Genomic DNA, 475,178 nt, shown 5'->3' on the forward strand with positions numbered 1-475,178 from the left:
CTTTCCCTTCCCATTCCAAGTTCCTCTCCAGGCAAGATGAAACATCCTGAACCCAGGCAACACCGCCTTTGGGTCTATTGATTCAGGCAACAAGAACAGTCTATTTCCCTGACTATACTATACCCAATTACAACAACATGTCTCTTTTCTCCTTTCTCTTTCATGCCTCGCATGAAGTAACACTCTCCTGTCCGTGACCACTGATTGAATCTAAGGCCACCTCCTGAATCAGTGTCCAGGTAATTCCCCCCATGCCTCATGTGTTGCAGTGTTTGTAGCTCAGACTCCAGCTCATCCCCTCTGAGCCAGAGTTCTACAAGTAACTAGCACTTCTACCAGATTTGGTCACTACAAACCACACATCCCACATCATGCAAGTACAATACATCATCTGCCCCATCATTTCTATTCCATTTACTTAGTTCTGAATTTGATTTTCTTAAAAATCCTCCTGGTCTTTTAGTTTGTAACCTGCATATATTTTCTCTATTTACCTTCAATGTCTGAGTGACCTTTAATAGATAGTCAAATTAGTAGCTATCACCAATCAATAAACTTACTGCTTGCCTGTGATGTCACTCTTTTGTGCTGGGCCCCTGATCCTGAGCTTCAGTCAATCCTGTTAAAAAGCACATTATGAGCAGGGAGCCAAAAATGAAACAAGCAAACGCACCTCTTTCCCCATTGTACTGAAATCCCACTCTGCCTCCAAATTCACTAAACCACTCACTCGAGCTGAGTCTCACTGCGGATATCATCTCTCCTTCCTGACCATGCGAAGCGTAGGTTTCTGAGGCTAAATAGCCAGCTCATATGTTTATGTTCCTATATTCTGCTCTATGCTAAGAGGTAGAGACTAGTTTGAAGAGTTATGACCATTGGTATGTGAGACTGGATAATTTGAGGAATAATGTAGTTCAAATCTGAGAAAACAAGTTTCATGGGACAAAAACAGGCTGTAAAGGTTTGTCTTTTCTCATTTGTAAATCCTGGAGCAGAAACAAAGTGAACTGCATTGCGTTGGGAACTATGAGATTGAAGGCCCTTGGGGGGAGATCTTCAGGGGAGATGAGGTCAAATCAGCCTGGTAGATGGTGTCTTAGTGTTTAGCCATGTGTTGTTGTGGGGGTGGGGAATTTGTTGGTAGTGGCAAGGTCCTGAGGGAGATTGACAAATCCCTCTAAGTGTTATGCTCAGCTTTGGCCAGGGAGGGAGGATCTTTCTCACTACAACAAAGTGAGTCAGTGAGTTTGATAATGATGTCAAGATTGGGCTGTGAAAACAAGGGACCTGCAATTTCAGATTAAGTTAGTCTGAGTGAGTGACTGGGGGGGAGTTCAGAAACTGACAGCATGCATGTCATGCTGAACATTTTGAAGAAAAAGATTGAGAGTGTCGGGGGTCAGAGTGCAGGGTCAAAGTGGATGGGAAAGGCTCAAGACAGATCAAAGGCTTTGCTGCATAGAGTAAGCCTTCTGGTCAAAATATGAGGCATGGATACAAATGCAGTAGGAGAAGAGCCCAACATAAGTTCAAACATAAATGAATTGAGATAAACAGACTGAAATTGGCACCTGAGCTTAAGATGGATTAAGTTCAGTGAGAGGAAGGTCATAAGGGATGTTAAAAATATGGCAAATGGTGAGAAGAGAAGACTAATGTATTTGGATTGCAAAGAAGATGAAAGTGCATCTAGAAAGAGATTGTCAATTAAATATTCCCAATTTCGGTCCTTGCAATGGAAAAAGAGGGATGAGATGAGAGGTAAAGTGAAACTGAGGATGAGGAACTGGAGTAGGGTACAGCTAAATAGAGAAATTGGAAGAGTATATGCTGGAGAATAAACAGGAGGTAATGTAACTCATGTCGTGTTGTGATAGAAATGGCAATGTTCAGGATGGATAGTATTTTGCTTTAGGGAATGGGAATCAGAAAGGCAATCAGAGCCCATTTTGTTTAGTACAAATAGAAGCAGGAGCCCTCATACAGGAAAAGGAGTCTGTTCTGCCATTCAGTTAGATCATGACTAACCCATTCCTCAAATCAGTTTGCTGCTTTGCTCCATATCTCTTGATACCAGGATAAGGCGAAGTTAAGGCCCACATCAAGTATTAATAACCTGTGAGACATTTGTCACCAAAAATTGAAAACCTTCTTACCAAAAATATGCGAGATGAAAGAGAACATATTTGACAAGGCTCAGTTAGGTGTTAGAGAAAGAGAAAAATCTACCTACAATATCCCAGTAAATGAGGTGAGCAAGCTAACAAAAACACTGTCAGAGTATCCCAAACCATCTGCTACAACTAAACCAAAGAACATTTTATCATAGAGGGAATGGGGGAAGGGTAGTGGGGGGTGGGGTTGTGGGAGGAGAAATGGGAGAATCTTGGATTGATAGGGACAAGGCTATCCAAGCATGAATTCCTTCCTTGGTCAATGGATAAACAATGGGTGAGGATAAAGTTTAATCCTTAAGTTCAAACAACTAAAGAAAAAGTGAATGCATTCAAAGTCCGAATGAAAGGAGTCCTGGCGCTGTCAAAAGGAGGATGGATCTCTTCCACCTCAAAATGGAAACCCAAATAAAGGACCCAAATAAAGGTTTTGCAGAAGTGTTCCTTATCAGCTTAGAGAGGGTTAAAAGGTAAACTGTTCAGGACAAGACTCCAGCAGAGCAGCTCCGGCAGTAGGACAAGAAACAAAGCTAAGATGCAAACTAAGCTCATTTTATCCTTGAGAGCACACTATCATTATTTGCCAGGATCACAAAACTGTGAAACTCTTTACCTCCCACTGTTTTTCCTTGTTGCAATCATCAAGATTTAAAAACCTAAACTTGGTGCCACTTAATCACTACCATTCTGCCTTACCTGATCATGTTTCTCTTCTACTTTTTCCAGCTTCCTTGGCATCCTGTACAATAAGCTTTGTTTTTTAAAAATCTTATTTGGCAACAATAATAGAAAACAAGTCATTCAAAGGAAAGAAAGGGGAAAAGGTTGTGTGTTGCCTTATTCCATCTGTGGAGCTGCATCTCTTAAGGTATACCACTTTACTATTTCTTTCTAGTGAGAGAGAAAGTCTAAGTGTGAGAAAGAGATTGCAAAAGATTGGAATGTAAGGACCCCAAAGTTATCAGTTTAAATTGCTGTGTTCAGTATTGTCTTATATTTATTCATTGAAGGGAGTGTAATGACAAATTTCGCTACAGGTAAAGACAAATTGCTGAGAAATTCAAGTTTGCATGAAAGCAGGCAGGCAGGAGCAGACCCTACATTTGAATGAATAGTCGCAAGAAGAAGTAATATTCAACATGCGATCTCTTTATTGAACCTAAAGTGGGCCTCCACACATCCTCCTACTGGGCCCCTGCCTGCAGCAGTCCTCAAATTCATCATTACAGGGTAAACGGCAAGTAAGGGACTGGGAAAGAGACATCGGTGGGTACTGGGATGGAGTTAGGATCAGGAGGAAGATCCATAGTTTTGACTGGATTTGGAGGTGGCAATAATCAAGTGTCGAGATCACCAGAAAAGGAGACTGACAAAAGACTATGTGCTTTACTGTTGGGGTGGAAGGATTTTCTTTCTCCACTTTGCTCCACACTGAAGTTGGTAAGTTTTAAAGTTTTATCTTTTGGTGGTTAACCTACATTGGTTCCCTTTCCTGGGTTCACCATCATTCCAAGTAATAAAGTGGAGATTGCAAATGGACATCTGGCCTCTTATCTATATATAGACTTCAATTGCATTGCCCATTCCAATATGGAGGGCAGAAGAGTCTGGCTTCTTTTGTTTTATTCTAAATATGTTTATTTATTTACTCAGGAGGCATGGGGCTGGGTCAGCATTATTGCACATCGCTGAATAGTCTTAGGAAGATAGTGAGGGACAGCCTTCTTGACCTACTACAGTGCTTTTAGTGGAATACACCTACAATGCTGTTAGAGAGGGATTTTGACATGCTATTGTGAAGCACAGTATATGTGTCTGAGTCAGATGGTGAGTGCTGTGCAGGTGAACTTGCAGGTGGTGCCTTTCCCATGTATTTATATGGTATTGGTGGTGAGTTTGGAAAATGAAGCCTTGGTGAATTTCTGCAGTGCATATTGTAGGTGCTGCTACTGAGCATCAGTGGTGGAGTGAGTGAATGTGGCACCTAGAAAATGGGCGGTTTTGTACTGGATGTTGTCAAGCTGCGTCAATGTTGTTAGAGCTGCACTCAACCAGACAATATTCCATCTCACTCCTGACTTGTGCCTTGTAGATGGTGGAAAGGCTTTGGGAGATTCAGGAGGTGGGTTATGCACTGGAGGATATGAAGCCTCTGACATGCTCTTGAATCCATAATTGTTGGGTTGGAACCAACTGCGCTTAACCCAAATAATGATAGTAATAATGGAGTGAGCAGATTTGGTTGGGGTGGACTGGAAAAAGAGATCCCACATAGCCATTGACTTTGCATCTTATAGATGATGTACAAGCTTTGATTAGATTGGCGCCACATACACAAACATTCAGTCACTGCACCACCAGTTCACATTAGCAACATTGTACACCATCTGTAAGACGCACTGCAGAAATTCACCAAGGCTCCTGAGTTAGCACCATCCAAACCCACAACCACTTCCATCTAGAAGGACAGGGACGCTAAGTACATGTGGGAACACCACCACCTACAAGTTCCTCTTCAAGACACTCACCATCCTGACTTGGAAATATATCACTGACTCTTCAGCATCACCAGATCAAAATCCTGGAAGTCCTTCCCTAGTTGTATTGTGGGTCTGTCTACAGCAAATGGACTGTATCAACGCAGCTCACGGTCGCCTTCTCAAGGGATGGTCAATAAATGTTGGCCAGCCAGTGATGCCTGCGTCCTGTGAAAGAATGAAAAGAATTATTGATACTAGTCTGTGCAATTCCTGTGCACCATATTGGAAGCCCTTTTGCTCTTCAATAACTTAGGACTGCACAATCAAACTTCCAGATCTTACAGCTTATTGACTGTTTACAACCAAGAAAAAGCTACAGATCTGTAGTCAGTAACACAATGCTAGCATTGCACAATTTTTCATATGTCTATTCCCGGAAATGTATCCGTCCAAAAATTCCTTCATCTTTCTCCACTTTCTTTTAGAAAGGAATGGTGCCTTAATTCTACACTGATCAAGAAATAGGTGAAAAGGCAGAGCTGAAGAGAAATACATCCACAAGCACAAAATCCAGGGAGGCAGAGCTTTCTAGTCAGAAAGATTACAGCAAGAAGAGTTTCTGAAGTCACAAATACAATAGTAGGCCAATGTTAAGAGGATACCTAATGCCAACTATAGTGGTCTCTCAGTTGACTCAATACTGCTATAAATTTGGAATTAAATATTTTAATTACATAATGTAATTAATTTAAATATCGATTATATTCAATAGTGGTGATGTGCATTTGCTGCCTTCCATCAAGACTAACATTGTAAAATCCTGGATCAGAGTCAAATCTGACTCGAGAAGCAACAGCAATTAATTAATTATGTCAATATCAGGAATTTTCAATCATGATATTTTCACATTAGTTTGCCTTCACATGGTGTAACAAAATCTATTTAGAGACCAGACATCTTCCCTTTCTGCTGTATATATCTTTTAATTCTTGGAAGAAGGTACTCAAATTTTCTTGAGAACACAATAAATAAGGCTGGATTTTTAATTTTTAATTTTATTTGATTCATTCATCTGATGTAAGGCCAGTTAAGCTAGCATTTATTGCTCACCATTCGTTGCCCAGGAGAAGGTGATGGTGAGCTGCCTTCTTGAACCATCACAGTCCTTGGGATGTATGAATACTCAGAACTCAGTAAGGAAGTGTGTTCCAGGATTTTGACACAGAAATAGTGAAGAAACAGAGACAAAGTCTCAAGTCAGGATGGTGTGTAACTTGGAGGCGATCTTATAGGAGGTGTATGAGCATGCATCTGGTGCTGTTGATATTCTAGATGGTCAAGGTGAGGGATTTGGAAAGTGCTGTTGAAGAAGTCTTGTTGAGAAATTGCAATGCATCTTGTTGGTGATACAAACTGCTGCCACTGCATCCATAGTGAAGCAAGTGAATATTGAACGTAATGAATAGTGTGTCAATAAGATGGACTGCTTTGTCCTGGATTTGTTTTTTAACCTTTTCAGTAATTTGCACTTTTGCTGAAGGATAGTGTATTTCAGATCTAACACTGTCTTTTTTGTGCTGGTTATACTGCACATGCCTTCGACAATCTAATCACATACTTCTGAACGATTCCTAGGTGGAAGAAATTAGAATGATGATCGATCCTTGAATTCAAGCGAGGACTTGGTGGGATTAGGTAATGTGCTTGTAAAGGCCACCAAATGGTCCCAGAATGACCTCGAGGTTGCTTGTAGTTCCTGCTGATGATAAGATCACTAAATGTTAGTTTGCCTTATCTTTGACAGGGCTTAGGACCACTGTCACTGCATCATTGGCTAAACTTACCTTTGGAGTTGCAATACATGCCATGGTGGCAGACACTGTTGCTGAAAAGTGCTGCTGCACTGTAGTGTAATACAGCTAGGAAACAGCACCGTCTGTCTAGACAAACTACGCAGGATGTCTTGGATAGGCTCAGACAGCGTGAGTAGATAATCTTTTATAAACAGACTGTGAAGTCAGAATCCAAAGTTTCTTCTGAGGAATATGATGAGGTGGCTTTTCCAACAGTAGGTTACATCTCCTCCCTCACTACCTTCACATAACCCTGTGCTCATTCTCACTGTTGAACCTAATGCACTCTTTTGAACAAATGATCCAAGTCACCTATTGTAAACCTATCTGTGCTGGTGTTTGCCACAAATGGAATGAGTGACACAGTTTGCTACGTGACACCGGCTTCTTGGGTGGTCTTGAAAACTGCAGATGTTTCTTGTAGGAGACATAGAGAAACAGGTGAGGAAGCAATGCTTCAATAATATCCAAAAGATACCTTTCAAATAGTATTTAAATAGTAATTTAGTGTGTCTCATTGTGTTGGGCTGCAGACTAAGTGAGAGGAAATGAATGAACAGAGGCACAAACAACAAAAGCAACATGATACTTCATTTTTTCAATGTTATAGATTCAACGTAAAAATCTCTGATTTAATTTTGCACGTACATGCTATATGTTTTCTTATAGATCATAGACATTTATAACATAGAAAGAGATGATTTGGCCCATGATGTATGTGGGAGAAAGTGAGGTCTGCAGATGCTGGAGATCAGAGCTGAAAATGTGTTGCTGGAAAAGCGCAGCAGGTCAGACAGCATCCAAGGAGCAGGAGAGTCGGCGTTTCGGGCATGAGCCCTTCTTCATTCCTCTCCTGCTCCTTGGATGGTGCCTGACCTGCTGCGCTTTTCCAGCAACATATTTTCACCCATGATGGATGTGCCAGTCAACAAAAACCTGACAAATCCCATTTTCTAGCTCTTGGTCCATTGCTCTAGAGGCTATGACAACTGAAGTGAATATCTCAATACTGCTTAAATGTTTATGAGTATTTCTGACCCAAACACTCTCTAGACAGTCAGCTCCAGGCCGTGACCATTCTCTGGATGAAAAGATTTCTCCTGAACTCTCCTTTTGGCCCTCCTCAGCATTCCTTTCTTAAATTAATGCCTTCTGGTTATTGAACTCTACTAATGGAAAATGTTCTTTCTTATTCATCCTATCTATGTCCCTTACAATCTTACTCAGGTCCCCTCTCAACCTTCTAAGGAATACATTCCAGCCTGTCAAATTCTTCTTCATATTTCAGACCCTTTAGCCGAGGCAGTATCCTGGTAAATCTCGTCTGCACCCTCCCTAATGCATCACCTCCTTCTTACAAGGTATTGACACAGTTGTGGTCTACCCGGTGTTTTAAATAGTTCCAGCAGAACCTCATTGCCCTTGTATTCCATGCTTCAAATCATAAAGGCAAGTTTTCCATTTGTTTTCTTCAACACCTTCATCTAGAAACCCTGTTGCCATTGGGGATCAATGGATAATCACAGCATTGTCTCTCTAATCTTCAGTGCTTGCCATGGTCCTACCATTCATAATAAAATCCCTTGCCTCGTTAGCCCTCTCCAAGTGCATTACCTCTAACTTTTTCAGATTGATTCCATTTGCCTCTGCTTTATCCATCTGACCAGTCTGTTACACCCTCCTGCAGTTTATGGCTATATTCCTCACTATTTAATACCCCATCAAATTTTATGTAATCTACAAACTTCCTGATCGTACTCTCTATATTGAAGTCTAACTTAATTAACGTTATGATTTGGAGATGCCGGTGTTGGACTGGGGTGTACAAAGTTAAAAATCACACACCACCATGTTATAGTCCAACAGGTTTAATTGGACAACTACCTGATGAAGGAGCAGTGCTCTGAAAGCTAGTGCTTCCAATTAAACCTGTTGGACTATAACCTGGTGTTGTGTGATTTTTATTTTAATTAATGTTCATCACAAACAGCAAGGGCTCCAGCACAAACCCACTGGAAACAGACTTCCAGTCGCAGAAACTTGCTTCTACCACACTCTTTATTTTTCAGTCTTAGCCACTTTTGTATCCAACATGCCATATTGCCTCGGATCCCAAGGGCTCTTACTTTCTTGACCAATCTGCATGTGAGACCTTATTAACAGCATTATTTAACATCTATGTAGAAGATATCAAGTGCATTACTTTAAACTACAATCCTGGTTATCTCCTCAGTGTTCAAAGTAATCAAACATAAACTTAACTTAACAAATCCATGTGACTATCCCTGATTAATCAGTACTCTCCAAATGGCAGATAAATTCTCTCCCTCAGAATTCTTTTTAGTAACTTCCCCACTGGCCTGTAATTTTCTGGACTGTCCCTTCCATTGTTTTTAATTATCAGACTATGTTAGCATTCCTCCAGTTCTCTGGAATTAGAGAGGATTTGAAAATTATTGCCATGGCCCCTGATATCTCCTCCCTTGTCTGGGTTACATCTCATCTAAGCCTGTGGATTTATCCACCCTTTAAAGCTATTACATTCTAGCACCTCCTCTTTCTCTTAATTTCTTCTCATATTTCAGTCCTACATACTGATGTCGATTCAGATCCCATTCTTTTTCATGGGAAGATAATGCACAGTGTTCACTGAGACTCGTATCTTCCAGGACTGCAGGCAGGTTAACTCTGTGGGCCCTAATGGTCCCTATTCACTCCCTTCTTATTCATTTGCTCTTTAAATATTTTTGAAAAACCCGTTCTAGCTAACCTTTATTCTACCCATCAATGCTTTCTCATGTATCTTTTTAGCTTTCCTATTTTCCTTTTTAAGATCCCTCCTTCACTTTTTATACTCCCTGAGGGCCTTCTCTTTTCTTTCGAGCTCTTCTCTTCCTTTCTTTAATCCTTAATTCTTTATGTCTCTTGATCCAGGGTTCTCTAGTCTTGGTCCCACCTTTTGTCTTTATGGAGCATATTTATCATGCACATTTACTTTTTCCTCTTTGAATGCCTCTCCAGCTTAAACCTTTATTCTTGGCCCATTCTTGTCCGCAATTATCCTCAATCTAACTCAGCTCTGATTATTATCTCCAAAGTGTTGCTCTCCTGATATGCCCAAGCTCATTCTTGAATATTAGGTCCAGAACTATCCCCTTCCCTGTTGGGCATACTGTATATTGGCTAAAAATATTCTCCTGAATGTATTTTTAAGAACATTGATCACTTTTCATCTTTAAAACTAAACTATCGCAGTTAAGATCCCTTACTATTACTGTCTTATTCTTATACTTCCCTGAAATTTGATTACATATTTCATTCTCTACCTTGCCCTGATTGTTTGTAGGACCATTGTACATCAAACAGCATGTTTGCCTATTTTGTGTTTTTAACTTGTGTTTTGTACTTCCCAGATATCAGCCCTTCTCATTGTCACATTGATTTCTTAATCAATACTGCAAACCGCTTTCTCTTCTACCCCCTGAATGCCTTAGAACCCGGAATATTGAGTTGTCAAGCAGCCTGGTCTCTGTAATAACTCTGATATCACACTCTCACACGCCTGTCTATGCTCTCAACTCATCTATCTTATTCCTCAAGAATTTTGCATTCAAATATATTCCATTTGCTAAACTTACTCTTATTTAACCTATGGTGTAAGTGAGGACTACAGATGCTGGAGATCAGAGTCAAAAGTGTGGTGCTGGAAAAACACAGCTGGTCAAGCAGCATTCGAGGAGCAGGAGAGTCAACGTTTTGAGCATAAACTCTTCATTGGAAATGGCCGGGTGGGACCAAGAGGCGGAGAGATAAATGGGAAGGGGCTGGCTGCCCCCGTGGGCACCCCCCACATTCCTGATGAAGAGCTTATTCTCGAAACGTTGACTCTCCTGCTCCTCAGATGCTGCCTGACCTGCTGTGCTTTTCCAACACCACACTTTTGACATGTATTTAACCTATGTTTTCTCTGCCTTCTAGACTCACGTAGAATCATAGTCATAGAGTCATTGAGCCATGCAACATGGAAACAGACCCTTCAGTCCAACTAATCCATGCCAATCATGTCCCCAAAATGAACTAGCCCCACTTGTCTGCACTGGCCCATATCCCTCCAAATCTCTCATATTCATGAACTTATCCAAATGTCTGTTAAATGTTATGACTGTATTTTCAGCCATCACTTTCTCTGGCAGTCCATTCTACACATGAACCACTCTCTCTGTAAAAAGGTTGTCCCTCATGTCCTTTCTAAATTCTTTTCCTCTCACATTTAAAATATACTGCCTCATTTTGAACTCCCCAACACGAGGGAATGACCCTTGTCATTCACCTCTCATGATTTTATAAACTTCAATAAGGTTACCCCTCAACCTTCTACTCCCTAGTGAAAAAAGTCCCAGCCTTACCAGTCTATTTTCATATCTCAAACCCTCCATTCCCAGCAACATCCTGATAATTTTTTTCTGAACCTTCTCCAATTTAATAATATCCTTCCTATACAGGACAAGCATAAGAGCACACAATACCACAGAGGAGGTCTCACCAAAATCCTGTACAACCTCAACATAACATCCCAACTCCTATACTCAAAAGTCTTAGCAACGAAGGCAAGTGTGCTAAATGCCTTCTTAATATCCTGTCTACCTGTGAGGCAGATTTCAAAGAATTATGTACCTGAACCCCTAAGTCTCTTGTTCTAAAACAATACCCAGGGCCCTAAGTACTCTTGTTTTAACTTCTAATCACACTTCGACTTCTCTCTGTACTGAGCTACTTGTCAATGCCCCCTCCCTCTGTCAATCTAATTTAAACCTGCAACATTAATTAAACAAAATTAGCAAACCTTCCCATGAGGGTACTCATGTGAAGAGGTCACTACACTTGAAACGTTAACTCTGCTTTCTTCCCATAGATGCTGAGAGACCTGTTGAGTTTAGCCAGCAATTTCTGTTTTTGTTTCAGATCTCCAGCATGCACAGTTTTTTGTTTTATTTCCCACGAGGATGTTGGTCCTGTTATTGTTCACAAGTAACCCATCCAAATTGTAAAGGTCCCACCTTTGCCAGGAACAGTCCTAATGCCTCAGGAAGCTAAAGCCTCCCTTCTGTGCCATATCCTGAGCATTAATCTGCTCAATCCTATGTGATACTGTGTGACACTGGGAGTAGTCTGGAGATTAATACCTCGAAGCCCCATTTTTCAATTTCTGATCTAACTCCAAAAAACTTGTTGGAATCACAGAATCCCTATGGTGCAGAGAGACTATTTGGCCCATCGAGTCTACACTGACTCTCCAAAGAACATCACAGCCAAAGTCTCTCCCCCATCCCTGTAACCCTACATTTACCATGGTTAATTCAACTCACATCTATGGGGCAATTTAGCATGTCCAATCTACTTAACCTGTGCATTTTTGGACTATGGGAAGAAATCAGAGCACTTGGCAGAAACCCACGCAGACAGACACCCAAGGCTGTAATTGAACCCAGTTCCCTGGTGCTGTGAGGCAGCAATGCTAACTCTCGAGCGATTGTGCTGCCCTGTTTGAAGGATGTAATTTCTCTTTCTTCCTATGTCATTGGTCCTGACATGGACCATGACCCCTGGCTGGTCATCCTCCCTTTCACAATACTCTGGAGTCATTCTGTATATCCTTGACCCTGATTCTCATGAAACGACGTACAATCCTGGAGACGCATCTACACCCACAGAAGTGCCTGTCTAGTCCCCTCACTAATGAATCCCCTACTACTATTGCCCTTTCACAATTCTTCTCGTCACGCTGAGCAGCTGGATCTCCCACTGTGTCATGGCCTTGACACCACAGAGAAGCTGTCACTTTCACTGTTATTTCACAAGGTGAAAAAGGGTTTGCAAGTGAAATGCATTCAGAGGATACCCTCACTAAATAGCTCGTCCCCTTCTGCTGTCTGGCACTGTCTCATCCGACAGTCACCTGAGGCTGCAATTGAACCTGGTGCCGTGAGGCTGCAGTTATTACGAGAATCATTTGTGAGGGGACTATATCCCTAGCATATAGGCTGTAAAGTCATTAACCTGGGCAAACTGCAGACAAATTTAAATGGATGGTCAGATCTATTCCATTCTTTATTAGATCTATGTATACCCTTAACTTCTGAAGTCTTTTCACTGCTGCCATGCTGCTAATGCAGTTTGTGGGAGTTTACTTTCGTGATTTCATCCTTCTTTTCTCATTTGTCTATCTTCTCTTTGAGGAGGGACATGAAGACACCTGAAACTTTCCATGGAAGATGCTGAATTCATTTTGTATTCTCTTCTACTTTGAGGTTACACCCACCTGGAAGAAATCTAAAACATGCGAAACTATCTTTGGTTGCTGGGCATTAAGTCATTGACTGTTAAATAGACCCTGAAAAGTTACATGTCAGACTGTACTGACATATGTAGGGTTAGGAGCCCAAACTTTGGACTTGTTTCAGCTGCAATGAGTGGAATTTGGTCAATGTTTACTGTATGGCACTGCAGATCTTTAATTCATTCCATTGCACTGGGAACTCAGCTTCTGCCATGAGTATCTCAGAGCCTCAATTTTAGCTTTGATAACTTCACTGTGGGATCACCAGCTTCAGCCACTTTGCACAGCCCTGTGAAACTCATAATTCATGCAAAGCATTGGTATCTATCTGGCATTTCACATTCCCTTGAAGTTCTCTTTCTGGACTCATCATTTTATCGATCATTTATCACCTTGAGATCAATTAGTATTAACCTCTTCTGTGGTTTAGCAAGTTTAGTCAGAATTAGCATATAACTGTTTAAATAGCTTTATAAAGTTGTTTTTCTTCTTTCCAACAAGACACTTACTGTGAAGAATCTAACTTTCAAGAACTTGCTGCTCCCTTAGCCAGGCTCTTCAAATATTGCTACAACATTGGCATCTACCTGACAATGTAGAAAATTTCCCAGGTATGGCCTGCACACAAAAAGCAGGACAAATCCAGTCCAGATAATTGCTGTGTCATCAGATGATTCTCTGACATCAATAAAGTGATGGAAGATGTCATCAACAATGCTATTCAGCAGCACCTGCTCAGCAATTACTTGCTCAGTGATGTCCACTTTGCACTCCACCATGGCCACTCAGCTCCAGACTCAATTACAGCCTTGGTTCAAACATGGACCAAGGAGGTGAGGTGAGGTGAGAGTGACAACCCTTGACATTTGACTGAATGTGGCATCAGCAATCCCTAGCAAAACAGGAATCAATTGGATTTGGGGTTAACTATTTGGAGTCATGTTTGGCACATAGAAAGATGGTTGAAGTTGTTGGAGGCCAGTCATCTCAGCTCCAGGTCATCTTTGAAGAAGTTCCTCAGGGTAGTGTCCTAGGCCCAACCACCTTCAGCTGCTTCATCAATGACCTTTCCTCCATCACAAGGTCAGAAGTGGGAAATATGCACTGATGGTTGTACAATGACAAGCACCATTTGTGATTCCTCAGGTAGTGAAGTTGTCCATCAAAATGTAACAAGATCTGGGCAATATCCAAGCTTTGGTTGAAAAGTGGCAAGTAATGTTTGTGTCACGCAAATGTCAGGCAAAGAGCATCTCCAATAAGAGACAGTCTAATCACTGCCCCTTAACATTCAATGGCATTACCATCACTGAATCCCCCATGATCAATGTCCTAGGTTACCAGAAACTAAACTGGACTTACCATATAAATGCAGTGGCTATGAGAGCAGGTGAGAGGCTAGGAATACTGCGATGAGTAACTCACCTCCTGATTCCACAAACACTTCCCACCATCTACAAGGCACAAGTCCGGAGTATGATGGAATGTTCCCCACTTGCCTGGATGGGTTCAGCTCCAACAACACTCAAGGAGGTTGAGACCATCCAGGAAAAAGCTGCCCAACCACAAGCATCCACTCCCTCCACCACCAACACTTAGTAACAGCAATGTGTACCATCTACAAGAAGCACTGCAGCAATTCAGCATATCTCCTTAGATAGTACCTTCCAAACACATGACCACTTCCATTTAGTTGGGCAGCAATTGCATGGGAACACTATCACGCACTAGTTCCTTTCTAAGCCACTCACCATCCTGACAGAAAATACATTGCCATTGCTTTACTGTCACTGGGTGAAAACCCTGGAAATCCCCTCGAAGGGCATTGTGGGTCAATTTACAACACATTGATTGCAGTCGTTCAAGAAGGTACCTTCTCAAGGGCGACTAGGGATGGGCAATAATTGCTGGCCCAGCCAGTAGCACCCAGCTCCCACAAGTGAATTAAAACTAAATCTTTAATACAGCAATTCAAAATGATGCAACATTTCAAGGTGAGTTGTGAAAGATTCTTCTGCATTGATATGGAATTAGTAGCTAGGTGGGGCAACATTTTTCCAAAAGAAAAAAGGGAGAAGTTGGAAGCTTTCTGCTCACATAGAATGTGATGATTTACTTTTTGCAATGCAGCCACTGAGATAGAGACTATAATATTATTTAACAAGGTTAGGATTCGTTAAGGAAGAACACCGAAAAAAATGAGAAAAGAGAATGAAGTGGCCAGAAAACTTTATGTTATGTTGTGGTGTAGGTTTATTCGTCTGGGCAGTTAACCAGCAGAGACAATTGGCTGGCTTTGTAAGAACTTGTCCTAAATTCATTTTGTTGGTTTCACTGGAATGTCATTCAGATAGGTTTTTATAAGGAGTAGGTGATGGTCCTAACCTAAAGGTCTCAGGCTGGTGATGTCAAAAATGTAACGAAGGGAAATATTTAGATGATTCAATTTCTTTGCTCTCAAGACAGTTCTGAGGAGTGCAAAAGTGAAATTGATTCCTAGTGGGAGTATATTTTGAAGAATCCCATTTGCCTTCTGGGAGGCTCAATTGGTGTAAGGAGAAAGGCAACACAAATAATAGCTTAAAAACCAGCATCACAACCAGAATATCAGTGCTTCTCTGTATTTCGGCAAATAAGGTGATTAGTTACAGATTCAACAATGCTTCTTCTTGGCATAATTTCAATGTTGCGAAAATCTCTAATGCATATCTTGATCACATCTTCCATACAGGTCTGGAAAATTGCATCATTTTCAGCTTTGGAAGTCAATTAATGTTTTGAACACGTTCCAAGCTTAGCAGGAGGCTCAGCTGTTGTTTAGCAGTCTTTTCTTTTTCTTGTGTCTCTGACCCATTTTCCTATCTTCATCCATCTCTGAATTTCTGGACCCTATACTCTGATCTCTTGCTTTCTCCCACTCCTTTCAATGGACACAGTATTCATCTGGGTGACGTTCCTGCTACAGTCAGCCATAAAGCCAGAAGCATTTATTTACTGTTCAACTTCAGCTTAATTTGGTGAGTTCTGTCTTGCAGTTGCTCCAAAGTAAAGGGAAAACCTTTTAGAATGGAGATAAGGAGAAACTTCTTCAGCCAGAATCACCTAAGATTCACTTAGGACGAGCTCTTACAAAGCCGGGCAATTGTCTCTGCTGGTTTACTGCTCAGATGAATAAACATACACCACAACATTTCAAAATAGCATCATTAAACTTACGCAGTATAAAGTTTTTTGGCCACTTGACTTGGGCCACCAATGATTCTATGGAATTCATTGCCACAGAGGGCTGTGTAGACCAGGTCATTGAGTATATTTAAGGCTGAGATTGACAGATTTTTGAGTATCAAGGGGATCAAGCATTACAGGGAGAAAGTGGGAGAATGGGGTTGAGAAACTTGTCAACCATGATTGAATGATTGGAGCAGACTCGATGGGCTGAATGGCCTTATTTCTGCTCCAATGTCTTATGGTCTTCTAGAAGTTGATCATGGTCCACATTTGCTTCTCTCATTGTGTGTTCACATTCATAAACTAGTAGATCATCCACTATTGCTTCCATCCAGGAAGGTCAGTGACTATCTCCTCCTGTCTGCTTAAATATACTTATACAGTTACGGCAATTTCAAATACCATGCACTACCATCTGTATCTCCAGAATGTGATCCAGAATGTTGCTTTGATCTGAATTCATTTGTTAGTAACTATTGTTTGCATCAAGGGCAGTTATCAAGAGCAGTAAACAGTTTTGCCTCTGGCAAATTGTGGTAACATTGGCATGAAGTATTAAGATGTCTTCAGATTTTTCAGATCTATGTATTCATCCTGCCATCATGGTTGCTTCATTGGTACCATGCTACTAATCCATTCAATTGAAATTGTCATTTTCTCTTCCACCATGTCTTTCAGATTACAGGGCATAGGTTTAGGGTGAGAGGAGAAAGGTTTAAAAGGGACCTAAGGGGCAGTATTTTCATGGAGAGGGTGGTGCATGTATGGAATGAGCTGCCAGAGGAAGTGGTGGAGGCTGGTGCAATTACAGCATTTAAAAGGCATCTGGATGAGTATATGAGTAGGAAGGGTTTAGAAGGACATGGAACTAGATTTACCTAGGATATCGGGTCAGCATGGACAAGTTGGACTGAAGGGTCTGTTTCTGTGCTGTACATCTCTATGACTCTGTAACTGTCCTTGAGGGAAGCTGCATATCTCCTCAGCAGATTCTGAATTGATCTTCCACTCTCATCTGCTTTGAAATGATATTCTTCAGGAAGTCATCCCAAATCCATAAACACGTAATTTTACTCTTCCTGGATCTATTTTGTGGTCAATGATTTAGTGTGCTATGACATGTTGCAGATCTTATTTTGCATGCTAAGAGCTACCATTCCAAGCTCCATCTAAAATGAGTGACTTTTTTTTGCTGTCTATGATCTTCACTCCTGGGTTCTCAGAGTAATCTAACCCCTCAGCAAGAGTATGGTGCTTCATATGGCCCCAACCTTACTTTCACAGGCTTCATTATTGAATCCATTGTTGAGTCACTTTGCACAGGTCTGCATGCCAAACTAATATCTATCTACCACTTTACTTTCTCTTGATGCTCTCTTTCTGCAGTTGTCATCCCAATAATCACAAACCATTTATCAGTGTAGACCTTACTGAGTGCATCTGTTGTATGGTGTACTGTGACTTGTCAGAATCTTCAGCTGATATTTCCCCAGTGGAAATCTTATTGTGTTTCCTTCTAATCAAAACTCTATGTGCAAAATGATTTGCTTTTTGCAGTGTGAAAAGCTTTTACTTTGTTTGATTTCCCCCACAGTGTTTGCAGCTTGTCCCCTCTCCTTATTCTATCTACCCTATTAGCCTTGAATGTCTATCGACACAATACAAAGCCTGTCACCCAGACTGAAGCAGTCTCAGCCATCTGGAGCAATGCACAGTAACTGTTAGAAGAACAGTTATGTTCTTTTCCACTCCACCTGCACATGTGCCACCATCTTATCTTCGATTCTTCACACTTGCTCTGTCTCTGATACAGCACCCATCTTCCACCAAGGCTCATGGTCTGCCACTCTCACTAATATCTGCAACATCACTTTTCACTTGTTGTCACCCACCCCCACTTGCAACATCATAAACCCCGCATGCCCGCTGTATGGCCTGCACACACACTCGGGCTCCTTACTTGCACCAACAGTAATATCTGTGCCACTGGATTTTACCTTCTGTAATTCCATCCTCTCATTCCAGGAACAAATATCTGGCCGAAAGAGTCAAGATGGTTGGTGAGCATCACTCCTTATCAGCAGAGGACTGTGGCTCTAACCACCTGAAACAGGCCCTAGCCCGATACTTCAAGGCTATACATGACTTACTGTTTCAGATCCCTTCAGCGAAAGGTATTCCTCCTTGACAGGACTAAGGCCTGGTGACAAATGTGATGGGCCTCCTGGTTTTGTGTCTGTGCTCAATGACCTGGTTAGACAAGGGTAACATGAAGATGGTTTCTCTGGCTGAGGGGGCAATGCGCAAACAGACAAAGCTAGGAAATGCGAGACAGGGATGCTGAGTATCCAGGTAGACTCAGTGAGTGAATGCTATGACAGTATAGAGTCATAGACTCATAGAACTATACAGCATGGAAACAGACCTTTCAGTCCAATTCATACATGCTAACAAGGTATCCTAAATTAATCCTAGTTCCATTTGCCAGCATTTGGCCCATTTCCCTCTAAACCCTTCCAACTCAGCTGGATGCATTTTAAATGTTATAATTATACCAGCCTCCATCACTTTCTTTGGCAGCTCATTTCATATGAGTGAAAAAGTTGGCCCTTAGGTCCATTTTAAATCTTTTCCCTCTCATCTTAAATCTAGTTTTGAACTCTGCTATCCTGGGGAAAAGACCTTGGCTATTCACCCTCTACATACTCTTCATGATTTTATAAAATTCCAAATGTCAGCACTCAGCCTCCAACGCTCCAGGGAAAAGAGCCCCAGCCTATTCAGTCTCTCCCATAGCTAAACCTTCCAACCTTGGCGGTATCATTGTAAATCTTTTCTGAACCTTTTCAAGTTTCACAAAATCCTTCCTATAGCAGGAAGACCACAAGTGAATGCAGTTTTCCACAAGTGGCCTAACCAACGTCCTGTACAGCTGCAACATGACCTTCCAACTCCTATACTCAATGCATGACCAATAAAGGCAAACATACCAAATGCCTTCTTCACTATCCTATCTACCTGCAACTACTTTGAAGGAATTATGAACCAGCACTCCAAGGTCTCTTTGTTCAGTGAAACATCCCAGGGCCTTAGCATTGAGTGTATAAGTCTTGCTCTGATTTGCCTTTCCAAAATACAGCACCTCGCATTTATCTAAACGAAACTCCATCTGCCACTCTTCGGCGCAACGGCCCATCTGATGAAGATCCTGTTGTACTCTAAGTTAACCTTCTTTGCTGTCCACTGTACACCCAATTTTGGGTAATCTGCAAGCTTTCTAATTATACCTCTTATGTTCACATCCAAATCATTTTATATAAATGATGAAAAGTAGCTGATCCAGTACCAATCCTCATGACACATCGCTGGTCATGAGATTCCAGTTGAAAAGCAACTCTCCACCAACACCCTCTGTCTTCTACGTTTGAGTCAGTACAGGATTCAAATAGCAAGTTCTCCCTGTATTCATAACCTTGCAGGTGAAGAACCAGGAGGTGTAGCCTGGTCCAGTCTATGAATGCAAGGAAGAATGTCCCTGACTACATAGTGTCCTTGCAGCAGTGCTACAATGATAGTTGCTTGTGTAGTCTGAGATGCAACATTGAGGTGGCAAAGCATCCTATAATGGGATTGGACATGTGCCATGTAGGTTCAGAAAAACTGGCATGTCAGATGCCAATGTCTGGGGATGTGGGCTGCAGTGGCCAGTGCCCATGGAGCATGTTCAATATGTTGGTGCCCGGTAATCAATATGCAGGTCTTTTGAAGCAAATCGGGAGTTGAACCCATTCTGGTTTCCATGTTGAGCTTTCCTGAGAGTGTTGGTGATTTTGGTAAAATCACAACTTGTCGTGGGTTACTCTATTCACAACATGTTCAATAAACAATAAGAAGCACCAAATGGGAACTCACTGCTGCCTGGCAAGAATCTCACTCAAACTGTTTGAGAAAAGCAAATAAGATGTGGCAAGATGATCATGACATTGAGGTGGCTTTGCTGAATCATATTACAGCTGTCTTTCTGTGCCATTTAGTTCAGACACAAAGTCAGTGATTCTATCACTTAGTTGTTCATAACCCACGTGGATCAGAGCCTGGTAAGATTCCTTCCTAAGTATTGGAAAGTTACCCACTATGGAAGCAACTGACCTCGGGCATTAGCAGTTTATTATTCGAGGTGGAATTCCGATGCCTTGCAAGCAAAGGGTAGAACCTGATAGGGGTCTGAGAAATTGTGGTTTGTTGGTGAGATTTGTGTCAGAATCAGACCATTAGTCCTGTAAGGAGAAAGTGAAGAAGGGCTCATGCCCAAAACGTCGATTCTCCTGTTCCTTGGATGCTGCCTGACCTGCTGTGCTTTTCCAGCACCACATTTTCAGCATTAGTCCTGTAAGGCCCAAATCAATGTTGAAAGCATTTTTCTGAATTTTTAAAATGCTATTTTTAAGCACAACAGTGACTGTCTCACCAGGCAATGGCGAGTTGCCAACTAAGGGGATTATTGCTTGTTAAATGCCTTGTTAATGCACCAACTCAATTCATTACTATTCAGTTTCCTATCTTACCAAATGGGTCAAACAAGCTAGATGTTGGAAATCTCGACATGGAAATCAGAGTAGCCAGGAGAAAGTGAGGACTGCAGATGCTGGAGACAGAATTGAAAAATGTGGTGCTGGAAAAACACAGCAGGCCAGGCAGAATCCGCGGAGCAGGAGAATCCACGTTTTGGGCACAAGCCCTTCTTCAGGAATGAAGGGCTTATGAAGAAGGGCTTATGCCCGAAATGTCGATTCTCCTGCCCTTCGGATGCTGCCTGGCCTGCTGTGTTTTTCCAGCACTACATTTTTCAAATCAGAGTGGCTACCTGGTGACATCAGTTTGCCACTTGCTGCAAAGGAGCTTCATGTTGCTTTGGATCAAACAACGTTCCGAGGCGTGATCACCTCATTCGCCCCTCACAGACTGGGCCAAGCTGCACCTCAGAGCTGCTCGCTTGTTCTCATGACTCTCACTCATGTGGTGCCTATGTCATTTCCTGCCTTATCTTGCCTTGCCACACCAATTAATGCAGTCACATGACTGGGCAGCATGCCTTGATGACCTACAGCGTTCAATCAAGAGGGCAGACAACTTGCTGTATGGCAGTGTGCGACATCTATCTCACACGCGCACCAAGTGCCAGCCCTTTAAGTGGCATGGGCAGCAAAGACATGGCATGGTCAGCAAGCAGGCAGCCATGTCTCAAAATCTTAGGGGCTCAGTCCTGTTACTCCATAATGTTAGTAGGGCTAATGCAGTTAAGGAGATGCACAGGCATCAGCCAGGGGTTTGGATAAATTGTTGAGGTCGGTCCGGTTAAGTTACTTTAGGTGGGCCACAATTAGTTCATGGATTCGGTCCATAAAAACTAAAGGGAAAGAGAGAGAGGGATATAAGAGAGTCATTGCTGTGGGATGGAGATGTAGTAAACTATTCCTCAGAAGTGCAGGTTGCAGACTGGGGCAAGAAGAGGGGATGATAATTACATTTCTGCTCTTGCATTCTAGCTCTATCGAAATAAATACTAATGTTGCATTTTCCTTCCTAACTGCCAATGGAGCTTGCATGCTAACTGAACCTCTAAGTCCTGCCTTAATATTACATGGCGGGATGACTCCATCATCGTGTCATAGTATTTAAGAACTGGAGTTGCTATTGTGAGATGCTCAATGTTAATAAGAGTTGTTTCTTATTCTATGCACCAACACCACTGCATGTTCTTGGCAGTGACTTGGCATAATGATTGCTAAATAGTTGATAAATCCTACAAATTGTCACATTGTTTTTACACTAACAGCACAGAGGTGGAACGAGTGGAGAGTGTCAAGGTCCTGGGGGTGGTCATCCACAACAAGCTTTTTTTGGACTCTTCATGTGGACCCATCGGTTACAAAGGCCCAACAACGTCTCTTCTTCCTCAGGCAGCTGAGGAAATTTGACATGACGGCGAATACCCTTCCAACTTTTATAGGTACACCATCGAGAGAATTCTGTTGGGATGTATCACTACCTGGTATGGCAACTGTACCATTAAAGATCAGAGGCGGTTACAGAAAGTGGTGAACTCAAACTGGACAATCACAAAGGCCAACCTCCCATCTATAGAATCCATCTACCAGGCCAGCTGTCAAGGAAAGGCTGCCAGCATTCTCAAAGATTCATCCCACCCTGGCAATCCCACAACCTCTACCATCAGGGAGAAGGTACAGAAGCCTGAATGCATGCACCAACCGGTTTTGCAACAGTTTCTACCCTACTGTGGTTAGAATACTGTTGAAAAGTGTGCTGCTGGAAAAACACAGCAGGCCAGGAAGAAAGGCTTATGCCTGAAACGTCGATTCTCCTGCTCCTTGGATGCTGCCTGGCCTGCTGTGTTTTTCCAGCACCAGACTTTTCAACTCCTGTCTCCAGCATCTGCAGTCCTCATCTTTTCCCTGTGGTTAGAATACTGAATGGACTCACAAACTCTTAACATTCGCCTGTACCTGTGTTTTTGTTTTTGCCTGTTACCTATTATTTACTTATCTATGCTACTTAACTATGTAATCTGCCTGTACTGTTTGCAAGTCAAAGCTTTTCACTGTGCTTCAATACACGTGACAATAAATTCAATTCAATTCAATTCAATTCAATTCAATTCAATTCAATCTGCAGGTTACTGTGTTCCCTGGGTCAGCTCTCACCTTTTCGGGATTTGGGCAAAGACCTGTTATTTGTCAGTGTGTATCTACTTTGTACTTGAACGCAAATATTTTCAATTGCAATTAGTACAGTTTTGCATTTCTGTCCAAACAACCAACTTCTCATCACATTTCTCAAAAACACCAACAGACTTAATCAAGATTTTTATTCATATTATTTCACCCTCATTGGATGGAGTTTTGGCCAATCAGAGCACATATCAGAATGTATGGCATCAGCGTTTTGATTGTTGATCCTTTGCTCTTTCCTCAGCTGTGATCACCCTTGACTGTATTCACTTCCTTTGTTTTACCCTGCTCTTCATCACATTCTTGTAATTTCAAAAACTAACAGGGTTTTTTCAGTTCCTGTGTTCCATCCCAACGCCTTTCACATTCATCAGACAATTCTGCTATTTGTCCCACCTAACAATATGATCCTGTCATATAGCACAACTTGTTTTGTATGTTTTCTGGAGGTACAGTCTCATGGGGCACCAATTTTTAAAATTATTTCTCCCATTTTGTATATTTTACCAGATTTTCAATAATTCACTAGAATGGCATGGTGGCTCAGTGGTTAGCACTGCTGCCTCACAGCACCAGGGTCCCGGGTTTGATTCCCACCTCAGGCAACTGTCTGTGTGGAGTTTGCACATTCTCCCTGTGTCTGTGTGGGTTTTCTCCCGGAGTCCAAAGATGCGCAGATCAGGCAAATTGGCAGGATGCTCCTGGCATTGTGTCCTAGATAAGTATGTACCTGGCAGGCAGGGAGGAAGCTGTAGAGCACGGGAGCCATGGTTTACGAAGGAAGTGGAATCTCTGGTCAAGAGGAAGAAGAAGGCTTACGTTAGGATGACATGTGAAGGCTCAGTTAGGGTGCTTGAGGGTTACAAGGTAGCCAGAAAAGACCTAAAGAGAGAGCTCAGAAGACCCAAGAGGAGACATGAGAACTTGTTGGCAGATAGGATCAGGGTAAACCCTAATACCTTTCTATAGGTATTTAAGGAATAAAAGAATGACGAGAGTAAGATTAGGGCCAATCAAGGATAGTAGTGGGAAGTTGTGTACGGAGTCAGAAGAGATAGGAGAAGCACTAAATGAATACTTTTCAACAGTATTCACACTAGAAAACGACAATGTTGTCGAGGAGATTACTGAGATACAGGCTACTAGACTTGGTGTGACTAAGGTTCACAAGGAAGAGGTATTAGAAATCCTGCAGAGTGTGAAAACAGATAAGTCCTCTGGGCCGGTGGGATTCATCCTAGGATCCTCCGAGAAGCCAGGGAGGAGATTGCCGAGCTTTTGCCATTGATCTTTAAATCATCATTGTCTACAAGAATAGTGCCAGAAGACTGGAGGATAGCAAATGTGGTTCCCCTGTTCAAGAAGGGGAGTAGAGACAGTCCTGGTAATTATAGACCAGTGAGCCTCACTTCAGTTGTTGGTAAAGTGTTAGAAAAGGTGATAAGAGATAGGATTTATAATCATCTAGAAAAGAATAATTTGATTAGGGATAGTCAGCACGGTTTTGTGAAGGGTAGGTCATGCCTCACAAACTTTATTGAGTTCTTTGAGAAGGTGACTGAACAGGTAGATAAGACCATAAGACATAGGAGTGGAAGTAAGGCCATTCGGTCCATTGAGTCCATTCCGCCATTCAATCAAGATGAGAGTAAACCGATTGATGTGGTGTATATCGATTTCAGCAAGGCGTTCGATAAGGTTCCCCACAGTAGGCTATTGTACAAAATGCAGAGGAATGGGATTGTGGGAGATATAGTAGTTTGCATCAGTAATTGGCTTGCTGAAAGAAGTCAGATGGTGGTGGTTGATGGGAAATGTTCATTCTGGAGTCCAGTTACCAGTGGTGTACCGAAAGGGTCGGTGTTGGGTCCACTGCTGTTCATCACTTTTATAAACAACCTGGATGAGGGCGTAGAAGGGTGGGTTAGTAAAATTGCAGATGACACGAAGGTCGGTGGAGCTGTGGATAGTGACGAACGATGTAGTAGGTTACAGAGAGACATAGAGAGCTACAGAGCTGAGCTGAGAGGTGAAAAATGGAGTTTAATGCGGACAAGTGTGAGGTGATTCACTTTGGTCGGAGTAACCGGAATGCAAAGTACTGGGCTAATGGTAAGATTCTTGGTAGTGTAGATGAGCAGAGAGATCGCGGTGTCCAGGTACACCCAGGTTGCCACCCAGGTTGATAGGGTTGTTAAGAAGGCATATAGTGTTTTAGCATTTATTAATAGAGGGATCGAGTTCCGGAACCATGAGGTTATGTTACAAAACTCTAGTGCAGCCGCACTTGGAGTATTGTGTACAGGTCTGGTCACAGCATTATAAGAAGGATGTGGAAACTTTGGAAAAGGTTCAGAGGAGATTTACTAGGATGTTGCCTAGTATGGAGGGGAGGTATTATGAGGAAAGGCTGAGGGACTTGAGGCTGTTTTCGTTAGAGAGTAGAAGGTTGAGAGGTGACTTAATAGAGACATATAAGATAATCAGAGTGTTAGATAGGGCGGACAGGGAGAGCCTTTTTCCAGGAATGGTGATGGCGAGCACGAGGGGCATAGCTTTAAATTGAGGGGTGATAGATATAGGACAGATGTTGGAGGTAGTTTCCTTACTCAGAGAGTAGTAAGGGTATGGAATGCTTTGCCTGCAACGCTTGTAGATGTGCCAACTTTAAGTACATTTAAGTCGTCATTGGACAAGCATATGGATGTACAAGGAATAGTGTAGGTTAGATGGGCTTTAGATTGGAATGACAGGTCGGTGCAACATCGAGGGCTGAAGGGCCTATACTGTGCTGTAATGTTCTGTGTTCTATGTTCTAAATTACCCACAGTGTTAGGTCCATTAGTCAGAAGGATATGGGCCTTGGTGGGTTACTCTTTGGAGGGATAGTGTGGAGTTGTTGGGCTGAAGGGCCTGTTTCCACACTGTAGCTAATCTAGTCTAATTTCCTCAGCTACTTTTCCACTCCTTTGTTCACTTAATGCATTTACTTTGTTCACTTCAATAAGTTTGAAATATCGATTGTTAAGGAAACCAATTGTAGGATTTGGCTGTCTAGTTCCCTTCCATTTTAAGAAACTTTAACTATCAGTTTTAATGATATATCTACACCCAAAACATTAAGCCAACATGGATAACTTGGTGTACAGAGATACAGCCCACATCTATCAGCCTGACATTGACAAAAAGGTTTGTTTATAATTTTCTGCCATGTCAACTTTCACTGTCTTTATTGGTCAGCAATATGTTAAGGATGACTGTTCCTCAATCTGTGAAGAAGCCCTTTACATGTCCCTCCATCCATGGTTTGCATCTGTTCTAACTGACACTGCAGTGTCGTGCATTCCTCAAAATGAAGATGTCTCCTTCTCTTGTTCTGTCATGCAATGGAAACGTGAACATGTCTTCAATGAACTACTGACCATTGAAAACATCTACGACCACACAAAGCTGAGCTGTGTGAGGAACGTAGTAGATTCATCACTTGGGAGGCCAGCGTATTCACACTATCATGTGTGTGACAGCAGTTTGACACAATTTCTGCAGTTCTAGTTAATGAGCAGTGGTTTTTGTGATAGAGCTGCTGAAACCGTCGACTGATAAAATCCCACATTTTCAATGTTAATTCAATTGCACCAACAATACAACTTTCATATCAATGTTTATTTTATGTTTAAACAGTATCTCATTATTTTTCATGATTTGAGGTATTTTAGCATGCCAAATGTTCCTAATTCGAACAAAACTGGGACTGTATGAATCCATGCTACTTGTCAGGAGCAGTACAGCTGGGGATGGTCCAGTCTGCCCAGTTTTGGATCTTCCTGGTAACTTAGATAATCTCCCAGTGCAGATGAAATATGTGGAGAGTTGGATCTGCAAACAGAGTGATGAGTAATTAGAAAATCAGGTCAATCCCCGCTCTTGGAGAAATCTGTTTGAAAAAGAGTTGAGAGCTGAGCAGTATACTGGCTGTCATAATTTTAGTGGAAAATCACCATCATTTAGGATTAAGGTTTTCAGGTCCACTGTACTTGAAGCAAATTTGGAAAACATTTGGTAACATTAAATGAAGTGTCGAGGTATGTCTATCTAAATCATTGTCACAGAATTAAAAATTTGTTACTGTGCAGAAAGAGACCATTTAGCCCATCATGTCTACACAGGCTCTCTATTTTGAGTAAATATTTCTCCATTAAGCATGTGGCGTTATTGTAAATGATTTTGTTTTTCAAACATAAAGGTAATGCAGTTCAAGATGTTGACCGTTCTAACTGGTCTTGCAGTTCAGGGAAAATATCAATATGATGGATCATAACAAAGGACAGGTATTTGAGAATGCAGAGTGACTCCACACACCCTCATTGATACCTTGTTTTTAAAAAGGAGAGGCAAAAACTGAAAAGAGGAAGGGTAGCAGTGTTAATAAATGATCAGATCAGAATATTAGATCTTAGATGGTAAGATAAAGTTATAGAATTACTTTGGCTGAAGCTTAGGGCAACAAACCACAACTATTGGTGAGATTTTTTTATATCGGCCACCCAATGATACTGTCAAGCAGGATATAAATCAGGAAATTCTATCCGTATGTAACAAGAATAATATAGTAATCAAGGGGATTTCAAACTACAAGATCTCTCTGAAAGTAGATAAATCCCTGAATCTGATGATCTGTATCCCACAGAGTTGAAAGATAGTGGATGCATTGATGGCTGTGTTGCCTAATTTTATAGCTTCGAGAACAGTTACTGTAAATTGAAGTGTAGAAAATGGGGATTACAAGCGCTGAAGTCAGGAAAATGCTCGAATCTGGAATGGTGAGAACTGGACACTTAGCAAGTAATGGTTTGATTAGGCAGAGCCAATATAGCTTAATGAAAGGCAAATGATGTTTGGCAAACCTGCTGGAAACTTTTGAGGTTCAAACGAGCGGAATTGATAAGGGGGAACCAATGGGAATGGTGTATTTAGATTTTCAGAAGGCTTCTGAAGAGTTCCCACACAAGATCTTATAAGAAGAAATTTGAGCACATGAAGTTGAGAATTAGTTAATGGATAGAAAACAGACAGAATGGATAATGGATTCTTTTCAGGTTGGCAGGCTGTAAGTAATGGGATACCACAAGAATCTACATTAACAATTGAATGTGGGGACCAAATGAAATATTAGCAAGTTTGCACTTGACACAAACATGGATGGGAATTTGAGTCTTGAGAAAGTCTTGACAAAGAGATTTAGACAAAATGAGTTGGCAAGAAAATGGCTCATGGAGTATAATGTAGAAAAATATAAGGTTATCCACTTAACTAATTATAACAGAAATACAGAGCTCTTCTAAATGGTGAGAGATTGGGAAGTGTCCACAGTGAGCTAGGCATTCTTGTTCATAATTCACTGGTACTGCAGGTACTGCAAGCAATTAAGAAGGCAAGTGGTAAATATTTTCTAATTCTCCTGTTCAGATGTGTTCTGACACACGGCAGGAGCAGCTGGTACTTGAGTCCAGGCTTTCTAGCTCAGAGGTGGGTCACTATCACATGCTGCTAGAGCCCATGAAAAACTCTTCTTTATACACAGGGAAACAGACAGATGTTAGCCAGAAGGCAAGTGGTATAGAATCCCTACAGTGCGGAAACAGTCCATTCAGCCCAACAAGTCAACACTGACCCTCCAAAGAGTAACCCACCCAGACCTATTCCCCTTCCCTATTACTCTACATTTATTCCTGATTAATGCACCTAACCTACACATTCCTGAACATTATGGGCAATTGAGCATGGCCAATTCATCTAACCTGTACACCTTTGGACCGTGGGAGGAAACTGGAGCACCCAGAGGAAATCCACACAGACACGGGGAGAATGTGAAAACTCCACACAGCCAGTCGCCGGAGGCTGGAATTGAACCTGGGACCCTGATGCTGTGAGGCAGCAGTGCTAACCAATTGAATGTGGGGACAAAATGAAATATTTGGAAGTTTGCACTTGACACAAACTTATATGTTGGCCTTAATTGCAAGAGGATTTGAGTACAGGAGGAAAGATGCATCCCTGCAAATATATAGATACTTGGTGAGATTTGGAGTATTGTGTACTGTTTAGGGCTCCTTTAGGTGAGTCTCGTGGGAGTGAAATCATATTTCATCAGACTGACTTCCAGAATAGTGGAAATGTCCTTTGAAGGCATATTGAGTTGATTGGGCCTGTATTCTCTAGAGTTTGGAAAAATCAGAGATGGTCTCATTGAAACAAACAAAATTCTTATGGGACTCAAGACTGTTGATACTAGAAGGATATTTCCCTTGGCTCAGGATCTAGAACCAGATTACCAGCATTTTAAAATAAGTGACAAGCTATTTACGACTGAGACAAAGAGGAATATCTTCAATCACAGTATGGTGAGCCGTTGGAATTTTCCATCCCAGAGAGGTTTGGCAGTTCAGCCACAGAGTATTTTCAAGTCAGAAATTGATGGACTTCTGTGTTTTAAAGACATGGAGGAATATGGAGCTGGTACAGGAAATTAACATTATCGTAGAATGTCACCCAACATCTACATGAATGCCAAAGCTACGTGAATGGCCTACTCCTGCTTCAATTTCCTTGTTCTTGTGGTTTCTATTGATTTACCTCCTCATAGAAAATCTGTTTTCTCCTCAAATGAATTTGGCTGCATCAATGATGTTGGTCTATTTTGTATTCTGTTTCTCCATTGGCAGCTGTGGTCAGACTTAAGCTATAAAAAATTCACATTTATGAAAACACTTAGACAGTGGCTATGCCCTGACCACTTCAATCTCTGACCCTGAGTACTGCTGTTAGATCAAATAATGGTTTCCCACCCATGATTTTGTAGCTGTCCTTTCAAAAGCCCAATGGATGAAGCTAAAGGCCTTCTTCTCTCTCACTCCACCTGACCCTGACAATACTGTTTCTATGGAATAAAGCTGAGTAGATAATAAACAAACATGATGTGTGCCAGCTTGACAGGTAATTATCCTGAGGGTGAGGCTAATAAGCAATGAGTTATGGCTTGTTTTCTGGTATGGAATGTAAATTAGCCTTCGCAGTTTTGATGCCACAGAACCTCTTCCTTTTCGGTTGCCAACTTGAGAAAATAAACTGAATTATTGATGTCTTATCCTCAGGCAGCTTAGGGAAACAGTGGCTTTCATTCATGATGTGCATCCATTCTCAATACAAGCCATTTGTTATAAAAGCAGTTATTCCGAAAGTAATCTTCAGTATGTCTGTCGCACCTCAATCGTCACCTATCAGCACCACTTCATGACTTCATTTTAAGGGTTGGTGCTAAATTGTTCTGATTTTCTAAAGTGGAATTGATCAAGGTATTTGGTCATGATTGTTCTATTGCTGAACATTGCTGATGTCATTGATAGACTTCCCATTGTATGAATTCTAAGTTAATTTTCTTGCATAAATGTGAGTGAGGATTTGGTGCTAGTTCTGATCAGTTCCCCAAGCCAGAACTGTTTTATTTAATATCACGTCATTCATGCTGGTGGGTATTAATCAAACTTTCTTATATTTTCCTCAGGGAACATAAATTTCCCAAATCAAAAACTAAGAGGCTAATTTCTAGAGAAAACAGTCACAGAGGTTGCAACAGAAAATCAAGTCATTCAACCAAACCAATTCACATCAATGTTAAGTCCCTGCACAGTCAAGTAATCTTGATCACATTATTAACTCTGCCTCATACCATATTTCTTTGTCTAACTATCCAAACAAATCTCTGCTGTTGCTAAGTTATCAGTGTACTTATCTAACATTCAGTACGAGATGAGCAGAAGGTTTTCTCCAATAAAATATTGGGAAGACTCAGTCCAAATCCTCTCTTCTAACTATTGATTCCATTCCTTTTCTCAGTTTAAGCTAGTATACTTGCTGTCTTCTTGTTATATTTGATCCCAAGATGAACTTCTAACCTCAAATTTCCACAGGACTATAAGATCACCTGGTTCCATCTCTGTAACTTTACTCTCACCCAGCTTACCTATTGATAAAAGCCTCAACCATGCCACCTTCATCTCTAACCCTGTCTGTTTTCCTTCATGATAGCCTCTTTAAACTTGAAGTTATCTAAAATTCTGCTGCCTTTTTATAAGTTCATGGCAATTCCCATTGTCGCAACTGCTGTATTCTATTGACCCAATTTTTAACTGCTCCACCATTGGTAACTGTGTCTTTAGTGTCCCAGGTTGCAAGTTCAGGAATTCCTTTCCTACACCTCTCTGCCTCATTTTCCTCCTTTAGGACAATTCTTAAAACTCACCTCTGACCAAGCTTTTGGTCATCCAAGTGAAATTCCCTTCACGTGGTTCAGTGTCATTTTGTTTTATAACACCCTGTGATGTTTTACTACATTAGGGACATATGAACATGGGAGCAGGTGGAGGCCATTCAGTCCTTTGAGCCTCCTCTTTATTTGGGACCATGGCTGATCATCTATTCTCAAAGCCATACTCCAGTGCTATCACCATATCCTTTAATGTCATTAGTAACTGGATATACACCAATCTCGGAACTTATTAAATGAACATCCAAACCTTTGAGGGGAGAGAGTTTCAAAGATTCACCGCTGTCTATGTGAAGGTCGTCCTCCTATTCTCAGTCCTCAAGATTTGAATTTTATTCTGAGACTGTGACCCTTGGTTCCGGATCCTACAGTCAGAGGAAAAACCTTTTCTGCATCTACTCTGTCTTTCTCTGAAATAATTGTTGTAAGTTTCCATGAGATTATGTCTCACTCCTCTAAACTCCAGAGAATATAGGCCCAACCTCCACAATCTCTTCTTATATACATTCTTATCATCGCAGTTGAACTTACACTGTGCTCCCTCGGTAGCAAATAATCCTTCCTTAAGCAAGGGGATCAGAACTGCATGTAGTACCCCAGATGTAGTCTCACTAATGTTCTACAAAATTGATGCAAGATCTCTATGCTCCTGGATTCAAATTCTTTTGTGATACATGTTAATTCTTTTGATTTCCATATTCTCACTAAACCCCACTTATTTCTTTCTCTGTGAAGACAGACATAAAGTATTTAATTAGGTTTGGGGCCATTTCTCTACTTCTTATTAAACATTCACTTATTCTATCTATAATGTACTCACAATTGTCCTTCCTAATCTTTTCCTTTTTACGTCATCATTGGAGCTTTTTCAATTTGAGTTCATGTTTCTTATTTTTTTACATTCATATTCTATTTTCTCTTTCTTTATTTATATTTTTGACCCTCCTTTGCAGAATTCTGAAGTTCTCCCATTCCTCAGGCTTACAACTTATTTTGCAACTTTATAAACCTCCTCCTTTTATCCAACATTATCTGCAATGTGCCTTGTTAGCCATGGTTCCCTCGCTTTTCTTGTTAAAAGCATTATGAAAATGTTGTTGCGCTGTTGTTCTCAACTAGTAACCCTGGAAGTCAATGCTACCTCCTCTCAACGTTCTGTATAAAGAACTGATTATGGCCCACCATCCTAAATTGCTATCTATGGACATTATACTGGAAAAAAAACCTACTTGTATCCACCACATTTTGTTCCTCTATTATTTTAGACATTCCTTACTGTTATTATTCTGTGATTTGCAAAAAACAAATGACAAAGCATAAGTTTTCAAATACTTGTTTAATATCTGTATTTTCTCTTACCAGGCAATATCTTCATGAACCTGCCTTGGACATACCCAAAATCATTAATATCCTTCTAAAAATCAGGGGACTATTAATATCGACTGTTCTAAAGTGCAAGAAAAATATTTACATATATGTATGTGGGATTATCCCTATCTTAATATTCTACACCTCTGGTTTTAGAACCTGGAATCCTATTTTAGTCTTAATAAATCTGAAATGCTCTCTCTAATATCAGTACTTATCGAGGAGTTAAAATAAAGACCTGCAATAGGTATAGTTTTTTTCACATTGAGGGAAGTTAAACCATGGGCTACATTCCTGACTTTCTGCTGTACCTTTCCTTAACATTGGCTTGTTCAGAGCCTGATCAACCTAGTTGCAACAATCAGACGTGTTAATGCTGATGACTAAGATTGAAGATACAACCTTCTCAGACCAACAGCTGCACTCCTGTTTACTGTCTTGTTTTCCAGTACAACTAGAATAAAAGAGACAGTAGCAATATGGATAGAACATTGACTGAGTGATAGGAAACAGAGTGTAATGGTCAATGGATATTTTTCAAGTTGGAAGAAAGTTTGTAAGATTGTTTCCTTGTGGTTCGTATTGAGATCCTTGTTTTTCCCGATATATATGTGATATGCAGGGCACATTTTCAAAATTTGTAGATGGTACAACATTTGGAAGAAGTATAAACTGTGAAAAGGACAGTTTAGGCAAAAACAGAGGCAAATTGGTGGATGGGCAGATAGGCAGCGGATCAAGTTCAAAGCAGAAGTGATTCAGTTTGCTGGGAAGAAAATGGATAGACAATATATTGTAAGTGGTGCAATTCTTAAAGTGGTGCAGCAACACAGGAATCTGATTGTATTTACACATAGATCATGGATGGTGGGAGGACAGTTAATAAAGTGGACAGTGTTCTCAGCTTTATTGATAAAGGCAGAGAGTACAAGAGCAGGGTGATTCTCCTGAACCTATACAAGTCACTTAATAGACCTCAGCTAGAGTATTGTGTACAATTCTGGGTGCCACACTATAAAAAGGATATGAACACGTTGAAGAGAATGCAGAGATGATTTACAAAGGTAGTTACAGATATGGGAAACTTCAGTTCTGAGGATAGATTAAATTGTTCTCCTTGGAGAGAAGAAGGCTGAGAGGAGATAGAAATTTCAAAATCCTGAGAATCTGGATAGAGTAAACAGGGAGAAGCTGTTACTGTTCGTAAATTGACCAAGAACAACAGGGCAGATTTAAAGTGGTTTACCAAGGTAACAAATGTGGTGTGAGAAAAATTCTTTTTACATAGTGAGTGGTTCCAGACTAGAATGCCTTGCTAGTAAATTTGACAGAGGCACGCTCAGTTGAGGTGTACAAGAAGCTATTAGATGTTTACTATAATAGAAACAATATGGGAAAACGGCCAAAGAATAGCATTGATTCATCGTGCTCATTTGAAGTGCCAATGCAGACCCAATGGGCCAAATGGCTTTCTTCTGTGCCAGACCTTTCTCTGTGATCCTATGATATATAGAAAATTCAACTGGCTACAAACTGGTTGAAAGATAATCTGAGCCAGTTGATAAAGGACTCCAGTGGCCAGCTAACAACTGCGGCTTGAAACAAGATCAAGGCAAGAGTCAGGTATGAGATTTCATGGATGAAATAAAACTATAAATTGCCACAAATGCAAAGCAACACTGAAATACTAACTAAACAGCCTCTTTTCTGTGTCAAAGTGATAGTTTTGCTGCTAAGGTTGTAACAGACACTTCTACGTCTTTCCCCTCACCTTTTTATAATAACTCTGACAGCAATAAAAATAATTTTCTTCTCTTTCACCATTTGCCACTGCATTTTTCTGCCTTTGGTTTTTAACTGTTTATAAGGATCCACCTTTTATTTTGCTGTGTTTATGTTATACATCATAAATTTTATTCCTTTTTGGTTGCAATTCTGCATCTTTTGCATTCCTTTCACTATTACTCGTAAGTATATTTGCCTACTTTCTACCTTAATTTTCAGGTTTACTTTCCCAAGTTTTTTTTTCCCTACCTTTCTTACATCACCACCTCCTCCAGCCAAACAAAAACAGAATATTAACAGGGAATGTTCCTCTTCATTCAGTCTCCAAGCTCCCTCTTTATTCTGTCTCAAAATTTTGTCTTTATTCTATTTACAAGTACCCCTAAGATATTGTTATGGTGGATATAATGCCCTTTTATATGACACTGGTCTCTGCTTCCCATAGACTCAAAACAACTTAGCTTGCATGGGAGAAGAAAGGCAGACTGAGAACAAAGAGAGTTAATCTGAGACATGGAGACAAGGAGGAGGGCACGAATCAAACAATGAGAGCAGAGGCCTGAGATTTCCAATCTGAAGAAAGCAAGAATGTCAGCCAGATATGGTTCATGGCCTGGCCTTTGGATGTAGCACCAGTATAGTAAACCAGAGCAGCAGGGGACACAGCTAATACCAGTGTGAGCAACACTAGATATAATACCAATCAACATTCAGGACTCATTTGGTCTGACTGTGCACCGGGCAAGCACCATTAATGTAACGCTGGAATCTTGCATCTTGTAGGAGGAGGTGAGGAAAACAACTTTGATTTATAAAGAGCCATCCATGATCTCAATGTGCCCCAAAGTGATTTATAGTCAAATGAAGTAATTTTATTTTTAAATACAGTTGCTGTGCATACTGAGATGCTGTGCAGACTACCTATTTTACAGATGGTGGGTCATTAGGTAAATATTGCACAGGACACAGGATTGCATCTTTAAGATAATTTTTTTTGTAGGACAAAACTCGAATATTGCTGAAAAAATGTGCAGCACACTCGCATATACTTTAAGTTGAACATATTAATACAAAGGGCCCTGCTCTCTGCAGACAGAAAGAACTTGTACATGTGCTCAGCCTGTTACAACTCAACAAAACAGGTAACATTTGCTGAGTAATTTCTTAGGGCAGCATCTTGACCAATCAGAATCAACTTCTCCAGTTTAAATTTTAAAATGTAATCAAAGCCCCTGTCTGTTAACTGTCAATCAGCATTAATAGGTGCATTCTACATGGTGATGTCTTTACTAAACAGAATCCACTTGCCAACCAGTCAGCACACATCTCTCATGCAATATAAATGTTGGTTTACCCTTTGAGTTTGCATTCTTGTGAAATGTCCTGACGAGTGAAGATGAAAAGGTTTTTTCAGCAATTGTCCTTTTAAATGTTATGATGTACTGTGTTCTTTTCAGAACTCACCCATTACCCTTCTAATGTTACAACTGAATTAAGTTAGTTAAATCTTTTTAGCCAGCATGGACATGCTTGTCTTTCTCCAGTATTGTAATATATTTTAATGTTTACATTTCTGCCACAACTTGGCTTATCTGCTGCTGAAACTCTTTGTTATCTCTTCAGTTGACTATCCAATATGCTCCTGGACATTGTCTTGTATTCTTTTCACCATAAAACAGTGTTCATCCAAAACTCTCGTATCAATATCCTAACCTTCAACCCTCCCATTCACCTTTCATACCTGTGTTTGCTTGTTCCTCTACTGATTTAAAAAGAATTCCACAAATTCTCATGCTTGCTTTCAACTTACTCCACTGCCTCAGCCTTGCTGATTTCTTTAATGTTATCCAGGCCTATGATCTTCAGAGATCTCTGCACCCTTCCAGTTCCAGTGGTAGACTTCCTTCAGTCTACCATTGATGATGTTCAATGACTAAGCCTGAATATTCTAAATTTGTTTCTCTGAACTTCTTTGTCACTCAGTGATTCTAGATTATTTTTATTTTTACTTCGGAAAATTGAACACATCTCCTATATTGTTAATTATCCAAGTAGATATGTAGAAGTGAAGGGGTCAGAAGCAGATCAGTGTTGAAGAGCTGATCATCAGCTATTTAAGTGCTGCTTGCTGCATTTGAGACACTCCTTAAAATTACCTCTTTGACCAAGCTTTAGGTAATCTTAATACCATAATATTTCTTTAAGTGGCTGAATGTCAAGTTTGGTTTGATAATGACTCCTGGGGTAAATCTTGAGACATTTTGGGGTAAATCTTGAGACATTTCACTATGTTAAAAGCGTGAGATAGACGTAGGTCATTGTGGCTATTGCACAATGGACATCTATCAGTCCGTAATTATTAGAAAATCCCTTTTAAGTTTACAGACATTTAAAGACATCACTAGTCAGAGATGGACAAGATGTCCTGAAATTTTTACTATGTCTGTGTACAAAGTTCCTTTTCAGAGTGAAAAATGAGAAAAATACTGCAATATACTCTTGGAGATTTAACTTTCCTTGTTACTGACTGTCTGCAATATTGGAGGAAGCTGTTTTTTAAGGACGGCTTTATCCAAAAAGATTATAAATCTACTTTAGATAAATAGAAAAAAAATGACATATCTTATTCTTAAATATTCTCTGGTTTTAGATAGGAGTTGCGAATGGGGCCCTAACGAATGACCATGGTAGCAGACTCTGAAGGAGCTGGTCTGGGAAATTACTTTACACCTGGAAACTTCTGAAAGTCTTTTAAACTGCATACTTTGGACGCAAGTTAAGTTAATTAATTACTCAGGAAATGTTGGTCTATGAAATACATCAGTTGAAATTGGTACTTGGGATTTTGATATTTAACAGTCTAAATTGTCATGTTTACCTACATAACTGACCCTTAATACTTTCAGAGGGCTCCAGGCCTGGAGAATTACCTATCAACATCCTAAACTTCCTGGACCATTTTTTTAGAGTTTGTGATGATGGAGGTTCGTAGGGTTGCCATTGCACAACTCCACCCTACGTTTCAGAAATCATTATTCACGCACAGGAAATTCTATGGCAATGCTTTGAATGAGTGCATAGATTTTATTAGATGTTTTATTAGCTTATTCTCTTCAGATGTGATGATTAAACAAAATCCCTCTAAACCAGTGACCTAAGATTGTAGCAAATTTAAAAATGTTGAATGCTAGTGATTCTGGACCTTCTTTTATTTTTAAAACTTTGAACCCTTCCCCCCATCCCTTTAAATTATCTGAGCAGGTGTGTAGCGACGAAGGGAGGAGAAGCTTTTTTGATCAGGGGTGAAGGGGCTGATCATCAACTAATTACGGCAGACAGGGCTAATTAAGATGAGAGGTCAGCTCCAGGTCAAGCAGGGAGGCGAACTGTCTGGACGGTGGTAAAATGTAGAATAGAGTGCAGCTAATGAGCCCGCAAGAAGAACAGGAACACTTGAGCGGGGACCAGAAATAGACCCTTTTCTTCAAAAAAAAGAGCATAGAGTGGGGAAAGAAAAGTGAAAAGAAGTATTGAAACATCAGTGAACAGAATGAAAAGCTGACAAATTCAGCACGATCAGAGGGCCAGAGTGCTGCTGGCTCAGAACTTAGGACAGACATTGAATGAGTGAAAAGCCACAAGAAAGGGAAGGGGCACAAGGTGAAGAGACGGGATCAGCACAAGAGGAAGCAACAGCCAATCAATGGCATCCACAGCATTTGAAGTGAATCAGGCTGAAATTCATCAGCAACATCCTGGCAGAGTAACACAAGGATATAATTAAGGCCGTTTCAACAACAGAATTGAATGTTAATGACTATTTCCATGGAAGGGTACTTGTGACCTAAATATTTATGTCTTTTGCGTGTTATAAAATTCATTCCTGACATACTTCAAGAATTTTTAAAAATGTATTTGCGAAAAAAATGACTTACCGCAAATTTGGAATTAGTTTTTTTTTGGGGGGCTACTGAGTGTGTTTAGCTGGAAGCTCATCTTTAAACAGCCAGTTACTTCTCACATAACATAGTGCAACTTTTCCAAGGATTTTTACAGGGAGAAAGTGAGGATTGCAGATGCTGGAGGTCAGAGTCAAGAGTGTGGTGCTGGAAAAGCATTCCTGATGGAAAAGCAATCCTTCATCATTCCTGATGAAGATTTATGTCCAAAACATCAATTCTCCTACTCCTTGGATGCTGCCTGACCTGCTGTGCTTTTCCAGCGCCACACTCTCGACAAGGATTTTTATAGCAAGGTGATAAAAGTTCACCATTTGCTTGGGAATTGTACTCTTGGAAGGAATTTAACGATGCACCCTTTGGACAAGGATAGAATCACTGTCAGCAATTTCTGGATTTCTGCCTTTTTCTGCAGGTGTGTGGACACCTGCTGTCAAGTTTCAGCTGGATGATGGTGGTAAATGCTAACATTCTAACCAGAAACTCTGACAATAATAGATGGAGTGAATGACAAATGATTTCCCCTCATTCAGAAAATGCTAGGCACTAATTAAGGAGACACCGTGTGATATAAACTGCTCCAGTTTAATGTTGTGAGAAACAAAGCTCACTCACTTCAATAATTTCAGTCTGAGACAAGATCTGAAGCAATCCGTATGTTTATTATATGCTTACAAGCGTGGTGCCTGGAATTGGCACACAGTGCTTAGCAAGTACATATCTTATATAGGATTCACAACTCCAAACCCAGTGCCCATTACTATTGTTTATCTCTTGCCTTATCTGGCCTTGTGCATAACAAAGTACAAGTTTTACTCAGCCATTTCACCACATCCTGCTGTGGCCCATTGTTAGGTATATCCTTCTTCACTATTATCTACTTCCCCCACCTGTGCCGTCTCCTCCCTTTCCCCAACCATATTGATCCTTATGACCATTTAATTGGGGTTTGTTTTTGTGTTTTTGCAAAAGTGGGAAACAGATGCTTATAACTACTGCTTGTACAAACATATCTGGCTTAACCTACATCCTCACAGCACCTTATCTATTTGTCTGTAACATCTACCATTGTTTCATTCTTGTATGCACATTTTAGCTAATACAAAAACAATTATATGTTTCCTCCACATAGTTTTCATTCTTGTTAACTTATTTCTTGGTTGAAACAATTATACACTGGTGTGAGTGCATTTACCTTGCATAAGTAATTATAATTGCAGAAGTAACACTACTTTACCTTTATCCCACAATTTCCCCTCTTTTCTTTAATTACCATTTGTTATCTTCTGCATTTTTCTTTTAAGCATTGCCCCCAAAATTCGCAAGCATCATTCTGGAGATTTCATCCATCTTGGTCTCACTCATCCCCCCATTATTTAATCGATAAAGTTCCTCTGCCTGATTCCCTTTTAGGGGCATCTGTTTCATTAAGGCTGTCTCAATCAGTGTTTGGGTGAGCCCTTGTATACAACAGCCAATGGCTACCAATACCCCGACTACTACTATCAGGGAAGTAAGGATGGAAACCACCACCCCCTTCCATTTTCCAAACCAGGATTCAAACCATCCCGTGAGAGATGTGTCTACTCCTGAATTTTCAGCCAGTTCCTCTGCTAAGGTAGTCAATCCCCTTAAGGCCCGAGTAATTGAACCATCAGGTGCAGTGTTATTAGGAATAAAGGTACAACAGCTTCCTCCTAACATCACACACACACCCCCTTTTTCTGCTAAAATCATATCAAGGGCCATTCTGTTTTCCTATGCCATCCTACTTGTCGCATCAAGCTGTTCCTATATTCCTTTAACCGCATCTCTTGTATAATTTATAAATCGCTGTTACAAGTAGATTATAGAAAATGTAATTTATCCAATCTACATTTTTATTAATTGTCACCCACCAAAAGAGAGCCGATGCAAAGCCTGCTGCAATCTGATTACGAGCCTTGAATTCATCAGGTACCCCCCTAGGGGCTCCTACAGAATCGAGATAAATCCTGTCATCGAAAGAAGTGTCTAACATTGATCTCTTAGTCCTTCCCTTTTTCCCTACTATCTTTTCCTTCTCAAATGCCAGGGTAAATTGAATTACCAATTGTACAATTGCACATATCCCTCTCCAATCCGGAGGGAGGGTGGGTCTCAGTATTTTGCCTCCAGAGTACCACCACAGATCCGCTCGGGGAACCTTTAGTGCTGAGTAGTTCCTTCCCTCGTCCGTTTCGGTGACATTCTTAATCTCTGTACATAATTTCAGCTCCCCCAAATCTCTAGACCGATTTGAAACTCGTCTATGTGCACACGATGTGTGATTGCCAACCGCAGCTGAAAACATAGGGGGGGCTTTTGGATCTTTCTTCTCCAAGGAAGGGAACATCAGAATAGAGAGATACAGTTCCGATCTTTCCATGCAGTCTCATCCTGGTACAGGGCTATCATACATTTCATGCCCTTCCTGTCTCGCTTCCACCCAAGTGGAAAGGGAACCACCTGGGGCACTGGCCTACCGGAGGCACATGCATAGCAATTGCTCTTATTCAGACTTTTTACAGTATACTTTACCCATTCAACCAGGCATTTGCATCCACATATCCAGTTTCTATTTCAATGGTCTGTTTTAAGTCCTTTACCTCTATAATTTTTACTACTTTAAGGTCATCAGGAGGGGTGAAAGGTTGTACCTTATTATCCAGTAGTTCTACCCGTTTTCCCTGAGAAATCATTCCCATTTGCTTTCATTTCTATCCCAACTGTTTCATTTAATTGTATCTCATAGGTGCCCCCCCCCCCACCCAAGAATTGCTTCGTGCCATGTGGTTTTCTTTATCGTTAAGTATATTGGGTTACACTTTTTATCGGGACAATCAAGAGCTGATCAGAAGGGGGCCCGGTGTACTGTGATGACACCATTATACCAAGTACCATCCCCAAGGCCATCCTCATAGTACGTAAGATGTATCTCTGAGCTGCGGTACTGTCTCTGATTATCTACATCCCCACAACTTACTAAGCTGCATGCATCAGCGTCTATTACTTGTGGATTATCAGACTCAGGAACCGTTAATAACACGTATGAAAATGATATTTGACAAAATCCCGATACTAAGAGGGCTAGCATCATAACTCTAAACATCCCCAGCATTCTAAAAAAACATGCTGAAGCACAAAAATATTTAATATACAATCCTACAGAAATAATCCCGTGCTTGCGTTGTCACTGTATAATCAGTTACTCAAAGTCTCTTTAGCCTGAGTTTCAGTGGGTCTTGCATTGATTCGGCTGTCCAGACTTCTTCCTCAACTGGAGATTCCACTGTCCCTTTGATCCGAGTGTAGTGAGTCCAGCCTTTCTCCGCCATCCTTATTGCCGTTTCGGTCAAAAGAGCCCGATACGGCCCTTCCCAGTCCGGCTGCAACTTAGTCTCTGTCCATGATTTTACTAAGACCCAATCTCCCGGCTGGATGGGCTGAACGGTGAATCCAAGGGGCGGAGTCTGTGCCAATAAACCCTGTTTCCTGAGGAAAGACAAAGAGGAGGACAAGCCCAGTATATACTTCTTTAAGAACAAGTCTTTAGTTTCAGGAATTGGCAATTCCCCATTTGTTCCCAGATAAGGTAATCTAAATAAGATTTCATAGGGGAATGGTCCCAAATCTTTCCTTGGGGCTGTTAGTACTCGTAAGAGAGCTATAGGTAAACATTTGGTCCAAGGGAGTCTGGTTTCTATTATCAATTTAGAGAGCTGGTGTTTGAGTGTTTGGTTCATTCTCTCAATCCTTCCTCATGATGGCCGGTGCCATGGGGTATGGAACTCCCAGGAAATTCCCAACCCTTTCATTACTCCCTGTAACACTTTAGAGGTAAAATGAGTTCCTTGTCTGAATCTATATGGTTCACTAGCCCATATCGGGGAATTATGTGCTCTAATATTGTTTTAGACACCCCACTCGCAGTGACGGTAGCTAGGGGGTATGCCTCAACCCAATCAGATAGATGATCTACTATGACCAGCATATATTTTAGTCTTCCTACTCTGGGTAGTTCAGTATATTCTACTTGTATACTCTGGAAGAGTCTCAATCCCGGGTCTCTTCCTCCCGGGATCAGTTTTCTTAAGACTTTCTTATTTACCTTTCTGCAGATTATACATCCCTCACATATTTGTTTAGCAATTGTGTATATTCCTTTACATCCATATTCCCTAAAAACTAAATCACACATTGCTTGTACTCCCCAATGGCTGCCTTGATGTAGGACAGCCATAATTTCTCACATCATCATTTTGTTTAACATTTCCCTTCCATCAGGTAACATCCAATGCTCGTCTGCTGTTTTTACAGCCCCTAAATCTTGCAATTCTTTTTCCTCTCTTTCAGTAAATGTAGGAGCTTCCTGAGGCCCTGGGACAGTAGGTATTAGGGAATGAATCACCACTTCTTGTGGGTTCAGGGCTGCTTCCTTAGCCACCTCATCGGCTAATCTATTCCCCCTAACTTCTGGTTCATTTCCTTTCTGATGACCATTCACATGCACTACCGCTATTTCTCAAGGGAGTAATAGGGACTCCAAGACCCGTTTAAACAACTCCCCATGTGCTAATTCCTTCCCCGGCTATTGATCAGTCCTCTTTTCTGCTATATCTTTCCGAAAGTGTGCACAACACCAAATGCATATTTAGAGTCAGTGTATACTGTTCCCACTTTATTTTCTAACACCCTAAGGGCTCTTTCCAATGCATAGAGTTCACAGGTCTGAGCTGACCACTCATTTGGCAACCTTTCTGCCTCTACCACACTACCTTTCGTCCCATCTACGACTGCATACCCATTATGTCTTTTCCCTTCAGTCACCCGGGATGATCCGTCTATAAAAAATCAGGCTCCTGCCTGAAGCGGAATATCTCTCAGGTCCATGCAAACTTTAGTTTGGTATTCTATAATGTCAAGGCAGTCGTGCTCTGGATTCTGAGGAGATTCTCCTTCCCCTTTCCAAAGAAAGGCAGCTGGATTTAAACAATTTTCCATGACCAACACTAGATCATCTTTTTCTATTAATATTTCAGAATCCGCGAGTCTGTCAACCATCGCCCAGCTTTTTGGTTTAGGATCGTTCTCACTTGGTGTGAGGTGCTTACTATTAGGGCTCCCCTCAATGTAAGCTTTCTGCTTTCCTCCAGCAACAGTGCAGTAGCAGCCACAGCCTGCACACACTCAGGCCACCACCGTGATACTGGATCCTATAGCTTCAAAAGATATGCTACTGGCTGTTTCATTCCTCCCCACCTCTGGGTTAATACTCCCAAAGCCGGTCCCTTATCTACGGTAGCAAAGAGGTGGAACAGTTTATCTAGAGAAGGTAAGGCTAACACGGGGGCATGGATCAGATCTCTTTTGAGTTCCTCAACTAGTTCTTTTTCCTCATCATCCCAACTTAGACACTTTGGGTCCTCCTCTAATAGTTTGAGATGTAATTTCTTAGTCTTTTGAGCATAAGAATCAATCCACAATCTGTAATATCCCATTAGACCCAAAGATTTACGTAACTCCCGCTTAGTCGTGGGCAGCGGCATCCCCACTATTCCCTCTAACCGTTAGGGGCTTATCTTTCGCTTTCCCTCACTAATGAAATGTCCCAAGTATTTCACTTCGCGATCCACATATTGTAGTTTGTTTTTAGATACTCACAGTCCCTGCTGACCCAGGAAATTCAATAATTTGTTAGTGGTTTCTACTACTCTTTCTCTTCTTTTTCCTGGTACTAAGAGGTTGTCTACATACTGCAACAGGGTAGTTCCCTTAGGGCTGCTGGAGTTTGCACATTCTCCCTGTGTCTGTATGGGTTTCCTCCAAGTGCTCTGGTTTCCTCCCACAGTCCGAAGATGTGCAGGTTAGGTGAATTGGCCATGCTAAATTGCTCCTAGCGTTTAGGGATGTGTAGGTTAAATGCATTAGTCAGGGGTAAATGTAGGGGAATAGGTTACTCTTTGGAAGGTCAGTGTGGACCAGTATAGGGATTCTAAGAAAAAGGATTCCATGGAATCACAGAACTAATGACTGCGTACCATTCATGAATCCTTAAATATTGAAACAGTCCACACCTAAAAGCAGCAAGATCTGGACAAAGTTCAGGCTTGTGCTGAAAAGAAGTAAGGAATACTTGTGCCACACAAGTGCTAGAATCCCAAATCTGCAAAACTAAGGATTGTGCAACCAATTACCGATATTAATGTTACTGGTCACCGCCACTCAGCAATGTTCAATTGTCTGCTCTTTGTGAACAATTCAGACACTGATATATCTTTTTAAAAAACTTTTATCTTTTTGAACTCCCCTTCTTTCTAATCTGTATGTGTATTGTGTCCATGTTTGCTTTTTGTGTAGTAATTAATAAGCTTTAGTTAATTCACGAAAGCTGGCTAAATTGGCTCCTTTTAAAATATGAGTTCATTCGGGTCTGGTCCTTTCTAAATTAACTTTGTTCAAACCAACCAAGGGAGTAGGTGAGAAGTGAAGGGGAGCAATTTCATCCCTCCTCACCCAAGAGCTTAACAACTTTGGTGTATCCTGTCTGGAATCCTGTCTCTAATAATGAATTGGAAAACCTCACCCAGAATCTGGTCGTAATAAAATGGGGGCTCATGTTGCAATTTGTACCCACAGATAAAAACAAAAGAATTATGGATAAGTTGGTATTTGAAAGGCTTAAACATCTTGATTTTTACCAGTTTAAAAACTCCAACCCCCTTCCAATAAGAATATATCTTAAGAAACAATGAGTAATGGTAGCCACCCTGGCTGATGGTGATGAGCTGATCCACAAAACCCTGTTCCAGAACAAACCCTTCCCAAGATACCACAACCAACAGGAAAGGATGATAGAAAACTGGGCATCCATGGGACAGAGAGAGACAGCCTGAGTGTCGTCCTTGGCATAGAAAGAATGATGTTGAGAAAAGTGAGGTCACAAAACCGGCCTGCTTTAGTTGTCAAAGGTTGGGGAACAGCTGGGCCAACTGCTGGAGGCTGTGAGAAAAACCACTGGGATTTCTTGAGGCCCATTATACCCCATGCAGACAGTGGGAGTCAGCCAGCAAGGACAGGCATGGCTCTGAGCGTAGCTATGATTCCCTGAAGATACACTCCTGACAGTGTGGGTGAGATTAAACAAATTCTCAAGATTATAGGATTTATTTTCATCTGAAGGAAGGGTGACTATACTTCCCCTGGATGAGGTAAGCAAGCCTGTCAGTGACACTGAGGGATCTCTAAACTCCGCTGCTGGGAAAAGCATGGACTTCCAATCAGGCAGTGAAGTAAGTACCAAGATTGTAGGAAAAAAGGGTTTGAAGGAGAGTACTTTTCTATGCCCATTTATTGGGTGCAAATGGAGTGTGACCCTGTGTTGTAACCAGTGATCATGGGAGACTCACCTAGTTTTTTTCTGGGGTTGAGGTTTACCTGGTCCTCAACAATGACTTGGTGGGGTGAAAGATAAGAGCATCCTCAGTGGTCAATCTTGGTGTGGTCGCTGAGAAACCCATTGTGGTCTGAGAGACTGTAAACATGCTGTCAAAACTGGTCAGAAATTTTCCCTGACAGCACAGAGAAGACTATGGTTATAGGGAGAGACTGAACAGGCTGGGACTGTTTTCCTTGGAGTGTCGGAGGCTGAGGGGTGACCTTATGGAGGTTTACAAAATTTTGAGGGGCATGGATAGGGTAAATAGGCAAAGTCTTTTCCCTGGGGTCGGGGAGTCCAGAACTAGAAGGCATAAGTTTAGAGTGAGAGGGGAAAAATATAAAAGAGACCTACGGGGCAACTTTTTTACACTGAGGGTGGGACGTGTTTGGAATGAGCTGCCAGATGAAGTGGTGGAGGCTGGTACAATTGCAACATTTAAGAGGCATTTGGATGGCTATATGAATAGGAAGGGTTTGGAGGGATATGGGCTGGGTGCTGGCAGGTGGGACTAGATTGGGTTGGGATATCTGGTCAGCATGGACGGGTTGGACCGAAGGGTCTAATTCCATGCTATACATCTCTATGACTCTATGCTGAGTCAGAAGACCCAAGGACCCCAAAGAAGGGAAAGATTAAAATGGACCTAAGAGGCAACTTTTTCACGCAAAGGGTGGTATGTATTTGGAATAAGCTGCCAGAGGAATTGGTAGAGGCTGGTACAATTACAACATTTAAAAGGTATCTGGATGGGTATAGGAATAAGAAGGGTTTAGAGGGATATTAGAGGGATATGGGCCAAGTGCTGGCAAATGGGACTAGACCAGATTGCGATATCTGGTTGGTGCGGCTGAGTTTGTTTCCATGCTGTATGACTCTGTAACTCTATCCTTACTCTCATAATATACAATAGCATTCCATATGCCATCTTAAATACCAATTTCTTTGATTATAAACTAGAATGACTAGATTCCTCCACACTTTGGTATTCTGCAGTCACTCACGTCTTAAATAATTCTGTTTTGTATTCTCCCTGCCAAAGTGAACAAATTCACATTTTTCAACATTATAATCCATCTGCCAGTAATCGTCTACTCATTCATACTTTTTGTGTCCTATCATTTTCACAATGTACATTCCTATGTATCTTTTTCTCACCTGAAGTTTAACGATGAAGCCTTCATGCTCCGATCTAAGTCATTGATCTAAATCTTAAAATGTTGCGATCCCGACACAAACCCCTTTGGCACTCCAGGAATCATATGTTGCCAATCAGAATAAGGTTAATTTAAACATACTGGAGTAAAAAGTGAGGTCTGCAGATGCTGGAGATCAGAGCTGAAAATGTGCTGCTGGTTAAAGCACAGCAGGTCAGGCAGCATCCAAGGAACAGGAAATTCGATCTTTCGGGCCAGAGCCCTTCATCAGGAAAGTATGACACTTTGATCTTTTACTATAAATTCTGTGTCTTATGATCCTGCCCCACTAGCTACCTAATGAAGGAGCAGGACTCTGAACGCTAGTGCTTCCAAGTAAGTCTGTTGGGCTATAACCTGGTTTTGTGTGACTTTAAACAATAGTTTGACGTGGCAAGGTTTGATTTGATGGTCTCCATGACTGGTCCCAGTGGAATAACAAAGCTCAAATCGACACTACCAAATCGTATCTCTACCAGGGACACCTTCACACAAACTGGCTAAAGAACTACAACAGAAACTGAAACACCTGATCAGCGGATCCAGACACTCTATACAGTCAACACAGGAATTCTTGGACAACGTCAGAAATATACACATAGACAAGGAAGAAACTATGGTCTCATTCGATGTAACAGCACTGTTCACTTCTATCGACAAAACTCTAGCCAGAGAAACAATAGCCAACCTGCTGGACATACAGAACAGTCAACAAAACGGGGAACCTATCAACAAAATCTGCATACTCAAACTATTGGACCTGTGCCTCACAACACACTTCACATTCAACAACCAAATATATGAACAAATCAATGGCACATCCATGGGCTCACCCATCTCTGGACTCATTAAAGGTCTAACCGCAAATTCAACCCAAATTCTGGGTCAGATATGTGGATGACATCTTTGTAATCATTAAAAACACAGAAATAGAGAACACACACCAGATCATCAACGTCACACTCACAGGAATCCGATTCACTAGAGAGGGAGAAAAGGACAACCAACTCCCATTCCTAGACGAGATGGTACAGAGAACATCGAATGGAGAATTCACCACAAAGGTATGCAGGAAAGCCACACACACAGCCCAAGTCCTGAATTACGAAAGCACCCACCCCAACACACACAAAAGAAGTTGCATCAAGACACTGTTCAAAAGGGCTACAACACACTGCAGTACACCAGAACTGCAAAAAGAGGATGAAGAACACCTCTAACAAGGTATTCGCCAAAAACGGATACCTGCGCAATTTCATCAACAGATGCCTCAGGGAAAGACAACGGAATGAGGACATGCCACAACCCGAAGGACTAGCCATGTTACCATACATCAAGAACATTTCTGAACTGACAACCAGACTACTGCGACCACTAGGACTCATAACAGCACACAAACCAACAGCCACTCTCAGACAACAATCACCAGAACGAAGACCCGCGACCCAGCATGAACAAAACCAATGTAGTGTACAAAATCCCATGCAAGGACTGCACAAAACACCACATTGGACAAACAGGAAGACAGGCAACGATCCGTATCCATGAACACCAACTAGCCACGAAACAACATGACCAGCTATCCTTAGTAGCCACACATGCAGATGACAGGCAACATGAGTTCGACTGGGACAGCGCTACTATTATAGGACAAGCCAAACAGAGAACAGCCAGGGAATTCCTAGAGGCATGGCACTCATCCACAGATTCAATCAATAAGCACATCGACCTGGACCCAATATACCGGCCACTGCAGCGGACAGCTGGAACTGACAACTGGAAATAGCAGTGACAAACCACAACAAATGCCAGAGGAAACAACACAGAAGCGCTTCAGGGGACGCTCCCAAGCACTGAGGATGTCACCTAGACAGGGGACGAAACGTCTGCAACACAAATTCACAGCTCGGCGAACAGAACCACAACCCTGTCTAGGTTCCTGTTAGAACAGTGAGGCAACTATTGCCCCTTATCTGCTATGTCTGTGGCAAAGGTCAGGAACCATGCTGAGCAGATCCAGACTGACTGTCCACACAACAGTCTTTTAAAGATGGTATGCACAGGGGATAAAGGTCTTTCAGAGGATATCCGCTGAGTGGTGAGCTGTTCCGGGAATGGCAGGTGGTAAATTGGGGATAAAATAGATATCAGCTGACTGCCATCTGAGGCAGTTTCTTGATGAGGTATGTTCGATAAGATATCATGAGAAATCTCATTGAGCTTTGCAGCAAGAATCCTTCAAAAATGTCAATGCTTCTCACACTTAGTTTAAAGAAATGTAAAATCATTAGCTTCTCTTCTCCCTTTCAAACTGGATGTAAAGTTTAATCATAGTATGATCATTGGCACCAAAGTATCTTTACTCTGAGCTTATTAATTAATCCACATTACACAACACCAAGTCTAATATGATCTGCTGTATATTTGGTTCCACAACATAGTGCTTTAAGAAATGATCCTGAAAGCATTCTGTGAATTCCTCATCTAGGCAACCATTGTCAGTTTGTTTTTTCCAGTTTCTATATCAATGAAAATTACCCATGATTATTACCATCTCATTGACACTGGCAGTCAATATTTCTTCTTATATATTTTGTCTTACATTGTGGTCACTGTTACAGGTGCTGTAAACCATGCCTAGCAGTGACTTGTTTTTCCTACTATTCTTCACCTCCACCTGAACCAGTTTGATATCCTGAACTCCCAAACCAAAGTCAGCATTCCCAATTTCACCAAAGCCACCTGGATTAACAGTGTTTACCTTTCCACTTTTATCTAGCTTCCCACTCTTCTTTAATGTTAAATATTTGGGACACAATATCTGAACTTGTGCAGCCATATTTTTGTAATAACTGTCGGATCATATTTATTTATTTCAATGCTCACTACGAATCTGATTATTTTATGATGAAAGCTACTCAAATTCAGATACAGAGCCTTTAGTTTTACAGTTTTGCTGTCTGTAACATTTAGGTTATGATTGTTAGTTTTATTTAGCTTTATTCCTTCTGTTCCCTCTTGCCATTTTCTGACCTTCATTTCATAAATTAGCACTTTTGTGTCAGGTTTTGACTCTGCTCCCTAATTTGTTACATCACCCAGATTGATCAATCATCCCCATCATTTAGTTTTAACATCCTGTCTTTCTCCTTGGTTATATGGTTTGCTAGAATACTGATCCCATCACATTCAGATCTAAACTATCCCAACAATACAGATCCCGCTTTCCCCAGTATTGATGCCAGTGCTTCATGAACCAGATCCCAGAGTTACTGCACCAGACTTTGAGCCACATATTAATCTCACTAATCTTACATGTTCTCTATAAATCGGCACATGGCTCAGGTAATAAGACAGAGATTATTCTGCTCTTCAACTTGGTGTCTAGTTCTTCATACCGTCTAAGCAGAATTTCCTGCCAATGTCTTTGGTACCCATATAAGTCACAGACATTGAATCTGCCCTTCCCACTCAAAGTTCTTGTCCAGTCCTGAGTAGATGCCCCAAATCCTGGCACCCAGTGGCAACATAACCTTCTGAAATCATGTTCCTCACTCTACAGAACAGGTTTTATCCCCCGTACTATACTATCCCCTACTAGTAATGCTCCCCGGGTTGAAGACTTTCAGTAAATGATACCTTGGTTGGTTAGCTCATTTACCCTGCAGTCCTTAGTCTCATCCAACAAACAGAGAAGAAACATTAAACCTGTTGAACGATTGCAAAGGCTGACCATCCTGTATTCCTGCTGCCTGGGTCCACTTGCTCACTTCCCTCACACTCACACACTCCCTGATCATTGACTAAATCATAACATCCCATCCTAAGGGGTGTGATCTCCTCCTTTGTACAAATTATATGACTGACTTTGCTTCTCATGGATGTATTGCTGTTTCTGTGGTTCAGTCTCCAGTACAAGAACTGACACAAAGCTGCTCAGACTGTAAACACCTCCTGGGAAAGTGTTTGTCTTGGATCATACAGGCATTGAGGAGCTCCCACATGCTGCAGCCCTGACCTGTCCTCCATCTTACCATCTGTAATGTGCTTCTTAAATTTTTAAACATTTTAGTTAATTATTAACTTCCTTTTTTATATATCTTATTAACCCTGTCACCACTTTTTATACTATTTTAAACTTAGGAATGAAACAGACTTTAACCACTGATCCTGGTCCAACAGCTCATTCCTTAAGCTGCAGGAGCATTAGAACCAATTCCAAATTGCCAGCATTCTGCTTCCAGGTCCTCCTTTGCCTTGTCTTAACCTGCTCAGTTCTCCATGTTCTGATTAACACCTTCTGCTTCTAATCACTCTACTGGAGCCTGGAACGTGATCTGTGGGAAAGATGCCACTGCAAACGTTGCTGGTCTCCTCAGTGGGGAAACACTTCACAGAGTTAAGACTATCACATGCTAACTCTACATCCTCTGCCAACATGTTCACCAGGCTTGGTCAGGTCACAATCTCGAACCAGGAGCACCAGGTGAGCATCCTTTATCAGCAAACAGGCAGAGCAGGGTGGGTCAGAATTAACTGTAGCCTGCTCTTTGAGCACTGACAGAACCATCCTCTCCTGGGTTAAAATGTTAAACCCTGGGTGTGAAAGGCAAGGAGGGTGCTTCAGGAGTGCCAGAGGCTGATGAGCTCCTGGTTTTCAGAGATACCCAAGATACTACAGTGCCATGGGGCAGACAGTGAAGGAGTGTGTGGAGTGCTTCTTATGACTGAGGAATGTGACCCTTCCTTTCAGAGAATAGCCATTCTCTTGGACAGCCCTGTTAGTGACTGTAGAAGCAGGAACAAAAGTGACACTTGCTGACACATGGAATGCTCACTGTCATTTATTGCACAGAAATGCACGCAGTGGATCCCAGCTGTGTCCCAGCCAATGGTCTCATATCAATAACACTGTCAAAAGGCTATGCTGTCAAAGAGGCTGATGATGAGACCACCCCTCAGGAATTATCCCTTAACTCCTCAGTCCTTCTAAGTCAGGACCCATCGCTGCCTACTTTAAATTTGAGGCTCATCTATGAGTATAAAGTTATTAAGAAAAAATGCACTATAAGTACTGAAGCACTAAAATAAATTAATGCAGACACTCCGTTGTCATGTCTTGACTTTGCATTGATTGTGCATCTGCTTTCCTCACTCATGGACCAGAGAATTAACCTTACAGTCTCTGAAATCTGATCGTAAATTCAACTCAGACTTCTGGTGCATGAGCCTTTAATGCCATGACTCAATTCGTACTGGGCATAAGTCCACAACATAATACCACCCATAATTCAGTACTAATTGACAGCAAACTTAATGGTCACAAGCCATAAATATGTCCACCAGCTTTCTTGCCTAAGGACTGTGATCTCATCTCCTGTTTTTGAAAGTTTCAACAATGCAAATAAAGCCCTGATTATAATCTTGGTGAGCTCTGAGTAGGGGAAAAAAATTTTTTACAAGTGAAGAATCTCTTTTCAGTCACACAATCTCTAATAGCTAAACAGTGAAACACACACCCCTAAACAACAAGCAATGATTTTGCAACATTTCTCTTTCTACTGTCCTGTGGATCAAGAATGTTCAAAATCATCAAAGATACTTAAAACCTTTTTGCAACACAAACACTTGCTCAAAATATGTACTCCACTGTTTCTCTACATTGGATTATTCGCATTTTTGGGACTATTAACTGTTGTTATGAAATGTGGTTTCACTTGATATAAATCAATAATCAATCACAAGTCCATTAACACAGACACAATAAATTATTTCCCTAAAGAAGTGCATCAATTGTGCTCATGTGCTTACTGCTCTGTTCTTAACTGATGACTGTTCTTTGGGACATAGTGATGTCCATGACATTATTCACTTTTTGAAAAGTATTGAATGAACTGCGATCAATTATTTTTCACTGATTTATCTGCAATGTCCAAAATGGAAGACTGACTCACATAGTCAAAATATGACTTTTATTTTATGGAAGATTGGTGTCAATTTATGAACATACAAACAAGGAACAGAAGTAGACTGTACAATCTCGTGGGCCTGGTCCAGCTTTTAATCAGAGTATGGTTGGTTTGATTGTCAGTTGAAATCCACATTCTGGCCCATCCCAGATAACCATTCACTTGTTTACTTAACAAGAGTGTATCCACCTTTTCCTTAAAAATATTCTCATATTATTGCCTCCACCACCTTTTGAGAAAGAGAGTTCCAAAGACTCAAGTCTCTCTGACAGAACAAAAAAAAATCACTTCATCTCGGTTTTAAACAGATGGTCGCTTATTTTTAAACAGTGACTCCTAGTTCTAGATTCCCCAACAAGAGGAAACATCCCATCCACAGCCAAACTGTGAATACATCTCAGGATCTTACATGTTTCAATTAAATTACCTTTTACTCTCCCAAAATGAAGTGAATGCAAACTTAACCTGTCCAGCTTTTCCTCATGAGACAAATTGCCCATTCCAGATATTAGTCCAGTAAACCTTCACCTAACTGTGTCCAATATATTATCACCCTTTCTTAATTAAGGGGACTAATGCTGTGTGCAATATACCCTATGTGATCACCAGTACAACTTCCCTACTTTTGTGTTCGATTCCCCTCACAGTTAGTGATAACAATCTATTAGCTTTCCTAATTGCTTTCTGTACCTGATTCCTAATTTTTTGTGACACACATGAGGAAATTCAAATCCCTCAGAACCTCAGAATTCTGCAATTTGTAACAATGTTGCTAGTATACTTTTTTTTGTATTCTTCCTGCCAAAAAAGGTAATTTCATATTTTCTATCACATTTATTTAATTTGTCTGATTTACCCACTCTCTTAAACTATCTATATATTTTGTAACCCCCTTGTATCTTCCTCAAAGTTTGCTTTCCTATCTATTCTTTTGTCATCGGAAAACTTGACCATCAAGCCTTCCATCCTTTCAACCAAGTTATTTATAAAGGTCCTTGTTAACACACGTATCTTGACAGAAGAATAAACAAATCCATAAGACAATTATTTTGTTTTTAAGCGACACTTCATAGAAAAGAATTATAACTGAAATTTGATTTTAGTTAAATTGCTTTATGCCTTTCCTTACATCAATGAATGTGTTATTTTGCCCTATCTCAGCTAACCCTGCTTTATTTTGTTTAATAACTAAAAATGGTCATAATTTTCTATTGTGCACGATATCATGATTAAAACATTTGTTTTCCACAAATTGGAAAAATACAACTTTCAGCATGAATGGATTCCTGTACAGGAGACAAATTCTGTAATTACAGTGAGTTTCAGCATACAAAACTAATTTGAAAAGAACTGGCACTGTAATGGTTGTTGCTTCGGGATGCTGATAATTATGTATTGGCAAGAAAAATAAATTGGGTCAAAGTTCCATGCAGACTTTGAGATATGTTGCTGTGAGCAATTCATATTATACAGAGCAAATTAACATTAACTATCTTAGGGGCTCTTGTGGTACAGTGGCAGTGCTCCTACCTCTGAGATGAAAGGGCTAGGTTTAAGTGTCATCATCTCCATTAGGTATGTCATGACAGATCTGACCAGGTTGATTAAACAAAGCGAGTGTATTGCATGGTCTGAGTGAGTAGGACTTTGTCAGAGTGAGACTAAAACAGAGTGAATAATTGGAAATTTGAATCAATGTGGAAATTCAGGGCAGAGGGAAAAAGAAGCTTTTAATTAAAGTTTAATACAAGAAATAAAATATCCAGAGTAAGAGGTGAGCGGGAGAGGGAATACGATGTAGATTGAGAGATCTATCAGCTCTAAGACCAATGGTATCATGAGTACAGTGAAAGCAACTGATTGATGAGTGGAAGTGGAAGTTAGATATTTAGTCTATGTTTAACTGTCTAGTTTTTTTTTCTCTCTTTTACTAAGAAATAGCTTATTGAGTTTCCATATTAAGTTGATACTTATTCAAAGGGTTTCAATAGTTTTTAGAGTTATGGCAAGGCAGTTGGAATGTACATCTTACAACATGCATGAAGTTATAGACATATCAGGTACCTCAGACAAGCCCATGTGCAAGAAATGCCACTGCTTACACAAGCTTGAGCTCTTGGAACCTGGCTAGAGTCACTGTAGAGGCAAAGGATGTAATGGATTGCATTTATAGCGAGATAGTCATCTCATAGATTCCAAGCATACAGGCAGTGAGAGATGGGTGACTACCAGGTAATCTAAGGCAAATAGGCAGGTATCTTTGGAGTTCCCTGAGTCTATCCTGCTTACTAAGTGGTACGCCTTTTGGATAATGGCGAAGGTGGTGGTGCCTCAGGGGAATGCAGCCAGAGATAAGCCCATTGCAACATGGGCAGCTCAGCTGTACAGAGGAGGATGAAGAAAAATGGAAAAGCAAACATTATAGGGGATTATAGAATCAGGGATAAGACAGGTTTCTCTGAGGCAGGATAGTGTGTTGCCTTCCTGATGCCAGGTTAAGAAACGTTAGGACATCCTTCGGGGAATCAGCTAGAGATGGTCCACATTGGTGCCAATGATGGAGGCAGGAAGAGAGATGAGGTCTTGATCCTGATTGTGTTAGGGATGGTTTCCAAGACTAATATGTTGAGGAACCAATGAAAGGTGTGCTATTTTGGATCTATATTATGTAATGAAAAAGAACTAATTAATGTCTTGTTGTGAAAAAGCCTTTAGGAATGGTGACTGAAATATGGTACAATGTTAGATTATATTTAAAAGTAAGGTACTTCACTCGGAGGCAAAATTGTTAAATTTGACAAGCATATTTATGAAGACTGAGGGAACAAATTGGCTGACTTGGATTGGGAAAATGCATTAAAAGACATGACTGTACATAGGCAATAGATAGTCTTTAAATAGCAATTGCATGACTTACAGCAATAATGTATTCCTTCAAGGTGGGCGGCACGGTGGCACAGTGGTTAGCACTGCTGCCTCACAGCGCCTGTAGACCCGGGTTCAATTCCCGACTCAGGCGACTGACTGTGTGGAGTTTGCACGTTCTCCCCGTGTCTGCGTGGGTTTCCTCCGGGTGCTCCGGTTTCCTCCCACAGTCCAAAGAGGTGCGGGTCAGGTGAATTGGCCAAGCTAAATTGCCCATAGTGTTAGGTAAGGGGTAAATGTAGGGGTATGGGTGGGTTGCGCTTCGGCGGGTCGGTGTGGACTTGTTGGGCCGAAGGGCCTGTTTCCACACTGTAAGTCTAATCTAATCTAAAAAAAAAACCAAGAAAAGGACAGTGGGCTATGGCGAACAAAGAAAATTCAGGCTTCCATAAGATTAAAAGAATCGCCTATAAAGTTTTCAGAAATAGCAGTAACTCTGAGAATTGAGACAGTTATAGATTACAAACCAAGAGCTGATAAGGAAAGGAACAATAGAATATAAATGTAATCTAGCAAAAAAACATAAAACTGGACTGCTAAAGCTTCCAAAGGTATAAAACTGAAACATTTTTGTTAACATGAAAGTGGCTCCATTAAAGACAGAGTCATGAGATCTTATAATGGGAAATCATCCTTCGTGCTCCTCAATGGTCTATGGTCCGAGTTGTGAGGTAAGCATCTCCTGTAACATGTGTAGGCTCTGGGAATCTAAACGATGCCTGGTACTTTAGTAAGTAGGCTTAATCTTTCCAGGCTGCAATCCATCACTTGTGTATCACAGACAGTAATGTGATTGATTCTCACTGCCGCTTGACGTAGTCAATACTGCTTGGGGTAATGATTTGGGCTCCACACATTAGGTTAAGGTTCACATAGAGCATTAGTGCTTATAGGTGGCCTTCACCCATAGAGTATAGGTGCAAGTTTAATGTTATTGCCCTTTGAAAATAAAGCGCCTGTTCCTAACAGAATAAAATACTGAGACCATCCACTCCAGATATGGGGACAACCATTTTCAGCTCCATTGCGCTTGTAATTTACTGTACGATGGAGGGAAACAGCAGTCACAGTGAGTCTCAGGCTCTGCCTCTTATTATTGGTGAATTCCCATATCTACACATTCCCTTTGTGATAGCCCTCACAGTCAACCTGACAGGCTTTGAACTTCCAAAATCCTACCTAACCTCGCTATCTAAATCATCATCTGCTCACTTAGTCCCAAACCCCACGCATATCAAAAATACATGTTAGATATAACCTTGGTTTGTCCTTATCTCCATTGAAACCAGAGTGCTGATGAGCCATTCCCCACACCCACTCCTGCCCACCCTATCATTACATCATTGTAATCCCTTTTGCAGCTCAGCATTCTGCCTCCAATTCCAGCATCACATGTACCAACACCTCTCCTACAGCAGTACTCCCTGATGACTGCTGCCTGCACCCTATCACCCCACTTCACCCCTTCTGAAGAAGGATCACTTAACTCAAAATGCTAACTCTGATTTACCTCCTCAAATGCTTCCAGACCTGCTGAGATTTTCCTGCAATTTCTGTTTTTTTCCCGATTTCCAGCAGCTGCAATTCTTCTGGTTGTTTTTAAAATACTCTCACCAATGTGATTTAATGTCATTCAAATGACTACTTGTGCTATTACTCACTATCCATTCGTGTTTTTTTTAAGAGCACCATTTCTTTATTTTTCAATGTTCTAATATATGAAAAATAAAAGTTTTAATGTCATTAACTAATATGTTGAATCTGGTACAATCACATCTATGTTTCAGAGTAGACTTGGGACACTTGAGTACTGGATGTGTATTAGGAAAACAACCAAAATGATTTAAAGTTATTTTTACTTAAACATTAATTTAACATGCCAATTACAGACTTTAAAATTACTTAAAATAGTGCTTTGATATAATCCGAAGGGAACCACATCAAAAGCAATTTGAACTCCTCTTATTCCAATCTTTCACCTTTAATTCCCATCTTTTCAGCAGCTGATTTGTTGCCTTACATGTGTCTCCAGCTATTTCCTCAGACAACCAATCACTTTTATCTCTGCCGTATTCTTGTTTGAGGACATGGCTTGTCTGTTCTTCAGCTTATACAACACCTTTATTCTCAAACTACAATTACTGTCTGTATTAACCATTGCCAATTAAGATACAATGAGCACACATAGCCAGTACATACTGCCATTGTTCATTAAACTAGTATCAGTACTAATCAGGAAGGTGAGGTTGGATTACTGGCATTCATAGTCAGGTTTTTATTTGCAGTTAATTTGTCTAAATAGTTTTAATGGTAGTTGCGGCACATAAAAGTTGATGAATAGGCCATTGACAGTAACTGAGGGAACATTTCCCCCCCTTCCCCCAATAGTTTGCTGGTGCAATGAAAGTGCCAAATCACACAGAAAACTGAAGTTTAAATTCTGTGCAAAAAACGTTTAGCTTGTTAATTTATAGTTTTTAAGCAAGTGTTATCCAGAGATCATGATGCATTTTTTGTACAGGAAAAGGAAGGAAATAAATCATTTGTTCTAGGAACTCCAGTCAACTCTTCATGAACAAATCAGAATTATTAACAGCCAACGATTTATTTGAATCTGAGCCACTTATGTCAGGAAATACAGCAACCAATTTGGGAACAGCAAGATCTTTTAAGCAACATGAGATGCATGGTTAGAAGTTGTTTTAATGACATTATTTAAAGGATAAATAGTAGCCAACACAGAGAAGAGAAAAAAAAATCAAGTCTTGGAAGTATGTGAAATGATACTTAACCATTGACCCTGAAAGCTGCAAGTGACAATGTATCCAATGGGTGTGTAGAAACAACATAATTAATCTTTCAGCTGATCAAGCTGCTCTTGCAGTCTTCTACGAATTTAGTTGTGAGCTTGAGGGGCCTAGGAACATAAAAACAGCATGCAACAGAAAATCTGGTTTAAAATTTCAAGAGAACATCTGCAATATCATGGACTTGCTTCAATTTATTCAGTTTTTAGGGAGGTGAATGATACCAGGTAAAGCATTAAGGAGGAGAAAGTGTACAAAAACGAGGAGATTATGTTAAACTTTTATAAAACTTTCTCTCAGCTATGGCATTGATCTCAATTTGGAGCACCACACAATAAGAGGGATGTCAAGTCCTTAGAGTGAGAAAAGGAAGAGATTTAAGGTAACAGGGATAAGGAACTTCAGTTACATGGAAAGACTGATATTGTTCTCTCTGGAACAGGGAATTTTAGGAGGTTTCATAGAGGTATTAAAATCATAAATTCATTTGATACGCTAAATAAGGAGAAAGTGTTTTCAATGACCGAAAGGTCAGCAACAGGATGACATGAATGCAAGAATAACATAATAGCATAAATGTAAGACACCGAGACAACAGAAGGAAACAATTTTTTGCACAGCAACTGTTGTGATTTGAATGCATTGTTTGAAAGGGTCGCTGAACAGAATCAATAGCATTAGAACACTGGATAAACATGTGAAGGGAAAAGATTTACAAGGTTATGGTGAAAGAATAAGGGACCAGACAGCTGTAGTTAAATAGGTCTATCAAAACATAGACATGTTGAGATGAATAGATCCCTTGTATGCTGTGTCATTTTATGGTCCTATGATAATAAAATCATATGATCCTATGATAATATTCAGACATTTCTCCATGACGACTGAAATGTAGTTAAAGAAAATTTTAGACCATTAAAGAACCAACAGTCATGATAATGTACCTAGTTCAATTCTCACCAAATGCATTTTTAAATGGTATTCCCATAATGAAGCATACAATGTCTTGCTTGACAATTCCCACACTGAGCATAGATTAATGAGCCAAAATCCATCACTACATTTGGGCTAATCAGCCCTGAGAGCTACTTTTTTCTAAGAGATGATGAGCCAAATGGCAGAGCACTTCATAAAGAGTAACACACATCTGTCCACTTGAACATTGTTTTTTTCTTGAGTTGTGAGGAAGTTAAATAAGGTCTCTACCCTTCAGCTCAACCTTCTCAGAATAAAAGTTACGAGTAAATTAAGCATGGAAGCAGGCCACTTGGCTCAACCTCCGGAAAGCAGTAATCCTAATTCCACATGTTTTTGAGACTTGAAGTAATCTTGCCATTTTGTTTAATGATAGAGGATAAAGATTATGTAAGAATAAAAATGAGTCACAGCATATACAAAAATAATGATTGTGCATTTCAATACTGAAACTAGCCGAGCTGTTATCCCACTTCATCATGGAACTACTTTCAGCCACCAGCATTGTGTTGCATCATGAAATCAGGCTATGTTCCAAAATAAAAATGACGTTTTATTTTTAAAATGTGTAAAGTTAAAACGCAACTGTCCTGTAACATAAGCAATTGACCTACAATGAATTTGTGAAAGTACAATACAGAACCACACTAACACATGGGCTGCAACAGTTCAGCAGAGCAACTGACCTCCCAAGGACAGTTAGGAATGGACAACAAAAGGTGGACTTGCCAGCATTATTCACATCCTATGAATGAAAAATTTTTAAAAAAGCAAAACTCACCACCCAATGTTGTACAACAGTTGTTAGCAAATGGAGCAATGCATCTGGCAGCTCATCACAAATTTCCAGAAGGAACTCATTATAAAGAAACTGACTCACCGCACACGATGACACATCTTACTGACTCACAACACATACTTTTCAAATAATACACCACAATTAACTTTCTTCATTTATTTCACGAAATTGAATGCCAATGGTGTGATATTTCCACAACTTTCAGTCCATCACACGAGGACATATGGCTTTTAAAAATAAAAGTTTGGAACTGAATCAGAAATGGGCTATGCACTCTCTTTGTTGTGTGCTATCGATGTTCAGAAGTCAATCCCTTGTGACGAATCTAAAACCAGGGGCCCAATTTAAAAATTATTTCAGATGGAGGCAAGGGGTAATTACTTCTTTCAAAAGGTTATTAGTCTTTTGGAATTCTCTTATCCACTAAGGTGAAAGATGTATTCAAATATATTCAATGCTGAACTTGATAGATTTTAGATAGACAAAAGAGTCAGAGTTTTGAGCCTGAACTGCTGTGCTTTTCTAGCACCACTAATCCAGAACTTATGTATTGCTGAAAACAGACATTTTTGTCAAAGTTTTTCACCATACACTCATTTGGAAAATTCCCAAGAATCCCAATATAGACAGAAACCCAACATTTATAAAAATGTGAAAAGAATGGTGATTGATTTACAAGTGGTCTCTGATTGGTACGTGGAGAATGTGGCAAAGGGACAAAGGGACTAGAATAGTTATCCTTAGCAAGAGTTGTGATATCAATAAAATGCATGACATTCTTCATTACAGCTCCAAATTTGTATCCACTGGACCTGTCACTCAGAACTGATATCGTTACTAGACTGCCAGCTACAAAAAGTGTTTGCTGGACTTTTGTAAAAGCAATGGTTTGCTGGCAGCTTCCATAACGTGATTGATATTCAAGGAAAGTAGTTGTAAAATGCTTTTAACACATCATAAAAGTGTCAGTGTCTTCTTTAACTTTATGTCTGTTAGATGCATGGTCTGCTAATGGTGCGATATAATAAAGCAATGTGTTAACTTGGTCTGTTTGTGATTTGGTGTGTAGACCTGAAGCAATTCTGACTGCCATGGATTGGTTCTTCTATGCTGACCAATGTAATACTCTGACTGAAGTGTCTGTAATCTTGCATCTGTCTTTAGCTGTAAGAACTTTCTTTATTTCTTTATTTAGATTACATTGCTCACTTCAAATTTGTTTTTAAATTGTTTAAATTCTGCTGTATCTTTTGTGTTTTTTTCTGTGAATTTGAATTGTGATTTTAATTCAATTGGGTGAAAGCAGATTGGAGAATTTCCAACGTCATTAACTTTTTAAAAATTATCATGAAATTTTAATGACTGTAAAAGCAAGATGAATCTTCTTATAAGCTGATAAACTGTAATATGTTATTGCAATGATAAAGATTTAAAGCTTATTTACTCAAATGTTTTATTTTACTTCTACTGTTTACATTGTAAAAGCATTTTTAACATCTATCCTATTCAGAGCTTTTACTGTATGACAATTTCCGAAGTACAAGAAAGCTTTAAAGTGATTTTGAAACATGTGAAGTGTTATAAATAAAATTTTATCTTCCTAACATAAAAAATGAATAGAGATTTTTGCACTGTTTGACCTCTTTCTTTCACAATTTTTCAGTAAAATGGAGAATTTGCACCATTTCTCTTTCTTGCCCAACTCATTTCCTGAACTAAAGGAATGGGACCCCCACACTTTTTTGCACCTTTCAGTAATTTCAGTTGCACAACAAAAAATTGTTTCAGCTTCTGTTTTAACAAAGTCTTCTGTTACCTTTGAGTTTTAGATTCTAAATTGAAACATGGTCTGAAGAACATAGAACATAGAATCTAGATCATAGAACAATATAGCACAGGAATGGGCCCTTCAGCCCACAATGTTGTGCTGAACATGGCATCAAATTAAACTAATCCCATCTGCCTGTCCTTAGTTCATATCCCTCCATTCCTTGCACATTCATGTGCTTATCAAAAAGTTTCTTAAATGGCCCTATCATATTTGCCTCCACCAATACCCCCCTGGTGGTGCATTTCAGACTCCTACCACTCTCTGGGTAAAAAAACCTGCCCCTCACATGTCCTTTTAACTTTTCCCCATCACCTTAAAAGCATGCCCCTACTAGTTTTAGACATTTTAACACTGGGAAAAAAGATTCTGGCCATCAACCTTATCTTCTGTAATGTGGCAACCAGAATTGATTGCAATATTCTAAGTGTGGCCTAACCAAAGTTTTATAAAGCAGTAACATGACATCCAACCTCTTGCTATCAACTCCCTGGACAACAAAGACAAGCATTTTTCACCACCCAATCTACTTGCATGGCTACTTTCAGGGAGCTACAGAACCCCAAGATCCCTCTGTACCTCAATCCTGTTCAGAGTCCAACCATTAATTGAACATTTTTCCTTAACATTTGATCTCCTAAAGTGCAGCACCTCACACTTACCTGGATTAAACTTCATCAGCCATTCTCTGCCTATATGTGCAACTGATCATTGTATTGTTTGACAACTTCTTACACTGTGCACAACTCCACCAATCTTTGTATCATCTACAAATTTACAAACCCAACCATCTATGTTTTCATCCAAGTCATGTACATATACACAAGCAGCAGAAGTCCTAGTACAGACCCCTGTGGAACATACTAGTCGCAGACCTCCAGCCAGAAAGAAAACACCCTTCCATCACTACCCTCTGCCTTCTGTTAGCTAGCCAATTCTGAATCCATGCAGCCAAGTTATCATGGATCCCATACATTTTAATCTTCTGGATGAACTTACGATGAGGGACCTAGTCAAAAGCCATGTAGACACATCCGCTGCTGTACCCTCATCAACCGCTTTTGCCAACTCCTCCAAAACTTTAATCAGATTAGTAAGACTTGCCCTGCCCTGCACAAAGCATGCTGACTCTTACTAATTAGGTTGTGCTTTTCCATAAATTCTGTCCCTAGCAGTTTTCTGCAATAACTTCCTAACTACAGATGTGACTCTCACTGCTCTATAGTTTTCTGGATTGTCCTTATTCCCTTTTTGAAGAGAGGAATAATATTGGCTACTCGCCAGTCATCTGGGACCTCTCCAGTGGCTAATGGGGATACAAAGATCTTAGTCAAGTCCCCAGCAATTTCTTCTCTTCCTTATCTGAATAACCTGTGGTAGATACCATTGGGCTCTGGGGACTTATCCACCTTAATGCTTTCAAGAGACTCAACACCACTTCTTTCTTGATCTCAAAATGCTCAAAATTAGTGTGCTTCACACTTTCCTCCATATCCGTCTCCTGGATGAATACCAATGCGATGTACTCATTTAGGATCTCAACCACATCCCCTACCTCCTTTATCTTTGAGTGGTCCTACCTTCTTCCTAGGTATCCTCTTGTTTTTAGTGAATGTATAAAATGCCTTGGGTCTCTCTTTAACCCTACTTGCCAAGGTCATTTCATGGCCCCTTCTTGATCTTCTAATTCCTAAAGAATAACCTCAAAGGTAGCCAGGAAGGATCTAAAGAGAGAGCTAAGAGCAGCAAGGAGGGGACCTGAAAAACCCTTGGTTGGTAGGATTAGGGAAAACCCAAAGGCTTTCTATATGTATGTCAGGAATAAAAGAATGACTAGGGTAGGAATAGGTCCAGTCAAGGATAGTAGTGGGAAGTTGTGCTGAAGAGATTGGAGAGACACTGAATGAATACTTTTCATCAGTATTCACTCAGGAACAGGACATTGTTGCCGATGTGAATATTGAGTCACAATTAATTAGAATGGATGGCTTTGAGGTATGTAGGGAAGAAGAAGAAATTCTGGAAAGGGTGAAAATAGATAAGTCCCCTGGGCCTGATGGCATTTATCCTAGGATTCTCTGGGAAGCAAGGGAGGAGATTGCAGAGCCATTGGCCTTGATTTTTACGTCCTCGTTGTCTACAGGAATAGTGCCAGAAGACTGGAGGATAGCAAATGTGGTTCCCTTGTTCAAGAAGGGGAGTAGGGATAACCCTAGTAACTATAGGCCAGTGAGTCTCACTTCTGTTGTGGGCAAAGTCTTAGAGAGAATTGTAAGGGATAGGACTTATGAACATCTAGATAGGAATAATGTGATCAAGGATAGTCAGCATGGTTTTGTGAAGGGCAGGTCATGCCTCACAAACCTTATTGAATTCTTTGAGAAGGTGACTAAGGAGGTGGACGAGGGTAAAGCGGTAGATGTGGTGCATATGGATTTTAGTAAGACATTTGATAAGGTTCCCCATGGTAGGCTACTGCAGAAAATGCGGAGGTGTGGCATTGAGAGTGCGTTAGAAGTTTGGATTAGGAATTGCCCGACTGGAAGAAGACAGAGGGTAGTAGTTGATGGTAAAGGTTCATCTTGGAGTGCAGTTACTAGCGGTGTTCCACAAGGATCTGTTTTGGGACCATTACTGTTTGTCATTTTTATAAATGACCTGGAGGAGGGGCTAGAAGGTTGGGTGAGCAAGTTTGTAGATGATACGAAAGTCGGTGGAGTTGTTGACAGTGAGGAAGGATGTGGCAGGTTACAGCGGGATATAGATAAGCTGCAGAGCTGGGCAGAAAGGTGGCAAATGGAGTTTAATATAGGTAAGTGTGAAGTGATTCACTTTGGTAAGAGTAACAAGAAGATGGACTAATGGTCGGATACTTGGTAGTGTGGATGAGCAGAGGGATCTTGGTGTCCATGTACATAGATCTCTGAAAGTTGCCACCTAGGTAAATAGTGCTGTGAAGAGGGCATATGGCGTACTGGCTTTTATTGGTAGAGTAATTGAGTTCCGAAGTCCTGAGGTCATGTTGCAGTTGTATAAGACTCTGGTGCAGCTGCACTTGGAGTATTGTGTGCAGTTTTGGTCACCATACTATAGGAAGGATGTGGAGGCACTGGAACCGGTGCAGAGGAGGTTTACCAGGATGTTGCCTGGTATGGGAGGAAGATCGTATGAGGAAAGGCTGAGGCACTTGGGGCTGTTTTCATTGGAGAAAAGAAGATTTAGGGGTGACTTGATAGAGGTGCACAAGATGATTAGGCGTTTAGATAGGGTTGACCATGAGAACCTTTTTCCACGTATGGAGTCAGCTATTATGAGGGGGCATAGCTTTAAATTAAGGGGAGGTAGGTATAGGACAGATGTTAGGGGTAGATTCTTTACTCAGCGAGTCGTGAGTTCATGGAATGCCCTGCCAGCAGCAGTGGTGGACTCTCCCTCTTTATGGGCATTTAAACGGGCATTGGATAGGCATATAGAGGATAGTGGGCTAGTGTAGGTTAGGTGGGCTTGGATCGGCGCAACATCGAGGGCCAAAGGGCCTGTACTGCGCTGTATTTTTCTATGTTCTATGTTATATGTTCTAGAAACCTAATTTTAGAAGATTTACAAGGATGTTGCCAGGGTTGGAGGATTTGAGCTACAGGGAGAGGCTGAACAGGCTGGGGCTGTTTTCTCTGGAGTGTCGGAGGCTGAGGGATGACTTTGTAGAGGTCTATAAAATCGTGAGAAGAAAGGATAGGATAAATAGACAAAGTCTCTTCCCTGGGGTGGGGGAGTCCAGAACAAGAGGGCATAGGTTTAGGGTGAGAGGGGAAATATAAAAGAGACCTAAGGGGCAACTTTTTCACACAGGGGGTGGCACATGTATGGAATGAGCTGCCAGAGGAAGTGGTGAAGGCTAGTACGATTGCAGCTTTTAAAAGGAATTTGGATGGGTATATGAATAGGAAGGGTTTGGAGGGATATGGGCCAGGTGCTGGCAAGCAGGACTAGATTGAGTTGGTATGGATGGGTTGGACCGAAGGGTCTGTTTCAATCTGTATGATTCTCTAAGAAGAATTCTTCTGTGGCTTATAATGATAATTTTTAATGTACATGATGCTAGTTTATTGAAAATAACAAGTGAATGTTTCTTTCAATATTCCAGCCCAGAGTTTTATTGGAGTCTGATGTTGATCGTTTCTTTCTCTGAATGCAACTTAAAAATTCTCCCTTACAACTTCAAGTAATACTCTTTCTAGTCCTAACCAGATTTTCTGAATTGTTTTTTGGTTCTGGCTACTCTTAAGCTTTGAAAGAAAGGGCTGCTTGCTCCAATAGCTCTGCCATGCTGCTGCTGCTGCAGGAGCTGACTGGATTTATGCTCCTTTATAAAGCTGGTGTATTCCGAAGAGACCCTTCCTCTTTAGTGGCAGAATGTTTCTTCTCTTTTCTCTTCAGACCTTTATTGAATTTTTCACTTCTGATGATTTCTTCAAACTAGGCAGCAGTCCATCCCATTATATTTGAAAGCGATGCCTACATTGGCACATATTGTAAGGGAGATCTTTGCTAGCCGTTCACCTTAAAGATATATGAAGATCTTGGATAGAAAGCTGCCATTGATTACTCTACTAGTCCTAGTCTAATACAAATTGTACAAATACAAAATGGGTGGCACTGCGTCTCAATGGTTAGCACTACTGCCTCACAATGCCAGGGACCCGGGTTCAATTCCCACCTCGGGCGACTGTATGTGTGGAATTTGTACAATTTCCCAGTGTCTGCATGGGTTTCCTCCTGTGGTCTGGTTTCCTCCCACAATCCAAAGCTAACTGGCCATGCTAAATTGCCCATTAGTCAGGGGTAAATATAGGATAGGGGAATGGGTCTGAGTGGGTTAATCTTCGAGAGGTCGGTGTAGACTTGTTGGGTCGAGGGGCCTGTTTCCATACTGTAGGGAACCTAATCTAATGTAGTGTAGAATGATTATGTGAAAGTCCTGGCAGAGAGGGTGGCAGGAAAGGTTCCTTCATGAATGGGGGTTGGTTAATTCAGTTGGCTGCGTGACCAGTTTGTCATGCAAAATGACAGCAGTAACATGGGTTCAAGCGCCACACCGGCTGAAGTTATTGTGAAGGACCCTCATTCTCAACCCCTCCCCTCACCTGAGGCAGAATGACCCTTAGGATAAGCCACCACTACTCATCTCTCTCTCTATAATGAGAGAGAAGCCCTATGTTTCAGTAGGACTACGGCAACTTTATCGTTATTAATGGGAGGTGGGAATTAATAGTGGGCAACAAAGAAATGGCAGAGACACAAAATGTAAATTTTGCCTTTTTTTCCCACAATGGTTTCACATTGAAATCATCCCATTAGTATTGCAAAGGTTACAGAAAATGAGGATCTTAAAATACTGTAATCATGAGGGAAAAATAAGAAAGGAATATGGATAGGTTAGGTGAATGGGCCAAAATTGGCAGGTAGAATTTAATGTGGCTAACTGTGAGGTCAGTCAGAACAGTAAAAAAGCAACTTTTTTTATATGGAGAGAAATGTCAAAATACTTCTGTGCAGAGGAGTCTGAGTGTTTGCATACATGAATTGCAAAAGGCTGGTCTGCAGGTGCAAGAGATAATAAAGACAAATGTAATTTTGGCATTTATTGCTAAAGGACTAGAATATAAAAGTAAGGAAGTGTTGCTGCAATTGTACAAGACATTGGTGAGTTAGCATCTGGAGTAATATACAGTTTTCCTCCCCTTATTTGAGAAAGGAATTAAGGTCGTTGGAGGCAGAGTAGGGAAATTTCACTAGATTTATTCCAGAGATAAAAGGTTTGTCTTATGAAGTGAGATTGAGCAAGTTAGTTGTTAGTGTTTAGAAGATTGGGAGAAGATATACAATGAGCCAGACTTGATTACGGAGCTTAAGGTGAAGGAACGCCTGAGGGGCAGTGACCTTAAAATGATAGAATTCAGCCTGCAGTTTGAGAGGTATCAGCAGTATACCAGAAAATAAAGAGAGTCAGGATTGGAAGTGAGTGTCGTGGCCATCACTAAGGAGGAGGTGCTGGGGAAGCTAAAAGGTCTGAAGGTGAATAAATAGCCAGGAGACGATGTACTACTCCCCAGTGTAGGAGAAAGTTGAGGAGATTGTGGAGGCATTGGTGGTGATGTTTCGGAAGAACTGGAGTCAGAAAGGGTTCCAGAGGACTGAAAAATGGCTAATGTGACACTCTTGTTTCAGAATAGAGGGAGGCAGAAGACAGGAATCTAGAAACATGTTAGCCTGACTTCAGTCGTTAATAACGTTTGAGATTCTAATATTAAGGATGAGATTGCGAATTATTTGCGAGAGCATGCTAAAATAGGGATGAGTCAGCATCTTTTATCAAGGAGAGTTCATGTCTGAAACATTTGTTTGAAATTTTTTTAGGGGGTAATGCGCATGTAAAATAAAAGAGAGCCAGTGGATATAAGTTATTTGCAGAGGAGGAGTACTGGTGTTGCAAAATGCATAAAGGTGGAGCCCTAGGACTGGATTAGGTGTACCTTTAAACTTTGTGGGAAGTTGGGAAGTGACTGTTGGGCTCCTTGTATCATCGATAGTCACAGGTGAGGTGCCAGAAGACTGGAGGTTGGCTGATGTGATGCCACTATTTTAAGAAAGGTGGTAAGGACAAGCCAGGGAACTGTAGACCAGTGAGCCTGACATCGGGGATGGGCAAGTTGTTGGAGGGAATCCTGAGGGACAGGATTTGCATGTACTTGGAAAGGCAAGGACTGATTAGGTATAGTCAACATGGCTTTGCAATTGGGAAATCATGTCTCACAAACTTGATTGCGTTTTTTGAAGAAGTAATGAAAAAGATTGATGAGGATAGAACAGTGAATGTAATCCAGTTCAGTCAGGCATTCGACAAGTTTAGAAGATTGGGAGAAGATATACAATCCCAAGGCTAGATCACGTGGAATACTGGGAGAACTAACGATTTGGATACAGAACTGGCTCGAAGGTAGAAGACAGAGGATGGTGGTGGAGGCTTGCTTTTCAGACTGGAGGCCTGTGACCAGTGGAGTGTCACAAGGATTGGTGCTGGGTCCACTGTTCTATGTCATTTATATGAATTATTTGGATGTGAACATAGGAGGTATGGTTAATAAGTTTGCAGATGACACCAAAATTGTAAGTGAAGAAAGTTACCTCAGATTACAATGGGATCTTGATCAGAATCTGTTCTCAGTAAATTGCAAAATAGAGGAGTGCTGCCCTTTGAGCCTGCTCTATTTGTAAACTCGTGGCTAATTTGGATATGGTGTCAAAGCCCAGCTTCCTGTCAGCTTTTGATGACAGTCAACCACCTTGTCTAGCAATCCAACTGAGACCTGGATAAATTCAGTGATTCAGACTCCATTGTTTTCTGCGGAAGAGAATTCTGCAGACTCATGATTCCCAAAAGAATTCCATTTCCATCTTAAAAGGAAGATATTTTATCCTTAAACAGTTCTGGTTATATCCAACTCACACCTTCCTATATCCATCTTATTCATGCCCCTCAGGATTCATTGAATCTCTAGTGTGGAAGTAGGTCATTCAGTCCACACCAACCCTCCAAACAACGTCCCTCCGAGATCCATCCCTACCCTTGTATTCCCCACAGCTATCCTACCTACTATGGTCAGTCAACCTAACCTGCATAACGTTAGATTGTGGGAGCAAACCAGAGCATCCACAGAGAATCCACACAGACACGAGGAGAATGTGCAAACTCCATGGACAGTCACCTGAGTCTGGAATTGAAGCTGGGTCTCTTGAGCTGTGATACAGCAGTGGTAACCTCTGAAGCATCATGCCAACCAGCATAGCACAAGGTTCAATAAGACTACTTTTCCTTGACATCAAAACGTCAGAGTCCAATAATAAAAACATTTGATCAAGGTGTCAGTTTGACAGGAGTCTAATGTGGCAAATTTTGTACATCTTAGTTAAGAATAAGGTGACTGAATACCTCAAATATATTTAGCTGATAAGTAAATGCATAGAACCCCTACAGTGTGGAAAGAGACCATTCAGCCCAACAAGTCCACCCTGACCCTCCAAACAGTAACCCACCCAGACCCATTTCCCCTCAGCTTACCCTGACCAATGCACCGACACATCCCTGAACACCGTGGGCAATTTATCATGGCCAATTCACCTGGCCTGTACATCCTTGGACTGAGGGAGGAAACCCACACAGATGCAACAAGGATGTATAAACCCCACACGGACAGAGTCTGGAATTGAACCCAGGTCCTTGGTGCTATGAGGCTGCAGTGCTAACCACTGAGGCACCGTGCCACGTTAAACAAGGAAGATTTATTGAAAAAGACACAATCAGAAACATTAACTGTGTTTCTCTTTCTACAACGTACTGAGTGTTGCCTGTGTAGTTGTGCCATGAATTAATAAAGAAGAGGTCATGTTTGAGGAAGCTAACTGAGCGTTTTTAAACAGGTAAGCAGTGGATAATATAATGTATATGAATGAAATTTATGAAGACTTCCAGGATGTTGTGATAAAATCCCTTATAAAATACTTTAAGCTAAAGTTGAAGCTAAATCACAGAATTGTTACAGTGCACAAGAAAATCATATAGCTCAACGTGTCTAAATGAGCACCTCAGTTGGTGCCTTTCGGAAGGCTGGGTTTTAGGCTCTCCCATTCTGGAGGTGTGCCATAACACACCTCAACACATTGATTAAAAAATATCTGTGTGTGAAGATTAAAAAAGAAACAACCTAATTTTCTTTTGAATGCCTCATTTGAAGCCACATCCATCAATCTCTCGGGCACTGCATTCCAGACTTTAACCACTCATTGCATGAAAGTTTCTCCTTATAATACTTTTGCTTCATTTACTAATTATTTTAAATCTGTGTTCTCTTACATAGAACGGCACAGCGCAGGAACAGGCCTTTCAGGTCACTATATCTACACTGACCATGATGCCATTCTAAACTAATCCCATTTACTTGCACACAGTTTGTATCCCTCTATTCCCAGCCTGCTCCTGTGTCTGTCTAAATGTTGCTATCGTATTTGCTTCTACCAACTCCTCTTGGTTAGAGACAAAAAAAGCCTGCAGATGCTGGAATCCAAGGTAGACAAGCAGGAGGCTGGAAGAACACAGCAAGCCAGGCAGTGTCAGGAGGTGGAGAAGTTAGAGACAAAACAAAACAGAATCAATTTCTAATAACCTCCCTTCCTTTTCCTCGACTCCCTTCCCAGCCCCACACCCTCCCTTTTATTCCTCCCAGCCAGCTACAAGATTCATTCTCCCATTATCCAACCAGGTCATACCCTCTCCCTGATTTCACATTCCTCCCCCACCCCCTTTATCTGCAGCTCCCCACACACCCACGCCCAGTCCTGAGGAAGAGTTTCACCTGAAATGTTGACTTCTCCACCTCCTGATGGTGCCTGGCTTGCTGTGTTCTTCCAGCCTCCTGTTTGTCTACCTCCTCTCCGGCAGCGCATTCTAGGCCCCTTCCATCCACCACATTAAAAAACGTACCTCGCACATCTTTAAACTTTCCCCCTCACTTTAAACCTATGCCCCCTCGTTTTTGATGTTTCCACCTGAGAAACAGATAACAACTATCTGACCATCCATGCCTCAATCTTATATAACTTTGTCAGGTCAACCCTCAGTCTATGATGCTCTTGAGAAAACACTCCGAGTTTGTCCAACATCTCCTCACTGCTAATACGCTCCAAACCAGGCAACATCCTGATAACCCTTTTTTGCACCCTCTTCAAAGCCTCCACATCCTCCCCATAGTGTGGCAAACAGACTACAACATACCCCAAATGTGGCCTGACTGAAGTATTATATAGCTGTTCTCCAGTCTTTAAGAAATGGAAATTTTTTTTACTCCACCCAAATGTTTCACAATTTTGAACATTTCACCTTTTCTTCTCCAAGGAAGATGGTGCAATTTTTCCAATTTAGCCTAAACTGGAATTCTTCATCCTTGTAACAATTCTCTCCTGCATGCTCCTCAGTAGTTTCACAATCTTTTTAATGTGTGACACCAAGAACCAAATGCTATATTTCAGCTGAAGGCATACTACTGCCTTATCAAAGTACAACTTAACCTCTTTGCTCTTCTACTTGTGCCTCAATTAATAATGCATAAGATGCTGTATGCCTGTCTTCATGTGGAAAATATCATATGGAGATTCAAAGAAGAGTGCAGGAATGTATGCACAGAACAGTACTAGAAATACCCAAAATGAAAGTATCAACCTGGTGAAGCTACAATACAGGACATGTGAATGACAGAGCTAAGAAATCTCAAGTTAATGGATCAGATCTAAGCTTTGCAGTGCTGCCATAACCAATTGTGAATGGTGGTGGACAACTAAACAACTCCTGGAATGTTGCCGGGGCTGCAGAACTGTTGCTACAAGGAGATATTGGAATAATTTCCCTTGAAACAAAGATGACTGAGAGGCAACATGATTGAGGATTACAAAATAGTGAGGGGTAGAGATAGAGCAGACAGGAGGAATCTGTTTTACTTGGCATAGAGTTTAAAATCCAGAGAGGCAGAAAGATTAGAGGGAATGGGAGGAAAACATTTTTTTAAAATCCAGAGGGTGGTGGGTGTCTTGAATTCACTGCCTGAGTTGGTATGGAAGCTGAGATCCCAAACTCTTTTTAGAAAAAGTACCTGGACCTGTACTTTTAGTGCTGTAAGCTGCAGGGCTATGTGCTCTGTGCAGCAAGATGGAAAATGGGTTTTGTTGGGTCAACATGGACAAGAAGAGCTGAATGGCCCCTTCCATGTTGTACCATTTTAATGGTTCTACAGCCTCACCACTGACACCGAACTGGCAATGTGGGGGAAAATTGCCCAAGTATGCTCTGTTTTCAGAAAAAAAGCAGAATAAATTAAAATCAGTTCAAAGGTGTGCAGATCAGGTGAATTGGCTATGCTAAATTGCCCATAGCATTAGGTGCATTAGTCAGAGGGAAATGGGTCTGGGTGGGTTACTCTTCGGAGGGTCAATGTGGACTTGTTGGGCCAAAGAGCCTGTTTCCACACTGTAGGGAATCTAATCCAAACTGCCACCCCAGTCTACTCAGTCATCAATAGTGCTATAAAAGACGTATTTACTCAACAATATCTCACTTGCTCACTGATGATCAATTTAGTTTTCATCAGGGCCACTGAGTTACTGATCTCATTATGATCTTAGTCCAAAAATGGACAAAAACACAATTGGATTCCGGAGAAGTGAGAATGACATCAAGGAGGCCCTGGCAAAATTCTCCTCTGATTGGAACCACACTTGGCATTTAGGAAGATGCTTGTGATTGTTGGGATCAGTCATCCCAGCTCCAGCACATTTCTGTGGGAGTTCATCAGGGTAGTGTCATAGATCCAAAAGTCTTTAACAATTACTTCCCCCCCCCACACATAAAGTCAGAAGTAGGGATGTTCACTTGTGATTGCACAATATTCAAAACCATCTGCCACTCTTCAGTACTGAAAGAGCGTATGCACAAGTGCAACAAGACCTGGACAACGTCCACTGACAATCTCCTTGCATTTGGAACTTTCTGAAATGTCCATGTAAGTCATAGAATCAGGACTCAAGCCTTCTCACCACTCCCCTCCCTCTACTCCCAAAAACATTGCAATGCTCTAGTTTTCTAGAGTCATCCAAGGGATAAAAACTAAAAAATTACTGCCAGTGCCTCGGCAAATTCTAGTCATCTCTCAGTATATTTGGATGCATCTCATTCATTCCCAGTGTCTTAGAAGTGTAGACAATTTATTTGATTTAAATTACCAATGTTAAAATTGGCCAGTGACGATTCCCAACTCTTTCACTATGGCTTGGGTAGCATCTGTGCCCTTGGTGAAGGCAGGTGTAAAGTAGGCATTCAGGATTTTTGCCATGGCTTATGCTGCCACATACATATCACTTTTTTAGTTGCTAATCACTCCTCTTTCTCCATTTACTACTCTTTCACTGTTTATATGACTCTGGCATTCTTTGGCAGTCCATTTTACATTAGCCTCCAGTGTTTGCTTCACGCTCCTTCATCATTTCTCTTATTTACATATTGCTTTTCTAACCAGCCTTCTGAACCATTCTTTGAAGATAGGAACCTCATAGCATTGAGGGGAATTAATGATGTGCTTAGGACATGGGCTGAGCAGTGCATGTAAAACATTTTGGGAGATTGTGAAAACCAAAATGACAGGTGTGCCCAGGAGGGTTTCCTTACTCAGTATGTAGACAGGCCGACAAGGGGAGAAGCCATTTTGGATTTGGTGCTCAGCAATGAGCCAGGACAGGTGGCAGAGCGCGTGGTGGGAGAACACTTTGATGAGAGTGACCACAACTGCCCCGCATTTACCATAGCCTTGGAGAGGGAAAGGATCAGATACCAAGGGAAAATATTTAATTGAGGAAAAGAATTATGACACCATCAGACAGGAGTTGGGAAGTACAAATTGGGAGCAATTGTTCCACAGAAAAGGCACAACAGACATGTGGAAACTGTTTCAGGAGCACTTGTTGTAAGTGATGCACAAATTTGTTCCTCTGAGACAGGCAAGAAGGGATAAGATTAAGGAGCCTTGGATGACGAGAATAGAGGAGCTTCTTGTCAAAAGGAAAAAGGCAGCTTATGTAAGGTGGAGGAAGCAAGGATCTAGCACAGCTTTAGAGGATTTCAGGATTACTAGAAAGGAGCTCAGAAATAGACTGAGGAAAGTCAGGAGGGGGGCACATAAAGGCTTGGCAGGAAGGATTAGGGAGAACTCAAAGGCATCTTACTCATACATGAGGAATAAGAGAATGATCAGGAAGAAGGTAGAGCCAGTCAGGGATAGTGCAGGGAATTTGTGCATGGAGCCTGAGCAGATAGGGGAAACTCTAAATGAGTTTTTTGCTTCAGCTTTCAGTAAAGGAAGGGACCTTGTTGTGAATGAGACCTTTGAGGAACTGGGAAACAGGCTTGAACAGATCAAGATTCAAGAAGTTGATTTGCTGGAAATTTAGGCAAACATTAAAATTTATAAGTCCCCAGGGCAAGATGAGATTTATCTTTGGTTGCTCCGGGAAGCAAGAAAGGAGGTTGCTATTCAGCTGGCGAGGATATTTGCCTCCTCACTTTCCACAGGAGTCGTACTGGAGGATAGAAGGGAGGCAAATGTTGTTCCACTTTTCAAAAAGGGTAATAGGGAAATCCCTGGCAATTACAGACCAGTCAGTCTTACATCTGTGGTCAGCAAAGTTTTGGAAAGAATTCTGAGGGATAGGATTGATGACTATTTGGCAAAGCATTGTGTGATTAAAGGCAGCCAGCATGGCTTTCTGAGGGGCAGGTCACGCCTCACAAATCTTATTGAGTTCTTTAAGGAGGTGACGAGACAGGTCGATGAAGGTCACCCAGTGGATGTGGTGTATATGGACTTCAGCAAGGCATTGATAAGGTTCCCCATGGTAGGCTCATCCATAAATTCAGGAAGTATGGATACAGGGAGATTTGGCTATCTGGATTCAGAATTGGTTGGCTGACAGAAGGCAGAGAGTGGTTGTAGCTGGAAAGTATTCTGCCTGGAGGTCAGTGTTGAGTGGGGTCCTGTAGGGCTCTGTTCTTGGGCCTCTGCTTTTTGTAGTTTTTATAAATGACTTGGATGAGGAGGTTGAGGGGTGGGTTAGCAAATTTGTGTCATCAGCAAAGGTTGGAGATGCTACTGATAGTATTGAGGATTATTGCAGGCTGTAGTGCGACATAGACTGGATGCAGAACTGGGCTGAGAAATGGCAGATGGAGTTCAACCTAGATAAATGTGAAATGATGCACTTTGGAAGGTCAAACTTGAATGCTGACTATAGAATTAAAGACAGGATTCTTGGCAGTGTGAAGGAACAGAGGGATCTTGGTGTTCAAGTACATAAATCCCTCAAAGTTGCCACCCAGGTGGATCGGGTTGTTAAGAAAGTATATGGAGTTTTGGCTTTCATGAACAGGGGGATCGAGTTTAAGAGCCACGAGTTTTTGCTACAGCTCTACAAGGCCCTGGCGAGACTACACTTGGAATATTGTGTCCAGTTCTGGTCACCCTACCATAGGAAAGATACGAAGGCTTTCGAGAGGGTGAAAAAAAGGTTTACCAGGATCTGCCTAGACTGGAAGGCTAGTCTTACAAAGAGAGGTTGACTCAGCTTGGGCTTTTCTCTCTGGAGAGGAGGAGGAAGAGAAGTGACCTGACCGAGATATACAAAGTAATGAGAGGCATGGATAGAGTAATTAGCCAGAGACTTTTCCCCAGGGCAGAATTGACTGGCATGAGTAGTCACAATTTTAAGATATTAGGAGAAAGGTATAGAGGGGATGTCAGAGGAAGGATCTTTATGCAGAGTTGTGAATGCATGGAATGTGGTGCCAGTGGTGATGGTGGAAACAAAGTCATTAGAGACATTTAAGTGACTGCTGGACATGCACATGGAGGGATGCGTAGGTTAGGTTATTTTATTTTAGATTAGGAATAATCCTCGGCACAACATCTTAGGGCGAAGGGCCTGTTCTGTGCTGTACTTTTCTATGTCCTAGTGTGCTTTCTTATCAGTCAGCTCGATTGGACACATTTTACATTTAAATGTGGAAATTCAACAATTTACTCACATTGAAACTGCATGTCACAGTAAACTTAATAAGCACTCTTTTCGCTTGTGGTATACACTGTTGTGATTTGAATTTTGATATTTTTGCATTTGTTCCGATGAATGCAAGATGAAAAGCCTCAACAACACCACTCTCTCTGCAAAATAGGAATTTAAAATAAAAATGAACAACCTTTTTTTCAAAAAGATTTTAATGAAGAGTTCCAAATGAGGATTTAGAACAATATTTCTATTGCATGATTTACTCTCAAGTTAATCTTGAAGGTTTCCAACAGACTCCTAATGTAGCATTTTCAATTTATAAAGGCTTTGGACATCAGCACAGTACCTGATGAAGCAGTGAAAAAAAAAACAGAATGGCCTATATTTGATAAAGGTATATCACAAACTGTCACAGTGATGTTATTCTGAGGATAATTAAGAATCTACTAAGTTCACATGATTCTAATTTCATCAAATTAATATTGTAATACATCAGAGTTATTTAGCATACAGACTATATTTACTTCGTCCAGAAGGTTTATTTTAAACAATCACACAATAAAGGAGTACACGAAAACCAGGTTATTTAGCAGCGAAGATAAAATTGGTCACACATCATAGGCAGTTGTGATTCTGTTTGGCAGGTCATACCTACACTGATCTACAGTACAGCTTTAATTTGCAATTGGAGTGGCTTACAATAAATGTGCATTTTAATCATTTAACAGCTGAAACAGTTAAATATGATTGCAGGCAAACTGTCACATTTTCATTATTTTTACGTTAAAATATTTGAGGGCATAACCATTGTGGGAAAAAATTATAAAAACCACATATTCAACAAACCTGAATGAAAACAGCAGCTTGACACTTCATATTATTGGTGTTTGATTAAGGATTAAAACAAAAACATCAACTTAACCTCCCTTTTGCATATTGACTAAACTGCTGCAGGGATTCTATTTTCATATACGGCTGAATTTTCTATTCATCTATATATTTTAAACATTCAGACAGCATAAAATGGATGAATTAACACAAAATTTACAGTATACAAATATATTGCTGTGGCACTTGAAAGATATCACTTTTTCTTTCTTAAAATATTCCCCAAGATTAAATACCTATTCAAAGAATACAACTCAGGATCTAGTACACTCTGAAGTACTAGAACTTAGTCAATTAAGACAAGAGTATATTAGTCCTTTCCCTATTTCCTCTACTAATTCTGGAAAATCTCTTTGTATCTCTCCATAATGATACAATTGAAATCAGGAACTCCTTAAGGGGTCAGATTAATCGTGCATTCTACTGCACTATGGTTTCCCACATGGCGTCTTCAACAACCAAAAATGGTAGGGGGCAAATAACACTCCATGCCATGGTCAATAATTCAGCACGAGCAACTTCTTTGAAGTATAAAAGAACTTGAGGTTAGAGAGGACTTAAAAAGAATTTTCTTTAGCTGTAATAATAGATAAATTATAAAGCAGGAATCCATACCTGACTGCTTTTAAACAAATTCCAAATGCCACCATCAACACAATGCGACATTAAGCCAATTTTCATTATGCTGTGTTGTGCCCCACTGCATAATGTAATGTCACTTATCACAAATATGTTTCAAGCAAATGAATCAGTCAAAACTTATTCTCTTCCCAATTTTAAATTTTGTTCTGATGAATGGTCACAGACCTGAAACAATAAATCAATTTCTCTTTTCTCTGAATCTACCAGACCTGTTGAGTATTTCCGGCATTTTCTTTTTTTACTTCTGATTTCAAGTACCAGTCATATTTTACCTTAGTTATATATGACTTCAGTCACCAAATGGTTAAATAAAACCCTAAAAGCTCACGTACAAGAAGTCAAAATTAGTTCAGTAGTGGGCATCTGTTTCTTCAAATGTGCATGCGCTTGTCCATGATCTTCACCTCTTGTCAAAGGAAAAGTTATAATTGAAGTAGTAACAATTCACCTTACATATTTACTATTGAATTGGCAACTAAAGCTGAGTTTGTAACTGTCCCTTGGGAATATTAACAAGCCACTTCTATTCAGCAGTAACCTTTATTGTTATTAATGAACAGCAAAAATCTGAGAATAATCTCTGATTTATTTGACTTTACTGGTTAGTTACCTGCTAAATACAGTAGCTGTATTTTCAGTACAAAGATAGGCTATGTGCCAGTTAAACAAGTAACATTATCAGTAATAAAGATACAAAATTTAAAAATATGAATGATTTCACAGACTTAAAAAAGCAGCTATGTCCTACTCATATATAAAAATTTCTAAAATTTCTATAAATACAATGAATGCAGCAAGCCTACTATAAAATAGAGGTATACATATGGATAAATGCAGCTTTACAGTATGCACAGCAAAACATGCAACAAATACACACTGAAGAGATACAAAAATACAAATTCCAACAGAAGAATCTAAGAACACCATCTGAAATTCTTAAACTGCAAGCGAAGAGACAATGTGAAAACGAATAGTCGGAGAGAGATGGTGACAGTAGACGGGGAGGGAACTATGCCGACAGTTGGAAGGCATTAGGCGTCAGACAGAGGCTTGTCAGGAACAGCTGCTGGTGAGTATTGATTGATAGTGTTTTCATTCTGTTTACTGAAGAGTTGCAGACAGTCCCAGGTTTGAGAAGGAGTGCAAGGCTGATGCATACATTCACAAAACACACACACAGAAAGTAATTTGACAGATGGCTTGAGCAACATCTACCACAGTGTCTTCAATACTTAATGTTTTAGAACACTCAAATTCTTAGAATAATACATTTCATTTAAAATGTTAAAATTTAAGACAAAATTAGCACTGTTCTTTTTTATCCAAATTGCATTCATTTGATTGCACAGTAATACGAGAAATAAGACTTCATTATCAAACAAATCATCTAATTTTCAGCATTGATTAAACGAATGAAAGATTAAAGACAAATGCTTTCTTTCAAAAATATCCTTAAATAAATTCAAGCAAAAGCATGCTATTTTGTCTATGGACTGTAGAACAGACATGCTATCAAAACGTGTGCTCTTTCAAGAGCAGTGTTAGATGAAGACAGTAATATACATATATAAAAACAGTGCCGATGACTTGTTTTTTCTTTTATAGGGAGCGTTTAAATTTGTCTGGCATAATTTCAAAGATTTAACAGTCATTAACACCAAGTTTCAAATCATGTACAAGTCATGATTGGGAATCACAATAGCAAAACTTTCTTTTCTGTTCAGATGATTTACAAATGCGCTCTCACAATGGTTACTGGTCAGTTTCTTTGCATTGTGCACACTAATAACTTACAGAAATCAGAAGCAAAGTGCAAAACTCCATATCTGCCCATCATTGTAGACTACTTCTGACAGCATACAGGTTAGTTCAGCAACACAGATTACAGTCATCATTGATCATCATTTTCAAAATTTCCACCATTATGGTAGCATAAATGATTACATACTGAAATACCATGCAAATACAGTAAAATGGCAAAAGCAGTAGAAAACTGAACAGTACTTTCCACAGATTTAAATTTAAATTGATTTCATATTTCATTTGATTCTGGATATTTTAGTTCTGTTTCAAAATTATTTGTTTCAATATGTAAGAATTGGATCGTATAAAATAATTATTTAAAATGAAGTTTCAACAATGTTATTTGAATACTACAAAGTTTTGATAGTGTGTAAGGATTTCAGAAATGTTTTCATTTCAGTGATCTAAACAACAGTCAGTGCAGATTTCATATTCTTCCTGGAATGTGCTCTTGATCAATTTCTTCAAGCAAGCTGATAAACTGACTGAAGCCTTCTCTTACAGCATCCATGTTCTCTACAGAACAAGGCTGAAGGATCCATTGCTGACCCCTTGCGAGTGGTTCCAGTTCAAAATATTTCTTAATCTGAAAAAAGAAGAAACATTTTAGGTAACTCTTTTATTATGGTCTACATACCAAATTGCTACTGGACAATTTTACAATGACAGATGAGATTAAATGTGATAACAGAACACAAGCATGAGATCATTGTCAATTTCAAGATTAGCCATTGCTGGTTTATTACATTGTAAATAATGTAGATGCAACAACAGTGTGAAAGTGTTATACTTAACAATTATTCATGGCAAATCAAATTTTAAAATTTTGAACATTTTTACTGAACGTTATTTATGTTGCTAGCAGTTAAATTACATCATATGCACATTTCAGGTATCCTGCAAAGTATCATGGCTTATTGTTCACCGCTGTTATGTTGTGCTGTGCTGATTACTTTGAAAAATTAATATCCAGATTAGCACACTTCTCTTTTAGGATTTTATTGACCAACAAATTTACAACTGAAGTAAAAGCTCATCAAATTTGACAGCATTTTCTTATTAAAACATCCAACGGTGCTCATTAACTAGAGTGCACGTTAAATTAAGAATGGCATTGACATTCTTAGAATAGAATTCTCAAACAAATTTAATTCAGAAAAACTGATGTGTACCTGGAAACAAAGAAGAATGTTTAGAAATACCAGAAACGTCTAGTCAGACTTTTAATGAGTAGCTTATTTAACCCTTTAACTGCTGAAGTCTCTTTAAGGTGTATTTGAATATTTCATTAACTTACTGAGTTCCATAACCCTTCTTCAGAACTGGACTTATTTTACTCGAAACGTTAACTCTGCTGTTTCTCCACAGATACTGCCAAACCTGCTGACTTTTTCCAGCTTCCAGCATCTACTGTTTTATTTCATTATCATAAACAGCAATGTCTCAATGAAAATCCATTAACTGGGTGTTTTAAAAGATATTGCTTTTAAGTAATTTATTTTGTTTATATTTCACCAGGCCACGTGCTTCTTTTAGGCAATCTTATCCTCTACCATTGCTAGAATTTCTCTTCAGCAAACTACTCAGGAATGACAACATGCATCAATGACTATTCCTCCTGTTCCCATATGGGATGGCTTCGGTTAGTGCTTCACTTAGTGGCAACAGTGTACTTCTCCCATAGCAACAATATTTCACACTTATTTTAACAGAAACCGAATTAGACATATGGTGCTGCCCTGTTTTAATCTCTCCCAGATTTTCAAATTTAATATCTTAAATATTGAATAATTCAAAATATTCTGTTTAGAGTCAACAAAATTGTAAGTCTCAAAAAATGTCCTGTATATTTGAACATTTATTATCCGATGTCTTATTTTCCAATGCATGTTGATTACAGGAAGGCTTTCAGCTGCACAGGACTTCTAAAAAAGTTGCGTTATTTTAGAATGCATTATTTTATGAATCTAGTCATAGATTGAAAACAACATGGACTATGTAGCCCAAAGGCCTGCTTCTTGAATCAGAAGATCATGATTGGTTCATAAATGGTTGCCCCATTTATTAAAAAAAGGATTTGTATCACTTTTAATCTACCAGACTAAGAAAACAAGTAAACTGTTTCTCTACAGATATCACTAGCAGTCAAATTCCATGGTTCAATTCTAATTCATCATCAAAGAATCAAAGTGAGAGTGGAGATAGATGGAAATGTGATTCTGGATCAGTGGTGCTGGAAGAGCACAGCAGTTCAGGCAGCATCCAACGAGCAGCGAAATCCCAGAGATGGAAATGTGGCATTCAAAACAGAGGCATCAGCCATGATTTTATTGAATGGTTGAGCTGACTGGAGGAGCCAAATGGTCTACTTCTGCTCCTACTTTGTATGTTCAAATGTAAAAGCAGCATCATTTGGCCTATTATGCATTTGTCAACCTGGTAGAGTTATTAAATTTGTCACATTTTATTGTTCTGCCCCATTGCCCTGTAAAGCTTTTTCATTTTGGTATTGAATCAATTATCCAAAGGACGTTTGTAGCAACCTTTAGCTACAAACACTGTTTCCAATAAAAATGGATCATTTTCTCAAGGCAAACCTTTCAAACTTTTGAATACCTCTATCAAATCTCCTTTCAACCTTCTCTGCTCCAAGGAAAACAATCCCCATTTCACTCCACATTATGAAAGTCCCTGGTTCCGTAATAATCTACGAAATTAGACTTCGGAAATTCAGTAGCACTAAATATTCAATATATGAAACATAATAAAGCATCTTGTTTACAGACAAACAACTAATTGTGGTTGCTCTAACAAACTAATGCAACACGTGTTTTGCGTTATCTGCATATTTTGTTTCTCATTGAAAAATCAGAAAGGTCAGTTCACCATCTGGGAAGTGTACATGGAAAATAAACAGCTGGCAGTGGGTTACAAATCTGTACCATACTTGAGGGATTTGGATGACGTCAAACAGTTTATATAGTAATTCGAACCCAAGAGTGTAGTACAGTCTTGATATACTTCCAATCATCACTCAAAATATAGTCAACTTAACGTGTTTTTGTTCAGACCATTCCAGTTAGGAGGTTTTTCTTTAGCAATGTGACTTTCTGTTTGTACTGCTAATAGGCACATTTATAGTTAGTAATCCTTTCTGTGCATCTCTCATGTGATGAGAAAGGAGACATTTTACAGTGTTGTCTACACCAACATTATTATAAAGTTACTCAGTAGCAGAAGACATTTTCTGAAAGAACATAACCACCAGATTAAAAAAAAATGCCAATCAGTTCACTGATTTATTTTGTACTGACTGAATTGGAACATTTCTCATATTTTCTGGGCAAAAAAAGGCACGAGCAAAGAGAACATTTTTCCCACAAATTGCTTACGCTGATGTCAGACCTTTTTGTTGGTTAGAAACAATCTATTGTGAACTTTTATACTATCTTCTTGAGAAGATTATCCTTCAAAAATGTTCCTTTCACTTGTCCCTGTCTACCTCAAAATGAGATTGAACTATGTGGAAAAACCCCTGCAGCTCACCCATAGCTTTTATGCTATCAGCACACAAAATAGGATGTGACATAAATGGTATTAGAACACATTATATCACTTCATCAATGCAGTGACTATTATCTCCAAATTTTGAGAAAGTATGCTATAAATTGCAGACAATAGTGTAATTTCCTTTAAATGATCCCATCAGATAGCCAAAATAACCTAAGATCACATGCTTACAGAATATTTGAAGCATATAATTCCACTGTAGGCATTCCAACTCTTCAGCTGGTAGATAGTAAATTCAACAAGTATCTATATGTACAGACACTATGCACAGCCAAGGTACTGATTTGATACATTGGCCCAACCAAATTCTGCCTTGAGGGTTTTGAGAATTCCAGTATAGTAGCAAGATAATGCCCTAAATCCAAAACAAACTTTGACACAATGTCATTGTGTGCACTCAAATTGCATTTACATACTTATCAGTTAAAAGTAAGAGTGCATGCTCATTTTAATCAAAGCATTTAACATACAATTCAGATGAGCCCACATCATCTTAAACATGAAAAACAATTGTATCCTCATTACACACTTCCCAATCATTGTGGCTTTGTGGTTTATCAATAAAGTATGTTGCAGAACTATTAACTGGTTTGCAGTAAAAATTGTGTTTTGCTGCTTACTCACTCATACTTGTCAGCAGTAGGGAAGACTGTTGCTTTGAGACTGAATCACTATGAGATCTGGGAATTAGATTGGATGATTGAGGTAACTAACTAGTGCACTCGTTGTTTGATGCACACTACAGCTGAAACAATTACAATCTGCATGCACTTTTTAATGATTGCTTACATAAATATTCAAATTGGTTTCAAACCTTTTACAGGCAGCATAACCTCAAGCTCCTGCAATGTTATGAAATATGATTATGTTAAAATTGCTGATCATCAAGCAAATAATTTCGCTACACATCTCATGCCTATCCTTAATTTTTGTCTCTTCTGCCTAGTGTACAGTAGGTATCTATAAAGCTCTCAAATCTGTCAAAAGTTGGTATTTTGTGGAAGGCCATTCAATTCAAGGAAATACAGAGGATACTTATCCTATCTTCAATTGACAAAGAGACTTTGGAATACCAGAGCTTCTACTGAGGAGTGCGAACATTGGCTAATTATCCATTTCTTGAACTAGGGAGATCAATCAATTTTCCTAGCAATTTGGATACGATCAACTAATTCAACACTGACTAATCTGGAACTCTTCTGCTATTTGATGCCTTAACAAGATATTGAAAGTTTTAACTTGTGACATCTTCCCAATGTGAGTAGATAATCAAACAGTCAACTCTACAAACACAGGTTAAACAGCAGTCCTCAAATTTATGTTATATCATTACATTTATTCTACTTGCGGTGATCTCATTTTCTTCAATGGATTCATTCTTAATTTGATGCTACTCATTTTCCTTGCCCTCAAGACTGAATTAATAAAAATATTTGATACAGACAGCATTATGCTCTTGGTTAAAAAAATTGGAGGACTGCAACAACATCCTGCTGGATGCTTCTGGGATGCCCAAAGTTTCAAAGAGCCTAGGGATTTCCACTTGTGGCATGAAGCCTTCTGCACTTTACTTCAATCTCTAGTATACTACACTTGTTTGTATCCTGACCAAGGCTACAGTTAATGTTTCATATTACTTCAACTTCATAAAATTCCAAATAAAAATACATTGATTTACAAGATTAATGAACTTCACCAGAAGTCCAGGCTGACTTTCATTCCCTGTTTTAATGACTAAAAAAAAATGGTCATAAATATCCAAATTCATCAAGCTTTCCATTATAAGAACTTTCACTTTTAAATTCTTTCCAGTTCTCACCTAATTCTGATTGATAGCTGTCATACACTTCTATTTCCAGCATACTCACATATCAAACAATTGTTGGCTCACCACCAATAAATGAATGGGAACTTGTTTCTAAATTGCTAAATGATCCAATCTTGTCAATATTTCTCAGCATAGTATTCCAAAACTATTCACAAAAATATCACATTTAATTTAAATTACAATAGATGTAACAACTTAGAGAACCTTGTGGACTACTTGACTGAAGGGAGCGAGTTTGTCTAATTTGCTGATACATACAAACATTTGAATTAGGAGTTGAAATAGACCATTCAACTCCTTGAGGTGGCTCTGCCATTCAATACGATCATGATTGATCTGCTCGTGACTTCTAATCACATTCACACCCACCTGTAATAATATTTCACCCCCTTGACAATACGAATCTAACTACCACTGCCTTCAAAATATTGGAAGATTCTGCTTCCACCACCTTTCAGGATGCGAGCTGCAAAAAGTTTACCTCATCTAGATTTTAAATGGGTGACCGCTCTACTTAAGCTGCTACCTTAGTACTGGATTCCCCCGTAAAATGAAACATCCCTTCACATCCAGCTTGTGAAGTCTCCTTGGATGTTTCAACCAAGCCACCTCTTACTTTTCTAAACTTCAGATGATAAGTGCAACCTGTCCAACTGTTCCTCAGAAGACAACCAACTACTTCAAGTATTAGCAAAGTAAATCTTCACTGAACTAGCTCAAACAGATTTATCTTTCCTTACACAATGAGATAAATTTGTGCAGTGTACTCCAGATGAAGTCTCACTAGTATTCTGTATAACTGAAACATGATATCATTTCCCTTAGTATCTAATTTCCCCTTGCAAGGGCATACTAACTCTTGATTCATGCACAAGGATACCTGGACCCCCATTGCATGTCAAAGCACTGCAATCTCTCACCATGAGATAATACGTTTTTAAATGTTACTGCAAAAATTGATGATTTCACATTCTCCCATACTACACTCCATTTACCAGATCTTTGTCCAATAACTTGACCTCTTTATAACTTTTTGTAACTTTATGCTGTCTTCACAATTTCTCTTACCTATTTAAGTAATTTAAATTTACTACAACAGTTGGAAGTCTCAGCACTGACCTAGTGACACACCATTCACTACTAAACTGAAAAAGATATAGTTTTGCCTAATCAGCTTCCTGTTAGCCAGCTAATATTCCATTCATGCAAATATGCTACCCTCTACATCATAAGCTTTTCTCCTCTCACAGTAACCTTTGTGGCGGTGTCTTATCAATGCCTTCTGTAAATTTAAGTACAATGTAGCCACTGGTTTCTCTTCATCCACAGCATATATTACCTCTTCAGAAGATCTTCAAAAGATGATTTCCATCTCATCAAACCATGTTAATTCTATCCAATTACATTGAATATATTCAAGTGTCCTGCTGTAACTTCTTTAACAATAGCCAACATTTTCCCTAAGGCAAATGATAAGAAAACAGATTTATACCTTGCTGCTTACTGTCTCACTCCATTTTTGAATTAAAGCGTCATATTCATTATCTGTAAAGAATGGAGCTACCAATAATGTAATGGAACTGCCCCTGAATCAAGGGAGTTTTGGAAAATTAAAATCAAGGTAATTATAGAACATTACAGCGCAGTACAGGCCCTTTGGCCCTTGATGTTGCACCGCCCTGTCATACTAATCTGAAGTCCATCCCACCTACACTATTCCATGTACGTCCATTTGCCTGTCCAATGATGACTTAAATGCACTTAAACTTGGTGAATCTACTACCATTGCAGGCAAAGCATTCTGAGTAAAGAAACTACTTCTGACATCTGTCCTATATCTATCACCCCTCACTTTAAAGTTGTGTCCCCTCTTGTTTGCCGGCCCCATACTTGGAAAAAGGCTCACCCTGTCCACCCTATCTAACCCTCTGATTATCTTGTATGTCTCTATTAAGTCACCTTTCGATCTTCTTCTCTCTAACGAGAACAGCCTCAAGGCCCTCAGCCTTTCCTTGTAAGGCATTCCTTCCATACCAGGCAACATCCTAGTAAATCTCCTCTGCACCCTTTCCAAAGCTTCCACATTCTGCTTATAGTGCGGTGATCAGAACTGTACACAATACTCCAAGTGTAGCCGTACCAGAGCTTTGTACAGCTGCAGCATAACCTCCTGGTTCTGGAACTCAATCCCTCTATTAATAAAGGCCAAAACACTGTATGCCTTCTTAACAACCCTGTCAATTTGGGTGGCAACTTTCAGGGATCTGTGTACATGGACACCGAGATCTCTCTGCTCATCTGTACTCCCAAGAATGCTACCATTAGCCCAGTACTTTGCATTCTGATCACTCCGGCCAAAGTGTATCACTTCACACTTGTCCACATTAAACTCCATTTGCCACCTTTCAGCCCAGCTCTCCATCCTATCTATGTCTCTCGGCAACCTACTACATCCTTCGTCACTATCCACAGCTTCACCGACCTTAGTGTCATCCGCAAATTTACTAATCCACCCTTCTAAGCCCTCATCCAGGTCATTTATAAAAATGACAAACAGCAGTGGACCTAACACCGGCCCTTGCAGTACGCCGGTAGTAACTGGACACCAAGATGAACATGTTCCATCAACTTCAACCCTCTGTTTTCTTTCATCAAGCCAATTACTGATCCAAACTGCTCTGTCTCCCACAATCCCATTCCTCCGCATTTTATATAATAGCCTACTGTGGGCAACCTTATCTCCCTGGCCACTTCTTTTACGATCAGAGAATGAATTCTGTCAAGACTGGGGCACTTACCAACCCACAGTTCCAATAGTTTACTCACTATCACTTTGCTGTTGGTCGCGATTTTCCTGAAATTTTTTTCGCTTTTCCATTTTCTGATATTTCACTGCTTTTTGGATGCGATTTGGATCCTTTACAAAGGTAGATTTTCCTTTGCTAGGATCTACTTTTGCTGAGAGTTATGAATTACTTCTTTAAATACTTGCTATTATTTGCTTACTATCATTGCGACTAATCTATCTGCCCAAGTCAATTTAGCTATCTCTGTTCTGATTTCAATGCAATTCCCCTTATTCATGACTCATGTTTCTCATTCTCAAATTAAATATTAAATTTTATCATGTTATGATCACTGCTTCCTATGGATCTTTACTCTGCTTCATTAACAATGATCAGTTCCAAGATAGCCTGCTCCCTGGTTGGCTACAGGACACTAAATTTCAGAAGTTAGTCAAACAGTGCCACACATCAGACCTCTGAGAAATGTTTAACACATGGGATCAAAGGGACAGTAGCAATATTGATACAAACTTGCTGAGTAATAGGAAATGGAGTAATGGTCAATGGATATTTTTCAAACTGGAGGAAAATTTGTAGTGGAGCTCCCCAGGGTCAGTAGTGGGACCGTTGCTTGTTAATGATCAAGGTCTTAGTGTGCAGGAGACAAATTCGAAGTCTTGCAATGGTACTAAACTTGGATGCATTGTAAACTATGAGGAGGACAGTGCAGAATTCAAAGACCAGAGTAAAGTTGGAGCAGTAGAAAAACAGGTGGCAGATGAAGGTCAGTGTTGAGAATTTGGTTTCTTTCCTATCGGAAGGATGTTGTGAACCTTGAAAGGGTTCAGAAAAGATTTACAAGGATGTTGCCAGGATTGGAGGATTTGAGCTACAGGTGAGGTTGAATAGGCTGGGGCTGTTTTGCTTGGAGCGTCGAAAGTTGAGGGCTGACATCACAGAGGTTTGTAAAATCATGAGGAGCATGGATAGGATAAATAAACAATATCTTTTCCCTCGGGTGGGGGAGTCTAGAATGAGATGGCATAAGTTTAGAGTGAGAGGAGAAAGATATAAAAGGGACCTAAGGGGCATGGAATGAGGGCCAGAGGAAGTGGTGGAGGCTGGTACAATTACAACATTTAAAAGGCATCTGGATGGGTACATGAATAGGAAGAGTTTAGACAGATATTGACCAAGTGCTGGCAAATGGGACTAGATTAGATTGGGATATCTTGTCAACGTGGACAAGTTGGACTGAAGGGTTTGTTTCCATGCTGTACAACTCTATGGCTCTAAGTGAGTGTTATGTAGACAGGCCTACAAAGGGCGAAGCCAATTTAGATTTAGTACTGGGTAACGAGCCTGGCCAAGTGTTAGATTTGGAAGTAGGTGAGCACTTTGGAGACAGCAATTCTGTCAGATTTACTTTAGTGATGGAAAGGGATAGGTGTACTCCACCGAGCAAGAGTTACAGGTGAGGGAAGGGAAATTACGATGCAATTAGGAAAGATTTAGGATGCGTAGAACGGGGAAGGAAACTGCAGGGGATGAGCACATTAAAAATGTGGAGCTTATTCAAGGAAAAGCTCCTGTGTTTCCTCGATAAGTATGCACCTGTCAGGCAAGGAGGAAGATATAGAATGTGTGAGCCACAGTTTACTAAGGAAGTGGAATCCCTGGTCAAGAAGGCGGCGGCTTATGTTAGGACAAAATGTGAAAACTCAGTTAGGGCGCTTGAGGGTTACAAGGAAGTCAGGACAGACCTAATAAGAGAGCTCAGAAGAGCCAGGAGGAGACATGAGAAGTTGTTGGCGGATAGGATCAGGGTTAACCCTAAGGCTTTCCATAAGTACGTCAGGAATAAAATGATGAGAGTTAAATTAGGGCCAATCAAGGATAATGGTGGGAAGTTGTGTGTGGAGTCAGAGGAGATAGGGGAAGCACTAAATACATATTTTTCGACAGTGTTCACTATAGAAAATGGAAATATTGGCGAGGAAGATACAGAGATACTTGCATCTAGACTAGAAGAGATTGAGGTTCACAAGGAAGAGGTATTAGAAATACTGCAGTGTGAAAATAGACATGTCCCCTGGGCCGGATGGGATCTATCCTAGGATTCTCTGGGAAGCAAGGGAAGAGATTACCAAGCCTTTGGCATTGATCTTCAAATCATCATTGTCTACAGGAATAGTGCCTGAGGACTGGAGGATAGCAAATGTAGTTCCCTTGTTCAAAAAGGCTAGTAGAGACAACCCTGGTAATTACAGACCAGTGAGTCTCACTTCAGTTGTTGGCAAAGTGTTGGAAAAGGTTATAAGAAATAGGATTTATAACCATCTAGAAAAGAATAATCTGATCAGAGACAGTCAGCACAGTTTTGTGAAGGGTAGGTCGTGCTTAACGAATCTTATTACGTTTTTTGACAAAGTGACCAAATAGGTAGATGAGAGTAAACTGGTTGATGTGGTGTATATGGATTTCAGCAAGGCATTCGATATGGTTTCCCACAGTAGGCTATTGCACAAAATGCAGAGGAATGGGATTGTGGGAGAAATAGCAGTTTGGATCGGTAATTGGCTTGATGAAAGAAAACAGAGGGTTGTAGTTGATGGAACATGTTCACCTTGGTGTCCAGTTACCAGTGGTGTACCGCAAGGGTCGGTGTTGGATCCACTGCTATTCGTCATTTTTATAAATGACCTGGATGAGGGTTGAGAAGGGTGGATTAGTAAATTTGTGGACGACAGTAAGGTCGGTGGAGTTGCGGATAGTAACAAAGGATGTAGTAGGTTGCAGAGAGACATAGAAAGGATGCAGAGCTGGGCTGAAAGGTGGCAAATGGAGTTTAATGTGGACAAGTGTGAGCTGATACACTTTGGACGGAGCAAAGTACTGGGCTAATGGTAAGATTCTTGGGAGTGCGGATGAGCAGAGAGATCTCGGTGTCCATGTACACAGATTCCTGAAAGTTGCCACCCAAATTGACAGGGTTGTTCAGAAGGCATACACTGTTTTGGCCATTATTAATAGAGGGATTGAGTTCCAGAACCAGGAGGTTAGGCTGCAGCTGTACAAAGCTCTGGTACGGCCACACTTGAAGTATTGTGTACAGTTCTGGTCACCCCATTATAAGGAAGATGTGGAAGCTTTGGAAAGGGCGCAGAGGAGATTTACTAGGATGTTGCCTGGTATGGAAGGAATGTCTTACGAGCAAAGGCTGATGGCCTTGAGGCTATTTTCGTTAGAGAGAAGAAGGTTGAGAGGTGACTTAATAGAGACATACAACATAATCAGAGGGTTAGATAGGGTGGACAGGGAGAGCCTAATTCCAAGTATGGGGACGGCAAACACCAGGGGACACAACTTTAAAGTGAGGGGAAATAGGTATAAAACAGATGTCAGAGCTAGTTTCTTTATTCAGAGTAGTAAGGGTATGGAATACTTTGCCTGCAACAGCAGTAGATTCGCCAACTTTAAGTACATTTAAGTCATCATTGGACAGGCAAATGGACGTACATGGAATAGTGTAGGTGGGATGGGCTTCAGATTAGTACGACAGGGCGACGCAACATCAAGGGCCGAAGGGCCTGTACTGCGCTGTAATGTTCTATGTTCTATGATACATAAAAGAGGTGCAGGAACAGATGGACCTGGGTGTATATGTGCATATATCATAGAGATGTACAGCATGGAAACAGACCCTGCGTCCAACCTGTCCATGTCGACCAGATATCCCAACCCAATCTAGTCCCACCTGCCAGCACCCAGCCCATATCCCTCCAAAGCTGAAAATGTGTTGCTGGTTAAAGCACAGCAGGTTAGGCAGCATCCAAGGAATAGGAAATTCGACGTTTCGGGCCAGAGCCCTTCATCAGGAATGAGGAGAGTGTGCCAGGCAGGCTAAGATAAAAGGTAGGGAGGAGGGACTTGGGGAAGGGGCGATGGAGATGTGATAGGTGGAAGGAGGTCAAGGTGAGGGTGATAGGCCGGAGTGGGGTGGGGGCGGAGAGGTCAGGAAGAAGATTGCAGGTCCTTGAAGAAGGAGGCCATCTGGGCTGTACGGTATTGGAACTGGTCCTCCTGGGAGCAGATGCAGCGGAGGCGAAGGAATTGGGAATATGGGATGGCGTTTTTACAGGGGGCAGGGTGGGAGGATTCCCCCCAGACGTGATCGACAATGTCCTCCACCGCATCTCCTCCACTTCCCGCTCCTCCAACTGCCACCAAGACAGAACCACACTGGTTCTCACCTACCACCCCACCAACCTCCGTATACAGCGTATCATCCGTCATTTCCGCCACCTCCAAACGGACCCCACCACCAGGGATATATTTCCCTCCCCTATCAGCGTTCTGCAAAGACCACTCCCTTCGTGACTCCCTCGTCAGGGCCACACCCCCCACCAACCCAACCTCCACTCCCGGCACCTTCCCCTGCAACCGCAGGAAATGTAAAACTTGCACCCACACCTCCTCCCTTACTTCTCTCCAAGGCCCCAAGGGATCCTTCCATATCTGCCACAAAGTCACCTGCACCTCCACACACATCATCTATTGCATCCGCTGCACCCGATGTAGCCTCCTCTATATTGGGGAGACGGGCCGCTTACTTGCGGAACGCTTCAGGGAACACCTCTGGGACGCCCGGACCAACCAACCCAACCACCCCGTGGCTCAACACTTTAACTCTCCATCCCACTCCACCGAAGACATGCAGGTCCTGGGACTCCTCCATCGGCAGAACATAACAACACGACAGTTGGAGGAAGAGCGCCTCATCTTCCACCTGGGAACCCTCCAACCACAAGGAATGAACTCAGATTTCTCCAGTTTCCTCATTTCCCCTCCCCCCACCTTGTCTCAGTCGGTTCCCTCAACTCAGCACCGCCCTCCTAACCTGCAATCTTCTTCCTGACCTCTCCGCCCCCACCCCACTCCGGCGTATCACCCTCACCTTGACCTCCTTCCACTTATCACATCTCCATCGCCCCTCCCCCAAGTCCATCCTCCCTACCTTTTATCTTAGCCTGCCTGGCACACTCTCCTCATTCCTGATGAAGGGCTCTGGCCCGAAACGTCGAATTTCCTGTTCCTTGGATGCTGCCTAACCTGCTGTGCTTTAACCAGCAACACATTTTCAGCTCTGATCTCCAGCATCTGCAGACCTCACTTTTTACTCAGATCCCTCCAAACCCTTCCTATACATATACCCATCCAAAATCCTTTTAAATGTTGCAATTGTACCAGCCTCCACCACTTCCTCTGGCAGCTCATTCCATACACGTACCACCTTCTTAAGGTTGGAAGAGCAGGTAGAGAAAGCAGTTAATATCCGGGGCTTTATCAATAGGGACATAATGTACAAGAGCAAAGTCATGACATACAACTTGTGCAAGACACTTGTTTGACTTTAGCTGGAATATGAAGTACATACTTGGCAGCATGCTATATGAAGGTTATGACTACATTAGAGTGTGTCTAGAAGAAGTCACAAGAATGGTTCCAGGGATGATAACAAGTGATAATCAATAAAATTAATTGTAAGTCAACTGGATGGCCCAAACCCACCAGTTTTCCAGGAGGCTAGTTGATGTTAACGATATATTTCAGTAATAAGCCTTTTAACTGCTGACTTTATATTAATTATGAACACTAGAAATAAAGTGCATTGTTTGTGTTAGACTAACTAGAAACCATTCTATAGTTTTATCATATATTTCTACACTAATTTCCACCTTTTTCAAGGTGGTAAAGTGGTGTAGCTTCTGATGTACTCAAGATATTACTTTTTTATTTACATGAAGCTAATGTTACATTTACGTTGCTAACTATACACAGGAAACAATTCTTGATATGCGACATATCAAAATGAATTTTTATTATACTCAGAGTAGCAAACCCTGTTAGAAACTTGTATTTAATCTCATGTGTGCAGAAACATGCAAATAGGATTTAATATGCGGAAGTGTGTCTAATTTCATTTGGGGAGGACAATCAAAACAACTGATTTTTAAAAAAAAAAATCATTTCTGGGACATGGACATTGTTGGCATTTTATGCCTGTCCCTAGTTGATTTTGAGAAGGTGGAGGTGAGCTGCCTTCTTGAACCATTGTAGTGATACATTTCCAAGTCAGGATAATGAGAGGCTTGGGAGGCGGTGGTGGTAGGGATGGTGTGGTGGTTGTAGAAATCTTGCAGGTGATGCATCTGATGCCCTTGTCCTTCTAGATGGAAGTGGTCATCGATTTGGAAGGGGCTGTCTAAGGATCTTTGGTGAATTTTTGTAGTGCATCTTGTGGTTAATAGACAATAAGTGGCAGGACATGAGAAAAGTGAGAAAAAAAACAGAAGAAACCTGGAGTGCATCTCCATGATTTCCTTAAAGGAGTTGGGCAGAATGGGTACATAAAGTGAGCAAGATGATAAACGACATACTATCCTTTCTTAACCAAGACAGAAGAAAACAACAAAGATTTTATGTTGGTGAGAGGGAGAAAGCTAAGGCGACGGGGGAAAGTTCAAAGGAGTTGTGAAGGGCATGTTTTTTTTAAAACCTACAGTGTAGTAGGAGTGTGGAACGTGCTGTCAGAGATGATGGTGGAGGCAGATACGATAGGGGCATTTAAGAGACTTTTAGACAAGCACATAAATGTGTAAGGAATGGAGGGATATGGACAAAGGCCAGGTAAGAGGGATTAGTTTAACTTGGTGTCATGATCAGCAGAATAACAAGGAAATTGCATACAGTTATACACTGCCTTGTAAGAAAGATATAATCACACTAGATAGAAGACAGAGAGGAGGAGAATTAGAAAGATACTGTTATCAATTGACAAGTTAAACATGAATTGAAATTTTGGATATGCTGGGATTCCTTTCTTTGGAACACTGATGGCTGAGGGCCAATAAAAATGAATGGTCTAGATAGAACCAATAGGAACGGCCTTTTTCCATTAATAAAGGGGCAATAACAAGAGGGATTTAAAATAATTGGCAAAAGGATTGGAAGAAAGCCAGGGAAAGGGTTTTCAACCAGAGGAGGGTTGGAATTCACTGTCTGAAAAATGATACAAGCAAAACCATGATATTTAGAAGGTATTTGGGAATGCATTTGAACAATAGTACAGGTGTTACCTTCAAATGCTTTAGGCTTCATATCTCTCTCTCTCTCACCAGAAAAAGTTGTTTGTGAGTTGTCTGTATACCTGGAAATAAAGTGGCAATGCATCGAGGCAACATGGAATGGTACATTACTTGTTACTTGCAGAAGTTATTAAAAAATATTTATTGTTAATTATTTGTTGTTGAGAGACTTTTAAATAGGAATAGTGTACCTGAAATGAATTTCTGAATGGGCAATAAATATGTAGTGAATTGAATTGAGACCAAAAGCTGGAAAGTGCATTTAGGTTGGATAGCTTTTTATCCACAAAGAAATAAGCTAAATGGCATCCCTCCGTGCCATAAATTACAAAATAACTTGAAGAATCACAGTACAGTCGAATAGGTTTGCCACTGGAACAGCCTAGTCCGATTTTTACAGTTTAAAGTGAAAGCATAATTATGACAATTGGTACTATAGACTTAGTATGCTTATAATGAAGGTAAATATGCTACCTCATGTGATTCAAAAATGCAGTTCTCGGATAAAGCTCTATAAATACCTTACCTGTGAGTATTAGTCCTATTCTTATTTAATATAATCAAACTCTTTACATTACTTTCCTGTGACACCACAGATCATACACTGATTGGAACTGATAGCCTAGCTTGGCAAAATTATTCTAAGGCCTACAGCAATATTTGGGGTTGGCTGACATTCAATTCAAGCCACCATCTTGCTACATTTCCAAGCCTTGTTGTGGAAATGCTACATACTTTTGCCTGTCCACAGTTCCAAGCACTACCTTCTTTTGCCAGCTGTTCAATGTTTTCCATCAACAGTGGAGTGGACAGGGAACAAACAGGAGCTGAAAACATATCATGTTTCTCCACCTCAGCCTCAGAAGCATAGCAAAGATGGGAGCCCTAATCTGGAGGTTAGTTATTCTGAAATGTGGTTTCCAAATTTACTTCTTAGAAGGAGGAATTACTCAAAAACAAACCACTGCAGCATATTAACCTGAAATGTTCCTTTAATTCTAGTGGACATTATGACGACGACTAGTGGAACTAATTAATTCATCAAAAAAATAGGACAACAAAATAAGAATGGATTCCAGTATAATTCTTTGATTTGTATATAAACCCTCATTTCAAATAGGTTAAGTGTACCTGCACTTAAGGAGCTATTGGTTGTTCTTTTAAACGTCAGGATTGAATTCACTATTTTGTATTTACACAGAAAGAACAAAACAAAAGAAAATGGGAACTGTCAGCTTACGTAAAGAAGACAGACCAGACTTTTGTCTATTTTTTTCGCCACAAGGAACAGTCCATTTTAATGTGTCTGTCTGTTAAAAAATACATTTGACCAAAATAACCATTGTAAATACTGAATTCTTCCTCAAGGCAAGTACACATAACAGACCAGACTGTAAGGCCATTATTCAATAAATCCATTAAAAATCAGATTTTCCTTTTAGTTAATCAAATTGAATTGTAAAGGGAGAGTAAGTTGGAAAATTTGTACTCCCTGTATATCAAGAACTTTAGAGCCAGACTTTCATGTCTACAACAATTGAACCATATCAAATCAAGCTGACTGCAGCCATTAAGCTCGGTATTGCTCAATGCTAAAGGGTAGGTTCTTCTGTTGTGAACTATCTAAACTTTTAAGTAGCAGCTTTTATTATTACTATTATTTAGAATCTTATTAAGTAGCACCATATATATTGTCTGCTTTGATTTCTTTAACAGAGTAATTTAATTTTTTACATTTGCCATTTTGCTCCTTAATAACATTCTGTTTATAATACCTTGGATAAATTTAAAATCACTCAAATATGGTATAGCATTGGAGCATATAAAATAATTAAGAGTGGATTAGCAGGGATAAAATCAATAATATTTTAAAATAAAAATCTATATTTCCAAAAATGTCCTTTTATTGTGAAGAAAATTAGAAATAATGCTAAATTTATGCTGAAATCTAAGTCAACTCTTATTTACAATTCTACAGACATACTGTGCTATCACAGCAATAGCAAGACACATCTAACACGAATAAACTACTGTTGATATATTGATTACTCAATATTGAGCAGAGCTTCGCGTTTTATGGCCTTTGGTTATGTCTATAGTAAGACATTACCTCACCCAGTTGCTGTTAACCGCTTTCACACAAACAGCTCATAAAAAATTAATTTTGTTAATGTAGATTTTGCAAACAGAATGAAAAATATGAGTTTTAAATGTGGCACATTAATCCATCTGTCAATGTACACTCAAAATCCATTAAAACAATTGAAGAAAGCATCCCTTTAGCTAATTTGAGTCAATATCTGATGAATCAAAGGAGTCTCAGCCAGTATATTATTCCAAAAAGCAATGTTAAACAAATGGCAGTCTAGAAGTATAGACTAATATACAATATATCAAGGGGACATAACAAGTAGAAGTTCTAAAATTAAAACATCCAAGAATAGCAATTATGATGTCTGAAAATGCCTTGTAAAGACAACAGTCACTTATTAAATGGTCTAGCAGACACAATGTTAAAGTCATAAATAAAACGCTTTCAGAAAAGGATGTTTCTTGTAAAGTGACTCCATTAATGCTTGAGACGTCTATCTAATTACAAACAATGTTACTACACAGCAGGAGCCAGGCAATGCACTCATTTGGTCACATATGAACAAAAAAAAGACTAGTTGAAAAACATATCACCTATGATCTTTCTTTTTAAAAAAACTGAAAGATTGGAAACATATATTATGAACATATGATCCCCCCATCCACCCACAAATCTTAATATCCTGTTTCTCTAACGTCATTACATTAATAAAGTAACATTCTGTCAATGGTTATTTTGTATCAGCATATTGTATTGTGTTTTTGTTTACATTTAAAAATCACAGTGATGAACTAAAGGCAGATAGCACAAATAATCATGTTATGTTTGGGCGGCACTGAAGTTTTTGTTTGAAAAGGGCTTCAAACATTGAACTGCATAGGAAATTTATATTCTTGAATTGGTGAAATAAATAACTGATGTTGCCATAAAAGTTACAGAGATTGAAGATCATAGAAGATTCTGGATTTGCAGTTTAGGGGGATACAGAGTCCAGGAGACCATTATATCCTAGTACTGTGGGAACAAGAACTATGAGGCCACACACAAAAAAAGAGGAATCTAGAAGTAGAAGAAAAACATCACAATAATCTTCCAAACCTGGACTTCTTTGATGGACATTCACTTTACTGACAGCTTTATATAAAAGGGCAATCAAACTACTTCAAGGAAGCTTGAACAATTCAGGGGATAAAGGAGATCTACTTGGGGTCAGGAGGTAGAATCTAAGAATGTCAACATTTAAAAAAGGGCGAAGGGTGGAGCATCAAAGACAAAGACAAAGTTGTAGCTGCGGGCTAAACTGCGACAAATGTGAAGAAACTCTAACTTTTTATAATTAAAAGAAACATTGTTAGATAAAATCACATACAATATAAAGACTTAGTAGATCAGTTAGTGAACTGCAGGACAACTGAAACCTTAAATACATTGAGGACAAATGATGTAGAAAGGTGCTAACAAATTTAGTCAAAACAATCAATCAACCAGATAGCAAACAGCAGATAGGGCTGAATGATGAACAGTAAATGTTAGATTTTCATCTTTCAGACCAAACAGGAAAATATATTCTTCCACAAAAGATGTATATAACCCAAGGAACGCCATTTAAAAAAAAATTCACATGATAAGGGCATCATTAGCTATGTCAGCATTTATTGCCCATCCCTAATTGCCCAGAGGACATTTGAGAGTCAACCACATTGCTGTGGGTCTTTAGTCACATGTATGCCAGACCAGGGTAAGGTTCCTTCCCTAAAGATAATTAGTGAACCAGATGGGCTTTTCCAACAATTGACAATGAACTCATGATCAATAGACTTGAATTCAAATTCCCGAGATGGAATCATCAACTGGCTCTCTGGATTAACAGTCCAGGGACAATACCACTAGATTGTCACCTTCACAGAAATGAAAAAGTTTCAGAGCCACCAGTCACAATATCTCCACAGCAGTTTTAAATAAGCCAGATTGCTAATAATTAGAGATTTGATGAGAAAATGGATTTTCATACCAGGAAATTAAAAAATAGGAAGATGCCTGGCTCTAGAGAACTTCAAGTCAATGATAATGGTTTTGTTGAAGTATTCAAATACAGAGTTCCAGAACTTTCCAACACAGGCAACAAGCATTCGATTTCAACAGTGTCAAAATGCAACTGATGCTTGTGCTCAGAATCAGAAGTTTCAAGGTAGTGAATAAATTAAGGAGCAAGCTCCGTAATTTTGGATTTTTCTAGTTACAGATAGGTTAAACACTAATAAAGCTACTAAGAAAGCTACAAATGGACTTAAAGAAAGATATTTAAGGCAATATTTCAGAATGTGGGAAATGAATGAGCCCAAATAGGCTCTTCATCATTCAGCCATGAACAGCATAAACAAGAATGGCAAGGGCAACATGGTTGGATCTTTATGATTAATGATAACAGCAGAACAGCTTACGATCAGTTTTGCTTAGTTATTGGCTCATTCATCTCTGAATCAAATGGTTGTGAGTTTAAGTTCCTTATCAGACAGGCATTGCATGAGAAGTATCATTGATTCTATGAATGGCAGGTCTAATGGAAGGTCCGGTGCATATCAAAGATGGCATTAATAAAGAAAACAGCAAGCAGTGTTTTGGGCATCTGGTAAAGATTCGTCCTTTTTTAATTTCATTCATTTGTTTGCTGTTAGGAAGTTGCTGCTGCAACATGATAGCTGTATTTACTTAAGTCACTGCAGTTTAAAAAGTAATTCATTCTATGCAGTGACTAAAATATTTTTACATTTCATGCTATACAATTTCCAGAATTACTTAGAATGGAACAAAATGTGGAAATATAGAAATTATTCCTTATTAAGGTTAAAATTACTTAAATGCAGGTGAAGAGTGAAACTTATCTTTAAGGTGAGCTGGAACGTGTCACAGGCCAATGAAAGAGGCTGGATTCACGAGAATTTTTTTTAAAAAAGCTTTGGCAGGGTAACAGAAGCAATGTTTCTAGGATGGGAGATTGCAACAATTATTATTTCATTTCAATAAGGGTTCATTCAGCAGTTTGAAATGTAAAATAGAGATTAGAAACAAAGCTGAAGCTGTCTCAGGATACTACAGGCTGACCAGTGGAGCAATTACACAATAACAGGTGTGTGGCTTTGAGGGGTCAGTTATCACCAGCAAAGCACATTCTGAGTTCAACCGAGATCATCCAATGAGTGGAGCACTGGGATTCTGCATACAGATTATGTGAAATGTTCATTCAGGCCTCACATCAGATTTATATAGAAGCTTTCAAGTCATGAGCATGGCAGCTCAGTGGTGAGCACTGCTGCCTCACAGCGACAGGGACCTGGATTCAATTTCAGCCTCAGTTCCTTCTCTGTGTGGAGTTTGTACATGCTCCCAGTGTTTATGTGGGTTTCCTCCGGGTACTCCTGTTTCTTCCCACAATCCAAAGATGTGCGGGTTAGGTGAATTGGCCATACTAAATTGCCCATAGTGATTAGGGATATATAAATTAGGTGCATACGTTAGGGGTAAATATAGGGTAGGGGAATGGGCCTGGGTGGGTTACTCTTCGGAGGGTTGCTGTGGATTTGTTGGGCTGAAGGGCCTGTTTTCACAATGTGGGAATTCTAATAAATATATAACCAGAATACAATCGAACCCAGCGAACATTTGAGGAAAGGAATGAGGGAAGGAATTTTGCAACAGGCTGCCTCCTGAACAGAAACATCTTTTATATTTGTCCATTTTTCAAACCTTCAGTGGCCAGATGCAGTCAGTGTCTAAATAAAAGGAAAATAATATGGACATGGAGACTGTAAATAATATGAGAAAATGCTGGAGAAATTCAGCAGATCTGGCAACAGCTGTAGAGACAGAAACATTGCATTCCATTCTGAAGAAAGTCATTGGACTCGAAACTTTAACTATGTTTCTTTCTGCACAGATGGTTCCAGACCTGCTAGGTTTTTCCAGCATTTTCTGTTATTGCAGCAAGTTCCCAGTTTTTGTGGGGAGATAATGTAGAAAATGGCAACAATAGCTGAACAAAAGACCTTTACTATATGCTGTTACTTGACATTCCAGCACTTGGTCTCTTGGCAATGCACTACAGATCAATCATGCCATAAAGATTTGAAATAACAATTACAGTAAATTAATTTGTGCTCAGGCAATCAGTACACTTGAACTATGTTACAGCCCAGAATCATGTATGGATTTCACACTGAGGCCTGTACAGTCATAGAATCTTACAGCATGGAAACCGATCCTTTGGTTTAACTTATCCATGCTGCCCAAGTTTCCTAAACAAAACTAGTCCCACATGCCTGGGTTTGGCCCACATCCTTCTCAGCCTTTCCTATTCACGTTATCACTTTTAAATGTTATAACTATATCTCAACTACCATTCCCTTTGGCAGTCTCAAACCACACTCAAACCACCCTCTGTTTGAAAAATAGACTTTGCATCACTTGCTGCAAATCTATTAGCTTCCAATTCTTGCTGTGACCTTTCAACAACATTATTGAGACAGTCATTGATAAGACAGCATCTGTAGTTTTTTTATTATCAATTCATAAAGCCAAAGATACCATTGTACACAATAGGAAGCTTGCTTTTTTTTTCTTTTAAATACTGAATTGCTGATTCCTTGTGCTATTCTATTGTGCAGTTTGAAGAATAAGAATGCAGCTTCCTGGGATGTGTCACTTGTTTTGACTGGAGTCAAAACAAGAGTCACTTGATTCTTGAATGCTTTGCCCTTTGTTGTGGATGGTTATGGATCCTGAGGTAATGGTACAGATTGTACTAAATGGAAAAATATGGTAGACTGAAGATGGTTTACTGTCAATGTGCATTCACACCTCTATGTTGCAGAGATACTCGAGGAGAGAATCAAATGCGCTTTCAGATGTCAATACTAGCCACCCAGTTACAAGAAATGTTTTACACCCTTACTGAAGCACATAAAGAAAGAAAAAAAGATAAATCTAGACATGAAATTAAAATATCACAGGTCCAAACTAGTAAAAGGAGAATATCAAAGCAATATCAGGAAGCTATTTTTGATACACAATATGACCAAAATTTGACATTGGTAATAGGTGGCAGAGTCGAAAGTCCTGAAATCACATCAGATATAACAGCACGGTGGCTCAGTAGTTAGCACTGCCGCCTCACAGTACCACGGTCCCAGATTCAATTCCAGCCTCGGGTGACTGTGTGAAGTTTGCACATTCTCTCAGCGTCTGAGTGGGTTTTCTCCATGTGCTCCAGGTTTCCTCCCAGCACACAAAGATGTGCAGGTCAGATGAGTTGGTGGTGGTAAATTGCCCGTTTGTTAAGTGCATTAGTCAGAGGGAAATGGATCTTGGGTGGGTTATCCCCTGGAGGGTCGGTGTGGACTGTTTGAGCCAAAGAGCCTGTTTCCACATTGTAAGTAATCTAATCTACACAACATTATAATGAACACCAAGGAGGTGCCATAAGATATTCAAGCATCACAGTCTTTATTTGAAAAAGGATACAAGTGAAAAGTTTTACACTAAATATTATTCATGCTATACAAATGCATTGCAAGCATAAACCCCCATAGTGCAGTGTGAGGCTTGACACACAGCTGGCAATCTCTGTATCTCAAACAGACATTGGGAAATAAAAATTTCGGCTCCTATCTAATTCAGTCACAATGCAAACTATATTTCCTGTTCCTGTGGACTCAACAAAATATTTTACAACTTCAAGTCTCTATCAACAGAATACAATTGCTAATCAAAAGGAGATTGCTACAATGGGAGCTCTAATGCATGCCTCGTATTTTCTTTTGAGGTCAGAAATTTGTCGACGAGAAATTTGAGAATTCAAAACATGTTCCACCACAGCCTGCAACACCATATTAAACAACACTGCACCGCAGTAAGAGCATTCTTTATTTAGTTTAATTCACCTTTTATAAAAGAACTGGATCTCTTTTAAACTTCACTTTCAAGAAATGCATTGAAAAACATTTATTCATGAACAGCAAAAATATGGACCAGTAGTTGAGATAAGAATGGCTGATCATGTCGACATCTATATTCAGCTTTATACAAACAAAACTCCTTACCAGAATCAGTGTTCCCTACCCTTAAGCCAGTTGTCTAGACACCTCCGCCTTCCCAGCAACAAGAGAATTTGGGCATGAATCCACAACTTCGAACTAAATATTAAAAAAGGCAACTTCACTGTAACATTACCATAGTCACAAAAGCCTGTGGCATCTAATGAAGTGGTTTCTCACATAATTGTTAAGAAAACATAACAAACTGAGAAGTTTTTTTTGCAAAACCATAATCTTTAAAACAACCTAAACTTCTTGTTATTAATGGCAAGAAAATTAATTTTACTTGAAGTGATAAATATTAACAATCATTTGGATGGGCCAAACCTTGCAATGAGCTTCAATTGTGATTGGGTCAAACCGGGTAGTCATCAGTCAGTGGCTAGTTGGTGACTACACGAAAGTCATCAGCAACAAAAGCAAACACCAACATGCAAATAGAATTTTAAAAAATGTAAAATTATAATTAAAATCATTTGTCTCCTAGGTTCCAAGACTATACAAAATTTGAGCAGTCAATCTACTGAAAGAAAATCAATCAAAGGGAGAGGAAAACAAAACTTTGCGATGTGCAAATCAAAAAAGACTACGTTGCAAAGTGGAAAAAGAAAATGAAGAGTAAGGCATTAGATAATACTATACTTGCACCACGTAGAAGATGACAGGAATATCTTGAAAAATCATGATTATCCAATTACAGTGCTTGTGGGCTGTCCAGTCAGAGTCAACTTTGACATGAATGTCCTCACCTGTTGTTCTGACTCTCCCCAACCTGCTGCAAGCAGGCACATATTTGAATTTGGCTCAAGGATTCAATGAGAAAATAGTTAGTAATAGTTGGCACTTAATTACTGAAGGTAATTAATGAACTCTAGATTTGGTATGAATTATCTTGGAATGAAAGCATTCATACTAGTTAAAAGCAGCAGCAACAATGCTAGAGGAAACAAAACAGCATGGTTGGTAAAGAGAAATTATAAGATTTACTGGAGGAATGTTGGACATAGGAGCCTCACTGAGAAGAACCAGATTGGCATTAAGTATAGAGGCAGTAAAAGTACACCAGAAACAGTTAATCAAAAAAAGTGAAAGAGGCTCCACAACTGATTGAAGAAATAAAGTCAGAATGCTCTGAAATTTCACATCAGAAATTGTGCAGGTCTGCATTTATTTGACTTGCCAGAGAAAGCCAGGAACTTTGTGGACATGCTGACTTAAGCCGGACGATTCAATAGGCACAGACAACAGAGTTGTTTGGGTTTGTCTTTTTTTTAAGAAAACACTTGGTGGAGTCTCCTTTTGTTGTTGATAAGTTGTGTTAAATTATGCTCAGGATGGACAAAGTATTTACCTTTAATTTCTAAGTTATACCAAGGGATGGGTTACATATGTACTTTTAAGTTGGTTGCGTATATTACTAATCTGTGTGTGTGTGTGTGTGTGTGTGTGTGTGTGTGTGTGTGTGTGTGTGTGTGTGTGTGTGTGTGTGTGTGTGAGACAGAGAGAGAGAGAGGGAGAGAGAGAGAAACCTAGCTGGTGGGCATTAAGAGGGTGGCTGGGATGGTTTGTAGGGTTTTTGGATGTGTAGGTGCCCTCTCTGAATTCGCTCAGCAAATGTGTGGGTTTCCTCTGGGTGCTCTGGTTTCCTCCACAGTCCAAAGATGTGCGAATTAGGTGAAATGGCCATGCTAAATTGCCTGTAGTATTAGGTGAAGGGGTAAATGTAAATGTAGGGGGTCTGGGTGAGTCGCTCTTCAGAGGGTTGGTGTGGATTTGTTGGGCCGAAGGGCCTGCTTCCACACTGTAAGAAATCTAATCTAATCTAAATGGGGTGGGGGGAAGTAAATTCCTCCAATCAGTCCCTTTGGTGCTTTTTTGTTTTTTCATTTTTGATGTACATACTTTTTGCAAGTTTTATAGGTTTGTTGGTTGTAGCTGTTTTTGTTAACGTAGTTTTTGTGTTTTGTGGATTTTCTTGTACTGAAGCTCAGCGATTCGTAGTTGGAATGTCTGGAATCTAAATGGTGCTGAAGTTGCTAATGGTTAAGGATGTGTTCAGGTGGTGTACTTGGAACAGTAAGATGAGTCACTCACCGGTCAAGAGGAAGAGGTACTTTCCAGTCTTGCCCTATTGCAAGAAACACACCTAGATGATGCAGAGCATCTGAAATTGCAAAAGAATGGGTATAACTGGGTTTATTTCTCATCTTTCAATACTAGGATTAGATGGGCGTGGCCATTCTGGTTCGGAAGGATCTCCCATTTGAGTTGTTAGAGTGTATTAAAGGCACAAACAGAAGATTTGTAATCCTTAAAACTTAGATATATGGGGAGGAATATGGGACCTTAAATGTTTAAATTCCCCCGGCCCACCCCCTCAAGTCCTTGACCTAGCATTTCAGCATACGATCATAAGGTGTGGGGAATTTTAATTACCTAATAGATCCCAGGATGGACAGATTGCCCAAAGGACCCTGATATCTTCTTCACAATCTAAACAATTAGGGAATTTGTGTGTTGAACTAGGATTGGCCGATGTTTGGAGGCACCTTCATTTTGTTGGCAGGGATTTTATGTTTTTCTCAAATTAGCACAAATGCCAAACTAGGATTGATCTCTTTTTGACTCCTGCAGTGCATTTGGGCTCAGTGGTGTCATGTACAATTGGCAATATCACTATTTCTGATCACATTCCACTGTATCTAACGGTCAAGAGTATAGATACCATGGTAGGTTTGATGCATTGGCAACTGGATCCCTTCATCCTTAAGGATAAAAAGATAACTAAATTCTTTTTGATTAGATTCCCTGCAGCGTGGAAACAGGCCCTTCAACCCAACAAGTCCTCACTGACCCTCCAAAGAGTGACCCACCCAGACACTTTCCCTCCCCTATATTCACCCCTGACACTATGGGCAATTTAGCATGGCTAATTCACCTGACCTGCACATCTTTGGATCGTGGAAGGAAACTGGAGCACCCGGAGGAAATCCACGCAGACACAGGGAGAATGTGCAAACTCCACACAGAATCTCCTGAGGCTGGAATCAAACTTGGGTCTCTGGTGCTGTGAGGCAGCAGTGCTAACCACTGCACCATCGTGCTACCCTACTGGATTTTCTACTGAATTCAGGGCTTTATTAAACATTAATTCAGGATTGGCCAGTAACCCATCCATTCTCTGGGAAACTGCTAAAGCTTGTGTTAGGGTGTTAGTTATTTCCTATTTTGCCAGCAAGGAACAGAAGGGTGAACAGCAACTCTTGTTTGAGAACATCTGAAGGCAGCTATAAAGGCATACTTTGATAGGCCCTCACCAACTAAACTGCAGAGGATCAAACCCCTTGGGTCCACACTGAACTCCATGCTCACACAGCCAGCTGAGAGGGAGTCGACATTTGCAAACCAAAGGCTGTTTGAGCATGGCGATAAGCCAGGCAAGTACTTGGCGTATATTGCCAGGAAAAGGAGTGTCCATGCTGTACATGTCTATGACTCTATGATATTGTCAGGACCGATGCTCAGTATGTTTAACAATTCACATACCGTGGCCTCTTCCCGCCATCTTTAAGAGAGGCACACATCTCTCTTATGCTTAAAAAAGGGAAGAGTCCAGAGGAACATGCTTCCTGTAGGCCCATCTCACACTTGAATGTCAATTTCAAAATCCTATCTTAGGCTTTTGCACTAAGACTAGAAACTGTGCTGCCCTCCATCGTTAAGGAGGATCAGATGGGCTTTCAGAAGAGGTCACAGGTTTTTGAATGATTTCAGAAGATTACTTAATATGATCCAAGTATGTCAACAACAATCAGTGCAGGATTAGTGACCACTTTAGACATGGAGAAGGCAAATGACGAGTGGCCATAAAATTTTTATGCTTTAAAGTGGTTTGGCTTGGTGAGGCCTTAATGAGATGAGTAAGGGATTTTTATCGTGACCCTCTTGCCAAGATCCTTATCAATGGTGTGCGGTCAAGCAATTTCAATATTCTTAAGGGCAGTTGACAGGGCTGTTCCTTATCACCATTGCTTTTTACATTGGTGATTGCACCACTGGAGGTGGTAATATGTATGGATCACAATATTTCTGCTCCAGAAATGGGGCAACGTTGCATAAGATTGTACTGAATGCAGATGACATTCTTGTCTTTTTATCGAACCCAAAGTTTTGATGCCTCATCTGATACAATGCATTAATTCGTTTGGAGGTTTTTCAGGTTATAAGATCAACTTTGTGAAATCAGAGGCCATGCCCATGAGACGGAGTCTTTCGAACATGTCTGGTCCCGAGGACGAATCTCAATTTCCCTTTAGATGGTCACAGGAGGGTTTTTTCTACTTAGGTATATTCATTACACCTGTCTTTGATCAGCTATTTAAAACCAATTTTGCCCATTTATTTGACAGAATCAAACAAGACCTTTGAAGATGGGAGGCGCTTCCACTCTCTTGGTTAGGTTGGAAAGCCCTCATTAAAATGAAAATTCTCCCCTATCTATTGTATCCCACGTGAATGCTTCTTCTGATTTTTAATCATTTGGTTAGGGCAATTCCTTTATCTGGTATCACAAGTGACCCGTTATTAAACTGACTAGACTACCGCTACCATACAGATTGGGAGGAGTAGACCTCCAAGATGTCAAAAACTAATTGACTAATCTTGTTGCTATCTTATGTGAATGACTGGGCCCAGGGCACCCTCACTCACTATGGTTGGACATTGAAGTGTCTCAGGCAAGATACCCCCTTACAAGCTTGCTGTCCTTGGACAAAATGGGGACAGTTAATGAACAGTGCCATAGCCCAATAATTATTAATACTGTTAAGGCATGGAGGGGAATATGTCACAGTGAAGGCAATATTGCCAAAACATCATTTTTGATGCCCATAGTTGGTATGCTGGGTTTTTACCAAGAGATGATGGACTCAGGGTTTAAACTATGGGCAGCTAGGGGTGTATCTTGCCTGGGTGACTTATTTGAGGGGGATATAGTCATGTTTTTTGATCAGTTGGCTCAGAAAGGAGTTGCCCAGTTGGGACCGGTTCAGTTTTTTTCAAATTGGAAAATTGATACAAAAAAAAATCAGAGACCACACTTCTAACTGATCTTTATAGATCTGACACTGAGAACAAATTTTCTGTCAGCAATGTCTATCGTCTATTGGGAAAGGGTCCCTCGGACGAGTCCGAACGGCTCTTTAAGGTGTGGGAAAGGGATATGGATGTTGAGATCCCTTCTGAAATATGGGAAGATATCTGGGAAAATGCAAGAAGGATCCCGATTTGCAACAGGCCCACGCCTTGCAATTGAAAATTCTCTACCGAGTCCACTTTGCTCCAGACCACCTTTCAAAATTTAGAGTGGGAGTATCTCTGACATGTTCTAAATGCAAAATGAGTATAGGTACGCTCACTTATTGTCGCTGATCCTGCCACAGACTGCAGGCATACTGGAGCACTGCGGTAAGTGAAATAGAGGGAGTCTTGGGGATGGAGGTAGAGATGGACCTGGTGTCGGCTCCTCTTGGTCTTGTTAACACACTTTCATTAGATGCGCACCAAAAAAAAGCATTTCAGTATCCTCACCTTTTGTGCAAGAAAAAGCATTCTGTTAGGGTGGGTATCTGAACCTCCTCCCCACAACGGCTGTCGGGCAGGTGTACGTTAGTCATGAAGCACATCTCCTTGGACTTTGTTATAAATATGGCGCGCCATAAAACCGAGAATTTTTATGAGGTGTGGCAGCTCCTTTTTGGACTACATATTTGTTTGCCATACTATTAAGGGCCTTTATATAGCCATGACGATTCTGTTTAATGAGACTGGTATCCAGGGAGAAGGAATTACAGACACATTAATATTTATAAATTTATGCTCTCAGTGGTCGAGGGCTATTACTTTGTTTCACTGAGCTGTATTATTATTATGTCTTTTTAAGTTAGTTACTAGTTATTATTTATGTAATTTGTATTGTTTTGAATTGTTTTGCATTTGTTGCAATATTAAAAAAACTATTTTTTTCATAAAAATATATTTAAAAATAAAGAAATTGTGCAGGTAGTCCAGCAGAGGGGGGGGTTGTCATTTCAGTACAGAGGACATCTTCAACAATGTAGCATTTCCCATCAGATGAGACAGGTTATTTCTACATTGCATCCAGACTGGCCATTTGTAGTCATGATTTGGAGATGCCGGTGTTGGACTGGGGTGTACAAAGTTAAAAATCACACAACACCAAGTTATAGTCCAACAGGTTTAATTGGAAGCACACTAGCTTTCGGAGTGTCGCTCTGAAAGCTAGTGTGCTTCCAATTAAACCTGTTGGACTATAACCTGGTGTTGTGTGATTTTTAACTTTGGCCATTTGTAGTCATTTATACTCATTCAAGGTTCTAACATTTACACATATCTTTATGACAATCAAAAATCTTAAGATTTTACTCGATGCTTCCATTCAGAACATAGATGAAAGAGTTTAAAGCACAACAGTTCTAATTCTGATCCTGTGTGATTATGCACATAGGATCATAGAATCCCTATGTAGAAGCAGGCCATTCCGCCCATTGAATCTACACCGACCCACTGAAGTGTAACCCACCCAGAGCCATTCACTACCCTACCCCTGCAATACATATAATCTCCATCGAGAACTACAGTTAATCTGCTTAAAAGAACTCAACAACTACTGCATTCAATCTATTATTGCCCCACATTCTATGCTATTAAACCAACTATTGTGATACTTTGTTGAAACATTTTGCTGCTGAAGATGTGATTAATCTAATGTTATCTAAGTTCAGTATCAAGTATTTATTATACACCACAAAAACAGCTTCACAGAGTAAATGGAGGCTTCGATTAATGAATTGTGACCACTGTTATGACAGCAGCAAGAAACTTGAACAAGTAGTTACATTAGTTTCAGTGAAACCAGAGACTTTCTGATGTTGTACAATGGAAATTCATTATAACATGTATGCTGAAGTCTAACAAACAAGGGAACCATTTAGCTGGACTGTGTTAATAAGTAAACATTTATTTGCCCCTATTTTCTCACCTGGACAAATGAATATTTAAATAAAGATTTACTCCTTTTGGAGATGCAAGAGACCAATCTGGAATTAGTACATTTTGGTATATTAAACCAAATTATAAAATACTTTCATTTTTTAAAAAACTGAAATTACCCCAACGTAATTTATTTGTTCCCATTTGGCTTCAGGCCTCCCACATTATGCACTATTGACAGCTGAAAACAGGGAGAAATACATTTTATGAATGTGACACCTCAAATATATTCTATATGTACAAGACTAAAAGAGGTTTAACTGTTCAATAATATTTTCTTACACAGTGAACAAGCACTTTCTTTCACCAATTAAAAATAGATGGGAATGTACAAGACATTAATCATTGGGAAAATTACTTGCACTTAAGCATTAACTTTTCATTCTGATGAAAGGTTACTCCTGAAACAGTGACCTGTACATTTGCAGTATATTCTGTTTTAATTTATTTGCAGCATCTGTAATTTTCCTTTAATGTCAAGTTCACTCCAATCTCTTTCCCTATAAGAATAATAAAGCATTTATTGTAGGAATCATATGCACGTGTCTGTGTCCCATCATTCTGAAACAGTGCATTTGTGAGCCAACCTATTGTACCACTTGGCCACAGCTTAATTATGCTTCTTTCTGATCTGCTGTATAGTGCAGAGTCAAACCATATGAAAACAATTATGTCTTCGAGCAGCTGCATTTGAAGTCAAGTGACTCGGCATCGCACTGAAATGAATCACAAAGCAAGTTTTGGAAATTGCAATGTCCTGATACTGTGGTGCCACATGCACATATGGCAGATATCCAGCCAGTGGGAAACTGCCTCCATTACTGAAGTTTAACCATCTAAACCAAGAAAACAATTATTGACATTTACTGATTCTATAGGTTGATTAAAACCATAGTTTTACTGGAATTTTGCAATTTTCTTTAGCTTCAAAACTTACAAATGAATTTGGCACAAAATATCTGGATTTATTAGTTTCAACAAGAACCTGGCAAAGTGCCATGCTTTCATACATTTTTCTCCAAGGGCTGTGTATAATTATTTCAACAGAGGTGTTTCAGCATGTTGTGACACAATTAAAGCACAAGAAGGTTCACAGTTTCCTCATGGAAACTGGTTCCTTAGCTATTGAATACTGACACAGGTGTACTTAATGCACCACCCAGAATCAGTTCACAGTACAGAGATAATCACAATAAAACAACATATGTCAAGGAAATAAATCATTGAACTATTTCATAGTTATGGCATCTGGTTCATTCTTACCATTGTACCAGTTAATCAGAGCTGTGAATTAGCAATTCTTACCAATTTAGGTTCTATAAGCTGTGATCTAGGAAACTTTCAAGATATTATAATTAATTTATGGCTACTACAATGTGAGTCATGCAAAATTTTGAAGTAGCAATTTAAAATATGTATCTGACTTATGGCAGCTTGCACGCTTGGCCGACTAAAGACATTTCAGTAGAATTCTTTTGACATGAATCCAGCTTATAGGCAAGCATTATCTGTAGTTTATGGATATATCCACTTGATCAACATAACTAATTATTTGGTTTCTTCTGAAAAAAATTACATATTGTGCTCAGTTAGCAAGTTATTGTCTCGAGGAAAATTTCAGAAAGGAATACTCAGGTCTGGACTTGATTACTTAGGTCTTGAAAGCAGTAAGGACTGCAGATTTTCTTTTAAGATTTCCTACAGTATGGAAACAGCCCTCCGGCCCAACAAGTCCACACTGACCCCCTGAAGAGTAACCCATTTCCCTCTGACTAATGCACCTAACACTATGGGCAATTTAGCATGGCCAATCCACCTAACTTGCACATCTTGGGATTGTAGGAGGAAACCCATGCAGACACTGGGAGAATGTGCAAATTCCACACATACAGTTACCCAAAGTAGGAATTGAACCCGGATCCCTGGTGTTGTGAGGCTGCAGTGCTAACCGCACAGCAGGTCAAATCAGCATCCGAGGAGCACAAAGGTCAACATTTTAGGCTGAAGCCTTTCAGGGAGGGGAGGGGAGGGGAGGGGTGCCTAGTGTAAATAAAGGGATGAGGGAGGGGAAGGGTAGGTGAGATGGTGATAGGTGATGTAGATAGGGGATTATTGTGATTGGTCAGTGGGAAGGTGGAGCGGATAGATGACTAGGAATATGGAAAAGCTGAGGGGAAGAGAGGTGGAGAGGTGGGGCTAGATATAAAGTTGGGGAGGAGGTACTTTGAAGCTGGTGAAGTCGATGTTGATGCCATTGGGCTGTCAGCTTCCGAGGTGAAATACAGAAAAACTTCAATTATCTGGCATTCGATTATCTGAATATCGGATTATCCGGCAAGATTGTACGGTTCTGCTGCTTGGCTAAACCATGTTATTCAGCATTCGACTATCCGGAATTTGATTAACTGAATGAAATACTCCCTGCCCATGTCCTTCAGATAATCAAGGTTCCTCTGTATGAAGGGTTGCTCCTTCAGTTTCCGTTTGGCCTCACTATGACAGTGGAGGAGGCCAAGAATGACATGTCATCGGGGAGTGGGAGGGGGAATTAAAGTGGATGGCAACTGGAAAGTTGGGTTCGTTAGTGCGTGCAGAGCACAGACCCTCCGTGAACCGTCCCCGGGTCTGTGTCCGGTCTCCCCGATATAGAGGGTCCACATCGGGATCAATGGATGCAATAGATGAGGTTAGATGACTATTAGGTGCAGGTGACTATTAAGATGCTTGATCATACCAATCTCAACATACTAGCAAAAACATTTCTAAGAAGGTAATAGCAAATGAATGTATAATCAAGCAGGGTAACTCATTTATTGAAAGAGCTCTGTGAGGATGTAACAAACTGAAGGAAACAGAATCTGTAACTGTAATGTACTTTGATTTCCAAAAGGCAATCAATCAATGAGGTGCCATGTCATAAGGCTACTCTGAACAGTAAGACCACCTGGCATGGAACACTGACAGAAGTTTAGTTCACTAGCAGGAAATAGCAAGGATACATTTGTCATTTTCAGACTGACAAGATGTTACTAGTGAAGTCCTTTGGGATTTGTGCTGGAGCATCAACTATCTACAATTAACATCAATGATTTGTATGAAGCAATCAAATGTTTGCTTTTCTTTGTTAACTCTGCTCATAACATAGAGGTAGGTAGGAAGGAACTTTAGTTGGGAGCAAGTGAGGACTGCAGATGCTGGAGATCAGAGTCGAGAGTGTGGTGATGGAAAAGCACAGCCGGTCAGGCAGCTTCCAAGGAGGAGAACTGACATTTCGAGAATAAGCTCTTAATCAGGAAATTTTGTTGTCAAGAGAACAGAAGACTGAATTTTATTGGCCATCTGCTGGGAATGCTTTGGTGAGGGAGGGATTATGTAAAATAAGTTAGGTGGCTAGCCCACCTCCTTCCCAGATACCTCCAACCTGGTAGTCATAATACAACAGATGAAGAACTTGTCAAGGATGAGAGAGATGAGACAAGAATGGTGGTTTATTGATTTTAATTGAGTCAATAAGAGTGGCATTCTGAGAGTGTTACTGTTAGAGAGAACAGAAACAGAGGCTGGTTTCTTCGAAACCATTCCTTTTCTATAATGTTACTAAGATGGCAAATTAATATAGTGAGAATACAACCGTATATTTTAGTCACCAAAATTATATATAGAAGTTCCAATTAAAGGTCAGAGGAGAAGACTGTTATGTTGACAGATGAAGAAAGGTTCAGGGTGCAGTCGTCAAGAAGTTGTAAATGAAGATTACGCACTTGAGAAAGAGATATTAATTAAATGACCTTGAAAACCTGAGCAGGATTTAATTGCTCCAAATGACAATGTGGAAGAGTGAAAATCACCAATATTTTCAGTACATTAGGTCATTTGTATTACCTATCCTTACAGGTTCTGAAGAAATTTGAAGAAAATCGTAGTATAGATTTATAAAAGCTATGTCGAGTGGAGTCATTAATATAGAGAACAATATTAACAAACTATTAATAGGGCCAAGATGGTACAGTGTTATTATCACTGGATTAGTAATCCAGAACCCCAGGTTAATGTTCTAGGACACAGGTTCAAATCCGACCATTGGAGGTGGCACTGTCGATTGTCATAAAACCCAGCTGGTTCACCAATGTTCTTTATTAAAGGAAATTTGCTTTCCTTACTCAGTCTGACCTACATGCAACTCCAGACCCACAGCAATGTAGCTGACTCTTAAGAATAGGCAATAAACTCTGGCCTTGAGATGTCCACATCCCATGAACGAATTTAAAAAAACTCAAAACCACTTTGGATGCTTATGATTTTTTGTGACCCTTGAGCCATTCAAGAGCAAGTATGAGCAAAGAAAGAGAGAGAATGCTACTGAAAGCTTTAGGATAAATGACAGCAGAGAGACTTGAATACAAAATGTGAAAGAAAACCAGCGACAGATTCAGCCAACGATTTCGGAGTAGAACAAAGCAATGAAAGATAATTTGTTAGTAGCAGACGTAGAAACGTGTGCAACATGGGCAGTTGAATACCCTGTGGACTGACATGTTGTATTGTTGATCCTAGATTACATCAGAATTTTACAAGGTGTTGACTTAAGAGCAGAGGTAGACATGCACATTGATTGCCTCTCAATATCTTAAATAACACGAAGTTAATGGCCTACCCTGCTACTCAGTGATTTAAAACAAATTTTAGGAATGTTCCTCATAAACTGAAAATGAATTTGAGAACCATACTGTTACTCATGCTAATATATGAGTAGGTTGGCCTATGACTAGAACTGAAAGTGCACAACTTTTAATTTACTGACGTTACCATGCTTTTAAGATTAGCAGAGTCGCAGAAAATACAATTACAAAGAAAGTAGAATAGAAATAAATGTTCTTTCCAATTACGTTTAGAACTATAGCTCAGTGTGACATTCTGTCTTCAAGAAATAAACTTTATAGTGCTTTATTTATTTTTCTAAACTGTATTCTATCCTTTGGAAAACTAACATAATTTATAATGAGCAGCTGCAAACCTATCTGATGCAAACACAATTTCTAGATACCGTAACAGTGTCAGTAATCTGTATCAAGGAATCACTATTTATGAATAAATCTGATAAATTATTAAGGATTATTCTGAACATGCTAAAACTACTGTCAAATCAGTGGCTACAGGAAAACTATCACAGACAGACATACTGTTTCTGGGGCACAATGCAAATATTATTTTGTTGCAAAAACAGGCAAAGAAACATTAATAAACAACTTGTAAAATGTTTTAACTCTAGGATTACTTTTATTGTCTTTGACAAGCTAACTAATTATTGACAAGTTGACTAGTAGGCTTCCTATCATAAATGTTAACATTACTATCAATTGTCTCTAAACCTAATGAATACAAAATGGTGCATAACCTTAACATGCATACATTCTTGCTCACATATTTGACATATCTTAAGGAGGGAAGAAACTCCGAATTCTGACAATGTTTAGCTAAAAACAAAAATTGACTGCCTTCAGATTGTTCAACTCAAGAGGTTAACTTGAATGACTTAACTGCATTTTTTAAATGCTAACAATCAGTGAATGATAAGGCATGCATAGTTAGATCACTTATTCTACACCTAATCACAAAATGCCAGAAAACAAGACAACCAGATTAATAAGTTTTTTAAAAATGATGAAAACTATTAAAAATTTTTTTACAATTCATTCACAGGGTGAGGGTGTCAGTGACTGGGTCAGCATTTATTGCTCATTCTTACATGGCCAGAGGACAGCTCAGAGTCACCCACATTACTGGGGGTCTGGAGTCACATGTAGGCCAGACAAGACAAGGATAACAGTTTCCTTCCCTAAAGATCAGGAGTGAACCCATATGGGCTTTTCCAACAATCGATAATAGATCCATGATCATCATTAAACTGTGGACGGCACGGTGGCACCGTGGTTAGCACTGCTGCCTCTCAGCGCTAGAGACCTGGGTTCATTTCCCGCCTCAGGCAACTCTGTGTGGAGTTTGCACATTCTCCCAGCGTCTGGGTGGGTTTCCTCCGGGTGCTCCGGTTTCTTCCCACAGTCCAAAAATGTGCAGGTTAGGAGAATTGACCATGCTAAATTGCCCGTGGTGTTAGGTGAAGGGGTAAATATAGGGGGAATGGGACTGGGTGGGTTGTGTTTCGGAGGGTCGGTGTGGGCTTGTTGTGCCGAAAGGCCTGATTCCACACTATAAGCAACCTAATCTAATTAAACTGCAATCTAATCTAATTAAACTCTTAATTTCAGATTTTTTATTGAATTCAAACTCCATCTTCAGCTGTGGCAGGATTTGAACCAGTGTCCCCAGAACGTTACCTGGGTCTCTCGATTAACATTTCAGCGACAATACCACTCGGCCATCACCTCCCTTGTAGTAAGTCACTTCACTCATTTACTAACAACCATAGCAATATTGTTTTGGGGAAAAATGTGGAACATTCAGAAGAGGCTGCTCTTAAAGGTTATACACAAGGATTTTGGCAAAGGAAAGGAAATCAAAACGAGCAATGTGTCTAAAACAAGAACATGATGGCTCAATGGTTGGCACTGTTGCCTCACAATTCCAGAGACTCTGGTTCGATGCCAGTATTGGGCGACTGTTCTGTGTGGAGTTTGCACGTTCTCCCAGTGTCTGCGTGGGTTTCCGCCAAGTGCTCTGGTTTCCTCTCACATTACAAAGATGCACAGGTTAGGTGAATGCTAAATTACCCATAGTGTGCAGGCTAGGTGGGTTAGCCATGGGGATTCCAGGTGTTACGGAGGTGGGAAGTCTGGGTGGGATGCTCTTCAGAGGGTTGGTGTGGACTCAATGGGCCAAATGGCCTGTTTCCTTACTGTAGGGATTCTATGAAGTTGCTGGAAAAACTTAGTAGGTCTGGTAGCATCTGTGAAGAGAAATCAGAGTTCACGTTTCGGGTTTTGTGGCCCTTCCTCAGAATAAAATGTGCTTAAAAATCTGTCACACTCAAAAAAGACTGACGAGCTTCAACAGAACTTCAATCAGTAAACAAAAGAACTTTTTTGAAGAACATGGGACTGCTTTAAGGTAGAAATAAAAACATAACTTATGCTTCACATGGACAGGAAGTCCTCAAATGTTCACAAAGAACAATACTGATTTTCTTAATAAAAAATATTTATAACATTCATTCACTACAGGCTCTTGTACCTATGATGAACAAAAATTAATTTATCAACTCTGTGTTCCATTAACTTTCATTGCTTAAGGTATTTGGAATACAGCAGCTTGCTGAAACTAAAAATCAATATATGACCTACATGTGAATTATGGTTATTGGCTCCCCAATAAAGTGAGTTAAAAAGTGACAACATCTCAGACAAGTCAATATTATCTAAGCTCCTGACCTCCAATGCCTGAATAGCTGCAGACAGCAGGTAACCAATACAGTTACAAACAGTTTCATGCTGAGTAATAACCCAAAATAGTATATTTATTACTACTATATCTACTACTGTTTAAGAATCCTATACCTCCCAAAGACCAAAAGGATTTTTTTTCATGTATTCATGGAATATGATCAGTGCTGGCTAAGGCCAACATTAACTGGTAATTCCTAATTGCTTCAGGCGGGAGTGAGCCACCTTCTTGTCGTGTAGGTGCTCACACTCTTTGATAAGGAGGGACTTTCAGGATTTTGATCAAGTGATAGCGAAGGAATAGCAATATAATTCCAGGTCAGGAAGGTATGAGATGTGGAGGGAAGCTTGCAGTTAGTGCTTTCCCAAATACATGCTTCCTTTGTTCTTATAGATATTGAGAGGTTCGTGGTTAGTTGCTGCATCTTGTAAACGGTACCCACATCTGAGTTTAAGTGTGGATGGGATGCCATCAAATGGATTGCTTTATCTTGGATGTTGCGGAGAATCATTGTTCAAGTTGCACTCACCCAAATAAGTGAAGAATGGTTTATAACACCCTTGACTGGCAGACAGTGGAAGTGAGGACTGTAGATGCTGGAGATCCGAGTTGAAGAGCGTGTACTGGAAAAGCACAGCAGGTCAGGAAGCATCCGAGGAGCAGGACAGTGGACGTTTCGAGCATAAGCTATTCGTCAGGAATGAGGGGGTGCCCCAGGGGACTGAGAGATAATTGGCAGGGGGTTGGGGCTGGGGGCAAGGTAGCTAGGAATGCGATAGGTAGATGAAGGCAAGGGTGATGGTGGTAGGTCGGAGAGGAAGATAGAGCGGATAGGTGGGAAGGAAGATGGACAGGTAAGACAGTTCGAGAGGGTGGTGCCAAGTTTATAGATTGGATCTGGGTAAGATGGGGGGGGGGGGGGGGGGGGGGGGGGAGGGGTTTCTGTTAGTTAGCTAATCCTCTTACCTGCAGCACCATAGACTTTTATCCCTCATTTCCCCTACTCCCACCTTATTTCAGATCCAATCTTAACTGTCCTACCTGTCCATCTTCCTTCCTACCGCTCCACCCTCCTCTCCAACCTATCACCTTCACCTCTACCTTCATCGACCTATCGCATTCCCTGCTACCTTCCCTCAGCCTGCTTGGGCCACCCTCTCATTCCTGACGAAGAGCTTAGGCTCAAAACATAGACTCTTCTGCTCCTTGGATGCTGCCTGACCAGCTGTGCTTTCCCAGCATCACACTCTTCGATCTTGCAGACGGTGAACAAGTTTTGGGAACACAGGAGGATGAGAATTACAGGTCACGTAAATCCGAACCTCTAACTTTTTCATGTAGCCACTGTACACCTGGTTTTACGTCTTTTTGGCTAATGGTGACTTCCTCAATGTTGAGAGGTATTAACGTGATGGCAATATTGTTGAATGTCAATGGGAACCAGCTCTTGTTGAACATAGTCATTACCTGATACTTTGTTCTGTTGATATTAAAAGACAAAGTACAGAGATAGTCGATGAATTAGTACTAATTTCCCAAGAATACTTAAATTCTGGAGAAGTCCTGGAGGATTGTGAAACTGCTGTTGTAACACTTATTTAAAAAGAGAAAGATTTTTTTAAAAAAGGTAATTGTTGGCCATCTAGTTTAATGTCTATAGGGAAAATGTTAGAGGTTTTTATAAAGGATATAATAGCAGAGCATTTAAAAATAAATAATATGATCAAAAAGAGACAGCAAGGCTTCATGAAGAGGAAATAATGTCTGACAAATTAATTAGAATTTGTTGAGTAAGTAACAAGCAGGACAGACAAAGGGGAAGTAGTAGATGTAATATATTTGAATGTTCAGGAGTTCAAAAAAAGTACCACACATTAGGTTGCTCAATAAGATCAGGGGTCATGGTGCTGGGGGTAAAATATTAGCACGGATGGAGAATTAGCTAACTAATATAAAACAAAGACTTGGAATGGCTGGGGGGGGGGGGGGGGGGGGGCACTTTCACAATGTCAACTTGTAACTATTGGAGTGTCAGATGGACCAGTGCTGGTGCCACAATTATTTAAAATACATATGAATGGATGAGCAAAGTGTATGTACTATAGTCAATTTTGTAAATGACAGAAAAATTGGCAAGAAGGCAAATGGTGCAGAGAGGGATATAAATGGGTAAGAGTGTGGGCACAAATTTGGCAGGTGGAATTTCATGTGGGAAAATGCACTTCGGTAGGGAGAGGAAAGAAGAATATCATAACTCAAAATGGAGAAAGACTGTAGAAAGCTACAAATGAGAAAGATTTGCGGGTCCTTATCCTTGAATCACAAAGTTAAAAATCACACAACATCAGGCTATAGTCCAACAGATTTATTTTTAAATACAAGCTTTCAGAGTGCTGCTCCTTCACCAGCTAGCTAGTGGGGTAGAATCAGAGGACACAAAATTTATAGTAAAAGATCAAAGGGTTATACAACTGATGCGAAGTATTGACCAAACCCAGATTGCTGTTAAGTCTTTAATCACTTAGAATGGGTTGGAGGTTTCGATTGATTAATATGTAAATCCCAGAACTTCTTTCAAGTCACATTCCCGAGATAACTTAAGGTTTTACTTAAAAAAGGTGACATATCAGCTCATAGAGTGCATTAAAGGTGAGAGGTTAGAATCTGTCTGTATTCCAATCTTGGGTCACCCAGTTCTATATCCAATGTAGAAATGTATAAAATGTCACATGGCTGACTGCCAAGAGATTACGCTTTTTGGACAAAATAGAATGTATCCACAAGTACAAATAGGATTGTTCAATACACTACATCAATTGCATGATACTTTGATCTTTTACTATAAATTCTTTGCCCAAGGATTCCACCCCACTAGCTATCTGACGAAGGAGCAGTGCTCCGAAAGCTTGTGCTTTCAAATAAACCTGTTGGACTATAACCTGGTGTTGTGTGATTTTTAAACTTTGTCCACCCCAGTCCAATACCGGTACCTCCACATCATTGAAGCACAAAGTATTAGCAAATTCAGCGGGTAAGAGGGAAAGCAATTTCAAAGAGAATGGTGTATAATGATAGGGAGGTTTCTCTAAAATTATACAAGACACTATTCAGACCACAGGTGTAATGCTGTGAACTGTTTTGGTGCCCTAATCTGAGGAAAGATACACTGGCATTGGAGGTAGTGCAGAGAAGGTTCACTTGGCTGATCCTGGGTATGAAGAGACTGTTGTGTGAGAAGAGGTTGAGTACGTTGCGTGTGTACTCATTGAAACATAGAAGAATGAGAGGCAACTTTATTGAAACATACAAGATTCATAGCAAGGCCTCTGTTTTCCGCATCCAACTCTACTCCAACCCCACAAACCTCATCTCAACTCTCCATTTTGGTCTTTGATCTCTGGTGTATTTCTCTTTTCACCTCCCTTTGTCGCACTATTAGTTATTATGGTCCGGAAAACAAGTCCGAGAGAATTGATATTGCTTAGATTGAATCTATTCAAACCTATATCACCTCACTCAATTGCTTCCAGTTTCAGTAAATATGTCTTTAGACGTGCTCAAGTGAAATATCAATTTAGCTTCAATTTACAATTAAGCACAAAACGAAACACAAATGAGTTACAATTATAATCAAATATGCTTTTGATATCTGGAATTCCATTCGTAAGATCCAGGCTGTAAATCTCACTTTCCTCATTTTAAAGCATGCCCATTGGACCTCGGATGGGTGAAGTCCAAAACTAAAGGACATAGGCTTAAGGTGAGAGAGATAAAATTTAAAAAGTAACTCTAACTTTTGCTCACAGAGGGTGGTGCGTGTATGGAATGAGCTGCAGAGGAAGTTGTGGATGCTAGTACAATTACAACATTTAAAAGGCATCTGGATGAGTATATGAATAGGAAGGGTTTAGAAGGATATGGGCCAAACACTGGCAAATGGGACTACATCAGTTTGGGCAGTGTGGTCAGCGTGGATGAGGTTGGACTGAAGGGTTTGTTTCTGTGTTGTTTGACTTTATAACCAAGGTTTATGTTATGTTTCCAATACCACACTGTTTAGCCTTTTATGCATTTTTTTTCCAAAAGGATGCCCAAGAAATGCGTTTTTCCCCCCTACATTAAAGATGTCATAAACATTAAGAGGTAGGTTTTAAAGTATTTCTTTGGACTGAAATCACAAGAGTGTAATCTGATGCATCCTTTAAGAAAACAAATCTGGACAGACATTTGGTACAGATAATGTTATGGGACCAAAACAGGCTAGTGGAATTAGTTTGGATTATTCCAGCAGAAACAAATCCCAAAATGTGATAAACAGAAATGTTTCCAGTCATACTGCTCAGCTACACACTTACCAACTAGCTGTGCACTGGCAGGCCAACTTAAGAGTCATAACAGAAATCCTAACAGTGTTGTAACTCTATATATCTTTAATCTGTCTACCAATCAGCCTCTTTGAAATTTTCATGATATTAATTTGTTGTTATCCTGAATTGATGTGTGCTGATTGAAAACCTTCTATTTCCTCATTTATGACTGAGCAGTTCTTTATTTTTGCAATATGCTCCCTAACATCCACTTTAAAATTTGCCTAAACAATTCACTGGTTATTCATGCTGAATTACCAATCAACTGCAGCAATGAATTATTACTCTGCTGACCTTCATTGCTATCCATATTATTTGCAGCATTACCCATAAATAGCATTTGTGTCATCTCTTGACTTCCTTCTATATCTTATAAAGTTATCCACATCCAAACTTATTTTTCAAAAGAATTCATTATGGGATGTGGGTATCACAGGCTTGGGCAGTATTTATTTCCCATCCCTGGTTGCCCATGAGAAGATGATGAGCTGTCTTCTTGAAACACTGCAGTCCATGTGATTGGGGAGGGAGTTTCAGGATTTTAACCCAGTCAGGGAAGAATGGTATTATATTTCCAAGTCAGGATGTGGAGTGCCTTGGAGGGAAACTTGTTAATGGTGGTGGATTTAAAAGGTCCTGCCTAAGAAGCCTTGGTTAATTTCTGGAGTGTATCTTATAGATTGTACAAAATGCTGAGCATCGATAATGGAATAAGTGAATGTTTGTGGATGTGGTTCCAATCAGTCTGCTTTGTCTGGATCATGTCAAGCTTCATGAGTGTTGTTGGAGCTGCATTCATCCAGATAAGTATTCCATCACACCCCTGACTTGTGCCTTGTAGATGGTGGATGGGTTTTGGAGAGTCAGGAGGTGAGTTACTCACTGCAGGCATCTTAGCCTCTTACCTGCTCAAAGCCACAGTATTTTTTTGACTCATCCAGTTCAGTTTCCAGTCAACGGCAACCCCTAGGATGTTGACAATGGGGGAACTCAAGAGTGATGGTGCCACAGATTGCCAAAAGATGGTGGTTACATTCCCTCTTGTTGGAGATGGCACTGCCTGACACTTATGTTACTTTCCATTTGACTGACCAGACCTGGATATGGCCTAGGACTAGTTGCATTTGGGATGTTTCAGTATCTATGGACTCATGAATGGTGATGAACATTGCAAAATTGTCAGCAAGCACTCCAGCTTATGACCTTACAATGGATAGAAAGTTTTTGATGAAACAGCTGAAGATGGTTGGATCTAGAACAGTACCCTGAGGAACTCCTGCAGAGTTGCCCTGGAGCTGAACTGACTGACTTCCAAAAACCACAATCAATATTTTTTATAAGGTACGATAAATTAGCAGAGAGCTTGCTCCCAAGTCATATTGCCTCCAGATTTGCTAGGGCTCCTTGATGCCAAACTAGGTCAAATGTAATCTTGACATCACAGGAAGTCACTCAACTTCACCTCTGGAATTCAGCTCTTTTGGTAATGTTTGAACCAAGGGTGTTCTGAGATCAGGAGCTGAGTGGCCCTGATGGGTAACAAACTGGATATCAGGGAACAGGTTATTGCTGAACACATATTGCTTGATAGTACTGAAAACGACCCCCTTCTAACAATTTACTGATGATTGAGATTAGACTAAGGGACCAGGTTGAAAGGGTTGGATTTGTCCTGTTTTTTGTGTACATATTATACTTGGGCATTTTCCACTTTGCGGATACATAGTACTGTTGTAGCTGTACTGGAACAGCTTGGGCAAAAGTTTCAGCCAACTCCGGAGTAGAATCTTCATTACTACTGCCAGAATCCTGTCAGACCCCAAAGCCTTTGCAGTAAATAGTGCCTCCATCTTAATGTCTCATGAAATGAATCAAATTGGCTGCAGCTTAGCATCTGTGTCACGGGGTGACCTTTGGAGGAGGCCAACATGGATGGTCCACTTAGCACTTCTGGCTAAGATTGTATCAAATACTTGAGCCTTATCGTTTCCAACAATGTACTCCTCTCCCTCAGCACCAATGAAGATGATCCTTGTGGAGTATCTGTCTCCAGTATGCTGTTAATTTGTCCACCACTAGTCACAACTGGATATGCCAGGAGTCCAGAGCGTAGGCCTGATTCAGTGGGTGTAGGGTCACTTCACCCATCAATTCCCGACTATGCAGTTTGGCATGCAAGTAGTCCGGCTTGGTGGGTTCATTTTTGGGAATCTCTGGTGATGCATTCAATATGCTCTCTTGCATTCTATTTCGTTGAACTAGGATTCATCCGTTGGCTGGAAGTTAATGGTAATGTAGGGTACATACCAGGGTGCAAACTGTATTGGGCATATAATTCTGTTGCTGCTGATGTCCCACAGAGCCTCATGGATGTTCAGTTTTGGAGTTGCTAGATCTGATTGAATTCTATCATACCTAGCACAGTGGTATTGTCACAGCATGCAATGGAGGGTATCGTCAATATGAAGATGATTTTTTTTCACGACAAAGACTATGTGGTGGCCACTCTTACCATATTTCTCATAGAACCATAGAGATGTACAGCATAGAAACATACCCTTCAGTCCAACTTATCAATGCTGACCAGATATCCGAGCCCAACCCAGTCTCACCTGCCAGCTCCTGGCCTATTTCCTTCCAAACCCTTCCTTTTCATATACCCTCCAGATGCTTCTTAAATGTTGCAATTGTACCTGTCTTCACCACTTCCTCTGGCAGCTCATTCCATACATGTACTAACCTCTGCGTGAAAAAGTTGCCCCTTAGGTCTCCTTTATATCTTTCCCCTCTCACTCTAAACCTATGCCCTCTAGTTCTGGACTCCCCAACCCTAGGGAAAAGACCTTGTCTATTTATCCCATCCATGCCCCTCATGATTTTATAAACCTATATAAAGGTCATCCCTCAGCCTTCAACGCTCCAGGAAAAATAGCCCAAGCCTATTCAACCCCTCCCTCTAACTCAAATCCTCCAACCCTGGCAACATCCTTGTAAATCTTTTCTGAACCATTTCAAGTTTCACAAATTCTTTCTGATAGGAAGGAGACCAGACTTGCATGCAATATTCCAGTGGCCTACTCAATGTCCTGTACAGCCGCAATAAGACCTCCCAATACATGTACTCAATACTCTGACCAACAAACGAAAACATAGCAAATGCCTTCTTCACTATCCTGTCTACCTGCGACTCCACTTTCAAGGAACTATGAACCTGCATTCCAAGGTCTCTTTGTTCAGCAATACTCCTAGGGCCTTACCATAAAGCATCCTCGGATGTTGCCTGTCCTGCTGTGTTTTTCCAGCACCACATTTTTCATCTCTGGTCTCCAGCATCTGCAGTCCTCACTTTCTCCTTACCATTAAGAGTATAGGTCCTGCTAAGATTTGCTTTCCCAAAATGCAGCACCTCACATTTATCTAAATTAAACTCCATCTGCCACTTCTCAGTCCATTGGCTCATCTGGTCAAGACCTTGCTGTAATCTGAGGTCACCTTCTTTGCTGTCCAGTACACCTCCAAATTTGGTATTATCGGCAAGTTTCATTTTAACAAAATATTCCCGATCCTTCACGGTCAGTTACTTTTCCTTATTTCTTAAACATCCAGACTCTAAATTTTGAATTGAAATAGTTTACTTCTCAGGTATCATGCCTTCATTTAGATTTTATATCAAGCAACACGTGTTTCTCCATTGAGCATTATATTTACGTTTCTCTTAGTTCAAAATGTTTACTCGATAGCTAGATGGGCAATAATTGTTGAAGAAGGGTCACTGGACCGGAAACATTATTTCTGCTTTTTTCATGCATGCTGCCAGACCTGCCGAGTTTCTCTAGCAATATCTGTTTGTGTTTTAGGTTTCTTTAGGTCTTATCTTGATCTCTGATGAAATATACTGTGACAAATCCAAGTTCTTACTTTGCTTTCTCAAACAATATAATTTCCCATATGATTATTTATATATGGTTACATGTTCTTTCAATATTAGTTTTTCAATGCCAATATTTGGTTTATCTGTCAAAGCTCACTGACCATCTACAATATCAACCTCCTTTTGTACACCCCATTTTGGTAATTTTGCTGTACACTCAACCTGCTGATTCTCTCCATGCCACAGAACTGGAGGGAAAGTAAGTCAAAATGTCCAATCTTGCTGTTCTAATTACCCACATGGCTTTCACTTCTCTTTTCTTAGGTTCTCTATCCAAAACATAATTCATTCATAATATCGCAGAAACCAAATTCATAATTTCTTTAATTCAAGTTAATCTGTCTAGTTCACGTGTATATTATTGGTGCATCTTAGAAATTTCTATAAGCAAATTGCATGAAGTGGGGGACAATAATCATTTTAAAAGGGTTACCTGCTGACCTGATGACCAAACATGCGATCACTTTGACAAGATTTGTTCTGAAAAGTGCAATCTCCAAATCCTTCAAAATGGTAATTTAATATCACATTTACTTTATTAAATTGCTTTTGCTAAAGTCAGCTTAATAAATTGTGCAAGTCTAGGAATAGCTGTTATTGCATTGACTCATAACATTAAAATTGAGTTTGCCACCAAACACTGTTGGGTGAGGTTTGATAGAAGGCAACAATGCTAAAAGAGCATTTCATGTACATTAAGATGACAAAGTAGCATGCAACATACATACTGACCTTTCCCTCTATTTCACAATGACAATTAAGCTTATGGTGGAACAAATATAATATACTGCCACCAGTATTTAAAATATTAAAAATAATCCAATTTTATACAATGAACTGGTACAAGATGTTTAGTCTTAGTTAATAAGAACCAATTCAATTTGAAAACTTTGGCACAGAATGCCTTCATGTGAAATATGATTAAAATTAATTAGACGACATGCACAAATTAGAAAATTTGAGGAAAACAAATATGTGATTAACTTTTGTAGATGATCACCAAGAGATAAAAACAATTCTTTGGGCATCCCATGGAGATGTACAGCCGGAAACAGACCAATTCGTCCATGCCGACCAGATATCCTAAAATCAATCTAGTCCCACATGCCAGGACCTGGCCCATTCTCCTCAGAACCTTTCCTATTCATATACTTATCCAGACGCCTTTTAAATGCTGTAATCGTACCAGCCTCCACCACTTCCTCTGGCAACTAATTCCATACACGCACCACCCTCTGCATGAAAAAGTTGCCCTTTAGCTCTCTTCTACATTTTTCCCATCTCCTCTAGTTCTAGACTCCCACCAACTCAGAGATAGGACCTTGTCTATTTACCCTACTCATGCCCCTAACGATTTGATAAACTTCTCGAAGTTCTATAAACCTTTATAAACCTCAGCTTATGATGCTCCAGGTAAAAGAGCCCCAACCTCTACCTATAGCCTCTACCTATAGCTCAAACCCTCCAATGTCTTTAGGCAATAGACTGACAGGCAGGCAGAGAGACCAGCAGACAGTCAGAGAGACAGACTACACTACTAGCTGGGAATAAGCAAATAGCTTAATAAACAGAACAGGTATAAGATGCAAGGATGATACCAAGATATTGACTACCATCAAGCACCATGAAAGTTGGATCACCAATTTTGCAAAATATTGCACCTTTACAATTTTCAATTTTCAACTTTGTACAAGATCATTCTAATTACAATGTCATGAAATGCTGACATGGTAATATGGGACTATAAACATTTTCTGCCAAGAAATTACATATTTTCATTCAATCTAAAAGAACAATCATTCAGTGATTTATAAAACTTAAAAAATACACAAAACCTTTGATGCATTCAAACCTATGCTGGGAAGTCTAAAAACAAATAACAAACTTTTATGTAAAAAAGCAAATTACTGCAAATGCTGGAATCTGAAACCAAAAGAGAAAATGCTGGAAAATCTCAGCAGGTCTGGCAGCATCTGTAAGGAGAGAAAAGAGCTGACGTTTCGAGTCTAACTGACCCTTTGTCAAAGCTTTCCAATGGGCTGAGTGGCAGCAGATAGAGTTTAATTCAGATAAATGCGAGGTGCTGCATTTGGGAAAGCAAATCAGAGCAAGACTTATACACTTAACGGTAAGGTCCTAAGGAGTGTTGCTGAACAAAGAGACCTTGGAGTGGAGGTTCATAGCTCCTTGAAAGTGGAGTCGCAGGCAGACAGACTAGTGAAGGAGGCGTTTGGTATGCTTTCCTTTATTGGTCAGAGTATTGAGTACAGGAGTTGGAAGGTCATGTTGCGGCTGTACAGGGCATTGGTTAGGCTACTTTTGGAATATTGCATGAAAATCTGGTCTCCTTCCTATCAGGAGGAGACTTGAAAGGGTTCAGAAATGATTTACAAGGATGTTGCCAGGGTTGGAGGATTTGAGCTATAGGGAATGGTTGAATAGGCTGGGGCTGTTTTCCCTGCAGCGTCGGAGGCTGAGGGATGACCTTCATAGAGGTTAACTAAATTGTGAGGGGCATGGATAGGGTAAATAGACAAAGTCTTTTTCCTGGGGTTGGGGAGTCTAGAACTAGAGGGTATAGATTTGCGTGAATGGGCAAAGATATAAAAGGGACCTAAAGGGCAATTTTTTCATACAGAGTAGTGCATGTGTGGAATGAGCTTCCAGAGGAAGTGGTGGAGGCTGGTACAATTGCAACATTTAAGAGGCATTTGGAAGGGTATATGAATAGGAAGGGTTTGGAGGCATATGGGCTGGGTGCTGGCAGGTGAGACTGGATAGGGTTGGGATATCTGGTTAGCATGGATGGTTTGGACTGAAGGGTCTGTTTCTATGCTGTACATCTTTATGATTCTATGACTCTAATAAGCATGCACACCCATTTCAAAGTACTTTTTTAAAAAAAAAATGGCCAGTCTGGGTAGCATAGAGCTACACAAGAAATCAATGAGTCCAGTAAGGGTAAGTCTTACTAAAAAATTTCAGTCAAAATCCGATTGTCTTTATTCTCTATGCACACAGCTGAGGTGGCATGCACCTTCCAAAAAAAAATTTAACAAGCTGCAACACAAGTGCCTCAACCAGAGTTAACTTGCCTTTTTGAATTGAATCAAAATTTTTCAAGTTAACTCTCCCTGGTGCAATTTCCATGGCAAGGCCTCAATCAATCAGAATTAATTTACTAACCAATCAGCAGTAATCTTCATGCAGTATAAATGGTCATTTCCTTTGAAATTTGGTATACTTGCATTTTCCCAATAAGTTATGAGAAAAAGTTTCAACAGCATGTTTCGTTCCTCAGCAATACTTAAAATTTTGCACTACCAAATGACTTTATTTACTTTTCTGACACTTACCGAAAAAGGTTATCATTTAACAAGGGCACTAGTTAAGATTCCTGATGAAGGGCTTATGCCCGAAACGTCGAATTTCCTATTCCTTGGATGCTGCCTAACCTGCTGTGCTTTAACCAGCAACGCATTTTCACTAGTTAAGTTACTTTAGTCTAAAAGAATAAATCTGGCCCTTTTTTGAAGAGTGAGAAAGAAACCACTTCAAACCAGAATGGATAAAAAGTAATGCTATGTCATGTTAAAAGAGACTGGATGATTTCAGGTCAAAATTGAAAGACATTTTACTTCATATAGTTATATAAATGTTACTGATTATAAAATGTGTGAAGGTTTTTTAAAAAAATCTAACCAAGATATTTGTTAACATGTAAGAGTTATTCTGAGTGACATCAAAATGTTTATTTATATTCCAACTCTCTTGCATAGTTACTAATAACCCAAGCAAATGAGATTGATATATAGATTTCTGTTGCCAGCTATTTCTAACTGACAAGTGGTTATATGTTCCACATGGCAACATTTATTACAGAACCTACAATAACAGGATGTTTTATTTCCCAAAAAAAAACCCCGAGATCATCAGTGCCATTACATTCATGAGATAAAATCAACTTCAAATATATACACAAAGCCCTGGAGAAACTCAGCAAGTCTGGCAGCAACTGTGCTGACAGAAACAGAGTTAATATTGAATGCAATGATTCTTGGGACCAAATAGCAGTTTCTGGATTTATTTCCGATCTCCAGTGTACACGGTATTTTGTTTTTATGTTAAAATAAATGCAACCTATCTCAATATAAGGCGTCAACTTCAAAATTTGCTAAGTTTCCTTTTTTCTTGAAAGGATCAATTGTGTTTTGAACACAGTGTGCAGTTAGCAACATTCTTACCTGTAAAAGCAATGTCTCTTAAATCTTAATATCTGTCATAAATCATTTCCAATCAATGGACTGATCTGATAGAATAATCAGGGATTGTTTTGAATTTTAAAATACTCGAGATATCCATCTATATATTTAGCAGAGAACATACAGATTAAGAAGCAAAGTTAAATAATTTCCAATGACTTTTTTTCATGTTTGTGTATTATGGAATTTAAGGTCGCTATTCATAAAGTGTAAGAATAAAGTTAGCACTTAACATTCAGTAACCTATCCTAATCTGACAAGTGTAGCACTGGAAAAGATCAGGCAGCATCTGAAGAGCAGGAGAGTCAATGTTTCAGGCATAAGCCCTTCAACACTAATGTAGGGGGTGGTAGGAGATAAAAAGGAGGGTGGTGGTGAAGCTGTGGAAGGTAGTTGGGAAGGTGATAGGTGGATGCAGCTGGTGGGGTGGGGGCAGGTGCGGGGGAGGTGATTGTGATAGGTCAGTGAGAAGGAAGGGGTGGATAAGTGGGAAGGAAGATAGACAGGTGGGACAGGTCAAGAGGGCTGTATCGAGTGGAAGGTTGGATTTGGTATGAGTTGGGGAGAGAGGAGATTTGGAAACTAATGAAGTCAACATTGATGCCATGTGGTTGAAGGGTCCCAAGGCAGAAGATAAGGTGTTCTTCCTCCAGTCGTCAGGTGGCTTAGATTTGGCGGGGGAGGTGGCCCAGGACTTGCATGTCCTCGCTGGAGTGGGATGGGGAATTGAAGTGGTTAGCCAAAGGGCGGTGAGTTTGTTGGGGTGCTTGTGTCTCAGAGATGTTCCCTGAAATGCTCAGAGTTCTCATAGTTGTCCAGTATTTGACAGGCTAGGCAAGGAAAGAAAGAACTTACATTCTTTACTGCTTTTTGTGACATTGTAAAACACAAAGCACTTCACAGCCAATTAGGCACTTTTTGATGTGGTGCCACCACTATAATGTAGAAAAAATGGCAAGTAAAATACTTCACAACAGTAGCATATAAAATGCTAGAATTGATTATTAGGTGCACGGTAACAAGCCATTTGGGAAATTGTAATATGATTAAGTAGGGTCAATACGGATTTGTTAAAGGGAAATTGCTCTTGAATACAAATTACAATGCTTAAGAATGTAACTAGCAAAATGGTTAAAGGAACCCAATCATTGCAATGTTTTTGATAATGTATCATATTTGATGTTATTACACAAAACTTCTGGGATTTTGGTGATACAAGATCATGGATGGCGATTGTTTAATGGGCAGAAAACGGAGAAGCAGGCAGTTGGGATGAGATTAGTTTGGGATTATGTTTGGCATGGAATAAATGGTCTGTTTCCATGCTTTACACTCCATGACTCTATAACTGGAATAAACAGGACTTCTTTAGGTTGATAGGCCATAACAAATTAATACTTAGGACTCAGTTATTTACGATTTTTATTAATGACTTGGAAGAGGGAAGTCCAGGTTTAGATTAGATTACTTACAGTATGGAAACCGGCCCTTCGGCCCAACAAGTCCACACTGACCCTCTGAAGAACAACCCATCCAGACCATTCCCCTACGTTTACCCTTCACCTAACACTTCGGGCAATTTTAGCATGGCCAATTCACCTAACCTGCGCATTTTTGGACTGTGGGCGGAAATCGGAGCACTCGGAGGAAACCCACGCAGATACGGGGAGAATGTGTAAACTCCACACAGACAGTTGCCTGAGGCGGGAATTGAACCCGGGTCTCTGGCACTGTGAGGCAGCAGTGTTAACCACTGCGCCACCATGATATAAAATTGGGTTGGGAATTACATGACTTAAAGGACCTGAAGTGGCTGCACAGGAATAGAGACAGGTTGTAGGAGAGGTCAAGAACATGGCAGATGGTAAAAATCCTGAGGAAATTTTAATTTATATTTGGAAAACAAAATTGAGCGTTATGGGATTGGGAAATGCTTGTATTCAGTGATGTTGAGTGCCTTCGTAGATGAACTACAGGAGGTTACCATGCAGGCACTTCAAGCAATTAGGAAGACCAATGGTATATTAGCTTTTGTTACAAATGAATTGGAATACAAAAGTAAATAAGTCTTTCTATAATTACGCAGGAATTAATGAGACCACACATGGAGTAGTGCAGGTAGTTTTGATTTCCTTACCAAGGGAGTGTAATAAATTAGCTGCACTCGTCCTTGGATAAGAATACTGCCGAGGAGAAATTCATCTTGTGATCACCATAACCCAGCAGGGGATGTGTACTGCAGTTCTTGGAGGAGGTGCCATGAAAGGCCACTTAGATCACAAAACTTTACACATGCTGGACTAAAATCATATACCATCATAGAGTGGTACTGTATTCTCTGGGGCTGTTTGTCCATCTACATTGGGTGTCTTTTAAGCCTGGTATTACTTCTCCATTCTCACCCTATCAGACTTGGCAAAGACCAACAAGTATTTTACACTTTGAACTTTAGAAAACCTGAAATGATATTTGCCTCCATATGCTGCCTTTTAAGTGTGAAATGCCCTTTAAATTTAACTTTCCAGCCAGGTTTTGTGCACTTATTAGCTAAGCTCTTGGTATAGAGCCAATTTATGCTGGAAGCCGATTTAAATGAGTTGCCCTTCCAAAATTTGCAAGTCTTGTTGGCATTGAGCCTTTGCAGCTGAGTTACAATTGCAAACATATTATCATTCCCGAGAGAATAGCCTGAAAATTGCACATGTTTTGCTGAAAATCCGAAACTTTTACCTTTGAGGTCTAAGGTGCAAGTAACGGGTAGTTATTTCCAAGTAAATTATGGACATGGAAGTTGTGACAATGAACTTCATAGGTGAATTTGACAAGGTGAATTAAGCAACAATCTAGTCATTCCCACGCTTAAAATATGCCTGCTGACTGGGTGTGTATACAAGTTTTAACTGTAATGCTGTAGTTTAAAAATGAGTACATAATTGGACATTTCTTCTCATGCTCATTAAAACAAACCCTGGTACTTCCTCAAAATATTCCCATAAGTAAGCTTACCTATTTACAGCCAGAGATGCCCTCTCAAATAATTTAGTAACAATACTGAGAATTTATGATGAAAGACTTTAGCGGGACAAGATAAATGCCTTTAATAACTATTAGTACAGTTAAAATTACTTCTGGAAATTTTGCCACAAACACCATTAAAATACATAAAATAAATATATGTATAGATTTTGCATCTTGAGGTGCACTTGGATATTGTTTATCGTGAGATTCAGCTTGAAAGATCTTTTGCCCTGCATGTTGCTGCAAGTGCCACAAGAGGGCAATGGGGCATCTGGGACTTTTGTGAATGACAAGACTAACCATTTTTTAAAAAAACAACTAAATTAAAGAATGAAACAGAAGAAAGATATACAATTATGAAATAACATAGGCTCAAATCAGACACAAGAAGAACTGAATTGAGGAAAATAAATCAGAAAGATTTAAACAATTAAATGAGAACTGCCTAACAATTTACTACCTTAGAAATAAGGCTCTGCTGCTTAACTTGTCCTTTTTCAAGGCTGGAGTAGTTGGTTGATCTTGATCGCAGCATATAGGCATCACATTTATTGTGCATGGCTAATTTCTCTTTCAGAAGATCAAAATGAGCCACCTTAACCTGCTGGATGCCATGTGATGTAGGTTCATCACTGTGCTGTTAAGAAGGATTTAACACACCAACACCGAAAAAATTGCAATATGTTTTTCTGTCAGACCTGGTAGAGTATTCCAAATAATCTACTACCCTTCTTCCAGAGGTTGCATGATTGAAAGATGCTGTTGAAGAAATACTGCGAGTTGTTGCTTTTCTGTGTTAATGGTGGATGTTTAAGTGGGACTCTGATCAAACGGACTGCTTTGTTGTGGATGGCATTGAGCTTCCTGAGTGTTACTGGAGCTGCATTCACCCACGCAAGTTTGAGTATTTCATTTTACTCCTGGCCTTTGCAACAAAGACAGTGAGTTAAGCGGTGTGTTACTAGCCACAGAATTCATAGCCTCTAACATGCTGCCACAGCCACTGTACTTTGGGTACAAACATGTAAAAAAAAACTGAAAAAGAATGACAGCTCTTGATATCGCAGCAATATCTGACTATGGTATCAATCGACCTGAGCAAAACGGGAGTCAACAGAAATTAGCAGAAAACTCTTCCATTGGTTGGATCTATTCCTGGACAAAGGCAGATGGTTGGGGCTGTTGGAGGTCAATCATTTTGGGTATTACTTCATAGGTTTCTCAGAGTAGTGTCCCAGGCACAGCCATGGTTCGGCTCCTTCATAAATGACTTTCCATCCATCATAACGTCAGAAGTGGGGATGTTTGCTACTGATTGCATCATGTTCATCACAATTCTTCAGAGGCTGAAGCAGTCCAAGTTAGTGTGCAGCAAAACATCTTGATAACATCTAGGCATGGGCTTATAAGTGCAGAAAACACAGAATACAACCATTTCTCCTTGCCATTGCTGAATCCTACTATCAACATCCAGGGAAAGGTTACCATTGATCAGAAAATGAACTAAACCAGCCATACAAACAATGTAACTATACAACAACAGGTTAGAAGCTAGGAATCCTGCAACGTCTAACCCATGCCATGTCTCCCCCACTGTCCACCTATCACTGCAGGGCACAAGTGAGAAGTGTGATTGAACTGGATAGGTCTAGGTTATAGTGGTGCTGGAAAAGCACAGTAGGTCAGGCAGCATCCGGGCAGGAAAATCGATGTTTCGTGCAAAAGCCCTTCAGAAGGGCTTTTGCCCGAAACATCGATTTTCCTGCTCCTTGGATGCTGCCTGACCTGCTGTGCTTCTCCAGCACCACTATAATCTAGACTCTGGTTTCCAGCATCTGCAGCCCTTGTTTTTACCACCCTGAACTGGATAGATACAACTCCAGACAACCTAGGGCAAATTAACACTCTTATCTGGTCCCATGTTCACCACTAACACACAGTGATAGCAGTATGTAGCATTTACAAGTTGCACTAAAGCAATGAACCCATGCTCCTTAAATAGCAGCTTTCAAACCTGCCATGCCTCCTACAAAGACAATGGTAGCACGTGCACAGGAACACTACCTGCATTTTCACCTCCAAGTCATAAACATCCTGACTTGGAACTATATTCCTGTTCCTTCAACTAATGCTGGGTCAATATTCTTCCTAAGAGAATTGCAGGTGCCCCTGTTCAGAACTGTTCTGAAGAGTAGTCAAACTGGAGTTGAAATGTTAACTGTTTTTCTGTACAAGTGTTGCCAGATCTGCTGAGTTTCTCCAGCAATGTTTGTTTTTAATCGCCTACTTTGCATGTTCAACATAAACCAAATTGCAGATTTCCAGCACCCTTTCTGCAATTCTTATATAATTCAGTATACTCCTAATTTTTCAATTATAAATTCACACATGGCTGCACCTAACCCACTTCTAGCTGTTGAGCAATGCCAGTCTAAACTAGAGAAATACACAACAACATCATAAATTGATCTTTCCCTAAAGCGAGTTTGAAAGAATAGACAAATCTAGAAATTTAGTCTTGTCTGTGCTAGCCTGAAATACTTTAAAAACTAATTTCTTTTGTATTTTGTTTGAGTTTCTCTAATGACAGTCAGGTGCAAGCCTCAAGGCATGACGACATTTGACTTGCATTTAACTATCTGCCGAAGGTGGATTAATTGAGCCCGCTTATAATAATTTTGCTCAGTATATCACTGGCTAACTCCAGCAAACACATGTCTAATGGATTAACTTCCTTTTGGGGAGTACCTAGGATACTGGTATCAAATAAAATCAACCTATTTTCAAACATCTTCGTAATCACGGTTATTTTAAGCGTGCTGCTCTCCAGTCTTGCCTTTGGATAGCTACCGGGAGACATGAAAAGTTAACCTTGTGGAGATCTCTCTTTATATCCTGCTGCAAGATATTATCACAATATGGTAATTCAGATTGTATAAGAATCATCCTTGCAATACTAGTGCTAATAAACATTATTTGCAAGAGAAAATTTTAAGTGCCAAAAAAGCTATGATTTACATTTATTGAAGCTGACTTGGTTGTTTCATACTAAACTTATCATTGTTTTACTTAACTAAAAATCAATTTATTTTGCAAAGGCTGGAGTGCAACAAACCAGTATTAAAGGATTTGATCAGAGAATTATAGAGAACAGACAGCCAGAATAACCAACTGTGTGTTGCCTGATTAATAATCCAACTAGATCCGCACCCCTGCTCTTCCTTCATATCCTTGATAACTCAGTGCAGCAAAAGTCAATACCCTTGACCTGTACCACCTAGAAGGACAACAGCAGCAGATATATGAACACCACCATATGCAAGCTTCCTCCTAACTTGGAACCATATCACAGCTCTTTTCTGTCACTGGGTCAAAATGCTGGAACTCCCTCTGAACAGTAAGTATACCTATATGACACAGATTGCGACAATTCAAAGTGGTAGCTCACTGTCACTTTCTCAATGGCAAATAGTGATCAGCAGTAAGTGCTGACCTGGTCAGTGACACCCACAATCTGTGAAAGATTTCTTAAACTACAAAGAAATCACACTCAAACATAACTTTTTATGTGTAAGCAATGCTGCATAATTTCTCAGCTTGATTTTAAGCTACAGCTGTAATTCAACCCATAGCTTCAGGTTAAGCTCTAATTTCTAACATTGTTGAGAGATCAAGGCATACAAATTGAAGTATGAAAGGAGTTTGCATTAAGAAAAATACTGCACTTAAGTTGCTTTCACTTGGTTTAAAAATAGGTGGAGATGACATACAAAGGAAGGCGTCAAGATTCAGAAATGCTAAAGGCTACTGTTTGCTCTCTCGGCAATAAATCAGAAGTAAAAGCAAGTGGGAAGATAATCAGAAACGGACTTTAATGCTGTGACACTGAAGAATTGACAATTTTATCAAAGATATGGATTGGATAAGGACATATCGATTGATAACTGCCAGAAGCTATCATCTATTCACAGTCAACCTCTAATAACTATATCCTTAGCATCAACTGGAAAAATAACCACATTCTAACTGTCAATTCCACTGGTTCTTGAAATATTAATTGGTGACACAGGGACAGTCATCATGCTGTTTTGCCAAATTGCATTATGCTGCTTTGGGTTCATTAATCAAGGGATCCAGTGCTCTAGAAACCACGAGCAGCGTAAGGTCACAAATTTTGAACAGAATATCCAAAGGAGCAATGTTTCCTAAGATGCAGAGTATCATTTGTGTTATTTTGTTTTTCTACAAAACTAAATTAACTTCTTCAAATAGAAAATATTATATAAAATGTAGGAATTGTGGGTCAATGGCTAATTTTCTTGAATTCTTGCATGATTTATTAAGTTTACCTTATTCTTCTTGAAAGATATGTTAATATTTTTGTGAAAAACTGAATAAATAACTTAAGCACAGAAATTGCTGGAGAAACTCAGTAGGTCTGGAAGCATTTGTGGACAGCATATAACATTAACGTTTTGAGTTTCAGAACTGACAGTAGCTGGGAAAGGTGGTACAAGTGTTGAAGAAAGGAGGCGTGTGAGCATGTATAAAGGTATGGGTGTGTTGGGGGGGACTGGGGGCGAGGGGCTTGTTGAGTGCATGGATAAGTGGAGAGAGACTCCAGAGAACAACAATTTAGCAGAGAAAGGGATGGATGATTGCATGCCAGGGAGAAAAAATAGCTGATACTACGAACCATAAGTGGGTTAGCTCTGCTGAAAGCAGCTTATGACTGCACCGGCTTGCAACAGAGCGCAGGTGTTCTGCAAAACGGTCTGCATTTTGTCTCCCAAGTGCACAGGGGGCCACACGGTGAGCAGCGAATGCAGTAGACTAGATCGAGTGAAGTCGTACTTCACCTGGAAAGTGTGGATGGAGCCTAAATAACTTAACATAGATGTTCCACCTGTAACACTGATCACAATCAATTTGAAATGAACTGATTACTAGGTTTTAAGTACTTTTACTTTCTGATTAACTTCGTCTTTTCAAGTTTGGGGAAAACAAGACATATAAGGAAGAGAAGAATAGAACATCATGCTAAAAAGTACGCTTGAAGTTGGGCCACATGAAATATAAACACTAGCTGAGGCCAGTTGGGCTGTATGTTCCGTCATCACATTATATTGGTATAGTAACAGTGGTCATGTGGTCTAGAAATAAGGTGCAGTCTAATAATTTGGTGTGGAGTTTAAATTCCACCACAGCAGCTAAGGAATTTAAAGACAATTACAACTTGGAATAAAAAAAGCTAGCATCAATAATTGTGATCATGAAACTATCACATTGTCTTAAATGTCCATGTGGTTCATTAATGTTTGTAGGTAGGTATACCTGCTATTTTTAACCTAGTCTATCTGCGATTTCAAATTCAAAATGCAATCAGTTCTTGAGTATCCTCTCAAGTGCCTGGCAAGCCACTCAACCAAGATGAGGAATTCTAATAAGACAAAACTGAGCATACCACCATGCATTGACTAAGATAATGGACATGAAAGAGACGCATGCAGCCCAGACAACCATGGTCAGACCTCCACAATAATCACCAGATTGAGAGGACCGGTAGGCATAGTCATACTCAGGGTAGTTTCCTGGGTCCAACTATTTTCAGCTGTTTTATCAATAAGCTTCCAGGCTTAGGGGTGGCGCTATTTGCTGACAATTGCCCAATGTTCACATGGATGGACAAACTAGCATTGACCCAGGCACAGAAATGACAATGACAGTGACAAACGCAGAACTGTTGACATTTCAAAGTCCTCCCCTTATCAACCCATGGGGCTTGTGCCAAAATTGAGAGCACTATCTCACAGACTAGTTAATCAGCAGCTTGAAACAGTCACACTCACAGAATCATATCTTACAGACAATGTTGCAGATACCACCTTGCCCTGGGCTTGCTCTAATGTTCCAAAAAACACAAGTAAGTTTGAGAAACAACATCCCATTTTTTGCTTAGGCTCTATACAACTTCAAGGCCTCAACATTAAATCCACAACTTCAGAAACTGACCACTTTATGTCTGTTTTCTTGAATTCTCTTCTTCACTACACCCCTCCCCCAGCTTTGTCTGGTTTTCTTTGCTCTTAATTGAGAGGGCCTATTACCAGCCCTCGACCTCTTCATTTCCAACTGTCGCCATGACATCAACCGCCTCAACCTGTCTACCCCCACCTCCCCTACTCCAACCTCTCTCACTCACAACATGCAGCCCTCCAATCCCAACCTCACCATCAAACCAGCAGATAAAGGGGCTGCAGTGGTAGTTTGCCGCACTGACCTCTACACCACTGAAGCCAGACGCCAACTTGAAGACACCTCCTCCTACCGCCCCCTCGACTATGATCCCATCCCCCCCAATCACCAAACCATCATCTCCCAGACCCTACACAACCTCATCACCTCAAGGGATCTCCCACCCACAGCTTTAAACCTTGTAGTCCGAGAAACCCGCACCGCCTGATTCTACCTCCTTCCCAAGATCTATAAGCCTGACCACCCTGGCCGACCCATTGTCTCACCTGCTCCTGCCCCACTGAACTCATCTCTACCTTCCTCGACACTGACCTATCTTCCCTAGTCCAGGAACTCCCCACATACGTTCGAGACACCACCCACACCCTCCACCTCCTCCAATACTTCCGTTTCCCCAGCCCCCAACGACTTATCTTCACCATGGACATCCAATCCCTCTACACCTCCATTCACCAGCCATGGCCTCCAAGCCCTCAGTTTCTTCCTCTCGACGTCCCCAACAGTACCCATCCATTGACACACTCATTCATTTGGCTGAACTGGTCCTCACCCTTCACAATGTCTCCTTCGAATCCTCCCACTTCCTCCAGACCAAAGGGGTAGCCATGAGCATCCGTAAGGAACCCAGCTATGCCTGTCTCTTTGTCGGCTACGCAGAACAGTCAATCTTCTGTAATTACACCGGACCACTCCCCACCTCTCCCTCCTCTACATTGCTGACTGCATTGGCTCCACCTCGTGCTCCTGCGAGGAGGTTGAGCAATTCATCAATTTCACCAACACATTCCACCCCGACCTTAAATTCACCTGGACCATCTCTGACACCTCCCTCCCCTTCCTGGACCTCTCCATCTCCATTAATGACGACCGACTTGACAATGACATTTTTTTTTAACAAACCCACCGACTCCCACAGCTACCTGGATTACACCTCTTCCCACCCCACCTCCTGCAAAAATGCCATTTCGTATTCCCAATTCCTCCGCCTCTGCCGTATCTGCCCCCAGGAGGACCAGTTCCACCACAGAACACACCAGATGGCCTCCTTCTTTAAAGACTGCAATTTCCCTTCCCACATGGTTGAAGATGTCCTCCAACGCATCTCATGCACATCCCGCACCTCCGCCCTCAAACCCCACCCCTCCAACTGCAGCAAGAACAGAACCCCCCTTGTCTTCACTTTCCACCCTACAAACCTTCGCATTAACCATATCATCCGCTGACATTTCCGCCACCTCCAAACAGACCCCACCACTAGGGATATATTTCCCTCCCCACCTCTTTCCGCAAAGACCGTGCCCTCCGTAACTACCTGGTCAGGTCCACGCCCTCCAACAACCCACCCTCCTGTCCTGGCACCCTCCCCTGCCACCGCAGGAATTGCAAACCCTGCGCCCACACCTCCTCCCTCACCTCCATCCAAGGCCTCAAAGGAGCCTTCCACATCCAAAGTTTCACCTGCACATCCACCAATATCATTTATTGTATCCATTGCTCCCGATGCGGTCTCCTGTACACGGCTCCTCACAAAGCTCTTCAGGGAACATCTCAGGGACACCCGCATCAATCAACCCCACTGCCATGTGGCCCAACATTTTAACTCCCCTTCCCACTCTGTTGAGGACACGGGAGGTCCTAGGCCCTGCCCCAACCCCCATTTTTCTCTCCACTCTGGAAGCTTCCTGCTTCTATTCCTGATGAAGGGCTTTTGCCCGAAACGTCGATTTTCCTTCCCCATAGATGCTGCCTGACCTGCTGTGCTTTTCCAGCACCGCTCTGATCTAAACTATTAATTAAGAGGACCCATTCTCCACCTTTCACACCCATTTTATATTTTATTCTCTTTCAGCACCATTACCAAATACTGCAGTGAGGCACCGAGCCTCTTCACCATCTGCCTCTTCGCTCTTCTTCTGTCTCTGACTATAGTATGAAGAAAAAATTGTGAAGAAGTCATGCTGAATTCAAAACATTAACTCAAGCTCTCTCCACAGATGCTGTCTCAGTTTCTCCAGTTTTCTGTGTTTCTTTCAGATTTCTAGTAATCACAGTATTTTGCTGAATAGTGTCTCTCTGGAAATCTTCAATATTGGCTTTGAATTCTCTGAAATCTCAAATCATTAAGCTGATAGTGACACAATTGCCCATGGCAGCATTTGTAGAAGTGAACCAAGTAGAGTCTTCTTGGAAACATGCAACATAGCTTGACATCATCTTAGACAAAGCATCTCACTTGATTGTTTATGGTAGTGAACCACTCATTTATTCCATGACTATGACAGCAGTGTATACCATGAAAAGATTCACTGCATCAGTTTGCCAAGGTTACTTTCACAGAACCTCCTAAATCCACAACCTCTATTGCTTGAAGAATAAGGGGAGTATGCACATGAGCAGCCACAACTCCTGAAAATTTACCTTCAAGTCACATTCCATCCTGACTTGAAAGTATATCGTGGTTCCTTCATCATTCCTGGTCAGAATCTTGAAACCCCTTCGTAAACAACACTATGGCTATACCTAAAGCAGTAGTTCAAGGTGGCAGCACAGTGACATCTTGTCTACAACAGTTAAGGAGGGATAAGCAATGCTGGCCTTATTAAGAACTGTGACTTTCAAAGAAAAAGAAGAAATGTGATTTGTATCCTTGTTGTGTTGTCTTAGTTACTCAATCATTAAATAAAAGGTCGCATCACATGTTTTTCCAATCCCGATTATGTTTCTTTTTCAGACCGGTCTAAAAGTGAAGCTAATTATGTCTTCTAAAGAAAAGCACTGTAACAAGACACATTTCCTAACACAGCCTAAAACTGAAACCACCAGCAGTCTGGAAATAACTTTCAGATGCCAGAGTCAATCAGGTAGTGTTCTGCAAGTCTTTTTAGAAGACTCACTTCAGTATTCACTATATGCAGCATAGTCTTTAAGATTATTATGCATTGTAACTGGTCTGGCATCATATTCAGAAAGAGAAATTAGCAGTTCACATTGGTGTCCTTTCATCATAACTGGGAGAAGTAATAGGTTTTAACCAAGTGGAAGAGGTAAAAGAATAAGAATAGGATGTAACAGGATGGAGAGCAGTGATTAAATGGCAATATGTTTCATGGTCCATCGCAAAGCAAGTTGAGGCTGTTAAGTAAAAAGATGTGTCTAAAGGTACTGTGACTGGTTAGATCCTGAATATCTGCTGCCTGTAAACAAAATAAAGGGAATGAAATAAATAAATAGACAAAAATAGCCAAGAAAAACACACTAAAATAGGAGAATATGTTATCATTTAAAACTTCTGAACAAAAAGTTAAGTCCAGAGGCTGCAAAGTACCCATGTGAAAGATGAGATGTAGTACCTCAGGCTTGCAAACCTTTTTGGAACACTGCAATGTGAAAGTGGGAGCAAAAGCGAGAATTAAATTGAGTGACTGGAAGCTAGACTAAAGGCTTCTGGTTTAAATGGAGATATTTGTAAAAAGTGGTTACAAATGTTTGGTCTCTCCAATGTTGAGTAGGTGATCACTAGCAGCAAATACATGAAATTGAAAGCAGTAAAAAAAAACTTTCACCAGAAAGGAGAATTTGAGATCTTGGATGGTGAGAAGGGAAGGAGGTTAAAGATCAGTCGACACATATGTTAGAAATTTGCTATACATTTGGGATAGGTGCAACAGAAAGTAGACAAGGACATAGGAAAAGAGATCTTCCAAATGCTGGAAGGGGATAGAAAGAGAAATTTCTTTTCCACATCCTGGTTTCTGAGAACCATGCTATCTATTGATCGATCTATGGCTGACAGAGAGTCTGTTGCCTGCGAATGCTAATGGTGCATTTGGAATTACGGTTAAATGAGGCACACACTAAAGCAATGTTGTTCTACACAGAACTGAATGACTACATAAAACTGAAATTTGTCCTGAAAGGTAAATGCTTGTCAATTCTTTTCTTGTGAGATCTCGCAAAGCTAGCCATTTATGTAAATTACTCAATGGCCAATGGTGTCCCTCTACTCTCCTGCCATAATCACACCTAAGGACCTGGGGCAAACTGTATAGGACTGAGATGAGGAGAAGTTTTTTTCACCCAGAGAGTGGTGAATTTGTGAAACTCGCTAGCACAAAAAGCAGCCAAGGGCAAAACACTGCGTGATTTTAAACAGTTGGATGTAGCATTCAGGGCTAGCAGGATCAAAGTCTATGGAGAAAAAGAGTGATTGGGTACTGAATAGAGTCATCTACCACGATTATCAAGAGTGGCAGAGCAGCCTTGAAGGGCCAAATGGACCACTCCTGCTCCTATTTTCTATGTTTGCATCATCACTAATATCATTTTGATTCTAGAATTGTTTATTATCATGATCATCCACAAATGCAGATGTTACCAACTACAGGTCAAGGTACTGGAATTTTAGTCTTCTCTTGGTTTGAGAGGGGGAAACTAAGTCAATTATTGCAGTCAAGTCTAGTTAATGCTGCCGTTTTACATTTATCCACAGTATCTGGAGCGGCTGGGGTGGGGGTGAGTGAATACCAGATGAGCTCTGCTGTATTTACCTCTATCTCATTTCTATTTTTATTGGCCAATTTGCAAAATTATTTTGTCTGAGATAGAAATATTTCCTCCAAGACTATGCTAGTAATTCCTTCTGATTCTTCCTTATTCTCTCAAACCCTGATTTTCTATTTTTGATTCAACAATTATTATTGTTACTTTGTACAGTACCATCTTTATGAAGCAGAACTAATATAATTTACACTTTGTTTAAAGTTTGTGAGAAGATTTGTAGCTCGGGTGCTTGTTGTTGTGGTTCTGTTGGCCAAGCTGGGAATTTGTTTTGCAGACGTTTCGTTCCCCTTTCTAGGTGACATCCTCAGTGCTTGGGAGCCTCCTGTGAAGCGCTTCTGTGATGTTTCCTCCGGCATTTATTGTGGTTTGTCTCTGCCACTTCCGGTTGTCAGTTCCAGCTGTCCATTGCAGTGGCCGGTATATTGGGTCCAGGTTGATGCGCTTATTGATTGAATCTGTGGATGAGTGCCATGCCTCTAGGAATTCCCTGGTTGTTCTCTGTTTGGCTTGTCCTATAATGGTAGTGCTGTCCCAGTCGAACCCATGTTGCTTGTCATCTGCGTGTGTGGCTACTAAGGATAGCTGGTCGTGTCGTTTCATGGCTAGTTGGTGCTCACGGATGTGGATCGTTGCCTGTCTTCCTGTTTGTCCTATGTAGTGTTTTGTGCAGTCCTTGCATGGGATTTTGTACACTACATTGGTTTTGCTCATGCTGGGTCGCGGGTCTTCGTTCTGCTGAGTTGTTGTCTGAGAGTGGCTGTTGGTTTGTGTGCTGTTATGATTCCTAGTGATCGCAGTAGTCTGGCTGTCAGTTCGGAAATGCTCCTGATGTATGGTAGTGTGGCTAGTCCTTTGGGTTGCGGCATGTCCTCGTTCCGTTGTCTTTCCCTTAGGCATCTGTTGATGAAATTGCGGGAGCATCCGTTTTTGGCGAATGCCTTGTTAGAGGTGTTCTTCTTCCTCTTTTTGCAGTTCTGGTGTACTGCAGTGTGTTGTGGCCCTTTCGAACAGTGTCTTGATGCAACTTCTTTTGTGTGTGTTGGGATGGTTGCTTTCGTAGTTCAGGACATGGTCTGTGTGTGTGGCTTTCCTGCATACCTTTGTGGTGAATTCTCCGTTCGGTGTTCTCTGTACCATCATGTCGAGGAATGGGAGTTGGTTGTCCTTTTCTTCCTCTCTAGTGAATCGGATTCCTGTGACTGTGGCGTTGATAATCCGGTGTGTGTTCTCTATTTCTGTGTTTTTAATGATTACAAAGGTGTCATCCACATATCTGACCCAGAGTTTGGGTTGAATTTGCGGTTAGACTGTTTGTTCTAATCTTTTCATTACCGCTTCCGCTGTGAGTCCAGAGATGGGTGAGCCCATGGGTGTGCCATTGATTTGTTCATATATTTGGTTGTTGAATGTGAAGTGTGTTGTGAGGCACAGGTCGAGTAGTTTGAGTAGGCCGTCTTTGTTGATAGGTTCACCGTCCTGTATGTCTAGGAGGTTGGCTATTGTTTCTCTGGCTAGGGTTTTGTCGATAGACGTGAACAGTGCCGTTACATCGAATGAGACCATAGTTTCTTCCTTAGAACTGACAACCGGAAGTGGCAGAGACAAACCACTATAAATGCTGGAGGAAACATCACAGAAGGGCTTCACAGGAGGCTCCCAAGCACTGAGGATGTCGCCTAGACAGGGGACGAAACGTCTGCAACACAAATTCCCAGCTTGGCGAACAGAACCACAACAACGAGCACCTGAGCTACAAATCTTCTCTCAAACTTTGAATACCTATGGGTGAGAGACACTAAGACAAGCCAGGAAATGGGAATCCTGTGCCAACCGCCTAAGCGCAACATACGAACAACTCTAGTTCCTGCACGAATGCCGAAAGAATCGAATCCTTCCACCATGTGTCAGAGCTAATGGAGTCAGGTGTTACTAGGGGACATAGCTTTAAATTAAGGGGTGGTAGGTATAGGACAGATGTTAGGGGTAGATTCTTCACACAGCGGGTTGTGAGTTCATGGAATGCCCTGCCCGTATCAGTGGTGAACTCTCCTTCTTTATGGTCATTTAAGCGGGCATTGGATAGGCATTTGGAAGTTATTGGGCTAGTATAGGTTAGGTAGGATTCGGTCGGCGCAACATCGAGGGCCGAAGGGCCTGTACTGCGCTGTATCCTTCTATGTTCTATGTTCTATACAGACCACAAGTCAACAACCCACAAGCCAGGGGGATAGTCAGACAGAACGGATTCAGGATGATCTAGGTAATGTTTAAAGATGCTTACAACAGACTTCACAAATACAGACAAGAAATTGCGCACCAAAAATCGTTAATTTCAAAAACCACCAATCAGGAATGGACCCGGACCATAGAACAGGCCATTACCATAGGACAGAACAGGACCACACACCGCCAAAAAACGGCGCTAAAAGAAAAAATGGCCAAACTAACACACAGAGAGGACACCACAACACACACTTGGGTTAGAAACCTCTTCCACAGACACAGAAAGAACAATACTGGGACTCAACTACAACCACAGGGACGCCAAGACAGCAGACTTCCTAGCAGCACTAGAATGCACACTCAGGAACAATGGACTGACAGAAGAGACACAACAAACAGTGAGACAAAGTATCATACCTCTGATAACAAGGAAAAGACAAACACATAACCTCAACACCAAGGAGAGAGAAGCACTAAAATCACTAAGAAACGATAAGAGCATAATCATACTACCAGCAGACAAAGGCAGAATGACGGTCATCCTGGACAAAGCAGAGTACATCCAAAAAGCGCAACTACTTGCAGATACCAACACCTACCAAAAGAGGGAGTCTGACCCCACCCCACAGCTCACCAATAGGATAAACAACACACTGAGGAACCTACAAAAAAACGGACAGATAACCAAGTTTGACCTACAAAGAATTAAACCTGAAAGCAACAATGCCCCCGGATTCTATGGACTACCTAAAGTGCACAAACCAGACATCCCACTCAGTCCAATAGTATCACTACCAGGGACACCATCTAACAAACTGGCTAAAGATCTACAGCAGAAACTGAAACACCTGATCAGCGGATCCAGACACTCTATACAGTCAACACAAGAATTCTTGGACAACGTCAGAAATATACACATAGACAAGGAAGAAACTATGGTCTCATTCGATGTAACGGCACTGTTCACCTCTATCGACAAAACCCTAGCCAGAGAAACAATAGCCAACCTGCTGGACATACAGAACAGACAACAGACGTGACGGTACAGAGAACTCCGAATGGAGAATTCACCACAAAGGTATACAGGAAAGTCACACACACAGACCAAGTCCTGAACTATGAAAGCAACCACCCCAACACACACAAAAGGAGTTGCACCAAGGCATTGTTCAAAAGGGCCACAACACACTGCAGTACACCAGAACTGCAAAAAGAAGAAGAAGAACACCTCTACAATGTATTTGCCAAAAACTGATACCCCCGCAATTTCATCAACAGATGCCTAAGGGAAAGACAATGGAACGAGGACATGCCGCAACCCAAAGGACTAGCCACACTACCATACATCAAGAACATTTCCGAACTGACAGCCAGACTACTGCGACCACTAGGACTCAACAGCCACTCTCAGACAACAACTCACCAGAACGAAGGACCCGCTACCCAGTATGAGCAAAACCAACGTAGTGTATAAAATCCCATGCAAGGACTGCACAAATCACTACATAGGACAAACAGGAAGACAGGCAACGATCCGCATCCGTGAACACCAACTATTATAGGACAAGCTAAACAGAGAACAGGCAGGGAATTCATAGAGGCATGGCACTCATCCACAGATTCAATCAATAAGCACATTGACCTGGACCCAATATACCAACCACTGCAGCAGACAGCTGGAACTGACAACCGGAAGCGGCAGAGACAAATCACTATAAATACCGGAGCAAACATCACAGAAGCGCTTCACAGGAGGCTCCCAAACACTGAGGATGTCACCTAGACAGGGAATGAAACATCGGCAACACAAATTCCCACAGAATTACACTTTGCTTTTCTGCCTATTGTCCTGCCTTGCAAAGGAGATTCCACAGGTTACACTGGGTTTCCTCCGGGTGCTCCGGTTCCCTCCCACAGTCCAAAGATGTGCGGGTCAGGTGAATTGGCCATGCTAAATTGCCCATAGTGTTAGGTAAGGGGTGAATGTAGGGGTAGGGGTATGGGTGGGTTGCACTTCGGCTGGTCGGTATGGACTTGTTGGGCCGAAGGGCCTGTTTCCACACTGTAAGTAATCTAATCTAATCTTATTTTGCAAATCATTACCATTGTTACTTGTTAATTTACATTCAGAAATTAATTGGTTGGTATAATACAGTGGCCTTGCATCGCGTCACATTTATAAGTATGCGCTCAAATGAAAGCAAGGTAAAGCTTGTTCTATCAAGAAATTGCAAGAATTATTCAGATAATCTAATTTAACTGATTTGAAACCTCGTTGGTTCAGGTGCGTGCACTACTGCAGTATTGTAAGTAGTAACTTCGGATATTAGTTTTTGATATTTAATTATTCCACTATCTTTCCAACTCCAAGGTCTTTCCTATTTGACACTGAAAAGTTAATTCCATTCAACATGTCTTTTTTCTGCAGTTGGTAATTTATTGCTAAATTAGCTTACTCAAATATCTCGTTTCAAGGTGTCAAATGCTTAAACTATTCTCTATAATGCACATGAGGGGGAATCTACTTACTTTATTTTTATCTTTTTGGATCATTATCTAACATTTGCTGTCTACACTGTTGGCACAAATAGAAAATGGTGCAAGCTAAAAATATTTATGTAGAGACTATTACTAAAAGGAACCAGGAATAGGCAGAGCAGACAAAATAAAAACATATTGACTTGGGCTTGCACAATTATAAATCAAAAAGAAATATAATAAGACATTAGAGAGCATGGATCTGTAACAACTGAATTATATGCTGCCTCAGTAGAAGTAGATGCATTTTCAAGTAGAATGATCAAGAGTTTTAACAAAAAAATGTTACTGTTTCCTCAGTTGGTGAGTCTGTGCTTTTCTGAAGCAGTTAAAGAACATAGGAACAAGAGTAGGCCATGAAGATCCTCGGGCCTGTTCTGCCATTCAATGAGATCATAGCTGACGTTTGGCCTAACTCCACATACCTGCGTTTGCTTAACAAAAAAAATCTATCACAAATTTAAAATTAATGACTGACGTAATATCAACTGCTATTTGTGGAAGACAGCTCCAAAATTTGACCACCCTTTGTGTGCGTAAGTATTTTTTAACTGCTCTTCTGAACAATCTGGCCTAATTTTGAGACTATGTCCTATAGTTCAAGAATCTTCAACCAACGGACCTTTACTTATCCTGTCTTTACCTATTATCATCTTGAAGATTTCAATCAGATCATCCCTTAATCTTCTAAATTCTAGAGAAAACAGAATTTGTATTGTCTAATTTTTATAATCTCTCCCTGTAACATAACCCCTGAAGTCCAGGTATCATTCTAATAAACATATGGTGACTCTTTCCAAGCCAATGTATGTTAATGCAGACCTTGCTTCATAAACCTCTGGTGCAGTGTAACCTGTATGCCTCACTCTGACTAAGCACCCTATGATTTGTATGTCCTTGGTTACTATGATCTGCCTGTACTGCTAGCAAACAAAAAAAATTCACTGTACTTCGGTACGCATGACTACAATAAATCAAATCAAACATCCTTAAGGTATGGTGCCCAGATCTGCTAAGTGAGGCCTAACAAGGGTCTTAAATAGCTCCAGGAGAAAGTGAGGACTGCAGATGCTGGAGACCAGAGATAGCTCCAGCATAACTTCTACATCCTTATATTCCAGTATTGTACATATAAAGATCAACATTCCATTAGCCACCTTGACCATTTCCTTTACTTGTCTGCACCATTTTAAAGATCTACACATGTGAACGCTCAAGTCTTTTTGGATATCTACTACATTTGACTTCATACTGTCTAGAAAGTGCCCTGATCTTTCCTTATTCAGTCCAAAATGAATAACTTCACACTTTCATACATTGAAATTCATTATTTATTCATGATTTGGATAATAGCAGAGAAAGTCATACATCCAAATTTGTAAATGACAAAGTTAGGTGGCACTGTAGACAGTTTAGATAGCATAAAATTACAAATGGATGCTGATAGCCTAGGCGAATGGGCAAAACTGTGGCACAGGTCATATTGTGGCCTGAACATAGATATTTGTGTGATACCACACACATCTTGCCAATTTAAGTACCTGCCCATTATCCCTACTTTCTGTAACCTACCACTCAACCAGCCATGTCAATAATTTGCCCTCAATTCCATGGCTTCTACCTTTGTTAACAGTCTGGGATCATGTGGGACTTTATCAAATGCCTTCTGGGAGTCCAAATAAAAACCATCCATGGACATCCCTGTCCAAAACCAAGTCATCTCTTCAAAAAATTCAATGAGCTTTGTCAGACATGACCTACCCGTCATGATTTGACACTGGCTCTCCCTGATTAACTGAAAATTTTCAAGGTGTTCAGTTACGCCACCCTTTATTATAGACTCCAACAATTTTCACAGCACAGATATTAGCCTAACTTGTAATTCCTTGTTTTCTTCTTTCATCCTTCTTAAAATGTTGATTTTAAGGCTGGTTAAATGAACACCATGACGTTCAACTACAAGACTATCCTCATGTATAAATCTATTTAAATCAGTTTTAAATACACTGCAGATTGATAGGTGATCCAGAACTTGTCTTAAATATTTGGTGTGTTACACTTGAATGATGCTAGCAATTAACAATAAGATGCTATTGATGCACCTTCTTGTACAGAAACTAACTCGCAATAAAAATTTGCTACCACCTTTACAGCACATCAATACTGGTAACTACTTTTCTTGTGGTAGTGGTGCTGTATGTCTTAAAAATGGATAAAAGTGGATAAGTCCCAGGAACTGATCAGGTGTACCCAGGAACTCTGTGGGAAGTTAGGGAAGTGATTGCAGGGCCCCTTGCTGAGATATTTGAATCATCGATAGTCACAGGTGAGGCGCCGGAAGAGTGTAGATTGACTAATGTTGTGCCACTGTTTAGGAAAGGTGGTAAGGCAGGAACTACAAACCAGTGAGTCTGACATTGGTGGTGGGAATGTTGTTGGAGGGAATCCTGAGGGATGGGACATGCATATATTTGGAAAGGTAGGACCGATTATGGAGTCAGCATGGTTTTGTGCATGGGAAATCATGTCTCATGAACTTGATTGAGTTTTTGGAGGAAGTACCAAAGAAGATTGATGAGGGCAAAGCGGCAGGTGTGACCTATATGGACTTCAGTAAGGCATTCGCAAGGTTCCCCATGGGAGATTGATTAGTAAGGTTAGATCTCACAGAATACAGGGAGAACTAGCCATTTGGATACAGAACCGGCTCAAAGGTAAAAGACAGGGGGTGGTGGAGGAAGGTCATTTTTCAGACTGAAGGCTTGCGACCAGTGGACTGCACAAGGATTGGTGCTGGGTCCACTGCTTTTTGTCATTTATATAAATAAGAGAGATGTGAACATAGCAGGTATAGTTAGTAAGTTTGCAGATGACACCAAAATTGGAGATGTAATGGACAGCAAAGAAGGTTACATCAGAGAACAACGGGATCATGATCAGATGGGCCAATGGGCTGAGGAGTGGCTGATGGAGTTTAATTTAGATAAATGCAAGGTTCTGCATTTTGGAAAAGCAAATTTTAGCAGGACTTATTCACTTAATGGTAAGGTCTGAGGGAGTGTTACTGAACAAAGAGACCTTGGAGTACAGGTTCATAGTTCCTTGAAAGTAGAGTTGCAGGTAGATAGGATAGAGGAGAAGGCATTTAGTATGCTTTTCTTTATTGTTCAGAACACAGAGTATAGGCGTTGGGAGGTCATGTTGCGGTTGTACAGGACGTTAGTTAGGCCACCTGTTGGAATAATGCGTTCAATTCTGTTCTCCTTCCTAAAAGCAAGATGTTGTGAAACTTGAAAGGGTTCTGGAAAGATTTACAAGCATTTGCCAAAGTTGGAGGACTTCAGCTATAGAGGGAGGATGAATAGGCTGGGGCTGTTTTCCTGCAGTATTGGAGGCTGAGGGGTGACCTTATAGAGGTTTACAAAATTATGACGGGCATGGATAGGATAAATAGACAAGACTTTTCACTGGGTTGGGGGAGTCTAGAACTAGAGGGTTTAGGGGGAGAGGGGAAAGATATAAAAGGGACCTAAGGGGCAACATTTTGACATAGAGGATGGTGTGTGTATGGAATGAGCTGCCAGAGGAAGTGATGGAGGCTGGTACAATTACAGCTTTTAAAATGGATAGGGGTGCGTAGGTTAAGTTACTATATTTTACATTAGGATTAAATCTCGGCACAAAATCGTGGGCCAAAGGGTCCGTTCTGTGCTGTATATTTCTATGTTCTAAAAAGGCATCTGGATGGGTATATGAATAGGAAGGGTTTAGAGGGGTATGGACCAAGTGCATGCAAAATGGAACTAGATTAGGTTAGGATATCCGGTTGGCATGGAGGAGTTGGACCAAAGGGTCTGCTTCCATGCTGTACATCTCTATGACTAGGTTGGAAGACTGGTGTATCTCATCATCACTGTGAACAACCATGACATTGCTTGAAAAGTGTGCATCACTACCAATCTTGCTCCATTGTTTTGCAATCCCAGGGTTAGGTCTCTATCCTTGTGGTGGAAAGAGAGATTTAAGAAATTTAAAACGTTATAAATACAAAGTTGGTCAAACAAACATTAGTGGGAAGAGAAACGGAGGTAACATAATAAGGTTAGCACTGGATCTTACCAACAAACATTGTTACAACATTATCAGAATCGTGATCTACGCAAGTTCTAATCCTAAATCTTTCCTTCTATGTCAGTGGCTATCAGAAATTTGGATGAGCTTAAAATGAGCTTCTTCCTGAAGAAGGGCTCATGCCCGAATCTTCGATTCTCCTGCTCCTTGGATGCTGCGCTTTTCCAGCAACACGTTTTCGGCTCTGAGTTTAAAGGATTTTAACATCGAGGTCACTTCAATCAACAAGATTCCAAAGGTTCATCCTTGCAGTACTCCACTTCATATACTCTCATTTCTTCAATATAACATGACAATTTTACAAGAATTTTGTTTATGTTTTTGAACTGATCTCTTCAACAAATCAGTGCTCTGCCCTCAATATTCACGTCTTCTGGATTACTAGCACAAATTACTCAAAACATTGTTTCAATTCTTTCTGTAGACTAGGAGAAACTAGATCATTGGGAATTTCACTTCATTCATAATGCGCTCAAAGACACTCTGGAAGTTTGGACAGGCAAGTCTGCCCTTTCTAAATCCATATAAGGATTGTCTCTTTTGGATGTAGGTTTGCCCGCTGAGCTGGAAGGTTCGTTTTCAGACATTTCGTCACCATACTAAGTAACATCTTCAGTGAGCCTTTGAATGAAGCACTGATGGTGTAGCCCGCTTTCTATTTATATGTTTGCATTTCCTTGGGTTGGTGAGATCATTTCTTGTGGTGACATAATTTCCTATGGTGATGTTGATTCATATTCTTTTTCACAGGGGGGTGGTAAATGGGATCCAAGTCAGTGTTTGTTGATAGAGTTCCGGTTGGAATGCCATTGAATTCTCATGCAGTCTCTGTTTGGCTTGTCCTAGGATGGATATGTTGTCCCAGTTGAACTGGGAGGCTCACTGAGGATGTTTCCTAGTATGGTGACGAAACGTCTGAAAACGAACCTTCCAGCTCAGCATGCAAACCTACATCCATAACCTCAACCTGAGCCACAAATCTTCTCAAAATTGTCCCTTTTTAAGCGAATTCACAGCTCCTCTTCTAGTCTATTTCCTAGATTGGCTTTTACTTCAGAGAGATGGTAGTTAACTTGAGCAATAATCTTAAACAGGAGAGACACAAATTAAAATTACTTTGATATAGTTTCTTGTAATTCATTCTGAACAGATGGGAACATTGTCCAGGTCAGCCCTTAATTCCCAATCTGGAGTCCTTTTGAGGAATGGAAATTTGCACAATCAATGCATTCATAAAATACATGCTCTAGCACAGAAAGTATTTGAATTTATTGTACACTAAGTATATATTTCACTGTAGTTATTAGATTTACAAAATTCTCTAGAATTCCAGTTTACAGCCATCAATGTGATTTTCTCAGATAACAACTACTGATAAAAATCAGTTGTTAGGAGAATAGTCAATTTCAGTGCGTTGTGTAGTAATCTTGATTCAAAAATTAACTAGCAAGATTAAAAAACTGACCGTCTTTCAGAGAGGAGATGGCTTAGGTATACAATTGAGATGTACACAGGGAAAAGATTCACAACCAAAGTTAGTGTCCTTCAGTACCAATGATGAAGCAGGTGCCAGGTTGCTATACAAGTGAAAAAAGGTTGAGTAGTTGGCTGTGGGTGGGAGAGAAAAAGTGCACTTCAATCAAAAGGCAAATAATTTCACAAGAGTTCCACTGTTTGTACCAACCTCCTCTCACCACTCATCATTAAGTACATTTACTATCACATGGAATAAATATCTGGGGCACTCTAAGAGTCCCTAGTTATATTTTCTAATCATCAGATTAACTGATACAGGAACAGCATTCACTTTAACACTGAGCTAAAATGAAACCGTTTACTCAGTGAATCAACTGTAAATAATTTTCTGCTTTGGTTTACTTGAAGATTACTTCACTTAATAACATAGGAAATAGCAGCAGTATACCATATGACCCTTGAGCCTGTTCTGCTACTCGATACAATCATAGCTTATCTTCTGCTTCAATTCCACATTCCCAAGTGTTCTCTATGTCTCTGGATTCGGAGGTCAAAATTCTACCTATCTCAGCCTTGAAAATACTAAATAAGATTACATATACAGCTCTCGGAATTAGAAAATTTCAAAGACCCACAAAACTCCTGAGAGAAAAAAATTCTTATCTTATTCCTAAATAATCAGCCATTTTATTTTGAGACCTGGCACTCTTTGTTTTACATTCCTCAGCCAGGAAAACAAACAGCAGTATTTCAGTGTCCACCCTGTAAAACCCAGTCAAAGCTTTACATTTGTCAATGAAATGACCTCTCATTCTTCTAAGCTCTGGAGAACACAGATCCAGACTTCTCATTCTCTCATTATAGAACAATCCAGCCATTCGTCTGGTGAATCTGTGTCAAACTCTATCAAAGACAAGTACACCCTTCTTTGAGTAGGGAAACCAAACAGTACACAACATAACAGGTGTGGTCTCACCAAGGGTATCCACAATTGGGGAGACTTTGTATTCAAATCCTCTTAAAACAAAAGCCAATAAACTACTTGGCTTCCTAATTACTTACTGCACCTGCATGTTAGTGTTCAGGAATTTATGAAGAAAGCCAACACTTTTCACCTTCTCATCAAATAGAGAAAAAAAAACAGAATTTCAAAATACTGACCATCAAATGGGTATTATATTTTACCATACTTTTCCATCTGTCATGTTCTCGTCCACTCATTCAGTTGTTTAAATCCCATTAAATCACTCACATTTCCACTCACTTTTGTGTCATCATATTACATTGGGACTCCAAATCTAAATCAATGGTGTAGCTTATGAATAGTAGGGTCCAAGCACTGAACCTTGTGGCAACCAACTATTCACAATCTGCCAACCTGAGAATGGTTCATTTATTCCCACTCTTGTTTTATATCCATAAAGTTCTAAATCAATATCAGATTACACTCAATCCCCCTTGTGCTCTGGTTTTGCTTGTATAGAACCTTCAAACAAAAATTCCACAAAGGTTTATCAAACTGATTTTCCCCCTCTCAAATCTATGCCAACCCTACTCATTCCTGCCATAATTTTCTAAATATCCTATTATCACATCCTTAGTTATAGGTTCCAGCATTTCCAGACTACTATCATTGCATGAACAGGTTTATGGTTCCCCATTTTCTCTCTCCCTTTAAGTATCAGCATAACATTCACCAAATTAAAATCTGTAGGAAACACTGCATAATCTGTAGAAAGTTAAAAATCACACAACACCAGGTTATAGTCCAACAGGTTTAATTGGAAGCACAGTAGCTTTCGGAGCGACGCTCCTTCATCAGGTGATTGTGTTGTTCCGAAAGCTGGTGTGCTTCCAATTAAACCTGTTGGACTATAACCTGGTGTTGTGTGATTTTTAACTTTGTACACCCCAGTCCAACACCGGCATCTCCATATCATAATCTGTAGAATATTGTGAGATGAACACTAAAACCTTCAAAAACTCTACACTCACCTCTTTTAATATGTGTTGATATAGATCATTAGGTAAAGGAGATTTATCAACTTTCAATGCCATTTTTATTTTACTGATACTAATTTCTTTCAGTTCCTTCATTTCACTAATCTCTTCTTTCTCTAGCATTCCTGGGAGTTTACTTGTATGTTAACCAATGAAAACAATCACAAAATAGCTTACTTTTGTATTCTATTCTTTACCAGTTCCTTTGCAGAATGCAATTATACTCCAGTCCTCAGGTTTATTACTTTTTTGGTAACTTTATAAGTCTCTTCCCATGATCTCATATAATCTTTGATTTCATTTCTTTAGCCCTACCGTGGGCTGAGTGAGAATTGCAAAAATCATAATGCTGGTATTTTTAAAGAATATTTTTAAATATTTGGCCATGATATCATTAGGCCTCGCAAAGAATAAGATGGATGACAGCGTTCTACGATAATTCAACAATCTGCTGCACTTTACAATCAGTTAAAAGCAACAGTGCTCACCATTAATCTTCAAGAAAGCTGACCAAAGCTTTCTTGAAATCTCTGTGGCAAAGATTTTACATTGCCCAATGTTAGTTTGAACTTAGTGTTAAGTTAAAGAAAATTCAGATGTCCAGTATCGTTGTTTTCATAAAATAGATAACCAAACTGAAGTATTCTCACAGTCAGCAAACCATCAAGTTTGAACAGAAGTCAAAGAATTCCTTCACATTTAATATTAAATTTTTCACCTAGAGAAATAAATGTCTGAAAATACATTTGGGATTAAGATTAAAATCAAAAATATGAAATAAACATCTTGAACAATGCATAAAATGTGGTATGTTATTATGGATCAACATAGCATTCAATGAACAAGATTACTCTCTCGATCAGTGACACTTTTGATGTTAACTATCAGCTTAATAAGGTGGTTAGATTAGATTAGATTACTTACAGTGTGGAAACAGGCCCTTCGGCCCAACAAGTCCACACCGACCCGCCGAAGCGCAACCCACCCATACCCCTACATATACCCCTTACCTAACACTACGGGCAATTTAGCATGGCCAATTCACCTGACCCGCACATCTTTGGACTGTGGGAGGAAACCGGAGTACCCGGAGGAAACCCACGCAGACACGGGGAGAACGTGCAAACTCCACACAGTCAGTCGCCTGAGGCGGGAATTGAATCCAGGTCCCTGGCGTTGTGAGGCAGCAGTGCTAACCACTGTGCCACCGTGCCGCCCTTAACATCTAGTTAGTAACTCATTCAAATATTTTCATGAAGGGATTTTATAGCTGTTAACTTACTTGTTGCTTAAATGTGTTGCTGGTCAAAGCACAGCAGGTTAGGCAGCATCTCAGGAATAGAGAATTCGACGTTTCGAGCATAAGCCCTTCATCAGGAATAAGAGAGAGAGAGCCAAGCCGGCTGAGATAAAAGGTAGGGAGGAGGGACTAGGGGGAGGGGCGATGGAGGTGGGATAGGTGGAAGGAGGTCAAGGTGAGGGTGATAGGCCGGAGTGGGGTGGGGGCGGAGAGGTCAGGAAGAGGATTGCAGGTTAGGAGGGCGGTGCTGAGTTGAGGGAACCGACTGAGACAAGGTGGGGGGAGGGGAAATGAGGAAGCTGGAGAAATCTGAATTCATACCTTGTGGTTGGAGGGTTCCCAGGCAGAAGATGAGGCGCTCCTCCTCCAGCCGTCGTGTAGTTGTGTTCTGCCGGTGGAGGAGTCCGAGGACCTGCATGTCCTCGGTGGAGTGGGAGGGGGAGTTAAAGTGTTGAGCCACGGGGTGATTGGGTTGGTTGGTTCGGGCGGCCCAGAGGTGTTCTCTGAAGCGTTCCGCAAGTAAGCGGCCTGTCTCACCAATATAGAGGAGGCCACATCGGGTGCAGCGGATGCAATAGATGATGTGTGTGGAGGTACAGGTGAACTTGTGGCGGATATGGAAGGATCCCTTGGGGCCTTGGAGGGAAGTGAGTGTGGAGGTGTGGGCGCAAGTTTTACATTTCCTGCGGTTGCAGGGGAAGGTGCCGGGGGTGGAGGTTGGGTTGGTGGGGGGTGTGGATCTGACAAGGGAGTCACGAAGGGAGTGGTCCTTGCGGAACGCTGATAGGGGAGGGGAGGGAAATATATCCTTGGTGGTGGGGTCCGTTTGGAGGTGGCGGAAATGGCGGCGGATAATACGTTGTATGCGCAGGTTGGTGGGGTGGTAGGTGAGAACCAGTGGGGTTCTGTCTTGGTGGCGGTTGGAGGAGCGGGGCTCAAGGGCGGAGGAGCGGGAAGTGGAGGAGATGCGGTGGAGGGCATCGTCGATCACGTCTGGGGGGAATCTGCGGTCCTTGAAGAAGGAGGCCATCTGGGTTGTGCGGTGTTGGAATTGGTCCTCCTGGGAGCAGATGCGGCGGAGACGAAGGAATTGGGAATATGGGATGGCGTTTTTACAGGGGGCAGGGTGGGAGGAGGTGTAGTCCAGGTAGCTGTGGGAGTCAGTCGGTTTATGATAGATGTCTGTGTTGAGTCGGTCGCCCGAGATAGAAATGGAAAGGTCTAGGAAGGGGAGGGAGGAGTCTGAGACAGTCCAGGTGAATTTCAGGTCGGGATGGAAGGTGTTAGTAAAGTTGATGAACTGTTCAACCTCCTCGTGGGAGCACGAGGCAGCGCCGATACAGTCATCGATGTAGCGGAGGAAAAGGTGGGGGGTGGTGCCAGTGTAGTTGCGGAAGATGGACTGTTCCACATATCCTACAAAGAGGCAGGCATAGCTGGGGCCCATGCGGGTGCCCATGGCAACTCCTTTAGTTTGGAGGAAGTGGGAGGATTGAAAAGAGAAGTTATTCAGGGTGAGGACCAGTTCAGTCAGTCGAAGGAGGTCCTCACCCTGAATAACTTCTCTTTTCAATCCTCCCACTTCCTCCAAACTAAAGGAGTTGCCATGGGCACCCGCATGGGCCCCAGCTATGCCTGCCTCTTTGTAGGATATGTGGAACAGTCCATCTTCCGCAACTACACTGGCACCACCCCCCACCTTTTCCTCCGCTACATCGATGACTGTATCGGCGCTGCCTCGTGCTCCCACGAGGAGGTTGAACAGTTCATCAACTTTACTAACACCTTCCATCCCGACCTGAAATTCACCTGGACTGTCTCAGACTCCTCCCTCCCCTTCCTAGACCTTTCCATTTCTATCTCGGGCGACCGACTCAACACAGACATCTATTATAAACCGACTGACTCCCACAGCTACCTGGACTACACCTCCTCCCACCCTGCCCCCTGTAAAAACGCCATCCCATATTCCCAATTCCTTCGTCTCCGCCGCATCTGCTCCCAGGAGGACCAATTCCAACACCGCACAACCCAGATGGCCTCCTTCTTCAAGGACCGCAGATTCCCCCCAGACGTGATCGACGATGCCCTCCACCGCATCTCCTCCACTTCCCGCTCCTCCGCCCTTGAGCCCCGCTCCTCCAACCGCCACCAAGACAGAACCCCACTGGTTCTCACCTACCACCCCACCAACCTGCGCATACAACGTATTATCCGCCGCCATTTCCGCCACCTCCAAACGGACCCCACCACCAAGGATATATTTCCCTCCCCTCCCCTATCAGCGTTCCGCAAGGACCACTCCCTTCGTGACTCCCTTGTCAGATCCACACCCCCCACCAACCCAACCTCCACCCCCGGCACCTTCCCCTGCAACCGCAGGAAATGTAAAACTTGCGCCCACACCTCCACACTCACTTCCCTCCAAGGCCCCAAGGGATCCTTCCATATCCGCCACAAGTTCACCTGTACCTCCACACACATCATCTATTGCATCCGCTGCACCCGATGTGGCCTCCTCTATATTGGTGAGACAGGCCGCTTACTTGCGGAACGCTTCAGAGAACACCTCTGGGCCGCCCGAACCAACCAACCCAATCACCCCGTGGCTCAACACTTTAACTCCCCCTCCCACTCCACCGAGGACATGCAGGTCCTTGGACTCCTCCACCGGCAGAACACAACTACACGACGGCTGGAGGAGGAGCGCCTCATCTTCTGCCTGGGAACCCTCCAACCACAAGGTATGAATTCAGATTTCTCCAGCTTCCTCATTTCCCCTCCCCCCACCTTGTCTCAGTCGGTTCCCTCAACTCAGCACCGCCCTCCTAACCTGCAATCCTCTTCCTGACCTCTCCGCCCCCACCCCACTCCGGCCTATCACCCTCACCTTGACCTCCTTCCACCTATCCCACCTCCATCGCCCCTCCCCCTAGTCCCTCCTCCCTACCTTTTATCTCAGCCGGCTTGGCTCTCTCTCTCTTATTCCTGATGAAGGGCTTATGCTCGAAACGTCGAATTCTCTATTCCTGAGATGCTGCCTAACCTGCTGTGCTTTGACCAGCAACACATTTGCAGCTGTGATCTCCAGCATCTGCAGACCTCATTTTTTACTTGTTGCTTAAATGGTTTGTAATAAACTGCATTCATGAAGTTTGGGGAGAGTTCAGCGGATTTTTTGAAAATCGGTAGAATCACTGGCAGCATCTCTAGGTACTGCACTTAATTGTAGAAGCTTGGGCTCCAGAGCTCCTCTTTGTTCGAGAAGGTGACAAATTTCTGATTATTATGACTGCCAAGTCCAGGCCAATGTGCTTTCACCTCAACACTCAACTGTTATATGACTTCAAATCTCTGGTAAGACCTAATGGATTGGCTCTTGTCAAGTGCCAGAGTAGAGAAGTAGGCAGATAGAGCAGATGAATGCATGGTTGAGAAGTTATGTTGGAGAGAGGGCTTTATATTCCTGGATCATGGTGTCTGTTTCTGAGAAAGTAGTACAAGTCTGACAGTTGGTGCCTGTTTAGTATGTTGCTATTGCTGATGGTGTAGGTGTAAACTTCCTCAGCAGGGGAACAGAACACAGAGTGAAGATTCAGTAGTGGGTGCTGCATAGACAAATGCAGAAGATAACCAAGTGAATCTGGCAGGCACAGTCAACAAACGACACAAAAGAGTTTGGTATGTTTGACTGGCTGTTATTTTCATACAAGAGTCTTGTAAGTAAGACAGATACGTTTAGGGTATGGATTAACACATAGTGATATGACAACATTGCTATCACAGAGACATGGTTGCGGGAGAGGGCGGATTGGTAGCTCAATATTCTGTTATAAAGGATCTTCAGGAGAGATAGGGAAAGATTTTATTTATTCATTCATGAGGTTTGGGCTTTGCTGGCTAGGCCAATTATTGCCCAGTCCTAGTTGGCTTTGAGGTGGTGGTGTTGAGCATCCTTCTTGAATTCCAGCAGTCCATGTACTGTAGGTAGATCCAAAATGCCATTAAGGAGGTAATTCCAGGATTTTGACCTAGTAACAGTGAAGGAATGGTGATATATTTCCAAGTCAGGATGGTAAGTGGCTTGGAGGGGAACTTGCAGTGGTATTGCTCCCAAGTTTCTGCTGCCTTTGTCCTTCTAGACAGTGGTCATCACTTTGGAAAGTTTGGTCCAAAGAGATTTAGTGAATTTCTGCAATGCATCTTGTGGATTGTGCACAGTGCTGCTACTGAGCATTGGTGGTGGAATGACTATATATTTGTGGATGTGGTGCTAATCAAGCACACTACTTTTTCCTGGATGACGCCAAGATTAGTGTTGCTTGAGGTGCATTAGCTAGGCAAATGGTACTTATTGCAGTCATAGTCATAGAGATGTACAGCATTGAAATAGATGATCACCTTAACAACACTATGGGTCTACGTGTACCTCAGACTGCAGTTCACTACCACTTTCTTGAGGGCAATTACTAATGGAGGAGAAAGTGAGGTCTGCAGATGTTGGAGATCAGAGCTGAAAATGTGTTGCTGCAAAAGCGCAGCAGGTCAGGCAGCATCCAAGGAACAGGAATCGACGTTTCGGGCATAAGCCCTTCATCAGGAACACATTTTCAGCGGCAATTACTAATGGGCAAAGACAAGCCTTACCAGTGACACTGGGATCCCACTAACGAAAAAAACTTCACTCAGGATCACAAGTGCACAACGAGGAAGGCCATTTCAGTTTACCTCCTTAAAAATGCTTAACCAATTTCAGAAGTTTTAATTTTCTTTACTTGGCTGTCCATTCTATGGACCAGTCATTCAGCTTCCTAACATCAGTGCTAAGTTCGCCTTTTAACAATTTATGCATGCTTTTGCATTTTAGTTTGAAATACATCTTCTACTTTATTTGCACTTTCAATTACCTTTTTTGACACCGGAAACCCAGCTCTAATACTAGCCATCACCTGAGGCTTTTCTGAATTCCCAACCAATGTTCAAGTGAGGAGCTGCTCAAATCACACTAAGATTAAACCTGGGTGGAAATGTTTACTGCCCAATAGTTTATTCCAAAAGCTAAATTCCTTTATTATGGTTTCACATGCAAGTAGAAGTTGCTCAAATGTGCACTTTTGACCAAGATAAATATAAACACACAATGACATTTATACATTGTTGGTTTAAGCCAAAAGTATTGGATTTAATGGTATACACAGATGTAAATTGAGATCCCACTATGACAGGATTTGTTTACTATTTGTATAGTCAATGCTTACCTACATTAGATTTTACTCCTAGTTACTCAAAATGTGCTAGAATACTGTCTGAAATATTTTGAGGTTTGTTGAGGTTCATGCCACAGAAAAACATGTTTTTTTATTGCACCTTTCAAGTTGGGCAAATTTCCACATTTGTCAAAGATCATCGATATACAGAGTTGGGCTGAGAAGTGGCAGATGGAATTCAGCCTGGAAAAGTGTGAAGTGCTTCATTTTGGAAGATTGAATTTGAATGCAGATTACAGGGTTAAAGGCAGGATTCTTGGCAGATTGGATGAACAGCAGGATGTTGGCATCTACATCCAGAGATCCCTCAAAGTTGCCACCCAAGTTGAAAGCGTTGTTAAGAAGGCATACGGTGTGTTGGTTTTTATTAGCAAGGGGAGAAAGTTTAAAAGCCACAAGGATATGCTGCAGCTCTATAAAGCCTTGGTTGGACCACACTTGGAAGATTGAGTTCAGTTCTAGTTGCCTCATTATAGGAAGGATGTGGAAGCTTTAGAGAGGGTGCAGACAAGATTTACCAGGATGCTGCCTAGACTGGAGGACATGTCTTATGAAGAAAAGCTGAGGGAACTAGGGCTTTTCTTACTGGAGTGAAGAAGGATGAAAGGTAGCTCGATAGAGGTGTACAAAATGGTAAGAGACATAGATAAAGTGGATAGCTAGAGATGTTTTCCCAGGGTGGAAATGACTATAAGGGGACATAATTTTAAAGGTGATTGGAGGAAGGTTTAGGGGAGATGTCAGAGGTAGGTTCTTTACTCAGAGCGATGGGTGCATGGAATGCACTGCCAGCAGTGGTAATGGAATAAGATACATGAGGGACATTTAAGTGACTCTTGGATAAGCACATGGATGATAATAAAATGAAGAGTAGGTAAGTTAGTTTAATCTTGGAATAGGATAAGAGGTCGGTACAACATCAAGGGCTGAAAGGCCTGTCCTATGCTGTACTATTCTATGTATATTGCCAATGTTTCGGCATGGCCATTCTTCAGATAAAAATAACAATAAGTTCAAGAGAGCCCACACCATATTTAAACATTCTGACACCAGATTTGCTGATTCAGTTAAAATACATACTTGCTCAAATTAATTCTTAGCATGCTAACAATTTCAGAACCATCCACTGTTTTTTCTATATTTCTCAAACAGCATCTGAATGACTGCATGCTCCCTTTGACATTCTTCAATTTTATGTCACTTACGTCAACAATCCAGTGCCTATACACACCACCTGTCAAATACATAGACAGATTTATAATTACACACAAATTAAATCATAATCACCTGTTCACATATACACACTGTCTCAGACACTTCCTATCTATTAATATTAGGACTTGGATTATGAAATCTGCCAGCTGTCTAAATTCCAAACATCATCACAATTAAAAATGGGCAAACAACTGCTTTTTAACATTTGATAAGGAGATTTGCTTATCGAAATGACAATGTAGATGTTTTAATGGTTTTTGTTTTAAAAGGACAAAATCAGTTGCAGGATTGTTTTTGACTAGTCAGAAGTATCATGCCAGTGTTACATCTGGTAATCTCCATGATTAAATCAATGCATCTTCTGTGGTATTAAAGTTCAAAAAACTTGACAATATTGTTTAAGTACAATGCTTCGAGCAATTTTAAATATGAAATAATTATGTCAAAAAAGGCTGGAACTTTTGCTTTGCTCTATTTAAGTACTTTTACAAATACCACGAAGGAATGTTGATTTGTAATGAGAAGCTCTTGTGTTAATTTACCAATATCAGCACATCTCCTTTTGTACAGAGAACATTCATGGTATTAATATCAAAAATGCACTTTCAGTGTACTCTAGGGATAGTTTCCTTTCAAGGCCACACTAACATTAGACTTGATCTCATGGATACATTTGTGCCATTAATAAGGCTGGAAAGTCAACATTAGTGGGATGTTACAAAATCATCTTTATGAATGTCAAATACTGTAAAATAGCTCCAAGGAGAGGAAAAAAAGAATTAACTGAGACTGCAGTTAGAACTTACTTTGCATTTGGATTAAAACAAAAGAAGCGGTGTTACTGGATCTGAAATATTAACTCTACTTTCTCTCCACAAATGCTGCCAAAGCCCCCCTCAGTTTTACCAGCAATTTTTGTTTCTTACTCCCTGCATCTGCAGTTCTTCGCTCTTTTTTTGCTTAGGCTATTCTTTGTGATTCAGTATATAGGATTCACATCCCTCCCCATCAGCTTAATCAGGAGCGGTGCAATGGGCAGGGTAAGTGAGGGAATATTGATTTATTATGAATTTTTACTGCGAGATAATAATTAATTTAGAGTCACTAAAACTTATTTTGTCTAAAATCAATGTTGTTCAGCAAATTTTAATGTGAGGTGCTACATTTGTTATTGCTTTAAGAGCTGAGTATACTAATGACCAAAAGACCAAGAAGAAACTACAAGCAGTTCTTCTACAACACGATGATTGCATTCTTGTGAACCCCACATTATAGAAAAACTACACTTTAGAAACAGCGACCAGTATTGGCGATGTCATTGCATTAAAGCCGATACATGTTTAAAAGTTTGCGCTTCAGAAACAGTGTCCCGAATTTGTCAATAGCATTAGACAATCTCCATATGCAGATGACAATCTCCATATGCAGCCCAGCAGAAGCATGCAAAAGGAGGATGCACACATAGTTATCTGTTACTGCATTCTGTAGTCAGAGCTGTTAAATAAACCTGAGAAATTTTCAAGAAAACTGAATCCACGTGACTTAATTTGTATTGCCTACCAATAGCATAAGTAGTATGACACTACTTACTGTGTATTGTACGTGATAGAAGTTTCAAAGAACCAGATTTTAAATTGAATCCAGAACATGCATTGCTCGGATGAAAGCGAAAATACATTTGGAAATTAGCAAAATTTTAATTGAATATAAATAATTTAACTTAAACTCATTCGTTTGAAATGTTCAACAATCAAAGCAATAATTGTTTTGTTCAAAATAGAACTGATACATTACGGTCTCATCAGCAAGATGAGAGAGAGATAAAAATGATCAATAGGAAATCGACCTAAACATCCGATATTATGGTAGACAGATGCAAAGAAAGTTTTGGAGTTGGTTTAAAAAAAATGTATAACTGACAAAGCCCAAACGAAAGGCAAACCATGCCCATCCTGGAAAAAAGCAAAGCACTGCAAATGCAAAAGCAAAGTGCTAGAGAAACACAGCACACCTGACAACATCTGTGAAGACAGAAATAGCTTTAATATTTTCAATCCAGTATCACTTTCCTTCAGAGCTGATGGAGGCTGGTTACTTGATGGGTTTTACGTTATATAAAAAAAAGTGAGGGGGTGATAGAAAGAGGACATGCAAGCGGAACAAATGATGGATGTGCCCACAGGAAAAGGCAAATGGAGTTCAAATGGTAGTAGAAGAAACAGATGAGTGGATGCTAACAGCAGAAACAGGTCAGCTCTGCTGAGAGTAAACCTATGCTATCCCATTATTACACTTCCTCACATCCTGTAACCTGCAAGGACTCCATTTAATTCTCCCAGTTTGTGTTTTCATTGCATCTGTTTGGAAGAAGCCACCTTCCACAGCAGTGCTTCTGAGAAGTCTTCATTTTTTCTCAACCCAGGATGCCCTCCCACCATAGGCAACAGGGCCCTCAGCATGTCTGATCCATTTCCCACATCTGTCCTCATCTTCCAAGAGCAACAATAATAATTAGTGTCCTCACGTTTTATCGCAAGAGTGTTTGTATTCAAGGATCATCTTCTACCATACCCTCCTCTCCAACAGGATGCCACCACCGAACATCTTCCTTTTGGCCTCCCTTTCAGCATTTTGCAGGCATTGTTCCCTTCACAATGCACTTGTTCACTCCCCTATCACCAAAACTTCTTTGCAACCCCAGTGAAACCTTCCCTTGCAATTGCAGATGACATTATACTTGCCCCTTTCCTTTCTCTTTCCTCATTTTCTAAGTTTCCAAAACAGCAACTGACTTAGACTTCTTTCAATCTAATGTATTCACTCCTCACAATGCCTGCTCTACATTTGCAACAAGAAAAACAGGGAGCCAAAAATTATACTCCGATACAAGGTGGCCATGAATAAATATATTAAGGAATTAAAGAGAAACTCCTTTTTCTAGAATTGAATTTGCTACCACAAGGCAAGTAGTTAAAACAAATAGCATAACTATGCTTAATGGAATTCCAGATAAACATGTGAAGGAGGAAAAGAAAACAAGGACACACTAAGAGCATACATGAAGTCAGATGAACTCAAAAACAGAGGAAATAGGAGCAGGTGGTGGTTATTCAGCCCCAAGGTCATCCCACAATTCAATTGATCAGCTGCAGGCTATAACTCCTCTTCTGTGCCAGCACAGTTTAGCCATCAACTCCCCGATATTTCAAAAACCTATCTACCTTCTCTTTAAATGCTTTTAGTGATTTAAGGAATGTGGAAACATCTTGACATTTATCCCATCAAGCCCCCTCAGAATTTTGTATGTTTCAATCAGATTATAACCACACATATTTCCAACCTCTAATGAAAGAATGTCTTACCTTTTTAGCCATTTTTGACAAGTCCACCCTTTCAACCCATGAATTAGCCCAGTTAATCTCTTTTGAACTGCCTTCAATGCCAGTATATCTTTCATTAAATACAGCGAAAAAAACTGAACAATATTTCAGGAGCAGTCTCACCAACACCCTGCACACCACAATGGTAACAAGTCTTTTGGCTGTAAAGCCTCAACACCTAGTAATAAAGGCCAACACTTTATTTCCCTTCTTAATTACTTGTTACATCCACATGCTAACATTTTGTTTTTCATGCAAACAACACCCAGATCCCTCTGCATTGGATTTTTGTGGAGTGTCTCTCCATTCAAATGATCACCTTTTAATTCTTTCTACTAAAGTGCATGACCCCATCACTTCCTGACATTAAGGTCCATAAACCAAGTTTTTACACATTCATTTAACCTACCTAGATCCCTTGCAGATTCTTTACATCTACATCACAAAATGTCTTCTCGACTACTTTGTATCAAATTTGGTACATTACATCCTATCCCACTGCCAATATCAAAATATTAAACAATTGAGACCCTAAGACTGATCCTTGTGACACTCTATTAGTTACGTCTTTCAAACCTGAAGACCCATTAATTTTAACACTCTGTTTTCTGGATGGTAACTGATCCTATTAGTCTATGCTAATAGATTACCTCAATTCTGTGAGTGACTATCTTGTGCAATAATCTTTTATGTGGCACCTTATCGAATGCTTTCTGGAATCCAAATACAGAGAATCTACCAGCTCCCTTCTATTGACGCTGCAAGTTATATCTTCAAGGAATTTTTAATTGCAGTGAGGGCTGAGAGAACGAGGACCAGGGGGCTGCTGGGATGTTAAGCAAACAGTTTTAAAGCCTTCCTTTGGGAATCTGCGGCCTCCATTTTTAATTTCAGTGAGGACAGAAAGAACGAGGACAAGGAAGCCGCCGGGAAGGTAAACAAACAGTTTAAAAAGCTGATATATCTGACCAGCAGCTGAACCTGAGACACTACCCATGTAGAGTCTCCCACTCCCCCTCCTCCTCTAACCAAAAAAAAGGACTCTGTGGCACATTGATAAGGTAAGGATTTTGTTAACTTAAAGTAAGTTGATAAAAAAAATTCTTTTTCCTTTCTCGTAACTTTAGTCTCAACTTAGGTAAAGCTTAAGATTAAAAATGACAGGTGATCTCAGACCCGTGTTAGACTCCTCAATATGGGAGCTCAGGGACACAGCTGATGTCCTTGGTTCCTTCATGTGCAAGAAGTGTGCCCAGCTGCAGTTCTTGTTAGACCACATAATGGCTGCAGATGGACTCACTCTGCTGTGGGGGTCTTGGATAGCATGTTTAGCGAATTGGTCACACCACAGATTAGGATTGCCAAGGGAGAAAGGGAATGGGTGACCAAAAGACAGAGAAAGAGCAGGAAGGAAGCGCAGGTATCCCCTGCAGTTATCTCCCTCCAAAACAGGTATACCATTTTGGATACTGTTAAGGGAGATGGCTCATCAGGAGAAGGCAGCAGCAGCCAGGTTCATGGCATTGTGGTTGGCTCTGCTGTTCAGAAGTGCAGAAAAAAAAGAGTGGAAGGGCTATAGATATAGGGGATTCAATTGTAAAGGGAGTAGATAGGCATTTTTGTGGTCATAAATGAGACTCCCAATGGGATGTTGCCTCCCAGGTGCATGGGTCAGGGATGTCTCGGAGCAACTGCAGAAAATTTTCAAGGTAGACTGTGAACAGGTTGTTGTTATGGGTGCATACAGGCACCAATGATATAGGTAAAAACAAATGGGATGAGGTCCTACAAGAAGAATTTAGGGAGTCAGGAAACAAATTAAAACGCAGGACCTCAGAGGTAGTAACTTCAGGATTGCTCCAGTGCCACGTGCTAGTCAGAGGAGGAATGATAGAATAATCAGGATGAATATGTGGCTTGAGAGATGGTGCGGGGGGTTGGGGTGGGGTTCAGATTTTTGGGACATTTGGATCGGTTGGGGGGGGGGGGGGGGGGGGGTGCTATTATAAATTGGATAGTCTATACCTGGCCCGGACTGGAATCAATGTCCTTAGGGGTGCTTTTGCTAACGCTGTTGGGGAGGGTTTAAACTGATGTGGCAGGCGATGGGAACCAAATGAGGAGGTAAGTGGACAAGAAGGAGGTAGCCGCTAAAGCCTGTAAGGAATTAGATAATTAAGTCAGCGTGACTAAGGGTAATAGTAGGCAGGGAGCAGATGGTGAACTGGTGGTCTGAAATGCATTTGTATTAATGCAAAAAGTGTAGTAGGTAATGCAGATCAACTTAAGGCTTGGATTAGTATCTGGGAGTATGATGTTATTGCTAGGCATGAAAATGTGTTACTGGAAAAGCGCAGCAGGTCAGGCAGCATCCAAGGAACAGGAGAATCGACATTTCGGGCATAAGCCCTTCTTCAGGGAAGGGCATGATTGGCAACTAAATATCCCGGGATATATGCTTCAGGCAGGTAGAGGGGGAGTTAAAAGGAATGGAGGAGTGGCATTACTGGTCAGAGAGGATATCACAGCTGTGCTGAAGGAGGGCACTATGGAAGACTCGAGCAATGAGGCAATATGGGCAGAGCTCAGAAATAGGAAGGGTGCAGTAACAATGTTGGGGCTGTACTACAGGCCTCCCAACAGCAAATGTGAGCTAGGGGTAGATATATGTAGAGAGATCATAGAAAGATGTAGGGGCAACAGGGTGGTGGAGATAGCCGATTTTAATTTTCCCAATATTGACTGGGATTCACCTCGTGTTAGAAATCTGGATGGAGCAGAATTTGTAAGGAGCACCCACAAGGGTTTTCTGGAACAGTATGTAAATAGTCCAACTCAGGAAGGGGCATACTGGACCTGGTGTTGGGAAATGAGCCTGGCCAGGTGGTTGAAATTTTAGTAGGGGATTACTTTGGGAATACCGATCACAATTCCATAAGTTTTAGAATATTCATGAACAAAGATGAGTGTGGTCCTCAAGGGAGGATGCTAAATTGGGGGAAGGCCAACTAAACCAAAATTTGGCAGGAGCTGGGGAATATAGATTGGGAGCAGCTATTTGAAGGGAAATCCACATTCGATATATGGGAGGCTTTTAAAGAGAGGTTGATTTGAGTGCAGGAGAGACATGTTCCTGTGAAAATGAGAGATAGGAGTAGGGAACCATGGATGACAGGTGAAATTATGAGACGAGCTAAGAGGAAAAAGCAAGTATACATAAGGTCTAGGTGATTGACGACAGACGAAGCCTTGGAAGAATTTTGGGAATGTAGGACCAATCTGAAATGAGGAATTAAGAGGGCTAAAAGGGGTCAGGAGATATCCTCAGTGAGCAGGGTTACAGAAAACCCCAAAGCCTTTTTTATTCATAGATAAGGAGCAAGGGTAATGACGGAATGGGTTGGCCCACTCAAAGCCAAAGAAGGAAAGATACGCATGGAGTCAGAGAAAATGGGTGAGATTCTTAATGAGTATTTTGCACTGAGGGATTCACTCAGTGTTCACTGAGGAGAGGGACTTGGCGGATGTTGAGGTTACAGACAGATCTTTAATTATTCTACATCAACTCGGCATAAGGATGGAAGAAATGATTTGTATTCTAAAATGCATTCAGGTGGACAAGTCCCCAGGTCTGGATGATATTTATCCTAGGTTACAGAGGGAAGCGAGAGAGGAAATAGCTGGGGCTTTAACAGATATCTTTGCAGCAACCTTGAACATGGGGGTGGTCCCAGAGGACTAGAGAATTGTTAATGTTGTCCCCTTTTTTAAGAATGATAGCAAGGATAATCCAGGTAATTACAGACCTGTGAGCCTGACGTCAGTGGTAGGGAAGCTACTGGAGAAAATATTAAGGAATAGGATATATAACCATTTGGAAGAAAATGGGCTTATCAGTGATAGGCAGCATGGTTTTGCGCAGGGAAAATCATGTCTTACAAACCTAATAGAATTCTTTGTAGAGATGATAAAGTTGATTGATGAGGGAAGGGATGTAGATGTCATATACATGGACTTTAAGTAACGTGTTTAATAAAGATCCCCATGGTAGGCTGATGAAGGTGAAGTCGCATAAGGTCCAGGGTGTTCTAGTTAGATGGATAGAGAACTGGTTGGACAACAGGATAAAGAGTAGTAGTGGAAAGGAGCTTCTGAAAATGAAGACCTGTGACCAGTGGTGTCCCACAGGGATCCGTGTTGGGACCACTGTTGTCTGTGTTACACATAAATGATTTCAAGGAAGGTGTACATTGCCTCATTAGCTAGTTTGCAGATGACACTAAGATTGGTGGAGTAGCAGATAGTGAAGGGTCTGTCAAAGAATATAGCAGAATATAGATACAATTGAGAGTTGGGCAGAGAAATAAGAGATGAAGTTCAATCTGGACAAATGAGAGGTGATGCATTTTGGAAGATCCAATTCAAGAGCGAACTATACAATAAATGGAAGAGTCCTTGGGAAAATTGATGTACAGAGAGATCTGGGTGTTCAGTTCCATTGTTCCCTGAAGGTGACAACACAGGTCAGTAGAGTGATCAAGTAGGCCTACGGCATGCTTTCCCTCACAGGACAGCCTATTGAGTACAAGAGTTGGCAGGTCCTGTTACAGTTGTATAAGACTTTGGTTCGGCCGCATTTGGAATACTGCATACAGTTCTGTTTGCCACATTACCAAAAGGATGTGGATGCTTTGAAGAGAGAGCAGAAGAGGTTCACCAGGACGTTGCCTGGTATGGACAGTACTAGCTTTGAGAAGGGGTTGAGTAGATTTGGATTAATTTTATTGGAAAGGAGGTTGAGGAGGAAACCTGATTGAGGCCTACAAAATCATGAGAGGTGTGGACAGGATGGCTAGCAAGAAACTTTTTCCCCCAGATTAGAGGACTCAATTACTCGGGGTCATGAGTTCAAAGTGAGAGAGGAAAAATTTAGGGGAGATATATGGGGTAAGCTCTTCACACAGAGGGTGGTGCGTGCCTGGAATGCGTTGCCAGTGGAAGTGGTAGGGGTGGGAATGATAGCGTCATTTGAAATGCGTCTAGACAGATACATCAATGGGCAGAGAGCAAAAGGATGCAGATCCTTAGAAAATAGGCGTCACGTTTAGATAGAAGAATCTGGATTGGGCAGGCTTGGAGGGCCAAAGGGCCTGTTCCTGTGCTGTAAGGTTCTTTGAATTCTAGCAAATTTTTCAAACAGGATTTTCCTTTAACCAAACTATATTGCCTCCACTATCTCTGCAGCCACTTCCTTTAAAACCCTGGAATAAAGGCCATCAGGTCCTAGCAACCTTTAGTCCCATTAGCTTGTCAAATACTTTGTCTTTGGAGATAGAGACTACTATAACATCTTTCCTCCCAATATTTATCTGATCTCTTTGGGATGCTTCTCGTGTCATCCATTGTGAAAACTGATGAAAAATATTGAATTATCTTCTATTTCTGGTTAGTAATTGCTTAGTTGCATCCTCACACTTACTTTAGTCACTCTTTTCATATACCTGTAGATGGTCTTGATGTCGGTTTTGATATTTTTTGCTAATTGTCTTCATAATCGATTTTTATTAACTTTTTAATTATTTGCTGCTGGTTCCTAAAATAATTCACAAACCTCTGGCTACAACTAAACTTTGTCACTTTGAATACTTCAGTGTTTGATTGGAGGGAAGCATAGTAGTAGCACAGTGCTCACAGCGCTAGGAACCTGCGTTCAATTCTATCTTGGGTGACTGTCTTTGGGAAATTTGTACGTTTACCGCATGTCTGTGTAGGTGCTCTGGTTTCCTCCCACAGCCCAAAAATGTGCAGTTGAGATGAACTGGCCTTTGTAAATTACCCATAGTGTTCAGGGGTGTGTGGGTTGGGTGCATTAGTCAGGGGTAAATGCAGAGTAATAGGATAGGGGAATGGGAATGGGTGGGTTACTCTTCGGAGGGTCAGTGCGGACTTGTTGGGCCACATGGCCTGTTTCCACACTTAGGGATTCTATAATTCTATGAAAATCTCCGTAACTTTTGTTAACTATGGGTGGTTCATCATTCTCGGAGTCTGTTATTTTAACTAGATTAAACATTTGCTGAGTGTTATGAAATATCTGGCTCCGATAGATCAACACTAACTTTCCCTATTTTCCCAGCCTGCTTTCAACAACCCTTATTTCATACCTCTGTAATTTCCTTATTTGAGTTGATGACACTGGTTTGAAATCCATGTTACTCTTTCTCAAACTGAATTTGAAATTCTATTACCTTGTAACCATGGACACTAAAATGATCGTTAACTATAAGACCTTACTAATCCTATCTCTTTCAACATTGCCAGATCCACAATACCTGGTTCCCAGCTAGGTTCTGCAATATGCTGCTATAAGAAGCAATCCCTGGTGCACTGAGAAATCAGTCTTCCATGTCACCCTTGCCCATTGATTCATCCAATCAACATGCAGATTAAGATCACCGATGACAAGTGCAATGCCTTTCTTCTACATCTCCATTACTTTCCAATTTATACCCAGTCCTACAGTGAGACAACTCTTTAGGGCCTTTCGACCATTCCCATCCACGATTTTACTTTGCTGTTTCAAAACTGATTGCAGGTCATGATCTGTTGCACCTATATCATTCCAGATATCTTCTCTTCTTAACAAAGCTAACCAGTCTTGGTTATCTTGTATACATTTTTAAATCTATTTTTCTAATTAATCTGTTCAGAGATGTTATGACACACCTCTGGAGCAGATAGGACTTGAACCCAGGTCTCTTGGTCTAGCGGTAGAGACGCTACCACTGAGCCATAAGAGGATTCTTTGGTCACTCTGTAATCACAGCTCCTTAATAACTGTCAAGTGATACTCATTTACTTTTATTTGCGCCATTGAATCATTTATCTTGTTACAAATGTTTGTATTCAGATAAATCACTTGAAGCTTTGACTTTTTAAATCATTATTACTCTCACTGGCTCTAATTTCTGCACCTTCCTGCCATACTTGATTATTATTCACTACCCTGCACCTCAACTCTTTCATTTCTGAGATTTTTTTAAGCTTTCCTTTAATTGAACCTTTACTCCTACTGATCAACTAAAGGTCTTATCTACCACCTGAACTATACTGTTCACCAGGGTACTGGCCCCAATATGGTTGAAATGCAATCTGTCCCAACAGAACAGCTCTCTCTTTACCCAGCACCAGTGTCACAGTCCCACCAATTTTTGACACTTGCATTTACTTCTGTAATCCTCTCCTGGTTAATTCACAGTAAACCAAGACAACTATGCTTCTTGGGTTCATATGATATTCCTTTTATTGTTCTTAACATACTGCCAGGTTTAGAATGCAGTGCTCAAGAGGCTTCTGAGTTGCTAGTCGAAGAGATACAATATTTTCTTTAAATGAAGTTCTAACTTTACCATTATCTTCACTTTATTAAAAATAGCATAGATTATGCTAAGAAACAACTGAAATTCAATTAGAAATGTTTAAAAAGTGAAAAACAGGAAGTAACTGTGCTGCCATATTGGAAATCTAAGCAAAGGAATCTGCAAATTACTGGGACCTGTCAGTTAGAAATTGAGTCAACGTATGACTGAATGAGCACATTCATCTCCACACAACGAGGAGAATGCATTTAGCCTCTTGATCTTTCCGGAAATAAGTACTGTTTTTTCCAATCTACTCCTATCCAGGATCCCTACGATTTTGAAAACATCTAATACATCTCCACTTTACTCTCTTTTATCATAATAAAACAGCCCCATGTTCTGAAATCAATTTTTAAGTCTTGATTCTATGGAATCATTTCCATGTATCTTTTCTCTTAAACATCATCACACCTCTCCTTAAATGCGGTGCACTGAATTAGATGCAATTCTCCAGTCATTACTGAAACAAGGTTTTATATAATTTGCTTATTTTTATAATCTGTGTTTCTGTTTATAAAATCTGGGATTCCATATATTCTATTGAGTGCTTTCTCAATCTACCTTGGCATCTTTAACACAAATCCTTAGACTGTTCTGTTGCTGCACCCATTTCAAATAGTACAATGTATCATATTTCCACTTCTCATTCTTCTTTGTGATAAATTTCATTTGCCACTTGTCTATTTATTCCATTAGCTTGTCTAAAGTCCTGTTGAAACTTATCACCATCCATTCTTCAATAAGTCTAGGTTTTATGCCATTCAAATGATGCAGTGGGATCCTTTATGTTCCTTTGAGAAAGCATACCAGATCTCATTTTACCATTGTTTCCCAACAATGGGTCCTCTAACAGTGTAGCATCTCTCTGTCATGCAGGGTGTCAGACAAGATTTTTGCATTCAAGTTGGAGTGGAGAGCCAACCTACAACCATCAAACTCTAGATAATTCAGTTTTATCAGCTGAATCATGGATGTGCTAACTTTGGGTCAAAACATCAAGTCACTTGCTAATTAGGAGCAGGTGAAACTGTCTTCCAAATTGGCGATTGCATGACCCAGATCTTCCTCTTGGAAGATGCTCATTAACTTATCCTGAACGATATGCCGCAGAATAGGTTAAAGTCCCGAAGCATGTGAATGACTGGAACAATTAAAATTCCAATGACCATAAGACAGGAGTAGGCCATTGAGTCTGCTGTGCCATTCAATTATAGCATGATTGATCTGTTTATCCTCAATGGGCAATTACTTTGCATAAAGAACTCTGAGAAAGTTGTCAACTCTGAATCAGAATTACATAATTCAGAGGGTTTTGATTCACTAACTGGAAACATTAGAGGAACTTCATGCAGTGATGCCCTGTAGCTGTGATGATTAACCTCTACCAATTATAACCCTCGCCTCCTTTGTACTATATATGACTTCAACAAGTGGAGAGACGTCCAAACACAACTTCCATTAGCTTCAGTTTTACTCAGACTCTGATGCCACACTTGGGTCCAATGCTGCCTTAATTGGGCAGTCATTTTCACCACTCCTCTGGAACTCAGGTCTTCTGTCCATTTTTGGACTAAGGCTAAAATTGAGGTTAAAGAGCCAAGTGATCCTGCAAGAAGACAAACTGAGCATTAGTAAGTAGGCCACCCCTTTCCAAGTGTCGATCAATAAACATTTTTGACAACCCTTTAACTTTGCTGATAATGTGAGTAGACTAATAAGGCGGTAATTGGTTAGGTTGAACTTGTCCTGTTTTCTGTAAACTGGACATACCTAGGCAATTTTCCACATTACTGGGTAGCTAACAGTTTTGAAGCTCTCCTGGAAACGCTTGGCTTGGTGTCATATTTACATTTATAAATGCACTGCGAAGAATAGAGATGTCCAGCTTGGAAACAGACCCTTGGTTCCAACTTGCCCATGCTGACCAGACATCCTAAATTAATCCCATTTGCCAACATTTGGCCCATAGCCCTCTACACCCTTCCTATTCATATAGCCATTTAGATATCATTTAAATGTTGTAATTGTCACAGCCCTCACTCTGGCAGTTCATTTGACACATGCACCACCATCTGTGTGAAAAGACTTCCTCAAAGTCCCTTTTAAATTTTTTCCTTCTCACCTTAAGCCTATGCCCTCTAGTTTTGGACTCCCCTGCCCTGGGGCAAAGACCTTGATTATTCACCCTACTAATGCCCCTCATAAGTTTATAAACTTCCGTAAGATCACCCCATTGCCTCCGACATTGAATTATGTTAGAAGTGCAATATAAGTAGTGACCATTGCTGGCTACAGTCATGAGGTGGTACTGGCATTAAAAAAAAATGTAGGAGCAGGAAATCAGACAGCAATTTCCCAGCCTCACATTGCACATTTATGGATACTAAATGTTGCTTATTAACAATGTGTTCTAATAGCCTCAATGTTACTCCTACCTTAAGATTCAAGCCAATCAGAAAGCAGTTAACATAGTGGTAATGATAAGATTCAAGCTTTTGTGGCACACATGTATCCTAAAATGCCAAACAGATAGTAGTATTGGCACCAGAGCCAAGTGTGCCAATTGTTTGACCTCCACATTGAAGGAAGGTGCAAGGCACTCTTAAGGTAGAAACGGGATAAAGTTGTAAATGAAATAAAATAACTCCAAATTACCTAGAAAATATACCCATCTCTTCAGAGTAATTAAGAAGCACCCAAGGCCAGATTGGACATCACAACTTCAATCATCTTCTCATCATTCTGCATCATCATACTCTTAAATCTGCTCAATTCTTCTAAAGGTGTTTGATCACAAACACAATTATCCCTTTGTATTTCACTGTTTTGATTTTAAGTAAAGATTTAAGAAAAATCCTGACAATCAAAATATACAAGCTACTATTTTTTGTACAAGAATATATTAGAGTAAGTCATGTTCAAAGTTAAATGCAAAAATGTTGGATAACTGTCATACAAAATGGTAGGGATATTTACGCTATTCCCAGAATCATTCTGTTTCAGTATAAGCAGCACACGTGGGTCACATGCTGAGACTTTTCTTGTCAGGATGATGCTGAACAATACATTTCAAGCTTGTGAAAATGTTAACCACAAGACATCCCACTGTTCCATTAAGTTCATACGGAATAACTTCAAGTAGGCAAGTAACAGGAAAAATTACAGATACAAACTTATTTTGAAAGCCACTTGTTGATTTCTACTACCTTTTTGTTATAAGTTTTCTCCTGTTACAGGAAACCGAAAACAAACTACTGCACTTGAAAAAGAATGTTATTAATCACCTGGATTGATAAATACAGCTCCGGTTCTTTGACCTACAGTTCTGATAAATTTCATGGAAATAGCAAAATGAAGGCACTGAGCAAGATCAGAAGCACATATACTAAAATGGGAACAGCTTGTACTACTGTGCAAGGAAGACATTCAAATTATAATTTAGGTTATGGTTAGAAGAATGATATCCAAAGTTGCAGAAAATAATAAAAAGCATAATGAATAATTTTGAAGACTATAGTTCAAAAGGACAAATATGATAGGGGTAGAAAAAACGTGTTTGATTCTACCCAGTATGGGTTGATAGCTTTCGTCACCTAGCTCAATTAAGCCAATTGCCATTTCCTCCCAAGTTCGAGGGTACAGCAAAAACTTTAAAGCCAATGAGGGGGAAGAACTTAAGTTCACAAACATCTTCTCAAATCAAAGTGAAGATTAAGACACTACGGCTATTAAAAAAAATTGCTGCAATTCCAAAAACATATCACCACTATTTACACATCAGATATGTAATGAGGGTGGTCTTAGTTTTGGGACCATAATATAATAAAAACTGATTTAAAAAATAATTCAGCAGTTAATTTTACACCCCACCTGATTTTTCTGGGCTCGCCAGAGACAAATTTCACACCTGAGGCTTTTCATTAGCAATATGTAGACTACGTCCAGGCACATTTTTCTACTAAGTACTAAATGAGGAAAGAAAAATTGTGACACACTTAACTGATAACTGGACTCTGACTCTTTTCACCCAACATCCTAACTCACCAATTGAATAACACCATGGTTTGCAATTTAAATAGGAGCTGGATTTGTCAGACTGTGTCTGCAAACGTGATGTTCCTGTTCCTACAGGTTCAGTAAATCATCTTGTGGGCACTTTTCCAAACTGCCAAGTATGAGAAATAAATGTTCATTGTTTTTCCCCAATTACTCCCACGTTTTTACAGTCAGATTGCTCCCAAGCATTAGTTTACTCAGTCTGCTTTGGTTGTTGCATGTCAAGCAAGTGAAAAGAACAAAACGTATTCTGTGCATCTACAAGTCATCATCTATAAAACTTACTTATAGTCTTTTTTTTAAAAAAAACCTTCTCTCTTGGGCAAGATTTTGTCAGCTAAATCCACATAGTTGCCAAGATAGGCAAACATAACAAATGGTGCATACGATGTGAGCTGGTTATAACAGCAGAACATTACAGTGGCATAGAATACAACAGAGCTTGCAGGACACAAAATTGATCCAACTTGCAGACCAAAATGCAAAATTTACTCAAGACAATTCAGAGCTCTGGCAACACTTGGAATATTTAGTGCTTCAGAAACGTAAATTTGGCAGAATGCAAATGCAAACCCCACAGCTCCTGTCAAGACAACATTAAGTGCTAGATGTGACTTGATTATGTGGTCACATAAGGTCTTTCTCTACGTTACTTCACTATTCCAAAGTTATTTATTCAAGGAATTACATTTTCATCCTAAAATGTTTGTTCTTTTCTACATTGCAACCAATTTAGTCATTTCCCTTTTTCTCATTAAATAAATGTCAATTCTTAAAGTAAAAGGCATTTTCTTCCCAACTGGTTCCGTACTATTATCATTCAAATATATATTAAACTTTCATTTTCAATTTCAATCCGCCAAGAAAAAAAGTTTCTATTTCAACAAAAATATATTCAAATCACACACTTGGCAAATGTCAAACTTAGGTTGAGAGATGGATGCCTAAGTTATGTAAGAATATATCTAACTTTATAGGAACGCTCAATTCATGACAAATTCGTATGAAAAGAAAACACTACTGTTCAGCCAAGAATTCAGTCATCAAGATTATTTTCTGTATGTCTAGCACAATACAGAAAAGGTCAATATTACAGATACTGTACAGGTTTTAACACGAACTCCAAAGATGCCTGTGGCTAGTATTACTTTTATAAACTAACTTATACCTTTTAATCTATTCTGACTCAATTGGAACAGTCAACCTAAACTGCCCTTTAGCATAAAAGGGGTGTAGATCCAGACAGTTCCATAGATCTTCCTATGTCTTCTTGATAGATTATTTTCCTTTTGGTTCTGGATTAACTTCAATTATGCAGCAAAAGGAAATCAAATGCTTAATTGGTTAGCATATCCTCTGATGACAGTGTAATTTCTTGCAGCCTAAGGTAACGTCTAGCACTCTGTACACACAGGTAATGTGTTATAAATTGCTAAATTTTAGAAAAGGTTATCTTTTCCAATAACATTTCAGGACTTTTTTTGTCATATTTTATGAACAGGTTCTGAAACTAAGGTAGACTAACTAATAATTGATACTGAGTTTATTGGGAACTTTAAAAGACTGTACTCAAATAAGGAGGGTGCAACTTGCATGACCCACATCCACTTTGATTAAACCTTCCCAGCTATATTGTACTTACCATCAGGAATTGTTTTAGTGTGTTAATGTGAAATATATACAAGAGCTTTGTCTATGTAATTGAATCAAAACTATTACCTCAAAACTGAAGTGTCCAAAGATTTTCTCTTAATGCAGTCTGACGAAACATAACCACAGAATCCGTGGAAACAGGCCATTTGGCCCAACAGGTCCACATTGACCCTCCGAAGAGTATCCTAGCCAAACCCATTCCCCTACCCTAATACTCTGCATTTATCTCTGACAAATGCACTCAATCCACACATCTCTGCACATTATGGGCAATTTACAACAGTCAATTCACCTGACCTGCACATCTTGGGATTGTGGGAGGAAACCCATGTAGACATGGGGAGAATATGCAAACTCCACACAGGCAGTCATCCAAGGCTAGAATCAAACCTGAGTTCCTAGCGCTGTGAGGCAGCATTGCTAACCACTGAGCCACTTTGGCACCCAGTTAAACAGAAGTAAAAATACTTAAAGCCAGCAACAAAATTCTACAAAGTTATAAACACAGCTTTCATTGTAAGCGCTGTATTTACATGGTAAATATGATGACTTTTAAAAAAATTAAATCATGAACATTTGCTTACTGTTGCTGTGGAACAAGCTGGAAAGAGTCTACATTTGTAGAAACTAAACCGAACTCAGGTTAAAGGATGAAATTTTAAAAATTAGATTAGATTACTTAGTGTGGAAACAGGCCCTTCGGCCCAACAAGTGCACACCGACCCTCCAAAGAGCAACCCATCCAGACCCATTCCCCTTTAACCTAACACTTTGGGCAATTTAGAATGGCTAATTCACCTAACCTGCACATTTTTGGACTGTGGGAGGAAACCAGAGCACCCGGAGAAAACCCACGCAGACACAGGGAGAATGTGCAAACTCCACACAGACTGTTGCCCGAGGTGGGAATTGAACCCGGGTCTCTGGCACTGAGGGGTCTTGGAATTGCAAACTTTAACTTCAACTCTCTAAGAAGAATTTTTAAGAGTTCATTTTCTGCCAATTAAGCTTCTCAGCATTAAACAATAGATCACGCATTTACAAAATACTCATCACATGGTGTCCCAACTGCATCCATTCAGAACAATTCTGGTCCAAGTTAAAAATTCAGACTGCTTTAAAGTATACTACCTCTCCACTCTAATCTGCCTCAGGTATAATATGTTCGAACAGTATTTCTAAAAGTGATATTGTATTTTGAGAATGTATTTCACAAATACTAAGATCATTAGGTAGCCTTCAATGCAGAAATTTTTGTTCGATCATTTGGTTTAAAACAATGTTTGCTATCCTTAGTTTTGCACAAGTGAGCTGTATGTTTCATACATGTCACACTAATATGGAAAAATGAACAGAATATATATCTGAAATATAAGGACATGACATTACATAGGCTTATATTATATGGTAACTGGAATCGAGCTAACTTATGTCCTTATCACAAAGTATTAACTTGAATAGGCTGCAACACAGAGTGAACAAAGCCCCTATTAGTGGGCCACTGTACTGGTAGACCTTACTGCTCTTGGGTCACTAAACTCGATAATTACCAGGAAGGCCTTGACACAGAGTAAAACCCCAGCTTTCATCTATTACAGATGATCTCTTGAAAGCCTCATTATAACATTTACTTGTACTAATTAACAGAGATCAGAGTCAATTAGCTTTTAACAAGCTGCCCATCACACCACATGGCATCGTTTTTTTTAAATGATGTTCCATGACAGCACACTAGATAAATTGACATGAATGACACAAATAAAGTTATTCAAATTATAGTTTCAAAGATCTGAGCAGAGCAAGGGAAAATTCCAAGCCACTAATTAGGTGTAACAGAAACAATTTCTGTAGTATTAATCAATGTAGACAATAATCTTTAACCTACTTTCCATATTTACGAAGACATTATAGTGATACATTATTGCCAAATAAATATTGGACTATAAACTGCTGAATAAGCTATCAATTAACATGGGTATAAATGAATGGGAAAAATTTACAGAATGTCTACATAAATAACATTTATTTAAAAATTATATGTAAGAAATGAATTCCATTTCAAACGCAGAGGAAACTAATTTCATTTAATTTTGGTAGTTGGATTCTGGTGAAAAGGGGATTGAGTGCGAGAAAGTTCAGAAATTTGCAAGCTTCTGCCTGCACATCATTCAAAAAGGTTTATTCAGTATGATTAGTTTCCAAATTCCACAAGTTTTATGCACTAAAACGAGTAATGGACTGAAAGAAAGAAAACAGCAACCAGATTTCTTTTTACATTAATGAACATAAGTTACACCTAATTAACACTCATGATTTGGAGATGCCGGTGTTGGACTGGGGTGAACAAAGTTAAAGATCAAGCAACACCAGGTTATAGTCCAACAGGTTTCGTTGGAAGCACACTAGCTTTCGGAGCGACGCTCCTTCATCAGGTGATAGTGGAGGGCTCGATCGTAACACAGAATTTATAGCAAAAGTTTGCAATGTGATGTAACTGAAATTATACATTGAAAAAATGATCGTCTGTTAAACCTTTCATCTGTTAAAATGCAGTGATAGTTTCACTTCTTTCATGTGTAAATCACAAAACCTTTTTTTCCAAAGTTGCATTCTCGGGTTAACAGCTAACCCGAGAATGCAACTTTTTAAAAAAAGGCAACGAAACTTGTTGGACTATAACCTGGTGTTGCGTGATTTTTAACTAATTAATACTGGTATGCTTTAACTTTCAATGCCCATTATAAACAAGAATTAAAGTTGTTAATTTCATAACACATAGCTGCAAAGGGAACATTCTGTTCACTGAATATTTTGCCCTCCAAAATACTTAATTTTCCAATTTTGATTTAAGAATAATGGGGACATCATTGTACCAATATTTCACTGGGAGGTTCTAGACAGAGCATAAGCATTAAGTTTTTTTTAATATTCATGATCAATTAGAGCATGAAATACTTAATGTAATTATTTCTAAGTGAATTGACCAGAGCTAATCCAAACAAATATATGTTGAAAGGAAACTGTCATCTATTGGTTAAATTTTCTCTCTCTCATGCACCAAAATTCTCTGGGCATTTTTCATACAACGCAAAAAGGAATACAGACCACCAATACTAGTTAATTGGCTGCTCATTATTTGTCATGCTTTCCAGGAAGAAATCTTTGCCTCTCAAGGAAGAAAGGTTGAATACGTATTTGAAATTAAAGACAGCACAGAGTTATGTTGATAGAGTGGAGTCACTAGCTCATGGTGGTTTTTTAAATCAATGTTGGTTGCATGGCCATCTGTTTCACTAATGTCTTTTTAGCGAAGAAATCAGCCATCTTTACCTGGTGTAGCCTATGAGTGACTCCAGAACTACAGCAACATGATTGACACTTAATTGCACTCTGGAAAATTCAGAATGAACAATAAAGGAGAGGCTGAACAGGCTGGAACTGTTTTCCCTGGAGCAGAGGTGGTTGAGGGGTGACCTTATAGAGATTTACAAAATCATGAGGGGCATGGATAGGATAAATAGACAAAGTCTTTTCCCTGGGGTTGGGGAGTCTAGAGCTCGAGGGCATAGGTTTAGGGTGAGAGGGGAAAGATAGAAAAGAGACCTACGGGGCAACCTTTTCACGCAGAGGGTGGTACATGTATGGAATGAGTTGCCAGAGGAAGTGGTGGAGGCTAGTACAATTGCAATATTTAAAAGGCATTAGGATGGTTATACGAATAGGAAGGGTTTGGAGGGATATGGGCTGAGTGCTGGCAGGTGGGGACTAGATTGGGTTTGGACACCTGTTCGACATGGATGGGTTGGATCTAATGAACTGACAGAAAAAGTTTTAGATACAATTTCAACATTTAAAATGCATTTGGATAAGTACATGAATAGGTAAACTTTCGTGGTATTTGGTCAAATGCAGGCAAACAGGACTAGTTTAGTTTGGGAAACCTGGTTGGCACTGACGAGTTGGAGTGAGGTGTCTATTTCCGTGCTCTATGACTCCATGATGTAAAAATCAAAGTTAGGACACGAACAATTGGCTGCATGCACATCTTTATTGCAGAAATTCCTTGCCGGAGAACTGCAGGTGTACACAGACATAATTGATTTGTCACTGTTCCTTAACTGACACAGCAGCTGCATGTTTCTATTAAAAGAAAGCACTCAACTTTTCTACTCTACCAAATTTTCAATCAAATCTACAGAACGGCACCAATTAAAATGCACACTTGCAAAATCATAGTATCTTTTCTTTGCACATGACTACAATATGACCTTAGAGAGAATAAAGGAAAGCATTTCCCAGTTTACTGCACACTACCACTGGCCCCACAAACCATAAATACTCTACTGAAGGAGCAAGGAATTAGGCTGGGATCTGGTTATGCCAGGCCAGGTCTCTGCCCGTTAGTACTCTGAGAACTTTTCTTTGCTAAATACATAATGATACTACCATGACCCACATGACAGTGCATCCACTTGAAAAAGGATACAATCCTCAAGTAGGACTGACCACCTTAGGTAAACAAAAATTTAAAAGCAACATTACAGTAAGGGAACCAGTCTTTCAGAAAAAGATATGTGCTCCATTCTCTCTTAGTTTATGTTTTTTTAGATCTTTGCAAGTTCCTTCCTTCACGAAAGCATGCCCCAATTTAAAAAACAATTGTATTCTAGAGGGCTGTTTCAGAACTTTGGAACTTAGCTTTATACTTGCTTGGAGATTTACTGCACCCACCATCAGACCCATAGGCACAAAAATATTTCTTAAGAGTATGGCTTAGTTGTGCTTGGAGAGTGAGACGGAATAGAATAGAATCAGAGAATGGCTGCATTACAGGAGACTGCTGTTCAGCCCATCATGTCTATCTCAATTCTCTGCTAAAATAACTCAGCTAGTCCCACTCCTCCACCCTTTGCCCTTCACTTGTAGTCCCGCACTTGATTTTCACTTCAGGCATTTAATTCCCTTTTGAAAGCTATAACTGAATTTGCCTCCACCACCTACTCAGGCAATAGTATCCAAATCCTAACCATTCGTGAAAGAAATATGTTTGCCATTCATCTCAAATTGCCGTAGTCTGATTCTTGATCTTTCCACTAATGGGAGTAGCTTCTCTCTGTCTTTTCTGAGCAAACTGCTCAGATTCTGATGATAGATCATCAACCTAACACATTCACTCTATATCTCTCTTTATATATAGTATCAGTCCTGTTGATACTTTCAGCATTTCACAGTTTTATTCCTAACTGACACTATTGATTGAACCTATGTGCAAACAAAATAGCTTTGCTTCAAATGCACAGTCTGCAACAAGTCACAATAACTAGTTAAATAGCATTCATAAAAATAGTTCCACTGATATATATTCCAAAACAAGTTCAGTTAGAAGATGGTTTATAGTCCACATGGGATTCTCAGAATAACATTATTCAATTGATTTACTGAAAATGACTTATTGCACAGGCACATCTGCAATTCAATTGACTAGCTTGAACTTTCCAAAAGGGAAGACTGACCTCCTTCCATGATTCGAAAAATACTGTTGGCATACAGCAAAGCTTGCTTGGAGAACTTGACCGATATCCATTTAGCTAAAAAAAAAACTGATCATCTAGTAAGGCAGTTTTCCTTGAAGTGGAATCTTTGATAATGCTAGAAAAATACTACACTTGTCAAGAATTTTATCAGGAAAGGCCTTCTTATGCATCATTAAAAGCTATTCTCCAGTAAAAGCATTGGTGTAAACTGATTGAAGAAATTTCTTAAATGAATCGTTCAAGTCAAGGTTCCTTCCAGACTACGAATGAGTAGCAGCTTTCCATCGTCTAGGAGGTGCAAATACAACTATCCTGTTCAATCCTGTTTCATTCCCTTTTCAGAGTCTCTTAATCTGATCTTCTGGGAGATACCATTTGACATATCCCACATAACTGTTACACTTAACAGTTTCATTATACCCTTATTGAATTTGAAAGTTTTCAGACAAGCAACAACTTGTCTGCTCGAAGTATTGTGGGCTGAAATGTTCCTCTGCTTTTATCGTTCAGTGATCAATGCAGAGAACACGCATGCTCTTTGTACAGCCATTCACGCCCTGTTGTTGCCTCCTTCAAATAATGCATTGGGTTATGGTGCACAGTAAGGCATCGTGGGAAATTCATAAAACAAAGAGGATCAGTGGTCAAATATCACTTAAACAGCATCAGACTACAAAGCCTTCATGTTCATGTCTACCACATATTGAGTCTGAACAGGCAAATGAGCACTTCCACATGATGACTGGTACAAACTCAAACAAAGGACATGCAATTCATCACAGTTGATGAAAAATTGGTAAGGCTTTTAAACTGCTACCATTTCACTGCCTGGAGACTGTGTCTATTTAATACAGCCATTATTCTATGCATATACCATGAGGAAAGACACTAAAGGAATTGTCATTTTTTAAAAAAAAAAATCAGCTCTCTGAGCAACTGTGATTTTAATACTGCACATGGAGGCAAAAATCAAAATGTTAAACCCTACTAAAATCAATTATCAAACTCATCCTTTATTCGTTTACAAAGAAAATTTAAGTGTTACATGGACTATGCAGCAACTTGCATTAAACCTTTGGTGGTTTTATTGTTAAGACTTCTAGCAAGTTCAGGATACCTAGGCTGCATTTCTATTCCTTATCTATACTCCTGTAAATAATACAAACAAATTTTTTAAAAAATCAAAATATCTTCATTACTCAAACCACTACAAGCCACATGTATTAAATATTTACCTGCACTTACCTCTCGACCCCTCCTCTTTTAGTCTATTGCTATTGTAATCCAACATACAGAATTGTGGTTAAGTTAGCAGCACCCCAGCCTCTTTTACCAGGTTCTAGGTTCAAGGTCCACTCCAGGTCTTGAGTACAAAAGTCAAATCTGTTACTCAAATGTTTTAGATTAGATTACTTACAGTGTGGAAACAGGCCCTTCGGTCCAACAAGTTCACACCAACCCGCCGAAGCGCAACCCACTCAGACCCATTCCCCTACATTTACCTCTTCACCTAACACTACGGGTAATTTAGTATGGCCAATTCACCTAACTTGCACATTTTTGGACTTGTGGGAGGAAACCCATGCAGACACGGGGAGAATGTGCAAACTCCATACAGTTGCCCGAGACGGGAATTGAACCCGGGTCTCTGGTGCTATAAGGCAGCAGTGCTAACCACTGTGCCACCATGCCATGGTGGATGGGTATAAAAGACCCAAAGACATTAATTTGAAAACAAGTAACAAACCTGGACCCTGTGACCTGGCTGACGTTTATCCCTCAATCAACATCATAAAAACAGAATGGTCCAATTTTAACACTTGTACCATCCAGTTTGTTAGAGCTTTATATTATGAATATTGGCTGCTATACTTACAACATAACAACAGTGACTATGCTTCAAGAAATACTTCATTTCTTGGAAGCTGCTTTATGACCTCCAATAGTTATAAAAGTGCTGTCAATGCACGTCTATCTTCTTGGCTCTCCTCGAGTGTCAGATGTTGTAGCTGACATTCATGACTGTGTAATATGGCTCTTTATAGAATCCCTATGGTGAAGAAGTAGGCCATTCAGCCCACTGAGTCTACACTGACCATTCAAAGAGCATCCAAACCAAACCCACCCACATATCCTACCACTGTAATTCTGTATTTCCCAAGGCTAATCAACCTCGCTTGTACATCTTTGGACTTTGGGAGGAAACCGGAGCAGCCAGAGGAAACCAATGCAGACACAGGGAGAATGTGCAAATGCTACAGTGTCACCAGAGGGTAGAATCAAACCTAGGTGCTTGGCACTGTGAGGCAGCAGTGCTAACCACTGAGCCTCCCGTTATTTCCGTAGCTTTATTCTCCAAGAGGATTCTCTTTCTTTGATTATATTTAAATAAGCTTTTGTTGTACAGCTTGATATTACTTAAAAGTTTACCCTCAAAGATAATCTTCTTTTTGGTCATACTTTGTTCATTTTTAAAACTTTGCAAGTTCCCTGTCTTACCACTAATCTTTGTCAAGTATTTGTATATTTTTGTGTTTCAATGTGATACTGTATGAACCACCCTGGCTAACAAATCTCTGTCCAAAGAGACTGAACTTTAAAGTTACCCTAAATTATATCAGAAATCATTATCATCTCATTCACACATTTTAACATAGTAGTAAACATAGATCAGGTCATAAATTTATTTCATTCTAATGTTGTTTTGTTCCTCAGATCACCAAATATTATAGCTTCACTAAAGTATGTATGTACACAAAACTGTCATCACACTTAGAAACAAAACAATGGTTGATGGGCTAACATTGACAAATGATGCAGTCAACAGTGTCCTTGGTGTTACATTAGTCAAAAACCAATGGAACAATCTTACTAACAGATTGATATCAGTAACAATGAGAAAACAGATCATTATTGGGTTCATTCACAATATGCTGTGCCATTTGCTACTTGTGGTAATTATCTTTTGGCAGTGCACACCAATTTCAAAATGTGCACATCTAATTTAAAAGGTTAATGTCAATAAATATTTGACATACTCTTTCAAAATTGGTGTCCACAATAACTCAGGAAGCCCGACTAGAAAGGAACATCATTTATTGTTGAAGACTAAAATAGAGCCACTATTCATGGCATTCATAGGCCAGTCCCAGTCCTAGAAAGAGAGTTGTGCAGACCCATCCCAGAATCGACTTATACCTATTTTTGTCATTGATCTGCTAAACGATGCAGGCACAAAAGGGCCCTTTTTAAAAAAAAATCTATTTTTTGACTCAACTGGTTCAGAGATGTTATTACACACCTCTGCAGTAGGTGGGACTTGAAGCCAGGCCTCCTTGGTTCAAGGTAGGGACATGAACACTGTATCAAGTGAGGGCCCTCTAAGTCTACTTGTATTTTTAAGAAATTAACTTATTTTCCTAATCAACCTATTCGGAGAAATGTTATTACACAGCCCTGGAGCAGGTGGGACTTGAACCCAGGCAGGGACTCGGTCTACATTAAAAGGATTCAGGTAATGATTTTCAGTTGGTCGAGCCACGAGTGCATCTGATAACAGGGAATAAGCTCCGCAGGAAGATTAATTAATGATTTTAAAAATCACACAACACCAGGTTATAGTCCAACAGGTTTAATTGGAAGCACACTAGCTTTCGGAGCGACACTCCTTCATCAGGTGATAGTGGAGGGCTCAATCCTAACAGAATTTATAGCAAAAATTTGCAGTGTGATGTAACTGAAATTATACATTGAAAAATTGATTGTTAAGCCTTTCATCTGTTAGAATACAGTGATAGTTTCACTTCTTTCATGTGTAAATCACAAAATCTTTTTATATAAAAAGTTGCATTCTTGGGTTAGCTGTTAACAATGGTGATAGCTAGAGAATATGTTGAAGGTGTTGGCCCCCTGTGTTCTCTGTCTATGCCATGATGTTTAGGTTGATTCTAATCTAAAAAGTGAGATTATCTCACTAATCTAAACATCATGGCACAGACAGAGAACACAGGGGGCCAACACCTTCAACATATTGTCTAGCTATCACCATTGTTAACAGCTAACCCAAGAATGCAACCTTTTTTAAAAAAAGGTTTTGTGATTTACACATGAAATAAGTGAAACTATCACTGTATTCTAACAGATGAAAAGGCTTAACAGACAATCAATTTTTCAATGTATAATTTCAGTTACATCACATTGCAAACTTTTGCTATAAATTCTGTGTTACGATCGAGCCCTCCACTGTCACCTGATGAAGGAGCGTCGCTCCGAAAGCTAGTGTGCTCCCAATTAAACCTGTTGGACTACAACCTGGTGTTGTGTGATTTTTAACTTTGTACACCCCAGTCCAACACCGGCATCTCCAAATCATAATTAATGATTGTAAGGGTTATCACTGTGTCAAACCTGTTTAAATTAATGGTAGTTTTCTCAATTTAACTAATATTGGCACAAAAATTCGCATTCATACTCCAGTCAATACTTTTTGGTAAAAATGAGCAACATATCCCAGCTTTCATTCTTCTAAACTCAAAAAAGTCCAGGCCATACTTGCCCAACTGTTCATCACAAGACAACCTTTCTATTGCAGGACACAGTGTAGTGAACCTTCAGTGAACTGCCTGGGTTGTGTCTCAGTCAGTAGGGAGACAAAAATGGTACTCCGTACTAAGTATGGTCTCACCAGTGTCTTGTATAATTATGGAGTCATACAGCATGGAAACAGACCCTTCTGTCCAACCAGTCCATGCTGAATGCAATCTCAAGCATTGGGATTTCACCTATTTGCTGCTGGCCCATGTGCCTCAAAACCTTTTTTATTCATTTCCTTATCCAAATGTCTTTTAAACATTGTAATTATAGAGTCAGAGATGTACAGCATGGAATGAGATCCTTCGGTCCAACCTGTCCACGTCGACCAGATATCCCAACCCAATCTAGTCCCACCTGCCAGCACCCGGCCCATATTCCTCCAAACCCTTCCTATTCATATACCTATCAAAATGCCTCTTAAATGTTGCAATTGTACCAGCCTCCACCACATCCTCTGGCAGCTCATTTCATACACATACCACCCACTACATGGAAAAGTTGCCCCTTGGGTCTCTTTTATGTCTTTTCCCTCTCACCTTAGACCTATGCCCTCTAGTTCTGGATTCCCCAATCCCAGGGAAAAGACTGTCTATTTATCCTATCCAGGCCCTTCATAATTTTGTAAACCTCTATAAGGTCACCCATCAGCCTCCTATGCTCCAGAGAAAACAGCTGCAGCCTGTTGAGCCTCTCCTTATAGTTCAAATCCTCCAACCTTGGCAACATCCTTGCAAATCTTTTCTGATCCCTTTCAAGTTTCACAACATCTTTCCGATAGGAAGGAGACCAGAATTGCATGCAATATTCCAACAGTGGCCTAACCAATGTCCTGTACTGCCACAACATGACCTCCCAACTCCTGCACTCAATACTCTGACCAATAAAGGAAAGCATACCAAATGCCTTCTTCACCATCCTATCTACTTGCAGTTCCACTTTCAAGGAGCTATGAACCTGCACTGCAAGGTCTCTTTGTTTAGCAACGCTCCCTAGGACCTTACCATTTAGTGTATAAGTTCTGCTAAGATTTGTTTTCCCAAAATGCAGCACCTCGCATTTATCTGAATTAAACTCCATCTGCCACTTCTCAGCCCATTGGCCCATTTGGTCAAGAGCCTGTTGTAATCTGAGGTAACCCACTTCGCTGTCCACTACACCTCCAATTTTGGTGTCATCTGCAAACTTACTAACTGTACCTCTTATGCTCGCATCCAAATCATTTATGTAAATGACAAAAAGTAGAGGGCTCAGCACCGATCCTTGTGGCACTCCACTGGTCACAGGCCTCCAGTCTGAAAAACAACCCTCCACTACCACCACCCTATGTCTTCTACCTTTGAGCCAGTTCTGTATCCAAATGGCTCGTTCTCCCTTTATTCCATGAGACCAAAATTGCTAATCAGTCTCCCACAGGGAACTTTGTCGAACGACTTACTGAAGTCCATATAGATCACATCTATTGCTCTGCCCTCATCAATCTTCTTTGTTACTTCTTCAAAAAACTCAATCAAGTTTGTGAGACATGATTTCCCACGCACAAAGCCATGGTGACTATCTCTAGTCAGTTCTTGCCTTTCCAAATACATGTACATCCTGTCCCTCAGGATTCCCTCCAACAACCTGCTCACCACTGAGGTCAGGCTCACCGGTCTATAGTTCCCTGGCTTGTCTTTACCACCCTTCTTAAACAGTGGCACCACGTTTGCCAACCTCCAGTCTTCCGGCACCTCACCTGTGACTATCGATGATACAAATATCTCAGCAAGAGGCCCAGCAATCACTTCTCTAGCTTCCCACAGAGTTCTCAGGTACACCTGATCAGGTCCTAGGGATTTATCCACCTTTAACCGTTTCAAGACATCCAGCACTTCTTCCTCTGTAATCTGGAGATTTTGCAAGATGTCACCATCTATTTCCCTACAGTCTATATCTTCCATATCCTTTACCACAGTAAATACTGATGCAAAACATTCATTTAGTATCTCCCCCATTTTCTGTGGCTCCACGCAAAGGCCGCCTTGCTTATCCTTGAGGGGCCCTATTCCCTCGCTAGTTACCCTTTTGTCCTTAATACATTTGTTAAAACCCTTTGGATTCTCTTTAATTCTATTGGCCAAAGCTATCTCATGTCCCCTTTTTGCCCTCCTGACTTCCTCTTAAGTATACTCCTACTTCCTTTATACACTTCTAAGGATTCACTCGATCTACCCTGTCTATACCTGACATATTCTTCCTTCTTTTTCTTAACCAAACCCTCGATTTATTTGGTCATCCAGCATTCCCTATACCTACCAGCCCTCCCTTTCACTCTGACAAGAATATACTCTCTCTGGATTATTCACCATTTCTTCTGGAATTTCATTCCACATGTGAACAATCCTCTGCGTAAAAAATTTGCTCCTCATTTAAGTCTCCCACCTCTCATCTTAAAAATGAGCCCTTTAGTCTCATAACCCCCCATCCTAGGGAACAGACAAAATCACAAACTCTATCTATACCTCTTATTATTTTTTAAACTTCTTTCACGTCACCGCTCAACCTCCTTGGCTCCACTAAAAAAACGTCCTTTCTTAATAACTCGAACCTTCCATACCTGGCAACGTCCTGGTAAATCTCTTCTGACCCCTCTCCAGCTTGATAGTATCCTTCCTAAAACTGGGTGACCAGAATTAGACACAGTACCCCAGAAGTGGCCTCACCAACATCCTGTACAACCTCAACATTACTTTCCAATTCCTATACTCAAAGGACTGAGCAATGAAGGCAAGCTGCCAAATGCTTTTTTAACCAGCATGTCTACATGGAACACAAACTTCAAAGAATATGTACCTGCACACCTCTGTTGTACAACACTATCCAAGGCCTAGGAGAAAGTGAGGACAGCAGATGCTGGAGATCAGAGCTTAAAAATGTGTTGCTGGAAAAGCGCAGCAGGTGAGGCATCATCAAAGGAGTAGGAGAATCGACGTTTCGGGCATGATTCCTGAAGAAGGGCTTATGCTCGAAACGTCAATTCTCTTGCTCCTTTGATGCTGTCTATCTAAGGCCTGACCATTAATTGTACAAGCTCTACCCTTGTTTGTTTTACCAAAATGCAATACCTCGCATTTGTCCAGATTGCAATCCATCTTATATTTTTCAGCCCATTGATTCATTTGATCAAGATCCCTGTGTAATCTTAGAAACTTTCTTCACTGTCTACAATACCACCAATTTTGGTGTTGTGCACAAGCTTACTAACCATGCCTTCTATATTCTCATCCAAATGATTTGTATAAACGACAAACAAGACGACCCAGAATCAATCCATATGGAACACCACTGGTCACAGGCAGCCAGCTTGAGAAGCAACCCTTCATCGCCATGCTATCTTCTGCAGTTAAGCCAATTACGGATCCAACTGGCAAGCTCAGCCTGAATCCATGTGACCTAACTTTACTAATTGGTCTACCATGAGGAATCTTGTTGAAGGCTTTACTAAACTCTAAGTCAACAATCTCTACTATTCTGCGCTCATTGAGTTTTTTGAGGAAGTTACCAAAAAGATTAATCAAGTTTGTGAGACATGATTTTTCTCTCACAAAACCACGCTGACTGTCCCTCATCGATTTTTGCCTCTCTAAATGTCCATAAATCCTATCTTTTATAATCACCTCCAACAACTTACCCACAACCAAAGTCAGATTCGTAGGTTTATAGTTTCCTGGTTTCTCCTCACAAACTTGATTAAACAAAGAACGTTAGCTACCCATCAAACATTAGGCATCTCGCCCGTACTTATAGATGATGCAAGTTGCATTAGAATTTTTCCTACTCAACCCAGGAATGTGAAGAATTCAGTCATAGCCAGCACATTGGAAGATGGTTGTAGTTGTTGGGGGTCAATCATCTCAGCTCCAGGGCATCATTGAAATGGCAGAGTCAAACACACTCAAGGTAGAGACTGAGGCCCCATTCAGATTCTTTACTAAAGGGCGTACTTCCACTATTGGGTCAGAAGGGGGAATGTTTGTGATTGATTGCACAATGTTCCACACCATTCACACCTCCTCAGATACCAAAGCAGTCTGCATCCCTTATGTAACAAGGCCCAACTATTATCCAGGGATGAGAAATGGCAAGTAACATTTGCACCAAGCGTGCCAGAAAAAGGCCCTCTCCAATGAGAGAGGATCTAACCATCCCTTTAACATTCGATGGCATCACCACAGTTGAATCCCCACTATCAACATCCTGTGGTTAACCATCAAGAAAAATACTAAACTACTCCAGCCATTTAAACATTGAGGCTAAACACCCAGGATTGGAGTATTCATCGAAGGATTGAGGCAGTTCAAGGCGGCAGCTCACTAATATCCAGGGAATTTAGGATGGGCAATAAACACTGGCCTACCCAGCAACAACCAAAGTCCATGAATTAAAATAACTTATCCTTCAACCATCTGGTTATTATTATGCTCTGTTGTTTATGGGAAATTGCTGCACCATGTTTCCTATAATAGAACCTTGACTATACCTCAATAATACTTCATTCATTGCAAAATGCATCGCAATACCCCAAGGTCATGCCAAATCACTATATAAATCCAAGGTTTGTCAAGCAAATTGTTCAAATGACTTCATCATGCACACATTTTGTTTGTATTAACAACCTGTTTATGATTTGCAAATCGTAATATTAAGTTTGATTCTACTTGCATAGCATCTCATGAAATATAGAGCACAAAGTGGCCATTTAGCACAAACATTCAATGCTACTATGTTTACTCAATTCATGTCAGTCAAATCTTTCCTCATGTAAATCCATCACCATAACCTTCTACACCTTCATCCTCATAGGCCAATCTCACCATTCCTTAAATGCAACTTTATTACTTAGAAAAACTGTTTCCTGTGGTCGCATTTATTGGTGCGTATTTTATATTGATACTTTGAACTCTGCTCTTCCACCATGCATCTACTGTATCAAAGAAATATTTTCACAGATTTAAGGACTTTACTAAGATCACCAGCTTTCCCTCCTGTTAAGAGAAAAAAAAGATCTGTTTGTTTATCCTTGCCCAACTGATACACAGCACCATTTCTTAAATCACCCTTGTGCATCTCTTTTACACCATTGTCAGTGCTTCCATTTTCCATCTGCAATATAACACAGAACTGTAGACAATATTCCAAATGTGAAAACCAACTGGTTTTTAACCCGTGTGCCGCAGCACACTTGTGTAATGTGTGAAATAGTTAAATGTGCTCTAACGTTTTGCGTAAATAATGAGAATTAATTCAAAGCCAACATATTATTTTGTAAACCAAAATTATAACTCCAAACTTGCAAACATTATTCATTGAATTAAAGGTGCAGTGTGGTCTTTTGATTTTAAACGTGAAACATTTCTAAAGGCACATGGCTAAAGGGCAACAGTGAGAGGAAGTGAAAAAGTGGGTGTGCTATGCTAATATTAAGATTGGGAACCCTTGACCTAACCAAGTTTCCATAAAGTTTAATGTAATTTCTCTATCTTTCAATCGTGTTCCTCTAAAAATAATCCCGTGCTTGCTTTGTTCTACTTTGCGTTGAATAGGCTTTTAATTTGCATAATGTTTAGTAATTCATGTTTGTGTTCTCCTAGATATAACTACCCTGTGTCTTATTTCCTAATCAAAAATACAACTTCACTATTTTCCTCAGTAACACTAATTCTGTATACATAATAAAACTCACTTACCAATACTGAAAATTTAACATGTATTTTTAAAAATTCAGTTCAAATATCTGAGAGACGCTGGTGGTGAGCTACCTTCTTGAACTCCTGCCGTCCATATGTGGGCAGCACGGTGGCACAGTGGTTAGCACTGCTGTCTCACAGCGCCAGAGACCCAGGTTCAATTCCCGCTTCAGGTGACTGTGTGGAGTTTGCACGTTCTCCCAGTGTCTGCGTGGGTTTCCTCCGGGTGTTCCGGTTTCCTCCCACAGTCCAAAGATGTACGGGTCAGGTGAATTGGCCATGGTAAATTGCCCGTACTGTTAGGTAAGAGTTAAATGTATGGGTGGGTTGCGCTTCAGCGGGCCGGTGTGGACTTGTTGGGCCAAAGGGCCTGTTTCCACACTAAGTGATTTAATCATATGGGGTAGGTACAATCAGAATACTTCTACAAAGATTGAAGGGAGTACTAGGATTTTGTGTCAATGGCAATAAAGGATCAATGATATTGTACAGTCAGGTTGTTGTGGCTCTTGGAGGGGAAATTGGTGCAATGCTGCTTTTGTTCTTTCATGCTGCAGAGTCATGGCTTTGGAAGCTGATTTGGAAGGAGCTGAGGTGAACTACTGCAGTGCATCTTGTAGTTGGTATACATTGAGGCCATTGTGCATCAGTGATCAAGGGAGTGATATTGAAGGTTTTGGATGGTGTGTCAGTCAAGCAGGCTGCTTTTTCCTAGATGGTGTCAAGCTTCTTGGGTGTCAGTGGAGGTGTATCATCTAGTTAAAAATCACAACACTAGGTTATAGTCCAACAGGTTTAATTGGAAGCACTAGCTTTTGGAGTGCCACTCCTTCGTCAGGTGGTTGTGGAGGACACGATTATAAAACACAGAATTTATAGCAAAAGTTTACAGTATGATGTAACTGAAATTAAACATTGAAAAATACCTTTATTGTCTCTTGAGTCTTTCATTGTTCAAATACCATGATAGTTTCATTTCTTTCATGTAAACCAAAATTTTTTTTATAAAAAGTGACATTCTCAAGTTAACTGTAACAATTGGTGTCAGCCAGATAATATGTTGAAGGTGTTAGCCCCCTGTGTTCCCCGTCTGTGCCATAATGTTTAGACTGATTCTAATCTAAAAAGTGAGTTAGCAGAGTCTTACATGGATTCATGCAGTTTTTGAGCAAAGTACAATGTAACTCTTGCAAGTACAAATTCACCTCACAAACGTATATTTGTGCATATGGGGTGTGTGGGTGTGTGTCTCTCTGTCTGGGGTGGGGGGTTGTGACTGTGAGAGAGTATATATATGTGGGTGCGTATGTGACTGTAGAGTGTCTAAGTCTGTGAGAGGATGCATGTGAGAGTGTGGGAGTGTGTGTGTTTGTAGGAGTGTGTGTGATTATGTGCGTGTCTGTGCGTGTCTGTGTGTGTGTATATAGTGCAATGGTGGTCACTTGTAGTGTGACATGAACCCAAGGTCCCGGTTGAGGCTCACCCTATGGATACAGAACTTAGCTATCAGCCTCTGCTCGGCAACATTTCGTTGTTGCCTCTCCGAAGTCCGCCTTGGAGGATGGTCACCCGAAGGTCCGAGGTCAAACATCCTAGACCGCTGAGGTGTTCCCCAACTGAGAGGGAATATTCCTGCCTGGTGCCCATTCATCCGTTGCCATAGCCTTTGCTCGGTTTCCCTAATGTACCATGCCTCAGGGCATCCTTGCCTGCAACGGATAAGATAGACAGTGTTGGCTGAGTCACATGAGTACTTGCCACATACATGGTGGGAGGTTATCCCAAGTGTAATGGTGATATCCATGTCCACATTCTGATGCATATTGCAACGCCTACCGTGACAAGGTTGTATGGAGTTGTCCTGAGAGCCGGGCAGCTTGCTACGAACAATGATCTGTTTGAGGTTTGGCGGTTGTTTAATGGCGAGCAGTGGAGGTGTGGTGAAGGTCTTGGTGAGGTGCTCATCCTCATTGATAATGTGTTGCAGGTCATGAAGAACATGGTGTAGCTTTTCAGCTCCTAAGTACTGGACAATGAAGGGTACCCTGTCAGTTGCAGCACGTGTCTGTCTCCTGAGGAGGTCATTACGGTTCCTTGCTGTGGCACGTCTGAACTGGCGGTCAATGAGTTGAACATTGTACCCCGTTTTTATGAGGGCATCTTTGAGTACTTCCAGGAGCCTGTCACGTTCCTCCTCATCTGAACAGATCTGCTGTATGCATAGGGCTTGTCCATAGGGGATGGCTGCTTTAATATGTTTTGGGTGGAAGCTGGAGAAGTGTAGCATTGTGAAGTTGTCTGCGGGTTTGCGGTAGAGTGTGGTACCGAGGTGTCCATCCTCGATGGAGATGCACGTGTCCATGAATGAGACTGATCGTCAAGAGTAGTCCATGGTGAGTTTGATGGTGGGATGAAACTTGTTGATATCACTGTGTAGTTTTATCAGTGACTCCTCGCCATGCGTCCAGAGGAAGAAAAAGTTGTCAATGTACCTGGTGTATAATGTTGGTTGGAGGTCCTGCATAGAGAAGAAGTCTAGTTCGAACCGGTGCATGAAGATGGTGGCATATTGGGGTGCAAATTTGGTCTCCACGGCTGTTCCATGTGTCTGGATGAAGAACTGGTTGTCAAAGGTGAAAACATTGTGATCGAGGATAAAGCAGGTGAGTTGTATGAAAGTGTTATTATCTAGGTAAGTGGAGAGTATTCCATCAGACTTCTGTCTTGTCCAGTGTAGATGTTGGACAGAAATGAAGCACACACTGCTGAATTCAAATCACTGTTCATCTCAAGCAAATTTGGAAATAAAGTTGTTATTTAATACTCAGGCCTAGTACTAAAGCTGCAGCTGGATGCGGTGAAGGCATCTGAACCTGATATTGATGTGGTAATTATGACTCTGCTAATTTTAAGTACATGTCTTTATCACAGGTGGTGAAAATTCTGACAAGCCAGTGAACTGTCCACTTGTTTTCATTCTGGAAGGAAGGTCTATATGTAATCATTCCCATGAATACCTGAATGCCCCGTGACTAAGCTTTTACCAATGCTGACTAAAATCAACAAATTCCCAAGAACATTTGCGATTGTCACTTAACTTACGGCAAAACTCCACAGAAACAAAAACTGAAGCTGCTGGAAAAGCTCAGCAGGTCTGGCAGCATCTGCGAAGACAAATCAGTGTTAACGTTTCAGGTCCGGTGATGCTTCCTCAGAACTAATTTACATTGGCTTTTCTCTACAGAAACTACTCGAGACATGTCACGCAACAATTTTTATTTTCATGGAGATGGAAAATAAATACAATTAAAATATGCAGGTTGTTGCAACTACTTAGCTAGAGACAAACAAAAACTGCAGATGCTAGAATCCAAGGTAGACAAGCAGGAGGCTGGAAGAACACAGCAAGCCAGGCAGCGTCAGCCTGACTGAACAAAATCATTGATTGTTATCAGGACCTTTATTGTCCTGAAGATGAATAACACCTGAAACATTGAATTCTCCACCTCCTGATGCTGCTTGACTTGGTGTGTTCTTCCAGCCTCCTGCTTGTCTATGTTGCAAATATTTGACAAGATTTTCAGGTTCTATTTCAAATTTTTAAATCAAGAATACATTTTTAAAATAAGCCTACCGTTCTGATACCTTCTACTGCACATAAAAATAAATTAACCAGCACCATTCTTTCACTTGTGTTTGTCTGAGGATTTTACAATGGAACATAAGGATTTAAATCAAAACCTGATGTTTTTGGCTTATTTACTAAATCCATATCCAAGAACAAATTCATATCCTAAATTCTGCAAGACAAGTCAGACAAAATATGAACCGTAATAGCCCTTACAGATGTTTCACAGCAGGTCTAAGAGTCTGCACAGCAGGCTTTTGTTTAACTTAGAAAATTAATTAAACCAAGAAAGCAACACACTACTAGTAGTAAGTGCAGTACGGTCAGAAGAGTCCCAAAGTTCCATTGTACTTAATGAACAATCTGCTACACAGTTATAAAATTACTTGCCACATGTTACAACACAATTTAATATATACCCTTTCTTAATATCTTTCATTTTATGCTTTGAGCAATTCACTGTAGTATGCATTCCATTAGTCTTTACAAACAATTTCAGCACATGAGTGCATTTGGACAACACTTTAGCATAGTTTATTCAAAACATATTGAAATAATTTCAATGAATACAGCAAATTACAGATTTTATTTCTCTGTATGGTCTTTGAAAATAATTCCATTCAGTTAAAACTAAACTGACCAATTCATTAGAACCTGAATGTAGAGATACTATCAAAAATATTGTTACTTTATATCTCTCCTGTCCATTTTTGAAGAGAAATTTTTGACAAGCATCGCTGCAATAATTAAAATTTGAAACAATAAACAACTATACAAAATCAGTTAACAGTCTCGTCTAAACAATCCTTGAAAGCCAACTTTTGCCATTGATAAATTGTGATTGAAATCAATATTGTTGACAGCCCCACCTTGTACCTGCAAATAATTTGCACTTCTAGTTCACCTATTAATCTGCTAAATGCTATTAATTAATCTAATCATCTGGATATATTTATTCACCTATGTTTACCTATTACTAGAACAGTTGTGTACTCAGGTGTAAAATAGCAAGATTAAATCAAGCTACAGCAAACCTGTCAATCTTGTACATTTGGATTTTAAACATGTTTGCTTGACTTGCTATTACTTCTCAAGGTAGAAGACAGTGAGGCCTCAAACATGCCTATATGACCTCAGAACAAAATCATATTGTGCATACTGGTTTATTTCAAGGCCCTCTGAACCAGCCAGAATTAAGAACAAAGATCAAGAAACAATATAGTACTGGAACAGGCCCTTCGGGCCACCAAGACTGCGCCGGCACATGATGCCTTTCTAAAAACTTTTTGCCTCAGTGGTCCATATCCCTCCATTCCTTGCCTATTCATGTATCTGTCAAGATGTCGCTTAAATGTTGCAATTGCTACCCGCCTCCGCCTCCACCACCACCTCCGGCAGCATATCCCAAGCACACCCTCTGTATAATAAATTTGTCTCTTATCTCCTGTGGACTTTTCTACTTTTACTTTAAACCTATGTCCCCTAGGAACTGACACTTCTACCTTGGGGAAAAAGACTCAGACGTTCCATTCTACCCATGCGTCTAAGAATTTTGAAAGGTTCTATCTGATCGCTCCTCATCCTTTGATGTTGAGGTGAAAACAAACCAAGTTTTTCCAACCTATCCTTTAGCTAATAGCTTCCAAACCAGGGAACATCTTGGTAACAAAAACAGAAATTGCTGGAAAACCTCAGGAGGTCTAGAAACATCTGTGGAGAAAAATCAGAGTTAGCATTTTGGATCCAGTGACCCTTCTTCAGAACATCCTGTTAAACTGTTACAATGTCTTCTTCAAAGCCTCCACATCCTTCTCAATTGGCAATTGGAACATTACATAATACTCCAAATGCGACATAACTAAAGTTCTACAGAACCGCAACACAACTTGCCAACGTTTATATTCTATGTCTTGGATGATAAAGGCAAGCATGCCAAATGCCTTCTTGACTAGCTTATCGATTTGTGTTGCCACCTTTAGAGAACTGTGGACCTGTATGCCTAGATCTCTCTGCATGTTGATACTACTCAGAATTCTGCCATTTACTGTACACTTGCCTCCTGCATTCGATCCTTCAAAATTATCTGGATTAAACTCCATCTGCCATTTGTCTGCCCAAGCCTTCAATCTATTAAATTGCATTCTAATATCTTGTTTAGTTTCTCAAAAATTATGATTTGAGAAGCATCCTCTGCCTTGATGAAGGCAGATACAAAGTATTCATTTAACAACTTTAGACCATGCCCTGTGCATCCATGTATATGGTCCATTCTATTTATCTTTGACAATTTATAAAAGTATGGAGAACTTTCAGATTTACTTCTATTTGCTGTCAGTCCCTTCCCATGCTCTCTCTTCACCTCAGTTTTTAAAGGGAAAATTATGCAAAGTATTAAAAGACCAAAATCAAAACACAATAAATTCAGAAAAAATTAAACACAAACATATATAATGTACTAATGAAGACTATGGCCTCAAGAAGCTTCTCAAAGTCATAAAGAATCAGATGAAGAGCTGCTGAGTCAGAGTTGGTAACAATAGTAATGAGGAGCTAGGTGAAAGGTGGCTTTTAAAATAGAACTTGAAGGCAAGGGAGCCTGAGAGGCATAAACATTTAACTGAAGTCCAAAATGTGAATGATATCCACCTGAAAGTGCAGTCACTAATGGTGGAACAAAATGATGCACCAGAGGCCATAGGCAGAGGCAAGCTACAAGTATAAGCTATGAGCTCATTATGCGTTGTCAAATGTGAACGTGGAGGGACAAAGTAAAGGCTTTACTAAACATTTTCTTCCATTACATTCTTTGGGGTGTTTGATGCATGGAAGGTCCAATGAAAAATAGAAGCTGCTGTTGCATGGTTGCACTTGGTCTGACAATGCATGGCTCTGTGGGCATACATCAAATGCATTCAACTTTGCATTTCTAAGAGTTCTGGGATCAAAGACAGGAGTTGGACCAGATGAAGACTAGGACAGGGGACGGTGAAGATATTTTCAGTTGAGCAATGGCACCAAATATGGAGGGGAGTTTCTGATTAAGGCAGGCTACAGCTGCAGAAATAACAAGATGCATCATGGGCAATGCAGTTGGGCGAAATAATGTGTGATTGCAATCAAAACATTGGAAATAAATTAATAAAAAACAAGTAAAATTGTAAAAGCAAAAGGAATGATCAAAAACATCATGTGAGAAACAACAGATAGCACAGACAAATATAAAGGAAAACAGCTGAAACATCACTCATTCCAGTCTGGGCCATCAGCCTATTCACTTGTTTACCTGCTTAGTTCAATACATTCACTGAGACCTCCTTAGCTAATTGAACTTGGTCAAATATGCTTCCTATTAATGTGTACGAGCCCTTTCGAGGAACTGAACAAGAAGTTCAACAGTGCTATTTGAGTAACCCATGGATGTTTACGTGCAATGAGTTCATGTGTGAGGGCAGCATGTAAGCTTTAACCAGCAGAGAGGGTGCGCTCCATTGTGGTCACAAGCACAAAATAATCATAAGTTTCTTGTTTAACAAACATTAACACATCACAGGCTCAGTAGGTATGAACAAAACACAACACTGATGTAAAGAGAGTGATGAAATGAAAAACATTCTTGTCTGTCAAGAAATGCAACAGATGCTTCTTGCCACATAAAGCATGGGCTTTTGAAAAAAGGTTATAAAAACATGACGGTTACTTGACAAAATAACTACATTGCAAAGGGAGAATAACAAGAATACATTGAAATTCAAATATTTGATAAATGGAATTTGCTTCTACAATATGGGGAGCAAAATTGATAACGCTAATTGCTACAACAATAGTGGTTAACTAGGTAATTTTTAAAAGACAGACCAACTTTTTTTTCTGTGTTTTTTTTCTGCATGTCAGAATACTATTGTTTATGAATCAAAGTCAACAAAGGTTCCTAACGTTATTTGAAGGGACAACCTTGCAATATTGAGATTTTCTGAAATGAAAACAAAAAATGTCAGATACCCAGTAGGCTTGGCAGCACTCTTGGAGAGAGAAACAAAAGTGTTGTGTGTTTCAGGTCAGAGACCTTTCATTAGAGATAGGGAAAGGCAGTGATATGAAAAGTCTTAGTGTTCAGCAAGTGTTTGAGGGGGCAGGTTTGAGGGAGGGGGGGGGGGGGGGGAAGACAATGAAGGGAGAGGCACGTGCTTGGGATAAAGAATAATGAAGGTATGTAATAGAGTAAAAGGCAAGAAAAATGAGGCAAAGCTTTATGATGTGAGGTAATAAAGATAAGGAACAAAGAAGAATAAAGGAAACATAGATAACAGAAAAACAAACCACTATTGCACAGTTAAGTGATGTCAGAATATTGAAAAAGATACATAAAAATGAAAGAATAAACATGCTCTTACACGTTTTTGGGCAGGAGACTGTTTCATTTTAGAAACTGAACTGGGAAGCCTTTTTTTGGTTTTGCTTTCTTTGAAGGCCTGGCATTCATTGTCGCAATAGTTATCAAGCTCACAAATTAAAATTATTTTTTTCTTTTCTAATTGATCCCTTAACAGTATCTGTCAGTGTGCAATTAAGGGTTTATATTCAAAGAAGATTAGGGTTAGATCATTGATATTATTTAGACTGTCTCATAGTTTACCAGCGTCCTGCTAAATTTACATCTTAATAATAATTTGTTAATTTTTGTTTAAGTCATAAACTTGGTGTCCAAGACTCTCGTTTTAAAAAATCTAGTTAGGAACAATTAAGTAATTTTGAGGGTCATTGAATATTTAAGGTGGCTGTGTTTGGAATCCAGTGATAGAGTAGCTGATTTGGTTAGGTTTGCTATCCCAGTGTTGTAACAACAATCAAAAATCAAATAAAACAGTTAAATTATCTGGTTAGTTTAACATCGTAAGTAAGCCACACAAAACAGAACATTATCTATTTTAATGGCTTAAATCATTGAGAATTATTCAAATGTTCTAATGCCCCATTTTCTTGCATTTTTCCTATTACCCTTGATTCATTTACTGATTAGAAATCTGTCACCCTCAGCCTTGAATATACTTAAAGACACAACAGCCCTTTGCAATGAAGAGTTCTACAGATTCACTACCTGAGGGAAGAAATTCTTCCTGGTCATCTGTCTTAAATATCAACCCCTTAATCTGATATTATACCCTTTGGCCGTAGACATTTGCACAAAGGAAAACAAGCTTTCTGCGTCTACTAGAATCTTGTGTCTTTCGATTAGGTCACCTCTCATTCTTCTATACTCCAACAAGTACATGCCCAGTCTATCTAATCTCATAAAACAATCCCTTCACACGTGCTCCCAGCCTAGTAAGATAGCGTAGCAATGATTCACCAGATTGATGGCTGTCCTGTGGTATGAGCAGAGATTAGGTCATAGAGAAATGGTCATGGTCTCAGGATACAGACTAAATAAGACAAATCAGGGGATGGAGAACCTATAGAATGCTATGGAGGAAAAGTTAGTGAAAACATTTAAAGAAAGCAATAAAGAATCTAAAGGTGTTAAGAGATATGGGGAAAACACAGGAGCATGGCATTGATTCAGAGTATTAGCCATGATCATGTTGAATGGCGGAACAAGGTCAGTGGGCTTAACGGTCTACTCCTGCTCCTTTTTTCCACATTGCTATGCCTTTGTCTCTTAGTTAGATCATTGATATTCAAATTCAGGCTTTAAACCTATGAATGAAAAATCTTCAATATTGGTGAAATTCACATAAAAGGAGCCATGAGTCAGTGATTTTTGCCTCTAACATAGTATTTTATCTTTTGCGGCAAGTGTTCTGTTATCTCTCATGACATAAGAAACTAGATCCCAACAGTTGATTTAAGATTAGAAAACATAATACTCAAAATGAAGATTTACCCAGTATACTTACGACACCACAGAAAAAAATAAGAAACACACCGGGGAAAGTAAAGCCTTTAAGACTTGTCAAGCAGAACCACATATCTGTCCTATCAGATACTTTCAAACAAATCTGGGCAATTTTCACAATAAAGTAAGGATTTATTGTATTAATGAAACAGGAAGGGTAAGTTTTTTTTCTGTTATGATACAAAGGCATCTACACCATGAGATGCATTATTTTATAGGGAACAAGATGGCTCAGGACAATGGCAAAATATATATTTCTTTCTTGTTTAGAATTCACATTTAGCCCAGACAGTCTGGATCAAAGCTTTCACGCTACAACGTTTATGGCAAATGAGTTAATGCAGTGTCTATTCAATTTCTAACTTAGCATAAATCCACAACACAAGTGTCTCTAATTTAGAAGTCTCACCAAAACAAAAAGTCACAGGAAAGTTAAAGATGAGAAACAAAGATGTCACGGATGTTTCAAGCAACAGCTGTGACAGCCTGGGTTGCAGTGCAGCACTGTGAATGATTAGAGGGAGCTGAACTTTGATTTTGCTCTGTGTTACCCTAAATTAGTCAAGCACAAATTGTAACACTGGGTGAAAGAAACTGAAAGCTTATTCTATATAGGGATGAGATGAGTCAAAGGAAAAAGGTCTGCCCAAAAACTAAAACATCTGAAAATTTTGGGTCAAGTAATCACGTACACATTATGGCTCAAAGTGGCAAATCCATGAGAATGCAAGGGGCCAGAAAATTATAGCACTTCGTGAATTCCAGTTCCACCTTTTAGATCTCTGCTCATCAATTATGAAGATAAGGTAATTTAGTTCCAGTCACTCAAAGCAGCCAATAAGAGTCCATTCTTTCTCAGTTCCTTGAAATTCCCTCTCAAATTTTGCTTTTAAATCAATGTCCAGTTTACAATAATAAACAGAGATCAGATTTATCTTAAATTCCAACTATATTTTGCAATGAAACATAAACTGTTTATGAAGCTAGAACAAGAGCAAATGAATATCTTTATGATCGATCATGGTCATTACTCATTTGTTACTAATTCCTTCCCATACACAATAGGTTTGTTTACTGAGGTAACAGTCAGGATATTAAGACTGAGCAACTTCTTCACTACTTGCTCAAGTCAGGAAGTTCAAGATTCAATTGCTCATTTCTATTAGATAATAAGAACAGAATTAGGCTATGCGGCCAATCTAGTCTGCTCCACTATTCAAACCTGGCTGATCTATTTCTCAACCCCATTCTACTGCCTTTTCAATCCCCTCACTAATGAAGAACCTAACTATGTCTGTCTAAAATACACTCAATAACTCGACCTCCACAACCTTCTGTAGCAATGAGTTCCAGAGATTCTTGCTGGAACAATTCCTTCTCATCTCATTCCTTTGTTAAGTTATTTTTATCTGAGATTCTTACACACTTGATGCAACTGCAGACGGCAACTTCGGTGAACAACCAAATTTTATTAAGCAAGTTTAAGCTGTGGAGAAACTCAACACTATTTGCCATGCTTGCAAAGCTTGGCTTGAGGTCTCCCCGAACAAAGGAAACCGTCCTTCCTTTATGTAAAATCTTTACATTACAGTCAGTATGCCCAACAGACAATCCCCAGTCACTCCCCCACAGTCACATGCCACTCAAGACACAATGCAGTGACCACATCATCTCCAGAAACAATGCAATGTAAATCATACCTTAACGGTCAAATCTGTTGTGAATCTTTTCTTAACTGTAGGGAGTAGTCAGGATTCCAAATGTAACGTTGTTATTGATTTTGAATAGGACGATGATGCAAATGTGAATTCTCTCTGGATAATAGGAGATGGCCATATAAATGGCTCTGAATGACAAGGGATAGGAATGCAAACTCACTTACATTCTACCTGTAGAACAGAGCCATCTCACCCTGCCCCCCGGGGCATTCAATTTGTTGCAGGTCAGCAGAGCAAATTAGCTCCTTAACTTCTCACCTTCACGGTGAGGCTGTGACCTTGGGTTCTAGTCTCTACTACTTGTAAAAATATCTTCTCCAGGTCCACTGTATAGAGGTTTCTCAGTATTGCCCTCATCCTTCTAAACTCCGTTAAGTAATGACAAAAGAGTCCTCAACTGCTCATATGATGAGCTCTTCATCCACAGGGTCACAGAACATAACAGCGCAGTACAGGCCCTTCGGCCCTCGATGTTGCGCAGACCAGTCATAGAGATGTACAGCATGGAAACAGACCTTTCAGTCCAACCCGTCCAAGCTGACCAGATATCCCAACCCAATCTAGTCCCACCTGCCAGCACCCAGCCTACATCCTCCAAGCCCTTCATATTCATAGAACAATCCAAATGCCTCTTAAATGTTGCAATTGTACCAGCCTCCACCACATCCTCTGGCAGCTCATTCCATACACATACCACCCTCTGCATGAGAAAGTTGCCCCTTAGGTCTCTTTTATATCTTTCCCTCTCACCTGAAACCTATGCCCTCTAGTTCTGGACTCCCCAACCCCACGGAAAAGACTTTGCCTATTTATCCTATCCATGCCCCTCATAATTTTGTAAACCTTTCTAAGGTCACCCCTCAGCCTCCAATGCTCCAGGGAAAACAGCCCCAGCCTGTTCAGCCTCTCCCGATAGCTCAGATCCTCCAACCCTGGCAACATCCTTGTAAATCTCTTCTGAACCCTTTCAAGTTTCACAACATCTTTCCGATAGGAAGGAGACCAGAATTGCATGCAATATTCCAACAGTGGCCTAACCAATGTCCTGTACAGCCGCAACATGACCTCCCACCTCCTGTACTCAATACTCTGACCAATAAAGGAAAGTATACCAAAAGCCTTCTTCACAATCCTATCTACCTGCGACTCCACTTTCAAGATGCTATGAACCTGCACTCCAAGGTCTCTTTGTTCAGCAACATCCTAGGACCTTACCATGAAGTGTATAAGTCCTGCTAGGATTTGCTTTACCAAAATGCAGCACCTCACATTTATCTGAATTAAACTCCATCTGCCACTTCTCAGCCCATTGGCCCATCTGGTCCAGATCCTGTTGTAATCTGAGGTAACGCTCTTCACTGTCCACTACACCTCCAATTTTGGTGTCATATGCAAACTTTCTAACTGTACCTCTTTTGCTCACATCCAAATCATTTACGTAAAGGACAAAAAGTTGAGGGCCCAGCACTGATCCTTGTGGCACTCCACTGGTCACAGGCCTCCAGTCTGAAAAACAACCCTCCACCACCACTCTCTGTCTTCTACCTTTGAATCAGTTGTATCCAAATGGCTAGTTCTCCCTGTTTTCCATGAAACCTAACCTTGCTAATCAGTCTCCCATGGGGAACCTTGTCAAACGACTTACTGAAGTCCACATAGATCACATCTATTGCTCTGCCCTCATCAATCTTCTTTGTTACTTCTTCAAAGAACTCAATCAAGTTTGTGAGACATGATTTCCCACGCACAAAGCCATGGTGACTATCCTTAATCAGTCCTTGCCTTTCCAAATACATGTACATCCTGTCCCCCAGGATTCCCTCCAACAACTTGTCCACCACTGAGGTCAGGCTCACCGGTCTATAGTTCCCTGGCTTGTCTTTACCGCCCTTCTTAAACAGTGGCACCACGTTTGCCAACCTCCAGTCTTCCGGCACCTCACCTGTGACTATCGATGATACAAATATCTCAGCAAGAGGCCCAGCAATCACTTCTCTAGCTTCCCACAGAGTTCTCAGGTACACCTGATCAGCTCCTGGGGATTTATCCAACTTTAACCGTTTCAAGACATCCAGCATTTCCTCCTCTGTAATCTGGAGATTTTGCAAGATGTCACCATCTATTTCCCTACAGTCTATATCTTCCATATCCTTTTCCACAGTAAATACTGATGCAAAATATTCATTTAGTATCTCCCCCATTTTCTGTGGCTCCACTCAAAGGCCGCCTTGCTGATCTTTGATGGGTCTTATTCTCTCCCTAGTTACCCTTTTGTCATTAATATATTTGTAATAATCCTTTGGATTCTCCTTAATTCTATTGGCCAAAGCTATCTCATCTCCCCGTTTTGCCCTCCTGATTTCCCTCTTAGGTATATCCTACTGCCTTTATACTCTTCTAAGGATTCACTCGATCTCTCCTGTCTATAACTGACACATACTTCCTTCTTTTTCTTAACCAAACCCTCAATTTCTTTAGCCATCCAGCATTCCCTATACCTACCAGCCTTCCCTTTCACCCGGACATGAATATACTTTCTCTGGATTCTTGTTATCTCATTCTGAAGCCCATCTAACCTACACTATTCCATGTACGTCCATCTGCGTGTCCAATGATGACTTAATTGGACGAATGGCGAATCTACTACAGTTGCTGGCTAAGCATTCCATACCCTTACTGCTCTCTGAGTAAAGAAACTACCTCTGACATCTGTCCTATATCTATAACCCCTCATTTAAAGCTCTGCCCCCTTGTGCTCACCATCACCATACTTGGAAAAAGTATTTACAGGGGCTCCCGGGGAGTGTGTCAGTATTTACAGGGGGCCCAGGGAGTGTGTCAGCATTTACTGGGGGCCCAGAAAGTGTGTCAGCATTTACAGGGTCACCCTGGGGAATGTGTCAGCATCGACGGCAGGGGGGGGGGGTCCCTGTCAATGACACCATCACCATACCTGTCCACCCTACCTAACCCCCTGATTATCTTGTATGTCTCTATTAAGTCACCTCTCAACCTTCTTCTCTCCAACAAAAACAGCCTCAAGTCCCTCAGCCTTTCCTCGTAAGACCTCCCCTCCATACCAGGCAACATCCTAGTAAATCTCCTCTGCACCCTTTCCAAAGCTTCCACATCTTTCTTCTAATGCGGTGACCAGAATTGTACACAATACTCCAAGTGCGGCCATACCAGAGTTTTGTACAGCTGTAGCATAACCTCATGGTTCCGGAACTCAATCTCTCTATTAATAAAAGATAAAACACTATGCCTTCTTAACAACCGTCAACCTGGGTGGCAACTTTTAAGGATCTGTGTACATGGACACTGAGATCTCTCTGCTCATCTACACTGCCAAGAATCTTACCATTAGCCCAATACTTTGCATTCCGGTTACTCCAACCAAAGTGAATCACCTCACACTTGTCTGCATTAAACTCCATTTGCCACCTCTCAGCCCAGTTCTGCAGCTTATCTATGTCTCTCTGTAACCTACAACATCCTTCGTCACTATCCACAACTCCACCGACCTTAGTGTTGTCTGCAAATTTACTAACCTACCCTTCTAAGCCCTTATCCAGGTCATTTATAAAAATGACGAACAGCAGTGGACCCAACACCGATCCTTGCGGTACACCACTAGTAAATGGACTCCAGGATGAACATTTCCCATCAACCACCACCCTCGGTCTTCTTTCAGCAAGCCAATTACTGATCCAAACTGCTATATCTCCCACAATCCCATTCCTCAGCATTTTGTACAATAGCCTACTGTGGGGAACCTTATCGAACGCTTTGTTGAAATCCATATACATCAACCAGTTTACTCTCATCTACTTTCTTGTAAATCTCTTCTGGAACCCTTTCAAGGCCAGGACATCCTTCTTTAGAGACAGGACAAACCTGCTCACAACATTTTATATGTAGTCTGGCCAGAGTGTTATACAGCCTCAGCAGTACATCCCTGCTCTTCTATTCTCACCCTTTGAAATGAATGCATTGCATTTCCTTTTCTAACTGTCAACTGAACCTACCTGCTAACCTTAAGAGAATCGCGAACTGAGGCTCCCAAGTCCTTTTGCGCTTCAGATTTCCAAAGACCATTCCTGTTTAGAAAAGAGTCTATGCTTCGATTATTCTCAACCTCATACTTTTCAACGTTATATTCCATGGAGAATTTTGACCCATGTACAGAATGGAGAAATTAGCTTGGCAAAGATAATATAGAAGATGAATTCATAGAGTTTTATTGGGACAATTTTTAGAACAGCCTGTTTAGTGACAATGAGAGAAAAGATTATTGCAAAACTGCTAATGCAGAATGTGGTAGGATTAACAGGAAACCTCATTGCAAAGGCTACCCTTTGGTAGCAGCAGGGGACATAACAAAGGTGGATAAATCCCCAGGACCTGATCAGGTGTACCCTCGAACTCTGTGGGAAGCTAGAGAAGTGATTCCTAGGCCCCTTGCTAAGATATTTGTACCAGCGATAGTCACAGGTGATGTGCTAGAAGATTGGAAGTTGGCTAACGTGGTGCCACTATTTAAGAAAGGTGGTAAGGAAAAGCTAGGGAAGTATAGACTGGTAAGCCTAACTTCAGTGGTGGGCAAGATGTTAAATGGAATCCTGAGGGACTGGATTTACATATATTTGGAAAGGCAAGGACTGTTTAGGGATAGTCAACATAGCTTCGTGCATGGGAAATCATGTCTCACAAACTTGATTGAGTGTTTTGAAGAAGTGGTGGATGTGATCTATATGGACTTCAGCAAGGCGTTCAACAAGGTCACATGTGAGACTGGTTAGCAAGGTTAGATCTCACGGAATACTGGGAGAACTAGCCATTTGGTTACAGAACTGGCTCGAAAGTATAAGGCAGAGGGTGGTGGTAGAGGGTCGATTTTCAGTTTCAATCCTTGATTGCCACAAGGATTGGTGCTGGGTCCATACTTTTCATCATTTATTTCGATGATTTGGATGTGAACATAGGAGGTATAATTAGTAAGTTTGGAGATGACACCAAACTTGGAGGTGAGGTGGACAGCAAAGAAGGTTATCTCGGATTACAACGGGATCTTAATCATCTGGGCCAATGGACTGAGGAGTGGCAGATGCAATTTAGATAAATGCGAGGCGCTGTATTTTGGAAAGGCAAATTGGGGCAGGACCTATATGTTTAATGGTAATGTCCTGGAGAGCTTTCCTGAACGAAGAGACATTGGTGTGCAGTTTTTAGCTTCTTGAAAGTAGACTTGATGGTAGATTGGATAGTGAAGAAAGCGTTTGGTATGTTTTCCTTTATTAGTCAGAGTACTGAGTACAGGTCATGTTGTGGCTGTACAGGACATTGGTTAAGCCGCTGTTGGAATACTGCATGCAATTCTAGTCTCCCTATTATTGAAAGGATGTTGTGAAACTTGAAAGGGTTCAGAAAAGATTCACAAGGATGTTGTTAGGGTGGAGGATTTGAGCTATACAGAGAGGCTGAACAGGCTGAGGCTGTTTTTCCTAGAGTGTTGGAGGCTGAGGGGTGACCTTAGAGGTTTATAAAATCATGAAGGACATGGATAGGGTAAATAGACAAAGTCTTTTCCCTGGAGTGGAGAGTCCAGAACTAGCAAGCATAGGTTTAGGGTGAGAGGGGAAAAGATATAAGAGAGACCTAAGGGGCAACATTTCCATGCAGAAGGTGGTGCGTATATGGAATAAGCTGTCAGTGGAAGTGGTCGAGGCTGGTACAATTGCAACATTTAAAAGACATCTGGATGGACATATGAATAGGAAGGGCTTGGAGGGATATGGGCCAAGTGCTGGCAAATGGGACTGCATTAATTTAGGATATCTGGTCAGTATGAACGAGTTGGACTAAAGGGTCTGTTTCTGTGCTGTACATCTCTATGACTCTGACTCTGCAATTGCATTTTGTGTTCCGTTCGAGGGAGATAACACCAACCTTAGATCCACTCGTAAAGTTTAACACTAAATGCTCTTAAGTCTAAAGATTTAAAGAACCTTTAAAACTAAATTCAAATTAAAGCAATAAACAACAAGGAGATGAGGACACATCTGGTTAAGGTCAACATGGAAATTAGGTTTAAGGATAGGTCAGAACTGGTAGAGGCAGACATTTTATGGGGATATTTCAGAACTCTCAACAAAGATACATTACAGTGCGAAAGACAAATGCTATAAGAAAAGGGACAACTTTGTTGATATGTACTCAGGAGAGTTTCTCATATCAGCATGTCAAAGGTCCAACAAAGGACAATGCAATGCTGGTCCTAATTCTGGAGAATGAAGCCAGATAGGTATTCAAGGTCCCCCTCTCATTTATCTCCCCACTCTGCAGACACCCTGCCTCTATTGCTGATTAAGGACTTTTGCCTGAAACATCGATTTTCCTGCTCCTCGGATGCTGCCTGACCTGCTATGCTTTTCCAGCACCACTCTAATCTAGACTCTGGTTTCCAGCATCTGCAGTCCTTGTTTATACCTCTGATAAAGACAATTGTCCTGTCTACCTCCTTAATCACTCCATTAACTGTCATGGATCTGTGGACAAGTACGCACAGATCCCTCTGTTCTGCTGAGCAGCTTGGTGTCCTGCTAATCATTGTTTACTCCTTTGTTTTGTTATTTCTTCAAAGAGCATCACCGCACCTTATCAGAGTTAAATTCCGAGTGCCGCTGATCTACTCGTCTGACCAATCTGTCTATATTCTCCTGTAACCTAAGACCTTCTTCCTCACTGTCAACCATCTGACAACCTTATTGTTATCTGTCAACTGACTTATTAGTTGCCCCACAGCATTTTATCCTATATCACAAGGGGTATAAATAAGGTGAATGGCAGGTGTGATTTCCATAGGGTTGGGGATTTCTGGATTGGGAGCATATTTTTTTTTAGGTGAGAGGAGAAATATTTAACAACGACATGAGTGACAATTTCTTTTTTACATAGTGTTTGATGCGCAGAACATAATTCTGGAGGAAGTGGCTGATATGGGTATAGTTACAACGTTTAAAAAATGTTTGGAGAATTAAGAACATAAAATGTTTGCAGGGGTATGGGCCAAGTGTAGGCAGATTGGAGGAGTTTAGTTTGGGATTATGGTCAGCATGGACTGGTTGGAACAAAGGGTCTGTTTCTGTGCTGTATGACTATGAGTTAGACAGATTTTTGGGATTCTGGGAGACAGGTAGAAAAGTAGTTTTAAGGCAGGATTTAAATTAGCCATGATCTCAATGAGTGGCTCAGCAGGTTCAAAGAACTTAATGACCTACTCTTACTTCATATGATCTTGTTGAAATCTGGTTTTAATGGAAATTGACTGAACGATAAAGATTGGGTAGGTCATGAAGACCCACCTCCCTACTCTACTTCAAGTAATGTTATGGGATCTTTCAATTCTAATTGAGGGAACATTACATCCAAAAGATGGAAGCAGTTCAGGCTGTGCTAAACTTCCTCTGAACTGCATATAAATTTTAGCCTTGATGTGTTCAAATTTCTGGAGTGGTAATTGAATCCACAACCTTCATTGAGACTGGATTGAGACCTCTTCAGAAATGAGTGTGTTATTCTGAGCCAGAGCTGAAGCCGAAACACATCTTCAGATTCATTATCCACTAATTCAAGTACTACTAACTACTGGCTTAATTCCATCCTGGAATTGACTGTTAAAAATTAACCTGGCTTTTATCCAAAATAATATTAAATGTAAAATTCCCCATCAAAAGTTATTCACACATTTCACTCCAGTCTGTTCACATTAATGATCACCTCAGCAATAAAACCAGATAAACTTCTTACAGAACAAAATTACTTCCAAATCATCCTCATTCAACACACAAATACAATAAAATAGTCCTGGATAGTATTCTCAATTTGATCATTGCTAATTTAAAGACAGCAAAAATTGAACTGAGCATTGGCCAAATGGTCAAAGGAATAAGGAGCTTAGCCATATGGACGAGAAAGGTCAGCTTCTGCTGAATTCGTTTATTTCAGCCAAGTTACATGACGTCAGGAGTCAGTAATAATGGGATATAGCTAGCCCCAGTGTCGAGAGTGTGGTGCTAGAAAAGCACAGGTCAGGCAGCATTCGAGAAGGAGGATAATCGACGTTTCAGGCATAAGCTGCTGCTTCTGCATTTCACTTTAAATCTATGTCTTTCACCCTTGTTGCTTTTAGAAGTGGGAACAGCTTCCCTCTATTCTGTCTGCCAATGATTGAAGTTTCTCATTCCTGGAACGATGCATACAAATTGCTCTGATCTCTTGACAACATATTCACATCTTTTCTATAATGTAGTACCTCCACCAGCTGAGGTCGAGCAAGTGTCTTGTACAAGTTTAACCTTATCTCCTTGCCTTTTCATTCAGTGTCTCTATCAATATAGTCAATGTAGGCTTTCAGGCCAATCATCCCAGCCCAGAAAACTGCTGCTGTAGATACTAAAGGCAATATTCTAGATCCAACCATCTTCATCTACTTCAACAATGACCCTTTTATCAAAAGGTCAAAAGTGGAGATGTTCATTTATGTTTGCCTGTATGTTTAGTTCTGTTGACAACTCCTCAGACACTATATTGATTTTCACATCGTCCATTTCCCTTTCTTTCCTTGACCTTTCCATCACAATTTTGGGAATAAGCAGTCCACTGTCATCCACTACAAAGCCACCTTCTCTTCAGCTCTTTCCACCCCATTCTCCCAGCTCCTTTGCCTATGTTGTACTTGTTCAGACGATGACCCCTTCCAAAACAGCGCTGCTGACATGGTTTCTTTCCTCCATAACCATGGTTTCCCGCCCACTTCAGTTGACAGGGGCCCTTGACTACATCCAACCAGCCCCTTCCGCCCTTGTCCCTCCACATCAGTCAATAGCATAATCGGGTCCCCCAGCTCTCACTTTCCATCCCTCCAACCTTTGCATTCAAAGGATCATTCACAGCCATTTCAGATAACTCCAGCAGAACACCACCACCAAACACATCTTCCCCTCACTCTACAACTGCATTTTGCAGGGATCGTTCCCTCTAGGACAGCCTGGTTCATTCCTCAACGGCCCACACCACTACCCCCTTCTCCACCTGCCCCTTCAACACCTCCCTGCTCACCATCCAAGGGCCAAAATAATCTTTCCAGGTGAAGCAGCATTTCACCTGTACCTCCTCCAATTTTATATATTATATGTGCTGCACCCAATGTGGCCTACTCTACGTTGGAGAAACCAAACAAACTGGATGACCGCTTTGCAGAACATATCCAATCCATGCGCAAGCATGACCCCGGTCTTTCCACGCCAGTCATTTTAACATAGTGTCCTGCTCATTGGCTCACTTATCTGTCCTCGCCATGCTGTAATGCTTTAGCGAATGACAGTGAAAATTGAAGGAGAAACTTCGCATCTTCAAACTAGATACTTTACAATCCTCTTGACTCAATATTGAGTTCAACATCTTCAAACTATGAACCCATTACTTCCCTTTCTATCAGCTTTGCTTGTTCATTCTGCCACCATGTCCTCTCTCCCCTTCCTCCATTGAAGTGAGACTGGCTCTTCTTTCCAGTCTGGCAGTTGGGCACACTATTGCTTCGCCATTGTCATATTCCAATCACTAACAACATCCTTTCTCCCCCAGCACTCCAACTTCCCCTTGCCTACTACTGCATAAATATTACCCCCTCCACATTTGACCTCAGCTCTGAAGGAGAGACATCTGGACTCAAAAGATTAGCTTGCTTTCCCTCCATGAATGCTATCTGACTTGCTGTGATCACCAGCTTTTTTTTTTGTTTTCGGTTGAGATGCCAGCATCTGCAGTAGGTTGTTCTTAGCCTTTCTTGACTGCTCTCTCCATCCGACTTGCCACCTTCAGTGATCGCTGCAGAGATACATCCAACTATCTCTGCTCATGCACTCCCTTTAGAATTGCACCCATTATTTTGATTTGGTTTTCAATATTCTTTGTACCAAATGCATCCTTGCCAAAGATCTTTTGAAATTTCACAATGCTCACCTCGCAGTTTACAACTCTGCCTTGTTTCATGTATCCTGCATATCAAAATCCCTATCATTAACATAAAACCAAGAAAAGCAAGGACTCCAATATGACTACTACACAAATCTTCCTCCAGCTCAAAAAATATTCATTGAAAATTACTCCCCATTTCCTATCACTCAACCAATTTTATATCCAGATTGCTACTGTCCCTTTACACCATGACCTACAACTTGCCTGAAGTCTCACATGGAGAAGTAGTTGTAACTAACAACAGAAATAGGCTAATTATTTTACTCAAAAGCATTACACCAATTCATCATGCACCCAAAACTTTAGAATTGGACTTTGAGAATTCTGACTACCACAAAATTTCAGCACATAAGTCAGTGTCATAGAATTTTACAGCATGGAAACAGACACTTCAGATCAATCAGTCCATGCTGAACACAATCCCCAACTAAACAAGACCTAGCTGCCTGCATCTGGACTATATCCCTCCAAACCTTTCCTACTTATGCACTTACTTAAGTATCTTTGAAATATTGTAATTGTGACCGCATCCACCACTTCCTCAGGAAGTTCATTCCACACGCTGGTGTAAAAAATTGGCTCCTCATATCTTTTTTAAATCTCACCTTAAAAATATGTCCCCTAGCATAGGAAAATACATCTACCATTAACCCTGTCAATACCCCATGATTTTATAAATCTCTTTGACCTCTCAACCTCCTATGCTCCAGTGAAAAAATATCCCAGCCTCAGTATTTAGAGTAGTAGAAAAGGAACACTTATTACTAGTGCAAATAAAACAATGGATTATGAGAAAACTTATTCAAACAAATGATTAGATTATGGCTGACCTGCAATGAACAGGATGAGTGCAGAAGGCTGTGTTGTTAGCTTGATGCTAGGGCTTACGACAGCATCTACTCCGGGCAAGAAAAAGACCTGCAGTGGGAGGACCCAATTGTGAGCAGTTTTGGGCCCTACATCTAAGGAAGGATGTGGTGTTTGATGGCATCCAGAGGTGCTTAACAAAAATGATCTTGGACATGAAGGGCTTGTCATATGAGGAGTGGTTGAGAACTCTAGGTCTGTACTTGATAGAGTTTAGAAGAAGGTGGGGTGGGGAGGATTTAACTAAAATTTATAGAATACCGAGAGGCCCGGACAGAATGGATGTCTAGACGATGTTTGCACTAGTGGGAGAAACTGGGATCCAAGGGCATAACATCAAAGTGAAGGACATACCCTTAGAACCAAGACAAGTAGGAATTTATTCAGTCAGAAGGCAGTGAATCTGTGAAACTCATTGCAACAGAAGGCTGTGCAAGCCAAGTCATTGAGTGTACTTGAGACAGAGATTGATAAGTTCTTGATTAGTAAAGGGATCAAAGGTTATGGCAGAAGGCAGGAGAATAGGGTTCAGAAACATATCAGCTATGATCAAATGGCAGAGCAGATTTCATAGGCTGAAAGGTCTAATTCTGCTCCTGTACATTATGGTAACTTATCTTCGTGTACGAGGTATGCACTGATCAAACAAATAGGTTTTGTATGTGGAGCATTTGAAAAGCATGAGCAATTTGACATTGGATCAGTAAGATTAGACGGATTAATGCATGGGCCGGATAATCTACATCCCAGGGTAATAAAAGAGGTGGTCATCGAAATACTGAATTAAAAATCACACAACACCAGGTTATAGTCCCACAGCTTTAATTGGAAGCACACTAGCTTTTGGAGCGCCGCTCATTCATCAGGTGGTTGTGGCGCTCTGAAAGCTAGTGCTTCCAATTAAACTTGCTGGTCTATAACTTGGTGTTGAGAGATTTTTAACTTTGTACACCCCAGTCCAACACCGGCATCTCCAAATTGATCGAAATACTGGATATGTTGATTGTCATCTTCCAAAATTCTGTAGATTTTAAAACAGTTGCAGGAAATTGGGAGGATGGAAAATGCAACCCCACCTATATATGAAAAAAAACGAGAGAGAGAGAAAAGCTGGAAATTACAGCCCAACATCATCTGTCACAGGGAAAATGTTGGTGTTTATTACGAAGGCTGCATTGGCGAAGCTCTTGTAAAATATGAAGGGGATTACACAAAGTCAAGATGGATTTATGAGAAGGAATTCATGTTTGGCAAAGTTAAAGTCTTTTTTTAAGAAGGAAATTGCTAGTTTAATGGGTGAGGTAGGACCATATAATGTGGCCTGCTTGGATTTTCAGAAAGTTTTTGATAAAGTCCCACATATGAGGTTAGTGTGCAAAATCAAGGCACATGGGGGTTGGTGGTAGTACACTGGCATGGATTGAGACAGGAAACAAAGTAGGAATAAATGGGTTGTTTCAGAAGGTAGTGATAAATGGGATGCATCAGGTACCAGTGCTTGGGTCCAGTTATCTACAAAAAAACAATGATTGGATAAGAGAATCAAATATAATTTTTCAAATTTTGCTGCCTAAGGAGGAAAATAAGTGGTGAGGAAGACAAAGTTAGGCTTCAGGTTGACTTACGCAAATTGAATGGGTGGATAAATACATGGTACATGTAGAATAATGTAAAGAAGCATGAAATTGCCCACTTCGATAGAAAAAAAACAGAACACCATTATTAATTAATATGCCAGTGTAGTAAATGGTGATAGATTGGGACTGTTGGTGTATGAAGGGACCTGGGTGTCTTCGTACACAGTTCATTGAAAGCGAAATACACAACTGCAGCAAGCTATTAGAAAGGCAAATGGTATATCAGCCTTCACCACAAGTACAGGATAAGGAAGTCCTACTGCATTGCACATAGTCTTGTGAGACCACACCTGAGGTGCTGTGTGCAGTTTTGGTCTCCTTACCCAAGGAAAGATATACTTTCCATGGTGGGTATACAGTCAGAGCTTACCAGACTGATAGTTTTATGATATGAGAGAAGATTGAGTCATCTGGACTATATTCACTAGTGTTCAGGAGTATGAGAGGAGATCTTGCAGAAACACACAAGCTTGTGACAGGGCAGGCTGGACAGGGTGCAAGAAACTGTCTGGAAGCAGGGAGTTCACAATAAATGGTTCCCTCAGGATACATACAGGCCATTTTGGACTGAAATGAGAAGTTTCTTCATTTGAGACGTGCGGACGTATGAAATTCTCTATCACAGAAGGCTTTGGAGACTAAGTCATGGAATATGTTTAAGAAACAAATAGATTGCCAGAGTGCAAAGTTACCAATGGGTATGGGCAGAGAGCATGGAATATGGCATTATGATAGATCATTTGTTATCACGTTGAATGTTAGTGCAGGCTCAATCAGCCAAATGGCCTATTTGCACAAATATATGAAATAGAAACAGAAGTGTCCCATTCAAACCCTTGAGCTTGCCCTGTCATTCACTAAGATCATAGCTAATCTAACTTTGTTTAGAGTTCCACATTCCTATCTACTCCAGTTACTAAAAATAATCTAACACTGCTTAAAAATATTCAATCACCTTGTACAGGAAAGCTCCAAAAACCTACAAACATCAGAGAAAATTTCTTCTTATCCCTTTAATAAAACTATGAGTCCCATTTGTAAATTAGTGCCCCCGATTCTGGAACCATCCTTTCCATATCCACCTGGTCAAGACCATTCACGATCTTACATATCTCAGTTAAGTCACCCCTTCCTCTTCTAAATTCCAGCAGAAACTCCCCAGCCTATCTAATCCAACGTCATAACAACCCACTTATTCCATGTATCAACCTGGTAAACCTCCGTTGAACTGCTTCAAATGCATTTACATCCTTCTATTAATAAGGGGGCAAAATTGTGCATAGTATTTGAGAACAGTCTCATCAATGCCTTACATAACTGAAGCTTAACACCCTTACTTTTGTTATCACTTCCTTTTCTAATAAAGCATCACATCTCATTAGGCTTATTTATTACATGCTACACCTGCTTAGTAAGTGTCTTTTGCATTAGGACACCTAAATTCTTCTGCATTTGGCATAATGTGATCCATATTCATTTAGCACTTTTTACTGTTTATGATGAGTTCTTCGCATGGACTGTCACTGTCAATGAATGCAGATTTTGGTCAAGCTATTCTTTGGTTTCGTCCAGAATATCATCAGCATACAATTCCATGAATGTTTTCTTTAGTTCTACCCATACGCTGTTGCAAAGGGTCGTGACTGACTGACGGACTGAAAACTAGTCTCTGGAAGCAATATCTTTCAAATGAAGAGCATAAAGTTGAGAGTTCTTAAGATTTCTTTGCCAAGTGAATCAATTGCTATCCATCATGCCATCAAATTTGGTAAATAATTTACCCCCTGTGAATTTGGAATTAAATTCTGCTAAAATCGGAATTTTAAGTGGGCATGGGTATCTTTGGTCCAAGCACATCTGTTTGTGTCTTTTTTTTAAAACTTCCAGGTAACAAAACTCTTCGAGTTAGTGTATCAGTGTACGCATGGATGATGCCATTATATTTCATAGTACACTCTTAAGCTTTGTTGTATGTGAACACTGCATTTTCTGAGAGGGAACTGCTTCTATTCTGAGATGCAAAAGCTGGGTAAAGGCTTTCGAACCCTGCAGCAATGTTGCAATCATGCTGTAGAGCAGCTCTTCACTGGTCATAATTGCAGTCAGCTATGAGATGAAGAGAAGCACATATACAGAATAGTATTTCAATAATATAACAGTAAAATTAAATTCCAGTATTCTTTGATTACATGTAGTAGATTTGATTTCAATGTGCAGTTAACAGTCCTATAAGGAATCCTGAATTTAAAGGCAATTCTTGACTTTACCTTCATTTCAATAGATCTTGAATCATGAATATGGACATAAAACCACACAACAAAATACAGCATGGCCATTAAAGTCTCCTATGCCGATGATTATGCATAGCTGTAGCAAGTACTAAACTAATTCACTCTTCATCTCTTCTGCAGGACATGTTTTGTTGATTTCCTGAATGGTCATGCTATAATTGCTAGTCCAACGTGTCTAGCAGGTGGAATATTGTGTTATGGGAGAATTATCATAGTTACATTTCATTGTTAATGTATCAATGCAAGGACCAAGTGATCAATTATACAAGACTATAAGACATAGGAGCAGAAATTAGGCCATTTGGCACATCGAGTCTGCTCTGCCGATCAATCATGGCTGATAGGCTTTTCAACTCCATTTTCCTGCTTTCCCCCCAGAACCTTTAATCCCTTTGGCAATCAAGAACTTATCTACCTCTGTTTTAAACATACCCAATGACCTGGCCTCCGCAGCCTTCTGTAGCAATGAATTGCACAGACTCACCACTCTCTGGCTAAAGAAGTTTCTCCTTATCTTGATTCTAAAGGATCTTCTCTTTATTCTATGGCTGTGCCCTCAGGTCCTCGTTTCTCTTGCCAATGGAAACATCTTCCCAACATCCACTCTGTCCAGGCCGGTCAATATTCTGTAAGTTTCAATCAGATCACACCTCGTTCTTCCAAACTTCATTGAGTATAGTCCAAACGTCCTCAAACGTTCCTCATATGCAATCAACTATGCTGTTATAGATTGCATAATTGAGTTACAAAAGAAAATTGAGGTATATATCCTCAGAACTCTGGTTGAATGATTAGAGAAACTTCTATGTTCACCTCAATCAGAAGCACGTTTTTAACAATTATCTTTGGGTATGTGATGTTAATCATGTCAAAAGCCTCTGATTATTTGACTTTGCCAACACATTGTGCTCCATTCATAATGTAGAAGAGGTGTTCATCTTCTGGTTGAAGTTTCACTTCCAGTTGCATCCTGCTGAAAACCTCATGTGCCTGTGCATATTCGGGCCTCTGGTTGCAACTTTGGAACCAGATTTCTGGCATCAGTTAGCCCAGTGTAATTGTGCACTGCATGATTCACAAAGCTTTATTAAGCAGGACAACATCATGGTGAATGTAAGAGAAAATACTTCCCACACAATTAGCTTGATTTCTGCATCCTGACAACTGTGTCAATAATGGGAACTGCACCTAATACAAATAGATCATGTGCCTCTGCAAAAGTTCCATTTCTTCTGTTACCTTTTAGTTGAAATCGTAACTTTTCCTTTTCTGAAGATCCTTTTTGAGAGCTTTGATGGATGTGAAAGCTACAGCCATCTCCATTATTCATTCAAATAGTACAATCTCTGAGAAAGCACCATCCTCACCCTTGTCATCGCACCTGCTGATACACTGACCAATTAATTCATTTATTTGTTATCTATAAGACCTAACTTCTGGGTGGTGATTGTTAAAATTCATTTTTATGCTAAACTGAGCCATCAGCATTTCCCATAGCTTAGCAGGGTCTCTCCGGTTACATGGAAAGATACCAAGAGAAGGAAGAATGGAAATTATGGCCAGCAGCACCAGTCATGATCTTGCACTTTTCTGAAGATAACCAGTTGGAGCCAGAGCACTATAGAATTGCACATATAATATTCTTTGATTAAAAAAAGTATTAATCTAGCAATGAAGAATCAACAGAGGAAGCGTGTCCCACTGTCATTATTCCAGCAAAGCAGCCTGGGAAGAGTACCAAAAAGTGACACACAACTAGAGGAAGCAGCTAATTGGGTGACTAAACAGTGGTCGAGTATTTATTTGATTTTTTATTGCTTACAGTTTGAGCAGATTAGATTGGATTCCCTACAGTGTGGAAACAGGCCCTTTGGCCAACAAGTCCACACTGACCCTCTGAAGAGCAACCCACCCAGACCCATTCCCCTACACCTAACACTATGGGCAATTTGCATGACCAATTCACCTGACCTGCACATCTTTGGACTGTGGAGGAAACCGGAGCACCCAGAGGAAACCCACACAGACACGGGGAGAATGTGCAAACTCCACACAGGCAGTTGCCTGAGGCGGGAATTGAACCTGGGTCCCTGGCACTGTGACGTTTGTAAGGACAATAGTGCAGAGGTCCAGAGAAGAAGGATTAATATTATTTGATCATAAAGGCACTCTAAGAATTTAATTTGAAGTCACAGAAGGAGTGCTGAAGGCTAAGGTGTACTCTTCTTGCTCTACATGGGATGTTGGACACAGTTCCAATGCCTGGGAACAGAACATGTGCAAGAACTGTCTCCAACTGCAGCTCCTGGAATGAGATATGTTATCAAGTTATAGTTATAGAGATGTACATAACGGAAACAGATCCTTCAGTCCAACTCATCCATGCCGACTGGATATCCTAAATTAATCTAGTCCCATTTGTCAGCACTTAGCCTATATCCCTCTAAACCCTTCCTATTCATGTACCCAATGAGATGAGTTTTAAAATGTTATAATTGCACCAGCCTCTTGCACTTCCTCCAGCAGCTCATTCCATACATGCACCACCTTTTGCATGAAAACTTTACCCCTTAGGTCCCTTTTAAGTCTTTCCCTCTCACCCTAAACCTATACCCTCAAGCCCTGGAATCCCCCAATCCAGGAAAAAGACTTTGTCTACTAACCCTATCAATGCCCCTAATGATTTTACAAGATCACCCCTCAGACTCAGACACTCCAGGGAAAACAGCTTCAGCCTTGTCTCAACACTACCAGTATTTTGTCCTAAATTAAATCATTCAAACTATTCTTTCCAACAACAAGCATAAGTAATTATACTTATTTAGTTAATGTTAGTTAATTTTCCACGGTTCATGTTAGCAATATATTTTAACAGAAGAACAATTAGACATCATATATAACAAAGGATAGAATCAGATTTAGGAGAGACAGACCTGGGATATTCATATGCGCATGTTATTGAAGGTGGCAGGTCATAATGGAAAAGTGGTGAACAAGCATAGGAGATCCTAGGATTTAGAAACAGGCGCAAACAAAGTCTGAAAACAAAGACTAAAAGCTGTGAAGAAATGTGTGGTAAAGTTGGAGAAAAGTTCTAGGGATAAAGCATCAGTTATAAGGATGGATTGAAGAAATTAGTTGGAGGGGTTGGTTCCCTTTGAGAAAAGACAGTTGACCTAAAATTTGAAAGAAGTATTAAAATCACAAAAGGTCTGAACAGAATGGTTAAGGACAAACTATTCAGGTTGTTGGAAGGGCTGAGAACCAGAGAACACCAATTTAATAGGCCAACAGCAAAAATACTAAAGATGACACCAAAAATAGAAAACTTTTCTTTGCCAAGACACTGTATGATTAGGATCTGGAATGTATGAGAAAGTACGGTAGAGGTAGTTTCAAAACATGATCTTTATTGTAAGTTAACAAATACTGGAAGCAAAAATATTTGCAGACCAGGAAAGGGTATGAGATCACCTTGCTCTTGCAGCAAAGTTGGCACATCAGGCTGAACTGTCTCGTGCACTGCTGACTGTTCTATAATTGATGAAACTTGGAGGATGCAATTATGTTGAAAAAATACAAACTTTAAGTTGGAGAAGCAACAGTGATGTGGCATGGAAGGGAATGCCAAACAATTTCTTTGCAAACTATGGAGCAGCTCTTTTTGATTCAAAAAAATATGAGGCCATCCATTAAAACACTTTAACTATTAGCTTAAGTGTGGAGTAAATGGTCACAGGCCATTAATGCATTTTCAGCACTTGTGCAGGATTTTTAAACTTTATTAAGTAACAAAATACACTATCTAATCCTTCTGGTAACCAGCAGTCTACCCCAAAACACTAATCCATATTATATATTGGCCATATAAATGTTTGCTAAGCCTACTGATTTCTCTATTTTTTTCTTAGCTTATAATATAACGAAGCATAGGTAATTATACACATCATAAAATGTGTTAATTTATGACAATCCCAAAAGCAAGCATTACAGGAAATTCAAAAGCTAGCATTGCATAAAGGTACCTTTATCTGTTTTGGGGCTTATTGCAGAATAAATTTGGCTCTGTTTCAGGAAACAATAAAAAAATCATGCAGTTTTACATTTTAATGGCTAGTTAGAATTAAAATGAAATACGTGCAGCAGTGAGAGCTATGGGATAATATGCATAAACTTTTAAATATTTCAGTCCATCTCTGAGTGTTCGACCTCTGAATAGAACTGCAGTATTTTGTTGAATTTTAAATCCAAGCATGTGGAGTTTAATTTTGGTTTTGAGACAGTGAGAATAAAAATACTGTGAATAGGAGTCGTACATCAACAATAAAGTTAAGGACCAATAAATGAGTGTCAAAATTTTGTATTCCAAAACAAAGCACAAAAACTGTCCTGGATTTCTTTTAAACAAGGTGAGAAAATAACATTATGTGACTTCTCTATAAATACAATTAAACAAGCTTTGCACTCAATGTGTATTCTATTATTGATCATAAGTATAACAATACCATATGTTTGGTGTACACGTCATACACACATATTAGAGACTTATACAATTTCAAATGTGCATATAGTGTCTTAGAGTCAGAGAAGTACAGCATGGAAACAGACCCTTCGGTTCAACCTGTCCATGCTAACCAGACCTGCCAGCACCTGGCTTATATCCCTCCAAACCCTTCCTATTGTACCCATCCAAATGTCTCTTAAATGTTGCAATTGTACCAGCCTCCACCACAACCTCTGGCAGCTCATTCCATACACCTACCACCCTCTGTGTGAAAAGTTGCCCCTTAGGTCTCTTTTATATCTTTCCCCTCTCACCCTAAACCTATGCCCTCTAGTTCTGGACTCCCCCACCCCAGGGAAAAGACATTGTCTGTTTATCCTATCCATGCCCCTCATAATTTTGTAAAACTCTATAAGGTCAACCTTCAGCCTCTGACGCTCCAGGGAAAACAGCCCCAGCCTGTTCAGCCTCTCCCTGTAGCTCAGATCCTCCAACCTTGGCAACATCCTTGTAAATCTTTTCTGAACCCTTTCAAGTTTCACAACATCTTTCTGATAGGAAGGAGACCAGAATTGCTTGCAATATTCCAACAGTGGCCGAACTAATGTCCTATACCTTGGAATTTAGGTTGTAATGGACTTCTCCTTAGCTGCAAGATTGGAGATCCTCAGTTTAAAAAAAAGCAACTTACCTGAACAATACGGATTGCTTCAAATGAGAAAAGTTGAAAAATTATTTACATGATTTTGCTGATCATTGTTAATGTTCCAAAAGGTTGTAATCCTCACATAGTTGTCATGGAAGCTTTTGCATGGTAAATTGAAAAGTGAATGGAGGAGGAGGAAAAGTTCTCCCTGTGCAACTAAAGAGACATACACAGGCAAAGCGAAAGATTTGTGGGATATTTAAGTGCATAAAGATGATACTGCATTATTGAAAGAAATTGAGTCTGTATTAGGAGGTTGTACACCAAGATTCCTCACCTCACTTTAGCACAAACAGCAAACACTTCAAAAAACAACCAAATTGCCTCGAACTTATTCCATTAGCTTCTCAAATGCAAATTTAAAATTTAATCTACAGCACTGCAAACTATAAAAATTGAACGACTGAAACTGCTCACGTTTTATTCATTCATCACCCTGTACTTACACTGGTTCCTAATTCCCCTGGTTAAGCAATGCCTTCACATTATCATCTTTGTTTTGAGCATACTTGTTGGCCCCCTCCTCCCATCTCAGTTTTCTCCTCTAGCCTAAAGGTAGGGGTAGGGGTGTGTGTGTGTGTGTGTGTGTGTGTGTGTGTGTGTGTGTGTGTGTGTGTGTGTGTGTGTGACAGAGAGCGAGAGAGAGAGGCACAGAGGGGGAGAGCGAGAGAGAGAGAGAGGGAGGCACATAGAGGGGGAGAGCGAGAGAGAGAGAGAGGCACATAGAGGGGGAGAGCGAGAGAGAGAGAGAGGCACATAGAGAGCGAGAGAGAGGGAGAGAGAGAGAGCGAGCGAGAGCGAGAGAGAAGAATGCAGCTTGGAAAGACACAGAGATGAGAAAGTAAAATAATTACAGGAGGAACATTGGAATCATACAACTGATAAAAGTGCCAAAGATCCTTACTTCATGATTACCATTAGATCCCTGGATCAGACAAAATACAAACACAGCTACATTAAGATCTTCATTACTGATAACCCTTAACAAAAGATTATTTTAAAGACTGAAATAAGGGAGCAATGGAATGAATATCGACTCAAGTGTATAAAACCACCAAATAATCAAGAAATAGTGTTAAAAGGTGCAGCATTGCATGAAAATAGCAGGAACCTAAACAAAGGGTTAACACCCACATTTTCAAAGAGGGAAGGATTTGAATAGTATAAATAAGAAAAACCACCAAGGAACTACAGATGCTGGAAATCAGAAAAAAAAATCAGAAATTTCTGGAAAAACTCAACAGATTGGCAGCATCTGTGGAGAGAAAAAAACATTAACATTTCAGGTCCACTGACCCTGCCTTAGATCTGATTACAGTTGGTACATATGCTAAAGATAGGAAGGGGGAGGGTGGAGATGGGCCCAGAGTCACACAATTGGACAGCCAAAGGAGTGGGTAAAGGTCAGCCTGGGATAATGCATAGCTGCTAATGGAGACCATTAGTAATTGACAATGGGTTGTTTGTGGTAGCAGCCCAAGCCTTGGATGCTGCCTGAACTGCTGTGCTCTTCCAGCACCACTAATCCAGAATCTGGTTTCCAGCATCTGCAATCATTGTTTTTACCAAGTGGTGACAAGACCTAGTGAGAGAGGACTGGGGTAAGGAAGTGGAAGAAGGTGCTCAGGCCCTAAAATTATTGAACTCCATGCTCAATCCAGAAGGTTGCAGGTCTCTGAAGCGGAAAATTAAGCGCTGTTCTTTCAGCTTGCACTGAGCTTCGCTGCAGCACTGTAGCAAGCCCAAGCCAGAGGTGTTGGCCAGGATGCTGCCTGACCTGCTGTGCTTTTCCAGCAACACATTTTTCGGCTCTGATCTCTAGCATCTGCAGTCCTCACTTTCTCCCAGGAAAACTGATGGTGTGTTGAAATGGCTCCCTTGTCAGCCTTGCACAGGGACCATCCCCTCTGAGACACCTTGGTGTACTTTTCCTCCACTCCCAACATTTCCCCACACTCTGATGATACCCTTCCATGTAATCACAGAAGGTGTCAGACCTGCCTGTTTACTTCCTCTCTCCTCACTATCCAAGGCGCTAGAGACACCTTTCAGGTGAAGCACTTGACTCAATCAAGTTTATTGTATTTGTTGCTCACAATGTGGTCTCCTATTTATTGGGAAGACAAAGCACAAAACAGACAAAACACTTGCGTTCTGTTCGCAAAATTGACCAAGCATCTGATTGTTGGTCAGATCGATATATGACCCCCAAAGCCCACATTGATCATGCTGACTCTAAACTATCCACTGAAGTGGCCTATCAAGAGTAAAATTTATATCATGCTGTTCTACAGTGGTTCACAAGACTCACCATTGCCTGAATTTAATTGCTTTGGCAGTAAGTGAAAAGATGCATTTTGCACGTTCATTCAATGAAGATTTGATGTTATGAATATATGCAAAATATGATAATTTGTAATCCATGTCTAACTTTCATGTCATACCCTGAGAATATTCAAAAGCATTAAAAGCAAATAGACACAAATTATACTTTTTTCGGGTATTCTTAGAATAACTGAAAATTACGGGGAAGGGCAGTATTATCTTCTGCCAACTTCTTGAACCAAGTTGCAGGAATCGGTCGCATTGATCAGTGGATATGTCGGTCATGTTGAAGGGGAACAGTGTAATGGGGATTTGAGCCATGCCAGCATATTGTTTGGAATATTTGGGTAAGGGAAGGAGGGAGATCAAAGACTATTGTCAATGGCAAAGGATGGAGAAAAGAGGAAATACTCCAAACATACTCTTATGAGTTTCAAGATTCATGTGAAAATTACACTTGAAGCAAATCAATATTACTTACAACTGCAATAAATTCTCCATGATTAAAATTCAATCGCTGTTTATTAAGAGCAGTTATGTCCACCATCATTTAATTGATTACTGCAACAGAACTTAAATTTGCCAGAATAGTAGGTAAACTCGAAAGAAGTTTGCTCACTTTGAATATTTTCATTATTTTACAGCAAGAAAAAAAATGACAAATTTAAATTATGAAAGTAAAAATTTTGGCCTACATATGTGACAGTACAAGTGATTAAAATGTTGTAAAATTTCCACCACATTCTGGTTAAACTATTGCAGTTTGAGATAATAGTAGGAGTCACACGTGTTGGGGTATTCTCCAACTGGCAGAGGCCAAGGACCTTTGACTCTTTTCATGATAAGCATGGGAGGAAAACATATTTTAACTTTCAGCCATTTCTTCGACAAATACTCAGACTGACAACATTGGCATTTTACACAAAAGAAGAAACAGGAATATTGGGGATTCCATTTGGTGGAGCATTGCATAATGTAAATTTGACTATGAATTATTTTAACTGCATTTAAATCACTGAATGACTTGCATTTTAAAGGAGACCAAACCATTAATCATTTAATTTTCAAAACTTAATATAGCAAAAATGATCATGTTCCCAGCCAAAATAATTACAACTGCATTAAGTCCTAGAAAAATTATGGCATGGTCATTTATTAAACCTACCTCTTGCAAAGAACGTGCTGCTGGCTTGTCTTGGTGGTTGGCTAATATTAAAAATGGCAAAGTGCACAGCTGGGGATGTTGAAGAGCTGAATGCAATTCATTCCGTGCAGTTTCCAGATCATCTTCAGATGATGCACTGTCTAGCACAAATACAACCCCTTGAGATCCTTGGTAGTATCGACTCCAGTATTTGCGTATATTGTCTGCGCCTTAAGATAATTAGATGATAATTAAAAACTATTCAAAGCAAATGAACCTTTTTAAGAGGCAAGTTATTTTGAAAAATAACAATCATCTCATTAAATAAATACGGCATTTTCAAAAAAATGGAATTTTGGAGAAAGTAAAATTATTTTATAATTGAGTGCAGTTCTTTTTTAGATCAGTCAAGCATTTTAATATCTGGTTTTGGATTACGAGGTGGAATTCAGAAAAATCTCAATTCTCACAGCATGTGATCCCAAATGCCCATTCATTTCTCTTATGTTTATTGTTGCATTTAAAACAAACAAGAATAATTTTAATGCTATTTTAGTTCAAACTGCTCATTAGTACCTATCCATCAAATCCCAATTTGTTCAAAAAAATTGCACTCAACTGGATAATTCAAATTTAAGAATACGCTAATGCTTCCTAAATAATAGAACTAGAAAACAACAAATCACATTACATAAAACATGATTCCCCTATTGAAATTCATCCTACACCTAATTCAGCCAGAGGGGCCATGGGATGCTCCATGTCGGCATATTCCCAGGGATTTCCAATATCAAAAATGCCTCTCTTCAGCCAATTCAATTCACTCCATGTGATATTGACAAATAACCGGAGTAGCGGATACTGCTATGAGCACTAACAATATTCCAGCAACAGTAGAGAAGACCTCTGCTCTGGAACTAGCTACACGACTAGCTACACAGTTGCAGTACAATATAGCTCTGGCACTTGCCTCAATGTGGAAAACTGCACAGAAATTTTCTGCTACAAAACTCCAAGGCAGCTAATTACTTCTCCAGTCTACTATCAATCATCAGTAAAGTGATGAAAGGAGTCCTCAACAGTTCTATGAAATGGCACCTGCTTGGCAATAACCTGGTCACCGATGCTCATGCCGGGTTCTGACAGGGCCACCCAGCTCTTAACCTTATTACAGACTTAGCCCAAACACAGGCAAACAAAATGAATTCCAGAGGTGAGGAGAGTACAACTGCACTTGACAGGAAGGCAGCCCCGCATTGGTTGGAGTCATACCTTGCACAAGGAGGAGTAGGCCATTTGGCCCTTTGAAACCGTTCCATGTTCAGGGAAAGCATGGCTGATCTCGTTGTGGTCTCGATTAAACATCTCTGCATCCGTTAACCCTTGACTCTCAAAAAAATCTAACTCTGCCTTGAATAAACTCAATGACTTCCACTACTTTCAGAAAAGAGAATGCCGCAGACTAAAAGACTAAGAAAAAAAATCCCATCTTAAAAGCAAAACTTTGTATTCTTAAACTCTGTCTTTAGCTCTAGTCTTTCCTGCAAGAGAAACATTCTCAGAATCCATTATGTAAAATTCTTTCAGAATCTTGCATGTTTCGAGAAGTTTACTCCTCATTCTTCAAAACTCCTGCTTTAGAAGAAATACAGTTCAATCTTTCTTTAAATAGCTCTTCTTTCCAGAAGTGAATTGTGAAAATCATCTGAACTGCTTCTACTGCCAGGATACAAGTACTCCAGAAGTGGTCTCTCCAAGGCCCTGTACAACTGCAGGAAAACTTCTTTGAAACAAATTCCCTTACAGTAAATTACAACATTGTATTTGCTTTCCTAATCACTTGCTGTAGTTGTACACAAATGTTTTGTGATTCACAGACCAGGACACTCCTTGTACCTAGATTTCTCCAACTCTCTCAGGGAAACTGACAACCTAGTGATATTATTACAAGACTGTTAATCCAGATAATGTTCTAAGGATCTGGGTTGAATCATTTGGTGGAATTTGAATCCAATTAAAAGTAACTGCAATTAACAGTCTAATGATGAAACTGTTGCTGGTTGTCTGAAAATCTCACCTGATTCACTAACAGCTTTTAGGGAAGCTAACTGACCTGGCCTGGTCTGCATGTGTGACTCCAGACCTATAGCACTATGACTGATTCTAAAACTACCCTTGCAAATAGGGATTAACAATAAAGGCTGTCCTAGCCAGTGACGCTCACATCCCATGCATGAATCATAAAAAAAGGAAGATGAATATGATATTTGGTGGTCAATCACCTCCATCGCAGGACATCACTACAGGAGTTCACAAAGTAATTTTTTTTTTTAAAAAAATCAAACTGTTCAAACATGTTACTACTTCTGGAACAGATGAGACTTGAACCCAGGCCTCCTTACCTGGAGGTACAGGCAAAACCACAAAATTCAGCTGCTTCACAAATCATAGAATCCCTTTATTGTGGAAGCAAGCAATTAAGCCAATCAAATCCACACCGACTTTTTGAAGACTATTCCACAGACCTACCCTATTCTTGTAACCCTGCATTTCTCATGGCTAATCCATCTAACCTTCAAATCCCTGGACAGTATGGCCAATCTACATAAACTGCATGTCTTTCGACGGTGGGAGGAAACTGGTGCATCCAGACACAGTGAGAATGTACAAACTCCACACAGTTGCCAAAGTGTGGATTTGAACCAGAATCCTGGTACTGTAATGCAGTAGTCCTAACCATTGAGCGACCGTGCTGCATACAACATTCCTTGAACCACAAAGTCTGAAGTAGGAACGTTAACTGATCATACAAATTGTGGCATCATTGACAACTCCTCACATACTGACGCGCCCACGTCTGCATGCAATGAGATCTGAATAATCTTCAGCCTTTCATTTAACTTTCATGCCACACAAATGGCAGACAATGACCACCACCAATAGAAAACCTAAACCAAAAGCAGTTTGGAGAGATGGTCACTGGACCTGAAACGTTAAGTCTGCTTTCTTTCCACAGATGCCATCAAACCTGCTGAGTTTTTCCAACAATTTCTGTTTTTGTTTCTGATTTCCAAGCATCTGCAGTTATTTCGAATTTTATTTAAAAGAGCATCTCTGATGTTCAATGGTGTTACCATCACTGAATTCCCCACTAACAACATCGTGGGTGGTACCATTGGCCAGAAACTGAACTGCAGCGTATATACACATAATGTAGCTACAAGAAAAGGTCAAATGTTGGAAATTATATTGTGAGTAACTTGTCTCCCATCACCCCAAAGCCTTTTCATCATGAATAGGGCACATGTAGAAAGTACCCCATCATACTCCTGACTTGGCTAGACGGGTGCAGTTCAAACATTCAAGCAGCTTGATACCATCCAGGACAAAGCAGTCAACCTGATCACCAGTTCATCCACCACATTCAATTACTTCATTATCACAACGCAATGAGTTAACCCAGGAGGTAACCCAACAATGTTAAGGACAAAATGCATTGGACCTACTCACTAACGTCCCTAAAAGCACCTTTGAACTCCACAAACCTTTCTACGTTGGCGGGCAAGAGCAACAGGTTCATGGGAACACCACTACTTGAAAATTCCCCTCCTAGAACTTGGAACTACATCACCATTTCTTTGCTGTTGCTGGGTCAAAACCCTTTTTAAAAGCACAATGGGAACATCTATGCCCTTCCTCCCTTTGCTACAGAAAAAAAAGCATACAATTTTATTAATAATATTATTAAATCTATTAACTTAGAGAAAACTATTTATAGGAAAAGAACTTTTCCAGAATAGGCAAAATCCAAACGTTTATATTTTTGAATGTAAAGCTAATGCACTGAGACAAAAGTTGGTACAGCAAATTGGATCATATCCAACAATAAGTATGCTTGAATCAACTAGGAGGATCAGAGAAAAGCTTTTTTTCCTTAGTTTGGAAATTTTCAAATCAGTTTACATTGTCACGAAGATCTCAAATGGTTCAGAAACATCCATCGTAAAACTTTTTCTAATTCTCTGGAAAAGTACTCTTTAAGGTGAAATATTAGAGATACAGCAGCTTTATCTGAATACAAGTGCCCAGGACTGATAATAGATGAGGAATGCCATGTGACTCAAATAAATGGTCAGAAAAGAACAATAAAAGGATCTTCATAGTAGCACTTTGATTGTTAATTTGTCTACACCACATGAAAAGAAAACTTCCAGAAAGAAAATGCTCAAAAAGCCACAAGCCAAGCTATATCAGTGCACATTTACCCTTTTACGTCAATTACCCTTCATAAAAACTATTATTTCAGATTTTCACCATCTGTGTCATTTTGCTTCTCAAACTTATGTCCTTTCTGTTTACTTTCAAATAGATGCATTTACTGCTGCAATTCAGCTAACTTAAACTTCTTTTATTTATTCCTTTGTGGGATATGGGCATCACTGGCTGGGCCAGCATTTATTGTCCATCCCTAGTTGCCCTTCAGAAGGGGGTGGTGAGCTGCCTTCTTGAACCGCTGCAGTCCACCTGCTGTGTGTTGACCCACAATGCCACTAGGGAGGCAATTTCATGATTTTGACCCAGCAACTGTGAAGGAATGGTGACATATTTCCAAGTCAGGATGATGAGTTTCTTGGAGTAGAAAATGAAGGTGGTGGTGTTCCCATATATCTGCTGCCCTTGTCCTTCGGGATGCAAGTGGTCGTTGTTTTGGAAGGTGCTGTCTGATGATCTTCAGTGAATTTCTCCAGTGCATCTCATAGATAGTACACATTTCTGCTACTAAGCAGTGGTCGACGAGAGAGTGGATGCAGCACCGATCAAGCCGGCTACTTTGTCCTGGATGGTGTCAAGCTTCTTCAGTATTGTTGGAGCTGCAAGTGGAGAGTACTCCATCTCACTCCTGACTTGTGCCTTGTAGATAGTGGACACGCTTCAGGGAGTCAGGAGGTGAGTTACTTGCTGCAGTATTCCTAGCCTCTGACTTGCTCTTGTAGCCACGGTGTTTAAGTGGTGAGTCCAGTTGAGTTTCTGGTCAATGATAACCCCCATGATGTTGATAGTGGGGGATGCAGTGTCCCCTTTTTTGAAGCAGAGAAGTGTTATTATCCTCTCTGACAACTTCCAATCCAGTTTTAACAGAGCTGAAGATATACAAGGCATAATTTCAAGACCCAATCAGATACAATTTCTTTACAATTCAATAATATCATCGCTCTCTTTCAGGATATATAGCTGAAAACTGAAAAGTTGATTTTTAAAAATCGGACATTAACTAACAATGTTGACTTGAGTGTCACGAGTTCAATTTTAATGTATTTTTTTAAAAGTGTAGCTGGCATGATTGCTATCTTTCGGACTTGTGACCACACTCCACGCCACAAAGCTGCCTGAGGTCTACATTAGCAAGCACCCAATCACTAAGCCACAAACTGCTTGCTTCAGCTACCATAGCATCCACACAACTCAAACACCCTGTAGGAGGTCAGCCATAAACAAGCTTAACAGTTACCTGTCCAAACACTTGACAGCAACAAGCCATCCACCACTCTCACAGAATGGGAGACAGATCGCAAGAGAGAGAGAGAGAGTGTGAATGAGAGAGAGAGCAAGAGAGCGCGCGCATGAGATAAAGGAATTTAGTCTATTCAATACAGAATTTCTCTTAGAATGCAAGTTGACATGCTTACATGCATGTTTTCTGCTAATTCAAGCCCTATGGAACCCAATCTGTTTGAACATAATTTTTAATTACGTGAAGGAATCTATTTCACTTAAAGTTCAGATTTTCAGGAACAAACCCACAACTTCAATTGAGAAGTTCCAATATGACACACTGATAGAGCTGGCAATATTAAGGTGCCAGCAGTGATTATCTGGGAAATACAACAACATAAAGCCTCTTCTACATCCAAAGTTTAGGCCTGACTTGATACTGCATGAAAACAAAGTTACATTCCTTCTTCTGAAACGGAGTGTTGCTAAATCATTTTTTAAAAAAAAGTCAAAACAACATGGCCCAAATATTCCAATAACCAGAAAGTTGGTCAGGTATAAACACTGGGGTTATGCATCAGGCTCATGAGGAATTCTTCATTCAGCAGATTGAGTGGGAATTGCCCAGGAAATTGAATTTTCTAATGGACAATAACCCCGGAAACCCCAACCCATTCCTGCTTTGACAATGTACACCCGATCCTATCACTTTATGACACTGGCGGCAAGTGTCATAAAGTGATAAGTCTTGGCCTGCTTTGAGTTTGTGATTTTGGAATCATGGACAGACAAATCGCCTGCAGCCAATTGGCAATTTTAAAGATAAGTATTTTTACAGATTTAATCTGTTCAAATGGCAGTCAGAATAGGAGTCATTGTTTTCTAACAGAAGTACAGGCCATGTAATAATGAACTAAATTTTTGTTAGGCCACAGTTAAAAATGCAAAGCTTAGTCAAGGTGCTGTGATACAGAAAGGGTGGTTATGTTCACCACAATTGTACCAGAGAAGGGAACTACAAGGAGTTCTCCTAAAACACTGTAGTTGCATTCCATTGCTAAATAGAAAATCGCTTAGCAGAAATAATAGGGCCTATGGGAAAAGTGGAGTTTAGGAGCAGACTAGCAAAAAATATCACTCACAATCACTCAAAAATCACCCAAAAGCCCAACACAAAGTATAGCACAGCCTGAAGGTTTAAATCATATTTATTAATGAAACAAAAGGAAGTTTAATATATTATGCTGAAAAAATATTGTTAATGCACAAATAGAGGGTCGTCATTGTCAACACCTTCAGATGTAGTTGTGGTTTATATCTTCTGACTGTGAGATATACAAGTACAAGAACAAATTAGAAAGGTAAATATTATGTAGAAGAGTAATGCAATCCTACAGGAATTATATAGGAATATTCTTGTCTCAGAGAGACAGCAATTAAAATTTGCTGATTTATTTGTTGAGCTGAAGCTGCTGAATATATAGTACTGTAACTCACACATGCTCTGACTGCTGCTGACATTGGCACATGCGCAGAATGGTAGAGAGGCTTTGGCGCTGACATCAGCGCACGCGCAGAATGAAGCATGCGAAACAATCATCGCTGGAATTGCGCCATTGAGAGCAGAGGAAAGCTTTCTTGAAAATACCATTCTCTAATTCTTCAGCGACGTTATAGCCAAACCGCGTTGCCGAATAACTACCAGTATTCTCAAGCAGCTTACAAATATAAACAACAGTGAGACAGAGCTGGCTCTGAGGAAGCCGGACCAATGTCAAGAACTATGCGTGTGTTAATAAAGGTGATGGTACACTGGTCTCTGTGGTTATTTCAGTGGCAACAAGAAAAAAAAATGTTCCTGAAGCAATTTACTCACAACATTTGTCAGAGTTGGGTAAGCATTTCTGGCACCATGCTGTTATTTGGGAAGCTAGACTTTTTTAATCCTGCTATCTAAGGTAGGGCCCAGTACGTGGAAAGAATGTCTTATTTAGGGCAAATGACAAGCAATGAGTAATTCTCCAGACAGCTTGTGGACCCGCAGCCTTTTCAGTTAGTAGGAGCCTAACATTTTCTGAGGCACCACATAGTCAAACTTTTCAAAAGCTGACAGACTTAGTTAAGGAATATTATGACCCCAAAATCATCTAAGTCTGAGACACTATCGGTTTTACTTGGCAATTCAAGAACCAGGGGAATCTGCATCCTGACTTTTGATGCAGTTAAGATGACTGGCAAAGACATGCGACTTTGGTTGAAACATTAAATGAGATGCTGAGACACTTTGGTACTTGGGATTAATCATGTAACCATGTAAAATTACATATTAGCTGAAGCCCAACTGGACTTCCAGCATGCACTATCACTGATTTTGCCATTAAAATAAAAGTAGCAAATGGAGCATATGAGTTTCAGGGCTTCCAATGGAAGTGGACACTCTCACCAGGCCGTCTAAGCTAAGAGGACACCCTGAGTATCCCAAATGAGGCAACTGCATAGTCTCACTCCGGACAGATCGTGAACAGAGGGACTCCAGGTCAGCCCATGGCAAACCAAAAAACAAAGCCAAGCCTCGACCAAATGGTTAACATTTTATTCAGGATCTGGCCCAGCAAGCTATTGTACTTGCTGCTGGTATGCAGACTTGAGAATAGCAAATCAGCCCTTATAGGCCTGAACTGAGTAAGAGAACTCACAGGCCAGTATCCAGGTGAATGCACAGACCGGAAGCTCACCTATATCTAGCTTGTAACAGTTAAACTGATTAGCAACATCCAAATCAGAACCAATCAAAATAAACATCTAGTTAAATGGTCACCCAATTCTAATGGAGGTCAATAGTGGTGTGGCTATATCAGCGATTACAAAACCAGTCTTTCTTGTAGATATTTTTATTAGAAATTTAACATTTTACAAGTTTACAAAAATAAACAAAACTCTCAAATACAAACATTGATATACAATTAAATCAAATATACAATAGCCAAAATTTAACAAAAGAAAAAAAAAACAAAACTCAACTGTCTACTAATCTAACCTACAACTAACCAGAGTGTATATTTAAGTCTCTGACATGCTCGGAATGTGTTAACATCAAATATAATAAAACCTGTATTCGTGCGGGATTCCTCTCCTAAGGGGCCCCAGACCAGCCAGGTCTGTCATCTCAATTAAATAAAGGCCATTGTTAGGATAGCCGAAATATCAGTATTTATGTAATTCAAGAAGGGCTGCCATATTTTATAAAATAGTTTGGTCTTTCGGTGCACCATATTTGTAAGGAAGTCAAGGGGAATACATTACATAATTAATCTGTGCCAATTTGAAAGTCCAGGGGGGGCCCTTAGCCACCCAGTTCACCAAAACATTTTTCCTTGCACAGAAAGAGAGAATAGAAAACACAGTCTCTTCCCGTACATGTCCAGGGAGGGAAAGTTCGAAAAGCCCAAAAGGAGAGATACAGGGTCCACTTTAATTTCCGTTCCTAAAATTTCTGTCAGGGTACTTGCTACTTTAGTCCAATATCTACGGATCTTATGACAGGTCCATAGGCAATGTACAAGAGTGCCCATCTCTATTTTACATTTGGGACACATTGGAGATACTCCTGCCTTAAATTTTGCCAATCGAACCGGTGCTATATGGGTCCTATGAAGTATCTTCAGCTGGATAGCCTGGGTTCTGTTACAGATAGTAATTCTTCTAGCGTTTTCCCAAATATCATTCCATGTTTCTATAGAGATTTCTTGTCCTAAATCCTGATCCCATGTTTTAAGCAGATTATCCATATCTCTCGATACTTCATCATGTAGTAAATGATAAATAAAACCAGTCTTTCAACAAAATTCACTCTGGACTCCAAACCTTACGTTAGCCTAAGACCTTGGCAAGACGGAGTATATAGCCACACCAGGGACCTTAACAGATTAGGTGTACAACTTCAGTTCTGGTCTCCTGTAAGCAGCAGCTGGTTCAGTTACCACTGATTGTAGTGAAAAGGTCCAAGCCTGATGGGGCAAAATTGATTGAAAATGATTCACCTTGATTGGCTCAACATTTCTGAATTAGAAAATGGCTGCCTGAGTGAAATCCTAATTAAATGTCTGGGAAGTCTTTCAAGAAGGTCTAGTGATTATCAAAGGAGCCAAGCCACCTCACATGTTGACCAGGAAGCAACTTCACCATTCTGCAAGGCCCGTTCAGTCCCACTTGTCTTACGGGCAAAAGTGGAGGCAGAAATCAGGACGTCAGAAAGCGAAGAAATCATCAAATCAGTAGTTTGCAGAATGGGCAGCACTGGTCGTACCAATTGTGAAGGTCAGTTTGCCTTTTACGGGGATCTTAGAGTCATAGAGATGTACAGCATGGAAACAGACCCTTCGATCCAACCCGTCCATGCTGACCATATATCCCAACCCAATCTAGTCCCACCTACCAGCGCCAGCCTATATCCCTCCAAACCCTTCCTATTCATATACCCATCCAAATGCCTCTTAAATATTGCAATTGTACCAGCCTCCACCACATCCTCTGGCAACTCATTCCATACACACACCAACCTCTGCGTGAAAAAGTTGCCCCTTGGGTCCCTTTTATATCTTTCCCCTCTCACCCTAAACCTATGCTCTCTAGTTCTGGACTCCCCCACCCCAGGGAAAAGACTTTGTCTATTTATCCTATCCATGCCCCTCAATTTTGTAAACCTCTATAAGGCCACCTCTCAGCCTCCAACCCTCCAGGGAAAACAGCCCCAGCCTGTTCAGCCTCTCCCTGTAGCTCAGATCCTCCAACCCTGGCAACATCCTTATAAATCTTTTCTGAATCCTTTCAAGTTTCACAACATCCTTCCGATAGGAAGGAGACCAGAATTGCACACAATATTTCAACAGTGGCCTAACCAATGTCCTGCACAGCCACAACATGGCATCCCAATCCTGTACTCAATACTCTGACCAATAAAGGAAAGCATACCAAAAGCCTTCTTCACTATCCTATCTACCTGCGACTCCACTTTCAAGGAGCTATGAACCTGCATTCCAAGGTCTCTTTGTTCAGCAACAATCCCTAGGAGCTTACCATTAAGTGTACAAGTCCTGCTCAGATTTGCTTTCCCAAAATGCAGCACCTCGCATTTATCTGAATTAAACTCCATCTGCCACTTCTCAGCCTATTGGCCCATCTGGTCCAGATTCTGTTAATAGTCTGAGGTAACCCTCTTCGCTGTCCACTACGACTCCAATTTTGGTGTCATCTGCAAACTTACTAACTGTACCTCTTATGCTCGCATTCAAATGATAAACCACTTCTTGCAGCTGGATAAATACCCAGACCAACACAGAGGGCTTACATGCAAAACTGGTAGGGAAGGCTGTCCTTCATGAAGCTGAGCATAAGCAATGTGTACTTGCAATGGCAGTTAGATGAGATATGCTACAATTAATACCCATAAAAGTTTGTACTAAAAGAAGAGACTGCAATTTGAGGTATCATCAGCCTGTGCCATTTTTCAGAGAACAATGGGATACCAGAGCCCTGAGGGGAACACTACCCCTGCTCATGACTCCACCCCCATTCCCCCCACCATCACACCCACTCCAGGTATTGCCTCTGACCCCACTCCCAGCTCCACACCAGATTCCAGCTCCCAGCCCTGCCGAGTTTTTACCATCCCTCCAGACCTCCCCCTCACTGAGGACGAACGATCAGTCCTCAGCAAACGACTCACCTTCATCCCCCTCCGTGCACGCATCAATGAATTTAATACACGCCGTGACATCGAACAATTCTTCTGTCGCCTCCACCTCCGAGCTTACTTTCACAATCAGGACTCCCGCCCACCTTCCAAGGACCCCTTTGTCCACCTCCAACACACTGCATCCACCTGGACACCCCACGCTGGCCTATTACTGCCCTCAACCTCTTCATTTCCAACTGCCGCCACGATATTAACCGCCTCAACCTTTTTCCCTTCCTCCCCCACACAAACCTCTCACCCTCACAACGTGCAGCCCTCCAATCCCTCTGCTCCAATCCCAACCTCACCATCAAGCCAACAGATAAAGGGGGTGCAGTGGTAGTCTGGCGCACTGACCTCGACACCGCTGAAGCTAAATGCCAACTCGAGAACACCTCTTCCTACTGCCCCTTCGACCATGACCCCACCCCCCATCACCAAACCATCATCTCCCAGACCATACAGAACCTCATCACCTCAGGAGATCTCCCAACCACAGCTTCCAACCTCATAGTCTGGGAACCCCGCACTGTCCGGTTCTACCTTCTTCCCAAGATCCACAAGCCTGACCACCCTGGCCGACCCATTGTCTCAGCATGCTCCTGCCCCACTGAACTCATCTCTACCTACCTCGACATTGTCCTAGCCCCCATTGTCCAGGAACTCCCCACATACGTTCGAGACACCACCCACACCCTCCACCTCCTCGAAGACTTCCGTTTCCCCGGCCCCCAACGCCTCATCTTCACCATGGATATCGAATCCCTCTACACCTCCATCCGCCATGAGCAGAACCTCCAAGCCCTATGTTGTTTCCTCTCCAGACGTCCCCAACAGTACCCTTCCACCGACACACTCATTCGTTTGGCTGAACTGGTCCTCACCCTTAACAATTTCTCCTTTGAATCCTCCCACTTCCTCCAGACCAAAGGGGTAGCCATGGGCACACGTATGGGCGCTAGCTATGCCTGTCTCTTTGTTGGCCACGTAGAACAGTTGATCTTCCGTAATTACACCGGCACCACTCCCCATCTCTTCCTCTGCTACATTGATGACTGCATTGGCGACACCTCGTGCTCCCGTGAGGAGGTTGAGCAATTCATCAAATTCACCAACACATTCCACCCGACCTTAAATTTACCTGGACCATCTCTGACACCTCTCTCCCCTTCCTGGGCCTCTCCATCTCCATTAATGACGACCGACTTGACACTGACAATTTTTACAAACCCACCGACTCCCACAGCTACCTGGATTACACCTCTTCAGACCCTACCTCTTGCAAAAATGCCATCCCGTATTCCCAATTACTCCGCCTCCGCCATATCTGCTCCCAGGAGGACCAGTTCCACCCATAGAACACACCAGATGGCCTCCTTCTTTAGAGACCGCAATTTCCCTTCCCCGTGGTTAAAGATGCCCTCCGATGTATCTCGTCCACATCCCGCACCTCCGCCCTCAGACCACACCCCTCCAACCGTAACAAGGACAGAACGCTCCTGGTGGCTCACCTTCCACCCTACCAACCTTCGCATAAACCAAATCATCCGCCAACATTTCCGCCACCTCCAAAAAAGACCCCACCACCAGGGATATATTTCCCTCCCCACCCCTTTCCGCCTTCCACAAAGACCGTTCCCTCTGTGACTACCTGGTCAGGTCCACGCCCCCCTAAGACCCACCCTCCCATACTGGCACTTTCCTCTGCCACTGCAGGAACTGTAAAACCTGTGCCCACACCTCCTCCCTCACCTCCATCCAAGGCCCTAAAGGAGCCTTCCACATCCAAAGTTTTACCTGCACATCCACTAATATCATTTATTGTATCCGGTGCTCCCGATGCAGTCTCCTCTACACTGGGGAGACTGGGCGCCTCCTAGCAGAGCGCTTTACGGAACATCTCCGAGATACCCGCACTAATCAACCACACCGCCCTGTGGCCCAACATTTCAACTCCCCCTCCCACTCTGCCGAGGACATGGAGGTTCTGGGCCTCCTTCGCCGCTGCTCCCTCACCACCAGATGCCTGGAGGAAGAACGCCTCATCTTCTGCCTCGGAACACTTCAACCGCAGGGCATCAATGTGGACTTCAACAGCTTCCTCATTTCCCCTTCCCCCACCTCATCCTAGTTTCAAACTTCCAGCTCAGCACTGTCCCCATGACTTGTCCTACCTGCCTAGCTCCTTTTCCACCTATCCACTCCACCCTCTCCTCCCTTGTACTCTATGCTACTCTCTCCCCACCCCTACCCTCCTCTAGCTTATCTCTCCATGCTTCCAGCTCACTGCCTTTATTCCTGATGAAGGGCTTTTGCCCAAAACGTCGATTTAGCTGCTCGTCGGATGCTGCCTGAACTGCTGTGCTGTTCCAGCACCACCACTGATCCAGAATTACATTTTATAAGATCTACCCCAGGTTGTCATTTATCAAGATGATGTGCTAATCAGAGCAAAGACCACTCAAAATAGCGGAGATGGAGTAGGCAACATGTGGGCACCTCAGTCCAGTGTCTGCTTCTTCTTTATTTCCTTTTTCTTCCTATCTTTTTTACCTAAGACTATAAAGTCTGGAGGTCCAGAGCAGAGTGGAATGGAGTAGAGTGAGCTGGGGGCCTGGTAGTCCTGAGCAGAGTGAGCAGCTGAGGCCTGGAGAGGAGCAATGAGAGCTGGGGCATAGTGCATTGGAAGCCCAGAGCTTCCTATTGGACAGGGGACCAGCACATGTGGTCAGCAGCTTGTGAGCCCAGTCCGACCAAGTGTGGGAGGCCCTGCGCTGATCTAATGCAATTCAATGTTTATCTATAATCAGTTTATCTGACTGTAATGTTTAGCCTTTTAATTTTAAGTCTTAGTTTCTAACTTAGACAATGAATCACTGTAAGGTAATGTCATATCTTGATTTCTCTACTTTGTATCTAAGATTTGTATCAAAGATGGCGTCATGAGGGATGACACTGGAAACTTTTCACAGTACTCCCGTTCTTGCAAATACATGACAATAAACCCAATTCTAATTCTAAAGAGAACTTGAACATAGTCCTTAGATGTTTCTGCAGGCAGACAAATGCTTTAGAGGGGAAAGATGTGTATTCCAGGCACCCCAAATGACCTACTGGGGCTAGAGTCAGAGTCAACAACACTGGGATTACATTGGAAAATAAAATGAGGATAATGAAAGGTGCTGCAGCTGCCACGTCAGTACCGGAGCTTGGGTCTTTCCTCAAGTTGGTGAATTATTATGGAAAGTTCATACTGTGCCCGCCATCCTAGCACTTGTGTTGAGAAAGGGGCAGCCTTGGAAATGGTCTCATAGTCAATAGTGGCCTTGAGGGAAGTGAAGAAGCAGCAATTGTCATTGAAGATATTGGCACACTATGTTCCCAAGATCTGGCCTGACAGATCTCCCTATTTAGTATCGGGATAGTGTTGGCTCACAGATTGCCCAATAACGTATGCATCCCAGACTCAGGCTTCTGCAGAGACAAATACTTCCAGATAGAGAAAGGAGGTTTGGCAGCCATCTTTGGTGTGAGAAAACTCCATCAATACCTTCATGGGCATAAATTTGTAATACCAACAGTCCACAAACCGCTATTAGGTGTACTCAAAGAGGACAAAACTATGTACTCATAGATCCAGTTTGAGTTCAGCCGTGGGCTCTCATGCTAAGTGCATAAAATTATAAGTTATAACACCATCGAGAAGATTAAATAGCAAATGCGAAAGCCTTGACCTGCTTCCCACTGGCAGATACAACACCAATGCTACCACCGTGGGAAGCGTCCGTTGTGGTTTTAAACTTTCTGGACACTCACCCAGTCACTGTTGACAATATCAGACTGTGGACCGAAAAGATCCAGTCCTGGCAAAAGTAAAACAGCTGGTGGCGATGGGGGAAACACAGCAAGGACTGAAACCTTTCTGGACACAGCACAATCATACCATAGTGGACACAATTTATTCTGGAGAGCAGGAATTATTATCCCAAGCAAAGATTGCTGCTAGATACTGACTGAACTCCACCAGGGTCATCCAGGGCTGTCTAAAATGAAAATATTGGCAAGAAGTTATGTCTGCTGGCCAAGACTTGATGTCAATGTAGCTGTGTTGGTGTGTTGTGTCAATGCCCAGAGTGCCAACAAGGCCAAAATTATTGCCAGAAGCTCCCTCGCACTAATGCAAATGGCCAGGTAAACTCTGGACTCAATTACATATTGGTTATGTCGCACTTTCACGGGCTCAACATTCTCAGTCATTATGGACACCCATTCAAAGTGAAAGGGTATGCATAGAATTCATTCATCAAACAGGAAGACGATGAGAGAAAAACTGAACATCTTTTGCAATAGATGGGCTCCCAGAAGTGTTGGTCAGAGACAACAGGCCATCATTTACCAGCAAGGAATTTGAGTATTTCCTAAAGTCAAATGGCATTCAACATACAAGCACAGCTCCATATCATCCAACAGTGTGGCAGAAAGAACAGTCCAAACTTTGAAGGCAGGCATAAAGAAACAGCCTATTGCATCACTTGATACCAAACTGTCCCAGTTTGTATTTGATTTTTTCAGACCAGCCCTCATGCAACAGCAGGGATAGCTCCAGCAGAGTTGCAAATGAGGAGAAGATTCTACATCTGATTACCGTTGACTTTCCTGGAACATTGTGGTGGTGATGGTTTTGGGGTGGGGGGGGGCAATGCCAGAAGATTTTGGACACCCCTGGATTAACCTGGTGGAGGTCAGTCAATACCTGGCAGAAACCTTTGCTTCAGGCAATCACTCCGAAGCAAGAAATCTCATTTACTTCAGGGGATTAAGCTTAGCCCCAAAACCACAGAAATGTCCCTGCTTGGCTACAAGGCATTGTCAATGTGAGGGCAGTTCACATGATGTGCACAGTTGAGGTAGGTGAGGCAGATGTGAACAAGCACACAGACGACACGAAAGCTGCAAACTCAAGTAGGGAAGGAGCAAAACGTAAACCTCGTCCCTCAGAACAGCTGAAAAGGCTATTGGAATCAGTGGAGCCTCCCCCACTATGTGCGGGAGATTCAGGCTCAATAATGACATTGAAGACCAGAGAGATATGGTTTATGATTATCCCTTTTTGGAGAGGGGTCATTCCCTAACACACACTGCTTTAGTCTCCTTAACACTACACTTGGTCAAAAGCAGTCTTGTTGTTAAATCAGCCATTCTAACCCTACCTCATGTATAAAGTGCCATTGGCAATGGAACATTGCATATTTGTGACAACATGAAATAAAGGAATATTCTGTGTGAAAGAAGGGCAGAGGAAATACATCCACAGAATGATTCTGGTGGGTGGCTATCAAGTCCTTAATTATTTGAAGCATTGCTTTGGCCAGAGAAATTCACAAATTATTAGATAAAAGTTAGCTACATTTTCAGTACAAAATTTGAAAAATCAATCTAAAAACAACAGTTGGCTATATTGGCCAGTGAATATATAGCACTAGCAACAAGCTTTTTTTTTAGGGAGCTTCAACAATTAAAATCAAATACAGCTATGGGTGCGGCATAGCTACATAAAATAATGAGTCTCAAACAGAGTCATAATGGGCCAAAGAGGGCCAACAGCTTTGTTGCCTGGGTAATGGTTTGTGATTAATCTTTGCAGCATTTGATCTTGGCTGGATGCAGACCAAATTCTTGTTGAAATCAAGAGAAACAAATAATTCTTTCCCAATACACTCATCTTTCAACTCAATAGGGAATTTGCTGTTGTCTGGATTGATCATTTTCTATTACTTATTTGAAGCTATTCATTGACTGTTTTAACACTTATTTTATTATATTGTAATTTGGTGGATTTGCAGAAAAGCACTTATTTATGCAGTCTCAATCTACTGTTTTGCAATCTATAATATTTATTTCATATTTCAAATTAAAGACATTCTTCACAAGCTTATATGATATTAATTGAGATCCTGTGGGGGTCTGGGTCTGGGTCTGGGTGGGAGGCTCTTCGGAGGGTCAGTGCAGACTCAATGGGCCAAATGGCCTCTTTACGCACTGTAGAGATTCAACAATTCTAATTGACAGATCATATTAAGATATTTAACTGCCTCATCAAGATCAAGGCAAGACTGGAAACTTAGCAAATGATCTAATGCATTGACAAGAAAAATTGACAGCCTCCTTGTTGATTTATTCAGCTGTGTGGTAAACTAATAGCATTATCAACTTTAAATTTATTCTAACCAACCATATAAGTAGATAGTTATGTGAAAAAGGAACATGGTTCCACAATTTCAGAATTATCAATTCAAACTCCAAGCTTTCTTCCTACAATCTAACACTTCAAAATATGTAATCAATGTAGGCGAGATATCAGAACTATTGTCTAACACAATCAAAACAGAGTGATACACAGACAGATGGGCAAGGGCAGGTTGCTTTCATGCCTCACTAAAAACTGGCAGACTGGCAATCCATTGTTAACTAATTGAGTTGTGATCGTTGTAAATTAAGAAAGGAAATATATGGAAATGTGTCAAATAGTTGATTAACAAAGTGGGGCATCATCTCAGTTTGATTTACATTTTTGCCACTAGGCAACAGAAAAAGATAATTACAACACGACAAGCAAACTCTTCAGTTATGAGATCTCACACTTCAGTACAACACGTCTGCCATCTCTCACTGCAAACCTTCATACAGTCTAACTTAAAATTGCTGAAGCATAGATTTAAATAATTAGCGACTTTCAGTGACTTCCTTACTTATATTCAAAACAGTTTTAACTTTTACACATCAAAATACACAGAATGGGAATGAACACAAGCTTAAAATTGAAAACAAACTTAACGGACTACCATCCTCTGTGGGTAGGTTTCCTCCAAGGGAGGGCAATCACCCTTTTTGTCTTTCAGCATTGGCCTCTGCTGGCGATACTTGGAAATATAGCATCATTCCACCTTCTCCCCACTCACCACCTCATCCCATTGATAAGCCAGCAAAAGAACCACTCTCAGTCTATGACCATTCAGTCCCAGCAGCAACAGGAGCCTGTAGGGAGCTTCTTCATATTTACTCTGTTCATACAAAGATATTGACAGCCTCTATAGAGAATTGGTGATCTTCTGAATTCAGTAGAGGCACAACTTGTGTATAAAGTTTTGATATGATGCTTCAAAATAGCATCAATTTGCAATAACTTCTGAACAATCAGATTGATGAAAGAGATATATGTTAACATGGTTCGAATCCACAAACAGGTTTAAAATGGATCATAAAATTTACAAGAATGATAGAAATAAAAGCAGGACACAAAAAAATTGACCTTATGAACATGCCATGTCCTTCAACAGGATCATGACTATCCTTCTACCTCAACTCTACCATCCTACAAGATCTTCATTGCTTTTGATTCTCAGTATTTGAAAATCTCTGTCTCGTCTTTGACTTCAGTACTGTTTTAAAATGTATTCACAGTTGCAGAATCTGTCAGTAAACCCAGCATTTATTTCCCAAACCCAATTTACAAGAAGATGCTGATAAGCTGTCTTTTTGAACCAGTGCAATCCATCTCCCGTGCAATACATTTGCAAAGATAGTAAGGAAGATATTCCGGGACTTTGATCCAGTGCCTGTAAAGGAATGGTGATAAGTTTCAGAGTCAAGATGGTATGCAGCTTAGAGTAGAACTTGCACAATGTGTTCCCACAGCCTTCTAGATGGCAAATGTTATTGGTAATCAAGTGTGAGAGCTTGGCTAGACCACATCAGGAATACTGTGTATAGTTTTGAACTCTTTATCTCAGGAAATATACTGCTGCCATATGGAGTGCAACAAAAGTCCCACAGAATTGTTCTGGAATGGCAGAACAATCTTTGAGGAGAGATTGGGTAAACTTGGAACTGTATTCTTCAAATATTTTGTGGGTTGAAATGACATCACTTTGTATTCTTTGATACTTTGTAAACTAGCAAGCTTTAAAAAGATTTGTAGCTCAGGTTGAGGTTTTGGATGTAGATTTGCTTACTGAGCTGGAAAGTTAATTTTCAGACATTTCGTCACCATACGAGGTATTATCTTCCATGAGTCTCCGGATGAAGCACTGCTGATGTTTCCTGTTTTCTATTTGTGTGTTTGGGTCTCCTTGGGTTGGTGATGTAATTTCTGGTGGTGACACCATTTCCCATGATGATGTCATTTCCTGTTCTTTTTCTCAGGGGTGGTAAATGGGGTCCAAGTCAATATGTTTGTTCCGGTTGGAATGTCATGCTTCTAGGAATTCTCGTGAGTGTCTCCGTTTGGCTTGTCCGAGGATGGATGTGTTGTCCCAGCCGAAGTGGTGTCCTTCCTTATCTGTACATATGGATACTAGTGAGAGAGGGTCACGTTGTTTTGTGGCTAATTGATGTTCATGTATCCTGCTGGCCAGTTTTCTGCCTGTTTGTCGAATGTAGTGTTTGTTAGTTTACTGTAGGAAAACAACACCTATAGACCAAAGACTGAACTACAGAAGCAATCATCCCAACATCCACAAATGAAGGTGCATCAGAACATAATTTCAACAAGCCTCCACACACACTGTAGCACAGAGGAACTACACAGAGCAGAGGAAAATCACCTATACCGTGTACTCAAAAAGAATGGATACCCAAAGAACACAGTCTGCCGATTTCTCAGCAACAAACCTAAACAAGCAGACAAAATGCTTCCAGAAACCCTAGTCACTCTCCCCTACATCAAAGAATAACTGCCAGACAACTCAGGACCCTTGGCATCATGGTAGCCCACAAAGCCACCAACAGACTAAAACAGCAGTTAATGAACTTGAAAGACCCTATACACACAAGCAAAACTAATCTAATTTACAAAATATTGTGCAAGGACTGTAACAAACACTACATTGGTGAAACAGGCAGAAAACTAGTCACCAGGTCACATGAACATCAACTAGCAACAAAACAACATGACCCTCTCTCACTAGTATTCTTACATACAGATAAAGAAGGACACTGGGCAACACATCCATCCTCAGACAAGCCAAACAGAGACATGCGTGAGAATTCCTAGAAGCATGGCATTCCAACCAGAACTCTATCAACAAACACATTGACTCAGACCCCATTTACCACCCCTTGAGAAAAAGAACAGGAAATGATATCAGCATAGGAAATGGCATCACCATAGGAAATGGCATCACCAACCCAAGGAAACCCAAACATAAAGAGAAAGCAGGAAACATCAGCAGTGCTTCATCTGGAGGCTCAGTGAAGAGGTTACCTAGTATGGTGATGATGAAACGTCTGAAAATGAACCTTCCAGCTCAGTGAGCAAATCTACATTCAGAACTTGGTAAACTGAAGGAGCATGGGCAATTTGAAGAAATGTGTCTCATAGATGGTACACACTTGTAACAGTGCTAGGGAGTGAATGTTTAGATAGTGAATGGGGTGTCAAATCAAGTGAGTTTCCTTTTCTGGATGATGTTCAAAATGTGTAACCTCAATAGGCCGGTGACAGAGGCAATGAAACTTTAAAGGTGGTGGATGTTAATTTATAGCAATTGAGTATTGCACGAGTGGTATTATTCAGAGGCAGCATTCCATCATGCTTGAGACATGCTTTGAACATAGTGGACAGACTTTGGGATGTTAGGCATGTTATTTGCCACAAAATTTCCTATCTTTTGCTTTTTGTCAGTCACAGTATTTTTATGACTGGCCCAGGTCAGTTTCTGATCAATTGTAAGTCTAGGATGTTGATAGTGGGTATTCAGTGATAGTAAAACCATCGAACGTCCAGAGGAAACAGTCAGCATCTTATTGGAGATAATCATTGCCTGGCACCGATGTTACTTATATGAAACTACTGAAGATGACTGGGCCTAGGAAACTACCAAGTGACTCCTGTGCATGAGACAGTTGGCCTCCAACAACCACAACCATCATCTTAATTGCTGGATCAATTTTCACAACAATGGTGTGTTTTCCTCTTTATTCCCACCAATTTTTAATTTTCCTAGGGCTCTACCCTGTCACACTTGGGCAAAAGCTGTCTTACTCATTTCTGATATGCAAGTCTTTTGGCCATTTTCAGACTAAGGTCTAGAGTTGTTGATGCAACCAGAACCCAAATTCAAGATCTGTGAACAGGTTAGTATTGAGTAAGTGCTGTTTGACTGCAGCTTCAATGAAACCTTCCATGACTTTGCAGATAATGGAGTAGATTGATGGTACACAATTTGCCCAGGTTAGACAGGTCCTGTATCATGTGGACAAGATATACTTGGCTTATTATTCACATTCTCAATCAAATGTAATTGTACTGGTGAAGCTTTTCCAGAGATAGACTAGTTCTGGAGCACAATGCAAGTAAGAGTGCAATGGTATATTCCCCATTTTTCTTAATAAATGTAGTTCAGTACAGTTACATGTCAGAAACCAGCCAAGACAATATAACTCAGAACATAGAACAGTACAGGCTGAGACTGTGTCTTCGGCCCTTGATGTTGTGCCAAGCATTTATCTTCATCTAAGATCAATCTAACCTACAAACCCTTAATTTACGGCCATCCATGTGTTTGTCCAGTAGTCGCTTAAATGTCCCCAATGTGTCTGACTCTACTAGCACCACTGGCAGTGCATTCCACGCACCCATCACTCTCCACAGAAAGAACCTACCGCTGATATCTCCCCTAAACCTTCCACCAATCATCTTTAAATTATGACCCTCTTGACAGCCATTTCTGCCCTGGGGAAAAGTCTCTGGCTATGTACTGTATCTATGCATCTCATTACCTTGTAGATCTCTATCAAGTCACCTCTCTTCCTCCTTCTCTCCAGTATGAAAGGCCCGAACTCACTCAATCTTTCTTCAGAAGACATGCCCTCCAATCCAGGCAGCATCCTTGTTCAATCTCCTCTGCATCGTCTCTAAAGCATCTACATCCTTCCTATAATGAGGCAACAAGAACTGGACACGCTAGTGTGGTCTAACCAGAGTTTTATAGACCTGCAGCAAAACCTGGTAGCTCTTAAACTCAATCCCCCATTAATGGAAGCCAAAACACCATAAGTTTTCTTAACAACCGTATCAACTTTGGTGGCAACTTTGTGGGATCTACGTACATGGACCCCAAGATCACACTGTTCCTCCACACTACCAAGAATCCTGTCTTTAACCCTGTATTTGACATTTAAATTCGACCTTCCAAATGAATCATTTCGCATTTATCCAGGTTGAACTTCAGCTTGATTCACACCTTATTCTGTTTTTTCTTGGTAAGTAAAGATAGATAGAATTGGAGTTTAATCTTCAAGCCATAGAGTCCTACAGCACAGAGATAGGTCCTTTGGCCCAAACAGGAGATGCCAATAAAAATGTCTGTCCACACTAACCCCATTTCCCTGCACTTGGCCCGTATCCTTCCAAACCTTTCCTCTCCATATATTTGTCCAAATGTTTTTACACATTTCTATGAATTTTGTTTTTACAGATATTTACATCAGAACTATGCATCTCCAAACTTAACTAGTTTTGTTCTGACCACATTACATAGCACCGGTGCATCTCCAGTCAATGCCCACCAGTGAACAGTCAATATTTAATGCTACGTTTAAGCTAAGTAGGGGGGGGAGGGGACAAACTGGATGTTTAAGAAGGAAATTGAAGGGCAAGTTAGAACAAGGGAAGTTAAGAAAGACAACTGTATCAATGAGGCAGAAAACTCAAAAAGGGATCATGCTGTAAGGTTGAGTGAAATAGGAGTTGATGGGCAGTGACAAACTAAGAATACTATATATGAATGCACGAAGCATTAGAAATAAGATAGATGAGCTTGAGGCTCTTGTGGAATTTGACAGATACGCTATTGTGGGGATAACTGAGACGTTATCCCCTCTTCAAGTGGACAGGGTCTGGGAAATGAATATTCAAGGTTACACGTGCTTTCGTAAGGACAGACTGACGGGCAGAGGGGGTTGGGTCGCCATGTTGGTAAGGGATGATATTCAGTCCCTTACGCAGGGGGGACCTAGAATCAGGGGATGTAGAGTCAGTGTGGATAGAGCTGAGAAATTCTAAGGGTAAAAAGACCCTCTTGGGAGTTATCTACAGGCCCCCAAACAGTAGTCTGGATATCAGATGTAAATTGAATCAGGAGCTGAAATTGGCCTGTCGCAAAGATGTGACTGCAGTTGTTATGGGGGATTTCAACATGCAGGTAGACTGGGAGAATCAGGATGGTATTGGACCTCAAGAAAGAGACTTTGTGGAGTGCCTCCAAGATGGATTCTTAGAACAGCTGGTGCTGGAGCCTACCAGGAAGAAGGCAATTCTGGATCTGGTATTGTGCAACGAACCAGAATTGATCAGGGACCTCGAGGTGAAGGAGCCATTGGGAAGTTATGACCATAATACAATAAGCTTCAATGTGCAATTTGAGAGAGAGAGAGGTTACAATCAGAAGTGACAATATTTCTGTTGAATAAAGGGAATAATGGAGCTATGAGGGAGGAGCTGGCCAAAGTTCAATAGTGCAATACCTTAGCAGGGATGACAGTGGAGGAACAATGGCAGATATTTCGGTGTATAATGCAGAAGATGCAGGATCAGTTCATTCCAAAAAGGAAGAAAGATCCTAGGAGGAGGCGAGGGAAGTTAAGAAAAATATAAAGTTAAAAGAGAAAAAAGTATAACATGGCAAAGATAAGTGGGAAAACGGAGGACTGGGAAGCTTTTAAAGAACAACAGAGGATTACTAAGAAGGAAATACGCAGAGAAAAAAAAAGAGGTAAGAAGATAAACTGGCCAAAAATATAAAAGAGGATAGTACAAGCTTTTTTAGGTATGTGAAAGGCAAAAAAATGGTTAAGACTAAAATTGGACCCTTGAAGACAGAAACAAGGGAATAGATTACAGGGAACAAAGAAATGGCAGAAGAATTGAATTGTTACTTCAGATCTGTGTTCACTGGGGAAGACACAAGCAATCTCCCTGAGGTAACAGTGGGTGAAGGACCTGCACTTAAGGGAATTTATATTTGCCAGGAATTGCTGTTGGAGAGACTGTTAGGTCTGAAGGTTGATAAGTCCCCGGGGCCTGATGGTCTATATCCCAGGGTACTGGAGGTGGTGGCTCGGGAAATCATGGATGCGTTGGTGATTATTTTCCAGAGTTCGATAGGTTCAGGATCAGTTCCTGAAGATTAGAGGGTGGCTAATGTTGTACCACTTTTTAACAAAGGTGGGAGAGAGAAAGCAGGAAATTATAGACCAGTTAGTCTGACCTCAGTGGTGGGAAAGACGCTGGAGTCTATTATAAAGGATGAAATTACGACATATCTGGGATAGTAGTAATAGGATAGTCAGAGTCAGCATGGATTTATGAAGGGGAAAATCATGTTTGACTAATCTTCTGGAATTTTTTGAGGATGTAACTCTGAAGATGGATGAGGGAGATCCAGTAGATGTAGTGTACCTGGACTTTCAGAAAGCTTTTGATAAAGTCCCACATAGGAGGTTCGTGAGCAAAATAAGGGCGCATGGTATTGGGGGCAAAGTACTAACTTGGATTGAAAGTTGGTTGGCTGATAGGAAACAAAGAGTAGTGATAAACGGCTCCATTTCGGAATGGCAGGCAGTGACCAGTGGGGTACCGCAGGGATCAGTGCTGGGACTGTAGCTTTTTACAATATATGTTAATGATATAGAAGATAGTATTAGTAATAACATTAGCAAATTTGCTGATGATACTAAGCTGAGTGGCAGGGAGAAATGTGAGGAGGATGTTAGCAGATTACAGGGTGACCTGGACAGGTTAGGGGAGTGGTCAGATGCATGTCAGGTGCAGTTTAATGTGGATAAATGTATGGTTATCCACTTTGGTGGCAAGAACAGGGAGGCAGATTACTATCTAAACTGAATCAATTTAGGTAAAGGGCAGTACAAAGAGATCTGGGTGTTCTTGTACACCAGTCGTGCAGGTAAGCGTGCAGGTATAGCAGGTAGTGAAGAAGGTTAATAGCATGCTGGCCTTCATAACAAGAGGGATTGAGGACAGAAGCAAAGAGGTTCTTCTGCAGCTGTACAAGGCCCTGGTGAGACCACACCTCGAGTACTGTGCGCAGTTCTGGTCTCCAAATTTGAGGAAAGACATTCTGGCTATTGAGGGAGTGCAGCGTTGGTTCATGAGGTCAATTCCTGGAATGGTGGGACTACCTTACGCTGAAAGACTGGAGTGACTGGGCTTGTACACCCTTGAGTTTAGAAGACTGAGGGGGGATCTGATTGAGACATAAGATTATTAAAGGATTGGACACTCTGGAGGCAGGAAGCATGTTTCCGCTGATGGGTGAGTGCCGAACCAGAGGACACAGCTTAAAAATACGGATGTAGACCATTTAGGACAGAGATGAGGAGAAACTTCTTCACCCAGAGAATGGTGGCTGTGTGGAATGCTCTGCCCCAGAGGCCAGTGGAGGCCCAGTCTCTGGATTCATTTAAGAGAGAGTTGGATAGAGCTCTCAAGGATAGTGGAATCAAGGGTTATGGAGCTAAGGCAGGAGCAGGATACTGATTAAGGATGATCAGCCATGATCTTATTGAATGGTGGTGCAGGCTCAAAGGGCAGAATGGCCTACTCCTGCATCTATTGTCTATATACAAAAAATATTCACCACCTTAAAAATTCACTGCCTCCACCAGCACATCAGGGGTTTAGTGTATTCATTCTTCAGATTTTCTGCAGAAACATTTTCAAGTTTTTCAGCAGCATATGTCCAACCAGTGCCTGCAAATACAAAGGTAGCAGGTGCATGGGACACCACCACTTTCAAGTTCACCTCCACGTCTCACACCATCCAGATGTGGAAGCAGGTGACTAGTCTCCACTGTTGCTTAGTCAAAATCCCGTAGTTCTCTCCTTAACTCAACTCCAACAGTACTTTCATCACTGACTGGCATGTTTCAGGTGGATGAATAACATTCTCAAGCACAATTATGGACGACCAATAAATGTTGATGTCCCCACTCCATGAATGGAGAACTCTTGAGCAAGCTATTACAGCAATTCTGTAACTTACAGTGGAAATAATTATACTAAACGTTTGTTGCTTAAAAAAATGCTATGTATGTTTTGTTGCCATAAGCAATTACCTGAAAATATAGTGGCTTAATACTGCAGTATTACCTTTAAAACAAGAAAAACTGCTTAGTCTTCTGAGTCCATATCTCCATTCCTCTCTGTGGAACTCTTAAAACAAATTGGATGTTTGCATTGTGTACTACTCAGAGTCAGAGTCATAGAGATGTACAGCATAGAAACAGACCCTTCGGTCCAACCGACCAGATATCCCAACCCAATCTAGTCCTATCTACCAGCACACGGCCCATATCCCTCCAAACCCTTCCTATTCAAATACCCATCCAAATGCCTCTTAAATATTGCAATTGTACCAGCCTCCACCACATCCTCTGGCAGCTCATTCCATATACGTACCACCCTCTGCGTGAAAAAGTTGCCCCTTACGTCTCTTTCATATCTTTCCCCTCTCACCCTAAACCTATGCCCTCTAGTTCTGGACTCCCTGACCCCATGGAAAAGACTTTGCTTAATTATCCTATCCGAGCCCCTCATAATTTTGTAAACCTCTATAAGGTCACCCCTCAGCCTTCGATGCTCCAGGGAAAACAGCCCCAGCCTGTTCAGCCTCTCCCTACAGCTCAAATCCTCCAACCCTGGCAAGATCCTTGTAAATCTTTTCTGAACCCTTTCAAACTTTCACAACATCTTTCTGATAGGAAGGAGACCAGGATTGCACGCAATATTCCAACAGTGGCCTAACCAATGTCCTGTACAGCCGCAACATGACCTCCCAACTCCTGTATTCAATACTCTGACCAATAAACGAAAGCATACCAAATGCCTTCTTCACTATCCTATTTACCTGCAACTCCATTTTCAAGGAGCTATGAACCTGCACTCCAAGGTCTCTTTGTTCAGCAACACTCCCTAGGACCTTACCATTAAGTGTACACGTCCTGCTAAGATTTGCTTTCCCAAAATGTAGCAATTCACATTTATCTGAATTAAACTCCATCTGCCACTTCTCAGCCCATTGGCCCATCTTGTCCAGATCCTGTTGTAATCCGAGGTAACCCTCTTCGCTGTCCACTACGCCTCCAATTTTGGTGTCATCTGCAAACTTACTAACTGTACCTCTTATGCTCGCATCCAAATCATTTATGGAAATGACAAAAAGTAGGGGGCCCAGCACCGATCCTTGTGGCACTCCACTGGTCACAGGCCTCCAGTCTGAAAGACAACTGTCCACCACCATCTTCTGCCTTCTACCTTTGAGCCAGTTCTGTATCCAAATGACTAGTTCACCCTGTATTCCATGAGATCTAACCTTGCTAATCAGTCTCCCATGGGGAACCTTGTCAAACGCCTTACTGAAATCCATATAGATCACATCTACTGCTCTGCCCTCATCAATCATCTTTGTTACTTCTTCAAGGAAATTTGTGAGACATAATTTCCCACGCACAAAGCCATGTTGACTATCTCTAATCAGTCCTTGCCTTTCCAAATACATGTACAACCTGTCCCTCAGGATTCCCTCCAACAACTTGCCCACCACCGAGGTCAGGCTCACCGGTCTGTAGTTCCCCGGCTTGTCTTTACCACCCTTCTTAAACAGTGGCACCATGTTTGCCAACCTCCAGTCTTCTGGTACCTCACCTATGACTATCGGTGATATAAATATCTCAGCAAGAGGCCCAGCAATCACTTCTCTGGCTTCCCACAGAGTTCTCAGGTACACCTGATCAGGTCCTGGGGATTTATCCACCTTTACCCATTTCAAGACATCCATCACTTCCTCCTCTGTAATCTGGAGATTTTGCAAGATGTCACTATCTATTTCCCTACAGTCTATATCTTCCATATCCTTTTACACATTAAATGCTGATGAAAAATATTCATTTAGTATCTCCCCCAAATTCTGTGGCTCCACACAAAGGCCGCCTTGCTGATCTTTGAAGGGCCCTATTCTCTCCCTAGTTACCCTTTTGTCCTTAATATACTTGTAAAAACCCTTTGAATTCTCCTTCATTCTGTTTGCCAAAGCTGTCTCATGTCCCATTTTTGCCTTCCTGATTTCCCTCTTAAGTATACTCCTACTTCCTTTATACTCTTCTAAGGATTCACTCACTCTATCCTGTCTATACCTGACATATGCTTCCTTCTTTTTCTTAACCAAACCCTCAGTTTCTTTAGTCATCCAGCATTCCCTATACCTACCATCCTTCCCTTTCACCCTGACAGGAATATACTTTCTCTGGATTCTTGTTATCTCATTTCTGAAGGCTTCCCATTTTCCAGCCGTCCCTTTACCTGAGAACATCTATCTCCAATCGGCTTTTGAAAGTTCTTGCCTAATACAGTCAAAATTGGCCTTTCTCTGATTTAGAACTTCAACTTTTACATCTGGTCTATCCTTTTCCATCATGATTTTAAAACGAATAGAATTATGGTTGCTGGCCCCAAAGTGCTCCCCCACTGACACCTCAGTCACCTGGAAACTTCCGAAACGTCGGGCTTTTGCCCGAAACGTCGATTTTGCTGCTCGTTGGATGCTGCCTGAACTGTCGTGCTCTTCTAGCACCACTGATCCAGAATCTGGTTTCCAGCATCTGCAGTCATTGTTTTTACCTCAGTCACCTGCCCTGCCTTATTTCCCAAGAGTAGGTCAAGTTTTGTACCTTCTCTAGTAGGTACATCCACATACTGAATCAGAAAATTGTCTTGTACACACTTAAGAAATTCCTCTCCATCTAAACCTTTAACACTATAGCAGTCCCAGTCTATGTTTGGAAAGTTAAAATCGCCTACCATAACTACCCTATTATTCTTACAGATAGCTGAGATCTCCTTACAAGTTTGTTTCTCAATTTCCCTCTGACTATTGGAGGGGGGGGGGGGCTTATAATACAATCCCAATAAGATTATCATCCCTTTCGTATTTCTCAGTTCCACCCAAATAACTTCCCTGGATGTATTTCCAGGAATATCCTCCCTCAGCACAGCTGTAATGCTATTCCTTATCAAAAATGCCACTCCCCTTTTGATCCTTCCTGTAGCATTGTATCCTGGAACATCAAGCTGCCAGCTCTGAGCCATGTTTCTGTAATTGCTATGATATCCCGGTCCCATGTTCCTAAATTGCCTGAGGCCCATTGCATTGAAATAAATGCAGCTTAATTTAATTTGTCCCTGCCTGTCCTGACTGTTTGACTCATTTCTGTTCTCAACTGTACCAGTCTCAGATTGATCTCTTTCCTCACTATCTCCCTGGGTCCCCACCCCCTCCCCCCACCTTACTAGTTTAAATTCTCCCGAGCAGTTCGAGCAAAACTATTACCTTTTTAATACTCAGCACCCTACCAAAGTTACTTGCCACCACCTAATTATTACTATTATTCATTACCAGCCCTCTACAGTTTCTCACAAACTGAAAATATAAATTTATTATTCCCTTAGCATGATCAAGACAGTGCAAATCCCTCCACTAGGAATGTTTTTGTACAAAAGCACAAAACTAACCATTTAGTTTTCAGTAATTCAAAACATACTTTGCTTAAACTACACATACCTCCAAGTTCTTTCACATTGAGGATAGCATTCTGGAATGGAACAGCTTTAATGCTAAAACCTGAAGAGAACAGAAAGAAATAATGAGCCTTAAAACAGGGAAAAGGCATAGATGACAAAATGTGAAATTCATTTCGAAGATGAGAAAAACATTTTTGCCAAATTTTGTTTTAATGAATAAAGGAATTTACTGTTCAGGAAAGGAATATTTTGAATTTTTAAAACCCAACTTCAGCAGCATGTTAATTTTAACCTCAAAGTCAGGAACGGCAATGCCAATCTAAATTTTAGTTGCTCAACACAAAAAAATGTTGCGGTGAATGTTGTTGTCAATTAGTTATACATCGAAGGAATTCTGCAAAATGACTTAAACCTTCCAGCAGCATTTCCAATGAAGTGTATCACTGAAGTGGAAGACCAGGTCAGGATTCAAGGTGACAGCTTGCAAGCGGTTATTGACAATGATCCAATTGGGCATTGGCAGCATGGATTTGCAAATGGGAAATCGTATTTGCTGAATTTGGATTTTTCTGAAGATGTTACTGACAAATTTGTTCAAAGAGAACCAATGGAATTTAATACTTGGATTTTCAGAAGGCTTTTGATAAAAGCTCTCCCTGGATGGTGGACTGAATAGAAAGGCTGGAGCAAAACTATAGGAAGAAATGTGTTAGCATGGATTAAGAATTAGCCAACACTCAGAAAATGTAAAGTAGGAATAAGACCAGAAGAGAGAGAAGCTGATGTAGGCAATTCAGCATGAGTCTGCTCCACCATTCAGTGAGATTGTGGGTGATCTCATAACCCTCAACTCTACTTTCATACCTTTTCCCCTTTACCGTTCATTCCTTAATTGATTAAAACATTTCACAGCCTTGAATATACTGAATGACCCAGCTCAAAATCAGTAATTCTCACATTGGCAGGCTTTGACTAATGAAGGATTGGTATGTGGGGGCTTTCAATATCTATCAATAATTTAGATGCAATAACTGAATTTAATATTTTGAGATTCAAATTTGCAGATGATAGAAAGCTAAGTGGAAATGCGTTTTGTGAGGAAACTATAAAGTGGCTTCAGAAAGATTTGGACAAGCTGAGTGAATATGCAAGAACACAGCAAATAGAATATAATGTGTAAAAATGTGAAATTATCCTCTTTGATCAGAGAACTGAATGAGATATTTGGTGTATGAAGTCCACGTCAATCCGCCAAAGAGTATCCCATCCAGATCCACCCCTTACAACATCCCTGCATTTCCCATGGTTAAATCATCCTAGCCTGTATATCTCTGGACACTATAGGCAATTTCCCATGGGCAATCCACCTAACCTGCACATCTTTGGACTGTGGAAAGATGCCAGAGCACCCACAGACACTCTGAGAACGTGCAAACTCCATACAGACATTCGCCCAGGGACGAAATCAAATTCGGGTCCCTGGCACTGTGAAGCAACAGTACTAACCAGTGAGCCACCATGTTAGCCTTCATTGCAAGAAAATTTGTGTACAGGACGAGTGAAGTCTTGCTTCAACTGAAAAGAACCATAGTTGGACCACACGGAGTACTGTGGGCAGTTTCAATCTCTTTATTGCAGGAAAGATATGATTGACAAATAGTGTAATAAAGGTCCATCAGACTTGTTCCCCGGATGGTGGACTGTCCTTCGAAAAGAAATTGAGCAAACTGGGCTTGTACACTCTACAGTTTTGAATAATGACAGGTGATCATATTGAAACCTACGAAATATTGAAAAGGATAAATAGGGTAGATTTGGCAAGGAATTTGCCCTGGCTGGTGATTCTAAAACCAGGGAGCACACTTAAAAATAAAGGAGAGGAGAAATTTTACTCAGAGGGCTTTTTCGATTCGATTCCCTACTGTGTGGAAACAGGCCCTTCGGCCCAACTAGTCCACACCGACCCTCCGAAGAGTAACCCACCCACACCCATTTCCCTCTAACTAATGCACCTAACACTATGAGCAATTTAGCATGGCCAATTCACCTAGCCTGCACATTTTTGGATTGTGGGAGGAAACTGGAGCACCCGGAGGAAACTCACGCAGACACGGAGAGAATGTGCAAACTCCACACAGACAGTCGCCCAAGGTTAGAGTCAAACCTGGTTCCCTGGCACTATAAGACCGCAGTGCTAACCACTGAGCCACCGTGTCACTTATGATCATCAAGGGCAAGTCATTGATGAAGCAGCTGAAGATGGTTGAGCTTAGGACACCACTCTAAGCAATTCCTGCAGAAATATCCTTGAGCGGAGATGACTGATTTCTAATAACCACAACTATCTTCCGACGTGCCAAATATAACTTCATCCAGTGGAGAATTTGCCCCCAATATCCACTGATTCCAGTTTTGACAGGGCTCCTTGATCAAAAGTGGCCTTGTTGTCAAGGGTTGTCACTCTCTCCTCATGTCTATAACTCAACACCTTTTGTCCAAATTTATGCATGCTTGAGCCATGAGGTTGCAAATTATTTTCGAAAATGATTCTGCTGCTGTCAATGGCCCACAGGGCCTCATCCTCGGTCTTCAGTTGCTTGATCTGTTTGAAGTCTGTCCTTTTTAGCAAAGTGTTAGCACCAAGACAACAATGGAGACCTTCTCAATGTGAAGGTGAAGCCTTATCTCCACAAAAACTGTGGCAGTCAATCTTACTGATAGTATCATAAACTGATGCATCTGTAACAAGGGTTAATAAGGATAAGGTCAAGTATGTATTTGCCTATTCTTGTTTCCCTCACCAACTGCTGCAGATCCAGTCTAGCAGCTACGACCTTTTGGACCCAACCAGCTTGATCAATAATGTTGCTGCTGCGTCACTTAGTGATGGAAAATCCCCCAGATTTTGCACCCTTACTGCCCTCAGTGTTTCCTCTAATTGTTGATCAACATGGAGGAAGTATAGATGCATCTATCGAGGAAGGATGGTACGTGGTAACAAGCAGAAGGTTTCCTCGCTCTTGTTTAATCTTAAGCTGTGAGACTACATGGTTTCCGGAGTCAAAGTCGAGGACTCCCAGGGAAGTCCCACCTGAATGTGCCATAACTTCTGCTGTTCTGTCCTGCCCTGACAGTAAATATCCAAGGATGGTGATAATGGGGATTGAGATGCTATCTGTAACATATGACTCCGTGAATATGTCCATGTCAGGCAGTTGCTCGTTTCGTCTGAGACAGCTTTCCCAGTTTTGGCACGAGCCCCCAGACTAACTTGGCAGAGTCAACAGGGATGTTTTTGCCATAGTTATTTCCAGTGTCAAGTTTGATGGTTTCATTTCTTCATGGAGGCTTCATAGCAATTGATACAACTGAGTGGTTGCCGGGTCACCGAGGGCAATCGAAAGTCAATCACATTGCTGTGGGTCTGGAGCCAAATGTAGGCCAGACCAGCTAAGGATGGCAAATTTCCTTATGTGACTGACATTAGTGAGCCATACGACAGTAAGATGTCGGAGCATAATGAGGACATTCAGCCCATTGTGTCCCTTCTGCCAGCTTTGACAAAGGGTCAGTTAGACTTGAAGAGTCAGCTCTTTTCTCTCCTTACAGATGCTGCCAGACTTGCTGAGATTTTCCAGCATTTTCTCTTTTTTGGTGTCCCTTCTGCTATTTGATCATAGTTGATGTTTCTCAACCCCATTCTCCTGCCTTTTCCCTATAACACCGGATTACCTTACTAATCAAGAGCCCACCTATTTCTGTCTTAAACACATGAAATGACTTAGCCTCCACAGCCTTCAGTGGTAACGAGTTACACGATTAGCAATCCTCTAGCTGAAGAAATGTTTCCTCATCTGAATTCTAAAGGGCTGTCCCTTCATCTGAGGCTGTGTCCTCGTATCCTAGTCTCTCTGACTAGTTGAATCATCTTCTCCACATCTAACCTATTCAGGCTCCTCAGTATTCTGTAAGTTTCAATGAGATCCCTGCCTCATCCTTCTAAATTCCATCGAATAAAGATCCAGAGCCTCAACCACTCCTCATAAGACAAGCTCTTCATTCCAGAATCATTATTATAAAGCTCCTTTAAACCCTCTTCAATGCCAGCACATTCTTCTTTAGATACATGGTCTGAGCAGAACCTTATACAGCTTCAGCAATACATCTCTGCTCTTTTACTCTAGCCCACTTGAAATAAATGCTATCTGCAAACTTAGCAACAATCACCTCCGTTCCTTCGTCCAGTCCGTTAATATCAACTGCGAATACTTGTGGTCCCAACACAGATGCCTGCGGAACTTCATTAATCTCCGACTGCCATCCTGAAAAAGACTGCTTTATCACCATTGCCTTCTGTCAGTCAGTGAATCCTCCATCCATGCCTGTCTTGTTCTGCAGCCTCCAATGTGGCAACTTAGTAACGGTACTTTGGAAATCTGAATAAATCACGTCCACTGGCTCTCCTTTGTTTACGTCACTCAATACCTCTCAGAATCATAGAAACCACACAATGCAAAAAGAGGCTATTCAATCCTTCAAATCTACACCAATTCTCTAAAGAGTGTCCCATCCAGACACAGCCCATCCCCAAAGAATTCTAACAAATTTGTCAGGCATGACCTCCCCTTGATGAAGCTGCACTGACTCAGCCCCATTCTGACATGTACTTCTAAGTACTTTGCAACTTCAACAATCCCAGCCTTAACAATGGACTCTAAAATGTTATCAATGACTGAAGGCACGCTAAGCAGCCTATAGTATTCTGCTTCTCTCCCTTCTTAAACAGGGATGTGGCAGTTCTCTGGCACATTCAATGATCCAGTGATTCCTGAAAGATCACCACTAATATTTCTACAACCTCCTCAGCTATCTCCTTCAGAACTCTGGGGTGAAGCCATCTGCTCCTGGTGATTTACTAACTTTTAGACTTTTCAGCTTCCCCAGCACCTTCTCCTTGGTGATGGCCACTGCACTCTCATCTGCCCCTGACTCTCGAAGTTCTGCAATGCTGCTACTACTGTGAAAATGGATGCAAAGTTATTATTCAGTTTCTCCACCATTTCTTTGTTTCCAATTACTTTTCATTATTTATATGGAATGTGAGTATAGGAGCTTGGGTTAATAAGTCTGCAGATTACACCAAAACAGGTGGTTAGAGGACAGTGAAGGAGGTTAACCTCAGAGTACAAAAGTGCACAGTACCTTGATCAGATGGGCCGAGGAGTGGAAGATGAGGTTAACTTAGATAAATGTGAGATGGCCCTGGGGAATGTTGCCGAACAAAGAGACCTCAGGGTTTAGATGCATACTTCCTTGAAGGTGGAGTCACAGACAGGGTGGTGAAAGTGGCATTTGGCACACTTGCCTTCACTGGTCAGTACATTGATTATAGGAGTTGGGTAGTCATGTTACAGTACATTGGTTTTTGAATGCTGCGTACAATTCTGGTTGCCTTTCCAAAGGAATGATGTTGTTAAAATTGAGAGGGTGGGCAGAAAATAATTACAAGGTTGTAGGCGGTGGAGGGTTTGAATGGTAGAGAGTGGCTGGGTTTTATTTCCCTTAAGTGTCTTAGACTTGAAGTGATCTTATAGAGGTTTATAAAATCATGAGGGGCATGGATACGATGAATAGCTAAGGTCTTTTTCTTAGGGTGGGAGAGTCCGAAATTATACAGCATAGGTTTACGGTGAGAGGGGAAATCCTTTCTCATGCAGAAGGTGGTGCATGCATGAATGAGCTGTGAGAGGAAGTGGTGAAGGTGGGTACAAGGATAACACTTAAAAGGGATATGAACAGGAAGGGTTTAGTTGGATCTGGGCCAAATGTTGGCAAATGGGACAAGTTCAGATTGGGATGTCTGGTCGGTGCAGATGTCTTAGACCAAACAGTGTGTTTCAGTGCTGTACGACTTTATGACTCTATTGTTACTTCTCCAGCCTTATTTCCCAGCAATCCAGTGTCCACTCTTGCCTCGCTCTTACCTTTTAGATATCTAAAACAAACGTGCAATCTTCTTTCATATAACAAGTTAGCTTACACAGTACAACAAGAATGGCTTGGCAGGAGTACTACACATTGAGCTGGTAAGGCCTAAAAGGACTGGGACTGCGGCAGGAGGCGAGGGAACCAACAAAAGGGAAAAACATACTTGATCTCATCCTTACCAACCTGCTGGCTGCAGATACATCTGTCCATGACAGTATCAGTAAGAGTGATCCACCACACAGTCCTTGTGGAGCACAAGTACCACCATCACATTGAGAATGATGTCCATCTTGTTGTGTGGCACTATCAACGTGCTAAATGGGACAGACTTCGATCAGATTTAGCAACTCAAGACTGGGCATTCATGAGCTACTGTGGGCCATCAACAGTAACAGAATTGTACTCCAGCACAATCTGTAATCTTAGGGCCCAGCATATCCCCCACTCGACCATTATCATCAAACCAGGGGATTAACCCTGGTTCAATGGAGGTTCAATGAGAGTGCAGGAGGGCATGCCAGGAGCAGCACCAGGCATACCTGAAGATGAGGAGTCAACCCAGTGAAGCCAACAAACAGGACTACATGCATGCCAAACAGCAGAATGGCAAATGATAGACAGAGCTAAGCAATCTCACAATCAATGGATCAGATCTAAGCTCTGCAGTCCTGCCACATCCAGTCATGAATGATGGTGGACAATTAAATAACTCACTGAGACGGTGGCTCCACAAATACTCCCTCCTCACTGATGGAAGAGCCCAGCATATTAACACACAAGAGAAGGCTGAAGCTTTTGCAGTAATCTTCAGCCAGAAGTGCCGAGTGGATGGTCCATCTCGCTTCCTCCAGTGGTCACCAGCATTAGCATTACCAGCCTTCAGCCAATTCGATTCACTCCACGTGATATCAAGAAATAGTTGGAGACACTGGATACTGCAAAGTCTATAAGACCTGACAACATTCCAGCAATAGAACTGAAGACTCATGCTCCAAACTTGTCACTCCCTTCGCCAAGTTGTTCCAAGTTGTTACAATTATACCTAGCAGACAATACAGAAAATTGCCCAAGTATTTCCTGTAAATAAAAAGGAGGACACATCCAACCCTAATAATTACTGCCCCATCAGTTGTCACTCAATCATCAGTAAAGTGATGGAAGGTGTCATCATCAGTGCTATCAAGCAGCACTTGCTCAGCAACAACCCAACCAGTGATGCCCAGTTTGGCTTCCAGCAGGGTCATTCAGCTATTGACCATTACAGCCTTGGTGCAAACATGGACAAAAGAGCTGAATGTCAGCGGTGAAGTGAGAGTGACAGCCCTTGACATCAAGGCTGCATTTGATAGAGTGTAGTATCAAGGAGCCCTAGCAAAACTGGAATCAATGGGTATCGTGGGCAAACTCTCCAGTGGTTGGCGTCATACCTGACACAAAGGAACATGGTCGTAATTGGTGGAGGTCAGTCATTTCAGCTCCAGGACATGTCTGCAGAAGTTCCTCAGCCCAACCATCTTCAGCTGCTTCATCATTGCCTTTCCCTCCATCGTAAGGTCTGAAGTGGGAATGTTCGCTGATGGCTGCAACGTTCTGCATTATTCGCAACTCCTCAGATACTGACACAGTTTATGTTCGAATGCTACAGGTTCTGGACAATATCCTGCCTTGGGCTGACACGAATGCCAGGCTATAACCATCACCAACAAGAGACAATCTAACCACAGCCCCATGGTATTCAATCACTATTACTTCACTACCAACATTCTGGGGGTTGACATTGGTAACCCATCAACACAACCTGAGGACTCATGACACTGGCCACAGAGAACTTTGTCTATTCCCTTGACTATGCTATCCCTGATTCCAACCACATTTCTCTTTTCTCTCCCCTCTTGATTGGATCTCTGTGGCACAGTTTGTACATCCTCTCTACAGCCCACATTCTCATCCACACTGGAAGCAAGAATCTCAAACCTGTTAGACTAGCTGAAGGGCTGAGGCTACTTCAATACTACCTCCTGGATTCCTCTACCTGCCTCGCTCGTAGTCACACCCTCCCGTGCCTGACGACTGACTGAATCCAAGATGGTTAATCTAAGGGGAGCTCTGCCTCCTGAAATACAGCATCCAGGTAACTCAGCCCTGCTTGAAGTGTCAGAGCGTTTGAAGCTCAAACTTCAACTCATCAGGTAAGAATCAGAATTCCTCAAGCAACCAGCGTTTTCTACAGAAGTAGTCACTATGAACCACAATGGAATCAATCAGCTCCCACATCATGCAGGAATGACACATCACCTGACCCTGCATTCGCTTTGTTTTCCGAATTCGATTTTTAAAAATTTCCTACTGGTTTTTTCGTTTGTAACCAGTAAATATTTCCCTCATTTACCTTCAATCTGAAAGTAACATAATATAGTCAAATTAGTGGCTACTGCCAATGAAGTTACAGTTTACTTGTGCTGTCATTCTGTCATGCTTGGCCCCTGATCCAGGGCCTCAATCTAGCTTGTTGAAAATATCTCACACAATCCATGCCAAAAAAAAAGCAGCGAAAAGCACCTCTCTCCCACACTGCCTCCAAATTTCCTGAACTCACTCCTCATTCAGGTTGCATCTGACTCCAGATGTGATCTCTCCTTCCCCCATGCAAAAACGGATGGGTTCTTCCACCAGTCAACATGGTTTCAGTCATCGGTCATAATCATTTGACTATCTTGTCAGTCAAGAACCAATCTGACTCTGTCTTGAATGGCCCTGTCTCCACTGCTCTCTGAACAGACTAGTAAACACAAAGGACAACAAATTTACACCTTAATTAGAAAGCCTCTTATGTTTAAACTGTGTCCTCTCACATTCGTCTTCCCAAGTGAAACCATCCTTTCAATATCAACCTTAACTAAGACATTTAAAATCCTGAGGCATTTGATAAGTCAGTTTTCATTCTCCTAAACTCAAATGGATATAGGCCCAAATTACCCAACCTTTCTTCTTCAGGCAACAGGGCTGACCTTTCTCATTGCCATTGGAGTTTGTTGGTATGATGTGCGGGATGATAATCAAATTATTTGTCCAAATTATGAATGCACCTCCTTTGGTCTGAAAGACTTGGTGTGGAACTGGAATCCCCAGAGTTTCTGGTTCATTATCAGGGATGCTACACTTTATGGCATAAGAGATCTCTCATAAAACCTGATCATCATGCAATGGGAGTGAAGATAATTTGATACAGCAAACTTAGGAGTGCCGTGAAATGGTAGAAGAGGAGAGATCAGTTCCACAAATGGCTCAAAGGACAGTATTTGCAGCTCTCAAAAGAAACAATAAAGCAATAATCACCAGGAAAGGTTTAACAGAGATGATCAACATAATTTAGTTTGCTCTCAATTAATGTGCAAAATTTCTAATACAACATTACCCACAAAATTGATTCACAGAAGTGATGGATACTCTGCAATGCTGGAACTCTTAACAGGGATCTTTCAAAGATATTGAGCTTTTCACCATGGCCATTTAAGCACTCTCTCCATACCTTTAATCACGGATGATACTTTCCTGGTCTATGCATCCTCTTTGGGAACATTAAGTATGTTTACATGGAAGTAATAGCTTACCCACTGAAGATGCTGCCTGGTGAATATATATATTTCAGCTTTAGTTCCATTCAGCTTGTATTACCCAATAAACAGTGGGATACATGGTGGCATTTATCATATGTTATTAGCTTCCACTGAAGGTGACAGAGCTGAGTTAACAGTTTCTGGACATTTGCCCTGGAAGATGGCCAAGGGCATATTAACCATGACAAAATTGAGAAATACGCCCACTACCAAAAACACATTATCGGTTAACAGTTGGGAATGTAACATGTGGTACAAGAAAGGGTAAAGGTAATCCAAGCAGGAAAATCCTGCAATTTCTCCTTTGAGACAAATGTCACAGCTATATACAACCTACAATACACTTTTTGAAGTGTGGCTACTGCTACATTGTTGGCCAAAACTGGCAAATAAGCCATCAAGCTCAAAGGTCCATGAACAGTTCACGTGTGAAAGCCAACTCTATGGAGATCTAAATAATATTTCTTTTAAGAAAGAATTTGTTCATTAATGTGGACATCTCTGGCCAGGCCAGCATTTCCTGCCCATGTCCATTATACGTGATATCAGTAAAGGGGGAATTCCAGGATTCAGTAGAAGGAACGGCAATATAGTTCCAATTTAGGATGATGCATGGCTTGGAAAGGAACCTGTTGAGGGACCCTTCGTGAATTTCTACAGTGCATTTTATAGTTGGGTACACACACAGTGCTACTCCCCATCAGTGAAGGCAATGAATGTTGAAGGTGCCCTGAAACATTAACTCAGCTTCTTTCAGTTACTATCAGACCTACATTCAGAGATCTACAAGACAAAAAAAGGCCCTATCGTGTCCATGCTGGTCCAATACAGCCACTTCACCATTCTAATAGCATTTTCCAGCACTTGGTTCATTGTGCTGCCAAGGCATATAAGACAAGTGCACATCTAAATACTTCTTAAATGTTCTGACGGTTTTTGCTTCTAACAGGCGTACAGGCAGTGAGATTCCCACCACTCTCTGGATTGAAAAAAAATTTTCGTCATCCCCACTAAACTCTTCTGCCTTTCCCTTAAATAATTCCCCTGGTCATGCATTGATCCCTCTGAAAGGAAATGTTTCTTCCGGTCTATCCTATGCCCCTCAATTTTATACATCTCAATCATGACCCCTCCTATCTTCTCTGCTCCAAGATAAACAATATCAGTCTATCCAACCTCTCTTCATACCAAAAACTTTCCAGCCCAGGGAACATATTCTGCACATTCACCAGTGCAATCACTTCCCTCCTGTAATGTGGATTGCAGAACAGCACGTAATACTCTAGCTGTGGTCTAACCAATTACACAGTTCCAGCATAACATCCCTGATCTTAAATTCTACGCCTCAGCAAATAAAGATAAGGACCCAATATATGTTCTTAACCACTTTATCCAACTGTCGTGAAATTACGGGACTGGTGTACATGCACACCAAGACCTCTCTAGTCCTCGGTGTTTCCAACGATCTGACTATTCATCATGTATTCCCTTGCCTTGCTTGTCCTGCCCAAGTGTATCACCTCACATTTATCCAGATTAATTCCCTTTGCCACTGATCAGCTCATCTGAGCAGTCCTGCTAATTAATTATAGTATTTTCAGCATTTCAAAGTCACAGTTTTATGAATCTGGTCTGTAATTTTACGAAGTACATCTGCGGATTTTTACATTTAGAACACCTCTCTGCCGTAGAGTTATTATTTTAATAATGTTAATATTAACTAAATGGTCCAATGTTAAAAGGGGTACTGGAATAAAAAGACCAAAGGCCTAATTCACCAATCTTTGACCGTTGCACAGCAAAAGGCTTCAAAGGGCAACTTGTACTCTACAATGAGTTTACACTGAATTATTATGGTAAAGTGAAGAGTCCAAGCTAAAATACTGAAGAGGGGAAACAAAACAGGATAATCAGCAGATAAAAATAAAAGTTAAGAATAGAATGTCACATCTTTGAAGGAATGTAGGATTCAAGAGTCTCAAAGTCAGTGCAAATGCATCTTAAATAGCAGACTTAGATTACCACTAACATTTATAAAAGGTTGTGCTACCTTAAAATACCTCACTTTGACTTTGCAACAGAGGTCAATTTACATGACAGCATTTCACACAGCTACTGCAATTCTGCTTTAATTTTACCTGTTGTGGGTATGATGTTGTCTGTACTCTCACTGCAGAGTTGTGTTAGCAAGCTTGACTTGCCAGATCCTGTAAGGCCTACACAAACAACATCGTATTCAGTTCTTGGTGATGGTGGTCCTTTGCAGCAGAATGCTCGGAAACACTAATGGAAAAGATAAACACTGTTAATCTTTGTTGGTTTGGACATCTGGATTGTGACAAGAAAGCTACATTTACTCTAGCTAAGTTTCTTATTAATCCATTTTCCTAATCAACCTGTCCAGAAATGTTATTACACACCTTTGACGCAGGTGAAACTTGATCCAAGGTCTCCCAGTCTGGGATAGGAACACTACCATTGTGCCACAACAGGGCCCTCTCTCAAATTAAGGCATTAAAATTAAAAAAAACACATTGCTTACCTGTTCATTAAAATTAGTGCACCACTCATATCATACATGTACTTTTCCAATATAACGTACACATTTAGAGTTCCGGCACCCGCATTTGTATTGTAAACTGCTTTACGTAAAGTAGTTAAACTTTAATTATATCCATCTACTGGTAACAAGCATTGGAGCACATCATTTTTCGATCTCGGAACTGTTGAGCCTATAGGAAAGCTCCTGTGTTTCAACTCTACTCCTCTGCTTTCCAAATTCCACCCTCCAATCCCACTAAATCAGATCAGCACAATCAGATGACTCCCCAAAGATCAGGTGTATACAACATTTAGAAACACATTACTCTGTCTACCTTTAAATCAATGCTCCAACATTGATGCTACTTGGACAGAGTGCCATTAGCTTGGTCAAAGAGTAGGTTTTAGAGAACATCATAAAGGAGAGAGCAAAGTAATGAGCAGAGAACTTTATGGAGCAAATTTCAGAGCAAAACATCTAGTCAGTTGAATGCATCGTGGCCTATTGGAACAAAAACCCAGTGACACACAAGAGGTACCAACTCAAGGAGCACAGAGATTGGAGGTTTGTAGAGCTAGATAACATGATAGAGATAGGAAGGGGCAAGGCCTTGAAGGTTTGAAAACAAGCCAAGAGAAAATAAACAGGGAGAGGAAAAGCTTTTTCTGGAGATTCTCTGGCTGCAATTGAACAGAAAAAGAAAAGAATCAAGTGAATTTATTACCATTCTTCTGGGTAACTAAGGAGAAACATCAAGGATGATGCTATTGTGAAAGGTTGCAGACAGGTTGTAAAGAACAAGGAGAGATTGACAATGAGGTGGAGGTCACTGAGGAAGAATATATTTTCTAACTTTGCAAGAGCAGTTTCAGTGTTGTGGCAAGAACAGAAACAGGATTTGAAGAGGTGACAAAAAATTGTTGTTTCAAACTACTCAAGATGCATAGTCTACCAAAATTAGAATTCAATTGCACTGCTGCAGACACCCCTTCTAGGTAATATTGCAGCAAGAGGGGAATAATATGCTATCTCAATTATTTTAAATTTCCATGTTTCACTCAAATCACTGTACGTAGATGGTGTTACTACATATTTGGATCTGCAGGCTTGTTCTGTCCAACAGGCTCTTTGCACCCAACACCAGAAAAAAAACAGATCACCTGATCATCAGAATTCAAAATACATGGCTATGGTGCATAAATTCACTTTTGTAATCTCAAACAGTCCCTGAAAACTCAATGCTGGAGACAAAATTGAAGTGTACAAGACAATGAGAGGCATAGACAGAGTTGATAGCCAAAGACCTTTTCCCAGGGGAGAAATTGTTAACACAAGGGGTCATAGTTTTAAGCTGTTTGGCGGAACGTATAGAGGGGATGTCAGAGGCGGGTTCTTTACGCAGAGAGTTGAGAGAGCATGCGTTGCCAGCAGCAGTTGTGGAAACAAGGTCATTGGGGATATTCAAGAGACTAATGGACATGCATATGGTCACAAAAATTTGAGGGTTCGTACATTAGGTTTAAGTTACATGAGGATCAATGTTCGGCACAACATCGTGGGCTGTAGGGCCTGTTCTGTTCTGTACTGTTCTATGTTCTAAAATAATCCATATAAGTCACAGCTGTGGACTTGCTTGATGAGAGGAGAAGACAGAATAAGAGCTTTTCCTCCAGATTCTACCTCTCCCTTGTTGTAGCTCCAGCTGCACTGTCTCCACCATCCAACCGTTTTTATCTCACTCATGTTTCGGGTATCATGATCTGTCAGTTGACAGACAGCCACTCTAGGTTATGGGGAATTCTTCAACAGTTCATCAAGGGCATAGTCTCAGGATAAAGAGATGCCAAATAAGAGATGAAAAGGAATTTTTTCTCACAGGGTTGAGTGTATTTGGAATTCTTTACCACAGAGATCTATGGGAGCAGAGTCCTTGTGCATATTTAAGGCGAAGATTGAGAGATTCTTGATAAGTCAGGGAATGAAGGGTTACAGTGAAATAGCAGGAAAGTGATGCGAGGAATAGTGCACCAGTTATGATCCGATTGAAAGGCGGAGCAGGCTTGAGGGGCTGAATGGTGCAGTCCCGTTCCTATCTCTTGGCCTGGCCTCAGTGCACACAGCATAATGAAACTGCTACATTGCAGGGTGGCTGATGGATTTGATCAACAAAAAACTGAAGTACACAGAAATAGCCAAAGGCACTAGATACTCCAAAGAGTATGGGCCCTAACAACCTTCTGGCAAGAGTACTGAAGATGTGTGCTTCAGAACCTGCTGCTCACCTGTCCAAGGTGTTCCAGAACAACTACAACACTGACAGCTACCCAGCAAAGTGAAAAAAGGAAAATTTGTTTACAGGTACATCCTGTACACAAAAAGCAGGACAAATCCAATCAAGCCAATCCAATTACTATCCCACCAATTTACACTGAATTGTCAGTAAAGTGATATAAGGGATCATCAACAGCCCAACCATCTTCAGCTGCTTCAATGTCCTTCACTCCATCACAAGGTCAGACGTGTGGATGTTTGCTTCGATTCCACAATGTTCAGCAGCATTCATGACATCTCAGATACTGAAGCAGTCCATGTTCAAATCCAACAATATCTGGACTATATCCAGGCCTGAGATGACAAGTGGTAAGTAACATTCATGCTACACAAATGCCAGGCTGTGACCATCATTAACAAGAGACAATCTAACCATTTCCCATTGACATTCAATGGTGTTACCATCACTGAAACTCCTGTCAACATTCTGGGGGTTATCACTGACCAGAAACTCAACTGTACTCGCCATACGTTAAAAACAGTGGCTTCAAGAGCAGGTCAGAGGCTAGGAATACTACAACAAGTAACTCACGTTCTGACTCCCCAAAGCCTGTCCACCTATTCTCCAAGGCACAAGTCAGAAGTGTAATGGAATATTCCCCACTTGCCTAGATGAGTGCAGCTCCACAACACTAAAGAAGCTTGACACCGTCCAGGACAAAGTAGCCTGCTTGATTGGTACTACATACACAAGTATTCCACTCTCTCAACTCCGAATGCTCAGTTTCAACAAGATGGGCTGCAGAAGTTCACCAAAAGTCTTCAGACAGCAAATTCCAAATTCACGATCAATTCCATCTAGAAGGACGAGGGCAGCGATACATGGGAACACCACCACCTGCAAGATCCACCCCCTCCCCATCAAGCCACTCACCACCCTAACTTGTAAACATATCATCATTCATTCACTGTCGGTGGGTCAACATCCTGGAATTCTTTCCCCAATGGTATTGTGGGTCAATCCACAGCAAAGGGATGCAGGAGTTCAAGAAGGCAGCTCACCACGAAAGAGCAACTAGAGTTGGACGATAAATGCTGGCTAGCCAGTGATGCTTATGTACCACAAACGAATAAATTTTAAGTAGTGCTAACAAGCAGCTCTTCCTTAGCAATAACTAGCTTGCTAATGTCTATTTTAGGTTCCAGAAGGGCCATTCCTTTATCTCATTATGGGCTTAGTTCAAATGTGGACAAAAAACAGAATTCCAGAACGGATGAGAGTTACGTCGAGACAGCATTTGATAGAGTAGCATCAAAGAGCACGAGCAAAACTGGGGTCAATGGAAAACTTTCCATTAGTGGGTGTCATACCGAAAGCGAAAGAAGTTGTTGCGATTCTTGGAGGTCAGTCATTTTAGTTGTAGGGCTTACCTGCAGGAGGTACATATGGTAGTCTAATCAACCTTTTCAGATACCTGTATATTATTACACATCTGTGGAACAGGTGAAACTTGAAGTCAGGCCTTAGCCAATTACACAAATTAGATATGATCCCTCTAGACTCAGATAGTGTGTGTGTGTGTGTGTGTGTGTGTGTGTGTGTGTGTGTGTTTTTAAGAGACAGAAATGACAAAGGCAATCTTAGAGACCATTTGAAATACTGGACACAGTACTGGTCATTTTCTTTAAGGAAAGCTGTAGGTGTGCTGGAAGCAATTCAGAGGTGGTTCACTACACCTGAATACGCAGCTAATAATCAGAAAAGGTTGAACAGGCTGGGTTTGTATCCTCAGGAACACAGAAGACTAAGAGGTGCTTTGATTGTAAGAGCCTCGTGTGTATTGACCAATTACATGTGGATGGGACGCTTTCCCTTGACAGAGAGTTCAGAACTAGGGGTTACTCATTTAAAATAGAGATGAGGCTAAATTCTTTTTCTGAGTGTCTTAATCTTTTGCAACAACGTTCCTGAGAAGGGGACAGAAGCAGTGAAAATTTTATGGCTGAAGTAGTTAGATTCTTGTTAAGCAAGTGGTAGAAAGATTATCAGGGGTCCACAGCAATATGGATGAGGTTACAATTAAATCAGCCATGATTTTCTTGAATGGAGGAACAGACTCAATGAGCTGATTGTTTTACTTCTTTTTCTTTACATATGTTTGACTGGGTGTATGAAGACAGAGAGGAATAAAATGGTTCCAGGGATAAGAAGTTTCAGTTATGAGGACATGCTGGAGCAGTTGGGTATGTTTGCTTTGAAGTGAAGGCTAAGAACAAATCTAACAGAACAGACAACAGTACAGTACAGGAACAGGCCCTTCAACCCACAATTTCTGTGCCAACTACAATGCCATTCTAAACTAATCCCATCTGCCTGCACTTGATTTGTATCCCCTCCGTTTCCTGCCTGTTCACGTGTCTGACTAAATGCCTCTTAAAAGTATTTAAAGTCAAGCAGGATGTATAGAGTAGATAGAGGGAAACTGGTCCCTCTCTTAAAATGATCAAGAAAAAGGGGACACAGATCGAAGTTGATTTGGAAAAGCAGCAAACATGGGACGAGAAAAACTATTTCACACAAGTAGTTCAGATCTGGACTGCATTGCCTGGAGGTGTGGTGGGACTAAGTTTAATGGAGGCATTCAAATGGCTACTGTATCAACTTAGATAATCATCCAGTGTGCAAGAATTTGGGGAAGAGACAGGAGAATGGCACAAAATCACAATACACATTTGGAGAGCTGGTGCAGATCTGTTGGCTGAATGGCCTCTTTCTCCATTGTGACATTTGTGATTTTTAAGAAGGGAATGAGAGAAATCAAGTAAGTAGGAGCAGATGTACAACATGTAGCTCAGTGTACTAGGCCATTCAGTGTGATCATGGTTGATTTGATACTCAACTCTACTGCTTACCTCTGTAACATTGATTCCTTTAATGATCTCTCAATCTCAGCCCTTAATGTGCTTAATTACCCAGCCCTGGGACCTTTCCAGGATTTAAAAGATTCTTTGTGGCTGCACTGGTCACAAATTTACATTTCTGCAGCTAATTCCTTTAATATCCTAGGAGACAACCTATCAGGGGTCTTATCAGCCATTGGCCTCATTAGTTTCCTTTTCCTCCAGCACAGTTGTCTTGTATTGTGTATTCTGTTGTATTTTTTCCTCCCCTTACTCCTTGATTTTCTAATTTTATTTATTTTTGCAATGCTCAATGTCTTCTACCATGAAGGCTGTGATGCAATGTACTTATTCAACTCCTCTGGCACTTTCTACCTCTCCATTATTTCCTCACATTTATTCTCTTAACAGCCTATGTTCACTTTGACATCCCTCTTGCTTTTTACATATTTAAGGGAACTCTCCATCCTTTTTAATATTGCTTGCCAGTTTACCTACAAAGTTTACATTCAACCTATTTACTATTGTTCTGGTCAGCTCTGATGACTGTTTTGTTACACATTTGCAATTCTCTAGTTTCAGAATAACTGTTGCCTCGTTGTATATGTTTCTTTCAATGTGATACAATCCTTAATTTCTCTTTAAACATGGTTGGTTTATTCCCCTTTCCCTCTTGTAATATATTTTTGTTGTTAATCATGAACTATTTCCTTAAACATTTGTCAATGTACATCAACCATCTTTTCTGTTAAACTCTTCTCCCAGTTGGTCTCCGACTAAAATCATGTTAAATGCATTGGACGACAAAAAGAATATAAATGCACTTCATTCTTGATTTTTTTTGTCAAGTAATATATTCAGAGTAAATTGTGTTTTAGATTGTTGAAAATGTTTTTAAAAGTAATGAAAAATCTTGAACTTCATTTTAAAAGTAATTGCCAACTTTTGTTCAATTTGTTGTTTTGATCTAACTTTGGGCATAAAGTTGAAATGCAACACTGTAGTTGCTCCCTGTATAAATCACAAAGGTTCTATATATCCAATTGGCTTGCCGACAAACTAATTTTTTTTTCATTCTTCTTCACTAAATAAACTTAATGGAAGTTCAGAATAAACTAATTGAAATGGTTTCATGCAAGACTGCAGAAAGAAATAGCATATACAATTCAGTAAAACGTCACCAAGTATTCCATTCACATTATCTTCGTGTTCGCTTACTCCATCCTCAACATTCTGTGGCAGTAGTGTGCACTTTCCACAGGACGCAATGTAGCAAGACACCAAGGCTTCCTCCAAACCCATGACCTCTATTCCTAAAACAACAAGTTCAGCAGATACACAGTAACACCAGCCACCTTCAATTTCCAAAGCAAACATCATCCTAATTTGCAACTCTAGTGCTGTTTCTTTATAAGGCCAAAATTCTGAAACTCCCCTCCTTACAGCAGTAAGGATATACCTCCATCACATGGATGTCATCTCTTCAATGACAATTAAAGATAGGCTAGAAAGGTTTACCTTGCCAGCAACAACCAAATTCTAACAATTCAAAATAACTTCCATTTATTCTGATAGAAAGCAGAGCAAACTAATGTTAGCTGTTAATCTTCTCCCCTATATGTTTCTGTAATCTTTTGTCATTGTCGCCAACTGAAAGGAATTAAATATGAGCTGACCATTATTTGATTTATTACCCGTTGTCTTCGAGAAGGTGGTAATGAGTTGCCTCTTGAACCACTACAGTCTATCTATTGTGGGTAGACCCATAATGACATAAAGGAAGGAAATCTAGGATTTTGACCCAGCAAGTGAAAAGAACAATGACAGCAAGGTGAGTGGCTTAGAGAGATGCTTGCAGGTGTGATGTTCCTATGCATCTACTCCGGTTATGTAATAGAAAGAAGTCGTTGTGGGTTGAAGGTGCTGTCTAAGGATATTGAACAAATTTTTGCAGTCCATCTTGTAGACACAGTTCTGCTACTGAATATCATTAGTAAGGGAATGGATGCTTATGGATATGATGTCAATGAAATGGGCTGCTTTGTCTTGGATGGTCAGAAACAAAAAAAAACTGCAGACACTGGAATTCAAAAGGTAGACAAGCAGGAGGCTGAAAGAACACAGCAAGCCTGGTAGCATCAGATGGAGGAGAAGCCAGCGTTTTGGGTGTAACCCTTCTTCAGTCCTGAAGAAGGGTTACACCTAAAACGTCCACTTCACCACCTCCTGATGCCACCTGGCTTGCTGTTTCTTCTAGCCTCCTGCTTGTCTACCTAGTTTTGGATGGAGATGCTAGGTGGTCAGTCCAATTTCATTTTTTTTTGTCTTGGACTTCGTAGTGATTGATACAACTGAATGCTTGCTAGTGGTTCTGTATTCAGATGTAGGCCAGACCATGCAGATTTCCTTCACTGAAGGATATCAGTAACATCCGCTTAGCATTACAGGTATGTATTACCAACTGATGTACTGCTATGACAAGCGAGTGTGGTGAGATTCCTAAAATTCAATGATTTTATCACAGTATTAGTGAGAGACTCCTTTACTTATCAACAGTCCAGGAAGACTTACCCATGAGTCATTGAGATGTAGCACATGGAAGCAGACCCTTCAGTCCAACTTGTCTATGCTGCCCAGATATCCTAAACTAAATCTAGTTCCATTTGCTAGCAGATGGACCATATCCCTCTAAACCCTCCCTATTCATATACTCCGGATGCCTTTTAAATGTTATAATTTAAGGTTAAGCTAATAAAGACCCATTACAATTTTGGGTAATGGTGACCCTCAGAAAATTGATGGCTGGAGATTCAGTCGGAGGGTGGTGAATCTGTGGAAATTATGGTTTCAGAAGGCTGTAGAAGCCAAGTCACATTTAAGACAAAGATACTTAGGTTCTTGATTAGTCAAGGAATCAAGGGTTACAGGGAGAAGGAAGGAGAATGGGGTTGAGAAACATATCAGCCATGACACAGGTTTAAATGAAAAGGGGACGAGGTCCCAAAAGCAGAATACAGGGAGTTAGGGTGTGAGTGAAATGTAGGACCTCAAAGTAGTGCTCTAAGCATTACCAACAGTTCCATGTGCCAGTCAGAGTGGTAACAGCAAATCATGTCAGATGAATGTGTCTGAAAACATGGTGCAAGAGAGAGGGTTTCGGATTCCTGGCAAGTTGGCACTGGTTCTAGGGGAGGTGGGAACAGTATAAACTGGACAGGTAACATTTGTACAGGACTGGGGCTTATGGTCTCAGCAGTGTACTTGCTTCAGTGGATGGGAGACTTGAAAATTACAAACGTCATGTGGATGGGAACCTATGCCAGAAGTCAGAGAAAGGGAATGCTCTTGCTTTAGAGGAGTGCAGTGAAAGTTGTGGGCATGGGCGTGGGGGGGGGGGGGGTTCCCAATGGCTGGGGAGTCCACAACCACAGGTCATAATCTAAGGAAACAGGGTGAACCATTTAGGACTGAGATAAGTAGAAATGTCTTCACTCAGAGTGGTGAACCTATGGAATCTGTTACCACAGAAACTAGTCAAAATCAAAATGCTTCGATTTCAAGTAATAGTTGGCCACACTACTTGGGCTGAAGGAAACTAAGGTTGTGAAGCAAAAACAGGAACAGGCAACTGAGAATGATGATCACCTGCAATCATAATAAATGGCAGAAAGGCATAGTCCGGTTTCTATTTTGTAGGTGTCTATATAGGCAACCAGATTTCCTGTTACCACTGTCTCAGCAGACTGATAAAAATGTAGTGAATCTTGTAGTTTAGGATGATATTTGGTTAAACTTGGTTGTGTGAGAATGGAAAAGAAATAGGTCTTCCAGCACAGATATACAGTTTCCAAAGTTTTATAATACTTTCCAGCCTACAAATAGAAAAAAACAACTTTGAACATCCCGGCAAATGGCCAAAAAGGATTTTTTGTCAAACTAAAATAGTTAATGGCAGTAAGATAGAACTTGGAATGACAACAGACACTCCAGTTGGTTTAGTAAACATAAGTAGTGTCTCAGTTAAAGCATAATGAATTGGTTAATCTTTTCAAGCCTTGGAATCAACTTCAAGCAAAATAGAGGCCATCCCAAAAACTACCTATTGGCATGCTACTTCATGATCTTCCCCTTGTACTTCTCAACTGCATTGATATTTCTCAATGATTTCTGCAAGGCAGCTCATTATATTCACCCTGACCATGTGCAACTTCTGTGAGCCAGATGATATCCATGAAATATGCTTAAGTCACTAGAGATCTACCTCCATATCTTTTCTTTTTTCTTCAGCTATCTTTTGAAGGACAGTGAATATGAAGGAAGGGTGAAGAATAGAAGCCTGGTCATTCCAAGATGCACAATGTTCATAAACACCAGTTATTAAAATACTAAACTTGCAGATGGTAATCTCCTCGGAAACTTACGAATTTCAGCTTAGCCTGGTCCCCTGCTGTTCCTTTACAAGCTTGACGAAAAGAATGTAAGAAAGCAAATAATAACCTGTATTATATGAGTCGAGCAAAACTGAGAAAAATCAAAATACAAAGTAGCAAAATTGAAAAGTATGGGAAGAAGGGAAAATATACACAAGAATCAGAGAATGAATATAGGTGGAAAATGGAATCAGGAAAAGATAGAGGGACAGCAGAAGCAAACCCACACTGGCCTTGACTGAATGTGCAATTTGGACTTGCTGGCCAGTAATTCTCTTTGCTTTTTGGATTGATTACCTGAATAGCACAGCTGCACTTGCAATTTTGAATACTCAATCAATTCAAGGAGATTGCAGCAACAACATTGCATGCAAAATTTTAATTGTGACTGAAGTGAAATTTCAGCTTTGAAAACTGAAGGTAAATTACTGTTTTATTTTCCCAATGTTCCCACAAAATGCATTTCTCAATATTTGGCTCATTATTCAAGCATAAGTTAAGGTGTTCAACAGATGCCTACAATGGCTTACAGCTGCCAGTGTAATTGGTTGCTAACTATTTATTTGCCAACGTAAGAACTTGTTTAATTTGTTTTTTTGTCAACAGAGGAACATCTTGCATTGAATCAAGCAAGTACTCCAAGAAAAGAAAATGTACACAGACTTCATTCCAGCACGTGCCTTGCATAAAATGTGCAATCAATTCAACTAATCATTCCTTCTATTTCCCCAGTTTATTACCCTTCTTTCCTGAAGGCAATATCTTGCACATGAGAGTAGAACAGTGTTTTCCCTCCAAAGTTTAACAAATTAGCTACTTTTCATGCACAGAGACAGAATGCTTGCAAAATATTTGACCAGAGGCAACTGCAGCAGAGAACAATTACATCCTCATCTAAACTTGACACAGGACATGAACATAAGAAATATCATTAATCTGCACTGCATTAAATGACATCTCAAAAGTATACCTTCCAATATTTCCCCTACCCACCTCAGATTGGGCACATGGGAGAATGATGACTAGAATTGAGAACCTTAACCCAATTATCAGTAAAAACAATTGGGACCAAAACTCTAATCATGCTCACCCGTGCAGTTAAAGTATTAACTTGATAATGCAATACTATTATTTCTATTTATTCTGCAGTTTAAAAACAAAACAGAAGTTTTCCTGTGGCCGGCCTCTTTTTTTAAAAAAAAGCTGACAAGCCAGGAATGCTGACATGTATAAAAGCCTAGTCAATAAATGTCTTCCCCCTAAATCTCCAGACCCCACTATGAATTCAGGGTAGCAGACAATTTTATTTATCAACCTCAAGACCTTGCAGATTTAAATACTTCTGCCTCTTTTCAAATAACTTGTGATATGTACATAACGATAATGATGCAGGAAGCCAGAAAATTGTAACGTAATAACTCAAATTTAGCTATTGTATTTACTTGCTAATGTTCACCATTATACAACTGTAAAACCAGCAGCAACTTTGGCATTCTCATGTAGTTAAAATGTGGAAATCTAGACATCTCCAATCATTCCTTGTTCTACCAGAGGGTATGGAACAGACAGGCATTCCTGTGATGCAAGACAGACTCCAGGATGGTATTTTGCCTCCCTAGTCCCAGGGTCAAGGATGTCTCAGAGCAGGGCATTATGAAGAGGGAGGGTGAACATAAGGTGGTCATGGTACACATTAGAAATAATGACAAGCAAAAAACAAAAGTATGAGGTCTTATAGGCATGATAGAGAGAGTTAGGATGGAAGGTAGAAGTAATCTCTCAAGAGGCAAAAATCTTAGGATTACAACCAGTACTACAGGTTAGAGTCAAAATAACAGGATATACTAGATGAATGGGTGGAGAAATTTGATGAGATTTGATTTATTACTGTCACATAAGTGCGTGTGTGCGTGCGCGTGTATGTGGGGGGGGGGGGGGGGGGGGGGGGGAGAGAAGTTGGAGCGGAGTATATGTTGGTGCATTTCCAAAACAGCAGGTAGTACAGATTGAGTCAATGGATGGAAGATTGGCTTGCATGACTGGGCTACATTCAGAGATTTCTGTACTTTCTTATGATGCACAGCAATTGACGTACCAAGCTGTGGTCCATCCGGATAGGATCATTTCCATGGTGCATCTGTAAAAATTGGCAGGAGTCTTTACAGACACACTGAACTTCCTCAAACTCCTGAGGAAGTGTAGGCATGATTGATACGAAAGCACAATGTGTGTAAACAGTAGTTAACCGTCACTCCTATGAACTCTATGCTCTTGACCATCTCCAATGGAGATGGGGTGTGCCCAACACCTTGCTTCCTGGATTCAATGACCACCTCTTTTGCTGACCTTGAGTGAGAAATTATCTGGTCTCGCTATCATTTGAGATATGGCCTACAATGATGGTGCAGCGAACTTGTAGACAGAGTTAGGATGAAATTTGTCCACAGTCATGAGTGTACAGGGAGTAGAGTAACGGGCTAAGTATGTAGACTTGCACAGTGCCAGTGTTGAAGATTGTTGTGGAAGAGGTGTTGTTGCCTATTATCACCAAATGATGTAGGAGGGAGGGATTCAGATTTTGGGAAATGGGACTGATTCTAGGGAAAGTGCAACCGATACAAGCAGATGGGTTGCACCTGGGCAGTATTAGGATCAGTGACCACCTGAGCGGGTGGTGGTTTTTGCTTATGCAGTGGGACAAGGTTGAAATAGAATGCCAGGGGATTGGGAATCTCAGCAGGGACACGGAGGAGGGAGAAACAAGGGTAGAAACAAAAAGACAAAAAAAGGTAAGAAGCAGAAGACAGCAAATGCGGCCACAGTACGAAATAAAGCTAAAACAACTAACAAGATTAAAAAGCCAAATCTAAAGGCTTTGTGCCTTGTTGCATAGCATTTATGTTGAGAGATACATTAGCAAGCAAACTAATATAAAAATGATACAGTTGTGATTACATAGATATAGTTGCAGGAATATCAGGGTGGTCATTGTTCAAGAAGGACAAACAGAAGAAAAAGGAAACTAGTTAGTAAAAAAAAGTTCAATGCAATGCTGAGAAATTATGCTAGCTCAGAAAATTATGATTTAGAAACTGTACAGGTGGATATGAGAAATACCAAGGGGTGGAAGGGTTGTTGGGATCCTCTATAGGTTCCTAATCATAATGTTGGATTAAGGGAAGGCACTGAACAAGAACTCTGACATGTGTCCAATAAGGGTGTAGATCTAATCAAAAGATTACTGTAATTTACATATAGTTGGACAAACCAACCTAGCAGTGGTACTGTGGAGGAAGATTTCCTGGAATGTATATCGGATTTCTTTTAGACGAATACTTTGAGGAACCAGAGATCAGGCTTTTCTACACAGGGTACTGTGCAGTGCAAAAGAACTGATGACCAATCTTGTTACAGAGGTTCCTTGGGGAACCATAATATGATTTGATCCTTTATTAAGATACAGAGTGAAGTAGTCAAATCCATAACTAGGGTCCTGAATGTAAATAAAAAGAAACAGAATTTGAGGTGCAAATCACCCTTAGAATGGTTGGCTTGTGGAATTTCCATCTTGACAACTTGCTTCAAGTTCAATGGTGGTTATTGTCACCACACTGCTTACTACAAAGTCCAATTCAATGCGCATTTCATGGTACTAAATAAAACCTCAAATTAAATGTGACAATTAAGGAAACAAAACTGAAATGAAAATGGAATCCGTTGCTTAAATGTTTAATTGACAAATCTTTTGGCTAGATTGCTATTTTGCAGAGCGTTTAGGATTATCTCAATTCTCATTTCCTCACCTCTTTAGTTCAATGCCCATTTTCAATATGTGAAGTATGAATATGTAACTTCATTGGCAGCTTTGTTCACAATTCAGAAAGCAATTAGAAAGTATCAATTTTAAAATGTGCAGGCTTAGCATACTTAAGCAAAATGCTAGAATCGAAAGGATAAAAAACCTAACTTTCACCCTAATGTGAATAAAGAAATGCAAGAAAATTGCAAGCACATAAAAGAAAACTTAGAGAACATCTTTTTAACTTCTCAAAATTAACAGCAATATGAATTAAACCATTAAGCGAGAGCTCTCCACAGAGTTGGAGATAGGATACTAACTGATGATCCACTGCCAACAGCTATAATGTCATGGTTGAGCTCTTGACAAGATGCCCCGTGGAGGAGCACTGACCCAAAATAAGTTGAATGCTGTAGCTAATAGTTTGTCCTCCAATGTCAGGATATTTTTTGATAGACTTTAAAGCATGGGCTGGAAGCAGTGGAAACTCCAGAGAATCTCAATGACTTCCCCTCCCTCAGGTCAATATGGAATATGTTGTAACCAATAGTTCAAACCTGATTCTCTCTCATCAAATCTTTACAATAATATCAATGTATTAGTTCACAAAACAGGTGCTAATTAGGCCATTCAAGCAGAACTTAAAATAGAGGTTCTTATGTGGAATATCAAAATCAAACTACACACAGCCAATATTTATTTTATGAAATTAAAGTGAAAGTTTAGATAGAAGTTATGTTCTAAAATCAATTATATAGACTTTTCACAAACAAAGCAGAGCATTTTGCACCATCTGCATATGTTAATTGCCTTTCATTCATGTCACTGGGTCAAAAACCTAGAAGCCCCTCCCTAATAGCACTGTAGGTCTACCTACACAAAATGGACTCCAGTAGCTCCACAAAACAGCTTATCACCACCTTCTCAAGGGCATCTAGGAATGGGCAATAAATGCTCCCAGTATCATGCACATCCCATTCATGAAAGTAAAGAACTTCAGTAATACGCTTAGAACTTTGAAACATAATCCAATTGAAGATAATGATAAGAGTGAAAGTTATGGGCTCTGACAACAAACCAGACAGATCAGGGTTAACTGCTCTTCTACCCAAACTGTTCTGCACTTATGGCACTGGGATATACAATACAGTATGGAAAATTTCCCCGGTTGGTTAGATTCATAAAGCACAATGCAATTCATTCAACTAGCATTAATCAAGTGAGTGAAGGAGTCAATAATTCAATTGATTTTCATCTACTAAATTGTAACTTGTTTAAAAAACTCAGTTCAAATTCTCCCAATGTTACTTGTTTGTGAACCTCACCATAGTCTCGATTCAGACACATATACAAAAGCTTAAATGACAGAGGTAAGAGGAATTGCCAAACAACAGTGAAGAAGGTTCTCTCAGATTACAAAGGGATCTTGATCAATGGGCTGAGGAGTGGAAGATGGAGTTGAATTTGGACAAATGCAAGACATTACATTTTGGTACAACAAACAAGGTTAGGGCTTATACAATTAAAAGTAGGGCCATAGGTAGTGTTGTAGAAGAGAGACCTAGGGGTTCAGGCACCTAATTCTTTGAAGCTTGAGTCACATGTAGATAGGGTGGTTGAAATGTTCAGCACACTTGGCTTCATTGCTCAGACCTTTTCGTATAAGAGTTGCGACGCTAGGTTGAGGTTGTACAGGACGTTGGTGAGGCCTCGTCTGGAGTACTGCTTCCAGTTCTCATCGCCCTGTTATAGGAAGGAGATTATTAACCTGGAGGGGGTTCAGAAAAGATGTACCAGGACGTTGCTGGGAATGGAAGGTTTGAGTTATAGGAGAGACTGGATAGGCTGGGACTTTTTTCACTGGAGCGTAGAAGGTTGAGGGGCAGAGATAACGTGAATGGCAGGTGTCTTTTTCCTATGATTGGGGATTTGAAGAATAGGGAGCATATGTTTAATGTGAGAGAAGATTGGGAAGCTGCAAGAGGCAGCATGAGAGTTGCAGTTGGGCAGAAAACATTGGCATTAGGAGCCTACAATGCAGCAAGAACAGGTTGAAAACCTGTCAGCAAAGCAATACTCTGCTAACTGGAATCAAAGAAAGCTTCAAATCACTGAAGAAATAATTTATTTGGAAACGAATATAAATTTAGAATTCAGGACCTACTATATATTTGAAGAATAGTGCTGTGGATCCTACTGTATTGAACACCAAAGTTTTTAATTTGAATCTAGGATTACAATCTGAGATGCACTAAATTGGGTGTAAGTCCCGCTTATTCTTTCCCAGCTCGGAGTACACATGATGGAAACACAGAGATGAATTTTGGGATTCTGACTTTTTGTGTGTCAGTTATTTTGGGAAAAAAAGCACCTTGTTAACTCTGGCTGTTTTACTTTGTACCAATTTAAATATAGAAGCAACTTGGAAATTAATTATTTCCTTACATGTTGCAGCTTCAGGTTTAATCATAACTAGGCTAACGAGTTATTTAATTTTACTTGTGTTACAGTCCAAATACACTTGTATCTACATGAATTCAGAAAGCATTGTCACTGTTTGTCCTAATATGTGAATTTGTGAGAATAAAAAAAAGTAACATCAAATCTCCAAAGGAGCCCACAAAAGAAACAAAACAAAACACTAGTTGTGAATCCAGCAATTTGCAGTTAGTTTTACAAGAAATGGGAGATTTATTTCATTGAAACTAATTTTTGGCGGCCCTCCTACTATCTTGGAGGAAATGTTGGTATGTATTCAGACTGAACAAAGATCTCTGGATCAAAGTCCTGGAACTCCCTTCCAAATACCAATGTGGGTATACCTACACCAAATGGTCTGCAACAATTCAAGGATGAGCAAAACAGAACAATTAAATTGGTCAGACCATTTGGAAAGATGTCGTTATGTCCTCTGAGCCTCTAAAATGACCTAGACTGATCTTTAATAATGTGCTGCCTTGGTGTGTTAAAAAAAATGGAGAATAAATGTTTTGCTGCAAACGTTATCCCCAACTTAAAACTACTCTATTTCTGTTTCATAATGTAAATCAGTTAAACTGTGGTGGAATTAGTATTTAAAATTTATGAATTTAAAATTTCACCTATTCACTCCAGTCTATTCCCCACTCACTCTTGCATGTGGGGTTCTCTTTTTCTCCTTATTTCTTGTTTCTCTCTTGCTCTCCCTCGCTTTTAAACTCACTGCTGGACTCATATTCAATCATATTTTCTGCTTTTTAGCTTCAACCAGTTTTACACTGTGCATGCATCCTTTTGCTTCCTGCGTTGGAAAGCTCTGGAAAATCAAGTTCCAAAGTCACATTGAAGACTTCATCAAAACTATGTCCACCATTACAATAATCACCTTACATCTTGAAATGCAATATCCACAAGTTTTAGACTGCTCTACTTGAAACCTACTGATGCAAGCTGGGAGCTTCTTTGACCATGTTTTCACAGATTCAAGACTTTTTCCCGAGAATTGTAGGAAATGAGGTTTGCTGGAAACTACGGTTGCAAACTCTTCCAATGATTAATTTTGACAGACCATAAATTTAAGATCCAGATCTCAAAAGGAACTGCTCTCTCGTACAGAAAGATTGTTTAAAACTCAGAGTTACTATACATGTTTTATGTTCAGCACATTCCCTACCTGTTCAGTGTGATTTCCTGCTGTTCCGTACACGAATACCAAACTCGAGATAATTAGCTGCAAGAAATGTGCAAACACAGTATGTGTGGCATGTGAAATGTGAGAGCCAGACTACTGCTGATGGGAACTGAGAGCAGCTGCACAGCACTGAACACACTTTTGGCTATAATGAAATCTGTTTATTTGATTTATTTTGCCATTCCAGTCTGCCATGCATAGTAGTGGAAGGACAGTAACCTAGGGGTCAGAGGTTCAGCTTCAAGAGTTCCAGTGTAGGACAAGGGATTGCGTACTCAGGACCCATCTTGTTCAGGGACACATAATGGGGAACATTAGAACTCTGTAGAGTTGCTAACATTGTGAATGCAGCGATTTCAAGACCATCCGTGGGACAGCATGACGGCTCAGTGATCAGCACGGTTACTTAACAACGCCAGGGAGCAGATTTTGATTCTAACCTTGGGGGACTGTCTGGAGTTTGCCCATTCTCCCCCTGTCTGTGTGGGTTGCATCCGGGTACTCTGTTTCCTCTCACAGTCCAGGGAATGTGCAGGCTAGGTGAATTAGCCACAGCAAATGCTGGGTTCAGGGAATAAGGTAGTGGGATTGGTCTGGGCGGGATGTTCCTTGGGGGGTTCATGCAGACTCAATGGGCCAAATGGCCTGCTTCTACACAATACAGGGATTCTATGATCCACAGTTGGACATCTCCATTACCAATGTACAAATTTCAAGTCAGCTTTTCATTAGCTATGTTCACATAACTTGAAATCAGATTGAACAGCAACAGAAGTTAAATGTTTTGGTGTTACTCTGCAGTCTGTCATCATACTGATCTCCAGGGGTATAGTAACTGGAATGATAGAAACAAAGAAAATAGGAGTAGTAGGCTGCTCCACCATTCATTATGGTCAAGGCTGATTATCCAACTCAACAGCCTGCACTCACATTTCCTTTCAGATGCTATGATCCCTTTAGCCACAAATACGATATCCAACTACTATTTGTTTTAGTCTCAACTGCTTTCTGTGGCAGCAAATCCATAAGCTCACCACTCAGGGTGAAGAAGTTTCTCCTCAGCTCAGTTCTGAACTGTTTTACCCCATATCCTAAGGCTATGACCATCCATTCTGGGCGGCACAATCATCAGGAACATATTCTATCATTGCAGCAAGGCATCTCTGCTCTTATAACTGAATCTCCTCATTCTGAAATCCAAAATACTTACTTTACTGCCTACTGCACCTGCACACTTACCTTTAATGAATAGTGTACACCTTATTCTATTTGTACATTCCATCGCTTTCAATTTATAGCACTCAGATGATAATCTACCTTCCCAACTTTGCTACCAAAGTGGATAACCACATAATTATCCACATTATATTGCATCTGCTATTCATTTGCTCACCCACTCAGTTTGGCCAAGCCACACTAAAGCATCTCTGCATCCTCTCACAGCTCACCTTCATTTGTATCATTTACAAATTTGGCTCTGCTACATTTAATTCCCTCATTTAAATCGTTTATATATCTGGTGAATAGCTGGGATCCTAGCACTAATCCCGGTGTTACTCTATTAGAATTTCGGAAAAAGACCTATTTATTACTATTTCGTTTCCTCTGTGCCACCCACTTTTCTATTCATCTCAATACTCTACTCCCAAGCCCACACACATTAATTTTACATATGGATTCCTTTTGTAAGACTTCGTCAAAAGCATTTGGAAAGTCCAAATAAACTACATCCATTGGGTCCCCCTCAAACTCTACATCCTTGAAGAATTCCAGTAATCAAGCATTATTTTGGCTTCATAAATTCATGCCATTCCAGCCACTGTTTGGGAGGTCATGTTGCAGCTGTACAGGAAATGGGTTAGGCCACTTTTGGAATATTGTCTGCAATTCTGCCTCCCACCTATGGGAAGAATGTTATGAAACTTGAAAAGGATTGGAAAAGATTAACAAGAATATTGCCAGGGTTACAGGGTTTCAGCTTTAGAAAGAGGCTGTGGCTGTTTTCCCTGGAGCATCGGAGACTTGGGGGGGGGTGATCTTATAGAAATTTATAAAATCATGAAGTGCATTGATAGGGTAAGGCTTTGCTGCAATAATAGTATATGTTCCCAATGAATGTGGCGCCCAGAACAGGCGTCATAGCATACGGATATGGGCAAAACAGTTTAGAACTGAGATGAGGAGAAAGTTCTTCACCCTGAGTGGTGAGCTTGTGGAATTTGCTGCCACAGAAAGCAGTCGAGACCAAAACAAGAAGTAGTTGGATATAGGATTTGTGGCTAAAGGGATTGTCAGATCCACACCCCCCACCAACCCAACCTCCACCCCCGGCACCTTCCCCTGCAACCGCAGGAAATGTAAAACTTGCGCCCACACCTCCACACTCACTTCCCTCCAAGGCCCCAAGGGATCCTTCCATATCCGCCACAAGTTCACCTGTACCTCCACACACATCATCTATTGCATCCGCTGCACCCGATGTGGCCTCCTCTATATTGGTGAGACAGGCCGCTTACTTGCGGAACGCTTCAGAGAACACCTCTGGGCCGCCCGAACCAACCAACCCAATCACCCCGTGGCTCAACACTTTAACTCCCCCTCCCACTCCACCGAGGACATGCAGGTCCTTGGACTCCTCCACCGGCAGAACACAACTACACGACGGCTGGAGGAGGAGCGCCTCATCTTCCGCCTGGGAACCCTCCAACCACAAGGTATGAATTCAGATTTCTCCAGCTTCCTCATTTCCCCTCCCCCCACCTTGTCTCAGTCGGTTCCCTCAACTCAGCACCGCCCTCCTAACCTGCAATCCTCTTCCTGACCTCTCCGCCCCCACCCCACTCCGGCCTATCACCCTCACCTTGACCTCCTTCCACCTATCCCACCTCCATCGCCCCTCCCCCTAGTCCCTCCTCCCTACCTTTTATCTCAGCCGGCTTGGCTCTCTCTCTCTTATTCCTGATGAAGGGCTTATGCTCGAAACGTCGAATTCTCTATTCCTGAGATGCTGCCTAACCTGCTGTGCTTTGACCAGCAACACATTTGCAGCAGGATTATAGCATATGGAAGGAGATGTGAGAGCAGGCATGGGCAAGGAAGTGATGGAGGCTGATACAATTACAACATTTGAAAAGGCATCTAGATGGGTATATGAAAAGGGAGGGTTAAGAGGGATATGGGCCAAGTGCTGGCAAATGGGATCAATGGCTCGGTTCCCATGCTGTACATTTCTGTGACTCGGATTACGAAAATCCAGTTCTCAATGAAATAAATATTTAAAAATTAATTGCATATGTATGCAATATAGAGATAAGGAACTGTGCATATCCTATCCAAAGCCTGGGTTCAAGTCCCAGCTCTTCCAGAGGAGTGTAATAACAATGAATAGGTTGATTAGGAAAATAGATGAAATTCTTAAAAAAATTACATCCCATCTCAGCAATCAACAAATCTACAGTTCACCAAACCCTCCAGCCACAAATATTTACCAAAACCTTGACAGCCATGAACTGGAATATGGCTGTCAATAATCATCCAGTTTATATTGTGAACTTAAATTCAAGCTGTTTTCACTTTAGTCACGTGTAAAATATTCTTAAAAACAAAACTATACACAAAATTGTTTGACCAAATTTGACCAACTCAAAGCAAACTTAACACATTTTCATAAATCCCTGTTGGCTTGGACTCACAGGCAAAGTGTTTATAAATATAGCATGTTTAATTTCCAGGATTTGGCCAGATGCAAGTTTGGCCTTATGTGCCCTGCTGGTTGCGTCAGTAATTGGCTAACATGCTCAAAGCTCTTGGTTAATATATTCTTGTACTGGCATCTAAAGTTACATGAAGCCTCCAAGTATGAATCATAGAATCCCTACCGTATGGAAACAGGCCTTTCTGCCCAACGAGTGAAGTGGCAGATGGAGTTTAATTTAGGTAGATGCGAGGTAATGCATTTTGGGAAAGCAAAACTTAGCAGAATTTGCTAAGATTTGCTTTCCCAAAATGGTAAGGGAGTGTTGCTGAACAAAGAGACTTGGAGTACAGGTTCATAGCTCCTTGAAAGTGGAGTCACAGGTAGATAGGGTAGTGAAGGTGGTGTTTTGTATGCTTTCCTTTATTGGTCAGAGTATTGAGTACAGGAATTGGGAGATCATGTTGCGGCTGTACAGGACATTGGCTTGGCCACTGTTGGAATATTGCATACAATTCTGGTCTCCTTCCTACTGGAAGGATGTTGTGTTCTGAACCTTTTCAAGTTTCAGATTTACAAGGATCTTGCCAGAGTTGGAGGACTTGAGCTATAGGGAGAGGCTGAATAAACTGGAGCTGTTTTCCCTGGAGTGTCGGAGTCTGAGGGGCGACCTTTACATAATTATGAGGGGCATGGATAGGGTAAATAGACAGTCTTTTTCCTGGGGTTGGGGTGTCCAAAACTAGAGGGCATAGGTTTAGGGTGAGAGGGGAAAGATATAAAAGAGACCTAAGGGGAAACTTTTCATGCAGAGAGTGGTACGTGTGTGGAATGAGCTGCCAGAGGTTGTGGTGGAGGCTGATACAATTGCAACATTTAAGAGACATTTGGATGGGTACAATAGGAAGGGTTTGGAGGGATATAAGTCGGGTGCTGGCAGGTCTGGTCGGCATGGACAGGTTGGACTGAAGGGTCTGTTTCCATGCTGTACATCTCTGCCTCTGTGACTCTATATGCACATTTGAAATTTTATAAGTCTCTAATATGTGTGTATGACGTGTGAGCTCCTCTGAGCTGCCAGAGGAAGTGGTGGAGCCTGGTACAATTGCATTATTTAAAAGGCATCTGGCTGGATATATGAATAGGAAGGGTTGAGAGAGATATGGGCCAAGTGCTGGCAAATGGGACTAGGTTAGGTTGGGATATCTGGTCAGCATGGACGTGTGGGACTGAAGGATCTGTTTCCATTCTGTACATCTCTATGACTAAATCCACACCTACCCTCCAAAGAATAACCCACCCATTCCCCCTACCCTACATTTACTCCAAAATAATGTACCCAGCCTACACATCCCTGAACACTATAGGCAATATAGCATGGCCAATTCACCAAAACATTTTTGGACTGTGGGAGGAAACTTGAGCACCCACAGCAGACACAAGAATATCCAAACTCTACACGGACAGTCACCCAAGGCTGGAATCGATCCCGGGTCCCTGGCGCTGTGAGGCAGCAGTGCTGACCACTGAGCTACAGTGCCACCCCAAGCTTTTGCACCTTTTCCAGCATTAGGAAGAGAAGCAAAAAAAAAACTCAAATTCAAATTCAAAATAAATTTTACATTTGTGAAATAAATTTACCAGATTAAAATTTTATGGTTCATTTTGAACATCTAGGCTAAACTTTCCAAAGATTGACAAATCACACTTACTGTCATTCTGTTCTTTTACTTTCAGCTGAGCTCTGCATTTCGGACAGGAAATTCCGATCTGATTCAGAAATGTAGAGCAGGTACCTCATTGCACAGGATAGTCAGGCAGAGGACAGAGATGTAAGCAAGTTGAATGCAAGGCAAAGAACTAAAACAACAGGCCACCGGAGGCTGGGGATTACCCCTGCCAACAGAATGTTTTGTGGATCAATGCCAGTCACCCAGAGTTTGGTGTCCCCAGTGTAAATGAAACTACATTATGAGCAGGAATAGTAAAGCATAGAAGCACACAGAAATCTCTGCTTCATTTGAAAAGTGTGCGCGCGAAGCAGGAAGATAAAAGACAGGTGTTACATTTCCTGTGTTTGCACAGAAAGGCTTTGTGGAAAGGGGCTAGGGAAATTGGGGAGAATGTGTTGGGTAGACAAAAGAAATGGCCCCTTCAGAATAATGAAAGGAAGATATGGTTGATTGTGGCCTCACATTCAAAGTGGTGAAAAATGATCCTTTGAATGTGGAGGAATATCATTGATAGATTCCCTACAGTATGGAAATAGGCCCTTCGGCCCAACACCGACCTTCTGAAGAGTAGCCCACCCAGACCCAGGTGAGGATAAGAGGAATCCTATCGTGGTTCTGAGATAGGGTTTGGGGTGGAGGCTTGAGAGCAGAAGAATAGAAAATGTAGTGGACTCAGTCAAAAGTCCTGTTAACCAGGGTGGTGGATAATTCTCAATTGCCCTATTGAGCAATGTTTTATCATCAGAATTGGATGCGATGCAATAGAATGGAATGGAGCTCTTACATATTATCAGATGCGAGATATTGTAGTTGAGTTGTGGAAATGATTGAACCTACAGTGAATATTAGTTGCTAGCTCAGCAGCAGAAATGGAGATAGAGTTGGGGAAGCTAAGAGTCTTTCCAATTCAAAGAGAGATCAGAATATTATGCTGAATGAGATGTCAATGGACAGGAAAAAGGAGTTGAGGGAATCTGTCTGCTTCTCCTCCCCCTGACATCCTCACACTGATCCAAAGAATGAGTTCAGGTCAGGAGAGGGTGGTAATGAAAACTGATAAAAGGAGAGAGACATAAAAACGGGAAGTTAAAAATCAGCTAACTTAAAAGCTATCATAGACAAATTGCTAGTAACAATAATTAACTTTATGATTTTTTAAATGTGGTCATAGAACCATAGAATCCCCTACCGTGAAGAAGCAGACCATTCATCCCACTGAGTCCACATTGGCCCACTGAAGAGCATCCTGCCCAGACCCTCTAACCTAACCCTGTAACCCATTTCCCATGGCTAATCCATCTACCCTTCACATCCCTGGTCACAATGGGCGATTTAGCATAGCTGATCTACCTGACCAGCACATCTTTGGAGAACTCCAGAGCACCAAGAGGTCACAGACATACACACACGTACACCCAGGTCCCTGGTGCTGTGATACACCAGCGTGACCACTAAGCCACTATGCTACCCTCAGGATCAGACAGATTCAACATGATTCCATTAAAGGAAAAAAGATCTCTCACTAATTTTAGTTATTTTGAGAAAGAAAGAAGTGGATCAAAGGGATCCTGTGAACATGGGGTAATCGAATTTCCAAAATGCATTTGATAAAAGTACATCAAAAAGATCACTACTCAAATAAGAGTTAATGGTGTAAGGGGCAATAATTGCATGGATAAAAGATTAGTGAACTAACAGGAAGCAGAGTCGGAATAAAGTGTCTTTTTTTGGGGTTGGCAAGCTGTAATTAGTGAAGTGCTATTGAAGTCAGGGCTGGAGCATCAAGTCTTCACAAACTATGCCTACGACTTGGAAATGGAAACCACATACGTGCTAAGTTTGCCAGAGTCAGTCACATAGGTATGAAACAAGTTGTCAAGAGGAGTTAAAGAATCTGCAAAATGATAGGAATAGGTTGAGTGGGCAGATGGTGTAAAAAGTTGGGAAATAAAAACTTATGTACTTTTGGTAGGAATAATTAGAACAGAACATAGCAGCGCAGTACAGGCCCTTTGGCCCTCAATGTTGTGCTGACCTGTGGAAATCAATCTCAAGCCCATCTAACCTACACTATTCCATTATCATCCATATGTTTATCAAATGACCAGTTAAATGCCCTTAATATTGGTGAGTCCGCTACTGTTGAAGGCAGGGCATTCTACGCCCTTACTACTCTGAGTAAAGAAACTACCTCTGACATCTGCCCTACATATCACCCCTCAATTCAAGGCAATATCCCCTCGTGCTAGCCATTGCCATCCGAGCAAAAAGGCTTTAACTGTACACCCTGTCTAACCGTCTGGTCATCTTGTATACCTCTATTAAGTCGCCTTCTTCACCTTCACATTAACATACTATTAATTTTGTTTTATTCATATACAGATTGCGGCTCACTGGCTAGGACAGCATGTATTGCCCATCCCTAATTGTCCAAAGGGAACGTAGATCAGATCAGGTAAATTTCCTTCTCTAAAGAACATCATCCACCATCTGCCTTGGCCTGATTCAAACCTAGTTCCCCAGAACATTACCCAGATTTGTGGATTAACAGTCACGCAATAATACCACTCGGCTATCACCACTCCGAGAGAGAGTTGGAGACATCTAGGTACAAGGAATGTCCTTACTGGTGTGGTACAGGGCCTTGACGAAACTACAAACGGAGTAATATGAAGTTACAAATGAAGAGCAACATCACGGAAACGTGCAAGGTACTGAAGGGACCTGAAAAAGATTCTGAGAGAATTCTTCACTTACCTAGAACTAGAGACACACCTGTTTAATAAAAAGAAGTTTTGCTTTTAAGATAGAGATGGGATTTTTTTTTGTCTGACATCAATCTGTGGCATTCTCTTCCCTAGTAAAAGAAAGTAGAAGTCATTGAATTTATTCAGAGTAAGATAGATTTTGGATAGTCATGGTTTTAGGAACCATGAAAGTGGAAGTGCTTCAAAGAGCCAAAAAGCCTACTCCTGCTCTTGGGTCCAACAGTAAATCCAACTGCAAACCCTTGACACATGCCCACCCCCAACACCACATCATTTTATTTCTGTCCATTTCTTTTTCAATTAATTTTCTTTAAACAGTAGGCCTGCTCTAACCTGTCATTCGATTGCTTTGATCAGAGCCCCTCCTTTGTTCTCGTCCTTCCTTTGTTCAAAACCTATTCCATCTTTCCCCAGGTCTGATGGAACATACCAGAAATGGTAACTCCTACACAGATGCTGGCTACCTTACCAGCAGTCTTTTATTTTAGTAAACGCTGCTTACTTAATAAATGTTCTATTCAAACCTCAACAAATGTTTACTTTGTATTAATGACTGTTGTATGAATGCCTGGATTTTACAAAAAAACATAACATTCTGATCATCTACTTTAAACATATCAATGTGGTTACAAACATTGCACTTATGATTTGCTCACAATATATTAATGTTTGCTTGCAAAAGCTTCGAAAATGCCACAAACTGCAGCCTAAAACTAAGAAAAGGCTTCAACAGTAGAATCTACTTTTCATGGTGTATTTTAAGAGATGCACATGTTGCAATACAATTTAACCAAAGCATTAAAAGCCTTAAATCTTTTATGATTTAGTCCAGCTTTTAATTGCAAACAATTATAAAGTTTATTATTCAACTCTAATGTGTTTTTTTTGTTGTCCTTTTTAAAATGGATCACTTCACCCTCTGCTGCAATATACAATAATGGCATTCCAAAGTCCTAATCAATATCAGAAAATGTACAAACTACAAACATTATTGAATACTACATGAATGAACATGCATATCTTCACATTAAGCAATATTATGAAAAGTTTCTTTGTCAAATACTGTTCCCACCCCTTTCAAAACCAGAGGTTTCACCTTACCCTCAAAATGCCCACTTTGACCCTGCTACTTCCAATATCTTGCCCCATCTTCAAGATACTTTTCTTTCCACAGTCCTGCACAATTTTGAAATCATGACCACGTCTCCACAGTTCAATGTATGAACATCAATCATATTTTCACCCTTGCCACAGCAATGAAATAACCCAAACATAAGTTAAAAACAACACCTTATGTTTATTGCCTATTCCAACTCCCCTCTCACTGCCTTCTTATCGTTCTTGTAGCCTCTGACATGGGCTATGACACGATTCACCACTGCCTGGATTGAGGTTTTGAACTTATTTGGTTCCACTTTTACCTATTTCAGGAACCTATGTTATCTTGGATAGGTATAGAATAGCCAGCAAGGCATGCCCTCCAGAGTCCCAAAGTCAATTGACATTGCCTACTTCCATTTAGTTATCCACACAATTCCACTTAGATCGCACAACAAATTACAGTTCGAAGTTCATCTGAACATTGTCATACCACCTTTGCCATGAAATTATTTGTGCAAAATAGAGTTTTGGACAGCCGTAATTTTAAATTAATCAAAACCAAAACATTTTACTTACAGATATAAATCAAGTGGTTTACAATGTGTTTTTTAAAATTCATACACAGGATGAGTGTGTTGCTGGTTAGGCCATCATTTATTACTCATCCCTAACTGCCCAATTAAGAGTCACCTACATTGCTGTGGTTCTGGAATCACACATAGGCCAGACCAGATAAGGATGATAGTTTCCTTCAGTAAAAGGACATTTGTGAATCGGATGGGTTTTTCTGACAATTGACAATGGATTGATGGTCACAATTAGACTCTTAATTCCATTTTATTTTGTAATTGAGTTCAAATTCCAGAGTCTGCCAAGGTGGGATTCAAACCCACGTCCCCAGAACATTCTTGGATCTCTGGAATAACAATCCAGCAATAATAGCACTAGGCTGTCACCTCCCCTAGCTAAATCAGAGTAAGGATGCCAAAACAATAAAAATGAAAAATCACAAAGTAACTTAAAATTAATATCCATCTACAATTGGGCTGGGACTCAGATGTAATGTATTCCTTGTGTAGCTTATTGGTTGGCTTCATTAACACATGGACGTGTTTAGACTCCGGGTAAAGTTGTTTAAAATGAGCAAATAAATCTGTAGTTGTGCCAGTAAGTCTGGATAACTGTTCAAATAGTGTTATATTGGAAACATTTTTATGCTTAGCAATTTGAGGTTTGCTGGAATATATGCCCCAGCTTTGATGTTATTCCTTACTTGAGAATTGAATCACTTTGCTTCATATTTAATCAAAATCAACAGTCAGTGTCATGACATATTTAAAATTGTGTTTTAAGAGTTGCAAAATCATTTGGTCTTCACCAAAATCAAATGATATGACTCAATGCATCTTAATAGTCTCAGCACGAGTGATATTGAAATCACACAAGGAGCTAAATTGCTAATCTTGACGGAAATATATGGGTTAAAGCATAGGTATGATCTCAGTTTTTACTTACATGGCACACACGAAGTTAAATGGTGGACTAATCGAGATATTAAAAACAGTTTGACTGAACAGACAAAAGAAAGGATATCCTCTTGTAAAAAAAATCTAGAACAAGACGGCACACAAACTTCAAATTAGGTCCTTGAATTTATTCTTATTATTAGAAGGAATCTGGAATCTATTGTCCAAAAGATTATGGCTGCTGGGCCAAATGAAAATTTCAAAACAGTGAATGAGAGTTTTTGTTGTCAGTTAAGCATCTTAAAGTATGTAGAGTAAACATTGGTAGATAGATGTTGGTTGATTTGTACCTTGAGTCTAAGTGAATGGCAGAAAAGGCAGGAGGGAACAGGCTTTCTCCTGTTTCTATGCCAGGTTTAAGACAGTTTCAGAATAATCAATAATTTACTGCTGCGCTAGTTTTAAATAGGCCTGGGCTGATTAACCATTCATGACTGCAAGCTCACAATTCAAGCAATATTTATATCAATTGCACAGCAACTTGATTCAGCCTTTGGAAACTACTCATTATCTTTATTCTATCGTGCATTAGCCTGAAATTTCACACTTTTATATCTGTCTGTCTTTTTAAAATGACACTGCAGTCAAAAGATAACATTTGTTTCAAATTTCCATGCATATAGACAGTGAAGTTTGTCTAATTATCAGCCATTGAAGAATAGTTATCTTATTTTGCAACTCAAATGGACAGAAGTCCCACAAGTGTTGCATTTGGGACAGTCTATTTTGTTGTTTAATAATCACTCATTCTGCCCAGGAACAGCCATCAGCTCCTTGCCTAACTTAGTAGCTCCAACAATAAATTTGAGACCAAAGGATCAAAGAAGATTGGGCAGACTTGGAAAAACATTTCTACTGAGAATGGACGAACTGCCTGTCAAAAGGTGATTCCCACTGTGTAGAGGGAATGGCTCAAATTACTTCAGTATACCAACATGAAAGCACAAAATTCTGCCACAGCAATCCATAAACATGTTTTCTTTCCTAAAAGGGGCAAAATTGAAGATAGTAACACTGCTGGCTCAAACCTGACCCAGTCACCATCACTTTAGGGATTGAAATTCCCCACGAAAAGTGATTTAGTGAAGTTAATATTCTATTGTTCCTGTTCAAACTACACCTTCAAAAATAATTAAAAGTCAACCAAATAAAAATGATCCTTTAACGGAGACATCAGGTTCTCTAGAAAAACTCTGGAACATAAATCTTTGTGTCAGTGACAGGAAGGCTTTTGCCAACCATTACCATAAATCTGACAAACGCTAATTTGATGGGAGCCTATATCTGTCTCCTGTGAGGCCAGTCTAGACAGTCTATTGAGAAATCCTACAACACAACTGTTTGTTTCCAGTAACACCATCTGGATATGGCAATCAGAGGCTACCAGTGTTGTTCACACATGGATCAAAGAATGCACTAATTTCACAGAGCAATACTTGTGAAATATAGTGAAGAATACATTTTTTTTATCTTTTGCAAGCAAGTTGAACAGAAGAAAGGCATACAAAATGAGGCTGCCCTTTGAGCAGCATTTTGACCACCCATTGTATTGAAAATGCTTATGTCACACTAGTCAAAAAGCTCCATCAAAGTGTTTCTTTATAAACTGATCATGAGGTATGCATGATTAAAATTAGAAAGCCCTACTAGAACAATCTTAGAACATGATACAGGGAAGCACAGCCTATGCAACCTGTATTCATAACACAAAAATAGGCTGAACATTGCAAGCTTAAATCCTTAAATTTACACATGACATAAGAAGGATAAATTCTTTCTGCATATGATGTATAAGATCAAAGCCTAGAGGGCCCCCTATTGTGCTTTAATGAAGATTGCAATTGAATGTGAGCATTAACAACAAATTGGTGTGCGATGTAAAATGTTAACCTTGTTTTTATTTTCACTTTCACTTAATTTTCTTCATGAAGTACATTGGAGTTCTTTTTTTTAAAAATAACATGGATCATTTAAGCTAACTCTAATGGATACAACAACAACAAAATAATTAGCACTGAAGATTTTTCAAATATATTAAATTCACTAATGTTTTACACAAAATTAGCAAGACTAGAAAGGAATTCACAACAGAAAGTTTTCGAACAATCTAATAATTAAAACAAGATAGAAGGCTTGCAAAAGTACAAAATAGTAAACAAGAATAATGTCAAACTGTTGTACAAGAGTATTCAACCTGTAGGACATTAATTTAAATGTGCTTGAAGATTTTTCTCAAAGGGTAACAAGTTAAGTTTTAGAGGACAAAAAGTAAATTACCTTGATGATGAGAAACAACATACTTGCTAGAAAGTTGTTACAGTGATCAAAAGCCAAATAAACTTGCATTTTATTTACCTTCAGAAATTTGAATGAAGTCACCATTCAGTTACTACTGGATATAAATACCATGAATTGAATACAAGAAATGCAATATACTTTCCACCTGGATGAGTTTACCAACACACCGTTTAACTAGAAAAATTTGTTTTTGGTTGTGCAGTGGCAAAACACATAAAAATTACTTTTGTAATTAAGGTGATATAAATTCCAGTATGATGGAATAAGGAAAATATGCTACAACACAGTAACCAGCTTCTCAAACATTTATTGTAGAATATTTCCCATATTTCGGTGCACCTTTGTCATTTTCCCACTGATTTTTCCCCAACACTCCACAGATTATTAAATGGTTAAGACTAGCTAATGTTATACTGGAATTTTCAACTTTACTGCTTGTATAAATGGGGTCTCATAATAAGCAGTCTTTACCATTGTTTGTGGCAATAAGTGAAGAAGGTAATAGGTCTCAGGGAATGGTGTCAGAGGCCAAAAGAACAATAGTTCTACGGCCACACACAAAGGTCTGTGATCCACTTAAACATTAATGAGTGGAACAGTAACGTATACACAGAATGATGTGCTTCTTAAATATGAATGATGTAATAGGATGAAAAGTTATTTTTAAAATAATTAAATCTGGAGATCTAAAAATTACTCACATTTAATCAGAAACTCATCTGGAACCTGACTATCGCTATACATTTTGAAAGACAAAGTTCATTAATAGTATCAATTTATTTGATTAATTGGATCTTGTCCGTAACAATTTCAAAGACCAGTGATCAAAAAAATGGCAGTGGTCTGTGCACAAAATAACCACTGAAAAAGGTGTGCCAGTGCAGTCAGCAAAGAAATTTAAAAATTCACGATTGAAGACAGAATAAAATGTCTAAAGGGTCACAGACTCCAGACAAAGAAATTCATTTTTGAACTTAGTCGTGAAACATACAGAAGCCCGACAAATGATTAGAAATGCCAATCAAAAAATTGCAACCACTTCAAACAAGTCTCTAGGAAAGCTGCAATCACGTTAAAAAAAATCTCATGCTGCAAAAGTTCCTGCGCGACAATGCTTAAAAATACATCAATAATGGTGTATGCTGCAAGATAATAGGTGAATGCGCTTGCGCTTACTTTGAACAGTGAAAGATTTTCTGCCAGCAATTGATGGCTTGAGAGTTTTTTTTCATAAAACACACAATGTGCTTTTCAGAGCAGTGTCTGGAATGTCTGCCACAATTGATCTTGAATACGTAAATAACTGGGGAGACAAACTGAATTTTGTGACTTAGCATCGAAGATTGCTCAGACTATTATCACATAGGGCAATTTCTAATTAAATAGTATGGAAAAAGGACAGTCGCATCAAGGTGAAGGGGACAAAGTTACAAAGAACAGTTATATGCGATGTCTAATGTAGTGGTGTAAATAACACCTTGGCTGCACTAAAAAACAAAACTGAGGAAAGAAATAAACTGCTTATAAATTATCAAAGAAAACAAATCACCTGTGAAATTTGATGATTGAAAACAATGGACAACATCTTAATTTTTAAATGAAGAAATATGAAGATTCCCCACACTTCACTAAGCAAAATTGTAAATGCGGCATAAGTATGAGCACTGTTTAATTCTAAAGTAAACAAGGCAATTCCTTCTCAAATTTAATGAACATGGAGGATCCATAAATCACAGAAGTAATTCTGGGGATATGAAAACCTAGAAAGCATTTTTTAAAAAATGGGTGCTCTGTGAAATTCAAAGATGACATCAATTCAGGGTTGCAAATTTCTGCTATGGGCAGAACGTCCCATAGCGGAGGAGGATCTGAGTTCAGAATTTGTATCCTTTTCTTCTCTGCTGCACCATTGAAAAGCTGTGACACAAAGCTTGATGTGATTCAACAGGCAAGTCATTGCCATTTTAAATAATTACTCGTTAATAACTTTCTAGTCATTAACTTCAGCACTGTCCTAAGGACAGATTCAGAGTCGATACAGTGTGCACTTGGCTTTCCCCCAGATAATGACTGTTTGAGAACAGTGGGAAAAACAGACCTGGTGGCAAGATACATTTTGGCTATCCAGACTCCATATCAAGTAGCAGATTTTGCAGAAGTTTTGCTTGAATTTTGGTGGAGCTGGTTTCATAAAGGATCACTAACGTGTTCAATTGTCCTTCCATTGAACCTGGAGGATACTATGGAGGCATCACTGGTGGAAGTTCCCCACAGATCTTTCGTGTTGCTGGTACACAGTCAAGGTCTCAAGGCCGAGCAGGAACATGATGACACCTGATCTGTACAGAAGGACATTTGTTGAGTTGCAGAGGACTTTATTGCCAACACTTGCTGTCATAACTTATGGTAGGTACAGCTGATCTAGTGTTTGATCTTCTCATCAATGGTGGACATTTGAAAGAGATGACTGAATGTCCATGAAGTACTCAAAATATTCCACAGTTTCTTCTTCAGCATGGTTTGAAGATGGAATATTGGCTAATCAGGAATGGGATTTTTCCTGTTATGGCTACAGTCAATGACAGCCAAGTATTTTGTAAGCAGTGATTGAGAGGGACTTGAAACATGGGTAAAGAATAGGCAATGACGCTGCAGCAATCTGTAAACCACAGAACACATACATTCATGGCGATCAAGTTAGAGATGACTTAAGTTAAACAGTTTTCCATTTCGGCTACATTTTGCAATGACTGCAGAAAGCAGTTGATTTCTGTTGAACTGCCAGTCATGCTGATTGTAAATTATTACAATTGGGGAGAGGAACGAAGCAGAAGTAGCAGACTCGGGAGTAATTGATATCTTCTGAATTGGGGTCCAGCAGTTACAGAGGGGGAAGTCATGAGAAACAGTGGACCAATCTTGTGCCAGGTTTGAAATCAAAGAAGGAAAAATAAGTGATGTGCAGAAGAGTCTTCAGTTAATTGGCTGGTGAGTATTACTGCAGTGTTTCTCTTTCTAAAGTTAGGGAATGCGTCTACATGACTTGGCACAGTAGCCCAGAGGTTAGCACTGCTGCCTCACAGTATCTGGGACCCGGGCTGAATTCCAGCCCTGGGTGACCATATGGAGTTTTCAAGTGTCTGCTTGGAATTCGCAGGGTGCTCAGATTCCTCCTAGAGTCCACGGACATGCAGGTTAAGTGGGTTGGCCATGGTAGATTGTCTGTAGTGTCCAGGGATGTGCAAGCTGGATGGATTAGCCATAGTATATGCAGGGATAGGAATGGGGGGGGGGTAGGGGGAAGGTGGGGGATTGGCTCTGGGTGGGATGCTGTTCAGAATTTCAGTGCAGACTCAAATGCGTCAAATGGCTTCTTTCTACACTGCAGGGATTCTTTGATTCCATGATTCTAACTGAGGAAATTTAAAAATCTAAAATAAAGTTTCAGTGAGTTTCCCTGAATTTAAGAGATGCCAACAGAATAGTGGGGAGCCATTGGTGAGTTTTAACTCTAATTTTCAAGTTAGGCTCATTAGCAGTAGTTTCATGAACTAACAGGTAGAGGGATGGTAGAGCTGTTTAGAGCTCTACAGTGTATGTCTTATCTGGGAATTCCAGCATATTTCATGTCTTCTGGATAGCCAGTTGAATGAGGGGGGTAGGGGTGTCAAAGAAAGTTCTGATTTCAGAGCTCGAATATCAGCTGGCAAAACAATAATGCATCAGTCACATTGAGTGCGTTGTGATTGGTACATTTATTGATATGGTCATCCCACAGGTGAAAGGCAAGCAAGGAGAATGAGCAAGCAGCAGACTGTCAAGAAGAACAGAAAAACTGCAGAAGTCCCCCAGGTGAATCCCACTTGCCTACCAATATTCAGTTGAATACTGATGAGAGTGATGGTTCACCTGAGGGGTACAACCGGAGTCACAATTGGGAGGGACACAAAGATGACTTTAAAAAGCAATAATGACAGAAGATTTGATGGCTACTGGATTAGATGCAAGTTTTTGCAGCTTCAAATGTGAACCCAGGATGATGCATTGCCTCCCAGGATTCCAGATGTCATAGAGCGGCTGCAAGGGAAAGGTGACAAACAATCCAATGAACTCAGGCCACATTTGTACTAATTGAATAATTGGGGACACGTAGAACTGCAATCATAATTTAAAGATTGAAGTGGAAAATTAGCAAGCAAAGATATTTTTCTGTATTGGAAGGTTGGCAGGGAAAATGCTAACTGCTCAATGGATTATCTTTCAAAAATGAGATAATATAAGCTCAGTCAAGGTAAATTTTCACAAAGGGGAAATGTAGAACAGACAAGCAGAGCTCCCTGGATGACAACAGAAATAAAGTGTGCTTAGCGTAGTTGTTAGCAATTTTTGAAAAACAAGATAAAGGAATATGGCTGATGAGGAACCAAGAAGGGCATTTACAAATAATATGTATTAAGTGAATCATTGGCACCAGTCTATGTTGCAGCAAAATTTCTACTTATCATATAAAAGGGACAATAGTAATGTGGTTACAAAATTGGTTGAGTGACAGGAAACAGATGGCAGTGTTTAATGAATGTTTTCGGACAGGAGGAAGGTTTGTACTGGTGTTCCCCGGGGATCGTTGTGGGCTCCTTGCTGTTAGTCTTCTATGTTGAATGACCTAAATCATGTACAGGGCACGATTTCAAAATTTGCAAATAATACAAAACGTTAAACCATCATTAATAAAAGGACGGCACAGCACAGAATCTCAAAAGGACATGGACAAGTTGTCAGAATGAACAGATAAGGAGCACACCAAGTTCAATGCATTCAAGAGTAAAGAAGTGACTCATTTTGCAAGAACAAGAAGACATAAAATAAGCTAAAAAGTACGTCTAAAGGATTTGCAGGAGCAGAGGAAACTGGATGTATTTGTACAGGAATCATTGAAGAACAGAGTGAAGGATGAGAGAACATTGACTAAAAATATAATTTCCTCAGTTTTATTAATAAGAATATGACATACAAGAGCAAGGCAGTGATGCTGAATTCTGGATCAGTCTTATTTCAGAGGATTGCATTCAGTTCTGCACATTCTACTTTAAGGATGTAAATGCATTAGAGAGTGAGAGTAAAAAGGATTTGCCCCAGTGGTAATGAACTTAAATTACATGATAAAATTAAACAATTTAAGTTTTTCTCAGAGAACAAAAAAGGTTAAAAATTTTACAATCATCTTCACAATCTTGAGGCATCCAGGCACAACAGATAGGAAAAAAACAGCACCCATAGGAGGGAAGCATCAAACATAAGAGCACAGATTTAAGGGAACTGGCAAAAGATATGAGAGAAATAAAAGAAGAAATCTTTTCAAATGGTGAGAGATTAAGATATGGAATGAGATGCCTGAGTATGTGGTGCAAGCAGGTTCAAATCAAAGCGTTCAAGTGGGAACAGGATTATTGGCTGACAAAAAAATTGGTTCGGGAGAGAAGGTAAGGGGCTAGCTGCATTGCTTGTTCTGGACAGCAAGCACAGAGATGATGAGCCAAATGGCCACCATTTTGTACAGTAACAATAACAATATTCTGGATAATGTGGACCATCATTAATTAACATTGAACTTCTATCAAAGTACCAGATAGCCTTTTCTTACTTTACAATTAAACATCGTAAAAGCGTCTATCAGCTACCAGGATGAGCAAGATAAACAATCACAGCATTATTACAAAAAAATGCATGTAATTTCCCATTTAAGGTATAACTGAAGCCTATTGTTTGAAAGCAATTCCGTTCATCTGGGTTTATAGCAATGTGGTTTATAACAGGATAAGCAATTTGCTAGATGCCTGACACTACAAAGACAAATGAAACTCATTCCTAACAGTAGAGATTTCATCTGCAGCTGGGAACTAGTAAGGAAAATGTCTGGCATACGCAGAGCAAAAAATGCATGCTTAGAGCTTTGTATTCTACTTTAGAGGAAAGAAATATGATCAAGGTATTAGTAGGCAGTGCTTTTTAAACAACCTTGCATATCTGAATCAAACAAGATCTAAAGCACAAATGAATCATTGGAGGCTTAATGCAGCTGATAATTTGTTGCTTTGTTTGAAAGAGGGAACCTGCCCACTTATGCCAACTAAATGCAATTTCAGAAAAAATTGGACAAATAATCCTAAAAGATTTCCTGGACCATACAAGTGCCACTGTTCTAATTTCATTACAAGTTCACCTATGCACCACTGTGGAGAAACATTGCCACCTGTTGGTGTCATTCAATTATGACAGAGCTATCATGAACTCATTACCAACAAAAAACAGAAGCTGCTGGTAAAGCTCAGCTGGTCTGGCAGCATCTGTGAGGAGAAATCAAAATTAACCTTTGGTCTGGTGACCCTTTGCGGAAGGGTCATCGGACTCTAAATGTTAACACTGATTTCTCTTACAGATGTTGCCAGACCTGCTGAGCTTTTCCTGCAACTTCTATTTTTAGTTTCTCATTTACAGTATCCGCAGTTCTTTCAGTTTTCATTGCATTAAATTTACAAAGTATTATGCTACCCCATGTCTGAAAATTTACATTGAAAAATCCCTGCAGGCCATATGATTATGCTGTTTTCGGGACCTTCACGTGGATGAACATTTTTTTTCAGTTGCCTGTCACAAATGTCAAGATTAGCAATTAGCCAATCAACAATGCAAATAAGGTATTGTAAAACAATTAAAAATGCAATTGTGCACTGGACAGCATAAGAATTAGTTTGTGCTACTTGAAATAAACATTACAGAATCTAGAAATTACTGCGCAGTGATGTTCATTTGATTTATTGCAAGCATCTTGTTGGTAGTGTCCCTATCTATAGCTCAAGTCCCACCCGTCAGAGAGGTGTTTTCAAACAGTTGGTGCCAATTTTCAACTGGAGCAGAAGCTGTAACATGCAATTTCTTTCCCTTCCTTGATTTTAATATCCTTATTTCATAAGTAAGAGTCCAAACCTTTTGAAATGATGCTAAAATCTCAACTTCAACAGCCAACTATCATGAAAATTACCACATTTCACAGGCCTGTTGTACAAAAAGATAGTTTTAAAAACTTTCCTTTAACAGTGACTATTTTTAAAGTTCATTAGCTGTAAAGCATCGAGACTACCAACTGTACCCAAAAGCACCATATATTGTAAATGAAAATTGTTCTTATTATTTTCCTCATAAAAATCTTGAACTGATGTATCCTTGCTATTGATTTAGCAATGGGATTTTTGAAGCAGCAACAACTTTTCACTCTTAACTTCAAGGCTAGACTAGTGAAAGAAATCTGCCTTCCTTCCCTAAAGGATATTAGTGACCCAGATGAAAGTTTTACGATAAGCAATAGTGTTACATCACCACCATTAGGGCTCCTTTTCATTCCAGATTTTTATATTTCACCATCTGCCATAATGAGATTATATAGAAACATACAAACAAGAATAAGCCATTCAGCTCATCGAGCTTGTCCCAGAATTCAATATAATCATGGCTGACGAATATTTCAATGCCTTTTACTACGACCGCGCACATCACTGGTAACAAAAACTCAATTTCGACCTTAAGCATTTTCAAAGACAGCTTCCATAGTCATCTGTGATGAAGAATTCCAAAGGTTCACAACCCTCTGAGAAAAGAAATTCTCAGCTTAAACATAAGTGGGACCCGCCTGGTTTGTGCATTGCTCCCCAACTAGGAGAAAACATTTTATCTGTAGTTATCTCGTCTTTCCTTCGGTATTTGTAGATTTCAATGAGATCATCTCTCATTTTTCGAAGCTCCAAAGAGAACACAGGCCCGGTTTGTGCCATCTTTCTTCACAGGGCAATCCTACCATGCTGGAAACATGTCCAGTGAACTTGCATTGTACTCCCCTGTGATGTAATAAAGAGACCAACACTACACATAGTACTCCATGTACATGCTAACCAAGCCTCTAAACAAAGTCTTCACTTCTCCTGCTCATAAAACCACTTGCAATCAAAGGTTAACACTAACCTTCCTAATGGCTTGCTGCACTTGCATGTTAGCCTTCAGTAACTTTATTGACAGGGACACCTCATTGCTTTGCACATCTACTCTGCCTTTGCGTTTCTCCTACAAACATGACCTCACATTTTTTGCAATTATATTCCATCTGCCATACTCTTGCCCTAAGCATGTTCAAATCCTCCTGAAGCTGCTCAAGATCTTCCTCACAAGACAAATTCTTACTTTAGCTCAATTTCATCTGAAAATTTGGAAATAAAGTTTATCTCCATGTCCAAATCATTTATCTTATATCGATTCTTGAGGTACCCTACCAGTTGCAGCCCGTCAATGCTAGCATTTTATCAATTTATTCCTCCTCTATTTTATGTCAGTTAACCAGTACATTACCTCCTATCCAAGGTGCTTTAATTTTTCTAATCAGCCATTTAGGAAAGCTTTCCTGGAAGCCTTTTGAAACTCTAAGTATACAACATCTGTCTGCTCCCTATTAATTTAGCTCATAATAGTTTAAAAAAAAATCCATGCACCAAGGACATTAGTCTAGTATCTGGATTATTAATATAGTGACATTAGCACTATGCTGCTGCCTCCCTAATTAATTTCAATTCCAGCTAAAACACCCTCTCACCCTGGTAATGCTCTCTTCCAACCTCTTCAGTCAGGCAGAAGATACAGAAACTTGAAACCACTCATCAACAGGTTCAAGAACAGCTTCTTCCTTGCCAAATGGGTCCCCTCTAATTTCAAATAATGTTGATCTCACTTTATGCATCTTCTATGCAGATATATTAATTCTGCTTTCTCTCCACAGATGGTGCCAGACCTGATCAGTTTCTCCAGCAATTGATTCAGATTTCCAGCATCCACAGTTATTTTATTTTTGTTTTTAAAAAGATTTTCTTCACAATAATAATGCATTTCGACTGTTATGCTCGTTTGAGAAGACCACAATGATTGTAATTTGTTTTTGAATACAGTACCTGGAACTGCAAATTGTTGCTCAACTCGTACTTTATTCGTATTTTTCAACATGCCCTTTACTTAAGCATTCAATGCCCTTGTGCATAAAATCAAAATTCCATTCTTTATCTACAATCTATCCTCAAACTACCTTCACCGCAAAATTTCTTTCCTCCTCACTCCTCTCATTTAACGTATATGTTTTCCGCAGTACCCCACAACAATAAACAAATCATCCTCCCATGCAACGCTTTGTACCTGCCACCTGTCTACTCCATTTATGAAGGCCATAAACAGAGTAAAACCACCTCAATCTGCCATTTCCCTACTCTGATACCAGTACCAAACTTTCACATCCATCTCCCAACTCAAATACAACTTGTCCTCCATAAACAAAAGTTGCAAGTATTTTTGCTTTACTCCTCTTTATTAACTGGAGATAGTTTGCCACATAAATTGATAATTGTTGCATTATCCCATGTCCCGTTCTTGAACACAGCTACAACACTTGCTTTCCTCTTTTCGAAGAATCACAATTTTGCCCAAATTTGAGAAACTATGGTTAATGATAATGTTCTCTTCAGCACAAACATTTTGGTTTATTTCTCAAATACCGCATCCCTAACCAACTGCAGGATTCACCCACAATTAAGAGCATCATATCAAAAGCAACGCAGAGTGACAACAACAGTGTGGGTTCAGTTCCTACATTGGCTGAGATTATCACAAAGGATCCTTCTTCTCAACCTGTCCCCTCACTTGCATGAGGCATGATGAATCCCAAGTTAAACCACCACCAGTCATCACTCTCCAGTGAGAGCAGCCTATGGTCCAGTATGACTATGGCAACTTTACCTTTCAAATTTAAAGTGCATTCCTCTTATTATAAGCCAAATGACAATCATGCACACAGACCATTTCTCGTTGAGAAATGAGCATTCTAGGGGAGCAGGAGAAAGTGAGGACTGCAGATGCTGGAGCAGCCAATATACAAAATGGCATTTTGCCCAATTTTAAAGTGTGCTGTCTACACCTCCAGTTGCATTCATAACTTCTATGATGCCATAAACAAGCATCTTAATATCCCAGGACATGCAAAATGAAATACAACAGATTAAATGGAGAACATAAAATTCAGAATCCGGAAGCTGTCAGATTTTTCCACAAACTAGTCTATTTTTACTTGCCATTTTGCTATTATTATTCTACTATATTTGTTCTGACCTCTTTACTGATGATACTTTCAAAAATAGCCATAAGTTCTTGCTGTCCCAGCCGTAATGGTTAGGGTCAGGCAAGTTTTCTTCATTCACTTTGCAGTCATGTGATTCATAGTCTAGTAGTAGTATAGGTATCAGTGACATCTGTTCTAACAGCTGCTTACTGTTTATACTTCCAACATCACCACCAATTCCATTTAGAGAGCAGTCACAAGAGAATCCAAATGCAGCAGGACTACAAGACTACAGGCTATGCCAACAGACTGATGTGCAGAATATTTAACCATTACAGTTTTGTCTGATTAGAAATTTACATTCCATCACATTTTCAACCACAGCTTTGAAACAAGTACTGTGTCCAAAAGAACTAAAATGATAATAATGCAATTTAACAGAAGTATAAAGTACGAGTGCTTCATCTCATTCCTAGAAGATTAAAACAAAATCAGAAAGTTTTTAATTAAAAACCTGTATTAAATCATGGTTAGACCACACTTGAGTATTGGTTTCATATTACACTGAAGTAATTGCTCTCCCGTCCTGTAATTAGTTGAGATTAAGGTTGACCTCTATCCGAACTTCATGTGTCTATCTTGGCTCCAAACACTTTGATTTTTGTACAATACAAATCTAGCCACATTAGATACAGAATTAATAACTGAGCTGCCATGTTCTACTTTTTACATGGGAGAGTGTTCCACATGAATACAATTGGTTCCGAACTACTCTCCTGCCTAGTTTAGTCTTGGCTCTAAGCTTATGTCCCTAGGTCCAAGATTTCACAACAGAAATATTTTCTCCATCTACTTGTTCAATTCCTTTAAATTCCTAAAAAGCTTGTATTGTGGAACCCTTATTCTCCTTTTCCATACACTCCAGGTGCGGTTTCACCAGGGCCCTGTACAGCTGCAGAAGGACCGCTTTGCTCCTCCACTCAATTCTTCTTGTTATGAAGGCCAGCAGGCCATTAACTTTCTTCACTGCCTGCTGTACATGCATGCTTGCTTTCATTGACTGTTGTACAAGAACACCTAGATCTCATTGTACTGCCCCTTTACCTATCTTGACTCCATTTAGGTAGTAATCTGCTTTCCTGTTCTTGCGATCAAAGTGGATAACCACACATTTATCCACATTAAACTGCATCTGCCATGTACCTGTCCACTCATCTAACCTATCCAAGTCACTCTATATTCTCATAACATCCTTCTCACACTTCACCCTGCCACCGAGCTTTGTCTCATCAGCAAATTTGCTAATATTACTTTTAATACCTTCATCTATAATCATTGATGTGTATTGTAAATAGATGCGGTCCCAGCTCCGGACCTTGTGGTACCCCACTGGTCACGGCCTGCCGTTCCGAAAGGGACCTGTTTATCACTACTTTTTGCTTCCTGTCAGTCAGCCAATTTTCAATCCAAGTCAGTACCTTGCCCCCAATACTATGTGACCTAACTTTGCTCACTAATCTCCTATGTTGGACCTTATCAAAGGCTTTCTGAAAGTCCAAGTATACTATATCCACTAGCTCTCCCTTGTCCATCTTCATAGTTACATACTCAAAAAATTCCAGAAGATTAGTCAAGCACGATTTCCCCTTCGTAAATCCATGCTGACTCTGATCTATCCTGTTACTGCTATCCAAACGAATCGTAATTTCATCTTTTATAATTGACTCCAGCATCTTTCCAACCACTGACGTCAGGCTAACCGGTGTATAATTCTGTTTTCTCTCTTCCCCCTTTCTTGAAAAGTAGGGCAACATTAGCCACCCTCCAATCCGCAGGAACTGATCCTGAATCTATAGAACATTGCAAAATGATCGCCAATGTGTCCATAATTTCTGGAGCCACCTCCTTAAGTACCCTGGGATGCAGACCATCAGGTCCCGGGGACTTATCAGCCTTCAGACCTAACAGTCTCTCCAACACCATTTCCTGCCTAATATAAATTCTCTTCAATTCATCCATTACCCTAGGTCCTTCAGCTACTATTACATCTGGGAGATTGCTTGTGTCTTCCCCAGTGAAAACAGATCCAAAGTACTTATTCAACTCTTGTTGCCATTTCCTTGCTCCCCATAATAAATTCACCCATTTCTGTCTTCAAGGGCCCAATTTTAGTGGAAACCACTTTTTTTCTTTTCACATACCTAAAAACGCTTTTACTATCCTCCTTTGTATTTTTGGCCAGTTTGCCTTTGCACCTCATTTTTCTCTCCGCATAATGCCTTTTTAGTTATCCTCTGTTGCTCTTTAAAAGTTTCCAAGTCCTCCGGGTTCCCGCTCCTCTTTGCTTTGTTATACTTCTTTGCTTTTATCTTTATACAGTCCTTAACTTCCCTCATCAGCCAAGCCACCCCTGCATTCCCCTTAGGATCTTTCTTCTTCTTTGGAATGAACCAAATCTGCACCTTCTGCATTATAACCAGCAATAACTGCCATTGTTGTTCCACTGCCATCCCTGCTAGGGTAATGGACCATTGAATTTTGACCAGCTCGTCCCTCATAGCTCCATAGTTCCCTTTGTTTAACTGCAATACTGACACTCCCGATTCTCCCTTCTCCCTTTCAAATTGAACAATCTTGGAAAAAACGGGGCACAGAACATACTCTGGGTGGAGGATTTTAAATGGCCATCACCAAGTCTAACTCGGTACAAACACTGCTGGCTGAGACCTAATGAACAGAGCCAGTAGACTGGGTTTAGAGCAGGTTGAGAGGGAACCAAGTTGAAAAAACTAAGTCACCACTGCCAACCTAATAGTTACAAATGCATCTTTCTGTGAACCTCTGGAGGAGCACCTACCACACCAACTTTGAGAAGGTAAAGTCGCAACTTCACACTGAAGAGATCCTCCATTGTTTTGTATTGTACCATCACTGCACTAAAAGGGACAGATCTCAAACAGATGTAGCAACATAAAGCCAGGTGTGAAAGAGGCACTGAAGGACATCATCAGCCGCAGCAGAATTGCATTCAACCACATATATAAACTCATGCCCACGATAACTGTCCTCGAGCCAAAAAATGCATGAGGATGGGCCAGGGCAGCATCAGACATACATATGGATAAGGGATCAAGCGAATGAAACTGAATACAAGCACACTTTCATGCTAAGCAACATGCAGTAAAAAGAGAGCCAAGCAATCAGACAATCAGGTTTGTGGTCCTGCCATATCCAATCCTGAGTGAACTGGACAATTAAACAAATGGAAGAGCTGCCTCCAGAAATGTAGGAATATCCTTAAAATGAAGTTTGGGGGCAAAAGGGGGCATGGTCAGCAAATCAGAGCTAAAATAAGGCAAAGCTGAAGCATATCTAACCGTCTTTAGTCAGAAGTGCTAAAGTTACCGGATGCCACAAAAACCGACAATATTTTAACAAGAGATTCTTAAGTTTTATGCTCCAGAACTGGCTACATATCTTGCTAAGCTGTTAAGAGTATAGCTACAATATATAGAACCAAAACCAGGAGAAGACGACAATTTAGCCACACAAGCCAGCTCCACCATTTAATTAAGTCAAAGCTGACCACCATCACAGCCTCAACTCCACTTCCCTGCCAATTTCCCATAACCTTTCAACCCCCAGTAATTAAAAGTCTGTCTCCCCTCTGAAAATTTATTCAGGATCCCAGGGTCTGCAGGTGGTGGTGAGGGAACCAACGAGAGAGAAAACCATACTTGTTTTCATGAATGTGTTTGCTATCACTGCATCTGTCCTGACTGTACTGGAAGAGTTACCATGACACAGGCCTTATAGAGACAAAGTCCCACCTTCACAATAAAATCCCTTCCATCACGTTGAGTGTATTATCTAACAGTGCTAAAGGGGACAATTTCAAACAGATCTAACTCCTCAAGACTGAACATCCATGAGACACTGAGATCAGCAGTAGCAGAATCATACTCTAACACAATCTTCAAACTCATAACCCAACATATCCCTCATTCAGCCATTACCATCAAGCCAGGGAGTCAACGCTGGTTCAATGGTGAGTGCAGGAGAGCATGTCAAAAGCAGCACCAGTCATGCCTAAAAATGAAGTGCCAATCTAGTGAAGCTACCAAATAGGACTTTTTGCATACCAAGCAGCTTTAGCAGCAAACGATAGAGATAGCAATGTGATCCTACATCAGATCAGATACAAGCTTGGCAATGCTACTGTGTCCAGTTGTGAATGGTGGTGGACAATTACATAATTCACTGGAGGAAGTATCTCCATCCTCAATGATGGAGTAGCCCAGCACACCAGTTCAAGATAAAGCTGAAACATTCACAGCAACCTTCAGCCAGAGGTGGTAAGTGGATGATCCATTTTGGCCCTCCATGGGTCCCCAGCATTACAGATACCAGTCTTCAGCCAATTTAATTCATTCCAAGAAATGACTGGGAGCACTGGATATGGCCAAGGCTCATTCTGAAACCAGTGCGAAAGACTTGTGCTCCAGAATGTGCTGCACACCTAGCCAGTACAGATACAACACTGGCATCTACCTGACAACGTCGAAACTTGCCCATGTCCAGTACACAAAACAGAAACAATCCAATGCAGCCAACTATCTCACACCACTTCCGGGTGCACACATTCATAGCTGCACCAATCAGGACCCAAAACATTAAAACAACCAAATAGAATTTGGCAATATCATCTTCTCAGCGCTCTTCCCAAAGGTCTTTTCATTCAATCCTCTGTAAATCTAGGCACTGAATGTTGGTTTCTCATTCAATTACATCCATTACTGAAATCAGCTATGACTTTTTCTTACTTTGTCTAAGCCTTTCTCTGACCAAGTAATTTATCTGATTTAGTTGCTTCTTTGGAATTCAATTTCTTTATCTACTTTTTGTTTTTTTGTTTCTGTTGCTTACATAACCCACTTTAAGCTTTTTTACTTCTCATTCACTTTTCTGTTTTCTCAGTTTCTATTATTCTTTTCATTCTATTCTCGTAAAGTTTTGGTTTCAGGTATTTCCCTTGTAATTGAATCTTCGATCATTCTCATAAGATGATCTCAATTTCATGTTTCCTTCCTTTTAAATCTAAATGCAGGATAATCACTTGACGCACTTCATCATTATGGGTTCCTGCTTTTATTTCTACTTTCAATTTACAGATTATATGGACAGTTAGCCAAAGTTAAATATTTCAAATACTCAAATGTTACATTTTCTCCTCACAGAAACATTTTAATAGCAAAACCACCATGAAATTTTGATCAACATATTCTACTTCACAACAATGATCTGCCTTTACATCCAGTACCTCATTTCTTTAAAACAATTCAAGTTCCCTCTTAAATTCAACAGATTTGTATCACCCATAAAACCCCACTTCGTAATGATCCCAGCTGATGGGAACACTGAATAGGTCAGATGCCCAACTGAAACCTGGCATGATAGACTATTAGTTTTGTTTTTGTGATTTTGTCACTGTGGTGATCAGCAAACGAGCATGCTCACACAAATATACCTGCAACAAAAGAATACAAGTTTACTACAAAAACAGAAGGGAGAAAAAAGTTTATATAAAGAATAACATTTTGAAAAATCTTTAACCACAGACAACAAAAATACAGATTGATCCCTCTTCCCAGTAAAACGTTTCAGACACACTTAACTTTGGTGAAGTATCACTTGTGTTTGTACTTCAAAATTTATTTCTGAACAGACAGGTTGCAAACATTTCTTTTTGACAATTGTCTGCATGTTCACCAAATGTAATTGTATTACCGTCTCGCCAAAAACATAGCTGCCCAAGGTAATTCACTGACTTTTCTGAATGAACTTAAGATTTTGGTAAGCAACATAACTGCTAATATGGATCTATTAATCTGAACCAGCACCATCAGCTTCAGTCCCTTGGCCTGAAGAAAGTGGGATATACCATCAGCACTGCAAACAGAGGCTCATTGATGATGGCACCTAGTATGGTGACAAAACGTCTGAAAACAAACCTTCCAGCTCAGTGAGCAAACCTACAGCCATAGCCTCTCCTTTCATTGCTCAGAAACTTCAAGTCAACTATAATATCTAATTATCTCACCAGGTAATTTTTTTTTTGAGTCATTTAGTTTAAGTTGTATGACTTATTTTGGAAATACTTTCTTGAATCCAATGTTGTAAAATGATTGACTCTCTCTCTTTAAAAGCCAGATTTTTGACAGTACTGAAAACCAAACACCTATTTACCCTGACTTTATATACCAAGTTCCCAAAATGTTACCTTAACAATTGAAATCAAGACCTTTACTTAGCACGTTTTGAGATGAAGCAGTCTTAATAAAAACCCCAAAATATACAATATCAGGGACAGAGTCTGGAGCATCCTTCGATACGTAAATACTAAAATGGAGTAGTCACAGAGATGTACAGCATGGAAGCAACCCGTCCATGCTAACCAGATATCCCAACCCAATCTAGTCCCACCTGCCCGCAACCAGCCCATATCCCTCCAAACCCTTCATATTCATATACCCATCCAAATGCCTCTTAAATGTTGCAATTGTACCAACCTCCACCACATCCTCTGGCAGCTCATTCCATACACGCACTGCCCTCTGTGTGAAAAAGTTGCCCTATAGGTCTCTTTTACATTTTTCCCCTCTCACCCTAAACCTATGCCCTCTAGTTCTGGACTCCCCACCCCAGGGAAAAGACTGTCTATTTATCCTATCCATGCCCCTCAATTTTGTAAACCTCTATAAGCCTCCAATGCTCCAGGGAAAAACAGCCCCAGCCTGTTCAGCCTCTCCCTATAGCTCAAATCCTCCAAACCTGGCAACATGCTTGTAAATCTTTTCTGAACCCTTTCAAGTTTCACAACATCTTCCCGATAGGAAGGAGACCAGAATTGCATGCAATATTCCAACAGTAGCCTAACCAATTTCCTGTATAGCCGCAACATGACCTCTCAACTCCTGTACTCAATACTCTGACCAATAAAGGAAAGCATACGAAACGCCTTCTTCACTATCCTATCTACCTGCGACTCCACTTTCAAGAAGCTATGAACCTCCAAGGTCTCTTTGTTCAGCAACACTCCCTAGGACCTTACCATTAAGGCGTATAAGTCCTGCTAAGATTTTCCCAAAATGCAGCACCTCGCATTTATCTGAATTAAACTCCATCTGCCACTTTATCAATCGCTGCATTGAATCTCATTTTACGTGTCATGTTAGAATTACTGAGACAATTGTATATTTCATGAAGACAGGATCAATGTTGCAAATCGAAAGCATTCAGGACAACCTTTTTGCATTGGATAAAGTAGCATTCCTCCAATCCCTCACCTATATGCAGTGATGAAACCAGTCTGCACATCGTTTGTTCAACTGAATCTCTGCAACCAATTCGTATAAAAAGATCCCTCAAATATTTTTAGATTTCACTTTATCACTTGTGATCGTTCCCACAGAAGATCACTAGATTTCTGAGAAACACACACACTGATTATTTTTTTCCAATGTCTAGATAATAACTATATGTCAGGACCTTGCAAAATCCTGGAAGGCTCCAAGGGAATTGTCTGGAAATTTGAGGATTCCAATGGGCAACAGTGTCTCAGGAAAACGTTAAGATTATTAAATACATAGTATAAATCCTGCGTAACTATTAAATTGACACAATTTACCAAACACATTCCCATGTACACCACCCTCAGCCAAAGGGCACTGACCTCCCACCACAAGGACCTTCCTGCCCCCAACATGCTGAGCACAACAACCTCTACCACAAAAAATCTCCCCAAAGTAGAGGTCACCTTTGGTATCTTCATAGTACGTTGACAGAACTGTTTTATTCAGGACTCAAAATAAATCAATGTTCCCTTATCAGCTAAAACTTTTAAATATTTAAGCACGAGCACAAATTGACAGATATATACATTTTTGGAACTGTTATACTGAGTGGAGGATTGCAAAGTACAAACTAATAAAGCTAAATCCAACACACTGCAGCAAAAATATAAATAACTCTACCTTAAAACACATCAATCTAGTAGCACAACTATTGCAACATGCATCTTTAGTTTGTGTCATAATTATCACTTTAAAAAGGTAGTAAGTATTTAAACTACATTTTAGAATGCACATGAATTCCGACAAAACATCTTTTAGCTCCGACAGCAAATACTCAACATGGAATACAACATTAGATGTATCAATTTTATTAATCCATAATGATTGCCAAATACTAAATTCCTTCTTTAAATCTGAAAAAAATATAAAATGACACCCCCAAAAAAGGAGATATTTACAATGTTAGAATTGTACTCAAATTATACATCTTTTGGCCTTCTGACTTCTGCACTTTATTCTTCAGGGACTGGATTTTAAAAAATAGGAGAAAACCACCACTAGCAGTATAAATTCTCTAAGCTCATAACTAAAACAAAATTCCTCATCAAGTATAACACAAGGTTGATGTATGTTATTGTCTTAACCATGTATCATGTTTCAAACAGAATTTTGTTCAATGATTGTGTGTGTAAATCACTTCAATGCACAACTCATTGCCACTTTTTACAATGAACTATTGCATCAATAGCAAAAATCAGCAAGTGCACTATAATCCATATTCTGTTGAGCACCAGGATAGAGGTTATGGGTACCACTGTAGCAGATTTCTGAAAGAACTTGCATTTTGAATTTTAGAACTGTTTTCAGAAACAGAATACTGCAAGGACACCCAGGGTTGTTATACAGAAATATGTCTCAGTAATATCGCAGTAAAATAAGAACATTCAAATCTTACGGGAGAACTCAGCATGTTGTTAACTCCGACAGACAAGTTGGATTTGTTTTAAACAGCTGAACTGCATATTCATTCACATTACAGTCAAAGAAAACTGCTTGTTTCACATTTGTCCCCTTCATTTAGTATTATCTGGTTCAAACCTGCCTTTAGAAAAATTGAAAGAATGCGTGTGAAAGGTACATCCAATTCCATTTGGATCATAAAAGATGTGAGTATTATTATACCTTCCTTAGATAATTGCCTCATTAAACATATAGCAGTGTAAAAAAAGCAAGATGCAAAGACCAGTTGAGGGATCAACTGACAAAACGAATTGTTGACAATATCTATAGCTCACTTGAATTTTTAACATCTAATTTCTCAGTCTTGTCTGTTTGAATTCTGGTGACGAACAGCAATAATAGATACTCAAACAACTTCATTGAGATTACAGGTCAAACTATATACCATGTAAAACAGTATATTCAGTTTACAATCAATTTAAAAAATTCAGATCTAAAAACATTGAGCACTTGGAAAGAAAAGTTAATGCAAGGAAGCAGGAAAATAATATTTAATTGTGCATTTTCCAGTGGGGTGCAGTTTACTTTCTGAAAGGAGTAGATTTTTTCAATAGCCATAATCTACCACAAGGTGACGCTATAGATCACAAACTTCAAAAACCTGAGTAAAAGTAGCCACATGTTTGAACACTGCACTGGAAACAGTTTAGGCATTCAGATTGGAATTTAAAAGATGGATTAACATTTCAGGCAGACCCTTTCCTTCAGAGAAATAAACAAACTGCACATCATAACAGTGTTGAACAGAAAGTCACTGGCTCACAGAATCCATCCAAAGTGGAAACAGGCCATTTGGCCCAACAATTTGGATAGTCAAGGACTGATGAGAGATAGTCAACATGGCTCTATGTATGGGAAGTCATGTCTCACAAGCTTGATTGAGTTTTTGAAGTAGTAACAAAGAGGATTGATTAAGGCAGAGCAGTAGATGTGATCTACTGGACTTCAGTAAGGCGTTCGACAAGGTTCCCCATGGGAGACTGGTTAGAAAGATTAGATCTCATGGAATACAGGGAGAACTAGCCATTTGGATACAGAACTGGTTCAAAAGGTAGAAGACGGAGGGTGGTGTTGGTGGAGGGTAGTTTTTCAGACTGGAGGCCAGTGACCAGTGGAGTGTCGGGTGCTGGGTCCTCTACTTTTCATCATTTATATAAACGATTTGGATGTGAACATAGGAGGTATAGTTAGTAAGTTTGCAGAAGTCACCAAAATTGGAGGTGTAGTGGACAGCGAAGAAGGTTACCTCAGATTACAACAGGATCTGGACCAGATGGGCCAATGGGCTGAGAAATGGCAGATAGAGTTTAATTCAGATAAATGCAGGGTGTGGCATTTTGGGAAAGCAAATCTTAGCAGGACTTATACACTTAAAGGTAAGGTCCTAGGGAGTGTTGCTGAACAAAGAGACTTTGAAATGCAAGTTCATAGCTCCTTGAAAATGGAGTCACAGGTAGATAGGATAGTGAAGGCGGCGTTTGGTTTGCTTTCTTTTATTGGTCAGAGTATTGAGTACAGGAGTTGGGAGGTCATGTTGCGGCTGTACAGGACATTGGTTAGGCCAATGTTGGAATACTGCGTGCATTTCTGGTCTCCTTCCTATCGGAAAGATATCGTGAAACTTGAAAGGGTTCAGAAAAGATTTACAAGGATGCTGCCAGGTTTGGAGGACTTGAGCTACAGGGAGAGGCTGAACATGCTGGGCTGTTTTCCCTGGGTGACTTTATAAAATCATGAGGGGCATGGATAGGATAAATAGACAAAGTCTTTTCTCTGGTGTGGGGGAGTCCAGAACTAGAGGGCATAGGTTTAGGGTGAGAGGGGAAAGATATAAGGGGCAACTTTTTCCACGCAGAGGGTGGTATGTGTATGGAATGAGCTGCCAGAGGATGTGGTGGAGGCTAGTACAATTACAATATTTAAAAGGCATTTGGATGGTATATGAATAGGTAGGGTTTGAAGGGATATGAGCCAGGTGCTGGCAGGTGGGACTAGATTGGGTTGAGATATCTAGTCGGCATGGACTGAAGGGTCTGCTTCCATGCTGTACATCTCTACGACATGAAGTTCACACAGACTCTCTGAAAAGTATCCCAACCAGACCCATTCCCCTACCTTGTTACTCTACATTTCCCTGGGCTAATGCACTTAACGTACATATCCCTGAACACTATGGGCAAGTTAGCAAGGCCAATTAACCTAATTGGATGGTGGGAAGAAACTGGTGCACCCAGAGGAAACCCACGCAGACACAGGGATAAAGTGCAAACTACACACAGACAGTTGCCCAAGGCTGGAATCGAACCTGGGTCCCTGGCACTGTGAGGCAGCAGTGCTAACCACAGAGTCATCATACCACCAGAATGATATGGGTCTGGAATCTCAATGTAGTTAATACTTAACTGCCTTCTGAAATGGACTAGCAACCTCCATTGTTGCATCAAACAGCTACAAGCTCTCAAAACCATATAGACCAGCTAGCATCGACCTAGGCACTAGAAACGACAACAGCAAACACAGCCGTGCTGCATGTGCAAAACCCTCCTCACTAACACAGAAGGCAAGTACCAAAATTTGGAAAGGTGTCTCACAGGCTAGTCAAGCAATAGACACCAGACACCACCAAACCATCCCTGAGTAGGTTCTGCCCCCCCCTAGTAATACAGGAGGCATAATGGTTTGCAGCTAGGGCAGAGGGTGGGGTTGGCTTGGGGAGTCCTCAGCACTAAAAAGTCACATAGCATCAGGTAAAAACATGGACAAAGAAATGTCCAGATGACCACATAGCACCCCTCTCAGCTGATGGAACCAATTCTCCTCCATGTTGAACACCACTTGGAAGAAGCACTGAGTGTGGCAAGGGGACAGAATGTACTCTGGGTGGGGAATGTCAATGTCCCGTAACAAGAATGGCTTGTATCTCAATAGCAGCACTACTGATCACAGCCCAAAGGGCTAACTGCTAAACTGGGTCTGTAGCAGGTGGTTAGGGAACAAGAGGGAAAAACATACTTGACCTCATCATCACCACTATGACAGTAAGACTAAAGTGACCACTGCGCAGTCCTTGTGAAAATGAGATCAGCCTTCATATTGAGAATACCCTCGATCATATTATCTGGCACTGTGCTAAATAGGACAGGCTTCGAACAGATCTAGTAACTCCAGACTTGGCATCCTTGAGACGCTGTGGGTCATCAACAGCAGAATTGTATGCCAGCACAACCTGTAACCTCATAGCCCAACATATCTGCCACTCAACCATGATCAAGTCAGAGATCCACCCTGATTCAATGGAGAATGCAGGAGGGCATGCCACAAGCAGGACTAGGCATATCAGGTGTCAACATGGTGAAGCTATCAATCAGGACTACTTGTGTGCCAAACAGCAAGCAATACACAGAGTTAAGCAATTCATCAACCAACCAATGAGATCTCAGTTCTACCACATCCAGTTGTGAATGGTGGTATTCAATTAAACAACTCACAGGAGGATGTAGCTTTACAAGCATCCCCACCTGCAATGATGGGGGAGCTCAGCAGCATGAGGCCAGCCGGTCGGTAAACCTTTATCATAAAGGGCTTATTGCATCGTGTTACTCTCATAAGGTTTTAGCAAAGCCACTCCTGAAACATTGTAGGTATTTTTGGCCTCCTTACCAAAAGGAGGCATCTGCCTAAGAGCCAGATGAACAAAGGTTCACTGGGTTGATTCAGGGCTTCATGAGGAGAGATAGAGTAGAATGGACCTACATTCTGGCAGTTACAATAATGTTAACAATGATCCCACTGAAAGTATTACACACTCAATGCGTTTGACAGGGTCAGTGCTGAGAAGCTTTTACACGTTGGCTATAAAGCCCCAAATCTAGACATAAAATTGTCTCAGGGGGAGGTTCTCAACACTTGAAAGGGAGATAAGGCAGCAACCCTTAACTCAAATGTTTCAAATCTTTGAAACTTAGCCACCTCGAACAACACTTCTTTCTCAAAATAATTAAATTGACATTAAAGATCAACAGAAAATTGATCAAGGAGAAACAGCGTGCAAGACTATTGAAAGAAAATGAGAGAGAACCAAATTAGCACCAAATTGTTTCTGAATTCAAGTAGTTCCTAATTCAAAAGTAAAATTTTCCACATCTGAAAAGAAAAAATAAAGATATTAAAAAGGATATCACTTTTGTTTTTTTTAAAAAAGCATACTTTAGGACCCTTTATATAAAAAAAAAGTCATGAACTTGTCACTTATCCGTTGGCCGACTGCAACATTTATAGTTCTGTATTTAAATGCAGTGAACCAAAGTAACAAGGAATTCATTCACGGATACATAAAGGGAGTTTACTTCCATTCACATCCTGTAATTCACATAACATGACCTGCGGGTTAACTAGGAGATACATACATGTAAAGCTAACTAACAATAACGATAGCCAGTCATCTCCAGAAAAACAAATTTCTCATAATACTTTTTTACCCTCTTCCCAATATCCCTGAAATCCAATTTCCTTCGTTCACATATGCAATATCATGAATCAATCAACTCTTAAAGTGAAGTCCCTAACCAAAAAGTTCTAAATCTCATACATATGATCAGTTGTTCTTGACCCAACTACTAGAAACTGTCTGCTTATTAGTATCCTGCCCACTCTTCAGTACTTTCAAAAATATATCACATTTTCCTATCGAGAGGCAGCTTCTAAAGAAAGTTTTCATGCTAGAATTTCCAAATATTTGGCAATACCCCAGTAAATCAGTACTGCAAAGCTTACCCCATAGTGTGAAACAACAGGTATCATTGCATGAAGATTAGATTAAAAGGTTGTTGTAATGATGTAAGGAAAATAGCACAGTAAATCTTCAAACATTTGCAGTCTACTGTTGAACGTTTATTGTAACCAAATGAGGGAAAAAAGACCATACATTTGTTGAAGATGTAAAATTGTCTACTTGATCAGTTGCTGTTAGGGACTTAATGAAGCGACAGCCTGAATAGTTCAATTCTACACTCTTAAAAATCTCATGGGATGTGTGTCACTGACTAAATCAGCATCTAGTGCCCATTCCTAATTGTTCTGCAGGTGGTAGTGAGCCACTTCCTTTAACTGCTGCAGTGCATGCTGCTTTGGATGGGGTCAGGCTTCTGGAGTATTCTTAGAGAGCTGTACTCTTCAGGCAACTGGGGGATATTTCATAACTAATGCTGGCACACGCCTTTTTTGGTGGGGGACAGGCTTTGGGAAGTCAGGCAGGTTACTTCACTAGAGAATTCCCAGCCTCTGAACAGCTCTTGTAGCCACAGTATTTTCGTGACTAGCCCAGCCAGTGGTGGTGCCCCAGGTTGTTAATGGATGCCTTATTAACATTTGATTTCAAATGTAATTGTTAAAATCACTCAGGCTAGTTAACAACTGCTAGAAGATAGCCTGCACAGTGAACATTGTTTAGCTGAATACTAAAATGCTATCAGGGTGCTATCAGCCTTAGTCAGCTCCAGCTTAAACACCTCTACCAGTTGTTTGCTTGTTTTTGAAGCTTGATTGAGCTCACTTCAAGGACCTCCCTAAAATGGAGACAATCACAGCCACGGTGCAACAAAAAAGGAAAGCAATTTCTTCCAAAGGTCAAATACTGGAATTCCAACCATTAAATGATTCACAGCCTTTCAGCAACTGTGTATTTCACCCTTGAGGAAAAAATTGGAAAATGCTGCTTTTAGAAAAAAAAAGGTGGAATAGTTGACGATCTCTTAAAAACACACACACCTCCTCAGGAACATCGACTAAGGGTGTAAAACCATTATACTCAGTGACCTGCCAATAGGAGGCACACAACAGTAGTGCAGGGTAACACTTGCCTTTAAAATAATAGTATCCTCCAGGTCTCTCTCTCTCTCTCTGCTTCGCCACCCCATTTCTCATAAGATGTATTGAAAATGTCAGCTCAAAAATTCAAGTCCCTCCACTGGCCACATAGACTATTTACTTTTCCTAGCAAATTGGATTATACAATGGACATTATAGTTAAGTAATTATTGATCATATTTGATTGTTATTTGGAAGAAACACAGCTTACACAGGAATAGTTTTCCTCCACCTTTACATGAACTAATTGCTAGTTTTTTTTGCGCCAACCCACTGAAGAATCTGTTTCTAAACAAGTGATCTCAAATTCATCAAGTACATGCAACAGATTGGCTGGATTAACAATACAGATAAAACAAATGAGAGCTATCAAAAAGTGAATAGGATACCATTAAATCAGGCAAAAGGAGCTGGGATCTTTCTTCACAGGCCGAGATGTTCTGAAGTATGCAAATGAACATGGATTTGCAGCCCAAACAAAAAGCTACGCAAACCAGCCATAGAGCCACTCTAGAGATGATGACAGCCTCACTTATATTCACCCATTGTCAAAGACAACGCAGAATTACTGCTTTGTATTGAGCTTTATAAAAAATGGTCACTGAGCAACTTCAATTTGGCCCAGTTCACTTCTGGCATGTGATTAATCCAACTATTTCTCCATTTCGAGGAGTTGAATGATCAAATGATATCTACATACAGTCATAGAGTCATAGAGATGTTCAGCATGGAAACAGACCCTTCGGTCCAACCCATCCATGCCGACCAGATATCCCAACCCAATGCATTCCAACATGCCAGCACGCAGCCCGTATCCCTCCATCCCTTCCTATTCATATACCCATCCAAATGCCTCTTAAATGTTGCAATTGTACCAGCCTCCACCACTTCCTCTGGCAGCTCAGTCCATACACGTACCACCTTCTGTGTGAAAAAATTGCCCTGTAGGTCTCTTTTATATCTTTCCCCTCTCACCCTAAAAACTTATGCTGTCTATTTCTGGACTCCCCGACCCCAGGAAAAAGAGTTTGCCTATTTACTTTATCCATGCCCCTCAATTTTGTAAACCTCTATAAGGTTGCTCCTCAGCCTCCGACACTCCAGGGAAAAGAGCCCCAGCCTGTTCAGCCTCTCCCTATAGCTCAAATCTTCCAACCCTGGCAACATCCTTGTAAATCTTTTCTGAACCCTTTCAAGTTTGACAAAAATCCATCTTCCATCACTGATACACAGCGGCATTGGTGTATATTATCTGCAAGATGCACTGCAGAAATTCACCATGGCACCTTGGACAGCACCTTCCAAGCCCATGACCACTTCCATCTAGAAGGGCAAGAGTAGCGGATACATAGGAATATCATCAGCTGCAAATCACCTACCATACTAACTTCAAAATACGCTGCTATTCCTTCAGGATCAGGATCAAAATCCTGGAACTCCTTGGGACGGAAAGGATTAAAACAATTAGAGCTAACTGACCTACTTCTGTTCCAACATCTTCTCATCTTATGGCCTCAGTAGTTTGAGTTCATATGATTCTGCAGATGGGAAAGATACATTACAAAAAGCAATGTATTATTTTGACCGAAGAGTCTGGTTCCATGTTGTACGTGTGTATGACTTTATGGTGCCAATCAAGAAGACTACTTTGTCTGATTCAGTTTCAGGTCAATCAAAAGCCCCAGGATGTTGATAGGGAAATTCAGCAATGGTAAAGCCATTGAAATGACAAAAGGCAATGGTTTGATTCTCTCTTCCATGTCTTGCTTCAATATATGATGGACAGAGCAACTAAAAATGGTTGAGCCGAGGACACTATCTGGAAAAACTCTTGCAGAGATGTCCTGGAGCAAAGATGACTAACCTCTAACAATCATACCCATGTTCCAGTTATGGCTCCAACCGCAGGAGGGTTTTCCTCCTGAGTCCCATTGGCTTTGATTTGCTGGGACTCCTTGATTCTACATCAGTCAAATGTGGCACTGATGTTAAAAAGGAGTCATTCTCACCTCAACTCTAGAATTCAGTTCCTTTGCCAGTTTTGAATCAAGACGAATGAAGTTAGGAGCCGATGGGTCCTGATAGACTCAAAGTGGGCATCAATGATTAGGTTGTAGCTCCTGATAGCACTATTAATGACAGCTCCAATTATTTTACTGAGTGTAGACTGATGGGGCAATATTTGGTTGGGTTGAATTTGTCCTGTTCCTTGGCTCTAGATTAGAGTGGTGCTGGAAAAGCACAGCAGTTCAGGCAGCATCCGAGGAGCAGTAAAATCGACATTTTGGGAAAAAGCCCTTCATCAGGAATACAGGCGGAGAGCCTGAGGGTGAAGAGATGTACAAGGCACACCTGGGCAATGTTTCACATTGTCAGATAGAGGCAGGTTGAGTCAGTAGTTAGGAAGGCAAATGCAATGATGGCATTTATTTTGAGAGGACTTCAATATTAAAGCAGGGATGTACTTCTCAGGCTCAACAAGGCTTTGGTCAGACCACATTTGGAGTATTGTGTGCAGTTTTGAGCACCCCCACCCCCATGTCTCAGGAGAGACATCTCTATGACTCTTATAACTATGTGAATGGATGGGTAATCTTCATACTACCTCTGCTATATCCAGCAAATGTGATATCTAGCAACAAACTGGAGAGAGTCTTCGGATAAGATAATTTTCTGGTCACAGTTCAGACAATTTTAATTTTCTGATCTCATGCAAAAATTGTTTTTAGCAAAGCTATTATGATTTGTTAAGAATCAAGTTAGTTTGAAAACGGAGTTCATCCTGAGTCACCAGTTCCATGCAACGCTGTATAATAACAGGAAATGTGCATCTGCCAGGAAATTTCTAAAAGTGGAACAATTCTAAAAATATAAGTCTGTACTTATAGTAAGCAGAACAGTAATTGCTATGGAGATGCAAGTACTTTTGAGTTGCTATTTGAATGTACAGTTAAATTCAACATAAGAATTTCTTCACAAGATGTTGGAGTGGGGGAGAAAGAAAGGTACAGGGAGATAACAAGATATAGATCCAAGTCAGGATGATGTATGGCTTGGAGGGAAGGTTACAGGTAGTGGTGCTCCTGTACATCACTTGCATTCAACCTTCTAGATGGAGGTGGTCATGGGTGAAGAAGCCTAGGTGAATTTTGACAGAGCGTTTTATAGATGGTACACACTGTTAGCACTTGTCAGAGGTGAAGGGAGTAAATGTTAAAGATTGAAACATATGAACAAGGAATGAGAGTAGGCCGCTCAGTCTTTTGAGCCTGCTCCACCATTCAATAAGATCATGGCTCACCTAATTTTAACCTCAACTCCACATTCCTGCATACACTTTGCAACCCCTTGATAATCAAGGCACAATCCACTTGTGCCTGACAAATGTTTGAAGATTCTGAATTAACTGAGAAACAGAGTTCCAGAGACTCAAATCCCTCAGAAAAAAATGTTGAAGGAACACTCATCAATTGGACTGCCTCACCAAGAATGGCACTAAGTTTAGAACTTTAGAAAACTCATTTGTAGGACATGGGTGTCACTAGTTGACCAGTATTTGACAGAGTTATAGTTGCCCTTGAGAAGGTAACAGTGAGCTGCCATGCACCTGCTGTGGGTTGACCCACAATGCTTTTAGGGAGAGAATTCCAGGCTTTTGTTGCAGCGACAAGAAACAGCAATGTACTTCCAGATCAGGATGTGGAGTGGTTTGCAGGTGGTAGCGTTCCCATATCTCTGTAGCCCTTGACTTTCTAGATGGATATGGTTGTAGGTTTGGTAGATTTCTGTAGTGCATCTTGTAGATAACACACTACAGCTACTGAGCATCAGCGTGGAGAGATGAGATGCTTGTGGATATAGTGCCAAACAAGCAGGCTGCTTTGTCACGGATAGTGTCAAGCTTCTCGAGTGTTACCTGGATGAGTGCAGCTCCAAGTGAAGGGTATTCCATCACACCTGTGCCCTGTAGATGGTGAACAGGCTTTGGGGAGTCAGGAGGTGAGTTATTCATAGTAGCTCTTGTAGCCAGTGTATGTGTGGTGAGTCCAATTCAGTTTCTGGTCAATGGTAAACCCCAGGATGTTGATTGAATTCCTCCACTATGATGGTAACACTTTATGTCAACTGGCAGTAGTTAGATGTGCCAGACAAATACTAGGCAAAATGTTACTTGCTCGTTGTCAGCCCAAGTTTGAATATTGCTCAAATACGGGAAGACCTCGACATGGACTGTTTTGCTATCTGCAAAGTCGTAAATGGTGCTGACTCATTGGTGACAATCCCATTTCTGACCTTATGATGGACGGGTCATTGATAAAGTTGCTGAAGATGGTCAGGCTTAAGACACTACTCTGAGGAACTCTTGCAGAGATGTCCTGAAGCTGGAAAGATTGGCCTCCATACCCATCTTTCTATGTTCCTGTATGACTTCAATCAGCATAGAGTTTACATACTGATATCCACCGATTCCAGTTTTGCTAGGGCTCCTTGTAGTTTCCTGAAGGGCTTTTGCCTGAAATGTTGATTTTCCTGCTCCTTGGATGCTGCCCGACCTGCTACAAGGTGGTGGAAGTGGGTACTGCAGATGCTGGAGATTAGAGTCAAAGTTAGAGTGGTGCTGGAAAAGCACAGGTCAGGCAGCATCCAAGGAGCAGGAGAATCGACGTTTCGGGCTAGAGCCCTTCTTCAGGAAAGGAACATCGATTCTCCTGCTCCTTGGATGCTGCCTGACCTGCTGCTCTTTTCCAGCAACACATTTTCAGCTCTGATCTCCAGCATCTGCAGTCCCCACTTTCTCCGAGAAGACTTCCACACTCAGTCGAACTCGGCTTTGATGTCAAGGGCTGTCGCTCTCACCTCCCCTCTGGAATTAAGCTCTTTTGTCCATACTTGAACCAAGGCTGTAATGAGATCAGGAGCTGAATGGCCCCAGAAAAACCCAAATTGGACATCCAACTGAGCAGGTTATTGCTGAGCAGATACTGCTTGATAGCACTGTTGATGACACCTTCCATCTGATGATTGAGTGTAGACTGATGGGTTGGTAATTGGCCTGTTTGGATTTGGCCTTATTTTTGCCTTCAGGATATACTTGCTCTATTTTCAAAATTGAAAATGTGTTGCTGGTTAAAGCACAGCAGGTTAGGCAGCATCCAAGGATGCTAGTGTTGTAACTTTCCTAGAAGTGCTTGGCTAGTTGAGGTACAGGTTTGGAGCATGAATCTTCAATGCTATCATTGTAACACTGTCAGTACCCATAGTCTTTGCAATATCCAGTCCCTCCAACTGTTTCTTGATATTATGTCAAGTGAATCGAATTGGCTCAAGACTGGTATCTGTAATGTTAGGGACCAATGGAGGAGGCAGAGATGGATCATCCACTGGGCACTTCAAACTGAAGACTGCTGCGAAAGCTTCAGCCTCATCTTTTGCACTGATGTGGTGGCCTCTTCTATCAGCAAGGATGGAGATATTCATGGAGCTTCCTTTTCCAATGGGCTGTTTACTTATCCATCACCATTCACAGCTAGATGTGACAGGGCTGGTGTGCTTAGATCTGATCTGTTGATTGTGGGATTGCTCCTGTTACTATTGGAGCTGCACTCATCAGACACATAATTTGATTTATCTATCACATATATTTTGTTACAAAATAACAAAAAGTATTGCATAGTGTTGCCACTCACCAGTGCCATCTTAAGACAAACATAAAGGCAGAAAAATGAAGGAAGTTTCCAACTTTTCAGTCCTTCTTGTTAAGTGCTCTATCATGGGCCATCTACCTGGCAGTCAGGCACATGTCCCCTTTGCCAAACTGCCATCACTGGAACAAATGTCCACTCTCCAATACTATTTTGTCTCCACTGTCACACTCGGCACCAAGTCCTCGGTGGATCTTGTCAATTCAGATGCTGCTGGGAACCGCACTAGCCAAAACTCAACTGCCATGAGTCCACTTCTTGCCCGCCTCAGCCACTGTGATGCCTCCGGATCTCTTACGGGGCCCAAACTCACCTCCGCCTCCATGAATCTGCACCACTGTCAGTAACGCAAACTCGCCTCCACTGCAGCAGCCAAGAGTCAAAGTGAACAGTCTTCCATGATACTCTTTACAGGTCGTTCTGCTAGAACGTACATTTCATTAATGTGAATTCACTATAACACGGTTGACAAATTGGAGACTCTGTTGCTAAAGTGTGAACTTTTAAAGCATGTATTGATTACAACTCAATTCTGGCCCCATTAGTTGTAATTGTGCTGCTATTATGCAATTTTCTTAGTGCACAGGGTTGCATGAGAACAGAACTACCACATTATGCAGAACTGACTGTACGTATGCCTTACAGATGGCACACATCAGGGAGACAAGAGATGAGTTGTTTTGATGCAGCATTCCCAGTCCTTAACCTGCACTTGTAGCCACAATATTTATATGGCTGATCTAGTACAATTTTGGGTCAATGGTAACTCTAGGAGATAAAGGGGGGATTCTATAATGGTAATGACGTTGAATTTCAAAAGGGAGGTGGGGGAGGCTTGATTCTCCCTTGTTGGAAGTGACTGAAGCTTGACAGTTGTGTTGTGAATGTTACTTACAACTTGCCAGCTAAGCCTAAACTTTGTCTTAGGCTAGCTGCATCTGTAAATAAACTACTGCAGTATGAACAGTTATGAACATGGTACCATCAGTAGCATACACGCCTGCATGATGAATGGACAATGTGATATAGCATCTGAAAGCAGTCAGATATAAGGTTACAACAGTGAGGAGCTCCTGCAATGTCCCAAGGCTGAGAAAATTAACCTCCAAAAATCAATCATCTTGCTTTGGGGTAGATATGGCAAATCAGTGATGAGTTTTCCCTCCAAAATTTCTTTGGTATCCAGTTTTTCCAAGACTCCTTCATGCCACAATTGATCAAATACTGTCTTGATTTCAAGACGGTCAACCCCTAGGAGTTCAGTCTTCTTGTCAGCATTTGGACTGAGGACCAGAGCATCACTAGCACAATCCAAACAGTGTTGGTGAGAAGGTTACTATACCACGCAAGTGCTGCTTGATGACACTGTCACTGACACTTTCGATTACAGTGCTCATGCTAGCTGGGTTCCTGCTTTTTGTGGAAAGAACATACAATAAATTCTTTGCATCCACAAAATCGTAAATTTGTCTATGCACATCACAAAGTAAGTAAAAAAAAAACAAACACCCACAGGCAAAATCGCATGACCACAATACTTTTTACTGTTTTGACCTATTTTTAAACGAGCTCCACACTCCCAAATTTCATCATTCACGGGTGTTATCAAGAGCAGAAGGCTTGGTTATAGCTCTGCAAGGTTTTGCATTTCTCTGTAGATGCCAGTGTTATAACTATACTGCAACAGATGGGTTGGGGGTGCAGCTCCTTCTGGAACACAAGTCTTTAGTACCATTGCTAATGTGTTGTCAGGGTCATAGCACAAGTGAATCCCACATTTTCAACCATTTGTTGATCTCTCATGGTGCAAAGCAAATTGGATGAACCAGCTACCTGTAACATCGAACTTTGTTTTATTTGTTCATGGTAATTGGCCATCACTGGCTAAGTCAGCATTTGCTGCCATTCAGGATTGCCCTCAAGATGGTGGTGAACAGCCTCAAAAAAGACCCATCATGTGGTACTTTTTTTTTAAAAAAAAAGATGTTTAAAAATGCTTCAGTCTTGTTTTTTGTACCCTGATGAGCTGGATATTAAAGATGAAGATATTTGTGGATGCTTCCCCTTCAGTTAGATGTTTAACCGTCCACCCAAGTTCACAACTGGGTGCTGCAGAACTTGGACCTAATCTGTTGATTGAGAGATTTCTTGGCTGATTATGGCATTCTTCACCCATTGTCGAGCCTTTGTTGTAGCATTATCAGTGTGACACCTCATGTTTAGGTGTGCTTGGAGCTTTTACTGATATCCTCCCCTGTTGTCTTCATTGAATCAAAGTAGATCCCTTAGCTGGATGGTAATATAGAGTGAAGGAAATGACAGACCATGAGGTTGAATACAATTCTGCTGGTGGCACACAAATGCCCAGATCTGACATTCAGCTTCGGGTTCAATTGGAACATTTCAAGGAGGCTGAAAAACCCAATAACAAAATGAACAACATGTGAAGGTTTGAACTTGTGGCATACAGGTGCTCTCTTACATTTAAGATAAAAAGGGAAGCGGTCAACATCAACAAAAAAACTACTTTCACCCTCAGATGTTGTGATATCATTTGTGATTTAATTGAAGAGTTGTGTGTCAAAGGAATGGTCTCTTGCCAGAAGAATACATGAAGGCATTGGTTTTCCTGAAATATATACAGCATGCTTAAATGCTCACAACATACAACATACATTATATTTAAGGTGTCCTAACATGTGCAAACTTCGAATTTGAAATACACACACATTGATTGCATTAAACTAGGTTAAAGAGCTGTTGAGAATGGAAACCATCTGGAGTTTTAATGACAATATCTAAAGCAAAATATCTTAAGGTCAGAATTATTCCAGTGACAATGTAGCATTAAAAAGGGCTTGGGGGAAAAAATGCAAGCGAATTTCAGGCATAATTTGAGATTTGCAGCTAATGAAATTCACAGGTGATCCAGAATTCTCCTTTTCAGAATCTCAAACTGTATGTGAACATGAATCATGGGCAGATTAGACTTAATGGAGTCTTCAGAACTCACTACAACTTAAACATCTACCTGAACAAAGATGAAACTCAATGACTGCAGATTGTGGAAACCAGATTCTGGATTAGTGGAGCTGGAGGGGCACAGCAGTTCAGGCAGAATCCAAGGAGCAGCGAAATCAATGTTTCAGGCAAAAGCCCTTCATCAGGAATAAAGGCAGAGAGCCTGAAGCGTGGAGAGATAAGCTACAGGAGGGTGGGGGTGGGGAGAAAGTAGCATAGAGTACAATGGGTGAGTGGGAGAGGGGATGAAGGTGATAGGTCAGGGAAGAGAGGGTGGAGTGGATAGGTGGAAAAGAAGATAGGCAGGTAGGACAAGTCCCCATGGGGACAGTGCTGAGCTGGAAGTTTGGAACTAGGGTGAGGTGGGGGAAGAAGAAATGAGGAAACTGTTGAAGTCCACATTGATGCCGGGGTTGAAGTGCTCCGAGGCAGAAGATGAGGTGTTCTTCCTCCAGGCGTCTGGTGGTGAGGGAGTGGCAGTGAAGAAGGTCCAAGACCTCCATGTGCTCGGCAGAGTGGGAGGGGGAGTTGAAATGTTGGGCCACAGGGCAGTGCGGTTGATTGGTGCAAGTGTCCCGGAGATGTTCCCTAAAGCGCTCTTCTAGGAGGCACCCAGTCTCCCCAATGTAGAGGAGACCGCATCAGGAGCAACGGATACAATAAATGATATTAGTGGATGTGCAGGTAAAACTTTGATGGCTGTGGAAGGCTCCTTTAGGGCTTTGGATAGAGGTGAGGGAGGAGGTGCGGGCGCAGGTTTTACAGTTCCTGTGGTGGCAGGGGAAGGTGCCAGGATGGGAGGGTGGGTCTTAGGGGGGCGTGGACCTGACCAGGTAGTCACGGAGGGAACGGTCTTTGTGGAAGGCGGAAAGGGGTGGGGAGGGAAATATATCCCTGGTGGTGGGGTCTTTTTGGAGGTGGCAGAAATGTCAGTGGATGATTTGGTTTATGCGAAGGTTTGTAGGGTGGAAGGTGAGCACCAGGGGCGTTCTGTCCTTGTTATGGTTGGAGGGATGGGGTCTGAGGGCAGAGGTGCGGGATGTGGACGAGATGCATTGGAGGGCATCTTTAACCACGTGGGAAGGGAAATTGCGGTCTCTAAAGGAGGAGGCCATCTGGCGTGTTGTATGGTGGAACCGGTCCTCCTGGGAGCAGGTACAGCGGAGGGGGAGGAATTGGTAATATGGGATGGCATTTCTGCAAGAGGTAGGGTGGGAAGAGGTGTAATCCAGGTTGCTGTGGGAGTCGGTGGGTTTGTAAAAAATGTCGGTGTCAAGTCGGTCGTCATTAATGGAGATGAAGAGGTCCAGGAAGGGGAGGGAGGTATCAGTGATGGTCCAGGTAAATTTAAGGTCAGGGTGGAATGTGTTGGTGAAGGTGATGAATTGCTCAAACTCCTCGCGGGAGCACGAGGTGGCACCAATGCAGTCATCAATGTAGCGGAGGAAGAGGTGGGGAGTGGTGCCAGTGTAATTATGGAAGATCAACTGTTCTACGTAGCCAACAAAGACAGGCATAGCTGGGGCCCATACGTGTGCCCTGGCTACCCCTTTGGTCTGGAGGAAGTGAGAGGATTCGAAGGAGAAATTGTTAAGGGTGAGGACCAGTTTGGCCAAACGAATGAGAGTGTCGGTGGAAGGGTACTGCTGGGGATGTCTGGAGAGAAAAAATGGAGGGCTTGGAGGCCCTGGTCATGGCGGATGGAGGTATAGAGGGACTGGATATCCATGGTGAAGATGAGGTGTTAGGGGCTGGGGAAACGGAAGTCTTGGAGGAGGTGGAAGGCGTGGGTGGTGTCTCGAACGTATGTGGGGAGTTCCTGGACTGGGGGGATAGGACAGTGTCAAGGTAGGTAGAGATGAGTTCAGTGGGGCAGGAGCATGCTGAGACAATGGGTCGTCCAGGGTGGTCAGGCTTGTGGATCTTGGGAAGGAGGTAGAACCGGGCAGTGCGGGGTTCTCTGTGGGTGGAAGATCTCCTGAGGTGATGAGGTTCTGTATGGTCTGGGAAATGATGGTTTGGTGATTGGTGGGGGGGGGGGGGGGTCATGGTCGAGGGGGCAGTAGGAAGAGGTGTCCTCGAGTTGGCATTTGGCTTCAGCGGTGTAGAGGTCAGTGCACCAGACTACCACTGCGCTCCCTTTATCCGCTGGCTTGATGGTGAAGTTGGGATTGGAGGGCTGTGCACTGTGAGGGTGAGAGGTTGGAGTGGGGGAGGGGGGGACAGGTTGAGGCGGTTAATGTCCCGGTGGCAGTTGGAAATGAAGAGGTCGAGGGCAGGTAATAGTTATCTCTCCATGCTTCAGGCTCTCTGCCTTTATTCCCGATGACGGGCTTTTGCCCGAAACGTCGATTTCGCTGCTCCTTGGATGCTGCCTGAACTGCTGTGCTCTTCCAGCACCTCTAATCCAGAAAGATGAAAGTCACAACACCAGGTTAGATAACTTCTAACCTGGTGTGTGATTTTTAACTTGGTCCACTCCAGTCCAACACCAGCACCTTCACATCATGAACAAAGATGCACATTTCCCTTCAAACATGCTTGGGCACTTTTCATGTAAACAACCATTCACTTATTGAAAAAAGAGATCCTCAACAACCAGGTTCATGTAGAAAACTGCTTGAATGACTTGAAATGTGGTTGGGTCAGTGGTATACTGATAATATCACTGGGCTAGTCACCCAGAACCCAAAGCTCTCATGTTCTGAGGTCAAGCTCAAATCTAAAAGAAGCCGGTGAAACTTGAAATCAATTTTTTTTTAACATCTGGAATGAGAAACAAGGGTAATGGCAATCACACAACTTTGCTGGGCCTTAAGGATGAATAAAAACCAGTCTGGTTAACTAGTAGGAGGAAGGGAAGGAAATCTGCTGACCTTACCTGGTATGGCCTATACACAACTCATCTGCCCTCTCAAGTGACTCTAGAATGCAATGCGCACATTCCACAAGTGATTTTTTTTTAAAAAAAGCAATGAGATCTGCTCATGACAAGTTTCTAAGCTGCCTAAGGTCAACAGTGTAGCAGCTTGGTTTGCCACTGGGGATACTTGGCACTTAAAATCCAGGTCAAGGCCTTTGAGCATACTTGGCAAAACTTTTTACGTTAGATTAGATTATCTACAGTGTGGAAACAGGCGCTACGGCCCAACAAGTCCACACCGACCCTCTGAAGAACAACCCACCCAGACCAGTCAGTCTCTCTCTCTCCCTCCCTCTAATGCACCTAACACTATGAGCAATTTAATATAGCCAATTCACCAAACCTGCACATCTTTGGTCTGTGGGAGGAAATCAGAACACCAGAAGGAAACCCACTCTGACATGGGGAGAATGTGCAAACTCCACACAGACAGATAGTCGCCGAGGCTGGAATCGAACCTGGGACCGTGGTGCTGTGAGGTAGCAGTGCTAACCATTGAGCCACCATGCTGCCCGACTTATCAACAGGATTTCATCTTTTGTGCCAAAATACTCAGCACAAATCCAATAACAATTCAAATCTGTAATGAGGTACTGTATTATCAAAGGTATCAGTATTCAGACATTATGTGGAAGGATAGCTAGATACACAATACGTGCCAGGGACAGCAGGTTGGAAAGTTAAGTTGCAAAATCAATGTTATACCTCAATTGTGATTTTCATTCCTTGATAAAGCAATACTGGAAACCAGAGTAAAACTAAAACAAACAAGAAGGTAGTGTCTCTTTGAAAGATGAGGAATAACCCCATGATAATTAATCCAAATACAGGTTTCCACATCTCATGAAAATACTTTGGATGGGATACGAGGTTGTGCCCGAGTTTCAAGTCATCAAAAGTATGAAAGCTAGAAGGGAAATTAAGGTAAAAGGATCCAAAAGCATAAGTAGCTACATACCCTGCTCCCTTCCTTCTCGTCTCTTAAAACTATGAGAGCTTGCTACAAGTTACTAGCCCGAAAAGACTTCTTTCCCACAAGATGTCTGAATTTGTTGATACAATTCTGCTGTGCATCAAAGCTCACTGAAATATAGTCACATTTCTGGCTTTTTTTCTTGTATTCAAAATCGCTCATGCCCATTTTGTTTTAGGCATCGCTGGCTGTGCCAGCATTTTATTGCTCAGCTCTAACTGCTCGAGAAGGTGGTGAAGAGTGGTCTTCCTGATTAACTGCAAGTAGACCCACAAATACCATCAGGGAGGGAGTTCCAGGATTTTGATCCAGTGACACTGAAGGAATGACCCTAATCATAGCCAAGTCTGATAATTGAGTAACTTGGGTTTGGTGTTCCCATGTATTGGCTATCTTTGCCCTTCGAGATCGCAGTGGTCATGGGCTTGGAAGGTGCTATCACAGGGAGCCTTGGATGAATTTGTGCAGTGCATTTTGTAGATGGAACACACTGCTGCTACTGAGCACCTGTGGTCTATTGCAGCAACATTTGTGGATGTGGTGCCAATCAAAACAGGCTGCTTTGTCCTGGATGGTGTCAAACTTCTTGAGTGTCACTGGAGCTGCACTCATCATGACAAGTGGGGAGAATTCTATCACATTCCTAACTTATATCTTGTAAATGCTTAGGGATGGACTTGCTACAGGATTCCTGGCCTATAACCTGTTCTTGCAGCCATTGTATTTATATGACTGACCCAGTTCAGTTTCTGATCAATGGCTACATCAGAGATGTTGATCGTGGGGGATTCAGTGATAGTAGCATGGCCAAAATCAAGGGATGATTTGCATCTTATCTCAAGGGAGATTGTCATTGCATGGTGTTTGTGTGGCACAAACTCTACTTGTAATCTTCAGCCAGAAGTACGGAGTGGATGATCTATCTCAGCCTCTTCCAAAAGGTCCCTAGCATTACAAATGTCCAGTTTGGCTTTGCCAGGGTCAATCAGCTCCTGATCTCATTACAACCTTGATTCAAACTTGGATAAGAGGAAATTAATGTCAGCAGCAAGGCAACAGTGACAGTCCTTGACAACAGACCAAACTTGACTTAACATGGCATCAAGGAGCAAGCCAGAGTAAATCTGGAGTCAATGGGAATGGGGAGGGGAGGGAGGGTGGAGTTAGCTGCTGATTACGTGCAAGGTATGACTCCAAACTGGTAGTTGTGATTGTTGGAGGTTAGGCATCTCAGTTCCAGCACATTTCTCCAGAAGTTAAATCAGAGAATGGTCTTAGGCCCAATTATGTTCAGTCAATTAATCAATCAATTTCTCTCAATCATAAGGACTGGCAGTTAAAAGGAGGAACTGGAACCACTGTGCAACTGAAAGGCCGAACAACCAGACAAGCTGAACAAGATACTGCAAATTATACTCTTAGGCATCAGCATGCCTTGCCTTAGCTCTGGAAATCTCACAAAACCTTTCCACGCACCTAAAGGTATTTGGAAGTAAAATACAGAAGATAAAGTAACCAGCTCAGGATGATAGCTTACCGTTTCAAGAAAACAGTCCAGCACAGCAACATGCCCTTCAGCCCACCAAAGCTGTGCTGACACATGATGCCTTTCTAAACGAAAAACCTTTTGCCTCTATGCTGCCCATATCCCTCTGCTCCCTGCCTATTCATGTATCTGTTAAGATACTTCAAACACTGTTACTGTAACCACCTCCTCTGGCAGCTTTTCCCAAACAGTTCCCTCTTTGTGGAAAAACATGCCTCTCATCTCATTTAAACTTTCTGGCTTTCACTTTAAACCTACATCTGCAAATAACTGGCATTCTTACCCTGAGAAAAAGACTCTGACTATCCATCTATTAATGCCTCTTGATTTTCATATTGTTTTTAAATTACAGTACTACAGATATGGGTATACTGTACTCACTGTACACCCATGACTGTCACCAAATACCAGGCTAATGCCATTTATAAGTTCGTTGATGACACCACCATAGTCAGTCGACGAAACATATGGCAATGAAAGAGACTACAGACGGGAGGTGGAAGACCTGGAAAAATGGTGCACTGAGAACAACTCAGCTCTCAATGCCGGCAAAACCAAGGAACTCATTATTGACTTTCAGCGGAATGTTACTCGTGCGCCCACCCCACCCCACCCCACCGCTATTTACTGTACATTTCCCTTCTGCATTAGATCTCTCAAAATGCATCACTTTGCATTTGTCTGGATTAAACTCCAAGTCTCAAGCTTATCCACTTGCTGCCGTATCAGGATACGAACTTGCTCTACCAGGGAGTAAGTATATTTTATTCAGATACTACCAATAAGAATAAGCGAAAAAGAAATAGATAGTGGAAGAAAGTCAAATCTGGCACAAGGTAGTAAGACGATAACACAAAAAAGTTGTGGGTGGACTTCTTGGTATTCCTATCAGCCAAGCTGTGAATGAATAATGATGTTACGCAAATTCTCTCAAGAATGCAGAATAGGCATTCAAGTGACTGATTGCTCAAAGTTTTTGTTTGTGCTTGGTTCTCAAGGTATTTTTATATCATTTGACTAAACATGAGAGCATGAGAGAGGACATGGACAAAAACCACAAATATCTTTCAAAACATTCATGCGGCTCAATTTAAAAGGAAGACATAGTGGGTCAAACTAGACAGAATTGTTCCAAATCCATCACAGGGAAGGTGAACAGGAAGGTACTGTTAACAGAATAAACCTTAAGCTACAGAAAGTCACTAACCTTTTGAAGCAGTTATGCTTCTTTTCCAGCCTCTATCCTTTTTTTTCAGTTCTATAAACTTTACAAGATCTCAACTCCTCCAATTCTGACCATTCCTGTTCTGATTTTTGTAAATCCTCAATTTTTACCTGTTTTCCATTGTGCTGTGCTGTAAGTAACATTGGCTTTAGGCTCTGCAATTCTCTCCCAAACAATGATCATTTCTCTCTGATTCAACCAGATGCTTCTGAAGACTTAAATTCCTCAACCAAGATATAGTCCAATATAGAATATAACAGTGCAAGACAGGTCCTTCGGCCCTTGATGCTCCGCCAACCTGTGGAACCTATGTGAAGCCCATCTAACCTAAACTATTCCATTCTTGCCAAATGCCTATCCAATGACCATTTAAATCCCCTTAAAAAGTTGGTGAGTCTACTGTTATTGCAGGCTTTGCATTCCACATCCCTACTACTCTCTGAGTAAAGGAACTATCGTATCTAACAGCTGTCACCTCTCAATTTAAAGCTACTGTCCCTCATGCTCACCATCACCATCCTAGGAAAAAGGCTCTCACTGTGCACTCTAACCTTCTGATTATATCATATGTCTCAATTAAGTCACCTCTCAACCTTCTCTCTATGAAAACATCCTCAAGTCTCTCAGCCTTTCACCACAAATTTTCCTTCCATATCAGGCAATATCAGAGTAAATCTCCTTTGAACCCTTTCCAAAGCTTCCACATCCTTCTTATAATGTGGTGACCAGAACCATACACAATACTCCAAGTGCGGCCACACCAGAGCTTTGTACAGCTGCAGCATCACCTCTTGGCTCGAAAACTCAATCCCTCTACCAATAAAAGCTAACACACCATATTCTTAACACCCTATCAACTTGGGTGGCAACTTTCAAGGATCCATGTACCTGGATACCGAAATCTCTCTGCTCATCTACACTACCAAGACTCTTACCATTAGCCCCGAACTTTGTGTTCCTGTTACTCCTTCCAAAGTGAGTCACCTCACACTTTTCTGCATTAAACTCCATTTGCCGCCTCTCAGGCCAGCTCTGCAGCTTATCTATGTTTGTCTGTAACCTACAACATCTTTGTCACTATCCCCAACTCTACCGACCTTAGTGTCATCTGCAAATTGACTTACCCATCCTTCTATGCCCTCATCCAGGTCATTTATAAAAATGATAAAACAGCAGTGGACCCAAAACAGATCCTTGCGGTACACCACTAGTAACTAAACTCCAGGATGTATATTTCCCAACAACCACTACCCTCTGTCTTCTTTCAGCAAGCCAGTTTCTAACCCAAACCACTAAATCAGCCTCAATCTCATGCCTCTGTATTTTGTGCAATAGTCTACTGTGGGGAACCTTATCAAATGCCATATCCATACACATCACATCAACCAAGGAGCAGCGAAATCGACGTTTCGGGCAAAAGCCCTTCATCAGGAATAATTCTTGATGAAGGGCTTTTGCCCGAAACATCAATTTTGCTGCTCCTTGGATGCTGCCTGAACTGCTGTGCTCTTCCAGCGCCACTAATCCAGAATCTGGTTTCCAGCATCTGCAGTCATTGTTTTTACCCCTTTTACATCACATTAACCGCTTTACCCTCATTCACCTGTTTGGTCACCTTCTCTAAGAACTCCATAAGGTTTGTCAGGTACAGCCTACCCTTCACAAAACCGTGCTGACTAACCCTAATCAACTTCATTTAGCGCTTCACCTATCTCCTCTGACTCCACGCACAACTTCCCACTACTGCACTGATTGGTCCTAATCTTAACCAACAGATATAATAGAATACCATCACATGCAGGTTCCCCTCCAAACCACTTAATATCCAGAGTCGGAAATATATCACCATTTCTTCAGCATCACTCAGTAAAAATCCTGGAACTCCCTCCCTTAAGGTATTCTGGGTCAATCTACACCAAAAAGAATTTCAGTGACTCAGGAAAGCAACCTATCACCACTTTCACGATGGCAAATAGGACTGGGCAACAATAATCAGCTCAGCCAATGAATCTTACATCCACTCACCAATGATGCCATGGGCTGGCACTTCTTGTGCCCCTGTGAGGAACATTAGCCCTCGCCAACATAGAAAATGGAAAACAGATTCTTGTAGAGGACCTCAGGGAACTCCTGTCCATTTCTCTTGGATTATCTGGTGGTCACCCATTCTGAACTGTCTGTCTATATGCCCCTAGCTCGCAGTGTGACCATCTCTCTGAAAATGCCTCAGGATGTGTCATTATATTATTAGAAGCAAGTGTCAATGCAAATTACATGAAGTGTCACCAGCTGTAGAAACTTGAGCTCCAAGTTTTGGAATTCTCAGCAGCTCCACGAAGCTGCGACTTATGTGGGTCACACACTCCTGGAGCTGGTCACATTGCAATGCTGTATCTGCAAAGATAATTTGGGCGGCAGTGGTTCAGTGGTTAGCACTACTGCCTCACAGCACCAGGGTCCCAGGTTTGGTTCCAGCCTCGGGACGGCTGTCTGTATGGAGTTTGCACATTCTCCGTGTCTGCATGGGTTTTCTCCGGGTGCTCCAGTTTCCTCCCACAATTCAAAGGTGTGCAGGTCAGGTGAATTGGCCATGCTAAACTGCCCATTGTGTTAGGTGCATTAGTCAGAGGGAAATGGGTCTAGGTGGGTTACTATTTGGGCCAAAGGGCCTGTTTCCATACTGTAAGGAATAGAACATTGTCTCAACACGAGCCACGCAATGGCCACTACTACCAATTCAGGCATTGTAGTTGCATCTCTAACATGTACATTAGTAAACATGAGCTGAGGTATGTGATTCCACCTTGTTGGTACCTTCACCATCTGCCCTAAATCCAGCATAATGGCTTACTCCTTCAAGGCTCCACCATTTAGTAATAGCTCATTTAATAGTGATCCTGTCAAGCCACTCTGAATGACTGACATTCTGTGCCATTGACATTCTTTGTATTTCTTCCAAGTTCCATATTTGAGGCTTTATTAATCGGAAATTGAAGTACAAAAGCAGGGAGGTTATACTGAACCTGTGTAACATACTAATTAGATTTTGGCTGGAGGACTATGTACCATTCTGAAAGCCACATCTTAAGAACAATGTGAGTACAAAGAGATTTTTAAAAGTAGTCCCAGGGATAAGAACCTCAGTTATGAAGGCAGACTGGAAAAGGTGGGACAATTTTCCTTGAAAAGGAGAATGATCAGAGGACATTTGAATGACATTTTCAAAATCACGAAAGAACAGGGTGAAGTACAAATGAAGAAACTGTTCCCAGTTGTAAAAGTCAAGAACAAAAGGGCATAATTTAAAGCAGTTTGCAAAAGTACTAAATGAAACTTAAAGTATTTACTTTACGCAAGTGGCTCAGCTTTGGAACATAATACCCAGAGGTGTGGTGAAGGGAGATTCAATCAAGGCATTCAAGACGCCATTAGAATTACATTTTATTGCCACGTGTACTCAAGTACACAAATACACATGTGCAGGAGTACAGTGAAACTTGTAAAGAGTCACCCAATGCCATCTTAGGTATAAAAGGTACTGAAGTACAAAATCTTCGCTACAAAGCAGAAAATAAAGAAATAAAGTTAAGTTCAGCATTACAGTCCTTCTTTAGCCAAGAGGCTTATTTAAATAGAAATAACACGCAGGAATACCGAGCAGGGGCTTGAGAATGGCACTAAGTTATGATGCCCATTTGCAGAACCAGTGCAGACATGATGGGCCAATTGTTTTTTTTTATTGCACCATAACAATTCTGTGATTTTATCAAGTTACTGTTGAAGTTCCCAAATAAGTATATTGCTGACTAAGGCAAAATCAGCTTCATGATTTTGGCCATTTTCCAAATGGTCATCTTAAACAAGAGCTAGCAAAATAAACAGATATATATTTTTAAACATAGCACAACTGGAAATAAATTAGAAGGCAAACTGGTTTGTAGAGAATTGCAGTCCATTTGTCGACACCAACTGAAATTCTAGCTGAGGCAACAACACAAACTCAGATCATAAAATGAAAGGATTTCTATTAAATCAGCCCTCAAACAAATTTCAGGATTCAGATGACATTCTGTAAATAATGTGTGCAAAAGCTAAATCATCTGCCATGACCATCGTAGAAAGAAAAATGCCTTTAAAAAGTAAAAATATGCTTTTCTAAAAGCAACAAAAACTTTGTAGATATGAATTTTGGAATCCCACCGCACAGAAGACCCTGACCACTGAATCTGTACCAGCTCTTGTGAACACCTATCCTACTTAAATGCACATGTTTTGTTAATTAATAAGTTCAGAACCAGTAGATTTTTGACGATACACACCAATACATTTAAACTGGCATTTTCCACATCCTCTATCCAGGGCTGGCTAAAGTAAAACAGAGGAAATGCGAGTATTGCTTGCAAAAGAAATTCCATAGAAGCTTTTCATCTGGCACTGAACGGGACAATTTGCAAGAACGAATAAAGGAAACAACATTTTGCCCTGTATGAAGAGATTTGTTTCTTTCATTAGTATGCCTACTCAAAGACTTACTCATGGAAAGATATTTCATTTCATATAATGAAAATTGCTGGTCCACTTTACAAAGCTATTCTTGCAAACTGTCCTGATGAGTGCAAGATGTCCAGTAAGATGGCAGCGGAGTAAGACTTCTGAGCTTGGGGCTCATCTACACCACCTGCTTTTCTTTTAGTTTCTTTTTGCACAACCTTTTCTCGTTATCTTACTTACCACTTGAAAAGCTCGACTGGGGCAAGTAGGCTTAGTGCAGACTCATGGCAGTTGGCATCTCTGCAACATGGCAGCGTAGAACAGAGTCCCTGCCCACTCTTCTTCCTTTTCCTACTTATCTTAACCTTACTTTAATTCTTTTTAATAGTTTTGTTTTCTGCTATTGTACCTTCTGGAGAGAAGTGGCAGCAGTGGTATTGGGTCTGTTAAATTTGGCAGTCAGCTACATGTTCAATGTGAGACAATGGCTGGGGCCTGACCCAGGAGTTACAGCGAAAGTTTCCAATGTCAGTCCAGCAGGCCAAAGGCAAGGCCAAAGTCTGGTGTCTGGTTCAGAGCTTTGGCGGTTTCAGATCCAACACAGCGATGGAGGTTCCCTTGATATTTACAGCTATGACGAGAGTAGAGGAGACCGAGTCAGGATGGAGAACGCGTGCCAAAGTGTAGGAGATTGAACCCTTGCTGGGAGTGTGGTCCCAGTGTGGCTAAGGACTTAAATACTCCAATGGTTGAACTTCTAGCTTTATTTTTCTATTTTTCAACTTGATACGAAGGAGGACTACAATGTTAACCTTTTTTCAAAAATGCTACACGAAGAGTTAAAAATCACAACACCAGCTTATAGTGCAACAGGTAATACTAAGAGTGCTTGTCATATTTAACTTTTAATTTTGTTTCTCATTTCTTTCTATCTTGTTCTTAAGTTTTTGCACCTAGGTACAGTACTTATATCTAAGACGGTGCAATATGTGGTGATATGGAAAACTTTTCATTGTACTGTACTACTCTATTGACGTGTGTACTCAAGTAAAAAAGTCTCAATCCAAACCTAAAGCAAAAAACTTCCATTAAGGCTTCTTTAAACAACACCCAACTGCTGAAATAATAAAAGATATTGTCAAATATGAAGCTTACAAAAAGAGTAAGCAAACTGCTGGTTATGCAGTGTGTTGCCACATCCTCTGGATATTTCAACATCATTTTACAGCTAATGAATTCATTTGAGTCAACTTGCTAATGCATTAGTAAACTTGAGCACAGCATAAAGCCAACATATTGTTGGTGATGTTAGGCACGTGACAAGAGTTCACCAAATTACCAAGGAAGCATTTCTGCTGTGTTTCATTTTTTTCTGCCTACTTTAAAAACTAGACTAGCCCTTGATGTAACAACGCCTACTTAAATTAGTACCTTCAACAGTGTAGCACTCCTGTACTTCACTGAATGGTTAGCTTGGATGCGATCACATTTTGAAGGATGGTTTGAAGCCACAACCCAATGATATAAAAGCAAGAACACTACCAACTAAGTCAATTATAATAAATATTAGGACACCATCATATTTAACAGCTACAGATGTTCAGTAATCTTATTTTCAAACCTAATCCAGCATATCCTGGCAAGGCAGTGTGACCAACACAGTAGTCCTATCTCATGCTGGCCTTCCCAGCATGTACACTCTGCTCATTAGCTGGCTGGGCCATGACCACCACGTAGAGGATGACTGCATCCCAAAGGATATCCTCTATGGAGAGTTCCATCTGGGAAGAGACCCACTGGGCAACCCTAGCTGCGCTGCAAGGACGTCTGCATGAGGAACTTGAAGGTGCTTGATATCGTTACAGAGTCCTGGGAAAGACTTGCAGCTGGCCACATGAGATGGAGGAAAACCCTGAACTAACACCTCAAAACAGAGGGAAAAAAAGCTGATGAGCGCTACAGCAGACAAGTGGACACGAAGGAAGTAGTGCAGCAATTCTTGGAGATCAGCGAGCACATACAGATGTGACCTCTACAACCGGGACAGTCACTCCACCGTTGGTCTCTTCAATCACAAGCTACTTTGCTTCAGGGAAGCAGAAAGCCAGAACAACGAGGATGCAACTCATAGTCAGTCACGACTGAAAAGGGACCTCACACACTATCCCATCATGACAGTTTAACAGTTTGAATTGTGTTTTAAAGATTACAAATAAAAATCCAAATCCAATATGTGGCTATAAAGCTGTCAAAAAAGATTTACAGCTAAAATATTCATTAATGTTCTTTAGGGAAGGAAAGCTACAAGCCATCATTCTTTTGGTCGATATGATTCCAGTTCAATATCAGTATGGCTGATCTTAACAAACCTAGCAAGTCACTTGGCCATATCATCACAAACAAGCAATTGAATACTTATTGCAACAATTAGTTTAATCCAAACATCGACATGTTCAATTGTAAAATGAGGTGTCACAATGACATGTTTATTTAGTTTTCCACAGGATGGGAGTAGCACTGGCAAGGCAAGCATCTGTAGCCCATCCCTTTCTTTTAAATTGGAAAAATACACTTTAGTCATTGAAAAGCTCTTGAACAACTGAATGGGCTACTGCACCAATTCAGAGGACAGTTAAGAGTCAATCAACTTGCTGTGGGTCTGGAGTCACATGTAGGTCAGACCAAGTAAAGGTGGCAGATATCTCTTCCTGAATGACAAGATGGATTTTTGACAATAATTGATGATAATTCCATAATCCCCATTACCGCGATTAGCTTTCATCCTCCAGATTTGTTAATTAAATTTAAATTCCATTAATTGACATGGGATCTGAACAAATCGCTCCCAGAAGAATAGGCTGGATCTCTGGATTTAGTGACATTACAACTACACTACTGTCACTCCTAACTGATAATTTCATTTATAATTACCCAAGAAGATGTGTCACACCTTACTCAAAAATTTGTTCTAGAAAATTGAGCAAGTTTTATGCTGATATTATGATAGCAATAGCTGAACTATCAAAACATCAGATAAAATCCTCTCCACTTAACATTTAAAATTTCCATTAATGTTGATATTTTCCACTAAGTACCTAAAATTTCTAATTTTCTTTGCAGATTTCAAGAAAAACCCCATTTTTTAGCAGATAATTTTATTATAAACAAATTATAAACATGCATGACTTTTACATTTTTTTAAAATTCAAATAAAGATTAATTCAAGCAACAACAGACTTGTTAGCTGTAACTAGCAACAAGAAAAAAAATCCTAGAATGCTTGCAAACAAATCAGGTAACAACCCGAGATGGAGAACATAATTGAGAACATAATTGAGAACATTTGGAATTCTAGGTGGAAAAGTTATATCTAGTCTAGTTTTTTGGATTCTTTGAGAAATGTCCGTAGAATACACCAAGGCAAAAACGCATTGAACTGGTTCCAACCTAACTGCATTCTTTGTTCCTGAAACTGCAGATGTGGTTTCACCGAATCCCTACATAGCTGTAGCTTTATATTCCATTCCCCTTGCAATAAGTGCCAACATTTCATTTGCTAACCTAATCACCTGCTGCGCTTGCATTCTAACCTTTTGCAATTCATGAACAACACCTGTATCCCTTTGTACCAAGATCCCTGGTACCAAAATTATAGAATACATAACTAGGAAAATATTAATACAATTGCGCAAAAGTTTGGTTAGGCCACACTTGGAAATATAATTATCAGATCTCTATGAAAGGTACTGAAGTACTGGACAACACGCAAAAACTTGACAAGGATTATTACGATTATTACACAAAGAAATCATAGAATAGCTATACAACTGAGGGAGGCTATTCTGTTCACTGTGGCTACATCAGTTGTTTGCAAGAGCATCATGGTTAGTCCTATGTCCCAGCCCTGCAAGTTCCCTTCCTCGGTGCTGAACTAATTCCCTTTAGAACATAATCGATTGTGTGGTGAAGGCAGATTCAGACAGGATATGACAGTCCCAAACCACTCACGACATTAATAAAACCTTTCAGCCTGTAACATTCACTATGTAGTGTCCTCTCATTATCAGTCCTTTTGTTAATGGGAGAAGTTGTCTTCTATACCATGAGGAAAGATCACAGGTTAAACGTAGAAATTTCTCATAATAATTGAAATATGCTGAATAATAGGATAGTCAGGATGCACAAATGATTAGATTTTTTTTAAGAAAAAGGGCCAGGTTGAGCAATTAGATTTGTAGGAGACTCAAGAATATGAAAGCAGAGACAGATTGGAATGAATGGTCTGCTGCTGTACTCCCAATTTTATGCAATCCTTCAGACCTATTATCAATGCTTTATAGCAATGCTGAATTCTGCTAGAGCCCTCAAAGAAAGGAGATGCACAATCAGATTATCAAAATATAACATCCATGCGATAAAGCTTTCAAATTTAAAGATATATAAACAATATCCTACAATAACCATATTTGGAAGCAGATTAATTTTCAAATTCTCCCATATGTTCCACATGGAAAGCAGTTTCAAAAATATAACCTAAAGATTTGTTTCAGTACCTGCTATTTTAAAATGTAAACTCCAATTAAAGAAAGATACTGCAAATACTGGAAACCTGAAACAAAATGAAGGCTGGAGAAACTCAACAGATCTAGCAGAATCTGGAGACAAAGAAACAGTTAACATTTCGAGCATGGTACAACACTTATTTGGAAGTAAAAAGGTACACCAATATTATTTTAATATGCTTCCAAAGCTGTGGATTCAAGGAATTCAACTGGGTCCTGCCATTATATGTCGCAACACAAAGATGACATTATATCATCTGGCCTCCCTTTTATTTCCATATTTCACAGCAGATTATATCCTGTTTCAATCCTGAACATGATACAACCAAGAGAGGGAGAAATGCACTGAAGATAAAATATTGTCCTCAATAACATTGACTGATTTCTTCAATCAATATCGACCATACAAAAATCAACCCCATTCATATTTTTTTCCGCAGCAAATGCCTCAACTTGGCTAGGGACCTCAGTTTACCATAGATAAAACTACCAAGTGTTCATCTGGTGCAGAACCCTGGAAACAGAAGTCATATCATATACTAATGGACAATGCCTAATAAACTATAATATATTGGGAAAAAAAAAGGGCAATGTGCCATATTTCATCATTCAGTAAATACATACCTTTCTTCATCTGAATAGCAGAGATGTAAGCAAAAAAAAACTGAACAGAATAATTTGTATGTTACAACGCTACTACATCCGTGTTTAGCATAACATTAACAATTCTCATTTGTCATAACTGAATGCTTACCATTTGAAGGGAGCCAAAATGGTAATCATTTACCATGTGCAATGCTGTATCAACAAAATTTTCTAATTTTTTGATGGGACCAATAAGATAGAGAGGGCAAACTGGTAGACGCTGTCTACACAGACTTTAGTAAACCCTTGACAAGGTTTCGCATGGTAGACTGCTGAGTAAAATTACATCAATGGGATTCAGGGAGAGCTTGCCAATCAGACATGAAATTAGTTTGACAATACGAGACAGAGGGTGGTGTTGGAGGGTTGTTTTCCAGACTGAAGGCCTATGACCAGCAGTGCTCCAGAGATTGGTGCTGGGGTCATCTGTTGTTTGCCATTTATGTAATGTTTAGTTGAGATTATAGGAAGCAGATTAGTAAATTTGTGGATGACACCAAAACTGGTGGTATAGTAGACAGTGAAAAAGATTATCTAAGATTACAAAGGGATCTTGGTCAATTGGGCCAAGGAGTGGCAAATGGAGTTTGCTTTAGATAAATGAGAAGTGTTGCATTTTGATAAGATGAACAAAGGTAGGACTTACAGTTAATGACAGAGCCTTCAGGAGTATTGCAGAACAGAGACACCTCGGGGTTCAGGTACATAATTCATTGAAAATTGTGTCGCAGTAGACAGTGTGGTTAAATGTGACATTTGTTATGCTAGCCTTCATTGCTCAGACCATTGAGTTTAGGAGTTTAGACATCATGTTGAGATTGTAGACGTCACTACCGAGGCTACATTTTAGACTACAGAGGGTGCATACAAGATCTACAAAGATGCCAACCAGAGGGTTTGAGTTATAATGAGAGGATGGATAAGCTGGGACTTTTTTTTTTACTGGAGTGGAGGAGGTTGAGAGCTGACCTTACAGGGATTTATGAAATGATGAGGGGCATAGATAAGGTGAAGAGCAAATGTCTCTTCCCTCGAGTGGGGGTGCTCAAGACTAGACTGTATAATGTTAAGGTGGGTAGAGATAGGTTGACAAGGGACCTGATGGCCAACCTTTTCATACAAAGTGGGGTTCGTATACAGACTAAACTGCCAGAGGAAGTGGTACATTCATGTACAGTTACAACATTGAAAAGACATTTGGAGAGATACATGAATAGGAAAGGTTTAGAGGGATAAGTTTAGTTTAGGAAACTTGGTAATATGAATAAATTTGAAACAAACTGTCTGTTTCAATGCTGTATGACTGTACCTAATAATGTCTCAACATCTCAATACAATTTTGTATTGCAAATACAGGGTTTTACAATACATCCTGAAACATACCTGATCAAACAAAGCATTCACCAGATTGATAAACAAGTGAAAGGTGCACCCAATGCACACGTCTACCATTGTTACATTGTGCAGCTCATGCTTTTTCTCACTTGTTTGAAGCTCTACAACTGAAAACTTATTTCTCACGGAAGTGGTTTTGATCCAATTCACATCCAACAACTGCCTGAAAACTCTGTTCACATTGTGACAAATTACACCACAGCAGTTGAACATTTAATATTCCCAGTAAAAATCTATAGCCTTATTTAATAAAGTCAACTTGCTCTATTGCCCAATGCTACTGGATCCATTAAAAAGAACTTCAGGATCTGCAATCTTGGCAAAAATGAATCAAGTGCCACAAGTTAGAAAGCTTTGTTGAAATTTGTCCATTACGGAGATTTCACTTGGGCTAAGGTGAAAATATTACCTCCACACACCTTTAGTTGCTAAGGGTAATCAAGGCAACATTTATTTGCACTGAAGCATGCTACAGAATTGTCTCCCTCGAAGAAACTAAATTTATTGTTCAAGCAAGATTATTCAAGTCCCAAGTTATGAATGAGTAAAAGATTTTGCTAATGACTTAGCTAGCAGAGCTGGTCAACAGCTGAGCCATGGTGCAGCAAGACTTTTGGTACTCACTCTCTCGGAATGCCAGAGAGTATTTATAGCCAACATCTAGTTCCCCGGGAGAATTGGTGAGCTGCTTTCTTGAGCTTTTGCAGTCTATTTTAGGTTAGGTCCACCCACAATGCCATTTGGAAGGGAATTGCAGGATTTTGACCCAAAAATTTTTGCTCAATTCTGAATATGTACCATGGTCTCAACCTTGGTGCTAAGAGGGCCAACTAAAAATCAGTTCCAATGAAATACATCTCCAGTTTCTTTCAAAATTAACTGCAAATCACCTGGCCAAGTTTGCCAAATGGATTCGTACCTGGTGTCAAATGTTTTTCTCATGGGTTCCTCTTAAGATTTGAGAGCTATTGTTTTCCATTCTCACCAACTCACGTACTAGGACATCTGTATTTGTGTGGATACAAAGGGGTATTTGAAGTCTAACACTGCATGGAAATCCCCTTCTACCTTCCTAATACTACTTGGAACTGCCCCTTCCTCCCACCCCAGCCATCATGTGGCTGATAATACCACTCACCCCAGAGATTCAGGATCCAGCAAAAGCTGGGGGATTTCTGGCCATGGCAAAAGCCTATCCAGTCATAAAGTCCCCAAAGCCTAGCAATGATGGCTGACATTATCATGTCCCCACGTTCCTACTGGACCTCCTCCCCAGCAACCCTATCTCTATACCTCCCTAAACCTCAGTTCCTGGCAGTCTGCTGACAATTCCTTCAGTGCCAATACTAACTTTTCTAATTGCTCAATGTTCCTCCAATCACAGACCGCTTCTCTCTCAGGTTTGCAAGAGCAAGCTTATGAGGAAATAAGTATAGGAGAGAAAAGTCCTTCAACTGGAGGAACAAGTCTTCACCATTTTGTTCCATCCTATATTTGGAGAGGGTCTGTTCTCAAACTAGCCACCCTGTAAATCTGAGCTGAGAACTTTTGGGGTGAATCCATTTGTGTACCTTGAGTGTTAGTTCACACATTGAATGACCACTTGAAATGCAGCAACTAAAATACACAGTCTAGATGAAAAAATAAGCATTACAGTATTCAGCTCAAGGATTGGATTGGAGTAGGCCACAGCTTTGATTGGAATACTGAATTATTGTAGGAAAAAGGTAGATATAGTGGGAGAATCATGAGATTCAGGCATCACAACAATAATTTAGATAAATGTGAGAAGTTGCATTCTTGTAAGGCAAACTAGGACAGGATTGTATACTTAATGGTAAGGTCCTGAGGAGTGTTGCTGAACAAAGAGACTGAGAGGTGCAGGTGCATAGTTCCTTGAAAGTGGAGGCTATTTTCCCTGGAGCATCAGACCCGGAGAGGTGACCTTATAGAGGTTTATAAAATCATGAGGGGCATGAATAGGGTGAATAGCAAAGATCTTTTCTCCAGGGTAGAGGAATCCAGAACTACAGGGCATAGGTTTAAGGTGAAAGGGAAAAGGTTTAAAAAGGGACCTGAAGGGCAATGTTTTTCACACAGAGGGTGGTGTTTGTATGGAATGAACTGCCAGAAGTGGTGGAGTCAGGTACAATTACAACACTTAAAAGGCATTTGGATGGGTATATTAATTGGAAGGGTTTAAAGGAATATGGGCCAAATGCTGGCCAATGGGACTAGAACAGTTTAGGATATCTGGTCAAGACAGATGAATTGGACTTAAGGGCTGTATAACTATGACTCTAGGTTACCAGTAACATGGTACCTCAGTGGTTAGCATTGTTACCTCACAGCACCAGGGACCTGGGCTTGCTTCCAGCCTCCGATAACTGGCTGTGTGGAGTTTGCGTATTCTCCCCTTGTCTGTGCGGGTTTCCTCCAGGTGCTCCGGTTTCCTTCCACAATCCAAAGATGTGCAGGTTAGGTGAACTGGCCAAGCTAAATTGCCTATAGGGTTCAGGGATATGTAGGTTAGGTGCATTAGTCAGAAGCAAATACAGGATAGGGGAATGGGTCACTCTTTGGAGGGTCAGTGTTAGGCCCAAGGGTGTCTTTCCACACTCTACAGATTCTATGATAACCACAATAATAGTTTTTAAAAAGTTGTGCCAGAAGGGACAAAAGACATTAAGAAAAAGAAAATACAAATTAGATGAGAAAAGAAGAAGCAAGGAAGAGAGGGAGGATTAAGCCTTACAAACAAAAAAACTATCATTTTGGCACATGACATCTGTCTGGAATCTGGAGTGTTATTTAATTAATCATACCCTCCTGCTTTTCCCTATAGCTCTAAAATATCTCATTTTGAAGTCTAATTCCTGCTTACAATTAAGACTGAAATTGGTCCTGCCATCTTTGCAGGCAGCACCTTCCACATCATAACTTGTTAAATAAAGTTCTGGTCCTTCCTTTTGCCAATCTTTAATTGCCAATGAAAATAGCTTCTCTCTTAATCAATGAAAGTTTCTCATTTTCAAACATCTTTTTACAGCTGTTTACCTTCTCTCCTCGAAAGTGAACGATCTCAACTTCTCCTTTCTCTGTACATAATAGTACAGGAACAAATGACAAGCTTCTCTGTACCAGATCTATGACCCTGACATCCTGAGTGCAGTATTTAGGATTGGACATATTACTCTGGCTGAGACCCAAATTAAGTTACCTGGTCCATTCTACCTCTACTTTAAAGCCAATGACCTGTATGACCTTAATGTTTTCAACTTACCCTGTCACCTTCAAAGATTTGTATATGAGATAATCTGGTGGCTATTTGGATTCACTAGTAGTTATTTTTTTCTCAATTCCGCAGTCACTTAATTGATTGAATTTAAATGTCTAAGTTTCATGGTGGTATTTAAATTCAGCTCTCCACTTGTTTGTCAAGACCTCTCGATTACCTATCTTTAAAATCAATGTTACCATTTCCAAAATGCATCATGTAATATAATTCAACATTGCCTGCTTTTTGTAAAACAAGTTGACCCCAAAGGTTATTCAGCAAGAAATGCTACTTTTGTTCCTTACGTTCTGATCTAAGATTGCCAACATGAACTGTTTTTCTTACTCTCCCTACAGATACCACCTGATCAACTGAGTATTTCTAGTATTTTACTTTTTCAGAGATCTAACATAATTCAAAAGTATTTTCCTTTTGTATTATTCTCAATAATGTGGAATAGTCATCTAGTTGATTGTTGCTATTCAAACATCACCACCATAATAATGCTGCCACCAACTAGATGCATATATACATAAACTGCAAAGGTTATCAAATTTCGGGACAATGACTAATTGGGATCACAATTCTATGATAAGAATGGTGACTATGCATAGAGGCAAAGATTTAAAACTCCTGGGGATTAGCTGCGAGACTCCTTTAAATTTTGTTTTGCCCGAGGATGGTCTCATCCAATATGTTTGAGGTCTGTTCACGAATACCAAGACAGCCTGCAAAATAGTTATTGTAGTTTGTGTAACTTGCTTTTTGTGCCTATACCCCTGCTACTTGAACTCAATAAATCTCTGTCCCCCTCTCTACAATTCTCATTCTGGTGTCACAGCAATTGTGAAGCATAAAAATGGCATAACAGCATCAAATGGTTTGGGAAACACGGATACAATTCTTTCATGACGGGAGGAGTTCCCAGGACTTCTCAGAGACTGTAACAAAGATATCAAAAAAAAATTCAGAGGGATGATGAAACACCCCAGAGTATGAAGAGGAGACAACTGGAGGAATGGACCACCAACGGCACGAAGTAGAAAGGTGATGCTCAAGAAGCCACAGTCAAAAAGAGATAGAAGCAATTCCCCTCTCTTCCCACTGTCCCTGTGAATGGAATGGCATCTGATAAAAGAGGAAGTGATGTACATAATTAAATGAATACTAGGACAAAGAAAAATATCTGAACAAAGCAGTGGAATGTGCTGTATTTGTAATATGGCATTCAAGTGATTCTATTAACTTTTAAGAACTAGCATGAAGTTTGGTTACTGTAATCAAAGTTGAAGTGATCTTTAACTACCAAGATCTGGTGATCTTGATTCCGGGACTGTAACACGATTATTGTAGTTGAACTGTGCAATTGTTAAAGGAACTGAATGGATGAAAACCTGCAAGATGGTGCTCCAGATGAGACTAAACATTAAATTAATAAGTAATTGACAATTACTATTTTTTTAAAACAAACTCAAAATATCGACTGTTTGCTTCAAAACCAAGAATATAATGGAGGTGTGATTGTTGTTTCATTAGTTGTGTGATGCCTGGAGACCTGAATTAGCTAACTAAGACAATCAAAGAAAAACTGGAGATGGTACCAAGAAACAACTGGCCAATCACAGTCTTGAGATGACATAAACACCAGCTAGCAAAGGACTAAATAGGCCGATCAACTACTCAGAGACTTGAAGGAGAGAACTGATCACACCCGGTTCCAACTCTTGTACAAACCCTTGCTCATCTAGACACATGAGTACAAGTCTTACTGAGTGCAAGTTTCTTTTTGAGTACTGAATAAAGAATAATTTAGAAGTCAAGTTGTTGATACCCAGTGTAGATCCTTCAAAGAAAAAAAAGGAAATATTAACTTACTAAATTATTACTGCAGGTTACAGAGAGCGCTTGCTAATCAGCAACAGCCCAGATTTCTTTGCCACTTTTGTTTAAATGCATTGAACCCTTAACATTATCTTCACCAAGAAATGCATGCGAAATTTAGGAAGTCCTTGCACGCAACATCAGCAAATTTGACCTCATCAACCCTCTGCCTCAACAAAAATCTTGCTCAAATTTGTAAAACACAAGTTGCACTTAAATCTATGCCAGCTTTCCTCTGTTAAATAGTCCAAATGACTATTAACCTTGTCCTAGATTATGATTTCTATAAGCTTTCACAACATTGTGGTTAAAGTGACTAGCCTACACAGTTGCTAGGGTCACCTTGATATCTTTTTGAACAAAGAGTGTAGCATTTTCAGTTATCAGCCTGAAGGCACAATTCCTGTCTCTAAAGGAGGATTGGAAGATTAAGGACAATGCCTCTAACTCTTCTTCAGTGTCCTGAGATGCATCTAACCCAGTCTTGGTGAAGTACCAACCATAAAATACAGACAATCTTTGTTATACTTTCGCTATGTCACTGCATTAACGTATTCTTTCGCGGGAGGTAGCTCTCCCTGACAATTTCAATGCCCATCAGTATCTGCCCTTTGATAAGATAAGGAAGTCACTCATTTTCTGCCATAGGTCTGGAGTCACATGAAGGCCCAAACTAGGTGAAGATAGCAGAGTTCCTTCTCTAAACAACAGTGTTGTAAAATACTGTTTGACTAGCAATAGTTACACAGTTTCCATTTCCAACTTGAATTTCAGATGTTTTTTATTAATTTAAAATCACTAAAATTAATCTCCATTAGTGACCATGGTGGGATTTGAAACCATGCCCCCAGAACATTAGACTGAGCCTGTGCTTTACTCATACAGCAAAGTAGCCATGATGTCAACATCTCTCTAATGTTTTGGCCATCACCTCATTTACCTCACCTTTCAGCATCTTCCTTAATAAATCCAAGTACCTCTTCAATGCTTCTGCTATTCCTGATGAAGGGCTTATGCTCGAAACGTCGAATTCTCTATTCCTGAGATGCTGCCTAACCTGCTGTGCTTTGACCAGCAACACATTTGCAGCAATGCTTCTGCTATGCCCTCTGTTTCCTTGTATGAATCTTTTCTTGATGCCTAAAATCAATCCTACTCCCCCTTTAACTAGTTACATGCCTAAAGACTATTTTGGATTCACTTTTATATTGGCCATCAGTCTCTTCTTCGATTTCTCGTCACTTACTCTAAATCAAAACTGACAAAAAAAAGGAATACGTGAAATAACACAAGAATGCAAGAGAAATTTAAAAGATTATGCATCAGAACATTTATTAATTCTAGACCAGTGGTCTATAAAAATTAAGTCTCTCTCACTAACACAACATGCAGTGGTCTGTTGGATCACTCAGGAAGCAAGGTGCCTTTAAAAACAGAATACTACATCAACTTGTAGGCAAGTGGTGTAGGCTATTCAGCCCCTCACAGCTTGTTTCACAATTCAGATAGATAATGGTTCATTTTCATCTCTTGGAAATGCCAGTGTTGGATGGAATGTACAAAGTTAAAATTCACACAACACCAGGTTATTAGTCCAACAGGTTGACTGGAACCACGAGCTTTTGGAGTGCCACTTCATCAGGTAGGAGCAGTGCTCCGAAAGCTAGTGCTTCCAAATAAACCTGTTGGACTAGTACCTGATGCTGTGTGCATTTTAACCATTTCAATTCAGCTTTATTTAAACAATCTTTCAACTACAGTCTCACTTTTCAAACATTAAGGTGCCAATTGCCCAGCAGGCATTGTCTTGTGGCTAAAGATGTGAAAATAACCTGAAATTTTACCAAAAAAACCCATCTCACATTATGACCCTCATTTCATCACCAGAACATCCATATTAATCTTCAGAGATAAGAACAAAGTACAAATTTTGAACAGTATCAAAACAAAATTAAATTTGACATGTTGCAAACACACTTCAATTTCCAGCAATTTCATGTCATTATGGAAAATTATGTGCAAATGGGTAGTATTTTTAACAAATGAAATTAATCTAATTATTTGAATGACATTTAAAAACATATACCTGATAAACCCAACAAATGTTAGCATACAATTCAACATATAAAGCTTAAAAAAAACTTTTGAAAACAGGAATCAAATTAAGAGCACAGGAGTGAACTGGATATGGCTGACTGTCATATTGAAAATTGATTTGTATGAATGCACAGAGTAACAAGCTATTTTAAAAGGGTGCTAGATGTGGCTCACGAGGATACAGGAAGATAAAACGAGATGAGACACATGAAGAGAGCAGACATGGGTTAGAAGCAAAAAAGTATAACTTAGTGGGTGGAGGAAAAAGGAGAAGAGACAAGGAAAGAGAAAACAGAGAGAGGTGGAGTGGACACAAATCAAGGGGGGGGGTGGGGGATGAGAGGCTGGAGATAACGTGGGAAGGAATGGGAAGGGGATGGAGGTGGGAAGAGGTTCTGGAGGTGGGAAGAGGGACAGGGAGATGAACAGGGATAGTCATAGAGTTATAGAAATGTACAGCATGGAAACAAATCCTACGGTCCAACCCGTCCATGCCAACTAGATATCCCAACCCAATCTAGTCCTACCTGACAGCACCCAGCCCATATCCCTCCAAACCCTTCCTATCCACATATCCATCCAGGTGCCTTTTAAATGTTGTAATTGTACTAGCCTACACCACTTTCACTGGCAGCTCATTCCATACACGTACCAACCTCTGTGTGAGGATGCTCCTTAGGTCTTTTTTATATCTTTCCCCTCTCACCCTAAACCTATGCCCTCTAGTTCTGAGTCTGCCATCCCAGGGAAAAAACCTTGTCTATTTACCCTATCCACGCCCCTCATGATTTTATAAACCTCTATAAAGGTCACCCCTCAGCCTCCGATGCTCCAGGGAAAACAGCCCTAGCCTATTAAAAACTCCCCCTATAGCGCAAATCCTTCAACATTGGCAACATCCTTGTAAATCTTTTCTGAGCCCTTTCAAGTTTCACAACATCTTTCCGATAGGAAGGAGACGAGAACTGCATGCAATATTCCAACAGTGGCCTAACCAATGTCCTGTACAACCACAACATAGCCTCCCAACTCCTGTACTCAATACTCTGACCAATAAAGCAAATCATACCAAACGCTGCCTTCACTATCCTATCTACCTGCAACTCTACTTTCAAGGAGCTAGGAGCCTGCACTCCAAGGTCTCTTTGTTCAGCAACACTCCCTAGGACCTTACCATTAAGTGTAAACGTCCTGCTAAGATTTGCTTTCCCAAAATTCAGCACCTCGCATTTATCTAAACTCCATCTGCCACTTCTCAGCCCATTGACCCATCTGATCAAGATCGATTGCAATCCGATGTATCCTTCTTCGCTTTCCGCTACACTTACAAGAGAGGGGGACAAATGGGGTGGGGTGGAGGGGGGGGGCGAGACGGGGGTAGGGGAGGGGGGGCGAGACGGGGGTAGGGGAGGGGGGGGGCGAGACGGGGGTAGGGGAGGGGGCGAGACGGGGGTAGGGGAGGGGGGGAAGGGACACGGGGGTGGGGGGTGGGGTGGGGGTAGGGGACGGGGGTGGGGGAGACGGGGGTGGGGGGGGGGAGACGGGGGGTAGGGGGGGTTGGAGAGGGGGAGAGGGGTAAGAGCGGGGTTGGGGAGGGAGGTGTAGGGGAGGAGATAGTTGAGGGGGGGTAAGGGAAGGGGGTAGGAATGGATGAGGGTAGGGGAGGTGGGTAGGGAGTAAGTGAGGGTGAAGAGGTGGGTAGGGGAGAGGGGAGAGGGGAGATTGGAAGGGGGAAATGAGGATACAGCGAGTGGAGCGACGCGGGGAGATGCAGAGCTGAGGGGAGGTCCCTGTAGTGAATACAGCTACGAGCCGGGATCAGTAAAGCTGCTGGCTCGCGGCCGCTGGGTTCAAGGCCTACCCTGGGGACGCACGGCTCTAATCTGAGCTTCTCTACCTGACCCGATCTCAAACACATCCAAAATCAACCAGGACGTCCTACCGAATAAATGCCGATCCGACACACAGCGGCCGACAACTCCAAACACTGGCCCATATCCCAGGATACAGGTACCGCCTCTCGGAAAAACCGGCGGCTGCGGGCCCCCCCCCCCCGACCTGAGGGCGGGGCCTCAGGATGTACGGCCCTGGCCCCGCCCCCTGACCCTGGCCCCGCCCCCTGAGCCATTGCTCTGCACTGTCGAACGCAACACAACCCAATTCTGCCCTTCCCAGTCCCTATTCATATAATCTGTCTGAATCTCCATCTCTTCTATCACACACAGTCCAAAGCGGTAGAAAACGGTGTCCTCACTTCACCTCATTCCTGAAGATGGGCTCATGCCCGAAACACCGATTCTCCTGCTCCTTGGATGCTGCCTGACCTGCTGGGGTTTTCCAGCAACACATTTTCAGCTCTGATCTCCAGCATCTGCAGACCTCACTTTCTCCTCACCTCATTCCAATCACTACCCCAGAGGGCAGTTGATGGTGGGACATTTAATAATTTTTAGAAGAAAATATTAAAGACCCCTATTGAGGTCTCTTTGTTCAGCAACACTCCCCAGGACCCTACTATTAAGTGTGTAAGTCCTGTCCTGATTTGCCTTTCCAAAAGACAGCACCTCACGTTTATCCAAATTAAATTCCATCTGCCATTCCTTGACCCATCTGACCAAGGTGCCGTCGTATTCTGAGGTAATCTTTTTCGCATTCCATTACATCTCCAATTTTGGTCTCATCTGCAAATGTACTAACGACACCTCTTATATTTACATCCACGTTTATATAAATGACAAAAAAAACACCAGAGGAGGTTCACTTATGTTGATCCTGCATATGGAGGAGACGTTGAGCCGTTTGCAGCTGCACTCAGTGAAGGCCTTGCCATCATATAGGCTGCAATCATAAACAGTCCATTGTCAGCCACTAATGGTCCCCATTCGCAACTGCTCATTCTCCCGGGCTGACCTTTACCTATTCCCTTATCTGCCCAATTTAAGTTTTCTCTCAGAGCTCCATTTCCAGTTATCATGGTTTTCATCCAATCTCCCTCCAACTCCGTCTTCAGCATATTTACCAAATTTTCCCTAGCTATAATCAGTTTTGAAGAATCACTGGAGTGTAAGAATTGGGAGGTCATGTCACGGTTGTACAGGAAATTAGTTAGGCCACTTTTGGAATATTGCATACAATTCTGGTCTCTTCCCTATTGGAACAATGTTTGAAACTTGAAAGAGTTCAGAAAAGAATTACAAGGACGTCACCTGGCTTGGAGAATTTGAGCTACAGGGAGAGTCTGAACAGACTGGGGGCGTCGGAGGCTGAGGGGTGACCTTATAGAGGTTTACAAAATTATGAGGGGCATGGATAGGGTAAATAGACAAAGTCTTTACCCTGGGGTGGGGCAGTCCAGAACTAGAGGGCATAGGTTTAGGGTGAGAGGGGATAGATCTAACGAGGACATAAGACAACTTTTTCAAACAGAGGGTAGTGCTGGAATAAGCTGCCAGAGGAAGTGGTGAAGGCTGATACAATTCCAGCATTTAAAAGGCATCTGGATGAGTATTCAAATAGGAAGGGTTTAGAAGGACCTGGGCAAAGTGCTGGCAAATGGGACTAGGTTAGGTTAGGATATCTGGTCGGCATGGGCAAGTTGGACCCAAGTGTCTGTGTCCATGCCGTACATCTCTATGACTCTATGACTGACTGAAATTTTACTTCTGCTTTCTCTCCACAGATACTGACAGACCCGCTGAGTTTTTTTACAACAATTTTTAGTTTTGTTTTTGAATATTTAGAAAATGGCCACATACAGTCACAAAAGGTCATGGCTGATTAACCAACCAAAAGAGGATCATGATCATTCATAGATGCCAATCTTCAGCCAATTCAATTTACTGTACAATTAATGGTAAGGTCCTGAGGAGTGTTGCCGAACAAAAAAACCTTGGAGTGCAGGTTCACAGTTCCTTGAAAATGGTGCCATAGGTATGCGGGGTAATGAAGGAGGTGTTTGGTATGCCTGCCTTTATCGGTCAGTGCACTGAGTATAGGAGTTGAGAGGTCATGTTGTGGCTGTACAGGACATTGGTTAGGCCACTTTTGGAATTGTGTGTGCAATTCTGGTCTCCCTCCTATTGGAAGAATGTTGTGAAATTTGCAAAGGTTCAGAAAAGGATGTTTCCAGGGTTGGAGGGTTTGAGCAATAGGGAGAGGCTGAATAGACTGGAGCTATTTTCCCTGGAGCATCAGAGGCTGAGGGGTGACCTTATAGAAGTTTATAAAATCATGATGGGTATGGATAGGGTATATAGCAAAGATCTTTTCCCCAGGGTGGGAGGGGGGAAAGGGAGTCCAAAACTGGAGGGCATAGGTTTAAGTTGAGAGGGGAAAGATTTAAAAGGGGCCTAAGAGGCAACTTTTTCCACACAGGGTATAGTGCACATATGGAATGAACTGCCAAAGGAAGTGGTTGAGGCTGGTACAATTGCAGTTTTTAAAAGGCATCTGGATGGGAAGGGTGAGAGGGATATGGGTGAACTGGTGGCAAATGAGATTACATTAATTCAGGATATCTGGTTTGCATGAACAAGTTGGACTAAAGGGTCCATTTCTGTGCTGTAAAACGCTATGACTTGAGTCCACTCCAGTGTCCCCGATATGAAAGTATGCAAATTGAACCTTTGCTAAAGCCAATTTTTAGTGTTAAAACCAAGCTTTCAGAATAAATTCTGATATGGAATACACAAACTGATTGTAACTTTATCCAAAAATGAAGGGTCCCACTGTGCTAATAACAAATAACCAGTTCAGTTAATTCAAAGAATCATTACCTTTGGAATGCCACGAAAAACTGAAGGAAAATAGAGGGGAAAAAATGAATGCCAATACATCAGACCATTGAAAGACTCTATAGTCAGCTATGACATATAGGATTATAAATGACATATTTTCTGGAAAGTAAAACTTAACTCCAATATCATTAACTTATTGTCAAAACAAAATAAGCTTCTCATAGCGGATAGCATCTTCTGCGCCCCCACCCCCCCCAAAAAAAGTGTGATGTTGCCTCACTTTCCTTTCCAAAGGTAATCTCAATATTGTCAGTGCAGAATTTTCTTCCATTACATAATTCTGCACTATCTTTATGACTGACAAGGATGGAAACAATTTTCTTATATATACAGTGTTTTTAAAATAGAAATCAATTGTTGAAACATGTTATCAGATATCTCTGAAGCAGATGGGATTTGAGCCCAGGCTTTATGGACACTGTTCCGAGGAAGGAATACTGGACCCAAAACATTAACTGATTTCTCTCCTCAGATGATGCCAAAACTGCTAAGCTTTTCCAACATTTTCTGTTTTTGTTTCTGGACACTACCACTGTAACACAAATAACAAATTTATTTTTCATAGCAATGCCTCGGCTAATGTGGCAGGATCTCCTTATTGGGATTGTGGCATAGGCCCCCCCAGTGGTCAGTGGGAACTCAAAAAAGAAATTTGTAAGGAGATCTCAGATATCTGGAAGAACAATAGCATTGTAATGATAGGGGGTATTAATTTTCCAAACACAGACTGGGACTGCCATAGTATTAAGTGTTTGGATGGAGAGGAATTTAAGTGTGTACAAGGACATTTTCTTATTCAGTGTGTGGATGTACTTACTAGTGAAGGAGCAAAACATGACCTTCTCTTGGAAAATAAGGCAGGGCAAGTGACTGAGGTGTCTGTGGGAAAGCATTTTGGTACGAGTGACCATGATTCTATTAGTTTTAAAATACTTATGCAAAAGCATAGACCTGATCTAAAAGTTAAACTTCCAAATTGGAATAAAGCCAACTTTGACGGTTTTAGACAAGAAATTTCAAAAGTTGTTTGGGAGAGGCTTCTTGCAAGTAAAGGGATGGTTAAAAGGTGCGAAGCCTTCAAAAATGAAATGCCAGTCCAGAGACAGCATGTTCCTGTCATTGTGAAGGGCAAAGCTCGTAGGTATAGGGAATGCTGGAAGATGAAAAATTGAGGCTGTGATCAAGAAGGACTCATGTCAGGGACAGACAGCTGGGATCAAGTGAGTCCCTCAAGGCGTATATAGGGCAGTCGGAATATACTCAAGAGGGAAATCAGGACAGAAAGGGGACATGCGATAGCTTTGGCAAATAGGGTTGAGGAGTATCCAAACAGATTCTACAAATACATTAAGGACAAAAGAGTAACTAGGGAGAGAATAGGGCCCCTTAAAGTTCAACAAGGCCAACTATGTGTAGAATCATAGGAGATGGGGGAAATATTAAATGGCTATTTCAAGTCAGTATTTACTGTGGAGAAGAACATGAAAGTTGAAGAACTAAATAGTGATATTTTGAAAAGTGTCCATATTACAGAGGAAGTGATGTTGAATATCATGAAACACATAAAGGTGGATAAATCCTTGATCAAGTATATCCCAGAACTTTGTGGAAAGCTAGGGAAGTGATTGCTGGGCCCTTTGCTAAGATATTTGTATCATTGATAGCCACAGATGAGCTACCGGATGACTGGAGGGTGGTTAACATGGTGTCACTAGTAAGAAAGTGAAGGAAAAGCCAGGGAACTATAGACAAGTGAGGCTGATGTCAGTGGTGTTTACATTGTTGAAGTGACAGGATTTACATGTATTTGGAAAGGCCACGACTGATTAGGTACAGTCAATGTTGCTTTGTGTATAGGCATTTGTGGCTCACTAATTTTATTGAGTTTTTTGAAGAAGTGACAAAGAAGAAGGCAGAGCGGTGGATGCTGTCAATCTGGACTTCAGCAAGGTTTTTGAGAATGTTCTGCATGACAGACTGGATAGCAAGGTGGCATCACATGGAATCCAGGCAGAGCTAGCTATTTGGAAACAAAATTGGCTTGACATTAAAAGAGAAAGGGTGGTGGTGGAGGGTTGTCTTTTGGACTGGAGACCTATGACCAGCAATGTTCTGAAAGAATCAGTGCTGGATTCACTGCCTTTCATTACTTATGTAAACGATTTGGATGTGAATATAGGAGATATGGTTATTAAGTTTGCAGATGACACCAAAATTGGTCATATAATGGGCAGTGAAATAGGTTACCTCAAAGTAATATGGGACCTTGATCAGATGGGCTGATTGGCCAAGGAGTAGCAGATGCAGTTTAATTTAGATAAATGTGAAATGTTGCATTTTGATAAGACACATCAGGGCAGGACTTATACACTTAATGGTAGGATCCTGGGGAGAGTTACTGAAAAAAAAAGGGACCTTGGAGAACAATTTTATAGGTCCTCAAAAGTGGAGTCACAGGTAGACAGGAGGTGTTTGGCATCCTTACCTTTATTGGTCAGGACACGGAGTATGGGATGTTATGTTGCAGCTTCACAGTACATTGGTTCGGCTACTTTTAAAATACTGAGTTCAGTTCTGGTCTGTCTGCTATAGGAAAGTTAAACTTGAAAGGATTCAGAAAATATTTACAAGGATGTTGCCAGGGTTGGAGGATTTGAGCTATAGAAAGAGGCTGAACAGGCTGGGGCTATTTTCCCTGAAGCGTCGGAAGCTGAGGGGTGACCTTATTGAGGTTGCTAAAATCATGAGGGGCATGGATTGGGTAAATAGACAATGTCTTTTCCCAGGGTAAGGAGTCCAAAACTAGCGGGCATAGCATGAGGGGGGCAAGATTTAAATGGGACCTAAGAGGCAACATTTTCACACAGGGTACGGTGCATGTATGGAATTAGCTGCCAGAGGAAGTGGTGGAGGCTGGTATAATTACAAATTTAAAAGGTAAGTGGATGAGTACGTAAGTAGGGATGGTTTAGACGATTATCAGTGAAATGGTGGTAAATGAGGCTAGATTAATTCAGGATATCTGGTCAGTGGACAAATTGGACCGAAGTGTCTGTTTCCTTGCTGTACATCTCTATGGCTGTAAAGAATGTCCTCATGTGAGACAGTGGCAAAACTCATGAAACTAACTTTCACTTGTACCAATAAAAGCCTACAAGACAAAGAGGTTGCCAAGACTATCTTTGTATTTTCCTCCAAAGTTTTCATTTTTTTTTCTATTTTAAGTAGTAGCGAAATGGTTGCATGTGTTGTAAATTACAACATTTTCCAAATGAGGCAAATTTGAGATTTGTTTCTGATACTGCAGTTCTGGAAACAAAGTTGATACACAGACTTCAAGATAATCTCTTTCTGGTTGTATAATTGCATCATTTAACCTAGAATTTCTTCTTGATATTCAATAAATCTTACTACTTGTTGGAGAATTTTAATCACCAGATACTTGAAATGCCCAAAATGCCATATTGGTTAAAGTGTGTTATAACATTTGCTAACAAGGTATCATAGTCCTTTAACCCATAATAATTTTGTGTCCATATTTACTGTATTGGAATAATTGAAAAAGTTATTAAGATGCTAAGTCAGAAAACAATTTTGCCATCTTAAAAAAACAAATAAAAACAATTACAGGAGTAACACCACCCTTCTGTTCCCTTTCACATTTTAGCTAAAGCAATAAAATTTGAAAGACTTATTGTGTTAGAATCCGGTTTGCTTCTGATTTCCTGAAACCTGTATTGTTAACTCAACACAGCCAATCAATAAACTGTTTAACTCATGGCACACGTTCAGAACAACAAGAGCAAAATATTCATGCTATTACCAAATGTTTAAAGATCAACAGTCTGTACATTTTCGACTATATATTTGCACGAGGTAGTTAAATATAAAGGATAAGCCAAGTAACAATCTAAGTTGTACTCTTTGTGGATTTATGCCCACAAGAACCGGAACAGATTTCAAACTCCATTGTCAGGGTCTTTTTAAAAGGAAAAAAAATCATTGCAGGAGTAATGGTCGTACACAAAACTGCAGTGACAAATCAATCTTTTTTGTTTAATTTGAAGGGCATAACATTGAAGTATCCGTAATGGAGTACACTTGTTGCAATTTCTAAATGTGGAGCGTTTTGTGCCAGTTTCAAGTGTAAGTAGGTTAAGGTTACCAACATGAAACACTCAAGGTAGCAATTCAGATCACTCAGCCGTGTCTTATAATACTGGACTGAAGCTGCGGTTCTCATGAAAATACAGCCAAGGTCAGATCCGAATCGTTAGAAAGCTCGTTACTATAAAACTAGCAAAATACTGCCGCAATTACAATTCCTAATGAGTTGGTAAATGAGATGAGTAACTGAAATTGACCTGTTACAGCAAGTACATTCTCATTCATTCATTCATTTCTGACATTCGAATTACTGCAGTTTACAACAGCCAAACGATCAGACAATTAATACGACTGCAGCCACCAAACAAAACCATAAGTGAAATCTGCTTGTGCTGTCGGCACGCATCTAGAAGGAAGCAGAAACACACAAACATACCAGATAATCCATTTACAGAACGGAGACTCTCAGCTTCCAAGTCCAAAGCACTTTTATCTTCTATGTGTATATTTTATATCTTATTTGTTATAAGAACAGTTTGTCTGACATTTCTTAACTTAAATGGGTGAGAAAATGTAAAAGTTCGCCGTCTCTCTCACTCTGTATTTACGAAGCCTACACTTATTTCCTCAACTGTACTTTATCCCCTAGTGGGTGAAATGTTAAAATTAACCCCTAAAAGCCACTCCCTTTCTGCGTAGGGTGATCATCTGATCGCAGACGTGAGGCTGTTATTCAATAACCCCGGAAGTTTAGTTTGAAGTTAGCGTGAGGTTAGTGAGATTCACGTTCGGGGACTGGAAAGTGGTAGAATTCGAAATTGCGTGAGTTGTTGTCTGTGCTTAACACAGCTAGTGCATTTACCGTGAAGGGAAACAACAATTTAAGCAGCGTTTGAATATTATATCGCTTTATTTTTGTAGGCTAGTGATGCAATTATTAGATTAGATTACTTACAGTGTGGAAACAGGCCCTTCGGCCCAACAATGGTGCAGCAATATTTGATACAGTTTTTTGAGTTGAGTCTCGGAGACGATTGCCATTGTGGTCAAGGAGGAAAGTATTGAGCATTCACATAGCGTATATGTCATGCCGTTTCTAAAGAATTTATCTCTTAAATCTTATGTCAGATTGAATCTTTACTGGACACTATGAGAAATTGAGAACCGCAGATGCTAGAGACCAGAGTTGAAAAATGTGGTGCTGGAAAAACACAGCAAGCCAGGCAGTATCCGAGGAGCAGGAGAATCGACGTTTCGGGCATAAGCCCTTCTTCTCCTGCTCCTCGGATGCTGCCTGGCCTGCTGTGTTTTTCCAGCACCACATTTTTCAACTCTGGACACTATGAGAAACAGGACGCAGTACGGAGACAAACGTTTCACTGCATGATTTGGAGATGTTGGTGTTGGACTGGGGTTTACAAAGTTAAAAATCACACACCAGGTTATAGTCCAACAGGTTTAATTGGAAGCACTAGCTTTCGGAGCGCCACTCCTTCATCAGGTGATTGGGGAGGACACAATTGTAAGGCACAGAATTTGTAGCAAAAGTTTACAATGTGATGTAACTGAAATTATACATTGAAAAATACCTTTATTGTCTGTTGAGTCTTTCATCTGTTCAAATACCATGATAGTTTCACTTGTTGTGGTTCTGTTCGTCGAGCTGGGAGTTTGTGTTGCAAACGTTTCGTCCCCTGTCTAGGTGACATCCTCAGTGCTTGGGAGCCTCCTGTGAAGCGCTTCTGTGATGTTTCCTCCGGCATTTATAGTGGCTTGTCTCTGCCGCTTCCGGTTGTCAGTTCTTGCTGTCCGCTGCAGTGGCCGGTATATTGGGTACAGGTCGATGTGTTTGTTGATAGAATCTGTGGATGAGTGCCATGCCTCTAGGAATTCCCTGGCTGTTCTCTGTGGCACTCATCCACTGATTCTATCAACAAACCCATCGACCTGGACCCAATATACCGGAGGATGTCACCTAGACAGGGGACGAAACGTTTGCAACACAAACTCCCAGCTCGGCGAACAGAACCACAACAACGAGCACCCGAGCTACAAATCTTCTCCCAAACTTTGAGTTTCACTTCTTTCATGTGTAAATCACAAAATCTTTTCTTAAAAGTTGCATTCTCAGGTTAGCTGTAACAATTGATGTTAGCTAGACAATACATTGAAGGTGTAAGCCCCCTGTGTTCTGTCAATGCCATGAGGTCCCAGTTGAGGCCCTCCCTATGGGTACTGAACTTGGCTATCGGCCACTTTTCGCAGCTGCCTGTCCTGAAGTCCTCCTTGGAGGATGGTCACCTGAAGGTCCGAGGTCGAATGTCCTGAAGGGAGGGCCCCAACCAGGACCTTGGGTTCATGTCAAATTACAGGTGAGCACCATTGCACTATGCATGCACATGCATGTGTGCACACACCCCCTTACAGACACACTCACTCTCACACTCTCACAGGCATCCTCTTAGAGATTTAGACCACTCTACACTCATGCACACACATATACACTCTTTCTCAGACACTCAACCCCCCCACCCCAGACATGCACACACACTTCCACATATGCACCCCTCACAGACTTAAGACACTCTACACTCACTACACACACACACTCTCAACCCCAACCCAGACAGACGCAAAGACCCACATGCGTGCACTTTTTGTGGGGTGAATTTGTAATTGCAGAGTTACATTGTACTTTGCTCAAAAACTGCATGCATTCATGGAGAACTCTGTTATCTCACTTTTTAGATTAGAATCAATCTAAACATCATGGCGTCGACAGAGAATTTTGGAGCTAACACCCACAACATATTGTCTAGCTATCACCATTGTTAACAGCTAACCTGAAAATGCAACTTTTAAGAAAAGGTTTTGTAATTTACACATGAAAGAAGTGAAACTATCATGGTATTCGAACAGACGAAAGACTCAACAGACAATTAAGATATTTTTCAATGTATAATTTCAGTTACATCACACTGTAAACTTCTGCTATAAATTCTGTGTCTTACAATTGTGTCCTCCACAACCACCTGATGAAGGAGCGGCGTTCTGAAAGCTCGTGCTTCCAATTCAACCTGTTGGACTATAACCTGGTGTTTGTGTGATTTTTCTTAACTTTGTTTCACTGCATAGACAACAGTAAACAACAATACACGAAACGCTCTGAGGTTCGATTGATTTAAAAGATCAAATACTGACTATTTGTCCTCTGAATTCTCTGGTGCATTTGTTCACGTGTGCTAACGAATCTAACGTCCCGGTCGCTCCCTGTACTATTTGATATTCTTCTGTACAAGCAATTCATCTCTGCTATAAAGAACTAAGGGTCACATTTCCATTTTGGTTAAGGGAGTGATCAATCCTCCAAAATTCAGCTGCTGGTAGGCAATCTGAAATGGTTCCTGTGCACAAAAGTACCACTACCATCTACCACTAGGGGGTAACAGTTTAAAAATCACACAACACCAGATTATAAACCAACAGGTTTATTTGGAAATACAAGCTTTCGGGTCACTGCTCCTTCGTCAGGTTGTTGATGGGGCCCCACTGACAAAGGAGCATCATTCTGAAACTTGTATCTGTACTTTCAAATAAACCTGTTGGACTATAACCTGGTGATGTGAGATTTGTCCACCCCAGTCTAATACTGGCACTTACACAATTTGAGGGTAAAAGGAGGAGAAGGGATGATTTATGTATAGGAATTGTTAAGGTGTTGGATGCAAAATATTCATTTATCTATATCTACACAGCAGATGCTTCCCAAGCCATTGTAATAATGCTGGCTGCTCAGGCACAGGCACATTTTGAAAATGATGAGAAAGTATAGAATAGACTCTTGATATTTAATGTTGGCAATTACTGGGAGTGGATTAGGTGCAACCAAGGATATTAACAAAGTGAGTCTGGAAATTAGATTAGATTACTTAGTGTGGAAACAGGCCCTTCGGCCAAACAAGTCCACACCGACCCTCCGAAGAGCAACCCACCCAGACCAATTCCCCTAAATTTACCCCTTCGGGTAATTTAACATGGCCAATTCACCTAACCTGCACATCTTTAGACTGTGGGAGGAAACCGACACAAGAGAATGTGCAAACTCCACACACAGTTGACCGAGGCGGGATTTGAACCCAGGTCTCTGGCACTGTGAGGCAGCAGTGCTGACCACTATGCCACCGTGCCACTTGCCCAGGGGTGTTGGCAATAATCTTGCAGTCTTCCCAAGATTTATGGGCAGTGTCTCAGGACTGCAGCAGATCCTCTTTTGAACAAGGGTGTAATGTTGCTCAGCCCAGCAATTACAGATCAGTCAGTTTAACTTCAGTGATCTGGAAACTTCCAGAAACAATTGTGAGATAAGATCAATAAAGAAGCAAGAACATTGGAACAGGCCCTTCAGTCCAGCAAACCTGTGCCAACACAACACCTTTCTAAACTAAGAACCATATCCTGCCTATTCCTATATCTGTCACGATGTCTTTTAAATGTTGCTATTGTATCTGCTTCTACCATCTCCTCTGGCAGGTGCTTTCCAGGCTCTTACCATGCTCTGTGTAAAAAAAAAAGTTGCCTCTCACGTAGTCATAGAAACGTACATAGTCATAGAAACGTACAGCACAGAAACAGACCCTTTGGTCCAACTTATCCACGCCAACCAGATATCCCAACCCAATCTAGTCCCACCTGCTAGCACCCGGCCCATATCCCTCTAAACTCATATACCCATCCAGATACCTTTTAAATGTTGCAATTGTACCAGCCTCCACCACTTCCTCTGGCAGCTCATTCCATACACGTACCACTCTATGTATGAAAAAGTTGCCCCTTAGGTCTCTTTTATATCTTTCCCCTCTCACCCTATGCCCTCTAGTTCTGGACTCCCCCACCCCAGCTCCTTTGAACTTATCCCTCTTTACCTTAAACCCATGTCCCATTGACATTTCTATCCTGAGAAACTCTCTAATCGCTAACTATTCATTCTGTCCATGCCCCTCATAATTTGTAAACTTCTATCAGGTCACCCCCTCAGCCTCTGATATTCAAGTGAAAACAAACCAAGTTCATCCAATCTCTCCTCATAACTAGTAATTTCCAAACCATACAACATCCTGGTAAACCTTTTCTGTATCTTCTGCAAAACCTCCACAATCTTCTTGTAGAATGGCAAACAGGACTACATGCAATATTCCAACTTTGGCATAACTAAAGTTCTATACAGTTGCAAAATGGCTGGCCAATTTTGCACTTTATGAAGGCAAGCACTTCATATGCCTTCTGGGCCACTGAGAGGGGTGGCACGGTGGTTCAGTGGTTAGCACTGCTATCTCAGCGCCGGGGACCCGGGTTCATTTCCCACCTCTCTCCGTGTGGAGTTTGCACATTCTCCCTGTATCTGTGTGGGTTTCCTCCCACAGTCCAAAGTTGTGCAGGTTAGGTGAATTGGCAATGCTAAATTGCCCATAGTGTTACTTAGGTGCATTAGTCAGGGGTAGATATAGGGTGGGGGAATGGGTCTGTTTGGATTGCTGTTCGGAGGATTGGTGTGGACTTGTTGGGCTGAATGGTCTGTTTCCATACTGCACGTAATCTAATTTTATCCACTTGTGTTGCCACTTTCAGGAAACAGTGGACCTGTATACCCAGATCCCTCTATGTCAATGCTTCTAGTCATTCTGCCATTTACTGTATCCGTCCCTTCTTCCAAAATGCATCCCTTTGCGTTTTTGTAACATAAGAACAGGAATAGGCCATTCAGCCCAACTGGTCATTCAAGTCATTCTGTTCAACTCTTGAGAAGTAGTTTCAAGACCAGATTGGCAAAAGAGACAAACTGTACCCTATGTGAATTTTAATGAGATTTGATGATCCATTGTGTAATTTTGATTGGGGAGAATTACTCAAGAAACCTGTGGGATCTGCCTTGGTTGTCTTTTTTATTCAATGTGTGCTGTGGGGTGTTCAACCACAATCTATTACTCATAATTACCACATGATAATTCTGGGTTTTAGAAATAAGTTGTACATGTAATGTATTTTGTATCCTTTGTTCTAATGTTGTATTGTAAATTTTATTGCTGCTATCCCCATTAAGTTCCATCTGCCGTTTCTCTGCCCAAGTCTCCAGCCTATCTATATTTGCTGTAATCTCTGGCAATCCTCCTCACCGTTTGCAGATCCCCCAATCTTTGTGTCATCTACAAACTTACTGATCAGACCACCTAAATTCTCTTCCAATTATTTATATATATATATTACAAACAACAGGATCCCAGCACTGATCCCTGCATAACAATATTGGTCACAGATCTTCAGTCAGAAAAACATCCTTCTACTGCTACTGTCTGTCTTTATGACAAAGTAGAAGACAGTTCTGCATCCATCTTACCAGTTCACTGCGGATCCCAGGTGACTTCATCTTCTGTATCAGTCTACCATGAGGAACCTTGCAGAAGCCAATATAGACAATATTCACCACCCTGCCCTCATCAATCATATGTGTCACTTTCTCAAAAACTCAATCAATTTGATTGAGTTTTGAGACATGACCTTTCCCACACAGTCATGTTGCCTATTGCTAATAAGTCCATATTTTTCCAAATGTGGGTAAATCCTGTCCGTAAGAATCTTCTGTTGTAATTTCCCTATCACTGACATTAGCTCACAGGGCCTGTAATTTTCTGACTTTTCCCTGTTGTCCTTCTTTAAAAAGGAACAATGTTGGCCATTGTCCAGTCCTCCGGGACCTCTCCTACGACTAAAGAGAATATAAAGTTTACATAAAGGCCCCAGCAATTTCCTCTCTTGCCTCCGCCCCTTGCCTATAAAGCACATTGGATCCACGGTACCGTGGCAAGTTGAATCCAAAAATTGATTTAGTGGTTGGAAACAGAAGGTGGTGGTAGAAGGCTGTTTGTGCGACTGGAGACCGGTGTCCAGTGAGCTAACACAGATTAGCACTGGGTCCCTTTTGTTTGTGATGTATGTAAATTATATAAGAAGAAAATGCAGTGGTGGGGGGAATGATAAGTAAGTTTGCATATGACACAAATTTTGGGCAAGTGGTTGACAGTGGGGAAGAATATCCTAAGTTACAGGATGATATGGACAGAACAGTGGCAAATGGAATTTAATCTTGAAAAATATGAAGTGGTACACTTTGGAAGAAATAACAAGACGGGGTAGTGTCATATATTGTTCTGAAGAAGAGTCAGAGGATTCAATGTTAACTCTGTTTTCTCTCCACAGATGTCGCCAGACCTGCTGAGTTTCTCCAACAATTTTTGTTTTCATTTGCTCCAGATCTTCAGCATTCAGCAGTTCTTTTTTTTTATTTGTAGATGTTGTCCTTTTCATCCTCTAATCCTTTGATTGTCATCCATGTTTAATAGTTTGAACAATAATAGTTTAGCCTAATCTGAAACTTTGATTTGAATTTTACCTCATTTGTTTTATAACACAACTATGAATACTTTATCATACATCTACATAACAAAACAAAAGAACTGATCACAGACTTCAGAAACAAAGGAGGACACACCTCCATCTACATCATCGGAGTGGAGTTTAAGAGGGTTGAGAGGTCAATTAAGTTCCTGGGAGTGACGGTAACTGACAGCATTTCCTGGACTTCCAACTTCGAAATGATGATCAAGGAGGCACAACACGTCTTTGTTTCCTCAGGAGGCTTAGGAAATTTGGTATGTCCATAAGGACCCTCATCAACTTTTACAGTTGCACTATTGAAAGCATACTATGTGGGTGCATAACAGCCTGGTATGGCAACTGCTCTGCCCAGGACCATAAGAAACTACAGAAGGTTATGCGCCCAATCCAGACCGTCACTGAAGCCAATTTCCCATCCATGGACTCCATTTACACTTGCTGTTGCTTGGAAAGGCTGCCAACAGCATCAAAGACCCACCCCTCCACCTCAGTAATGCTCTACTACAGCTCTCCTCAGGCAGAAGAGACAGAAGCTTGAACACACACACACACACACACACACACACACACACCCAACAGGTTCAAGAACATCTTCTTCCCTCCCTTTATTAGATTAATGAACAGGCTGTCTAATTTCAAATAAATTTGATCTTGCTTTGTGCACCTCCTGTGCAGTATAACTTGTATGCCTCACTCTGTCCAAACACCCTACGATCTGTATGTCCTTGCTTTCTATGATCTGCCTGTATTGCTCGCAAACAAAGCTTTTCACTGTACTTAGGTACACATGATAACAATAAATCAAATCAAATCAAATCAAAGTGGCTAGATTGAAAGGTGTACTCCACTTTGGCTTCATGAGTAATTTGTGTAATGTGGTTAAACTTGTTCTAACATATTTCCTCATAGCTTTGTATCTTAGTACACATTTCTCCTTAGAAATAACCACTTGACACTCTGATCTGTTTTTAGATTCTGACAGAGAAACATTCTCAAATTCTTTAAGCCACAGAGTCATATATTTGTACAGCATGAAAACAGACCCTTCAATTTAACTCATCCATTGCAACCAGACATCCTAAATTAATCTAGTTCCATTTGCCAGCATTTGACCCATATCCCTCTAAACCTTTCCTATTCAGGTACCCATCCTGATGCCTTTTAAATGTTGTTATTGTATCAGCTTCCACCACTTTCTCTGGCAACTTATTCCATACGCGCAACACCCTTTGTGTGAAAACGTTGCCTCTTTTTGAATCTTTCTGCTCTCACCTTAAAACTCTGCCCTCTAGTTTAGGACTCCCTGACTTTGAGAAAAAGGCTTTGGCTATTCACCCTATCCACGTATTTTCATAGACTCCTAGAATCATACAGCACAGAAAGAGACCCTTTGGTCCAACCATTCCATGAGGAAACATAATCCCAAACTAAACTCGTTCCACCTGCCTGCTCCAAGCCCATTTTCCTCAATCTTTCTTATTCATGTACTTATCCAAATGTCTTTTAAATGTTGTAATTTACCCATATCCACCACTTCCCCTGGAAGTTCATTCCACACACTGGATTTTATAAACCTATAGGATCATGGTCGCTCTGATTTTAACCTCAGCTCAACATTTCTGCATACCCCTGATAATCTTTCAATGCTTGATAGTCAAGAATCTATCTACTTTTGCTTCAAAAATATTTACAGATTCTGCATCAATTGCCTTTTGAGGAAGGGAATTCCAAAGACACTCAACACTCTTAAAGTAAATCTTCTTCATTTCTGTCTTAAATGGGCCACCCCGATTGTTAAAGGATGACTCCAAGTTCTATATTGATTCTCCCATAAGAGGAAGCACCCATTCCGCATTCACCTGGTCAAGTATCCTTTGGATCTTAGATATTTCCATTATTAACCTCTGACGATCCTATACTCCAGAAGAAACAGACTGGGCCTGAAAAGCCTTTCCTCACACGGCAATCTGTTGATTTCAAGCATTATGTTAGTAAACTTTCTCTGAACTGCTTCCAGTGCCAATATCCTTTCATATGTATAGTGATGCCAGATACAGTCTCACCAGTGCCCTGTATAACTGAAGCACAGCGATTCTACTCTTGCATTCCATTCCCCTTGCAATAAAATTAAGTATTTTATTATAGCGAGGGAGAAAATATACTTTGAGAGTAAACCTACAAGTATATCAAGGAGGAGAGAATCCAAAGTGACCAAAAGTCCCTTTGAGAGTAAGGCTGGGGAAGTAATAATGGGGACTCAGGAAATGACAAAGGAGTTGAATAAATAATTTGCATTAGTCTTCATAAGTAGAAGACCCTAACAGCATTCCGAAGTTATTAAATATTCAAGGGGATAAAAGGAGGTGAGGAAATAATTTCAATAAGTTACATTGGACAAAAAAAACTAGGAAGACTAATGGGGCTAGAGATATTAAAAGAAGCAGCACAGAGATAATGCATATAATGGTTGTGATCTTCAAGGAATCCTTAGATTCTGGAAAAGTTTCAAAACATTGGAAAAGTGCAAATGTAACACCTTTATTTAAAAAGGGAGGGTGACAAAAAGCAGTTAAAGTAATTCCTGTTATTGGGAAATTGTAATAGAGCATTTAAAAAGACAAAACATAATCAAGCAGAGTACGCATAGCTTTATGAAGGGGAATCATGCCTCACAAATTTATGGGAATGTTTTGAGGAGGTAATAAGCAGGCTAGATAAAAGGTAAACAATGGATGAAATATATTTTGGATTTTCAGAAGGTATTCAATAAGGTACCATACCTTAAACTATTTGGAAGATAAAATCCTGTGGTATTGGAGGTAGTTTATTAGCATGGACAGAGGATAGGCTAACTGATAAAAGACAGAGATGGGGTAAGAGGGTAATTTTCTGTAAAATGAATCTGTATAAGGCCTTTGAACAGAGTTAGACCATTCGTCCCATTGAGTCTGCTCCGCCATTCAATCATTATTGATATGTTTCTCCAGTCTCCTTCCTTCTCCCTGTAGCCCTTGATCCCCTTACAAATCAAGAAATTACTTGTCTTTGTCTTAAGTACACTCAATGATTTGCCACCATAGCCCTCGGCAGCAATGTGTTCCACAGATTCACCACACTTGTACTAAAGAAATTCCTCCTCATCTCAGTCATCCCTTCACTCTGAGGCTGTGTCCTTCGATCCTTGTCTCTCCTACTGGTGGAAATACCTTCTCCATGTCCATCCTATCCAGGCCTCTTAGTATTCTGGAAGATTCAATAAGATTCACCCCTCATCTTTTTGAATTCCATTGAGTACAGACCCAGAGTCTTTGACTACTCCTCATGTGACAAGCCCTTGATCGCTGGGATAATTCCTGTAAACCTTCTCTGGACCCTCTTCAATGCCAGCACACCCTTCCTTAAATACGGGGCCCAAAACTGCTCACAGTATTCCAAATACTGTCTGACCAGACAGTCTCAGCAGTAAATTCTGCTCTTGCATTCTAGTCCTCATAAACTGAATGCTAAAGTTGCATTTATCTTCCTAACTGCCAACTGAGCCTGCATATTAACCTAAAGAGAATCCTCAACAAGAATTCCCAAGTCCCGTTGTGCTGCAGATTTCTAAAGCCTTTCCCCATGTGGAAATAGTCTACTCCTCTATTCGTCCCACCAAAATGAATAACCTCACATTTTTCCATACTATAATCTATCTGCCACTTCCTTGCCCACTGTCCTAGCCTGTCCAAGTCATCCTTGCAGCCTCCCCGCTTCCTCAGAAATACTTGCCTCTCCACCTGGTCCCCACAGGGATCAGTGCTAGGACCACCATATAGGACTTAGGACTTAGATAAGAAAACTTGGCTATAGCATATTCATTTTTCAGATAGAGTTATAGAGATGTACAGCACAGAAACAGACCCTTCGGTCCAACTTGCCCATGCCAACCAGATATCCCAACCTAATCTAGTCCCACCTCCCAGCACTGGCCCATACCCCTCCAAACCCTTCCTATTCATATACCCATCCAAATGCCTCTTAAATGTTGCAATTGTACCAGCCTCCACCACATCCTCTGGCAGCTCATTTCATACACGTACCACCCTCTGTGTGAAAAATTGCCCCTTAGGTCTCTTTCAAATCTTTCCCCTCTCACCCTAAACCTATGCCCTCTAGTTCTGGACTCCCCCACTCCATGGAAAAGAACTTGTCTATTTATCCTATCTATGCCCCTCATGATTTTATCAACCTCTATAAGGTCACCCCTCAGCCTCTGACACTCCAGGGAAAACTGCCCCAGCCTTTGTTGCCTCTTCCTGTAGCTCAAATCCTCCAGCCTGGCATGACAAAGAAACAGGTGGGAAGGAAATTCCTGACCACTGCCTGCTGAACAGTGGTCAAAGGTGTTTTCTGTACAAATGTTTGAACGAGGGACAAGTGGGACAGAATGGCTCAACTACTTGGAGTGTTTTCTGAAAATATGGTCAGACCCATCCTTCGCAACACTGGGGCCAGGTAGAACCTCTGCGTTAGTGACAATTGGTACCTGTGCACTAACAATCTATACACAGCTTGATGTAGCTGCTCACAAAGGTGGCTATCAGAATGTGATTTAATGAATATACTTTCTTCCATCCAGGATTTGTAAATCTTTAACCCATCTTTGACCCTCAGATAAAGTAGAAGATGACTGCTTTGGCACTGGTCCTTGGAACTGGCTGCAAAACACTTCAGGAACTCCTGAGGTAATGAAAGGCACATTTTGTTCCAGTTCCTTCTTGCTGTAAATGATAGTTCGTTCCACTTGGATGATATATTGAGTCAGTAGTGCAAAGATTTACACGTATTGAGCGATGATGTAAAATTGATGAAACTGGTATTTTTAATAAGAATTATTTACTACTGTGTTAACGTTATGTGGGAATTTGCAAAGAGTGGTTTGAGGTACAATCAGAACCCTGTGTGTTCAGGGAAATTTTCTGTAGTAATCGGCTTCCAATCCAATGAGAAAGGAGGCATTGTTAAACCTGGTTCTTGGGAATTAAGTGAACCAAATAGATCAAAAGTCAGTGTGGAGCACTTCAGGGACAGAGATCATTGTATAATATGGTTAGATTGTGAAAAAGGACAATGAATGTAACAGCATAAATAATTAATAGAGAGGATAGTTAACTCTCTCAAAGGGTGCAAATGAATCTAACCCAGATGAATTGGAAACAAAGCATGATAGGAAAGACTATAATTGAACAACGGGCTACCTTTAGAGAAAAGATAGTTTGAGAACATACACGACATAGAACATTACAGCACAGTACAGGCATTTCAGTGGTCTGATGGGGCCACACTTGGAGTATTGCCTAGGTTAGATGGACTTCAGATTGGTTTCACAGGTTGGCATAACATCGAGGGCCGAAGGGCCTGTCCTGTGCTGTAATGTTCTATATTCTATGTTGCGTCGATGTGTGAAACCAATCTGAAGCCCATCTAACCTAAACAATTCCATTATCATCCGTATGTTTATTCAATGACCATTTAAACGCCCTTAAAGTTGACGAGTCTGCTACTGTCTCTCTATACTACTCTGAGTAAAGAAACTACCTCTGACGTCTGTCCTATATCTATCACCCCTCAAATTAAAGCTACGTCCCCTCACAATAGCCATCACCATCCAAGGAAAAAGGCTCACTCTGTCCACCCTATCTAATCCTCTGATCAGCTTTTATGTCTCTATTGTCGCCTCTCAGCCTCCTTCTCTCTAATGTCAACAGCCACAAGTCCCTCAGCCTTTCCTCATAAGATCTTCCCTTTAACATCCTAGTAAATCTCCTCTGCACCCTTTCCAAAGCTTCCACATCCTTTGTATAATGCAGTGACCAGAACTGTACACAGTACTCCAAGTGCAGCTGCACTACAGCTGCAACATGACCTCATGGTTCTGAAACTCGATCCCTCTACCAATAAAAGTTAACACACCATATACCTTCTCAACAAACCTATCAATCTGGGTGGCAACATTGAGGGATCTATTCATATGGAAACCGTGATCTATCTGTTCATCTACACTTTCAAGAATCTTACCATTAGCCCAGTATACTCTGTATTCCTATTACTCCTTCCAAAGTGAATCACCTCACACTTCTCCTCATTAAACTCCATTTGCCACCTCTCAGCCCAGCACTGCAGCTTATCTATGTCCCTCTGTAACCTGCAACATCCTTCCGCACTGTCCACAACTCCAACGACCTTCGTGTAATCCGCAAATTTACTAATCCATCCTTCTATGCCCTTAGCGAGGTCATTTATCAAAATGACAACCAGCAGTGGCCCCAAAACAGATCTTTGCAGTACACCACTGGTAACTGAATTCTAGGATGATCAATCATCCAACCAACCACCACTCACTAGCTTCTGACAACTACCCAATTTCTGATCCAAACTGTTAAATTACCCTCAATCCCCAGCCTCCATATTTTCTGTAATAGCCTACCATGGGGAACCTCATCAAATGCTTTACTAAAATCAAAATACACCACATCAACCACTTTACCTTCATCCACCTGTTTGGTCACCTTCTCAAAGAACTCAATAAGGCTTGTGAGGCATGACCTACCCTTCACAAAACCATGTTGACTATCCCTAATCAAATTATTCCTTTCTAGATGATTATAAATCATATTTCTTATAACCCTTTCCAAAATTTTACCCACAAACAAAGTAAGGCTCACTGGTCTATAACTACCAGGGTTGTCTCTACTCTCCTTTTTGAACAAGAGGACATTTGCTATCCTCCAATCTTCTGGCACTATTTCAGTAGACAATGACGACATAAAGGTCAAAGCCAAAGGCTCTGCAATCTGCTCCTCCGCTTCCCAGAAAATCCTAGGGTAAATCCCATCTGGCTATGGGACTTATCTATTTTCACACTCTCCAGAATTGTAACACTTCCTCCTTGTGAACCTCAATCCTATATAGTCTCATAGCTAGTGTCTAAGTATTCTCCTCGACAACATTGTCTTTTTTCTGTGCGAATACTGATTAAGTGCTTCCTCTATCTCTTCAGAGTCCACGCACAACTTCCCACTACTGTCCTTGACTGGCCATAATCTTACTCCAGTCATTCTTTTATTCCTGACATGTCGATAGAAAGGATTTTCCTTGATCCTACCTGCCAAAGAAGTCTCGTGTCCCCTCCTGGCTCCTCTTCGCTCTCTCTTTAGCTCCTTCCTGGCTAATTTGTAACTCTCAAGCGTCCTAACTGAGCCTTCATGTCTCATCTTTACATAAGCCTTCTCTTCCTCTTGACAAGAGATTGAACCTCTTTAGTAAACTACAGCTCCCTCGCTCGACCACATCCTCCCTGCCTGACAGGTACATATTTAACACGCAGTAGTTGTTCCTTGAACAAGCTCCACATTTCAAGTGTGTCCATCCCCTGCAGTTTCCTTCCCCATCCTATGCATTGTAAATATTGCCTAATCGCATCGTAATTGCCTTTCCCACAGCTATCTCCCTTGCCCTGCGGTATATACTTTCCATCGCTAAAGTAAATGTAACTAAATTGTGGTACCTATCACCAAAGTGCTCACCTACCTCCAAATCTAACACCTGGCCTAGTTCATTACCCAATATCAAATCCAATATGGCCTTGACTCTTGTTGGCCTACCTTGTTGGAAATCCTCCTGCACACATTGGACAAAAACTGACCCATCTAAAGAACAGTCGAGGCATATTCCAATGAAAAAGAATGGTAGGCAAACAAATCCAAAGCTCCCTGGATGATAAAAGAAGTAGAGAGTAAAATGAAGAAGAAAAAGTGTATTTATAACAGATATCAGTCAGACAAGATAAACAAGGTTAGTTTTCCTGGTGATCTAGTGTTTAGGATTTGGTGCTTTTGCAACCCTGGCCCAGGTTCAATTCCTGGTCAGGAATAAGGATTTTATTTCAAAGATGGAAGACATAGGTAAGTTTTTGAATAAGAACTTTGAATCTACATTCACTACAAAGAATGATGATGTAGGTATAGAAATTAGGGAGGGAAACTGTGATATACAATGAGTGAAAAGAGGTATTGGTGGTTTCAGCAGGTTTGAACATGGATAAAGCCCCAGGTCTAGAGGAGTTGTAGCCCAGGCTACTGTGGGAGACAAGGGAGGAGATTGCAGGGGCTTTGACATTAATTTTCAATTCCACTTTCCTGTCTGCTCCCCATTTACTTGATTTCCTCACTGATTTAAACTCTTTCTACCTTAGCCTTAATAAACTAGCCTCAGTGGCTCCCTGTGGTAAAGAATTCCACAGATTCACTGTCTCCTGAGAGAAGAGGTTCTGCTGCATTAATGTCATAATGGCGTGACTCCTTATTCCGAGATTATGCCCTCTAAGTCTGGGAATCTCCTACAGGGGAAACACTCTTTCCACATCTACCCTGTCAAGTCCCCAAAGAATCTTACATCATTCCGTCAGGTCACCTCTTATTCTTCACTATGTTAAAAGTGTACAGACCCAATATATACAAACTCTCATCAAAAGACAGTCCCTCCATACCTGGTATCAACCTTGTGAACCTTCTCTGGGGGGCCTCCAATGTCCTTTTCATAAAAGTGATCCAAAACCATTTACAACATTCTAACAATCCTCTGACTAGTGTCTTGTAAAGTTTCAGCAAAACTCACTATGTTATACTTCCTTATTTTTGAAATAAAAGCCAACATTACATTTGCCTGCCAAATACCCAATGAAAATAAAAACTCTTTTTTTTTTGAGATTCATGGATGGAGACTCCAAAATCTCTCTGTTCCATAGGTTTCTGCAGTGCTTTTCCATTTAAATAATGCCCAGCTCCTCTATTCTGTCTGCCAAAGTACATAAACTCACAATTCTCCACCTTATATTCCACAGCACGGAAACAGACCCTTCGGTCTAACTAATCCACGTCTATCAGATATCCTAAACTAATCTAGTCCCATTTGCCAGCACTTGGCCCATATCTCTCTTAAATCCTTCCTATTCATATACCCATCTAGATCCCTTTTAAATGTTGCAATTGGACCAGCCTCCACCACCTTCTCTGGAGACTCATTCCATACACGCACCACCCTCTGAGTGAAAAAGTTGCCCCTTAGGTCTCTTTCAAATCTTTCCCCTCTCACCCTAAATCTATGCCGTCTAGTTCTGGACTCCCCCACCCCAGGGAAAAGACCTTATCCTATCTATACCCCACATAATTTTGTAAACCTCTATAAGGTCACCTCTCAGCCTCCGCCACTCCAGGGAAAACAGCCCCAGCCTATATTGCCTCTCCCTATAGCTTTTGACTCTGATTTCTAGCATCTGCAGTCCTCACTTTCTCCTTATATTCCAACAGTGGCCTAATCAATGTCCTGTACAGCTGCAATGAGACCTCCCAACTCCTGTACTCAATACTGTATCTAATAAAGGAAAGACTATTAAACGCCTTCTTCACTATCCTATCTACTTGCGGCTCCACTTTCAAGAAATAATCTAAAGAGACTCCAAGTCTCTTTAGGCCCTTCGGCCCAACAAGTCCACACCAACCCACACCCATTCCCCTACATTTATCCCTTCCCCTAACACTAGGGGCAAATTAGCATGGCCAATTCACCTAACCTGCACATTTTTGGACTGTGGGAGGAAACAGGAGCACCCGGAGGAAACCCACGCAGACACGGGGAGAATGTGCTAGCTCCACACAGACAGTCGCCTGAGGTGGGAATTGAACCCAGGTCTCTGACGCTGTGAGGCAGCTGTGCTAACCACGGTGCCACCATGCCTCCCATCTCTTTGTTCAGCAACACTCTCCTGGACCTTACAATTAAGCGGATAAGTCCTGCTCTGATTTGCTTTTCCAAAATGCACCGCCTCCCATTTATCTAAATTAAACACCATCTGCAACTCCTCAGCTCATTGGTTCATCTGATCATGATCCCGCTGTACTCTGAAGTAACCTTCTTCGCTCTCCACTATACCTCCAATTTTGTGTCATCTACAAACTTACTAATTAGGCCTCCTATGTGCACATCCAAATCATTGAGATAAATGACAAAAAGCAGTGGACCCAGCACCAATCCTCATGGCACACCATTGGTCACATGCTCCAGTCTGAAAGGTAATCCTCCACCACCACTCTCTGTCTTCTACCTTCAAGCCAGTTCTGTATCCAAATGGCTAGATCTCCCTGTATTCCATGAGATCTAACCCACTAACTAGTCTCCCATGGGGAACCTTGTCAAATACCTTACTGATGTCCATACAGATCATGACCCACTGCTCTGCCCTCATCAATCCTCTTCTTTACATCTTCAAAAAAACTCAGTCAAGTTTTTGAGACATGATTTTCCACACACAAAGCCATGTTGGCTATCCCTGATCAGTCCTTACCTTTCCAAATACATGTAAATCCTGTCCCTCAGGATTCCCTCCAACAACTTGCCCACCATCAAAGTCAGGCTCACTAGTCTGTAGTTTCCTGGCTTATCCATACTACCCTTCTTAAATAGTAGTACCACATTAGCCAATCTCCAGTCTTCTGGCACCTCATCTGTGACTATCGATGATACAAATATCTCAACAAGGGGCCCAGCAATCACGTCCCTAGCTTCCCACAGAGTTCTACAGTACACCTGATCAGGTCCTGGGGTTTTATCCACTTTTATGCGTTTCAAGACATCTAGCACTTCCTCCTCTGTTATATGGATATTTTTCAAAATGTCACCATCTATTTCCCTACATTCTATATTTTCCATTTCCTTCTCCACAGTAATCACTAATGCAAAATACTTGTTTAGTATCTCCCCCATCTCCTGTGGTTCCACACATAGGCTGCTTTGCTAATCTTTGAGGGGCCCTACTCTCTCCCTAGTTACCCTTTTGTCCTTAACGTATTTATAAAATCCCTTTGGATTCTTCTTAACCCTATTTGCAAAGGCTATATTATGCCCCTTTTTGCCCTCCTACTGCCTTCATACTCTTCTAAGGATTCACTTGATCTCTGCTGTGTGTACCTGACATATGCTTCCTTCTTTATCTGAACCAAAACCTCAATTTCTCTAGTCCTCCATCATTCCCTACACCTCGCCTTTCACCTTAACAGGAAATATTGTCTCTGGACTCTCATTATCTCATTTCTGAAGGCTTCCCATTTTCCAGCTGTCCCTTTCTTTGCAAATGTCTGCTGCCAATTAACTTTTGAAAGTTCTTGTCTAATGCTGTCCAAAGTAGCCTTCCTCCACTTTAGAACTTCAACTTTTAGAATCCATCTAACTTATTCTATCTGTATTTTAAAACTGATAGAATTATGTCTCAGGCCCCAATGTTCACCTTAGTCACCTGCCCTGCCTTCTTTCCCAAGAGTAGGTCAAGTTTTGCAAGAAAGGGCAGTAACTGTGCAGATTCACGGCTTGTCAGACAGCAGTATAGGTTTCTTTCTCTGACCATATGGTCACTGCTTTTGTCTTTTTTCCGCCTTTTTAAAGTGCTGTTGTTTTGATGTATTTACCTCCAAAGTTCCAAAACAATGCAATAGTATATAAAACAGTAATTACTGCTCCTGGAATTCAAGGAAATCACCTCCAACATCTAAAATACTTCAAAAAGATGTGGCTCTTACAGCTGCAATCTTTTCCGATCGTCCAAACTGGGTTTCCCAGAATCCTACCTTGGTCTGCTTAAATAAATCCAGTAATCAGGCTTTCATTTTCCTGCGTGTGTATCTTAGACATCAGAGTTAGTACTTGTGTGATCAGCAGCTATGTCATGTTACCCAGTAACCATGTTTAGTTTCTTATTGTAGCTCTAATGGAGATATTGTGGTCGACTGGTTCAGTCACTGGATTAGTAATTCAGAGGTACAAGCTCTTGGAATATGGGTTTAAATGACAGCTGGTAGAAGTTAAATTTAATTAATTCAAAAATCAGCAATTGATCATCAGTTGTTGTAAAAATCCAATTAGTTCTCATATCACTTCGGGAAGGAAATCTGCTGTCCTTATCTGAAATGGCTTGCGAATGGTGCCAGAATCACAACAGTTTTAGTTCAGTTTTAATTGTGTTCTGAAATTACCCAGTAAGCTAGTTGATGTAATCATTAGTGACAGGCAGCAAATGCTGGCCTTGCCAATGAGAGACACACACACACACACACACACCATGAAAGGACTTTTAAAATTACGGCTACCACAGTGGTCTTCTGTCGGACTAACTGGCATGACTTGCTGCTAATAGTCACACCTCAGCTGGATGTAGTGAAACCTTTCGGTTTTGGTGCAGAATAAAGATGAGATGTTCATAAGGCAATATGTATGTTATCAATGACATCCTGTGCCAGGAAAATATGCAACTCTGGAAAAGCTAAATGCTCACTTTGTGTCTCATGTTTTCCAAGAGGCAATGAATTAGAACTCATTCCTATTCAACTTTTGAATAGGATGATCTTCCTTATGTAAAAAGTACATAGAACATAGAAAAACACAGCGCAGTATCTTTCGCCCTCAATGTTGCGCCGATCCAAGCCCACTTAACCTACATATGCCTATCCAATGCCCGTTTAAATGCCCATAAAGAGGGAGAGTCCACCACTGCTACTGGCAGGGCATTCCATGAACTCACGACTCGCTGAGTAAAGAATCTACCCCTAACATCTGTCCTATACCTACCACCCCTTAATTTAAAGTTATGCCCCCTCGTAATAGCTGACTCTATACGTGGAAAAAGGTTCTCATGGTCAACCCTATCTAAACCCCTAATCATCTTGTACACCTCTATCAAGTCACCCCTAAACCTTCTTTTCTCCAATGAAAACAGCCCCAAGTGCCTCAGCCTTTCCTCATACGATCTTCCTACCATACCAGGCAACATCCTGGTAAACCTCCTCTGCATCTGTTCCAGTGCCTCCACATCCTTCCTATAGTATGGTGACCAAAACTGCACGCAGTACTCCAGATGCGGCCGCACCAGAGTCTTATACAACTGCAACATGACCTCACGACTCCGGAACTCAATTCCTCTCCCAATAAAAGCCAATACGCCATATGCCTTCTTCACAGCACTATTTACCTGGGTGGCAACTTTCAGAGATCTGTGTACATGGACACCAAGATCCCTCTGCTCATCCACACTACCATCAGCCCAGTACCCCATCTTCTTGTTACTCTTACCAAAGTGAATCACTTCACACTTACCTACTTTGAACTCCATTTGCCACCTTTCCGCCCAGCTCTGCAGCTTATCTATATCCCGCTGTAACCTGCCACATCCCACCTCTGGGAGACCCGGACCAACCAACCCAACCACCCTGTGGCTCAACACTTTAACTCCCCCTCCCACTCCACCAAGGACATGCAGGTCCTTGGACTCCTCCATTGCCAGACCATAACAACACGACGGTTGGAGGAAGAGCGCCTCATCTTCTGCCTAGGAACCCTCCAACCACAAGGGATGAACTCAGATTTCTCCAATTTCCTCATTTCCCCTCCCCCCACCTTGTCTCAGTCAAATCCCTCAAACTCAGCACCGCCTTCCTAACCTGCAATCTTCTTCCTGACCTCTCCACCTCCACCCCACTCCGGCCTATCACCCTCACCTTGACCTCCTTCCACCTATCACATCTCCATCGTCCCTCCTCCCTACCTTTTATCTTAGCCTGCTTGGCACACTCTCCTCATTCCTGAAGAAGGGCTTATGCCCGAAACATCGAATCTCCTGCTCCTTGGATGCTGCCTGACCTGCTGTGCTTTTCCAGCAACACGTTTTCAGCTCTGATCTCCAGCATCTGCAGACCTCACTTTCTCCACATCCTTCCTCACTGTCGACAACTCCACCGACTTTCGTATCATCCGCAAACTTGCTCACCCAACCTTCTAGCCCCTCCTCCAGGTCATTTATAAAAATGACAAACAACAATGGTCCCAAAACAGATCCTTGCGGAACACCGCTAGTAACTGCACTCCAAGATGAACCTTTACCATCAACTACTACCCTCTGTCTTCTTCCAGCCAGCCAATTCCTCATCCAAACCTCCAACGCACCCTCAATGCCATACCTCCATATTTTTTGCAGTAGCCTACCATGGGGAACCTTATCAAATGCCTTACTAAAATCCATATACACCACATCTACCGCTTTACCCTCGTCCACCTCCTTAGTCACCTTTTCAAAGAATTCAATAAGGTTTGTGAGGTTTTCACAAAACCATACTGACTATCCTTGATCACATTATTCCTATCCAGATGTTCATAAATCCTATCCCTTACAATTCTCTCTAAGACTTTGCCCACAACAGAAGTGAGACTCACCAGCCTATAGTTACTAGGGTTATCCCTACTCCCCTTCTTGAACAAGGGAACCACATTTGCTATCCTCCAGTCTTCTGGCACTATTCCTGTAGACAGCGAGGACGTAAAAATCAAGGCCAGTGGCTCTGCAATCTCCTCCCTTGCTTCCCAGAGAATCCTAGGATAAATGCTATCAGGCCCAGGGGACTTAGCTATTTTCACCCTTTCCAGAATTTCCAACACCTCTTCCCTACACACCTCAAAGCTATCCATTCTAATTAATTGTGACTCAATATTCACATCAGCAACAATGTCCTGTTCCTGAGTGAATATTGACGAAAATTATTCATTCAGTGTCTCCCCAATCTCTTCAGCATCCACATGCAACTTCTCACTACTATCCTTGACTGGACCTATTCCTACCCTAGTCATTCTTTTATTCCTGACATACCTATAGAAAGCCTTTGGGTTTTCCCTAATCCTACCAACCAAGGACTTTTCATATCCCCTCCTTGCTGCTCTTAGCTCTCTCTTTAGATCCTTCCTGGCTACCTTATAACTCTCAAGTAGGAGACAAAGTATAAAATGTGTATATTTGCAGCTTCAAATTGGAAAGAGCCAGACATATAAAACGTCAGTGCCACTTTGCCATTCACAGCTATTAGGGATGCCTCTTTGCCCTGCTGTGAGATTGCTGTTCTATGTGTAGAAGATGCCTAGTTTCAATTAAAATGACCTTACTGAATGGATAGATGTTCACTCCATATCATTCCGTACTGAAGTTCAGGTAGGGGAATTGCTCCCTGGGCAGATCTAACCTGTTGTCCACTCCTCCACCTCCCTCTTCCAGCAGCTTGACCTGGTCGTTTAAGACTGTAAGACTGTAAGAAATAGGAAAGCAGTAGGTCATTTGCCCCCTTGAGTCTGCTTCATCATTTTAACAGGACGATGGCTGATTTGCTATACTTCACATCCACTTCCCTGCCCTTTCCCCTGCTGATCAAGAGCCTAAATATACACAAGGAGTCTGCCCCCACAGCTGTCTAGGTTCTGGTCATTCACTACATCATACTTTACGCTGCTAATACACCATGCAAGTGTACAGAAGACATGAAGTCAGCAAAAAATCCTCAAGTATCTACCACACCACCCTTTGTAATGTTTGGATCTTTAATTAACTGCAGAGAGCATTAAATACTTGTAGAATCATAACAACGGCCAGCAACACCAGTTGAAGATGCCTTTTAAGAACAGAACGTCTTTATGGTGGTGGTAAGGGAGCTCCTTTCTACTGCTGAACATGTACTGTCACTGCCCTGCAATGCAGAGTTTAATAACCACTTCCTTGGTGAAACATAGTCACTTAAGGTACCACTCCTGACTAAAGTAGAACCAGGCAAAACACTTTCCAAAACCCTTGGTAGATGGAACTTTCTATTGGGACATTTCTCTCTCCTAAAGCACATAGCTTTTCCTTTGTGTGTGCTCCATCCTATGTGCAGCTCAAGAGGAATTGCATCTGTATTCCTCAGTACAGGCTTCAGGCTTTTTATCCAAATGCTCTCCAATTATCATGGTCCAAGGCTACTCACTTGTAAATGAAAATGCACCTGACCAGAGAGTTCTATAAAGATATTTTTAAGCATCACTTTTGTAGGAACCTTTATTGGTGACTATGTGAAAACGTTAACAAGACTTGCAAGGTCTAAAGTGGAAGGAAATCTGTGTTACATGCTAAATAAAACCAAATGAACTGTGGATGCTATAAATCAGAAACAAAAACAGAAGTTGCTGGCTAAGTTCAGCAGGACTGGCAGCATTTGTGAAGAGATATCAAATTTAACATTTCTGGTTCGATCACCCTGCCTCAACACTGAGGAAAATGTTGGCTTATATGCAAAAGATAGGATGGAGGGAGGGGGTGAGGAATAAATGATTGATAGGGATAGAGCCCAAAGAGAGAAAAGAACAATTGGACATTTCTGCTCTCCCCCAGCTCTCCTCTCCTGCAGTAGTAATAGAGTTCCCCTTGCCCTTACCCACTGTCACACCAGCATCCACATCCAGAAGATCATCACCAATTTCTGTCACCTCCAGCAAGATGCCACCACCAGACACATATTCCCCTCCCGTTCCTTGTCCATCTACTGCAGGGATCATTTCCTCTGGGACACCCTGACCCACACCACCATCATTCCCAACAATGCCCACAGCCCCATGGCACCTCCCCTTGCAACTGCCAAAAGTGTACCATCTGCCCACTTCCCTCTTCCCTCATCAGTATCCAGGAACCTAAACATACCTTCCAGGTGGAGCAACACTTTACCTGCATTTCACACAATCAAGTCTACTGCCTTCGCTGCTCACAATGTGGTTTCCTCTACAGTGGGGAAACAAAGCGTAGACTGGGTGACCACTTCGCAGAAGACCCTGTGCTTCCAGTTGCCTGACACTTTAACACACCACCCTGTTCCCTGGCCGACATTTCTGTCTTGGGGTTGTTGCAGTGCTCCAACAAAGCTCAGTGCAAGCTGGAAGAACACTTTATTTTCCCCTTGGGGATGCCACAGACCACTGGACTCGAGAACGAGTTCAATCATTTCAGGCTTGAACTCCCCCATGTTCTAGCCCCCTACCCCACACACACCAAGTCTTGTTATCACAGCCTACCATAACAGACTACCTATTGTTAACAACAAACAGCTATTCACACTCCGAGCGAGAATGTTATCCATTCCTTTGTCTGTCCAACTGTTCTTCTCTCTTTCTTTGGGGTCTATTGCTACCTATCGTTTACTCCTTACCCCCTCCCGCCCACCCTATCTTCGGCATATAAACCAAAATTCTCCTAGCTACCATCAGTTCTGAGGAAGGGTCACCAAACCCAAAATGTTAACTTGGATTTCTCTTCACAGATGCTGCCAGACTGCTGAGCTTTTCCAACAACTTCTGTTTTTGTTTCTGTGTTGGATGCTGTTTGACATCAGAACTCATATATTGTACATGCTTCTGTTGTATGCAAACATCTTGCATTTAGCACCCTTGCAACATGGGCAAATGTGTGGACTACACTAGAAGTCTTCACTGGGAACAATCTGATTTACATTTTGTTTAGTTCTTGGCTTCAGTAGCAGTGGCACCAAGGGATCCTCAGAGCTGGGTTTGATGGATTCACTCTGGTCAATTCAGTCCATGACCTATGCTGCAAAGCTAGCATTTAAATTAATTTCTCCTTCCTAAAAAGATGCCAGACTTTAGTTAGAGTGTGAAAATGTAAGGGTGAAACTGATCATTTAAAAATGAGGAAGTTACAAAGTTAAGAGACTTTAACAGCTTTTGACACTTTAAATTTCAAGACTTTGATTTCCCATTTCTTGCTTTTATTTTTGTTTGGAAAGATGGACCAAAGGCAACCAGCTCTCTGATAGAATTTGCTGACATTTTTTGAAAAAAATTGTAAGGAGCTTTTAGTTTAAAGAATAATTACAATCCTATAGATTAATGAGTGTGTCTTCTGAAGAGATGAAAATAATCTATTTCTTCATTTTTATTTCAAACACTTATGATAGAATTATTACAAACATAGAGTCATAAGAGATATACAGCATGGAAACAGACCCTTCGGTCCAACCTGTCCATGTCGAGCAGATATCCCAACCCAATCTAGTCCCACCTGCCAGCACCCAGCCCATATCCCTCTAAACCCTTCCTATTCATATACCCAATCAAATGCCTCTTAAATGTTGCAATTGTACCAGCCTCCAGCACATCCTCTAGCAGCTCATTCCATACACGTACCACCCTCTGCGTGAAAAAGTTGCCCCTTAGGTCTCTTTTTTTTATCTTTCCCCTCTCACCCTAAACCTATGCCCTCTAGTTCTGGACTCCCCAACCCCAGGAAAAATACTTTCCCTATTTATCCTATCCATGCCCCTCCTAATTTTGTAAACCTCGATAAGGTCACCCCTCAACCTCCAACGCTCCAGGGAAAATAGCCCCAGCCTGTTCAGCCTCTCCCTGTAGCTCAGATCCTCCAACCCTGGCAACATCCTCGTAAATCTTTTCTGAACCCTTTCAAGTTTCACAACATCTTTCCGATAGGAAGGAGACCAGGATTGCATGCAATATTCCAACAGTGGCCTAACCAATGTTCTGTACAGCCGCAACATGACCTCCCAACTCCTGCACTCAATACTCTGACCAATAAAGGAAAACATACCAAACGCCTTCTTCACTATCCTATCCACCTGTGACTCCACTCTTAGGAGCTATAAACCTGCACTCCAAGGTCTCTTTGTTCAGCAACACTCCCTAGGACCTTACCATTAAGTGTATAAGTCCTGCTAAGATTTGCTTTCCCAAAATGCAGCACCTCGCATTTATCTGAATTAAACTCCATCTGCCACTTCTCAGCCTATTGGCCCATCTGGTCAATATCCTGTTGTAATCTGAGGTATCCCTCTTCACTGTCCACTACGCCTCCAATTTTGGTGTCATCTGCAAACTTACTAATTGTACCTCTTATGCTCACATCCAAATCATTTATGTAAATGACAAAAGTAGAGGGCCCAACACCGATTCTTGTGGCACTCCACTGGTCACAGGCCTCCAGTCTGAAAAACAACCCTCCACCATCACCCTCTGTCTTCTACCTTTGAGCCAGTTCTGTATCCAAATGGCTAGTTCTCCCTCTATTCCATGAAATTCAATGATATGTTTAGTGTGAATAATAATGTAAGTTAACAAATAGCGGGCAGAAGAGTGGGCGACACGGTGGCACAGTGGTTAGCACTGCTGCCTCACAGCGCCTGTAGACCCGGGTTCAATTCCCGACTCAGGCGACTGACTGTGTGGAGTTTGCACGTTCTCCCCGTGTCTGCGTGGGTTTCCTCCGGGTGCTCCGGTTTCCTCCCACAGTCCAAAGATGTGCGGGTCAGGTGAATTGGCCAAGCTAAATTGCCCGTAGTGTTAGGTAAGGGGTAAATGTAGGGGTATGGGTGGGTTGCGCTTCGGCGGGTCGGTGTGGACTTGTTGGGCCGAAGGGCTTGTTTCCACACTGTAAGTCTAAGTCTAAGTCTAAGAGGTCATATACTGACTTAATTTTACAATATAAGTATTCAAACTGGGTATTCATTCAAGGAATCCATTTGACATTCCAAAAGGGACAGGTGAGTGACAATCTTCTTTCCCTAATGTGTATTACCTGTTGAAATTATTTTCAGCTATGTGGTCTTTTCATCCCTATTGTGTTGAAATCAAGGAATATTTTACCTTTTTCCAATTAGTTTCACCTTCTACTGAACTAAATTTCCTGCCTGAACCAAATTACATTTTTGAAAGTAAATCTTTCCTGAGCCCTGCACATTTCTGGCAGCCAGATTTAGACATCAGTTTGAGGACCTCACGAGAGTCATTCAGAATGAGGACATGCTTCTGAAACAACCTTTAGAAAGGTAATACACAGGAGACTGGTGAATTCCAACATCGGAGGGTGACAAATTGAGTGGCAACCTAGTTAGAAAGTAGAAAACAAACAGTCAGAATGAAGACGGGTTCGTTGAAGCTATTGGACGTTTCTGAAACATAGACAGAAAGTGCTGGATACTCAACAGGTCTGGCAGCATCATAGAGAGAGCAGCAGACTTAACATTTGGGCCCTCTGTCCCTTTGTCAGAACTGAAAATAGCTGGGAATTTTTCTGTTGGTGGGTGGGGTAGGGGTGAGGGGAGAGAATAGAGTACATGGAGAGAGTGTCTAGAGAGAGAATAGAGGGCCAGGTAAACCATGAGATTGCTGATGATATGCTGAAAGAGAGATAATTGTTAGGAGGGTGCTCTTTTTTTTACTGGCTTTGCCTTCTGGGTGGTGCACAAATGCTATCTTCCTCGGCATCAAAACCTGAAATATCAGAATGGGCCTCCTGCTCCACAACAGGTAACATTTTACACAGAGTTGAACATCACAGTACAAACTATTGTCTTGTGAACTAGAGAGCTACCTAATTGAATTCAGCAATATGGAGTCATGCATTGTCCAGGTTGTGGTTGTTGGAGGCTATTCATCTCACTCCAGGACATCTCCTGAGTAGTGTCCTAGACCCAACCACCTTCAGCTGCTTCATCAATGACCTTCCCTCCATCATAAGGTCAAAAGTGGGGATGTTCACCCATTATCAAATGATGTTCAGCACCATATGTTACTTCTCAGATATGAAGCAGTCCATGTGCAACAAAATCTGGACAATACCCAAGCTTGGGCTGACAAGTGACAAGTAACATTTGTGGCACACAATTGCCATGCAATGACTATCTCCAATAAGAGACAATCTGACTAGCCCTCCCTAAACATTTAATGCATTAGCATTGCTAAGTTCTCCCTATCCAAATATTCTGGGGGGTTACCATTGATCACAAACTTAATTGGATTTACCATTTAAATACAGTGGCTACAAATGTAGGTCAGAGGCTCAGAATACTGCAATGATTAATTCATTTCCTGACTCCACCATCAACAAGGCACAAGTCAGGAATGTGATGGAATACCCTCTGGGTGCCTGGATAGAATATAGGCACCCAGGCCCTTCAGTCCTCAATGTAGTGTCGACATTTTATCCTACTCCAAGATTAAACTAACGTACATACCCTAGCTTTTACTATCAACCCTGCACCTATCCAAGAGTCGCTTAAATGTCCCTAATATATCTAACTTTATAACCATAGCTGGCAGTGCATTCCAGGCACCCACCACTCTCTGTGTAAAGAACCTACCTCTGACATCTCCCCATAACCTTCCTCCAATCACCTTAAAATTATGCCCCCTCATGATAGCCATTTCCGCCCTGGGAAAATGTCTCTGGCTATCCACTCCATCTATACCTCTCATCATCTTGTACATTTCTACCAGGTCACCACTCATCTTTCTTCACTCCAATGAGAAAAGCTCTCTCTCCCTCAACCTTTCTTCATAAGACATGCCCTTGAATCCAGGCTACATCCTGGTAAATCTGTTCTGCACCCTCTCTAAAGCTTCCATGAACTTCCTATAATGAGGCAACCAGAACTGAACATAATATTGCAAGTGTGGTCTAACCAGGGCTCGAAAGAGTTGCAGCATAACCTCGCGGCTCTTAAACCCAGTCCCCACTTAATGAAAGCCAACATGCCATAGGCCTTCTTAACAACCCTATCAACTTGGGTGGCAACTTAGAGGGATCTATGGACATAGGCCCCAAGATCCCTCTGTTCCTCCATACTGTCAAGAATCCTGCCTTTAACCCTGTATTCTGCATTCAAATTTGATCTTCCAAAGTAAATCACTTCACACTTTTCAAGGTTGAACTCCATCTGGCCACTAATCAGCCCAGTTCTGTATCCTGTCAATGTCCCATTGCAACCAACAACGGCCCTCCACACTATCCACAAGTCCACCAACCTTCATGTCATCAGCAAACATACGAACCCACCCTTCCACTTCCTCATCCAAGTCATTTATAAAAATCACAAAGAGGTTATGTGCACATGAAGCTTGACTCCATCCAAAATGGCATCACATCTACATGCATCTACTCCCTCCACCACCAATGGTCAGTAACTGCTTTGTCTACTATCCACAAGATGCACGAAAGAAATTTGCCCAAGATCCTTAGACTGACCTTCCAAGCCCACAACCACTTTCATCTAGAAGGACAAAGGCAGCAGATACATGGGCACACCATCACATACAAGTTTCCCTCCAAACATATTGACTTGGAAATATATCACCATTCCTTCTGTGTCGCCAGGTCAAATTTCCGGAGTTCCCTCCTGAAGGGTGTTGTTGGTTTACCGACAGCACATGGGGACTGCAGCAGTTCAAGAATGCAGCTCATCGCCATCTTCTCAAAGGCAATAAATGCTGGCCAGCCAGTGATGCTTAGAACCCACAAAAGAATACCGAAGTAAAAGTATTGAACACAACAGTAGTGGCAAATTCTAAAGCTTTCTGTCATGTAACTTGAATAACATCTTCCTTTATTCCTTCTGTAGATGTTTTAGGGTTGGGTGTGTGAGTAGATGAATCCACACATTTACTCTTTTTTGCATAACTTTAAGGTTCTGCTTGAACCCATCAAGGCTCCCAACTCCCCTTTCTAAAGTATTAGGATCGGATGGGGAGTGAGAATCAGTTCTACATTTTTTTCACACTCTCTTGGTCAATCACAACAGATATTTTTATTTTTATAACAGCTATCAAAATTCAGTTAAATCATAGATCACCAAAAATAAATGAAGGGGCTAATTCCTAATGTTTTCTTGAGTGAAAGAAAGCGTAACTTTATTATCTAAAAACTCTGGGAAAAAGTAAAATGTGAAATAAAACACACACAAATATGGGTAACAAAAGAGAGACTGATACATCATTTCAAAGTTCTTTGAGTTTTTGTCAAGTTGGAGTTTAAGCCTGAGGCCACAATTGACTTATTGTTCAGTCATAGCTGAAGCAGTAGCAGAGTCTGTAGGTCTTCAACCTCTTGGTGAATGGTTGTTTTCTGAAGTTGCTTTTATATTTTTCCAAGATGATAACAGTAACAATCAGGGAGAGAGAAAGTTTCACTTCTTATTCTCACAAATTCATTTTCCTCTCTCTGCTCTGCTGTTCAAAAGTAGCCATTGAAATCTAGTTCAGTGTGTATTCAAGAGTCGAGCTCCATTTTCCTTCCAAGCTGAGTAACTGGTGATTTTTTTCATCCCTGAAAATCCTACATTATTGTAGGGAGGTACAATTTCTTGACGATGTATCGGTTGCCTGGTTTCAATGTCTTAAGATAAAAATAATAATTCCAGTTCACCTAGTTCTCTTTTACATAGGTCTCCTGAAGCTTCTTTTAAGCAATCATACAGTGACTTAAGTAGCTATTTTGGTTCTTTGTTTTGTCCTTTTCAAAAACCAGTTTAGTCAGTTAACTCACTTGGTTGGATGGCTAGTTTGTGATGCAGTGATATCAACAGCTGATATGCACCAGCTGAGGTTACCATGAAGGACTTTTCCTTCTCAACCTCTCCCCTGTGCAACTAGTTTGGATGGTTCAGATTTTGCCAGCGGTATCTAGGAAGGATTCCTGGCTCAATATGTAGATAGGCCGACTTGAGGGGAGGTATTTTAGATTTAGTGCTTGGCAACAAACCAGGTCCGGTGTCAGATTTTTTGGTGGAAGAGCATTTTGGTGATAGTGATCACAACTCCCTGACCTTTACAATAGTCATGGAGAGGGATAGGAGCAGGAAGTATGGAAAGGATTTAATTGGGGAGGGGGAATTACAATGCTGTTAGGCAGGAACTGGGGCACCTAAATTGGGAACAGATATTCTGAGGTAAATGTATGACAGAAATGAGGAGGTTATTAAGGGGGCACTTGCTGCAAGTGCTGGATAAGTTTGTCCAACTGAGGCAAGGAAGAGATGGTAGGGCAAAGAAACCTTGGGTGATAAGGGATGTAGAACATATAGTCAAGAGGTAGAAGGAAGCTTACTTAAGGTTGAGGAAGCAAGGATCAGACAAGGTTGTAGTGGGTTACAAGGTAGCCAGGAAGGAACTGAAGAATGAACTTATGAGAGCTAGAAGGGGGCATGAAAAAGTCCTGGAGGGTAGGATTAAGGAAAATCCCAAGATGTTCTACACAAGAGGATGGCCATAATGATGGTAACGTTGGTCAGTGAAAGTAAGAGAATTTGTGCCTGGAGTTGGAAGAGGTAGGGGAGGTCCTTAATGAACACCTTGCTTCAGTATTCACTAGTGAGAGGGACCTTATTGTTTGTGAGAACAGTGTAAAACAGACTGATACCCTTGAACAAGTTGATGATAAGAAGAATGATGTGCTGGAAATTTTGCAAAATATGAGAATAGATAAAGCTCATAGGCCAGACGGGATATAATCTTCGAGGAGAAAGTGAGGTCTGCAGATGCTGGAGATCAGAGCTGAAAATATGTCGCTGGAAAAGCGCAGCAGGTCAGGCAGCATCCAAGGAACAGGAGATTCGACGTTTCGGGCATAAGCCCTTCTTCAGGAATCGGAAGCCCTTCTTCAGGACAGGATATAACCCAAGCTTACTACGGGAAGCCCAGGAAAGAGATTGATGCACAACTTTGGCGATAATCTTTGCCTCCTCACTGTCCACTGGAGTAATGCCAGATGATTGGAGGGTGGAAAATATTAATCCCTTATTCAATAAAGAGAATAGAGATAACCCTGGGAATTACAGACCGATCAGTCATACTTTGGTGGTGGGCAAATTATTGGAGGGGATTCTGAGAGACAGGATTTATGATTACTTGGAAAAACATAGTTTGATTAGAAATAGTCAGCATGGCTTTGTGAGGGTAGATCATGCCTCACAAGCTTTATTGAATTCTTTGAGGATGTGACAAAACATATTGAAGAAGGTCGAGCAGCGGATGTGATGTATATGGATTTTAGCAAGGCATTTGATGAGGTTCTCCATGGTAGGCTCATTCAGAAAGTAGGGAGGCATGTGATACAGGGAAATTTGGCTGTCTGGATACAGAATTGGCTGGCAGATGGAAAGTATTCAGCCTGGAGCTCGATGACCAGTGGTGTTCTGCAGGGGTCTGTTCTGGGACCTCTGCTCTTTGTGATTTTTATAAATGACACAGATGAGGAAGTGGGTGGGTTAGCAAGTTTGCCAATGACTTAAAGTTTGATAGAGTTGTGGATAATGCGGATGGCTGTTGTAGGTTGGTATGGGATATTGACAGGATGCAGAGCTGGGCTGAGAAGTGGCAGATGAAGTTCAAACGTGAAAAGTGTGAAATTATTCATTTGGAAGGACAAATTTGAATGCAGATTACAGGTTTAAAGGCAGGATTCTTGCAGTGTGGAGGAACAGAGGAATCTTGGGGTCCATGCGCATAGACCCTCAAAGTTGCTACCCTTTGTTGTTGTTTAGAAGGCGTACAGTGTGTTGGTTTTCAGTAGCGGGGGATTGACTTTAAGAGGTGCGAAGTTATGCTGCAGCTCTCTAAAACCCTGGTTAGGCCACACTTGGAACTTGGGTTCTGTTGTACTCGCCTCATTATAGGAAAGATGTGGAAGCTTTAGAGGGGGTGCAGAACAGATTTGTTTGGACTTGAGGGCATGTCTTCTGAAGAAAGATTGAGGGAGCTAGGGCTTTTTGCATTGGAGTGAAGAAGGACGAGAGGTGACTTAATAGAGGTGTACAAGATGATGAGAAGCACAGATAGAGTGGATGGCAGAGACATTTTCCCACGGTGGAAATAGCTATCGTGAGGGGGCATAATTTTAAGGTGGAGGAAGCTTTAGGGGAGCTGTCAGAGGTAGGTTCTTTACACAGAGATGGTGGGTGTGTGGAATGCACTGCCAGCAGTGGTGGTAGAGTCAGATACATTTGGAACATTTAAGCGACTCTTGGATAGGTGTATGGATGTAGTAAAATGAAGGGTATGTAGACTAGTTTGATCTTAGAGTAGGATAAAAGTTCAGCACAACATTGAGGGCTGAAGGGCCTGTACTGTGCTGGATCAGTGGTGCTGGATGAGCACAGCAGTGCAGGCAACATCCAAGGAGCAGCGAAATCGATGTTTCGGGCAAAAGCCCTTCATCAGGTATAAAGGCAGTGAGCCTGAAGCGTGGAGAGATAAGCTAGAGGAGGATGGGGGTGGGGAGAAAGTAGCATAGAGTACAATAGGTGAGTGGGGGATGGGATGAAGGTGATAGGTCAGGGAGGAGAGGGTGGAGTGGATAGGTGGAAAAGGAGATAGGCAGGTAGGACAAGTCCGGACAAGTCATGGGGACAGTGCTGAGCTGGAAGTTTGGAACTAGGGTGAGGTGGGGGAAGGGGAAATGAGGAAACTGTTGAAGTCCACATTGATGCCCTGGGGTTGAAGTGCTCCGAGGTGGAAGATGAGGAGTTCTTCCTCCAGGCATCTCGTGGTGAGGGAGCAAAGGTGAAGGAGGCCCAGACCTCCATGTCCTCAGCAGAGTGGGAGGGGGAGTTGAAATGTTGGGCCACGGGGCAGTGTGGTTGATTGGTGGGGGTGTCCTGGAGATGTTCACTAAAGCGGTCTGCTAGGAGGCACCCAGTCTCCCCAATGTAGAGGAGACCGCATCAGAAGCAACGGATGCAATAAATGATATTAGTGGATCTGCAGGTAAAACTTTGATGGATGTGGAAGGGCCTTGGATAGAGGTGAGGGAGGAGGTGTGGGCGCAGGTTTTACAGTTCCTGCGGTGGCAGGAGAAGGTGAAAGGATGGGAGGGTGGGTTGTAGGGGTAGCGTGGACCTGACCAGGTAGTCACGGAGGGAACAGTCTTTGCAGAAGGTGGAAATGGGTTGGGAGGGAAATATATCCCTGGTGGTGGGGTCTTTTTGGAGGTGGCAGAAATGTCGGCAGATGATTTGGTTTATGCGAAGGTTTGTAGGGTGGAAGGTGAGCACCAGGGGCATTTTGTCCTTGTTACGGTTGGAGTGGTGGGGTCTGAGCGCGGAGGTGCGGGATGTGGACGGGATGTGTTGGAGGGCACCTTTAACCACGTGGGAAGGGAAATTGTGGTACCTAAAGAAGGAGGCCATCTGGTGTGTTCTGTGGTGGAACTGGTCCTCCTGGGAGCAGATACAGCAGAGGTGGAGGAATTGGGAATATGGGATGGCATTTTTGCAAGAGGTAGGGTGGGAAGAGGTGTAATCCAGGTAGCTGTGGGAGTCGGTGGGTTTGTAAAAAATGTCAGTGTCAAGTCGGTCGTCATTAATGGAGATGGAGAGGTCCAGGAAGGGGAGGGAGGTGTCAGAGATGGTCCAGGTAAATTTAAGGTCCGGGTGGAATGTGTTGGTGAAGGTGATGAATTGCTCAACCTCCTCGTGGGAGCACGAGGTGGCACCAATGCAGTCATCAATGTAGCGGAGGACGAGGTGGGGAGTGGTGCCGGTGTAACTACGGAAGATCAACTGTTCTACGTAGCCAACAAAGAGACAGGCAAAGCTGGGGCCCATATGTGGGCCATTGGTCTGGAGGAAGTGGGAGGATTCGAAGGAGAAATTGTTAAGGGTGAGGACCAGTTTGGCCAAACGAATGAGAGTGTCAGTGGAAGGGTACTGTTGGGGACGTTGGGAGAGGAAAAAACAGAGGGCTTGGAGGTTCTGGTTATGGTGGATGGAGGTGTAGAGGGATTGGATATCCATGGTGAAGATGAGGTGTTAGGGGCGAGGGAAACAGAAGTCTTGGAGTAGGTAGAGGGTGTGGGTGGTATCTCGAACATATGTGGGGAGTTCCTGGACTGGGGGGGATAGGACAGTGTCGAGGTAGGTAGAGATGAGTTCAGTGGGGCAGGAGCATGCTGAGACAATGGGTCGGCCAGGGTGGTCAGGCTTATGGATCTTGGGAAGGAGGTAGAACCGGACAGTGCCGGGTTCCCGGACTATGAGGTTGGAAGCTGTGGGTGGGAGATCTCCTGAGGTGATGAGGTTCTGTATGGTCTGGGAGATGATGGTTTGGTGATGGGGGATGGGGTCATGGTCGAAGGGGCAGTAGGAAGAGGTGTCCATCGAGTTGGCGTTTGGCTTCAGCGGTGTAGAGGTCAGTGCACCAGACTACCACTGCACCCCCTTTATCTGTTGGCTTGATGGTGAGGTTGGGATTGGAGCAGAGGGATTGGAGGGCTGCGCGTTGTGAGGGTGAGAGGTTGGAGTGGGGGAGGGGGGTAGACAGGTTGAGGCGGTTAATGTCCCGGCGGCAGTTGGAAATGAAGAGGTTGAGGGCAGGTAATAGGCCAGCGCGGGGTGTCCAGGTGGAGGCAGTGTGTTGGAGGTGGGCGAAGGGGTCCTTGGAAGGTGGGCGGGAGTCCTGATTGTGAAAGTAAGCTAGGAGGCTTGCAAGAGCTAAGTTGGGAAGAGGCATCAATGTGAACTTCAACAGTTCTCTCATTTCCCCTTCCCCCACCTCACCCTAGTTTTAAACATCCAGCTCAGCACTGTCCCCATGACTTGTCTGGACTTGTCCTACCTGCCTATCTCCTTTTCCAACTATCCACTCCACCCTCTCTTCCCTGACCTATCACCTTCATCCCCTCCCCCACTCACCTGTTGTACTCTATGCTACTTTCTCCCCACCCCACCCTCCTCTAGCTTATCTCTCCAAACTTCAGGCTCTCTGCCTTTATTCCTGATGAAGGGCTTTTGCCCGAAACGTCGATTTCGCTGCTCCTTGGATGCTGCCTGAACTGCTGTGCTCTTCCAGCACCACTAATTCAGAATCTGGTTTCCAGCATCTGCAGTCATTGTTTTTATCCTGTACTGTGCTGTACTGTTCAATGTTCTATGTTTTGCATATTGACTCTCAGTTGTCTCTCTGCAATGACCGAACAGTCGTATAGTCTGGAAGACCATAGCAACTTTATATTTTTGCACAATTAAAGAACTTGACTATAACAATAAGTTTCTGTAAGTTAAAATTTATTGCAACATTAATAAGCATACAAACATCCCTACACTACAATCCTAAGTTAAATGAACACTAGAAAATGCTCCCTTTTAAGTAAAATCAGCACTTATGCATTATCTTTTTAAATTGAATTGCCATCGTACTCACAAACACTGTCTGTATTATTTCTAATCTGCACCCACATTGTTAACATCTGTGAAGTTTCTGTTTCTGCTTGTTTCAGACCCTGCTGTACCTTCAGCTTAGTTGTCTCGTTTAAGTTCATTCAATTCTCTTAATAAGGAAAGGTCACTGAACTCAAAATGTTAACTCTGTTTTCTCTCCACAGATGCAACCAGGCCTGCTGAGTTTCTCCAGCGATGTCTGTTTTTATTTGTTTCAGATCTCCAGCATCTGCAGTTTTTTGTTTTATTCTCTTACTAAAGTTATTTTCTCCGCGCTGCTGTGACTGCCAACTGCTACTTTTTCTCATCTGTTTCAGCTGTTACTGCCATCATTCAGCATTCTTACCACTAAATCATGTTTCTTAAAATTACGGCAAATAAATTACGAAAACTCCACCCTAAATGTGTGTCTTCTTACATGATTTATCAATCTCATATCCTGGTTCATGAATAATGCATTGACACATGAAGATGTCTTCTAGTGGTGAGGTCTTGGTCAGTTATACTCCATTGAAACTGGTCACTGGTTCATGAAGGGTCCATCAAGAAATGAAGATGAATATCAAGTGAGTCTCATTTGAATCAAAATATTCTTTTAGATTAAAATATTGAAGTCAGATGCAGTGCCTGCAAATCTGTGGACATTATAACAGTTCTATAGTTTGCAGATGTCCATTGTGTGATCTGATGGCTTTGTTACCTGTCTCTTGACTATTACAGTGGAGTCAAGATATATTCCTAAACAATGTCACAAATGGTGGAATTGCAAATCACAGAAATGATTTATAATTGAAGTTAAAGGGATAGATTCCAACCATCCAAAAGTGTGACAATAGCAGCATACAGAGCTAGCTGAAATTAGTGTTTTCAATAAATACAAAGAATTTCCAGGGGAGAAATAGTTTAATAAACATAGAATAAATGGGGCTTGTATCACACATTTTTTAAAAATAAAGTGAAGTTGGTAGATCAAAATGTTGTGGGCTCGTATGTATAGAAAGAACTTCAGAGTTCCGTCAGTGTATCATCAATATTAAGGGTTATAAAATTCTACTTCTATGGTCATTTCTTCATTGTATCTTTCCTACCTGAACTGCATATAAATGGGCATCAATACCACAATAGATGGTATGGTGCACAGAATAAAAAGTCTAGGTAAATGAATTCAGAAATCGCAAATATGTGAGTGGCTGACATTTGCTGTGTATTGTAGAAGTCACTCAATGTGTAATTCAGGCTTGATTTGGTTTTGGTTTAATTTATTATTGTCACATGTACCTAAGTACAGTGAAATTTTGTTTTGTGTGCAGTGTAGCAGATCATAACACATAAAGACACCAAGATTGGGTGATTGATCAGAGTGAAGAATACAAAGGTATGGCTGCAAAGAATGTGTCCAAAAAGCAAGATCAACATTCGATTTGAAATTTAAAAGGTCTATTCAGAAGTCTAATAACAGTGGGGAAGAAGCTGTTCTTGAATCTGTTGGTATGTGTGGTTAAGCTTTTGTATCTTCTGCCTGACTGAAGAATTTGGAAGCGATTATGACTAAGGTGGGAGGTGTCTTTAATGACGTTGGCTGTCTCCACGGCAACAAGTGGTGTGGATGGAGTCAACGTATGTAAGGTTGGCTTGCATGATGGTCTGGCCTATGTTCACAATTTCCTGTCATTTCTTACGGTCCTTGGCAGAGCATGATGCACGCAGATAGAATGCTTTGTATGGTGCATCTGTAAAAGTTGGTGACAGTCCTGACGCACATGCCGAACTTCCTTACCTACTTAAGAAGAGGTGTTGTGCCTTTGTCGTGTCAACGTAGATGATCCAGTTAAGTTTGTAAGTGATTGTCACTCTTAGGAACGTGATGCTTTTGGCCCTCTCCACCTCGGCTCCATTGATATAGATGGGGACGCGTCCTTCTCCTTATTTCTTGAAGTCAATTATCAGCTCTTCAGTGTTTCCAAGCAATGCTGGGAAGTTGAGTTCAGCCAATTTCTAAAAATTGTCCATTATGAACAGACTTTTTTTTCCAGTTTCTGTTCTTTCTTGGTTTTTATACACACTACTCTTTTGAAGTTGAATGCATCTTTGCTGAAGAACTTATTCGATCATGTCATGCAGTCCACGAATCATAAACACTGTCAAACACCTAAACACTGCAGGACTGTTGGGTAGTAATTTTGTGAGGACAGAATGCTGGATGAAGTGCAATTCAAGTGAGGAAGAGTTGGCAGATCAGAAATGGAATCAGCTGCTCGGGCTTCCAGCCCAAGGTGACAGTTAACCAGCCAGTTGGTCTCAGTGGTGGGAACCCAAACATATTGCATGGCAGTGGGCCACAAATTTGCGCAGTGTAGAAGGGAAGCATATCACTTCATCCATCGAACTCAATCAGCAAGGACTGGAGGCTACTTGGGCACCATCAATGCTGGGATTGGAAAAATGAGAAAAGGTACAATCAAGTCCCTCACTGTGGGTGATGTGGGTGGAAAGAGTCCAATAGCAAAGCAAATACAGTCACAATATGAAATCTAATAGCAGCAGTTGCCTTTGTTCTAATATTAAACAGCAGATAACACTTCTCAGCCATGTCACAGAGCCCCCTACAGGAATAATAGATTTTACAGGGCACAAGAAGAACAATAGTAATCATCTGTACAGTATTTCTGTTTCATTGTCAATATAGTAAAATAACCCAGGGTGTTTCTCATAAACATTACTAAAGAAAAATCTACTCCAAGCCACATTAGGAGGTGAAATAGGCATATTTTACAGAATGGCTGAAAGGAGGAAAAAGATTTAGGGATGGAAAAAGATTTAGGGATGGAAATTCAAAGCTTAGGACTTGACAGCTGCGCCTTCAGCTGTCCAGCAGTGTGGTGATTTGCAGTGCCTATGAAACCAAACTCGGGGGAGCACAAACATCTCAGAGGTTTGCAGTGTTGGGGACCACAGAGGGGAGGGAAGCCATGGAATTTTGTAAAAGCAAGAATTTAAAAATTGAGAGCTGCTGGAACAGGAGCCAGTTTAGGTCAGCAAACAGCTGGGAGATGAGTGAACAGAACAGGAGTTAGGACTCTGGTTGCAACGTTAAGGATGAGATCACATTTACGAAGAGTGAAAAATAAAAGACCAGCCAGGAGTGCATTGAACAGATAGGTTCAGAGAGAACCCAGGCATGGTTGAGGGTTTTGGCACCAGATGGACTGAGACTAGGATGAAGTTGGGCAATGTGGTGGAGATTAAAGTAGGTCATCTTAATGATGAACTAAGTCAGTTGATTAAATAGAACACAAAATTTGCAATCTTGGTCAAACTCAGACAGTTGTCAGAGAGAGGGATGGAATCAGTGGCTAGGGGAGGGAGTCTGTAGTTGGGGGCGGAAGACAATTCATAGCACACACTGTGAAAATAGGAAGACATACACAGAGAAATTTGCAGACAGATCTGGAGATAAATAATTAGCTCCTGTCCAGCAAAAAAAAGGTCCAATGCCACATGCCACTAATTACTTGCCCTTAACATCATCTGTCCAGTGCAAAGTCATCAGCAAGAGAAAATTATGTGATCAAAAGATACATAGCCAGACACATTGATAAAAGCATGATTCCAAAATTTTTAAAGGATCAGTGAATTTTTTTTAAAAAATGTGAGAGTCATGGAGTTATGGCTAACTCTTTTCAGAAAGCTTGGACAGGTATAATGAACTATATATGGATTAAAAATTCCACAATTTTGTATCAATGTATAACTTACAGTCATATAGAGTCATAGAGATGTACAGCATGGAAACGGGCCCTTCGGTCCAACCTGTCCATGCTGACCAGATATGCCAACCCAATCTAGTCCCACCTGCCTGGCCCACATCCCTCCAAACCCTTCCTATTCATATACGGATCCAAATGTCTCTTAAATGTTGCAATTTTACTAGCCTCCACACATCCTCTGGCACCTCACTCCATACACATATCACCCTCTGCGTGAAAAAGTAGACCCTTAGGTCTATTTTATATCTTTCCCCTCTCACCCTAAACCTTTGCACTCTAGTTCTGGACTCTCTGACCCTATGGAAAAGACTTTGCCTATTTACCCTATCCATGCCCCTCATAATTTTGTAAACCTCTATAAGGTCACCCCTCAGCCTCTGATGCTCCAGGGAAAACAGCCCCAGCCTGTTCACCCTCTCCCTATAGCTCAAATCCTCCAACCCTGGCAACATCCTTGTAAATCTTTTCTGAACCCTTTCAGATTTCACAACATCTTTCTAATAGGAAGGAGACCAGAATTGCATGCAATATTCCAATAGTGGCCTAACCAATGTCCTGTACAGCCTCAACATGACCTCCCAACTTCTACATGCAATACTCTACCAGTAAAGGAAAGCATACCAAACACCTTCTTCACTATCCTATCTACCTGCAACCCCACTTTCAAGGAGCTATGAACCTGCACTCCAAGGTCTCTTTGTTCAGTAACACTCCCTAGGACCTTACCATTTAGTGTATAAGTCCTGAAAAGATTTGCTTTCCCAAAATGCAGCACCTCGCATTTATCTGAATTAAACTCCATCTGCCACTTCTCAGCCCATTTGCCCATCTGCTCCAGATCCTGTTGTAATCTGAGGTAACCTTTTTTGCTGTCTACTACACCTCCAATTTTGGTGTCATCTGCAAACTTACTAACTGTACCTCTTATGCTCGCATCCAAATCATTTATGTAAATGACAAAAAGTAGAGGACCCAGCACCGATCCTTGTGGCATTCCATTGGTCACAGGCCTCCAGTCTGAAAAACAACTGTCCACCACCATCTTCTGCCTTCTACCTTTGAGCCAGTTCTATATCCAAATGGCTAGTTCTCCCTGTATTCCATGAGATCTAACATTGCTAATCAGTCAAACGCCTTACTGAAGTCCATGTAGATCACATCTACTGCTCTGCCCTCATCAATCTTCTTTGTTACTTCTTCAAAAAACTCAATCAAGTTTGAAAGACATGATTTCCCATGCATAAAGCCATGTTGACTATCCCTAATCAGTCCTTGCCTTTCCAAATACATGTACATCCTGTCCCTCAGGATTCCCTCCAACAACTTGCCCATCACCGAGGTCAGGCTCACCGGTCTATAGTTCCCTGGCTTGTCTTTACTGCCCTACTTAAACAGTGGCACCGCGTTTGCCAACCTCCAGTCTTTTGGCACCTCACCTGTGACTATCGATGATACAAAATATCTCAGCAAGAAGCCCAGCAAATACCTCTCTAACTTCCCACAGAGTTCTTGGGTACACCTGATCAGGTCCTGGGTATTTATCCACCTTTAACCATTTCAAGACATCCAGCACTTCCTCCTCTGCAGTATGGACATTTTGCAAAATGTCACCATCTATTTCCCTACAGTCTATATCTTCCATATTCTTTTCCACAGTAAATACTGATGCAAAATATTCATTTAATATCTCCCCCATTTTCTGTGGCTCCACACAAAGGCCACCTTGCTGATCTTTGAGGGGCCTTATTCTCTCCCTAGTTACCCTTTTGTCCATAATATATTGTAAAAACCCTTTGGATTCTCCTTAATTCTATTATGTCCCCGTTTTAGCCCTCCTGATTTCCCTCTTAAGTATACTCCTACTTTCTTTATACTCTTCTAAGGATTCACTCGATCTATCCTGTTTATACCTGACATATGCTTCCTTTTTCTTAACCAAACCTTCAGTTTCTTTAGTTATCCAGCATTCCCTATACCTATCAGCCTTCCCTTTCACCCTGACAGGAATATACTTTCTCTGGATTCTTGTTATCTCATTTCTGAAGGCTTCCCATTTTCCAACTGTCCCTTTACCTGTGAACATCTGCCTCCAATCAGCTTTCGAACGTTCTTGCCTAATACCGTCAAAATTGGCCTTTCTCCAGTTTAGAACTTCAACTTTGAGATCTGGTCTATCCTTTTCCACCACGATTTTAAAACAAATAGAATTATGGTCGCTGGCCCCAAAGTGCTCCCCCACTGACACCTCAGTCACCAGCCCTGCCTTACTTTCCAAGAGTAGGTCAAGTTTTGCACTTTCTCTAGTAGGTACATCCACATACTGAATCAGAAAATTGTCTTGTACACACTTAAGAAATTCCTCTCCATCTAAATCTTTAACACTATGGCAGTCCCAGTCAATGTTTGGAAAGTTAAAATCCCCTACCATAACCACTCTATTATTCTTACAGATAGCTGAGATCTCCTTACAAGTTTGTTTCTCAATTTCTCTCTGACTATTACGGCATCTATAATACAATCCCATTAAGGTGATAATCCCTTTTTTTATTTCTCAGTTCCACCCAAATAACTTCCCTGGATGTATTTTTGGGAATATCTTCCCTCAGCACAGCTGTAATGCTATCCCTTATCAAAAATGCCACTCCCCCTCCTCTCTTGCCTCCCTTTCTATCCTTCCAGTAGTATTTGTATCCTGGAACATTAAGCTGCCAGTCCTGCCCATCCCTGAGCCATGTTTCTGTAATTGCTATGATATCCCAGTCCCATGTTCCTAACCATGCCCTGAGTTCATCTGCCTTCCCTATTTGGCCCCTTGCATTGAAATAAATGCAGTTTAATTTATTAGTCCTACCTTGTCCCTGTCTGCCCTGACTGTTTGACTCACTTCTGTTCTCCAATGTACCAGTCTCAGACTGATCTCTTTCCTCACTCTCTCCCTGGGTCCCACCCCCCACCTTACTAGTTTAAATCCTCCCAAGCAGTTCTAGCAAATTTCCCTGCCAGTATATTAGTCCCCTTCCAATTTAGGTGCAATCCGTCCTTCTTGTGCAGGTCACTTCTACCCCAAAAGAGATTCCAATGATCCAAAAATGTGAATGCTTCTCCCATACACCAGCTCCTCAGCCATGCATTCATCTGCTCTATCCTCCTATTCCTGCCCTCACTAGCTCGTGGCACTGGGAGTAATCCAGATATTACTAACCCTGAGGACCTCCTTTTTAAATTTCTGCCTAACTCTCTGTAATCTCCCTTCGGAATCTCAATATTTTCCCTTCCTATGTCATTGTCCACATTGGAACCAATGACCTCCTGCTGGCTCCTCTCCCCCATCAGAACATTCTGCACCCTCTCTGTGACATCCTTGATCCTGGCACCAGCAAAACAACACACCATTCTGTTTTTTCTTTACTGGCCACAGAAGCGTCTGTCTGTAACTTGGACTACAGAATCCCCTAACATAATTGATCTCTTGGAAGCTGACGTACCCCTCGTTGCATTAGAGCCAGCCTCAATACCAGAAACTTGGCTGTTCGTGCTAAGTTCCCCTGAGAATCCATCACCCCCCTACGTTTGCCAAAACAGCATACCTGTTTGAAATGGGTATATCCACAAAAGTCTCCTGTCCTCGGTGCCTACCTCTCTTACCCTTCCTGGAGTTAACCCATCTATGTGACTATCTGAGACTTTCTCCCCTTCCTGTTACTGCCATCCATCACATACTGTTGCTGTTGCAAATTCTTCACCGCTTCTATCTGTCTCTCCAACCAATCCAGTCGATCTGATAACAGCATTTATGACAGATATAATCTGCAGTAACCCTTAAACTCTCTTTAAACTCCCACATCTGACAAGAAGTACATATCACGGCAAAGGCCATTTTTGCTCCTTCACAATCTACAGACCCAGAAAATAACACCGTCTGATTCCTCTACAAACACTGCCCCAGGTTAAATTAATTGCTATGGTTTATATTTTAAGTTTAATCAAGAGACTTATCTCCAAAAACATATAATCAAGAAAGAACCCACTGTACTCACTAATACAGCCTTTCTCTTGGACAGACTTAAAACAACAATTAACTTATCTGATTCTGTGCTGTGAACTTCGCCCAAACCAGTTCCTCCAAGATTAGTTGTGAAATTCACTGTTTGTTAATTTTCCCAGACGCACTCCGATGTCCAGCGACACATGAATTCAAAAACAGCAAAGGCAGTAAGTGTGCAGGTTCTCTCTCTCTCTCTCTCTCTCTCCTGCACTGTCCTTACCATGTGCATTTGATTTGATTTATTATTGTCACATGTATCTACAGTGAAAAGCTTTGTTTTATGTTCAGTATAGGCAGATCATAACATACAATGATCATAGGGTGAAAGAACAGAGTGAGGAAAACCAAGTTACAGCTGCAAAGAAGGAGTACAAAAAGCAAGATCAACATTAGATTTTAAATTTGAGAGGTCCATTCAGGAGTCTAATAACAGCAGTGAAGAAGCTGTTCTTGAACCATTTGGTATGTGTGTTTAAATATCTTCTGCTTTATGGAAGAGGTTGGAAAAGATTTTAACTGGGATGGGAGGGTCTTTGATAATTGCTGCCCTTCAAAGTCATCGAGAAGTGGAGTCAGTGGATGGAAGGTTGGCTTGCATGATGGCCTGGGCTATGTTCACAACTTTCTGCAGTTTCTTATGGCCCTGGGTGGAGCAGTTGTACCAAGTGGTGATGCATCTAGATAGTATGATTTCTCTGGTGCATCTGTAAATGTTGGTGAGGGTCCCTATGGCAATGCCAAATTTGCTTAGCATCCTGTGCAAGAAGAAGATATTGTTGTGCCATCTTGATCATTGCATCAATGTGGATTGTCCTGGGCAAATTGTAGGCAATCATCACTGTCTGGAACTTGATGCTCTCGATCATCTCCACCTCAGTTCCATTGATGTAGATAGGGATGTGCCTTCCTCCTTGCTTTCTGAAGTCGATGATTGGTTTTTTAGTTTTGTTGACATTGAGGGAGAGATGTTATCTTTATATCAAGCCACCAAGCACTCTATCTTTTTTCTGTATTCTATCTCATCATAGTTTGATATCCGGCCTACAATGGTGGTGTTATTAGCAAACTTATGGATGGAGATCGAATGGAATTTGGCCACAAAGTCATGAGGGTACGGAGAATACAGTAGGGGATTGAGTACGCAGCTTTGCAGAGGCATGTGTTAAGGATTATCTCATAACTCTAATAACTCTAAACTATCAAATTCAGTTTGGGGTCAAAGATAATATTGTTTGGGAAAAGGGACTAATAGGGCGCATTGCCCACTTCGGAATTTAGCACAATCTTCATGGTGGTAAAGTAATAAAAATTTAGAATCCCATTTTAAGCTTAAAGTGTTTGGCCATTACTGTGATCTGCAATAAAGGCATGACTGAAATTAAAATTGCAGCTTAGAAGGAAAAGGACCAGAACCTTAGGGGAAACATAGGAATAGGGGAAGACCAATTTGCCCCTCTGCCATTCAAAAACATTATGGTTTGCTTCATATCCCTTAACATCTTCAACCAACAAAGTTTGATCAATCAATTAACCTTTGTGGAAGAGTCCTCAACCACTATCATACTTTGCAGGCAGAAATATTTCCAAATTTCACTCCTGAAACGTCTCAATCTAATTTTTAGATTATGCCTCAAGTCCAAAGCCCCCACTGAGTGCAAATTTTATCGATTTGTTCTTTGAGTGTACGCCACCATTCAATGAGATCACAGTTGATCCAATATTTCAACTGCACTTGTATAACAGTATATTCTTATTGAAATACGAACACATATAGGATGGTATGCATTTTCCATTTCCATTGATGTTTTTACTATGTAGAAGTTTATCAATCTCAGTCTTGAAAATACTCATGAACGAGTCAGCACAGCTCTACGGGCCAGAGAATTCCAAATATTCACCACCCTTTCGGTGAAGAAATTCCTCTTCATGTCAGTTTTAAATAGGCCACACTTTATTCTGACGCTTTGTCCTGGTTGAAGAGTAAACCCCCCGCCCCCACCCACCCCCAATCTGGGAAACATCCTTCCGATATCTCCCTTGTTAACACATATAATGAGAAAGAAACCAAGAAAACGGCAGGCTACCTGACTTAACATCTGGCAGAAGGAAGATGGTAAGAGCTATTATTAACAGCAGGCCATGTAGACACGTTAAAGATAGTTAGCCAGAGTTAACACAGTTTTGTGAAAGGGAAACTGTATTTACCAAACTGCTTTCAGGAAGTAATGTCCTGTGGATAAAGCAGAATTGGTGCATGTATATTACTTAAATTTCCAGAAGGCATTTGTAAAGGTGCTACATAGACAGTTATTGCAGGAAATAAAAAGGTCATGGTGTAGGAGGTCACACATTGCCATAGAAATTAGCTTAATGATCTTACAGGAAACTGATCACACCTTCCCCTCTCAACTCTGTCCACCTCATCTTCCTTCTGGGGACCCTATAACCACATGGCATCAACACTGACTTCACCAGTTTCCAAATCTCCCCAACCCCCTCACCTCATCCCAGATCCAACCCTCCAACTCTGCATCGTCCTTTGACCTGACGTATCTGTCCATCTTCCTTCCCACCTATCCACTCCACCCTCCCCACCAACCTATCACAATTACCTCCCACATGCATCTACCTATCAGCATTCACACACCTACCCCGCAGCCCCATCCCCCTATTTATCTCTCAGCCTCCTTCCCCATCCACACTCCTGATGAAGGGTTTATACCCGAAACTTTGACTCCTCCTCCTCAGATGCAGCCTGACCTGCTGTGCTTTTTCCTGTGCCACACTTTTTGACTCTAATTCTCCAGCATCTGCAGTCCTCACTTTTTTCTAAGAGTAATCTGGAAAACTAATTCATGTAGTGCATTTGAGACACTCAAAACTTCATTTCCAAAGAGCAAAATGCTTGATGTACAACTAGAGAGCATTCTAGATCTGGTAATGTACAATGAGATCTGATTAATTAATATCATAGTAAAGGTATCCCTTGGTAGCAGTAATCATAACATGATCAAATTTTACCTTCAACTTAATGGAACTACAAATGGGATATACAATTAATGTTTTAAACCTAAATAAGGGAACTTATCAAGTACATTAAATACTAAATACACTTACCTACTGTGCTCTGCTTCTTCAAGTAATAAGAACTTTCTTGTTAAAATACCACTTGATTTTTTTGATTTTTTTTGTAAATATATTTATTAGCAAATTTTTTAACTTATTGATTGTATTTTTCAATAATTTTATAACAAATAACAGTATAATAAAGAGAAAAAAAACACAAAATACAATACAACTACTGTCTCCTAACTATTAACCTACCCTATAATACAAAACAAACCCTAACACTGTGCAAAGCAACACCAAAAAAAAGGAAAGCAAAAACCCCCAAAAAACCCCCCCACAAAATACAGAACAGCTATGCTCGGTGCAAAGCTCCCAAACAAAGGAACAAGAGCATTTTATATATATATATGTATATATACCTGTATTAACTCAGGAGAGCCCCACCAGGGCCCAGGGCTTGACAAATCTAACCATTCTGGTTAAACAAACACCTTGATTAAGACAACTGACAAATCTATTTCCAAACAACTCAAGTAGGGCTGCCTTGTCTTATAAAAATGATCTGTTGTGTGGTGCACCATGTTTGTAACAAAGTCCAAGGGAATGTGCTCCATAATTAATTTCTGCCATCCCAGCAAGCCCGGCGGATACTCAGACACCCAATTCATCGGAATATTCTTCCATGCACAGTATTCAAGAATATTAAGTAGTTTCTTCCCATGCCCGTCTAAAGATGGTAAATTTGGTAGACCTAAGAGGAGAGATGTCGGGTCTACTTTGACTTCAGTCCTCAATACCCTCCCTATCTCTCCCGCCACAGCGCTCCAGTAAACATGGAGCTTGTGGCAAGTCCAGAAGCAATGAGTAAGAGTACCTACACTTATTTTACATTTGGGGCACACTGAAGACGTCCCTTTTATAAACTTCGCCAGACGGTCTGGTGCCAGATGAGCCTTGTGCAGAACTTTATAATAGGACTGCATAATGCATGTCCTATTACAGATTGAGATCTTTCAAGTATTCTCCCATGTTTCAGAAGAGATCTCCACATCTAGCTATTGCTCCCAGACCTCTCATAACCGGTTAATATCCTGCCAGGCCCTGCCACCGAGCAGGCAATAAAGGGCACTAACCGAAAGGAGCATAGCAACAACCTCTCTGTATCGGGCTTATAGGGCTTAGTGAGAAGTGTGGTCTTCTTTTGGATGAAATCCCTAACCTGAAAAAAACAGAAAAGGTCTCTGCTGGGCAACCCGTATTTGTGGTTCAGTTGCTCAAAAAACATCATAACCTCCCCCTCAAACAAGTGTCCCAAACTAGAAACTCCTCTCGCTGCCCATAGTTTGAATCCTGAGTCCACCATCCCTGGTCGGAACCCTGGCACGCCAACCAAATGTGTAAGTGGCAAAATCTTGGATAAACAACCCTCATTCTGACGCATTGCTTTCTCCATGCCTTGACTGTACTAATGACAATGGGGTTCCGGCAGTGGTCCATAATTGTCCTCATCCATGAACTACAGCTTAATAAGAGGGCACTTTTCCTTGGGAGGCCTCAAATCCAGCCATATTGAGTTTGGATCGTTACCTACCCAATCGCAGACAAAGGACAGCAGGGAAGTCAATTGATACCTTCTGATGTCTGGGAAATCAACTCTCCCCCCCGACCCCCCCACCCTCCTTGAGGCAACTGCAATTTAGTAAGTTTGATGAGGGGCTGCCCACGATGCCAGGCAAAGGAACCAAACCACTCCATAAGCTTCCACAGCGTTGACCTGGGAAACATTAAAGGAAGCATACGTATGGGATAAAGCAAACGAGGAAGAACATTCATCTTAATGAGAGATATTCGGCCCAGCTATGAAATTGGAAGAGCCTCCCATCTCTGGAGATCTTGCCTAATATTGTCGAGCAACTGAGCAAAGTTAGTCCGAAATAAATGGTCAAACTTGGGGGTAATAAAAATGCCTAGGTACTGGAACCCTGCCCGTGACCACTTAAAAGGGAACTGAGGGTCACCTTCAACTTCTGGCACAGCCTTAAGCTTCTCCAAAGGCATAGTCTCTAATTTTGCAAAATTAATCTTATATCCTGAAATAGCCCCAAATGAATTGTTACATTATATCAAATGGGATACAGAAGTCATCGGTTTCAATAAAAATAGAAGGACATCATCCGCATACAGTGTAATCTTGTGTGCCCTTGATCCCCCTTCTGAAATGGTTATGTGGATGTTCTGATGAATGGCCTCTGCCAACGGCTCCATAACCAATGTAACAACAACGGCGAGAGGGGGCAGCCTCGCTGACTACCCCTACCTATCGTAAAATTCCCAGACTTCACCCCATTGGTGATGACCACGGCCAGAGAGTGGCGATATAAAACCTCCACCCACATCGCAAAGACTCCACCCAACCCAAACTGTTCAAAAACATGAAAAAGATACGGCCATTCCACCCGGTCAAATGCTTTCTCTGCATCCAAGGAAATCACCAAGCCCTGAATTGATCATTGCTGACAAACTTGGAGCAGATTCAACAACCTTCTAATATTATTAGAGAACCTATGGTCCCTTATAAAGCCTGTTTGGTCCTCTTTAATAATATGGGGCAACACCCTTTTCAATCTCAGCGCCAGGATGTTGGACAGAATCTTGAAAGCTATATTTAATATAGAGTTGGGCCTTTATGAGGCACAATCCTCAGGAACCTTCCCCTTCTTAAGAATTAAAGAAATATTAGCTTCTCTCAAAGATGGTGGTAGGTGTTCATGCATATAGGAGTGATTGTACATCTCCAACGATGGCCCTGACAGAATCCCTATAAACTCCTTATACAACTCACCCGGGAGACCATCAGGGCCAGGCGCTTTCCCATTCTGAAGTTGCCTAGCTGCCTCCTGTATTTCCTGAACTGTCAAGGGGGCATTAACGAGAGAGGCCTGTTCCAAGGTTACTCCTGGGAAGTCCCGTTCTTAAAAAAGGTCTCCATTGTAGCTCTCCTGTCTTTGCAAACTTCAGACCGATACAATTCAGAGTAAAAGCTCCAAAAAGCCTCATTAATCTTTTTAGCATCATTATGTAAGGACCCCAACGCTATCTCTGATTACAGTAATGAATTGGGGAGCACGCTTTTTCCTTGTCAGGTATGCTAAATACTTCCCTGGCCTATCCCTATGCTCAAACAGCCTTTGTCTGCAAAAGCAAGTTCTTTCTTTGCAGTTTGTGTCAGTATTGAATTCAAGGCAGCCCGGATGGCCATGATCCGCTGTAGCGTAGTCACCGAAGACCATGCAAACTGTGCCGCCTTTGCGGTTTTCAACCACGTCTCAAGTAGATGCTGCTGTTCCTCCTTCTGTTCTTTCTGGCTAGCCAAACAGTAAATAGCTAATCTGCTAGCAAAGGCCTTAGCAGTCTCCCATAGCATAGACGGACTACTAGCTGGGGACCCACAAGGCATCCTGTCTGCTGTCAGATCCAAAAGACAATTAAAATCCGCCCCCCCCCCCATAATAATGTGCCATGTTCCAAAAGCACTCAACTTAGAGAAAGCACTAATCAAAAATTTGAGGGGATGCACTGGAGGACAGTAGACGTTTAAAATGCCATATTCATCCCCATGTGCCAGGGCTTTAGGTATCACAAACTGTCCCTGCTCATCCTTCACCTGTTCTAATAATGTGAACGAAAGATTTTTATGGATAAGTACCTCCAGTCCCCTCCTTTTAGTAGTAAAGGATGAAAAGAATACTCGGTCATAAGCCGCCTGTTGTAATTTCTGATGTTCCCCATCATCAAGATGGGTTTCCTGCAACAAAGTGATATCAACCCTTTCCCTCTTAAGGCTAGAAAGCACGTTTTTCCTTTTAACAGGTGAATAACTTCCCTTGATGCTCCAGGTGCACCATTTAATAAGACACTTAGCTATATCCCCTTTCAGAGACCCTTGAAGTATTCGGAGGGAGAATCCTGCTTACAAAGCACCGAGCATAAGGAAATAAAGACTCATAGAATCAAACAACTTATAGATAAAAAAAAACTACTCTATCATAACTATAAACAATTATTACTACCAAAAAACTACAAAGAAAACCAACTATCAAACCTTCATTAGAAGACTCTTCCTCCTGCCCATCGGGGCACTCACGCTACCCTACCCCACCTTCTCAGCTCCTTCAAACTTGGACTGTGCCCCAGCCTTAGGCCAGAAAAGAACAAGGAGATGATCCTTAAATCAAAAGATAAAAGACAAAGTCAGGATGAGCACACCACCCATCCCTGGCTTCATGTCACCCCTACTTGTGACTAAAAGAGAAGCAGAACAAACAATAAAAGGGGGAGAGACAACAAAGAACATCCACAAAATTTCCCATCAGAAAATCCAGTTATTCAAAAAAAGGAAAAATTTATTCCAAAGTCTTGTCCCCCCTTTCCAAAAATGAAATTATTAGGGAGAAAGAAAGGAATTAAAAAAAGGGAAAACATGGGGAAAAATAGAAAAGAGAACAAACATTAACTGTATTATTCAGGCCAATCTGTCTAGTTTAAAGTATCCACAAAGTTTTTAGCTTTATCCACTGAGTCAAATGTATAAACCGAGTCCTTGTGGCTGAAATGAAGCACTGCAGGGTATCTCATGGAGTACTGGATGCCCAGTTCCCTCAGCCTCTTTTTAACTTCATCAAAAGATTTCGTCTTTCAAATTACAGCTGCAAAGAAATCCTGGAAAAACATTATTTTTGACCCCTTGTACAGCAGTGCCTGTGGATCTTTTCCCAGGGATCTGGAAGCTTCTATGACTTTTTGCTTGTCCTTAAATGAGTGGAAGTGCACTAGGACCGGGCGGGGGCACTGCACCGGCCCTGACCTGTGCACAGTAACCCGATAAGCCCTTTCAATCTGTAGCCTGCTGGACTAGGTGTGAAGGCTCAAAATCTTCAGCAGCTAGCTTTCAAAGAAGCTGAGTGGCTGCTCACCTTCAGGGAGCCTGACAATTCGGAGATTTATCCTCTGACCTCGATTTTCAATATCGTCGATATGGTTTTGCAAGGCTCGCACCGCTCGCTCCAGCACCTGGATCCGACTGGATGAGAACTCCATCACAGCTTCCGAGGCCTTAGTTCAACCCTTCACCTCCTCCACCTTCTCCATCATCTCCCCGAAGCCCTGGATCTCCTGCTCATGCTTCTGCAGCATGGATGTGATAGGTTGGACCTGGGCACGAATCTCCCCACAGGGATCCTCAATCACAGCCCCAACTTTCAAGGTAAGTCTCTCCATTGCTGCAGCCAATTCCTGTGAGGCTGTCATGTCCACGGGGGGGGCGGGGGGGGGGGGGGTCCAGGAGAGGCTGCTGCTGCTGCTGCAGTCTCTGGTGTTGTATGTGCTGCAGGGGAGTGTCCTCCCTGCTGCTGTTTGCTTGTTCCTCTTCTCTTTGGCATCCTTCCCACTCCCAAATATTAACAAATATGTGTTGAAAATGTGTTGCTGGAAAAGCGCAGCAGGTCAAGCAGCATCCAAGGAGCAGGAGAATCGGCATTTCAGGCATGAGCCTTTCTCATGCCCGAATCATCAATTCTCCTGCTCCTTGGATGCTGCCTGACCTGCTGCACTTTTCTAGAAACACATTTTTAGCTCTGATCTTCAGCATCTGCAGTCCTCACTTTCTCCATTAACAAATGTGTCCTGTAAGGTTTTAAACTCATAATTCTACCACATAAGTTGGCCAGGGATGGCAAAAACACCAGTATGCCTTGGCTGTTAGGCAGAGCTGTCCACAGCAATTCTACAGAATCGCTGCCATCTTGCCAAGTCCCAGAATACTACTTGTTGAAGGAGGCAGGACAGGTTGAGACCATATGTGATGTTGGGCTTCGTAAATATGGTACAAAAACTAGATTGAACGTTTAGAAAATATTAGCTCAACCACAACAGGAATATCGTGCCCAATTCTGGGCACTGCATTTTCAGAAGGATGTGAAGGCTTTAGACACGATTGTGAAATCTGTTTCTAGCATTCACTGAGAATGTAACCTTCAGGATAAATTCAGTTCCAAGTGATTGTTTCACCACTGGAGTATTATTACCAGCAAAAAGAAAGGGGTTGTGAATACAAGTTTTGAACAGGTCACTTATGACGGTTCAAGGGCCATTGAAGAGTATTTCAAAGAATGTAGATTTGAAGAATAAAAGCAAACACAGAGGCAGACTCTGTGTTAGGTGTATTGCAGTTATCTACATAGCTTGGAAAGCAACTGGACAAGGCAAGCTCTGTATAAGGGAGCCCACCGAGAAGTTCAGAACAGCTGGCTCTGCGCTATTTGAACTCAGGTGAAGTTCTAGGAATTACTAGGCAGCTAAGTATTGGGATCAAGATTCCAACGAAGTTCTGAGGAGCTGTAAAAATGGGAATGTCATATATATTGAAGGAAGCCATGAGAAGCTTAGAAGAAACCCATGGGAGTTAGTTATTTTCAGTGCAGCTGCCAGATTGAGATTGGAAAACTTACAAGTTCTACATTACTTGACAAAATTGAGCAAGATCGGGGCTCAGGGAATTAAAAGGCCAAGACCGGCTTAATGAAGTTGGCTGTCTTTGAAGAGCTAGAGTCTCACTTATAAATAAGTTCTGGAGTGTAGTTTAGAATCCAAGGGCGTGAGGCATTGGGAAAAGAGGGTGAATGAACTAAACAGGAGCATAAGAACAGCAGTAGGCCATTCAGCCTCTCGAACCTATTCTGTATGGAGCAATGCGTGAGAAGGAGTTTCAAGACCAGGTTTGGCAAGAGTGATGAACTGTAATCCTATGTGAATTTTCATGAGATCTGATGATTCATTGCGTAATTATCATTGGGGAAAATTGCTCAAGAAATCTGTGAGATCTGCCTTGATTGCGTTTTTTTATTCAATGTGTGCTATAGGGTGTTCAACCACAATCCATTACTTATAATTATCACGTGATTATTCCATGTTTTAGAAATAGGTTGTGCATGTAATGTATATTGTATCATTGTTCCAATTTTGTATTGTAAATTTTATTGCTGTTCATTCAAAATCATGCAATCTTGTAGCTGAGATGCCCTGGATCTCTCACTTTATCTCCTTTTTTAATGAAAAATGTTACTGCTCCCTAATCAGAGTGAAATTACCAGTTAGATCCAGGATTATACAAGATATAGAGAAGTGAATGAGAATGAGTCCAGGGATGAGAAACATCAGTTATAAGGATAGGTTATAAAGAGGCTGAGATTTTCTCTTTTAGAGAAGGTTGAGAGGAATTTCAAAATTCCGAAAGTCCTGGGAAGGGTCAACAGGAAGAAACTGTTTCCTTTGATGACAGGACCAATAGCCAAAGGGCAATGATTTAAGGTCATTAGCAAAAGAAATAACAGTTTGAGGAAAACTTATCGAATATTGGAAGTGTTCAGGATCTGGAATGAAATTCATGAGTATGGTGTAGATGGGTCTAATAAAAGCTTCCAAAAAGGAATTGCATGAAATATAGAACCAGTCTTCATCTGGAAGTTATTTGTCACTTTGTATATTAACCTAAACACCTACATCCCTCTATTCCTTTCACTGTCGGCCAATAATGGAGAAATATACACTCTAACCTACTCAGCAGCATTTTAGAGTTGTGTTTCCAATATCACAGTAATGAATTACATCATTCACACTGACTATAAAACAGCCGATTACTATCCCAGCTGGTAACTGTGACCAAAAGGTTCCAATTTGTAGCTTATGTGGGGGCAAGCATTTTCAATGCCAATTAACTCTTTGGTGTCACCAGTGAGAAAGCTTACCGAACAGCGAGCCAATTAGCTTGTTAAGAGCTGACTGGCAATCTTCTCAGCAAATCGCAGGTCTCAACATTGAAGTCCCAACCTGGTAGAAACTGCCATCCGATCAGAGACTGGCAGCTTCTGGGTCCTAGAAGCATGTCCTTCAAGGTGTCACGGACTGGGGTTCACAATAAAAGGAGAATCAGTGGGGTTAAGGTAAAGACAGGGGTTTGTCTTTCAGCAACCATCTCTTTGCCCCCGTACCTACCCTTGATTGGGCCCAGTTTGGGAAAATGGAACATCATATGCCACACACACACCTCATACCCCCAATATGATTGTGATAAGAAGAATGCACTGATAAAACATTAATCCACATTAATCCACTAGTTGTATCATTCGTTGATTCAATTAACAAAATAGCTAATTACTTCTCTTTAGTACTACGACCAAGACAAACATCCACCAGGTTTTTTTTAATGAACTCAAAATTATCCATTTATTATGAATAAACCTATTCGTAAAACAAATGATAAACTCTGATTAACGCCTAATCCATGATCCAGAATTAAAACTATATCTCCCCTTTGTGCACCTCTGCTGCAATGATTTTTCTTCAAAAAAGACAAAAACGACACACTGCCTCTGAGCCAAAGATCTGGAAACAAAGGAGAAAATGTGATAACTTCTCACATTTGCTGAATTTTCAGTCAATGAAACTGAATTGCTGACAGTTGTGGATTGGTGATTGGCCAATTCTGATACCAGTTAACTTGAATTTGAGTTGTTGAAAATTAGTCATAGTCCCCTAATTCAGGCTTTAGCAGGGAGAAACAACTGCTGGCATTTAGAAACTTTAAGTTTCACAGGAACTTCTTCTAAGAAACAGAATTTCAGGAATGAAACTGCAGCTTCTGGGTTGTCTTCTTTCTGCAGTATTCTGAAGTCAAAATCTACAGAAGGTTGCTGAGCATCTATTAGCATCGTTCTCTCAATGATAGGTTGACCTAATAATTAAAGCAATAAGCCCGATCAATTCTTTGAAACCTTTGTTTAAGTTTTCAAAGCTTAAAGCTTTCATTTCCAAAAAAAATCAACAGGTGACTTACAGCATACATTAACTATTTGCATAATTTCCAAGAATATCCAAATGTAAGTTAACAGGATGATCTTGTAATCATTATGGAGATATGGTTACAAGGAGATCAAGCTGGGAATTAAATATTCAAAGCCGTGTGACATTTCAAAAGGACAGGTAGGAAAGAAAGATGGTTGGGTAGCATATTGGTACACAATAGAATAAGTTCAATAGCAAGAAGTGATCTTGAATCGAAACATGTATAATCCATATAGCTGGAGGTAAGGGCAAGAAGATACCAGCAAAAGTAGTTTGTAGACCCCTTACAGTAACAGCAGATAAGAGCATATAATGAAGGCAGTACATTAATCATGGGTGACTTTAATTTTCATGTAGAATGGGACAATCAGATTGGTAGAGGATGCCATGAGGAAGAATTCATAGAATGCATTCAGAATGGTTTCCTTAAACAATATGTTGTGGATTCAACTAGGGATCAGGCTATTTTGTATCTGGTTTGAATATGTAATGAGACAGGTTTAATAAATAACATCAAAATAAGGAATCCCCATGGAAGTGGTGACCTTAACGTGGTAGAATTTAGCATCCAGTTAAGGAATGCATCAAATTGAAGGAAAAATATAAAATATGGCAAAGATTGGATCAAAGGCTTGAGAAAGTTTTAAAAACCAATAAAAAAACCACCACAAAATAATATAGGGGATAAATTTTGAGGGTAAATTTGCAAGTAATATCATGACAGATAGCAAGAATTGTTTATATGTATAAAAATAATATAAAGGAAGATAGGAGCTGAAGAGAATGTAAACTACTTAGAAAATGAGGCTGAGGAAATAATAATGAGGAACCAGAAGATGGCAGAGGACTTGAATAAATACTTTGTATCACTTCATCGTAGAGACACTAAAAGAATTCCAATGTTACTAAATATTCAAGGGGCAGAAAATGAGAAGAAAAAACTATAATAAGTTTTACCTGGAGAAAGAAATGCTACGGAAACTCATGGCACTAAAGGCTATTAAGTCCCCTGGACCAGATGGGATGCATTCTAGAATATTTAAAGAAGCAGCTAAAGAGATAGTGGATGCACTCATAGTAATCATCCAGGAATCCTTTGGTCCTCCAGTTTTTGATGTTTACACCATTTCTACTTCCGTTCCCCTTGCTGACAGGAGGGGGTCTTCACCTTATTATCTATCACCATTTGTCTTAAGGAATTCAGTGAAATTCCTTAATGTTAGTTTGCTAGCTGAACCTATAATTTCAGTATAACTCCATGTATAATATGTAATAGCAACTATGTTAATGGTCTTTGATTATGATGGGATCAGACGTTCCCTTCTACACTTCACTAAATAACAAATTTTAAATTAGATTGCTACATGACTTCTATCATACTTTCCCTTATCAGAAATGTCTGATTGATTCATAGTCATAGAGTTATACAATTCAGAAACAGACTCTTCGGTCCAACTCATCTGCACTGACCAGACATTCCAATCTGACCTACTCCCATTTGCCCATATCCCTCTAAACCCTTCCTCTTCATATACCCATGCAGATTATTTTAAAAGTTGTAATTGTACCTGCTTCCATCACTTCCTCTGACAGCTCATTTCATACACGCACCACCTCCTGCATGAAAACATTACCCTTGGGTCCTTTTTCATTCTTTCTGCTCTCATTTTAAATCTGTCCTATAGTTTTGGACTCCCTCACCCTAGGAAATAGATCTTGGCTATTCACCCCATCTATGCCCTACTGCAAGGTCACCCCACAGCTTCTGACACTCCAGGGAAAATAAAACCCAATATACTCAATCTCTCCCTAAAGCTCAAACTGTCCAGTCCGGCAAAATGGTCATAAATCATTTCTGCACCTTCTCAGATTTAATAACATCACTCCTACCAAAGAATGACCAGATTTGAACACAGTATTCTAAAAGTGGCCTCACCAATGTCCTGTACAGCCACAACATGACATCCCAACTGTCTACAGTCAAGCAGACAAGAGTTATACGAAACTTAAACCAAGCTATGTTGGGGAGATGGCAGAAGAATAGGGTTGAGAAACATATCATAAATGATTGAATAGTGGAGCAGATTTGGTGGGCCAAGTGGCCTAATTCTGTTCCTTTATTTGATGGTTTTATGGAGTGGGAGAATGTTTTTCATTCTTTCTGGCTGCTAGGTGTATATATCTCTGTCATTGGAAAATAATTACAGAGCTAAATAACAATTCAATATTGTGTAATATGCAAATTTTTTTTAAAAAAATTAACACTTACCTATTTAAAAGAAAATATTTTTAATCAACCTATTTGGACAAGTTACGACATACCTTTGGGGCAGATGATGCTTGAAACCAAATCTCCTGGCGTAGAAATATGGAAACTATCATCTCACCAAAAGACCATTTTATAATTGATAATTTATAATACAATTTGTAGTTAAAACATTCTCCTGCTTTTACAAAAGGACGTAAGAACAAGGAGCAGGAGTAAGCAACTAAGTCTTTCCAGGCAGCTCTGCCATTTAATATGATTATGACAGATCTCATCTCGGCCTCAACTTCACTTTCCTGCCCACTCTCCATTAATCCTTCAACCTTTACTGATTAAAATCTGTTTATCTTCTTCTTAAATGTACTCATTGTCCCAGCATCCCACCACACTCTGGGATAAAGGATTACACAAATTCATGACCCTTTGAGAGAAGTAATTTATCCTCATCTACTGAGAAGTTTTGGACCATCTCCCGTTTAGGAGCTACCTCTGTTCTCTGCAGTGAAAGCCAGATTATCTTTCCTGCAGTAGCTACTGTAACCTGTGATTTTTAATTAATGAGCTAGAGACCTTTTATATGTGAATCAGTCACCCCATGCCTCTTACAAACTAGTGAAAGTATTCAGTAGTGAAAGTATGACTGAGAAGCAGTGTTCAGATCAGTACAAAAATTATATTTTTAAAAAATCTGCTACCCCTTATCATATGACGTCTCATTCTAGATTGGCCCAAATAAGGAAATATCTTTTCTACATCTACTTTGTCAATCCTCTTTAGCATCTTGTGTACTTCAATTAGGTCTTCTTTCAATTTTATAAATGATAGATATTCTCGGCCTAAACTGCTCAATCTCTTTTCATAAGACAAACCCCTCATACCTGGAATCAAATGAACAAACCTCCCCTGAATTACCTCCAATTTAACTAAATCCTTCCTCAAGTAAGATGACCAAAATTCTGTGCTATTCTCACGTGGTCTCACTCAGGAGTTATATAATTGCAGCAATATTTCCTTAATTTTAAACTCTATTCCTTTAACAATAAATGCCAACATTCCATTTGCTTTCCTTATTGCCTGCTGTACCTGCATATAGTATTCTGCGATTCATCCTCAAGGACACTTACATCCCTCTGCACTGAAGCTCATTGTATGTTTCTCTCATAATTTGCCTTCCTATTCCTCCAATCAAAATGGATAACCTCAGACTTAACCATGTTAAACTTCATCTGCCAAATTTTGGCCCATTCTCCTTACCTATCCAGACCTATTTGTAAATTTTATATTCCGTCATTACAATTTGTTGTTCCAACTATTTTAATGCCATCTAAAAATTGGCTATAGTATATTTCTGTCCCCACATCCAAGTCATTAATATAGATTGTCAATAGTTGGGGCCTGAGGATTGAACCATGTAGCAACACATTTGTTATAAATTGCCAACCAGAGAAAGAACAATATATTCTAACTCTCTGCTTTCTGTTGGTTATCCAATTCTCTATCCAAGCTAATAAATTACCCCTAATCTCATGTGATTTTATCTTATGCAATACTTTATCATGGAACACACTGTCCTCATCCCTTTGGAATTAATCTGTATGAAGAGGAAACAAATTTATTATAGTTCTTTGAAGAGTTAACAATCAGATTAAATAAAGGAAAACTGGTAGATGTGATAAATTTTGATTTTCAAAAGATATTTGATAAGGTACCACACATAAAGTCACTTAAGATAGAATCCCATGGTGCTGGGGATAAAATATTAACATGGATAGAGGACCAGTTAAATAATTGAAATTATTAGTTGGGATAAGGAGGGGCATTTTCGGAATGGCAACCTATAACTAGTGGAGTGTTATAATGATCAGTGCTGGGGTCAGAATTGTTTACAATATGTATTATTAATTAATTGAATGGGGGAAGTGAATGTATGATTGTCAAGTTTGTGAATGATACAAAAATAAGTGGAAGGTAGTAATGATGATGACACAAGGAGTCTACTGAAGGATATATATACAGATTAGGTGAGTGAGCAATAGTTTGGAAGATGAAGTTTACTATGGGAAAATATGAAGCTGTTCACATTGACTGGAAGAATAAAACAACAGCGTATCATTTAAATAGAGAGATTGCAAAACTCTGTGGCTCACAGGAGCCTAAATGTCCTAGTACGTGAATCACAAAATAGTTTGTATGTAGGACAGCACATGATTAGGAAGGCAAATTAAATGTTCATTATTGTAAAAGAAATGGAATATAAAGGTAAGGGTGATTTGCTACTGTTACACAAAGCATGGTTGAGACCACATCTATAGGACTGAGTACAGTTTTAGTCTCCTGTTTTAAGTGAGACATAATTACATAGGAAACAGTTCAGACAAAGAAAAAAAATCACTTGACTCATTCCTCGAATCTAATGAGCAAAGACTGAACAGGTTGGACCTGTATCCAGTGGAGTTTAGAAGAATGAGAGATATGTGATCTTACTGACACATGTGAGGTCCTAAAAGGACCGGGCAGGATGGATGATGAAAGGCTGGTTCCCCCATGTGGGAAGACTAGCACTTGGGGTCACCCATGCATGTTCTCCCATTTATGACAGAGATGTGGAATCTTTTCTTCTCGCAAAAAATCATGAGTCTCTCTTCCTCAGAAAGCGACTGAAACAAAATCATTGAATATTTTAAGGCAGGGTTAGGCAGGTTTTTTTGACTAACAAGGGTGGCAGAGTGAAACAGGGCATGGGTGACAGTAGGTCGGAAAGTAGATCCAAGTAATCCAAGCAACCATGATCTTACTGAATGAGAGCAGGATCTGGGAGCGATACTTAATCCTGATCCCAACTTGTTTCTTCATGTGTTTGTATGTGTCTGTGTATGCTGCTGCAATGTTTTAAAAGTATGAATCAGCCACACCTTTAGTATGTCAATTATATAAGGTTGAGGGTCTTGTGGTTTGATGGTAGTGTCCCTACCTTTGGACTAGGAGATCTGGATTCAATTTTCATCTGCTCCAGAGGTATATATTAAAATATCTAAACAGGTTGATTAGAAAATATCTCAGCAATGTAAGCATTTTCCATCTCTTTAACTTACATAAATGAACACTGAGTTATCAACAAAACTGGCCTATTATAATAACACAAAGCTGTTGATCTTCTCTGCACTTCAGTCAGCAAACTCACTCGATCATTATATGGAAATGTTGGCTCTGGTGATGGGATATGAGTTAATGTGAAAAACGTAAGAGACTACTGGATGTTGACACCATGGCATAAGTTGATAAAGTCCTGACATGGAAAGTGAATAGAGGGTGAGGGTGTGAGAGGTGTGGGACTGGGGATTTAAATTTAGGAAAGATGTTGTGAAACTTGAAACCGTTCAGAAAAGATTTACAAAGATGTTGCCAGAGTTGGAGGGTTTGAGCGAAAGGGAGAGGATGAATATGCTGGGGCTATTTTCCCTGGAGCATTGTAGGCTGAGGGGTGACCTTACAGAAGTTTATAAAATCATGAGGGGCATGAATAGGGTAAATAATTAAGGTATTTTCCCCAGTGTAGGGGAGCCGAAAACTACAGGGCACAGGTTTAAGATAATAGAGAAAGATTTAAAAGGGGCCTAAGGGGCAACCTTTTCACACAGAAGGTGGTGTGTGTATGGAATGAGCTGTCAGGGGAACTGGTGGGGAATGGTACAATGACAATATTTAAAAGGCATCTGGATAAGTACATGATCAGGAAGGGTTTAGAGGGATATGGGCAAATGCTGTCAAATGGAACTACATTAATTTAGGATATCTGGTCAGCATGGACGAGTTGGGCATAAGGGTCTGTTTCCTTACTGTACAGCTCTATGACAGCAATACATTCTCTGACAAATGAGGCAGGCCTTTAATCCATATCACCTCAAATGACCCTGTGGCTACTTGCTTTCTGTTTGTGAGATGAGAGCTGGACTCTATTCCATACATGTCACCCTGGAGCGAAAATTAATCTCATGGGCATTTTCTATAAAGCTGGACTGCGGCGTCGGGAAACGTTGAGCGGTAGTGAAAATCCGGTCGATTATTTCCAATGGAGGTTGGGTTGTAATACCTGGGGAAACTAGGAGGGCAGGACTGCTACCTCAGCCTCGCAAGTGAAGCTGCTTAGCTTCCCACGACTGGACCCTTACTCAGATAAAAGAAAACACATTCCCTCCCCAGTCTGCCCCTTAGCAGCCCGGAGCTCGCGAACAGCCCTGTGTGATCAGACAAAACCACTCCGCCGCACACCCAGCTAGCCATCGGCAGGCATCCTCCACCGCCCCCTACAGAAACAGACCCGCTCCTCAGGCTACGGCTCTCTGACAACATTTACTGCTCGCTGGAGAGTCACCTGCTAATGAAGGCTGAGTCTTTGGGCAGGAGCCTGCTTTGAAAAGGAAGTGCACACAGTGTGAAGTTAAAGTGCACAAGGAAATCTGATCAATTAGCATGAAAATGGAGTTATATTTTAATTCAAACATTCTCATTTTTAAATAAAAAATGCAAATAAAATACTTCCCAATCCCCACGCTCAAAGATCCCACCCAAGTAAATAGTATCAAAGGGCTGGATCATTGTTAGAATAATTTAATGGAATTGTGTTTAACCTACCCTTTTAATTAAACTATGTATGTTTCCTGGAGAAGTCGATTTTCTAAAGTCCAACTTTACACAAAAACTTGGGTCAGCTTTGGTAACTCATGTTATAAAGGGCTTACTTTCAACTGAGAAGGAGGCTAGCGCTGAGACTTACAGAAACACCCAACCAACATTTTTATCATTTGGCTTCGTGCCTATGAACAATCCGAATTGTGAAACTTTATCTATGTTTCCAAAGATGGTATCAGGGTTTAGTCCATGAAGTTTCTTCTTTTTTGGTCCCATGAACTTTGAGCTGGATGTGGAGCTACCAGACTTTCAGGAGACATGTCATTTAATTCCAAACTGACCCACTTTTGCTACACTCATTGCCTCGGGTGAAGTGAAAATGATGGCCTATCAACCTGATCTCCAATCAAAAGTCCAGAAACTCATCAAATTTGGGCTAATTCCATATTGGGGTTATCAGGCTTACCTCTGCTGCAGGGAATCCACAGCCCTGGAGAGGAAACAGCAACATCAACTGGACTTGTGGTTTCAATACTGTTCGGATGTGAAGGGATGGGAAGGGAAGAGCCATGGCACACAACCTCTTCCATCCTGCAGAAGATACAAAAGCTTTAACACACACACCAACATATTCAAGAACAGCTTCTTCCCATTGTTATTAGACGTCTAAATGGACCTCTCAATTTTTAAAATTAATGTTGATCTGCTGATTCTGCACCTTCTCTGCAGCCATAAAATTGTATTCCTTGTTCTGTTCTATCACCTTAATGCACATTGTATGTTATGACCTGCCTGTAATGCACGCAAAACAAAACTTTTCACTGTACCTGGTTACATGTGACAATAATAAATCAAATCAAGAAAAGCAAATCAAGTACACTTTTAATCAATAATGAATTGAAATGTATAAAAAAATTAAGAATCTTTGGCCAAAGGTTAGGTGTCAACCTTTACACAAGATTGTGTGTTACTTGTATATATATATGATAATGACCTCGAGAACTCTCTGACTGTAGGTCCAAGTAGGAACAGTATGTTCTGATTGTCACTTAGAAGCTAGTTGCTATGGGAAGTTTCCCTGTAAGTTAGTTGTTATTTATAAATGCTATGGTGGAGAGTACAACTTGTAAAGATAAGGGCGACTTATTGGGAAATTACTTACTGATTTACTTTTAAAAATGGTTTTGATATATTGAAATATGACATAAATGCATTGATGCAAGATTTTGATATATACCAATGGTTAAACAGTTTCAATGATTTGTAGAGCCCCTGAGCAACTTCTGTGAAGAGTTCTCAGCTATAGCCATTTATTTGCTAAGGAAGCACAATTTCTACAACACAACTTCTATTTGTAGATCAGTCGCTTAGCCAATGACTATAGGAGCCAAATGTTTGAAATTGTATACATTCTTTCCAAAGTATTAAAATAAAACTGAGCTTCAAGCGTCGAATTATTTTGTCTCCAGATAGTGCCAAAAATACACTTTCTATAAAAGGCAGATTACCGAGTGCAAAAGAGAAGCTGGAGCATAGAGTAAGCAGCCGCATTCTAAAGAGAAGCTCACCCAGGACACTTTTTTCAAAAAGGAGCTAGTTCAAATTAAGGGCTAATGGAGGACGGAATAATAAGACACTGGATTGACACTCCTGTTCGGTACCAGCACAAGCTAGCCGGACAAGATCTCACAGAATGCAAACTGGATCATTTGATATTTGCCCTCCCTGGTCCAACAGAAATAACTGAGGAAAGGGACAAGCTTTCAGTCAAAGAATCAGAAAAATCAGTGGAAGACACTGAGGTTGAAAAGTTGTTTCAAATCATGTTGGATGTAGTACAGTTCCGCCCTGAAGATATCATCATTCAAGTGTTTGAAGGATGGCTTATCATCAGGGCCCAGCATGGCCGAAGAATGGATGAGCATGGTTTTATTTCAAGAAGTTTTACAAGACAGTACAAACTTCCAGACGGTCTGCTATCAAGAGATCTTTCTGCATTGTTGTGTCATGATGGCATTCTGGTGGTGAAGGCAAAGACATAGCTGCAACACTTACTATGAATGAATATTGTTTGAAGTAGCTTATGCTGAATTATTACATTTTTTACAACAAGTAGGAAATGTACTAAGTATAATAATGCATCAAACAAGTATTATTAAAGATTATGGATCTGTTGCAATTTAAAGGAGACAGCTTCACGGAAATGAAAACTTTGAAAGTGATTCCTTAGTTTACCCATAGCGTGTGGTGTTTGTTTACTGTAGGCATTATCCCAGAAGATTATAGATGAACAAATCACATTAAACTGCATTTGTTGTTATTTCATAGGATTTCTACTTTTTTGTATTGCTCGAAGGAATAATTTAAATGGGACGGTTGCTCTGTTTTCTAAAAGCAAGATTGAAATGGATTACTTGGCAATGATTTCACTAACTGATAACAATGAAATAGACACAGCAGATTGCCTTAGCAGAACACTGTATTACGTCTCTTCTATAATTAGCAGAAAAACATGGAAAACTTTGTGTGCTATGTTAAGTGCAGAATCTAGCACTGTAGACTGAGTTGGAATATGAATTCTGATCTTATCTCAATGCAAATGGTTGAGTTTTGAATGAGTTAAAGTCAGACCCCAATGTTTCTAATGTATAAGCTTATATTCAAAATGCTGTGCTTTAACACATTCAACTCCAATAGTCACAACTACCAAACCATTAACCAAAGCAAGCCATGCTCCAATTGATGACTGCCTTCTTTTTTTGGCTTATTTTCAGCTTTTGTTATTTTTTTTAAAAAAAGTTTGTTCAAAGCAAGTGATCATCTAAGTAAACATGGTTTAAAGGAGACAAAAAGGCGAAACTTTTTGACTTGCATCCAGTCAGGCCAGGATGCAAGAAATTGACTTGAGAAATTGAACACCAATTTACGCAGCAGGAGTAGGAAGGGCAAGCTTATTGGTTTGAGCATCATTGGCATGGAAGTGCAACAAGAACAGTTAATTGTCAATCTTAGTTCTGAGACTAGGCAGGTAAACTTTGGCCAGGACATTACCATTGAAATGTAATAGAGATTGGTATTTTCCATTACTCTTGTTGCACATTTTTAATTGGAACAAAATGGTATTAATTCTTTTGCATATAGAAAGCATAATTCAGTTTTTTAATGTGTGTATCTTTTATCATTACAACTGTATCATTCTTCAACACTAACTCATAATCTTAAATTGGTTTCTGTTGTTGTTCTTAGCACCATTTGAATATTTAATCAAAGTTGTCCAATAAAAGAATTACGTCTCATGGTAGACTTAGTGATCTGAGGTTTGTAAATACAGTTTGTTTAAGGTATGGTCAGCATGCTGCCTGCTGCAAATGGCCAGTGTTATTTGATATGGTCTTCCTGCTATTCAGCCTACATATCACACCAGCACTAAAACTTATATATCATATTTTCACTTGTGTGGTGGTCAAACATCTTTTTAATAAACTGTATCCTGCACTCTGATATATCATTGAACTGGGGTGATAAAATGAGCTCATGTTCCTCAATGGATTAGTTGAAAATTTCCCAATGTCTTCTCTATTACTGTCCACCAAAAGCCTATCTTCACTGGTCAAAAAATATAATGGGATTTCTACAGTTCTATGCACTGTAAGATTAATCTTACTGGCAACTTCATGAATAGCGACTGAGCAATTTGCTCATCATGTAAGCTTGTTGATGTGATCAGGTATATTGAAACGATACCACACACTCATGGTTACCCTGACCAAATCATTGTTGGCTGGATTTTGCAGAAACTCATTAAAGGTCCTATGACTACCACTAATGGCCCCAAATTGTTTACCTAATTTTAAACTAAAAGAAGATGAATTTCTCAAAAATTTGAAAGCAGGTGAAACTAACCAGATTTAGCAGGTGGAATGAGTGGGAGAATACATGGTACATTTAAAAAAAAATAATTTACTGGATGTGAACAGCACTGCCTACGCTAGCACGTATGATCCAGAGGACAGTTGAAAGTCAACCAAATTGCAATGAGTTTTGAATCACATGGAGACCACACCAGGTAAGGATGGCAGCTTTCCTTCCCGAAAGGACATTAGTGAACTAGATGGGCTTTAACAGCAGTTGATAACAGCTTCATGGTCATCATTAAACTTTTAAGTCCAGATTTTTATTGAGTTCAGATTCCACCATCTGTTGTGGCAGGGTTTGAACCTGATCCCAAGAAGACTTTCTGGGTCTGGATTAATAGTCTAGCAATAATACTACTTGGCTACTACCTTCCCAAACTTTGCTGATTTAATAATGCCACATAGTAAGGGAAATCTGTTAACTTTACTCTGCCATGCATACTGCAAGTCTAGAGCCAGACCAATGTGTTTAACTATCATCTACCCTATGAGATGACCTAGTAAGGCAACCAATTTAGGAACAATTATGGATGGGCAACAGATGCTGGCCTTTCCAGCAACATGCACATCCCAGTGAAGAATAAGGTAATTTCTGTGTTATAAAATACAATAGATATATTCTAACAGTACCAGCAATAAGGTGAGTGGTTAATACATTTTTACCTAAAATGTCTTGATAGTGGAATTTTGGCTATGATGTGGTGAGAAGTGATTGAAGGAACCTTGCTTTGACAGTGATAATTAAACACAGTGGAAGGATGTGGAAGCTTTAGAACGAGTGCAGAGGAGGTTTACCAGAATGTTGCCTGGAATGGTAGGAAAATCTTATGAGGAAAGGCTGAGGCACTTGGGGCTGTTCTCATTGGAGAAGAGAAGGTTTAGGGGAGATCTGATAGAAGTGTATAAGATGATTAGGTGTTTAGATAGGGTAGATACTAAGAACCTTTTACCGCTAATGGAGTCAGGTGTTACTAGGGGACATAGCTTTAAATTAAGGGGTGGTAGGTATAGGACAGATGTTAGGGGTAGATTCTTCACACAGCGGGTTGTGAGTTCATGGAATGCCCTGCCCGTATCAGTGGTGAACTCTCCTTCTTTATGGTCATTTAAGCGGGCATTGGATAGGCATTTGGAAGTTATTGGGCTAGTATAGGTTAGGTAGGATTCGGTCGGCGCAACATCGAGGGCCGAAGGGCCTGTACTGCGCTGTATCCTTCTATGTTCTATGTACAGTAACCTATAATGCTGCTGAATTAATAGGATCCAGATTCAGACCTGTGGCACCTATCTAGTAACTTCCAGATCTCCATACTGGCATAAACTCTAACAATTCTCCACTAAGAGGGTATAAACAAATTAATGGTTAGATCACCTCAAATTGTTCTCAACACTTCCTTGAAATCAGCTGGAGAATATGAGATGGAGAGAAGTGGGGCCTGATCAGCTCCAACCTTCCCTTTACCTGGGGAATGGAACTGTGGAGAAAGCAGATAGATTAGGACAGAAACTTTTTTTAAAAAACCAAGCAATTGCTTCAATTTGTATGTCATTGTAACTATCCAATTTATAACAACACTAACACTTTCCACTGCATTGCTTTGCTATACAAACATAGTCTGCTTCGAAGTCATTATGCCTCTGCTTTAAAATCTTGAAAGATTACGTTGTACAAAGTGTTTCCTAAAGATAGGATTTGATTTTGAAAAGTGTTATTTAAAAATTATGGCCCAGATTTATTGATGGCTAGATAATCATTTCTGCAGTGTAGATGAGAGTTGTGCTCAGGAACCATGTAAAATTCTCATCGTAGCAAACTCTGAAGGAATGGCCCCTCATGGGAAATTGTGAAATCTGAGAGTATTATTGCATTTAAGTAGATAGTCATGAAAAGTTAGATGATTAAAATGTATATTTAGTTTAATTTATGGCATTTAATACAGAGAGGTATGAAATGGTATATTTTGGTAGGAAATGTATGGACAAACAACATAGATGAAATGACAACATTATAAAGATGGTATAGGATAGAAAGATCTGAAGATATATGTGCGCACATCAAACAATGGAAGGTGGCAGAGCAGGTTGAGAAAGTAGTTAATCTGGTATTTGGACCCTGCATGGTTTCATGCAGTGAGAGGTTACAACCTGGAATGCACTCCCTCAAGGCAGGCAGGAGGTGGAGAAAGATTCCAAGGTGGTTTCTGGAATTGAATTTGTAGGGGACGATAGAACATCTGCCTGCTAAACCTGGAGTGGACTGACTGGTGTAGTCCCCACTCTACAGCCCTCAGTGCAACTCAATGCAGTAGGCAGAGTCAGGTACACACAGAACTGGGAAGAACCTCATCAATTGATTCCAGATGAACGAACAATGATGCTTTATGGCTAATAATTAGATACCCTTGACATCGATTCAGCCACATACACCAGGTTACTTTAAACTGTCTGGCATAATGGATATTGGATGAAAGACCAGATTTTTGAGTTTTATTTCATTGTTTGACAAGATGTATGGATTTTCCAGATTCTTTATGATGTAAGTATGGAATTCTGAACTTAGTGGATCTGCATCCTTCCTTTTGTTGTACATCCACTATCCAAGTGCTAAGTATCTATAGTGCCATCTTCTAGGTGGCACACTGCAGAGCCTCGGTGTTGGAAGGACTGAATATTTGTGGATGTGATGCCAGTCAAGGTGGTGGCTTGGTCTGGGATACTGAAATGTTTCTTACGTGTTATTGTAATTACATTCATCTGGGGAGTATTCCATTATGATGGTGGACAGAGTTTGGAAAATTAGGAGGTAAGTTATGCATTGCAGGCTTACTAGCCTCTGACTTGCTCTTGTTGTGGCAGTATTTATATCATAAGTGCAGTTCAGTTTCTAGTCAATTCTAGGATATTGATAGTGGGAGACTTTAGCAATGGTAATACCACTGAATGTCAAGGAATGATAGTTAGAATCTCAATTGTTGGTGATGGTCATTTCCTGACATTTTTTTCTGGCAGGAATGTCCCTCCAGCCTTGCACATTGCTCCTGTTCAAATAATCATCAAATGCCCAATTGAATGCTTCACTTAAACTTTCGAGACTCAAATTACTTGTTGTGTGAAAAAGTTGCTTTTTCTCACATCACAGTTTCTTCTTTTGGAAATCACTTTAAATCTTTGCTCTTGACATTGTTTGATCCTTTGATGAGCAGAAACAATTTCTACCCATCTACTCTATCCAGGCTTCCTATGATTTTGAAAATTTCTTGACCCTTCCTCTTTCCAAGGAGAACAATACCAACCTCTCTCATATATCCACATAACAAAAGGTATTCATCTATGGAACCATTTGTGTAAATCACAACTGCAGTGTCTCCAATGCACTCACATCCTTACAGTAGTATGGGGCCTAGAACCGTGCATAATGTTCCAGCTGAGGTCTAACAAATGCCTTGTATAGGTTTAGCATCCTTGCTCATGTTCTGTATGCCTCTATTAATGAAGTTAACAATCACACAACACCAGGTCATAGTCCAACAGATTTAATTGAAAGCACACTAGCTTTCTGAGTGTCGCTCCTTCATCAGGTGAGAGCGACGTCCGAAAGCTAGTGTGCTTCCAGTTAAACCTGTTGGACTATAACCTGGTGTTATGTGATTTTTAACTTTGTACACCCCAGTCCAACACTGGCATCTCCAAATCATGACTTCTATTAATGAAGCCTGGGATACAGTGTGCCTCATTTCCTGTCCTGCCTGCTTGAAAATCCCCAATTATAACCACTCAAAATGTTGGCATCCCTCTTGAATTTCCCACTAGTTGATGGTCTATAGACTACAATAAGCAATATAATTGTACCTGCTTTATCCCTTGCTCGAGCCAGATTGATCCTGTCTTTGAATCCTTTGGGAAGTCCTCCTTCTCCAGCCAATACAAAGCCTTCCTTAAATAATAGTGCCTTCTTCTTTCCTTCTGTTCCTTTCCTTTCTGAATAATTTATATCCTGGAATATTTAACACTCACTCCTTGAGTCAGGTCTCTGTTGTTGCCAGAACATGATGTTTCTACATGGCAATCTGTACTTGTAATTCTCCAATTGTTTTTGACATTCTGCACCTTCCCTAACATGCAGTGTAACTGCGATTTACACTTTATTACTTTCTCCTGACTTTGACTTCACATTTGACATTTTATCTCTGTACTAGCACTATCCATCTCCCTAAATATTTTTGGTACCCTGTTATTCCTTTTCCATATCCTCTCTTGGCTCTCACAATTCTGCCGCAATAACTTAAAGCCCTTACAACTCACAAAATTATCACAAGGAACTCAATCCCAGCATTTGTTGCCCATTCTTCAATTGAATGGCTTGCTCTGCATTTTAAGGGGCAGAAAAGAGTCAACCATCTTGTTGTGGTCTGAAGTCTTGTAGAATCACAGGAGCATTACAATGTAGAAGGAGGCCATTTCACCTATCATGCCTGCACTGTATTGATAAACGAGAATAACTACAAAAACATATGGTGTTGGCAGCATCTGTAGAGAGGAAGATGGACTTGAAATGCTAACTCTGCTTTCTCTCTACAGATCTTCTTTCCGATTTCCAGCGGTTACAGTTCTTAATTTCATTTGAGCATCATTACCTAATTGCCAGTCTCCTGCTTTTTTCCCCATACCCTTGTACTTCTTTTTAACGTAAGTAATCATCCAATGCCTCAATTAAACCTGCCTCCTCCACATTTCCAGACAGTGCATTCCATAATATAGTTACTCAATGGATATAATGGGTTTTCTTCTCTTCACACTTATTTCTTTTGCAGATCGCTTATAATTGATGCCCCTCTTGTTTCTATTCCGTGTACAAGTGTGAGCAGTTTCTCCCTATCTACTCTATCTAGCATGCTTATGATTTTGAAAGATTTATATAGGTCAGATAAGGAAAGGAAAATAGATTTTCTTCCAAAAAGACATTGAAGAACTTGATATTATTAAAAAAAAACACAAATGAAAATTTCAGCCAACTTTCTATTCCATGTTCGCTGACGAATTCAAATTCCATCACTTGCTATGGTGGGACTTGAATTTATATTCCTAAACCAGAAAATACAGTGGTAGTCCAGTGATAAAACCACTATACTTTTGTCTTTCCCTTTGTATTCAAAGTGGCCATTGTGAAACTTGATAAACAGCACCCACAATGTTTCAGCAGCAGGGGGCATCAGAACCAATGACATCACATTGACTTCCAGTAAAGTGAGTTGGGAAAATATTAAAAGAAGCAATCTTCACAAATTCCTCCCTTCCTTGATTCAGAGATACTGTAGGGCTTTTACTTCAATTAACTGAGCAAGAACTGAGGGCTGAAGCTGCAATCTTTGTGAACTGTTTTAGCAGAGACATAAGGAAACCTGTGATAACATTTCTGCACCGTTATTGTATTTTTTAATCAACCTGTTCAGAAATGTTAATACACACGTCTGCAGCAGATGGGACCTGAACCTGGGCTTCCCAGTAGCGGCATTACAACTGTGCCACCACAGCACCTTTAGTGTATTCTTGCAGTTTCAGAAATGAATGCGATGGAAAGCAACTTTACAGTGACAACAAAATTAACATTTTTTAAAATTCAAGTTACTATCAAATTAGACACATATGAACTTCAAATCCATCAAAATATCTAATTATGAAGATGTTGTGTCCTGGAAATTGATCTCAAATTGCAATGTTGCGCTTGTTATTGTTTCTATTTGCTTATTACTGTCATCAATCTTACCACATTGGATATCATTACGACTAGCCCACGTGTTTTGCATAATTAAGTTTGAATTACTGTCATAAAAATGTCGAGAAGTGTTTTACCTGGAGATAAGGAACCGGCTGAAATACCACATTCAAACAGCTCAATATCAAATTTCACAGCCCAATTGATGGCACTGGTTATTAAGGTGAGAACCTGTGTTCAATCCACTGTCTTTCAGTTTCTGAACTTTTGATAACTCGCCTGAAAAGCCAGTGAAAAAAAACACATGGGTTGCACGTGTAGTTTGAATTCATCACCATATATTTTGACATGCCTGTAATTTTAAAATCCCCAACAAAATAGTAGTATTTAAAAAAAAGAGAAGTCAGCTTATTAATTCGGGTGTATCATTTTAATTCTAAACACAGAATTACAAAAGTCTTGCAATGTAGAAGGAGGCTATTCAGACCATTATGCTTGCACAGCTTGTTAAATGAGCATTCATTACGTGGTGCCCATCTCCTGCTTTTTCCACACACCTTTGCACTTTATCTTTGATCCAAACAATTGTTAAACGCCCTCTTGGCTGTCTCAATTGAACTTGCCTCTACCCTACTTCCGGACAGTGCATTCAGTAGCCTAACTACCCACTTCACCTTTGCTCCTTTTTCAGATCACTTTAAATTTGTGCTGTCTTGTTCTTGTTCTTTTTATGCACAGGAGTAGATACTCCTTATCTAGTATTTCTACTACTGATGTGCATTTCTGACTTCTGTGGAATTCAGCAGGAAACATGACAGCTGTGCTGAGAAAAACCATTGATAAAAATGGAGCCATATTCATTGTGCTTGTTGATATGCCTAACGTAGATCAGGTTAAATCGATTTTTATTTCATGAGAAATTTCTTTCTATTTATTTCTGTCAGACACCTTCCCTTTTGTTCTTTAACCAAGCTTTTCCATTGAAATTACACAAAAGCTCGGATATTTTTAGCTTCCCCACTTCTGATAAAAGGCCATAATGTGAAATATTAACTGTTTCTTCACACCAAGTAGAGTACAGTATGGAAGGAGATTGTGCAGCCTGTCCTGTTCATGCTTGTTTTCTGTAAGAACCACTCACCGAGCCTCACTGACCCACCTTTTTCCCTTGCCCTGCATTCTTTCCTTTTCAAAAACTGATCCTTTTTGAATATTGTGATTGAATCTACTTCCATCACATTCTTAGGCCATATATTCCAGATTCTATTCACTCACAGTAATAAAAAATATTTTCCTCATATCTTTACTGTTTGTTTTGACAAACATCTTAAATCTGCATTACAATTTCCTCCCTAACTTTCCACAACATCCTGAGATACACTTGACCAGTTCCCAAAGATTTATCCACCTTTAGGTTTTCTAAGACTTCCAGCACTTCCTCTTCTGTTATGTGAACTGTTTTTAAAACATCAATATTTATTTCCCTGAGTTCTCTAGCCTTCATTTCTTTCTCCACTGTGAAAAATGAGGTAAAATATTTATTTAATGTTTCTCCCATCTCCTGAGGATCAACACAAAAATGATCTAATTGATCTCTAAGGGGCCCGACTCTCTCTCTCTCTCTAGTTGAGCAATCAAAGTGATTGCACTATTTACGACAAAGGGCATTTGTGCGCCAGATAGATATTTCCAACATTGTTTTAGGCTTAGTCCAGATTTTTCTTTCTGCCATGGTGGGATATGAAACCATGACCCCAGAACATAAGTTGAATTTCTGAAATAATAATCTGGCGATCATACCAGTGGGCCATTGCTTCCCCTCTGAATGCTGTGGATTGAAAGTAGATCGACTGATGTTCATTTCAGACTTTATAGTAGTAGAAATAAAATGTATGATGGGCATTTATGACCCAGGTTACACTTATTTACCAATGTGAAATTTAATTGTATATGCATGGTTAATGTAACATTACACAATTTAAAATTGCTTAAGGAAATGTTCTTTCATTTGAAGGCTAGGAGAAGGAGATAATGCTCTCAAGTCTCAGGTAGATTATGTTGAACTTTCAGTGATAAAATGTCCTCCAATATCCCTTGTAGCTATCACTAAGGCATTGCAGTCTGAGCTCCTACTGCACTGCCTCTTTTGAATCTAAGGTTACTTCTTGTTACAACCAGTCCCTGTATGAGGTTCAGCAATTCATTAGCATTCTGGATAGATACCCCAAAGTGGAAAGCTCCTGGATGGGATGAGATGAATTTGTTTCCCTTCTTTATTCACCCACTCCCTCAGTCGACAGAAAGGAGGTTCTGAGTGGTTGGACAGGTTTAAAAGTAGAATAATCTCCAAGGCCAAATAAAATGTATCGCAGGTTGTTAAGTGAGGCATGGGAGGGGCATGGCAAAGCAGAGGCACTGGCAATAATTTTTAATTCTATTCTGGCCACAGGAGAGGTGTGAGAGGATTGACGGACAGCTAATGCGGTACTACTATTCAAAAAGGAAGAGGTCAACCAGGAAATTACAGGCCAGTTAGCCTAACCTCAATGGTGGGGAATTATTGGAAGCAATTCTGAGGGATAGAATTAATCTGCACTTGGAGAGGCAGGGAATAATCGAGAATAGTCAGCATGGGTTGTTCAATGGAGGTCATTTCTGGCTAACCTGATTAAATCTTTCAAAGATGAGGACAATATATTTGATGTCGTCTACTTGGACTTCAGAAAGGCTTTTAATAAGTTCCCTCATGGGAGACTGATAGCAAAGGTAAAAGTCCATGGGTTCCAAAGAAATGTTACTAAATTAATCCAGAATTAGCTGAGTGGCAGGAAGCAGAGGGTCATGATGAAGGGATGGGTGTTTGTGTGATTAGAATCCTGGTCTATAAGGTTCCACAGGGATCAGTGTTGGGGGTCTTGATCTTTGTTGTATATATAAGTGGTTTAGACTTGTGTGAAGGAGGGCTGATCAGTAAGTTTGTGGATGATATGAAAATGGCAGTGTGGTAAATACTGAGGGGGATGGCCTTAGGTTACAGTAGGATATAGATGGGCTGGTCAGTGGCAAATGGAATTCAATCTGCATAAATGTGAGGCGATACATTTGTGCAGGTAAAATAGGCCAATGGGACACCTGATGAATGATAGGGTGCTGAGATGCACTGAGGATCAGACAGTCCTTAATGTGCATGCCCACCATCCCTTAACTTAGGGGAAAGGTAGATAAAATGGTTAAGAAGGCACATAGAGTACTTGCCTTTATTAGCTGAGGCAAGGAGTTTAAGAGCATGAACATTATGCTCGAATTGTATGTCGATAAGGCCGCAGTTAGATTATTGTGTGCAGTTCTGAAATCCACATTCTAGCAGGGACATAATAGCACTGGAGAGGGTGCAGAGGCGATTCACCAGGATTTCACATGGGCTGGAAAGTTTTAGCCATGGAGAGAGATTGGATAGACTGGGGTTGTTTTCCTTGGAGCAGAGGAGACTGAAGGAGGATATGTTTGAGGTTCTGTAGGGCATAGATGGGACAGACAACAGTGAATTTTTGCCCTTGGTGGAGGGATCAATGATCAGAAGTCTTAGACTTACAGTAAGGGGCAGAGACTTAAAGATCTGAGGAAAAGATTTTTTCACCCAGAGGTTAGTTGGAGTCTGGAACCCATTGCCAATGAGGGTGGTAGAGGCAGAAACCCTCTAACATGTAAGAAGTATGCCAAGGCATACAAGGCTATGGGCCAAGTTCTGGAAAGTTCTGTGGGCGGCACGGTGGCACAGTGGTTAGCACTGCTGCCTCACAGCGCCTGAGACCTGGGTTCAGTTCCCGACTCAGGCGACTGACTGTGTGGCGTTTGCACATTCTCCCCGTGTCTGCGTGGGTTTCCTCCGGGTGCTCCGGTTTCCTCCCACAGTCCAAAGATGTGCGGGTCAGGTGAATTGGCCATTCTAAATTGCCCGTAGTGTTAGGTAAGGGGTAAATGTAGGGGTATCGGTGGGTTGCGCTTCGGCGGGTCGGTGTGGACTTGTTGGGCCGAAGGGCCTGTTTCCACACTGTAAGTAATCTAATTTAATCTATAAGAAAATGGGATGAGACGTGTTTGTTTTTGCCTGATGCATACTTGATAGGCTGAAAGGCCTTTTCTCTATGCTGTAGACTTCCTATTACTCTTTATCTGTCAAAGCCATGTAGGATTCTTTGAACAGGATCACCCACAATGCAATATGGCTGTAGAAATCATTTCTATTCAGATGATTAAGGAGGTCTCCTGTAGGTATTTGCCACTGAAAATGAAAACTTTGTACCATTAAATGTACATGACATTCATGATATGACTAGATAACCCTATCTCGCTGCTGACTCATTATGATGACCATCCCTCCAGACCTCCCCCTCACTGAGGACGAACGATCAGTCCTCAGCAAAGGACTCACCTTCATCCCCCTCTGTCCACACATCAATGAATTTAATACACGCCGTGAACAATTCTTCCGTTGACTCCGCCTCCGAGCTCACTTTCACAATCAGGATTCCCGCCCACCTTCCGAGGACCCCTTTGCCCACCTCCAACACACTGCATCCACCTGGACACCCCGTGCTGGCCTATTACCTGCCCTCAACCTCTTCATTTCCAACTGCCGCCGGGACATTAACCGCCTCAACCTGTCCACCCCCCTCCCCCACTCCAACCTCTCACCCTCACAACGCGCAGCCCTCCAATCCCTCTGCTCCAATCCCAACCTCACTATCAAGCAGATAAAGGGGGTGCAGTGGTAGTCTGGCGCACTGACCTCTACACCACTGAAGTCAAACGCCAACTCGAAGACACCTCTTCCTATTGCCCCCTCGACCATGACCCCACCCCCCCAAACCATTATCACCAAACCATCATCTCCCAGACCATACAGAACCATCACCTCAGGAGATCCCCCACCCACAGCTTCCAACCTCATAGTCTGGGAACCCCGCACTGCCTGGTTCTACCTCCTCCCCAAGATCCACAAGCCTGACCACCCTGGCCGACCCATTGTCTCAGCCTGCTCCTGCCCCACTAAACTCATCTCTACCTACCTCGACACTGTCCTATCCCCCCTAGTCCAGGAACTCCCCACATACATTCAAGATACCACTCACGCCCTCCACCTCCTCCAAGATTTCTGATTCCCCAGCCCCAATGCCTCATCTCCGGTTTCCTCCCACAGTCCAAAAATGTGCAGTTTGGATGAATTGGCCTTGCTAAATTAGCTGCAGTGTTAGGCGAAGGGGTAAATGAAGGGGAATGGATCTGGGTGGGTTGCTCTTTGGAGGGTTGGTGTGGACTTGCTGGGCCGAAGGGCCTGTTTTCACACTGTAAGTAATCTAATCTAATCTTAAAAAATGTAGTGTTCATGTTGAGCTTTCCTCAGTATAGAGAGAGTAGTGCTAGCGTATGTCTGTGTGCATGTTATCACACAGTAGGTGGCAGAGTTGCTTTATTGCATCTTTGATGAAGTGCAAGCCTATTGCTTATATCTCATCACAAAGGCTCTTATGTGACCCAATAAATTAATATTTTATAATCTATATTCTGTAATTGAGGCATTAATGAAGGAACGGGATTGATATCTGAAAATGAAGAATCTACAGAGTTATAAGGAGCAGGTCTGGGGGTAGCACTGAATGAGGTGCTGATTTGGAGAGTTGATGCAGATATGGCAGGCTGAATGGCCTCTTGTTGCACTGTGACAATATGTGATGCTGTAATTCTGAGTAATATACACTTTGGTGCTAGTTTTGAACATTTCCTTGACTTTACTTCATGCTGTCCTTTTCCTCTGCCCCCAGGTAAATGGCTAAATGCTATGTACTTAAGGAATGTTATACCTGTGTTTGAAAACCCACCGCTGCAGAACTTAGTCTCCACAATGCTTTGACTCAAAAACAGCTCACTTCTCTCCTCTCTCAGCTTATCCTGATCACAGTTGTATTTTATTATTCTCAATCTAACTGACCTTGAGAGCTGTGAGTGTTAAAATCAGGAATGCCTGAGTTGGAGTGAAAACACCGGCCTGCACTTTGATATATTCAGTGAACTCACGTACTGGTGGATAGGTGTGGAAGAAGTAATAAAGTCTCAGGGGATTGTGGGGAATAGATTCTGGTGTAGAAATCCAAAGCAATATTTTCTATCCATTGCGACTAGCACCTGAGAAATGAATACCTCCCAGCATTGATTATCCTTCATGGATGATTATAGTGAGATGACTAGATTGACCAAAGTTGAAAAATGCGGTGCTGGAAAAATCACAGCAGGCCAGGCAGCATCCGAGGAGCAGGAGAATCGACGTTTCGGGCATAAGCCCTTCTTCAGGAATGGTCAATCTGGCATTTTAGGTCAGGGAACTTCGAGCTACATGGGTAATCATATGCAATTAATAATGCCCTGCCTTTGGGAAATTCTGCTATGTGGAAAAAAACCAAAAGCCTGTTCCTCCTGTTGGCTTTTGTCCAGGTCAAATATGATGTAACCTCTTTTGCGTGCAAACATCATATCAGTGTGGGCTGCAGACTTACTGAGATACTGAGATCCCTGCTGGCAGGCTGCCAAAGAACCACAAGTTTAAAAAAAAAATTATCTCCAGACGGAGCTATTGTTGATAGTTAGTGGCAGTCTTGTCATCCCTGCCCTGGAGTTTGGCTGAAGGTCATTCATTGATTTATGTAAGTGGCACAACTCTGTCAACATGTCTATGATGAACTTGAGTCTGCGTATACATGCAGTCCTTCTCCAGCTACATGACTGGCAGATGTGATTTGCAGGGGAAGGATGGTGAGGAACTCTCTTAATTCAAAGTAAATTTGCTTTCCTGGTATCAGACAATTGTTACGGTGCAGAAGGAACCCATTTGGCCCATCATACCTTCCCCAGCTTTTCAAACGAGCATCATTACCTAATTTCAATTTCCAGTTTTTGCCCCACACCCTTGAGCACTATTTTGATCCAAATTATCTTCATCCAGGCACATCAGTTTGTGCACGTGAGCAATGAATCTGACCAGGAGAGAATGATCAGAGTCTCTCCCAGACTGGGATTGAGAGGTGATCTTATTAAGATTTGGTATCCTGAGGAAACTGGTGGAGTGAATGCTGAAATGATATTCTTCTTTTTAAGGTGAGACAGAGCTAGGGAATACTGTCTAAAAATGAAAGATCTCCAATTTAAGATGCAGGGCAGTGGCTACAGCAAGCTCTCCTGATGGTGGTAGGTCCGGAGCCTGGATTTTTGCCAGTGGCGGTGCCTGGAGCAGGGATTCCTGGTGAGAGTTGGCCTGGAGCAGGGACTCCTGGTGAGAGTAGGCCCGGAGCAGGGACTCCTGGTGACAGTAGGCCTGGAGCAGGGATTCCTGGTGAGAGTTGGCCTGGAGCAGGGACTCCTGGTGAGAGTAGGCCCGGAGCAGGGACTCCTGGTGACAGTAGGCCCGGAGCAGGGATTCCTGGTGAGAGTTGGCCTGGAGCAGGGACTCCTGGTGAGAGTTGGCCTGGAGCAGGGACTCCTGGTGAGAGTAGGCCCGGAGCAGCGATTCCTGGTGAGAGTTGGCCCAGAGCAGGGATTCCTGGTGAGAGTAGGCCCGGAGCAGGGATTCCTGGTGAGAGTTGGCCTGGAGCAGGGACTCCTGGTGAGAGTAGGCCTGGAACCTGGACTCTTGATGGCTGCGGTGAGGCAGCGGTGCAGCAGAGCTGAGGTCTCCTGGGACACTGGCGTCACTGTTGCTGTTCCCAGAGCGGGATTCCTTGTGGTCCGGAACACCTTGCCGAAACCTTGGAGACGTCCTTGAAGCTGTGCTTGGGACTTCAATATGAACAGAAGATGAACTCTTACTTAAGTAATTTTTTATACTTATTGTAACTCAAAATGGTGCCCAATAGTGGCAACCAAATACTTTTCACTGAATCTTCATGATACATGTGACAACAAATCATTCATTTATTCACCCATCTATCTATCCATCCATCCCTCCATCCCTTCCTCCCCACCTTGAGTGGCTCACTTGAACCCGCCTCCATCATTTTTCTGGTCAGTAGTGAAGATAGGTTCAATTGAGGCGTTCATTCTCATATCACCGTTGCTTCATTTTCATATCACTTTAAATCTATGGCCTTTCGTTCTTGTTCTTCATGTGAGTGGGAACAGCTTCTCCCTGTCTAGTGTATCCAACCCAGTTGTGATTTTGAAAACCTTTATCAAATCTCCTCTTAGTCTTCTTCTTTCAAAAGAGAACTGTTCCAACTTCTTCAATCTGTCCTCATACCTGAAGTTTCTCAATCCTGGAACTTTGTAAATTCATGTAAATTGCTCCTGCACTCTCTCTCCAATGAATCCATGTCTCTCTAATCACATGGCACTCACAATACTCCAGCTGAGGTTTAACAAGCATCTTGTTCAATCTCAACTCCTTGCTCTTATAGTCAATGCTCCTATTAATAAAGCTGAGGACACTGTCAGTTCTCTTATATTTCTTTCTGTCTGCTCCACCTGTCTTGCCACCTTCAGTGATCTGTGTACATATACACTCACATCCCTCTGCTCCTGCAGTCTGTCTAGAATATAACTCATGTTTTATACTGTCTTTCAATGTTCCTCTTAGCAAACTGCATCACCTTTTATTTCCCTGTTTTGAATCGCATCTCTCACCACCTGTCTGCCCATTCTACCAATACAGCAATGACCTTTTGGAATTCCACACTGTCCTCCTTACTGTTAACAACTCTTCCAAGTTTTGTGCCTTTTGCATGCATGCATTCTTTCTCAACCCTTCAGTATCCTCCAACTAAAAATGTATGGGGGAATTCCCTGAGGATTCTTATAATAATTTCAATATCATGAAGTGCTTTAGTGAGAATGTCTATGAGAAATACCAAATCAACTCCAGAATGTCCTTTCATTCACACACAAATCAAATAACTGCGAAGAAACACTCACTCACTCTTTAAAAGAAAAACTAAATTGAAATTTCAGCTATTGATGCTGACTGTCTCTTTAACCAAGGGTCGAAGTAAAGGTGCAGTTGAACAATCATGAGCTGATCATTTATATGGAAAAGATGAGAATTTAGCATGGTTCATGTGAGAAATGGATTACTTGGAGAAAAGGAAATGGCACTATCTATGAAATTCCAACTGAGAGGCATGGGTGAAGATGGGGATCAGATGAAGATGAATTTTTGGCTGTTCAGATGTGATTGTTGAGGAAGTGCTGGAAGATCCAGGAATGAGTAAAGCAGGAGGGTATGTTGATCTGACGTGTGGTATGCAGAAGAATGCTGCATAATTCAGAGCACTGAACATTATAGCAATGGCTAAATTCTCACTGTAGCGGATGAAAATTGGGGTGACTAAGCACGCCCATATTCCCAGTGGCAGGCAATACAGGATGTTGGCACACCTCTCCCAACAGCTGGCAACTCAATTCAGGAGCTGGCAGCTCTGCAGCATGTCACCACGAGTAATGCCTATTGCTGAGGCTGCAGCTCAGGAGTGGGCAAGTTCCCTTGAAGAGGACTTTATGGGCATGATATTGCTGGGTGTGGCAGGCAGGCCAAAGCAATCAGGGTGTTGGGGGGAGGGGGTGTGAGGGTGATGCTGTTGGCTTTGTGGCTCTGTTGCCATCCGGCAGCTATTCTGACCCAGTTCACCTCCTTTGGTCATGACATACAACTAAGGATCTCTCCCCTAGAGTTTGCCAAAGATCTCTCAATGGTCTTCCATGGAAGGTGTCATCAGAGGCAGGAAGCAACCCACTTAAGTGGCTCAATTGGGCTCCCAATGGGTGGTAGATCTGCCAACTTTCTGCCACTGACAAAATGGCATGGAGACAGGAACATTTTGGGTATCCCTTATGTATTCACTGTGCCATATTGCTATCCTTCCCACCTCCCAGTCCATTACCAAAAGTTTGGTAAAATTTCAGCCAGAGGGTGGGGTTTGTAACCTAAGAATGTGATAGCTCTCACTGTTCCTGCCCTCATAAGGTTATTGCGTTTCTTTGGTAATGTTGGAAGGACCATACTCTCACAACTCACTTCCATTCAAACTTGTTTGGCTTCATCACCTTTATCTCCTGTCTGTGGAAAACAATACTACTGTCCCTCAGATCCTGCAGCAGGGATGGCTTCAGGGAAGTGTCAGAGCATGGTGCCATCTTTTCAATATCTTCTTTCCATTCATGTGCTTTCTGAAGTCTCAGAAAGCAAGGTAGAATCCAGCCATCTAATTCCTGGGCCCCTTAGAACCTGGAAACACAGCAAATATTCAACAGTCTGGTTTTATCTGTAGAGAGGCAAAAAGGGTCAAAGCTTCTGGTCATGGACTTTTCTTCAGAATGGAAGGAGAGCAGACATGTAATTGGTGCTAAACAGTGGGATGGGAGGGTGTGGATAAATAGAGGGAAAGGGAAAAACAAAGGGAAAATCTTTGATAGGGTTCAGAGTAGGTAAGTTCAATTGATGAATGATTTCATGGTTAAAAATAAGCAGAATGGTAATGGTGATTGTAAAGCAATAAAAAGTTTGGGTCAGGGTGGGTGTGAATAGCAAAGTGTCTGAAATAGCTGTGTCTAAAAGAAAAAGCATGACCAGAAGATGGGGTGGGCTTTAGTTTTTACTCATTTTGAACTCATTTTTGAGGCTGGAATGCAGTAAGGCATTTAACTGAAAGATGAGGGGCTACTCCTCAGGCTTATGTTGAGTTTTGTTGGAGCACTGCAGCAGACTGAGGACAAAGACGTCCATGTGACAGCGAGGTGGGGAACTAAAGTGGCAAATCACCATAACCTCAGGGTCATACTTGTAAACTGAGGGGATTTAAAGTGGTCACCCAATCTATTGGGACAAGATTACTGCAGATACTGGAATCTGTAATGAAAACAAACACTAGAATCTGTAATGAAAACAAATACTGGAGAAAATGCAGTCTGACCTGCTGTGACCTCCAGCATTCGTTTTCACAAAGTATTTCTCCTTCGTCTCCCAGTAAAGAGGAACCTCAATTATCTGAAGGATATGGGCGGGGAGTATTTTGTTTGGTTAATCGAATTCCAGATAATCGAATGCCAGATAATGTAGTTAGCCAAGCATTGAGACCTTATGATCTTGTTCAGATAATCCAAAATTCAGTTAATCAAATGCCAGATAATCGAGGTTCCTCTGTATAGAGAATCCCATTGTAAGCAGCAAGTATAATATACTAAATTGAAAGTAGTTTTTTACCTGGCATATCAAGGATCTTCATGTTCTAGGACATAGAGTTCCAAATTCTACACCAGGAAGACAATAATAAAGAGAGTTGTTATTTCCATTATAGCATTTATGCTCCAATAATGTGTATTTAACTCCTCTTTGTGATGTATTGTCCACCATAATCTCCAAACAATTTACTGCAAAATATTCCACATGCTATTCTAATGCTCATTTTTAAAAAAAATTCATTCACAGGATGAGCCAACATTTATTGCCCATAAAAACTGAAAGAACTGTAGATGCTGGAAATCCGAAACAAAAACAGAAATTTCTGGAAAAGCTCGGCAGATTTGGCAGCAACTGGAGAGAGAAATCAGAGTTAATGTTTCAGGTCCAGCGACCCTCTCTCCATTTATTGCCCATCACTAGTTAGCCAGAGGGCAGTTAAGATTCAACCACATTGCTGAGTCACATGTAGGCCGGACCAGGTAAGGATGGCAATTTCCATCCCAAAAGGACATACTAAATTTCCCATAGTGTTCAGGGATGTGTAGATTAGTTACATTAGTCAGGGGTAAATACAGGTAGGAGGAGTGGGCCTAGGTGGGTTACTTTTCGGAGGGTCCGTATAGACTTGTTGGGCTGAAGGGCCTGTTTCCACACTGTAGGGATTCTAAGACATTAGTGAAGCAGGTGGGATTTTTCTTACAATCAGCATTGAACATTACTCTTTGGATTCCAGATTTTTATTGAATTCAAATGCCACCATCAGTTGTGATGGGATTCAAACACAGGTTCACAGAATGTTACCTGGGTCTCTAGATTAACAATCCTGCCACTAGGCCACAACCTCCCCACTAAAATTCAGATTCATCTTGACTCTTAATACTTGTTCATAACTAATGATTACCACATATGTTCCAACCTTTTCCCACAGGTGATTGTCAGAATTCCAAACTAAAATTTTGGCCTTCTCCATTCCATTACCCCATTGTGCATTTTCTTACATATTGATGAACTGCTAACAATTCTGGGTTAAATGTACATGGGTCCAAACATCTGGATGCTATTTACATTAATATCAATTTTAATATCATTTTTTTATGATGACTAGAATTCAAATGATTCAGTAGTGAATTAACCTGTATTGTGTTGACCAAGCTAGTCAAACTGCTTGAGTAGAGTGAGGACATTTCCTTTCAACTCTTCTCCGTTTTTCTCTTGGGAAAAGATTGGCATTTTGTATAATGCGATCGTTCAACTGAATGTAATGGTGCAGTACTCTCTGAACAGTAACACAAATGTATGTGGACAGTTTTTTTCTGGTAATTCATAATTATGGAAATAGTAGGACTCTACAAACACATTGAATTACTGGTTTCTTATTCTGTTGGTGATTTGCCTTGTCAGTAAAAGCAGCTGACAGTACACATTAATCTTTACAAATTATAAAAAAGTACCATTATAGTTACTGTGTTTTTATAAAAAAAGAGGAAGTTTTTTTAACCATCTGCAACAAATTTGAAGCAAAAATGATATGAAATAAACTTAAGTTTGTGAGTACACCTTGTCATACATTACTGCATGTGTTACTATACTTTTGGTACCGGCACGATGTACATGTTGACACTTCATTGGTGTCAAATGCTCAGCAGAATCAAAATCTAGTGCATCAATAACTCTTGATTATTGAAATTTCTAAACTTAGTCCATTCCAAAAGCTATATGTTACTTAGACCACAGATTAGGCTTGAGATATTGAACAAGACTTTAATTCACTCAAAATTATTTCACCTCGACAGAGCTAAATTTGGATGCTAAATTCCTCATGAAGGGCTTGTGCTCAAAATGTCGATTCTCCTGCTCCCCTGATGTTGCCTGACCTCCAACATCTGCAGTGCTCACTTTCTCCAGAGATAAATTTGGACACTTGATGTCTACCTTTCTATCCTTACAATCCATCAACATAGAAATCATCATTTCCAGAATTATCCTGCACGTACACTGGTAATGTCATGTACAAAATGCATAAATAGAATATGTAATGGTCAAGTTTACAAAATAGTTATTCTGGGTGGAGTCCAGGCCACTATATGTTGTGAAATTGTAGTATTCTTATTAAGTGGAAAAATGCAGTCATGTGACTTCCTGAAATGTGCTTCCAGTGGGCAAAGCTCTCTGCCAGGAACACACAATTGAAATTTTTTTCCTATTGAATAATGGACAAAGTCAAGTATTTCACGAATGATGCTTCCAGGTAAAAGGGATCATCCAGCATGTAACTTTGTTGTACAGACCAAGAAGGCCTGAGGCTCAGTTTCTGGTGTGTGTAGTGTCTTCTTGTTTCAAAAGTGGTAGCAGAAAGAATATGATAAAAATTAAAGACATGAAAAGACTGTTGGTCCATTTGTGTTCACCACAACATCATCATTGAACATTACAATGGCAACACAGTGGTCTAGGGGCAGCTAAAAAAAAAGCAAAGATCATGTTCCTCATTACTATAAATGGCATATCTCTTCTTGTTAAATGGAGACATGCTAGATTCAGCAGTTGTCCATCGCTGTCTCAGATAGTCTGTTAACAATCAATAACACATTGCGTTTCCTAAGATCACAAAGAATGGCTTTTTGAATGAATTACTGGAGAATGCCTGATGATTGCACAGCTCGACCTGGCATTTTTAGAACATAAACCAACATTAGAATTGCTTGTTTGTGTTATGACTAGATATTAGCAGAGACTGTTATTCTGTCACAAGTTTGTAATTTTGTGATAGTTGGGAGAAATGTCGTTGAGGGCATCCGGAGAACATACAGTTCTTTTGTCAAATGTACTATGGTGCTGTAATGAATAAAAACCACTTTTGAGTCTGGGTGAGTAATTTAATTGTGCATATGTAAGGGAGAGGTCTCAGTTACCAAAGAACCTGTTTAGCTTGTCTAGTCCTGCCAGAATTTTAAAGGTTTCTGTGAGATTATCCTCATTCTTCTAAATTTGAGTGAAATAATCTGAATTGATCCAGTCTATCTTCATATGTCAGTCCTGCATTCCCAGCAATCAGTCTGGTAAACCTTTGTTGCACTTTCTCTCTGGCCAGGACATCTTTCCTCAAAGAAGAAGACCAGAGCTGCAACAATTATCCAAGTATGGCATCAATACCCACCATAATTCCAGAGAGACATCCCTGCCTCTCAAATCCTATGAAGAAAACAAGCGCAACAATAGTAACTATACTATTTATTTTAAGACAATCAGGCATTTTAATTTTAACCCTACTAATACTGCTCCTTGTCCTTGTTTCGTAAGGGATTGTATACCTGCACCAGAACAGGCTTTCTGGGTTCAGTGTTTCATCTGAACATATTGCACTTCCTCACTACAAGTTGTTCTGCTGCAACGCACATTTCGTAAACACAAATTAGCTGTAACGCGATTGATGTATTGGTGAACTTTTAAAATTACATCGCCAACACTTTAAAAGCTATTTCTAAAGTGCAATTTTTCTATAATGCAGGTTTGCACAAGAATGCAGCCATCGCATTATAGAGTCATACAGGTGTGCAGACCCTTCGACCAAACAGATACCCGAACCTAATCTACTCCCATTTGCCAGCACTTGGCCCATATCCCTCTAAATTGTTCCTATTCATACACCCATCCAGATGCCTTTTAAATGTTGTAATTTTACCAGCCTCCACCACTTCCTCTGGCAGCTCATTCCATATGGTACCACCCTCTGCATGAAAAAGTTGCCCCTTAGGTCTCTTTTATATCTTTTCCCTCTCACCCTAAACCTATACCCTCTAGTTCCCCCCCCCCAACCAGGGAAAAGACTTTGCCTATTTATCCTATCCATGTTCCTCATGATTTTATAAACCACTATAAGGTCACCCATCAGCCTCTGATGCTCCAGGGAAAACAGTCCCAGCCTGTTCAGCCTCTCCCTGTAGCTCAAATCCTCCAACCCTGGCAACATCCTTGTAAATCTTTGCTGAACCCTTTCAAATTTCACAACATCTTTCCGATGGAAGGAGACCAGAATTGCACGCAATATTCCAACAGTGGCCTAACCAGTGTCCTGTACAGCCGCAACATGATCTCTCAATTCCTGTACACAATACTCTGACCAATAAAGGAAAGCATACCAAATGCCTTCTTCACTATCCTATCTACCTGCAAATCTACTTTCAAGGTCTCTTTGTTCAGCAACACTCCCAAGGACCTTATCATTATGTGTATAAGTCTTGCTAAGATTTGCTTTCCCAAAATGCCGCATCTCGCATTTACCTTATTTAAATACCATCTGCCACTCCTCAGCCTGTCGACCCATCTGATCAAGATCCCATTGTAATCTGAGGTAACCTTCTTCGCTATCCATTACACCTCCAATTTCGGTGTCATCTGCACACTTACTAACTATACCTCCGGTGTTCACATCCAAATCATTTATATAAATGACGAAAAGCAGTAGACCCAGCATCGATCCTTGTGACACTCCACTGGTCACAGGCCTCCAATCTGAAAAACAATCCTCCATCACCACCCTCTGTCTTCTACCTTTTAGCTAGTTCTGTATCCAAATGGCTATTTCTACCTGTATTCCATGAGTTCTAACCTTGCTAAACAGTCTCCCATAGGGAACCTTGTCGAATGCCTTACTGAAGTCTATATAGATCATGTCCACCGCTCTGCCCTCATCAATCGTCTTTGTTACTTCTTCAAAAAAATCAATCAAGTTTGTGAGACATGATTTCCCACACACAAAACCATGTTGACTATCCCTAATCAGTCATTGCCTTCCCAAATATGTGTAAATCCTATCCCTCACGATTCTCTCCAACAACTTGCCCACCACTGAGTCAGGTCTATAGTTCCCTGGCTTATCCTTATCACCTTTCTTAAATAGTGCTACCATACTTGCCATCCTCCAGTCCCCCAGCACCTCACCTATGACTCTTGATGATACAAATATCTGAGCAAGAGGCCCAGCAATCACTTCCCTAGGTTAGCAAAGAGCTCTAGGGTACACCCGATCAGACTACCTACAGTGTGGAAACAGGCCCTTCGGCCCAACAAGTCCACACTGACCCTCCGAAGAGTAACCCACCCAGACCCTTTGCCCTCTGACTAATTGACTTAACATTATGGGGCAATTTGGCATGGCCAATTCACCTAACCTGCACATCTTTGGACTGTGGGAAGAAACCGTAGCACCCACAGGAAACCCACGCAGACACGGAGAATATGCAAACTCCACACAGGCAGTCACTCGAGGCTGGAATTGAACCTGGGACCCTGGTGCTGGGGATTTATCCAGTTTTATGTTTTTCAAGACATCCAGCACTTCCTCTTCTGTAATATGGACATTTTTCAAGATGTCACCATCTATTTCCCTCCATTCTATATCTTACATGTCTTTTTCCACAGTAAACACTGAGGCAAAATACTTGTTTAGTATCTCCCCCAACTCCTGTGGCTCCACACAAAGGCTGCCTTGCTGATCTTTGAGGGGCCCTATTCTCTCTCTTGTTACCCATTTGTCTTTAATGCATTTATAAAAACTCTTTGGATTCTCCTTAACCTTATTTGCCAAGGCTGGCTAATGTCCCTGCTTTGCCCTCCTGATTTCCCTCTTTAGTATACTCCTGCTGCCTTTATACTCTTCTAAAGATTCACTCAAACTGTCCTGTCTATATCTGACATATGCTTCCTTCTTTTTCTTAACCAAACCCTCAATTTCTTTAGTCATCCAGCATTCCCAATACCTACCAGCCTTTCCTTTCACCCTGACAGGAATATACTTTCTCTAGATTCTCGTTATCTCATTTCTGAAGGCTTCCATTTTCCAGCCGTCCCTTTATTTGCGAACATCTGCCCCCAATCAGCTTTTGAAAGTTCCTTAATACCGTCAAAATCGGCCTTTCTCCAATTTAGAACTTCAACTTTTAGATCTGGTCTATCCTTTTCCAACACTATTTTAAAACGAATAGAATTATGGTCACTGACCCCACAGTGCTCCCCCACTGACACCTCAGTCACCTGCCCTGCCTTATTTCCCAGCTGTAGGTCAAGCTTTGCACCTTCTCTAGTAGGAACATCCACATACTGATTCAGAAAATTGTCTTGTACACACTTAACTAATTTCTCTCCATCTAAACCCTTAACACAATGGCAATCCCAGTTGATGTTTGGAAAGTTAAAATCCCTTACCGTAACCACCTTATTACTCTTACAGATAACCGAGATCTCCTTAAAAATTTGTTTCTCAACTTCTGGCTGACTATTCTGTGGTCTATAATACAATATCAATAAGGTGATCGTCCCTATTCCTATTTCTCAGTTCCACCCAAATAATGTCCCTGGATGTATTCCCAGGAATATCCTCCCTAAGTACAGCTGTAATGTTATCCCTTATCAAAAATGCTACTCCTCCTCTTGCCCCCCTTTCTATCCTTCCTGTAGCATTTGTATCCTGGAACATTAAGCTGCCAGTCCTGCCCATCCCTAAGCCATGTTTCTGTAATTGCTATGATATCCCAGTCCTGTGGTGGGCAGCACAGTGGCACAGTGGTTAGCACTGCTGCCTCACAGCGCCTGAGACCTGGGTTCAATTCCCGACTCAGGCGACTGACTGTGTGGAGTTTGCACGTTCTCCCCGTGTCTGCGTGGGTTTCCTCCAGGTGCTCCGGTTTCCTCCCACAGTCCAAAGATGTGCGGGTCAGGTGAATTGGCCATGCTAAATTGCCCGTAGTGTTAGGTAAGGGGTAAATGTAGGGGTACGGGTGGGGTGCGCTTCGGCGGGTCGGAGTGGATTTGTTGGGCCGAAGGGCCTGTTTCCACACTGTAAGTCTAATCTAATCCATGTTCCTAACCATGCCTTGAGTTCATCTACCTTCCCTTTTAGTCCTCTTGCATTGAAATAAATAGTTTAATTTATCAATCCTACCTTGTTCTCTGCTTTGTCCCTGCCTGCCCTGACTGTTTGAGTCACTCCTTTTCCCAACTGTACCAGTCTCAGATTGCCCTCTTTCCTCATTTTCTCCCTGAGTCCCACCTCCACCAGCATCCCCCCACCCACCAACCCCCCGACATCCAACCTCAACGTACTAGTTTAAGTCCTACTAAGCAGCTCTCGCAAATCTCCCTGCCGGTATATTAGTCCCCTTCCAATTCAGTTGCAATCCATCTTTCTTCTACAGGTCACCCCAGAATAGATTACAATGATCCAAAAATATGTATCCTTCTCCCAAACACCAGCTCCTCAGCCATGCATTTATCTCCTCATTCTTACCCTCACTAGCTCATAGAACAGGGAGTAATCCAGATATTACTATCCTTGAGGACCTCTTTTTTGAATTCCTGCCTAACTTACTGTAATCTCCCTTCAGAATTTCAACCTTTTCCCTTCCTATGTCATTGGTTCCAATGTGTACAATGACCTCTTGCTGGCCCCTCTCCCCTTTGAAAACATTCTGCACCCTCTCTGAGACATCCTTGATCCTGGCATCAGGGAGACAATACACCATTTTGATTTTTCACTGCTGGCCACAGAAACTATCTGTGCTCTGACTAGAGAGTCCCCTACCACAATCAATCGCTTGGAATCCGACGTACTTCTCATCACATTAGAGCCTGTCTTGATACCAGAAACCCAGCTGTTGGTGCTACATTCCCCTAAGAATCCATCATCCCCTGCATACTTGTTTGAAATGGGGACAGCCACAGAAAACTCCTGCATTAACTGCTTACCTCTCCTATCTTTCCTATGATATTATTCATATTTTCTAGTCTTGTCACAGTGACATATAAATAATGTGGCTACAAGATCATGTCAGAGGATGGGAGTTCTGCTGCAAGGAACTTGTCTCCAGTCTCCCCAAAGTCTATCCACCAAATATAAAGTACAACTCAGGAGTGTGATGTAATACTCTCCATTTGCCTGGATGAGTGCAGCTCCAAAAACAATCAAGAGGCTTAAGACCATTCAGGTCAAAGCAGTTTTGTAAGGAATTCAGAAGCAAAATCATAGCAGAACATAAACTCTGTTTCTCTCTGCATAGATGCTGCCATTTCTCCAGCATTTTCAATGTTTATTTCAGTTTTCCAGCATCTGCAGCACATTGCTTTGTTATAGGACAAAGTGGTCCACTTGATTGACACTCCATCCACAACATTTATTCCTTTCACCACTAGTACAAAGTACCAGCAGGGTACAGTATCTACAAGATAAACTGCAGCAAATCACCAAAACATCTTCATCGGTATTTTTCAAACAGCAAATCTTTCAAACTAGAAAAGCAAGGAAAGCAGAGCTCGGGAACACCACCACTTGCAAGCTTCCTCATACCATCCAGATTTGGAGATCCATTGTCATGGGATCAAATTCCTTAAAGTCCTAACAGCAAATGGACCACAGAGGTTCAAGAAGGCAGCTCACTACCATCTTCTCCAGGTCAGTTAGAGATGGAACAATCAATGTTAGCCTAGACTGTGATAGCCACAGATATGAACATTTTTTTTTAAGTTGAAGTATTAAACACTGTGACTGAAAAGATACATTTACAGAGGTATAGAATTAATGCCACTGAGGAAGTATTGTTGGGGAAATTAATTGGAATGAAGATAAACAAATCCCCAAGACCCACTAATTTACATTCCAGATTCCTTAATGATGTGGCCTAGAAATAGTGGATGCATTGGAGGTCACCTTTCAAGATTTTGTCGACCAGAACAGTTTCTAAGGATTGCAAGATAGCTAGTAGAACCTTTAAAATAAGAGAAATAGTGAGAAACCAGGGAATTATCAAGCAGTAAGCCTGATATTGGCAGTGGAAAAAATGCTAAGAATCCATTATAAATGTATTAGTTGCAGAGCAATTGGAAAACAGTGATTGGACAGAGTCAGCATGGACCTATGAAAAGGAAATCACTCTTGACAAATCTGTTGGAATTTTTTGAGGATATAACTAGTAGAATTAATAAGAGGGAACCAGTGGATGTGGTTTACTTGGACTTCCAGAAGGTTTTTGCTAAGGTCCCACGTAAGAGATTAGGTTATTAAATTAAGGTGCTGGGATTGGATTTGGTGTACGGACATGGAAAAGAGAATTGGGTGTGGGTAGACAGAAAACAAAGAATAAGAACAAAGAGTAGGAATAAACTGGTCTTTTTTGGAGTGGCAGAGAAAAAGTGAGGACTGCAGATGCTGGAGAGTCAGAGTCAAAAAGTGTGGCGCTGGCAAAGCACAACAGGTCAGGCAGCATCTGAGGAACAGAAGAGTTGACGTTTCAGGCATAAACCTTTCATCAGGTATATGGTTGGTATCCTGTTTCAGTGAGTCATGATCCCATGGTCAGATGCATAGTCTTTTGAATGAAGCATCTTACCAAACGGTCCATTCTGGTGTGTGGTACAGTTGGAAAAAGAAGAGTACAATCTCCTTTGTCAACAAGCAATGCACGTAGAAAGATAGCAACAACATTATGCTCAACAATTGTTTTTGAGATTGTGGTGAGCTGAGTACATAAAGTGGAGCCAGTAGATGCCATGCATTTGGAATTTCAAAAAGCATGAGATCAGGTCCTGCACAAAAGGTTATGGTACCATATTAAGGCACATTGGATAGGTCACTGATTGAGCTTGGCTGTTAGCTCTGCTCAATCTCTACCAATGGCATACACAAGGGGACCAAATGTTTTGTGTTCAATTCACTGACAATACAAAGTTAGGTAGAAAGGTCAACTATGAGGAAGGAGAAAGACTACAAATAGATGTTCCAGGTTAAATAACCAGGATAGAACATGGAATCTAATCTGTTAAATGTGGTGTTATCCATTTTTGAAATCAGAAAAAGGTTTTTTTTTAATCATTAAAGAATTGGCACTATTGATGCTCAGTGGGACCTAGATGTCCCTGTATATAAATTGCTCAATGGTTAGCACTGCTGCCTCACAGCACCAGTGGGACCTAGGTTTGATTCCAGCTTCGGGCAACTGTCAGTGTGGAGTTTGCACATTCTCCCCGTGTCTGCGTGGGTTTCCTCTGCGTGCACCAGTTTCCTCCCACAATCCAAAGATGTGCAAGTAGATGAATTGGCCATGCTAAATTGCCTGTAGTGTTCAGGGATGTGTAGGTTAGGTGCATTATTCAGCGGTAAATATAGGATAGGGGAATGAGTCTGGATGGGTTACTCTTTGGATGGTCAGTGTGGACTTGGGCCACAGGGCCTGTTTCCATACTGTAGGGACTCTATGATTTTATGAAATCACAGATTGTTAACGTACAAGTATAGTAAGCAATTAAGAATGCAAATGATCTGTTAACATGTAATATAAAAGTGTATAGAGTATAAAAACTAAAGAAATTTTATTGCAAATATATAAGGCCTTGCTCAGACATTACTTGGGGTATTCAGATCAGATTTCCTGATTAAGGGCTCCTGCCAGAAACATCGATTTTCCTGCTCCTCGGATGTTGCCTGACCTGCTGTGCATTTCTAGCATCATTCTAATCTTGACTCCACTCAAACTAGTCTACTGTATTCACTGTTGACGCTGCGTTCTCCTCTACACCGGAGAAATGAAACACAGACTGGGTGACTGATTTGCGGAATACCTACATTCTGTCTATAAAAAAGACTCCGAGCTTCCAGTTGCATGCCACTTCAATATGCTGCATTCACACTCCACCATTTCTGTTGCAGGTTTACTGCAGTGTTTCAGCAAACATCAGCACAAGCTGGAAAGAACAGCATCTCAACTTCTGCTTAAGGACCCTGCAGCCTCTAAGACTCACCAGAGTTCAGTAACTTTAGAACCTGATTTTTTTTTACATCCATTAGTCTTATCATCACATTCCATGGGTTGCTTTCAGCCCAGCCTCTATCCATTCTCTCAGCTCTCATTGTCACTGATTATGCTTCTCTTCTGCCCTGGTTTATCAATAATCCCGTTGTCTGCCTACCCCTTTCACTCTCTGGGCTCCGTCTTCAGTTATCCGTTCAACTCACCCACCACCCCCACCCCAAACATCCGTCCCCTCAACTTCATCGTCAGCATGAATACCAGTTTTTCCTACCTGTTATCTGTTCTGATGAATAGTCACCCGACTCAAAATATCGATTCTGCTTTCTCCCCACAAATACTGCCGGGCCGGATCGGCTGTTTCTCCACCTTTTTCAGTTTTTATTTGAGGAGAGTTAAGTTCATTACACCCTTATTCCCCGGAATTCGAAAGAATTAGTAACCTAATTGAAACTTAAAAATTCTTAAGGGATTGAGGATTGAGAGGAACAATGTAAAAGGTTGTTTCTCATGGCTTGGGAGTCAGAACTAGGGACCACAAACTCAGAATGGGGGAGACTGTTTGCGAGTGAGGAGGAATTTCTTTAGTAAACAGGATTCTAAATCTTTGGATTTCTCTCCTCTAGAGAGCTGTGAATCCTTACTTAAACTCAAGACAAAGTTTGAAAGATTTTGAATTCTAAGGGAGTCAAGGCATATAAAGATAAAACAAGAAGTTAGAATATCTAGATTGACAGATCTACACTAATTGTCAAGGGATTATCCTGAGAAAAGAACTAGCAAATGGCTCTCATTTATTTGTTGCATTGAAACTGACATAGTGTGTGTTTTTGTTCTGTCTGCAAATAACAGAACCCTGTGCATTAATGTGGCTTCCAGTGTCCAAAGGTTCTACCATAGTTCAAATCTGTCTGACAATATGAGAAATGATTTGATGTGGGTAGCCATTATCCAGCAGGATGACTTTGCTGCACCATGCTTAGCATTAATCTTATGTGGTAAGCAAATAGTTTGGGCCCATTTACAAAGCTGCCAATAAGGCCAATCTTATAGCATATGGAACTGTAGAATCAGATCATTTCGCACTGATTATTGTGTAAAATCATAAATAGGTTTGATCTTAAAAAATACCCAGTCCATATTGAAATATCCTGCAATAAGATATCTCAAAAGTTTGAGCAACAGGTGAAGCTAGCTATTCATGCTGCTGCTATTTACAATAGCAACACAAGTGGTACTTACCACTAACAAGATTGCACTGTCAAGCCAATAAGACATTCTGCCCAATATACAACTGAAAGGTATGGTATATGCATTTCAGTGCCAGTGGGATACTAGGTATGTAGATGGTTGCAACAACTAAGGTACTGACCATATTCATCCATCCCATGCTTGCAAAATCTGCACAGTGTTCAACATTAGATATGAATTCCACAAATAGACAAAACTTGCTGCAATATCCTGATTTGGAGGTGCCGGTGTTGGATGAGGGTGGACAAAGTTAAAAATCACACAACTACAGATTATAGTCCCATAGGTTATTTGGAAGCACTAGTGTTCGAAGCGCTGCTTCTTCATCAGATGGTTGTCATCAGGTCATCACACCTGATGAAGGAGCAGCACTCCGAAAGCTAGTGCTTCCAAATAAACCTTTTGGACTAAAACCTGTTGTTGTGTGATTTTTAACTTTGCATTACCCTGAGTGTATAAAGAACTATCATGACAACCAGTTGTAGAATGGTGTCCTTGCATGTTCTGGTAGCTCTAAATATAGGGGACCCTGTTCTTTGCAGATGGAAAGAACACAATTCCTGTTCCAACACAACAAAATTGTTGACAGCTGTTCTTTGGCTTATTTCTTAGAGCTTGACCAATTGGAGTCAACCTGACTGGTTTAAAATTCAAAAAATATTAACAGTTAAATGTCAGTCATTATTAACTGATGTCTTTTCCATGGTGGTACCGCTACCAATCACAGTCTATTTGCCAACCAATCAACAGTTTGTTTTTATATCATGTAAATATTGCTGTCTCTTTACTTTGGTCTACTTTATGAATTGTTCTGGTGAGTAGAAGGTGAAAAGTTGAATCAAAATGTGTCTTTTGTCATCAACACACATTACTAAATGCTATATTCACTCACAAAGGGAATTATTACAAATTCTATAGTACAATTCTATGGGACAAAGTGTTTGATATGCTTGCCTTTATTGGTCAGTGTATTGAAATATAGGAGTTGGGAGGATAATTTGTGACTGTACAGGAGATTGGTTAGGCCACTGTTGGAATATTGCGTTCAATTCTGATCTCCCCTATAGTAAGGATGTTGTAAACTTGAAAGGGTTCAGAAAAGATTTACAATAACATTGCAAGGTTTCGGGGTGGGGTAGTGTTGAGTTATTTTCCCTAGAGCCTCAGAGGCTGAGGAGTGACCTTATAAAGTTCATAAAATCATGAGGAGCATTGATAGAGTGAATAGCCAAGGGTGGGGGAATCCAAAATTAGAGTGCATAGGATTCAGGTGAGAGGGGAAAGGTTTAAAAGGTAACTAAATGGCAACTTTTTCATGCAGAGGGTGGTGCGTGTTTGGAATGAACTACCAGAAGAAGTGGTGGAGGTTGGTGCAATTACAACATTTAAAATGCATCTGGATGGGTACATGAATAGGAAGGGTTTAGAGGATGTGGTCCAAATGCTGGCAAATGGGACAAGGTTAGTTGAGGATATCTGGTTGGAATGGACAAATTGAACCTGTTTCCATGCTATACGGCTCTATGACGATAATTGGTTCTGTCAGTGATCTGAGTATCTTCTGTTAGTGATCCGAGTATCTTACACTTATGGACATGTATCTAACTACTTTATATCGATCTGAATGATAACATAACCTGGAGGGAGAATCATAGTACCTGTTATGACTTAATCAAATAATCATGCCTTTGCACGTGAACCTCTTCAAGCTCTCTGAAGGTGGCGGAAAACATTATCATGAACCCTCCTGTTTCACAGTAAAGTAACCTTATGGGACAATAGTTATGATTACATTCACAAATTTAATCAGCACAGCTTATCTCCATGTGGCATGCAAAGTAAGAAAATGTAATTTTCCACAAAACTTATCTTAGTTAATTTAAGCAAGTTGAATTCTAATTATTCCATTTATTTAAAATTTAAATCTGAGTAAAATCCTTTCTCTTTTATAATCTGACTATCTGCCTATTTCAAACTTTATATGTCTTTTTCTCTGTCATATGAGTTGTATAGCATGGAAACAGATCCTTCGGTCCAACTCATCCATGCAGACCAGATATCCTAAATTAACCTCGTCCCATTTGTCAGCATTTAACCCACATCCTTTTAAACCCCTCTGTACCCATTTAGATGCCTTTTACATGTTGTACCACTCTCTGCATGAAAAAAGTTGCCCCTTAGGTCCCTTTTATATCTTTCTTCTCTCATGGTATACCTATGCCCTCTAGTTTTGAACACACCAATGCTGGGAAAAAGACTTTGGCCATTCACCCTAATTCTGAACCTCATGATTTTATGAACATCTATCAGGTCACCCCTCAGCCTCTGACGCTCCAGGGAAAACAGCCCCAGCCTGTTCAGCCTCTCCCTATAGCTCAAATCCTCCAACCCTAGCAACATCCTTGTAAATCTTTTCTGTACCCTTTCAAGTTTCACAACATCTTTCCGATAGGAAGGAGACCAGAATTGCACGCAATATTCCAACAGTGGGCGGCACGGTGGCACAGTGGTTAGCACTGCTGCCTCACAGCGCCTGAGACCCGGGTTCAATTCCCGACTCAGGTGACCGACTGTGTGGAGTTTGCATGTTCTCCCCGTGTCTGCGTGGGTTTCCTCCGGGTGCTCCGGTTTCCTCCCACAGTCCAAAGATGTGCGGGTCAGGTGAATTGGCCATGCTAAATTGCCCGTAGTGTTAGGTAAGGGGTAAATGTAGGGGTATGGGTGGGTTGCGCTTCGGTGGGTTGATGTGGACTTGTTGGGCCGAAGGGCCTGTTTCCACACTGTAAGTCTAATCTAATCTAATCAATGTCCTGTACAGCCACAATATGACCTCCCAACTCCTGCACTCAATACTCTGACCAATAAAGGAAAGCATACCAAATGCCTTCTTCACTATCCTATCTACCTACGACTCCATTTTCAAGGAGCTATGAACCTGCACTCCAAGGTCTCTTTGTTCAGCAACACTCCCTAAGACCTTGCCATTAATTGTATAAGTCCTGCAAAGATTTGCTTTCCTAAAATGCAGCACCTTGAATTTATCTGAATTAAACTCCATCTGCCACTTCTCAGCCCATTGGCCCATCTGGTCCAGATCCTGTTGTAATCTGAAGTAACCCTCTTCACGATCCACTACACCTCCAATTTTGGTGTCATCTGCAAACTTACTAACTGTACCTCTTATGCTTGCATCCAAATCAAAGTAGAGGACCCAGCACTGGTCCTTGTGGCATTCCACTGGTCACAGGCCTCCAGTCTGAAAAACAACTCTTCACCACCACCCTCTGTCTTCTACCTTTGAGCCAGTTCTGTATCCAAATGGCTAGTTCTCCCTGTATGGGGAATCTTGTTGAACACTTTACTGAAGTCCATATAGATCACATCTACTGCTCTGCCCTCATCAATCCTCTTTGTTATTTCTTCAAAAAAATTAATCAAGTTTGTGAGACATGATTTCCCACACACAAAGCTATGCCGACTATCCCTAATCAATCCTTGCCTTTCCAAATACATATACATCCTGTCCCTCAGGATTCCCTCCAACAACTTGCCCACCACTGAGGTCAGGCTCACCAGTCTATAGTTCCCTGGCTTGTCCTTACCACCCTTCTTAAACAGTGGCACCACGTTTGCTAACCTCCGGTCTTCCAGCACCTCACCTGTGACTATTGTTGATACAAATATCTCAGCAAGAGGCCCAGCAATCACTTCTCTAGCTTCCCACAGAGTTCTCGGGTACACCTGATCAGGTCCTGGGGATTTATCCACCTTACCTGTTTCAAGACATCCAGCACTTCTTCCTCTGTAATCTCCAAAAAGGTTATTTAAGTATATTAAAGGAAAAACAATATTTCTCCTCTGTGTTTACCATGGAGAAAGACATGAAGACTTGGGAATTTGAGCAAGTTAGTGGTGATATCTTGTTGGATGTATTAGTATGTATGAAGGTAAATAAATCTCGTGGGTCTGACCAGATATATCCAAGAACCCTGCAAAATGCCACAGAAGAAATTGTGGGGGTCCTGGCTGATATATTTGCATCATTGTTAGCCATGGACGAGGTCCAGGAAGACTGGAGCATAGTGAATGCTGTGCTCTTATTTAAGAAGGGCTGCAAAGAAAATCTAGGAAATATAGACCAGTAAGGCCTACCACATCTGTGGTAGGTTCATCACTTGAGAAGATTCTGAGATAAGATATACATGCATTTGGAAAAACAGGGTTTGATCAGGCATAGTCAGCATGGCTTTGTGCATGGGAGATCATGCCTCACAAATTTGTTAGAGCTCTTTGATGAAGTGACCAGGAAGGTTGATGAGGGCAGAACAGTAGATGTATTCTATCTGGATTTCAGTAAGGCCTTTAGATTAGATTTCCTACAGTGTAGAAACAGGCCCTTTGGCCCAACAAGTCTACACTGACTCTCCAAAGAGAAACCCACCCAGTCCCATTTCCCTCTGACTAATGCACCTAACACTATCGGCAATTTAGCATGGCCAATTCACCTGACCTGCACATCTTTGGACTAAGGGAGGAAACTGGAGCACCCGGAGGAAACCCACACAGACACAGGGAGAATGTGCAAACTCCACACAGGCAGTCACCCAAGGCTGGAATCAAACCTGGGACCCTGGTGCTGTGAGGCAGCAGTGCTAACCATTGAGCCACCATGCCACCAAGGTTTGATTAGGTTCCATGTGTAGGTTTATCTGGAAGTTTAGATTACATGGAATCCAGGCCGAGCTGGAAAACTTGATACACAATTGGCTTGATAGTAGGAAGCAGAGGGCACCAGTGGAAGGATGCTTGTCAGACTGGAGGCCAGTGACTAGTGGTGCATCTCAGGGGGTCGGTTCTGGGACCATTGCTGTTTGCTATCTATATCAACAATTTGGGTGAGAATGTAAAAGGCATCATGAGTAGGTTTTCAGATGACACTAAAAATAGATATTGTGGACAGTATGGAAGGTTATCATTAATTGCAGTAGGCCCTAGATCAGCTGGGGAAGTGGCTGAGAAATGGCAAAGGGAGTTTAGGATAGATAAGTGTGAGGTCTTGCATTTTAGAGAGTCAAATCAGGGTAGTGGTTTCATGGTGAATGGTAGGGCCTAAAGGAGTGTAGTGGAACAGAGTGACCTTGGAGTTCAGGTGCATGGTTCTCTGAAAGTGGAGTCGCAGGTAGGCAGGGCAGTGAAGAAGGTTTTTAGCATACTGGCCTTCATCAGTCAGGGCTTTGAGTATAGAAGTTGGGAAGTCACTTTTCAGTTCTATTGTAGGTTGGTGAGGTCGCACTTGGAGTATTGTGTTCAGTTTTGGCCACCTAGTTATAAGTAGGATGTTATTAAACTGGTTATTAAGACTGCAGAAGAAATTTACAAGGATGTTACCAGGGCTCAAGGGACTGAGTTATAGGGTGAGGTTGGCCAAACTAGGACTTTTTTCTTTAGAGCATAGGAGACCGAAGGGTAGAAGATCATGAGAGGCATGGATAGGGAGAATGCACTCAATCTTTTTCCCAGGGTTGAGGAATTGTGGACTAGAATGCATCAGTTTAAGGTTGGAGGAGAACGAATAAAAGAGAACCTGAGGGGCAACGTTTTTACACAGAGAGTATATATGGAATGAACTGCTAGCAGAAGTGATTCAGGCAGGTACATTCACAACATTTAAAAAGAATTTGGGCAAACACATAGATAGGAAAGGTTTAGAAGGATAAGGGCCAAGTGCAGGGAAATGGGGTTAGCGTGGATGGAATTTTGGTCGGCATGGAGCAGTTTGGGCCGAATGGTCTGTCTCTGTACTGTAGGACTGTATGACTAAACCCAGGACTCTATCCTTAAAATGATTTCAAGTCCTGTTGTAATTAGATAGAACTCTCCTATTGTCTGATTATATCATTAAAAGAGGTGACTACAGTAGTGGACAAAGTTTTTACATTATTTCATGAGAACTTGGAAGATTTTTCATAAGAGACTGCTCATTAAAGTTGAAGCTTATAGTATTGAAGGAAAAATTATGGACTTGATTAGGAAATTGGTTGAGTGGCAGGAGACAGAGATTAAGATTAATGGACCAGTACTGCTCATTGGCAGAATATGGTGAGTTGTAGCCTGAAAGGATCTGCGATAAGATCTTAAATATTAATGGTATTTATTAAGGAGTAAGATGATGGGATAAAAAGTTACATATTTGAATTTGCTGATGACACAACGATAGGTGGAATTGAAATCCATATAAATGTATGCGTCACATTCTGAAGACATATTGATAGATTAAGTAAACAGGCAAAAACAGATTATTCACTGTGGACGTAAAATGATAAGACAGGATACAAAATATTATGATTAGTGACAGAAAAGATTCAAAAATTCAATTCTGGCTTATACCGCTTGAGAATGAGAATAAAAGGAAATGGAATTCATGCTTCAGCAATCCAAAGCTCTGGTTAGACTACATCTGGATTACTGCACATGTTTTTGGGCATCACATCTTAGGAAGCACCTTGCTGCAAGTACAATGTAATTGTCCAATTGTATATAGACTCCAAGGTTAAAATTATGAGGCAAGATTACACAAAAGAGGGTTGCATTACTTGGAATACCAGGAAGAGGGGAATTTATCTACATTTCCAAAATACTGAGAATCCAACTTCCCAGAACATTAGCTGAGTTTCTGGATTAATAGTCCTGTGATAATACCACTAGGCCACCCCCTTCCCATGCTTATTCTCTTCAACTGTAACATTTTCAGAATCCAAACAGATTCTCATTATCACTCCAGGAACTGCTCAGTCACACATACTGGTTTGACAATCATTAATTCAGAAAGATTGACAAGTTAAATTACTAACCCCCTTATCCACATGGAGAAAAACAAACATGCCACTACTTCAAAATTCAATACTCTGAGATAAGTGATACTTATATAAATCACACACCATACATCACATCTACTGATCCCCTCAAAATGAAAATGCATCTTTGAGCAATTTTAATTACCCATCGTTATTCTAATACTATTTATGCCTCCTGATAAGTAGTAATGAATTGATATTAAACTCATAAAAGGACTTACACAGCTTATTATTATAGCACTTGGAAACCTTCATATGTCTTCTTGCTGAAGAATCTGGTGCAACATGTTCTTTTTCAGGCAACAACTTTCAAATTATAAGGTTGGTAAATTCAGCTCCACAGAAGTAACTGGAGGTTTTACTCCCAAAATTTTTCCAATTTTGCAATTTATGTAAACATGTTGCTAATGTATATTTCAAAATGATATAAAGCCAATGCGAGACTCAATGTCACCTTTTTAATGTTGAATACTTTTCTTGATGTGTTCAGATTCTCTGGAAAAATGCTGATAGGCCATTGATTCCCAATTTTGTCATGTTGCAGTAAGACAGCCCACATATCGATGTTATTGTTCAAATCATAGTATCATACAGTGCAGAAGAGGCCCTTCAGCCTAATGACTCTCCACGAGCAAAAAAAAAATATTCTACACTCATCTCACTTTCCAGTACTTGGCCTATAGACTTGAATGTAAGGACATTTCACATGCTCATCAAAGTACTTTTTAAAGGTTGCAAGGTTTCCTGCATCAACTACCTGCCCAGGAAGTGCATTCCTTGTTCATACTTCGCTCTGGGTGAATTACTTTCCTCAAATTAACTCTAAACTTACTTCGTTTCATCATAAAATTATGCTCCTTATTATTGACCCTCCAACTGAGGGGAACAGCTGATTTCT

General features: G+C 40.9%; 2 protein-coding genes across 3 annotated transcripts; one reads left to right on the forward strand and one right to left on the reverse strand.

Moving 5' to 3' along the window:
- Positions 1 to 77,391: 77,391 nt before the first annotated feature.
- Positions 77,392 to 372,181, reverse strand: LOC132811253 (ADP-ribosylation factor-like protein 15). Of its 2 annotated transcripts, none has more exons than XM_060822807.1 (5): positions 371,959 to 372,181; positions 273,408 to 273,552; positions 261,705 to 261,764; positions 231,864 to 232,072; positions 77,392 to 80,791 (listed from the first exon to the last, which is right to left on the reverse strand). In XM_060822807.1, the coding sequence occupies exons 1-5, from the start codon at positions 371,968 to 371,970 to the stop codon at positions 80,633 to 80,635; spliced, it is 585 nt and encodes a 194-aa protein (XP_060678790.1). In that variant the 5' UTR covers positions 371,971 to 372,181; the 3' UTR covers positions 77,392 to 80,632. The 2 variants fall into 2 exon arrangements, with proteins under 2 accessions (XP_060678790.1, XP_060678780.1); XM_060822797.1 differs by lacking the exon at positions 371,959 to 372,181 and adding an exon at positions 364,562 to 364,668.
- A 63,906-nt stretch (positions 372,182 to 436,087) lies between these two features.
- Positions 436,088 to 436,817, forward strand: hspb3 (heat shock protein, alpha-crystallin-related, b3). Its single transcript, XM_060830036.1, has one exon. The coding sequence runs from the start codon at positions 436,145 to 436,147 to the stop codon at positions 436,571 to 436,573; it is 429 nt and encodes a 142-aa protein (XP_060686019.1). The 5' UTR covers positions 436,088 to 436,144; the 3' UTR covers positions 436,574 to 436,817.
- The last annotated feature ends 38,361 nt before the right edge of the window (positions 436,818 to 475,178 follow it).

Source organism: Hemiscyllium ocellatum, chromosome 1, assembly GCF_020745735.1.
Source record: "Hemiscyllium ocellatum isolate sHemOce1 chromosome 1, sHemOce1.pat.X.cur, whole genome shotgun sequence".
In the NCBI taxonomy this organism is placed as follows: domain Eukaryota; kingdom Metazoa; phylum Chordata; class Chondrichthyes; order Orectolobiformes; family Hemiscylliidae; genus Hemiscyllium; species Hemiscyllium ocellatum.

Coding starts and splice junctions, on each gene's coding strand:
- LOC132811253 (XM_060822797.1), bottom strand. CDS start 364,615: ATGGGCCAGTGTTTGGAGTTGTCGGCCGCTGTGTGTCGGATCGGCATT. Junction 261,765..273,407: donor CAACATCATACCCACAACAG/GTAAAATTAAAG, acceptor TGTTCTCTTCAG/GTTTTAGCATTAAAGCTGTT. Junction 232,073..261,704: donor CAATGTGAAAGAACTTGGAG/GTATGTGTAGTT, acceptor AATTATCTTAAG/GCGCAGACAATATACGCAAA.
- hspb3 (XM_060830036.1), top strand. CDS start 436,145: ATGGAGGACGGAATAATAAGACACTGGATTGACACTCCTGTTCGGTAC.